Source organism: Polypterus senegalus, chromosome 7, assembly GCF_016835505.1.
Source record: "Polypterus senegalus isolate Bchr_013 chromosome 7, ASM1683550v1, whole genome shotgun sequence".
In the NCBI taxonomy this organism is placed as follows: Eukaryota; Metazoa; Chordata; class Cladistia; order Polypteriformes; family Polypteridae; genus Polypterus; species Polypterus senegalus.
In genome coordinates, this window is record NC_053160.1 from 180,559,719 (window position 1) to 181,136,434 (window position 576,716).

Sequence of the window (576,716 nt, forward strand, 5' to 3'; positions counted from 1 at the left end):
GCACTTCAGTGCTCTGTATTTTACTGAAAGAAAACGACTTTTGCAGCCAGGATACCACAATATACGGGTGGCTGCCCCAACTCTTTATCTGTCAATGTCTCGTTCTTGTGACAATATATAGATGCTTAAAACAAAAAAAAGTATTGTTAAATAACAAATAGTTAAACATAAATAACAGATTGATTATATCTACAGTTTTGAGGAGAGCCTGACAAGATGTCCATTTCTCAGTCTTACTGTTCTTGGCTTACAGCAGTGGAGTTTCCTTCCAGATTTTCACCTTTAAAACTGTCTGTAAAAAGGGTGAGAGGAGTCCTTCCTGATCCTGGCTACCTTGATAATGCACCTTTTTGTATACAGGTGGTCCTGTAGGGTTGGTAGTGATATCTCATGGTGCTCAGCCGAGTGCTCTGCTCTCCACAGCGCTGTCTGGTCGTTTCTTTCAGTCGTTTCCATACCAGACAGTGATGCATCCTGCCAGTTTGTTTTCATTAGGACTCCCTTTGGCACTCTGAATTTCTTCAGTCGTCTGAGATGTAGAAAGACGCTGCCTTGTCTTTCTCACCAGAATGCCAGTGTGTGTGGACCATGTTAAGTCATTTGTGATGATGATTCCCAAGTATTTGAAACACTCAGCCCTCTCCAGTGTAGTACCATTAATGAACAGAGGTGTGCACTCAGTTCTTTGCTTCTCGTTATTCCTACTGAAATCCACGTGTCACACACGAGCACTTAGGAGGGAGCCAACAAGCCGTAAGGTGAGTCAATTCTCACAAGATAAAGGGTTATTATTGAGCATTACTGCCTCTCCTCTTCTCTCACCAGAAATACTGAAGAAAAATAAGGAAACGTTTCACCCAAAATGATATTCACTCATGAGAAGTTATACGTTACGTTGTCACGATGGAAATCCAAAATTCAATGTGATATTGACAAAAAGGTAAAAGCGAAAAGAGATTGAATATATGAACATACACTCACCTAAAGGATTATTAGGAACACCTGTTCAATTTCTCATTAATGCAATTATCTAATCAACCAATCACATGGCAGTTGCTTCAATGCATTTAGGGGTGTGGTCCTGGTCAAGACAATCTCCTGAACTCCAAACTGAATGTCAGAATGGCAAAGAAAGGCGAGTTAAGCAATTTTGAGCGTGGCATGGTTGTTGGTGCCAGACGGGCCGGTCTGAGTATTTCACAATCTGCTCAGTTACTGGGATTTTCACGCACAACCATTTCTAGGGTTTACAAAGAATGGTGTGAAAAGGGAAAAACATCCAGTATGCGGCAGTCCTGTGGGCGAAAATGCCTTGTTGATGCTAGAGGTCAGAGGAGAATGGGCCGACTGATTCAAGCTGATAGAAGAGCAACTTTGACTGAAATAACCACTCGTTACAACCGAGGTATGCAGCAAGGCATTTGTGAAGCCACAAAACGCACAACCTTGAGGCGGATGGGCTACAACAGCAGAAGACCCCACCGGGTACCACTCATCTCCACTACAAATAGGAAAAAGAGGCTACAATTTGCACGAGCTCACCAAAATTGGACAGTTGAAGACTGGAAAAATGTTGCCTGGTCTGATGAGTCTCGATTTCTGTTGAGACATTCAAATGGTAGAGTCAGAATTTGGAGTAAACAGAATGAGAACATGGATCCATCATGCCTTGTTACCACTGTGCAGGCTGGTGGTGGTGGTGTAATGGTGTGGGGGATGTTTTCTTGGCACACTTTAGGCCCCTTAGTGCCAATTGGGCATCGTTTAAATACCACGGGCTACCTGAGCATTGTTTCTGACCATGTCCATCCCTTCATGACCACCATGTACCCATCCTCTGATGGCTACTTCCAGCAGGATAATGCACCATGTCACAAAGCTCGAATCATTTCAAATTGGTTTCTTGAACATGACAATGAGTTCACTGTACTAAAATGGCCCCCACAGTCACCAGATCTCAACCCAATAGAGCATCTTTGGGATGTGGTGGAACGGGAGCTTCATGCCCTGGATGTGCATCCTACAAATCTCCATCAACTGCAAGATGCTATCCTATTGATATGGGCCAACATTTCTAAAGAATGCTTTCAGCACCTTGTTGAATCAATGCCACGTAGAATTAAGGCAGTTCCGAAGGCGAAAGGGGGCCAAACACCATATTAGTATGGTGGTCCTAATAATCCTTTAGGTGAGTGTAGGTGATATGACAGAAGTATGCAGAGGATGTGTGGGGGAGAAGAGAGACAAGGCACTGAGACAAAAGTACAGCTGCTGTACAGGCTTTTAAACATTCGAATCGCCGCACGAGATGCAGATCACACGGCACGGCAGCAGCATTAAGCCAGCAGTTGATCGAGCAAAGAAGAGGTAAACAAAAAACTGTATTTGTTTCCCATTGTATCACCCTTTAACAGGGGTTATCGGGGGAGCGACCGCATCTTCTTGGGGTGTGTTCAGCCCCCCTCTTCACAATGCGAGCGGCAGAGATGTGAAGTGGCAGGGGTTGGTGAGCGAAGTGCGTAGGGGGCAAGGTCCCCTAGTACACTATATGGACAAAAGTATTGGGATGCTTGACCATTCCACCAACAGAGACTATAAAGATATTGCCTTCAAATCCATGGACTTTAATATGGAGTCGGTCCCACCTTTGCAGCTATAAGAGCTTCCACTCTTCTTGGAAGGCTTTTCACAAGATTCTGGTGTGTTTCTGTGGGAATTTCTGCCCATTCATTCACTTATGAGGTCAGGCGCTGATATTAGCCGAGAAGACCTGACTTGCCTTCTCCATTCCAGTTCAACCCATAGGTGTTTGATGGGGTTGAGGTCAGGGCTCTGCGTGGGCCACTCAAGTTCTTTCACACCAAACTCATCCAACCATGTCATTATGGACCTTACGTTGTCCACTGGGGCACAGACATGCTGGAATAGAAAAGGGTCTTCCCCAAACTGTTTCTACAGAGTTGGACGTATAGCATTGTCCAAAATGTCTTGGTATTCTGAAGCATTAAGATTGCCTTTCACTGGAAGTAAGGGGCCTAGTCTAAATCCTGAAAAACAGCCCCCCACCAGTATCCCTCCTCCACCAACCTTAACAGTTGGCACAATGCAGTAAGGCAGGTGATGTTCTCCCAGCATCTGCCAAACCCAGACTCGCCCATCTGACTGCCAAACCGAGAAGCGTGATTCGTCACTCCATAGAATTCATTTCCACTGCTCCACAATCCAGTGGCGGTTTGCTTTACACCACCCCATCCGACGCTTGGCATTGAACTTTGTGATGTGAGGCTTGCATGCAGTTGTTCGGCCACGGAAACTCATTCCGTGAAGTTTCTTGTGCTTACATTAATGCCAGTGGAAATCTGGATGTCTTCAGCTGTGGAGTCAGCAGAGCGTTGGTGACTTTTACACACCATGCACCTTAGCAGCTTTTGACCCCGCTCTGTCACTTCCACTTTGTGGCTGAGTTGCTGTTCTTTCAAAACGCTTCCACTTTCCAATAAAACCACTTACAGCTGACCGTGGGATATCCAGCAAGGGTGAAATTTCACAAACCGTCTTTTCGTTTCAGAGTACCACACTTGAAGTCACTGAGCTCTTCGGAATGACCCGTTTTGTTTTACAAATATTTGTAAATGGAGACTGCATGGCTAGGTGCTTGATTTTATATACCTGTGGCACGGGTCTGGTTGAAACACTTGAATCAAATAATTAAGAGGTGCGTCCCAATACTTTTGTACATATAGTGTAGCAACCAGAAGGACACGGGACAATCGTTCTTTTACTAAGGTGTGCTATATGTCTAAGATGAGTTAATATCTATGTATTCAATGTAGACCTCTGCATTAATGTTTGCAATGCATCATCTACTGGAATGTGTTTTGTAATGTATGTACAGTGGTAATTAAATGCATTGCATCTGTCATTCCAACATTACAAACATTTGTAGTAACAACATGCATCACTACCAATGTTTGTGATGCACTGTCATTTGGAATGGCAGAGACATAGCCACCAAACAGACACACAGGCACCTATCCTTTAATTAAGGTGAATGCTTGTGATGCACCATCTGTTGGAATGACTCAGACATAGCAATTGGACAGACACACAGACATCCTTTTATTAAGGTGAATGTTTGTGGTGCACCATTTGTTGGAATGACACAGATATAGCAATTGGACGGACACACAGACACACAGACACTTGTCCTTTTATTAAGGTGAATGTTTGTGGTGCACCATTTGTTGGAATGACACAGATATAGCAATTGGACGGACACACAGGCACTTATCCCTTTATTAACTCTTTCAGGGCTAATTTTTTTTTTCTTTTGTCCCAGTGCTGAATATTTTTCCAAAGCAATGGTTTTGCACACATAAATCAGCATGAAATACTTCTTTACAACAAACAACTCTCTTTTTTCTGCCCGTGAGCCCCAAAACAGTGTGTAAATTCCCAAACTTATTACATTCCTGTCTGTCTCATCATTCGTAAGCTGAAAGGCACTTTCTGGCTGGAAGGACTCCAGTGGCCGATAATCTGAAGGTCCGCCAGTACACTGTGTCGTGTGATGAAGTCCAGTAGCCACGGATCTACGTCTGTGTGGTCCTCCCAGGGCACATGTCACCGTTGGCACATCAGCTACAGAAGTCTGCTCAGCACTACAGTCAGCTGGGAGCTGGTCAGCTCATGCAGTTAACCTGCCTTTCATTTCTGATTTCCATATCGTTTGCATCAAAATCCGAGTCCGAGAAGTCAGAGTCCGGTTCAGCAATAATACGCAAAAAAATAAAAAACACTCCTGCAGAGTATGTCACTCACTATGTGCACTATCTATCTATCTATCTATCTATCTATCTATCTATCTATCTATCTATCTATCTATCTATCTATCTATCTATCCATTATATAGTGCCTTTCCTATCTATCTATCTATCTATCTATCTATCTATCTATCTATCTATCTATCTATCTATCTATCTATCTATGATACCAGAGCCTATTACAAAACTAATAACTGGGCAAACTGTGTCACCTGAGTTACATAAATAATTCCATATTTTAATGTTAGAATACTGGTCGGTGTAATGGCTAACACAGGCTATACTGTAGAGTGAGCCAAGGGTGCCAACTTTGTGATTTTATTTAGTGTTTTTACAGTAAACTCCTTAGCAGGGAACTTTACTGATTCCATTTAAAACAGCCGTACCTTTTCTAAATATTGACCAAGAAAACTAAACCTTTGAGAAGGACCTGGATGAAATAAACAGATAGATACCCTGCTAAGGAGTTTACTGTAAAAACACTAAATAAAATCACAAAGTTGGCACCCTTGGCTCACTCTACAGTATAGCCTGTGTTAGCCATTACACCGACCAGTATTCTAACATTAAAATATGGAATTATTTATGTAACTCAGGTGACAGAGTTTGCCCAGTTATTAGTTTTGTAATAGATAGATAGATAGATACTTTATTTGTTATTATTATTTATGAAATACACAAACAAAGAAATAAATAGATATAAACACACATTTCCAGTCCAGTTATGAAAAAATAGCTTCAGAGAAATGATGAAAAAGCAAATGGCAGTGATCTTTAAGTGAGATGGTCATTGACTTTAATTTGAATAAACTATCGTATTCAAAAGGCAAAGGAAATCTGAACTGCAATGCTACGTCTTGAACCTAAAGTGGAAGCTTAAAGCACAAAGACTTCAAATCCCTCACTGAGCCACCCATAGTTTTTATTGGAAATTCTTCCATTTCTCCAGTTCTTTTTTCTTTTGTTTTAGATATTCCAGTCTCTTTCTGCCACCTAGGGTATACCCTGCAGGAGGGTAGGAGACTGGGCTGCTACACCCTGAGCCTGAGCTGTGCCACGCTGACAGGGCGCTGTTCACAGGAGAAGGAGGTGCTTATCTGCCATTTATTTCACTTTACAGCATGGCTTGGCAGCAGGGCTTCATCCAGGTTTGGAAAAGCAAAATGACTATTAAGGAAATGTAAAATTCTCTCTACGATAGTGGTGGGTTGTTGAATTTTCTTTGTAACTCCCATGTTAAAAAAAGCAAAGACCAAAAATAAATGAAACCAATAGTTTGCAGTTTGTGATAATTAGTGGTGGCTACGATCTGGAAGCTGCTGCATGGTGTGGAACCCAAATTCCTCTTTAATGTGGCCCTTAGACGGCACACCACCTAAAGCTGGCCGATGTCGAGGCGTGCAGTGTGATAATGAAACTCCAAGAGAATAGACAGTTGGAAAGCTACCCGATGAAGTGCTGTCACGGTAAGGCATGTCTAAGTATAGCTTCATGGACTGCAGGCAGAAGTTGTGGCTTTGCTTGTGACAGGGAACACCCAGGAGAAATGTCCTTATGTGGCACTTGAGTTCAATGTGAATTGTCTGATGGCTCTAATAGACCCTTACACATCTGCACCTGTAACCCACTGTCCATGTAATCTAAGGACCTGCATAGTCTGGTCATTTGGTTCAGACATCCTACAATCGGCTCTGTTTATTTAGTGCTCATCGCCGAAAATGAGTTCTGTGTTGTACACAAAGATCGTTAACACTAAATTAAAACTTCACATGACATTTTGGCCTACGCAGTGCCCTCCATAATGTTTGAGACAAAGACACATTTTTCCTCGATTTACACCTCTGCTCTGCAGTTTAAAATTACAAACCAAACAATTCAGACGTCGTGATTAAAGTGCACATTACAGACTTTAATTTAAGGGGATCTGCAGACATTTCAGTCACACCATGTAGAAACGACAACACTTTTTCTTACACGGTCCCCGCATTTCAGGTCACCATAATGTTTTGGAAAATTTGACATAAGAGGTGTTTGTGATTCTCCAGGTGGGTTTCAGTGCTTCATCAGGTACTTCAGCTTGCTTCTACCCCTTTGGAGTCTGTAGCTGCCATTGTTCAACATGAGGACATGAGCTCTGCCAATGAAAGTCAAAGAAGCCATTATGAGGATGAAAGACAAGAGTTAAACCACCATCTGTAAAACCTTAGGATGACCAAAATCAACTGTCCGGAATATCACGAAGAAGGAAAAACACACTGGTGAGCTCAGTAATCACAAAGGGACTGGTAGGCCAAGGAAGACCACCACTGATGATGACAGAAGAATCCACATTGTGGTCAAGAAAAAGACCCAAACACCTGTCTGACAGACCAGAGACAGACTTCAGGAGGGAGATGAGGATGTGGCAGAGATGAGTATCAGCAGAAGACTTCATGAACAGAAACACTGAGGCCACAATTCAAAATACAAACCACACGTTAGCCACACAAACAGCCAAGAAATGCCCACTGAATCACAAGGGCAAGCTCAGTTATGGGACGCACTCTGGACCCCCTAGAGGTCTGTATAGTGCCTCACCGTGACTGAGACTGCCTGCCAAGTTGGACGTTTCTCTTTCTAATTTTCCTTTTAATTTTCTTCTTTTCTAGTCCTTCTGGTGTGTGTCCAGACTATAGTGTGTGTACACCTATCTATCGATTATATAGTGCCTTTCATATCTATCTATCTATCTATTATATAGTGCCTTTCATATCTATCTATCTATCTATCTATCTATCTATCTATCTATTATATAGTGCCTTTCATATCTATCTATCTATCTATCTATCTATCTATCTATCTATCTATCTATCTATCTATCTATCTATCTATTATATAGTGCCTTTCATATTTATCTATCTATCTATCTATCTATCTATCTAGTATATAGTGCCTTTCATCTCTATCTATCTATCTATCTATCTATCTATCTATCTATCTATCTATCTATTATATAGTGCCTTTCATATCTATCTATCTATCTATCTATCTATCTATCTATCTATCTATCTATCTATCTATCTATCTATCTATCTATCTATTATATAGTGCCTTTAATATCTATCTATCTATCTAGTATATAGTGCCTTTCATCTCTATCTATCTATCTATCTATCTATCTATCTATCTATCTATCTATCTGTCTGTCTGTCTGTCTGTAAAAAAACAAATAAAGACATTAAATTTTATATACATACATACCTATATATATATATATATATAATATACACTTATACACTGTATAAGAAATTGTGTAATGTTTCTGTCTTAATAAAGTGCTTTTTTATGGTGCCTACTGTAGAAAGATGCTGCAAAGAATAATGAACAGTTAATTGAAATATTTGTGCCTGTTTATAAAGACAAGATACATGTTTTAAATGTTTAATGGACGAAGCAGTTAGTTATAAAGTTTCAGGGGTTAAACTTATGCTGAATTTGAATTCCATACAAGTACACCAGCACAGGGTTAGCAACGCTGATATGAAGGTCATACCTTTGTTTGCCCACCAGAGGGCGCCCTTGGTTTTTGTTGATTTGCTTTAAGCCCGTTGAGAATGTTAAGATTCTCCGTTGCACATTTAAACAGAAAAGACGCTTCTTAGTACTCAGTGGTGTTGTATGTAACATGCAACAGCACATTAAAGAACTATAAAGAGAATGCACTCCCACTTTTTAATTAATGTTTATAGGCAGATGTCAAATGCAACCACAACACCCACCCCTTTAACTTTCATTAACCATTAAAGGTTTATTGGACATTTCATTTTAAATCCAATGTAAAACTACAGTCCAGTCAGATGCATTTGTTGTTAATTAATTTCTTCATTTTACAAAGTCAAACCTCCTCTAACTGGGGCCTTGTCTGTTACCCCAGCACTGTCCAGTACAGAAAACTCGAAATCCAATTTGCTAAGGAAAGAACACTTAACAGCTCCTACTGGACTGGTTCTGTATGTTGGAAGATCTTCACATTGTCAGAGTCAGTGGTATCGAAAGTCCTTTTGTAGATGAAACCTCAGTACATGATAAAGAATTTCATTTCCAGGAATAATTCAACTCTCTCACGGGTTCCATCTATTTTTCTAAGCAATCCTGACAGCATTAGGGACAAGGCAGGAACTGACCCTACACAGGCTGCTCATCTTCTCCATGCAGTCTTCCACTTTCCCTCATACAACAAAATGTCAGCCAAGCCACAGAGTTGGTCAAAGACTTCAGGAAGCAGGAGGCAGACCACACTTCCATTTACATAGGAGGGGATGCTGTGGCGAAAATGGGCAACTTAAAATTTCTTGATAAACTGAAGTGGGCACAACACATTGTATCTCTTGTCAAAAAGGCGTATGTCCTCAGACGTTCTCACAAACTGCACAATGGAGTCCATCTTCACTGGCAGCATCACGTCCTGGTGTGGCACCTGCTCAGCCCAAGAATATAAAGCAGCGCCGAGGGTTGTGAAGGCGACACAGAGTATTACTGGCACCCAGCTGCCTTCTATTCATGGCGCATAAAGAACATGTGCTGACTTAGAAAGGCAATTAGGATAATTAAAGACCTCAGCCATCCCACACAGCTATTTTCTCACTCCTTCCTCTGGCAAACAGTACAGAACCACCGGTGATCGCACCAGTAGATTTAGGAACAGTTTCGGTTCACAAGAAGAAACACAACACAACAAACAGCGTGTATACATATTAGTAGCACTTGCTGATATATACTCAGCAAAAAAAGAAACGTCCTCTGACTTTCAACTGTTTTTACTTTCAGTAAACTTAATGTGTAAATATTTCTATGAACAGTAAAAGAGTCAACACCATAAGACATCAACTAAAAATGTTTCACAATGTGTCCCTGAATGAAGGGAGGCTCAAAACCAAAAGTACCAGTCAGTATGTGGTGTGGCCACCAGCTGCTTGAAGTACTGCAGTGCATCTCCTCCTCATGGACTGGACCAGATTTGTCAGTTCTTGCTGTGAGATGTTACCCCACTCTTCCACCAAGGCACCTGCAAGTTCCTGGACATTTCTGGAGGGAATGGCCCTAACCCTCACCCTGCGATCCAACAGGTCCCAGACGTGCTCAATTCCTTCGACGATAAACACAAATCCGTCCATCACCCTGGTGAGACAAAACCGTGACTCATCAGTGAAGAGCACTTTTTGCCACTCCTGTCTGGTCCAGCGAAGGTGGGTTTGTGCCCATAGGCGGCGTTGTTGCTGGTGATGTCTGGTAAGGACCTGCCTTACAACAGGCCTACAAGCCCTCAGTCCAGCCTCTCTCAGCCTATTGCGGACAGTCTGAGCACTGATGGAGGGATTGTGTGTTCCTGGTGGGACTCGGGCAGTAGTTGTGGCCATCCTGTACCTGTCACGCAGGTGTGGTATTCGGATGTACCGATCCTGTGCAGGTGTTGTTACACGTGGTCTTCCACTGCGAGGATGATCAGCTGTCCTTCCTGTCTCCCTGTAGCGCTGTCTTAGGCGTCTCACAGTGCGGACATGGCAATTTATTGCCCTAGCCACATCAGCAGTCCTCATGCCTCCCTGCAGCATGCCTAATGCACGTTCACGCAGATGAGCAGGGACCCTGGGCATCTTTCACAGTCGGTAGACAAGTCTCTTTAGTGTCTTGCGTTTTCAGAACTGTGACCTTAAATGCCTACTTTCTGTAAGCTGTTAAGGTCTTAACGACCATTCCACAGGTGCATGTTAATTAATTGATTATGGTTAATTGAACATGCATGGAAAACATTGTTTAAACCCTTTACAATGAAGATCTGTAAAGTTATTTGGATTTTTAAAACATTATTGTTGAAATACACAGTCCTGAAAAAGGGACGTTTCTTTTTTTGCTGAGTATATATTGTGTATAATTGAAAAAAAATGGTTAAAGGTGATTTCTGTGTTGAAAAGGAGAGAAGATTAAAGACACAACGGAGCAGCCTTCATCAGGTGATATCAAAAATGATAAAGCAGGTAACATAAACATGCAGATTATTATTGTAAAGAATCAAATGTTATCAATGTATATAGCAGGGGCGTCCAAGTCCGGTCCTGAAGGGCCGCAGTGACTGCAGGTTTTTATTCCAACTTCTTATTTAACTCATTGAGGGCTGAATATTTTTTCCAGAAAACTCAGTTTTATGAAAAGCAATGGTTTCATAGATGTTTCATGGATGCATATTTGGCATCTCTGTGGCTGCGCAGGGGTACCTCAATGGCCAGCAAGGAATACACGATGGGCTGGCTGCCTTGGCTGTCTTTGCAAAGCAGGTAGGCAGTGATGGCAGCCACAGTGTGACGCAATATGGTTTGTACCTCTGGTCATCATAAGTGACGGTCCTCCCAGGCAAATGCTGCTGTAGGTGCATCAGCTACCCAAACGTTTTCATCACCACAAGATCAGCTGGGGACTGATCGTCTGATGCCGGTACCTCACTTATGTTTTCAATCTTCATCTTCTGATCAGTTGCATTAAATTTCAAGTCAGAATCCGATTCAGCGATAATATGTAAAATGGTCATGGAGTATTTTAATTTGCATATCCGCTTTAGTCTCTCGCCAGATGTCGATGCCATTTTAGAAATTGTTTGCTCTTCTTTACTCACGCATGAAATCTTGGTCAAATCAAAAAAGCGACTTAACTTTCCTAATAGCAAAGAGAGTCGAACTAAAATGGAAGGGCGAGTTTTGTCGCAGTTTACAACTGATTACCATCCTCTACCCCTGAATTGTGACAAAAGTCGATATCAGCCCTGAAAGAGTTAATGACTGGTTTTCTTTTTCTACTATTTAACTTCTTTTGCCTTAGTTTTACTTAACTTGACTCAGACTCCTTACTTGTTTATTTGTCCTTAATTAACAGCCCAACAATAAGGAGACACAAAATGCCACCTGACCAGCTCACCTGTGCCCATCACACAAGATCTGAAAATAAAGAAAGGTGAAGGTCTCAGTCAGGCTGATCTCGCAGGTCACCAAAACATTTTGATGGCATTCTTAGAACAGCAAAATCAACCGTCTTGGAAATGTCTGCCGTGGGAGAATGAGAGCACCAACAAGTCAAGTGTGGAACGGGACCCGGACACAGACAGACGGACAACGGTTTTGCACCCAACATTTACAATATTTACACAAGTCCAGTGCACAACCCAGTGCCTCCATCACCGATCCCCCAAAGTCCAGGCCTCACTCTCCAGTGCCTTCCTTTTGGCCGCCTCTCTCTCAGCCCTTATATACCAGCCCGGATGGGCTCCAGCTGCTTCCCGGCAGTCCTCTACGGACACACCCCTGTGTGGCGGAAGTGCCAGCTGCGGACCCGGAAGCCCTCCGGGTGTCCCCAGTCTTCTTCCCCCCTGCACTTCCTGGTGTGGCGGAAGTGCTGAGGTCCAGGGTTCTTCAGTCACCGGGTGACCACGGGCCCCTACAGGGTTGAGCTTCCAAGCTCTGCACCCGTGGCCCCCAGTGCAACCAGGGCGGTCACCCCCTCGTGGTCTGGAGGAGGCATAAGCCCTCCTGAAGTCCTCCTGGGCGTCCCGGCTGGGTACCACCCCCAGCCGTCCGCCACACAAGTCAAGTCAAGTCAAATGAAGTTGGGGAGCCTGCACTGGTACAGTGTGTTGCCGCACACAGTACATGACAAAATAGCTCGGGATCCCAGTTTGCAACCCCCCAGGCAGACACGAGGTCCAGTTCCGCCCTCCGGAAATGACCCTCTATCTGCCGCGGCCAGGTGTTACGTGGGTGGCCCCTTGGCCTGGTCCAGTCACTGGGGTCCCCAACAATGAGGATCTGACGAGCCGGATCACCCTCGGGGAAACGCGCCACATGGCCGTAGTGCCGTTACTGACGCTCCCTCACAATGCAGGTCATGCGCCTCATTCGGGACTCCATGAGCAACACAAATTCAGACCAGTGGTACCCAAGGATTTTCCAAAGAGACACAGGACCAAAGGAGTCCAGTCTTCGTCTCAGGTCACTGGATAGCGTCCATGTCTCTCAGCCACATAGCAAGACAGGAAGGCAGCAGGACTCTAAGGACTTGGACCTTCGTCCTTTTGCATAGATATCGGGAGCGCCACCCACCCCTTTCCAGTGACCTCATGACACCCCATGCACTCCCAATCCATCTACTGACTTCATAGGAAGAGTCACCAGAGTCATGAATGTCACTGCTGAGGTAAGTAAACCTCTCGACGAGGTCGACACTCTCTCCACAGACAGACACACTGCTGATGGCCGTGCCTAAGAGGTCATTAAAGGCCTGGCTCTTTGGTTTTTATCAGGACACTCACAAGCCCAGACACTCAGACTCCTCACTCAGTCTGTCGAGCGCCTCGATCAGAACCTCCATTGACTCCGCGAAGATCACAGCATCGTTAGCAAATTCAAGATCTGTGAATCTTTCTTCATCAACAGATGCCCCACAGCCGCTGGACCCCACGACTTTGCCCAACACCAAGCATTGAACAGAGTAGGAGCAGAACAGACTGCTGACAAACCCCAGAATCAACTGGGAAAAATGCAGAGGTTCTTCCTCCACTCTGCACAGCATCCACAGTACCAGTGTACTGGCCGGCCATGATATCCAGCAACCTTGAGGGGATCCTATGAACCCTCAGGATGTCCCATAGGGCAGCTCGAGCAATTGAGTCAAACACATTGTGAAAATCAACAAAGGCTGCAAAGAAACTCTGCCGATATTCGCGTTTGTGCTTCATGAGAACCCTCAGTGCCAGGATGCAGTCGATGGTAGACATCTTAGGCATAAAACCGGACTGTTCTGGTCACTGGTTTGTGAGCAGGTGATCACGGATCCTATTAAGGACGACCCTAGCAAGGACCTTACCTGGCAATAAGAGCAGTGTTACCCCCCTGTAGTTGCTACAGCCCAGGCGGTCACCCTTACCTTTCCAAATAAGGACGACAAGTCCCGTTTTTTAGTCAACAAAAAACCATTGAAATAAATAAAGAGTTTAATTACCAACAAGAATCGGCTTCTAATTAAGAAACTGGTTTGCATCTGAGTGCCGCATTTGAAACCATTGATCATAATATTCTTAGAAATCGCCTTAGTCAATAGGTGGGCCTCTCTGGCAGGGTCCTAAATTTGTTTGCGTCCTACCTGGCAGGTAGAAAAGTATTTGTTAGGTGTGGTAATAATACTTCAAAGACACCTGATAGTCTATATGGTGTTCCACAAGGCTCTATCCTCGGTCCGCTGCTCTTTTCGATCTCCATGCTTCCGTTAGGTCAGATTATCTCGGGGCCATAACGTGAGCGACCACAGCTATGCCAATGACACACAACTGTATTTATCAATAGCACCTGATGACCCCGACTCTCTTGATTCACTGACACAATGTATTACTTGTGTTTCTGAATGGATGAGTAGTAATTTTCTCAAACTAAATAAAGAGAAAACAGAAATTTTAGTAAATGGAAAAAATGGATATAATGCAGTTTTTAGAAATAACCTTAATGTATTAGGATTAAAAGTCAAGACGGAGGTAAAGAATTTAGGGGTAACTATTGACTCTGATCTGAATTTTAAATCGCATATTAATCAGACCACTAGGACAACATTTTTTCACTTAAGAAATATAGCAAAAGTTAGACATTACAAGATGCTGAGAAATTAGTTCACGCTTTTGTTTTCAGTCGACTAGATTACTGTAACGCACTCCTCTCAGGACCACCCAAAAAAAGACATCAATAGATTGCAACGAGTGTAGAATGGAGCTGCTAGAATCTTAACTAGGAAAAGAAAATCTGAGCACATCACCCCAGTCTTAGCACCATTACACTGGTTACCTGTGCCATTTAGAACTGACTTTAAAATACTGCTGATGGTTTACAAAGCCTTCAATAATCTCGCTCCATCTTATATTTCAGAATGTCTGTCACCTTACACTCCAAATCGTAACCTTAGATCTTCAAATGAGGGTCTGCTTATGGCGCTTTTCCACTGCATTGTATGGCACGACACGGTTCAGTTCAGCTCACTTTTGGGGGGTTTTCCACTGGGAACAGTACCTGGTACCTGGTCCTTTTTTAGTACCACCTCAGCCGAGGTTCCAAGCGCCGAACCAAAACGTGACGTGTAAACTCTGTTGGTCACTGATTGGCCGGAGAAAATCATCATTACTGCGTCACTGAATTTGCGACACGAGACACAACAGACCCGCTAGATTTTTAGCACAGCCAGCGAAGGTTTGGACGCACCATTTTGTTTTAACCAAAAATGGCTGTTTCGTGGTCTATTGAGGAAGTACAGACGTTCCTTTCGTTGGTAGCCGAGGAGCGGATCCAGCGAGAGCTGGATGGGGGCGACGCGGAATGAAAAAGTTTTTCAGGAGGTTGCTAAGCTCTTGGGCGCACACGGCTACCATCGGACTTACAAACAGTTAAAAACATCCACATGCCGAGAATGAAGAACACCATTCCGTCGATATGCTCCATTGTTGTGTGTTTGTTTGTTGCGTGTTTACGATGATGTCACGGCAGTAGAGGCGGCGCAACTATAACGACACGTGAATAATCCCGCCCACTCTAAAGCGGTACTAAACTGCAGTCGAAACGCAAACCGAGCCGAACTGAGCCGAACCAAAGGTGAGCTGTACTGAACCGTGCTGTGCCGTACTATGCAGTGGAAAAGCGCCATTAGAATCCTAAGAACTAAACTTAAAAGAAACGGTTAGGCAGCCTTCTGCTGTTATGCACTTAAAATTTGGAATAGCTGACTGATAGAAATTCGCCAGGCTAATACAGTGGAGCACATTTTAAAAAAATTGCTGAAAACTCATTATTTGAACATGGCTTTCTCATAGATTCATTTTAGTGTAACCCTGATACTCTGTATATGCATTGAATTATCAATATCATTCCTAGTGGCTTCATAATCCGTACTCACCCCTACTCTCTCTTCTGTTCATTTTTCAATTTTCTGTGGTGGCGATCTGCACCACCCACCACCTGATCAAAGCACCGTGATGTCCCTCCATTGATGGATTAAAGGCCAGAAGTCCACGTGATCATCATCATCAATTTCTTCCATGAGGATCCTGAATACAATCAGGACTGATTGAGGTAATTTATGTTAGGTAGAATGCCTAGAGGGGGCTGGGTGGTCTCGTGGCCTCTGAACCCCTGCAGATTTTTTTTTTTTTTCTCCAGCCGTCTGGAGTTTTTTCTTTGTTTTTTCTGTCCACTGTCCATGTTACTTTTATTCTATTATGTTAATTAGTCTTCCCTAATTCTATTTTCTTATTTATTTTGTCTTTTTTTCTCTTTCTTCATCATGTAAAGCACTTTGAGCTCCATCATTTGTATGAAAATGTGCTATAAAAGTAAATGTTGTTATTGTTGAAGCCCCAATTTAGCTTGTCAACTTTTGGCTTGTCTCACATCTCATTTCTGTTTGGCTGCCATTTAATGAAGAAACAAATCAATTTAGAGGACTGAATCCTTAAAATACAGGGCTATTAAAATGAAGGGAAAAGGAGTTAATTAGCAGTGAAAACTGGTCACTGATTAGGAGAAGGGTTAGAATGAAAACCTGCAGCCGCTGCAGCCCTCCAAGGTCGGAGTTGGACACCCCGGTATATAGTGACTGGACATAGCGGCTGTTTGGTGCGCGGAAAGTCAATAAGCTGTTCCTTGGTTTTGCTGTGCTTAGCACCAAGCAACAAAGTTCTCCACCCCATAAGCGAAGAATCATCTGAGAATTTCTGTAAGTGACATGACCTGCTGTTACATTTGCAGAGAGTGAAGAGAAGACGAGACCGGCCTGGTCATTGTGGTGTGCCAGTGTTGCTCACACAGTCCTTGAGTGACACAAAGTGTGGTTTGCCCGACAGAGAGTCCGTCATCTAGGACACCACAGATCTTTTTTTTTTTAATAAAACACGTTTGCACTTTTTTGCACCATCCCCTTGCTTCATTGTTTCTTCACTGCCCAGCTCATCCCATGACATTACCGATGGTGTCGAGTTCAAGAGTTTCCAAAATGGAGACGGGAGCCTGGAGCTAAACCCACATCGTCTCACATCCTCACAGTTAAAGGAACCAAATCTAACTAAAACCCAAAGGAAACAGGATGCATTTTTCAACCTGGATTTAAAACTGGTCACAGATGTAGCAGACCTGACATAAGCAGGTAGTTTGTTCCAAAGCCCAGCAGTTGGCCGTTACAGAAGCACACTCGCCTTTAAGTTTCAGTCGAGCCCTCTGCACCGACAGCCTGATCAGAAGACCTAAATTGGCAAGATGGAATGTAAAAGGGTTTAAAGGTCATAGACACAGGAAGGCACTAACCCATTTAAGCACATAAAATCAACTCTGTAAACGGACCGTAAGCCAATGAAGGGAGGCTAAAAGAGGAGACCAAAACCTGCAGCCACTGTGGCCTTTCAGGAATTCAGCTGCTCACCCCTGACTTAGGTGCAGGAGTTGTTGAGCACCCTTCACCACTTTTTTTAGTGTGACCAATAATACCATGTGAGTTCTTCATTGATATGTCCGCCAAGGAACTTAAACCTGCTCACTCTCTCCACATTGGTGATGACAGGAGAGCGTAGGCCTCCTTGCTTTCTGAAGTCCGCTCTTACCTCTTAAGGAAGAGGCAGTTTTCCTGGTACCAGCGTGTCAGGGCTCGGATTTCCTTCCTGGATTTCATCTCGTCGCAATTTGAAATAAGACCCACTACCATTGTGTTATCAGCAGATTTCACGGTAATGGCAGACCTGTGCCCGGCTATACTGACCTGGGTGTAGAGAGGGAAAATCTCAGCAACTGCACTTGTTAGACGTGACTCCGCAAATTAAATGCGACTCACACTCAACGTGACCTCAGAACTTTTGCATCGGTTAAAATAAACGTGATCTCCATGTGACATTTTACCAACCCAATGATCTCCATGTGACATTTTACCAACCCAATGATTTGGAACAGGAACACTTTTGCTGATTAAAACGGATACAAAGCCGGTACTAAATTTAGTACACTCCCAAAGTCAGTAATTATTATTAATGGCAATAAAGTTAGCTTGTTATTTTTCATGTAGGATTCAGCAACGAAAAGTTCAACAAAAGTTATTTTTTCTTTTTATTTACTGCAGTAGTTGATGCTCGCCTTGCAAATCACAGTAATGCTGACCCTTTATAATTCTGCTTACATGCTGTAATAGATTATTCCCTGGAATAGAAAAGACTTCAACAAAGAAAAAGATTTTGGGACCGTCCCCGTGTAATGTCCGTTGGACAAAAGAAAAAAATGCAAAGACTTTTTGCAGTGATCAAAACCAGGTATAGTATTTGATACTGTTATAATGCAAAATGGGGTGGCACGGTGGCACAGTGGTTAGTGCTGCTGCCTTGCAGTTAGGAGACCTGAGTTCATTACCCGGGTCCTCCCTGCGTGGAGTTTGCATGTTCTCCCCGTGTCTGCGTGGGTTTCCTCCGGGTACTCCGGTTTCCTCCCACAGTCCAAAGACATGCAGGTTAGGTGGATTGGCGATTCTAAATTGTCCGTAGTGTGTGCTTGGTGTGTGAGTGTGGGTGTGTGTGTCCTGCGGTGGGTTGGCGCCCTGCCCGGGATTGGTTCCTGCCTTGCGCCCTGTGATGGCTGGGATTGGCTCCAGCAGACCCCCGTGACCCTGTGTTCAGATTCAACGGGTTGGAAAATGGATGGATGGATAATACAAAATGGGGTGGCACGGTGGCACAGTGGGTAGTGCTGCTACCTTGCAGTTAGGAGACCTGAGTTCATTACCCGGGTCCTCCCTGCGTGGAGTTTGCATGTTCTCCCCGTGCCTGCGTGGGCTTCCTCCCACAGCCCAAAGACATGCAGGTTAGGTACATTGGCGATTCTAAATTGTCCCTAGTATGATGCTGGCACCCTGCCTGTGGTTTGTTTCCTGCCTTGCGCCCTGTGTTGGCTGGGATTGGCTCCAGCAGACCCCCGTGACCCTGTAGTTAGGATGAAGCGGGTTGGATAATGGATGGATGGACAACACAAAATGGTGTTTTTATACAGAGGACAAAATGGAGAAGGGAAGTGAGTTGGCAGGAGGCGACGTTGAAACTGTGGGACGGATACAACGTCATCAAAGGTGGACCGGAAGTGATGAGGTAACAGTAGTTACCAGAGGGAACCGGTAGTAGTGTCATATGGGAGGGCCGGAAGTGACGTCATCTAGAGGTGCCAGAGTGACATTTTGGCGGCCATCTTGGAACCCGGAATTAAGCAATCATTTTTCGTCTTTTTGTCTGATGAAAAGAAAGACAGCGAGAGAGACGTTAGTACCGCACATCAACCCCCCTGTTTCACGATGTTTCACTCACCTTTGGGCTTGTTGACTGCCTCCTAAGCGCATGTGTGTGACAATGTTTAAGTTAATGGATTTGTCACACATGTGAATCAGAAGATCACCTTCTGGACTCACCTAAGTTATGTGGTACCACCTCACCCAGTCTTGTTTCCTTTTTCCCTCACAGCCTCAATAAACCAGTGAAGCCATGCCCCTTCCAGTCAACACTCATAGGAGATGGCGTCTCACTTCGGACCAGACAAGCCATAAGGAAAGTTACATGGAGCCCCTGGAGCTATCCATGCAATGACAACTTGCTGATCTTTATCGCGCCACCGTGCATGCCATTCTGTTAGGAATGTGATTTATTTTCTGTGGCAACGTATTGTCACACATGTGCGATAAGGAGGAAGCTGAGTGGACCAAGTGGAGGTAATTACCTGCCAGGCCAGGGGGTGGCAGGGTGTGCTAAACCTACTTCTGTTGTCTCTGCAGGCCAAATACAGGAAAACCTTCCTGATTCAACATCGGCGATGCCACTTCTGGTTCCGGCGCCAAGACTGACATCACTTTCGGTTTTGGCACCAAGACTGACATCACTTCCAGTTCTGGTGCCCAGGACAACATCACTTCCGATTCTGGCGACAAGACTGACATCACTTCCAGTTCCATTGCCTAGAACAACGTCACTTCTGGTTCCGGTGCCCAGGACAACATTACTTCCGGTTTTGGCACCATGACTGACATCTCAACCAGTTCCGTTACCTAGAACAATGTCACTTCCAGTTCTGGTGCCAAGACTGACATGACTACCAGTTCTGTTGCATAGAACGTCACTTCCGGTTCCGGTGCCCAGGACAACATCACTTCCGGTTCTGGTGCCAAGACTGACATCACTACCAGTTCCGTTGCCTAGATCAACATCACTTCTAGTTCTGGCCTTAGATGACATCACTTCCGGTTTTGATTTTTAGAGCCGCCATCTTTTCACAAATCAGATTAGTTCAGTTTGGAGGTTAACCAGTGCACTTCAGTGCTGTTTTCAATGCCCTTTTGCAGCCAGGGATAATATATGGGTGGCTGCCCCAAACCTTTCTCCTGTGTTGAGACTGATTATTTTCACGGTATAAAATGAGGTGTTGCCCTGCTAGCAGCCCAGTTATTTTTTGGTCTCATCCCTCTCTCAGGTAAAGAGTACCATGCAAAAAAAAAAAATAGCATAATGGAAACTAATTGAAATCCTGTAAAAAAAAGAAAAACATTGTATTAGTTTAGGATACACTACTTACGATATACATACATACAATTACCAAATTACTAGAACAATTCTTTGAAGTGTGTGTGGAAATTGGAAAAGTCCAAGAAACAAGTTTAAACAGAGGAAAAAAATGCAAGGCTTGTCATTGAAACAGGGGATGCCAATCAAAGCAATGGTGCCAACCTCTGTGCCATAGTCCAGATTCTTTAAAAGAAAATGTACACAATTAATATACTCCTCCCAGAGAGCAAAAGAAAATGAGAACAACTTGAAGAAAAGACGTTGAGAAAAAAATATATAAATGAAGCAAGGGTCTGAACCAGGAGAAGAAAAACTGCGAGGCAAGAACGAGGACAAAACGGAGAGTTCAAAATCAGTAAGTGATCAAATGGCGCTTTTCCGCTGCATAGTACGGCACGACACGGTTCAGTTCAGCTCACTTTTGGGGCGTTTTCCACTGGGAACAGTACCTGGTACCTGGTCCTTTTTTTAGTACCACCTCAGCCGAGGTTCCAAGCGCGCCGAACCGTTACCAAAGCGTGGCGTGTAAACTCTGCTGGTCACTGATTGGCGGAGAAAATCGTCATTACTGCGTCACTGGCTATTCTTTTCTTTAAAGGTACACACACGCGGAAGTTTGTGTCCCATCTCTCCATCGCTGGACGCAGTTTGTTGCATAAGTGGATGAATGTTTCTTCAGACATTCGAAAGTTCTCCAGCTACTGAGTGTTTGTAAAACCGGGAACAATCACATCCCACCACTCTGAAGAACGGTTAAATGTCCAAACAGATGGTCTGTTGCGGCGACTTTTTTGCAAAATGTGGAAGATCTGTAATATACAGAATCAGCATTTTAATGTTACACTGGCAGTTAAGTTCATTTTATGCTTTGCAACAGTGATAAAAGTTAGCTAGTGATGTGCTTTTTTTAGATGCTTACCCTTGCGCGTCGTCGAGCTAAAGTGTTGTCGTTGTCTGCGTGTTGTTGTAAAAGTTCCACGGTGTCACGGCAGTAGAGCGCGCAACTATAACGACACGTGAATAATCCCGCACACTCTAAAGCAGTACTAAACTGCAGTCGAAACGCAAACCGAGCCGAACCAAGGTGAACTGTACTGAACCGTGCTGTGCCGTACTATGCAGTTGAAAAGCGCCTAAAGTCAATTTTTTTTCTTTTTTTTAATTGATTTTATTAAAAGCAAGTAACCAGAAAGCAGGGGAAAGAGCTGGAGGTGGCAGAGTTAAAGATGCTAAGATTTGCATTGGGCGTGACGAGGATGAACTGGATTAGAAATGAGGACATTGGAGGGTCAGCTCAAGTTGGACGGTTGGGAGACAAAGTCAGAGAGACGAGATTGTGTTGGTTTGGACACGTGCAGAGGAGAGATGATGAGTATACTGGGAGAAGGATGCTAAGGATAGAGCTGCCAGGAAAGAGGAGAAGAAGGTTTATAGATGTGGTGACAGAGGACATGCAGGTGATGAGTGTGACAGAACAAGATGATGAGGACAGAAAGATATGGAAGAAGATGATCTGCTGTGGAGCAGCCCAAAGAGGAAGAAGGTTTGAAAGCAAGTAACATTCCATAAAATCAAATCAGGTTTAACAGAACTAAATTCAGCTCCCACTCAAGAGAAAGAGAGGAAGGCCAACAGTCAGAGTAAAACTTTAAGAGTAGAAAAGATGGAAGAGAATCCTTTTCCCCAATATAGAAGCTTAGCCGAAAGAAGAAGAAGAAGAATTCTAAAATGTCATTGATTAGATCCTGCCAGGTTTTAAAAAATGTTTTGAGCAGATCCTGTGAGTGAGAATTTGAGCCCCCTAGGTGGGCTAGGATTCGTCCAGTTGAGCAAGATAAGTCTATGTGCTAGTAATGAAGTAAAGGCAATTATGTTTGATTGTCCAAAGTCCACCAAACTGAGCTGTTCATGGATTAAGAGTGATTGTGACACCAAGGCTGTCTGATATACATTCACAGATGTGGCCCAGTGAGGCTGGAGCTCGAACGCAATGTTTGCAGGTTAGATTTTGCCCCGGAAACATTTTTGGACAATTTGAAACAAGATAGATGCGCTCAATTAAAGATTTTAAGTTGAATAATTGTATGCTTTGCACATGTAGAGCTCGAGTGAATTCTGTGCATGGCTGCCTACCACACTTTTTCTGAAATGTTGAGTAAAAGAAGGGACTTCAAAATTTTTTTTATGTATTATGGAAATGCTGTCTGAGTCCCCAAAACTGATCAATAAGTCTTCTGGAATAGAAATAGGTGGGAGGTAAGGAAAATTGGGCAGATTCTGTTTCTAATTTGGAAATAGTGGAAAGATTATGTTGATGGGAAGTTAAATTTGAAGTGTAATTGTTTGTAGGATGTAAAGACATTATCCATCCATCCATTATCCAACCCGCTATATCCTAACTGCAGGGTCACGGGGGTCTGCTGAAGCCAATCCCAGCCATCACAGGGCGCAAGGCAGGAAACAAACCTCGGCCACACACCTATATACTGAGATAGGAGGATAGAACAATGTACCTTAAAAACAAGACAACACAATGAATGAGGCGGAGAGGTGAGTTTTCAGTTAAAAAGCCTAGAATTAATAGATAATGCCTTTCTTGTTTGTAATGTATGCTGATCTTTTCAGAAGTAATTATTAATAATATTTGAGCAAAAAAAATGTATGCGTTTTGCTCATTTTGAGCACACAAATGGTGAATTATGCAACACGAGTAACCTGCAATTTTCTTTTTCTTTTTTCCATAAACGTTTTTCAGGTCGTTTACCATTGTACTGCATTGGTCACCATTGGGGTTTTTATTATATCAGAAACTTTTTGTCTGCATGAAAGCATGAGATTAGAAAACTACACGGGGTAAGTAACAAATAGAAAATGTCATTTTTGGGTGGACTATTCCTTTAATTTCAATTATACGAAGGTGCAGGGCAGAGTGGTGGCTCTGAGGCTAGGGATCTGCGCCAGCAACCGGAAGGTTGCCAGTTTGAATCTCTCAAAATTCCAGAAGTGACTCTACTCTGTTGGGCCCTTGAGCAAGACCCTTAACCTGCAATTGCTTCATCCTGTTTATGATGTTAATCTGCATCCAGCCCTGCAAGCAGGTCCAAAAACTTGGGAGTTTGTGGCAAAGATTGGCACTCCAGCCACTGTAAAAGACCTCACACTGTTCCAGTACGGTGCTGAGGTGCCACCCGCTGCTCTTGGGTCCCAATCCAGGTGATATGATATGTGATGGGTGTGGCAATGTGCTACAAGTGCACGCTCCCAACCTCTCTCTATCCTGATGTGGCAGTACATGCCACGGGATCCGCACTAATTTCACTTTTAGGTATTTGCAATACAGGTGTGCTTTGCACTTGAGGCACGATGCCCCCCCCCCCATGAAGTCCTGTTTTAACTGGGACCAGAGTGGATGATCATTTAACAGCCTTCACGTGGGTTCGGTCAGCAGGGAAGTTGAGAGTGGAAATGTTTTTAAACATAGCAATGGGTGCAGTGTAGACGTCAGTGACATGCAGTGAGGTTCATGGCTGGTGACTCTTTCAGAGTGAGATTTACAAATATGTGAACCCTAAAGAGTCGCTTATTTACTATTCAGTTGGCAGCCAGCATGCACCTTGACTGCTGGTTATATTTCATATCTCATCTCACTCTTTACATACACATACATAGGTAAGGCACATATATGGCTAAGAATGAACGTTACATTTCTAGCAGCGACAGAGAGCGGAGAGAGCGCATTTGCTCCTCACCCTCCGTGTGTACTAGATTTGCCGTTGCAATTCCACAATTCATACTCATTCAATACAAATGAAAGTACAGACTGGTGAACAAAAAACGGATTTCAATTTTGACTTTAACTGAAATATTTAGTTGTTTTTTAAAACCTTTTTAATTCTGATGCTTTAATCAATTTTAATAGAGACTGTTCAACAAAAGGATAACATGAAAAACAAAAGAATATTATGTTTAAGGTCAAAATTTAGTTTTTAAATATTGGATTGTTTTTTTCTTAGTCTGATCCCATTTTTATTAAATTGAAAATCGTTACCTTTATTTGTAAATGAAGTCCATGTGCCTATCCTTCTCTGTGAAAATCTCTGGCACTTTCCTTTAAAAGTCCTCCTTATTTTCCTTTAGTTTTAAAAATCTTAATCTTGCATTTTGGCAGTCAGTCGGAACCAAAATTCAAAATAAAAGTGGACCGGTGCAGTGCACTTGACTTGATGTTGCTCACTTATTGGTACCTCTGTGTAGAAGTGCAGCAGATGTAATGAGCACCTGTTGGGCTCACAGGAACCCCCTTCAGGTCGGCAAGGTACTGTCTGCCTCACTCACTTTGTGCCTTTTCGCTGTGGTTTTCTGTCTGATCAGCAAGACTGAATATGTCACACACGTTCATTAAAGATATTAGCCAGACTGTGGAAAGTCAGGGTGTATGATAAACGTGTCTGCAAACATTAGATTGGTGACATACAGAGAGACAGCAACAGGCACGCATCAGTCAGAGGCATCAACCCCATCAGTGTGTGAGGAGAGCACAGTCCGAGGTGAGGTGAGGCTCAACACTGCTGGCACCTTGCATTTCTCCCGTGTATTGGAACAGGAAATACGCCAATTCAGCGATTTCGACTATAAAAATGACCAAGATTATTGGAATCATACAGAAAATAAATTTATAGCAGAGACCAGTGGACACATTTATTTTATGTTATCATTATTAGTTTTTTTACTTTTCATGATGACAGGTGAGGCTCTGCTTCCCCTGCCTCCCCTGACTGCATGTCCCTGGTGGTAATGCACCTTTATGTTGGTCTGCCAACTGTCAGTAAATGAAGAAGAAGAAGAAGAAGAAGAAGAAGAAGAAGAAGAAAAAAAATATATACTAATAGTAGTGTAGAGGTCAATGTTTGAGAGATCAGATAGGGAAGGTTTTTGTGAGGATAAAGGAAAAGAAGAGAGACGTCTGTGATTGTCGCGTTGGAAGACAGTGAATAGTAGAAAAGAAAAGTGACAGAGTTTTTTCATTTTTTACCAATTTTAAATTGCTGAGAGAATGAGTGACGATGAGGCAGTGATTACATCCTAGGATTATGTCATTAAGGTCATGAGATGAGGTGTGCAGAGCCCCTCTGGGAATACAAGGATGTGAGGAGGGTCTGACCAGCTAGAGCCGGTATCTGTGGCAATGATGGCTGCTGAGAATACCCTTTGGTGGTACAACATGATGAGGTGACACAGAGCAGATATGACGAGGCTGCTGGGAATACCTTAGGGCTATGCGTGTGCCGGAGTGGGAGCGGACGTATAGCAGATTAGAGCAGTGAAGGGAGTGCACGTTTGATAATAAATAGAGTCCAGCGACCTGACGCACGCTGTGGTGGAGATGTGCCTCTCCTGGAGTGGGTTTTTCTAGTTTGTTTTTAAAGGGTCTCAATTTAAAGATGACTCATTTAGAAGGATTGGTGTTTTCAATGCTTTCCTGGTTTGTACCCACTATGACCACTATGGGGTGTTATAGCACTCCAGACACAACCTCAAGTTATGGTTCAAATAAAAGTTTTATTATGATAAATTACCTTAAGAAAGACTTCTTTAATATAATAATCCCAAGACAAACACAATCACAATTCTTTCATTCTTCTCTTCTTCCTATCTCCTCCACTCCTCCCAGGCAAGCTTTGTCCTTCCTCCACCCGACTCCAACTCGTTTAGGTGAAGTGGAGTGGCTAATTTTATAGACAATCTGGGAGTACTTCTAAATGCCAGGTGGAAACTCTACAAAGTAGGGTTCACAGTTTCCTGCAGCTCCCTCTAGTGGCACCCACAGAACCCAAAAAGGGCTTTAAAGTTCCTAGCAGGCTCTGTGGGTGTCTGAATAGGCACGTAAGTTCAGGGATGCTGCCATCTAATGTATCAGGAAGAGACTGTACCCACGTCTAGTTGTCTACCCTGTCCTTCCTTTGTATTGGCTGGGCAATGATCCTTGCTCCAGCCCAGCCAGGATGTCAACTCACTCTTTTGTATTGATCTTCTGCCAGCTCCCTGGCAAACACAGGAATTGTTCTGTACTTTCTTCATCCTGGCCTCCTGGCCAGGTAATAAACGAGTACCCCTTCCAGAAAGGATGCCGGCCCGGTGGTGCTGTCCATCACACCATCTTATTCTTTGAAACTATTTGGAACATTTTATCCATTTATTTGACTGTTTAACTTATTGACTTGTTTGTGAAAATAACAATGTCTGTCACTAACCACTGTGCCCATCTCGGTATACAGACTACTAGGGGTCTAGTTAACACCCGAGTGTCAGGTACATCCCAGCATAGTGACCCCTGAGAATTAGTAATATAATTTATTCGTCCATCCATCCAACCCAGTATATCCTAACTACAGGGTCATGGGGGTCTGCTGAAGCCAATCCCAGCCAACACAGGGCACAAGGCAGGAAATAAACCCTGGGCAGGATACCAGCACACCGCAGGGCACACACACCCACACACCAAGCACACACACTAGGGACAATTTAGGATCGCCAATGCACCTGACCTGCATGTCTTTGGACTGTGGGAGGAAACCCATGCAGACACGGGGAGAACATGCAAACTCCACGCAGGGAGGACCCGGGAAGCGAACCCGGGTCTCCTTACTGCAAGGCAGCAGCGCTACCACTGTGCCACCTAATATAATAAAATTAATAATATATTATTATTATTATAAATAGTTTATATATAATAATAGTTTATAAAATACTAATACAATAGTATATAAAATAATAATAGTTATAATAGTAATAATTTATAAAATATTGATAGGCATTACATTCACTGGTTCCTGCCTTAATATCATATGTTGCTGGATAGACTCAGGCATTTCATGACCCTGAATCATATTAATAATTCTGAAGATGAACCGATGAATTAAACTGAAGTTTATTACATTTAATTGACAGCACAATCCAAAGGTGCTGAAATAATCTAATCGTATGTGTATTTTAAAAATATTAGGTTGCATGCAAACCAATCCACCCCATTGATCCATTGTGATACAGCCATTCTGCAGTGTTTTTGCAGTATGCAATTAAATATTCAAAACAATAAAGACAAACCATACATCGGCTGAGTTATATCTTTTATCATATTTGAAGGAAGAAACAGGATTAAACTCTCGTGTAATATGGCGACCTTCCTAACCGCCGATCTCCGATTCTTGTAGGCGTATCTATGGTCAACCAACGAACTGCTTTTCCCATGATTCCGCATCCCGGTTGCACGTGTCCCCTCTGCAGCCGGACCAAACGTCATAGTCTAGCAGCAAGGAGTGTTACAGGGAGGTAATCGCCCCCTCTTCGCACCATCATATAATCGTCCTTTCACTAAAAGAAACACTTATGAGAGAACGCCAAGGAGGATAAAAAGGGATCTCCGGCTTTAGGTAAGGCGTGTCGGCGTGCTACCGGGGACTGAACTGCGGGAAGTTTCTGAAGGGCGGGGGTGGGAGCTGCCGGCACTTGATTGACTGCTACTGTTTATATTGTGTCATAGCGGAGCTTTAACTTGGGGGTGCTGGCTGCAGTTGTGTAGGGAGGAAGGGTCACAAGCTATCTTTGTGCTGATTTTTGTGAGAGGCAGAATCAGATCGCTGTGCTTATGTCTTTTGTGTTGTAACGAGCGCGGTGCTCGCCCAGCAGGCGTCAGTTGCGTGGCTGCAGCGTAGTGTGACAGTGCGATCTTCCACCACCCCCTCAAAAAAAAAAAGAGTATGCGGGCTCTGCCATTGTGTATGAAAAAGGGGCTGGGGGGTTGCGGTCTATTCAGAATGCCGGAAGCAGGTCCTCGGGGCTCCTGTCCACGATTTAAAGATCGGCCCTGGCAGGATGCATTTCTCACATGCCTGGAATACTACGCGTGGCTACATATGACAACACGCAGTCTTTGACAGCTTCTTTCAAGCAGCAGCAGCAGCAGCAGCGGGCGCAACGCACACCCCCAAGACACACACCTGTACCGATCGGAGAGTAGAGTATAGAGTAGATGACAAGGGCTCGGGTGTCAGTGCGGCCCTGTTGTCATCATGGACCGGGGAACCTCTCTGCGGTTTACTTGCCGTCCAGGCGTTTACATCCCATGCACGGTGTGGGCAGCTTGGCCTATCTCTACGACAGTCATTGACTTGCAGCCTACATGCAGGTTTCCTTCAGCCACTGCAGAGCACCCACCACCCCGTTGTGTCCCCACCCTTAGTTTGGACTCCAGGCAGCCTTCAACCTCTCTTTGAACCTTTGAACTGTACGTGTTACAGCCATCCATTTTTGAAACATTGCATTCATTTTGATAGTATTGTAATAATTTAAATGTTTTACCATTGACAAATCGGGGGAGTTCAAATTTATTCAAATGTGTATTTGCTTATCAGACACTTTTATCCTAAACAACTTACAGAAGAGGTCAGCATAGTAGAGTAGACATGAATCTGGGGGACTGGTTGGGAGGCAGTGTTAGAGGACAAGGTGACAGAATTGATCACCACAAGTGAAGAGCACAGAACAGCAGGGCTGAAACCTAACAAACCCACCAGGACCTGACAACATTCCTCCTCAAGTGCTTCAAGAGATCTGAACCCTCAACACACCTTTGTAGAAAGTCACCGAGCAATGGGGACATTCTTAAGGACTGGGAAATAGCAAAAAGGTGATCAGGCAGATCCAAGCAACTATAAGCCAGTAAGCTTAATGTGCATTGCAAGTGAATTACTGGGAAGAATTATTAAGGAGAAGAATGAGGAAGGAGCACATGGCATGAATAGGAGTGTTTGGAAATTGTCAACATGGTTTCCGAGTGAGGTTGTGTTTTGCTAAGATGCTGGAATTCTGTCAGAAAGCAACAAAAGGATACATTCAGAATGGTGCCATCCATCCATTATCCAACCCATTATATCCTAAATACTGGGTCACGGGGGTCTGCTGGAGCCAATCCCAGCCAACACAGGGTGCAAGGCAAGAAACAAACCCCGGGCAGGGTGCCAGCCCACCGCAGGGCACACACACACACACAATGCACCTAACCTGCATGTCTTTGGACTGTGGGAGGAAACCTACGCAGACACGGGGAGAACATGCAAACTCCACTCCCGGGAAGTGAACCCAGGTCTCAAACTGCGAGGCAGCAGCACTACCCACTGCGCCACCGTGCCACCAATTACTGCCTTACTCTTCTTTATGTATTTATCTGGTTTAGTACAATGCTATGTACTGTATACCCTGCCGTTCTTTTTTTTTTAAACTCTGTGAAGTGCCTTGAGCATGGGAAAGGCTCTATATAAATACAATGTATCATTATTATTTCAAGCGTTTATTTCTTTTCCAGGGGCGGCACGGTGGCGCAGTGGTAGCGCTGCTGCCTCGCAATTAGGAGACCCGGGTTCGCTTCCTGGGTCCTCCCTGTGTCAGTTTGCATGTTCTCCCCGTGTCTGCGTGGGTTTCCTCCCACAGTCCAAAGACATGCCGGTTAGGTGGATCGGTGATTCTAAATTGGCCCTAGTGTGTGCTTGGTGTGTGGGTGTGTTTGTGTGTGTCCTGCGGTGGGTTGGCACCCTACCCAGGATTGGTTCCTGCCTTGTGCCCTGTGTTGGCTGGGATTGGCTCCAGTTGACCCCCGTGACCCTGTGTTCGGATTCAGCGGGTTAGAAAATGGATGGATGGATTTCTTTTCATTTTGCTCATTATGGCTTATAGCTAATGAAAACCCCAAATATGGTGCCTGTCATTTTATTTCTCTTCATTTTCAGAAGGCATTTGATAAGGTCCTGTGTGAGAGCTTAGGCATGAATCTGAAAGAAGTGGGAGTTCAGGGTGTGGTGTGTAGATGGGGGGGAAAAATTGGCACAGGGAGCAGAGGGTGATGGCGTGAGGAGCTTGAGCAGAACTGGCTGAAGTTAAGAGTGGTGTCCCGGGGAGGTCAGCGCTGGGGCTGCTGCTGTTTTTCATTTATTTAAATGATTTGGATAGGAATATAAATAACAAGCTGGTTAAATTTGCAGATGATTCCAAGAAGGATGGATTGTCAGATAATCTGGATTCTATTGAATCATCACAGAGGGATTGGGATGGGGCACAGGCGTGGGCAGATTTGTGGCAGATGAAATTTAATGGGGCGGCACAGTGGTGCAGTGGGTAATACTGCTGCCTCGCAGTTAGGAGACCCGGGTTCGCTTGCCAGGTCCATCCCTACGTGGAGTCTGCATGTTCTCCCCGTGTCTGCGTGGGTTTCCTCCCACAGTCCAACGGACATGCAGGTTAGGTGTATTGGCGATCCTAAATTGTGTTGGTATGTGGGTGTGTGTGCGCGTGTGCCCTGTGGTGGGTTTGCGCTCTGCCCAGGGTTTGTTTCCTGCCTTGCGCCCTGTGTTGGCTGGGATAGGCTCCAGCGGACCCCCGTGACCCTGCAGTTAGGATATAGCGGGTTGGATAATGGATGGATGAAATGTAATGTAAGTACAGGTGCATGTCAATAAATTTAGAATATCATCGAAAAGTTAATTTATTTCAGTAATTCAAAAAGTGAAACTCCTATATTTATATAGATTCATTACACACAGAGTGGTATATTAATACCTGGATGGAGCAGAACTCTTCAAAATGAAATTGCAACAAAACTGAACTCCTGCAAATTGGGACTAAAGTGCAAGTTAATATAAAATGAGCTCCTTCCCAGTCCATCTTGGCGGTGATCTCATCAGACCGGCCTCTACTGTAAAGAATCTTGGTGTCATTTTTGATTCCTCCCTCTCTTATTCCGCCCACATAAACCACATTAAGAAACTTTCTTACTTTCACCTCCGTAACGTATCCCGTGTTCGCTCCTTCCTCTCCTTTTCTAACTTGTCCATGCTTTCATCACATCCTGCATCGATTATTGTAACTCGTTGCTGGCAGGTGCCCCTTCTAATCTTATATCACAGCTCCAGCTTATTCAAAACTCGGCTGCATGAGTCCTCACTCGAACCAGCAGCAGCGAGCACATCACACCCATCCTGTTTCACCTTCACTGGCTCCCCGTGTCTTACAGAATTGAATATAAAATCCTACTAATAACCTACAAAGCCTTAAGTAACCTGGCGCCAAACTACATCAGTGACCTTCTCAAACACTATGTGCCTGTCCGCCCACTAAGGTCCTCTGATCTTGTTGTGCCCCACACTAATCTACGCTCCATGGGTGACAGCAGGGCCTTCAGCTGTATGGCGCCCAGACTCTGGAATGACCTACCGAAATTAATCAGGTCAGCTGACTCCATGAATTCTTTTAAAAAACAACTCAAAACTCATCTGTTCAGGAAGACTTTGAGCTCTACTTGACTTTATTACCCTTCTCTCTTCTGTCTATCGATTTCACGGTAAGCAGTGACCTGTGGTCCATAGCCACCGGGGCCACAGCTATCGCTCGTGTGCAGGACGATGGTTCGTTGCCTGCCCACTATGCCGCCGCAGCTACTGCCCCTGACTGGGCGCATGCTGGATGGAGCAGAGGGGTCATTTCACTGCCCGCCCAGCACACATGGCTGCCCCGTTTCGTTGTCGGTGGGCGGCTGGTGATGCTGCAAGCGGTGACCTGGTTGTGGGTGAATGGGTTAGCATTGTAGTGTGCATCGGATGGCTGCCTGTTGAATGGGGGAGATTCACTACCCGCCTTTGGCTGCACCGTGTTCATTCTCGGTGGGTGGATGCAGTAGTGGAGGTGACTGTGAGGTGGGCTGGTGATGAACCACCCTTCGCTGCCCCCATTCATTCTCCATAGCAAGCCTGCTTGTACTTTTACGCACATAGCAGGAAGTTGTCTCTTGTCAGTACATCAGACGTGTTGACGACGGGTGTCTTCCTGCTGTGATAGCGTATACAGTGCTGTGCAGAAGAGCTCATCTTAACGTTTTTTCTTCACCCTTCAAGAATGTCTCTGAAACACAAACCTGATGCAAGTGCTGGTGATACAGTAAAGAAGAGAAAAACCATCACCACTGAAAATAAAGTAGAAATAATAAAAGGGTCAGAGAGGTGAAACTCCATCATTCATTGGCAGAGCACTTGGTTACAGTCGGTGAACAATAGCATTTATTAAAATAATATTAAATAATGTTCCGACTTACATACAAATTCAACTTAAATACAAACCTACAGTCCCTATCTCGTACATAACTTGGGGACTGCCTGTATATATCTTGACTTTCAGAAAGTTTTTGATAAGGTGCCACATGAGAGATTGGGCATTAAATTAAAAGAAGTGGGAGTTCAGAATGTGGTATGTAGATGGGTACAGAATTGGCTCAGACACAGGAAGCAGAGGGTAATGATGAGAGGAACCACATCAGAAATAGGCGATGTTAAGAGTGGCGACCCTCAGGGGTCAGTGTTAGGGCCGCTGCTATTTGTAATATATAGAAATGATTTAGATAGGAATATAAGTAACAAGCTGGTTAAGTTTGCAGATGATACCATGATAGGTGGATTGGCAGATAATTTGGAATCCATTATATCAGTGAAAGGCAACCTTTTTTGAGTTGCGGCGCACTAAGTCCAAAAGTTTTCTTCTTTGTGGCACCTGAGGGACTGCCCATAAATAAAGTCGTGACGACACAATCTATGGACAATCGCCAATAAAAACAGTTAATTTTACAAGTTTGAAAGGCATTTTATTAATAAAGGAATCAAAGGATAAATCTTAAATTTAATTAATGTGAACGTTGAGATTGTATTTCAGCATATATGAGATTGATGTGAGGATCAATTTTTGAAAGACAGACGCGCATTTCCTTGTCGATCATTTGAAGTCTCTCGCATTTCTTAGACTTCATTCTCGTAAGTGTTCCGTTATCTGCTTTTCCAACATAAAATATTTTTTTTAACATTATCTTTTTAATCAACCAAAAGTTGAAAAACACTAGAAATTTAAAATATTTTACAAAAGTTTTCGTGGCTCCCCTAGAAAAATTCCACAGCGCGCGCACCGGTTGCCCGACAAAGCATTATATCATCACAGAAGGACTTGGACAGCAGACAGGCTTGGGCAGATTTGTGGCAGATGAAATTTAATGTCAGTAAATGTAAAGGTTTACACATAGGAAGTAAAAATGTGAGGTTTGAATACACAATGGGTGGTCTGAAAATCGAGAGTACACTTTATGAGAAGGATTTAGGAGTCGCAGTAGACTCTAAGCTATCGATTTCCAGACAGAGTTCAGAAGCCATTAAGAAGGCTAACAGAATGTCAGGTTATATAGCGCCTTGATATGTGCACTACAAGTCACAGGAGGTTCTGCTCAAGCTTTGGTGAGGCCTCATCTGGAGTACTGGGTGCAGTTTCGGTCTCTGGGCTACAAAAAGGACATAACAGCACTAGAAAAGGTCCAGAGAAGAGCGACTAGGCTGAGTCCATGGCTACAGGGGATAAGTTCTGAGGAAAGATTAAAAGAGCTGAGCCTTTACAGTTTAATCAAAAGAAGATTAAGAGGAGACATGATTGAAGTGTTTAAAATTATGAAGGGAATTAGTCCAGTGGAACGAGACTGTGACTTTAAAATGAGTTCATCAAGAACACGGGGACACAGTTGGAAACTTGTGAAGGGTAAATTTCGCAGAAACATTAGGAAGTTTTTCTATACATAAAGAACGACAGACACTTGGAATAAGCGACCAAGTAGTGTGGTAGACAGTAAGACGTTAGGGACTTTCAAAACTCGACTTGATGTTTGTTTTGGAAGAAATAAGTGGAGAAGACTAGTGAGCTTTGTTGGGCTGAATGGCCTGTTCTCGTCTAATGTGTTGTAATATTTACAGTGGTGGGAATGGGTCACTTATTAAACACGTCCAGTTTGTCCAGTACTGCTCTGCACCTTCCCTGATTCTGACGCATGTTTCTGCCAGCTAAAGGAATCTGGAGATAATCACTGTAGCTCATATATCTGGAGCTGTTTTCCTCATGGTAAGAATGTGTTTTCTATTTGCGTGAGTGAATTCTTACATATAGTGGTGTGAAAAACTATTTGCCCCCTTCCTGATTTCTTATTCTTCTGCATGTTTGTCACACAAAATGTTTCTGATCATCAAACACATTTAACCATTAGTCAAATATAACACAAGTAAACACAAAATGCAGTTTTTAAATGATGGTTTTATTATTTAGGGAGAAAAAATCCAAACCTACATGGCCCTGTGTGATAAAGTAATTGCCCCCTTGTTCAAAAATAACCTAACTGTGGTGTATCACACCTGAGTTCAATTTCCGTAGCCACCCCAGGCCTGATTACTGCCACACCTGTTTCAATCAAGAAATCACTTCAATAGGAGCTGCCTGACACAGAGAAGTAGACCAAAAGCACCTCAAAAGCTAGACATCATGCCAAGATCCAAAGAAATTCAGGAACAAATGAGAACAGAAGTAATTGAGATCTATCAGTCTGGTAAAGGTTATAAAGCCATTTCTAAAGCTTTGGGACTCCAGCGAACCACAGTGAGAGCCATTATCCACAAATGGCAAAAACATGGAACAGTGGTGAACCTTCCCAGGAGTGGCCGGCCGACCAAAATTACCCCAAGAGCGCAGAGGCGACTCCTCCGAGAGGTCACAAAAGACCCCAGGACAACGTCTAAAGAACCGCAGGCCTCACTTGCCTCAATTAAGGTCAGTGTTCACGACTCCACCATAAGAAAGAGACTGGGCAAAAACGGCCTGCATGGCAGATTTCCAAGACACAAACCTCTGTTGAGCAAAAAGAACATTAGGGCTCGTCTCAATTTTGCTAAGAAACATCTCAATGATTGCCAAGACTTTTGGGAAAATACCTTGTGGACTGATGAGACAAAAGTTGAACTTTTGGAAGGCAAATGTCCCGTTACATCTGGCGTAAAAGGAACACAGCATTTCAGAAAAGAACATCATACCAACAGTAAAATATGGTGGTGGTAGTGTGATGGTCTGGGGTTGTTTTGCTGCTTCAGGACCTGGAAGGCTTGCTGTGATAGATGGAACCATGAATTCTACTGTCTACCAAAAATCCTGAAGGAGAATGTCCGCCATCTGTTCATCAACTCAAGCTGAAGCGATCTTGGGTGCTGCAACAGGACAATGACCCAAAACACACCAGCAAATCCACCTCTGAATGGCTGAAGAAAAACAAAATGAAGACTTTGGAGTGGCCTAGTCAAAGTCCTGACCTGAATCCAATTGAGATGCTATGGCATGACCTTAAAAAGGCGGCTCATGCTAGAAAACCCTCCAATAAAGCTGAATTACAACAATTCTGCAAAGATGAGTGGGCCAAAATTCCTCCAGAGCTGTAAAGACTCATTGCAAGTTATCGCAAACGCTTGATTGCAGTTATTGCTGCTAAGGGTGGCCCAACCAGTTATTAGGTTCAGGGGGCAATTCCTTTTCACACAGGGCCATGTAGGTTTGGATTTTTTTTTCTCCCTAAATAATAAAAACCATCATTTAAAAACTGCATTTTGAGTTTACTTGTGTTATATTTGACTAATGGTTAAATGTGTTTGATGATCAGAAACATTTTGTGTGACAAACATGCAAAAGAATAAGAAATCAGGAAGGGGGCAAATAGTTTTTCACACCACTGTAAATGCAAAAGTAAATGAAAATAAAACCAACCATGTGGCACGAAAACTGTACTGTGATTTGGTCTGTCGGGAGGAAACCAGGCACTGCGAGGAAGACAAAGTGCTGAGCTATTGTCATGGCCGGTCTTCTTTTAAAATAGCTGAATCTCATAATATTGGTGGTGTTCTTTGGTCAAAAATGACATGTCTATAAACTATTTTACAATGTGGGTGTAATCGCAAGGTGTGGAGCAATGCTTGACAACAAACGAATGTACAGAGTGGTCCAGATGTACTGTAATTATGCGGATCCAGATCGTCTGGATGACTTTGATTTATGCGGGGACGATTCCAGTTTGGCGCGAAGGCAGTTCGTCATGTCGTCAGTTCGCACGCTTCTCGATGGGCCGGGATTTTTCAGGTGATTATGTAATAAACTTAATAAGTTATACCGTAATGAAAATTGCATAATTACATCTGGACCACCCTATACAGAATCCTTCATAATGTTTGGGACAAGGACACATTTCTCCTTGGTTCCCCTCTCTGCTCCACAGTTTAAAATTATACACAATTCAGACGTTGTGATTAAAGTGCATATTGCTGACTTTCATGTACGGGGACTTGCTTACATTTTGTCACACAGCACTTTTTCCACACGTCCCCTTATTTCAGGCACCATAGTGTTTGGGACACAGCACTGGCAGTCGTCACATTTAGCACTTTGTCACATATCCCTCACATGCCATGACTGCTTGAAGTTTGTGATTCACAGACATCATCAGGTGCTGAGGACCTTCTCTGGTGATGCTCTGCCAAGCCTCTAATGCAGCCATCTTCAGCGCCTGCTTGTTTCGGATGGCTTGTCCCCTTATGTTTTCTGTTCAACATATGGAAGGCCTGCTCATTTGAACTGAACTTTGGTGACTAGCTTGGCCATTCAAGAAGTTTCCTTTTTTTTATCTTTGATAAACTCCTGTGTTGCCTCAGCAGTCTGTTTGGTTCATTATCTTGTTGTAGAATGATGAACCGCCCAGAGAGTTTGGAGGAGTTTACTGGAACTTGAGGAGATCAGAGGTTTCTACACACCTCAGAATTCATTGTGTGGCTGCCTTCAGCAGTTCCATCATCAATGTAGAGAAGTGTGCCAGGATCTGTGGCAGCCATACATGTTTAAGCCAGAACACCCAACAGCACCGTGTTTATTAACAGATGAAATGGTCTGCTTTAGATCTCATGCAGTTCCTTATTGCCTCCACACTTTGCTCCTGCCATCACTCTGATGAGGTTCATCTTTGTCTCGTCTGTCCACAAGAGCTTTTCCTAGAATTCTGCAGGCTCTTTTTCACAAACTGTAATCTGGCCATCCTGTTTTTGTGGTTTCCATCTTGCAGTGTGGCCTCTGTATTTCTGTTCATGAAGTCTCTGCTGATAGTCGTCTCTGACACGTCCACTTCGGCCTCCTGAAGTCTGTTTCTGGTCTGCCGGACAGGCATTGGGGTCTTTTTCTTGACCATAGTGAGGATTCTTCAATCATCATCAGTGGTCTTCCTTGGCCTAGCAGTCCCTTTGTGATTACCAAGCTCACTGGTGTGTTCTTACTTCTTTATGATATTCCAGATATTTGATTTCGGTCATCCTAAAGTTTTATCGACGTCTCTAATGGTTTTATTCTTGTTTATCAGCCTCAGAATGGCTTCTTTGACTTTCATTGGCACAGCTCTTATCCTCATGTTGAACAATGGCAGCTACAGACTCCAAAGGGGAAGAAGCAAGCTGAAGTACCTGATGAAGCAATGAAAGCCACCTGAGGAATCGCAAGCATCTGTGACGCCAATTGGCCCAAACATTATGGTGTCCTGAAATGGAGGGCCATGTAGAAGAAGTGTCATCATTTCTACATGCTGTGACCGAAATGTGTGCCGATCATCTTTAAGGAGAGTCTGCAGCGTGCACTTCGATCACAATGTCTAAACTGCATGATTTATAATTTTAAACCATGGAGCAGAGGGATAATTCAAAGAAAAATGTGTCTTTGCTCCCCACATCATGGAACGGGCAGTGTAAATGCCAGTAAACAGCAGGACGACTTCAGCAAAGCAATTCTCAAACCACTTCAATCATTACTTGGGTTTATTTGAAGGAGAAACCGGGAGCACGTGTTAGATATGAGAACATACCGTACAACCTGAACAATTCAAATCAGAGTCATGCAGCGAGCTTTGTTGTCAGGTGGCTGTAGCTTTGGCTGTTGCGGTCTTTGTTTTCTTAAACCAGGTGTGATGCTTGGGAGCGGAGGGGTGGTCTCCAGATGGCAAAGTCTAACCGAGTGGTCTACTCTTTGGCAGTTGTTTCTTTCTCCTCCTAATGTCTCCTTTTAAAATCCATTGATTTTGTAGTGTCAAGATATTGCTTCGGTCAAACGTCTGGGACAAGTCCATGTAATTAAGTTATTTTTGAGACATTTTCATTTTAGAGTCCCAAGCCTCCATTTCACATATTCTTACAAGCCTACACACAATGGTCACTTTATGTTTAAACATATACATCCTAATAAACAATGCCACACTTTTAACAATTGTGTACTTATTTTCCCAGAATTCCCGTCGATGTCTGTTTTGCATACACTCCAGAATTTTGTCTAGTCCCAAATCTGACACGCTTGGAAAATGACCTCATGAATATTAATGAGCTAATGAGGTTATTTGTACCTCCCTGCTATTTCAGTTTACAAAACATGAAGTCTGAGCCCACAAGTTTAAGAGTCGTTATCTATCCATCCATCCATCCATCCATCCATCTGTTATCCAACCCGCTATATCCTAACTACAGGATCACGGGGGTCTGCTGGAGCCAATCCCAACCAACACAGGGCACAAAGGTAGGAAACAAACCCCGGACAGGGCGCCAGCCCACCGCAGGGCGCGCACAAACACACACACACACACACACACACACACACTCCTGCGTGGAGTTTGCATATTCTCCCCGTGTCTGCGTGGGTTTCCTCCCACAGTCCAAAGACATGCAGGTTAGGTGTACTGGCGATCCTAAATTGTCCCTAGTGTGTGGGTGTGTGTGCCCTGTGGTGGGCTGGCGCCCTGCCTGGGGTTTGTTTCCTGCCTTGTGCCCTGTGTTGGCTGGGATTGGCTCCAGCAGACCCACGTGACCCTGTACTTAGGATATAGCGGGTTGGATAATGGATGGATGAAAGTCATATTTAGCATTACATAAAGACATAATTTTCCAACAGTGGCACACCAAGTTTGTTGCAAAGTGGAAAATGATTACTAATAACTAGTAGGGGAGATGGGATAAGAGTAGCTGGTTTGTGCATTTTTGGAGCATTGCTGTGTATTTCTAACTCTAAAAAACTGCAGTTTATTTGCCCGTTTGTGTATGTTTGACTTTTTAATGATTTATATTTTATGGTTGCTTGAGGACTTTGTTCAATGCTAAGGGGAGAACACAACATAAGTGAGGAGTTGTTATTTTATTTTGTTTCTCTGTTGGTTAATTGCTTGGATTAAGACAGAGGTCCTCAATCATGGCCCTGGAGGGCCGCAGTGGCTGCAGGTTTTCATTCCAGCCAGTTTCCTAATTAGAACTCAGTCCTTTCAGATAATGACACTTGGTATTTAGCTACCGTATATACTCGTGTATAAGTCGGGTCTTGAAACCCGAAAAATCGATCACAAAATCAGATCCGACTTATATGTCCATTCAAAAATGCGACACCTTTTTAACTAGGCGAAGCCCCCTGCTCGCTTCGCTCGCCAACCCCTGCCTGCGCTAGGCGCCAGTAACTTTGCATGTCTGCCACTCACATATGTGGATTTCACTTTCACCAAGCAACAAAACTTTTAATTTAATTTTCAGAGTCAGAACTCCCCACGCAGGAAACGCCCAAGGCAGGCCAATCCTACATTTACCGAAGCTGGACCCGATCCGGCTGGAATCGGCTCCACCACGGTCCTCTGGACGATCCTGCACGAGGAGCCGTCCGCCGTCTCCTGCCCCACGTTGGGCGCCAAAACTGTGGACGAAACTCAGACCCGACAGCAGGTGCAGTTATAAAGCAGCTTTATTTTCAGAGTCACGGTGAGAAGAGTTTCAGAAATGCAGACAATCAAATATACATGACAGCATCAGGGCTCTTCTGAACCCCGTCTGTTGGGTGGGGTCCAGTTTTAGACCCCGAGAATGCGTAATTTAATATCATTATAAAATGTAACAGTCAACACTTTATTATACACAATCGTTGAGCCCCTTCAATGTCCCTTATGCAACTTGATTTCTTGGCCCCTTTTGTTATGGCGTTCAGATGTAAGCTAAGGGAAAACGTGATAAGGCAGACTCATGTGTGGAAAGCTTAGACCTTGAGTCCTTTGCACAAATATTGTTCTGTTTGCTAAAACAAAGCATGCTATTACATGGTTTTGTAAAGCTTACTTCTCAGACATGAATTAGTACAACGAAACGAAAAGAACATTCGTCTTCCACATTTCTTAATTAGAACCCATTTATTTGCTACTAAACTGATACATTTTTGGGCTTAATTTTAGTTCTCTTGCCTGTAACAATTCGGAACCCTTAATTGACTATTTTAGTTTTCAGCAGCTGCATTTACGTTTTAATTGTTGCCTATTTTCTTAACCAGACATTAGTTAATAATGAAACACAGATAACCAATAAACCAGCTGCTCTCCAGCTAACGTGCTTCTTTTTAAACCTGCGCATATTCACCATGAAATATCAGAGTTAAAATAAATGTTTAGAAATAAATGAGAGGGAAATTGGAAGGAGCGTTAAGTTTCGTTCTGTTCTGGCCCACGAAACACATGGATAATGTTTTCAGGGAGGGAAACTGAATGAATTGGATGAATGAAAGCACAAACAAGTCAAATAATAAAATGGCAAGTTTAATTATCAGCACTGACTGTCTTCTAATTAGGAAACTAGTTGGAAGGAAAACCTGCAGCCACTGTGGCCCTTCAGGTCAGTGATTGAGGACCCCTGGAGTAAGCAGTTGCTCCCAGGGAGCCGCTCAATTTATTTCAAGTGACAGTGTTCAATTGTCATGGACTGTTGACATCACCACAAAGTCAATGAACGTGTCATCATTTTAGGAACATTAATGTGAAAAGATCTCATGTGAACTATTTCCTACAGATACAGTCATATGAAAAAGTTTGGGAACCCCTCTTAATTCTTTGGATTTTTGTTTCTCATTGGCTGAGCTTTCAAAGTATCAACTTCCTTGTAATATACGACATGTCTTATGGAAACAGTAGGATTTCAGCAGTGACATTAAATTTATTGGATTAATAGAAAATATCCAATATGCATCATAACAAAATTAGACATGTGCATAAATGTGGGCACCCCAACAGAGATATGACATCAATACTTCGTTGAGCCTCCTTTTGGCCTCTAGACGCTGTCCTCCTATAGCCTGTGATGAGTGTCTGGACTCTGATGGAGGTATTTCTGACCATTCTTCATACAAAATCTTTGATATCGTGATCTGTTCGAGATATCAGAACGAAAACTGAAAAGTCTCGACAAATTTCCTTGAAGAGTAACCTTGCCACAACTTGGCAAAAGTGGTCCACGGGGAGCCATGTGTAGTTTTTTTAAATTGATAATCGCCGCACTCGTGGCTTAAAGAAGAGGGGTTGTGGTAGTGTGGCTGGAGCGGTTCCGGGACATTTTGTGATTGCGAGCAGTCCTCACTTATCCATCCATCCATCCATCTAACAAATGGGTCACGGGGGTCTGCTGGAGCTAATTCCATCCAGCACAGGGCGCAAGGCAGGAACAAACCCCGCCAGCCCAATGCAGGGCACACACACCCACACACCCACTAGGGACAATTTAGGATCGCCAATGCACCTCACCTGCATGTCTTTGGACTGTGGGAGGAAACCCACACAGACACGGGGAGAACATGCAGACTCCACGCAGGGAGGACCTGGGAAGCAAACCCAGGTCTCCTTATTGTGAGGCAACAGTGCTACCCACTGTGCCAACATGCCACCCACTCCTCACTTATTTCAATTGTTTATTGTCATGTGTACAAGTACCATGTACAATGAAATGCTTGCTTGCATGTGCCCCTGCAGACAGTGATCATAGACAAAAAAGAAAAAGAAACAAACAATAAATAAATGAATATAAATAAGTAAATAAATAAATCCAGAATCCTAGGAATAAATAGAGACAGTGGCAGAAGTATATGTGCAGGTAGCAGTGGAGGTGACACAAGGTTACCGATTGTTCATGAGTCTGATTGCAGTTGGGTAGAAACTGTTCCTGTACCTGGAGGTGCGCGTCTGAATGGAAGTGCACAGCTGAGGAGCCGTCCACATCCGTAATTGATGCCGGGAGCTGCTGATCGCCACATCTGATCCACGTCCGCGTTATGTATAATAGGAGCGTGAGCGAGTGTGGAGGGGAAGAGGATGACAAAGGGAACAGAGGTTAAGGAAGAAGGCAGCTGGAAGCGAGGGAGCCAGTGGGTGCGAGAGAGAGAGAGAGAGAGAGAGAGAGCGAGTGAGCGAGCGCTGATGTGTTCAGGCAGCTGGCAGGCGAGCCCTAGTGGGGTGTTTGGCCGACACTCGAGGGCCGACAGTGGCGTTCACTCCTGCTGAGCGCTGGTGTGGAGCAAAAGTGACCGGGAGAAGGTTGGCTCACCGCAGTGAAGGTAGCGGGAGTCAGAAATTTAGAGTGGAACCCCAGCGTGAGCATCCTGGCTTTTGTGGGTAGCCAAGTCTCAGTCTGGCGAGGGCTAAACGATGCCAGGGATCGTTCTCATCTTCCATGCATGACATCCAGCACACCTTCAAGGTTTATGTCTTTTTCACGCTTTTCCAGAGTTGTTTCTTTGTGTCTCTCATTTTTTGTAACCATTTTTTATTTTTCCTTTGGTTGGGACCTCTGTAGACGTAGCTGCATTACAAATGAATGAAAAGCTGGCATTTCTGTGGCAAAGGTCACCATTTTATCATGGGGTATGTTTACTCACACTGGTTGTGTTCTCGTATTGGGAACTGAGCAGAATAAAGTGCACACCAAAGTCCTCCCAGCTTGAATTTAAACAAGGGATTCGTCTCTTTGAACAACAACAACAACATTTATTTCTATCGCACGCTTTCATACAAATGATGGAGCTCAAAGTGCTTTACAAGATGAAGAAAGAAAAAAAGATGGGGGGCACTGATACATCATGCTTATGCTGCTGTAAGTTTCCTAGGCTTCTTGTTTCAGATTCCATTTGAAATTTGAACTCTTTGAGGGCTGAATATTTTTAAGTTTTCTGAGAAGCCCACAGTGCACTGGTTTCACACATAAATCAACATAAAACGTCTGTTGCTACGTGCTGTGGCTGCTGTTGGCGCCAGTTTGGCATCTCTGGCAGCAGTGGCTGTGCAGGGGCGGCTTGATGGCCAGCAGGAATGCATGGTGCGCCGGTAACTTCTCTGTCTTCGCACGGCAGGTGGGCGATGCTGGCAGTCGCAGTGTGACGCAATATGGTTTGTACCTCTTGCCATCATAAGTGGTGGTCCTCCTAGGCCAGGGGTGTCAAACTCCGGTGCTGGTGGGCCGCAGTGGCTGCAGGTTTTCATTCTAACCATCTTCTTAATTAGTGACCCGTTTTTCACTTCTTTTGCCTTCATTTTAATTCACTTGACTCTGGCCCCTTAGTTGTTTCTTTTTCCTTAATTAGCAGCCAAACAATAATGAGACACAAAACAAGGTGCCACATGACCAGCTCATCTGTGCTCATCACATAATATCTGAAAATAAAGAGAGGTGAAGGTCTCAGTAAGGTTGATATCTCAGGTCTTAGAAAAAAAAAACCAGAACAAGAACAGTTTTGGAAATGTCTGCTGTGGCTGAATGAGAGCAGCAACAAACCATGGAATTAAATAATGAGTTTCATTAACAGCAAGAATTAGCTTCTTATTAAGAAATTGGTTGGAGTTTGAAGCCCCAATTTAGCTGGTCATCTGTTGGCTCATTTCTGTTTGACTGCCATTTAATGAAGAAACAAATCAATTCAGAGGACTGAATCCTTAAAAACAGGGCTATTGAAATGAAGGGAAACGGAGTTCATTAACAGTGAAAACTGGGCACTGATTAGGAATAGGGTGAGAATGAAAACCTGCAGTCACTGCGGCCCACCAGGCCCTGAGTTCGACACCCGTGTCCTAGGCGAATGCTGCTGTAAGCATATCAGCTACACGAATGTGTTCTGCACCACGATCAGCAATAGGCTAATGCTGGTACTTGCAATACAATACAATACAGTTTATTTTTGTATTGCCCAAAATCACACAGGAAGTGCCACAATGGGCTTTAACAGGCCCCCCTTCTTGACAGCCCCCCAGCCTTGACTCTCTAAGAAGACAAGAAAAAACTCCCAAAAAAACCTTGTAGGGAAAAATGGAAGAAACCTTGGGAAAGGCAGTTCAAATAGAGACCCCTTTCCAGGTAGGTTGGGCGTGCAGTGGGTGTCAAAAAGAAAGGGGTCAATACAATACAATACACAGAACTGAACAAATCCTTAATACAGCATAATAATACAAATTTTAGAAGTACGGAGCAGAATTTAACAGTAGATGATATCACATAATAAGATTTGGATATTTTTAGAGTCCAGGAGACCCCTCATCCATCAAGCTGCCACCCCCATTTGGCCATTCCGACGGCTGAGCCAATCCGATGAAAGGACCCCTCTTTCCCATGATTCCTGCGATCCTCCATCAGGGATGACTTTACCATAAGCAGGCACAACAACTTGGCAGGTGGGCCGTGGCACCAAGTGCCACATTTGAGTACCGAGAAGAGAAACAGAATAGGTGAGGGTTAGTAACAAATTCTAACTGTCATGTTACTTATGTTTTAGTGCTAATGACTAACAACAGAGATGCAGTCTGTACAGTTAATCAGCAGCTCTAGTCATGATACTTCACTTTCATTTTCCATCTCCAGATCAGTTGTATCAAACTCAGAGTCCGAAAAGTTAGAGTGCGATTCAGCGTGCGAGACATGCCCGGACACCACCAGTCGGAAACCACATCTTTATAAAACGTTTATTTATCCCACATAACCACAGGTTTACAGTTCCAAACACCACACAACGCATTCAGCAATTAAATCTCCCCAATAAACCTTCTCTTCGTCAGTCTTTAGCTGCCTCTATTCTTCTCCTGGGAGCTTCGTCCAGCTCCCACTCCCGACTCAAGCTCCCTGACTGTTAGGAGGCGGCGCCTTTTATTTCCCGCCCGGATGTGCTCCAGGTGTCTGATGATGATCTCTTTGCACCGGAAGCACTCCGGGCATCCCTGGCAGGTACCTCCGCCATCTTGCCGAGTCTGGCGGAAGTAACTATTTCCAGGACCCACAAGGTTTAAGGTGCCCTCTGGCGGTGGCCACGGGTCCCAACGAGTTATAACCTTTGCTCTCTTTTCCCGTGGTCCTCTCCTGCCCCCCTCGTGGCCTGGAAGCTATTCATGCCACCTTCCGGTCCTTTTAGGCGTCTCGGCCGGGTCAAAACCCCAGCCGTCTGTGACAAGCGATAATACAGAAAACATCCATTGAGTATTTTGCCTTGCACATATGCTTTAGTCTCGCCAGATGTTTGCTCTTCACTTCTCATGCACGCGCAGGCAATCAAGGTCAAATCAACAAAGCTAAGTAACTTTCCATCAAGCAAAGAGAGTCAAACTAAAAAGTAAGGGCGAGTTTTGTCGCAGTTTACCGTTCTCTACCCCTGAATTTTGACAAAAGTCAACATTAGCCCTGAAAGAGTCAATATGGAGTTGATATTGCAGGTCATCAGTCTGATGAGCCTGCCAGTCTCGACCGGTCATGGGTCACTTGTATAGTAAATTGTGGTCTTGGCATGTAGTCCTACAAAATGGGGGTTCATCCTAATAAAAAATACCAAAACAAAACACACACAGACACACACTTGATATTGCGTGGAATTACAATGTTGGCCAAAGTATTGAAGTGTAGGGGACCTTGTCTGGTCGGCAGCTGCCTATCTGAATCATTTCAGTACGTTCAATTAAGCTGTTAAGCCGGGATTAATGCAGCGGCCATCCCAGCCGAGACACTGCCGAGTGCGATTGCTTCAGGCTGCCTTTTTAAATAAAGAACTGCAGCTCTGTCTATCATGGTGTGTGCATGTGGGCAGCTCTCTGAACCAAATGGACATTTTATGTCTGCTTAATGAAGAACATCTGCTTTGCCTTATCAGTCTTTCTGCCTGCCGGCTGCCCAGCCAGCCATATATTTTCATGCGAGTTTGCACACTGCAAAGGACATTTGATTTAGCAGGTATGGAAGTGATCTTAGCGAGAACTCACCTCCTTCAGTGCTGCAGTATCTTCAGACTTTCATAAGGAAATCATACGTTAAAAACAGTGTCCTCTAGAATATTTGGGGCATTTATATTTAATTTGCCCCTCTGCTCCGGAGTTTATAATTACAAATCACACAGTTCAGACATTGGGATTAAAGTGGACATTGCAGACTTTTCATTTACCGTATATACTCGTGTATAAGTCGGGTCTTGAAACCCGAAAACTCGATCATAAAATCAGACCCGGACTTATACGCCTGTTCAAAAACTTAATTTTTTTTCCATCTTCTTGCCTCCTCCAGTCTCGCATCCGTTTCTCAGACACATCGAATTTTGTTGCAGCAGCGCAGTTACCAATTTCTTTCGCCACTTCAACGACTTTTAATTTAAAACCAACTTCATATTTTCTTCTGATGTACTGTGCCTACGTGACCACACAGTGATACCCGAACTGTTCTGAAGTGACATTTGCACAGATTTGTATTTTTTGTATCTCCCGCCCTTGTACCCCTTTATCATAAGAGCATCCGTTATCTACGGTGGAGCGTTCGATCAGAAGAAAATATGAAGCTGGTTTTAAATTAAAAGTTGTGAAAGAAATTGGTAACTGTGCTGCTGTAACAAAATTTGATGCGTCTCAGAAACTGATGCGAGATTGGAGGAGGCAAGAATATGTAAAAAATAAAAAAGACATGTAAGTGTCTTATTTTTGAATGGGTGTATAAGTTGGGGTCTGATTTTGTGATCGATTTTTTTGGGTTTCAAGACCCGACTTATATGCCAGTATATACGGTAATCATTCCTTGACTTATTTTTTTATTTGCCTTTGTTTATTTGTTCTATGCCAGTGGAATGTTGTCCAAATTGTACAAATTGTCTGTTCCAGCTCTGCTTTTTTGCCGGGTTTATACTTCACACAACGCTATGGGATTAATAAAGTATCTATCTATCTATCTATCTATCTATCTATCTATCTATCTATCTATCTATCTATCTATCTATCTATCTATCTATCTATCTATCTACTGCTGCACAAGCAGTGTACTCTTTATACTTGCACTCGTACTTTATGTAAATCTGGAAGTACAGTGTTGCATAAGAACAGGACGAAGTCTAGAAATGTTTCAGAGATGGAAGAAGGCAGTCCGAGAAATGTTACTTATATGGGAGGAAAAAGAGAGAGTACTGTCAAGAATAACACCCAGGCTCTTAACTTGGGAAGAGATGTTTGTGTTAATATTGTTAATTAAAATAGAAGACTGGTTAACCTTAGCAAGTGTAGATTTAGAGCCAATGAGGAGCACCTCAGTTTTATTGCTATTTAGTTGGAGAAATTTGTGAGTCGTCTATGTCTTTATGTCTTGGAGACATGCCATAAGAGCATCTGGAGGGAAAACAGAAGTGGATTTAGTGGATAGCTATAGCTGTGTGTCGTCAGCGTAACAATGAAACTGCTGCTGAACATAGATAGATAGATAGATAGATACTTTATTAATCCCAAGGGGAAATTCACATACTCCAGCAGCAGCATACTGATTAAGAACAATATTAAATTAAAGAGTGATAACAATGCGGGTATAACAGACAATAACTTTGTATAATGTTAACGTTTAAAGGGTGGAATTGAAGAGTCGCATAGTGTGGGGTCTCCTCAGTCTGTCAGTGGAGCAGGATGGTGACAGCAGTCTGTCGCTGAAGCTGCTCCTCTGTCTGGAGATGATCCTGTTCAGTGGATGCAGTGGATTCTCCATGATTGACAGGAGTCTGTTCAGCGCCCGTCACTCTGTCACAGATGTCAGACAGTCCAGCTCTGTGCCTACAATAGAGCCTGCCTTCCTCAAAAGTTTGTCCAGGTGTGAGGTGTCCTTCTTCTTTATGCTGCCTCCCCAGCACACCACCGCATAGAAGAGGGCGCCACAACCGCCTGATAGAACATCTGCAGCATCTTATTGTAGATGTTGAAGGACACCAACCTTCTAAGGAAGTATAGTCGACTCTTGACACAGAGCATCAGTATTGGCAGTCCAGTCCAATTTATCATCCAGCTGCACCCCCAGGTATTTATAGGTCTGCACCCTCTGCACAGTCACCTCTGATGATCACGGGGTCCATGAGAGGCCTGGTCCCCTAAAATCCACCATCAGCTCCTTGGTTTTGCTGGTGTTCAGTTGTAGTTGGTTTGAGTCGCACCATTTAACAAAGTCCTTGATTAGGTTCCTATACTCCTCCTCCTGCCCACTCCTGATGCAGCTCACGATAGCAGTGTCGCCAGTGAACTTTTGCACGTGGCAGGACTCCAAGTTGTATTGGAAGACCGATGTATGTTGGCTGAACAGGACTGGAGAAGGTACAGTCCCCTGCGGCGCTCCTGTGTTTCTGACCACAATGTCAGACCTGCAGTTCCCGAGACTCACATCCCGAGGTCTGTCTGTAAGATAGTCCATGATCCATGCCACCAGGTGTGAATCTACTCCCATCTCTGTCAGCTTGTCCCTAAGGAGCAGAGGTTGGATGGTGTTGAACGCACTAGAGAAGTCCAGAAACATAATTCTTACAGAACCACTGCCTCTGTCCAAGTGGGAGAGGGATCGGTGTAGCATATAGATGATGCTATACATCCTCCGCTCCCACCTTCTCCTGGTATGCGAACTGCAGTGGGTCGAGGGCGTGGCAGACCTGTGGCCTCAGGTGGTGAAGTAACAGCCACTCCATGGTCTTCACCACATGTGACATCAGAGCGACAGGCCGGAAGTCATTCAGCTCACTAGGACGTTATACCTTTGGGACTGGGGTCATGCAAGATGTTTTCCAAAGCCTCGGGACTCTCCCCTGTTTCAGGCTCAGGTTGAAGATGAGCTGTAGAGGACTCCCCAGCTCCAACGCACAGGCCTTCAGCAGTCGTGGCGATACTCCATCTGGAGGCGCTGCTTCTGGAGGTTGCAACCAATTAGTTGTTCCCTGAAGAAGGCCCATTTGTAATATTCTGAAATTTCCACTTTCTCATTTTTTGGTAACCTAAACTTTAAACCTTTATTGCTTATCTTTTTATCATTTTAGGTCATTCATTGCATTTCAGCTTATTACATTTAAAGAAATTCTGGAAATTGTGAGGTGTTCTAAAAGTTTTCACCCGTCGTGTATATGAAGTGCCAAGGTGTTTGGTTTGTTTTTACATCATTAAATTACACACAATGCACATGGCTAGTCTAAGCAAAACCAAAAATGTAGATCGGCCATCTCCAGAGGAATGTCAGGTATGCTGGGACTTTTAGGTGATCTGATAAGAAGATGACTTGATATTCTGGTTCTTTCTGTAGCTCCTGTTTTTTACTCTTACACTCTCTCATCATCCTATCACTGTACAGTCATGCGAAATAGTAAGTAGACCCCATCAAATACTTTTATCTTTTTTTAACGTGTTTGGACATATCAGGATTTGATATTCATTTAAACAGATACTTGTGATGTAACTGAAAAATAATATTTATTAATAAAAAAAAATGAGCAGATATGCCATTTTTGTCAGTGCACAAAGTACACTATATTGCCAAAAGTACTGGGACGCCTGCCTTTACACACCCATGAACTTTAATCAGCTACCAAGTAGTGTGGTAGACAGTAAGATGTTAGGGACTTTCAAAACTCGACTTGATGTTTTCTTGGAAGAAATAAGTGGATAGGACTGGCGAGCTTTGTTGGGCTGAATGGCCTGTTCTCGTCCAAAGTGTTCTAATGTTCTAATGACATCCCCTTCTTAATAAATAGGCATTAATATTGAGGTGACCCACCCTTTGCAGCTCTAACAGCTTCAGCTCTTCAGGGAAGGCTTTCCACAAGGTCAAGGAGTGTGTTGATGGGAATGTTTGACCATTCTTCCAGGAGAGCATTTGTGAGGTTAGGTACTGATGTTAGACATTGGCCTGATTTGCAGTCTCTGCTCAAATTCATTCCAAAGCTGTGCTATTGGGTCGAGGTCAGGGCTCTGAGCAGCCACACCAAACTCGCTCATCTATTACTTTATAGATCTTGCTTTGTGCACAGGAAGGAGCCATCCCCAAAAAAGTTGGGAGCATGAAATTGTCCAAAATGGCTTTGAATGCTGAAGAATTAAGAGTTCCTTTCACTGGAACTAAGGGGCCAAACCCAACCCTAAACCATAATCTCGCCGCCACCAAACTTTACACTTGGCACAGTGCAGTTAAGCAAGTCCAATTCTCCTGGCCAGACTTGTCCATCAGATTGCGTGATTCGTCACTCCAGAGGACACGTCTGCACTGCTCGAGAGTCCAGTGGCGGTGGGCTTTACACCACTGCATCCAACACTTTGCATTGCACTTGGGGATGTCAGGCTTGGATTGCAGCTGCACGGCCATGGAAGCCTATTCCATGAAGCTCTCTTTCTCTGCACTGTTCTTGAGCTTTTTGGGGGTCAGCAGAAAGTGGGCGACTTCTGCACACCTCAGCATGCGCTGTCCCCGCTCTGTGATTTTTATGTGTTGTTCCCAAATGCTTCCACAACCACTGGCACAGGTGGCATCCTATGGCTTAGTTGCTGTTGTTCCCAAATGCTTCCACTTTGTTATAATACCACTAACAGTTGACCGTGGAATATTTAGTAACGAGGAAATTTCACGAATGGACTTATTGCACAGGTGGCATCCTATCACGGTACCAGGCTTGGATTCACTGAGCGTCCTGAGAACGACTCATTCTTTCAGAAACGTCTGTTGAAGCCATCTGCATGCCTGGGTACTTGATATTACACACCTGTGGCCATGGAAGTAATTGGAACACCTGAATTCAGTGATTTGGAGGGGGGTCCCAATACTTTTGGCAATATAGTGTATGTACCCCCTTTGCTCTAATAGTTTGTATTGCCCCCACAAGTCAGCGTTTCCTGTAACCATCCAACAGTCTCTGAGGATCGACATTGAGTTGTTCCCAACTCTCCATGCAGAATTCTTCCAGCTTTGTGACGTGTGTGTGGTGTTTTGCATGCACAGCCCATTTCACACCCAAACCCGACCCCCAGCTAGCCTCACCTTACTACAGCACCTCACCTTACTACAGCATCTTGATGGAATTCAGATTTGGGCTTTGACATGGCCTTTCCAGAACCCTCCATTTTTCTTTTCTTTTCAGCCATTACTTGGTGTTGTACTGCTTTGTTTAGGGTCACTGTCATGTTGCAAGGTCCACTATCGTTTGAGCTTCAGTCATCTGACAGGTGGTCTCACATTATTCTCAAGCACCCTCTGGCACAATGAAGAATTCCTAATGGATTCAATGATGGTGAGTTGCCCAGGCCCTGATGTACTGAAGAAGCCCAAAAATACAATACAATACAATTAATTTTTGTATAGGCCAAAATCACACAAGGAATGCCGCAATGGGCTTTAACAGGCCCTGCCTCTTGACAGCCCCCCAGCCTTGACTCTCTAAGAAGACAAGGAAAAACTCCCAAAAAAAAACCCTTGTAGGGAAAAAATGGAAGAAACCTCGGGAAAGACAGTTCAAAGAGAGACCCCTTTCCAGGTAGGTTGGGCATGCAGTGGGTGTCAAAAAAAAGGGGGTCGATACAATACAATACACAGAACAGATCAAATCCTCAATACAGTATAAAAATACAAATTTTAGAAGTACGGAGCAGAATTTAACAGTAGATGATATCACATAATAAGATTTGGATTTGTTTCGAGTCCTGGAGACCTCAACCATCAAGCTGCCTCCCCCATTTTGTCATTCCATGGCTGAAACGGCGCTGGTTAAGCCAATCCGATGAAAGGACCCCTCTTTCCTACGATTCCTGATATCTTCCATTAGGGATGACTTTACCTTGGGCAGGCAAAACAACTTGGCAGGTGGGCCGTGGCACCAAGTGCCACATTTGAGTACCGAGAAGAGAAACAGAACAGGTGAGGGTTAGTAATAAATTCTAACCTATCATGTTACTTATGTTATAGTGTTAATGACTAACAACAGAGATGGAGTCTGTACAGTTAATCAGCAGCTCTAGTCAGGGTGTGCTACACTGAAGTAGGGAGTCTTCAGCCAGGATTTAAAAGCTGAGACCGAAGGGGCATTTCTTATAGTAGCAGGCAGACCACTCCACAGTTTAGGGGTCCTGTTACTAAAAGTTCGACCTCCCAGTGTTATTTTATTAATTCTTGGAATCGTAAGCAGACCGACATCTTGAGATCTTAATGTGCGCTCTGGTTTGTAAGTCATGATAAGTTCAGACAAGTAAGCTGGACCTCGGCCATTTAATGCTTTACATGTTACAATATAAAAAAAACATAACATCTTCACCACCATCATTCTTTACAGCTGGCATCAGGTTCTTCTGCTTAAATACTGCCTTTAGTTTTTGTCAAAATGTCTACTAGTACTATGGCCAAATAACTCTTTATCTTTGCCATGCCTATGGAGAGGGTCTTTGCCTAGATGTTCATGGGCAAACTTTAGTCTGGCCTTGATGCTCTTTCTTTTTCCTCCTGGTACCCCTCCCATGTAGATCTAATTTATATAGTCTGCTCCTAATGGTAGACTCATGTACTTTGATATCAGTGGTAAGAGATACCTGGGGGTGCAATGATGACATTCTGGGGTTCTTAGAGACCTCTTTCAGCATCTTGAGTGTTACTCTTGGGCCAAACTTGTTAGGGTAGCCTGGCCTGGACAAGTTGGAAGTTGCTTGTAGATGTTTCTCCAGACAGTAAAATGGTTGATTTCCATCTGTTTGGAGATCTTTTTCAAATCCCTTTTCAGACTTATAGGCAACTATAACCTTTTTGAAGGCTTCGGAGAATTCTTTTGATCTCAGCATGGTGATAACACACACTTCAACAACAAAGAGCAAACTCAGCTAAATGTCTGAGGTTTAAAGAAAACAAGTTCAAATGAGATCCTCTCTAATGATTTTTCTAATCACTTGCATCTGATTCTAATTTTCGGTATTTCAGGTCATGATATATTTAGAGGTGGACTTACTTTTACCACAAGCAAAATTTGAATTTATATTTATTTAAATTACACAATGGGTTACAAAATGTAAACGTGGCATGATGTTTGTTATATTATCCATCCATTATCCAACCCGCTATATCCCAACTACAGGGTCACGGGGATCTGCTGGAGCCAATCCCAGCCAACACAGGGTGCAAGGCAGGAAACAAACCCCGGGCAGAGTGCCAGCCCACTGCAGTGTTTGTTATATTATTTCACTTTTATTTATATTGTTTAAATGAAGTCCATCCCTATCCATATATATTTAAAATCCAACATCTGTCTGTCTGTGTGATTTTCACGAGAAATCTACTTAACGTATTTAGATCTTGTATTTTTCTATACTTTGCTTCAACATTCTGGTTGGTTTTGCGACTTCTCTCATCGTGCTAAGTATCGTAGTTCGCTTGTGGTGCCAATTTATTTGCACAAATCCGAGAGACTCAGCCGGGCTGATTGGAGGGGGCTGGGGTCCTCCTCACTCACGCTCCAACCTCGGGGCGTACCTTACATCCGCTTAGCTAGCGAACGAGAGAAGTACTTAACGGATTCAGATCGGGCTTTTTTCTAGAATTTTCTTGAACATTCTGGTTGATTTTGCGAGTTGTCACATTGCACTAAGAATCAGAGATCATTTGCAGGAGCGATATATTCGCACTAATCTGAGACAGAGGCTGTGAGCCAAGTGGAGGGGGAAACGTGACGTCAGGAGTGGGGAGCCGGGTGGGCCCTCCTCACTGCCCTGTTTCACTACCACGCAGGCGGAGCCGTGGAGGATGGCTAGTATTTTATAAAAGAAACATTTAATAGTGTATATTTATTTTTTTACATGAGTGTATATTAAATATGGAAAATACATCCTCCTACCACCCCAAAACAACTCACCACGGCCACTGAGATGAGATACAGTAGTTATCTTTTTATTTTTCAGTGCCCTTAACTGAATCTCAGTCAACTAACAAGTGTAGATTATACAAATTACCAAATACAGAACTGGTAGACGTGTAAATGCAGATTTGTTGAAACACACAGAGAATAAGGTAGAAACTGATTAACTGTCTGTTAATTGATGAACTTTGGCCAGTTGACAACGGTGAAGATTAAAATTGTAAAAGAGAACGTAAACAGCAAAGTCACAGTCCTGGAGAGCCTGGTCAACTGGCCCCCTTACCCCCTTCTTTTTATAGTGGATTCTGTGCTGGCTGTCCAATCTGATGAGAGAATCTTTTCATCTAACGATTCCAGTGCTCCTTTATCTGAGATGACCATTCCATATGCAGAAGAGTAGCCAGAGGCACCAAGTGCCACATCCAGATGCCAAAAAGAGAAACAGAATAGAGGAAAGGTAGTCATGGTTTAAGAATATTATGATGCTTATATTTCTAAAAAGAATGACTAACAGGGAGACCATGTGTACAGCTAATCAGCAGCTCTAGTCAGGGTATGCCCGGACTAAAGTTGTGAGTCATCGGCCAGGATTTAAAAGCTGATGTTGATGGGGGCATCTCTAATATTAGCAGGAAGATCATTCCACACCTCCAGGGCCCTGTAACTAAAAGCTTGACCCCAAGTGTGTTATTTTATTAACTCTTGAAATCGCAACCAGTCCGGCATCTTGAAATCTTAATGTACACACAGGTTTGTAAGTAACAATAAGCTTGGATGAATAAGCAGGGCCTTGGCCATTTAAGGCTTTATAAGTTAAAACGGGGGATTTTGAAATTAGCCCTAAGCTTGACTGGTGACCAGTGTAAGGACTTAAGAACTAACATTATTGTTTGTATTTCTGTATTTTGTAATAATTCTTACAGCAGCATTTTGAATAAACTGAAAGCTGCATGAAGAATGATTTGAATAGTCGCTGAATAACACATTAACAATAGTCAATCCTGCTAAAATTAAACGCATTAATTAATTTCTCAGTATTTTGCATAATTGGCACAGTTTATCAGCAAAGTGCGATTTGGGAACACCGTAGTGACGACTTGGTTTAACAGTACTTGGCAACAGGGAAAGTGGGGCAAGGTGAACTGGTGCATTTGTGTCTCCCATAAAAGCAGCTTCACTTGAAATCACTTTGTGATTGTGCACGGGTTAAAACGTCCGCTGAAGTGTCAGATTCTTATTTAATTATGCTGTTTTCTGTATCTTCTGAATTGCATTCAGGTTACCCTGATGCAAGGCAGCTGAAGCGCTGCATTATGGGATCTGTAGTTTATTGTGTTACCAGCGCTTCATATACCCGGCTTTAATAACAATAATACAGTATATAAAATGATCTCGCGGCCGGATATAATTACGCCGGGCGGATGTGGCCCGCGCCCTTGAGTTTGACACATATGGACTAAATAGAACTTGAAAAGATATATTTTTTCAAATGTGATCGCGCAATTCAGATAGAGTTGACGCGCACTACAGCCTGCATGCCTCAATGAGTCATCCTCCCCCGCTTACTTACTTTTTACCGCTCATCTAATGAATACACTGAGTATGGCTTTACCAAAACAATCATTGATGGCTAATAAAGTATCCATTATTCGAGTATGTAGAGCGGGATATATATATATACATATATATATACCCGTATCGCAGCGGAGAAGTAGTGTGTTAAAAAGGTAGAAAAGAAAAGGGAACATTTTAAAAATAACGTAACATGACTGTCAATATACAGTATTTGTTTTGTGAGTGTTACTGAGTGTTGCTGTCATCAAGGATTTGATTATCATTATTTCTTTCAATCAGGTTCGTATTTGTAGGATGTGTTGTGTTCAAGTTACATTCCGTGTTTGTCAATCGTTGTAAAGATGACAGGTTTCATTCATCGATTCGTTTCTTACTGCATCAATAAACAGCTCGTCTTCTTCTTTATCTGAGACCTGACACACTGCATGCACGGGTTTTTTACACTGTCTTCCTTTAGCGGGACATTGACTTTTTCCACCGTGTGCTTTGTTTCCGCAGTAGCTGGATTTATGAATATGCTTATCAGACGCTTCATATTTTTGCTGCCTTTTCAATTGTGTAATTCGGTTTTGTTCAGCTCTTTGGAACTGTTGCTTTTATCTGTGCACTGCGTCAGTTCACGTGAGCCACTCGGTGTACATGCATCGAAGGTTCCCAGCTGTGCTGGTGCCATCTCGTGCTATGTCCATGGCTGTATTTAATGTTACCTTAGTCCTGGCACTTAAAACTTTCTCTCGCAGTTTCGCTGAGTTTGTGTCAAACACCACCCTGACCATCTCATCTTCCTCTCCATAAGCACAGTCCTTCACCCGTGAATATTTAGTGGCAGTTTGCTATTGGATTGCCGCTGACGGACGGCCTTATATGGGCAGGCACTAAATTACAAACGCCAGCGCAGCCTGTCTATGAACTTAATTTAAAGTGTAGGTTTACATCGCTTTGTTTCAAGTAGCAGAACTCATGAACATGGTTGTATATGTCACTCGCTCGCTTCTTATTGTTTCGCTGCCTTCTCAATTATATAATGCATGTTTTCTTCAGCGCTTTTTCGAGGTCTTCCTGGTTTTCTATGTATGCGTGATTACGTGGGAGGCGTGATGATGTCACACGAAACTCCGCCCCACGGCGTTGAAGCTCATCTCCATTACAGTAAATGGAGAAAACTGCTTCCAGTTATGACCATTACGCGTAGAATTTCGATATAAAACCTGCCCAACTTTTGTAAGGAAGCTGTAAGGAATGAACCTGCCAAATTTCAGCCTTCCACCCACACGGGAAGTTGGAGAATTAGTGATGAGTCAGTGAGTGAGTGAGTGAGTGAGTGATTGAGGGCTTTGCCTTTTATTAGTATAGATGACCATTCCATATGCAGAAGAGTAGCCAGAGGCACCAAGTGCCACATCCAGATGCCAAAAAGAGAAACAGAATAGAGGAAAGGTAGTCATGGTTTAAGAATATTATGATGCTTATATTTCTAAAAAGAATGACTAACAGGGAGACGATGTGTACAGCTAATCAGCAGCTCTAGTCAGGGTATGCCGGACTAAAGTTGTGAGTCATCGGCCAGGATTTAAAAGCTGATGTTGATGGGGGCATCTCTAATATTAGCAGACAGATCATTCCACACCTCCAGGGCCCTGTAACTAAAAGCTTGACCCCAAGTGTGTTATTTTATTAACTCTTGAAATCGCAACCAGTCCGGCATCTTGAAATCTTAATGTACACACAGGTTTGTAAGTAACAATAAGCTTGGATGAATAAGCAGGGCCTTGGCCATTTAAGGCTTTATAAGTTAAAACGGGGGATTTTGAAATTAGCCCTAAGCTTGACTGGTGACCAGTGTAAGGACTTAAGAACTAACATTATTGTTTGTATTTCTGTATTTTGTAATAATTCTTACAGCAGCATTTTGAATAAACTGAAAGCTGCATGAAGAATGATTTGAATAGTCGCTGAATAACACATTAACAATAGTCAATCCTGCTAAAATTAAACGCATTAATTAATTTCTCAGTATTTTGCATAATTAGAAAACGTCTTGTGAGACATGCCCGAACATCACCAGACTGAGACCACATCTTTATAAACCACACGTTTATTTACAATTAAAGTCCACAGCACACCGTGCTTCCCAGCACCAACCGCCTTCAACACGGGCCTCTCTTTAAATGTCCATGGGCCGCCTTTCCTCTCTCCACGGGAGCCTCGTCCCGCTCCCACTCCCGACTCTAGCTCCCAGACTGTAGGAAGGCAGGCCCTTTTATTCTCACCCAGATGTGCTCCAGGTCTTCCTTCTGACGACACTTCCTGGTGTGGTGGAAGTGTCAGGAGAGCACTCGGAAGTACTCCGGGTGTCCCTAAAGGGATCCTCCTCCATCTTTCCGGGGTGGAGGAAGTAGATAATTCCCGGGCCCTGGCAGTGGCCATGGGCCCCAATGGGCTTGAGCCTCCTTGCTCTTCTTCCGTGGTTCTCCTCTGATCCAGGGCAGTTGCCCCCTCGTGGCCCGGAGGCCATCCATGCCACCTCCCGGTCCATCAAGGTGTCCCGGCTGGGTCTGGTCTCCAGCTGGTTGTGACAATCTTAATCTTATAACATTTTTAAGATGTTTTTGGATTGTTTTGTAATATGTGTTGTAAATGACATGCTAAGGTCAATGATATCGGCTAACTTGCTTACTGATTTTATAAAACTAATGGCAATTCCAACTGAGTTAAAGAGTGACTAAATGTTGTTGCAGTCAGCATCATTCCCTCCAAATAACCAACATTTTGTTTTTTTTCTGCATTCTGAGACAAAAAATTCTCATCCATCCACTCCTTTATGTGCTACTTCTATAAAATAAAAGGCACAATAAGAAAACAAAATATTATCAGTGGATGTTGTTTTCTTACATGGGAAATTAGCAGTGCAATTCTTTCAGCCATCCGTCGATCCATTTTCCAAGCTCATTTTATCCATTCCGGGATTGTGTGGTGCCAGACTCTGTCTAGATTGTTTCAATGATCTAATGTTCAAACCCAAGACCATACAGTAAGGAGAGAGTCAGGCCACGGGCAGTGCAATCCATGAAGCTCATTTATACAGAATAAGAAGCATCTGGAATTGAAGCCACATGGCATATCCCAATTTTGCTATGCATTCCCTCCCTCCCTCTCATTCTTCCTGTTTCGTTTGTCTGTATTTTCAAGGTTAATGGGCTAACTCATATGCATTATTTCTGCAGGCAGTAGACCTGCCTGGTGAGTTAAATGTCTGTATGCACCATATCCCAGCTCTGCATAGTGAGGTATTAATTAATTATTATTTGCTCTTGGCTCAGGAACTGGGACGGTGATCTTCGGTGAGGAGTGATGAATGGAAATGAATGACGAAATAGTTGCATGTGTTGAACCTGGCAGGCGGCTATCGATAAGGCAGTATACGAGACTTCAAGGTTCTCCCGTCACACTTGGGAGAAACGGCACTCTGCAGGCGTCTTCTGCAGCACACAGCTGTCAGCGTTCAATGGCTGTCTGGGCTGTTGCCTGAAGGGAATGACTGAAGACAACAGCAGCTGCCTCAGTTCGAAGAAAAAAAAAAATAAAATTGTGGCAGTATACTTGAGCTTTCTATCTGTATATTTTAGTAAAGTTACGTTTTATATTTTTGGTAGCATTAGAGCTCAGAGCCGGGAACGATGACTTAATCACACGTGGAATGACAAATATTCACTTGTTTTACTGGTTTGTAATATATTTACAGCATCTTGTATAAGGGGTTAGGGCACTTTACCATTTTTCATGTTCTGATGAATGAAGCAGCTTCTATGGTTCAGCGTTCTTCAGACTTTTGACATGAAAGAACAATGACTGATTGTAGGAAGAGGCTGACATTTGGCAGGGGGCTGATAAAGTATGTGAGCTTGGAGTATTTGCTCCTTTCTGCCAACATGTCGTGTGCTCCTTCAGCCACCATAATACCTCGCATAAAGGAGCAGTGCAGCTAAATTACATTAAAGCTTAGGAAAGCAGATGTTGAGAAAACTTTTGCGATCGGCCAATTTAGCGATCTTTTGTAGTGAAAATCAGCTGATTGATTGATTGAAGCATCACGAAAAATTATTTATAAGAGACCCCATTGATGTTCTTTTTACTTCGTTTATTTAATGTTTGCGTATACCATTTGCAAACGATTGCACTACTGCTTCAGTTAACATTTAATGACATAACGTGACATTTCATTGTGCCAACTCAGTATCATCAACTTACAACGCTGTAAAAAAAAAGTTTGACCGGATTTACTTTTGTTTTGTCTTGGTAGCGTAATATATGACTCAACTTTCCCCTTTTGTATTATTAATATGTAGCCTTTGTCAGAATGCCACAGAGTCTCACAGACTTATTACTGTTTATAAGGTATGTGTACCATATAATGTCTCCTCACCTTCTCCTCTACATTTATAACCTCAGGCAATTAGGTGTAGTAAAAGACAAGCAGGAGTTAAGTTACAATTTAAACAATGTATTATTGATAATATTCATAGAATAATAACAATATGCACAGTACACTTGAATATTGGCATCCATACATCCTGATAAATGCTGATGTGTAGTTTCAGGCAGCACACAGACTTGTTAGTTATTTTAAATGTCTCTAGTTCAGTCCTCATTTGTGCTCGGCTTTCTTCAGAACAGGCCACATGCCTGTCTCAACATGGCTTCCAAGCTGTGCTCTTCATTGTGTTGTCCTTTTCAGTTCATGGTGTGTGAGATGTTCTTTCATTAGTTTGGTCAGAGAGAGAGCAAGGGGGTAAAGCAAGCAAATTTATAGATTTTCTGTCCAACCCCTACAGCCAATAGGGCGTCATGGTACTTAACACTAGAATTACCAAAGCCTACGAAAAAACTTGTAAATCTGGCCAACCTTAAATTCCCTTTGCACCTCACTGTCAGCGTCTTTTGTCTTGTAAATGTGCTGATCAAGACAAGCAGCAAGCATCCTACTGTCCTGTCCCCCCACCGCCACAGAACGTGCACAAAGTTCTTCCAGTTCCAGCATTGATAATCTGGGTGTGAAGTGCAAGAGTTTTAGAATGGAAATAATATATCATTATTTGGAACACATGCATTTCATGTGTGTTCCATTTCTACAATAATCTGTATAAACACATTGTTAAAACAGAAACGTTTTTCATATTTTAGTAATAAGTGACAAAATGTAGACATAAACTACTGTACAATACAATACAATACAATACAGTTTATTTTTCTATAGCCCAAAATCACACAGGAAGTGCCGCAATGGGCTTTAACAGGCCCTGCCTCTTTACAGCCCCCTAGCCTTGACTGTCTAAGAAGACAAGGAAAAACTCCCAAAAAACCTTGTAGGGAAAATGGAAGAAACCTTGGGAAAGGCAGTTCAAAGAGAGACCCCTTTCCAGGTAGGTTGGGCGTGCAGTGGGTGTCAAAAGAAGGGGGTCAATACAACACAATACACGGAACAGAACAAATCCTTAATACAGCATAATAATACAAATTTTAGAAGTTCGGAGCAGAATTTAACAGTAGATGATATCACATAATAAGATTTGGATATTTTTAGAGTCCTGGAGACCTCATCCATCAAGCTGCCTCCCCATTTGGCCATTCCACGGCTGAAACGTTGCTCCGATGAAAGGACCCTCTTTCCCATGATTCCTGTGATCCTCCATCAGGGATGACTTTACCATAGGCAGGCAAACAACTTGGCAGGTGGGCCGTGGCACCAATTGCCACATTTGGGTACCGAGAACAGAAACAGAATAGGTGAGGGTTAGTATTCAATTCTAACTATCATGTCACTTATGTTACTTTACTGTATATACTATATAAACCCTGAAGTCCAAAGATCAAATAAACAGTTTCACAAAAGGTTCAAGGATGACACAACAGTTTCTGTGGCGCAGTGGAAAAAATTGCTGTCTTGTAATCAAGAGTCCCTGGTTTGATCCTGACTGTTGTCAGTATGGCTTTGACATCATGGACTATAAGACGTATACTAATTCAGCGTAAGCAGGAACAATCAATAAAACTGAATAAAAAAAAATTCAAGTGGCGGTGAGATACGAATAAGGCATATTCACCAGTGTTTCTGTGTTAGCTTTTATCCCTGTAGATTAGAGAATTTCCAGTTCAATTGCCTCAAAACACCACTCACATCTACAGTTATTCCCAGTTTCAAATAAAAACTAACAGTATCAGATCCCTTGGGAGGTGATGGTTGTGGGGGAAGGGTTTTATGTATCGTGATTGTGACTGAGAGAATAAAAGGGGAAAAAAAAAGTGCTAACTTTTACAAGTACTATCGATTTACACCAGACGCAAATCAAATGTATGTTTTTATTGCATAATATTAACAATAAGAGCAGCTCACTACTCAAAATGTGAGCCACTGAGCCACTGGAAGCTGCTGCGTTATCCATGAACCTTTTGTGAAAGTGGTTATTTGATCTTTGGACTTCAGGCTTTATACAGTATATAGTTTATGTCTACATTTTGTCATTTATTGCTAAAATATGAAAAACGTTTCTGTTTTAACAATGTGTTTATACAGATTATTGTAGAATCGGAACACACATAAATGCATGTGTTCCAAATAACAATCTATTATTTCCACTCATAAGCTCCAGCACTTCACTCCCAGATAATCAAACAAGGCATGAGCTGGGAGAACTTTGTGCACGTTCTGCAACGGTGGGGGGATGGAATAGCAAGCTGCTTGTCTTGATCGGCACATTTACAAGACAAAAGACGCTGACAGAGAGGTGCGAAGGGATTTAAGGTGGGCCGGATCTATGAGTTTTTTCGTAGGGTTTGGTAATTCTACTGTTAAAGGCTTCTGATAACAGCCAAACTTCAGACCAATGGGACAGAGAATACCTTCACACCTGTCCCCAAAACCATTTGTTGAGCTCAAGTTTGCCAGCTAGGCATCTGGCTTTCCTTTGGGGGTTGACTGAGAGAGCCCAGTAGAGAATCACTTGCCAAACTTATTTGAGGCACTTCACCCCAACCCTGTCGTAAAACTTACTATTCTGACTTAGTCCTAGGGGGTAAACATGAATGCTTATCACTAATGAAATACTAATATTACATTTGCTTTGCCTAAGTTACAAATAAAGACATACAAAATATTTATCGACTTGTATACAACATTTCATACCACCACAACTTTTTTACTGTTTGCTAAAGTTTACTCTTACCTTTTACTAAAGATTGTACCAGTAGAAGTATTTCCATTTAATGAATAAAAATTATATTACTTATTTCCATCAATGTTAAGATTTGAATGCATAGAGAAAGAGAGAGGTTAGGAGCATGCAGTGATATAGAGCATTGCTGCACCCACCACACGACAAACCACCTCAGGATCCCAAATTAGGACCCGACGGGTGACACCTCAGCACCACACTGGTTTGAATGGAGGGGACCAGTGTGAGGTTTTTTAACAGTGGCTGGAGTACCAATCCTGTCACCAGCCCCTGAATTTTTCCTGCTTGTGGGGTGGGATGCAGGTTAACGTCATACCCTGGATGGAGCACTGGCAGGTTTAGTGCCCAAAGGAGTAGAATCACTTCTGGCCTTTACGCGATTTGAACTGGCAACCTTCAGATCCCTATCCTCAGAGTCATCACTCTGCCACGTTTAATGCATAGAGAATTACAATTTCAATTTTTTTTTATTGAGTTATATTATATACATATCAAATTAAATTTTATTTAGATAAAGATAGATAGATAGATACTTTATTAATCCCAAGGGGAAATTCACATACTCCAGCAGCAGCATACTGATAAAGAACAATATTACATTAAAGAGTGATAACAATGAAGTTATAACAGACAATAACTTTGAATAATGTTAACGTTTACCCCCCGGGTGGAATTGAAGAGTCACATAGTGTGGGGTCTCCTCAGTCTGTCAGTGGAGCAGGATGGTGACAGCAGTCTGTCGCTGAAGCTGCTCCTCTGTCTGGAGATGATCCTGTTCAGTGGATGCAGTGGATTCTCCATGATTGACAGGAGTCTGCTCAGCGCCCGTCACTCTGCCACGGATGTCAAACTGTCCAGCTCCGTGCCTACAATAACAACAACAACAACAACATTTATTTCTATAGCACATTTTCATACAAACAGTAGCTCAAAGTGCTTTACATAATAAAGAATAGAAAAATAAAAGACACAATAAGAAAATAAAATAGGTCAACATTAATTAACATAGAATAAGCATAAGGTCCAATGGCCAGGGTGGACAGAAAAAACAAAAAAAAAAACTCCAGATGGCTGGAGAAAAAAAATAAAATCTGTAGGGATTCCAGATCATGAGACTGCCCAGTCCCCTCTGGGCATTCTACCTAACATAAATGAAACAGTCCTCTTTGGATTTAGGGTTCTCATGGAAGGACTTGATGATGATGGTCACATAGACTTCTGCCTTTTAATCCATCCATCGGAGCATCATCGCCACCACCACAAAGAAACCAGAAAAAGAAACAGAAGAGAGAGTAGGGGTCAGTACGGATTTTAGAGCCACCATGAATAGTTATTATGAAGAATTGAACATACAGAGTATCAGGATTAAGTTAAATTAAGATTAAAATGAAGTTATAAAAAGGCCATGTTAAAGTAATGTGTTTTCAGCAGTGTTTTAAAGTGCTCTACTGTATCAGCCTGGCGAATTCCTATTGGCAGGCTATTCCAGATTTTAGGTGCATAACAGCAGAAGGCCGCCCGCCTCACCACTTCTTTTAAGTTTTGTTCTTGGAATTCTAAGGAGACACTCATTTGAGGATCTTAGGTTACGATTTGGAATATAAGGTGTCAGACATTCTGATATATAAGATGGGGCGAGATTATTTAAGGCTTTATAAACCATAAGCAGAATTTTAAAGTCAATTCTGAATGACACAGGCAACCAGTGTAGTGACATCAAAACTGGAGAAATGTGTTCGGATTTTCTTTTCCTAGTTAGGATTCTAGCAGCTGCATTCTGCACTCGTTGCAAACGATTTATGTCTTTTTTGGAGCCTACCTTCCTCACCAGTTTGTCCAGGCGTGAGACGTCCCACTTCTTTATGCTGCCTCCCCAGCACACCACCGCATAGAAGAGGGCACTCACCACAACCGTCTGATAGAACATCTGCAGCCTCTTATTGCAGATGTTGAAGGACACCAGCCTTCTAATGAAGTATAGTCGGTTCTGTCCTCTCTAGCACAGAGCATCAGTATTTGCAGTCCAGTCCAATTTATCATCCAGCTGCACTTCCAGGTATTTATAGGTCTGCACCCTCTGCACAGTCACCTCTGATGATCACAGGGTCCATGAGGGGCCTGGTCCTCCTATAATCCACCACCAGCTCCTTGGTTTTGCTGGTGTTCAGGTGTAGTTGGTTTGAGTCGCACCATTTAACAAAGTCCTTGATTAGGTTCCTATCCTCCTCCTCCTGCCCACTCCTGATGCAGCCCACGATAGCAGTGTCGTCAGCGAACTTTTGAACGTGGCAGGACTCCGAATTGTATTGGAAGCCTGATGTATGTTGGCTGAACAGGACCGGAGAAAGTACAGTCCCCTGCGGCGCTTCTGTGCTGCTGACCACAATGTCAGACCTGCAGTTCCCAAGATGCACATACTGAGGTCTGTCTGTAAGGTAGTAGTATAGTGTAATTATCTGTCATAATTTGTTATTTGTCAGTACAAATTATACATAGTGAAATGCTTAGTCACTCAATTCCCATGACTGTGCCTTGAGACGAATATAAAAGGGACAATAACAATACAGGCGGGCAGTCAGTCATTTCCTAACCCGCTTAGTCCTGAACAGGGTTGGGGGATTTGTCTGCTGCAGCTCATCCCAGCCAGAATAAACTCTGGACAGGGTGCCAGTCCACAACAGAATAACATTATTTAAATTTTTAAATTCAAAATTCACTTAGTGTTAGTCAGTCAGTCTGATTGTCCAACAATGGGTCACGGGGGCTTCTGGAGCTAATCCCAGCCAGCACAGGGCTCAAGGCAGGAACAAACCCTGGGCAGAGTGCCAGCCCACCGCAGGGCACACACACTCACACACCAAGCACAATTTAGGATCACCAATGCACCTAACCTGCATGTTTTTGGACTGTGGGAGGAAACCCACACAGATATGGGGAGAACATGCAAACTCCATGCAGGGAGGACCTGGGAAGCGAACCCAGGCCTCCGTACTGTGAGGCAGCAACGCTACCCTGCACCACCGTGCTGCCCACTAATAGAATTATCAAGATGGAATTAATAATAATGTCGTGTTGTTTCTTAACCTGCTTAATCCAGTCTAGCGTATCATGGAGTGCTGAAGCTTATCCCATCCTGCATAGGACACAAGGCAGGAATAAACCCTTTACAGGGTGTGACTATGCGGGTCCTGCTCCATGTTTCCTCCTTACTTCTGGGAACATCTTGAACCCAAGATTGTCGGTAATGTAACCGGATAAGCTGGTCTGACAAATCAAACTGAGCAAGAGGATGGTGCAGAAGTGTCCAAGTGCATTTATTTAAAGCAAAACCAAACACAGCATCCAAAGTGCAGTGCTTCAAAATTATCCTTAAATTAATATACCCTAAAAACAGGCTGAATAAAGAGGAGGCTAAAAATCCAATAAGTAATTCCTTTAAAACGAGGTTAAAAACAGCAGGCTTAAAGCAGTGTCTTAAAAACCCAGTGCCTTCACTTTTCGTCTGATGGCTCCTCTGCTTATCCCTCTCAGGCCTGGCAGCAGAGGAGTCGCCCCTTTCAGCATGTGCAGCTGCCTTAAAAAGTAACGTCAGACTGAGACTCGGGTTCCCCAACAACCAGAGCGCTCATGTTGGGACTCTCCATCCCAAACCTCCACGACTCCCGCTGCCTTCTGTGGTGAGCCATCCTCGATCCTGGTCACTCCTGCTCCTCTGAATTACTCAGCAGGAGTCACCCAATCCATCTGCCCTGGCCCTGAATGGCAGCCAAACACCCTGCCAGGGCTCTCTTCCCAGCTGCCTGCCATTTCTCCATCGATCCTGCTCTCTCTTGCTTGCTCCTGCACCGGCTCTCCAATTCTCAAGCCGCCTTCTCACTTAACCTCCATCCTTCTCTCTTTTCTTTCTTCCTCCCTTCTATTTATAATGGGGATGTTGCACCAGGTGTGGTGATTAGCAGCTCCTGGCATCAATTACAGCACCTGTGCACTTCAGTATGGAAATGCCCATACCCGTATCACGCCAGGGGACCGCTCCGGCCACACTAACCCCGCCCCCTCTTAAAGCGATTATTTAAAATGGCAAACAGCCGTGGACCTCACTTTACCACACAGGGTGCCAGTCCATTGCAGGGCAAACACACACACACAAACGCCAATCCACCGAAACTGCATGTCTTTGGCCAGTGGGAGGAAACCCGCAATGACACATCAGCGTCACCACTGCACCACCATGCCACCCTTATTAACAATAGTTATAATAATAACAACTAAATAGATGACTTCAGTAATGTGAGAAAGTTAACAACGGTGCACTGTGTATTATCAGACGCCTTCCTTATTCAAAACTTGGATGGATTGTGGTCAGAAGCTCCTCCTGGGTCTGTCTGAAGTGGACTTTTACACAGCGTTAGCGTTTACCAGACTGCAGCGCAGAGAAGAGGCTGGTTTGCTTGTGTGACATGTAGCTTGGTGTAGACGTTAGAGGTTAGAAAGTGCACACCCTGTGATGCGTTCAGCTGACTGCACCACCCTCAGAAGATCCTTATGTTATTTCCCAGTCCAGGTGGTGATTCTTCCTGTCAGAATACTTTCGATGGCGGATGTAGAGAAGAGAAGAACATCTGGTAGGGCAGCTGATACAGACGTTGCCTGACCTTAGATTATACTTTATTTGTACCTGAGGGGAAATTAAAAAACTGCATTGGGTATTGAAAATGGTATTTCTTTGCATCGTGTCAGAGTTTGAAATTGTGGTATCGTGACACCCCTTAGTCTTAACAATATTGTATTAACCACCTCTGCTCCATCACATGGCAACTTTCACTCATAAGGGACCAGTTTAGAGTCTCCAGTTGATTTAAAGAAAATGTGAAAATGATGGGAACGCTTAAGCTCTTGCGGACGTGTGAGGAATTGCAAGTCCCCAGCAAAAGAACGTTGGGAATACCCAATTGGTCGTCTTCGTGTACTTCTTCAAACGATAACAAAAGGTGCTCTGAGGTGCAAAAGCAACAAAATAACAAGAAAGGATTGGCAGACGGGCTTAAGTTTGGGATGGGGCGGAGTCAGGACCCTCTGGGGGCGTCTTCTCTGTAAAAATGAGAGGACGTGGAGAGCGACTGTGCCCACTCCCTCTTGCCCCAAGGTGGCATTACATACCTTAGAGCAGGGGTAGCCAGCTCAGCAGTTGGAGTGACGGAGGTGGGATTACATCAGGGATCGGCTCCGAGCCCTTTCTTATTTGCAATGGTGATGAACAGGTTGAGATTAGACAGGGGTCCCTGTGGACTATGATGTTTGCTGATGACATTGTGGTCTGTAGCGATAGTAGGGAGCAGGTTGAGGAGACCCTGGAGAGGTGGAGATCTGCTCTAGAGAGGAGAGGAATGAAGGTCAGTAGGACCACCAAGACAAAATACATGTGTGTGAATGAGAGGGAGGTCATTGGAATGGTGAGGATGTGGGAGTATAGCTGGCGAAGGTGGATGAGTTTAAATACTTGGGATCAACAGTACAGAGTAATGGGGATTGTGAAAGAGAGGTGAAGAAGAGAGTGCAGGCAGGGTGGAGTGGGTGGAGAAGAGTGTCAGGAGTGATTTTATTATTATTTTAAAATTATTTTATTAATTTTATTGTAATCATTCCTTACAAATAGATCAATTTTTTCAAAAAATAGGATTTAAAACAAATCGAACCCCACCCCTGAGAAAGAGAGCATGGCCAACGGAGTAATACTTAAAGCTTGTAAGCATACCTATATTGATGAGTTTAATAGGGCAATAGAGATGAATGGAGAAGAAAAAGAAATGCGGAGAGAATTACTCCTTCTTATTCTAAAATATTATTGATGAGATCCTGCCAGGTTTTTGTAAAAGTTCTGCCCAGATCCTCTAACTGAGAATTTGATTTTTTTCCAATTTCAAATAGTATAAAACATCGGTTTCCCACTGACTTAAAAGAGGAGAGTTAGGATTCTTCCAATTTAGCAAAATAAGTCTGCGTGCCAAAAGTGTAGTGAATGCAATCACAGTTTGTTTGTCCGTCTCCACTTTAAGCCCCTTTGGAAGAACCCCAAACACGGCTGTTAATGGGTTAGGAGGGATTGTGACACCCAGGTTGTCTGAGAGGTAATTAAAAATTTGGGTCCAGAATGATGTAAATTTGGTGCAGGTCCAGAACATGTGACCCAGTGAGCCCAGAGCTCGATTGCAACATTCAAAGGTTGACTCTTGCCCTGGAAACATTTTGGCCAATTTTAAGCGAGACAGATGTGCTCGATATATAATTTTGAGTTGAATAATTGTATGCTTTGCGCATATGGAGCTCGAGTGAATTCTCTGCATTGCTGTCTTCCACTCCTTTTCTGAGATGTTGAGTGAGAGATCCTTTTCCCATTGTCCTCTTGGATCTTTGAAAGGGAGAGACTGTAAAATAATTTTATATATTGCAGAAATGGTGCCTCGAAATTGAGCAGGTTTTCATTCTAACCCTTTTCTTAATGAGTGACCTGTTTTTGCTGCTAAATGACTTCTTTTGAACTAATTTTAATTGTCTTGTTCTCAGACCCCCTTAATTGTGTCTTTTTCTTTGCCAAAACAATAATGAGATACAAAATGAGCCAAGAGTACTGGTGTCCACCAAACAATACCTGAAAATAAAGAAGGTCTCAGGAATGTCGATCTGCTCAGCTCCACAAAACATTTTAACAGCGCTCTTAGAAAAGAGAAAATCAGCAGTTTTGTAAATGTCTGCTAATGTACCACGAGAGCAGCAACAAGCCATGGGATTAAAGAACGGGTTTAATTAACGACAAGAATCGGCACCTCATTAAGCAGCTGGTTGGAGTGAAATTGGTTGGAGTTTGAGGCCCTGACTGAGTTGGTCTTCTGTTGGCTCCCTCACTTCACATTTCATTTCTGTTTGGGTGCCATTTAAGGAAAGAAATTAAGCAATTCAGAGGAATGGTGAAGAAATTCAGGGGAACAAATCTTAAAAAAACAAATCAATTAAAATGAATTCAAAAGAAGTTAATTAGCAGCACAAACAAGGGTTAGAATGAAAACCTGCAGCCACGGTGGTCCTCCAGGACAGGAGTTGGCGACCCCTACCTTAGAGGAACCCTGTGATTGATCCACAGACGCACACGCATGACGCTTTGAAACGCTGTGTATTCTCAATTGATAAAAAATGAGCAAAATGGTTTGATCTTCTTCTTAATACAAAGTCTTCACTTAGGAGGATTACAAGTCGAAGCAAACTGCAGCCTGTGAAAGGTTTCAGTTCAGTTTGATAGCCTACTAAAGTGGGTCTGTGAAAATGCTGCCCACTGACTGCGGAATTATTCAAATAGCCCACCGGCTTTGTCGGTGCTCACATACAATCAGAAGACATTCAGGCAAATGATATAAAAGTGTCTGGCAAATCTCTGAATGCTCTGCGCAGCACCTGCACCTGTTTGGTCCTGTTAGCAGCTTGGCACTGTCTTATTTAGAAATTAATCTCTTTGGCTTCCTTCCTTGACCCCGGAGCCTTAGTAGCTCGTGAATTTCCAGTGGTGTTTAGCTTTCCAAGCCAAGAGAGAGCTGCGGAGCTGTGAAAGTGCTTTCTTTGGCATCCAGTCACACCGGCCAAGCAAATGCTTATATTGAATGAGGTAACGTAAGAACGAAAATGACTGGGTTGGTTTATATGCTGTGGCAGCCTGCTATTTCAGAATAAAGCCTGTTGTTCTCCCTTATTATTTAAGGAGCCAGATAATCAGCGGCAAACTAGTACAAAGGCAAATATCAGTTCACATTATGTGTTAAGATTTGCTCCTCGTAAACAGCAGCCACGTGACATCCGCACCAACTCGGGAAGATTGTAGTTGTGTGTAATAAAATTATGTTTAACAGCAGGGCCTCTATGGTGTAGGAGATGGATATGCCAGTTCATTTCATCTCACAACAAGTTTTTGAGCTTTCAAGAAAGGCAAAATTTCTGCTGAGTGCTTTCTAAGTAGCTCTTAATGTCTCTGTCAGTGAACATCCTTGGTCTTTGTTAAGGAAACTTGATGTCGACAAGCAGTATTTAGATATCGCTCTGTCCATTCTGATTTACTAAAACACTGAGACAGCAAACCACCTTTATGAATTCACCCTCTTTTTCTTTGGCTGCTCCCATTAGGGGTCGCCACAGTGGATCATCTTCTTCCATATCCATAAGATTCCTCGTCATCTTGTTCTGTTACACTCATCACCTGCATGTCCTCTTTCACCACATCCATAAAGTTCTCTTAGGCCTTCCTCCTCTCCTCTTCCCTGGCAGCTCTATCCCTAGCATCCTTCTCCCAATATATCCAGTATCTCTCCTCTGCACATGTCCAAACAAACACAATCTCACCTCTCTGACTTTGTCTTCCAACCGTCCAACTTGAGCTGACCCTCCAATGCCCTCATTTCTAATCCTATCCATCCTCGTCACACCCAATGCAAATCTTAGCATCTTTAACTCTGCCACCTCTACCACCTGTCTTCTGCTTTCTGGTCAGTGCCACCATCTCCAAGCCATATAACATAGTTGGTCTCTCTACCGTCCTATAGCCTTTTCCTTTCACTCTTGCTGATACCCGTCTGTCACAAATCACTCCTGACACTCTTCTCCACCCAGCCTGCACTCACTTCTTCACTTCTCTTCCACAATCCCCATTACTCTGTACTGTTGATCCCAAGTATTTAAATTCATCCACCTTCGCCAGTTCTACTCCCTGCATCCTCACCATTCTTCTGCCCTCCCTCTCTTTCACACACATGTATTCTGAATTGGTGGTCCTAATGGCCTTCATTCCTCTCTTCTCTAGAGCAGATCTCCACCTCTCCATGGTCTCCTCAACCTGCTCCCTACTATCGCTACAGATCATAATGTCAATCAGCAAACATCATAGTCCACAGTGACCCCTGTCTAATCTCGTCTGTCAATCTGTCCATTACCATTGCAAACAAGAAATGGCTCGGAGCCGATCCCTGATGTACTCCCACCTCCGTCACTTGTACTGCAGACCTCACCATGGTCGCACTTCCCTCGTACATATCCTGTACAACTCTTACGTTCTTCTCTGCCACTCCCGACTTCCTTGTACAATACCACAGCTCCTCTCAGTCACCCTGTCATAAGCTTTCTCCAGGTCCACAAAGACGCAATGCAACTCCTTCTGGCCTTCTCTAAACTTCTCCTTCAACACCCTCAGAGCAAACATCTCATCTGTGGTGCTCTTTCTTGGCATGAAACCATCCTGCTGCTCACTAATCATCACCTCCCTTCTTAACTGAGCCTCCACTACTATTTCCCATAACTTCCTGCTGTGGCTCATCAATTTTATCCCCCTGTAGTTACTGCAGTCCTGCACATCCCCCTTATTCTAAAATATCGGCACCAGTACACTTGTTCTCCACTCCTCAGGCATCCTCTCACTTTCCAAGATTCCATTAAACAATCTGGTTAAAAACTCCACTGCCATCTCTTCTAAACACCTCCATGCTTCCACAGGTATGTCATCTGGACCAACGGCCTTTCCATTCTTCATCCTCTTCATAGTTGTCCTTACGTCCTCCTTGCTAATCTGTTGCACTACCTGATTCACTATCTCCACATCATCCAACCTCTTCTCTCTCTCGCTCTCTTCATTCATCAGCCTCTCAAAGTACTCTTTCCATCTGCTCAACACACTCTCCTCGCTTGTAAGTACGTTTCGATCTTTATCCTTTATTACCCTAACCTACTGCACATCTTTCCCAGCTCGGTCCCTCTGTCTAGCCAATCGGTTTCCGTCCTTAGTGTCCAACCTCTCATACAACTCATCATACGCCTTTCCTTTAGCCTTCGCCACCTCTCTCTTCACATTGTGCCTTATCTCCTTATAGTCTTGTCTACTTTATGCATCTCTCTGACTATCCCACTTCTTCTTCGCCATCCTCTTCCTCTGTATAATCCCCTGTACTTCCTCATTCCACCACCAGGTTTCCTTTTCCTTCTTCCGTCTGTTTAGATGAATTCACCGAAGTTCTTAAACGTTGAACACTTCCATATGTCTGTATTCTGTTTCAGCATTTTGGGGAGCTGAAGTAGTAACCAGCACATGGCGAGCCTTCAGTCTTTGGCTAAACACACTGACACACATTTAGTCATACTGGGCCTATTCAGAGTCACTGATTAATCTAAACTGTCTGTTTGTGAGATGAAGGAAATAACCAAAGTGCACCGAGTGTGCAAGCTAAACACAGACAGTGACCGGGCCAAGAATCCAACCCAGATACCTGAGGCGGTTAGGGGGCAACCACCTTACTATTTATACAGGGAGATTCACTTGCCCGAATATTCTGTAATAACTCTCACTAGGATGAAGCAATCTGAATGAAACAACGTGCAATGCAATGTGCAATGTGCTCCTCAGTATATGGAGCTTCGAACAAGCCGGGATGCCCCTGCGTTGGAGCGATGAGTTAGGTGCCGGACAGCCTTCGCAACGTTTAGCCTCCATTTGCAACTTCTGGGTGCGTAGCGCCCGTACCCCTTCACTCAGTCACACGACTTCTCATCAGGATGGTTGTGTACCATATTGACCAGAGTGTCTTCATGGTGTGAACCTGTTGGGTCACCAGTTCATTTAAGTGATATCAGAATCAACTGGATGTTCGTGAGTTCATGGAAGGTTACTTCCAGCAAGATGGAGCAATCTGTCACACATCGGCAGGAGCATGGCAGAAATTGAGTCCTTCTTCGACAATAGGGTAATTTCAAAGGGGCTTTGGCCACCACGGTCACCAGATCTGACACCAGCAGACTTCTTCCTGTGGGGTATGCTAAAAAGAAAAGTGTATCAGAACAAACCTTGCACTGTGGAAGATTTGAAGGAAACATCCACCGTGAAATTGCTGCTATTCCCATCGAGATGCTTGCCGATACGTTCAGGAATATGGATTACACTGATGTCAAGGTATAGAGCAGATTTGTTTGGTTCAGATTGCTTCATCCTAATGGGAGTTACAACAGAATATTCAGTGGCTCATTCTAGTGAATCTCCCTGTAGATAGACAGAAAGATAGAAATAAAGAACTTTATTTGTCCCCAGGGGGAATTTTGGCTTTTTGCAGAAGTTCTTTAAATAAATACATGCGTAAGTTGATAGATAAATAAGTAAGTAAATCTCTCTCTCTCTCTCTCTCTCTCTCTCTCTCTCTCTCTCTCTCTCTCTCTCTCTCTCTCTCTCTCTCTCTCTCTCTATATATATATATATATATATATATATATATATATATATATATATATATATATATATATATATATATATATATATATATAAAGGCTATATAGTGCCCGACCCGGCACAGACTTACGCAGAGGCACTTGTAAAACAAATAGGCTTTTATTTTGCTCTTCAGCCACAGGCCCAACACAGTCCCAAAAGCACAAAACACAAACTTTAAACAACCCTTCCTGGTATCACCACTCCTCCCAGGCAACCTCGTCCTCTTCCTCCCGATTTTGGCCACGAATGAAGGGAGGCTGCCCGTTTTATAGCCCACCTGGAAGTGTTCCACGTGCTTGACCAGCTGGTCCTGATTGCACCTCCGGGTGGGGCTGATAACTCGTCCATTCGGGTTGTTGGCTCCCCCTAGCGGCCACCCCATCTCCCAACCAGGTTGTGGAGGATTCCATGTCCCATGGAGCCACGTGGGATACTGGGAAACGAACAACGGCCGGGAAGGCTGCCACCAAGGTATTGAACCGTTCATGGTGGCTCCCCCGGAACATATGCAGCAGGGGTGTCCTGGCCGGGCATGGGACCCGGCTGTCCGTCACAATATATATATATATATATTGTGGAAGTTGACCCGGACACAGACAGGCAGACATGTTGTTAAAACACCACCACACGTTTTATTTTCAATATATACAAATGATATGGTCACTCAGACCCCAGTCACGTGCACAATTACCCCAATCACAGTCCTGGCCACAATGCCTTTCTCTTCGGGCCGCCTTCACAGCTCTCCTGAGCTTTGTCCTTCCGCCTCCCGACTCCAGCCTCGAATGAATGGAGACGGCCCCTTTTTTATCGTTCCTGGATGAGCACCAGGTGTTCCCGGCATTCCTCCTCTGGCCACGCCCCAGTGTGGCGGAAGTGCCGGCTGTCCTCCCGGCTGCTCTCCGGGCGCCATCCTAAATCTTCCCCCCAGCACTTCCTGGTGTGGCGGAAGTGCTGGGGTAACAGGTCCCCAAGGCATTGGGGCGCCTCCTGGCGGTGACCACGGGCCCCTACAGGGTGGAGCTTCCATGCCCTGTACCTGTGGCCCTCAGAGCAACCCAGAAGGCAAACCCCACGTGATCCGGGGTGGGCACAGACCCACATCCGGTCCCTCATGACGTCCCGGCCGGGTCATGGCCCCTGGCATCCCTGACAATATATATACACAGTGGAACCTCGGGTCACGACCGTAATTTGTTACAAAACTCTGGTCGTAACCCGATTTGGCCGTGACCCAAAATAATTTCCCCCATAGGATTGTATGTAAATACAATTAATCCCTTCCAGACCGTACGAACTGTATGTAAATATATTTTCTTTAAAGATTTTTAAGCACAAAAATAGTTAATTGTACCATAGAATGCGCAATGTAGTAGTAAACTAAATGTAAAAACATTGAATAACACTGAGACAAACACGCAGGCTTCCGCTAAGCTGCTCGCTTGCTCTTGCTCTTGCACCGGCTTTCTCCTCCTGCTTCCTGCATTCTCCTGCAACCTCCCATTCTTTCCTGTTCTCTTCTTTTACCCTTTAGCCGACTCGCGCTTCTATTTATAAAGAGGACGTGGTAGTTGTGGCAATCAGCAGCTCCTGAGAACAATTACGTATGCGGACCGCTTCTCACCTGTGCACTTCGGTGAGAAACGCACACGGAACTGGCTTGTTCGTCACCCAAGTGTGTGGTTGTGAACAGATGCAAAAGTTTGCCGAACGTTTTGGTCGTAACCTGATTTGTACGTGTTCCAAGGTATATAAAATTCAGCATCCGTTTGTCTGTCTGTCTACTTTTCACGAGAGAACTACTTAATGGATTTAGATCGGGTTTTTTTCTATAATTTGTTTGAATATTCCGATTGATTCTGTGACTTCTCTCATTTCGCTATGCATCTTAGTTCGCTTGCGGTACTGATTTATATGCGTAAATCTGAGAAACATGTATCTGGCCGAGGGGAATGGAGGCGAGGCCTTCCTCACTCACTCACCAGTTTCGGTGCATGTTCCTTAACTCCGCTTAGCTAGCGAACGAGAGAACAGTTGAATTCAACTTTGATATTTAAAATAAAGTGCTACTTAGATCCTGATGAGTTTGACTCCGGATATTCTCTTAAGTGTATGCCACATTGAAAAGATAGATCGCAATTCAGATTGTGGATCGTGATATGATTTTTTTGGAAAGATTGCCAACCCCTAATTTGACTAATCAAGTTTTCAAATTTATGTAGGATTCATTAACCCTTTTGTGAGTTACTTGAAAAGGGGTTGTGAGCTACCTGTAGTTCGCGAGCGACGTGTTGGAGGTCTACAGTAAGGCCTTGCGGACACTGCGTTTGTAAAATATGTTCTGTAGTGAAGGGAGAGGCACCCCAATAATGTTCTCTGCTGTCTTCACTATCCTTTGCAGGCGCTTGCGGTCGGATATGTTGCAGTTGCCATACCAGACAGTGATGCAGCTGGTCAGAACACTCTCAATGGTGCCTCTGTAGGACATGGTGAGGATTGAAGGGGGAAGACTTGCTCGCTTCAGCCACCTCAGGAAGTGTAGTCTCTGCTGGGCTTTCTTGATTAGTGATGAGGTGTTATGTGTCCACGTAAGTTCGTCACTTATGTGCACACCGAGGAACTTGGTACTCCTAACAGTCTCCACTTCGAAACCGTTGATGCTGAGTGGGATTTGGGCAGGATATGATTTTCAGAACTCCACGATTATCTCTTTTGTCTTGTCAACATTGAGAGATAGATTATTGTCTTCACACCATGTAGACATTCGTTCCACCTCATCTCTGTATGCTGTTTCATCATCCCTGCTTATCAGACCCAGCACCGTCGTATCATCTGCAAACTTGATGATGTGGTTGGTGTTGTGCGTGGCTGTGCAGTCGTGAGTCAGCAGGCTGAACAGCAGTGGACTAAGCACACAGCCCTGTGGCGCTCCAGTGCTCATTGTGATGTTGATGGAGGTGTTGCAGCCTGTCCGAACTGACTGGGGCCTCTCTGTCAAGAAGTCCAGGATCCAGAGGGTGCCAATCAACATGCAATGCATTGCTGCTCTTCTGCACCATGATAGTAAGATTGTGTAGATAGAAAGAAGTGAGAGATGATTATTCCTGAGTGCAATGATGGATCAATTCTGAATGTGAAGTCCTTTTTCGTTTTTGACTTTTTGTTCTCTGCACACAATGCCCATTGCATACTTCCTTGTTACTAGCTTTAATGGAATATTCCACTCAAAAATTATATATATATTTTTTTTACCTGTTACTTTCGCCACGTATTGTAGTTTGTAGTTATGGCTGAGAATTTTTTTTAATGGGCAGCAGTGATAAAAAGTTCCCGATATAATGGACGTCTATGATGATCAATGCTGGACCACAGCATAAAAAACATCCATGAAAATAAAAATGTCACCTTTACTCATATCACACAACCCACCTGTGAAGTCACCCAGTCGTGAACTCACAACATGCAAAATAAATTGTCAGTCAGATTTGTTCACCTTCCAGACACATCTGAGGTAAGCACTTCCACTCCAGGACACCAGGGGGTTGCAAAGCTAACTCTTGTACCTCCCTTATCACCCAGAGACAACGCCCACTGAGGTCAGTTGACCCCGCCCCTTCAGGTCCGGCAGCTATAAAAGCGAGGCACTCCTGATAGGGTGGCGTCTCATTCAGGAGATGAATTGACCCGCATTACGGAGCTCTGATCCTGTGACCCCTGTGTGATGGTTTTGATGCCAATGGCTAAACTTTTGTGTTGTTAACCCCTTTATACAATCACCTGCCTGTCATTTTCCATTTGCAAGTAAACGCAGTGGCCTAAATGCCACCCCAATATTTTTTTCGAGTCCTGTTCTTCCCTCGACCAACAAAGCATTGCTAAATAAGTGCAGTTCTTCCTGAAAATCAGAGCAGTGCACTGAACTGAAGACAGGACTCTGGACCATTGAATGATCTGGAAAGGCTGGATGGACTTCAATTCAGAAGTTAGTTTCCGCTGCATGCATTCTTTGGAATTTCTGAAAGTAAGATTCTTAAAGAACTTGGTGGCAGAAAGCCTTCTGCATAGTGTGGCTAGGCAATAATAATAATAATAATAATAATTTGTCGCAACTGGTAATTAGTTTATATTCACAGGGCTGAACTGGCATCCTTGTAGCTTCTAGACTGGCCGCATTTGTCTTTGGGCCTCCTAATTTGTTGTCATTTTGTGGTCTTCATTTAAATTTCATTTAAAATATGGCAACTGCAGACGAGGGTGGATATGCTTTTCAGTGATCGTCATCAGTGTTTTGGAGACAGCTTTTTGTCATTTCTTCTGTTTGTGCTCAAATCACACACTTGTGCTGCCTACTGGCCTGTAAAAATTGCCAAAAGAGCTGCGCCGAACAATTGCTGACTGTATGTGGCCTAATAACCTACTATAAGTATTGCCAGGGTGCCCATGGCTGCCACTGCAAATCCTCTTTGTCTTTGTTGAATTTGTACGCTAATTTAAGGAGGATTAGCCCAGGATCAGGTGAATGTGGTGACAGTCCCCTTCTGCTTAGCCTCAAGGTAGGGTGCCAGGGCATATGGAGGATAGGATTAGGATGAGCACTGGCCCTAGGAAGGGTGTCTGTGGTCTGACTACGTCTTATGAAATATTCAGTAGGAGTGTGTGGTGTGGTGGGGCAAAATCACAGTGAGGTACAACATTAACTGATGTTGGCATATGCCACGCTTTGAAATGTTAAAAAGAACAGCAGTGGGGTTTACGTTGTCATCTTAAAAACATGATAATATACAGTGCCCTCCATAATATTTGGGACAAAGACATGTTTTTTACTTGATTTCCCCCTCTGCTCCACAGTTTAAAATTCTAAATCAGACAAGTTAGACATCATGTTTAAAGTGCACATTAAAGACTTTCTTTTAAGGGGATTTGCAAACATTTTGGTCACACCAACACTTTTTGTACATGGACCCCCCATTTCAGGGCACCATAATGTTTGAGATATTTGGTGTCACAGGTGTTTCATGGCTTCATAGGACACCTCGGCTTGCTTCTGGTCTTTGGAGTCTGTACATAGATAGATAGAAGTTGCCGTTGTTCAACATGAGGACAATAGTTGAGTCAATGAATGTCAAAGAAGCCATTAATAGGCTGATAAACAAGAATAAACCCATTGGAGATGGATGATCTAAATCAACTGTAATCAGTAATCACAAAAGGACTGGTAGGCCAAGGGTGTATGTACCCAAAAAATAAGTCTGACTGCATTCTCGTACCATTGCTCACGTACTGAAGTGTCAGCAGGCACTTTTCGTGGCATTACACATGTACTTTGTGAGCATGCCCTTGTCGTTGAAAAACAGGAAGCTCTGCAGTCTACTTGTGACTTTACGCTGCAGTCAAGTCAAGTTGGGGAGCATGCACTGGTACAGTGTGTTGCTGCACCCACTATACGATGAAACAACTCGGGATCCCGGTTTGCAACCCCCCAGTCAGTCCAGTCCCACCCTCCAGAAATGACCCTCTATCTGCCGCGGCCAGGTGTTACGTGGGTGACCCCTTGGCCTGGTCGGGTCCCTAACAATGAGGATCTTATGAGCTGGATCACCCTCTGGGAAACGCGTCTCATGGCCGTAGCGCTGTAACTGACGCTCCCTCACAATGCAGGTAATGTGCCTCATTCGGGACTCCATGAGCAACACAAAGTCAAACCAATGTTACCCAAGGATTTTCAAGAGAGACACAGTACTAAAGGAGTCCAGTCTTCGTCTCAGGTCACTGGATAGTGTCCATGTCTCGCAACCATATAGGAAGACAGGAAGCACCGGGACTCTAAAGACTTGGACCTTCGTCCTTTTTCAGATATCGGGAGCGCCACACACCCCTTTCCAGCGACCTCATGACCCCCCATGCTCTCCCAATCCATCTACTGACTTCATAGAAAGAGACACCAGAGTCATGAATGTCACTGCCGAGGTAAGTAAACCTCTCGACGAGGTCGACACTCTCTCCGCAGACAGACACACTGCTGATGGCCGTGCCCAAGAGGTCATTAAAGGCCTGGCTCTTTGGTTGTTGTCAGGACACTCGCAAGCCCAGACACTCAGACCCCTCACTCAGTCTCTCAAGACCCCCGATCAGAGCCTCCATTGACTCCGCGAAGATCACAGCCTCGTCAGCCAAGTCAAGATCCGTGAATCTTTCTTCATCAACAGATGCCCCACAGCCGCTGGAACCCCACAACCCTGCCCAACACCCAGTCCATACAAGCATTGAACAGAGTAGGAGCAGAACAGACACCTGACGAACCCCAAAATCAACTGGGAAAAACACAGAGGGTCCTGCCTCCACTCTGCAGAACACTCACAGCACCAGTGTACTGGCCGGCCATGATATCCAGCAACCTCGAGGGGATCGCGCGAACCCTCAGGATGTCCCACAGGGCAGCTTGATCAACTGAGTCTAACGCTTTACAAAAATCGACAAAGGCTACAAAGAAACTTTGCCGATATTCGCGTTTGTGTATATGTTTGTATATAAAATAATAATATTTACTTGTAAACTGTATGATGTGGAAAGTGTGGCTTGAATGTTGTCTTCTTTCTCTCTCTCTCTCCAGGTGGGTTCAGACAGTCATGGAAAACTCGTCTGTCGCCTCTGCCTCTTCTGAAGCTGGCAGCTCTCGCTCACAGGAGATTGAGGAGCTGGAGCGATTTATTGACAGCTATATCCTTGAGTATCAGGTCCAGGGGATTTTGGCAGACAAAGTAGAGGCGGATGGAGAGTGTGCCAAGACAGAGCCTGATGTTCTGAAGGTTATTTCTTTTATCTTGTTTATTTTTATACACCAGTTTTATGATTCATTTGGGATGAACAGTTGACAGCTTCTTTTATGTAATTTGGCACACCTGGCAGCTTCATTGTGTAATATACAGTTCAACGCAAAGGACTGGACACCTCTGGCCAAATTACATAATGTGATGAGATTTGTAACAAAAAATAGTAAATACAACTTCATCAGAAAACCACCTACAATGGCATTTTTATGAAAACGATCATTTATAAATAGTGTACAATATTTTTGATGAACTAAAAAGATTTAAAAAAAATAAAAGATTGAATGTGGCTTATGCAAAAGCACCTTTTCAGTGAGGTCTCAGGATTCAGGACGCGTGAGGTCATCCGTCTGGGATGGCTTAGCTCTTTAGGTGTTTGTCTGGTCAAGAGTCGCCATTAGGAACTGTCAGCTGAAGACATTTTCACAGCCTAATAAATTCTTTGACTCTTGACACATTGTGTAGCTCTCAACAACCATGGGCTCTTCTGAGCAACTGACTTCTTCTTCTTTCAGCTTGTCCTGTTAGGTGTTGCCACAGCAGATCACATCCTGTTCCATACCTTCCTGACCTTTTCATCTTGCTCCATCACACCCATCACCTGCATGTCCTCTCTCACCACATCCATAAACCTCCTCTTAGGCCTTCCTCTTTTCCTCTTCCCTGGCAGCTCTATCCTTAGCACCCTTCACCCACTATGCCCAGCATCTCTCCTCTGCACATGTCCAAACCAACACAATCTCGCCTCTCTGACTTTGTCTCCAAACCGCCCATCCTGAGCTGACCCTCTAATGTCCTCATTTCTAATCCTGTCCATCCTCGTCACAACCAATGCAAATCTTAGCATCTTTAACTCTGCCACCTCAGCTCTGTCTCCAGCTTTCTGATCAGTGCCACCATCTCCAACCCATATAACATAGCTGGTCTCACTACCGTCCTGTTGACCTTCCCTGTCACTCTTGCTGATACCCGTCTGTCACAAATCACTCCTGACATTCTTCTCCACCAATTCCATCCTGCCTGCACTCTCTTTTTCACCTCACTTCCACAATCTCCATTACTCCGTATTGTTGATCCCATTTATTTAAACTCATCCACCTTCGCCAACTCTACCTCTTGCATCCTCACCATTCCTCTGACCTCCCTCTCATTCACACACATGTATTCTGTCTTGGTGGTCCTACTGACCTTCATTCCTCTCCTCTCTAGACCAGATCTCCACCTCTCCAGGGTCTCCTCAACCTGCTCCCTACTCTCGCTACAGATCACAGTGTAATCAGCAAACATCACAGTCCATGGGGACTCCTGTCTAATCTCATCTGTTAACCTGTCCAACACCATTACAAATAAGAAAGGGCTCAGAGCCGATCCCTGATGTAATCCCACCTCCGTCACTCCTACCGCAGACCTCACCACTGTCAGGCGTCCCTCGTACATAACCTGTACAACTCTTATGTACTTCTCTGCCACTCCCGAACTTCCTCATACAATACCACAACTTCTCTCGAGACCCCCTGTCATATGCTTTCTCCAGGTCCACAAAGACACAATGCATCTCCTTCTGGCCTTCTCTAAACTTCTCCATCAACATCTTCAGAGCAAACATTGCATCTGTGGTTCTGGGTCTAAAAATTAAACTAATTGAGGCCTACAAAGCAGTTGAAGACTATAAAAAGATATCAAAGCACGTCCAGCTAGCAGTCTTTAAGAAATGGGGGAACTGTGGAGGTCAAGACAAGATGAGATCTTCAATACTAAGAGAACTGACAGATAGATCAACTCATTTACTGTGCAAGGAGGCAAAGCAAACCTCCTCCATTTAGCCGTATGGTGTTATGGCTGGGAGTCCCAATAAGAACTTCCAAAAATGCCCACTTGTAGTGGAAAACCAGTGGAAAAACCGCAGCTAGATACACAAAGGGCCATGTAGAATCTCGATAAAATATAAGATTATTTCTGCACAAAAATGCTTTTCAACAACAAGGGAAACTCCATGGATTTGCCCAAAGCAATAAGTCAATGCTATGCAACCAAAGTGCCAAAGTAGAAAGCCAAAATGTCAAAAGTCTCAATAAATGTCGAAGATCTTACCAGTCCCTAGTGCATTGAATTGAACTGCCAGGAACTGTGGGAGAACCTCCGGTTTTCTAGGGCAGAGGCTAGTGATGGATAGGTGGCCCCGCCTTTTTAGTGACCACCTACAAATCACATGGAACATAAAACAGGCAAAGTCGATGCAGCAGATAATTAACAAAAGTAACATTAACATAAGCAAATGGACACAAAACCTTTAGTTGAACCCCAGACAGGAGAAGAACCCAGGCTGATATGTAACACACATGAAACCTGCAGTCAGTTTTAGCCGAGAAAGGAGTGGTGGTGCACTTCTCTTTTGCTTAGTGTTACCGATACGGACATGGGCTTCATGGAAGAGCCATCACCTGCAATCCCATCTTGAAAAACAACATTGGCAGAAGACAACAGGCATCTTGGGACCAACCAGGTGCTGGTGGTCAGACAAATTTCAAGTCAGACTCCTTGGTTTGGAGAAGAATTGGAGGATTTAAAATAAAGGAAAGGTTGCCAACTCTTAAGTACGGCATGGATCCATAATGCTTTGGGGTATAAGTGAAAGTGCGGAAATCAAATCTGCAGATAAGGGGAGTTCTACTCTACCGTGTTTTTGAAGAAATAACCAACTTGAAAAATACCGAACCTATTGTTTTAACGACATTTGTAACAATTCATTTTAGCACCTCACTAACAGCATTTTTTTCCTTCAGTGTTAAAAAAAAAAAAAAACGTTTAGCCTTGTTTGCTTTTTATTGTCTGTAGAATGTAACTCCTACCTTTTACAAAAGATTGCACTATTGATGTATTTGCATTTGATGACTGAATTTTTTGTTTTTTGATTTCTTCCGTTTTGAGATTTGATGCATGCAGAACAATTTATTTAAATAAATTTATTTGATAGTTACAAATGTAGCCCTCCCATTGTTGAACTGGCACGTTACTTATGTCACAGGGTGAAATTTCAGTGGTGGGATCCAAATTAAACACATCCCAATTAATTTTATAACCAACTAGCCATGCCCTGCGGCTCGCATATTAGTGAAAGAGGACATTGAGGAGGGCCCTGCCCGGCTCCCCTCTCCTGACATCACGCCTTACCCTCCCCTCGGCGCACAGTCTCTGTCTCAGATTAGCGTGAAAATATCACTCCTGCAAGTAAACTATAATTCTTAGCGCGATGAGAGAAGTCGCAAAATAAACTGGAATATTCAAGCAAATTCTAGAAAAACACCCGATCTGAATCTGTTAAGCAGCTAAGCGGATGTAAGGTACACAGCCCAAGGCTGGTGTGTGAGAGAAGAGGGCCCCGTCCTCTCCCCTTAGCCCGCTGCATGTCTGTCGGATTCGCCTAAATAAATCGGTACCGCAAGCGAAATGTGATACATAGTGCAATGAGAGAAGTCGTAAAATCAACCAGAATGTTCAAGCAAATTATAGAAAAAAAACACCCCGCTCTAAATCCCTTACGTAGTTCTCTCGTGAAAACCAGACAGACATTGGATTTTATATATATATATATATAGATAGATAGAGAGAGAGAGAGAGAGAGAGAGAGGTCCAATGAAATTATTATACAGGGAGATTCACTCGAAAGAGGCCTTGAATATTCTGTTGGAACTCCTATTAGGATGAAGCAATCTGAACCAAACAAATCCGCTCTATACCTTGACGCCGGGGTAATAGCAACAATTTCACATTGGATGTTTTCCTTCAAATCTTCCACAGTGCGAGGATTGTTCCGATAGACTTTTCCTTTGAGCATACCCCACAGGAAGAAGTCTGCTGGTGTCAGATCCGGTGACCGTGGTGGCCAAAGCCCCTTTGTAATGACCCTGTTGCTGAAGAAGGACTTAATTTCTGCTCCTTGCCGATGTGCGACACATTGCTCCATCTTACTGGAAGTAACAATCCATTAACTCAAGATCATCCAGTTGATTCTGACATTGTTTAAACAAATTGGTGACCCAATAAAACAAAAGAACAAACTTTTCTTCTCTTTTTTTCCCCCCAACGGTAGCTCTCACTGTCTCTCCTCGACCTTAGTACAAGTTTTCTTTACCCCGTGTTTTTTTTTTCTCTGTATTTTTTTACATTCTCGTTTAATAACCTACCCCACTGTCCTGCCTCCATGCCATCTTCCTCTCTCCTTCCACTCTCTCAAAAACAACGAATCTCATTGGAGAACTAATGGCACACTATACTTTAATTGATAGTAAAGCACGCCAATCACATTTCACTCTGTTATTGCTTTACCCAAAGGGAGAAAACAAAAAAAAAATGTCACTGAAGCTAACTACTAACTTTAATTAATTATATTCAACTAATGGAGTGCTAGACGTTATCTTTTATATAAACGTCTATGTGTGGAAGTGTGTGTGTCTGTTTGCCCGGCCCGGAAGTGAGAGGTGAAGTCAGGGTAAGACCTCTGCCTCCGAGGAAACAGAAACTCGCTTAGCCGCTAATAGCACAAGCAAAGCCGGCACATCGGCAAAACAAAACCTCCGAAGAAAGAGACGCTCGCTTGTCCGCTAATACACAAGCGAGGCAAGCACATCGGCAAAACAGTTTACCTACTACTTTTCCTCCTGCTGCTAATACACAAGCGAGGCGATTACGTCGGCAAAACGAAACCTCGGAAGAAAGTCACGCACTTAGCTGCTAATACAGAAGCAAGGCGAGAACATCGCAAAACGGTATCCCTATTACTTATCCTCCTGCTGCTAATACACAAGCGAGGCGAGCACATCAGCAAAACAAAACCTTCAATGAAAGAGACACTTGCTTAGCTGGTAATACAGAAGTGAGGCGAGCACATCGGCGAAACGGTATCCCTACTACTTTTTCTCCTGCTGCTACTACACAAGTGAGGCGAGCACGTCGGCAAAATTAAACCTCTGAAGAAAGAGACACTCACTTCGCTGCTAATACAAAAGCAAGGCGAGCACATCAGCGACACGGTATCCCTACTACTTTTCCTTCTCCCGTTAATACACAAGCGAGGCGATTACGTCGGCAAAACGAAACCTTTAATGAAAGAGACACTTGCTTAGCTGGTAACACAGAAGTGAGGCGAGCACATCGGCGAAACGGTATCCCTACTACTTTTTCTCCTGCTGCTACTACACAAGTGAGGCAAGCACGTCGGCAAAATTAAACCTCTGAAGAAAGAGTCACTCACTTCACTGCTAATACAGAAGCAAGATGAGCACATCGGAAAATGGTATCCCTATTACTTATCCTCCTGATCAATCGATCAATCAACATTTATTTATATAGCACATTTTCATACAAAAAAATGTAGCTCAAAGTGCTTTACAAAATGAATAGAAAAATAGAAGACACAATAAAAAATAAACATAAGTCAACATTAATTAACATAGAATAAGAGTAAGGTCTGATGGCCAGGGTGGACAGAAAAAACAAAAAAAAAACTCCAAAAGCTGGAGAAAAAAAATAAAATCTGTAGGGGTTTCAGACCACGAGACCGCCCAGTCCCCTCTGGGTAATCTACCTAACATAAGTCAAACAGTCCTCTTTGTATTTAGGGTTCTCATGGAAGGACCTGATGATGATGGTCACGTAGACTTCTGGCTTTCAGTCCATCAATGTTGGTGCATCATGATGCTTTGAGTAGGTGGTGGTGGCACAGGCCGCCACCACAAAGAAGCCGGAAAAAAGAAACAGAAGAGAGAGTAGGGGTCAGTACGGATTTTAGAACCACTATGAATAGTTATTATGAGGAATTGAACATACAGAGAGTATCAGGATTAAGTTAAAGTGAAGTTATGAGAAGGCCATGTTGAAGTAATGTGTTTTCAGCAGTGTTTTAGTGCTCTACTGTATCAGCCTGGCGAATTCCTATTGGCAGGCTATTCCAGATTTTAGGTGCATAACAGCAGAAGGCCGCCTCACCACTTCTTTTAAGTTTAGCTTTTGGAATTCTAAGGAGACACTCATTTGAGGATCTGAGGTTACGATTTGGAATATAACGTGTCAGACATTCTGATATATAAGATGGGGCGAGATTATTTAAGGCTTTATAAACCATAAGCAGTATTTTAAAGTCAATCCTGAATGCTAGTACACAAGCGAAGACGGCACATCGGCAAAATTAAACATCCGAAGAAAGAGACACTCACTTAGCAACTAATACAAAAGCAAGGTGAGCACATCGGCAAAACAGTATCCCTTTTACTTTTCCTTCTGCCGCCAATACACAAGTGAGGCGAGCACGTCGGCAAAACTAAAAATCCGAAGAACAAGTCACTCGCTTAGCTGCTAATACAGAAGCGAGGCTAGCAAATCGCAAAACCTTATAGCTTTTACTTTTTCTCCCGCTGCTAATACACAAGTGAGGTGAGCACATCAGCAAAACGTAACCTCCTAGGAGAGAGATGCCCAGAGTAGTTCCTTTCAATTACCTGACATCTCTACATTTCAAGTTTTTGACATTTTTTTTTTTTTGCTAAGGGCTTGTCTGTCTAACTTCTACCAGAGTTCGATGACCATCACCATAAGAGGTGGAAGGAAAGTGACTTGAAGTAATATACAGTGTTAAAAGAAAGAAGAACACTCATAAAGGGCTCGGGCACCTTCAAGCAAACCCTGTATATTGTGGAACAAAATAACAAAACACGATATAACGTGTTACGTGAGGAACGTCTTCAAAGACACAAGTCTAATATTAGACTGGTGAAAGATGGCAGTGACATTGGAAGGGGCGAGTCCAGAAGCCCTAGTACAGTGAGTGACGTCATATGACCGCGGATTAGTTCATTTACAAATCTGCAAGGGGAATGAGAGGAGAGGTGTTATAAGGCAGTGCCAACCTGTGGTTTGGGGTGGAATTACAAGGTGAATATGACAACAATCACATTCAGTAGATAGGCACAACAATTTTCAATTTCTAACATACATTTTTAGCATATTGCTTATTTCTGATTCTTCTTTTTTTTGTTTTTTTTAGTGGACTGAGAGCTGCAGTGAACAGCTTGAACAGAACTGGGGTTCCCCAAGAGGAAAGGACTGCGTGAAACCAAACAATCATGTGAGTAGAAACACATGCCCTAAGTTTATTTTCTTTTGATGACTGAAAAGGCTAAAAACAGGAGGACTATGTGGAGTTGTGCTTTTTCCTTCCCACATTTGTAGTAACATAGACTCAAATCAGAAACAAAGCAGGTGCTCACTTTGGAAAGTGCTTGTTGAATAATTTTATTCTTGTGATTATGGCTTTGAGAAATTCAAGGCTAATGCAACGTGCTGAACAGAAAGCACAAATCTGCCTTGGGGAAAGGGAATAAGTCAATGAAGCGCATACAGACACAGACTAATTTGTTGGCACCCCTCCACAAAAAAGAAGAACCCACAATTCTCTCTGAAGGAACTTGAAATTAACAAAAGTAATTGGCCCCTATCATTATGTACTGTGTATTTATCACAAATCAGACTTGGCTTTAGAGTTTTGATGCAACAGAATATTTCAAATAAGACCACAATTGAAAATGATATGGACAAAACTGATGGGACCCTTCACCTAAAATATTTGGTTGCGCGACCTATACAGTTTGCAGTCACTCCAAACAAGCGATTCTTGGAGCTCTCCCTGAGACTTCTGCACCTGTCCACGTTTGGCCCACTCAAACTGCTCCAGCAGGGTCAGGTTTGAAGGGGCTTTTCTCAAAACTGCATGTTCCATATGATTCCCCTTATATTTTTGAAGGGGATATATGGTGTTGGATAACCTATTTTAATTCATTATGGTCAGACTTTGTTGAGGTTTATAGCTTTCTTTTTTCATTTATTAATATGACGTTACTATAATTTTTAATCTGCCTTTGATTCTTTAGACCAGGGGTCGTCAACTCCGGTCCTAGAGGACCACCATGGCTGCAGGTTTTCATTCTAACCCTTTCCTTAATGAGTGACCTGTTTTTGCTGCTAATTAACTTTTTTGAACTAATTTTAATTGATTTGCTCTTGAAGACTCAGACCACTTAATTGTTTCTTTTTTATTAATTAGCAGCCAAACAATAATGAGATACAAAATGAGCCAAAACTACTGGTGTCCATCATACAATATCTGAAAACACAGAAAGATGAAGGTCTCAGAAATGTTGATCTGCTCAGGTCCTCAAAATATTTTAACGCTGCTCTTAGAAAGACAAAATCAACAATTTCAGAAATGTCTGCTAATGCACAACGAGAGCAGCAATGAGCCATGGAATTAAAGAACCAGTTTAATTAACGACAAGAATCGGCACCTCATTAGGCAGCTGGTTGGAGTGAAATTGGTTGGAGTTTGAGGCCATGACTTAGTTCAGGGTTCTCAAACTCCAGTCCTGGAGGGCCACAGTGGCTGCATGTTTTCATTCTAACCATCTTCTTAATTAGTCACCAATTTTGCTGCTTCTTTTAATTAACTTGACTCAGGCCCCTTAGTTGTTTCTTTTTCCTTAATTAGCAGCCAAACAATAATGAGACACAAAATGAGCCAAAACAACTGGTGTCCATCATACAATATCTGAAAACAAAGAAAGATGAAGGTCTCAGAAATGTTGATCTGCTCAGGTCCTCAAAATATTTTAACGCTGCTCTTAGAAAGACAAAATCAACAATTTCAGAAATGTCTGCTAATGCGCAACGAGAGCAGCAACAAGCCTTGGAATTAAAGAACCAGTTTAATTAACGACAAGAATCGGCACCTCATTAGGCAGCTGGTTGGAGTGAAATTGGTTGGAGTTTGAGGCCATGACTTAGTTCAGGGTTTTCAAACTCCAGTCCAGGAGGGCCGCAGTGGTTACAGGTTTTCATTCTAACCATCTTCTTAATTAGTCATCAGTTTTGCTGCTTCTTTTAATTAACTTGACTCAGACCACTTAGTTGTTTCTTTTTCCTTAATTAGCAGCCAAACAATAATGAGACACAAAATGAGCCGCCACATGACCAGCTCACCTGTGCCCGTCGCACAATATCTGAAAATAAAGAAAGGTGAAGGTCTCAGTAAGGTTGATCTCTCAACTCACCAAAACACTTTGACGATGTTCTTATGAAAAACAGAAAATCAACAGTTTTGGAAATGTCAGCAGTGGCAGAACGAGAGCAGCAAAAAGCCATGGAATTAAATAACGGGCTTAATTAACAGCAAGAATTGGCTTCTCATTAGGAAACTGGTTAGAGTTTGAAGCCCCAGTTTAGCTGGTCATCTGTTGGCTCGTTTCACGTCTCATTTCTGTTTGCAGGGGTGGCTCTAGGCTCGTGGCGGCCCTGGGCAGAGAAAGAATCAATGGCCCCTACGCCCGCCAATGTCAATATGGTATCTTATGCACAGCGGATGGCCACATGATACAAGTGTTTAACTTATGATGAAGTTCAGGATTGCCCCTTCCTGTGACGCAATGAAAGCCTCCTGAGCTGCCTTTCTCTTTCATTTCGAATAACCAAATTCGTGTACTCGAAATCTCTTAATTTTGCTTAGAATGGGTATGCGAATGTCTTGTGTCCCCTATCCGACCAGATATTCACCATGACTATTGCGCTAACACTAATACTTTATTAAAACTAGGTGAAGCATTCAGGGCCGGATTTAGACTTGATAAGGCCCTAAGCTATTTGAGACACGGGGCCCTTTATAAGTCCAGATATTCTCTGTAAGTTCCAAATAGGATTTGTTTTGGGGGCCCCCAAGAAGGCGGGGGCCCTAAGCTATATCTTGTGTAGCTCATACGTAAATCCTGCACTGGAAACATTAACTTGTAAGACGACTCGCCCACTTGCACTAGCTTCGCTTCAGCTGTCACCTGTGTCGTTATTTACTCTTTCTGCTTTATATTCAATACTAGCAAAATACCCGCACTTCGCAGCGGAGAAGTAGTGTGTTAAAGAAGTTATGAAAAAGAAAAGGAAACATTTTAAAAATAACGTAACATGATTGTCAATGTAATTGTTTTGTGACTGTTATGAGTGTTGCTGTCATCAAGGATTTGATTATCATTATTTCTTTCAATCAGGTTCGTATTTGGAGGATGTGTTGTGTTCAAGTTACATTCCGTGTCTGTCAACTGTTGTAAAGATAACAGGTTTCATTCATCGAAGTGATCACTATCCTAATCGATACTCATGAATCTAAGATGTTTAACAGGCATTCCCGGTATTAAGTTGTGGATTTGCCTGCGAATATTTAGTGGCAGCGTGTCTATGAACGTAATTTAAACTTAAGCTTTACACCGTGCTTTCCTACTGATATGTCTACAAAGGCTTGTTCAGCGTCAGAGGGTTGTTCCTGTCTTACTGCATCAATAAGCAGCTCGTCTTCCTCTTTATCTGAGACATCACACACTGCATGCACGGGTTTACCTTTCCCAGTCCTGCAAACTTTAGCGAAGTGGTTCAATTTACCACATTTTTTACACTGTCTTCCTTTAGCTGGACATTGACTTTTTCCACCGTGTGCTTTGTTTCCACAGTAGCTGCACTTATGAATATGCTTGTATGCGTCACTCGCTTCATATTCTTTTGCTGCCTTCTCAATTGTGTAATGTGTTTTTTGTTCAGCGCTCTTTGGAGCTCTTGCTTGTTCTCTGTGTACTGCGTTCACAGTCAGTTCCCATGAGCCGTTCAGAGTACATGCATCGAAGGTTCTCAGCTGTGCTTGTGCTCTCTCGTGCGATCTTGCAATGTCCACGGCTTTATTTAATGTTAGCTCAGACCCGGCACTTAAACTTTTCTCTCGCACTTTCTCTGAGTTTGTGTCAAACACTAGTCTATCCCTGACCATCTCATCTTCGTTTGCATAAGCACAGTCCTTCACCAGCAATTGTAACTCCCGGCAGCGTGTCTATTGGATTGCTGCTGACGGACGGCCTTATATGGGCAGGCACTCAATTACGTGGGAGGCGTGACGATGAGGGACGCAACTCCGCCTCACACGGTGACCGAGCTGCAGGCTATGGCCGTATATATGTACGTAAGTAGGATTCAGTTATGACCGTTACGCGTAGAATTTCAGCCTTCTACCTGCACGGCAAGTTGGAGAATTAGTGATGAGTGAGCCAGTGAGTCAGTCAGTGAGGGCTTTGCCTTTGATTAGTATAGATAAATTGGCTTGGCGGCCCAGTGCAATTGCACAGTTTACACATGCCTAAGGCCGCCCCTGCTCTTTGGCTGCATTTTAATCAGGAAACAAATCAATTCAGAGGACTGAATCCTCCTAACAGGGCTGTTAAAATGTGAATTAGCAGTGAAAACAGGTCACTGATTAGGAAAAGGGTCTGAATGAAAACCTGTAGCCGCGGCGGCCCTCCAGGCCTGGAGTTCGACACCCGTGACTTAGTTGGTCTTCTGTTGGCTCCCTCACTTCACATTTCATTTCTGTTTGGGTGCCACTTAAGGAAAGAAATGAAGCAATTCAGGGGAACAAATCTTAAGAAAGCAATTCAATTAAAATTAATTTAGAAAAAGTTAATTAGTGACACAAACAGAGCACTCATTAAAAGAAGGGTTAGAAGGAAAACCTGCAGCCACGGTGGTCCTCCAGTCCTGGAGTTGGTGACCCCTGCTTTAGACCTCTGCCGTAAGGTTCATTTGGGCTCAAACTCCCCATAAACTGGTGCTGGATTTTGTGGCTTTAGGAAAATTAGTGAAGGAGTGAGTAAGAGAGTGAAGAGGAAAATTGGGATTACGTTTAATTTACTCCTACATTACATTTTGTAGATAGTCTGGGGAAAAATCAGCGTAGTCATACATATTTGAGAAAGACATAAGAAGGCAGGCTGTATTGTAGGAGTAAAGTTGGACAGTTTAACATCTGTGGCAGAGCGACGGGCACTAAGCAAACTCCTGTCAGTCATGAAGAATCCACTGCATCCACTGAACAGTGTCATCTCCAGGCAGAGGAGCAGCTTCAGTGACAGACTGAGGAGATTGTTCCTCCCCCACACTATGCAACTCTTCAATTCCACCCGGGGGAGTAAATGCGAGCATTAATTTTATTTTAATTCTTTTCATTTTTATTACTATTTAATGTAATATTGTTTCTTTGTATCAGTATACTACTGCTGGATTATGTGAATTTCCCCTTGGGATTAATAAAGTATCTATCTGTCTGTCTGTCTGTCTGTCTGTCTGTCTGTCTGTCTGTCTGTCTGTCTGTCTGTCTGTCTGTCTGTCTGTCTGTCTATCTATCTATCTATCTATCTATCTATCTATCTATCTATCTATCTATCTATCTATCTATCTATCTATCTATCTATCTATCTATCTATCTATCTATCTATCTACCTATCTACCTATCTACCTATCTACCTATCTACCTATCTACCTATCTATCTAAGACGGGATTTGATTCACCCCAAACACCAAGCAGAAGTCTCCATCCTTTAATAGTAAATCGCAGAGTATCCTAGGAAACACAACAACATTTATTTCTATAGCACTTTTTCATACATATGATGTAGTTAAGTGCTTTACAGGATGAAGAAACAAAAACGAAAAAAAAAAATATAAAAATAAAATTAGGCTTTACTAATTAAAAAAGAATAAAGTAAAGTCTAATGGCCAGGGAGGACAGAAAAAAACAGAAACCACTCCTGAGGGCTGGAGAAAAAAAACAAAATCTGCAGGGGTTCCCGAGGCCACAAGACCACCCAGCCCCTACTGGGCGTTCTACCTAACATTAATGATCTCAATCAGTCCTCATGGTTTTCTGGGTTCACATGGAGGAACTTGATGATGATGACGATGATGATGATGATGGTCGTGTGGACCTCTGGCCTTTAATCCATCAATATAGGGACTGCATGGTGCCCTGATTGGCAGGTGATGGCGCAGATCGACATTACAGACAACTGGATAAAGAACAGCAGAGAAAGTAGCGGTTAGTACAGATTTCAGAGCAAGCCTATAACTTCACCAGTCACTATCTTGTAGTACTTGGATGGGTGACCAGCCACAAACCAAGCTTTCCTGGTTGGAAGAGGTGTTACATTATGGAATCCACTCCCAGATGGGTTTATCCGTTCCTGGGAATTCAGGAATCCCACATGTCGTTCCTGGGGATATCACAGTGCACTGGCATCCTACATGTGAACGTATTTAGAACGACTGACACTTATTTTTTATAAACCTACTGCAATATGTTGACACTAATAAAAGACTAACCTTATCTACAAGCAGTTCATGCTGTCATATAAGTACATGTAACTAGTTAGTTGCGGTAATAAGAGCGTAGAAAGCACAACGTGTCCAGCGTGCGGTCATGCAGGCGAGAGCGCACCTTCGTACAAAAGTAGGCAGCACAGTCATCAGATACTGATACACTTGTTCTAAACAACGCCCGCGCTTGCTGTTGCTCTGAAACACCGCCATTTCAGCTTTTACTGATGCATCCAGTTTCTTGTCATCATTCTGTGATGGCAAGTCTCTTGGCACAGATAATGCAGATGCAACAGACCGACGCTTTGCAATTTTAAGTTGCTGTTCAAAGCTGTCAACAGCACAGACGTCAATGAATTGTGCCCCGTCCCAGCATTCGTGAGCTGCAGAGTGCAGACACCTCCCAGTCCACTGAGCCAGGAGACTGACTGCTGCTGGTCTGTTGTTGAATGAATTAATGAGCAACGCACTACACCGTGGGTACTCAAAGTTTTTGAATGCCGGTCCACATTCAGTTCACCACCAACCATCGGGGTCCGCTATAGCCAGGTTTACCGTGTAGGTCTGTAGGAGGCTAGTAATAGATTCAACACAAATGATAACATTTTTACAGAAGACCAAGACATGCACAAAACATGGAAAAGAATTCAAAAAAACTCGCATGACTACTTGCAATTAACACACCAATTACAACACTTGGTACGTAAATGATTGTCACTCAGTGTGAAGTGTGAAAGTGTTGTTTCGATTTCATAATGGCAGCATAGTTCGGTGAGTAACCAGTCAATTCTCATTGCATTCCTGAGGTTCTGGTCGGTAATTATACTTTGATGTTTCGTCTTGATAGTGTTCATAGTGGAGAAGGCACACTCACAAGAACATGTTGAACCAAACATAGTTAGCAAGGAAATCGCCATTTTCTTTGCCAGCAGGATAATGAGAATCTGGAACAAACTTTGACCAAAAAAATATTATGTCGACTTCGTTCAATTTTGCTTTCAAAACGTGAGAAGCTTGCAAATCAGCTGCTTCAATTCGCAACAGTGACGGGTTTGAGTTCGGAAAAATTGAGGCAGCCACAGATATCCATTCACCGTCAGGCTGAACAATGAAAGGATCAGCAACAAACAAAAACACAGGCTTCAGTTTTCTGAAATCCTTAAAACGTTCATCAAACTCGACCTTCAAGTGATGTAGAAATGTGGAAATCAACTGAAAACATGCCTGTTGATCAGCTGTCATGCAGCTCTTCAGGTTTGGGAAATGCAGCATCTTGCCACCTTCCAAGTCACTGATGAAAATGCTCAGTTTTGTTTCAAAGGCACAACATTTTATCTTGCAATTCGACAACGGTTTTGTCTGCACCCTGAAGTGACAAATTCAGTGTACAGTAATCCCTCCTCGATCGCGGGGGTTGCGTTCCAGACCCCCCCGCGATAGATGAAAATCCGCGAAGTAGAAATCATATGTTTGTATGGTTATTTTTATATATTTTAAGCCCTTATAAACTCTCCCACACTGTTAACATTATTAGAGCCCTCTAGACATGAAATAACAGCCTTTAGCCAAACGTTTAAACTGTGCTCCATTACAGGGTAGCTTTTAAGCCAACCGCCAATAGCGTCCCTTGTATGAAATCAACTGGGCAATCAAACTGAGGAAGCATGTAACCTAAATTAAAAGACCCATTGTCCGCAGAAAGCGGCAAACCAGCGAAAAATCCATGATATATATTTAGATATGCTTACGTTTAAAATCCGCGATAGAGTGAAACCGCGAAAGTCAAAGCGCGATATAGCGAGGGATTACTGTATTTATATGTCTCATAATATCAACAAGAAATGCCAGCGGTGCGACCTTGTCACTCTCTTGAATGAATGTTAAACGTTCTGCAGTTTTCTTTCTATTCAAGGACTGCAGGAAGTCAGCTAATCTTCACGGAGATTCCAGTACCTTTCCAACACACGGCCCTTGCTTAACCATCTGACGTCATTGTGAAGCAGCAAATCTCCAAATTCTGCAGACATCTCTTCAAGAAAAGAACGAAACAGACGATGCTGCAGAGACGAATTACATCGTAAAAAATGAAAATCAACGAAGCGGACGACACGACACTGCGTATGCTAGAGCAACTGGAAATAATTCAGATAAATAGAAAACAGGTCCGCCTAATCACCGAATAATACCAAAAACGCACGAAGGCCAAATCTACTGATACATGTTACATTAGCTTTCCAGTAGCAGCTCAGACAAAAAGTGAACAGACCAACTGAAAAATTTATAGACCAAACGGCTTGTAAAAAAGACCAAAAAAATGCCAGTAGACCAAATGCAAATGTTATATGCCAAACAGCTTTCAAAAATGCCAGATTTCAGTTATTTGGCATAAAAAATGCCAGTTGGCAACCCTGCTACAGAGTAAATAATTAAACAACAATAATTTTGGTGCTTTTATATTCGGACATTTGACTTACGCAGAAGACAGTCGCGGTCCGCAAAAAACGTCTTGGCGGTCCGGATTGTGGACCGCAGTCCGCCGTTTGAGTACCCCTACATTACACCGTGGGCCAAAAAACCATGCCACTTAATTATTTTCAACTATAACTCTGTTATTTCTTGATCAATTTTCATACTTTTACACGCTTTATATGCGAGCTTGATCGTTTCCGTTCACCCAGGAATTCCAGCAGTTTCATTCCCGGGAATGGATTCCCTAGCCAACATGAAGCACCTATCTTGTCATATCCTTTTTCATCAATAACATATGCAAGTGACAAAGGAACCTGAAGTTCTCCCTCTAGCTTGTTTCCATTTACGCCTGTGTGTGTTCATCGCGCGCTATGTCGTTTAATAAAATACTCCGAAGGAAACTGGAGTTAAAGTGAAGATCTGAAAATTACCTGTCCGTTTCAGGCTTCATTAGAAAGGAAAAAGAATCTACAATTCAAGGATGACTTGACTTCAAGTTCAAGTTCAAGCACTTTATTGTCATTGTGTAACACAACAAAATGACTTTTTGTGACAGCCCCAAGGTGCATTTAAATAAAAGTCAAATAATTCCAAATATGTCGTATACAGTGATCAAGTAACCAGAGCAAATTATTATTGCTCAAAGTACAGCAGCATAAATTGTTATTGCACCTGTTACTGAATAGTACATTACATATTCTATATTGTATTACATTAGTATATTGCACATTACCAATATAGCTTATTGCACATGTTCAGTTAAAAATGATCTCAGACTAAGGAGATTCAGAGTTCAGAACGTTTATGGCAGACGGAAAAAAGTTATTTTTTTAGTCTGTTTGTGTGTACAGAGATTGACCTGAAGCGTCTTCCTGGCATGAGGAGCTCAAACAAAGAATTTCCAGGATGAGTTTTGTCCTTGAGAATGTTTTTGGCCCTTCTCACACAGCGAGTCTTATACGAGAGTTCGAGTGATGGCAGTTCAGTCCCAATAATGTCCTCTGCTGTTTATAGGACCCGCTGCAGGGCTTCTTTAGCAGCCTTGGTGCAGCTGTCATACCACAGTTCAAACACCATCAGGTCATGATATTAAATAAGACCTGTTATTGGGCAGTGCCTCGCAGTTAGGAGACCCGAGTTCGCTTCCCGGGTCCTCCCTGCGTGGAGTTTGCATGTTCTCCCCGTGTCGGCGTACTCTGGTTTCCTCCCACAGTCCAAAGACATGCAGGTTAGGTGCATTGGCGATCCTAAATTGTCCCTAGTGTGTGAGTGTGAGTGTGAGTGTGTGTGTGTGTGCCCTGTGGTGGGCTGACACCCTGCCCAGGGTTTGTTTCCTGCCTTGCACCCTGTGTTGGCTGGGATTGGCTCCAGCAGACCCCGTGACCCTGTAGTTAGGATATAGCGGGATGGATGGATGTTATTGGGAAGGGTTTGTTTTCTAGTTAGGTCCCTTCAGGACCGCCATTGATCTCCTTTGCTGTAGACCACACCATAAATCACCTCCATTCAAAGATATATGCTTTGATGAACAGCCAGTGGTGAGCTACAAACCCACATTCTCTGGCTCAGAAGCGAGCACTTTTGGTATTAGCTGAATGGAGAGCTCCATCAATGTTCTGAATATTATGAGCAGCATGCTTCCTGGTGACGTATGCCGATCTCTTTCTGCATTCCATTTGACATGGGAAGTCAGAATTTCTGTGTTCCTAGTCGAAATTTTCAATTGGAATGCCCCCTTAAGCCAGATTCCATACTCGGAGACTCAGGGCTGGTCCATCAAGTCTGAGTTTGTCTGACTTCAGATCAAGACGTCAATCCAAAATGGCGATGTACACCGAAAACTTTAGTGGAAGCTGTAGTTTCATACTGTTTGTTAGCACTTCTGCCTGTTTGTGTCTCCTTAAACCTGTGGTACACAAAATACTGTCCTCCTTCTGCCTGTGGATGTCCTGGTTCATTGTTTAGGTGCTGAAAATTCAACGTAATGTGTGTTATCAACTGCGCTACCATCAGTCCTGTGTCACGCCAACAGTAAAGCATCCTGAGACCATTCATGTCACGTGCCAAGGCAGTGGGCTCACTCAGAATTTTGCCTAAGAACACAGCCAGGAATAAAGAATGGGACCAAAACATCCTCTGAGAGCAACATCTTCCAACCATCCAAGAACAGTTTGGTGACCCACAATGCTTTTTCCAGCATGATGGAGCACCGGGCCATAAGGCAAAAGTGAGAGCTAAGTGGCTCAGTGAACAAAACATCAAAATTCTGGGGTCCATGGCCAGGAATCTCCCCAGACCTTTAATTCCAATGAGAACTTGTGGTCAGTCCTCAAACAAAAACCCACTAAGTCTGACAAGCTCCAAGCATTGATGATGCAAGAATGGGCTGCCATCAGTCAGGATTTGGCCAAGAAGTTGATTGCCAGCCTGCCAGGGTGAATTGCAGAGGTCTTGAAAAAGAAAGAAGGGCCAACACTGCAAATATGGACTCTGTGCATAAACTGAATGGAATTGTCAATAAAAGCCTTTGAAACTTATGAAGTGCTTGTAGTTCTACTTCAATATACCAGAGAAACATCTGACAGAAAGATCTAAAAACACAGAAGCAGCCAACTTTGTGAAAACCAACACTTGGGTCATTCTCAAAACTTTTGGCCACGACTGTCCTTTAGCATATTAACCTTGTGCCAAATGTAATGACACTCTTTCATGAGTGTCATTAGCCACGCTGTCATGGCTGCCTCGACGTCCTGAATTGATTCAAAATGTTTACTTTTTATGGTCATTTTGACTTTGGGGAAGAGCCAGAATTCTCACGGTGCCAGATCCAGTGAAATAAAGTGGATGAGGACACACTGCAATATTTTAATCGGATATAGTGATGTGTGACACGAAACATTGTCGTGGTGGAGGATGAAATCGTTTTCCCATTTCTCAGGTCATTTTCTATGCACATTGTTTCTTAAATGCCCTAATACAGGGGTGCCCAATGCGTCGATCGCGATTGACCGGTAGATCTCAAAGGTAGTGCAGGTAGATCGTGTTGCATTCAAAAAACAAAAAAATTAAACGTTAGTCTATCATTTATCCTCCCTATGGCATTTGCCACTTGATTGACATACATGGCGGCCAGTCTGAGATCTCTTTTCTTCTGTCATCCCGCACGCACGATCAAATGCGCAAACTGCTGCAAAACTCCGGCTATCTTAGTGATCTAGTTAACTTTCCAATTTATATCGACTAACGAAGGGATTTAAAAAAATTTGTTTGGGGAGGGTATGGGCTGGATGAGGAATTGGATGAGGATTTTTTTCTCACAATGTCACAATCGAAGTGCGTTTGTCTGATCTGTCGGTCTATCATTGCTATTCCAAAGAAGGAAAATGTGGAAAGGCACTTTCGAGTTGTTCATAAAAACTACGAAATTGATGATGATCTGAGAAAGAGAAAGCAGAGGGAACTAAAATCATAGTTAATTGGTTCACGACCAAATCCTTTTACGACCAGAGTTTTGGAACGAATTATGGTCGTGAACCAAGGTTCCACTGTATGTGCTCATAAATTAAATATCAATTTCAAGGAATCAGACAGTATGTTTGCCCCCAATATTATGGAGGGTTGTATATTTCAGTGTTATTATTTTTTTTATCTCTGTTCTCAGTGAAAACATGACCTTAAAAGTTTTATTTAGTAATTACTAGAAAATACTAGGGTTGGGCAAAAGTAGGTTTACAGTGGCTAGCAATTTGAGCACTGTGCCTTTGTGACATTCTTCTAAGTTAATATTAAGCTATTGTGATAATCATCACCCGCATGTCTCTTTCCATATGAACAACTGTAAACCTACTTTTGCCTACCCTTTTGCAAAAAATACATTATGTTAGTAAAATATAGAAAAGAAAGTACAGTGGAACCTCGGTTTGCGAGTAACTTGGTCTATGAGTGTTTTGCAAGACGAGCTAAAATTTTTAATACATTTTGACTTGATAAACGTGTGAGGTCTTGCAATACAAGTAGTATGGATACACTTTGTCTGCTGAGCGTCATGTGATCACAAATGAGCTGATGGTGGTTCTCTTTCTCTCGCGCGTCTCTCTCTCCTTATCTCGCTCGCACGCGCATCTCTCTCTCTCCTTATCTCGCTCGCTCGCGCGCGTCTCTCTCTCTCCTTATCTCGCTCGCGCGCGCATCTCTCTCTCTCCTTATCTCGCTCGCTCGCGCGCATCTCTCTCTCTCCTTATCTCGCTCGCTCGCACGTCTCTCTCTCTTCTCTTGAGGGTAATCGTCTCCTATTCTCCGTCTGAGTTTGTGTGCCTCATCATATACTCAACATCCGTACGAGCGTATACTGTTTACTACAGCATTGTGACTGTGCGTGTGTGTGTGTGCTGTGAAGTTCGAGTCCCCGTCTTGCGCCCCAAAACACGAAGCTGAATCTCAGTACTTTAACAACACCAGCTTTATTCAGCTTTAAACAGCAACAGCGCGGTTATTTATTGTAGCGGGATCTTTATAATGTTCCTTGTATCACCCATCGACGGCAGGCGCTTATAGCATGTCTGCGATCTTTTTGGATGCGCTTATACGGTGAACTGCTACAGCGCTGGGAGACTGCGATTGCTTTGGGACGCTCTTCCGCGGGTCGTCCCGTTGGGTGGAATCCCACAAGAGTTTAGAAACTCACTCGCATCAGCCATGATTCTTTTTAAAGGTAAAGTGCAGGTTAATTTGTTTTTTTTTACTTTATATTTTGTATTAATCATTTTTATATGAATAGTTTTGGGTTGTGGAATGAATCATCTGAGTTTCCATTATTTCTTATGGGGAAACTCACTTTGATATACGAGTGCTTTGGACTGCGAGCACGTTTCCGGAACGAATTATGCTCGCAAACCGAGGTTCCACTGTATAGTGTTTGCTTGTTCTATTCCTTTTAACACACCACACAAATTTGAATATTATTATAATGGGACATCAAACTCATGCTAAAATTGAATACATTACAACATGGTTTGAATAGAGACAAGAGTTTTATGCCTGGCAGGGATGACCTTTCTGTGTATGTCCCAGGGGAGCAAGCATGGGCTGCACAGTACCTCCCTCCGAACACTTGGTGGCAGCCCCCCTGGGTGACTGTGGTGCCTCAGATTCCCGCAGGGCTCCATGGGAGATGGAGTTCTCCACAGCCCTGTTGGGATCTGGGGTGGCCTCCAGGGGGTGCTGCAGCTGGGACTCCTGAGCCCTTATGGGCACACCTGGAAGTGCAGCCGGAACTCGTCAATCAAGCACCTGGAGCACTTCCGGGAGAACTATTAAAGGGGCCAGCAGCCACCACTCTGGGATCCTGAGTCGGGAGGAGTGGTGGTGTGTTTCGTGTAGTGCTTGAGGTGTTTTTGGGATGGGGAAGACGTGCCCACAGGTGAAGAAAAATAAAAGTTTATTTGGGTTTTATACTTGCCTCCGGTGTCACGCTGTGTCAGGTCGGTGCCTATATAGCGCCTTTGTTACACCAATTATGAGGATTGTTTGCATCACTGACTCAGACAACCTGTCTACAGACCCACATTGCATGGAAAAACTCATCAGAAACTCCAAAAGTCTTTGTTGGTCAGTTATCTTATCCAAAGATCTTGACCATACATTGTTCTTCTCTCTTGTTAAATGAATCTTAGCCTAAAGAGGTCTATTAATTTTTTACATTTAAGATGTCCCACTTAAAGATTTTCCAATGTTGTTACTTGTCCTAGTGTGTATATAAACACAGGGAACTCCCGTTTCTGTATTACATCTTTGCCGGCAGAAGGGGCCTGAGTTGCCTCGAAAGCCTGCATATTGTAATCTGTTCAGTTAGCCAATAAAAGGGGTCATTTTTCTTGACTTCTCACTACATTCATAATGGGTAACACGGTACAACACGCTAGTACTAACAAACTGTAGAAATTATTAAATACAATACAATCACGTAAATGTATTTTTTAATTGAATTACTTATTGTTTTAGGGCCACACGGTGGCGCAGTGGTAGCGCTGCTGCCTCGCAGTAAGGAGACCAGAGTTCCTGTTCCGGGTCCTCCCTGTGCGGAGTTTGCATGTTTTCCCCCGTGTCTGCGTGGGTTTCCTCCCACAGTCCAAAGACATGCAGGTTACAGTCATGGCCGAAATTATCAGCACCCCTGGAATTTTCCCAGAAAATTGTTGCAATTCCAAATGTTTTGGTATCCAAATGTTTATTTCCTTTATGTGCATTGGAACAACACAAAAAAAACAGAGAAAAAAATCTGACATCATGTCACACAGAACTTAAAAACCGGGTCGGACAAAATTATTGGCACCTTTTCCAAATTGTGGGTAAATCATTTTATTTCAAGCATATGATGCTCGTTTGAACTCACCTGTGGCAAGAAAGAGGTGCTGGCAATACTGTATAGCAATCGCACCTGAAGCCAGTTAAAATGGAGACAAGTTGACTCAACCTTTGCGTTGTGTGTCTGAGTGGGCCACACTAAACATGGAGAACAGAAAGAAGAGCAGAGAATTGTCTGAGGACTTGAGAACAAAAATTGTGGGAAAATCTCAACAATCTCAAGGCTACAAGTCCATCTCCAGAGATCTTCATGTTCCTTTGTCCACTGAGCGCAACATAATCAAGAAGTTCACAACACATGGCACTGGACGTGGACGGAAGAGAAAAATTGATAAAAGGCTGCAACGAAGGATAGTCTGAATGGTGGATAAACAGCCCAGTCAACTTCTAAACGTATTGAAGCTGTTCTGCAGGCTCAGGGTGCAACAGTGTCAGCTCAAACTATCCGTCGACATCTGAACGAAATGAAACGCTATGGCAGGAGAGCCAGGAGGACCCCACTGCTGACACAGAAACATAAAAAAGCCAGACTGGAGTTTGCTGAAATGTACCTGAGGAAGCCAAAATCCTTCTGGGTGAACGTCTTGTGGACAGATGATACCAAGGTGGAGCTTTTTGGTAAAGCTCATCATTCTACTGTTTACAGAAAACAGAATGAGGCCTACGAAGAAAAGAACAACACAGTACTTACAGTCAAACATGGTGGAGGTTCGAAGATGTTTTGGGGATGTTTTGCTGCCTCTGGCACTGGATATCTTGACTGTGTGGAAGACATCATGAAATCTGAAGACTACCAAAAGATAATTGGGACGCAATGTCAGAAAGCTGGGTCTGCGTCAGAGGTCATGGGTATTCCAGCAGGACAATGACCCCAAACACACCTCGAAAAGCACCCAGAAATGACTGAAGACAAAGTGCTGGAGAGTTCTGAAGTGGCCAGCAATGAGTCCGGATCTAAATCCGATTGAACACTCATGGAGAGATCTCAAAGTTGCTGTTGGGAGAAGGCGTCCTTCAGATCTGAGAGACCTTGAGCAGTTTGCAAAAGAAGAGCAGTCGGAAATTCTAGTTGAGAGGTGTGACAGGCTTGGTGATGGTTATAGGAAGCGCTTGATTTCAGTACTTTTTTGTAAAGGGTGTGCAACCAAATATTAAGTCAAGGGTGCCAGTAATTTTGTCCACCCCGGTTTTTGAGTTTTGTGTGACATGATGTCAGATTTGGCTTTTTTTCCTCTGTTTTTTTGTGTTGTTCCAATGCACATAAAGGAAATAAGCGTGTATACCAAAACATCTGTAATTGCAAAAATTTTCTGGGAAAATTCCAGGGATGCCGATAATTTCAGCCATGACTGTAGGTGCATTGGCGATCCTAAATTGTCTCTAGTGTGTGCTTGGTGTGTGTGTGTGTGCCCTGCAGTGGGATTTGTTCCTACCTTGTGCCCTGTGTTGGCTGGGATTGGCTCCAGCAGACCCCCGTGATCCTGTGTTAGGATATAACCGGTTGGAAAATGAATGACTGACTGACTTAGTGTTTTGTTCATGGCTTACACTTTTAAAAAAAGTGAATTATGTATGAAACAAGAAAAACTGTGTGTGTTTTGACTTGTGTGGCCCAGTCTGAGAACAAACACGCAGAGGAAAGTGAGAAGCGTTGCCTTTGGCTGTGCATTAGTTGGCCTTTGCTGCCCCCTGCCATCTGTTTTCTGTTTTGCCGTTTGCTGTCCCGGTAGCGCCTAAGCAGTGGCAGAGTGCGCAGGCGTACCTCCGTCTTATTCCATGCTTTCTATTTCGCTTCTTCTCACCTTCAGTCTTTATACACACATGACAGAATGCCGGACCACCGTGCTGATCTCTTTCTCTAATCCCAGCCTGATGATTTAGGCCGTTCCTTCAGACTCCTCCAGCAGACTGGAGTTTATTTTGCTTTACCTGTGCTGACTGCTAAAAATGGCTCATCTAAGGATCCGTTGGGTAAGCTTGCATTTTTCCTGCACTCACGGAGTTCTCTTTTTTTTTTTTTCCCCAAAGGTTTAGATTCAAGCCACCGTCCCATGGGCTATGCGTTGTCTTTTGGCAGCTTTGTGTCAGTAGTGATAACTCAGCAAATTTACGACCGACAGGCACTGTTTATTGAGGGCCTCGTTGCTGCTCTTAGCATTCATTTCTGCAGGAGCCGTAGAGCATATACTAGGATTTGCCGGAGATAATGAGTCATCCAGTAGTGCAAGTTACACCCTTGGCCTTTTCACTTAATCCTCTTAGTGAAAATGGCACTTGACATTTAGTTCTTTTGCTTGAGCAGTGCTGACAAACAGTGGATGTATGTTGTTCCTTTTGTCTTCAGGACTAATAAAAACAGCAGTTCGAACATGCAAGGACAATTAAATGTTTTCCATGAAGATACTGAGATTCAGAATTCAGTGATCTACTGATTTCCTGTTTTAATCTCAGCCTTTTTTATATAATTTATATAAGTGGCGGCATTGCTGCTAAGTAATTAATGCTTCTGCCTCATACGTGGCTCCGGAGTCCTCGGCTCAAATTTTGGCACTGGCATTCTGCACATTCTACCTTTCTACTGGTACTTTGGTTTTCATTGAGTAAGTGACATAGTATGGAGACGTAGGATTTGAAGACATCTCACAACATCTTCCAGTGCAATACTCTACCTCCACGAAATAACAAAGGTGAGGCCTTCTAAAATAGGGATCACTCCAAGGCAAACCTGACCTCAGGAAAATGGGAGGCTTAAAGCCTGACTAGGCCTAAAAAAATGGAGATCAAGCTTTTAAGTTAAATAACAAAAAAAAAAAAAAAATAGAACCTCAACATGTCTGACCAGAAAGGGGAACCATTAAAACTCTGGCTGGAGCAGAGACACAAAATGCTTATAAAAGAATATTTGTTAATGAAAAGAACAAAAAAGGAGTCGTCAAAGGTAATCCTAGCAAACAAAGTTCAAGACACAAACTGCAAGGATATTCAAGTTCCAGAGTAGAAAAACAACATCAAAAAACAAAATTAAAAAAAAAAAAAAAAGAAAGAAATCACAAAGAAAACACAATACAACTCACCAACACCAGAGCGCAGTTGAATGAACCGCACTGGACTGCAGTTCCCACAAAGCATACAATTAGTCAGTCAGTCAGTCATTATCTAACCCGCTATATCCTAACTACAGGGTCACGGGGGGTCTGCTGGAGCCAATCCCAGCCAGCACAGGGTGCAAGGCAGGAACAAACACACACACACACACACACACCAAGCACACACCAGGGACAATTTAGGATCGCCAATTCACCTAACCTGCATGTCTTTGGACTTTGGGAGGAAACCCATGCAGACACGGGGAGAACATGCAAACTCCACGCAGGGAGGACCCGGGAAGCGAACCCAGGTCTCCTTACTGCGAGGCAGCAGTGCCACCACTGCGCCACCGTGCCGCCCATAAGCATACAATTAATTAACTTAAAATGATATATATCGAGTGCTTCTGTCTCGTTTAAAATTGTTCAAAATGTTTCCAGTTCAAAATCCAACCTGTGAACACTGCAGTCAAGTTCCAGCCTCACTGGGTCACGTTTTGGGCGGCAAGCACCAAATTAACATCATTCCTGACCAAAATCTTTAAATGCCTATCAGAGATCCTTGGAGTCACAATCCTTCCTAATCCATTAACAGCTGTGTTTGGTGTACCTCCAGATGGGCTTAAAGTGGAGGAGGACAAATAAACTGTAATCACCTTTACTACACTATTGGCACGTAGACTTATCTCGCTCAACTGGAAGACTCCTAACTCTCCTTTTTTAAGTCAGTGGGTATCTGATGTTACAGACTATTTGAAAGTGGAAAAAATCAAATTCTCACTTAGACGATCTGCGCAGAACTTTTTTAAAACCTGGCAGGATCTCATCAATAACATTTTAGAATAAGCATTTAAATTGAGGAAGCAGATTCTCTCTCCTCTTCTTTACTCTATTTATTTTTATTCATTTATTGGTTTATCTATTTACTTAGTTCTACTATGCCCTGTCTAGCCCTCTTTCTCATGGGTGAGGGTTCATTTGTTTCTAACCTACCCTAACCCTAATCCTAACCTAGTTTTGTGAAACTTGACTTGCTTGTATGGAGTGTTATTTGATTTTAATAAAAAGCTAAAAAAAGGTTTTGCACCTAATAAAGGGACACAAACTTGTTTTCCTAAGTTTCTTTAAGTCGCTCAAATCATAAAGTTATGTAAGCAGCAGGTTATGTGTATATCTTTGAACCAAATATTGGGGTCATGACCTCTGTCAGAAATGGGATTAAATAGGGCTCACCCCAAGGCAAACCTAAAAGTAAAAAAAAAACAAGTAAATGAATAAATAAATAAAAAATAGAACCTCAACATGTCTCACCAGAGTGGGAACCATTAAAACTCTAGCTGGAGCAGAGGCAAGCCCCACAAAATTTTTATAAATAAATATTATTAACAAAATCATCGTAGGAAATCCTAGCAAACAAAGTTCAAGACACACTCAGTGAGGATGTCTGAGTTCCAGATAAAATGAAATAAAATAAAATAATAATAAAAGAAAATAACATCAAAATCAGAAATCTCAAAGCGAGCACAATACAATCCACCAACAACACCAGAGAGCAGTTGAATGAACCGCACTGGACTGCAGTTGCCAGCTTGTCTTTCTAGGGCTGAGGGGTGGACCCTTAACTGTGATGGACAGGTGGCCCCACCCCTTGGTGTCCGCCTACAAAATACAAGAAACATGAGACACACATAGAAATTAAATAATAAAAGATAATACATAACACAATAAATATATATATATAATTAGAATGTTTCCATCAGTCAGTCAGTCAGTATCCAACCTGCTATATCCTAACACAGAGTCACGGGGGTCTGCTGGATCCAATCCCCACCAACACAGGGCCCAAGGCAGGAACAAATCCCAGGCAGGGTGCCAGCCCACTGCAGGGCACACACACACACCCATCACACACTAGGGACAATTTAGGATCACCAATGCACCTCACCTGCATGTCTTTGGACTGTGGGAGGAAACCCACGCAGACACAGGGAGAACATGCAAACTCCACGCAGGGAGGACCCGGGAAGCAAACCCAGGTCTCCTTACTGTGAGGCAGCAGCTCTACCACTGCACCACCGTGCCACCCATGTTTCCATCATGTTACATTTAAGTACAATATTGAAGAGAATGTTGGTTCAAATGTAACAAATTATATGGTTTATTTGTGTATACAATTTTGTTATAAATGATTTTTGGCTTCACGATTTGGCTCTGATGTCCTCACTTTTTAACCCTTGCTTTGCCTTGACTTGCTACTGTGCCCCACTCCTGTTTTCAGATCTGACTTCCCTTTGGCAGATAGTGCAGTTACGTAGTTATTAATTCAAGTTGAAGTGACGTTAACAGCCCAACAGTACCACAGCGTAGAAAATCACACTGGCCATCACAAGAGTTGTAGAAGATGTGAAGGAAGTCACTTCCCATGTTAAAGGAACACAGTCTCCTAAGGAAAAGAGTCTGCTCTGCCATTTCTTTTATAGTTTCTCTGTGTTACAAGACCAGTCCAGCCTGTCATTATTGTGGACTGCTCAAGTACTTGAAGAAGTGGACAACCTCTAGATCCACTCCCTGAATAGTGACTGGACACAGAGGCTGTTTTGTGCAATGAAAGTCAATGCACAATTCTTTGGTTTTGCTGATGTTAAGATGCAGACAATTCCTTTTGCAAGTCAAGTCAAGTTGGGCAGCCTGCAATGGTACAGTGTGTTGCCGCACCCTCCTCTCAATGAAATAGCTCGGGATGCCGGTTGGCAACCCCCCAGGCAGACACGCGGTCCAGTCCCACCCTCCGGAAAAGACCCTCTATTTGCCGCAGCCAGGTGTTCCATAGGCGACTCCTTGGCCTGGTCCAGCCACTCGGATCCCCAACAGTGAGGGCCCTGTTAGCTGGATCACCCTCGGGGAAACGCACCACATGGCCGTAGTGCCGTAACTGGCGCTCCCTCACAATGCAGGTCATGTGCCTCATTCGGGACTCCATGAGCAACACAAAGTCAAACCAACGATACCCAAGGATTTTCCGGAGAGACACAGTACCATAGGAGTCTAATCTTTGTCTCAGGTCACTGGATAGCGTCCGTGTCTCGCAACCATATAGCAAAATAGGAATCACCAGGACTGTAAAGGCTTGGACCTTTGTCCTTTTGCAGATATCGGGAGCGCCACACACCCCTTTCCAGCGACCTCATGACCCAGCATGCTCTCCCAATCTGTCTACTGACTTCATAGGAAGAGTCACCAGAGTCATGAATGTCACTGCCAAGGTAAGTAAACCTGTTGATGAGGTTGACACTCTCTCCGCAGACAGACACACTGCTAATGGCCGTGCCCAAGAGCTCATTAAAGGCCTTTTGCATCCAGAAACAAAGTTCTCCCCCTGACTCCTCTCCTCTGTCTCATCCCTTTCATCAATACACCCCATACGTGCAGAATCATTTGAGAATTTCTGCAACTGACATGACCTGCTGTTATACAGTATGTATAGTCTGAGGTGTGCCGAGTGAAGAGAATGGCAGACAGGCCTGTTCCTTTATGGTGCTTCAGTGTCGCTCACACAGTCCCCGAGTCTCACAAACTGTGGTCTGTCTGACATGATAGCCCATCATCCAGGACACCACGGGCTCATCCACCGGCAGATCTCTGCACTTACCTCTTAACAGCAGTATAGCAAATGGAAAAAAACGAGTGAAAATTGAACAAATAGGTATATGCTTTGTACTTTGCAATCCAAATTTTTAAAAAGTTAATAAGTTTAAGTAAGAATTTTAGGGCGGATGTCGACTTTTGTCAACAGGAGAGGTTGAGGGTGATAATTAACGATAAATGGTGACCAGACCCGCCGTTACGTGTTAGTTCGAATCTCTGTGCTAGAAGGAAAGTTAGCTTTGTTGAGTTATCCGCGATTCCCTGCGCTTGCATGAGTAGCGAAGAGCAAACAACGACCAAAAAATGGCATTGACATCTAGTGAGAGATCAAAGCGAATGCACAAACCAGAATACTCCATGAACGATGTTTTGCATATTAGATAGATAGATAGATACTTTATTAATCCCAAGGGGAAATTCACATAATCCAGCAGCAGTATACTGATACAAAGAAACAATATTAAATTAAATAGTAATAAAAATGAAAAGAATTCAAATAAAATTAATGTTCGTCATTTACTCCCCCGGGTGGAATTGAAGAGTCGCATAGTATAGGGGAGGAACGATCTCCTCAGTCTGTCAGTGGAACAGGACGGTGACAAAAGTCTGTCACTGAAGCTACTCCTCTGTCTGGAGATGACACTGTTCAGTGAATGCAGTGGATTCTTCGTGATTGACAGGAGTTTGCTTAGTGCCCGTCGCTCTGCCACAGTTGTTAAACTGTCCAACTTTAATCCTACAATGGAGCCTGCCTTCTTAGCAAGTTTGTCCAGGTGTGAGGTGTCCCTCTTCTTTATGCTGCCACCCCAGCACACCACCGCGTAGAAGAGGGCACTCGCCACAACCGTCTGGTAGAACATCTGCAGCATCTTACTGCAGATGTTGAAGGATGCCAACCTTCTCAGAAAGTATATTCTGCTCTGAGCTTTCTTACATAGAGCATCAGTATTGGCAGTCCAGTCCAATTTGTCATCCAGCTGCACTCCCAGATATTTATAGGTATGCACCCTCTGCACACACTCTGTATCTCTGTATTGATGCGAGTGATCTGGAGATCAAAACTGAAAACGAAAGTGAGGTACCGGCATCAGCTGATCGTGTGTAGCTGACGCTCCTACGGCAACGTTCACCTGGGAGGACCGCCACTTACGATGATGACGCAATGTACAAACCAGATTGCATTGCACTGCAACCATGACCTCCGTTGCCGCCCCTGCCTCGTGAAGACAGCTTGGCAGCCAGCCGGCCACGCATTTCTGCCAACCGTCATGCCACCCGTGACTGGCGCAAACCACAAGAGATAGCGAACTGCCAGTCACAGCTCACAGCAACAGATGTTTTATGTTGATTTTGTTCTGTGAAAATATTGCATTGTGTGCTTTTAAGAAAACAAATATTCAGCCCTCAAAGATTTAAGATGTGATCCTGTAATTGAAAATGAATCTCTGGATGAAAAGAGTGCATTAAGCATGAAACCAGAGTTTACCTACAGAGCTTGTTTCTCATCATTCTGATGTTAGACTGTCGATTCTTTCATTGAGAATCAATGTGCTTTTATTCCGAGATTTGCATTTATTGTTTTAGGTGCCAGAACCCAGCTTGTCTGTCAGTGTACTTTCAAAGTGCCTTTTTTTGTACTTGAAGATATCCTGCTGTTTCTATTCCTTTCATATTGCCTAAGAAGAAATCAGTCTTACGTTTTGTGTTTGTGTTTTCTTTAATAGGAGGAGTGGGATTACAGTAGCAATGGGAGTACTGGATCAAGACCTAGCTCGGACTCCAGACCTGGATCTGGCTCAAGGTCTGGGAGTCGAGGAAGAACCAACCATCATAAGAATTCCAGGAAGGTATTGCATTTTAAGCATAAACAAATCTTAAACTTTGACACGTAATGAAACATTAATTCAGTATTCCGGGCATCTTGCATTGGGCTTTTGATTGGAAATGTCATATTTAGCCATTGGCCTTGTTGTCAACAGTTAAACTCGGCACCTCTCACAAAACTGCTCAGTGAGTGGAAATGGACCACCGACTGTTTACGGCAATTGCTATTCAATATGCATGTGTAGCTCCGTTTTACAAAAACAGTATAACAGTTTAAACTTATAGATACAAAAAAAAATGTGCCAGTTTTCACAGATTTGTAAGAAACTGTATGATGTGCATTAATTGCTAAAGGTTTAAGCAAGCAAATCTAAGGTAATGCCATCACTCACAACGTCAAGTCCTTCCTTTAGAACATTCGAACAATCTAGATGAGAACAGGCCATTCAGCCCAAAAAAGCTCGCCAGTCCTATCCACTTGTTTCCTCCAAGAAAACATCAAGTCGAGTTTTGAAAGTCCCTAACGTCTTACTGTCTACCACACTACTTGGTCGCTTATTCCAAGTGTCTATCGTTCTTTGTGTAAAGAAAAACTTCCTAATGTTTGTGCGAAATTTACCCTTAACAAGTTTCCAACTGTGTCCCCGTGTCCTTGATGAACTCATTTTAAAATACAAGTCTCGATCCACTGGACTAATTCCCTTCATCATTTTAAACACTTCAGTCATGTCACCTCTTGATCTTCTTTTGTATAAACTGTAAAGGCTCAGCTCTTTTAATCTTTCCTCACAAATCATCCCCTGTAGCCCTGGAATCAGCCTAGTCGCTCTTCTCTGGACCTTTTCTTGTGCTGTTATGTCCTTTTTGTAGCCTGGAGACCAAAACTTCACACAGTACTCAAGATGAGGCCTCACCAGTGCGCTATAAAGGCTGATCAGAACCTCCTGTGACTTGTACTCCACAGATCAAGGCGCTATATATCCTAACTTTCTGTTAGCCTTCTTAATGGCTTCTGAACACTGTGGGGAAGTTGATAGCTTAGAGTCCACTACGACTCCTAAATCCTTCTCATAAGGTGTACTCTCGATTTTCCAACCACCCATTGTGTATTCAAACCTCACATTTTTACTTCCTATGTGTAATTCTTTACATTTACTGACATTAAATTTCATCTGCCACAGATCTGCCCGAGCCTGTATGCTATCCAAGTCCTTCTGTGATGATATAACGGATTCCAAATTATCTGCTAGTCCACCTATCTTGGTATCATCTGCAAACTTAACCAGCTTGTTACTTATATTCCTATCTAAATCATTTATATATATATAAAAAATAGCAATGGCCCTAGCACTGACCCCTGTGGAACACCACTCATAACATCGGCCAGTTTTGATGAGGTTCCTCGCACCATCACCCTCTGCTTCCTGTGTCTGAGCCAATTCTGCACCCATCTAAAAACATCACCCTGAACTCCCACTTCTTTTAACTTGATGCCCAACCTCTCATGTGTTACCTTATCGAATGCTTTCTGAAAGTCCAGATAAATAATATCATAAGCTCCACTTTGATCGTATGCTTTTGTTGCAACCTCATAGAATTCCAACATGTTAGTAAACATGTTCCTTAATCCACTATAGTTAATCTTACATGCATTTTTTTGCCGTTATAAAAATAAAAAGTCATAACTGTTTAGAAATGGAAAGTTGATTTGTTTCACCACTATAGGCGCTTTACCACCACAGGGCCTTTGTTTGTAGCAACCAACAATTGACCCAGGGCCAACGGTGCCTAAAGTCATATGAAAAAGTAACAACCCCTCTTAGCCTGCATAGTAATTGACTATACTTTCAACAAAAAAGATAGCTGTGTTATGTCTTTCATTTCATAGGAGTACTGGGGTGTGTTCTGAACAAAGATTTTTAGTGAGTCAGTATTTAGTTGTATGAAATTAAATCAAATGTGAAAAACTGGCTGTGCACAAATGTGGGTTCCCTTGTCATTGTGCTGATTTGAATGCCTGTCACTGCTCAATGCTGATTACTGGCAACACCTAATTGGCTCGTTAAGCCTTCATAGACAGGAGTGTCCAATCATGAGTGATAAAAGGTATTTAAGGTGGTCAACTGCAAGTTGTGCTTCCTTCCCTTTGACTCTCCTCTGAAGAGTGACAGACAGCATGGGATCCTCAAAGCAACTCTCCAAAGATCTGAAAACAAAGATTGTTGAGTCTCATGGTTTAGTGGAAGGCTACAAAAAGCCATCTCAGAGGTTTAAACTGCCAGTTTCAAGTGTAAGGAATGGAATCAGGAAATGGAAGGCCACAGGCACAGTTGCTGTTTAACCAACCCAGCAGGTCTGGCAGGCCAAGAAAAATACAGGAGTGGCATATGCAGAGGCAGGATTGTGAGAATGGGTACAGACAACCCACAGATCACCTCCAAAGACCTGCAAGAACATCTCGCTGCAGATGGTATATCTGTACATCGTTCTGCAATTCAGCGCAATTTGCACAAAGAACATCTGAATGGCACGGTGATGAGAAAGAAGCCCTTTCTGCATTCACGCCACAAACAGAGTCGCTTGTTGTATGCCAATGCTCATTTAGACAAGCCAGATTAATTTGGGAACAAAGTACTTTGGACTGATGAGACACAAATGGAGTTATTTGGTCAGAACAAAAAGCGCTTTGCATGGCAGAAGAAGAACGCCGCATTCCAAGAAAAACACCTGCTACCTTCTGTCAAATTTGATGGAGGTTCCATCATGCATGAATTCAACCCAATATCAGCAAATTCTTCAGGATAATGTTCAAGCATCAGTCACAAAGTTGACGTTACACAGGGGTTGGATATTCCAACAAGACAATGACCCAAAACACAGTTGGAAGTCTACAAAGGCATTCATGCAGAGGGAGAAGTACAAAGTTCTGGAATGGCCGTCACAGTTCCCTGACTTGAATTTCATTATCGGAAATCTATGGGATGATTTGAAGCTGGCTGTCCATGCCTGGCAGCCATCAGATTGAACTGAATTGGAGAGATGTTGTATGGAAGAATGGTCAGAAACACCTCCATCCAGAATCTATAGACACTCATCAAAGGCTATAGGAGGACAGCGTCTAGAGGCTGTCATATTTGCAAAAGGAGGCTCAACTAGACCAGAGGGTGTGTTCCAACTACAGTAGGATCACACTCCTCAGCCTCCCTGGAAAAGTCTATTCAGGGGTCCTGGAGAGGAGGGTCTGTCAGATAGTCGAACCTCAGATTCAAGAGGAAGAGTGTGGTTTTCGTCCTAGTCGTGGAACAGTGAGGATCTGAGCCAAAAGGCAAAGCTCTCAATTTACCAGTCAATCTACGTTCCTACCCTCACCTATGGTCATGAGCTATGGGTAGTGACTGAAAGAACGAGATTGTGAATACAAGCGGCTGAAATGAGTTTCCTCCGCCGGGTGTCTGGGCCTTCTCTTAAAGATAGGTTACGAAGGTCAGTCATCTGGCAGGAAGGAGCTCAGAGTAGAGCCACTGCTCCTCTGCATCGAGGGGAGTTTGGTGAGTTGGAGGGTGAGAAGGTCAGTCATCCGGGAGGAGCTCAGAGTAGAGTCACTGCTCCTCCACGTTGAGAGGAGTCAGATGAGGTGGCTCGGGCATCTAATCAGGATGTCTCCTGGATGCCTCCCTGGCGTGGTGTTTCAGGCACGTCTAACTGGGAGGGGGACCCGGGGAAGACTCAGGACACGCTGGAGGGAATATGTCTCTCGGCTGGCCTGGTAGCGCCTTGGAATTCCCCCGGACTATCTAGAAGAAGTGGCCAGAGAGAGGGAAGTCTGGGCATCTCTGCTCAAGCTGCTGCCCCTGTGACCCGATCTCGGATAAGTGGAAGAGGATGGATGGATGGATGGCTGGATGGAAGGCTCAACTAAGTATTGATGTCATATCTCTGTTGGGGTGCCCAAATTTATGCACCTGTCTAATTTTGTTATGATGCATATTGCATATTTTCTGTTAATCCAATAAACTTAATGTCACTGCTGAAATCCTACTGTTTCCATAATGCATGTCATAAATTAAATGGAAGTTGGTACTTTGAAAGCTCAGCCAATGATAAACAAAAATCCAAAGAATTAAGAGGGGTTCCCAAACTTTTTCATATGATTGTATCTTCGCACTGATGTTTTTATGTAACATCTGTTCAATGCCACTAGGTGGCAGCATAATACCACAAAATTCAGCTCTGGGTCCACTTCCATCAGTATGGACACGTGACGATAAGCTGTGGATTCAGTTCCTTCAGTATTACGTGTTAAAAAGAAGCTACAGTTCCAGTAAACTGCACAGTAGAGAATTCTCTAAATTTAAAGCTGACTTGTGGGTACTTCAATTCTTAAAATAAAATCAACCGACAGATGTATGCACCCCAGAGTCCATGTGTTATTTATTATGTGCTCTCTTTGGGATTTCTGCCCTCCTTCTTCTTGTTTCTTGCTTTTCATTTTGTTCCTTTAAAAAGGTTCTCGTGGTAGGGTTAGGTTAGATAAACATAATTATCCCGGAGGGAAATTTGCTTGGAGTCGTAATGTGCAAACATGGAAGACGGTTCCACAGAAGTAAAGCAAGATTAGAAATGATTTACAATCAGAACACACACACACATCTCTTATTCTTATACATTGCAATTAGAAGACCCACAGATATTAGATGAGAATAGGTCAACTTTATTAATTAAAACAACAACAACATTTATTTCTAGAGCAAATTTTCATACAAATTATGCAGTTCAAAGTACTTTACATGATGAACAAACAGAAAAAAAGACGAAATAAATAAGAAAATAGAATTAGGGGAAGACTAATTAACATAGCATAAAAGTTAGGTCCGATGGCCAGGGAGGACAGAAAAAACAAAAAAAAACTCCAGTCGGTTAGAGAAAAAATAAAACCTGCACGAGACCACCTAGCCCCCCTCTAGGCATTCTACCTGACATAAATGACCTCAATCAGTCCTCATGGTATTCAGGGTTCTCATGGAAGAACTTGATGATGACGGTCATGTGGACTTCTGGGCTTTAATCCATCAATGGAGGGACATCACGGGGCTTTGATCAGGTGGTAGGGGCGCAGATCGCCACAACAGAAAAAACAGATAAAGAACAGAAGAGAAAGTAGGGGTTAGTATGGATTGTGGTGCCACCATGAATTATAATGATAATTAATTGAATATACAGAGCATCAGGATTAAACTCAGATGAAGCTCTGAGAAAGCCATGTTAAAGTAATGAGTTTTCAGCAGTGTTTTAAAGAGCTCCACTGTATCAGCCTGGCGAATTCCTATTGGTCAGCTACTCCAGATTTTAGGTGCCTAACAGCAGAAGGCTGCAGTGGGCTGGCACCCTGCCCGGGGTTTGTTTCCTGTCTTGCGCCCTGTGTTGGCTGGGATTGGCTCCAGCAGACCCCCTTGACCTTGTAGTTAGGACATAGCGGGTTGGATAATGGATGGATAACAGCAGAAGGCCAACTCACCACTTCTTTTAATTTTAGCTCTTGGAATTCTAAGTAGACATGCATTTGAAGATCTAAGGTTACAATTTGGAGTGTAAGGTGAAAGACATTCTAAAATATCAGATGGAGCGAGATGATTGAAGGCTTTGTAAACCATCAGCAGTATTTTAAAGTCAATTCTAAATGACACAGGTAACCAGTGTAGTGACATCAGAACTGGGGTGATGTGCTCAGATTTTCTTTTCCTAGTTAAGATTCTGGCAGCTTCATTCTGTACTCGTTGCAATCGATTGATGTCTTTTTTGGGTGGTCCTGAGAGGAGTGCGTTACAGAAATCTAGCCGACTGAAAACGAAAGAGTGAACTAATTTTTCAGCATCTTGTAAAGTTATAAGGGGTCTAATGTTTTCTATATTTCTTAAATTAAAAAATGCTGTCCTGGTAATCTGATTAATATGCAATTTAAAATTTAGGTCAGAGTCAATAGTTACCCCTAAATTCTTTACCTTTGTCTTGACGTTTAAGTCTAATGGATCAAGTTTATTTCTAATATCCTAATTATATTGTGAATTTGCCCTTGGGATTTGTGAATTTTCCCTCTGGATTAATAAAGTATCTATCTATCTATCTATCTATCTATCTATCTATCTATCTATCTATCTATCTATCTATCATGCCTTTCATATCTATCTATCTATCTATCTATCTATCTATCTATCTATCTATCTATCTATCTATCTATCTATCTATCTATCTATCTATCTATCTATCTATCTATCTGTCTACATTTGTTCCATATCTATCTATCTATCTATCTATCTATCTATCTATCTATCTATCTATCTATCTATCTATCTAATCTACATTTGTTTCAATCACTAAGTTTTCTGATTTCTCTATGATTTTTGCTATGAACAAAAAGGAGCTGAAACAAGCTCTTTGTAATTTTTTACAACACCCAGAATCATTACAATGTTCAATCAGCCCATTAAGGTGCACATCTTGTGGATAATGGAGAGCAATGGAAGTTGCATCCTCTCTTTTCACAAAGCCAGAAGAATTTTGATCTTTCCCCATATACCATATACTATCTGTCGAAAACTGGAGATTGAAATTTTTGATGACTCTAAAGCTTTCACTCTTCCCCCGTTATGGTGTGGGGGAACAAAGCAAAAAAATGGTGACCAACCCAGAACAATTATTTTTATTGATAACTGAAAACAGTATTTATACCGTATATACTCATGTATTAGTCAGGTCTTGAAACACGAAAAATCGATCATAAACCCTTACTTATAAGCCCGTTCAATAATACGACACTTAATTTTTTACATCTTCTTGCCTTCTCCAGTCTCGCATCAGTTTCTCAGACACATTGAATTTTGTTGCAGCAGCGCAGTTACCAATTTCTTTTGCTACTTCAACGATGTTTAATTTAAAACCAGCTTCATATTTTCTTCTGATTAAACGCGCCATCGTAGATAAGGGATGCTCTTACGATAAAGGTTTATGAGGGTGTGAGATACAAAAGACACAAAACGGAGCGAACGTTGCTTCGGAATAGTGTGGGTATTACCGTGTGGTCACATAGGCGCAATACGTAGAAGAAAAGGCCGTGTGCTCCGTGGTTACTCTCTCAGGTGGGCGTTAGCATATCATAATCGCTTGCACCAATAGTGTGAGATTTCCGCATTTGACTTATACGAGCGACATTATAAAATATGAGAAATTTATATGGTAAAATTAAGCCCGAACTTATCCACGAGTATATACGGTATGTGTCTAATAGGGTTTTTACGGAGGATTTTCGGCTCTAGACGGTTCTTTGTAATCAGAAACTCGCTGTCTGTCAGACCAGGTTAACACGAGCACCTCTGATCTTTGCAGTTCTAAATCACCACCCCTACTTTGAGTGCTGCTTTCATGAAGCATTGGATTGGTTTCGAGATGTGACACTTAGCCAGTCATCTAATTGTTTCCACCCATCCTTTAAGCACAATTCACTTATGGTTGTCTCCAAACGTATATATGTTATATGTCTGGCTTCAGCGAGACCACATTGGTTATGACTATCCGGGACGTCAAAGGACATGGAGTCAAGCCGGGCCAATACAGTTGGGAGGACTTCTGGGTAAAACTGATCTTTCTGGGAAAATTGAGAGGGGCCAGTTGTGGTGATTTTGGGGTATAGTTAGACTCCCCACTGTCTTTCTTTCACAGAAGGTGTTCAAGGGATGGCCCACTAGGAAAAGACCCTGGATATGCTTGCAGGGGGGATTATATATGTCAGGCAGCCTGTGAGCATCTGGGAGTGGTGATTCATTGCTCTTCATTCATTTCTGACATTTGAAGACTACATTGAGAAGACGTCAAGCAAAACCCGCTTTCCAGCCCGTTTAGTGTTAGACCTAAGTGTCAGTCGGGTTGTAAAAACAGTGCTAAATGCGTCAGTCCCGAGTGTCACTCAGGCAAAGGTACAGACGTGTCTCATGTATGACCCGAGGATTACTCGGGCTGTAAAATTGTTAATGTTGAGCTTTACCTGGGCACCGGTATAGGCACGGCTTGTGTAATCATCAGGCCTGAGCGTTACCCAGGCAACAACGTAGATGCATCTTCTCTTAGCCTCATAATGGCGTCTCGTAAGAAATGCCAGTGATGCAGCAGTGATGACGAAGTGAATCAGTCTTCAGGCAGTGAAAATTAAAATGGTCGGTGAAACCGAAAGCGACGCTCGTAGCACTCACACATGTGCAGTGTGCTATTCATATTATTATTATTATTATTATTATTATTACAGGGTAATTCTAATGGGCGGGGCCCTGAGTTATGATGTGTTACTCACGTAATAATGAAGCGATAGAAATTAAATAAATACAGTGTATACCTTGATAGATGTATAAATAATCCAATCACATTCGGTGTTGGAAATGGTTGCCTTCTTCTTGCAAACACAGATCGACACGGCGCTCCATATTGGCAAAGGTAACTGCAAGCATTGTAGGGGTAATGGCAGCAGTTTCCTATTCAGTGTTTCACCGACAGTCTTGACAGAACACCATACCTCACTTTTTCGTATATTTATCCAGGAATACTGTGATCTTTATTTCATTTGGATTGCTTCATTAGTAAGATAGTAATAGCATCATAACTTGGGGTCCCACCCATTAGAATCACCCTGTATTGTTATTATTCCAGCCATCCATCCATTTTCTAACCCGCTGAATCCGAATACAGGGTCACGGGGGCCTGCTGGAGCCAATCCCAGCCAACACAGGGCACAAGGCAGGAACCAATCCTGGGCAGGGTGCCAACCCACCGCAGGACACACACAAACACACCCACACACCAAGCACACACTAGGGCCAATTTAGAATCGCCAATCCACCTAACCTGCATGTCTTTGGATTGTGGGAGGAAACCGGAGCACCCGGAGGAAACCCACGCAGACACGGGGAGAACATGCAAACTCCACGCAGGGAGGACCCGGGAAGCGAACCCGGGTCTCCTAACTGCGAGGCAGCAGCGCTACCACTGCGCCACCATGTCGCCTTATTATTATTCATTATTATTATTTGTATCATTATTATATACTGCTCAAAAACAATTTAAGGAACCCTTTGAAAACACATCAGATCTCGAAGGGAAAGAGAATCCTGCTGGATATCTGATGTGTTAGGAATGAAAAGATGGAAATGAAAATGATCAACCCTACAGAGGGCTGAAGTCAAAGACACCCCAAAAATCAGAGGGGAAAAAATGATGCAGCAGGCAGGTGAGTCCATTTTGCCGAAATTTCATTGCAGTAACTCTAAATCGTACTCAGTAGTTTGTATGCCCCCAAGCCCAACATGCTTGTATGCATACCTGACAACATCCTTATGAGGCGACGGATGATCGCCTCCCAGATCTGGACCAGGACATCACTGAGCTCCTGGACACTCTGAGGTGTCGGATGGACCGAAACATAATGTCCCACCCAGAGGTGTTCTATTGGATTGAGGTCAGGTGAGTGAGCGTGGGGGTTAGTCAAAGGTATCAATTCCTTCATCCTCCAGGAACTGCCTGCATATGCTCGCCACATGAGGCCGGGCATTGTCGTTCACCAGAAGGAACCAAGGAGCCACTGCACCAGCATAGGTTCTGACATTGGGTCCAAGGATTTCATTCCAATACCTAATGGCAGTCAAGGATGTCATTGTCTAGCCTGTAGAGGTCTGTGTGTCCCTCCATGGATATGCCTCCCCAGGACATCACTGACGCACCTCCAAACTGGTCATGTTGAGCGATGTCACAGGCAGCATAATGTTCTCCATGGCTTCTCCAGACCCTTTCACGACTGTCACATGTGATCAGGGTGAACCTGCACTCATCTGTGAAAAGCACTGGGCTGCAGTGGTGGATCTGCCTATTCTGGTATTCATTGGCAAATGCCAATTGAGCTCCATGGTGCCAGGTGGGCAGTGAGCACTGGGCCCACTAGAGAACATCAGGCATCCCTCATGAAGTTTCTGATTGTTTGGTCAGAGACATTCACAACAGTGTCCTCCTGAAAGTCATTTTGTAGGCTCTGGCAGTGCTCATCCTGTTCCTTCTTTGCCCAATGGAGTAGATATGAGCGGCCCTAAGTAGCTGCCTGTCTCCTGGAATCTCCTCCATTCTCTTGAGACTGTGCTGGCAGACACGGCAAGCCTTCTTGCAATGGCACATATTGATGTGCCATCCTGGAGAAGTTGGACCACCTGTGCCAGCCCTTTAGGGTCCAGGCATGGCGTCATGCTACCAGTTGTGACACTGACCGTAGCCAAATGCAAAACGAGTGACAAAACTGATGAGGAGGGAAAAATGTCAGTGGCCTCCACTTGTGAAACCATTCATTCCTCTTTTGGGGGTCGTCTCATTGTTGCCCATCTTGTACCCCTGTTGTTAATTTCATTAACACCAAAGCAGCTGAAATTGATGAATAACCCCCTCTGCTACTTAACTGACCAGATCAATAGTCCACAAGTTTCATTGAATTGATGCTATGCTCTCATTAAAAAGGGTTCCTTTCATTTTTTGAGCAGGTTACTTCTGACTTTGTACTTTTAATCTTTTGCATGATTTACAATAGAAAGATGAGATTTAATAAAAATGTCATTTTTTCAAGCCATGTTTTTTTTGAGAAAAATGGTAACGCTATGGAGGCTACACAAGTAGATGATTAAACTTGTATACAATAAATGTTTTTTAGGTGCGTGTTGCCTCTTTTAATCTAACTCTTTTCTTTCAGAATGATAACAGAGATGCCACTTTTGATATGCTCGGGACAGATATTTGGGCGGCCAATACTACCGGGTCTCATGGGTAAGTAATCTCTTGTGTTAAGTGTAAGGCGCTTGTCCTTTATTCTCTCCTGTTTGTTCCTGTGTTTCTTGGCTAGATGTGTCTTTTCATGGTGTTTCATCATTTGTCTTTCAATCTGATGCAGGTTTCCCTTGGCAGCCACCGTCTTTCAGCATCTGCGGTTAGTAGCCATCGCTTTCTATGGTCAGACTGTTTGCCCGTGCTGATACTTGCTAGCTTCTACCTCCTCCATCGCTTCATGCGTGTTCCCTAAAGCATTGTGCTTAATTCTCAGGCTCACACGTGGTGCTATGCACAGCAGCTTATGGCTATCTGGAAGCATCTACTCGCTTGACTGCACGCTGCAGTGCCAGCCAGAATTCAACTCCATCCCTTACTCTGAGTGCTTTCATAATGCCGGTGATCTATTGTGAATCAGTAAGGAGGGCTCCAGCATGAGTGCACGGCAGCATATCAAATCAAAAGTATACCGCTCAAAAAAATGAAAGGAACCCTTTTTAATCAGAGTATAGCATCAAGTCAGTGAAACTTGTGGGCTATTGATCTGGTCAGTTAAGTAGCAGAGGGGCTTGTTAATCAGTTTCAGATGCTTTGCTGTTAATGAAATTAACAACAGGGGCACTAGAGGGGCAACAATGAGACGACCCCCAGAACAGGAATGAATGGTTTAATAGGTGGAGGCCACTGACATTTTTCCCTCCTCATCTGTTTTGTCACTCGTTTCACATTTGGCTACACTCAGTGTCACTACTGGTAGCAAGAGGCCATACCTGGACCCTACAGAGCTGGCACAGGTAGTCCAACGTCTCCTGGATGGCACATCAATATGTGCCATTGCCGGAAGGTTTGCTGTGTCTCCCAGCACAGTCTCGAGGGCATGGAGGAGATTCCAGGAGACAGAGAGGCAGTTACTCTAGGAGTGCTGGACAGGGCCCCTCGTAGAAGGTCCTTAACCCATCAGCAGGACTGACCGGTATCTCCTCCTTTGGGTAAGGAGGAACAGGATGAGCACTGGCAGAGCCTACAAAATGACCTCCAGCAGGCAGGTCGGCCGGCCACTTGTGTGAATGTCTCTGACCAAACAATCAGAAACAGACTTCATGAGGGTGGCCTGAGGGCCTGATGTCCTCTAATGAGCACTGTGGAGCTCGATTGGCATTTTGCCATAGAATACCGGAATTGGCAGGTCCACCACAGGCGCCTTGTGCTTTTCACGTGAAAGGGTCTGGAGAAGCCGCGGAGAACATTATGCTGCCTGTAACATCGTTCAGCATGACTGGTTTGGTGGTGGGTCAGTGATGATCTGGGGGGGCATGTCCATAAAGGGACTCACCGACATCTACAGGCTAGACAATGGCACCTTGACTCCCATTAGGTATCGGGATGAAATCCTTGGACCCATTGTCAGACCCTATGCTGGTGCACTGGCTCCTGGGTTCCTCCTGGTGCACCACAATGCCCGGCCTCATGTGGCGAGATGATGAAGGAATTGATACCATTGACTGCCCCAAACCGCTCACTTGCCTGACCGCAATCCAGTAGAATAGCTCTGGATGGGACATTATGTTTTGGTCCATCCGACGCCTTAGTCTGTCCAGGAGCTCAGTGATGCCCTGGTCCAGATCTGGGTGGTGATTCCCCAGGACACCATCTGTCGTCTCATTGGGAGCATGTCCCCCCCCTGACATTGTCAGGTATGCATACAATCATGTTGGGGGGCCATACAAACTACTGAGTACAATTTGGAGTTGCTGCAATGAAATTTTGGCAAAATGGACTCACCTGACTGCCACATCATCATTGTTTCCCTTTGATTTTCGGGGTGTCTTTGAATTCAGCCCTCTTTAAGTTGATCATTTTCATTTCCATCCAACGATGTGACATCCTTTCGTTCCTAACACGTCACCATATCAGTCCAGATCAGTAGAGATAGCCAGCAGGATTGTCGTTCTCATCTGATGCATTTTCAAAGTGTTCCTTTAATTTTTTGAGCAGTTTATTTGTGCAAATTAACACAGTTTAATTCCACAGGTAAACTTCTAATACAATTCTTCTCTAGTCTATTGCTGTTCAGTACCCATCTAATCCCATTCTAATCCCATTTTTGGGACAGCTCATGACCCCAATAGGACATCTGGTTGGTTCAAAGATACGGTCATCCTTACTGCTTAAGTAATATTATGATTTGACTGACTTAAAGACACTTAGGAAAACAAGTCTGTTCCCCTTTATTAGGTGCCATCCACTTTGGTTCAAGTCCTAGCGACTTGATGAATTGAAGATCTAAAAAGAAGTCGGTTTTGTCCGGTGAAGTCTTCCAGCGTCATCCCCATGCTTGTGATCAGTGCTTCCAGCCGTCTAGTTGACGGTCGCCGTGTTCACCAGTTTCCTTCAGTCTTTTTTAAACATGATGTCCTTCTCCAGTGATTTCTCTTTTCTGATAATGTGACCAAAATAAGACCGTTATATCATCATCGTCATCTGGGGCCTCATGTATAACGCCGTGCATAGAACTCACACTATAACATGGCGTAAGCACAAAAGCAGAAATGTTTGTATGCACAAAAAAATCCAGATGCATTAATCTATGCGTTGGCCAACTTCCACATTTTTCCGCTACATAAATCCCGGTCAGCGTGAAAAGTAATGCACGTGCACACACCTGCTGTCCCACCCCAGCTCCTACCAGAATTGCGCCTCTGAATATGTAAATCAATGTAAATAGCCCGTAAGCTCAGCGTTCTGTGTAAAGGCAATGGCAAAAACACAGGGGAAAATAGAAGAATTTCAGCGAATACCAAGTGGAGGCAAGGAAAAACGTACTATTTGTTGGTTTAAACAGTAGTATAGACAACAAAAGGTGCCTGAAATAAAAAAGAAGTTGTCAGATATCAAAGTTGCCGTGAAAAGGCAAGTCGTAGCCCACCGCATGAGTGTCATATGAAAGCTTATTTGGGTACAGAGAAAAAAAAATAGGGACACAGTGGGAAAAAAAGCACGAAATGTCAACTTTAATCTCGAAATTTCCACTTTAATCTCGTAGTTTATTTTGTCATTAAAGTAAAACATCATAAACTTCATCTTAAAATCATTTAATTTACTAGTTTCTCAAATCCCATCGTAACTAAAGTAGCACGTTAAATGCTTTGTTATATGTGTGAATCACTACGTGCTTCTTAAACGCGCTTTCTCTTCCTCCGACAGGACACAGAATCCATTACATTCGTGATAATACAGCTCTCTGAATAATTAAAATACTGAGATGTATACGTGATATAATTTTCATGATGATAGGAGTTAAAGCATTTTATTAAACATTGGAACACAGTGGCGCAGTGATTGTGCTGCGCCGTGCTCGACCTTCGATGAAATAATTTCTCTTTCAAACGTACTGACCTCCAATTCCTGTCCTTACTTTTCTTTCTCTAAATACCCAATCGCCCCACAATCAGCTCTGTAATAGACGTTAAGCCATCCTTAAACTTAGAACGCTGATTCTTGAAAACTTTTAAGGAACATTGAAATATCTTTGTAGTACGTGTTTAATTATTCTCTCCATCTGTCCTTCCAGTGTCGCATCAGCACCAGCAAGAATACAGAGCGAGGCAGGAACAATCCGTGAAGGGAGTGCCAGCTTCTCGCTAGCGCTGCTGCACCTTGTCCTCACATGTTTAATAATTAACAATATAGATTATTTAAATGAAGTTAAAGTTTTATCTGTATAATATAATTAACATATTTTGCTGCATTTCATCTTAAAAATGATATCGTCATCATATGTAAAGTGGCTCAGGTTGTGCAATATTATAACTGCATCGCCGGTTTACAGTGGGGTAATTATACTGTACTTATAAGTACCAACAGTTCTACAAGGAGCACTTGATTGACTGATTGAGTGCGTTTAGAGCTCTTGAGATGAAACTGTTTCTGAACCGCGAGGTCCATACAGGAAAGGCTCTGAAGTGTTTGTCGTGTGAGAGCAGTTCAATAGACAGCATGGCTGAGGCAGCGTGTGCTCGATGCTGTATAGCGATAATTCTCTTTCCGATTAGCTGCTGTAGAGCTGTGATTCCCCACTCAGATACAGTGATATAAATACTCTGAGTGGTGCAGTGAGAGGAATATGGAAAAAGATGATCCGCTGTGCCAACCCCTAACAGGAGCAGCTGAAAGAAAAAAAGAAGGTGCAGTGAGTGTAACAATGCTAAAGTAGCTATGGTGTTTGAAATAGGTTGACCATTCTGTGGACCATTATATTGTAATGGGTTAATTACAATCCGATGCATTAAACTAAAAAACAATATGTTGGTTATTTTCAGTGTATTTATAAAGCCGCATCAAGGATGTGCATCTAAAAAAAGAAAGGGTAACCACACAAGAAGAGTAGCACTGCTTTGACGCTGGGTGCCGGCAATTTGCAAAACCGAGCAGAGAACTTGTGTACGCCAGGGTTGGCTTTACACCAAATTTAGGTTTTATACATCGCGATTTGAGCGTGGATACATTTGTACGCAACATTTTTGTACGTACGCACCGTTTATACATGACGCCCCTGGACTTTGAGCGACATAACCAGTTTGAAATTTTCCAAAATCGATTTGTTAGTTCTTCTGTCGTTCCACGGCACTCACAGAATCCTTCTCCATCACCAAAGTTCAAATGAGTCAGTCTTCTTTCTGTCTTGTTTCTTTTGTGTCCAGCTTTCACCTCCATAATTGACCACTGAGAAAATGAGTGGGGACATGTCTGAGCTTCATTTCAAGTTTTATTTCCTTGCCTTTGAATACTTTATTGAGAGCCTTCACTGGAAGGTGACCTGCTATTCTGTGGAGTATTCTTCACTGTTAGTTGTTTCCATATTTATGAAATATCCCAGGAGATTGAAATCCTTTACAATTTCAATTCTGTCACCTTCCAGCTCAAAATCTTCGTCATTCTCCATGTTCATAATCTTCACCTTGTTTGTGTTCAGTTCTAATCCGATGTTAGGACTTTCGGCTTTGACTTTTCTATTTGTTTGCTGCTGGTGGTGAGCTTTGTGTCATCTGCATAGCACAGGTTGTTTGTATTTCGGCTGCCAACTTTTGAAACCGACACTCTCTTTGTCCAAATTTGCTTTTCTGAAGATGGCTTTGTAATTAAGGTTGAACAAGCATGGTTAGCAGTATGCATCCTTGCCTGATGCCATGTTTTATTGGAAACCAATCAGTGTTGCCATGTTCAGTTCTTATTGCAGTTTCTTGATTTTCATATTCACTCATTACCAGCTGAGTTATATGTTTGGGTGTTCTAATTTGTGTTAATTTATCGTGATCCACACAATCAAAAGCTTTTCTGTAGTCGATGAAACAAAAGTATACAGGCTTTTGGTATTCTTTGCTTTTTTCCAATATCCATCCAACATTGGCAATAATGTCTCTTGTTTCCCAACCTTTTCTTAAACCAGCTGAATTTATGGTAGTTTTTGCTCAAAATATGGTTGTAGACTTCGTTGTATTATTTTCAGTAATATTTTGCTGGCATGTGGAACTAATGCAGTCGTTCAGTAGTTGTTACAATCCTTGGCGTCGCCCTTCTTCAGTGTAGGTGTGAACAGTGATCTTCTCCAGTCAGTTGGCCATGTTTTTCCCTTCCAGATCTCTTGACACAGTTGAGTGAGGGCCAGGATAGCACACACCTTCTGAGCCTTTGATTGATTCAGTTGGGATACCGTCGAGGCCAGGTGACTTTTTGTTCGATAAGGTTGTAATTGTTCCTATGTCATCTTCTTTTAAAATTTCTGCTTCTTCTTCAGCATCAGTTTCCTATCCAATTTCCCCAATGTTATCCACATTACCTTTTTTGTGTAAATTCTTGGTGTATTCTTTTCTTTTTAATGCTTTCTGGATTGTTATCATCAATATCTTTCCTTTGGTATCTTTAAGGTTCCCCAATTGAGGTTTGAATTTCTGATGCAATCTCTTAACATCCTGATAAGCTAGTCTGGTTTTTCTGTTTATTGTTGTGCCCCTAGTCCTAAATAAATTCTGTGCTGTGGAAAGGTATTGCCTCATTTTTGCTTCTTCGTAAAAATAATTTATTTTTTTGATTTCCAAAGAAATTTATTATTATACAAAGAGCAACCTGAGTAAACACATTACACCATGGAAGGAACAAAGTTAACACTTATATCATCAGTATTAAAGAGTAATTGCTCCCCCTCAACCTAGTACTTTGTTGAAAGTGATGTATACCCTTGTGGATAGTTTTGGGAATGACACAAATATTATTTTTCAGCAAGTTTGCTGCCTCAGTTTTTATGATGGCCCTTTGTGTCTACTCCAGAATGTTCTGACGAGTGATCAGATGAACTACAATGAATTACAATGTCCCTCTTTGCCATGAAAATGAGCATCATCCCAAAAAAACCACAACCTGTCAGCCCTGCCATCAACGGACCTGCTGACGTCATTTCAGTGATCCTCTCATTCACACGGGTGAGAGTGTCGATGAGGACAAGGCTGGAGATCACTCTGTGTTACAATAGAGAGGTGAAGAAGGCTTCAGGTCATCCAGGAAAGTCCAGCAAGAGCCAGGACCGTCTCCTAAAGGTGATTCATGACTCAGGATTGGGGCATAACCAGTGTAGAGCATGCTCTGGAATGGCAGCAAGCAGGTGTGACTTTTGGAGGATGGCCTGGTGGGTGTCAAGAAGGGCAGCAAAGAAGCCAAGAAAAACATCAGGAACAAACTGATATTCTGGGATTGGACTGCTGGAGGAAAGTCATTGTCTCTGATGAATCCCCTTTCCGATTGTTCGGGGCATCCAGAGAAGAAAAGAAAAGGTGAGCGGCGGCAGTAAAGCATCCTGAAGCCATTCATGTCACGTGGGGTTGCTTCTCAGCCAAAGCAGTGGGCTCACTCACAATATGGTCTAAGAACACAGCCATGAACAAAGAATGGGACCAAAACATCTGATGACAGCAACTTCTCCCAACCATCCAAAAACAGTTTGGTGACCAACAATGCCTTTTCCAGCATGGTGGAGCACAGGGCCATAAGGCAAAAGGGAGAACTAAGTGCCTCGTGGAACAAAACATCAAAACTTGGGGTCCATGGCCAGGAAACCCCCCCAGACTTTCATAATCCCATTGAGAACTTGTGGTCAATCCTCAAACAGAAACCCACCAATTCTGACAAACTCCAGGCATTGATGATGGAAGAACGGGCTGCCATCAGTCAGGATTGGGCCCATCCAGCCTGCCAGGGCGAATTGCAGAGGTCTTGAAAAAGAAAGAAGGGCCAACACTAGAAATATGGACTCTTTGCATAAACTTCATGTCATTGTCAATAAAAGCCTTCGAAACTTATGAAATGTTTGTAATTCTACTTCAGTACACCATAGAAACATCTGATAAAAAGATCTAAAACACTGAAGCAGCAGACTTTGTGAAAACCAACACTTGGGTTATTCTCCAAACCTTTGGCCACGACTGTGTGTGTGTGTTTTGAGTATACTTACTCTCTCTCTCTCTCTCTCTCTCTCTCTCTCTCTTTATATATATATATATATATATATATATATATATATATATAAACTAGACACAAACGTAAGAAGGGTTGGGGTTTTGAGCCCCGTATACTGTAACAAAAATCGAACAGGTCCTTTTTCTCCAGACAAAACTTGAATGAAAATCATAAGACAAAACATGGCAGGTTGGAGGGACAATATAAAAGGGCGGACCGGAAATCAGGCATGATGGTGTATGGGAGTTTGACGTCATCTTTGGGGGACCAGAGGGAAGAAATGAACCGTTGTTCATTCCGGGTTGTTTTTACGGTGGCGTCGCTTCGTCTTTTCTATGGAAAAAAGGGAGAGAGAGGTTAGTACACTGCCTTCGTCCCCTGGCGGGTCTTATCGCGGTGTGCGCCGGGTCCTTCAACTGATCCTGATGCGCGTGCGTGACATATATATATATATATATATATATATATATATATTATATATATATATATATACACTAATAAAAGGCAAAGCCCTCACTGACTCACTCACTCACTGACTCACACATCACTAATTCTCCAACTTCCCGTGTAGGTAGAAGGCTGAAATTTGGCAGGCTCATTCCTTACAGCTTACTTACAAAAGTTAGGCAGGTTTCATTTCAAAATTCTACGCGTAATGGTCATAACTGGAACCTATTTTTCTCCTTATACTGTAATGGACGTTAGCTCGATGGCTGTGGAGGGCGGAACTGCGTGTGACATCATCATGCCTCCCACGTAATCACGTGAACTGACTGTGACCACAGTACGTAGAAAAGAAGGAAGAGCTCCCAAAGAGCTTTTAAGTGCCGGGTCTTAGCTAACATTAAATAAAGCCGTGGACATCCAACATCACACAAGAGAGCAGCTCACGTGAACTGACTGAACGCAGTACGAGTGATCACTTCCATGCATCAAACCTGTTCAAAAAACGCATTACACAATTAATAAGGTAGGAAAAGAATATGCTCCGAGTTGAGCTCCACAGCTAACGCGATCTTGCGGAAGCTACTTCGTCATGCTGCCACCAAATACTCACAGAAAAATCCACAAGTTAATACACACGCTGTCTCTAGAGTTTCTCCACACTCAATGTATTCCTTGCGTCCCCTTTATACCCTCTGATCTCCCATTTCAATTCAGATGCCTCCAATTTCCAGTAAGGCTCTGCTGCGCGATGACAAGTAATAAGTCTCAGGGACAGACCCTACAAAAGGATGCCATTGATTTCAGGCAAGATTGCTTTTCTCCTGGACAACTATACGTTGCATTCTCAAAAGTAAGCTCGCGCAGCTTCGTCATATTACAACCGGAGTGCAGCCAGAAACTTTTAAGTGCCGGGTCTTAGCTAACATTAAATAAAGCCGTGGACATCGCAACATCACACAAGAGAGCAGTTCATGTGAACTGACTGAACGCAGTACGAGTGATCACTTCCATGCATCAAACCTCTTCAAAAAACACATTACACAATTGACAAGGTGATGGCTGTATATGTCGTTCGTTCATAAAACAGCGGAGAAGCTGTGTAAAGGCTGTTTCACAAAAAACCAGCGGAGCGTCTTATATGAGCACGCAGTCAGCTAAAGAAGGAAATCAAATATCTATAATCATAATAAACGAACAAAAAATAACGTACAAGCCGCGGATTAAATAAAGGAAATGGGTACCTGAACAGTAAAGTAAGTCTCGAATAGCTACACAATAACTATAAGAATCGTAATAAACGAACAATAAAACAGTACAGAACCGCGAAGCAAGGAGAAATGATGGCCTTATATGGCGTTCGTTTATAAAGCAGCGGAGAAGCTGTGTGAAGGCAGCTACCCAAAAAAACAGCAGAGCGCCACACTCTGAATGTATTCCTCGCATCACCGTTATACCCTCTGATCTCCCATTTCAATTGAAATGCCTCAAATTTCCAGTAAGGCTCAGGGACACACCCTAGAAAAGGATGCCATTGATTTGAGGCAACATTGCTTTCCTCCTGGACAAAACTACACGTTGCATTCTCAAAAGTAATCTCAGTGCACAGCTTGGTCATATTACAACCGGACTGCTGAACTGACAACGTGGTATACAACGACATCCTTAACAGATAGTTATTGGTATATTTTCCCTCAGTTTAAATTGGTTTTCTTTTCTTCTTAATAAAAATTTAAAAGCAGTTCTTCGTCGCTGTGAAGTGCTGGGATTTTGCTATATACAGTATATATGTAGATATATATGTATGTATGTTTATATATATATCTATATTATATATGTATCTAGATATGTATATATATGTGTATATATATATATGTGGATATGTATATATATATATATATATATGTGTCTGTGTGTATGTATATATATATATATATATATATATATGTATGTGTATGTGTGTATATATATATGTTTATTTATCTGTATGTATGTATATGTATGTCTCATAACAGTGACAAAACAATTGCATTGACAATCCTTTTGTTTTTCATAACTAACTTTAACACATTATTTCTCCGCTGCGAAGTGCGGCTATTTTGCTAGTATATATATATGTGTATATATATATATATATATATATATATATATATATATATATATATATATATATATATATATATATATATATATATATATTGCTCAAAAGAATTAAAGGAACACTTTTTAATGAGAGTATAGCATAAAGTCAATGAAACTTATGGGATATTAATCTGGTCAGTTAAGTAGCAGAGGGGGTTGTTAATCAGTTTCAGCTGCTGTGGTGTTCATGAAATTAACAACAGATGCACTAGAGGGGCAACAATGAGATGACCCCCAAAACAGGAATGGTTTAACAGGTGGAGGCCACTGACATTTTTCCCTCCTCATCTTTTCTGACTGTTTCTTCACTAGTTTTGCATTTGGCTACAGTCAGTGTCACTACTGGTAGCATGAGGTGATACCTGGACCCTACAGAGGTTGGTGGCACAGGTAGTCCAACTTGTCCAGGATGGCACATCAATACGTGTCATTGCCAGAAGGTTTGCTGTGTCTCCCTGCACAGTCTCAAGGGCATGGAGGAGATTCTAGGAGACAAGCAGTTACTCGAGGAGAGCTGGAGAGGGCCATAGAAGGTCCATAACCCATCAGCAGGACCAGTATCTGCTCCTTTGGGCAAGGAGGAACAGGATGAGCACTGCCAGAGCCCTACAAAATGATCTCCAGCAGGCCACTGGTGTGAATGTCTGACCAAACAACCAGAAAGACTTCATGAGGGTGACCCAAGGGCCCCATGTCCTCTAATGGGCCCTGAGCTCACTGCCCAGCAGCATGCAGCTCGATTGGCATTCGCCATAGAATACCAGAATTGGCAGATGCACCACTGGTGCCCTGTGCTTTTTACAGATGAGAGCAGGTTCACCCAGAGAATGTGACAGAAGTGAAAGGGTCTGGAGAAGCCATGGAGAACATTATGCTGCCTGTAACATCATTCAGCATGAGCAGTTTGGTGGTGGGTTAATGATTGTCTGGGGAGGCATATCCATGGACGGTCACACAGACCGCTACAGGCTTGACAAAGGCACCTTGGCTGCCATTAGGTATCAGGATGAAATCCTTGGACCCATTGTCAGACCCTATGCTGGTACAGTGGCTCCTGGTGCACGACAATTCCTGGCCTCATGTGGTGATAGTAAGCAGGCAGTTACTGGAGGATGAAGGAATTGATACCATTGACTGGCCACCACACTTTCCTGACCTAAATCCAATAGAACACCTCTGGGACATTATGTTTTGGTCCATCCAATGCCACCAGGTTGCACCTCAGACTGTCCAGGAGCTCAGTGATGCCCTGGTCCAGATCTGGGAGGAGATCCCCCACAACACCATCTGTCATCTCATTAGAAGCATGCACCAATGTTGTCAGGCATGTATACAAGAACACAGGGGCCATACAAAGTGCTGCTTACAATTTGGAGTTGCTGCAATTAAAGTTTGGCAAAATGGACTAGCCTGCCACATCATTTTTTAATTCTGATTTTTGGGGCGTCTTTGAATTCAGGGCTCTGTAGGTTAATCATTTTCATTTCCATCAAACGATGTGGCATCCTTTCGTTCCTAACACATTACCCAGTCTATATCAGTATAGATATCCAGGAGGATTTCTTTTTCCCATTGAGATCTGATGTGTTTTCAAAGTGTTCCTTTAATTTTTTTGAGCAGTTTATATATATATATATATATAAAGTGAGAGAGAGAGTGTACACTCTGCTAGGCATATTCAGAGTTAATATTTGTGACACGCCATCCATTGGAATGTATTTTATAATACATGCAGCAATAAAACTCAGTATATTTTTCATTCCAACAGATGGCTCATTGCAAACAATATCAAATCTGGTATTCTGGTGTAATTTGTATAGATATCTTATGTCTGCACTAGTGAAAAAATGAAACACTCCTGCATAATCACAAACACCTGTGATGCCAGTTGTCCCAAACATTGTGGTGGGACAAATATTATGGGGGTCGTGTAGAAAAGGTGTTGTAATTTCTAAATGGTGTGACGGAAATGTGTGAAAATTCGCTTAAGTGAAAGACTGCAATGTGCACTTTGATTACGTTGTCTGAATTGTTTGATTTGTCATTTTAAACTGTGGCGCAGAGGAGTAAATCAAGGAAACCTGTCTTTGTCCTAAATATTATGGAGGCACAGAAGAGTTTACCATGTCATTAATTGCTAGATATTCCAGTTTTTGCCATTTTTTATAATTTATAATTTCTCTTATTCTTGATATAACTGAACAATATACATTTTAAAACGTTTCTTTTGTGAAGCTACATTTGCATTCCTGGGTCATTTAAGTGATCTTTTTAATATTATGGGCTATAAATACATGAGAAAGGAAACCATTTTTATTTTCTTTGCAGGGAAAGTGGGAGCAAAGAACCAGTGGGAATACCTTTGCCGTCTCAAGGCCAGACAGTGAACCGAAGTCTTCCATCGACAGATGAAGTTGCAGTCTTTGGGGCTCTGGAGAGGTGCTAGAGCTAAGCGGTGTATTTGTTTTGTTGTAAAGGAACATTTGAAGTTGTTTGTAACCTTTAAAGAGAACGTCAGAACTATTTAATTTTCTCTCATGGGTGACTGAATACACTGTATGCTAAAATGTGGTTTTATATTGGCTCATCCACTGGCAGCCTGTAGTCAGGTCTGCAAAAGGCAATAGTCTAGAGAAACAAGAGATAACAGAAGGGTGGATAGTATGCTGTGTCATTATTAATATGGACGCTGACACTGAAGCGACAGCCCTTACGTTGCAGGACAAGTCATTGTAGACTTTGAGGGCTTGTGTGTCTGTGCAGACATCCTCTTTATTCTTTGGATTCATCAGATATAAGATGTATCTTTTGATCACAGTGTACCTTCTGATGTGTAAATGTTAAAATTTTCAGCAAGGCTAATGCAATTATTCATAGGTAGGGTAAGTCAGCAGGTGTGGCGTTTGCAGCCTTTGCCATTTTGTCACCTCTGTGGTTGCACTTTCAATTCATTTATGGGAGCTAAGTTTAGTAAGAATGAGGAATGAGGACTTTACATGGCAGCATAAGACATACAATGATATTTCCACTGATAATTATCACCCACAATGAGCATCTGTTTTACCAAAGTTTAAAGGCATGTTCTATTTACTTTTTGTGTCACTTAATTAAGGATTTAAAAAAAAAATGAAAAAAGCTAATTTCGTATAGTATATGAATATGTATCTAATGTGTAAAGTAAAAATAATATAAAAGTAAATAGTCTCTGCACTGAACTGTTTTGTGCACTACATAAAATTTCAGAGAATGGCAGACTACTGATATCATATTTCCACTGAACAAATTTCAAAACCTGTTCTATCTTGGTTTTGATTAGATAGATAGATAGATAGATAGATAGATGTGAAAGGCACTATATAATAGATAGATAGATAGATAGATAGATAGATAGATAGATAGATAGGTATGAAAGGCATTAAGATAGATACATAGATACAGTGCATCCGGAAAGTATTCACAGCGCATCACTTTTTCCACATTTTGTTATGTTACAGCCTTATTCCAAAATGGATCAAATTCATTTTTTCCCTCAGAATTCTACACACAACACCCCATAATGTTAATGTGAAAAAGGTTTACTTGAGGTTTTTGCCAATTTATTAAAAATAAAAAAACTGAGAAATCCCATGTACATAAGTATTCACAGCCTTTGCTCAATACTTTGTCGATTCACCGTTGGCAGCAATTCCAGCCTCAAGTCTTTTTGAATATGATGCCACAAGCTTGGCACACGTATCCTTGGCCAGTTTCGCCCATTCCTCTTTGCAGCACCTCTCAAGCTCCATCAGGTTGGATGGGAAGCGTCGGTGCACAGCCATTTTAAGATCTCTCCAGAGATGTTCAATCAGATTCAAGTCTGGCTCTGCTCTGGCCGGGCCACTCAAGGACATTCACAGAGTTGTCCTGAAGCCACTCCTTTGATATCTTGGCTGTGTGCTTAGGGTCGTTGTCCTGCTGAAAGATGAACCGTCGCCCCAGTCTGAGGTCAAGAGCGCTCTGGAGCAGGTTTTCATCCAGGATGTCTCTGTACTTTGCTGCAGTCATCTTTCCCTTTATCCTGACTAGTCTCTCAGTTCCTGCCGCTGAAAAACATCCCCACAGCTTGATGCTGCCACCACCATGCTTCACTGTAGGGATGGTATTGGCCTGGTGATGAGCGGTGCCTGGTTTCCTCCAAACGTGACGCCTGGCATTCACACCAAAGAGTTCAATCTTTGTCTCATCAGACCAGAGCATTTTGTTTCTCATGGTCTGAGGGTCCTTCAGGTGCCTTTTGGCAAACTCCAGGTGGGCTGCCATGTGCCTTTTACTAAGGAGTGGCTTCCGTCTGGCCACTCTACCATACAGGCCTGATTGGTGGATTGCTGCAGAGATGGTTGTCCTTCTGGAAGGTTCTCTCTCTCCACAGAGGACCTCTGGAGCTCTGACAGAGTGACCATCGGGTTCTTGGTCACCTCCCTGACTAAGGCCCTTCTCCCCCGATCGCTCAGTTTAGATGGCCGGCCAGCTCTAGGAAGAGTCCTGGTGGTTTCGAACTTCTTCCACTTACAGAGGGTGGACGCCACTGTGCTCATTGGGACCTTCAAAGCAGCAGAAATTTTTCTGTAACTTTCCCCAGATTTGTGCCTCGAGACAATCCTGTCTCAGAGGTCTACAGACAATTCCTTTGACTTCATGCTTGGTTTGTGCTCTGACATGAACTGTCAACTGTGGGACCTTCTATAGACAGGTGTGTGCCTTTCCAAATCATGTCCAGTCAACTGAATTTACCACAGGTGGACTCCAATGAAGCTGCAGAAACATCTCAAGGATGATCAGGGGAAACAGGATGGACCTGAGCTCAATTTGGAGCTTCATGGCAAAGGCTGTGAATATTTATGTACATGTGCTTTCCCAGTTTTTTATTTTTAATAAATTTGCAAAAATCTCAAGTAAACTTTTTTCACGTTGTCATTATGGGGTGTTGTGTGTAGAATTCTGAGGAAAAAAATGAATTGAATCCATTTTGGAATAAGGCTGTGACATAACAAAATGTGGAAAAAGTGATGCGCTGTGAATACTTTCTGGATGCACTGTATGATAGATAGATAGATATGAAAGGCACTGTTAGATAGATAGATAGATAGATAGATAGATAGATAGACAGATAGACAGATAGATAGATAGATAGACAGACTGTGGTGGGTTGCCGCCCTTCCCAGGGTTTGTTTCCTGCCTTGCGCCCTGTGTTGACTGGGATTGGCTTCAGCAGACCCCCATGACCCTGTAGTTAGGATATAGTGGGTTGCATATTGGATGGATAGATACATGTGTGAAAGGCACTATATGATAGAGAGATAAATAGATGTAATTGTTTTTGTATTTATTATTATTGCCACTAGCAAGTTGTCTTGTTCAGCATCAAACAGTGAATCAAAGATGTATTTAGAAACGTTCTATAGCAGGGCCATTCCCACAGTTTTTCACATCTGAACATTATGAAGATGCATAAACAATTGATATGGGGATGATTTATAGTGCAACACTTCAGCCAGTTGTGGAGAAAGTTTTTGAAGGTAGCGACAGTCACAGGGAAGAAGTCACCCAATGGTCAGATGGACACCCGTACTTCAAAGGTAGGAAACCCACGCAAATTCAAATCAAAAGCTGTGTCTCTTTGCCACCTGCTGCAATGAACTGATTTGCTTTATATGGTGCCTTTGAAAAGAACTTAACAAAAGAACTTTCTTTTGATGGATGGACAGATGGATAGATAGATATACAGATAGATAGAAAAGGCCCTATATAATACATAGACAGACAGAAAGACTAGCTGTCCCCCCGCGGTTCTGCCCACATATTAGTGAAACAGGACAAACTTTAAAAAGTAATAAACATAAAGGTACCACTAGCTAAGTGGAGACAAGGTACACTCCAAAATGCAGAGGTGAACTGACTTCCCAATCGTGACTTCACGCTTCCCCCTCTCCTCGGCCCACAGCCTCTGTCTTGGATTAGTGTGATTATATCGCTCCTGCAAGCAAACTATAATTCTTAGCGCGATGAGAGAAGTCGCAAAATGAACCGGAATATTTATCTATAGAGAGAGAGAGAGAGACCACAATGTTTTTTATTGGTCAGATTATCTAATTTTTATAAACAACAAAGAAATGGGCAGAAGGTGCAGTGCTATAGTACAGCAAGTGCATATAAGATCATAATACTTTGATTTGTGTTGTAGACTACCATTGTAAGTAACAAAGAACAATGTTTTTTATGGGAAAAACATGCCACAGTGAAATATCAATATATATACGACAGGAAAGAATTTTGCAGTGTCTTTTTTTTTACAAGTATCTTGCCCATACAGCCCAAAAAGTAATGTATTGTTTCCAGTGCATGACCCCAGACATTTTAGAGTATATTACATAAAAAACACCACCCAGGAATTATAACATCTCAAACATAAACAGGCAGGGATGCATTATCATATAAAAATGCTATATTTTCAAAAATAATATGTTGGTAAAGTATCTCTTATTAATTTTTTATGTTCTTTTGTATTCTTTAGGGGAGCAGCTTGGGATCTTCAGCCGGAGAAGTTAGATTTTACACAGATCCGTCAAAAACACTTTCGGGCCACGCCAAAACCTCTGCCTCATTTCGACAGAGAAGGGTAAAGACATAATTTCTTTACAAATAGTTAAGTAATTTTATTTCTAAAGTTTAAATAGTAAGTAAAAGTGACCTGTTTCCCTTATTAGATAGATAGATAGATAGATAGATAGATAGATAGATAGATAGATAGATAGATAGATAGATAGATAGATAGATATGAAAAGCATTATATAATAGATAGATATAGATATGAAAGGCACTATACCATTTAGACCATTAAATGATTATTAGGAATTTAAATTGTGTCCTCTAGCGAATATTTTTAATTATACAAGAAGTTATAGGATTCTTTTTTTTTATTACTGAGTTTTAATCCTGTTCAAATTTTCTTATGTAGAATGTTGAAAGGAAAGTTTGAAGACGATGAAGGCATCAATTTAAATGACTTGGACAAATTTCTTCCAAGCGGAAAGGTAGGCAAATATTTCACTTCTTTGGAACCTTTTATTGATGCTTGGGCATCCCACACACTCCCAAAAAGGAAGGAAGGACTTAAGGGTAAATTTCACACGAACATTAAGAAGTTTGTTTTTTTTTTCGTTCACAGTAGACATATGGAATAAGTGACCAAGTATTGTAGTAGACAGTGGGACTTTAGGGACCTTTAAAATTTGAATTGATATTATTTTGGAAGAATTAAGTAGACACAGATGGTAAGCTTTGTTGGGCTGAATGGCCTGTTCTCATCCAGATTGTCCTAATAACAATATTAAAACACGTTTTTGGTACAGGTTTGAAAACATATTAAAAATCAAAAACTCATGTAAGTTTTCAGAGCTTTAGATTCATCAAAAAGTTTGATCTCCGGTTTTCGACAGATCTCGATATTTTAGAGTTCCCCTGATACTAAAAACATCGATATCTCAATGATGGCCGTGTGTCTGTCTGCATATCACAGTTTCTTGAGATCGGTCAAGAGCTAAAACGGCTGGACGGAAAAATACCAAACTCGACACTTAAGCCTGTTATGAGATGATGATGCGTTGATTAGTTTTTGAGCCTAATTGTGTGAGAGAAAGAGGCACTTGAGAGGAAACCTCAAATAACGTAATTCTGCAATAAATTATGAATTCTTCTCGTTAATTGTTATCGAAAGATAAGCATCAGAGCGGTAAATAATTAATGAAATGTTATAGAATAGATTGGGTAACTTGGTTCCTGGGATGCAAAGCCTACTGATGCTCATGTCTGATTGATTGATTTATTTATTTATATTTGATGGGCACCACCATTTTGAGTCACTGTCATTCTGATGTGTCTCCCGAAATGACGTAATTGCCATTATCGATGCAATGGAATAAAATTTTGTTTGTTCCCAGTGCAAAACTTGGCTTTTTGTAGAAGCTGTTTAAATGAATAAAAACGAGGTGAGACAACAAAATAACCGGATTGGTAAAAAAAAATATATTTCTTGATCTAGCCTGAAGAAGGGGCCTGAGTTGCCTTGAAAGCTTGCATATTGTAATCTTTTTAGTTAGCCAATAAAAGGGGTCATTTTGCTTGGCTTTTCTCTACAGTCATAATGGCTAACACGGTACAACACCCGAGTACTACTTGATGACTTACAGCATTCTAAACATTGTCACCTTCTCTCTACTCCTCCTCCCGATCTCTACACCGCTCCATACGTTATCTTCCATTAATTGAAACAGTGCTGGATGTCTTCTTGCTTGAGGCTCTTCAACAGGTTTGCCGTTTCTGTCTTCACTTCATCCATTGAAGAAAAATGTGTTCTCTTCAGGTCGCTTTTGATTGTTGGGTAACAAGTAAAAATTTACAGGGAGCTAAATCAGACAAACAGGGAGGATGATCGAGGACAGGAATGTTTTTGTCAGTCAAAAACTGCTTTACGGAAAATTTGCGAGAAATTTGATGTTGATTCGCTGTTCGATTTTTTTCACCCGACATTAGCACGGTGACTCGTATAGCGATTGTTGTGCAAATACTGACTGGGGTATTCACAGGATATGCCCAGCCGATCGGCGGTTTGAGAGGGCGTGTAGGAGGGGATATAGTTCTATGATTCACGTCCGGCCGACCTCCAGGCGGTTTTCCAGGAAAGTTCCAAGCCTTGTCTGGTTATTTTTGTGCCATACCTGGTAAATAACTATTTATATATACCAGGAGTGTCCAACTCCGATCCTGGAGGGCCACAGTGGCCGCAGGATTTCCTTTCCACCATTTATTTAATCAGCAACCAGTTTCTTCTGTTAATTGCCTTTGTTATACAACAATCCTCTGCATTGCTTCCTTCACCCTTAAATGGCAGCCAAATAAAATCGAGCCAACAGATGAATTGCTAAGTTGATGGCCTCAAACTCCAACCGTTTTCATAATTAGAAGGTGATTCTTATTGTTAATTTAACTCATTATATACAGGGTTAGTCCAAGTTATGTTAACATTAATGGATTATTTTTATCTCAGTAGATAGATAGGTTGTGGTGGACCATTGTCATGGCCTCCACTCTCCCCTGCTCTGACGCTGTCTGATTTCTGGTTTTGGGGTATGGTGAAGGAGCGCGTGTGTATAGCAGGAAAGTTCGTGAAGGACAGGATACGGACTGTGGTATCAACTATTGTCCGAAAAATGTGTGTCCAGACTTTAAATGGTGCTGTTGCTCTATGGTCTTTGTGTGTTGAACATGATGGCAAACAGGTTGAGACTTTCGTGTAAATCATCTTGCACATATAATTATGTTTTGTGAATAAATTGTTTCCGCCATTGAAATGTTAACATAATTTTGACTCACCCTGTAATTCCATGGCTTGTTGATGCTCTCATTCTGCCACAGCAACAAAATGTCTTGTAGACTTGAGCAGATCAACATTACGGAGACCTTCGCCTTTCTTCATTTTCACGAATCGTACGATGGACACAGATTAGCCGGTCATGTGTTGGCTCGTTTTGTGTCTCGTTATTGTTTGGCTTGTAATTAAGGAATAAAAATAAAGCAGTTGATAAGGTCTGAATCTTCAACAGCAAGTTAATTCAAATGAAGGGAAAAGTAATTAATTAGCAGCAAAAACGGGTCATTAATTAAGAAAAGGAGTTAGAATGAAAACCAGCAGCCACTGCGGCCCTCCAGGATTGGAGCTGGACACCCCTGATATATACACTTGAATAAATAAATACACACACGATAGTCTAAACCATTCAGGCGCAACTCAGCGAAAAGACAAGAAAAGACGGCGACAGACAACTCGGCGAAAGGACAACTCGACGACATCCGTTACCAGTTAGGTAATAGTTAGGTTCAAAGAAATTTCTTTATGATATTTAAATGACAACTTAGGGTGCCGGAAAATCCACAGAATCACCTCCTTTATGAGAGTCCCAATATGTTGAGAGTGAAGATATTCCTTAAGCCGTACTCGCAGGTCACCTTTTGCATTCTAAATATCGTTATCATACGATTACAATCAATACAATTTATGTAACGGATTCGCAATTTTGGTTGCAGAAGATAATGTAAGATAGAGTTTGTTCTGTCTGCAGAATAAAGTTCGTTTGTAAATTATATAAATATATTTTCAACATTTTAAATCACGTTGTCATTTAAATATAATTAAAAAATCTCTTTGAACCTAACTATTACCTAACTGGTAAAGGATGTCGCAGAGTTGTATTTCACCAAGTTGTTTCCTCGCCGAATTGTCTTTCGCTGACTTGTCTTTTCGCCGAGTTGGCTGTCGCCCAATCGCCCCCGAACCAGTCTAAACACATACCAGAATGGCAAAATTACTGTTGGTGTAAAGAATCCCTTGCAGTGGCGTTTCTTCCTCAACTTCTGCTGAATGAATGCGTTGGCTGAAAGTCCTTAGTGTTAGTATCTCACAGAGAGGATATGCAGCATTGTTCATAATGGCACTCGGTTTTGTTTTCATTCTCTGCTTCTCTACGACCTCCATGGAGTCCAAAATGCCTCCTATAAACTGAGTCTACTGTTCTAATTAGCTTGTTAGTTTGAAGTGAAGTAACCAAACCAGCACGCCACACTGGCCATCATAAAGTTGTAGAAGATGTGAAGGATGTCACTTTCCACATTAAATGAACGCAGTCGAGTAAGAAAACGAGCCTGCTCTGCTGTTTCTTATTAAGTTCCGCTTTGTTTTATGAGACCAGTCCAATCGATCATTGATATAGACCCCCAAGTACTTGCAGGAGTGTACCACTTCTACATCCTCTCCCTGAATAGTGACTGGACTTTTGTTTGCATTGATGAACACAATAAAAAAATATAATTAGAATGTTTCCATCATGTTACATTTAAGTGCAATATTGAAAAGAATATTGAATTAAATTTAATAAATTGTATGCTTTATTTGTGTATACAATTTTGTTTTAAATGATTTCTGACTAGGGCGGTATGGTGGCACAGTGGTAGCGCTGCTGCCTCACAATAAGGAGACCTGGGTTCGCTTCCCAGGAGTGGAGTTTGCATGTTCTCCGCGTGTCTGCGTGGATTTCCTCCCACAGTCCAAAGACATGCAGGTTAGGTGGAGTGGCGATTCTAAATTATCCCTAGTGTGTGTGTGTGTGTGTGTGTGTGTGTTTGCCCTGCAGTGGGCTGGTGCCCTGCCTGGGGTTTGTTCCTTCCTTGCGCCCTGTGTTGGCTGGGATTGGCTCCAGCAGACCCCCGTGACCCTGTGTTAGGATATAGCGGGTTGGATAATGACTGACTGACTGATTTCTGGCTTCACGATTTGGATGTGAAGTTCTCACTTTTTGACCCTCGCTTTGCTTTGACTTGCTGCTGTGCCCCACTCCTGTTTTCAGAACTGACTAACCCTTTGGCGGACAGTGCAGTTATGTACAGTAGTTACTAATTAAAGCTGAAGTGACGTTAACAGCCCATAGAAAATCACACTGGCCATCGCAAGAGTTGTAGAAAATGCAAAGGATGTGGTCTGCAAAGTGGTGGCTCTGAGGCTTGGGATCTGCAATGGCAATCGAAAGGTTGCCGGTTCGAATCCTGTAAATGCCAAACCCTAACCCTAAGCCTAACCCTAACCCTTAACCTGCAATTGCTGAGCGCTTTTAGTAGTGAGAAAAGCGCTATATAAATGCAAAAGAATTAATTAAAAAGAATTAAAAGGATGTCACTTTCCACATTAAAGGAACGCATTAAACTAAGAAAACGAGCCTACTCTGCCCCTTCTTATAAAATTCCACTGTGTTGCAAGACCAGTCCAATCTGTTATTTATGTGGACCTCCAAATACTTGCAGGAGTGCACCACCTTTACATCCTCTCCCTGATTAGTGACTGGACGTGGGGGCTCATTGGTGCATTACATATACAAGTGGCACCTCAGATATGTCACCCAAGGCTACAGATAACCTCAAAAATCAATCTATCAGTGCATGTGTGTGTGAGTATTTGTGTTCGTATCTGTGTGTGTGTGTGCGTGTTTGTGTGTGTTTGTCTGTGAGTGTGTGTGTCTGTCTGTCTGTGTCTGTGTGTCTGTCTGTGTCTGTGTCTGTCTGCGTGTGTCTGTCTGTGTGTCTGTGTCTGTGTGTCTGTCTGTATGTCTGTGTCTGTCTGCGGGTGTCTGTCTGTGTGTCTGTGTCTGTCTGTACCTGTCTGTCTGTCTGTGTCTGTCTGCGTGTGTCTGTCTGTGTGTCTGTGTACCTGTCTGTCTGTCTGTGTCTGTCTGCATGTGTGTGTCTGTCTGTGTCTGTCTGTGTCTGTCTGTGTCTGTCTGTCTGTCTGTGTCTGTGTGTACCTGTCTGCGTGTGTCTGTCTGTGTGTCTGTGTCTGTGTCTGTGTGTACCTGTCTGTCTGTGTCTGTCTGCATGTGTCTGTCTGTCTGTCTGTGTCTGTGTGTACCTGTCTGCGTGTGTCTGTCTGCATGTGTGTGTCTGTCTGTGTCTGTCTGTGTCTGTCTGTGTCTGTCTGTCTGTCTGTGTCTGTGTGTACCTGTCTGCGTGTGTCTGTCTGCATGTGTCTGTCTGTCTGTCTGTCTGTCTGTCTGTCTGCGTCTGTCTGTGTCTGTGTCTGTGTGTACCTGTCTGTCTGTGTCTGTCTGTCTGTGTGGAGTTGACATGTTTTCCAATTCTTGGTTCCCGACTCGTTGCTTTTGTCACTTTATAACAATGCTTTGCTTACCATTTTGGAAGAGACAAACAATAGGATAGCTGTCTGGTTTCGACCTTGTCTTTAGTTAACATTTCTTCTTTTGATCTTCCCCATTTCTCAATCAGCCTTTCCTTGCACAGCTCATAACAAACATTAAATGTGCATTTAGTGGCAGTTTTGTTTTAACCACCTTGTGAATGTGTGTCAGGATTTTCCTTGCCTCTAGAAATCCTCATTTACAGCTATTTACATTTTATAATGTTAATATGCTGTACATACTGTGTTTATAATAAAATAATTAATAATAATAATACACAGTAAAGAATTCTTATGTAATAATACTAGAAGTCAGAATAGCCATGTGCTATGCATTTAGTTGTTCTTTTGATGTGTGGGCAATTTTTCAAAGGACTGTAAATCAAGCCAAAAGCATCTGGGTTGTGTACGACAGCTTTAATGTATGCAGAGTGTAAACTCTAAACATACTTGTGCAAAGGTGAACATTATTTTATGTTTCACATTGAGTCCATATTTTATTGTAAAGTCTGCCTTGTGAGGAGCACATGGCATCGCTCAAGATGTCTTTATATGTAATTTATGGGATTGTGGAAGAGAGGTGAAGAAGAGAGTGCAGGCGGGGCGGGGTGGGGTGATTGGAGAAGAGTGACAGGAGTGACTTGTGACAGACGGGTATCAGGAAGAGTGAAAGGGAAGGGGTACAGGATGGTAGTGAGACCAGCTATGTTATATGGGTTAGAGATGGTGGCACTGACCAGAAAGCAGGGGACAGAGCTGGAGGTGGCAGAGTTCAAGATTTGCATTGGGTGTGACGAGGATGGACAGGATTAAGAATGAGGACATTAGAGGATCAGCTCAGGTTGGACAGCTGGGAGACTAAATCAGAGAGGCGATAATTGTGTTGGTTTGGACATGAGAGACATCAGGAGAGATGCTGGGTGTATTAGGAAAAGGGTGCTAAGGATAGAGCTGCCAGCCAAGAGGAACAGAGGAAGGCCTAAGAGAAGGTTTATGGATGTGGTGAGAGAGGACATGCAGGCGATGGGGGTAACAGAACATGATAAAGAGGACAAAAAGATATGGAAGAAGATGATCCACAGCCGAAAGAAGAAGAAGTTTGTTGTTAGTCCTCTTATCATTGGTAAAGCCTGACCTCTAGTGGCAAAACAGACACTCCACACTGTTTCATATGACGCAGTTTTATGCCTGTGATAAAAATCTGAACGTCAGGTTTGTAATTCTCAGTGTTGTATAAGAATATCCAGTCATTCTCCTAGAGGGCCGCAGTAGTTGCAGGATTTTTCACCAAACAGTGCCCTTCCTATTTGTCAGTCATCTTTGTTAATGTAATTGTTTAATCGGTTAGCTCACCAAAGATCATTCTCTATAGTTCAGAAAATTAAATTCACATTTAATTATTTGGCTGACACCTTTATCGAAGGCGACTTACAGCATTTATGTCACCATTGGTGACATTTCTTTTGGTTTTCCAATTGGAGCAGAGGCAGGTCATGTGACTTGCTGAAGGTGTCAGTAACGGGATTTGAACCCAAAAGCCTTAACCACCACACCGCATTGCCTACTGTATTAAGAACATGGAAACACATTAATGGTCAACAGTTGATCGCTTATAGTGATCAGGTCGGGTTTGGAGCACCTTTAAAAATGGGGGTCTCGGTGCAGTAGCAAGCGATCCCTGGAGCAGTTTGCTTGAGGTATGAATGGGATCTGACACTGGATTAATGAAACTACAGAAATAACTGCATTTCAACTGTGGTAGTCACGCTAAAGATCTGCTGTCTGTAATTGTTGAGGGTTATCATGGAGCCAGAGAAAACAATAAAGCAGGTATTTAAATATACAGTGTCCTCCATATTGTTTGGGACAAAGACATTTTTTTTCCTTGATATCCCCTTTCTGCTCCTCAGTTTCTAATTAAAAATCAAACAATCCAGATGTGGTTAAGGTTAAGGTGCACACTGCTGAGTTTCATTGAAGAGGATTTGCAGACATTTCGGTCACACCATGTAGAAATGACAACCCTTTTTCGTGTCCCTCCATTTCAGGGCACCATGATGTCTATTAAAGCTGTCACATTTAGTTCTTTGTCGCATATCCCTTACATGCCATGGCTTAGTGAAGTCTACGATTCACAGACATCACCAGGTGCTGAGGGTCTTCTCTGCTCTGCCAAGCCTCTAATGCAGCCATCTTCAGCTCCTGCTTGTTTCAGGGAGGTGACAGCTGTCAGCAGTTCCATCATCAATGAAGAGATGTGTGCCAGGACCTGTGGCAGCCTTACATGCCAAGTCATAACACCCCCAGCACCGTGTTTAACAGATGAGGTGGTCTGCTTTGGCTCTCAGGCAGTTCCTTTCCATCTCCACACTTTGCTCCTGCCATCACTCTGATGAGGTTCATCTTTGTCTAGTGTGTGGCTAACTAGTGGTCTGCATCTTGCAGTGTATCCTCCTCTGTGTTTCTGTTCATGAAGTCTTCTGCTGATAGTCGTCTCTGACACATCCACAACTGCCCCCGAAGGCTGTTTCTGATCTGCCGCACAGGCGTTTCGGGCTTTTTCTTGACCATAGTGAGGATTCCTCTGTCATCAGTAGTGGAGGTCTTCCTTGATCTACCAGTCCCTTTGTGATTACTGAGTTTACCAGTGCGTTCTTTCTTCTTCATGATATCCCAGACAGTTGATGTAGGTTAGCCTAAGGTTTTGCCAGTGTCTCAAATGGTTTTATTCTTGTTTTTCAGCCTCATAATGACTTCTTTGACTTTCATTTGCACATGAATCCCATACCAAATGATATATAACAGAGGTATATGCATCGAACTGTTTATTCCTACAGACGACACATCACAAACATTAACACTGCCTGTACAGTGAATCCCATACCAAACGGTATATAAAAGAGACAAATGCATTGAATTTGTCATTCCAACAGATGGTGCATCATAATAACGTTGCTTGTACGAATTACCAAATGGCATATAACAGAGTCAGATGCACTGCACTTTTCATTCCAACAGATGGTGCTTTACAAACATTAACACTGCTTGTATGAATCATTCCAAATGGTATATAACAGAGATATATGCATTGAACTATTTATTCCTACAGACAGCACATCACAAACATTAACACTGCTTGTACAGTGAATCCCATACCGAATGGCATATACCTGAGACATATGCATTGAATTTGTTATTCCAACAGATGGTGCATCATTATAATGTTGCTTGTACGAATCCCATACCAAATGGCATATAACAGAGTCAGATGCACTGCACTTTTCATTCCAACAAATGGTACTTTACAAACATTAACACTATTTGTATGAATCCCATACCAAATGATATATAACAGAGATATATGCATTCAACTGTTTATTCCTACAGACGGCACATTATAAACATTAACGTTGCTTATACGAATCCCATACCAAATGGCATATAACAGAGACAGATGCTCTGCAGTCTCTGACACGTCCACCTCGGCCCCCTGAAGTTTGTTTCTGATCTGTCAGACGGGTCATTTTGGGTTTTTTCTTGACTTTAGTGAGGATTCTTCTATCATCAGTAGTGGAGGTCTTCCTTGGCCTAGCAGTCCCTTTGTGATTGAATTTGTTATTCCAACAGATGGTGCATCATTATAACATTGCTTGTACGAATCCCATACCAAATGGCATATAACAGAGTCAGATGCACTGCAGTTTTCATTCCAACAGATGGTGCTTTACAAACATTAACACTGCTTGTATGAATCATTCCAAATGATATATAACAGAGATATATGCATTGAACTATTTATTCCTACAGACAGCACATCACAAACATTAACACTGCTTGTACAGTGAATCCCATACCAAACGGCATATAACAGAGTCAGATGCACTGCACTTTTCATTCCAACAGATGGCGCTTTACAAACATTAACACTGCTTGTATGAATCATTCCAAATGGTATATAACAAAGATATATGCATTGAACTATTTATTCCTACAGACAGCACATCACAAACATTAACACTGCTTGTACAGTGAATTCCATACCAAACGGCATATACCTGAGACATATGCATTGAATTTTTTATTCCAACAGATGGTGCATCATTATAACGTTGCTGGTACGAATCCCATACCAAATGGCATATAACAGAGACAGATGCACTGCACTTTTCTTTCCAACAGATGGTGCTTCACAAACATTAACACTGTTTGTATGAATCCCATACCAAATGATATATAACAGAGATATATGCATTCAACTGTTTATTCCTACAGACGGCACATTATAAACATTAACGTTGCTTGTACGAATCCCATACCAAATGGCATATAACAGAGACAGATGCTCTGCAGTCTCTGACACGTCCACCTCGGCCCCCTGAAGTTTGTTTCTGATCTGTCAGACGGGTCATTTTGGGGTTTTTCTTGACTTTATTGAGGATTCTTCTATCATCAGTAGTGGAGGTCTTCCTTGGCCTAGCAGTCCCTTTGTGATTACTGAGCTCACCAATGATTTCTTTCTTTTTCTTGATATTGCAGATAGTTCATGTGGGCCAACCTAAGGTTTTACAGAGGGCTCTAATAGTTTTATTCTTGTTTTCCGCACTCATAATGGCTTCTTTGACTTCCATTGGCACAGCTCTTGTCCTCATGTTGAACAATGGAAACTACAGACTCCAAAGTGTAGAAGCAAACTGAGGCATCTAATGAAGTAATGAAACCCACCTGAGGAATCACAAACACCCGTGACGCCAATTGTCCCAAACATTATAGTGCCCATCTGGGGGCATGTAGAAAAAGTGCCGTGACCTAAATGTCTGCAAATCCCCTTAAATGAAAGTCCGCAATGTGCACTTGATGATCACATCTGAGTGGTTTAATTTTGTAATTTGAAACTGTGGAGCACAGAGGGAAACAAAATGTGTCTTTGTCCCAAGACCTTATGGAGGGCGCTGTGTTTTGTAATGCATGCGCTTGTCCTTTTATTAAGGTGGACCCTCGAGCTGCACGCCAATCCCAAGACCTCTGTAGCTGGCAGCACTTGAAATATCTTGACGCACGGTCTTACTTCAGGTTCTTTTAGACCATCTTTTTTATTATGGCTAATGGAATTTTCGTTGAAGAATAAATTAAGAATAATGATTGATTGTTTTGCTGATCCAACAACATGAAGAATCGGAACAAAATGTTACATTATTTCATTTGGTAACGGTGAGTTTTTAGGTGCGTCATGTTTTGGGAGAGCGATGACTGGGAACTCTTCCTTATACTACTTAAGTACAGAGTCTCGAAAACAAACACATATTTATTTCTTCAATAATCAAAGTACATTTGTCCAAACAGTTTTATGAAGATTTGTAGCGATGGCCAATATGTACTGACTTTCCGACTTGACATCATTTCCATCTCGATGATTTCAGTGAGTCAGACTTCTAAATGTTAGACTTGTAATATCCCGCCTTTGGCACCTCAGCCTCCGAGGCAGGAAAAGCTCCTTGTTTTCAGTTTTTAGTTCTTTTGCTGGAGACGGCAAAAAAGAAAAAGTAAATACCTTTGTTGGAAACAATTTGAATGGGATAAAAAAAACACAACAAAAAACTTCCTGTTTACCAACTAAAGGTGAACCGTCCAGCCCACCTGACTTGACCTGACCCGAGAAAGCCTTTAGGCAAAATGGCACGGTGGGAAAAAGAACCCTGATTCCGGGGCCATTTTCCTTCCTAGGAAATCCTGCAATTAATGACAAGCTTGCATTCTCCATGGTTCAAAATACAAAGCCACACGGAAACAAATATTTCCAGCGTTCTCAGGAGCAAACACAATTTTTTTTTTTTTTTTTACATATTCCCACCTCAGTCCTGTACAGGAAATCAATTTTTAGCTTTCTCATCCCATTGCTAATATTAAAAAGCAAGCCACCTTGAATCACAAAGCCTGCCATCGTGCATTTGGTTTAATAGAGAAATACTGTGCAGCCTCTATCAGGAAATAAAGTTTAGGCCGTGTTATCATCGGAGAAGATGAAAGTTTGGGATTTGTTTTAATTAGTTGTGTAAGACGGGACCGCTGCGATGGGCTGGCGCCCTGTCCGGGCTTTGTCTCCTGCCTTGTGCCCTGTGCTGGCTGGGATTGGCTCCAGCAGACCCCCATGACCCTGTAGTTAGGATATAGCGGGTAGGATAATGGATGGATGGAAGACGGGACTTTCTGAAGCAACAAGAAACTGGATGCCAGTGTCTTGAGTAGCCTCAAGTCAGCTAACAAATTCATAATTAGCAACCCATTCAACACTACACTTATTATGTTATATTATTTTCTTATTCTTCATATATCAATTTCAATTAAGTACTTTGTTAAAAGAAAGAGCCTGTGAAGCTTCAACAAAGATAAGGCTGAATCCTGGCTTGAACAGAATGCCACAACTGAAGCATAGGGCACACTCGCTGGCACTGGGTCCATTTACAAGTTCTGAGAATGACACCAATATGAATTTTCACCACGTTTGCTGCCTCAGTTTTCAGGATGGTCATTGGCGTCTATTCCAGAATGTTCTGACGAGTGATCAGATAAATTGAAATTAATTACAAAGTCCGTCTTTGCCACGAAAATGAACTTCATCCCAAACAACCACTGCATGTCAGCCCTGCCACCAAAGGACCTGCTGACGCCACTTCAGTGATACTCTTGTAAAAGTGTGTGACGAGGACAAGGCTGGTGGTCACTCTGTTACAATGACTGAGTTACAATAGAGAGGTGAAGAAGGCTTCAGGGTGCCCAAGAAAGTCCAGCAAGCACCAGGACTGTCTCCTAAAAGTGATTCAGCTGCGGGCACCACCAAGGCAGAGCGTGCTCAGGAATGGCAACTGGCAGGTGTGACTTTTAGAGGATGGCCTGGTGGGTGTCAAGAAGGGCAGCAAAGAATCCAAGAAAAACATCAGGGACAGACTAATATGCTGGGATTGGACTGATGAATTCCCTTTCTGATTGTCCGGAGAAGAAAAGGTGAGTGGCGCTATAATCAGTCCTGTGTCAGGCCAACAGTAAAGCATCCTGAGACCGTTCATGTCACGTGGGGTTGCTTCTCAGCCAAGGCAGTGGGCTCACTCAGAATTTGGCCTAAGAACACAGCCATGAATAAAGAATGGGACCAAAACATCCTGCAAGATCAACTTCTCCCAACCATCCAAGAACAGTCTGGTGACACACAATGCCTTTGCCAGCATGATGGAGCACCGGGCCATAAAAGAACTGAGTGGTTCGGGGAACAAAATATAAAAATTTGGTGTCCATGGCCAGAAAACTCCTCAGACCTTCATAATGGCATTGAGAACTTGTGGTCAATCCTCAAACAAACCCCACCAATTCTGACAAACTCCAAGCATTGATTCTAGAATCAAGAAGAATGGGCTGCCATCAGTCAGGATTTGGCCCAGAAGTTGATTACCAGCCTGCCAGAGCGAATCGCAGAGGTCTTGAAAAAGAAAAAAGGGCCAACATTACATTCAGCGGGTATCCCACGAAGCATCAAGTGCCACAAGAAAATGATACACGATCAATGATCAAGGGGTTTGGGGGACTGGAGACCCCTGTGAAGCAGCGCTAAGCAATGAAACCCATTGAATGACGAATTTCGTCCGCCGATGACACCTGCACTGCTGTTCTAAAACAGATGTGCCAGCCATACAGTTCAAATTACTGTGCTACTGCCAGGGCTGCCCAGAGGTGGGATGCGCTGAGAGTAAGCAGAAGGTGTTGCATCCAATTCAGTCTGCCTTTGCCATTCCCTAGAAACAACCAATCCAAAAATATCAATCAACCCTCAAAATCAGAGACGTTTCATGATCGGGGCTTCCACAGAAATCAAAACTAGACTTTGGCCTTCTCTACGGGTCATTTCAAGGTCAAAATTACATTCTCTTTAAAAAAAAAATATAGTATTTGCCTGCCTAGGTTTGAATCGGGGCCACGGAGGTTAGAAGCTCAACCCTGTTAGGGTCTGTGGCCACCACCAGGGGGCGCCAGGATTTATCTATCTATCTATCTATCATGCCTTTCATATCTATCTATCTATCTATCTATCTATCTATCTATCTATCTATCTATCTATCTATCTATCTATCATATAGTACCTTTCATATCTATCTATCTATCTATCTATCTATCTATCTATCTATCTATCTATCTATCTATCTATCTATCATATAGTACCTTTCATATCTATCTATCTATCTATCTATCTATCTATCTATCTATCTATCTATCTATCTATCTATCTATCTATCTATCATGCCTTTCATATCTATCTATCTATCTATCTATCTATCTATCTATCTATCTATCTATCTATCTATCTATCTATCTATCTACCTACCTCTTGTGGGGAACAGCCCGGACACAGACAGGTAGACATCGTTGTTTTATCACCCAACACACGTTTATTTACCATATTTACACAAGTGAAGCACACACACCCCAGCGCCGCAGCACCAATCACCCTCAAGTCCAGGGGCCTCATGTATAACGCCGTGCGTAGAACTCGCACTATAACATTGCGTAAGCACAAAAGCCGAAATGTGTTTACGCACAGAAAAATCCAGATGCAGGAATCTGTGCGTACTCCAACTTCCACGTTCTTCCGCTACATAAATCCCGATCAGCGTGAAAACTAACGCTCGTGCACGCGCATTATGTAACGCCCCAACTCCTCCCAGAATTACGCCTCTTTGAATATGCAAATCAATATAAATCGCCCTTAAGCGCAGCCTTCTGTGAAAAGACAATGGGAAAAACACGGGGAAAATATAAGAATTTCAGCGAATACCAAATGGAAGCAAAGGAAAAACATACTATTTGTTCAAATAAACCGTGGTATAATCAACAAAATGAAGTTGATCGAGTGACATAGCGTGTTGGAGAAACTTGAAAGCTCACATTCACAAAATCGCACAGTGCCGGAAATAAAAAGAAGTCACATATCAAAGTGCGTGAAAAGCGAGTTGTAGCACACTGTCTGAGTGTCATATGAAAGTTTATTAGGGTACAGAGAAAAAAGGCACACAGTGGGGAAAAAGCACGAAATGTCAACTTTAATCTCGAATTTTCCACTTTAATCACGTAGTTTATTTTGTCATTTAGTAGAACATCATAAACTTCATCTTAAAATCGTTTAATTAACCAGTTTCTCAAATCACATCGTAATTAAAGCAGCACGTTAAATGCATTGTTTTGTATTTGATCTTCTATGTGCTCTGTGTGTGAATCACTACTTGCTTCTTAAACTGGCTCTCTTCCTCCAACTGGACACAGAATCCATTACATTCGTAATATTACAGTTCTCTAAATAACTAAAATACTGAGATGTATACGTGATGTCATTTTCACGATGATAGGAGCTAAAGCACGGTATTAAACATGTGTTTCATGAGCCTCGTGCTCATGACAAGCATTTATCTTTTGTCGAAATTTGTCGCTGTGTTTTTAGCTGTGTTGTTATTTTCTCTTTCTGTTTTATATTCAATATATATTGGCGTAGCCGTCACTGCAGTCCTTGCTTTTCTTTCTCCAAGTAACTGATCGCCACACAATCAGCTCTGTAATAGACGTTCAGCCATCTGTAAGCTTAGCGCCGATTCTTCAAAACGTTTAAAGAACATTGAAATATCTTCGTAGTACATGTTTAATTATTCTATCCTTCACGACACTCCCAGTGAAGAATATAGATTATTTAAATGAAGTTAAAGTTTTATGTGTATAATTTAACAAACATATTTTGCTGCATTTCACCTTAAAAATGATATCGTCATCATATGTAAATCGCGCTTTATAAAGTGGCTCAGGTTGTGAGATATTATAACTGTAGTGCAAGTTTACAGTGGGGTGATTGTACTTATAAGTACCAACAGTTCTACAAGGAGCAATTGATTGAGTGCATTTAAAGTTCTTGGGATTAAACTGTTTCTGAACCGCGAGGTCCGTACAGGAAAGGCTTTAAAACGTTTTGCAGTGGCTGAGACAGCGTGTCCTTGAAGCTGTATACCGATAATTCTCTTTCTGATCAGCTGCTGCTGTGATTCACACTCAGATACAGTGATATAAATACTCCGAGTCGTGCAGTGAGAGAAATATGGAAAAAGATGATCCGCTGTGGCAACTCCTAACGGGAGGAGCTGAAGAAGAAGAAGAAGAAGAAGAAGAAGAAGAAGAAGAAGAAGTGAGAGTAACAACGCTAAAGCAGTTATGGTATTTGGAATACTATGGCTGTTCCCTGGACCATTATATTGTTACGAGTTAATTACAATCAGATGCATTACAGTAATAAACAATATGCGGTTAGTTTCGGTTTATTTATAAAGCCGCGTCATGAAAATAATGAGTAATCACACAAGAACAGTAGCATTGCTTTGACGCTGGGTGCCGCCAGTTTGCAACACCGAGCGGAGAACTTGCGTACGACAAGGCATGAGGTACCGTGGAAAAGTGCGTGGCTTTACGCCAAGTGTAGGTTTTATACATCACGATTTGAACGTGGAAAAGTTCTTACGCAACATTTCTGTGCGTATGCACCGTTTATACATGAGGCCCCAGGCCCTTACACAATGCCTCTCTTCTGGTCCGCCTCCACTCCTCTCCTCCAAGCTCCGTCCTCTTCCACCTCACACCAGCCCTCGACTGGAGGGAGGTGGCCCCTTTTCTTCCCACCCAGATGTGCTCCAGGTGCTTCCTGACAACCTTCCGCCGGTGTCCCTGGTCTTCTTCTCCCCCCAGCACTTCCAGGTGTGGCGGAAGTGCTGAGGGCCAGGGCTTCACAGGCATCGGGGCGACCCCTTGGCGGTGACCATGGGCCCCTATAAGGTTGAGCTTCTAAGCTCTGTTCCCGTGGTCCCCAAAGCCACCAGGGCAGTCTCCCCCTCGTGGTTTGGAGGAGGCATAAGCCCTCCTCTGGTCCTTCTGGACGTCCCGGCTGGCTACCACTCCCAGCCACTTGTCTGTCTGTCTGCGTAATCCTGCCTACTATGCTAACATTTCTGTCTGTCTGTTTGAGATCAGTCCCTATGATTGACCTGCTAATGCTCACGGTGCATATCAAGTATACGTTGTTCCCACCTTACAAAGAGAATTACCTTGAGATACAGTGCCCTCTATAATCTTTGAGATCGACCGGTCTTCTCCACAGTTTAGCATTTCAGATGTGATTAAAGTGCACATTGCAGATTTTTCATTTTAGGGGATTTACATAAATTTTGTCACACACCATTTCTTCTACCTGGTTCCCTCGTTTCAGGGCACCATAATGTTTGGGCCAATTGGCGTCACAGGTATTTGTCATTCCTCAGGTGGGTTTCATTGCTTCATAAGATACCTTGGCTTGCTTCTAACCTTTGTAGCCTGTAGTTGCCATTGTTCAATGTGAGGAGAAGAGTTGTGCCAAGGAAAGGCAAAGAAGTCATTATGAGGCTGAAAAACAAGAATAAAGCCATTGGCAAAACCTTAGGATGACCAAAATCAACTTCTGGTAGGCCAAGGAAGACCTCAACTGCTGATAACAGAAGAATCATCACAGTGGTAAAGAAAAAGCCCTAAACGCTTGTTTGTCAGATCAGAAACAGTCTACAAGGGTCCGATATGGATGTGTCAGAGACCACTATCAGCAGGGGAACCCATGAACAGAAACACAGAAACCACACTGCAATAATCACAAAGCGACTGGTAGATCAAGGAAGACCTCCACTACTGATGACAGAGGAATCCTCACTATGGTCAAGAAAAAGCCCGAAACGCCTGTGCGGCAGATCAGAAACAGCCTTCGGGGGCAGTTGTGGATGTGTTAGAGACGACTATCAGCAGAAGACTTCATGAACAGAAACACAGAAACCACACTGCAGATGCAGACCACTAGTTAGCCTCACACAAGACTAAGGTGAACCTCATCAGAGTGATGGCAGGAGCAAAGTGTGGAGATAAAAAGGAACTGCCTGAGATCCAAAGCAGACGACTTCATCTGTTAAACACGGTGCTGGTGGTGTTCTGGCTTGGGCATGTATGACTGCCTCAGGTCCTGGCACACTTCACTTCATTGATGATGGAACTGCTGACAGCTGTCACACAATGAATTCTGAGGTGTGGAGAAACATCTGATCTGCTCAAGTTCCAGTCAAATGCCTCCAAACTCATCGGTCGGTGCTTCATCCTACAAGATAATGAGCCAAACAGACTGCTGAGGCAACACAGAAGTTTATCAAAGATAAAAAAGGAAACTTCTTGAATGGCCAAGTTAGTCACCCAACTTCAGTCTTAACCGAGTACGCCTTCAATATGCCAAAGAGAAAACGTAAGGGGACAAGCCCACCAAAACAAGCAGGAGCTGAAGATGGCTGCATTAGGGGCTTGGCAGAGCACCACCAGAGAAGATCCTAAGCACCTGGTGATGTCAGTGAATCACAAATTTCAAGCAGTCATGGCATGTGAGGCATATGTGACAAAGTGCTAAATACGACCTGCCATTGCTGTGTGCCCTGAAATGGGGGGACCGTGTAGAAGCAGTGTTGTCATTTCTGCATGCTGTGACCGAAATGAATACAAATCCCCTAAAATGAACATCTGCAATGTGTACTTCAATCCCGTGTGAATTGTTTGATTTGTAATTTTAACTCTTTCAGTGCTGATGTCAACTTTTGTCAAAATTCAGGAGTAGAGGACGGTAAACTGCAACAACACTCGCCCTTACATTTCTGTTCGACTCTCTTTGCTAGAAGGAAAGTTACACAGCTTTTTTGATTTAACGTCCATTCCCTACGCGTGCGTGAGTAGCGAAGAGCAAACAACCTCTAAAATGGCACAGATATCTGGTGAGAGACCAAAGCGAATGTACAAAGCAAAATGCTCCATGGACGCTTTACGTAATTTTGTTGAATAGGACTCTGACTTGTCGGACTCCGAGTTTGATGCAAGTGATCTGGAGATGGAGATCAAAAACGAAAGTGAGGTACCAGCATCATCTGATTGGTCCCCAGGTGATCGTGTTGCTGATGTGCCTACAGCAGCGTTTGCCTGGTAGGACCACCACTTCTGATGTCAAGAGTTACAAACCAGATTGCGTCACACTGCGACCGCCACCCACCTGCTGTGCGAAGACAGGCAGGCAGCTGGCCCACCGTGCATTCCTGCTGACCATCAAGGTGCCCCCAACGCAGCCACTGCCACCAGAGATGCCGAACATACGGCCACAGCAGCCACAGCACATAGCAGCTGACGTTTTATGAAACCATTGTTGTGTGCGCTTTTCAGAAAACAGAGTTCTTTGGAAAAAATATCCAGCCCTCAAAGAGTTAAACTCTGTGCATCTACTGTATATACACGTCCGGTCCGAAGTTTTAGAACATCTCAGTTTTTACGGAAATGCACTCAGTTTAATGTCTCGGTCTGACGTAGCTTGGAGGTGTGTTTTGGGTCATTGTCTTGCTGTAGGATGAACCCCTGACCTACCAGACAGAGACCAGAAGGTATTGTGAGGTGCCCCTTGTGGTAACCCTCGTGATTCAGAATGCCCGTCACCAACTGTGCCTCCAGCAAAAGAACCCCAGACCATCACACTTCCTCCTCCATGTCTGACAGTTGGTGTCACACACTGAGGACCCATCAACAACTCGTCGGCGTACAAATACACTGCATGATGAACTGAAAATTTCAAATTTTGGTTCATTGGTACATCACAACAACAACAATATTCCACAGAAGTAAAGCAAGATTAGAAATGGTTTATAATCAGAACACACAGACACGTCTCTTATTCTTATACATTGCAATTAGAAGACCCACAGATATTAGATGAGAATAGGTCAAGTTTATTAATCAAAATAACAACAATATTTATTTCTAGAGTACAGTTTTATACAAATGCTGGAGCTCAAAGTGCTTTACAGGATGAAACTATAAAAATAAAATGAGGCAATACTAATGAACATAGAATTAAAGTAAGGTTTGATGGCCAGGGAGGACAGAAGAAACACAAAACTCCAGACGGCTGGAGGAAAAAAAAACTAAATCTGCAAATCTGGCCAAAAGAGTTGAATGAAAATGTAGTAGAGAGTTGTATCACAGTCTACAGTTCATTCCCACCCTCAACACCTCCTGTTAACAAAAGTCGACGTCCGTCCTGAAAGAGTTAATGTGCTAGCACTTGTATTAAAATACAGAAGCACTTAGGATTAAAAGCCAGAAGTCTGTATGACCATCAGCATCAAGTGACTCCGTGAGAACCTTAACTACAAAGAGGACTGTGTCATTTATGTGAGGTAGAATGCCCGGAGGGGACTGGACGGTCCCGTGGCCTGGAACCCCTGCAGATTTTATTTTTTTTTTCTCCAGCCGTTTCCGTTCTCCAGGAGTTTTTTTTTCTGTTTTTTCTGTCCACCCTGGCCATCGGACCTTACTCCTTTTCTATGTTAACTATCCATCCATCCATCCATTTTCTAACCCGCTGAATCCGAATACAGGGTCACGGGGGTCTGTCGGAGCCAATCCCAGCCAACACAGGGCACAAGGCAGGAACCAATCCTGGGCAGGGTGCCAACCCACCGCAGGACACACACAAACACATGTTGTCTTATTTTAATTTCTTATTTTGTCTTTTATTTTTTCTTTTCTTCATTATGTAAAGCACTTTAAGCTACTTTTTGTATGAAAATGTGCTATAGAAATAAATGTTGTTGTTGTATTACACAAATTCAGAACTAGTGCCAACTATAGAAACTGTTAAACGTGAACCATTGCCGTTTAGTTTTCTTTGTGACTCTCTTCAGGTCCCTAAACTGCCTGCCCACCACTTATTCTAAAGCACATCACAAAAGTGATCATTATTGAAAGGCACTACTGTATATAGGGGCGGCACGGTGGCGCAGTGGGTAGCGCTGCTGTCTCACAGTTAGGAGACCCAGGTTCACTTCCCAGGTTCTCCCCGTGTCTGCGTGGGTTTCCTCCCACAGTCCAAAGACTTGCAGGTTAGGTGCATTGGCGATCCTAAATTTTCCCCAGTGTGTGTGTGTGTGTGTGCCCTGCGGTGGGCTGGCACCTGCCCGGGATTTGTTCCTGCCTTGCACCCTGTGCGCCCTATGGATTGGCTCCAGCAGACCCCCGCGACCCTGTAGTTAGGATATAGCGGGTTGGATAATTACTAACTGACTACTTATATAAATTCTTCATAGATTGTAGCTTGAATACCAAGCTTCTCGCCTGCCATGAGATGTAATGAATACGTCTGATCAACAGTACTGCCGCTATGTGAAATGTTTTTGGGATGGTGACACATAAAAAAAGATTTTTTGTGTTTGTTTTGAATTCTACTTTTTCAGTTTTCATGTTTGCACAACACTAATGCATTTTTATATTTTAAGGCAGCAGATAAAACAAAGACCGTGACGAGTAAGTCACTCAGACTCTTCAGTACCTAGCAGACCATCAAACAAGTGAAACGCCTTCATTGGCACCCCTCGTCACCAAGCGATTCCCCTTCTGCTCTCTCATTCCGAGTTCATCTCCTCTCTTTCGCTTTGTCAAAATGGTTGGAGGTTTTCTTTGCTAGGAGCCAAATCTCCAGCACAGGGGTGTACGTGCCACATAGCAGGAACGAGTGCATGGAGCAGTACCTTTTGACTCAGGGCTCCATACAAACGTGACTGCGGCTCAGTCTGGCTTGGAAACCCTTCTGCAAGTCTTGACTGCGTGCCAGGAGGAAACTTTCTCTTTGCCAGAAAACAATGCAGAGGTCACCTTGGAGAGCCTCCCAATGACACCCTCTTCCTTCCATTGTCATGGCAGCGTGTAACTAAAAGCTTGGGGAATGGCTCATTGTCTATTCGAACACACAATGTGTTCACGTAGACAGCCATTGTGTGTCCGAGCCAGTAAATGATGATGACCTCTGGCTGTTAAATTTTGCAAGCTGACTTTTCACACCTTTCCTTGATGTTTACATGACTTGTCGTTTTTTTGGGGGGGGGAGAGGTTCATTGGGAAGTCAGAATGGCCCAAAAAAGTTTGAGAAAACCCCTAGAACAGGGCTGTCCTGGAGGGCCACCGTGGCTGTGGGTTTTCATTCTCACCCTTTTCCTAATGAGTGATCCGTTTTCACTGCTAATGAACTCCTTTTCTCTTCATTTTCATAGCCCTGTTTTTAAGGATTCAGTCCTCTGAATTGATTTGTTTCTTCATGAAATGGCAGCTAAACAGAACGGAGACGTGAAACAGTTGACCAGCTAAACTGAAAATCCAGGATAGCAGCATATAGTAAGCTTTGGGAAAAAAGGCTAAATACTATTGGGCTATTTCAATTTCAGACAAAAAATGATCTGAATAATCCCACCATATCAGTTAAAACTGGAAAACTGGAAGTTAGTTGTTTTGAAGGGACAGAGACTTGAAGAAGCAGGGGTGGACCATCAAAAGAGCTGGAAAAGAGAGAGCTGTGCCCCATCGGAGCAGATATTATAGAGTCCTTACTGTTACAGGCACAGGGGACAGTGAAATTCTTACATGGATGTGGATACATTTGTTGGTACCCTTACAGTTCATTGAAAAGAAAGTAATGAAATGAAAAAGAGTCGTCCCCTGTAGACCTGCACGCTTTTAACATGCCATCGAGTAAAGCAGGGGTGTTCAACTCCAGTACTGGAGGTCCGCAGTGGCTGCAGGTTTTCATTCTAATTCATTTTCCTAATCAGTGCCCAGTTTTCACTGCTAATGAACTCCTTTTCTCTTCATTTTAATAGCCCTGTTTTTAAGGATTCAGGCCTCTGAATTGACTCATTTCTTCATTAATTGGCAGCTAAACAGAAATGAGATGTGAGACGAGGCAACAGATGACCAGCTAAACTAGAACATCAAACTCAAGCCAATTTCACTCCAACCAGTCTCTTAATGAGAAGCCAGTTAATTAACGCCGTTATTGAATATGAGGACTTGTTGCTGCCCTTAGTCTACCACAACAGGCTGTTGATTTTCTGTTTTATCTAAGACCACCGTTAAGATGTTTTGGTGACCTGAGCAGACCAACATGACCGAGGCCTTCACTTTTCTTTATTTTCAGGTTAGCTGGTCATGTGGTGGCTTGGTTTGGGTCTCATTATTGTTTGGCTGCTCATTAAGGAAAATGAGGGTCTGAGTCAAGTTAATTAAAATTAAGGCAAAAGAAGTTAAATAGCAGCAAAAACTGGTCACTAATTAAGAAAAGGGTTAGAGAATGAAAACCTGCAGCAACTGCGGCCCTCCAGGACTGGAGTTCGACACTCGTGCCCTAGAACTATTCAACTAAAAATATTGAACAGCATGATCGTTGCCTGTACCCCGCAACTGGGTTCTGTTTTTACAGTTTTCATAGAGTGTGCTGCGAATCTAGCATGGCAACTCCAGCAGATCGGCCTAACTGCATGTTACTAAGCAGATCAGCAGTGCATCCTTTGTGGAAGCCGGACCGGATACAGACAGGCGGACACGTTAATGTCACCCAACACACGTTTATTTACATACTCCATTATGTACAAGTGCAGCACAACCCCAAAGTCCTGGCCACAATGCCAATTTCTTTCTTTCTTCAGGCCGCCTCCACTCCTCTCCTCCAAGACCCGACTCCAGCCATTGTCTGAAGGGAGGTGGCCCCTTTTATATGCACCCGGATGTGCTCCAGGTGCTTCCCGGCAATCTTCTACCGGCACTCCCCAGTGTGGCGGAAGTGCCAGCTGCGTACCCGGAAGCACTTCATGTGTCCCTGCTCGTCTTCCTCCCAGCACTTCCGGGTGTGGCAGAAGTGCCGAGGTCCAGGGCTCCTAAGGCGCAGGGGTGACCACGGGCCCCTACAGGGTAGAGCTTCAAAGCTCTGTATCCGTGGCCCCCAAAGGGTGGTCGCCCCTACATGGTCTGAGGTGGACGTAAGCCCTCTTCCCTCTTCCGGGGTCGCCACCCCAGTTATCTCTGACACCTTCTTTTTCATGTTTTTCTTATAATATGAGACTGTGGACATTGCATCTATCTAACTTCCTATTTTAATATCCAGCCATTGTCCTTTTTGTCAGCTCTGTGATACTCCAATACCCATGAGCCTTCACTTCCATCTTCTATATATTTTTTCTAATATCTGTCATGAAACAGGGACTGAGCTGGGAAAGATGTGCAGCAGGTTAGGGTAATAAAGGATAAAGATGGAAACGTACTCACAAACGAGGAGAGTGTGTTGAACAGATTGAAAGAGTACTTTGAGAGGCTGATGAATGAAGAGAACGAGAGAGAGAAGAGGTTGGATGATGTGGAGATAGTGAATCAGGAAGTGCAACGGATTAGCAAGGAGGAAGTAAGGACAGCTATGAAGTGGATGAAGAATGGAAAGGCCGTTGGTCCAGATGACATACCTATTGAAGCATGGAGGTGTCTAGGAGAGATGGTAGAACTATAATATCTACAGGGGGATAAAATTGATGAGCCACAGCATGAAGTTATGGGAACGAGTAGTGGAAGCTCGGTTAAGAAGTGAGTTGATAATTAGTGAGCAGCAGGATGGTTTCATGCCAAGAAAGAGCACCACAGATGCGATGTTTGCTCTGAGGATGTTGATGGAGAAGTAAAGAGAGAGCCAGAAGGAGTTGCATTGCGTCTTTGTGGACCTGGAGAAAGCATATGACAGGGTGACTGAGAGGAGCTGTGGTATTGCATGAGGAAGTTGGGAGTGGTAGAGAAGTACGTAAGAGCGAAGAGTAACAGTGGTGAGGTTTGCAGTAGGAGCGACGGAGGTGGGATTACATCAGGGATTGCCTCTGAGCCCTTTCTTATTTGCAATGGTGATGGACAGGTTGACAGATGAGTTTAGACAGGAGTCCCCGTGGACTGTGATGTTTGCTGATGACACTGAGATCTGTAACGATAGTAGGGAGCAGGTTGTGGAGACCCTGGAGAGGTTGAGATATGCTCTAGAGAGGAGAGGAATTAAGGTCAGTAGGACCACCAAGACAGAATACAATGTGTGTGAATGAGAGGGAGGTCAGTGGCATGGTGAGGATGCAAGGAGGTGGGTGAGTTTAAATACTTGGGATCAACAGTACAGAGTAACAGGGATTTTGGAAGAGAATTGAAGAAGAGAGTGCAGGCAGGGTGTAGTGGGTGGAGAAGAATATCATGAGTAATTTGTGGCCGACGAGTATCAGCAAGAGTGACAGGGAAGGTCTACAGGACGGTAGTGAAACCAGCTATGGTATAAGGGCTGGAGACGGTGGCACTGACTAGAAAGCAGGAGACAGAGCTGGAGGTGGCAGAGTTAAAGATGCTAAGATTTGCATTGGGTGTGACGAGGATGGACAGGATTAGAAATGAGGACATTAGAGGGTCAGCTCAGGTGGGACAGTTGGGAGACAAAGTCAGAGAGGCGAGATTGCGTTGGTTTGGACATGTGCAGAGGAGAGATGATGAGTATAATAGGTGAATGATGCTAAGGATAGAGCTGCCAGGCAAGAGAAAAAGAGGAAGGCCTAAGAGAAGGTTTATGGATGTTGTGAGAGAGGACATGCAGGTGATGGGGGTGACAGAACAAAATGAATGAATGGATGGGTGTAACAAAACAAGATGCAGAGGACTGGAAGATATGGAAGAAGATGATCCAGTGTGGTGACCTCTAACAGGAGCAGCCGAAAGAAGAAGAAGGAGATCCGTCATGACTTACTGTCTGTCACACAAACCTCCTAACAATGCACTTTTAGTCACTAAAAGTGAACCTTCATCTAGTTATTCCATCATCTGTGCCCACATAGAAAAATTTGTGACAGAACCCGAGCCTAGTGGGCCGGTTACAATCATAGAAAATATAATTGCTGATGCTCTTTCGTATTAATATATAAAGATTTATGATTAAAAGGAAAAGAAGGATGAATTTGTAGAATTATTTTTTAAGGGTGGGGGTTTGTTACGACCTACTCTAGACTTTTTTGTCAAACTCTAATTTGGTGCTTAACTTAACGGAGTCCTGCGCCGATTACCCACTTAAGTTGCTTATTAATGACTCACCTGGGTTGTGGTTGGGGTTAGGGTTTATAAATGAAGCTTCTTTCTGTTTTAGGTCAGAGAGAGAGTGTGAGAGGAGAAGGACAGAGCAAGGTATGGAGAGTTAGGGTTGGTTGGTCTGGCTTTCGGTTTTTGTTTCTTATTTATTAAAGAAATGTAATTGTAAGCTAGCCATGTAAGAGATACATTTCGATAGTATGTGTTTAGCTGTAAACTTTGTGAAGTTAGACAACTATGTTAGTGTGGTCCTCCTGCCTTTTTTATTTTGGGTAATTTTCTCCATATTTTGCAAGTTTATTTTTTTAGTTCAGGGGCAACTGGGAAACAGACAACTCAGCAAAATGACATCTGGGCGACATCCTTTACCAGTTAGGTAATAGTTAGGTTCAAAGAGATTTTTTAATTGTATTTAAATGACATCGTAGGGCGCCGGAAAATCCACAGAATCACCTGCTTTATGAGGGTCCCAATACATTGAGAGTAAAGATTTTCCTTAAGCCATACTTGCAGGTCACCTTTTGTATTCTAAATATCGTTATCATACGATTACAATCAATACAGGGATTAACAATTTTGGTTGCAGAAGATAATGTAATATAGATTTTGTTCCATCTGCAGAATAAAGTTTGTTCGTCAGTTATATAAATTTATTTTCAACATTGTCATTTAAATATCATTAAAAAATCTTTTTGAACCTAACTATTACCTAACTGGTAAAGGATGTCGCCAAGTTGTTTCTTCGCAGAATTGTCTTTCGCCGAGTTCTCTTTTGCTGACTTGTCTTTTCGCAGGGTTGTCTCTTCACCGAGTTTTCTTTTCGCCCAGTTGCCTCTGAACCGTTTTTTTTTTTCCCTTTTTTTGATAATAAGTGAGGCCCGTTTTTATTTAGCTGGTTTACTTTTTTTTGTGTGTTTTGCCTCCCTCTCTGTCTCTCTATCACTTGTGTGCGGCCTATTTATATAGCCCTAGACTTTTGGTGCCTCTTGAGTAATGCTGGGGCTTTGCGCCGTAACTTTTGGATGAAACTTAAAGCCAAACTGTCGACAAAAACAAGGAATTAGTCTGTGCATCTAGTCCCTAAGATAAGCTTAATAAGCTTGTTTAGTTTGATAACTTAGCTTCCTTGGCGTAATTCTGGGTTGAGGGCTGTGATTTGAGCACTGTTGTCCTCTTGTTGACTTTGGATATGTGTCCGTTTATGTGTGTGTATAAGATTATATATACAGTGCTAGGGAGTTCGCTCCCCTGCTCTCTTTGCTCGTCAACCCCCCATTTCTATGCTACGCTCCAGCCACTTTGCGTCTCTGCCACTTGCGTTGTGAAGAAGAGGGCTGAACGCACCCCGATTTGATGCGGTCGCTCCTCCAAAACCCCCTCTTAAATGACAGTGATACAGTGGGAAACTAATACAGTTATTTATTTTTTTATTTACGTCCTCTTTTTTTCGAACATTTAAAAGCCTGGACAGCAGCTGTCCTACTCTTTGTCTTTTATTTCCAGCCCCGGGCGTGGTTAAATCTCTTGGCACAAAGTCTCGTCTCACAGGACGTGAGTTCTTAATATTTTTTAGTTTATAATTTAAAAATGGAATAAGAATCTGAAAATCTAACAATATCACAGTAAAGTTCTAAAAAGAATGATACCAAACATATATATGTAGGTTTTAAAATAAGCCCAATTTCAAGCGTGATAAAAAAGTGTCATAAAAACGTCACATACAATCATTGCACAAAATCATTGCACTTTTAGTCTTAGGATTTTATATATACAGGGGCTCCTGGGGTTACGACACAGTTCCATTCCTGCAATAAGTGATGTAACCCGAATTTTGATGTAAGTCGAAACACACCCTAGCCTAAGTCACTTACCTATCCTAAAACATTTGCAAAATCATAATCTAGAACATAAAAACACAACTAAGCCACAGAAAAAGGAAAAGGACATAAATACAATGAGTGTAATAAAGAAATCCTTACCTTTATTCCTTCTCACGTCTCGATTTTTTAAAAAGTTTTTATGGGAGTGAGCGTTGTAAACTCGAATCATTGTATGCTGAGATGTTGTAACCCGAGGACCCCTATATATATATATATATATATATATATATATATAGAGAGAGAGAGAGAGAGAGAGAGAGAGAGAGAGAGAGAGAGAGAGAGAGAGAGAGAGAGAGAGAGAGAGAGAGAGAGAGAGAGAGAGAGAGAGAGAGAGAGAGAGAGAGAGAGAGAGAGAGAGAGAGAGAGAGTCAAAATTATGTTAACACTAATGGTACTGCTATATATATACTTATATACAATTTTTCTGGAAGATGTATGTGCCACATATAGTACATGTGTTGAACATGCAGGTAAAGACATTCCTGGAAATCATCTTGCAGATATGAAGTCTGTTTTGTAAATAAATTGTTTCCGCCATTCAAATGTTAACATCATTTTGACTCGCCCTTTATATATTGTGAAGCCCAGGGGGCACAACAGCCACCCTACCCGACACAGACAGGCAGACACAATTTCTGTCCCCTGTTTCCCCCACTCACAGCACAGCCACTACAGCACTAATAACAAAACACAGTCCTTTCTTCTCTTCCTCTGCCACCTTCACTCCTCTCCCAGCAAGCTTTGCCTTCTCCCACCCGACTCTGGCTCCTTTTATGGGGCACTTAGAAGGACTCCAGGTGCCCAACAAGCTTCGTTGGAAGTGCTGCTAAATAGGGCCCTGCAAAGGTAAGTCCAGGTGCCCTCTGGCAGTGGCCATTGGCCTCAGTGCTGTTGAGTTTCCATGCTCACAACCAGTGGCAAGCCAAGGGGGCTGCCCTCTGTTGTCATGGGGAGAAACAGTTTTGAAAATACTCTCTCCCCTGGTCGTTCCATAGTCAGGGCGTCTGGCTGTCCGGCACTATATATATATATATATATCTGTTGAAATGACAGAAATGAAATGCAATGCATTTTATTACTGCTTGCATTACAAAATTACTAACATTAACAATGAATAAATGACCAGCAGTTGTGTAACTGCTGCACATTCAGAAATTAGCTTAATATATATACCATAATATATCCACCTTATCTTTGATTCTGCCTGATTGCTGTATCCCTCTCATTACATTTTTACTAATGCAATGCATTGCATTTGTTATTCCAAAAGATGACACATCACAAACATTAGCACTGCTTTTACAATATCCATACCAAATGGCATATAACAGAAAAGAGAAATATACATTGCATGATGCATTGCAAATGTTAATATTGAGGTCTATGTTGATTACTTAGATTTCAAACCATCTTAGACGGGTTGCACAGCTAGTAAAGTTACAAATGCGTCTCTGCATATCTGTGTCAGTACCAGTTGTTCCGTCTCTGTCATTCCAACAGATAAGGCATCACAAACATTTATAGTAATAAAATGCATTGCATTTGTCACTCCAACAGATGGCACATCACAAACAGTAGTGCTTTTACGAAACCCATACCAAATGGCATATAACAAAGACATATGGATTGCATTTATTATTACAACAGATGGTGTATACACAAACATTTGTCGTAATGCATTCTATTACTTTATTGGGATGCACCATGTGTTGTAATGACAAATGCAGTGTATTTTATTACTACATGCATTACAAAATACATTTCAGGTGATGGTGCACTGCAAATGTTAACACAAAGGTCTGTATTGACTACTTGGATTTCCACCTATCTTAGACGAGTAGTGCATGATATATGTGAAATACACAAGAGATATGCCAAATGCATTGATACAGGTTCTGTGACAGCATGGCACCTGGTCTGAGCTCCACCTTGTGATAGCACTGCCTGAGTTCAATACGTTTGACGAGTTTTTATAACCATCTTTGATAGAATTGGTCATATCTGAATAGCCAGCAGGGTGGCGCAGTGGTAGCACTGCTGCCTCGCAGTTAGAAGACCTGGGTTCGCTTCCCGGGTCCTCCCTGCATGGAGTTTGCATGTTCTCCCGTGTCTCGTGGGTTTCCTCCGGGCGCTCCGGTTTCCTCCCACAGTCCAAAGACATGCAGGTTAGGTGGATTGGCGATTCTAACTTGGCCCTACTGTGTGTGCTTGGTGTGTGGGTGTGTTTGTGTGTGTCCTGCAGTGGGTTGGCACCCTGCCCAGGATTGGTTCCTGCCTTGTGCCCTGTGTTGGCTGGGATTGGCTCCAACAGACCCCTGTGACCCTGTAGTTAGGATTCAGCAAGTTGGAAAATGGATGGATGGATGAATAGCCAGCATGTACCCCAGTACTTTGATCTGAAGGAGATCAACTATTTGGCAGGTGTATGGCTCACTCTTCTGTTTGCACAACTCAAGAGTGTGTCATTGTGGCCTTCGTAATTTGCTGCAGAGACAGTTCGACACTCCTGCCCTATCCAGTTATCACAATGGAAGGCCTACTAGGTTACAGAGCAACAAGATGGCAGGGTGGTTATTGCTCACCGCTTCAGGGGCTTGACTTTTATTATCCAGCATGAGCACCGTACATGACGTTTGTATGTTCTCAAGATGTCATTGTGTATTTTTTCATGTTATTTCTCTGTTAATAATTTTTCATGATAACAATGTTTATTCCAAATCTAAGAGATCAGTCTATCCAGTTTCCATACCTGCTAAATCAAGTTGATGGTCCTGGATGCAGGAGAATATTATAGGGTTGTATGTAATTCTCCTGTGTCACAGCTGCAGGGCCCTGGGCTTGGTGTCCTACCTGGAGTTTATGTATTTGTCCGTTCTCTGTAAGATTTCTTCCAGTTGATTTGGTTTTCCCGTCATGTATAAAATGACATAAAACATACAGGAATAATTAGGAATTTGAAGCGGACCCATTGTGCAGGAGAGCGTCCTGAGGCTGACTGCTGTCACGTCTTTTGCTGATTTCAGCCATTTGCCAGCTAGTTAAGGGAAGGGCTACGGCCCCTCTCCGCAATATGTTTGACTAACTGGGTTAAGAAGATAGATTGATGGGGTGGTGGGTAATCTGATCTTTTGCTTAACATCAACTTGAACTGTTTTACCTTGAACATCGTAAAGAATGAATCCAAGAATATCCCAGAGCCTCATGAAATATTCCAAACTTAATTAATCTTGTAGGGCATGATATTAGGGATTGGCAATGTTTGAGAGAACACGTACTGCACACAGAAAGGAAAAGAGCCCAGTGTGATTTGGGGCCAATTAATCACTTGGACGGACCTCCTGCTCTGCAGGGGTCATGTTTTGTTTAAAATTTCATTTCATCTCCTTCCTGAGTCTGTCCAACCTTCAACTTCCAGAATTGACTGGCTTGCATCCAGCTAGCATTTTTGCTATCGCCTGATCAGGGCAGAGCATTCCGAACGTTATGTCAGCTTCATCTGTTATTGCGCTGCGTTTTACCAATGACAGCAGGTGTACTCCTCCTGTCCATCCTTCTCTGCTGCTGTCTGCGGTTGAGTGTTATCTGCATCGTGCTGCATGAGCTTGGGAGAGGCACTATATAAATAAAATAAAGTCATATGAAAAAGTTTGGGAACCCCTCTCAGCCTGCATAATATTTTACTCCACTTTCAACAAAATAGATAACAGTGGTATGTCTTTCATTTCCTAGGAACATCTGAGCACTGGGGTGTTTTCTGAGAAGTTTATGGGTGATTTTATGGGGGATAATCGTGTTAAAGGCGGAGGTGTAGTCAGCAAAGAGCATCCTGATGTACAAGTCTTTGTTCTCCAGATGGGAGAGTTAATAATTGTGGGGACCAGCCCGGACACAGACAGGTAGACATGATGTTTTGCACCAACACACGTTTATTTACAACCCTAATTACAAGTAGTAAGTGCACAAACCCAGTGCCGCAGCACCAGTCACCCCTTCAAGTCCTGGCCGCACAACAACGCCTTTCAGTCCTCAGACCGCCTCCACTCCTCTCCTCCAAGCTCTGTCCTCTTCCACCCGACTCTCGCCCCCGAATGGAGGGAGGCGGCCCCTTTTATCTACACCCGGATATGCTTCAGGTGCTTCCCGGCAATCTCTCGCCGACACACCCCCGTGTGGCGGAAGTGCCCTCCCGGTGTCCCTGCTCCTCTTCCCCCCCCCCAGCACTTCCTGGTGTGGCGGAAGTGCTGAGGTCCAGGGCTCCCAAGGCGTTGTGGTGCCCCCTGGCGGTGACCATGGGCCCCTACAGGGTTGGGCTTCCAAGCTCTATACCCGTGGCCTCCAAGACAACCAGGGCGGTAGCCCCCTCGTGGTCTGGAGAAGGAGGCACAAGCCTTCCTTCGGTCCTCCTGGGCATCCCGGCTGGGTACCACCCCCAGCCGCGTGCCACATAATGTAGTGAAAAAGATATCACACTGCCCTCATTACTTAAACCTACGCACGGTTTTGTGCATCTGAATTTTTTTGTGCATACGCACATTTCCACTTTTATCCGTACGCCATGTTTTAGTGTGACTTCTACGCATGCCGTTATGCATGAGCCCCCAGATCTGCTCGAGTCCCAGTGAATGACTCCAAACATACTGGTGAAGCGATACAGCAGTTTGTCAAAGCTAAAAAGGAAGAATTCTTGAATGTTTGAGCCAGTCACCTGATTTCAATCCAGCTGAGCAGGCCTTCCATGTGCTGAAGAGAAAACGTAAGGGGACAAGCCCCCCCAAAACAATCAGGACCTGAAGAAGGCAGCATTAACATAGCATCACCAGAAAAGATCCTCAGTAATGTCTATGAATGGCAGACTTCAAGCAGTCATAGCATGTGAGGGATATGTGATGATGTCCTTCAGTCGTATGAAAAAGTTTGTGAACTCCTCTCAGTCTGCATAATAATTGACTCTCCTTTCAACAAAAAGATAACAGTGGTGTGTCTTTCATTTCCTAGGAACATCCGAGTACTGGGGGGTTTTTAGTGACGCAGTATTTAGTTGTATGAAATTAAATCAAATGTGAAAAACTGGCTGTGCAAAAATGTGGGTCCCCTTGTCATTGTGCTGATTTGAATGCCTGTCACAGCTCAATGCTGATTACTGACAACACCAAATTGGCTCGTTAAGCCTTCATAGACAGGAGTGTCCAATCATGAGTGGTAAAAGGTATTTAAGGTGGTCAACTGCAAGTTGTGCTCCCTTCCCTTTGACTCTCCTCTGAAGAGTGACAGACAGCATGGGATCCTCAAAGCAACTCTCCAAAGATCTGAAAACAAAGATTGTTGAGTCTCCTGGTTTAGGGGAAGGCAACAAAAAGCCATCTCGGAGGTTTAAACTGTCAGTTTCAACTGTAAGGAATGGAATCAGGAAATGGAAGGCCACAGGCACAGTTGATGTTAAACCCAGCAGGTCTGGCAGGCCAAGAGAAATACAGGAGCGACATATTTGCAGGATTGTGAGAATGGTTACAGACAACCCACAGATCACCTCCAAAGACCTGCAAGAACATCTCGCTGCAGATGGTGTATCTGTACATCGTTCTACAATTCAGAGCAATTTACACAAAGAACATCTGTATGGCAGGGTGATGAGAAAGAAGCCCTTTCTGCACTCACCACAAACAGAGTCGCTTGTTGTATGCCAATGCTCATCTAGACAAGCCAGATTCATTCTGGAACAAAGTGCTTTGGACTGATGAGACACAAATGGAGTTATTTGGTCACAACAAAAAGCGCTTTGCATGGCGGAAGAAGAACAACGCATTCCAAGAAAAACACCTGCTACCTCCTGTTATAAGAAAACATGAAAAAGAAGAATGCATTGCTGATCTGCTTAGTAACATGCAGTTAGGCCGATCTGCTGGAGTTGCCACGCTAGATTCGCAGCACACTGTATAAAAACTGTAAAAACAGAACCCAGTTGCGGGGTACAGGCAATGATCATGCTGTTCAATATTTTTAGTTGAATAGTTCTAGGGCACGAGTGTCGAACTCCAGTCCTGGAGGGCCGCAGTTGCTGCAGGTTTTCATTCTCTAACCCTTTTCTTAATTAGTGACCAGTTTTTGCTGCTAATTAACTTCTTTTGCCTTAATTTTTATTAACTTGACTCAGACCCCCTTTGTTGTTTCTTTTTCCTTAATGAGCAGCCAAACACTAAAGAGACCCAAACCAAGCCACCACATGACCAGCTAACCTGAAAATAAAGAAAGTTGAAGGCCTCGGTCATGTTGGTCTGCTCAGGTCACCAAAACATCTTGATGGTGGTCTTAGATAAAACAGAAAATCAACAGCCTGCTGTAGTAGAACGAGAGCAGCAACAAGTCCTGATGTTCAATAACGGCGTTAATTAACAGGCTTCTCATTAAGAGACTGGTTGGAGTGAAATTGTTTGATGTTCTAGTTTAGCTGGTCATCTGTTGCCTCGTCTCACATCTCATTTCTGTTTAGCTGCCATTTAATGAAGAAATGAGTCAATTCAGAGGCCTGAATCCTTAAAAACAAGGCTATTAAAATGAAGAGAAAAGGAGTTCATTAGCAGTGAAAACGGATCACTCATTAGGAAAAGGGTGAGAATGAAAACCCACAGCCACGGTGGCCCTCCAGGACAGCCCTGTTCTAGGGGTTTTCTCAAACTTTTTTGGGCCATTCTGACTTCCCAATGAACCTCTTTCCCTGATTAGGAAAATGAATTAGAATGAAAACCTGTAGCCACTGCGGACCTCCAGTACTGGAGTTGAACACCCCTGCTTTACTCGATGGCATGTTAAAAGCGTGCAGGTCTACAGGGGACGACTCTTTTTCATTTCATTACTTTCTTTTCAATGAACTGTAAGGGTACCAACAAATGTATCCACATCCATGTAAGAATTTCACTGTCCCCTGTGCCTGTAACAGTAAGGACTCTATAATATCTGCTCCGATGGGGCACAGCTCTCTCTTTTCCAGCTCTTTTGATGGTCCACCCCTGCTTCTTCAAGTCTCTGTCCCTTCAAAACAACTAACTTCCAGTTTTCCAGTTTTAACTGATATGGTGGGATTATTCAGATCATTTTTTGTCTGAAATTGAAATAGCCCAATAGTATTTAGCCTTTTTTCCAAAGCTTACTATATATGCTGCTATCCTGGATTTTGAGGTCCCACTCGACCACCTCTGGCCTTCGTCTAATTCTCTAGACCTTCAAGGCTAACCAGTTACCCTCATAATAGCCCCGCTGTTCCCCTTGTACCTGGGTAGCTTGCTTATTAGACGCTGTTCTTTAAGGTCCAACCGACGATTGACATTGCGAGGCTCAACGGCAGATGTTTTTACTTCACGGCTACAAATATAGGAGGTTACTATTATAATAGCATGGATTGCATTTGTATTTTGGTTTGAAAGCTGTTGTTAGGCAGCACCATTAAAGACCATAGCAACCACTAACATAACAGTACCACCAGAGAGAAATATTACGAAATGAGTCCTTCTTATGATTTCATCCCCATGTCTCGACTGTACACTCTTTGTGCTCTCTAGTTTTTAAACGCACCTGTGCTGCTCTCAGCTATCTTGTCACCGGATGTCTTGAAATGTTCTCTGACCCGAACAATTAGACACCTTAAGAAGTGCAAACGTTATGTAATGTGTTACAGTTTTTTAATGTTTTATACACTATAAAATGAGTCACTACTAGGGTGGTAGAAGGTTAGCTGAAATACAAAATGGAGTCCAACACATGAAATGGAGAGGTCAGTACTAACGGTGAGATTGTACCCTCTGTACACCAGGAAGTGAGTGCGGCCTGGGCAGAGTGGCGATATGCATGATTTTGGACTCTTGGAGTCTCATTTATAAAACTTGTGTATGCACAAAATGAGGCTTGAAATGTGCATACGCATCTTCCTGCTGAAACGTTGTCATTATCTTATATATTAATGTCAACGCGTGGAAGTGTGTGTGTCTGTCTGTCCGGCCAGGAAGTGAGAGGTGGACTCAGGGTAAGGGTGAGGAAATGGCAGAACCCATGTTCAAGCAGGGGAGTGAAGCCAAACCAGTTAAATGATGACTTGCAGGTAAAATAAATCATCTCCTTTCATTCATTATCTTATATATTAACGTCTATGCGTGGAAGTGTGTGTGTCTGTCTGTTCGGCCCGGACGTGAGAGGTGGAATCGGGGTAACGGCAAGGAAATGGCGGCACCCATGTTCAAGCAGGGGAGTGAAGCCAAACCAGTTAAATGATGACGTAAAAGAATTCATTTAATCTCATTCATTATCTTATATAGAAACGTCTACCGCGTGGAAGTGTGTGTGTCTGTCTGTCCGGCCAGGAAGTGAGAGGTGGAGTCGGGATAAGGGCTCCGCCTCCGAGGAAACAGAAAACTCGCTTAGCCGCTAATAACACGAGTGAGACGAGCACATCGACAGAACGAAACCTCCGAAGAAAGACAGAGTCGACCGGCTACAGACAGACACTGAGACACAATGTCCGAAAGCACACACGTTTTTTAGTCTCTTCTGCACACACAATACACAAATCACTAACAGTGCTCAGTCCTTTCTTCTTCCACTCCTCTCCCGCAAGCTCTGTCCTCTGCCTCCCAACTTTGGCTCCTCAAATGGAGTGAGGCAGCCTCTTTTATACTACACCCGGAAGTACTTCAGGTGCTTGTCCGATCAACTTCTGGCAGCACTTCCTGGTGTTGCTGCAGACCATGGCCCTGGAGCTGTCCAGGCACCCCCTGGTGGTGGCCACATACCACAACAATGTTCAGCTTCTAAGCTCCAAGCCCGTGGCCCTGATGCAACCCAGGGGGGCTACCCTCTTGTGTCCTGGAGGAGGTACTGCAGTTGATATGTCCTCTCCTCAGATCGGCGTCCTGACTTGGCAAGGACCCCGGTCATCTGTCACACCGCTAATACACAAGCGAGGCGAGCACATCGGCAAAACAGTATCTCTTTTACTTTTCCTCCTGCCGCTAATACATAAGGGAGGCGAGCACGTCGCCGAAACGAATCCTCCCTGGAGAGAGACACCCAAAGGAGTTAATTTCAATTACCTGACATCTCTACATTTCAATTTTTTTTCTGACGATTCCAATAGTTTCTCAGACCCTGGGCTTTTTACAGTACAGGCTTACACAGCTAGTATACAGGTAAGATTCAGTTACAATGAATATCTTTACGACAAAATTTTCATTACAACGAAGTATTTTTATGGTTTTGACAGTTTCCCCATATGACACGAGTCCATAGAAATCTCGTTACTGCGAAGTACATTCAGCAGATACTTTTATTACAATGAAGTGACCATGAAATGCCTAAATGAATCATCCACAGAGCAGTTAGTTTTGTGGTCGCAGCTCAGTTGTGCACAACGATCCCCAAACAGAAACATTGTAAAAAAAAAATTTCTTTCTCTGAACTTTCCTTCTACTGTTTTGTTTTGTTTTGCTGTTTTTGTTTTCCGTGGCTTTCAGTGATTCAGTGATACCTTTTGCTTATTGCTTGTCAACATTTGAAAAACAACCATTAAAATTTAACTCATTGTCACCCTCCTATAGAAACGGCAGACACAAAAAAACGATAACAGTTCATATTAGGAAAAAAACTTTACATTTTTGCAGCTCCCGATTGCGGCAAAAAGAAAAAAGACATTGCTAGTGAATTTGGAATTTCGCCATTGACAGTGTCAACTTTCTTGAAAGACTGAGCAAAAAAAAAAAAGAAAAATCTTGGGTTGCAAATGTATGCGAACTGCTGCATATGAAGACGTCAAAAAAGCAATTTTTATGTGGTTCAGTGACGCTCGTTCAAGAAACATTCCTTATTAATGCGGCACTCATTCAAGAAAATGTGAGGTTTCTAAACTCTCTTGGGACCTCCCCCAAGTGGACAACACGCCAAAGAGCATCCCGAAGTGCAATCACTGCGTCTGTGGAAGACTGTTTATATGTTGTTGGGGCAACAGTAGGCTCACAGCTCTGCTGCGTCTCTCACCCTAAGCAAACTCGATGGGTGACGCAAGGAACATTGTAAATGCAGGGAACAGGATTACTTGGCCACTACCCTGGCCACAACCCTGTCTGACTGCTGTGTCTGTGTATAGTTAGTGACAGATCCCGCCACAATAAATAACCGTGCTGTTCCTGTTTCAAGCTGAATAAAGCTGGTGTTACTAAAGTACTGAGACACAGCTTCGTGTTTTGGGGTGCAAGACAGGGACTTATAGCGTGACCACGATCTTTTAGGATTTGCTTCTGTGGTGCTTCACTGCACAGCTGTGAGCCTGTGATTGCCCTGCCCTGGCAACAGACAAACAATCTTATACAGACGCGACAATCGTGCTTCGTGATGCACTTTAGCGTAGCATTCACAATATGAAGAAGAAGAAAAGGATGATTCGGCTTCTGATTGATAACTGTGCTGCCCACAACATGCTTCCACATTTAGATAATGTTAGAATTGAATTCCTCCCACCCAATTGCACAGCAGTACTTCAGCCGTTGGATTTGGGCGTCATTCGCACCCTGAAAGTGTATTATCGCAAGGAAATGCTGAGAAAAATTCTCGTCAGCATAACTTGTAGACAGGAGAAGATTAAAATTAATGCAAAAGAAGCTATTGATTCTTGCCATTACTATTGCAAATGATTGCCGACTCCGGACTATAGTGACAAATACAGAATCTCATTACAACTAAATTTTCATTAAAACAAAATATTTTTTAGGTCCCTGGAAGTTCGTTGTAATGGCATTTTACCTGTATGTATGTATGTATATATATATATATATATATATATATATATATATATATATATATATATACATACATACATACACAGTGCATCCGGAAAGTATTCACAGCGCATCACTTTTTCCACATTTTGTTATGTTACAGCCTTATTCCAAAATGGATTAAATTCATTTTTTCCTCAGAATTCTACACACAACACCCCATAATGACAACATGAAAAAAGTTTACTTGAGGTTTTTGCAAATTTATTAAAAATAAAAACTGAGAAATCACATGTACATAAGTATTCACAGCCTTTGCTCAATACTCTGTGGATGCACCTTTGGCAGCAATTCCAGCCTCAAGTCTTTCTGAATATGATGCCACAAGCTTGGCACACCTATCCTTGGCCAGTTTCGCCCTTTCCTCTTTGCAGCACCTCTCAAGCTCCATCAGGTTGGATGGAAGCGTTGTTGCACAGCCATTTTAAGATCTCTCCAGAGATGTTCAATCAGATTCAAGTCTGGGCTCTGGCTGGGCCACTCAAGGACATTCACAGAGTTGTCCTGAAGCCACTCCTTTGATATCTTGGCTGTGTGCTTAGGGTCGTTGTCCTGCTGAAAGATGAACCGTCGCCCCAGTCTGAGGTCAAGAGCGCTCTGGAGCAGGTTTTCATCCAGGATGTCTCTGTCCATTGCTGCAGTCATCTTTCCCTTTATCCTGACTAGTCTCCCAGTTCCTGCCACTGAAAAACATCCCCACAGCATGATGCTGTCACCACCATGTTCACTGTAGAGATGGTATTGGCCTGGTGATGAGCGGTGCCTGGTTTCCTCCAAACATGACGCCTGGCATTCACACCAAAGAGTTCAATCTTTGTCTCATCAGACCAGAGAATTTTGTTTCTCATGGTCTGAGAGTCCTTCAGGTGCCTTTTGGAAAACTCCAGGTGGGCTGCCATGTGCCTTTTACTAAGGAGTAGCATCCGTCTGGCCACTCTACCATACAGGCCTGATTGGTGGATTGCTGCAGAGATGGTTGTCCTTCTAGAAGGTTCTCCTCTCTCCACAGAGGACCTCTGGATCTCTGACAGAGTGACCATCAGGTTCTTGGTCACCTCCCTGACAAAGGCCCTTCTCCCCCAATCGCTCAGTTTAGATGGCCAGCCAGCTGTAGGAAGAGTCAGAAATGTTTCTGTAACCTTCCCCAGATTTGTGCCTCGAGACAATCCTGTCTCAGAGGTCTACAGACAATTCCTTTGACTTCATGCTTGGTTTGTGCTCTGACATGAACTGTCAACTGTGGGACCTTCTATAGACAGGTGTGTGCCTTTCCAAATCATGTCCAGTCAACTGAATTGACCACAGGTGGACTCCAATGAAGCTGCAGAAACATCTCAACGATGATCAGGGGAAACAGGATGGACCTGAGCTCAATTTGGAGCTTCATGGCAAAGGCTGTAAATACTTATGTACATGTGCTTTGTCAATTTTTTTTATTTTTAATAAATTTGCAAAAATCTCAAACATTTTTTCATGTCATTATGGGGTGTTGTGTGTAGAATTTTGAGGAAAAAAATAATTTAATCCATTTTGGAATAAGGCTGTAACATAACAAAATGTGGAAAAAGTGATGTGCTGTGAATACTTTCTGGATGCACTGTAGATACGTCTACGTGTGGAAGTGTGTGTGTGTCTGTCTGTTCGGCCCATAAGTGCGAGGCTACAGCATGAAGCTCAAAGAGCTGGCAAGGCGGCCACAAGTTAACAAATCGCAAGAAGAAAGAAGTATGAGGCCTCAGCATGAAGCTGAAAGAAACCGACTCAGTTGCCAAAAGTGAAACCACCAAGGAAAGACAAACGAGAGAGAAACTCACTTAGCCACAAAACTAGGGGAGCGAAACAAAACCGACGACTCTGCATTTCAGTTTTTTTTTTCTGCCGATTTCAATAGTTTCTAGGACCCTGGGCTTTTAACAGCATGGGCTTACACAGCTAGTCTTCTTATATAATACGCTACTGTGGCTGTCCATTTGTCTGTCCAGGATTTTAAATCACCTGTAGCTCCCAAACCGTTTGTCATATTGACCTGAAATTTGGCACACATATTCTACGTGATGTCTACCGTCCACTTTCGGGGAGATGATTTTTATTCCTCTTTTTATTTAGATTTTATTTTATTGTAGAATCAACTCTCGGCAGCGGGCAGCAGGGCGGTCATGCGGCACATGCATACGGGCGCCGTTCTCATCCCTACCACTTTCGCCGTCACTCCCCCTACCTCTTCATATTTTAAATCATTCTTGAGGCAGATTGAAGACTGCAAGTGCCAGCATAAGTGAAAAAATTAAAGAGAACGCACTAAGTAATTACAACACAAATACTGACTTAATCAGTTTTAACATGAAAAGATGCCGACGGAAGAAGAGAAGAAGCGGGCCGCTAGGGTGGAGAAATGAAGAGCTGCTCAGGAAGCAATAAGCACATCAACCTCTGAGCAAATGAATGATAAACGTACAGAGAAAGAAGATGAAAACTAGGAAAGCTCAAGTCAAGTGTATTCACTGCGCCATTACTGGTTACTGTATAATGTACGTTGATGTGGCACACCTCAGAAGTGATGAATATGATGTACAGCCTGTGTTTCTTTTCCCTTTTAAGAGGGCCAATGCTGTGTATTTGCCCTTAAGATGCTTTTTTGTTGTTTTAATCAGTTTGTATCGGCTATCTGTTTTCACTTCTCAGGAAACTGCCTGACAAATCAGGAATATCTCAGCCAAGCTTCACTTTATGTTTGCTGTGCTGACAAAGCCATTAACCAGCTGGTGAGGTGCTACGCCCAGCCTGGGGTGGATATACATACATAAAACATAACTTGTTTTTGCTGATATTAAATGGCAAGTTGGAGAAGTGGCCGATTCTCCTAACATAATCGTAGCGCTTGACTGCACTCAATTCTGCAATAAGGACACCTTGCGAGAATGAAGCTGCTTTTGTTAACCCTGAGCGGTGACATTCCATTAATGCACAAGTCATTCAGGGTGTGACTGACAAGCGTTGTGCCTCAGTGGCCTTGGCCAACCCATGACTCCGTTATTTTGAGGAATTGCATTTTTGACAGATGTGACGGTCCTGGACAGTGTGGCTGGCTAGTTGGTAAGGTTACTGGCTGCCCCTCAGTGTTGTAATGCTATTTATTTTAATAGCAATCACGTCGTTACACGTGCCAGGTGATAGTGGCCACCTGCTCAGACGAAGGCGACCTTACACCTCAACCTGACCCCAGAATGCAGAGGAGAGGTGTCTCTCAGTTGCAGAGCACAGCCAGATAAGTAACAGAAACAACACTTCTTAAAAATACTTTTCTTTTGAAAATAAGTGTGTAGTGCCATAAAATTGCAAAATATTTCCATGCGGTAAAAGTAAAGTGATGGCGGACTGGAACTTCTTGGAAACTGAAAAGCGCATTGAAGGAAATCTGTAGACCTTTTCATTCTGTATTACTTTTTTTTCTATTTTTTTTTCCTGTTTCAAAAATATTACTAATAGTAAATCATATCGAGTAATAATGGAAGTCCCTGTCAACTTATTTAGGTGCAGGGTTTTAGGACTGCACAAACATGAACCTGACCAGCTCACCCATTTAAGACACCCTGCATTATAATTGAATAAGCGATTAGTGAAATTAATAAGGATTCCAGGGCATAAAGGGATACTGGTAAATGAAATTGCTGGTAATTTGACACGAAGGCTGCTGAATAAAGCTAAAGCAGATTTAGAATTACCTTTAGGAAAAAAAATGAAGTTAACAATGTGTTTAAAAAAAAACTAATTTTAAATGAGTGACAAGTAATATGGTGATACAGTAATGAGGGAAGATACATCAATTCAAACCAACAGGGTAGGATACAATTAAGTTGAATGGCCAGTCAAGAACTGAAGAGGTGATAATTAGCCTCCTTAGCATTAGTCCCGAGTGTCACTCGGGCAACTGTATACACACGTCACGCATAAGCGTTACACCCGAGGATTACTCGGGCTGTAAAAGTTAACTGAGGATTACTCAGGCTATAAATATGAGAAGTGAGGATTACACAGGCTGTAAATGTGATAATTGAGGATTACACAGGCTATAAATATGATAATTGAGGATTACTCGGGCTGTAAAAGTTAATTGAGGATTACTCGGGCTGTAAAAGTGGTAACTGAGGATTACTCGGGGTGTAAATGTGATAATTGAGGATTACACAGGCTATAAATATGATAACTGAGGATTACACAGGTTATAAATGTGATAATTGAGAATTACTCGGTCTGTAAAAGTGGTAATTGAGGATTATTTGGCCTATAAATGTGATAATTGAGGATTATTTGGGCTATAAATGTGATAATTGAGGATTACTCGGGGTGTAAAAGTGCTAATTGAGGATTACTCGGGCTATAAATGTGATAACTGAGGATTACTTGGGCTGTAAATGTGGTAACTGAGGATTACACAGGCTGTAAAAGTGCTAATTGAGGATTACTCGAGCTGTAAAAGTGCTAATTGAGGATTACTCGAGCTGTAGAAGTGCTAACAGTGTTAGTGCCGAGCATTACTCGGGCAGTGGTCTTCCTTAAGCGATTGTTACCAGGGCAACAGTGTAGCCACATCTTCTAGATTCATAGTGGCGTCTCGTAAGGGATGTTTTTCAGCAGTCCAGGTGTTGCATGCTGTTGACAGCGATACGAGCAGTGATGTTGAGGAGCCTCTCATCAGCAGTGATGACGAAGTGAGTCTATCTTCATGCAGTGAAACCGAAAGTGATTCTGACGAATCCGAAAGTGACGCTCACGTTTTGGCGTCTGTTAACCCTGCTTCAAATAAACCAGCACCACCTCGTTTTGATTTTGTAGGGCAGCCAGGAATCAAAGTGAATCAGAGAGAGACGCAGTAGGGTGAGGGGTTGGGGACGGGAACCTCCTCAACTCACGCAGCAGCCTCAGGGTGTAGCTAACTAGTGAACGAGAGAACAACTTAACGGATTAAGATCTTTTTTTTTCTAGAATTTGCTTGAACATTCCGGTTGATTTTGCGACTTCTGTCATCGCGCTGAGTGTCAGGGTTCTCGTGCAGGAGCGATATATTCGCGCTAATCAGAGACAGAGGCTGCAGGCCGAGGGGAAGGGGCAGGCGTGGAGTCAGTCTACCTCTGCTTTTTGGAATGTAACTTGCCTCCGCTTAGCCAGCTCTACCTGTTGATTTTTAAAGTTTGTCCTGTTTCACTACCACATGGGTGGAGCCGGGGGGAATATCTATCCATCCATCCATCCATCCATTTTCCAACCCGTTAAATCCGAACACAGGGTCACGGTGGTCTGCTGGAGCCAATCCCAGCCAACACAGGGCACAAGGTAGGAACCAATCCTGAGCAGGGTGCCAACCCACCGCAGGACACACACAAACACACCAAGCACACACTAGGGCCAATTTAGAATCACCAATCCACCTAACCTGCATGTCTTTGGATTGTGGGAGGAATCCGGAGCGCCCGGAGGAAACCCACGAGACACGGGAGAACATGCAAACTCCACGCAGGGAGGACCCGGGAAGCGAACCCAGGTCTCCTAACTGCGAGGCAGCAGCCGCTACCACTGCGCCACCGTGCCGCCCAGGGAATATCTAGTAGATGATAATTGCAAACAATTTGGGGGGAAAAGAAACGTTGCAGCCCTTTACATTGTTCTGCAAAACGTTTAAAAATGAACATTGAAACTTAATAGACAAGTTCAATCAAAAGGGAAAACTGTTGCATAATTTGAGTGAAATAATCCACTTCATCGCAGTGGACAGATTTTTATTTAGATCATTTACAATGTATTTAAATGACACAGGGAAGAACAATGGTTGTTGAGGAGATCAAGGTACAGAAAAGAGATCCAGGATAGTTTGTTCAGCATTTGGCAGCAATGCGTCACAGGTAATGATATCGGCCTGCCATACAACTGGAAGAAGAAGAAGAAGATGGCCTGCTGGGGTAGTTCTTTCCTCCAGTACACTAGGCGGCAGCGTGCCTCTGGTGCTGCTCGTATCTGTTCTAGACAGCACCAAGTCCACAGTGTCAAAATGGCTGACTACAAAAGCCACTATGGTGGACGGCTGGGACTCTTGCCCAGCCAGGATGACTCGATGATGGACGGTCTGGGAGAGAAGCAATACCTCCCCTGGACCACGAGAGGGCAGCCCCATTGCATGGGGGCCTGAACTGGCCCAGAACCCTGGACTGCAGCACTTCCATCACACCCAGAAGTGCCGCCAGAAAAGGCAGCACTTCTGCCATACCCGTAAGATCGTCAGGGAGCACCTGGAGCGATTCCAGGTGCACTATAAAAGGGGGAGCCGGAGTCGGGAGGGGGAGGACAAAGCTTGCGAGTGGAGGAGTAGAGGTGGCAGAAGAGAGAAAAGAACAGAAAGAGAGAGAAGAGACTGGGCTATATTTGTGGTAATTTGTGTGCGGAGCACTTCCGGGTGCCTATGCCACACTTGGGAGTGCCGCCGGAAGGAAATCGGAGTCCACCTGGGCGCAGTATAAAAGAAGCCACCTCACTCCATTCAGAGAGCCGGAGTCGGGAGGTGGAGGGCTGAAGGTGGCAGGAGAAAGAGAGAAGAGAAAAGGACTGAGCGACATTGCTTTGGTGGTTGTGCCCTGTATTGTGGCAACAAATATAAAGTAAAAAAAGAGTGCGTTGCTGAAGAACTTGTGGTCCTGTGTCTGTCTGTGTTTGGGTTGATTCCCACACCACGTACATTTTCATAGATGTTTTCCAAGAGTGTGGCTCCCCCCCTAGGCAGCCATCACCCCCCTAACCCCCAGCCTTGTGTGCTTTGGGCAGCCAGTTTTTCTGTGACAGCAGCTAACTCACGGAGTTAAACTGAAGCACTACACTCGTGCTCTTCAACCCCTGTGATGCGTCTTTTGGTCTTCTGACAATTCCGCAGTAATGAATGTGAAGTGCATTGAAGAATCGGAGTCCACATTGCTGCAGTGTACCCCTTGGCCTGCTTTTTAAGAGCGCTCTTTTGTGTAAGTGGTTCTCCTAAAAGGCAGGTTTCTTAGGAGCAGACACACGGTGATTCATTCCTGTACCCATTGCTGCAAATTGCCTGCTTTTAAAGCCATTTAGAGAAACCTAAAGAGTAAAAGCGAGTTTGAGAGTGAATGAATACAATTGCACTAAAAGTCACAACAGCAGCAGACCTCTTTATTGTTATTTCATGCAGCAAATCCATTTTGAATGGGCAGATGGAGTGCACAACCTGAAGCCTGACTAAGCAAAAGGGTTTCCATTAAAATCAGGAATTGGGTTCGGCTTAAGAGGTCTGCTCAATTGGTGATATTATATGGACTTTTGTTATGAACGCCACATACGGTGGATTCAGAAGGTATTCAGAGTCCTTCACTTTCTGCACCCCCTGTTGTGTTGTAGATTTAATTTTACGTGCCTACGTTTGCCATTTTTGCCCATCCGTCTACACATAATAACCCATAATGACACTGTGAAAGCACGTTTATCAGAAAGGACTGCAGGAAACTTTAAAATAAAAAAAACTGATTCTCACATTCATATAATATAATGAGACACAAGAAACGTCAAAAAAAGTTGGGGCACCGTGGTAATCCCCAAAATATTATATGGCCAAAAGAAATAAAAAAAAATAAATAATAAAAAAAGAGCCTACTTCAGACTGCTGCATGATTAGCACGTGACCCGGTTATGACGTGTGCAACCCAGAAGGAGCAGGTTCAGGAGGCCGAAAACCGGAAATGATGCCCTAGCCCAGGGGTCCTTAATCAGGGTCCTGGAGAGGCCGCAGTGGCTGCAGGTTTTTGCTCCAACCCAGTTGCTTAATAAAAAGCACTTATTGCTAAAGTAACACTTCTGCTTCACTTTAGTGATTTTGAGCCCTTATTGCTTAATTTTGTCTTAAACAGCTATTTTAATTGCTCCTTATTATCAATAACATGCAAATGACAAGAGAGAGCAGCATTTCTCCATTTAGCTTATTTCCATTTACACCTGTGTGTATTTATCTGCACTATTGGGTTTAATTAAATACTTGGAAGAAAAATGAAGAGAAAAAAGTGAAGGACTGAGAACTACTCGTCCATTTTAGCCTTCAAATCATTTGCATGATAGAAAGGGAAAGAAAATCTAGGATATGAGAATGACCTGACATAGCAGAGTTCATTTAATTTCATAGCTTGTTAGTGCTTTATTGGCAAGAATTGTTTTCTAATTAAGCAACCAGGTCAGAACAAAAACCTGCAGCCACTGCGGCTCTCCAGGACTGGGATTGAGGACCCCTGACCTAGACAGAAGAGCTGGCAATCATCCTTTCTCCAGAGACAAAAAGAGAGAGAAGGCATTAAACAACAGCGCCACCCTCTGGCTAGGAGTATAACAGTTATTAAATGAAGCCCTGAGACTGTCTCCCAAGATGCACGTGTGTGACAATAAATGTTCAGACCCAATTCCAGCTTTGGGTCTCCTTGTGTAAGTCTCTACAAGCTTTGAACACCAGGATTTGGGCGATTTAGTCCTGGTCTACCTGGCAGATCCTCTCAAGCTCCGTTTGATTGGATGGGCATCGTCTCTGAACTGCCACCTTCAGGTCTCATCACACGTGTTCTACTGGATTTAAGTCTGGGCCAGTCAAGGGCACTCAGAGACTGTGTCTTGGATGTATGCTTCAGGTCTTTGCTCTGCTAAAAGGGTGAACTGTCGCCCCAGTCTGAGTTGGCATGCGCTCTGTAGCAGGTTTACTTCAAGGACCTCTCCATATTTGGCTGAATTCATCCTTCCCTCAATTGTGACAAGTCTTGCTGTCCCTGCCACTGAGGAGCACAGCCATAGCATGATCCTGTTACCACCTTGCTTAAATGTAGGCAGGTGATGAGCAATCCCTGGCCTTCACCAGACATAGTGCTTGTTCAAGTTTTGGTCTCATCCGACCTGAGAATCTTCTCTTTCATGTTCTTAATGTCCAAATAAGTTTCATATCCTTTTTATGCAAGACCAGCTTCCGTCTAGCCACTCTGCCATAAACATGTGATTATTGGAGTATTGCTGAGATGTTTGTCGTTGGTTGGTTGGTTGTCCTTCCAGGCTGGTTCCCCCATCTCAGTAAAGGACTCCTGTAGCTTTGTCAGAGTGATCATTTACTTTTTGGTCACCTCCCCGACCAAAGTCTTCCTTAACCCGGGTTACTCAGTTTGGCTGGACTACCCACTCTAGGAAGAGTCCTGGTGGTTTAAGTCATCTTCTATTTCAGAGTTTTTGAGGCCACTGTGCTCCTGGTGTCACCTGAAGTTTTAGAAATGGTTGTATCCCCTTTGCCTTGGTCTATGCCTAACCACAACTTGATTGAGGAGGTCTCTGCAGAGTTGCTTGGACTTCATGGCCTGGTTTTGTGTCGTGCCATGCAGTGTGAATTGTGGGACCCTCCTTACACAGTGGGCCTATCTAAATGATTGTCCAGTCAATTCAGTTTGCCACAGATGGACTCCAGTCAACACGGCTCAGGAAAAAGTGAAGCAAACAGGAGGCGCCTGATCACAATTTGGAGTGCTGCAGCAAACTGTTTCAATATTTACATGAATTAGGGCTTTGAGGTTTTGATTTTTAATATCGACTGCTTAAAAAAATTAAAGGAACACTTTGAAAACACATCAGATCTGAATGGGAAAAACAATCCTGCTGGCTATCTCGACTGCTATGGTGATGTGTTAGGAACGAAAGGATGGAAATGAAAATGGTCAACCTACAAAGGGCTGAATTCAAAGACATCCCGAAAATCAAAGGGAACAAAATGATGCGGCAGGCAGACTCGTCCATTTGGCCGAAATGTCATTGCAGCAACTCCAAATCATACTCAGTAGTTTGTATGCCCCCACCGCCCATGTCCTTGTATGCACACCTGACAACGTCCTAATGAGACGATAATGGTGCCCTGGGGGATCTCCTCCCAGATCTGGACCAGGGCATCACTGAGCTCCTGGACAGTCTGAGGTGTCAGATGGACCAAAACATAATGTCCCACCCAGAGGTGTTCTATTGGATTAAGGTCAGGTGAGTGATCGTGGGGGGCCAGTCAATGGTATCGATTCCTTCATCCTCTCGCCACATGAGGCTGGGCATTGTCGTTCTCCAGGAGGAACCCAGGAGCCACTGCACCAGCATAGGGTCTGACGATGGTTCCAAGGATTTCATCCCGATACCTAATGGCAGTCCTGCAGTGCCGTTGTCTGGCCTGTAGAGGTCTGTGTGTCTCTCCATGGATATGCCTCCCCAGATTGACCATCACTGACCGTCCACCAAACCGGTCATGCTGAACGATGTTACAGGCAGCATAATGTTCTCCATGACTTCTCCAGACCCTTTCACGTCTATCACATTGCTCAAGGTGAACCTGCTCTCGTCTGTGAAAAGCACAGGGTGCCCGCCAGTGGTGGACCTGCCAATTCTGGTATTCTATGACAAGTATATATATTTAAGTCGCTGTACAGTGGAACCTCGGGTCACGAATGTCTCGGCACATGTACAAATCGGGTTATGACCAGAAAGTTGGCCAAACTTTGCATCTGTTCACGACCACACACTCGGGTGACGAACAAGCCAGTTTCCCTTCTGGTTCGTACTCGCCGGTGATTTCCGCACGTGTTCAGTCTCTCCCTGTACAGTACATTGTTCTCGGTCAGACGTGCATCGCGCAGAGGGACTTTACCTCAAAACTGTAATCTCCTCTCCACCCAGTTCATCCTCACTTCCTTCATGCCAGAACTCGACTCATGCAAGGTTAGTTTTCTTGGTTGTTTATGGTTAGTTTTTGTATAAATTAAGGATTTTTCAAATGTTCATTTTTTTTCCCTTGTGCTTAAAACTCGTTAAAAAAAGGTGTTTACAGCAAGCGGTTTGTAAGGCTGTACTGTGAACTCTTGCACTGTTAGTTTTCTCTGTTCAAGGTTTTCTCACTGTTATTCAATGTTTTTACATTTAGTTTACTACTACACTGTGCATAATATGGTATACAGTAATCCCTCGCTATATCGCGCTTCGACTTTTGCGGCTTCACTCTATCGCGGATTTTATATGAAAGCATAACTAAATATATAACGCGGATTTTTCGCTTCTTCGCGGGTTCTGCGGACAATGTGTCTTTTTACTTCCTGTACATGCTTCCTCAGTTGGTTTGCCCAGTTGATTTCATACAAGGGACGCTATTGGCGGATGACTGACAAGCTAACCAATCAGAGCACGCAGTTAAGTCCTCCTGACTGAGAAGCTAACCAATCAGAGCACGCAGTTAAGTTTCTGCTTGCTGAATGCAGTGTTAACCAGGAAGTCTCGTCTCGCTCATTCAGCATCAACGTGTTTCGCTGTGTAAAGAGTTGTGCTCTTTTGAGTTTATCTTTGTGCGTAGTCAAGCCCTTCATTATGGCTCCAAAACGATCTGCTACTGCTTCAGGGGCCGTGCCCAAGTGCAAACGGAAGATGTTAACGATTGCCGAAAAGGTAAACGTTTTGGATTTGTTGAAGGCTACGATTCTTTTATTTAAAAAGTAGGAAAGGAATATAAGATCTACGGCCGCAGTGTCCTTTTAACCAGGGTGCAAAACGAGTTGTAAGTGGATGTAATAAGGCAGTAGTCTGAATGGAATCTGCTTTAGGGATTTGGATTGAAGACTGGCGGAAGAAGAACAACGGCGGTGCTACACAATCGCCTGAAGTGGCTCCTTTAAGGGCTGTAACGCTCTCCTTTGTTGTGCAGTAAAATAAAACTTATTGTTATCGGACAAGTCATCGTGTCATTGTTGGTGAGTAACCATAATTAATTTTCTACTTGCAGTACTTAGTACATGTACGTGCGTTTAGTGTCACTCTACACACATTTACTGTATACTATTTTACTTGCATTGTATGTATTTATTGCTGGAGTCTATCGTAATGGCTGTAACATATGTGACATCGGAGACACTCAATGTCTTTAAAATAATATTTAGGTTTTACTGTATATAAACAGTGTGTTTATATACATAATTTCAATGAATCTTACCTAATATCTAAGAGAATACAAAGGGATTATGCTGTATAACTGTGCAGGAAATATTTATAAACAGTGTGGGAGAGTTTATAAGGGCTTAAAATATATAAAAATAACCATACAAACATATGGTTTCTACATGATTTTCACCTATCGCGGGGGGGTCTGGAACGCAACCCCCGCGATAGAGGAGGGATTACTGTAATTAACTATTTTTGTGCTTAAAAATCAAAAAAATATATATTTACATACAGTTCGTACGGTCTGGAATGGATTATTTGTATTCACATACAATTACTTCGGGTCACGACCAAATTGGGCTGCGACCAGAGTTTTGGAACGAATTGCCGTCGTGACCCAAGGTTTCACTGTATATAGCAATAAAAAGGTAAAATAAAGCCGAGACAGGACGACACCACCTGCAGCACCGTAACGTTCTCTCTTAGGGTTCTCACATTCAGCCTTGTTTAACATAACACTTTCAATGGATGGCTGCTCCATTGGGGTTGGCATCTGCTTTTTACCTGATGCCACCTCCAAAGACCATGCTGTAAAACTGAACTTAGAAGATTTAGTAAAGGAGGACTTTGGACTCTGTGAACAGGCTGGAAAACCAAAGGAACACAGGGAGAGCATGGAAAGGCCACACAGAAGGCACCACTTGTAGGAATGCAATCGCAGTCCAGGTACTTTAAAGCAGCCATGCTACTTACCGCATCATCACCTCTGTGCAGTTGAGTATATGATTTGAAAAACGTGTAGACTTTTGTGGAACATATTCCAGATGTATTGTACAGGGTCCAGATGTATAAAGCCTATCTGTGAGAAAAATCCCGGGGATTGTGTTATTTTAAAACTCCTTGTTGTCCTTTTGCTGTTTACTTTGCCAGACCACATTTTAAAAAGTCTGCAGCTCTGAACTGAATTTTTGGTTTAGGAAATAGACGGATAGAACACACAGATCGCCCCAGCAATTCATCTCCCATACCGTAATGACTAAAAATACGCCACACGTTAGACAATGAAGTGCACTTTAATCAGCGAGCTGCTGACGAATTGGTGAGATTCGCACTCCGTCTGCCTGAAGTGTCTTGAACGTCCTTCCCAGTTGTGGATGTTTGAATATTTACTTTAAAGGTCCGGTTACCAAAATTGCACTTCGTATGAGAAATAAGTGACAGTTCTGTTGGGGTCACCTCATCTGGAGTGGAGCATGAGTTAATTAGTCTCAGGGAGAGGGAGGTGGCACATTAAAACCCATACTTCAAGTATAAATAGCTATGAAGTCAGATTGTGTTAGTGTCAGCCATACTGTTGCTTAGAAACATTGACTAACAACATTGTGCTAAGTGATAGAGACCCCCCTAGACTTTGGAAGACGGAGCGTTAACATCATAGGGTGTGTGTGCACATTTGTAATTGAAAATATAAAACGTTATGTCCTTTAAAAGCCATAATGGTATTTTCATGGCACACTGTTTTCTGGTTACTCCCTGTCTATGAGGGGGTTTTGTCTGGGCGGACCCTTTGGACAAACTGCATCCAAGTACTGGCCTGCGTAAGTTCCTGGGAGGCAAGGCTTGTGCGTTGATCCACATCCATTTGTTAAGTATGGGTGTTGAGTGTAGTTTTTCTTTTCCTCCCTTTCAGATTTGCCTACATTTGCCTCTTCAACTCAGCAGGCCATGGACCCAGCGGCTCTGTATTTGAGTAACAAGTTCTAGAAAATGAATGAGTGTGTGTTGGCATACGTGTGAGTGACCCCTGTAATGGACTGGCCTGCCATCCAGGTTTGGCTTATTTGGTTTTTGTCATTGTCATAACTTAGGAGTCCCAAAGTGTGGACACATTTGTTGGTACCCCTTCATAAAAAAAAAAAGAAGACTCCACAAGTGTCTCTGAAATAACTTGAAACAAACTGACAAAAGTCATTGGCACCCATCATTATGCTATTAAGTAGTTAATTAAAAAAAAATCTGACTTTGCTTTAGAGTTTTGATTCAACAGAATATGTCAAGCAATAACAAAAATGACAAAGCCAATGGACACAAATGATAGGACCCTTCAGGTAATGTTTTGTTACATAATCTTTAGAGGTAATCTCTGCAAACGAGCGATTCCTGGAGCTCTCCATGAGACTTCTTCACCTGTCCACAGGTCATTCGGCCCACTCGTCCTGATCAAACTGCTCCAGTTAGTGTCAGGTTTGAAGGGGGTCTTCTCCAGACTGCATGTTTCAATGCTTTCCATAGATGTCTGATGAAATTCAAATCAATGCTCCTAGAAGGCCATTTCAGAACAGTCCACTATTTTGTTCTTCACCGTTCTTGGGTGCTTTTAGCTGTGTGTTTTGTTAGGTGATCCATGACGTGTGACTGAGGAAGAGCTTTCTGACACTGGGCAGTACATTTTGCTCCTGAATGTCTGGATAGTCTTGAGATGTCATTGTCCTCTGCACAGACGCGAGGCACCCTGTGGTGTCCGACACAGAAAAGCAGCCCCAAAGAATATCTGAGCCACCTCAACATTTCACAGTAGATCTATCTATCTATCTATCTATCTATCTATCTATCTATCTATCTATCTATCTATCTATCTATCTATCTATCTATCTATCTATCTATCTATCTATCTATCTATCTATCTATCTATCTATCTATCTATCTAATTCCGCCATCTATGCTAAAATATCTATCTGTCTGTATGTCTGTGTCTATCTATCTATCTAATCCTGCCAACTAAGCTAAAGTATCTATCTATCTATCTATCTATCTATCTATCTATCTATCTATCTATCTATCTATCTATCTATCTATCTATCTATCTATCTATCTATCTAATCCTGCCAACTACGCTAATATATCTATCTCTCTGTCTGTCTATCGTATAGTGCCTTTCCTGTCATCTGTCTGTCTATCTAGCACTTTGGTATATAAGTAAAAAGGATTCTGCACAGACCAGTTTCACATTGTCATTGTCATTTTCAGTTTGTTACGTAACTCGTATCTAAGAGTTTCATCGTACTTTGTACACATTACAGTGAGTGTTAACGTGAAATGTTTCTTTGCACAGAGGGTTGCACTGTATATACAAACGATAGAACATGTAGCCAAATATTTTGTTGAGAATGTCACCTTCAAATGTTGAAAATGATTTTGTTAATAAGAAATGATCTGCTGTGTTTTGCTGAATTATCAAACTTTTTGGGTTGTCTGGCATTAAAAATACAGGTGATGTCATATGTAGGGTCATTTATCCATTCAGTTCTTTCTTGCCCTTTTAATATCCAGGCCTGCTTATTCCAACATAGGGCCGCTGTATGCCAGCATAAATTACAAACCAGCCCTCTATGGGGTTTCAGTTTATCGCACGGCACACTCACACACACACACGCACACACACACACACACATTGTCCACTCAGCGTAACACACACGTCTTTGGGATGTTGCTGAAAAGCCAGCATGGACACGGGCTCATGTTTGACCCTTCATACAGATGGTGACCAGGCTGGGGTGTAAATTTTTGATTTCTACACCAGTATGGTATGGAATATTGTTTTTTAGCTAAAGATTGAGAAGGGTGTAATTTAGTATGTAGCACTGTTGACATGATAAGTACTGAAGGCAGTAAGAATTCTCCATACTGTAAATGTCTGCAGTGCTTATCTTGAATTGATTCTGATTTATCGTCTTGACTGCGATGAAAGTTCTTAATGTAGATTGCGGGGTAGGCTAAACCGTTGCACAGTGCGTTCCTTTGGCTGGTCCACAATGTTATTACAAATGTGTGCAGACTCTGCGACTACAGATTTGAGTTCACTAAACTACATCTCAATTCCTTTTAATTTTTTTTTTATTATTCTTTTTTTTTTTGTTCCTGTTTATTTTTATTCGTACATCGTGTGGTCCGGAGGAAAGGGAATTGGATTTCAGGCCAAGAACATTATGAACATGAGCATTGCCAACTGACTTATTTCTACGGACCTTATCTTTCATCTTATTTTCATAATTAATTTTATTTCTCCAGGCTTTAAAAGATTTTTGTTTTCTTCTCTCATTTAGTTTCTGTTTTGCCGTTTTCTGGGTTTTAAGATTTCCATCAATGCTAATATTGTTCTAGGAGATCACAGACTTTTGTTCTTGCAGCCCTCCTGCGCTGCTCTGCATTTTCACCCAATGAATCAAGCCAAAGTTGGAAGTGTCCCAGGTTCTCGAAGATAAGGGTTGCATATGTTGATTTTTGCATTTCCTGTCCAAAAATTTCAAAGCCATGAGTCTTGGCAGACGTGACCCTACATTGTCTTTTAAATACTTCGCAGGCCCAAATTGACTGCTTGGTATCTGACGAGCCTTGTGGAAGTCAGTAGAGGGGTGTGATAGCATCACCAAAACCTGCTGTTTATTCGTACGTCGCTGCCAGTTCTGCTTAAGACAAATTTGAATGAGACAAATGGTTGAAAGAGAGTCGTGTTGAGCCTCACGGGCTTCACTGGGTTCAAATCCCAGCCCAGGCCCTGCGTCTGCGCATTTATCTTGGGACGAGTTGTGCAGTAAGAGTCGGCTGTGAAGGTAATCAGAAACAGTTAAGAAGCATTTGGTCTGATATAAAAAAAATATATCTTTATACAGTATATAAAACATTACCGTGGCTGTTCGTTTGTCTGTCCAGGATTTTAAATCACTTGTAGCTTGCTAACAGAGTGCAGAACTAATTTATAAATACCTGGGGTTGTAGCTGGATGATAAATTGGACTGAACTGACAATACTGATGATCTGTGCAAGAGAGGACAGAGCCGACTATACTTCCTTAGAAGGCGGGCGTCCTTCAACATCTGCAATAAGATGCTGCAGATGTTCCATCAGACGGTTGTGGCGAGCGCCCTCTTCTACGCGGTGGTGTGCTGGAGAGGCAGCATAAAGAAGAGGGACACCTTACGCCTTGTGAGGAAGGCAGACTCTAATTGTAGGCACGGAGCCGGACAGAGCGACGGGCGCTGAGCAGACTTCTGTCAATCATGGAGAATCCACTGCATCCACTGAACAGGATCATCTCCAGACAGAGGAGCAGCTTCAGTGACAGACTGCTGTCACCGTCCTGCTCGACTGACAGACTGAGGAGACCCCACACTATGCGACTCTTCAATTCCACCCGGGGGGTAAACGTTAACATTATACAAAGTTATTGTCTGTTATACCTGCATTGTTATCACTCTTTAATTTAATATTGTTCTTTATCAGTATGCTGCTGCTGGAGTATGTGAATTTCCCCTTGGGAGTAATAAAGTATCTATCTATCTATCTATCTATCTATCTATCTATCTATCTATCTATCTATCTATCTATCTATCTATCTATCTATCTATCTATCTATCTATCTATCTATCTATCTATCTATCTATCTATCTATCTATCTATCTATCTATCTATCTATCTATCTATCTATCTATCTATCTATCTATCTATCTATCCGATTGACCTGAAAAGTGAAGCAAAATGACACCTTTTATTGGCTAACTAAAAAGACTTGCATATTGTAATCTTTTTAGTTAGCCAATAAAAGGTGTCATTTTGCTTCACTTTTCACTACATTCATAATGGCTAACATGGTACAACACCCTAGTACTACGTATTGACCTGAAATTTGGTACAAATATACTACATGACGTCTACTATCAGCTAGGGTGATGATTGACCTCCAAGGTTATTCCTCTTTTTATTTTTATTTTATTTTATTGTTGAATCAACTCTCGGCAGCGGGCAGCAGGGCAGCGGTGTGGTGCATGTGTACGGGCACCATTCTAATCCCTACCACCTTCGCCGTCACTTCCCCTACCTCTTCATATCTTAAATCATTTTTGAGGCAGATTAAAGACTTAAGTGCCAGCTTAAGTGAAAAATGAAAGAAAACGTACTAAGTAATTGCAACACAAACACTGACTTAATCAGTTTTAATGTGAAAAGATGCCGACAGTAGAAGAGAAGAAGTGGACCACTAGGGTGGAGAAACGAAGAGCTGCTCAGGAAACAGCAAGCGCATCAACCTCTGAGCAAATGAATGGTAAACGTACACAGAAAGAGGATGAAAACTAGGAAGGCTTTAGTCAAGTGTATTCGTGCCAAACGCCGTTACTGATATATATGTTACAGCCAAAACCCGAAATCGGCCAAAGTGGGAAGTGTCTGGCCAAATTGGGAAATGGCCAATGCCCAATATTTTCCTCGATTTTGGGATTTGGCCAGCCAGTTTGCGAAATGGCATATGGCGATCGGCCAAAGTCGGAAGAAAAAAGGCATGACCAGCGATTTGTTGCGCACTTAGTAGTGCAATTGCATCGAGTGACGCCTTGGCGGCTCTTGTTCAGAAAGCGGACGCCACTCAGTTGTTTCACAATAATTAAGTTTAGGTATATAAGTAGGTTTCACATTTCTGTTATCATTTTAGCCCTAAAATAGTGGCTTAACATCAGGGACCTATTTTATTGACCTTAAGGTTAGGGTTAGGGCGAGGGGAAGGCCGTCTCAAGTGGCGTCCACTTTCTGGACAACACCTGCCTTGAGCAATTTGTCGTGCAGATCTGAAAGTTTTTAAGCATCGTTTCACCTTGAGTGGATGAAATGGTCGGCCAAAGTAGCATATACACTGCTCATTTCTAGTAATTCGGACTTCTAGCCTAAAATGTGAAACGGCTAGCCAAGACAGAAACTGGCCGAACTTCGGGTTTTGGCCGTAACACACATATATAAAAAAATAAATAAAATAATTTAATTTACTTTAGTGGGCGGCACGGTGGCGCAGTGGTAGCGCTGCTGCCTCGCAGTTAGGAGACCCGGGTTGGCTTCCCGGGTCCTCCCTGCGTGGAGTTTGCATGTTCTCCCCGTGTCTGCGTGGGTTTCCTCCGGGCGCTCCGGTTTCCTCCCGCTATCCAAAGACATGCAGGTTAGGTGGATTGGCAATTCTAAATTGGCCCTAGTGTGTGCTTGGTGTGTTTGTGTGTGTCCTGCGGTGGGTTGGCACCCTGCCCAGGATTGGTTCCTGCCTTGTGCCCTGTGTTGGCTGGGATTGGCTCCAGCAGACCCCCGTGACCCTGTATTCGGATTCAGCGGGTTGGGAAATGGATGGATGGATGAATTTACTTTAGTTATGAATGCACTAAAAAGCAAAAATACATTTTTCTGTAACCACAATTTTCGTGGTTATATGTGACTAAATAAAATCTTGGGGCGCACATAATTTAAATGAGTCAGACAATTTTTGGAACTTGTTTAGCAGGGAGGGGAAATTACAAAGTCGTCGTTTTTTAATTTTTTTACGATGAAAGTAGCTATTCTATTAATGATTGAATTAATTAATTTATGTGTGCCCCATGATTTTATTTAGTCACATATAACCACAAAAATTGTGGTTAAAGAAAAATTTATTTTTTGCTTTACTATAGTAAATAAAATCATTTTAACTTTAAAAAAAAAAAAATATTTATTTTATTTTTTACTTTTTAGTTTTTGAGTATTTTGCAAATGATTTTTCTTTTATCATTTTTCATGAACGAGACACTTCTTTAATAATAAATATTACATAATACCACTGTGGAATTATTTGAATACTAAAAAGAATTTTATTTTGGTCTCTATTTTTCTGTTCAGGCTCTTACATGGTTAGCGCTCGGTCGCTGCGAATATAAAACATCGACGACAGAACGGCAAGCTTACGCCAATGCATCCTGACCGTGATATTTGAGGCTACTCCTTCTCAAGTCAGCACGTGTATTAACCCACTCCACTCACTGGAAAACACAAGTGGGGTCAATCCGATGCGTCTCTCGCTTGTATTCTCCGATATCTCACTATATTCTCTCTCTGTCATTGTTGTGTGCGCGTTAATTGGAATCACATAACCTTTGATTACGTAATTTCATAATTGCATTGGTTTTGACGAGTTATTGTATTGTAATCGATACTGAACACGTGTGCCAAATTTGAAGAAATTCGCCATCACTTGCAAGATTAGACCCATACAAACAAACAGACGGAGGAGTCAAATTAAATAAAATCGTTTTTAAGCACACCCTGATCCCTTCCTATCATGGCAGCCTTTTTTTTTTTTTTGAACAAAGCCACCCGTTTTTTACCATTTCCTCTCCCCGTCCTTCGGACCACTCTTATAATCAGGTAGTTGGTTGTTGGTAGCTGATACTGCATTGGCCTGACCTAACGACTCTAGCCTAGTCATTTCGGGGATTTATTTTCCCGATATATGCATCGATTTATCATTATTTTACTAATCCATTGCCCACCACGGAAAATTATCAGTTACCAGTAGCGGGACGGCATGATAACGTGCAGCGAACACACTTGACTTTCATCCTCTGTGAAGTGAAAACAGGCAGCCGATACAAATTGATTAAAAAACCAAAAAAGCGTCTTCAGGGCAAATACGCAGCATTGGCCCTCATAAAAGGGAACAAAAACACAGTCTGTACATCATATTCATCACTTCTGAGGTGTGCCACATCAACGTACATTATATAGTAACACTTGACTTGAGTATTCCTAGTTTTCCTCCTCTTTCTTTCTCTGCACGTTTATCATTCGTTTGCTCAGAGGTTGATGCGCTTGCTGCTTCCTGAGCAGCTCTTCTTTTCTCCACCCTAGTGGCCCACTGCTTCTTCTTTTCTTTTGTCAGGCATCTTTTTGTCACTGAGTTTTCATTACCTGTAGGCCATTATTAGCAAAATGGAAAAAAAAAAAATAAACACTTGAAATATATCACTCTGTGTGTAATGAATCTAGGATATAATATAGGAGTTTCACTTTTTGAACTGAGTTACTGAAATAAACTAACTTTTCGATGATATTCTAATTTGTTGAGATGCACCTGTATAAGAGTAGACAATAAACTAAGTAAACATTACATTTTGAGAAGCACAGTCACTATTAACAGTTCCAAATATACACTGAGTAAAAGTAAAGTTAAAATGTAAGCATAGATAGAGAAATAATTAATGAAGTCACGGTGAAGATTACAGTCAATGTAACGGTCACGAGTTCCACATGAGTCGTGTGTAAGTGTGTGACTCTGTGGGCTTGATGCAGATGTTCAGCTCAACATGCTGGCCCCCTGGGTACTGTTCACAAGGCAGCAACTGTCACTGTCAGTGTCAGGGGAAAAGTGGACGTCGCTAAGACTACAATGACACAAGGGGCTCACTGATTGTGTGGATCCGGCACAAACCGTACAGACACACTTGTACTCTCCTGATTTAGGGCCTTGCCGTTGTGACTGTTTTAAAATGAACCACATAATGGAGGTCTACAGGGCTGGACTAACCATTAAGCGGATTAAGCCTGTGTTTAGGATATCAAGGGAAGGGGGCCACCGCATGAGTTTTCCATTGCTGGATTACCATGGACCATATGGTGCAAAACTACAAATGGTGGAGCTGCACCCAAAAGGGACTCCTACATTAAATGAAAAAAAATACATGCAAATATATATATATATATATATATATATATATATATATATATATATATATATATATATATATATATACACACACAGTGGAACCTTGGTTTACGAGCATAATTCGTTCCAGACACGTGCTCGTAGTCCAAAGCACTCGTATATCAAAGTGAATTTCCCCATAAGAAATAATGGAAACTCAGTCGATTTGTTACACAACCCAAAACTATTCATATAAAAATGATTAATACAAAATATAAAGTAAAAATACGTAAAACAAATTAACCTGCACTTTATCTTTAAAAAGAAGAAAAGAAGGGTGGGGATCGATCTGTTCTTAACTCTATTTTTCTTTTTGTAAAAACTTGATTGCTTTGTATGGAGTGCAATAAAATTAATAAAAAAAAAAAAGAATCATGGCTGGTGTGAGTGAGTTTTTAAACTCATGTGGGATTCCACCCAACGGGACGACCCGCGGAAGAGCGTCCCAAAACAATCGCAGTCTCCCAGCGCTGTAGCAGTTCACCGTATAAGCACATCCAAAAAGATCGCAGACATGCTATAAGCGCCTGCCGTCGATGGGTGATACAAGGAACATTATAAAGATCCCGCTACAATAAATAACCGCGCTGTTGCTGTTTCAAGCTGAATAAAGCTGGTGTTGTTAAAGTACTGAGACTCAGCTTCGTGTTTTGGGACGCAAGATGGGGACTCGAACTTCACAGCACACACACACACACAGTCACAATGCTGTAGTAAACAGTATACGCTCGTACGGATGTTGACTAAATGAGTGAGGCACACAGACTCAGATGGAGAATAGGAGACGATTGCCCTCAAGAGAAGAACCATCAGCTCAGTTGTGATCACATGACGCTCAGCAGACAAAGTGTATCCATACTAATCGTATTGCAAGACCTCGCTCGTTTATCAAGTCAAAATTTATTAAAAATGTATCTTGTTTTGCAAAACACTCGTAAACCAAGCTACTCGTAAACCAAGGTTCCACTGTGTATGTATATATATAATGACAAAAATAACAATAAAATAGTAATAACAGAGGTTAGAGATCTGCTCTAGAGAGGAGAGGAATGAAGGTCAGTAGGACCTGTGTGTGAATGAGAGGGAGGTCAGAGGAATGGTGAGGATGCAGGGAGGTGGGTGAGTTTAAATACTCGGGATCAACAGTACAGAGTAACAGGGAGCGTGGAAGAGAAGTGAAGAAGAGAGTGCAGGCAGGGTGGAGTGGGTGTAGAAGAGTGTCAGGAGTGAGCTATGAACGACGGGTATCAGCAAGAGTGACAGGGAAGGTCTACAGGACGTTAGTGAGACCAGCTGTGTTATATGGGTGGAGATGGTGGCACTGACCAGAAAGCAGGAGACAGAGCTGGAGGTGACAGAGTTAAAGACGCTAAGATTTGCATTGGGTGTGACGAGGATGGACAGGAGTAGAAATGAGGACATCACAATAAAATATAATACAATTTATTTTTGTATAGCCCAAGATCACACAAGATGTGCCGCAATGGGCTTTAACAGGCCTTGCCTCTTGACAGCCCCCCAGCCTTGACTCTCTAAGAAGACAAGATAAAACTCCCAAAAAAACTCTTGTAGGGGAAAAAATGGAAGAAACCTCATGAAAGACAGTTCAAAGGGAGACCCCCTTTCCAGGTAGGCTGGGCGTGCAGTGGGTGTCAAAATGAAGGGGGTCAATACAATACAATACACAGAACAGAACACAAGTAATCCTCAATACAGTATAATAGCAAAATAAAAATATTACAAGTACAGAGCAGAATTCATCAGTAGATGATGTCCCATAATACGATTTGGATTTGTTTAGAGCCCTGGAGACCTCGGCCATCAAGCTGCCTCCCCATTCCACAGCTGAGTCAGCGCTGGGCCAGCCACTCCAATGAAAAGACCCCTCTACCTGATGATTCCTGCAAGCCTCCATCAAGGATGACTTTACTATAGGCAGGCAAACAACTTGGCAGGTGGGCCGTGGCACCAAGTGCCACATTTGAGTACTGAGAAGAGAAACAGAATAGGTGAGGGTTAGTAACAAATTCTAACTGTCATGTTACTTATGTTTTAATGCTAATGACCAACAACAGAGATGGAGTCTGTACAGTTAATCAGCAGCTCTAGGCAGGGTGTGCTAAACTGAAGTAGTGAGTCTTCAGCTGGGATTTGAGGCTCCACTCAGGTTGGATGGTTGGGAGACAAAGTCAGAGAGGTGAGATTGAATTGGTTTGGACATGTGCAGAGGATAGATACTGGGTATATTGGGAGAAGAATGCTAAGGATAGAGCTGCCAGTTAAGAGGAGAAGAGGAAGGCCTAAGAGAAGGTTTATGGATGTGGTGATAGAGGACATGCAGGTGATGGGTGTGACAGTGTAAGATGACGAGGACTAGAAGATATGGAACAAGATGTTCCGCTGTGGCAACCCCTAACGTGAGTGGCTGAAAGAGGAAGAAGAAATATTGTGATTTATATTAATCTTGGAAATACAACAAAATTACGCAGTCCACCGAGGCTCACACCATCATTCTTGTCTTGGTCATGTCAGCTCTCCCTTTCAGTCATCCACTGAGAGTGGTTGCCCGGTCATATATATGGGGGCACCAAAATCTTTTAAGTCCTCAGGGCTTGTAAAGGTCAAAATCTGGGCCTGCATGTGTATTAAATCTGAATACAAACAGCAGTGGGCACTAGGCAGATCTTTTCTACTGTATTTATGTCGATGTTTTGATACTGACATGTTTCCATTACACGTAATAAAAATCCAAAGGCTTCGATTTGTTTTTCTGGGGGTAAACATAACGCTAATGAGGCTGCTGACATTCCCAAGCACACCTGAACGTTACGCCCCATGCAGATGTTTGCCAACTTACTTTTTTTTTTTGTGTAAAACCACTGAGCAAATTTGGTGGCTGTTAAAAATGAAGGCCTTGATAAAAATTTCTCTCCACTGGCAACAGACAATGTTCTGTCATTTACAGAGTTAACTGGGAATGTGTAATATTGTGCCCCGATTCTGCTTAGCTGAATTTTTATGAGATGCTGGCACAGAAACCTTCTCTGCCTTGCCAGTACTTAGCAAATCTGTGTTTAAAGCTGGAAAAAAAAAAGTTTTATTCCTGCCATTTTCCAAAAACCATCTGGTTTTACTTGCAACAATAAAGCAGACCAGAAGAAAACTGTACAGTAGCCGACCGTGGTGATTGTTAGTGAAGAAGTAAAAGCCATTCAGGAATCTGTTGTGTTTTTGGGGAGATGTGCACTCGCGCTTGCTACCCGTCTGAAGAACGATTTTGCCCTGATATCCATATCGTTCCAGTCATGCTTTGGCACCTGGCATTCCAAGTCTTGTCAAAAAGGAAAAACAAAAAAAAAAGAGTGCCGCAGATGGCTGGGGGGGGGGCAACCCGGCCGGGACGCCCAGGTGGACCAGAGAAGGTCTTACGCCTCCCCCAGACCACATGGGGGCACCCGCCCTGGTACCTTTGGGAACCACAGCTACAGAGCTTTGAAGCTTAACCCTGTAGGGGCCCGTGGTCGCTGCCAGGGGGCTCCCCAATGCCTTTGGAGCCCTGGACCTCAGCACTTCCGCCACACCCGAAAGTGTTGGGGGGGAAGAGGAACGGGGACACCCAGAGTGCTTCCGGTTGCACAGCCGGCACTTCCACCACACTGGGGAGTGCCGGCGGTAGATGGTCGGGAGGCACCTGGAGCACATCCGGGGGCGTATAAAAGGGGCCGCCTCCCTCCATTCGTTGGCTTGAGTCGGGAGTTGAGAAGGACGGAGCTCGGGAGGAGAGACAAAGAGGCAGCCTGAAGGAAGTGAGGCATTTTGTTTTTGGCCAGGACTTTGGGGACTTGTAGGGGTTTTGTGTGCTCTTGTAAATATGGAGTACAATAATAAACGTGTGTTGGGTGACTTCAGCGTGTCCGCCTGTCTGTGTCCGGGCCGGCTTCCACAAGACTGAGTGAGTTCCAGTGGTGAGGAAGTCCCCCAAACCCACCCCTGCCAGACTTTAGAATGATTAGTATCTGTGCTGCCACCCTTGGGAAGACCAGTCATGGTGGTGGTTGGGGGCACTGGGGGGGGATCTAAGACTTTGACGAAAGGCCCTTTTGCAGCTTTCCTTTGTTCTGGCAGATGAGACGGTGGGCGATGAGAGTCTTAAGGCAAGGCGTGTTTTTTGGTCGCTTCAGAGTGCCAGGTGGTCTGACCTGGAAAAGGCACGGTCACATTTTTGCCACTGGAAAGGACGATGTCCAGTGTGTTTCCTGTAATGGCGAGTCAGTTCATCGGAGCGAGCAAATTTCTAGACAAGGCTTGATAAGGCTTCTCCCCTGAAACGAGAAAAAGAAAATCACAAATATATACAGAATACGGGACGATTCGATATTAAAAAATAAATAAGTAAATAAAATCAAAGGTGGGCATATTTAACCACAATTATCTATACAAAGGATTCACGGTGCATATCAACAAGCTCACTCGGGCTCGAAGCAGTCACAGTAAGAGTCACTGTCTGTAGATTATTTAACATTGTTATTATTATTGTTATTAGATAGATAGATATGAAAGGCACTATATGCTAGATAGATAGATAGATAGATATGAAAGGCACTATATGATAGATAGACAGACAGATATGAAAGGCACTATATACTAGATAGATAGATAGATATGAAAGGCACTATATGATAGATAGATAGATAGATAGATATGAAAGGCACTATATACTAGATAGATAGATAGATATGAAAGGCACTATATGATAGATAGATAGATAGATATGAAAGGCACTATATACTAGATAGATAGATATGAAAGGCACTATATGATAGATAGATAGATAGATAGATATGAAAGGCACTATATACTGAAATGTAATGAATGACCTAAATGGTGAAAAGCAAAGCCGTAAACTGCCAGAGGTTTAAATTTAAAGTTTAGATAACACAAACTGGAAAATAAAAAGATCATTACAGAATATTACACATGGACCTTTTTCAGAGAACAAGTAATAGGTTACAACCTACAGATGCTCTGCAGCAATTCACGTAAATGAAGTCTTGCAAGTTGAAACGCACAGTTTGCACAGGTGTCCCAATTTCTGTTGATTACTCAAAAACCCCTCTGTGTGTCTTGGAACAGACTGTGTTACCACATCCTCTGAAGTACTACTTGTACAAAATTATCTTCTTACTAGCCATCCCCTGTGGCTTCGCCCGCATATTAGTGAAACAGGACGATGAGGAGGGCCCGCCCAGCTCTCTACTCCTGACGTCTCTCTTCCCCTTCCCCTCGGCCTGCAGCCTCTCTCTCGGATTAGCGTGAATATATCGCTTCTGCAAGCGAAATATGATTCTTAGTGCAATGAGAGAAGTCACAAAATCAACCGGAGTGTTCAAGCAAATTATAGAAAAAAACCCGATCTAAATCGGTTAAGTAGTTCTCTCATTCACTAACTAAGCGGAGTTAAGGTTACGCTCCGAGGCAGACGCGTGAGTGAGGAGAGCCCCGCTCCCCCTCCCCGCAGCCCGATGAGTCTCTCTCGGATTCACGCTAATAAATTGCTACTGCAAGCAAACTCTGATACTTAGCGCTATGAGAAAGTCACAAAATCAATGGAATGTTTAAGCAAATAATAGAAAAAAACCCGATCTAAATCCGTGAAGTAGTTCTCTCGTGAAAAGCGGACAGAAATACAAACGGGTCTAAAAAACTATAAGAATTTTCATGCTTAGACCATGAACTTTTTAAAACCTTTTCTTAGAGAGCACCTGTGGGCCAAGGGTAATCCACATTCCAAATTTCAAGTCCTCATGGTTTGGGAGATTTCGTGATGAGTGAGTCAGTGGTATTTGGCTTTTATATATATATGTATAGATATAATACGCTACAGTGGCTGTCCTTTTGTCTGTCCAGGAATTTAAATCACCTGTAGCTCGCAAAGCATTTGAAGTATTGACCTGATATTTGGTCCACATATACTACGTGACGTCTACTGTCCGCTTTCGGGGTAATGATTGACCTCCAAGGTTATTCCTCTTTTTATTTTTATTTTATTTTATTGTAGAATCCACTCTTGGCAGCGGGCAGCAGTTCGGACGCCGCTCTCGTCACTACCACCTTCGCCGTCACTTCACCTGTCTCTTCATATCTTAAATCATTCTTGAGGCAGATTGAAGACTTAAGTGCCAGCTTTAGTGAAAAATTAAGGAAAACATACTAAGTAATTACAACACAAACGCTGACTTAATAAGTTCTAACGTGAGAAGATGCCGACAAAAAAAGAGAAGCAGCGGGCTGCTAGGGTGGCGAAAAGAAGCAGCAAGCGCATCAACCTCTGAGCAAACGAATGATAAATGTGCAGAGAAACAGGAGGAAAACTAGGAATGCTCAAGTCAAGTGTTACTATATAATGTACGTTGATGTGGCACACCTCAGAAGTGATGAATATGATGTACAGACTGTGTTTTTGTTCCCTTTTATGAGGGCCAATGCTGCGTATTTGCCCTGAAGACGCTTTTTTGGTTTTTTAATCAGTTTGTATTGGCTGCCTGTTTTCACTTCTCAGGAAACTGACTGACAAATCGGGAATATCTCAGCCAATCTTCACTTCAAATGTATTTACTGCACGTTATCATGCAGTGTGCCGTTACTGGTACTGTATGATGGCAAGTAAACAATTAACAAATGAAATGAGACAGAGCGATTACCCTTAGACGTGTAGGCCTTTCGTTTAGAGAAATTGCAAAAAAATCCAAGTGTCAGTGAGTCCAGTGGTGTCCTACACAATCCACAGGCAGATTGAAACTGGAAGAGACTCTGATTGGAGGACATCTGGCAGAGCCAAAGTCACAAGCCAATCAGAAGACGAGTTTCTGAGGGTCACCAGCTTGTGTTATCACAGGCGCCTCACAGGACAACGGCTTAACAGTGCAGGTCGGCAAAAGCAAATGTCAGTTTGTACTGCGAAGAGGAGACTTTGTGCTGCGGGTCTGACAGGGCGAGTGGCATCGACAAAATAGGGACTGGAGATACTGGCTGGGAACTTCTACAGACAGTATGGACAGATGAATCCAAATTTACCACAGTTTTATCTGTTCGATCAGTGCATGGTGCAGGCTACTTTGAAGAACCAAAAAATATGAATAAAATTTTGTACATTAAATAATTCCTTGTCTAATGTTTTTATTTGCCATCGTTTATTTGTTCTATGCCAGTGCAATATTGTCCAAGAGGGTGTAGCAACAAAGTCTGTTCCAACTCTGCTATAGGACAGGCAGAAGGGTTTTAAGTAATCAACAGAATCTGGGACACCTGTGCAAATTGTTTGCTTCAACTTGCAAGGCTTAAATTTATTTCATTGCTGCAGAATATCTGTAGATTGTAACCTATTAGTTGTTCCCTGAAATATCCTTTTTTTTTTAGTTTTTGCTAACCTAAACTTTAAATTTAAACCCCTGGCAGTGCCCCTGCAGAGCTTTCCATGTACATATACAAAGTATAGCGACGGCAAAAGTGCGACGTGCATTCTTTCTCCGATGTAGAACCCCCGTCATCATCTGAGTTCACCTCTGCTATATTGAGTCTTTACGTGAAAACAGCAATGTCAGATCGGGGGGGAGTGTGAACATAACTGAGAGAATAAAACTGAATAAAAAAAACAAAGCTAACCTTTACAAGTGTCATAAATTTACACCGGCTGTTACAGACTGACTGAAATCAAATGTATGTTTTTATTCTAAAATAGTAAGAATAAGAGCAGCTCACTTCTCAAAACAGACTCGTCGGGGATCGAACCCATGAAGTTTTGATTACCAGTCAACAGTTGATAACGTTGTGCCACTGAAGAAGTCGTATCAAATGCGTGTCAATGTCGCACCCTAACGCGGGTTGTTTTTCGGCAGTTATATCCTTCAATAAAAGCGCACTTGTTTTGTTATACTTTTACCTTTTGTGAAAGTGTTTATTTGATATTTGGACTTCAGGTTTCACACATTATACACTTCATGTCTACATTTTGAGGGTCACCAACTTTTGTTATCACAGGCGCTTAACAGTGCAGGTCGGCAAAAGCAAATGTCAGTTTGTACTGTGAGGAGGAGACTTTGTGCTGCGGGTCTGAAAAGGGCGAGTGACATCGACAAAATAGGGACTGGAGATACCGGCTGGGAACTACTACAGACAGTATGGACAGATGAATCCAAATTTACCACAGTTTTATCTGTTCGATCAGTGCATGGTGCAGGCTACTTTGAAGAACCAAAAAATATGAATACAATTTTGTACATTAAATGATTCCTTGTCTTATGTTTTTATTTGCCATCGTTTATTTGTTTCTATGCCAGTGCAATATTGTCCAAGAGGGTGTAGCAACAAAGTCTGTTCCAACTCTGCTATGGGACAGGCAGAAAGAAGGGTTTTAAGTAATCAACAGAAGCTGGGACACCTGTGCAAATTGTTTGCTTCAACTTGCAAGGCTTACATTTATTTCATTGCTGCAGAATATCTGTAGATTGTAACCCATTAGTTGTTCCCCGCAGAATAATATTCTGAAACATCCTTTTTTTTTTTTTTTTAGTTTTTGCTAAGCTAAACTTTAAATTTAAACCCCTGGCAGTTTACTGCTTACCTTTTCACCATTTTAGGTGGAAAAAGGGAGGTGTTCTAAAAAGTTTGACTGGTAGTGTCAATCTCCAAGAAATGACCTTCATTTTATATAGCAGCTTTCTGTAATGAATTTCTTTGCATGGTGCTTTATGAGCACATGGCGGCAGTGCGATTATTGCAGTTCATTTTACTGAATCAAATTATGGGCTGCTTAAGTGACTTGCTGGAGGGCACAGAGTGAGTCAGAGGTGGGGATTGAAGTAGCAGCCTTCCAGTTTTTAATGTTTAATGCCTTCTGCCTGTAGGCCACACGGCGTTCAAAGAAACACACATAGTTTTTAGATTCGTGCCAGTCTAATCCTTTTATTTTCCTTAGAGGCTTGTTATTGTGAAAGTTAGGCACTTGCCATGGACGTCTGTTTATTGACCTGCACTGGTGGAAGGGATCTGATTATACAGAGCGATTTTCATCTTGCGTTTTCCTTTCTAAAATTCTGTGCTGCTTCTGATTGGATCTCTCTGGGATGTTCTGTATCAGGGGTCTCCAACTCCGGTCCTGGAGCGCTGCTGTGGCTTCAGGTTTAATTTATAATCCTTTTTGTTCATTAGTGACCACCCATTTTTTGCTGCCAATTAACTTCTTTTACCTTAATTTTGATTCACTTGTTACTCTTTAGTTATTTTTTTTTTTTGTCTCAATTGGAGTCCCGAATGAGGCACATTACCTGCATTGTGAAGGAGCATCAGTTACGGCACTACGGCCATGTGGCACGTTTCCCCGAGGGTGATCCGGCTCATAAGATCCTCATTGTTGGGGACCCAATTGGCTGGACCAGGCCAAAAGGTTGCTCACGTAACACCTGGCTGCGGCAGATGGAGGGTCATTTCCGGAGGGTGGGACTGGACTGGACCCCTGGGATCCCGAGTTGTTTCGCCATGTAGTGGGTGCGGCAATGCACTGTACCAGTGCATGCTCCCCAGCTTGACTTGACTCAATTGGCAGCCAAACAATAATGAGATACACAATGAGCCATCATGTGACCAGCAACCTCTGAAAGTAAAGGTGATGGTCTCAGGAATGTTGATCTGCTGTGGTCCACAAAACAGTTTGACGCTGCTCTTAGAAAATAGAAAATCAACAGTTTTAGCAGAATGGGAACATCAACAAGCCATAGAATGAAATAACAGGGTTATTTATACTGGCTGTAGTTCATCAATTAATTAATGGACAGATGTTGCTGGTTTTCATTTATGTTTATGCTGTAGGAAGTAAGTAAATAACTCAAGATAAATAGGTAAATAACATTCAGTCTGGCTCTTATATACAAAGTACAGCGATGGCACCTTCCACCTGCAGCTCTAGACTCTTCAGTACATGAGCGGCTCTCCACTCTGGTGTTTAGGTCTGGACGGTGCATGTGCCCAAAACATTAACATTTATATGTTACTTACATAAATGTTATTTATCTTGATTTATTTACTTACCTTCCTGCAGCATAAAGTCACAAGTAGACTGCAGAGCTTCCCGTGTACATATACAAAGTACAGCGACGGCAAAAAGTTCGACGTGCATTCTTTGTCCGATGTAGAACCGGCGTCATCATCTGAGTTCACCTCTGCTATAGCACGTCTTTACGTGAAAACAGCAATGTCAGAACAGGGTGAGCGTGAATGCGACCGAGAGAATAAAACTAAATAAAAAAACAAAGATGACCTTTACAAGTATCATAAATTTACACCAGCTGTTACAAACTCAAATCAAATGTATGTTTCTATTTTAAAATAGTAAGAATACGAGCAGCTCACTTCTCAAAATGAAGTCGTCCGGGAACGGACCCATAACGTTTTGAGTACCAGTCAACAGTTGATATCGTTGCGCCACTGAAGTGGTCGTAGTAAATACGTGTCAGTGTCGCACCCTAACGCAGGTTGGTTTTCTGCAGTTATATTCTTGAATAGAAGTGCACTTGTTTTGTTATACCTTTTGTGAAAGTGTTTATTTGATATTTGGAGTTCAGGTTTCACACATTATACACTTCACTAGGCTCACCCGCCTTTTAAGGAGACCGACTTTTAAGTTGACCACTTCTTAAGGCAATTCAATATGTAGATCAATTTGATATTTTATACAAACTCATGAATTTGGTTATATTGCATTTGAGCGTATTACTTTAATACTCATAGTTTCTGTTATTTTTGTGATGAAATTTAAACTTTTTTTCTATATTGAGGTCGCCCTTTTGAGCTCCCCTGATATTTACTACGCGGTGAGGCATTTGTACTCCAACATTAATTATTTCCAGAGACATCATTTTGTCTATTTTTCCAGCGCATCGCACACAAAAGTAAGGGAACGATGGGAGCACCAGAACTCCGCTCACATCATGTCGCTTCGTACCGCAAGCTGCAAGTAGTAAGTCTGTGATAAGCGGAATACCGCTACGCTTTCCACTCACGGGATGGAAGGACAATCCCGACCGCTTTTATATAGTAAGAAAGAAGAAGAAGATATCGCACAGTCTGGAGTAGAAAATCATCTTTTACCTGGAAAAACGAAACTACAAATCCCATCGTGCATTGCAAAATGGGCGGGGCATGTGTGAAACTCCGCACCTGTGTAGCACTCATGGGACGGAAGGACAATCCCAACCACTTTTATATAGTAAGAAAGAAGAAGATATCGCACAGTCTGGAGTAGAAAATCATCTTTTACCTGGAAAAACAAAACTACAAATCCCATCGTGCATTGCAAAATGGACGGGCGTGTGTGAAACTCCGCTCCTGCGTAGCACTCACGGGATGGAAGGACAATCCCGACCGCTTTTATATAGAAGGATGTCTACATTTTGTCAATTATTACTAAAACATGATAAATGTTTCTGCTTTAACGATGTGTTTATAGATTGTTATAGACATGAAATGCAAGTGTTCCAAATAACGATATATTATTTATAAAAGGTGTCATTTTGCTCGACTTCTCACTCTCTACAACTCTAAGCCAATGATACACAAAAATCCAAAGAATTAAGAGCGGTTCCCAAACTTTTTCATATGACTGTAAATATGACAATGGCTTTAACAGACCTGCCAATGCTGCATCCCAAACATTATGACATCCTAAAAGGGGGCCATCATGTAGTAAAAGTGTTGTGTGACAGAAATGTCTGCAAATCCCCTTCAATGAAAGTCTACAATGCGGACTTTAATCACAGATCTGAATTGTTGGGTTTGTAATTTTATACTGTGGAGTAGATACAGTGGGATGCAAAAGTTTGGGCAACCTTGTTAATAGTCATTATTTTCCTGTATAAATCGTTGGTTGTTACGATAAAAAATGTCAGTTAAATATATCATATAAGAGACACACACAGTGATATTTGAGAAGTGAAATGAAGTTTATTGGATTTACAGAAAGTGTGCAATAATTGTTCAAACAAAATCAGGCAGGTGCATAAATTTGGGGACCGTTGTCATTTTATTGATTCCCAAACTTTTACAACTAATTATTGGAACTCAGATTGGCTTGGTAAGCTCAGTGACCCCTGACCTCCATACACAGACAGGTGAATCCGAGTATTTAAGGGGGTCCATTGTAAGTTTCCCTCCTCCTTTCATTTTCTCTGAAGAGTAGCAACATGGGGTCACAAAACAACTCTCAAATGACCTGAAGACAAAGATTGTTCACCATCATGGTTTAGGGGAAGGATACAGAAAGCTGTCCCAGAGATTGAAGCTGTCTGTTTCCACAGTTAGGAACATATTGAGGAAATGGAAGACCACAGGCTCAGTTCAAGTTAAGGCTCGAAGTGGCAGACCAAGAAAGATTTCGGATAGACAGAAGCGACGAATGGTGAGAACAGTCAGAGTCAACCCACAGACCAGCACCAAAGACCTACAACATCATCTTGCAGCAGATGGAGTCACTGGGCATCGCTCAACCATTCGCACTTTACACAAGGAGATGCTGTATGCGAGAGTGATGAAGAGGAAGCACAAACAGAGCCGCTTGAGGTCTGCTCAAGCACATTTGGACAAGCCAGCTTCATTTTGGAATAAGGTGCTGTGGACTGATGAAACTAAAATGAGTTATTTGGGCATAACAAGGGCGTTATGCATGGAGGAAAAAGAACACAGCATTCCAAGAAAAACACCTGCTACCTACAGTAAAATATGGTGGTGGTTCCATCATGCTGTGGGCTGTGTGGCCAGTGCAGGGACTGGGAATCTTGTCAAAGTTGAGGGACGCATGGATTCCACTCAGTATCAGCAGATTCTGGAGACCAATGTCCAGGAATCAGTGACAAAGCTGAAGCTGCGCCGGGCTGGATCTTTCAACAAGACAACGACCAAACACTGCTCAAAATCCACTAAGGCATTCATGCAGAGGAACAAGTACAACGTTCTGGAATGGCCATCTCAGTCCCCAGACCTGAATATAATTGAAAATCTGTGGTGTGAGTTAAAGAGAGCTGTCCATGCTCAGAAGCCATCAAACCTGAATGAACTAGAGATGTTTTGTAAAGAGGAATGGTCCAAAATACCTTCAACCACAATCCAGACTCTCATTGGAACCTACAGGAAGCGTTTAGAGGCTGGAATTTCTGCAAAAGGCGGATCTTCTAAATATTGATTTCATTTCTTTTTTGTGGTGCCCAAGTTTATGCACCTGCCTGATTTTGTTTGAACAATTATTACACACTTTCTGTAAATCCAATAAACTTCATTTCACTTCTCAAATATCACTGTGTGTGTCTCCTATATGATATATTTAACTGACATTTTTTATCGTAACAACCAACGATTTATACAGGAAAATAATGACTATTAACAAGGTTGCCCAAACTTTTGCATCCCACTGTAAGTGCCTTTGTTACAGACATTATGGGGTGGGGGCAGTGAATGAAGAGACTTGCATACGTGGAGACAATTTGCACTTAATGGCGTCCATGGCCACCACTTGAGTGTCTGAGAGTCGTGACAGCGGCCCCCCCCACAGTTACTGGATGAACGTGTTTTTGCACAGACTCCGATCGTCTGCGGTGTTTCCTCGTAAACGTCGATCGTCATCATCAGTAGCAGCAGTATCTCCTTAGCTTGTGTGGCCTTTTTCTCTCCATGTCACTGATCCCTTGAGACTTGTCTGCAGACTGACGTGCCAGCGTCACTGGTCGCTGTTACAGTAATTGGTCCTTGAATTTCGAAAAAGCTTCTCTCTGGAGATCACTTATGACAAATAAGCATAATGACTTCAGCCTCTACATTTAAAGAGAATTTCTAAACAGAGAACGAATACCAACTGGCGCGTAGATTGGCGAAAGAAAAGAAAAAACATAAATGCAGTTCATGAATGCTTGGAAAAGAATCTGACCCCCTGCGCTGCTGCCAAGAAAACGCTGAAAGGCGAAATAGCCATCGAGAAAAAAAAAAAATAAAACGGGGAAAGCAAACTGATCCTCGACAGCTGGCATTTTCTTTCTTTCTTTCTTTTTTATATGTTGATATTCATTCAAACCCAAACCCTGGAAGTCCATCATTGGAAGATCCCGTATTTTCTCTTGGAAATTTTGATGAATACATTTTTAAGGCCCCTTTTTACGACAAATTAATGCAGTTCTGAGTTTCAATCAAGCCCTTCATTGCAAAACATTTCTCAGCATTCCAGCGGTTTGCCAGTAAAGAGTCGGCTCAGATCTGTTTTGTATTTGCATCTGATCGGCTTCAAACGGGTGCTGAAGCGGCCACGGCTGTGTGATCTCGAGATACGGCTCCCACAAGGCCCGTGAAAAGGAGTTAAAAACGGCAGCCTGCAGGCAGGGCTTTGGAAGAAGACAAGGCTTGAAATTAGACGGAGGGAAAGAGAGAGGCCGGCGTTGTTTTCAGTTATGTTTAAACCTGAATGCAGATGCGATTAAAGCAGCGGGAAGTACTTTTATTGTGAAATGTACGGCGTCCAGCTTGTGACCCGTTTGTACGCCGCAGACGCTGGATATTGACAGTGCGCAGAAGGCAGGCAGGGGGGACTGGGAGAGTGTCAGGAGGGATTCATGATAGGAGAGTGAAAGGGAAGGTCTATAATACCGTAGTGCTGTATGGTTTGGAGACCGTGGCACTGACCAGAAGACGGGAGGCTCAGTGGGAAAATGGCGGAGTTGAAGGTGCTGCGATTTTCAAGGATAGACGGGATTGGGAATGAGAATATTAGAGGGACAATGCAGGTACGACAGTTTGGGGACCAAGTGACAGATAGCGACATTGAGATGATTTGGGCACTTTGGGAAAAGAATGTTGAGGATGGAACCGCCGGGCAAGAGGAAAAGGGGAAGAAAATGATGTAAAAGATGGGGATGGATGGAGAAGGATGATCCGCTGTGGTGACCCCTAAATGGGAGCGGCAGGAAGAAGAAGAAGATACGCGGTATACAGAGAGAGAGGGAGGTTAGGAGCAGGCACTGATACAGCGCATTGCCGCACCCACCACATGACAAACCAGATTGGGACCCGAGTGCAGCCATGCAATGGGTGACACCTCAGCACCACCCTAGTTCAGATGGAGTGGAACAGTCTGATGTTCTTCATGGTGGCTGCCGTGCCAATTCTGTCACCAACCTCCAAGTTTTCCCTGCAGGTTGGAGGGCCGACAATGCAGGGCTGGGTGCAGATTAACGTCAAACCCAGGATGGAGCAATGGCAGGTTAAGAACCTCGCTCGAGGGCCCAACAGAGCAGAGTCACTTTCGGCATTTACGGGTTAAGGAAATGGTAGTACTAGGGTGTTGTACCGTGTTAGCCATTATGAATGTAGTGAGAAGTCAAGCAAAATGGCCGCTTTTATTAGCTATCTAAAAAAATTACAATATCCAGGCTTTCAAGGCAACTCAGGCCCCGTCTTCAGGCAAAGATATAATTACATCTCACCTGATGAAGGGGCCTGAGTTGTCTCGCAAGCCTGGATATTATAGTCTGTTCAGTTAGCTAATAAAAGGTGTCATTTTGCTTGACTTCTCACTAAAAGGAAATGGTAAAATATACTCTTCATTCTGGGCATTTCATTTTGTTTGTAGCATATTTATTAAGGCCAATCCACAGGAAGTCTTGCATTTTACACTTTTTAGGTAATTTTGTCAATGACCTATTTACGACTTTTTTTTTTTTTGCTTATTAAATATTTCATTACAATAGGTGTGAAATTACATGAGCTATTAGACTACTTTTTAACAGTACCTTGCAATATTTTGTACTTAAAAGTGCAACCCAAATATGTTTGCGGTAGCTCAGTAGCTTTTATACAGTAGACAGCAATTTAAGTGATGGGAAAATGGCATCGACTGATATACACTTGTTAGGTTTCGAGGGTTAGGGACTATCTGTTGTTCAGATTTTTTACACATAACATATTTAGAAGAATTACCCGTTAGAGAGCCAAAAATCTCTGTTGAAGTCTTAAAGTACAATTGTCGGCACCTTCAGACTAGGATGGAGAGCTGTAAGATTATAGAATCATTGAAATATTAAATTATTATATATATTTTTTTATATACGTTTTCTGTAAATAACAAAAGGGATCCCAAAAATATAAACCTTAATAACCACCCCAAGTGCAGTAAATAAAATTCCATCCATCTATTATCCAACCCGCTATATCCTAACTACAGGGTCACGGGGGACTGCTGGAGCCAATCCCAGCCAACACAGGGCACAAGGCAGGAAACAAACCCTGGGCAGGGCACACACACACACCAAGCACACACTAGGGACAATTTAGAATCGCCAGTTCACCTAAACTGCAGGTCTTTGGACTGTGGGAGGAAACCCACACAGACACGGGAAGAACATGCAAACTCCACGCAGGGAGGACCTGGGAAGCAAACCTGGATCTCCTTACTGTGAGGAAGCAGCGTTACCCACTGCGCCACTGTGCCGCCCTAAATAAAGTTCCTTCTTTCTCAAATCTAGCAACTGTCACTTACCCACGAAACACCAACATATAGACAGACAGATAGATAAGGCATTATATAAAATGATTGAAAGATAGATAGATCGATCTGAAAGGCTCCATGTGATTGATTGATTGATAGATAGATAGATAGATAGATAGATAGATAGATAGATAGATATGAAAGGCACTATATAATAGATAGATAGATAGATAGATAGATAGAAATGAAAGGTGCTGTATAACAGATAGATAGATCATGCAGTATATAAAATGATAGATAAATAATATGTAAGGCACATATATAAAATGATAGATAATTAATAGGTAAGGCACATATATAAAATGATAGATAATTAATAGGTAAGGCACATATATCAAATGATAGATAATTAATATGTAAGGCACATATATAAAATGATAGATAATTAATAGATAAGGCACATATATAAAATGATAGATAATTAATAGGTAAGGCACCTATATAAAATGATAGATAATTAATAGATAAGGCACATATATAAAATGATAGATAATTAATAGATAAGGCACAATATATGCCACATTGCATATCTTCTGTGTCACGTGGAACTGCCCTAAAAGGAGAAAACATCATCCCTACAGCTCCCTCGTGTGGTTCCCTTGAGACCCAGCAGGACTGCCCACTGGAACTCCAATTACCATAAAGCCCTTTGGGAATGTACAGTATATGGGAGACACACCAGAGATCTTCTGCCACCTGTTGGACTGGGGGAGCAAATGGCTCCTGTTGGCAGTCTCATTCTATCCTTCCATTAAATTGGCCTCCCAGCTGGATAGGGAACCTTGAACTATCCTGGCTGGGATGCTAGTCCATGCTTGATGCTCATGACAATAGGTAAGGCACAATATAAAATAACAGACAGGTATGAAAGGCACTGTATAACAGATAGATGTGAAAGGTGCTATATGGTAGATAGATATGAAAGGCACGATAGATAGATAGATGTGAAAGGTTCTATATAATAGATAGGAAAGGCACTATATAAAGTAATAGACAACAAAACATATTACTTCTATCCATTATTGACAATGATTTTAATTATGAATGATGAGTCATTCATGCTGCTCTCCAATATTAAAGGGGATATGGCAGGCGAGACCTGAACCTGCATCCTAAGGTTAAACACATCTTCTTCTGCTAATATGACTTAATTACAAAACAATATGTTAATATCCACAAGGCGGCGTAGACAGCTGTATGTCTGATTCACACACTGAGATAGGAAGGAAGTGCTGGCAACTGACAAGTCAGACAAACTTGCCTACAGAAAGTGATGTAATAATCAACTCGATAAAAACTAAAGCGATTTACTGAGCCACCCAATACATTTGTTACTGACCGCTAATATCATGTATAGTGGATTCAGAAAGTATTCCGGCCCTTTTTTCTTTTTTCACATTTTGTTCTGTTGGTAGTCTTCTGCTAAGATCATTTCAGTTAATTTTTTTCCTCATCAAGCAACATTCAGTACCTCAGAATGACAAAGTGAAAGCAGGAGTTTAGAAATTTATTGCAAATATATTAAAAAAAAATAAAAAAACCTGAAATATCCCATTGAGACAAGTATTCAGACCCTTAATTCACGCAATATCTCTGAAAAAGATGTTTAATGATTCAATTCATTAATCCAGGGATGTGTCCATTCCAGCTAGCATTGGGCACGAGGCAGAAACAATCCCTAGACGGGGCATCAGCTCATCGCAAGGTGAATACAAGCAGACACATACACTTGGGTCATTTTTGTGTCACCAAATCTTCATATCTTTGGAAGGAAACTGGAGCTCAGTGTGGAAACCCAGCAGGAAAACACGCAAACTCCAATCAGGGAACACCAGTGACGTGACTCCCTGTGAGACAGCAGTGCTACGCCTCTGCCACCGTGTCACCCCCATGTGTGTAATTATTAACAGTATTCATTATTTAAATGAAATGAATGATTTATCTGTAAAATGTAACATACATACTTTAATGCATTTCATCATGAAAGTGATATCAAGTATAAATCTGAGGGTTCTGCGTGTGCAGAGAGTTGGAATATCATACATGTAAAGTGTTCGGTGTGGTGATCTACTGCTGTTTGCTGCTGCTGTCAGGTCAGGAGGAAATCCAAGGAGCTCTTAGCGATTAACAGCTGGCAGGACGTTTACAACGGTCTGCTTTAATGATAAACTACGAGGTTAAAGTGGACGTTTTGCGATTAAAGCTGAAATTTCCACGTTAATCACAAAATACACCTTTTCACCATGTCCTTCATTTTTTTCTCTGTGGCTGAACATTATGTTGCTGTTGTGAAGTTCCAAAAAATTAAAAGACGACACAGAAGATTGTATGTGAGACTTTTAAAATGAATCATGTCATTACGATGAGGAATATGCAATGCTTGAATATTAAAGCATCACGAATGCATTTGCCTGTCGGCATTTTGCTTTACCACATCGAACCATTCATCAAACATTGAAGCGCGCACATCGATCCCGTAGGATCCGCATAGCGGCTTTCTGTCACACGTTGACAGTAAACAGAGACTCTGACGTCACATTACGACTTTTATCACACTGCGCCCCCCAAATTTTTGCTGGTACTGCAACTCGCCCATGCGTCGCGTTCATTTCTGAGGACCTGCTCAGGGGACGCGTCAAATGAACGCGTGGCAGCCATGATGCGGGCGCATCCGCGTTCTGAGCATGAAGTATGAACGAGCCCTAAAAGTGCAACGATTTTATGTGACTTTTTATGTCACTTTTTTGGTCACACTTTAAATCAGGCTTATTTTAAAACCTACATATATATGTTTGGTATCATTCTTTTCAGAATTTATCGAACTTTTAATGTGATGTTGTTAGATTTTCAGATTCTTATTATGCTTTTAAGTTATAAACTAAAAAATATCAAGAACTCACGTCCCGCGAGACAAGACTTTGTGTCAAGAGATGTAATCACGCCCCGGGGCCAGAATTAAAAGACAAAGAGTAGGACAGCTGCTGTACCGGCTTTTAAATGTTCGAAGCGCCATGCAAAATGAAGATCACGCGGCACGGCAGCAGCAGCAATCCAGCAGCTGATTGAGCAAAGAGGAGGTCAGAAAAACCTGCATTTGATTCCCATTGTATCACCGTTTAAGAGGGGGTTTCGGAGGAGCGACTGCGTCTCCTTGGAGTGCGTTCAGCCCCTCTCTTCACAATGTGAGCGCTAAGTGCAGAAAAGGGGGGTTGGCGAGCAAAGGGAGCAGGGGGTAAGCCCCCTAGTGCAATATAATAGTAAATTAAAAATACTTTCTGAATTGCGCTGTAGGTGAGCCTCACAGTACTGGAGTCCAACCATCTATCTATCCATCCATTTTATAAACCCGCTGATCCAGAGAAGGCTCATGGAGAAGCTGGAGCCTATCCCAGCATGCATCAGGTGCAAGGCAACAGGGCGCCACACACACATACACACACACAGTTCTAGAGTCTTGAGTTTCAATCCCAGTCCGGGCACTGCTTGTGTCGAGTTTTTCTTGTGTCGGTTATTCTTCTTAAACATCTTGAAGACACGAGTGTTAAGATTAAATGGCAGCTTTAAGCTGACTCTGCATGAGTGAAGGGTGATGTGTGTGCCTTACGCTGCTGGGATTTGCACTCCCTAAAACCTTGAACTGGATAAATGGATTAGAAGATGGATGGACGGACGGATGGATGGATGAATAATAACAGAGGAATTCTTTTCTTTTCTTAAAGAGCGTCTGTCCCTTTATGTCTGAAATCTCAGGTGCCCCCTAGTGGTTAAATCAGTGGAGCACAGAAAGGAGCTGAGCTGAGGCCTGCACTTCTGCTTGATGGGATCCCAGCGCTGTAGTCGTTGGAAGGTTTGTTTTACATTCAAGCATAATTGCTGGCATCAGTGGGTGGCACCATAATTTAAAGGTGCCCAAGCTGGTCCTTACATTGCAAAAAAATATTTTAAACAGTACATTGTATAAATTGTTTTTCTTTGAACTCTGGTGATTATCACAGCTTGCCTCAGACAGGCAAAATGAAGGAAGGACTAGACAGACTGGCAATAATTGTAAAATGCTTACATTTTAAGTTCAAATCAACCAGCAGGCTTGCAGACATGAAGCCGTTATTATGAAGTAATGACCCACATAGTTTAATTGGCAAGCTGGCTCCAAACCCAAGCGCATTATGATTTTATGATTTTGAAAACTCTTAAGATAGCAGCAGCATTCTTTTATTTTATTTCCTGGTAGCCAGGGATTGAGAGCTTGTTGGCCAGACCGTAACACACTCCACATAAGGAGTCATGTCCAGCTGACAATCAAATGTTCCATATTAAATATTAAACCGTAGCTAATGATGTCAGCACCCCTCATCTTAGCAGGTTGGTGTTCTCTTATTGAAAACAATTGATTTCTTGTAGAGCCCAAAATCGCATAAGGAATGCCTCCATGGGCTTTCACGGGCCCGTTTTATTTTTGACAGCTCCCCACCAAACTTGACCCCCTGAAGAAGGTACAAGAAAATTCCTAAGAATAAAAAAACAGGTTCTATAAAAAGCCAAAATTCACACTGAGGACAAATAAAAGTTCAATTCTATTGTATCGATGATGTCAATGACGTCATTTCGGGAAACGTGCTCTGTTGACTCTGACACATCAAAATGACAGAGACTCAAAATGGTGGTGCCCATTAAATATAAAAAAATAAAATTAAATGAATAAAAAACAATCAGACGTGAGGGTCAGTAGGCTCTGTGCCCTCGGAAACCAAGTTACCCGAACTATTCTCTAACATTTCAGTCATTATTTACCTCTCTGATGCTGATCATTCTGACTATAAAATAGGTAGCAATTGACGAGAAGAATTCATCATTCATCGCAGAATTACGATATTTAAGGGTTCCTCTTGAGTGCCTCTTTCTCTCACACGATTTGGCTGAAAAACTAATCAGCACCTCGTCGTCTCATAACAGGCTTACGTGTCGGCTGGCGGCCACTGCAGCCATTATTCCTGGCTTGCATCCTTACATTGTCCTGGTGATCCTGCGGTGAAAAACATTTCAGTCTGTACTTGGGACCCAGAAAGGGTCTTGGGGTGCCAATCGTTGGGTCGTGTACAGTTTGCAATTTATCTTGTGATGGGTTGCCATGGGTTCTTTAACACTAGAATTACCAAAGCTTACAAAAACACTCGTAAACCCAGCCCAACTTAAATCCGTTCGCACCTCTCCATTCAGCGTCTTTTGTCTTGTAAATGTGTCAACCCACAGCCGCAGAAAGTGTAAAAACCTCTCCCAGCTCAAGCCGTGTTTATCAGGGAGTCAGGTACCTAGCGCTCTATAATATAAATAATATATTTTTATTATTTGGAACACATGCATTTCACGTGTCTGCAAAGAAGTGTAAGTGTAGGGTGACAGGAAATGCAAGAAATGTTGAACACCACTTGTGACTTTACGCTGTAGGAAGATAAGTAAATAAATCAAGGTAAATATCATTTGATCTGGCTTTTATATAAGTAACATATAAATGTACATTTCTTATGTAAAGACCATCACAAAACATAATCACAAACAGGAGTTTGCACGATATCTTGGCGAGCTCTGTAAGCCGTGCTGTTTCTTTGAAGGACGGGTGTGGGGCAGACTGACTGGCAGGATTTGACGCCCAACCTCTTGCTGCATCCAAACGGTGGCATCTTTCAATTTTACACCTGGTGCAGCTGTGTTGTTCTTATATGTGAGTGGATGTTTCTTGCAGGGAGGGCTTCTGTTCTTCTGTTCTCTTTCTCTGATCCGAGTTCACCTCTGTTATAGTTCGTCTTTATTTGAAAACAGCAGTTTCATATCAGGGCGAGCATGAACGTTACTGAGAGAATAAAACTGAATTAAAAAAATACTATCCTTTACAAGTACCATACATTTACGGCAGCTGTTACAGACTCAAATCAAATGTATGTTTTTATTGTATTATAGTAACAATAAGAGCAGCTCATTACTCAAAACGTTTATTTGGGACACGTGAAGACTCGAACCCGCGACCTTTTGAATAGAAGTCACCAGTTCTTACAGTTGTACTACCAAAGATGTCTCAACAACAAGCCACACTGATCCGATTTCTTTTTCTTCGGTCATAGTCTTGAATAAAAGCACATTTATTCTGTTATACTTGTACCTTTTGTGAAAGTGCTTATTTGTGCAAATTAACGTCATACCCAGGACAGAGGGCCTTGCTCAAGGGCCCAAAGGAGTAGAGTCACTTCTGGCCTTTATGGGATTCAAACCGGCAACCTTTTGATTGCAAGCGCAGATCCCTAGCCTCAGAGCCACCACTCTGCCCTGTAGTAAAAGAGAACCTCCAAATTTTGTTCCTTGTAGTTTTCCACCTTTGTATTCCCAAGAAAATTTTGGCAGTGACCTCTACACGTTGTGAACGACATACAGCCAAATGGCCAGTCCCAGATGGAGCCGTAAGCCACTGCATGACTCTACTTTGATTTTGGATTGTTTCCATTTCAACTAGCATTAAGAACCAGGAAGCCTGCCATTTCCCAGCTCCAAATATGCTTCAAATGATATTCTGAGTATGAAAACTCCTCAGGTGACTCAAAATAACAGAGGCGTAGTATGTGCAGAGAAGTGCAAACAATGCAAAGAGAGCTTCTGCCCATCGGTTACTTTTCCTCCCTAAGCTCACCTTAGGACATCAGCATTACGTTGTGACAGGTATACCAACGCAGTTAACCTTGCCACTGTCCTAGGAGCAGCTTGCACTGGGCCAGAGGGAGTTTGGGGGTTTGACGCCAGAAGCGAGAGGCTCACAGGGAAGAGGAGTAGCGGGGTGATTGATCGGAAAGATAGCAAAAATGATCTGAAGTGTTCTTATGCATTGTTTCTGGCACTGAAAACTTATTTTTGAGGCATATTACGCGTTACGTCCTTATAATGGACTGTAGAAAAGGGTGAGATATGTTGTTATAAAATTAGATAGATAGATAGATACTTTATTAATTCCAAGGGGAAATTCACATACTCCAGCAGCAGCATACTGATAAAAAAAAAATATTAAATTAAAGAGTGATAAAAGTACAGGTATAACAGACAATAACTTTGTATAGTGTTAAATTGAAGAGTCGCATAGTGTGGTAAAGGAACGATCTCCTCAGTCTGTCAGTGGAGCAGGATGGTGACAGCAGTCTGTCGCTGAAGCTGCTCCTCTGTCTGGAGATGATCCTGTTCAGTGGATGCAATGGATTCTCCATGATTGACAGGAGTCTGCTCAGCGCCCGTCGCTCTGCCACTGATGTCAAACTGTCCAGCTCTGTGCCTACAATAGAGCCTGCCTTCCTCACCAGTTTGTCCAGGCGTGAGACGTCCCTCTTCTTTATGCTGCCTCCCCAGCACACCATCGTGTAGAAGAGGGCGCTCGCCACAACCGTCTGATTGAACATCTGCAGCATCTTATTGCAGATGTTGTGGGACGCCAGCCTTCTAAGGAAGTATAGTCGGCTCTGTCCTCTCTTACACAGAGCATCAGTATTGGCAGACCAGTCCAATTTATCATCCAGCTGCACTCTCAGGTATTTATAGGTCTGCACCCTCTGCACAGTCTCCTCTGATGATCACGGGGTCCATGAGGGTCCTGCGCCTCCTAAAATACACCACCAGCTCCTTGGTTTTGCTGGTGTTCAGGTGTAGTTGGTTTGAGTCGCACCATTTAACAAAGTCCTTGATTAGCTTCCTATACTCCTCCTCCTGCCCACTCCTGATGCAGCCCACGATAGCAGTGTCGTCAGCGAACTTTTGAACGTGGCAGGACTCCGAGCTGTATTGGAAGTCTGATGTATGTTGGCTGAACAGGACCAGAGAAAGTCCAGTCCCCTGCGGCGCTCCTGTGTTTCTGACCACAATGTCAGACCTGCAGATCCCGAGACGCACATACTGATGTCTGTCTGTAAGATAGTCCACGATCCATGCTACCAGGTATGAATCTACTCCCATCTCTGTCAGCTTGTTGTCCCTAAGGACAGAGGTTGGAACTAAAATAATATTACTTATTAATTATACAATAAATTGTAGCTTACCATCCTGTTATCATTCCATAATTAAACTTAACTTTTATAAGTCAAAATACTTGGCTTTCAAAATAGTTGAAAATTGCTGGGGAGGCAAGGGTTCAACTGCTAGTTCTCCACCTCTGAGAGAACAGGTGTGCTATGACAGTAACCAAATATTAAATAGGAAATGACTATTTTCTGACATTCCGAATCCTCCATTGTCCATTGGTGGTCACTCAAGAGATCCTCTTGAGAGATTCTTGTGAGTTGCCTGAAGCCATTATGTCGATTTTTTTTTTTTTTTAGCCCTAAGGGGAAATTGCCTTTTTCACATGACCGTTTTTGGTCAGAGCACTGGGTCAGTCATCATACAACGCCTCTGGAGCATTTCTTCCATAACACACAGTGATACTGGTGAAAATAACAACCACAATTTGGGGGCATCAGAAAACTGAATACCATATCCTGACAATCCGGGTATACAGTCTGTCTTAAGTGTCTGATGACTATCCTTGTGTGTCACAGAGGTGGCACTGCTGCCTCTCAGCAAGTCACTGGTGGTCCCTTCTTGGAGTTTGCATGTTGTCCCCGTGTCCATGCAAGTGTCCTTGAGGTGCCCTCTCCAAAGTCACGCTGGTTAGGTGGATCGGCGATGTTTGTGTGTGTGGGGACTTGGCAGCCTATGCAGCTGTTGTTCCTGCCTTGCATCTTTGCAATGTCCCAGCGACCCTGCTCTTGAAAACATAGAAGATGGATGATTATCGTATGAACATTTCAGTCTGTATTTTCATAACTTGTAGCCGTATGTCTAGTGCGTCAGTACAAATATCGAATGTACTTTAGAGTTGTGTCCATTTTTCTTTAGTGTGAGTATAGTTGAGGTTAAGAGATTAACCAGGAAGGGCTTTCACATGTGCGCTACAATAAAGCTTCTGATCCTTAAAATTGCTGATACATTTATTTAATTTATCATATTGGGCTCTCTGCATATCTTCAAAAAAAATGAAATAAAAATGGACGTGTGGGCAGTGTTTGTCTTATTCATACTTGAAAAATGGCGCTTTTTGGATATTGGCTCTTTATTTACTTTTCTGAACCGTCTTAAAAAGAGTTCTTTAATGATTTGGTTGAAAGTGAAAATATTATCCTACATTGTTTCTTTAAACTCTGCAAGCCCGCCTTGCAAGAATCCAGGCAACCTGAGCCAAAACTAAGAAGCAAACGGCTCCGTAGTAAAAGAATGCCGTGTGATCCGTCAGAGTCTTAACAAATCACTGGAAGGCCCTTGCCAGATAACGTTTGGCTCCTTTACAAAAGACGCACTTTTGACTGAATGCGCCTAAGTTGTTATGGAGAGGTGAGAGTTGCGAGACGCCTTTGGGTACACCCGCCACCTCCTTGTTTGGAGCGGGCGCTTGGCACATTATCGCATTTTCTTCATTCTCCCTACTTAGTTGGATTCTCCACTGATTACTGCTTAAGGCATAAGGTAGATTTCAATTAGATTTTAGCAAAAACATTTGCCCTTAATTTAGCTCTTGCTGTCCCCTGCTTAGCTTTTAATGAAAATGTTTTGCAATGCAGCAGTATGGTACACGTCATTACAACATACCGTAACAGATGGAAAGGGTGGGCTGGCTTATACCCTTACCTGACAGGGAGGACAGTGTAGGGGATGGATCGGGGGTTTTGTGCATCCCAAAAGTACATGATTCCCCCCGATATGCACAGTGGCAATATTCTTGGGCCAGTATGCCCATTCTTGTGCCTGCAGGGCATGATGGGAGTTGTAGTCCTGTAGGATGGCCTTTCTGAGCTCTTTGAGCACCACTGCTAGGGATGGCTGTATGCCAGTGGGTACTTCCTCTTTGACACTAGAAGTATTCCCAGGTCCGGCATAAAATGGGCCACTTGTGTCCATTCAGGGATCAGGGTCAGTAGAAGAGCTGGACAGACCTTTTCTGGAAGAGGAAAGGAAAGTAAAAGAAAAGAAGAAGAAAGAGTGTTGCTTATTGTGAGACCTATGAAGAAAGAAGTATTTTGTGTAATAAAAAAAATATATTCTCTATGTATCCTTTTGAATCCAGGACTGTAGTCGGTGTAATTTTGTGTGGCAGAGGGGAGCATGGAAATTTTGCTGGAGTACAAATGCTGTTTTGAAAGAAGCACATGAAGTAAGATGCATACTGGAGGACGGATATTGTTTTGAACGACAAAGCAGAACGACAGGTGCTGTTTTGTCAGAAGTTGGAGGGTGGACTCTAGTTTGAAAATGGCAGAAGGAAGAATGGAGGTTTGCCATAGACAGCATGGAGGTTTTATCAGAGATCAAAGGATGGAAGCTGTTTTTAAAAAGGTAGCAGGGAGATTGGAGGTTCGCCATAGAGAACATAGATGTTTTGTTGGAAGACGATTGCTGTTTTGTAAGAGGTCAGAGGATAGCTGCTGTTTTGAAAAAGGTAGGTGAGAGGATGGAGTTTTACCAGAGGGAGCATGGAAGTCTTGTTTTAGGATGAATGCTGTATTGAGAGAGGCATGAGGGTATGCTGGAGGATGGATGCTGTTTTGAAAAAGGAACAGAAAGGCAGATGCTGTCTTGTCAGAATTAGGAGGATGGACTCTATTTTGAAAATGGCAGAAGGAAGAATGGAGGTTTGCCCTAAACAGCATGGAAGTGTTGTCAGAGATCAAAGGATGGAAGCTGTCTTGAAAGGAGCAGAAGGGCAGATGCTGTTTTGTCAGAAGTCGAAGGATGGAAGCTGTTTTGAAAAAGGAAGGAGAGAGGATGGAGATTTGTCCGTAGGGAGCATGGAAGTCTTGTTTTAGGATGAATGCTGTATTGAGAGAGGCATGAGGGCATTCTGGAGGATGGATGCTGTTTTGAAAGGAGCAGAAGGGCAGATGCTGTCTTGTCAGAAGTCGAAGGATGGAAGCTGTTTTGAAAAAGGAAGGAGAGAGGATGGAGATTTGCCGTCGGGAACATGGAGGTTTTTTTTGGATTACGAATGCTGTTTTGAAAGAGGCACATGAAGGAAGATGCATACTGGAGAATGGATGCTGTTTTGAAGCAAGCAGAACAACAGATGTTGTTTTGTCAGAGGTCGAAGGGTGGATGCTGTTTAAAAAAAGGTAGCAGGGAGATTGGAGTTTTGCCATAGAGAACATAGAAGTTTTGTTGGAAAGCGAATGCTGTTTTGAAAAAGGGTAGATGAGAGGATGGAGTTTTACCAGAGGGATCGTGGAAGTCTTGTTTTAGGATGAATGTTGTATTGAGAGAGGCATGAGGGTATGCTGGAGGATGGAAGCTGTTTTTAAAAAGGTAGCAGGGAGATTGGAGGTTCGCCATAGAGAGCATAGAAGTTTTGTTGGAAGACGATTGTTGTTTTGTAAGAAGTCAGAGGATAGCTGCTGTTTTGAAAAAAGGTAGATGAGAGGATGTAGTTTTACCAGAGGGATCATGGAAGTCTTGTTTTAGGATGAATGCTGTATTGACAGAAGCATGAGGGTATTCTGGAGGATGGATGCTGTTTTGAAAGGAGCAGAAAGGCAGATAGTGTTTTATCAGAGGTTGGAAGATGGCCTCTTTTGAAAATGGCAGAAGGGAGGATGGAGGTTTGCCATAAGCAGCATGGAAGTTTTGTCAGGGGGCAGATGCTGTTTCGTCAGAGGTCAAAGGATGGAAGCTTTTTTTAAAAAGGTAGGAGAGAGGATGGAGTTTTCTTGGAAGGCGAATGCTGTTTTGTAAGAGGTATACTCCCTGGCTTACGAGAGAGAATAAGGGAAAATAAAAAGGACCGGGAGATCCGCGTTAGTCAAAGAAACAAGCTGAAGTCTAAACCGCGTGTGTGAAAGGACAATTCAGGAACCAGAGCAAGAATTTTCTTATCGGGATGTCAATAAATAGAAGGGTTCTAGGAAATTGCCAAGGGAAGGTTTTATCTGCACAGCTCAGAAAGGGACAAGCCACAGGGGGTGACCTTTTAACTCCTTCAAGTAATTGATGCCTGATGTTGTGACCCTTGTGGACAACCAGGACCCACATCTCGATGACAGGATCACAAAATAGCGGCACCCACAGAAAATAAAGATGGCATTGCATCACAAAACTAAAGAAAAACTCCACTTAGACTTAGTCATTCAACTTTAAGTGCAAGAACTAACATCAAACTCGTTATCCTCAGGACGCAGAGCTCCTAAACGGATGTACATGAAGTGAACTGATTGATGCAGGGTGAGCTGCAGAAAATTCATAAAACCAACTCATTATAACAGAAGGGAGTTTTGCCAGAGGAAGGATGAGGTTTTGTCGGATGGAAGAGGATGTCGTAAATTGGATACCGTACAGGTGAAAGTCTGTCGTAGCGCACACTTTTTTACACACCCCACTCTGCACTGGGTCGATTCAGACTTACCTGTGGACTAAGACCTTTAGATACGGGAGGAAATGAAAGCCAGGCAAATAAATAAAGAGAGAACGTGCAAACAAGATGCGGCAAGTGGGCAGAAATACAAACTCGGCCTACCGGAGCTGTCGGGCACCAGTACACCCCATCGTCATCAGGAGCTCTCAGGCACCAGCACATACCATTGTCAACCAGAGCTGTTGGGCACTAGCACAGACCCTCATCAAGCAGAGATCTCGGGCACTAGTACAGACCATCGTCAACCAGAGCTGTCAGGCACCAGTACAGACCATCGTCAACTGGAGCTGTCGGGCACCAGTACAGACCATTGTCAACCAGAGCTGTCGGGCACTAGCACAGACCATCGTCAACCAGAGCTGTCGGGCACTAGCACACCCCATCATCAACCAGAGCTGTCGGGCACCAGCACAGACAGTCGTGCCAGTGTTCTGTTCTGTTTTTTTGGCTTATTCTGTCATTTGTAATGAACTTTGAAGGCATCACTATTTGAAAAAGTAAAATGTGTAAGGTCAGAGGGAAATCAGCTTGTAAATTTCATAACAGAACAAATAAGTACCGTGCGGGCATATTAGAAAAAAAAATGGCAAATTAAAAAAAAAAAAGAAATAATGGCTCTGCTTCCATAAAAATATAAGTGATGCACATCTATAGTCATAGCAACCAAGGTTAGCAGTTTGTAAAGCAGTTTGTAATCCGTGTCTGCCGTCCTCTTTAGTTGGAGGGTAAAGTCAATGGCGAGTTATTATTTTTTTTCACTTTAAGAAAAGGATTTTTTTTTTTGTTTTTGTTTAATGTGAACATCAAGATATTTGAGGAGAATGAAATGAAATCTAACCTGCCAAGCCAAATTGCTTGATGAAGAACACATATTCATTGAGTTTTTCTGTCGACGGGAAAGTCAAAAGAAAGCAGACCTAAGGCGAGGGGGGTACAACTTTTTAATAAGAGGAACTCTTATGCTGGAAAGGGTCAGATTAGGAGCGTCGCTAACAGCAGGGCTTTCAGGGTCCTAACATAAATGCGTGGTCAGAAATAAGCTGAATGTGAGCCTGCCACTCAGTGCCACTCCCTATCTAGGGGGTTGTGGGCAACAGGGGGCACCAAACCCCAAGCTTGGTGGTACAGTACAAAACAAAGGGTGCTTATTTTAAACAAATACCTCCACACGTCAATTATATACATTGGTTTGCACTACTGCTCCTCCCTGGCAAGTCCTGCCAGTCTCCTCTCTTTCCTCCAACTCGCCAGGACATGGCAGTGTTGTCTCTTTTATTAAAGATGCAGGAGTACTTCCGGTGCTGGGGCATTGCTCGTTGCCATGCAGAAGTTCAAATAGTAGGGAGTGTAACTACCGGCAGCACCCACTAATGGCAGGGCTGTGCTACCGGACTACAATACCCAGCATTCCCTGCGGGTGTTGGAATGGGTACAGGGATGCTGCCATCTAGCGGGTCGGGGAGCATTCTTCCTTGAGACAGGGCCTCTCCCTATCTCTCTGTTGAACTGGCCTCCTGTTAAGGCCAGTTAAGGAACTGGAGCCAATCCCTGCAGGGTCGCCAGCCCATACATGGCATCCATTATATGGGCAAAGATCACAGCTAATGTGACCCTAATAGATCCATAAGGGAGCCGACAAATGTCCGTAAGCACCTTGGGATGATGGAGTCAATAATTTCTCAAGTGCTCAAGACCGGGCTGCTCTAAATGATGCCCCTCTATTTATGTATGTACCACACTCCAAGGAATAAGTCACAAAAGCTTCAGCTACAGTAAGCTGTTGGCATCCATCAGATGTTAAAAATATCCTGAGTTCTTCTTTACACTGGGTTTCTTATACATTTTAAGTGGCTAAACACTAATAAGAATTGTGAAATATAAATATTGGGAGGACCTGCTTATCCATGCAGTTATCTAATTAGCCAATCATGGGGCAGCAGCACAATGCCAGTGCCCAGGAGCTTCAGTTGCATACATCAAACACAGCAATAGGGGAAAAAATGTGATTTCAGTGATTTTGGTTTTGTTGGTGCCAGACAGGCTGGTTTGAGTTTTTCTGGAAGCGCTGAACTCTTCGGATTTTCACACACGCACACACACACACCAGTCTCTGGAGTTTACTTGAAAAAAACAAAAAACATCCAGTGAGCGGCATCAGCCAATCACGAGGGAGCAACGCAGTGCATTCAGTCCAGCAGATACTGGTCAGGAGCTTCAGTTAATGTTCACATCAAACACCTGAAAAGGGAAAGAGTCAGCTGTGGGCACCACCAGGGCCGTCTTAACATATGGGCACAGCGGGCACTGGGCCCCCAGGATCATAGGGGGCATACAGTGTTTCTGATTTCTGCTATCAAAACAGGGACCACTGCCCCGGGGGAGCCTATGATGCTCTTAAGACGGCCCTGGGCACTATCTTCATTTGAGATAACTAAATGAACTGAGGGTAGGCTAGTGCAAGAGAGTGTCAGTGCAAAACTGTGCATTTATTAAAAAGAATAAGCAGTGTTGCCTTGCAGTTTATATAAAATCTTTCAATAAATATATCTGTTAAATCAGACCCAACAATTGGTTAAAATACAAGTTTCATGGTCTCTTGTACTAGTGTCCCTCTCTCATCTCCCCTGCTCCCACCTTAAGTCCTGTTCAGTAGGCACGAGATGCCATCATCTCTGATCTACTCGGCTCCCTCCCAGCCGCCTCCGTCAATATCCGCAGTGAGACCCCCTGGAGTCCTCTGCTACTTCCCTTAACCAGCACGCTTGATCTTTCTCCCCTTGCTTATCCACCGGAGATCCGCCATACTGGTCCAGTTGGCCACAAACTGGTTACCCTGTTGACCCTCTTTGTTTCTAACTATCGTTTGTAGTCACCCCACCTCTTCTCTCTGGGTTCAGGCTTATCCCCTGAGCGTAGACATGGAGCTGCTAATGAGGGGTGGCTGCGCTGATCTTTTCACTCTTAACGTGAAGCCCATTTCCCCCTTTAAGCGCTCCATGGCTGTCCGTCTTCACTACACACTCACGTTTCTGAGCTGTGCAGTTTTAAACGACAGACGAGATCCGCCATGCCACGACTGCAGGCAGGCACTGTCCTCCTGCGAAGCCGCACTTGGCATTGTCTTGCAGAAATACAGTAAGCAAGGACCATCCCTGAAGAAGACAATGTGGAAAAATAAAAATCAGTTATTGATCAAATCTGGTGTGCGTGACAAGGGCCACGAGAAGTCTGTCTTGCGACAAGTGCAGCTTCTGTTTTCTGTAACAAACAAGAAGTTACAAGTGCCCAACTGATGACCTTTAAAATTGTGTAACTACTGATCCAAACAAAACTATTGTAAAGATGTAATGTCTTGAAATTCTTGTGCAACTAAAGTCATAAGGTCAAATTTTGCGCTTAGCATTATAAAGATTTAGGACACCGACTTCTCGGGGCAGATGAAGGGCAGGTGTCCTAGGACTGTGCTTCTCTGTCATTCTTACCTTTGCCTGGTGTGTATTAATAAAATATTTTTTACTAACTTTAATTATATCTCTCTGTCTTCAGTCACAAGAAATGACACTAGAGTAAAAGTGTCAACAACGGTGTCTAGCTCTGTAGAACCGTCAGAAGTGACTTCACGTGCTGTCTGCCACCAGGGTGCTGACAGAGCCTTAAGAAAGTTCTAGAACCTAGAGGCTTTATATTTGTGTATGTTCATTCCCGCAACTTCAAAGTTTAGAGAAGGGGTCCTCAATCACGGTCCTGGAGGGCCGCAGTGGCTGCAGGTTTTCCCTCCAACCCAATTGGTTAATAAGAAGCACTTACTGCACAAGTAACACTTCTGCTTCACTTTAGTCGTCTCGCTCGTTGAGATTTTGAACCCTTATTGCTTATTGAATAGAGTACAAGGTTGCCCTCCTTACCCATCAGTGCATCTATGGATCTGCTCCCCTGTATTTACAGGAACTCCTTATCCCTCTTACTTCCTCACGCACCCTCCGCTCTGTGCATACCAACACTCTTCAAGTTCCCAGAACTAAACTTAACAGTATGGGTGATATTCGGTGGCACCGAGGCTGTGGAATTCTCTCCCTGACTACCTGAGAGCCCCACAGTCGACTGATGCTTTTAAACGAAACCGAAAAACGTATCTTTTTAGAAAGGCATTTTGTTAAATTATTTTTATAGATTATCTGGCTTGTTCATTTATTCTTATTTTGTAGCACTTTGAGATTGTTAAATATAACGCGCAATATAAATAAAATGTATTATTATTATGGGCGGCACGGTGGCGCAGTGGTAGCGCTGCTGCCTTGCAGTTAGGGACCTGGGGCTTCCCGGTCCTCCCTGCGTGGAGTTTGTATGTTCTCCCGTGTCTCGTGGGTTTCCTCCGGGCGCTCCGGTTTCCTCCCACAATCCAAAGACATGCAGGTTAGGTGGATTGGCGATTCTGACTTGGCCCTCGTGTGTGATTGGTGTGTGGGTGTGTTTGTGTGTGTCCTGCGGTGGGTTGGCACCCTGCCCAGGATTGGTTCCTGCCTTGTGCCCTGTGTTGGCTGGGATTGGCTCCGGCAGACCCCCGTGACCCTATTCGGATTCAGCGGGTTAGCAAATGGATGGATGGATTATTATTATTATTATTATTTTAGTCTTACAGCTGTGTTCTTGGTGTTTAGTCAGTCAGTCATTTCCCAACCCACTATATCCTAACACAGGGTCATGGGGGTCTGCTGGAGCCAATCCCAGCCAGCACAGGGCGCAAAGCAGGAACAAACCTCGGGCAGGGTGCCAGCCCACCGCAAGGCACACCCACACCCACACTCACACACTAGGGACAATTTAGGATCGCCAATGCACCTAACCTGCATGTCTTTGGACTGTGGGAGGAAACCCACGCAGACACGGGGAGGACATGCAAACTCCATGAAGCAAACCCAGGTCTCCTTACCGCGAGGCAGCAGCGCTACCCACTGCGCCACCGTGCCACCCTCTTGGTGTTTAATTGCTCCTAATTAGCAATAACATGCAAATGACAAAAGAGAGCAGGGTTTCTCCATTGAGCTTGTTACCATTTACACCTCTGTGTGTATTTATCGGGCACTTTTGGGTTGAATTAAATAACTTGGAAGAAATGTGAAGAGAAAAATGTGAAGGACTGAGAATTACTCCTCCATTTTGGATGATATCCTTAGAAAGGGGAAGAACATCCAGGATGTGAGAATAACCAGACATGGCAGAGTTAAAGCACTAACAAGCCATGAAATTACCTTATTGGCAAGAATCGCTTTCTAATTAAGCAACCGGGTTAGAACAAAAACCTGCAGCCACTGCGGTCCTCCAGGACTGGGATTGAGGACCCCTGGTGTAGGGGCTTCACACCCCTCATGTGTTCCATGGGTCTTCTCTGTCTTTAATATATGCTCTCCCACTAAAGAGTTAACGTCTTTCATCCAGTAATGGAGAAGAATAGAAAGTAAGAAAGTTTTATTGTCCCCTTCTTACTTCACCATGTAGTTATTCATTGTCTTGCTCCGGGCTTTAATTAATCAGCGGCTGCATGAGTCTGTCATTAATTTTCCTGCCTGTACATTATCAGTACATTAAGCGCATTGCCCTCCAAACCACTTCCTCAGAATCTTGTTAAAAGGCAATAGACAAATCCGAGTCTCAAACAGCCAGCCGTATCGTCTCGAGAGACGGAGATCACCTCGATGGTGTCCTCGAGCCTTAAGCGGTGAGTAGTGCCTGCCATTATAACTGGCTCACTTCAAAACAAATGTGGCGTCCTTACTGCCTTCCTGATTGCGCAAAGCTCATTTTAAGATGTCGAAATTTGTGATGCGACATTGCATTGTGCCCTGTGACAGAGGCGGCCTTAGGGGTGTGCTGGGCTTTGGGCTGACCAACACCGCGTGTGGCCAGTTACGTCAAACGCTGTTACCGGTATGTGTAGACTGTATAAACTTGCACGTGAATTTAATAAAAAATTAGCCGATGCCCGCCGTAGCATACGGCGGCGTAAGAATAGGAACGGAAAACGGTGAGGAAGGAATTCAGAAATCAAGAAGAAATAAATACTTCATGGAAGACGCAGTTGTGAATCGGTGTTTTGGTGGAGACGACAGATAGTGAGTCGAAAGATCTAACCCTAGAAAAAGCCACGTACAACTGACCGTGGCTGAAGACCGGTTGTTAGAATTATTGTGAAGAGTAAACATCATGTGTGGGCATGAGGAAGGCCGCGCTTCTGAAATTTGACTACGTAAATATAATTAATAACCACCCCAAAAAGATGTTGTTGTAGAATGTCTGTAAGTAATTCCTTCAGCTTAATCCAAAAGACTCGCACTACAATATCAGGTCTGTGCTCCGGTCTTTGGGTATCCGACAGTGCATGTAGGATTTCCGGCCAAGCAGGATTACATGTTGTGACAGACAGCCGGGTCCCATGCCCGGCCGGGACGCCTCTGCTGCATATGCCCCGGGGGAGCCACCATGGACCGTGCAATACCTTCCCCGGGGCGCCTGGGGGCAGTCTTCCTGGCCGTGGGTCCTTCCTCAGTCTCCCCCGTGGCTTCATGGGACATGGAGTCCACCACAGCCCGGTTGGGAGATGGGGTGGCCGCTAGGGGGTGCTGCGGAGAGCCAGCCGCCACATCGGACGACTTACCAGCCCCACCCGGAGGTGCAATTAAGGCCAGCTGGTCAGGCACCTGGAGCACTTCCGGGTGGGCTATAAAGCATGCCTGGGAGGAGTGTTGGTGGCAGAGAGGGTTGTGAAGAATTGTGTTTTGGAACTGTGTTGAGCCTGTGGGACACGGGGAAGACGTGCCCCTCGGCTGAAGGACAAAAGAATAAAGCCTGTGTGTGTTATACACGTGCCTCTGCGTGGTCTGTGCCGGGTCGGGCGCTATATAGCGCCTTTTTCACATCTTGCGTAGTCGGCAGGATGCTCCGCCTGTTCCAAGGCGGGGATCTGTATACAGAAATTTAGATGTGGAGCCGACCCGGACACAGACAGGCGGAAATTGTTAAATACCACCACACGTTTATTTACACAATATATGTACAACAATATGGTCACTCAGTTCAATTAGTGCACAAACCCCAAACACAGTCCTGGCCACGCAATGCCTCTTCTTCGGGCCGCCTCCACACTCTCCTCGTGCCTCGTCCTGCTTCCACCCGACTCCAGCGCTGAATGAAGGGAGACGGCCCCTTTTATGCAGTCCCCGGATGAGCCCCAGGTGTTCCCGGCATTCCTCCCTTGGCCACGCCCCAACGTGGCGGAAGTGCCAGCTGTCCTCCCGGCAGCTCTCCGGGTGCCGTCCTAAATCTTCCCCCCAGCACTTCCTGGTGTGGCGGAAGTGCTGGGGTAACAGGTCACCAAGGCATTGGGGCGCCTCCTGGCGGTGACCACGGGCCCCTACAGGGTGGAGCTTCCATGCCCTGTACCCGAGGCCCCCAGAGCAACCAGGAAGGCGGCCCCCACGTGATCCAGGGTGGGCTCTGACCCTCTTCTGGTCCCTCACGGCGTCCCGGCCGGGTCGTTGCCCCTGGCATCCCTGACAATGTGAAAGTGCTAAATAAATGAGGCTTTCCGAATGTATGTACTATGGCCATGGCATCCTGATAGTTTTGTTGCATGTATCTTGGACTTCCTGGAAATGTGATCATTGATCATATGATCATTTTGCCTACACTTACATTGTTATTTTCAGCGTTTTCTTGCAGCACGTCTGATAGTCATTTGTATTGTTCCACGAGCAGATCTTGTTGATGTAATCTGAGGTAGTTGAGACGCGCGCCTTCTGTTTTAAGATACACATCTACGACGTACTGTTGGAATAGTTTGCCGCTGAAGTGCAAAATACTAAATGTATTCCTCATTGCTAATCTGTACGCGTAAAATCGGCATTGAGTAAGCCTTATTCGTTTGGCAGTGCTTTTATCGGGAACATGTTGTAAATCTTTTGCTCCAGCCAATGTCTCCGTTAGGGAATAAAAGTGGATAAACCATAGGATCGGAAATCATATTGAGTGTGGAAATCTGTTTACAGCAGTTGCCTATGGGACAGACGGAAATGTCCCTTTCGGCAGGCGGTTCGCCATCTTCTCCAACGAAAATCGCTACAACATTGCTGTGACACATCGGGGCATTGGGTTTTCCTCGAAAAGCATTCATGCAGATGCTGTTGGATTGGGCTGAGCGATTTCATGCATTTGTTTGTATGATTTAGGAAAGGGGTTGATGGTTCTGAGCATGGAATCTAGCTGTAGAAGTAAATTTTCACCTAATGCAGAGTTTGCTTTATTTTGTAAGCGTACTTCAGTAGCTTGTTGAGAAATGGCGTGTCGGCTGCTTGGGGGCGGGACCGGTTTTAAAGAGGAGCCGTTGGCAGCTTGGGGAAGGGTTTGGAAGTGGACGAATAGGAATCGAGAAATGCCGTGTCGGCTGCATGGGGGCGGGACTGATTTTGAAGAGGAGCCGTTGGCAGCTTGGGGAAGGGTTTGGAAGTGGACGAATAGGAATTGAGAAATGTCATGTCGGCTGCATGGGGGCGGGACCAGTTTTGCAGTGGAAGCAGGACGAACCAGAAGAGAAATATATATATAAGAGATAATGTTAACATACACCGGATTTTCTCATTACAATATTCAGCTACATTTTTGCAGGATAACACGCAAACTTTATCAAAATATAACAGTACTAGGGGGTTCGCCACCTGCTCGCTTCGCTCGCCAACCCCCATGGCCTGCACTATGCGCCAGTCACTTTGTGTCTCTGCCGCTCACGTTGCGAAGAGGGGGGCTGAACCCACCCCAAGTAGATGCGGTCGCTCCTCCAAAACCCCCTCCAATGGGAAAAAATAGTTTTTTCTTTTTACCTCCTCTTTGCTTGATCAGCTGCTGTCTTGCCACGTGATCAGCATCTCATACCGCACTTCGAATATTTTAAAGCCGGTACAGCAGCTGTCCTACTCTTTGTCTTTTATTTCCGGTGGTTAATTCTCTTGGCACAAAGTCTCATCTTGCGGGATGTGAGTTCTTGATATTTCAGTTAATAATTTAAAAACGGAATTAAAACTGAAAATCTAACAACATCACATTAAAGTTCAATAAATTCTGAAAAGAATGATACCAAACATATATACAGTATGTAGGTTTTAAAATAAGCCGATTTTTAGAGTGTGACATAAAAACATCACACAAAATCGTTGTAATTTTAGGCTTAGGATTTTATATATAGAGAGTAGATAATCTATTAAAAAAGTGCAATTCATAATTCATGACAATACCACGACAGTGCGAAATGCAATGCGGTGTCATGCGGAAATTAGCAGTGCCTCTTTCTTGTCACCCTATTTGCCACCCCCCAAACACCGCTCTTGCCCGGTGAAGAGGGTCTTGTCCAACAACAACAACATTTATTTATATAGCACATTTTCATACAAACAGTAGCTCAAAGTGCTTATGTCCAGCTGCATCACTTTCTGGTTTGGTCTCTGACCGTAAGGTCCTGTGTAAATTAAGGTGGTATATAGGCGCCCGGCCCGGCACAGATTCACACTGAGGCACGTGTCAAACACACAAGACTTTTATTTTTCTTCACCTATGAGGAACGTCTTCCCCGTGAACCCCACAGGCAATACACAGTCCCAAGCACTTAATCCAAACAAGCAACCCTTCTTCTGGCACCACCACTCCTCCCAGGCAACCTCGTCCTCTTCCTCCCGATTCTGGCCCTGAGTGGTGGTTGCCGGCCCTTTTTATAGCCCACCCAGAAGTGCTCCAGGTGCTTGACCACCTGCTTCTGATTGCACTTCTGGGTGAGGCTGTAGAGGTGTCCAGGTTGGCTCCGGGATCCATGCAGCAGCCCCTGGCGTCCACCCCAGATCCCCTCAGGGTTGTGGAGAACTCCATCTCCCATGGAACCCTGTGGGAAACTGAGGGACCATCGTCAACCAGGGAGCTGTATGTATATGATCCCACTATATTGATCTCAAAAGGTGAATAATAAATTAATAAAACAATCGGAATTATTCTAAACCAACTGCAATTAAATAATGATACTACATAAGGAACAGTAAGTTTATGTTTCAAAGACATCTTTATAGTGCACTGTCAGTCTGACGGACAACGTTATGAACTTTCATTGTTAAAAGTTCAAATCCTGGATACTACGGCTTTACTGACCCTCTGGACTGTGTTACCTCTGATTAAGAGTTATCGGCCTAACCTGAAAAATTTAGATAAATATGTTTAACATGTTGGAAGCCTTGTGCTCTAATCATAACGCTAAAAAATGTTTGTATTTATAGTTTAATAGAGGTTGGGTGAACTTTAAAAATTTGTACCCTTCTGCAAAACTTTTATTTTACCTTCATTTAGTTTGGCAAATGAAATCTGAACCTCCATCTTGCTGGGATGAGTCAGTGTCCTCCCTAAAGAAAGAAGAATTCTTGTAGACTAAATAGTTTGTGCTTCCTCTCATTAAGAAATGTTTGGCTGTTATGCTCCAACGAAATGAATTGATTTACTATTTCATGTGTTTATTGCTGAGCGTGCATCAGAACAATGGGTTCAGCAAAAAGGCAGAAGCTCAGAAGGTCGTAGAAATACTGGCAGAATAAATCGTCTTTTCTGTCTGTAGCAGCTAGTGAATGGTTCACCTTTTCCAGCATTGTGATTATCATCGTTCTTACAGTATTAGTTCTTGATGTGGACATTTCTTACTTCATTCATCTTATTTTATTTGTCACCTTACATATGACTCCTGCGACCATAAATAATTATGTTTCATTGGTTTATTTGTAAGAATCAATCAATAGTTAAACCAAACATTATTTATGAAGTGTACCACAGTAAGTATCAAAGCATACAAACTCATCTGTACATCAAACCGAACCCATCAACACCCAGCAGCACTCACCTTGACCAGGGAGCCAAGTCATCTCAGGGCAGCCTCCATGTCAGACTCTCACACATCCGCACTCAAATAAGTGCAAGTCGTAGGACAAGCAGAGCTCTGCACACACCTTAAGGCAGCAGTCATGCACTCTGCCACCTTGCTCTCCTGGTCTATATGATAAAAAATAAGTATTAAGAATTTTTCTTGAGCAAACTTCAGTAGAAGCTAAACAATTGTATTTGTACGAGTATGTTCAGATACCTTCACCTCACAGTGCATGGAACAAGATGCATAAATATGTATTACATATACATAGACATGGATTAAATCATTTATTTATATATATATATATATGTATATGTATGTGTGTGTGTGTGTTATATGTGTATATATATGTTATATATTATATGTATATGATTGAAAAGGCATTATTGTCTGTAAAATAGCAATGTTATTATCAAGTATTCTGTATTCAAACACAGCAAGGGTTGCCCGGTCCATCACATCGTTACTCTCATTCTCAGACTATGCAGTGATGCCATTTTCGATACTTTTTGTGCGGTAGTTTAAATGCTACAACGTCATATGCATGAATATGGGCCACCCTGTGTATATGTATGTATGTGTATATATATATATATATATATATATATATATATATATATATATATATATAACCACCCATATGTTGGTATCCTGGCTGCAAAGTGGCAAAATGTATAACAGCACTGATATGCACAAATAGGAGTTCAAAACAGAACTGAGGGAATAAGGGAAAGGTGGAGGCTTTTAAAGGGGAAGACAGGAAGTGAGATCAAAGGGGTTGAGCTCATAGGGGTCTTCTTCCATAGGCTTGGACCCGGAAGTGACATCAAGATTGCCAAGTGGAATCTCCCATGAATGGTCTGCAGAAAATGGAGTAAAAGAGTCGGTGCACTGCGCCACATCCAGATTCGGAAATTGCCCTCACTCAAGTCCTTTAGCTGCCTCCCATGTGCTCGTGTGTGACAATATATATATATATTAATTGTGACACATTGAGATGCCAGACATGGTAAAGGTTTGGGGCAGCCACCCATATAATATGTTCCTGGCGGCAAAATTAAAGAATTGTAGACAATAGCAGTTTACAAGACTTAGTCCAAAACAGAAGTGAAATCCTAATGAGGAGAGTGAGGTTTTATAGGGAGTCTTGAGGAAGTCACGTCTGGCCTGGGACAGGAAGTGATGTCATTCTCTGGGCCGAGACAGTAAGTGACGTCGTCCTTGGAGCCGGGACAGGAAGTGACGGCGTCCTCGGGGGCCGGTACAGGAAGTGACGGCGTCCTCGGGGGCCGGGACAGGAAGTGACGTGTTCAGAGTCGAGGGATTTCCCGGGAAAGGTCTGCAGGGAACTTAGAAAGAAAGTGCACCCTGCCACCCCCTGGTTGGGTGAGTCAGTACCATTCTCAAAACTCTTCAGCTGCCTCCTACTCGCACGTGTATGACTATATACATGTGTATATACATATATATATATGTATGTGTGTGTGTGTGTGTGTGTGTGTGTGTATGTATGTATGTATGTATGTATGTATGTATATATATATATATATGTGTGTGTGTGTGTGTGTGTGTGTATATATATATATATAGTGGACTAAGCCCCGGACACAGACAGGCAGACATGTTTACTCTTCAGGCCGCCTCCACTCTCTGTTCTCCTGCTTCGTCCTCTCGTCACCCGACTCCAGCCTTGAATGAAGGGAGGCGGCCCCTTTTATACACACCCGGATGTGCTCCAGGTGCTTCCCGGCCAACTCCCACAAACACGCCCCCGTGTGGCAGAAGTGCCAGCAGTATCTCAGGAAGCACTCCGGGTGTCCCCAGTCTTCTTCCCCCCAGCACTTCCAGGTGTGGCGGAAGTGCTGAGGTCCAGGGTCTCCAAGGCATTGGGGCGCCCCCTGGCGGTAACCTCGGGCCCCTACAGGCTTGAGCTTCCAAGCTCCCTACCCGTGGTCCCTAAAGCAACCAGGGCAGTCGCCCACACATGGTCTGGGGAAGACGCAAGCCCTCCTCCGGTCCTTCTGGGCGTCCCGGCTGCGCCGCCCCAGCCGTCTTTGACAATGTATATATAAGCTTCATCATGAGTGCTATGTTGGATGGACTGAATGGAAAAAAAAATATCATTTCTGCATGATGTGATCAAAATGTCTGCAAATCCCCTTTAATGGAAGTCTGCAATGGGCACTTTAATGGCAATGTCTGATTTGTTTGATTTGTAATTTTAAACTGTTGTGCAGAAGGGGAAATCAGGGAAAAATCCCAAACGTCATGGATGGTAACTGTGCATTGTAGCTTTTTCCAGTGAATGCTGGCCATTGACAGGGCTGGTGAAGTCATTCCATATTTATGAAATGTGCACATTGGTGGGTTTATCGCCTTAAGTGATCCTCAGTTTCTATCGAGTGCCATTGCTGCTGGACTGCACTAACCGCCCGCCCGCCCGCCTGCCTGCCTGCCTGCCTCCCTCCGCCGTGCTCACTACCCGCTGCCTTCTCATGGCACATGTAGTGGACCAGCAGTCAATGTGAGCTTTCAGAAGCATAACACGGCAATGAGAGAAGCCTCTCCTGCTTTAGGTCTTATTTTTGAAGTTCTTTTTCAGGACTAATAAGTCTGGCAGCTTTTCATTCCCCCCCCATTTCTCAATTTGCTCTTTCAGGTCTATCAGCCTTTTCAGAACGATGCTGAAATCAGCCACACCAAAAAGCTCTTCAGAAGAAAGCGAAATGATCGGCGGTGAGTATAAAGTCATGTTGTCCCTTTCTTCCATTATTACACGTAAGCCGGTTGCCCAGTTGGCTGAGGAATAGACACACAGAGGTGAAGTGGCCGACAATTCAGCATCTACAAGAAATACAAAAAAAAAAATGTAAAAAACGGTTCACAGCAGGTGGTCTTCATCGGGGACTGCTTGATTAAAAAGAAAAAAAAGAGCCCTCTTTCTAAGCCTACGGCGCTCCATCTTTCAGCAGGTGGGTGTGCTCACCGATTCTCTCTCATGAATGAGGTATAAAGTATAAAATATTGGCTTCAGAAGAAAGAAAATTAAAGAAAAAGAGGTCATGACGAGTGACTATAGATAAATATCAGCTGCTGTCAGACTGCTTTTTTCCCCTTAAAAGTTCCTGTCATGATTTTTATTATTAGAAATCCTTTCATATGTCTTACAGAATTTTTAGATTTTAAGGTGTACTTTTTTAGAACAATCTATGTAAATGTGTGATTATTTTTGTAATTCAACTGAGACCCTACACAAACCCTCATAAATGTATTTACTGTATTGTCTACTATGAGCCATGATGCCCTCCCAAAATACAAAACTCATGTGTAGCCTGAGAGTAAGAGCGCATAACTAGGGTCTTGGTGACAGGATAGATCAGACAGTAGTCGTCTGAAAAGATCAACCAAAATACTTCAACTCACACATGAAATAATTCAATAATTAAATCATTAACTTCATTTTCAAAAATCCTGAACATTACTTAGGCCTGCATCTCATCCAGACTGATAGTAATCACATAACAGACACAATCATTTACTTCAAAGTGAAATACAGAGAAAATTAAGGATGATGATTCTGTACAACTGTGGAGAAATATTTCTGACAAAATCCGCTTTGATCAAAGAATAAGTGTCTGTGTATCTGGGTGTCCATTCTCTTGCTGTGCCTGTGTCATTCCAGCAGAAGGCGCATCGCAAAGCATTCACTCCACTTTTACAAGTGGCACCTAGTAAAGACATATATGCCTTGCATTTGTCATTCCAACAGATGGTGCTTTACAAATATTAACAAAGCTTGTACAAATCCCGTACCAAATGGCATTAAACACAGGCATACACATTGCGTTTGTAATTCCAACTAATGGTACATCACAATCATTAACACTGCATTTATGAATCTCATACTCAGAGGCATTACGAATTCCTTACCAAGCAGATATGCATTGCATTTATCATTCCAACAGACTGTTAAACTAACGAATAATGCACATAAACAACATAAATCAGGGAATCGAAAAATGAACAAAAGAAACTTAAAACATGAATTTGAATCCCAGCCAGAGGAGCAACCCTAGGTGAGATATGACAAAGTGTCTGTCTGGCTGTTGTGTCTCTGTCACTTTAACAGATGGCATAATGCAAACATTTGTTGTAATAAAATGCATTGAATTTGTCACTACAACTGACGACGCTTCACAAACTGTAACACTGCTTGTACAAACCCCAAATCAAACCACATATAATTAGAGACATATGCATTGCATTTGTCATTCCAACAGATGGTGCTCCACAAATTTTAACACTACTTGTACAAATCCCATACCAAATGGCATATAACAGAGGCATACGCATTGCATTTGTCATTCCAACAGATGGTGCTTTGCAAATATTAACACTGCTTTTACGAATCTCATACTAAGAGGCCTTGAACAGAGGAATTACGAATCCCTTACCAAGCAGTATATAAAATAAACTTATGCATTGCATTTATCATTCCAACAGATTGATAAACTAACGAATGATGCACGTAAACAACATAAATCAGGGGAATGAAAAATGAACAAAAGAAATGTAAAACATGAATTTGAAACCCAGTCAGATGAGCAACCCTAGCTGAGATATGACTGTCTGGTTGCTGTGTCTCGGTCTCTTTAACAGATGGCACAATGCAAACATTTGTTGTAATAAAATGCATTGAATTTGTCACTACAACTGACGGCACTGCTTGTACAAATACCAAATCAATCAGCATATAATAAGAGACATATGCATTGCATTTGTCATTCCAACAGATGGTGCTCCACAAATTTTAACACTGCTTGTACAAATCCCATACCAAATGGCATATAACAGAGTCATACACATTGCATTTGTCATTCCAACAGATGGTGCTTTGCAAATATTAACACTGCTTTTACGAATCTCATACTAAGAGGCGTTGAACAGAGGAATTACGAATCCCTTGCCAAGCAGTATATAAAATAAACTTGTGCATTGCATTTATCATTCCAACAGATTGATAAACTAACAAATGATGCACGTAAACAAAATAAATCAGGGGAATGAAAAATGAACAAAAGAAATGTAAAACATGAATTTGAAACCCAGCCAGATGAGCAACCCTAGCTGAGATATGACAAAGTTTCTTTGTGTCTGTCTGGTTGTTGTGTCTGCAGTCTCTTCAACAGATGGCACAATGCAAACATTTGTTGTAATAAAATGCATTGAATTTGTCACTACAACTGACGGCGCTTCCCAAACTGTAACACTGCTTGTACAAATCCTGAATCAAACAGCATATAATAAGAGACATACTGTATGCCTTGCATTTGTCATTCCAACAGATGGTACTTTGGAAATATTCACACTGCTTGTACAAATCCTATTCCAAATGGCATATAACAGAGGCATACACAGTGAATTTGTCGTTCCAGCTAATGGCACATCACAACCATTAACACTGCTTTTACGAATCCCCTACCAAACATTATATATAACAGAGACCTAGGCATTGCCATGATGCCCTGTATTATGGCTGCACCACAATGTTAGATTGTCCACCTTGTGACTACATATGGGCTTATCATTGTTTAAAATGAGGCTTATATTTGTGATGTCATCTGCATATTTAAGAAGTATGATATATGGACCACCAGAGGCCCAGTCATTTGTATATAATGAGGAGAGTAATGAAAAAAGGACTCATCCCTGCGGCGGACCAGTACTAAGCATTAATGGGTCAGACATACTGTATGTGTGCTCCATCCTCACCTTCTGTTTCCAGTCTACAAGGAAGTCTGTAATCCAATGGCAGGTTGAACTGGGCGAGGTTCTTATCTAGGATCTCTTGGATGATTGTATTAAAAGCAGATCTATAAAGTCCATAAATGAGACCCTCACATGTGACGCTGGCTTATCAAGGTGTTGGTAAATAAAGCTCAGACCTGAATTCACTGCGTCACCATTCACAGATCAGTTGGCTGTGTGTGCAAACTGACATGGGCCCAGAATGGTGCCTGTAGCAGTCTTGAGATCATTCAGAGGTCTTCCTTACCAGAGAGGTTAGAGTTACTGGTCTGTAGTCATTCAGGCCTGTGACCTTTGATTTTGTTGGCCTCTGGAATGATGGTGGAGGTCTTGAAGCAGGCAGGGACAGTACACAGGTCCAAAGTTTGGTTGAAGATGTCTGCCAATACTCTACAGTCATGGCCAAAGGTTTTGAGAATGACCCAAGTGTTGGTTTTCACAAAGTTTGCTGCTTCAGATCTTTCTGTCAGATGTTTCTCTGGTTTACTGAAGTAGAATTACAAGCAGTTCAGAAGTTTTAAAGGCTTTTATTGACAATGATGTGAAGTCCATATTTGCAGTGTTGGCCCTTCTTTCTTTTTCAAGACCTCTATAGTTCACCCTGGCAGGCTGGCAATCAACTTCTGGGCCCAATCCTGACTGATGGCAGCCCATTCTTGTATCATCAATGCTTGGAGTTTGTCAGAATTGGTGGGTTTGTGTTTGAGGGTTGACCACAAGTTCTCAATGGGATTATGAAGGTCTGAGGAGTTTCCTGGCCCAAATTTTGATGTTTTGTTCCCCAAGCCACTTAGTTCTCACTGTTGCCTTATGGCCCGGTGCTCCGTCATGCTGGCAAAGGCATTGTGTGTCACCAGACTGTTCTTGGATGGTTGGCAGAAGTTGCTCTCGCAGGTTGTTTTGGTGCCATTCTTTATTCATGGCTGTTGTCTTAGGCAGAATTGTGAGTGAGCCCACTGCCTTGGCTGACATGAATGGTCTCAGGATGCTTTACTGTTGGAGTGACACAGGGCTGATGGTAGCGCCGCTCACCTTTTCTTTTTTCCGGATGCCCCAAACAATCATAAAGGGGATTCATCAGAGACAATGACTTTCCCCCACCAGTCCTCAGCAGTCCAATCCCAGCATATCAGTCTGTCCCTGATGTTTTTCTTGGCTTCTTTGCTGCCCTTCTTGACACCCACCAGGCCATCCTCCAAAGGTGGTCTTCTCCCTCCCACCTGCCTGCTGCTGCCATTTCTGAGCAAGCTCTGCCCGGGCGGTGCTGAATCACCTTTAGGAGACGGTCCTGGCACTTGCTGGACTTTCTTGGGTACCCTGAAGTCTTCGTCACCTCTATACAGTATTTTAACTCAGTCAGCACGACAGAGTGACCTCCAGCCTTGTCCTCGTCACACACTCTCACCCGTGTGAACGAGAGGATCACTGAAGTGACATCAGCAGGTCCTTTGGTGGCGTTCATTTTCATGGCAATGATGGACTGTGTAATTAATTGCATTTCATCTGCTCACTCTTCAGAACATTCTGGAGGAGACACCAATGGCCGTCATAAACACCGAGGCAGCAAACTTGGTGAAAATTCATATTTGTGTCATTCTGAGAACTGTTGGCCATGACTGTAGAAGACGGGTCTGCGCAGTTACCTGAGTGTGGAAGGGGAGATAAGGTACGGGCCTGCAGCATTTTTGAGTAACCTGACCAGCGTCTTTTGCAGCAATGACCAGAAGAAGAGGTTTTAATATCCTGGGAGAGAGTGGTCAGCAGGGCCATTGAGCCACGTGTGGCAAACGCTGCACACTAGACTCAGGTGTCCTTATTAGCTGGGCCTTTGGTAGAGCCTAATGGAAAATCACCAACTACGCAGTGCTGTAAAAACCAACATCACAGCGAATCCAGCAGATGTATGCAGCAGACTGTTGGAAGTGTGAAGTCAGTCATTGTCCAACCCACTATATCCTAACTACAGGTTCACGGGGGTCTGCTGGAGCCAGTCCCAGCCAACACAGGGCGCAAGGCAGGAAACAAACCTCGGGCAGGGCGCCAGCCCACCACAGGGCACACCCACACACCAAGCACACACACGGGACAATTTAAAATTGCCAATCCACCTAACCTGCATGTCTTTGGACTGTGGAAGGAAACCGGAGCGCCTGGAGGAAACCCACGCAGACACGGAGAGAACATCCAAACAAAGTGCTGCAGTTGTACAATACATTCTGAATATTTAGATTAAAAAGGACTGTGTTTTCAGATTACATATTTTAGAATGTTTGAGTCCTACCATTCCTGGCATAGCCATCCATGCAGGGCTTAATTGGATCTCTTTCCGTGCTATGTGATATTTCCATCTATCCATTATTCAACCCACTATATCCTAACTACAGGGTCACGGGGGTCTGCTGGAGCCAATCCCAGCCAACACAGGGCGCAAAGCAGGAAACAAACCCCGGGCAGGGTGCCAACTCACCATAGGGCACACACATGGGACAATTTAGAATTACCAATCCACCTAACCTGCATGTCTTTGGACTGTGGGAGGAAACCCAAGCAGACACGGGGAGAACATGCAAACTCCACACAGGGAGGACCTGGGAAGCGAACCCGGGTCTACTAACTGCGAGGCAACAGCGCTACCCACTGCACCACCATGCTGCCCAAAGTGTGAAGTCCATTTTCTTATTCAGACATTATCGGCTGACTTTTATAACTTTTAAGAGGTAAATTAGAGGGAGAGGAACGCTTTGTTCCTGTCGTGTCCTTCAGAGGATGGTCCACCTAAACTGTAGAACACAGATGGTTGAAATGTGGATATGAACTTTCCGGTCATCAAGTGATGGGTCTCATAACTCTTAAGTTGAGGGGCTAATTATTGAGAAGAGCGAGCGAGTGAGCAAGAAGATGACAGGTGAACTTCATGGCCAGTGTGAAGTTGGTTGAGGAATTCCCACCACACGCTCTGTAAAGTTAATTCATTTTTGAGCCCCAAACTAGGCAGATGTTTTTCCTCTCCCAACAACTGAACAATTCAGTACGACACTGGCAAAATGGAATCAAAGGCTTCCAATACTTGAAGGCCATAGACAACAGAAATCAGATCTTTGCGGTAATCCTGTAGAAAAACGAACCCCTTTGGGTGCAGTTATTTACTTCAAAAGAAAATCCAACAGAGATAATACATCTCGCTTCTCGGCCATTCCTGGGCAGAAAGACGGAATACAAAAAAAAAAAAGATTATCTAGGCAGTTGTCCAGTTGTGTTGTGGTAACACGAGAGGTTTTGGAGCCAAGCAAACTCTGCGATCAGACATTAATGACGTGGCTTCTCACTTTGTGTTCTGAGGCTGCCATCCACAGCTACGTGAAAGAATGAATTGGCTGCCCGGAGACCAAAAGAAAAAATGTAAAAATCTACTAACGCCAGGAGATACCGCAGTCCTGACCGTTACAGCCATTCACCTCCATGCCAGCAGTGTTTGCTGTGTTTTAGTAAAATAACACATCTTAATCCTCTTGTAAATTCTGACGAGTCTGCGCCATCCTTGACCTATACAGTGTCCTCCATAATGTCTGAGACAAAGGCCCATTTTTCCTCGATTTCCCCCTCCACTCCACGGTTTAAAATGACAAATCAAACAATTTAGACTTGTGGTTAAAGTGCGCAGTGCAGACTTTAATTTAAGGAGATTTGCCTTTTTGACTTTTTCTTCACGGTTCACCCATTTCAGGGCACCATAATGGTTGGGGCAATTGGCATCACAGGTGTTTGTGATTCCTCAGGTGGGTTACCTGCCCTTTGGAGTCTGTCGCTGCCTGTTGTTCAACATGAGGACTGTGCCGATGGAAGTCACAGAAGCCATTATGAGTCTGAAAAACAAGAATAAAACCATTAGAGACATCAGTAACACTTTAGAATGACCAAAATTAACTGTCTGGAATATCATGGAGAAGTAAATAGGGTGTTGTACCGTGTTAGCCATTATGAGTGTAGAAAAAAGCCAAGCAAAATGACACCTTTTAATGGCTAACTAAAAAGATTGCAATATGCACGCTTGCAAGGCAACTCAGGCAAGATGTAATCAAGAAGGGGCCTGAGTTGCCTCGAAAGCTTGCTGTGATGATGCGGGTTCTGGCTCCACGCTCCCATCTGATATTTGGAAGCCCTTGAACCCAACACTAGCTAAACAGCTAAACAGTGAGACAACATTTGAGCAAGGGGATGGTTCAAAAAAAAGTGCATAGTGCTTTTATTAAAAATATCAAAACAAAAACGGTGTTCAATAAATAGTGCAGTGAGTCCCAAAATCGTCATGAAATAAATAATCCTTAAAAGAAATCGTGGAGGTTAAAACCAATAAATAGAAAAATCCTCTAAAAACAACGAGGTAAAATAGTACAGGAAGTAATATGTTAAAACCAAAAGCCCGGTGTCTTCTGCTTCAATGGCGGCTCCCCTGCTACGCCCATCTGGTCTGCTCTACAGGAGAGTCGCCAACCTGCAGGATCAGCTGACCTTCAATCAGGTCCGGTAGCCCTTCGACCCTTGGCTTCGTCAGGCTCGGTTATTTCCCAGCGGCCAAGGCACTCACACTGAGACTACACCAGCCCAAAGGCTTCTCGACTCCCGCTACTTCTACGGTCAAGTCGATTCCTCCACTGGTCACTCCAGCTACTTAGTCGCTCAGCAGGAGTGACCGCTTTCTCAGCCCCACTGAGTGTCGGCCAAACACTCCCTTCGTGGGCTCGCCTCCCAGCTGCCTGCTTTCTCCCTCGCTCGCTCTTCCGTACCGGCGCTCTCTCTTTTACTTCCTGCTTTCTTTAGCAACCTCCGTCTCTTTCTCTCACTCCTTCCGTTTTGTTCTTTTTTTCGTCTTTTTCTTCCCCTCTCCAACCGACTCGCGCTCCTTTTATACAGCAAGGGGCCATAGCAGCTGTAGCACATTAGCCATGGGAACAATCACGGATGTGGGCAGTTCCTCACCTGTGCACTCGGTGAGAAACGCCCACACCGCAGATCGCCCCGCGGCTTGCTACAACCACTACGCCCCCTCACAAAACCGCGAGCACGGTGATCATTTATTTAAATGGCCTTTGCTAAGCGAGCTGTAGACCCGTAACACCACACTTGCATATTGTAATCTTTTTAGTTAGCCATTAACAGGTGTCATTTTGCTTAGCTTTTCTCTACATGAAGAAGTAAGAAATCACTGGTGGGCTCAGTAATCACAAAGGGACTGGTAGGCCAAGGAAGACCTCGACTACTGATGAGAGAAGAATCCTCACTATGGTCAAGAAAAAGCCCCCAAACGCCTGTCTGATAGATCAGAAACAGTCTTCAGGGGGCTGATGTAGACGTGTCAAAGACTGCAGAGCATCTGTCTCTGTTATATCCTGTTTTATATGGGATTCATACAAGCAGTGTTAATGTTTGTGAAGCACCATCTGTTGAAATGAAAAGTGCAATGCATCTGTCTCTGTTATATGATTTGGTATGGGATTTGTACAAGCAACGTTATAATGCGTCATCTGTTGGAATAACAAATTCAATGCATATGTCTCTGTTGTATGCCGTTTGGTATGGGATTCACCATACAAGCAGTAGTAATGTTTGTGATGTGTTGTCTGTAGGAATAAACAGTTGAATGAATATATCTTTGTTATAAACCATTTGTTACGGTATTCATACAAGCATTGTTAATGTTTGTGAAGCACCATCTGTTGGAGTGAAAAGTGTAGTGCATCTGTCTTGGTTATATGATTTGGTATGGGATTTGTACAAGCAATGTTATAATGCATCATCTGTTGGAATAACAAATTCAATGCATATGTCTCTGTTGTATGCCGTTTGGTATGGGATTCACCATACAAGCAGTGTTAATGTTTGTGATGCACTGTCTGTAGGAACAAACAGTTGAATGAATATATCTTTGTTAAAAACCATTTGTTACGGTATTCATACAAGCATTGTTAATGTTTGTGAAGCACCATCTGTTGGAATGAAAAGTGCAGTGCATCTGTCTCTGTTATATGATTTGGTATGGGATTCGTATAAGCAATGTTATAGTGCGTCATCTGTTGGAATAACAAATTCAATGCATATGTCTCTGTTGTATGCCGTTTGGCATGGGATTCACCGTACAAGCAGTATTAATGTTTGTGATGTGTTGTCTGTAGGAATAAACAGTTGAATGAATATATCTTTGTTATCAACCATTTGTTATGGTATTCATACAAGCATTGTTAATGTTTGTGAAGCACCATCTGTTGGAGTGAAAAGTGTAGTGCATCTGTCTCGGTTATATGATTTGGTATGGGATTTGTACAAGCAATGTTATAATGCATCATCTGTTGGAATAACAAATTCAATGCATATGTCTCTGTTATATGTCATTTGGCATGGGATTCACCGTACAAGCAGTGTTAATGTTTGTGATGCGCTGTCTGTAGGAATAAAGAGTTCAATACATATATGTCTGTCATATACCATTTGGTATGGGATTCATGCAAGCAGTGTTAATATTTATGAAGCAACATCTGTTGGAATGACAAATGCAATGCATCCGTCTCTGTTATATGATTTGGTATGGAATTCGTACAAGCAACATTAATGTTTATGATGTGCCATCTGTTGGAATAAAAAATTCAATGCATATATGTCTGTTATATTCCCTTTGGTATGGGATTCATATAAGCAGTGTTAACGTTTGTGAAGCGTCGTCTGTTGGAATGACAAATGCAATGCATTTTATTACCACAAATGTTCATGAAGTGCCATCTGTTAAAATGACAGAGAGACAAGAAACCAGACAGACACACAGACACTTTGTTCTTCCCCTGGCTGGGGTTCAAAATCATGTTTTACATCTCTTTTGTTCATTTTTGATTCCTTGATTTATGCTGTCAATGTGCATCATTCTTTAGTTTTGCCTTTGTCTGTGTATATAAGCTGCTTTTGTTATTTTCTATGTGTTTTATGCATGGTCCCCCAAGAGGCCGGGCCAACCTACCAGGAACTGTTCTCCACCCCATAAATCCAGAGGGTCTCTCATAGTTCCTGGTGGTTCATTTTGGGTTTCTACTCTGCTTACTGTGTATTTCTGGATTTTCAAGCCGTTTGCTGTCTCTTTTGACTACTCTTTGCATTCTTGTTTTGGGTCTTTATTTGCCTTATTGTCTTAGGCAACTTCATTTTGCTTTTTATGCTCTATTGTTCTTTAGGTATGTGAAATAAGCCGTGGCTTGCCCTTATTGTTCACCAGTGTTTGATGGCATATCCCCCTCTAGTGGCCATTATTGGAAGTGTTTGGGACAAAGTGCTTTGGGACCCCCAGTCCATTACACCTTTACCCTTTAATTAAGGTGGATTTTATATAGATAAAAAAAAAATATCACATTCACATTTGGACGTGGATACGGTGACAGTGAGTAAGCTGGGACGTTCACGTACAACATGTCAAGGAAAGGACACCGAATTCCAGATATGATCAGCAATATGTATTTAAAGCAGTGGCCGGTCTATCTAGCTAGTTCTGCCTTTCTGAAAACCACAGAGGCCGAGCATACGGTACACACTACAAATAAGTCGGGTGGCCTAGCAGCCTCACAAATGCTGGCTTGTCCCAAGTTTTCTACAAGGTGTTTTCTGGTCAGCCGGTGCTTTCTTCTCTGTTTACTTTGTCCTGGTTGAAGCACTTCAGGAGCGCACTGAAGTCGCCGAGGGTGCACATGATAGTGCACATTCCATCTCATGGCAGCATGAATGGGCCTTCTGTTAGCGTAATTGCTACACATGCAACCTCCCCGGCTTTGATGTCTCATCCAATCAGCCACACACACACACACACACACGCATTCCCAAATGTTTTTGCACACTGAACTGTAATGGTACTGTTGAACTGATGTTTGGAAAAGGAATGAGCTGGGGACTAAATGAGTAATCGTGGGTTTCACAGCTGCCCCACCTCTTGGCTGAACCTTTGCTCGCTCTCTTGAATGGCGGCTCCAGAAAGCTTCGCTAGGCCTACGACTTTGAAATCCTTGAAGCTCTTGCACTCTCTCTGAGGTGTCCTTTTTAACATCCTGCTATGGTCTGGAATCCAAACTCTACTGGATTCTAATTACATTTTCTTTTTTAGAAAATGCTGTACCGTGTCTTCTTTAGTACTGTATTTAGCAGATACGTTTATACAAAGAGACTTGAAAGATCAGGATATGTTGCGGTTGTTCGCATTGACCTTTTGCATCTGGGAGAAGAAAAGGCTAAGTGGTTTGCTGAGTGGCACACCGTGATTTAGAAGTTTGGATCGAACTGTCGGTTTCGTGGTTTGCCATACCACCTGCACTTCAAAAGAGGTCATCCACCTGAAGCTAAGCATGGTCAGGCCTGGGAGAGCAACCAGGAGAAGCTTGGGCTGCTGCTGGAAGAGGCCATTTCTACCACACTTATACAGTGGTGTGAAAAACTATTTGCCCCCTTCCTGATTTCTTATTCTTTTGCATGTTTGTCACACAAACTGTTTCTGATCATCAAACACATTTAACTATTAGTCAAATATAACACAAGTAAACACAAAATGCAGTTTTTAAATGATGGTTTTTATTATTTAGGGAGAAAAAAAAATCCAAACCTACATGGCCCTGTGTGAAAAAGTAATTGCCCCCTGAACCTAATAACTGGTTGGGCCACCCTTAGCAGCAATAACTGCAATCAAGCGTTTGCAATAACTTGCAATGAGTCTTTTACTGCGCTTTGGAGGAATTTTGGCCCACTCATCTTTGCAGAATTGTTGTAATTCAGCTTTATTTGAGGGTTTTCTAGCATGAACCGCCTTTTTAAGGTCATGCCATAGCATCTCAATTGGATTCAGGTCAGGACTTTGACTAGGCCACTCCAAAGTCTTCATTTTGTTTTTCTTCAGCCATTCAAAGGTGGATTTGCTGGTGTGTTTTGGGTCATTGTCCTGTTGCAGCACCCAAGATCGCTTCAGCTTGAGTTGATGAACAGATGGCCGGACATTCTCCTTCAGGATTTTTGGTAGACAGTAGAATTCATGGTTCCATCTATCACAGCAAGCCTTCCAGGTCCTGAAGCAGCAAAACAACCCCAGACCATCACACTACCACCACCATATTTTACTGTTGGTATGATGTTCTTTTTCTGAAATGCTGTGTTCCTTTTACGCCAGATGTAACGGGACATTTGCCTTCAAAAAGTTCAACTTTTGTCTCATCAGTCCACAAGGTATTTTCCCAAAAGTCTTGGCAATCATTGAGATATTTCTTAGCAAAATTGAGACGAGCCCTAATGTTCTTTTGCTTAACAGTGGTTTTGTCTTGGAAATCTGCCATGCAGGCCGTTTTGCCCAGTCTCTATCTTATGGTGGAGTCGTGAACACTGACCTTAATTGAGGCAAGTGAGGCCTGCAGTTCTTTAGACGTTGTTCTGGGGTCTTTTGTGACCTCTCGGATGAGTCGTCTCTGTGCTCTTGTGGTAATTTTGGTCGGCCAGCCACTCCTGGGAAGGTTCACCACTGTTCCATGTTTTTGCCATTTGTGGATAATGGCTCTCACTGTGGTTCGCTGGAGTCCCAAAGCTTTAGAAATGGCTTTATAACCTTTACCAGACTGATAGATCTCAATTACTTCTGTTCTCATTTGTTCCTGAATTTCTTTGGATCTTGGCATGATGTCTAGCTTTTGAGGTGCTTTTGGTCTACTTCTCTGTGTCAGGCAGCTCCTATTTAAGTGATTTCTTGATTGAAACAGGTGTGGCAGTAATTAGGCCTGGCGGTGGCTACGGAAATTGAACTCAGGTGTGATACACCACAGTTAGGTGATTTTTTAACAAGGGGGCAATTACTTTTTCACACAGGGCCATGTAGGTTTGGATTTTTTCTCCCTAAATAATAAAAACCATCATTTAAAAACTGCATTTTGTGTTTACTTGTGTTATATTTGACTAATGGTTAAATTTGTTTGATGATCAGAAACATTTTGTGTGACAAACATGCAAAAGAATAAGAAATCAGGAAGGGGGCAAATAGTTTTTCACACCACTGTATTAGCTTCGCCTGTTTGTTGTCTGGTTTCAAATCTTGTAATCGATATTTAATCCACTTCCTATTGTCCAAATGACTTGAAATTTTGCACACTTACTCACTTCCAAATACAATGCATGAATCAATAATCAATTTCACTAATTGATCAATTAATCCATGTTAATTAAGAAATGAAATTTTCATATGAAGAATAGTTCAAGATTTCACCAATAGATGGCGCTAGTAACTTCATCTTGTATGAAGATGTGTGCATATAAATGTTAAAGGAAGTCAGTCAGTCAGTCAGTCAGTCAGTCCCCAAACTGCAATATCCTAACACAGGGTCACGAGGGTCTGCTAGAGCCAATCCCAGCCAGCAAAGGGGGGGATAGCCGGGAACAAATCCAGGGCAGGTGCCAATCCACCGAAGTCTATTATATAGTGCCTTTCATATCTATCTATCTATCTATCTATCTATTATATAGCCAGTCAGTCATTGTCCAACCGGCAATATCCTAACACAGGGTCAAAGGGGTCTGCTAGAGCCAATCCCAGCCAACACAGGGTGCAAGGCAGGAAACAAATCCCGGGCAGGTGCCAGCCCACCGCACTCTATTATGTAGTGCCTTTCATATCTATCTGTTATATAGTGCCTTTCATATCTATCTATCTATTAAATAGTCCCAACGGGTACCACTCATCTCCACTACAAATAGGAAAAAGAGGCTACAATTTGCACGAGCTCACCAAAATTGGACAGTTGAAGACTGGAAAAATGTTGCCTGGTCTGACGAGTCTCGATTTCTGTTGAGACATTCAAATGGTAGAGTCAGAATTTGGCATAAACAGAATGAGAACATGGATCCATCATGCCTTGTTACCACTGTGCAGGCTGGTGGTGGTGGTGTAATGGTGTGGGGGATGTTTTCTTGGCACACTTTAGGCCCCTTTGTGCCAATTGGGCATCGTTTAAATGCCACGGGCTACCTGAGCATTGTTTCTGACCATGTCCATCCCTTCATGACCACCATGTACCCATCCTCTGATGGCTACTTCCAGCAGGATAATGCACCATGTCACAAAGCTCGAATCATTTCAAATTGGTTTCTTGAACATAACAATGAGTTCACTGTACTAAAATGGCCCCCACAGTCACCAGATCTCAACCCAATAGAGCATCTTTGGGATGTGGTGGAACGGGAGCTTCGTGCCCTGGATGTGCATCCCACAAATCTCCATCAACTGCAAGATGCTATCCTATCAATATGGGCCAACATTTCTAAAGAATGGTTTCAGCACCTTGTTGAATCAATGCCACGTAGAATTAAGGCAGTTCTGAAGGCGAAAGGGGGTCAAACACCGTATTAGTACGGTGGTCCTAATAATCCTTTAGGTGAGTGTATATACACACATATACACCTCTCTGCCTCCATGGGTACAGCGTCTTAATTAAAAACCGCAGGAAGCCAATAAGGCAAACAAGAACGACTGCACCCTCACGTGCAGGTGCGACTCGCTCCAATCACCCCATTAACTCCCCGCGGTTGTGCAATCGCCACGGAGAACGACACGGCTATACGGATTTAAAAAAACCTGACTTTTTTCGGAAGCCGCGGACCCGCTATACCACATACGTTCCTAGAGCACCTGCGAATTGTGAAAAACTGCAAATTTTGGATGCGGTATAAAAATGTCTATTTTTATAGTATAAACCCTAAATATGCCCCCAAAACACTTAAATTTCATTTCAAACTAAAAAAAAAATGCAAAGGTAAACCCGTCTACTGTCCAGTACTGTACTGCTATGCCTCCCGCAGTGCTAGAATGTAAAATACCGATGTTAACCCTATATGTACTGCAATTCATGCAAGCGCGTTTTCATTGCCAGAAGCCTTAGAAGGTGCAGGGCGTTTCGTAGGCGCCATCTTGGGGCTTTAAGAAGAACAAAACGGAAAATACAGGAACACTCAGCTGAAGACGTGTCACAGGGCAGTAGCCAATCAGCAGCGAGGAGAAATGAATAGCGCTCTCCGATTGGCTACTTTCACCATCCCAAGCTGCAGTTTCCTCTACGGTTGGTTCCTGTTCTCTCTACAGTACATACAGTACTGCCACGAAAAAAGCCATAAAAATTGCAAAGGATATTTGTGGTTTCCGCTAACAATTATTAGTTAGGTTCTAAGGAAAAATCCGCGAACGACTGAGGCCGAGAACTCTGAAGCGCGACTTCGCGGGGGTCTACTGTAGTACACTTACTGACTTGTGGCGGTTGTTAGTGAGTACAGTTTGATAAAACATTAAAAGAGTATACAAGGAAAAACTCAAAACGGAGTGTTTTAATATTGAAATAATAATATTGAAATTGGAATATGTGAATATTTCTCGTGTGTGTGTGTATGTGTGTGTTTTTTTTTTTATACTTTTATTTCACTAACCTTTTGCTCTTAACTGGCGACAATAACTCAAACCCACAACCTGTTGCTTCTTTGAAAGTCACATGACTTTACCACCACGTTATCCAACCTCCGCTGACGATGACTCCACTTGGTGCTTATAAGTTTCCGGTGAGGACTAAGTAAACTATTTTGACTTCTACCTAGATGACTGAAATTTGTATATTTTACGGCCCACAACATTCAATAAATGAAACCTGATCGAGTTATGTTCAAAGGTGGAACATAATAAACAATACTTGTAATATAGAATAAATGCATTTTTGTAAATGTCAATGTCAAATTTATTTATATAGCACATTTAAAAACAGCACAGGATTGCTGTGGCCAGAGTGCTTTGCAATAATACAACAAAAGAAAAGCATACAATTAACATGAATAACATAAATAGAAATAAAATAAATGAACTTAAATACAGTAAATAATAAATAGAAGTAATGTTACATAATCACAATGAGGAAACCATCAGTATTACTGAAGGTCACGGAATGCAAGTGAATAGAAATGAGTCTTAAATCTCGTTTTGAATTGTCGACGACTCCTTTGTGTGACGAGGTAAAGAGTTTCACAGATGAGGTGTCACAGCTGTCCCCCTTAGTTTGACACTCGGTACGAGGGACAACAAGAGACAACTGACCAGAAGATCTAAGCACTCTGGATGGCTGGTGTAAAGCACACAATTCAGATAAATAGGCAGGAGCCGAGCCCATGTAAAGATTTAAAAACTAGCAACAAGATTTTAAAATCAATTCAAAAACTGACAGGCTGCCAGAGTAAAGAAGCTAATATTGGAGAAGCAGAATCAGACTTTCTTGCCCCAACCAGGAAGCGAGCGGCAGCACTCTGGACCAACTGTAACCTGCGTATCAGAGATTTGCTAATCCCAGAATACAGCGAGTTGCAGTAATCAAGGTGAGAAAAGATAAAAGCAGGAGTAGCTATCTCAAGATCCCTAGAAGATAAAAAACGCTTGATCTTACCTAATAGACGAAGCTGGAAAAAGCAACTCTTGACTACAGAATTAACTTGTTTCTCAAAAGAGAGGTTACTGTCAAAGATAACACCAAGATTGCAGACTTGAGGTTTGCAAAAGACAGAGAAAGAGCCGAGAAGTCCAAGACCACATGGGCTTTAGCTGATGGACCCACTATAAACACCTCCGTTTTATTTTGATTTGTAACAACCTGCCATTTCCCCGGTTTTCAGTGCACGTAAAGTTGGTAATTCACTCCGGTAGAAGAAGACGAAGACATAGCAAGTTGAGTGAAATAACCAAAGTGTGTCAGTTTTGTAAAGCACACAGCGTAACACTCGAGCATCACGGCTTTAGAAATCCTCGGTTCAAATCCAAACTTCATCCCTGTCTTTGTGTCACCCATGTGGGTTTACCCTATTACTCAGATTTTCTTCTGTATCCCAAGGACATGTAGGTTGATAACTCTGTGAGTGAGGAAATGTGAGGGTGTATGTGAGTGTGTCTCAGTTATGGAATGGCCCCCTGTCCAGGGGTAAACTGTGGTATCGATGCCAGCTATCAGACCTCCAAACCCATTATGAAGCAAATAATGAATAACTCCCAAAACCTCAACCGTCTTACTTCAGTCTCTTTGGTGTGCCACACATTTTGCTCACCTCCCTGATGTGCCGCATTACCGACCACTTCCCTCTCGATAGCCGTGAAGTCCAGATCATGTGTAGGCGGCATAAAGTTCTGATCGTTTCGTTCTGTGAAGTCAACAAAAGGGACGTTTTTCCAACACTGCAGTAGCGAGTGCCTTGCCGATTGGGAGGAAAGCTGATGCTTACTTCTGGTACTGGAAATCCCAAAATGCTGCTACTGTACCATTTTAAAATTTGGGTTTTTTTCCGGATTTTTCCAGTACCGGTTGTGGCGGATAGCTGGGACACCTCCACGCTGGAAGGACTTCGGGAGGAAGCATATCCAGAGCATTACCTCCCCCGGAGTGCTAGGTGGCAGCACCCCTGGGAGTTGGAGTTGGATACAGCACTTTTAGGATCTGTGGGTGCTGCCAGGGGGTGCTACAGCAAGCTGCTTCAGCCCTTATGGGCAGCTCTTTCACCACACCCAGAAATGCTGCCGGAAATGTGTCAAACGAGCACATGGAGCACTTCCGAGTGCCTTATGAAAGGAGTCAGCAGCCACTAGTCCAGGGGCCAAAGTCGGGTGAGAATAGACGAGTTTTGTGCTGTGCTTTGTTTAGTGCTTGTGACTGTGCTAGACTTGTGGGAAATGGGGAAGGCGTTTCCCATGAGGGGAAAAAAAAATTTTAAATAAAAAACGTGTGCCTTGAACTTGTGTCCCACACTTGTATGGGTTAGGTGCCCATCTGGTGGTCCACACGGTATTTACCTCACCCTAACCCTAAGCCTAACCCTGACCTTAACATTATTCATTGAGAGCCTGAGGTTAAAGATTTGAGGATGGGCCCTAATCTTAATGTGAGGATGAAGGTGCCTAATCTTAGGGTTTGGTTTGATATGATGTGTCCTATGATATCTTGGAATGGGATGGCCTTCCCCAGAAACTATCCTGAGCTTAACATCGGTGAAGGGGTTCCTGAAGTTAATGTTGAGAGGGTGATCCCTAATGTTAATTTGGAGACTCTTGGGCTTGATATTGATCCCTTAGATTGGATTGTGAGAATGGGATGTTTGAGACTGGAACCTAATGATTATTCCTTTTTGGAGAATAACTGCATTGTGGAGATAATACAGTATATACGAGAGAGTGAGATTAGGGAGGATGGTGTTAGGCAAAGAGGATCCCAATTTAGTTCTGTGGAAACGAGTTTGTGAAATGGTTTTGTGGAGAAAACGGTGCTGCCTGTGGTCTTCACATATTTAGCACAAGCTCAATGCACGACACGGATGTTACGTAATAATTTTTGTATGGCACAGGACGGGTTTACTGCTTTAGAGAAATTTAGACTGATTGTAACATACTGGAGAAATAAAAATCTCAAGGACTAGGGGGCTTTGCCCTCTGCTTTCTTCGCTCACCAACCCCTGGGGGCCTGTGCAGCACATTAGCCTCTTTGTGGTTCTGCCACTTGCGTATGGGGATACGGATGTACAGTTTTAACAGATTGTTATATTCGTGGGAATTGTTACATATGCATAATAGAACTAACTTTTTTACATTACAGCGAATAATTAACCATATTAAAAAATAATAAAATGTAATAATTTGAAAGTAAATTATATTTCATGTTGCGTTACAGTTATTTGTTGCGTAATAAGATTTTGTTCTTCTTGGATTTGAAATTAAAATGCAAATACTTTTTAAACTTACACTTTAACTGTAAATCTTCAGTAAAAACGATTTTTTAAATAAAATTTTCGTCAGTGTCGCATTAAATTTTGGTTCCGTGTTTGGACTTTCATCGCAACAACACATCATATACCTCCATTGACTGAATTTCGTTTCTTTCTCTCTATTAAATAAAACGACTTTTTCAAATGTTGTTAATTGTCTTTGCAAACGCTATTCTAATTGGAAACTGTTAACGTTTTAATACGAACGGCATATCAAGATCTCCTTTGTTGTGTAATGATACCCGCGGTAGATGTACTACATTACCTTTCTTGGATACAGCCTTCTTTCCACAGTAATTTGTGCGGTGGAAGACCAGACGGTGTTAACAGTTGTAGATATTCTTTGTGATATTGTAAGTTGATATTTTCTTCTTCCGCACCATCACCACCAACTGTTTCAGTGTAGTCTACTGATATGCATTTAACCAATTTGCAGTGTAACCGATCGACAATTTTCACGTTAATTCGTTTGACTTCATCGTTTTTCTGTGCTAGGATTACCCTAACCCTTCGTGATGAAATTCTTCCATAAGATTTGGACATAATACGTCATCTTTAATTGGGTACTTAAATTGAGGAAAATATAAAAATGTATAAGAGTTGAGAGCGCAGGAACTGTGTCTGACAAAAGCATTCACACGAATAAGAGGTGAGAGGGCCGCGGGTGTGGTTGGAAATGGTTGAGAGGAGGGCAGGACTTGAAAAGATCTCATGGCCAAGGTCTCAACTCGTGGGACTTGAAAAAATCTCTTCCAAAAAGTCTTGTCTCGTCGGAGGATTTTTTTATATAATAGAGAGATATGTTGGTACATACATCATGTACTATTAAGAAGAGAAGGAATAGGTGTGCTTGGGTGGTTCCATTTGTACATAAGAAAATGCTTAAGAACAACAAAACAAATAGGGAGCTACCTATTTATCAGTCATTTCAGTTAATGGAATCCAGTGTGGAGCGTGTGGACTCATTTAATAATAATTTTGCATTTATATTGGGGAGACCGAAAATACTTTGATATTATGGGTCATCCAACATCTGAGATTTACGGAGAGTCAGGAGAGATAGACGATCTTCTTATATAAGCATTTTATTCAGGAAAAATCATTGGCCGGTTGTGTTCTTGACAGAACATGATGGGACTTTGTCTCAAGAAAGATATTGGATAGACGCTTTAGGAACTTTGTATCTGGATGGGTTTAGGGAAACTTAGCCTTTTTTTAAAGGCCATTTTGAGGTTTTTTGGGGTGTAAAAACAAACAAAAAATTACAATTTGTGGATTATAAGGGAGTCGGTGTGCCATTAGGCTCTATTTCCCCTAATCTAACCCTAAGCCTAACCCTAGGCCAGTGTGGAGCGTGTGGACTTATTTATATCGGGGCGATCGAAAATGCTTTGAGATCTCTGGTCGTCCAACATCTGAGAATTATGGAGAGTTATAAGGAAGTCGGTGAGTCTGATAAGGCTCTATTTCCCCTAATCACACCTTAAGATTTACGGAGAGTCAGAAGAGACAGACGATCTTATATAAGCCTAACCCTGGGCCAGGGTGGAGCATGTGGACTTATTTATATCGGGGCGATCGAAAATGCTTTGAGATCTCTGGTCGTCCAACATCTGAGATTTACGGAGAGTTATAAGGAAGTTGGTGAGTCCGATAAGGCTCTATTTCCCCTAATCACACCCTAAGATTTACGGAGAGTCAGGAGAGACAGACGATCTTATATAAGCCCAACCCTAGGCCAGGGTGGAGCATGTGGACTTATTTATATCAGGGCGATCGAAAATGCTTTCAGATCTCTGGTCGTCCAACATCTGAGATTTACGGAGAGTTATAAGGAAGTTGGTGAGTCCGATAAGGCTCTATTTCCCCTAATCACACCCTAAGATTTACGGAGAGTCAGGAGAGACAGACGATCTTATATAAGCCTAACCCTGGGCCAGGGTGGAGCATGTGGACTTATTTATATCGGGGTGATCGAAAATGCTTTGAGATCTCTGGTCGTCCAACATCTGAGATTTACGGAGAGTTATAAGGAAGTTGGTGAGTCTGATAAGGCTCTATTTCCCCTAATCACACCCTAAGATTTACGGAGAGTCAGGCGAGACAGACGATCTTATATAAGCCTAACCCTAGGCCAGGGTGGAGCATGTGGACTTATTTATATCGGGGTGATCGAAAATGCTTTGAGATTTGCGTAGAGTTATAAGGAAGTCGGTGAGTCTGATAAGGCTCTATTTCCCCTAATCTCACCCTAAGCCTAACCCTAGGCCAGGGTGGATCGTGCTGTTGTGCTTGTCGGATGAGCGTCGGCTCCTGTGACTTTCAATAGGATAAAGCAGATTCAATAACGGGTGGAAGGCGCATTGATTGAAAACTTTGATGCCCCGCAGACCAGCTGCAGAATGAAGTTCGGGCTTCAAAAGCCGTACATTAAGGCTTGTTTTTTCTTTGTGTGTATGTTTTTTTTTTTCTTTTTACATAATGGTGTCTTTTAAAAGAGTTTATGGAGTATTTGTGCATTGCTATAACCAACAATACACTTTTTTGAAGCCACCTTTCTTCTAATTGTGCATATTGTGGACAGACTTCATTTAGTGCTCTCCAACTGTTGTCCTACTTTCATGCGCGGCTTCGGCTAGAAAGCGTTGTTTAAATAGATACGTCTCGAAATGGATTGTTTGAGGCGGTATTGTTGCAAGGCTGGGCCTCAGAAAGTTGCCTTTGATCTCCGGGCGTCTTTTCTTTTGGCAGCCGTGCTCTGTTTCAGGGAGCTTTTCATGTACACTCTTGATAGAAAAGAGCCGCTTTAAGTTTTTTTTTTCTTTCTTTCTGTGATCATTTTAGAAGATGCGCTTCTCTGAGGTGTACTCATGTCAAGGAGCGGCCTTTTCTACGAAACTTGGCATTATTCAGGCCCGCTTTCATTTCCCCGCGTTTTTGATGTCAAGTGCTTGAGGGGGTCCTGTGCCCCTGAATATATTTTTTCGTTTCTCGTATATTGAAGAGATGGCACAGTGTGTGGGTTCTCATTATCTATCATTTGTTAGTGTGTTTTGGGTAAACTGAGTAAGCAGATGAAGGGAAGTGCTTAGCCAAAAAAAACAAAACACGCTGGATTGCGTACGCCTCTTATCTACAGACCCCAAGTACAACAAAGAGTCTTGGCGTGTTTAGTTTCCACAGCGGCACGCACCTCTGTGTTTCACCTTTCCGGCCCTCTGCCAGATTGGTCTAAACATTTAAAAATGCTATTAATCAGGCTGAATAGCCGCATTTATGAGTGGAGAAGCGGATTTCGTTTACTTTACTCCAGAAACAGACCACAGAAAGAAAATTGAAAAAGTACCGTTTTGTATTCATGAAACAAAAATGCAAAAGCAAACCTCATTAAGAAGATTTTTTTTTTGATCTCAACATCATTTTCAGTGTTCTACTTTATTTTAATGAAACTTTTTTGTACCTTAGATTTCTACCCGTAGGGACAGCATGGATTAGAACAATCTGGACGAGAACAGGCCATTCAGCCCAACAAAGCTCAGCAGTCCTCTCCACTTATTTCTTCCAAAAAAACATCAAGTCGAGTTTTGAAAGTCACTAACGTCTTACTGTCTACCACACTACTTGGCCGTTTATTCCAAGTGTCTGTCGTTCTTTGTGTAAAGAAAACCTTCCTAATGTTTGTGCAAAATTTACCCTTCACAAGTTTCCAACTGTGTCCCCGTGTTCTTGATGAGCTCATTTTAAAGTCACCGTCTTGATCCACTGTACTAATTCCCTTCTTAATTTTAAACACCTTAAATTATGTCACCTCTGCTCATAATCTTCTTTTGCTTAAACTGTAAAGGCTCAGCTCTGTTAATCCTTCATCATAATTCATCCCCTGTAGCCCTGGACTCAGCCTAGTCGCTCTTCTCTGGACTTTCTCTTGTGCTGTTGTGTCCTTTTTGTAGCCCAGAGACCCAAACTGCATCCAGGACTCCAGATGAGGCCTCACCAGTGCGTTATAAAGCTTGAGCAGAACCTCCTGTGACTTGTACTGCACACATCAAGGCGCTATATAACCTGACATTCTGTTAGCCTTCTTAATGTCTGAACACTGTCGGAAAGTCGATAGCTTAGAGTCCACTATGACTTTTAAATCCTTCTCATAAGGCGGACTCTCGATTTTCCGACCGCCCATTGTGTATTCAAACCTCACATTTTTACTTCCTATGTGTAATTCTTTACATTTACTGACATTAAATTTCATCTGCCACAAATCTGCCCAAGCCTGTATGCTATCCAAGTCCTTCTGTGATGATATAACGGATTCTAAATGATCTGCTAATCCACCTCTCTTGGTATCATCTGCAAACTTAACCAGTTTGTTACTTATATTCCTATCTAAATCATTTCTATATATTAAAAATAGCAGCGGCCCCAGCACTGACCCTTGCTGGTCCCCACTCTTAACATCGCCTATTTCTGATGAGGTTCCTCTCACCATCACCCTCTGCTTCCTGTGTCCGAGCCCATTTTGTACCCATCTACATACCACATTCTGAACTCCCACTTCTTTTAATTTAATGCCCAATCTCTCATTTGGCACCTAATCAAATGCTTTCTGAAAGTCCAGATAAATAAGATCATCTGCTCCACTTTGGTCGTATCCTTTTGTTGCCTCCTTTTAGAATTCCAGCCCGTTAGTAAAACACGACCTCCCTCTTCTGACCCCACTAAACTGACTGTTCCTAATAACTCCTGTCCTTGTCAAGTGTTTCTCAATCTTATCCTTAATAATTCCTTCCATTACTTTTCCTGTGATGCATGTTAAGCTTACTGGCCTATAGTTGCTTGGATCTGTCCGGTCACCCTTTTTATATAATGGGATGATATTTGCCATTTTCCAGTCCTTCAGAATCTCTCAAGTGCACAGTGACTTCCTAAAAATATGTGTCAAGGGTTTATATCGCTGGCCTCCTTAAGAACTCGCGGGTAAAGATTATCTGGTCCTGGTGATTTGTTTGATTAGTAGAGCGGTTCGTACTGCTTCTTCACATTGAGACCCGGCCGGTGGGGGGCACACACTGAGAGTCACTGCCATTAATGATTTTTGGATTTAAAAAATAATGTCCCGATGTGGACACATTTGTTGCTACCGTTCCCACGATTGTCTCTGAAGTGACTTAACAAAAAAAGTTAATTGATCTTTGCGTACTTAACAAAAATCAGACTGGACTTCGGAGCTTTGATTCAACAGAATATTTCAAATCTTCATTTTCTTTTGGCTGCTCCCACAAGCTCTTTCAAGGCGGATTTCGATTTATATAACGACATAACGCCGCTGCCGGCCTGTACACGAATGCATTCAGCAATATGATCAACTGGGGGCCGATCAGCTGATGCTGGTACATTACTTTCGTTTTTTGATCTCCAGATTACTTGCGAGGGTGGTACGGTGGCGCAGTAAGGAGGCCTGGGTTCGCTTCCCGGGTCCTCCCTGTGTGGAGTTTGCATGTTCTCCCCGTGTCTGCGTGGGTTTCGTCCCACAGTCCAAAGACATGCAGGTTAGGTACATTGGCGATCCTAAATTGTGCTTGGTGTGTGTGTGTGTGTGTGTGTGTGTGTGCCCGGCAGTGGGCTGGTGCCCTGCCCGGGGTTTGTTTCCTGCCTTGCGCCCTGTGCTTGTTGGGATTGGCTCCAGCAGACCCCCGTGACCCTGTAGTTAGGATATAGCAGGTTGGATAATGGATGGATTACTTGCATCAGAATTGGTGTTTGTGTCCAGCAGGAGGCGTTAGCTCCCTGGGAATGAGTTCTTTTGTAACTGCAGTGTGTTACTTAACCCAAATCTATACAGATATGATATTAAAAAGTGATACGGCGGTAAGAAATCACATAGGAGAAATAACTTTGTTTAATGTCGGTTTACACTGCTTAACAGACAAAGGAAATGTGAAAGAAAATGTAACTGCTTGCAAGCTATTAAGGATTAAAAGATGTTTTATTATAACGGCAGGTTATTCATACAGGCGTCTGTCATAAGATAAGGTGAAGTAAGCTGCATTTGGGTTAGACACAGGAAAGATGACCTTTCCTTCTTTGGGGCCCCTCTTGACACAAAAAAAGAAACAGTTGGCCGATTTGATGAAATGCTTAGATGGTGTTTCATAAGTACAGGTGGAGGGAGGAAAATGAATATTAAAAGCCGATTGAAACCAGAAAATTTGGCTCTTCTGCTTTGCAAAGCATGAATCCATGTACTCATCTGTGACCGAATAAAGACTGACTGACTGACTGATTGAACTATGAACCCTGTCTTCTTCAGGGGTTACTTCCACAGAAGCTAATGACAAAACCCCTCTCAGCTTCCACTATTTTGAGTCCTGGTGCTTCCTGTTTGTGAGACATGGATGCTGTCAAGTGGACTGAGATGAAGACTGGACTCCTTCAGTGCTGTCTCTCTTCAGAGAATCCTTGGGTCCTGCTGGTTTGACTTTGTGTTGCTCATGGAGTCCCGAATGAGGCACATGACCCGCATTGTGAGGGAGCGTCAGTTACGGCACTACGGCCATGTGGCGCGCTTCCCTGAGGGTGATCCGGCTCGTATGATCCTCACTGTTGGGGACCCGAGTTGCCAAGGAGACGCCCACGTAACACCTGGCTGCAGCATAGAAGGTCATTTCCGGAGGGTGGGACTGGACCGTGCATCTGCCTGGGGGGTTGCCAACCAGGATCCCGAGCTGTTTCGTTGTGTGGTGGGTGCGCCAACGTGCTGTACCAGTGCATGCTCCCCAACTTGACTTGACTTCCACAATTTATTGTATGATCGATCTGTTACACTGATGCCGTGGCAGGCTAGGAGCATGAGCTGCCCTCCCACCGGGACCCCACCGTCACCATCGGTGCTGCCTGTCATCACCGTTTCCTCTCAGCTTGTGCGTAACCATACTGATAATTCCGCTATTTGTACTCCTGAAATATAGACCTGTAAGTTGTATTTGTCAGTCAGTCAGTCATTTTCAATCCCGCTATATCCTAACAAAGGGTCACGGGAGTCCGCCGGAGCCAATCCCAGCCATGCACAGGGCACAAGGCAGGAACAAATCCCGGGCAGGGTGCCAGTCCACCACAGAAGTTGTATTTGGCTACGGCTAAAAAAAAGTTTGGCAGTTGGGGGCTCTAGTCAGTCACCTACTTTGCCTACACCTAAGACCGGCCCGGCATGATAAAATCTCACAGACATGCAGGCACAGAAGAGGCACACACTTCCACATAGAAACTGGAGCCCACTTTGGTTGAGTTTTAATCGATTAGAGTGTGTGATATGTAGAAACAAATACAGACAGATGATTGCAGTCCTCATTTTTTAAGATCCTTTTTTTGAAGAGTAACCTTCTTCCCAGCAACCCCCCTGTGCCCTCTGAATCTTCCCTGCAGTGTAACACTGCTGGGGCTGCTGGGAGTTGTAGGCAATCTTTAGGTAGCGCTGCTACCAAGTGAACACGATAGCCGGTTTGAGCGACGCTAATCCAATTATGGAGGTTTCTCTAATAGCCAGTTAGCATTTACACAAAGCTCAGCTCTAGGAGGTGACCATTAATTAGCACACTGAAGGAATGGCTGCTGAAGACGGAGCCCTGTAGTCAAATGTGAATAATAAATAAAAAATCAGACATTTCAAGTAGTAGTAGCCATTAGCTACACTAGCAATGTCTTGGCTGTGTTTTTAAACCAATGTAATGTAATATTGTATAATTTGAATTTGATTTTGTGATTTGATATACCGTATATAACAACAACAACATTTATTTCTATAGCACATTTTCATACAAACAGTAGCTCAAAGTGCTTTACATAATGAAGAAAAGGCAAATAAAAGACACAATAAGAAAATAAAATGAGTCAACATTAATTAACATCGAATAAGAGTAAGGTCCAATGGCCAGGGGGGACAGAAAAAACAAAAAAAAAACTCCAAAGGCTGGAGAAAAAAATAAAATCTGTAGGGGTTCCAGACCAAGAGACCGCCCAGTCCCCTCTGGGCAATCTACCTAACATAAATCAAACAGTCCTCTTTGGATTTAGGGTCCTCACGGAAAGACTTGATGATGATGGTCACGTAGACTTTTGCCTTTTAACCCATCCATCAATGTTGGAGCATCATGAAGCTTTGAGTAGGTGGTGGTGGCGCAGGCCGCCACCACAAAGAAACCGGAAAAAGAAACAGAAAAGAGAGTTGGGGTCAGTACGGATTTTAGAGCCACCATGAATAATTATTATGATGAATTGAACATACATTGTACCACGACATCATGATCTCCCGACTCGAATCCTGGGCTGGTGTATCTGGCTTAGCCCTCGACTGGTTCAGGTCATATTTCTGCAACAGGACTCTCAGAGTCATGCTAGACGATTTTTCATCTGAATCAGTCCCACTCCCATGTGGGGTCCCCCAGGGTTCCATTTTAGGGCCACTACTTTTTCAATCTACATCCTGCCTTTAGGTGCAATTTTTAGAAAGCATGCAATTTCATATCACCTATATGCTGACGACTGCCAAATTTATTTCTCCCTCAAGCCAACTGACTCCACCAAACCTCTCCTCAACTGCCTGTCTGACATTAAGGACTGGCTGGCTGTAAACTTCCTTCACCTAAACGATTCAAAAACCGAGGTCATTGTTTTTAGTCCCGACTGCAAACAGGCTCCACCCCTTGGCCTCGTTTCTCTTCCCATTCCAGTAACTTCGTCTGTCTCCAATCTTGGAATCAAAATGGATACGTTCCTGAAAATGGATGCTCAAGTCAACAGCACAGTAAAATCCTACTTTTTCCATCTAAGGCGAATCGCCAAACTCAAGCCTATTCTTTCTAACCATCTCCTGGAATCAGTAATTCATGCATTCATTACGTCCCGGCTTGACTACTCTAATTCCTGCCTTTTTGGTATCAGTAAAGCCACTCTTTCTAGACTCCAACTGGCTCAAAATGTGGCTGCAAGGCTTCTAACTGGAAGTAGCAGAATCCAACACATTTCACCGATTTTAAAAACCCTACACTGGCTGCCGGTTAGATTCAGAATCGATTTTAAGATTCTCCTCCTCACCTATAAGGCATTAAACGGTGTAGCCCCCGCCTATTTGTGTGTCTTGTTCCATTGTCACAATCCCCCTCGTGTTCTTAGATCCGCAGATCAGCTGCTCCTAACCGTTCCCAAGGCACGTTTTAAAGCTTGTGGTGAAAGGGCTTTCTCCGTCTGTGCACCCAGGCTCTGGAACTCCCTGCCCTTAGTGGTTAGGCAAGCCGCTTCAGTCGCCACATTCAAATCTCGCCTAAAAACGCACTTCTTCACATTGGCTTTTAATTCTTAACCTGTTTCATTTTCCACTTGCCTTTTGCTATTTTCTCTATTTTATTTGGTCCCTTGACCTGTTTTTAGTATCTCTGTTTTAATTCTCTCTTAATGTTTATTTTTAATATTTTGCTTTTAGTCCTGCTTGTTGTAACTGTACAGCGCTTTGGTCAGTTGTAATGCTGTGTTTTTAAGCGCTCAACAAATAAATATGGTATGGTATGGTATGGTAAGGTATACAGAGTATCAGTATTAAGTTAAATTGAAGTTATAAAAAGGCCATGTTGAAGTAATATGTTTTCAGCAGTGTTTTAAAATGATCTACTGTACTAGCCTGGCGAGTTCCTATTGGCAGGCTATTCCAGATTTTAGGTGCATAGCAGCAGAAGGCCGCCTCACCACAGCTTTTGGAATTCTAAGGAGACACTCATTTGAGCATCTGAGGTTACGGTTTGGAGTGTAAGGTGTCAGACATTCTGATATATAAGATGGGGCGAGATTATTTAAGGCTTTATAAACCATAAGCAGAATTTTAAAGTCAATCCTGAATGACACAGGTAACCAGTGTAGTGACATTAAAACTGGATTAATGTGTTCGGATTTTCTTTTTCTAGTTAGGATTCTAGCAGCTGCATTCTGCACTCGTTGTAATCGATTTATATCTTTTTTGGGTAGTCCTGAGAGGAGTTCGTTACAGTAATCTAGTCGACTGAAAACAAACGAGTGAACTCATTTCTTATCATCTTTCAAGGATATAAGAGGTCTAACTTTTGCTATGTTTCTTAGCTGAAAAAATGCTGTCCTAGTGGTCTGATGAATATGTGATTTAAAATTCAGATTACAGTCAACAATTACCCCTAAGTTTTTTACCTCCGTCTTGACTTTTAATCCTAATGTATCCAGTTTATTTCTACTAGCCTCATTGTATCCATTATTGCCAATCACTAAGATTTTAGTTTTCACGTATAAGTTGAGTCTTGAAACCCGAAAAATCAATCATAAAATCAAACCCCGACTTATACACCCGTTCAAAAATACGACACTTAATTTATTTATTTATTTATTTTACATCTTCTTGCCTCCTCCAATCTCACATCAGTTTCTCAGACACATTGAATTTTGTTGTAGCAGCATAGTTACCAATTTCTTTTGGGACTTTTAATTTAAAGCCAGCTTCATATTTTCTTCTGATCGAACGCTCCATCGTAGATAAGGGATGCTCTCACGATAAAAGTGTATGCGGGTGTGTGATACAAAAAACACAAATCAGCGCAAACGTGGCTTCGGAATAGTTCGGGTATCACCGTGTGGTTACGTAGGCACAATACATACAAATAAAAAGGCCGTGTGCTCCGTGGTTATGGTGGGCGTTAGCATATTGGATCAATAGCATGAGTTTTCTGTATTCGACTTATACGACCGACATTATAAAATGGCAGAAATTGTACGGTAAAATCAAGACCTGACTTATCCGCAGGAGAACTTAAACGCAAGTATATACGGTAGTTTGTTAATCCTGAGGGGGAATTTTCTTTGGGGGGCCAGAACGCAGGGTCAGCCAATGTACAGCACAGCCCTGGAGCAATTTTCAGGTTAAGGGCCTCGCTCAAGGGCCTAACGTAGTTGAATCCCCTCTGAGATTTGAACCAGCAACATTCCAGATACCAGTACAGATCCTTAGCCACAATTAAATTAAATCAATTTAATAGTATCTTGTGTGATAGAAAACATGGGTGGGCTTTCATCCAGGCCGGGGTGGATGGTTCCTTACTTGACTGAGAGGCCTTTTTAATGGAGGGATGTGGGTGCATGGGCATCTCGACTTCGATTGGTTGGTGGCACCTTTACTAGTCGAGAGGATATTATAATGGATGGACATGGAGTGACTGCTTCTCCAGTAAACAGTGTGGCAAAAACCCCTGCAGGGCTGCATGGAAGTTGTAGTTTTGGTGGGCAGCCCTGTTGAGGTCCTCAGGGAGGTTCCACCTGACTCAGGAGTGCAGAGTGATAGCACCTGAAGTTCTCCCAGGACTGGTGTAAAGAAAGCTGCTCTGCTACACCCGGGGGAGTCCGAGTCGGGAGGGGAGTCGGACAAAGCTCACCCGGGAAGAGCGGAGCAGGGAATTGTTGGCGTTGTAAAGTGTATATCAGGAATTTGTGTCAATAATTCTGTTTCTTGGCATCTGGAACTGTGTGTATGCTGTTGTGCCTGGGGTTTGGGGTGCTGCAGCGCCCACTAGTGGTGCACACTTGATTAAAAAGGTTTCAATTTCTACCAAAAACATGTAGATTTCCGGATGTGTCTAGACATTTGATTAGCAGTGTATAATTACACTGGGCTGCTTGGGTAGTACTGTTCACCTCTTTGTTAAATATTTTAAACAAAGGCATTCAAAATTTGAGTGAATTCCTTAATGTTAATTTCCTTGACATTTTCCTTTCATCACTGATCATCCTTTGTTGATTTTTAAGAACTCAAGCTGCGATCATTCTCTGCAAAAATGAAAGAATTGTTTGGCTTTGGACTTCCTCTCCAGTCTGGACAGTACATTTTCCAGGATTTCCAAGACGAGCGCTATCTCAGGAAGTTCAGTGACTTCATTCCTGATTCCAGCCTAGGGTGGAGTAGCCTGGATTTTATTTATCTGCTGTCACCGTGACTTTGCAGTAGCGCTAAGGATGTGAAACATGAACCCCCCATTTAAGACGTAGAGAACATTTTATATTCTCGGGTAAAGGTAGAGGCGTTCATCAGGAAAAGGTGGAGATGATGAGTCTGGGGGGCCTCTTTAACCCTTGTTGTGCCGACAGTCCTGTTTTATAGGCCTTACATACTTTATTACACACAAGCAACTACTCAGACTAGGCCATCGATGAAAATTCTTCCGAATATAATACACATTTAAATACTGAGAAAATCATTTCGTATTATTTACAAGTGAGGGGGTCTGCTTTGGATAAACTCAAAGGACGCACAAACTTTACAGGTAAATGGATTGACATTTCTATAGATAGATAGATAGATAGATTAGGGGCACTATATGATAGATAGATAGATAGATAGATAGATAGATAGATAGATAGATAGATAGATAGATAGATAGATAGATAGATAGATAGATAGATAGATAGATAGATAGATAGATAGATAGATAGATAGATAGATAGATAGATAGATAGATAGATAGTGTGGCAGTAGGGGGTGCTAGTGCTCCCTTGAACCCTCAGGGATTACTCCAAACACCAGGTAAAAGTCCACGACTTTTTATTATTATTCTTCAGAGTGCACCAAGCACCTTCCACACTACTCATACACCAATAACAAAACACTAATCACTCCTCCTCGCCCAGACACTTTGCTCCTCTCCCACCCAGCACAGCTCAGTGTCTGGACTGAGGCACCGTCCTTTTATAGCCCCTGACCCGGAGGTGTTCCTGTCGCAACAGTCCATAGTTCCTAATTCCTTCCGGGTCAGGGCAATCAGTCCTTTACTTCAACCCGGGAGCACAACATTTCTTCCTGTCACGTGACCGTGACGTACTCCCGGGTCGTACGGCATCACAGAGCCCATAAGCCCCCCCACAGTGACTCCTGATGGTCCCCAAGGTATCCAGCAGGGCTGTGCATAAACACTACAAAGTCCATAAAGCCCTGCTGGACCTCGGGGCACGATCCTGCTTTCGGGAGGGCTCCTCCTGGCAGCCTAGGGGTGAGGACCGGCATGGGAAGCCGGCAGTCCTCCACAATAGATAGATAGATAGACAGATGTGAGAGACACTATATAGTATAGATGGATAGATGTGAGACACTATATAGTAGATAGATAGATAGATAGATATGAAAGGCACTATTTAATAGATAAATAGATAGATGTGAGAGACACTATATAGTATAGATAGATAGATAGATAGATATGAAAGGCACTATATAATAGATAGATAGATAGATAGATACTTTATTAATCCCAAAGGGAAATTCACATACTCCAACAGCAGCATACTGATGATAAAAAACAATATTAAATTAAAGAGTGATAAAAATGCAGGTATAACAGACAATAACTTTGTATAATGTTAAAGTTAACCCTACCAAGGTGGAATTGAAGAGTTGCATAGTGTGGGGTCTCCTCAGTCTGTCACTGAAGCTGCTCCTCTGTCTGGAGATGATCCTGTTCAGTGGATGCAGTGGATTCTCCATGATTGACAGGAGTCTGCTCAGCGCCCAATGCTCTGCCACGGATGTCAAACTGTCCAGCTCTGTGCCTACAATAGAGCCTGCCTTCCTCACCAGTTTGTCCGGGCGTGAGGTGTCCCTCTTCTTTATGTTGCCTCCCCAGCACACCACCGCGTAGAAGAGGGCGCTCGCCACAACCGTCCAATAGAACCACAACTGTCTTGTAACCAGTAACGGTGGACTGCACGATAACGTGATGTGAATTCACTTGACTTGAGCATTCCTACTTTTCAGACTCTCTCTCTGTACGTTTAGCATCTGTTTGCTCAGAGGTTGATGCGCTTGTTGCTACCTGAGCAACTCTTCTTTTCTTCACCCTAGTGGTCCGCTTCTTCTCTTCTTTCGTTGGCATCTGTTTGTGTTAAAACTGATTCAGTCAATGTTTGTGCTGTAATTACTTAGTACTTTTTCTTGAATTTGTCACTTAAGCTGGCACTTAAGTCTTCAGTCTGCCTCAAGAATGATTTAAGATATGAAGAGGTAGGGGAAGTGACGGCGAAGGTGGTAGGGATGAGAACAGCGCCTGTGCACATGCGCCACAACCACCTCCCTGCTACACGCTGCCGAGAGTTGATTCTACAATAAAATAAAATAAAAAGAGGAATAACCTTGGAGGTCAATCGTCACCCCAAAAGCGGATAGTAGACATCATGTAGTATATGAGTACCAAATTTCAGGTCAATCGGTCAAAAGGTTTGCAAGCTACAGGTGATTTAAAATCCTGGACAGACAAACGGACAGCCGCGGTAGCGTATTACATAAGAAGATACGTTGAAGCCGTTTACTGACTCCCGTCCTCTTGTAGGACGTGATGTTCCTCTTCCTTTGTTCTGCACATGTGTGTATACAGTAGTGTGACAAAGTAAGTACACACCATGGGAGCGGCTGGCTTTTTCAACATATTTGAACAGGCCAACAGTAGATCTTCTTACAAACGGTACCTAAAGGTGATGGACTCAAACAAATGACGCATGAAACTGAAATGGCGTATTCATTCTCATCATCTAAGTGAACAAAAATGACGATTTGTCATATGGAAAAAGTAAGTACGCCCCAACTTCAAATCCAGCAAATAAGAATGAGAACATCAGAGCAACACACCAGTTGGCCATTGAACATCTGGGCAAACACCAGGCCTTCTACAACAAACGTGGTCAGGACAGATGAATCAAAGATAAGAGTTGTTTGGCCATAGTAAGAGTAGACATGTCTGACATAAACCCAAGAGATCATTTCAGGAGAAGAACATCCTACCAACTGTGAAGTATGGTGGTAGAGATGTCCTGGTTTAGGGTTGCTTTGTTGCCTCAGGGACAGGGGAGCTTGCAGCCATCAAGTTAGCTATCAAAGTTTGTTTGAGTAGAATGTGCAGCTATCTGTACAAAAGGTGAAGATGAACTAGAAATGGACCTTTCAACACGGTAAAACCCACCAAGCTAATCCACAAAGGAATGTCTCATAAAGAAGAAATAGAAGGTTATGGACTGGTCTAGTCAAATCCTTGTGTGGTGTCGTCATGCGAAGATCACAAGAGCTCTCTGAGGCCCATAGGAAGAAGGCTGTGGAGGCCTAGGACTCTGGCAAGGGGTTTGAAACGATGGCCAAATATATTTGAGATCAGTCATTCCACTGTGAGGAAAATCATCAAGCGGCGTAGATTTCAGATGACTGCTAATTTGCCCAGAACTGGCCAGAATGTTTGATTCTAAAAGAAGTCTTAAAGGATCCCAAAATGTCATCAGGTGACTCTTGTAACTGTCGGTGTGTCAAAGTGCAGGCCTCTACAATCGGAAACAGATTACACAAATGTGACCTGCATGTGAGGTATGGCAGGGAAAAGCTTTTGCTGCCCTTGAAGAACACAACAGTTGGCCATCAAACATCTTGGCAAAGACCAGGGGCCTCATGTATAACGCCGTGCGTAGAATTCGCACTATAACATGGCGTAAGCACAAATGCCGAAATGTGTTTACGCACAGAAACATCCAGATGCAGGAATCTGTGCGTACTCCAACTTCCACGTTCTTCCGCTACATAAATCCCGATCAGCGTGAAAAGTAACGCTCGTGCACGTGCTTTATGTAACGCCCCAACTCCTCCCAGAATTACGCCTCTTTGAATATGCAAATGAATATAAATCGCCCTTAAACTCAGCCTTCTGTGAAAAGACAATAGGAAAAGCACTGGGGAAATATAAGAATTTCAGCGAATACCAAGTGGAAGCAAAGGAAAAACATACTATTTGTTCAAATAAACCGTGGTATAATCAACAAAAGGAAGTTGATCGAGTGACTTAGTGTGTTGGAGAAAATTGAAAGCTCACATTCACAAAATCGCACAGTGCCGGAAATAAAAAAGAAGTCACATATCAAAGTCGCCGTGAAAAGCCGAGTTGTAGCCCACAGTCTGAGTGTCATATGAAAGTTTATTAGGATACAGAGAACAAAAGGCACACAGTGGGGAAAAAGCTTCAATCTCGACATTTCCACTTTAATCACGTAGTTTATTTTATCATTAAAGTAGAACATCATAAACTTCATCTTAAAATCATTTAATTAACCAGTTTCTCAAATCACATCGTAATTAAAGCAGCACGTTAAATGCTTTGTTTTGTATTTGATCTTCTACTCGTATGTGCTCTATGTGTGTGAATCACTACTTGCTTCTTAAACTGGCTCTCTTCCTCCAACAGGACACAGAGTCCATTACATTCGTGATATTACAGCTCTCTGAATAACTAAAATACTGAGATGTATACGTGATATCATTTTCATGATGATAGTTAAAGCATGTTATTGATTGTGTGCGACCTTCGATGAAATTATTTATTGCAGCACTAATCATGGGCGGCTCTGTCCAATAGAGAAAGTCCAATGTCAATATGGTATCTTATGCACGGTGGATGGCCACATCCGTTGCGGACACTGCATAGCCGCCTCGTGCTCATGACACAAGCATTTAACTTTTGTTGAAATTTGCCACTGCGTTTTTAACTGTGTCGTTATTTTCTCTTTCTGTTTTATATTCAATATATGCAGTCCTTGCTTTTCTTTCTCCAAGTAACCGATCCCCGCACAATCAGCTCTGTAATAGACGTTAAGCCATCTGTAAGCTTAGAGCGCCGATTCTTCAAAACATACAATTTGAAGATACAGTGATAGAAATACTCCGAGTGGTGCAGTGAGAGTAATATGGAAAAAGATGATCCGCTGTGGCAACTCCTAATGGGAGCAGCTGAAAGAAGAAGAAGAAGGTGCAGTGAGAGTAACAACACTAAAGCAGTTATGATATTTGGAATACTATGGCTGTTCCCTGGACCATTATATTGTTATAAGTTAATTACAATCAGATGCGTTACAATAATAAACAATATGCGGTTAGTTTCAGTGTATTTATAAAGCGCCAGGAAAATAAGGTGTAACCACACAGGAACAGTAGCACTGCTTTGACGCTGGGTGCCGCCAGTCTGCAAAACCGAGCAGAGAACTTGCGTACGACAAGGTATGAGGTACCGTGGAAAAGTGCGTGGCTTTACGCCAAGTGTAGGTTTTATACATCGCGATTTGAACGTGGAAAAGTTCTTACGCAACATTTCTGTGCGCACGCACCGCTTATACATGAGGCCCCAGACCTTCTGGACAGATGAATCAAAAGTAGATCTGGCAAGAGATTTAAAAAGAACGACTCGTCAAAAATACACCAAGTTAGAATTGAAAGACTACAAAAAGCTGTGATTCTCGCCAAACGGAGTCTTACTAAGCATTGACCATGCTTCAGACTCTTTTTTATTTTTTTGGTGTTTTGTACCTGTGAATAATGGAAATTAAAATGTAATTTGCTTCGACCTGCATGGCTTCATTTACTCTAAATCAAGGGTGTCCAGCCCTGGTCCTGGTGGGCCACAGTGGCTGCAGATTTTCATTCTAACCCTATTCTTAATCAGTGAGTCATTTTTGCTGCTGATTAACTTCCATCCATCCATTATCCAACCTGCTGTATCCTAACTACAGGGTCACGGGGGTTGGCTGGAGCCAAACCCAGCCAACACTGGGCGCAAGGCAGGAAACAAACCCCGGGCAGGGCGCCAGCCCACCGCTGGGCACACATACACACACACCAGATGCAATTTAGGATTGCCTTTAATTTTAATTGTTTCTTTTGTGGGAGGAAACCCATGCAGACACAGGGAGAACATGCAAACTCCAGGCAGGGAGGACCCGGGAAACAAACCCAGATCTCCTTACTGCAAGGCAGCAGCGCCACCCACTGCACCACTGTGCCGCCCTGACTAACTTGTTTTGCCTTTAATTTTAATTGACGGGACTCCTTAGTTGTTTCTTTTTCCCTTAATGAGCAGCCAAACAATAATGAGACCCAAAACAAGGTGACATATGACCAGCTAACCTGAAAATAAAGAAAGGTGAACGTCTCGGTCATGTTGGTCTGCTCAGGTCACCAAAACATCTTGATGGTGGTCTTAGAAAAAAACTGAAAATCAGCAGAATGTGGCAGAATAAGAGCAGCAAAAAGTCCTGATATTCAGTAATGGTGTTAATTAACATCAAGAATTGGCTTCTCATTAAGAGAAGTGAAATTGGTTGGAGTTTGAAATCCTAGTTTAGCTGGTCATCTGTTGGCTCGTTTCACATCTCATTTGTGTTTGGCTGCCATTTAATGAATTGAGAGGACTGAATCCTTAAAATCAGGACTATTAAAATGAAGGGAGAAGGAGTTAATTAGCAGGAAAAACTGGGCACTGATTAGGAAAAGGGTGAGAATGAAAACCTGCAGCCACTGCGGCCCTCCAGGACGGGACTTGGACACCCCTGCTCTAAATGAAAGGCCTTCACTTCTAATAATAATACTACATTTTATTTATATAGAGCCTTTCCCATGCTCAAGGCACTTGCAGAATATAAGAAAGAATGGCAGGGTATACAGTATATAGCATTGTACAAACCAGATAAATAAATAAAGAAGATTAAGCCAGTGAATTCAGAGAAAAAGCCTAACAGACAACATAATTGATGGCCTAGCACACACACACACAGGTTACATGAGCACCTTGACATGAAGGTAAACTGAGAGAAGGGTAATAAAGTCAAGCAGAGCTCAAAGCCTTCCTGAACAGATGAGTTTTGAGTTGTTTTTTAAAAGAATTCATGGAGTCGGCTAACCTGATTAATTTCGGTAGGTCATTCCAGAGTCTGGGCGCCATACAGCTGAAGGCCCTGCTGTCACCCATGGAGGGTAGATTAGTGTGGGGCACAACAAGATTGCCAGAATCCGAGGACCTTAGTTTGCGGAAAGGCACATAGTGATAGAGAAGGTCACTGATGTAGTTTGGCGCCAGGTTACTTAAGGCTTTGTAGGTTATTAGTAGAATTTTATATTCAATTCTGTAAGACACGGGGAGCCAGTGGAGGTGAAGCAGGATGGGTGTGATGTGCTCGCTGCTGCTGGTTCAAGTGAGGACTCTTGCAGCCGAGTTTTGAATAAGCTGGAGCTGTGATATAAGATTAGAAGGGGCACCTGCCAGTAGAGAAATTACAATAATCGATGCAAGATGTGATGAAAGCATGGACAAGTTAGAAAAGGAGAGGAAGGAGCGAACACGGGATATGTTATGGAGGTGAAAGTAAGAAAGTTTCTTAATGTGGTTTATGTGGGCGGAATAAGAGAGGGAGGAATCAAAAATGACACCAAGATTCTTTACAGTAGAGGCAGGTCTGATGAGATCACCGCCAAGATGGACTGGGAAGGAGCTCATTTTATATTAACTTGCACTTTAGTCCCAATTTGCAGGAGTTCAGTTTTGTTGCAATTTCATTTTAAAGAGTTCTGCTCCATCCAGGTATTAATTTCACTGAGGCAGGTTGTGAGCTGAGAAAGCTCTGATGAAGTTCCACTTTTAACATTAAAGTAGAGTTGAGTATCGTCTGCATAAAAATGATAACCCAGTCCATAGCTACGAATAATAGGGCCAAGGGGAAGCATATACAGTTAGGTCCATAAATATTTGGACAGAGACAACTTTTTTCTGATTTTGGTTCTGTACACTACCACAATGAATTTGAAATGAAACAACTCAGATGCAGTTGAAGTGCAGACTTTCAGCTTTAATTCAGTGGGTTGAACAAAACGATTGCATAAAATGTGAGGCAACTTAAGTATTTTTTTTAACACAATCCCTTCATTTCAGGGGCTCAAAAGTAATTGGACAAATTAAATAACTGGAAATAAAATGTTCATTTCTAACACTTGGTTGAAAACCCTTTGCTGGCAATGCCAGCCTGAAGTCTTGAACTCCTGGACATCACCAGATGCTGGGTTTCCTCCTTTTTGATGCTCTGCCAGGCCTTTACTTTCAGTGGCGGTTTGTTTGTGGGCCTTTCTGTCCGAAGTTTAGTCTTCAACAAGTGAAATGCCTGCTCAGTTGGGTTAAGATCAGGTGACTGACTTGGCCATTCAAGAATTTTCCACTTCTTTGCTTTAATAAACTCCTGGGTTGCTTTGGCTGTATGTTTTGGGTCATTGTCCATCTGTATCATGAAACGCCACCCAGTCATTTAGCTGGATTTGAGCAGACAGTATGTCTCTGAACACCTCAGAATTCATTCGGCTGCTTCTGTCCTGTGTCACATCATCAATAAACACTCGTGTCCCAGTGCCACTGGCAGCCATCACACTGCCTGACTCCACCGTGTTTTACAGATGATGTGCTATGCTTTGGATAATGAGCTGTTCCACACCTTCTCCATACTTTTTTCTTGCCATCATTCTGGTAGAGGTTGATCTTGGTTTCATCTGTCCAAAGAATGTTTTTCCAGAACTGTGCTGGCTTTTTTAGATGTTCTTTAGCAAAGTCCAATCTAGCCTTTCTATTCTTGAGGCTTATGAGTGGCTTGCACCTTGCAGTGCACCCTCTGTATTTACTTTCATGCAGTCTCTCTTTATGGTAGACTTGGATATCGACACGACCCCTGGAGAGTGTTGTTCACTTGGTGGCTGTTGTGAAGGGGTTTCTCTTCACCATGGAAATGATTCTGCATCATCCACCACTGTTGTCTTCCGTGGACGTCCAGGTCTTTTGCGCTGCTGAGTTCACCAGTGCTTGCTTTCTTTCTCAGGATGTACCAAACTGTAGATTTTGCCACTCGTAATATTGTAGCAATTTCTCAGATGGGTTTTTTCTGTTTTCGCAGCTTAAGGATGGCTTCTTTCACCTGCATGGAGAGCTCCTTTGACCGCATGTTGTCTGTTCACAGCAAAATCTTCCACATGCAAGCACCACACCTCAAATCAACTCCAGGCCTTTTATCTGCTTAATTGATAAGACATAACGACGGACTTGAACACACCTGCCCATCAAATAGCCTTTGAGTCAATTGTCCAATTACTTTTGAGCCCCTGAAATGAAGGGATTGTGTTCAAAAATGCTTTAGTTGCCTCACATTTTTATGCAATCGTTTTGTTCAACCCACTGAATTAAAGCTGAAAGTCTGCACTTCAACTGCATCTGAGTTGTTTCATTTAAAATTCATTGTGGTAATGTACAGAACCAAAATTAGAAAAAAGTTGTCTCTGTCCAAATATTTATGGACCGAACTGTAATTACAGAAGAGAAGAGGGCTGAGGACAGAGCCCTGAGGAGCTCCTTTTGTGACTGGCACTGAGCTGGATCTGCTGTTTCTAAGACTAATCAGTAAGATAGGACTTGCTAAGAGGTGTAATGCTCTGTCTCGTTTCATGTGTTAGTTGCTGTTTTCTTGCCATTATACAGTATAATATTGTCCCAGTAATTTGTCAGAGGGTGGAGTCACACAGTCTGCGCCAGCTCTGCTTTAAGACACACAGAGGGGTTTTTAAGTAATCAACAGAAATTGGGACACCTGTGCAAACTGGGTGCTTCAGCTTGCAAGGCTTCATTTACTTGAATTGCTCCAGAACGCCTGTAGGTTGTAACCTGGTAGTTGTTCACTGAAGAAGGCCCATTTTTAATATTCTGATATTTCCTTTTTTGCTAATCTAAACTTTAAAATTGAAACCTTTACCGCCTACCTTATCACCATTCATTGCATTTCCACGGATTAAATGAAAAGAAAAACTGAGGTGCTCGAAAAACGTTTTGAGCGGTAGCGTAAGTGGGATGGACGTCACCCTGGTAGACGGCCGCTCTGCTTGACGTGATGATGGAGCTGATTTGACAGATGTAAGCCCTGTAATTGTCGGTGTAATGTGTGGATTTGAAGTGCCGGCTTTTCAGCGTTTTTTTCTACGAGGCAAAGTATGGTCATTGCAGTACATTCCTCTGTAGTCTTGAGTCCCAAATATCCCGAGGACACTCCTTTGTCTGTCCCACTTAAGAGGCTCTGCCTCAGCCTGTTCAAGACCCCAACTGGATCGTGTATTAATCTGCCGGCTCCTCTATTCAAATATGCATTGTATTTCTTCAATGGAGATCAAAGCAGGCTGAAAGGCCTCTCTCTCTCTTGGTCTCTTCTCATGTAATAACTAGTGACTTCACAATGCATGATGGGTGCTGCCATTTGAGAAGTGAAGGGGAAAAAAAATAACAAGTTTTCAGATTCCAGCTCCTCACACTCCAGGGCTCAGAAAATGGACGGATTGCTGGCACAATACAGAATAGAAATCGGCGCATACGGGTGCCTTTGGCTGGCTAAATGTGCCATTTTAAAAAAGAAAAACGGGACTCCGTGTGTGGATTTGATTCGGTTTTATTCTTTACCAAAGACGCGTTTTATTCCCCACCGTGCTTTGCAGCAGTCGGTGACAAAAAACTAAAACCCACATTTGCATTTTAATTACCCGAGTTGTCCTCTTTGGAATCTGATTTTCATTTTATTTTTATTTTCTACGTTACTCTAATTAAAAACCAGAAAATCTTTGTTCTTGCATGCAGAGAATTACACTTGGTGGGATATCAAGTTGAATCCAACTGTGTAGTTACTATTCTTTATGAAACGTATTCTGTGTACAGCGTTTACAACGGAGAGAGCGCTGGGGCTGAGCGATTTTAAAAGCCGCCGCTGGCTTAGCAGCAGGTAGTAATCCCGAGACGCGGGCTTTCGAGATTCAAACCCGTGGAGAAACAATCGTTTTATTTAGCCGTCCAGAGTGGGTAATGCGCATGACCTGCAATACCTGCAAATGTATTATTGGCTTTTCATTTACAAACAATAATAAATAAAACAGAAAATCTCCCCAAGGAGAGTCCCTTGTGTTGATCAATTATCCAGTCTTTAGCGCATTGTTCTCTTTCAATTTAAGCAACCCCTGGAGTGAAGGCATAATGTCGAACACCCTGACACATCGCCCATTACTGAATTTCCATTTTCAAGAGTAGAAGGAATAAAAGCAGCCGGCTAAATGTTCTCAAGTCTGGTTTCTGAGGACTATTTATTTTAAGTTACAAGGTTTGCTTGATTTCTTGTAATTCCTGTTCACAGTAGACTAATGGAAGTTTTACAGTTCTTCTTCGTGAAGTTTTACAGTTCTTCTTCGTGAAGTTTTACAGTTCTTCTTCTTCTTCTTCTTCTTCAGTCCAGTCCAACACAACAATGCCTTCTCTCTCTTCAGACCGCCTCCTTCTCTCCTCCAGAGACCTCGTCTTTCTTCCACCCGACTCAAGTCCAACTCTGCAGGGAGGTGGCCCCTTTAAATAAGCACCCGGATGTGCTCCAGGTGTGTTCCCGGCGATCTCCCACCAACACGCCCCAGTGTGGCGGAAGTGCCGGATGTCTCGCCGGAAGCACTCCGGGTGTCCCTGTTCCTCTTCCCCCCCAGCACTTCCTGGTGTAGGGTCCTGTTGGTATTGGGGTCCCCCTGGCGGTAACCACGGGCCCCTACAGAGTCGGGCTTCCCAGCTCTTTCCCCGTGGCCCCCAGGGCGGTCACCCCCTCGAGGTCTGGAGGAAGCACAAGCCCTCCTCCAGTCTTCTCGGGCGTCCCGGCTGGGTACCACCCCCATCCGGGTACCACAAGCGACGTGTGTACCAGTAAAAATCTGGAGTGGGGCGCAGTGTGTTCAAGTTGGAATGTGACGTAAGGCCGGGTTTATACTTCACGCGACCATAGATATATATACAGTGGAACCTCGGGTCATGAATGTCTCGTAACACGTACTAACGACCAAAGTGTTCGCCAAACTTTTGCATCTGTTCATGACCACACACTCGGTATACGAACAGTTTCCCTTTTGGTTTGTGCGCGCTGATGATTTCTGCACGTGTTCAGTCTCTCCCTGTTTTTTTTTTTTGTTTTCTTGTTTTGTGCTTTATTTCACCTTATACAATTTCTTGTATTAAGAATTTGTCAGTTTTCGCATACCCCTTGGGGTCAGAGCGCAGAGTCAGCCATTGTACAGCACCTTGCTCAAGGGCCCAGCAAAGTAGGATCTCTTTTGGCCGTCACAGGGATTCGAACCGGCAACCTTCGGGATACCAGCACAGATCCTTAGCCTCAGAGCCACCACTCCGCCCTGTACAGTACATTGTTCTCGGTGCATCACGCAGAGGGACTCTCCCTCAAAACTGTAACCTCCTCTCAACCCAGCTTCCTCCTGTGGTATAGCGGGTCCACAGCTCCCGTCAAAAGAGAGAAACTCTTGTTGGCCATGTTTATATGTGCTTACATATACTGTAGCAGTCCCTCTCGGGTTGAATAAATACAGGATATCTCAGAGTAATAAGCAAATAATATGAAAAATAACACCACTGCTAGTGGAGCTCCACTTCAGACGTCCATCTCTTACGCAGGCAAGACAAGCACATCAGCAACACGGTATCCCTTTTACTTTTCCTCCCGCCGCTAATGCACAATAGAGGTGAGCGCGTCAGCAAAACGAATCCTCCCAGGAGAGAGACCCCCAGAGGAGCTCCTTTCAATTACCTGACATCTCTACATTTCAGTTTTTCTTCTGACGATTTCAATAGTTTGTAGGACCCCAGGCTTTTTACAGCACGGGCTTATACAGCTAGTCTTATATATATATATATATATATAAACGTCTACACGTGGACGTGTGTGTGTCTGTCTGTCCGGCCTGGAAGTGAGAGGTGGAGTCGGGATAAGGCCTCAACCTCCGAGGAAACAGAAAACTCGCTTAGTTGCTAATAACACAAAAAAAACAGTATCGCTTTTACCTCAGAAGAAAGACAGAGTCGCTTAGCTGCTAACATTGGCAAAACGGTATCCCTTTTGCTTTTCCTCCTGCTGCTAATAACACGAGCGAGGCGAGCACATCGGCAAAACGAATCCTCCCAGGAGAGAGACCCCCAGAGGAGTTCCTTTCAATTACCTGACATCTCTACATTTCAGTTTTTCTTCTGACGATTTCAATAGTTTGTAGGACCCCAGGCTTTTTACAGCACGGGTTTACACAGCTAGTCTTATATATAAATGTCTACACGTAGAATTGTGTGTGTGTCAGTCTGTTTGGCCTGGAAGTGCAAGGATACAGCATGTAGTTCAAAGAGCCGGCAAGTCGGCCCCAAGTTAACAAGTCGCAAGAAGAAAGTGACTCTGTCGCCAAAGTAAAACCGCCAAGAAAAGAGAGAAACTCTTACGCAGGCTAGACAAGCACATCAGCAACACGCTATCCCTTTTACTTTTCCTCCCGCCGCTAATGCACAAGAGAGGTGAGCGCGTCAGCAAAACGAATCCTCCCAGGAGAGAGACCCCCAGAGGAGCTCCTTTCAATTACCTGACATCTCTACATTTCAGTTTTTCTTCTGACGATTTCAATAGTTTGTAGGACCCCAGGCTTTTTACAGCACGGGCTTATACAGCTAGTCTTATATATAAACGTCTACACGTAGAATTGTGTGTGTGTCTGTCTGTCCGGCCTGGAAGTGAGAGGTGGAGTTGGGGTAAGGCCTCAACCTCCGAGGAAACAGAAAACTCGCTTAGTTGCTAATAACACAAAAAAAACAGTATCGCTTTTACCTCAGAAGAAAGACAGAGTCGCTTAGCTGCTAACATTGGCAAAACGGTATCCCTTTTGCTTTTCCTCCTGCTGCTAATAACACGAGCGAGGCGAGCACATCGGCAAAACGAAACCAACTAGGAGAGAGACCCCCAGAGGAGCTCCTTTCAATTACCTGACATCTCTACATTTCAGTTTTTCTTCTGACGATTTCAATAGTTTGTAGGACCCCAGGCTTTTTACAGCACGGGCTTACACAGCTAGTCTTATATATATATATATATATAAACGTCTACGTGTGGAAGTGTGTGTGTCTGTCAGTCTGTTTGGCCCGGAAGTGCGAGGCTACAGCATGAAGCTCAAAGAGCCGGCAAGGTGACTCAAAGTTAACGAGACAGAAGTAAGAGGCTACAGCATGAAGCTGAAAGAAAGCGACTCTGTCGCCAAAGTGAAACCGCCAAGGAAAGACAAACGATAGAGAAACTCGCTTAGCCGCTGACAGGCAAGGGGGGGCGAGCACATCGGCAAAACGAAACCCCCGACTCTGCATTGCAATTTTTTTTCAGCAGAGTGTCAGCTTGTCTGCATTTAAATCATCTGATTGGTGACACGAATTCAGTAAAACAGCTCGTCTGATAAAGAATCACTCGAATCCAGTTATTGAGGATCTCCTCTAGGGGGTCCCAACAATTGGGAGCAGGTCATTTTAGAAGATCTTAGTAGAATAAGCAGCACTTGATCTCCTGTCACACTTTGCTCTGCTGTCAAAGGCGTGCAGGTTACACACAGGGGGACAATGGCTTTTCGTTTTGTCACTTTTTCAATGAGCTGTAAAGGGGACCAGCACATTTGTCCACGTGTGGAGTGTCACAAAGCTCAGTAGCCTTTCTAGCCTTCTTTACTGGAAAACAGAATAAATGTGAGTGCTTGTTTATGTACAGTAAGAGTGTGTCAGTCCTTAAATATCCAGCTGAGCTGTGTGGCCTTCATTTGTCACTTGGCTTGTACTTTGATTTCTCAGCTAACCATTTTTGGTAGTTTTCCATTTATTTTGTTATGTTTTGTCTTTATTTAGTGGCATCAGTAACTTTAGAAATGTATCCTCTTTGTGGTCATGGCATCTTTTTTTTTGGCACACAAATCAAACAAAATTAGAACCACATTTATGCCTTTGTCATTGTTTATTCGATATACATTTTTCATTACATTAATACCATCTTGAACGTTCTGCCTCAATACTAATGTTTCCTACCATACATGAGGAATAACAGAAACAAAATACAAGCATTTGAAGTAACACAGTTAGCTTGTGATGAAATCACAGTGATCCCTGCTGCTGCCGCCCCGCTATGGAGTGTCCCGGGTTCAAATGTGTGGAGTTGGAGTTGGATTATTAACTGGCCTTGCACTGAGATTGTCAGGCTAACCAGTTTAGGTAGTTGGCCATATATTTTGAGATATCTTGTCTTTCTTCTCGTGTCCACATAAGTTTTCTCCGGGTGCTCCTGTTTCCTTCAAAAGGCAAATGTGATTGGTTGATTGGCAAATCTAAGCTGACCCAGTGTTGGCAAGAGGGCGCCCTTCCAGGGTTTGGCCCGGCCTTTCGTCAAGTCTAACAATGAGTCAGACAGGCAAGTTGTGATGAAGCGGACACTAACGTTCACGACTGAGAAATACAAAACCTACTAAAGAGCTTTGGGGGATTTAAAGAGGGGTTTTGAGGGAGGTTGACATACAAGGAGTAGTGCGCCCTAAAGCCACGTTTACACTTCACACTGCTGACCTCTCTTCTGTTCTGCTGCTGCGTAAAACATGCAATCGGAACCACAAGACGATAAAGTGGAATCTGGGCATGCCTGTCGCTTTTTTTTATTTACAAATGACACACACAAAATAACATATGAGAATGTCCAGTCGTACACATTGCTGTGCCTTCCCCACAGGAAAACTCAAATTAAGGAATGTCACCAATGCCAAACCCCACCATTACCTACCCCACCACCTTATCCTTCCTGAGGATGTGCACAGTTTTTGTCTTTTGTGTTTTTTGTATTTTACTAGAGGTCTTTATTTAATTACTAAATGGCAGCAAATATGTGTAAAATTAATGCTTGAAAATATATTCAGGTAGAAACTATATAAAAGATTGATAGGTCAATTGAAAAGGTGCTATATGATAGATCAAAAGGGCATTATATGATAGATAGATAGATATGAATGGCACTATAAAATAGAAAATTCACTATATGATAGATAGATAGATAGATATGAAAGGCAGCACTAGATAGATAGATATGAAAGAAACTATATTATAGATAGATAGATAGATAGATATGAATGGCTCTAAAAAATAGACAGATAGATCTGAAAAGCACTACAAGATAGATAGATAGAACAATTAAACGAACAAACGAAATTTGGCTTTTTATATGATACAAACCAAATGCCTTTCTTCTCGTGTGAATGGAGCAGGAAGTGAAAAGCTATTTTATTATTCAGGACTGCTGAATAATTCATTGACTGGCCACTGCCAGTGCCAGCAGGTCCAGAGAGTGGCCTGTAACTGAGCCTGCCCTTTTAATTAGCCTGCTGATTTGGTGGGCGTCTCTTGAAGTGATGTCACCAGCCCAGCACACCTAAGCATAGAAGAGGTAGTGATAAATGTAGGGTTTGTCACAAACTTGACAAAGTACCATAGCAAGGTTTGGAGCAGCCACCCGTATATTATTTCCTGGCTGCAAAATTAAATAAACTGATGTACTGAAGTGTACAGATCAGAGTCCCAAACAGAACTGAGGGGATAGAGGAAAGGATACGGCTTTTAAAAGCCACTATAGGATGTGACGTCCAAGGGGCCGGGACCAGAATTGACGTCATCAGGGCCAGGCGGAATTTTCCGTGAATGGTCTTCAGAAAAGCGAAAAGAACAGTCGGGGTGCTCTCCGCCATCTCCTGGTTTGGCTCAGGATTACTGTCATTCAAGTCCTTTAGCTGCCTCCTATGCACATCTCTGTGACACTCTGTGTTGCACTTACTTTTTCCACATGTGAAATTTGCATATTTGTTTATTCAGACTATATAATGGAATTCAAAATGTAAATGTGGTGTGATGTTTGTTATATTGTATCATATATATATATATGATACAATATAACAAACATCATGCCATATTTACATTTTGAATTTATATATATATATATATATATATATTGTGGAGCCGACCCGGACACAGACAGGCGGACATGTTGTTCATCAAACCACCACACGTTTTATTTACAACTATTTACAAATATGGTCACTCAGACCCAGTCCACAAAACACCCCAAACACAGTCCTGGCCACAAATGCCTCTTCTTCGGGTCGCCTCCACTCTCCTCTCTTGCCTTGTCCTCCTTCCACCCGACTCTAGCCTCGAATGAAGGGAGACGGCCCCTTTTATCCATTCCCCGGATTAGCTCCAGGTGCTTCCGACACTCCCCCGTTGGCCTCGCCAGCGTGGCGGAAGTGCCGGCTGTTCTCCCGGCAGCTCTCCGGGTATCGTGCTTATTCTTCCCCCCAGCACTTCCTGGTGTGGCGGAAGTGCTGAGGTAACAGGTCCCCAAGGCATTGGGGCGCCTCCTGGCGGTGACTACGGGTCCCTACAGGGTGGGGCTTCCATGCCCTCAACCCGTGGCCCCCAGAGCAACCAGGAAGGCGGCCCCCACGTGATCCAGGGTGGGCCTTGACCCTCTTCCAGTCCCTCACGGCGTCCCGGCCGGGTCATTGCCCCTGGCATCCCTGACAATATATATATATATATATATATATATATATATATATATATATATATATATATATATATATATATATATATATTATGTATGTATATATGGTATGTATATGTGTGTACAGTTTAACAGAAGATCAGATCTGCTTAGTCAGTCAGTCAGTGTGTGTCCAACCCGCTATATCCTAACACAGGGTCACGGGGGTCTGCCGGAGCCAATTCCAGCCACATATATTAAAAAACAACAATAGCACTTCATGTTGGTTACTTACTTTTTCCACGACTATAAATTTTAAAGTTGTAATTTTTTTAGCACTGTGAACCCAGTTAGACTTACAGACTCACTCGGGGTCACACAAAAGCATGCCCCCCCACACACCCCCCAGTGATGTGTTAAATACTTCTTGACCAAGTTTATTCATTCATGTCCATCATGAAGTGGCTCAGCCAGTTGACGACACGCTGCTTTCTTTTGCTTCATACGTTTCCAATGACTGACGTGTTGCCCTATGCCATGGCTTATGCCATCCAGTACATGATAGATGTATTTTTAAATTTGTTAACTAGACCAAAGCTTTGTCTGAACAAAAAAAAACAACAAACAAAATGGGTGCACTCAGCTCAGCCCTGTACATTTAATGCTTTGTGGCCCTCGGCGAATCCGTGTCTTTTGTTTTCTTTGAGGAGAAAGTAATCCCACTCAGAGAGCGAAATCCCAGTTCTGCGCAGGCTTTGATTTAGCCTGTTAAGTTAAAAGTTGTAATTTAAAGCCAAGCCGAGCCAAGTCTTAAGAAGAAGGCGCTCTGTTTTTGTAAGTGTGCACATGTTTTGAATTTAGTAGGCATGTCGGCTGGGATGGAATTAAGCTTGATTTACAGGAATAGGACTCCTCGCAGCAGAGTCTTTACTCAGGAAACATTATTTTTTTTTTTTTATTTTGTTTTCGTGTTCCTTCCAAAAATCTGATTTTCAGTTTTTTGCCTTTTTATTTAATTTTTTTTTCCCTTCTAAAACCTTTCCAGCCATCCGGATAAACACATTTTCGTCATATTCACAATTACTTCTGGAGCAATACAAGGGGGAGAAAAAGGAAATACTGAGCTCTACAAATGCCTGGAAAGTAAAGGCTGAAAAACAGAATGGCTATCTCATAGACTGGGAGGAGGATCATTAACAGCAACAGTCAAAAGAGAACTGAGGGGTAAACGCAGGAAAAAGACCTTAAACTGAAATAAAAACAAGCAAAGAAAGCCCTGCTAAATATACTTTAGTGTTGAGAAGACTGGAATGTGTACAGAATGAAAAAGGAGCAAAAATGAATTACTGACTTTAAATGACGGAATGAAACTGTATTTGTGTGTGTGTGCTTTTATAAATCCCATATCACATGGCACTTTACACACATTAACACTGATCTTACAAATCCCATACTCAATGACATACAACAGAGATATGAGCATTGCATTTGTCATTCCAGCAGATGGTACATCACAAACATTAGCAGTGCTTTTACAAATCCCATACCCAATGGCATTTAACAGAGACATATGCATTTGTCATTCTAACAGATGGCACATCACAAACTTTTGTAGAAATAGGATGCATTTCATTTGTCATTCCAACAGATGGCACATCGCAAACATTAACACTGCTCTTAAATATCCCATACCAAGTGGCATATAACAGAGACATATGCATTTTATTTTTCATTCTAACAGATGGCACATCACAAACTTGTGTAGAAATAGGATGCATTTCATTTGTAATTCCAACAGATGGCACATCACACACATTAACAGTGCTCTTACAAATCCCATACTCAATGGCATACAACACAGATATGAGTATTGTGTTTTTCATTCCAACAGATGGTACATCACAAACATTAGCAGTCCTTTTACAAATCCCATACCCAATGGCATTTAACAGAGACATATGCATTTGTCATTCTAACAGATGGCATATCACAAACTTTTGTAGAAATAGGATGCATTTCATTTGTCATTCCAGCAGATGGCACATCGCAAACATTAACACTGCTCTTAAATATCCCATACCAAATGGCATATAACAGAGACATATCCATTGCATTTGTCATTCCAACAGATGATGCATCACAAACATTAACACTGCTTTTGCAAATACCATAATAAATGGCATTAGAAGCATTTAGTGACACGTCATGGAGCAGACATTCCACAGCTTTGAATGACGACCATGGAAAGTGGATGAAAATATTGAGTCGTGTCACGTCATTTTGTCATTCCAACAGATGGTGCATCACAGATATTAACACTGTTTTTATTAATGCTATAACAAATGGCAAATAACAGAGATACATGCATTTGACATTCTACCAGATGACGCATCACAAACTTTTCTACAAGGATAAATCCGAAAGTAAAAGCAATTTGAAAATGACGTGGTAAACACAATAGACAGACGTCGACGCCATACCACATGTTGTGATGGCGTAAGGATTAGTTTAAACATGTAAAGTGCAGCACTCTGCCGTTAGCCCAGTTAAAGGCCAAGGCCACCCCTCTGAAACTTTTTCCCAGTCAATGTCAGCGACTGCTACACAGTTAGAGGAAACATTGACTTGAGGGCGCAACACCAGCTTTAGAGCCAAGGGGGTCTTATTTGTTCATTTTTCATTGACTAAATTATTAAAATGTCTATTTTTTGTTGTTGTTTTTTTTTTTTCTTTTAAGTTACATGCCCTCCTTCTAAAGACACAGTTTAAGTGATATGTCCATTTGTTGGAATGGACAGAACATTTCCTGAGGTGTACTGACTTACTTTATAACTTAATGTAGTCTCGTAAGGAAACACATGGAAACAGCTGCACGTGCACATGATAAAAAAGGCGCTATATAAAATGAAGGTTATTCAGTCCTGACCACAAGCACCTTAACTTGTCAATAGCGATGTTACATAAACAGACCTCACCATACAGTGGTATTATATATTTATTTGAAGCCCACCAGCCGCTCACTTATCCCAAGTTCATCAAATAACTTTCCACTGGTCAAGTTACAGAGCTGTGGAAACAGTTGTACTATACGTGCCAGCCATTTTGGAATTTAAAGAGAGATGCTATATAAAGTGAAGAGTCTGATTATCGTATATACTCGCGTATACAGTAATCCCTCCTCGATCGTGGGGTTGCGTTCCAGAACCCCCCGCGCGATAGGTGAAAATCCGCGAAGTAGAAACCATATGTTTGTATGGTTATTTTTATATATTTTAAGCCCTTATAAACTCTCCCGCACCGTTTATAAATATTCCCTGCACAGTTATACAGCATAATCCCTTTGATTCTCTTAGATATTAGGTAAGATTCATTGAAATTATGTATATAAACACACTGTTTATATACAGTAAAACCTAAATATTATTTTAAAGATATCGAGTGTCTCCGATATCACATATGTTACAGCCATTACGATAGACAGGCCACCAGCAATAAATACGTACAATGCAAGAAAAATAGTATACAGTAAATGTGTGTGTATACAGTGACACTAAACGTACGTACATGTACTAAGTACTGCAAGTAGAAAATTAATTATGGTTACTCACCAACAATGACACGATGACTTGTCCGATAACAATGAGTTTTATTTTACTGCACAACAAAGGCGAGCGTTACAGCTCTTAAAGGGGCCACTTCAGGCGATTGTGTAGCACTGCCGTTGTTCTTCTTCCGCCAGTCTTCAATCCAAATCCCTAAAGCAGATTCCATCCAGACTACTGCCTTATTACATCCACTTACAACTCGTTTTGCACCCTGGTTAAAAGGACACTGCGGCCGTAGATCTTATATTCCTTTCCTACTTTTTAAATAAAAAGAATCGTAGCCTTCAACAAATCCAAAACGTTTACCTTTTCGACAATCATTAACATCTTCCGTTTGCACTTGGGCACGGCCCCTGAAGCAGCAGCAGATCGTTTAGGAGCCATAATGAAGGGCTTGACTACGCACAAAGATAAACTCAAAAGAGCACAACTCTTTACACAGCGAAACACGTTGATGCTGAATGAGCGAGACGAGACTTCCTGCTTAACACTGCATTCAGCAGGCAGGAACTTAACTGCGTGCTCTGATTGGTTAGCTTCTCAGTCATCCGCCAATAGCTTCCCTTGTATAAAATCAACTGGGCAAACCAACTGAGGAAGCATGTACAGGAAGTAAAAAGACACATTGTCCGCAGAACCCGCGAAGCAGCGAAAAATCTCCGTTATATATTTAGTTATGGTTTAATATAAAATCCGCGATAGAGTGAAGCCGCAAAAGTCGAAGCGCGATATAGCGAGGGATTACTGTAAACCCGAAAAATCGATCATAAAATCAGACCCGACTTATACGGCCGTTCAAAAATACGACACTTACATTTTTTTTTTTTTTAACATCTCTTTGCCTCCAATCTCGCACCAGTTTCTCAGACACATCGAATTTTGTCTCAGCAGCGTAGTTACTAATTTCTTTCAGGACTTTTAATTTAAAAGCAGCTTCATATTTTCTTCTGATTGAACACTCTATCGTGGATAAGGGATGCTCTTACGGTAAAGGTGTATGAGATACAAAACAGTGCAAACGTCGCTTCAGAATAGTTCGGGTATCACCGTGTGGTCACGTAGGCACAATACAGTCATGGTCGAAATTATTGGCACCCCTGGAATTTTCCCAGAAAATTGTTGCAATTCCAAATGTTTTGGTATCCACATGTTTATTTCCTTTATGTGCATTGGAACAACACACAAAAAACAGAGAAAAAAAGCCAAATCTGACATCATGTCACACAGAACTCAAAAACCGGGCTGGGCAAAATTATTGGCACCTTTTCCAAATTGTGGGTAAATCGTTTTATTTCAAGCATGTGATGCTCGTTTGAACTCACCTGTAGCAGGAAACAGGTGCTGGCAATACTGTATAGCAATCGCACCTGAAGCTTAGTTAAAATGGAGACAAGTTGACTCAACCTTTGCTGTTGTGTGTCTGAGTGTGCCACACTAAGCATGGAGAACAGAAAGAAGAGCAGAGAATTGTCTGAGGACTTGAGAACAAAAATTGTGGAAAAATCTCAACAATCTCAAGGCTACAAGTCCATCTCCAGAGATCTTCATGTTCCTTTGTCCACTGAGCGCAACACAATCAAGAAGTTCACAATACATGGCACTGTAGCTAATCTCCCTGGACGTGGACGGAAGAGAAAAATTGATTAAAGGCTGCAACGAAGGATAGTCCGAATGGTGGATAAACAGCCCAGTCAACTTCTAAACATATTGAAGCTGTTCTGCAGACTCAGGGTGCAACAGTGTCAGCTCAAACTATCCGTCGACATCTGAATGAAATGAAACGCTATGGCAGGAGAGCCAGGAGGACCCCACTGCTGACACAGAAACATAAAAAAGCCAGACTGGAGTTTGCCAAAATGTACTTGAGGAAGCCAAAATCCTTCTGGGTGAACGTCTTGTGGACAGATGAGACCAAGGTGGAGCTTTTTGGTAAAGCTCATCATTCTACTGTTTACAGAAAACGGAATGAGGCCTACGAAGAAAAGAACAACACAGTACCTACAGTCAAACATGGTGGAGGTTCGAAGATGTTTTGGGGATGTTTTGCTGCCTCTGGCACTGGATGCCTTGACTGTGTGCAAGGCATCATGAAATCTGAAGACTACCAAAAGATATTGGGGCGCAATGTCAGAAAGCTGGGTCTGCGTCAGAGGTCATGGGTGTTCCAGCAGGACAATGACCCCAAACATACCTCTAAAAGCACCCAGAAATGGTTGAAGACAAAGTGCTGGAGAGTTCTGAAGTGGCCAGCAATGAGTCCGGATCTAAATCCGATTGAACACTTATGGAGAGATCTCAAAATTGCTGTTGGGAGAAGGCGCCCTTCAAATCTGAGAGACCTTGAGCAGTTTGTAAAAGAAGAGCGGTCGGAAATTCTAGTTGAGAGGTGTGACAGGCTTGGTGATGGTTATAGGAAGCGCTTGATTTCAGTAATTTTTTGTAAAGGGTGTGCAACCAAATATTAAGTTGAGGGTGCCAGTAATTTTGTCCACCCCGGTTTTTGAGTATTGTGTGAAATTATGTTTTTTGTGTTGTTCCAATGCGCATAAAGGAAATACACATGTATACCAAAACATTTAGAATTGCAACAATTTTCTGGGAGAACTGGTGCATTTCCGGGGAAAATTCCCGGGGTGCCGATAATTTCGACCATGACTGTATTGTGCCTATGTGACCACACGGTGATACCCGAACTATTCTGAAGCGACGTTTGCACTGTTTTGTGTTTTTTGTATCTCATACACCTTTATCGTAAGAGCATCCCTTATCTACGATAGAGTGTTCGATCAGAAGAAAATATGAAGCTGCTTTTAAATTAAAAGTCCTGAAAAAAGTTGGTAACTACGCTGCTGAGACAAAATTCAATGTGTCTGAGAAATTGGTGCGAGATTGGAGGAGGCAAAGAGATGTAAAAAAAAAAATGTAAGTGTCGTATTTTTGAACGGCCGTATAAGTCGGGTCTGATTTTATGATCGATTTTTCGGGTTTATACGCAAGTACAGGGTGGGCCATTTATATGGATACACCTTAATAAAATAGGAATGGTTGGTGATATTAACTTTCTGTTTGTGGCACATTAGTATCCGCTCCTCACGTGTTAACCTCTGCGACATGTCAATGACTGTAAACAAAGAGAAACTTGTAAATAACTCATGAAAAAATAAAGTTACATTAAAACCAAGCACACCATTGTTTTTCTTGTGAAATTCCCAATAAGTTTGATGTGTCACATGACCCTCTTCCTATTGAAAAAACAAAAGTTGGATCCAAAATGGCCGACTTCAAAATGGCCACCATGGTCACCACCCATCTTGAAAAGTTTTCCCCCTCACATATACTAATGTGCCACAAACAGGAAGTTAATATCACCAACCATTCCCATTTTATTAAGGTGTATCCATATAAATGGCCCACCCTCTATATACGATAATCAGACTCTTCACTTTATATAGTGTCTCTTTAAATTCCAAAATGGCTGGCACGTATAGTACAACTGTCTCCACAGCTCTGTAACTTGAACAGTGGAAAGTTATTTGATGAACTTGGGATAAGTGAGCGGCTGGTGGGCTTCAAATAAATATATAATACCACTTGATGGTGAGGTCTGTTTATGTAACATCGCTATTGACAAGTTAAGGTGCTTGTGGTCAGGCCTGAATAACCTTCATTTTATATAGCGCCTTTCTATCTTTCGGCCATGACTTTACATAGAAACAAAAGGTGGTGTGCTCCGTGGTTACTCTCTCAGGTGGGCATTAGCATATCATAATCTCTTGGACCAATAGTGTGAGCTTCCCGCATTCGACTTATACGGCCAACATTATAAAATACCAGAAATTATGCGGTAAAAATCAAGCCCCGACTTATCCATGGGAGAACTTATACTCGTGTATATACGGTATTCTTTCCATACTATGACATGAAAGGTGACATTGGGCAAATAACTTTGGCAGCCGAGTGTGAAGCGGTGGGGATGAGAATCAGCACCTCTAAATCCGAGGCCATGGTTCTCAACCGGAGAAGGGAGGAATGCTTTCTCCGGGTTGGGAACACATTACTGCCTCAAGGGGAGGAGTTCAAGTATCTCGGGGTCTTGTTCACGAGTGAGGGAAGAATGGAACGGAAGGTTGACAGACAGATCGGTGTGGCATCCGTAATAATGCGGGCTCTGCAACGGTCCGTCGTGGTGAAGAAGGAGCTGAGCCAAAAGGCAGGGCTGTCGGTTTTCCCATCGATCTACGTTCCTACCCTCACCTATGGCCACGACCTTTGGGTAGTGACCGAAAGAGCAAGATAGCGGATACAAGTGGCCGAAATGACTTTTCTCCGCAGGGTGGCTGGACTTTCCCTTAGAGATAGGGTGAGGAGTTCAGTTATCCGGGAGAGACTCGGAGTAGAGTCGCTGCTCCTCTGCATTGAGAGGAGTCAGTTGAGGTGGTTCGGGCATCTGGTCAGGATGCCACCTGGACGCCTCCCTGGAGGGGGTATTCCAGGCATGCCCCGGGCAGACCCAGGACACACTGAAGGGATTATATCTGCCGGTAGGCCTGGGAACACCTCAGGGTCCCCCTAGAGGAGCGGGAGGAGGTGACCGGGGAGAGGGAGGTCTGGGCTTCCCTGCTTCGGCTGCTGCCCCCGCGACCCGACCTCAGATAAGCAGTGGGCGATGGATGGATGGAACTTTGGCTCTGATTGCAGAGATATTGCCAAAACAGCACCGTGCCTGCAAATTCACTTAGCAGATGGTGTACACTCTATGAAATAAAGTTTGACTTATTCCGTGTAATGTGAAGACTGACAACCTAACTGTTTTGGGGTACCTTGTGGTCAACACCACATAATTGAAAAGGTTTATATTTAAAAAAAAGAAAGTGTGTAAGAACACAAAAAACGATTCCTCCACAAACTTTCATCAGCTGAGGTCGATTGTCCAAGATGGTAGCCCTTACAGTTATCGGGTATTCTGGGAAGAAGAGGTGGGTCAGGTGGACAGACCCCCGGACGTGACATCCGAGGTGGAAAGCTATCAGTCTTCCTTAGTGCAGAGAAGGAGAAAAAGAGCAAACGTTATTACACGGCGCCATCGCCTGTCTCGGAGGAGAATTACCATCACCCCAAGCCTTTAAGCTGCATCCCGTGCACTTGCACGTGACATCGGTCTCTAACTGTCACTAACTTGATCGGCGTGTGAACACAATAGTAAAATCTCGCTTTTTCCAGTTGAGACGACTGTCAAAAACAAGCCAGTTTTGTCTAAGTGCCAATCTTAGAAAGTTAAAGCTTTCAGTTAAACTCATATTAGAGTTTGCTTTATCTGAATAGAATATAAATTTGTTGGGCGGCACGGTGGCGCAGTGGTAATGCTGCTGCCTCGCAGTTAGGAGACCCGAGTTCGCTTCCCGGGTCCTCCCTGCGTGGAGTTTGCATCAGCAGCGCTACCACTGTGTTTTTAAAGCGCTTAATAAATAAATAAATATACACAAGGGGGCTCTGCCCTCTACTCGCTTTGCTTGCCAATCCCCGTGTGGGTCCTACGCGCTTGTCATTTCCCGGATCTGCCACTTGTGACGAATCGTGCTGTGCTATTGGATGAACAGGAATATCAACTCTGTCTTTGTTATCTCCATCTTTCGAAACTATTATCGCTGACAATTCGTCACCTGTTGGTTTATTATATATGCGAGCCTGATCTTTCAGATTCATATAGAAATCCGTGTCCGTGTTTTTCAGATAAATTTTGTGTACGTGTGTTACTTTTGGACATATGGATTTGTATAGGGTGTAGCGCTGCTGCCTCACAGTTAGGAGACCCGGGTTCGCTTCCGGTTTATATTGCGGGTTGGCTAATGGAAGAATTTGTATCCATTATTGACTGTAGAATTTCTAATATGTCCGATCGTTTAACTCTTTCAATTCTATTTTGCATCGCTTCTCTGTGATCGTAAATATACACCTGACCAAATTGGGGTTTCTTTGAAATTAAACTTGTCGTAGCTTTAATTGACGCGGGACCACAGATTCTCATAACGTATGGTCCTGAATCGTGTAAATCTACATTTTGAGCATTGAATGATGCAAACACGAACGAATTATTGTAGATTTGGACATTTTGCCTCTAGTGTTTGTGGATTTCACTTTCACCAAGCAACAAATCTTTTATTTCTTGTCAATACGCCTCTTCATTGGAAAGATACTCTACTTTTCCTTGATGGCAACACGAATTTAACGATCAACAAAGCTCCGACTTAAATTTTAAAGCCAAACAATATCTCCATACTTCTGTCATATCACCTCAGTTCATATATCTTTTCGTCAATATTGCATTGGATTTTGTGTTTGGACTTACATCGTGACAACACAACGTATTACAGCCCGTGAGTGAATATCGCTTCTTTCTCTCTACAAGAAATGTGTCCGACAATGGCATTCACACAAATGAGAGATGATTGAACCGTGTGTGTGGTTATGTGGGCAGGACTTTGTAACGGCCGACCCCTTATTCCCAGCCGGCAGCTACACCTCCAAGACCTGTGGCCTGGATAATTTACTGAGAAGCCTTTCCTGTCAAGCCGTACTCCTACACAGATAAACTTTTCCCACAATCGACGGTTTGTAATGCAAAGACACAATAGGCAGAATGTAAAATTAAACAGGAATAAATGTATTAAATGAGACAAGACACGCCACAAGACAAATGCACACCCAAATATTCCTCCACCCCAACAATCCCAAAGCAACACCGAAAATATATATACAAATCCCCTCCCTTGTCCACGTAACATATAACACACACCACACAAACGACAAATGACTAGCAAACAGAATGATTGTGAACTTGAGTCTGATACGTGAGTAAATGTCCTGAATACGGATACTGATTAGCGGCAATTGTAGCGTTTTGTATTTCCCGCTTGGAACAACCTCACCGTGATTCCTCGGCGTGTGGCGAATGATGATTCGACCCCGGGGTCGGGTCTGTCTGTCTGTTTGTCTGTGTGTCTCTCTCTCTCTCTCTCTCTCTCTCTCTCTTGTGCTAGTTCTTCTTTTCGTCTCCTTCTCTTCTCCTTAAATAGTCCGTGACGGCAGTAATTGATTGATTGATACACAGGTGCTTTCCAGATTAGTGGTTGTGAACTCCTCCCATCATCCGTCCTCCTTTACGGGGACAACATTAACTGATACACATACACACAGTCAATGGGACAATGAAACGAGACACACACAGAACTGACATTTAAACACTAACTATGTGGCACCCCTACAACTTTTTCAAATCTCTTTGCATAAGATCTTGTCTCGCGTATGTGGATTTCATTTTCACCAAACAACAAATTTTTTTAATTCTCACGGATACGCCTCTTCATTGGGAAGAAACACAATTTTTATTTTCCCTGATGGCAACACAAATTAGACGATCTACAAGTCTCTGACTTCAATGTTAAAGCCTTACAATATCTCCATACTTCTGTCATATCACTATCACCCATGTCCATATGCAGTCGATTCCGGTTAATCGGACCAGCCGCTTATTTGGACCGAATCCTAAAGAACCGAAAAACAGATCATATTACATAAGCCTAATATTGTTCGCTTTTTTGGACCAAAATTCCGTTTAATCAGACTAAAGAATGTGACAGAGAATAAGAAAAAGAAGCCACAAGTCGCCCCACGGAAAGCCGATGTAAAGCGGGTCAGAGACATCAGGAGGATCCCTGGGCTCCCCAAGAGAATTTATGCTTTTATCAAAGGTCAGGAAATCGTAAAATTTGTACCAAGTGCAAACCAGTGGGGGTGAACATGCCTGCCCTTTCTTTCCTAAAACGGACCGCCCAGTAGCCGGCGACATGAAGTCGAGCGTAAACAGATCACACTAGACAAGTTCTTCAAACGTTGACTGGAATTTGCTCATGTAACCTTTTTTATTGTGCTTCGCATGCTGAGTGTCGTGTAGATCGTTTCAAAGAATTTGTAGATTTCTTTTTCCATAAACAAAGTTGTAAACAACCGTACATGTACGTAGTTCTTGTTTGTACGTTCGCCATACGCATGTGCAGCACAATAAAAGTCATAAAGACATTTGAATATGTTACTTATAGCACATCCCGTCTTGGTTGCACACGTATACATGTCGTGTAATCGGACCAGCCGGTTATTAGGACCAAACTGATCGTATCCCGATGTGGAATCGACTGTATTTGATCTCTTTTCGCTGATCTGTTATTTTACTGAGTAATAATTTTCCATGTGTTTGTGTTAATGCGATCTTTACTATCATTTTTTTGAGACTTTTGAATTTTATTACTTTCATAATCTCTAACCTGCTGTGCATGTGTGTCTCGCCCACGTTTTTGAACCTCTTTACGACGTTCTACTTTGTCTTCTACTCTTTGTCTTTTATTTCCGTCCCCGCTTGGACCTGTTAGGTTTTCAACTCATGTCTTGGCACAAAGTCTCGTCTTGTAGGACTTGAAATTATCTCTCTGATAAAGTCTCATCTCATCCCAAGATTTTGTTATATAACAGAGAGAAATCACTGCGACTCTCCGTGTGACCCCTAACCCTAATGCTTAGGGTTGTCACCTCGCGTCATGTTTGACACTGCTGTAGATAGTAGGTGGCTGCATGGATGGAAAGATCTGAGATTGGGTTCACAAAGTGCAATGACAAGAAGCAGACAAAGATGAAGAGTTAGGGCAGCAAAATAACAAACCCCATATAATTAGGAAGGAAATGGCAAAAGGGTGTGCAGTAACGTCAACAGATGTTGTGGTGGTGGTCAGTTTAGGGTCTCCTCGCTGGAAGGGGGGGTGTGTCTCAGCAAGTCAGTGTGGCCAGAAGTGACGTAATTGTTCCCCACGCTGTCTGAGGGCACAGTAAAGGCAGTGAGTGGCAGCGCCCACCTCTTGGATGGAATTAGAAGCCCAGAAGTTATGGTTTGGTTCTCAGATGCCCTCTGCTCTGCGTCACACGTCATTTTTTAAATTTTTTTTCTCGGGTCAGTCTCTTTGCTGCTCTTTATTTTCCTTTTCCTTTTTTTTCTTAAATAACTGCCCCTTTGGGTGTTGTAAAGCTCTGGGTCTAAAACTACTCTCACCCATCCAATGGAGTCATTTTGTTCTTTTCTTTTGTTTTGAATCGTACCTTTCACAGTAAACGCTATCCCTAAATACTTTAGCAGGCAGGTCACCTTGCATTCCCAAGCTCTATTCCCATGTCTCCGATTCCCATTCACAGTTTGTCTTGGCAGGCTCGGGTGGCATGTCAGCAGAGAATGAATCGCCTAAATAGTCAGAGCTTTATTCAGGTGGTTTGACCGACGGCCTGGAGTGCCCCTTTCTGTTGAGTAGTACAGAAAACGCGGAATGGCGTTGTAATCGGACGCCCAGGAATTTTACTTTAGTGACTAGTGAGGTTATGCAGTGCCTTCGGTAATTCGGCGGACCCCCTGTCATGTTTTAAACATTTTACTGTGGCACAGCCTCCTGCTGAAATCGTTTAAATTCATTTTTTTACCACGTCAAGCAACACTCAGTACCCCTAGAATGACAAAGCAGCATCAGGATTGTAGACATTTGCCTAAATTTATTAAAAACTGATAACTGGACTGTCGCAATTTCCCTAAATTCATTAAAAACTGATAATTGTCACAATTTGCCTAATTTTTTTAAAAACTGATCCTTTTTACAATTTCCCTAAATTCATTAAAAACTGATAATTGTCACAATTTGCCTAATTTTTTTAAAAACTGATCATTTTTACGGCGGCACGGTGACGCAGTGGTAGCACTGCCTCCTCGCAGTAAGGAGACCTGTGGGTTTGCTTCCCGGGTCCTCCCTCCCTGCGTGGAGTTTGCATGTTCTCCCCGTGTCTGCGTGGGTTTCCTCCCACAGTCCAAAGACTTGCAGGTTAGGTGGATTGGCGATTCTAAATTGTCCCAAGTGTGTGTGCTTGGTGTGTGGGTGTGTGTGCCCTGCGGTGGGTTGGCGCCCTGCCCGGGTTTGGTTCCTGCCTTGCGCCCTGTGTTGGCTGGGATTGGCTCCGGCAGACCCCTGTGACCCTGTGATCGGATTCAACGGGTTGGAAAATGGATGGATGGATAATTTTTACAATTTGCCTAAATTTATTAAAAGCTGATAACTGGACTGTCACAATTTGCCTAATTCCATTAAAAACTGATAATTGCCACAATTTGCCTAAATTTATTAAAAACTGATATTTTTTACAATTTGTCTAAATTTACTAAAAGCTGATAATTGTCACAATTTGCCTACATTTTTTAAAAACAGATAACTGGACTTGGGCGGCACGGTGGCGCAGTGGTAGCGCCAAGGCTACAGTTAGGAGACCCGGTTCGCTTCCTGGGTCCTCCCTGCGCGGAGTTTGTATGTTCTTCCTGTGTCTGCGTGGGTTTCCTTCGGGTGCTCCGGTTTCCTCCCACAGTCCAAAGACATGCAGGTTAGTTGCATTGGCGATTTTAAATTGGCCCTACTGTGTGTGCTTGGTGTGTGTTTGTGTGTGTCCTGCGTTGGGTTGGCACTTTGTAAAGCACTTTGAGCTACATTTTTTTTTTTTGTATAAAAATGTGCTATATAAATAAATGTTGTTGTTGTTGCCCGGGATTGGTTCCTGCCTTGTGCCCTGTGTTGGCTGGGATTGGCTCCAGCAGACCCCCGTGACCCTGTGTTTGGATTCAGCGGGTTGGAAAATGGATGGATGGATAACTGGACTGTCCCACTGGCACGACTCAGTACTTCCTCTTTGTCTGATCTGAGAAGCTTCACACACTTGGATGAGGGGATTTTTCAGCCGCCATTTCCTCCGGGCGCTCCGGTTTCCTCCCACAATCCAAAGACATGCAGGTTAGGTGGATTGGCGAATCTAAATTGGCCCTAGTGTGCGCTTGGTGTGTGGGTGTGTTTTTGTGTGTCCTGTGGTGGGTTGGCACCCTGCCCAGGATTGGTTTCTGCCTTGTGCCCTGTGCTGGCTGGGATTGGCTCCAGCAGACCCCCATGACCCTGTATTCGGATTCAGCGGGTTAGAAAATGGATGGATGGATGGCATTTGCCCCCTCAAGCTCTCTCAAGCTCTTATGGGTGGTACGGCTGTTTTCGGGTCTCTCCGGAGGTTTTTCTGGTTGGGTTCAAGTCTTAGGACATTTCCCAGAGTCAGCACAGTCTGAGCTCCATGGTGCCCTGATGCAGGTTTTCCTGTTGTACGATCTGCGCCCCCACCACCTGATCAAAGCACCGTGATGTCCTTACATTGATGGATTGAAGACCAGAAGTCCGCATGAACGTCATCATGTAATTCTTCCACATGAAGACCATGAGGACTGACTGAGATCATTGATGTTGGGTAGAATGCCCAGAGGGGGCTGGTCAGGTGGTCTCATGGCCTTGGTACCCCTGCAGATTTTATTTTTTTTTTCCTCCAGCCATCTAGAGTTTTTTATGTTTTTTCTGTCCTCCTGGCCATTGGGCCTTACTTTTATTTTATGTTAATTATTGTTGCCTAATTTTATTTATTAATATATTTTGTCTTTTTTTCTCTTTCTTCATCGTGTAAAGCACTTTGAGCTCCATCTTTAGTGTGAAAATGTGCTCTAGAAACAAATGCTGTTGTTGTTGTTACTTTTACTCTGTTCGGCTTTCCTTTGACCCCTGACAATTCTCCACGAGTGTGTGACCCACAGAGATGGCAGCAGCGACCCAGAAGATGGCACGTGAGACCTTTAAACGCCTTGCGCCATTACGATTGGGGAATGTGCGATGCTCTTTTGGCCTAAGGGCCGGGATGTACTCGATGCTCAGAATGTTCCCACACGCACATCCATGTCTGCCACGCGTACCCAGTTATGTTTTGACGCACACTCTGGGCACGTCATCAGAAATTAACGCGACGTGTGCGCCAGTTGCCATACCAGCAAATATGCGTGTGGCGTGTGTGTGTGTATTTGGGTATGTGACATCAGCATCGTTGTTTACTGGCAACATCGCCATAGTGACAGACGAAATGGAAGCAAATTCAAGAGAGAGAAAAGAGTAAAGTAGTGGGGATTCGGCCATTGCGAGATAACACAGTGTGACGGTGTGCCACCGTGCAGCACCTACAGGATCGACGTGTGGGCTTCGAGGTTTGATGAGGGGTTCGATGCGGTGAAGCAAATCAAATGTAAATGCTGACATACAAAAGTATTGCTCGTGCTTCTCTTCATCCATTTCTCACAAAGGCAATACAAGCGTCGCATATTCCCCATCGTGATGACACATTTTAAAAGGTCTCACAGACCACCTTCTGTGTCGCTGTTACCGTCTTTAATGTTTATCTTCCAATAATCTTTCTTCCCTCGGCTCACAACACAGCGAAACCGGACGTTGTTTTCTCACCGTGATGATGATTTCTCGCACTGCCACCTGGTGGAATCCTCCAGATTTACATGAAGTATAGTCAGCGCACTGCTTGGGTAGCAGCAGCATCCGCCAAGCGCGCGAGTCGCGTAACGTCAAGTGTCTGATGCGGCCCTGAGACTCTGACGGCACCGCATCTGCTTAGTGCCCGACACCCTAACGTTAAACTTCTTCTGTTGCCTCACTGCGCTTCATTTCCATTGAAGTATTCTGAGCTGAAATTGTACCCTGGGTTTCTCATGAACGGCATCACAATCATCCTTCAAGGATTGGCAAAAGAAGAAAAACTGGAAACCACAACATCCTGGCAGACCCTCAGCTCAGGTTTACACAAGCATGCCTGCCTCCCTCGGTTTCCTAAACAATGGCTCTTTCTCTGTGCCAAATATCTGAGAGCGAGAAATGGCTTCTTCATGTAGTGACCGATGAGAAATCAATACACTTCCTCCTACGCGCCAGCACAAGCAGCACGTTTTACAGAAACTTGCGTTTTGTTTTTTTATAAGGATATTAATGAATGTCATACGCATGGCATTCATCTATTCAGAATCCGTCCTTCAGTAAAAGCCAAATACGACAGACCATAAAAATGTCATACATCCAGGAATTTACCCAAATGAAAAGTCAAAACAGACTTGTTCTCTACTTGAGGATGGCAGCAATCCGCTTCATTTGCTTTTCTCCTCACGTTAGAAACATTTAGTGACATGTCAGGGAGCAGACATTGCACAGCTTTATCCCTTTAAATGACCGCCCTGGAAAGTGGATGAAAATATTGAGTTGTGCCACATTATTTTGCATTGCATTTGTCATTCCAACAGATGGTACATCACAAACATTCACACTGCTTTTACAAATCCCATACTCAATAGCACACAAGAGAGACATATGCATTTGTCATTCAATCAGATGGCACATCACAAACCTTTGTTGAAATAGGATGCATTTCATTTGTAATTCCAACAGATGGCACATCACAAACATTAACACTGTTCTTACAAATCCCATACCAAATGGCATATAACAGAGACACATGCATTTGTAATTCCAACAGATGGCACATCACAAACATTTGTAGAAATAGGATGTGTTGCACTGCGGTGGGTTGGCACCCTGCCCTGGATTGGTTCCTGCCTTGTGCCCTGTGTTGGCTGGGATTGGCTCCAGCAGACCCCCGTGACCCTGTATTCGGATTCAGCGGGTTAGAAAATGGATGGATGGATGGAAGGATGTGTTGCATTTGTAATTCCAACAGATGGCACATCACAAACATTAACACTGCTCTTACAAATCCCATACCCAATGGCATATAACAGAGACATATGCATTGTATTTGTCATTCCAACAGATGGTGCATCACACACATTAACACTGCTTTTACAAATCCCATAATAAATGGCATTAGAAGCATTTAGTGACACGTCATGGAGCAGACATTCCACAGCTTTGAATGACGACCATGGAAAGTGGATGAAAATATTGAGTCGTGTCACATCATTTTGCATTGCATTTGTCATTCCAAAAGATGGTACATCACAAACATTCACACTGCTTTTACAAATCCCATACTCAATAGCACACAACAGAGACATATGCATTTGTCATTCAATCAGATGGCACATCACAAACCTTTGTAGAAATAGGATGCATTTCATTTGTAATTCCAACAGATGGCACATCACAAACATTAACACTGCTCTTACAAATCCCATACCCAATGGCATATAACAGAGACATATGCATTGTATTTGTCATTCCAACAGATGGTGCATCACAGACATTAACACTGCTGGTGAAGGAGTGCATGTATAGGAGGACAGTTTGTGATATCAATGACGTAAATATGGACTGTGGTATTATCTATTCCTCGTGAAATTTCTGTCTGGGCTTTAAATGTTGCTGTTGCTCTTTGGTTTTTGTGTGTCGAACATGATGGTGAACAGGTTGAGAGATTCCTGTAAATCATCTTGCACATATGAAGTATGGTTTTTGAATAAATTGATTCCTCCATTCAAATGGTAACATAATTTTGACTCACCCTGTGTATATATATATATATATATATATATATATATATATATATATATATATATATATATATATATATATATATATATATATATATATATACACACAGTGGGTACGGAAAGTATTCAGACCCCCTTTGATTTTTCACTCTTTGTTATATTGCAGCCATTTGCTAAAATCATTTAAATAAATTTTTTCCCTTATTAATATACACACAGCACCCCATACTGGCAGACAAAAAAAAGAATTTTTGAAATTGTTGCAGATTTATTAAAAAAGAAAAACTGAAATATCACATGGTCCTAAGTATTCAGACCCTTTGCTCAGTATTTAGTAGAAGCACCCTTTGAGCTCATACAGCCATGAGTCTTCTTGGGAAAGATGCAACAAGTTTTTCACACCTGGATTTGGGGATCCTCTGCCATTCCTCCTTGCAGATCCTCTCCAGTTCTGTCAGGTTGGATGGTAAACGTTGGTGGACAGCCATTTTTAGGTCTCTTCAGAGATGCTCAATTGGGTTTAAATCAGGGCTCTGGCTGGGCCATTCAAGAACAGTCACAGAGTTGTTGTGAAGCCACTCCTTCATTATTTTAGCTGTGTGCTTAGGGTCATTGTCTTGTTGGAAGGTAAACCTTCAGCCCAGTCTGAGGTCCTTAGCACTCTGGAGAAGGTTTTTGTCCAAGATATCCCTGTACTTGGCCGCATTCATCTTTCCCTCGATTGCAACCAGTCGTCCTGTCCCTGCAGCTGAAAAACAGCCCCACAGCATGATGCTGCCACCGCCATACTTCACTGTGGGGACTGTATTGGACAAGTGATGAGCAGTGCCTGGTTGTCTCCACACATACCGCTTAGAATTAAATCCAAAAAGTTCTATCTTGGTCTCATCAGACCAGAGAATCTTATTTCTCACCATCTCAGAGTCCTTCAGGTGTCTTTTAGCAAACTCCATGCGGGCTGTCATGTGTCTTGCACTGAGGAGAGGCTTCCGACAGGCCACTCTGCCATAAAGCCCTGACTGGTGGAGGGCTGCAGTGATGGTTGACTTTCTACAACTTTCTCCCATCTCCTGACTGCATCTCTTGAGCTCAGCCAAAGTGATCTTTGGGTTCTTCTTTACCTCTCTCCTCAAGGCTCTTCTCCCTCGGTAGCTCAGCTTGGCCGGACAGCCAGCTCTAGGAAGGGTTCTGGTCGTCCCAAACATCTTCCATTTAAGAATTATGGAGGCCACTGTGCTCTTGGGAACCTTAAGTGCAGCAGACATTTTTTGTAGCCTTGCCACAATTCTGTCTCTGAGCTCTTCAGGCAGTTCCTTTGACCTCATGATTCTCATTTGCTCTGACATGCATTGTGAGCTGTAAGGTCTTATATAGACAAGTGTGTGGCTTTACTAATCAAGTCCAATCAGTAGAATCAAACACAGCTGGACTCAAATGAAGGTGATCTCAAGGATGATCAGAAGAAATGGAAAGCACCGGAGTTAAATATATGAGTGTCACAGCAAAGGGTCTGAATACTTAGGACCAGGTGATATTTCAGTTTTTCTTTTTTAATAAATCTGCAACAATTTCAAAAATGGCTGCAATATAACAAAGAGTGAAAAAATGAAGGGGGTCTGAATACTTTCCGTACCCACTGTATATATATATATATATATATATATATATATATATATATATATATATATATACTCAGCAAAAAAGAAACGCCCCTTTTCAGGACTGTGTATTTCAACAATAATGTTTTAAAAATCCAAATAACTTTACAGATCTTCATTGTAAAGGGTTTAAACAATGTTTTCCATGCATGTTCAATTAACCCTAATCAATGAATTAACATGCACCTGTGGAATGGTCGTTAAGACCTTAACAGCTTACAGAAAGTAGGCATTTAAGGTCACAGTTCTAAAACGCAGGACACTAAAGAGACTTGTCTACCGACTGTGAAAGATGCCCAGGCTCCCTGCTCATCTGCGTGAACGCATTAGGCATGCTGCAGGGAGGCATGAGGACTGCTGATGTGGCTAGGGCAATAAATTGCCATGTCCGCACTGTGAGATGCCTAAGACAGCGCTACAGGGAGACAGGAAGGACAGCTGATCATCCTCGCAGTGGAAGACCACGTGTAACAACACCTGCACAGGATCGGTACATCCAAATATCACACCTGCGTGACAGGTACAGGATGGCCACAACAACTGCCCGAGTCCCACCAGGAACACACAATCCCTCCATCAGTGCTCAGACTGTCCGCAATAGGCTGAGAGAGGCTGGACTGAGGGCTTGTAGGTCTGTTGTAAGGCAGGTCCTTACCAGACATCACCAGCAACAACGCCGGCTATGGGCACAAACCCACCTTCGCTGGACCAGACAGGAGTGGCAAAAAGTGCTCTTCACTGATGAGTCACGGTTTTGTCTCACCAGGGGTGATGGACGGATTCGTGTTTATCGTCGAAGGAATTGATCACGCCTGGGACCTGTTGGATCGCAGGGTGAGGGTTAGGGCCATTCCCTCCAGAAATGTCCAGGAACTTGCAGGTGCCTTGGTGGAAGAGTGGGGTAACATCTCACAGCAAGAACTGACAAATCTGGTCCAGTCCATGAGGAGGAGATGCACTGCAGTACTTCAAGCAGCTGGTGGCCACACCACATACTGACTGGTACTTTTGATTTTGAGCCTCCCTTCATTCAGGCACACATTGTGAAACATTTTTAGTTGATGTCTTATGGTGTTGACTCTTTTACTGTTCATACAAATATTTACACATTAAGTTTACTGAAAGTAAAAACAGTTGAAAGTCAGAGGACGTTTCTTTTTTTTTGCTGAGTATATATATATATATATATTTCACCTGGAATGTTTAGTAGTGTGGACTTCTTGCACAGGTGGCGTCATATCACAGTACCAGGCTTGAATTCACTGAGCCCCAGAGAGCGAGCCGTTCTTTCACAAATGTCTGTAGAAGCTGTCTGCATGCCGAGGTGCTCGATGTTATACACCTGTGGCCATGGCAGTGACTGGAACATCCGAATTCAGGGATTTCCCAATACTTTTAGCAATATGGTGTACTTTACTCAAATTCTTTATTCAACAACACAAATTCCTCTTCTTTACTTGAAGAATCATCCACATCATTGCGTAAATAAAAATTGTCACACACACTAGAGAACCAAAAACACATGGAATAAGCTACCAGACAGTGTGGTGGGGAACGCACTTCAGCATTCCTCCTTATTGGTGACGTCCAAAATTGAAAAACGTTTCTTCATTGGGTGGCTAAATTTAGAAAGACGGGTTGAGCATTGAACAGAAAATCTCCAGGCCGTCCTGGGACTGTGTGAACGCCTAAAAACATCCAAGCTGTAAGGGCATCAATTTTGCCGTCTCCTAGACATTCAGCGCGCTTTTGCCTTCGGTATTTCCCACACAGGCGACATGGTGGAACTTTTTCATATGACTGTACGAAGAAATGAGAAGTGGATAGCTCTGCTGCCTCACAGTAAGGAGGCCTGGGTTCGTTTCACGGTTCCTCCCTGCGTGGAGTTTGCATGTTCTCCCCATGTCTGTGTGGGTTTCCTCCCACAGTCCAAAGACATGCAGGTCAGGTACATTGGCGATTCTAAATTGTCCCTAGCGTGTGCTTGGTGTGTGTGTGTGTGCCATGTGGTTTCCTGCCTTGCGTCCTATGTTGGCTAGGATTGGCTCCAGCAGACCCCCATGACCTTGTAGTTCGGATTTAGCGGCTTGGATAATGACTGACATTTCCCACTCGTCTTTTAGGAAAATTTTGCATGAGGACCTTAATTTCCGTCCATACAAAATGATGGGAGTGCAGGAACTCGCTGAGAGAGACTGGGAGAGCTGTAGGGAGTTGTGTGCCCTCATTCTCCAAACCGTTCATCGAGATGCCATCATCATGTGACATCAGTGACGAGGCACATTTCCGTTTGAATGGTTGCATAAATAAGCAAAGCTTTCGCTATTGGGCTTGATGTCGTCTTGGTGGACATTCGGTGAATGAGATTGACGGCCTGCTTGGGCCAAAAGGCTTCTCTCGCCGTCAAAGTTGTATCACCTCAAAGGCTTATGGTCCAGGCCTACCTGGAATGGGATCAGCTGTTTATACCCCGCCGATATTTTGTGACAATGTCCAACAGTAACAGCTGCTGACAAATTTTTCGTAATTCATCAAGTTTGTTAAACAATCTGTGTTTGCTTGACAGAAAGTGCAAACACAATTGAAGACAAAATGGCTAAGTTTTTAGTTTCACTGAAAAGAACTCACTGACTAGTCACACTGGCCCAGAGGGAAACGATTTATAAAATGTGATTCACAGCCTTTAAGGGCATTTCCTAAGAAGCGACTTATCAAGTAGTTCCAGCTAACTTTTTAAAAGGTCACACAATAAACGAATGGCTTCGATCGAGCAGTTCTAATGCTGGCTTTCAAGTTGACAGTCTGAATTCTGGGAGTCTGGCTGCATGACGTTAGGTCACATCTGAAAAGCCACTGCTTCAGACTCAGGGTTGTGGGGGAACTCCCAACGTATTCCAGCGGTTTTAAGTGCCATTCAGTAGTCATGCAGTCCATCGCAGGCCAACCCTCGGACCACCGTTAAGTCAACCTTAGCCATGCATGTTGAAATGTGAGAGAAAACCAGCGACAAAGAAATCTCCAGTAAGTGAACCCGGGGCCGGCTAACTCCCTACATTAAAGGGGCAAATTAGACAGGTAAATAAATGTGGGCACCCCAACAGAGATATGACGTCAATACTTAGCCTCCTTTTGCTCCGTTGAGCCTCTAGACGCTGTCATCCTATAGCCTTTGATGAGTGTCTGGATTCTGGATGGAGGTGTTTCTGACCATTCTTCATACAAAATCTCTCCAGTTCAGTTCAATTTGATGGACAGCCTGCTTCAAATCATCCCATAGATTTTCAATGATATTCAAGTCAGAAGACTGTGACGGCCATTCCAGAACATTGTACTTCTCCCTCTGCACGAATGCCTGTGTAGATTTTGAACTCTATTTTGGGTCATTGTCTTGTTGGAATATCCAACCCCTGCGTAACTTCAACTTTGTGACTGATACTTGAACATTATCCTGAAGAATTTCTTGATATTGGGTTGAATTCATCCGACCCTCAACTTTAACAAGGGCCCCAGTCCCTCAACTAGCCACACAGCCCCACAGCATGATGGAACCTCCACCAAATTTGACAGGAGGTAGCAGGTGTTTTTCTTGGAATGCGGTGTTCTTCTTCCGCCATTCAAAGCACTTTTTGTTCTGACCAAATAACTCCATTTGTGTCTCATCAGTCCAAAGCACTTTGTTTCAAAATGAATCTGGCTTGTCTAAATGATTATTGGCATACAACAAGCGACTCGGTTTGTGGCGTGAGTGCAGAAAGGGCTTCTTTCTCATCACCCTGCCATACTGATGTTCTTTGTGTAAATTGCTCTGAATTGTAGAACGATGTACAGATACACCATCTGCAGCGAGATGTTCTTGCAGGTCTTTGGAGGTGATCTGTGTGTTGTCTGTAGCCATTCTCACAATCCTGCCTCTTCATATGCCGCTCCTGTACTTTTCTTGGCCTGCCAGACCTGAGTTGGTTTAACAGCAACTGTGCCTGTGGCCTTCCATTTCCTGATTCCATTCCTTACAGCTGAAACTGACAGTTTAAACCTCTGAGATGGCTTTTTGTAGCCTTCCCCTAAACCAGGAGACTCAACAATCTTTGTTTTCAGATCTTTTGAGCGTTGCTTTGAGGATCCCATGTTGTCTGTCACTCTTCAGAGGAGAGTCAAAGGGAAGGAAGCACAACTTGCAATTGACCACCTTAAATACCTTTTATCACTCATGATTGGACACTCCTGTCTATGAAGGCTTAACGAGCCAATTTGGTGTTGCCAGTAATCAGCATTGAGCAGTGACAGGTATTCAAATCAGCAGAATGACAAGGGGACCCACATTTTTGTACAGCCAGTTTTTCACATTTGATTTAATTTCATACAACTAAATACGGCTTCACTAAAATCTTTGTTCGGAAAACACCGCAGTACTCAGATGTTCCTAGGAAATGAAAGACATATCACTGTTATCTTGTTTGTTGAAAGGAGAGTCAGTTATTATGCAGGCTGATAGGGGTGCCCAAATTTTTCATATGATTGTACAAAGAAATGAGGGTGGCACGGTGGCTCAGTGGGTAGCACTGCTGCCTCACAGTTATGAGACCCGGGTTCGCTTCCCAGGTCCTCCCTGCGTGGAGTTTGCATGTTCTCCCCGTGTCTGCGTGGGTTTCCTCCCACAGTCCTAAGACAAGCAGGTTAAGTGCATTGGCGATCCTAAAGTGCCATTAGTGGGTGTGTGTGTGCCCTGCCTGGTATTTGTTTCCTGCCTTGTGTCCTGTGTTGGCTGGGATTGGGTCCAGCAGACCCCCGTGACCCTGTGTTAGGATATAGTGGGTTGGACACACACTGACTGACTGACAAAGAAATGCTTCAAATTTTCATGGTAGTTTCATTTTAATGGAAAGAGCCAGAATATCAACCAAAAAAAATTACATTAAAGTTATAAATTGTTTTGCATGTCATTGAGTCTGCGGTGGGTTGGCACCCTGCCCAGGATTGGTTCCTGCCTTGTGCCCTGTGTTGGCTGGGATTGGCTCCAGCAGACCCCCGTGACCCTATTCAGATTCAGCGGGTTAGAAAATGGATGGATGTCATTGAGTGAAATACAGTTAAGTATTTGATCCGCTACAATCCAGCCAGAATTCTGGCTCCCACAGATTGGCTGTGTGCCTCAATCAATCGATCAATCAATCAATCAATCACAGATCCGCCTGATCTCAACTCGTGATGTGTATAAAGCACACCTGTCCACAGAATCTATCTCTTCCATTCCAACCTCCCCACCACCATCATGGGCAACACCAAAGGTACGTCAGGGACAAGACCTGCACAAGGCTTTTGTGGGTATGTTTTGGGTCATTGTAATGCTGGAAGAGCCATCCACGACCCATCTTCAGTGTTCTGGCTGAGGGAAGGAGGTTCTCGTCCTAAGATTTCACAGTACGTGGCCTCATCCATTGGCCCCTCAATGCAGTGAAGTCGTCTCGTGCCCTCAGCAGAAGAACAGCCCCAAAGCATAATAATTCCTCCTCCGTGCTTGACTGGTGATGGGGATGGTGTTCTTTGGGTCGTACTCAGCATTTCTCTTTCTTCAAGCACGGCAGGTCGAGTTGATGCCAAAGAGCTCCATTTTGGTTTCATCTGACCACAGGTAAGACTTTCACTGTACTCTCAACGTGTGGCAATATTGACCCCCGTGAAAATCTAAACTAGTTAAAAAAATTAATAATAATAATAATTAAAAATTAAATAATAATATAATACAAATTTAAACAATAATAATAATTAAAAATTAAATAATAATAATATAATAAAAATTTAAACAATAATAATAATAATAATAATAATAACTGCCTGTCCCCTGGAATCTCCTCCATGCCCTTGAGACTGTGCTGGGAGACACAGCACACCATCTGGCAATGACACAGATTGATGTGCCATCCTGGAGAAGTTGGACTACCTGTGCCAGCTCTGTAGGGTCCAGGTATGGCCTCATGCCACCAGTAGTGACACTGACCGTAGCCAAATGCAAAACAAGTGACAAAACAGATGAGGGGGTAAAAACGTCAGTGACCTCCACCATTCATTCCTGTTTTGGGGGTCGTCTCATTTTTGTAATAATAATCATAATAATAATAATAAATTAAATAATAGTAATAATAATAATAAAAAATAAATAAAGGAACACTTTGAAAACACATCAGAACTCAATGGGAAAAAAATCCTGCTGGCTATCTCTACTGATCTGGACTGACATGGTGATGTGTTAGGAACGAAAGGATGGCACATCAATTGATGGAAATGAAAATAGTCAACCTACAGGGAGCTGAATTCAAAGACACCCCAAAAATCAAAGGGAAAAAATGATGTGGTTGCAGGCAGGGGAGTCCATTCTGCCCAAATTTCATTGCAGCTACTCCAAATGGTACTCAGTAGTTTGTATTCCAATGCCTGACAACGTCCTAATGAGATAACAGATGGCATCCTGGGGGATCTCCTCCCAGATCTGGACCAGGGCATCACTGAGCTCCTGGACAGGCTGAGGTGTCAGATGGTCCGAAAACATGATGTCCCACCCAGAGGTGTTCTATTGGATTGAGGTCAGGCAAGTGGGGGTGCAGTCAATGGTATCAATTCCTTCATACTTTCGCCACATGAGGCCTGGCATTGTCGTGCACCAGGAGGAGCCCAGGAGCCTCTACACCAGCATAGGGTCTGACGATGGGTCCAAGGATTTCATCCCAATACCTAATGGCAGTCGAGATGCTGTTGTCTAGCCTGTAGAGGTCTGTGCGTCCCTCCATGGATATGCCTCCCCAGATATACCATCACTGACCCACCACCAAACCGGTCATGCTGAACGATGTTACACGCAGCATAACGTTCTCCACAGCTTCTCCAGACCCTTTCACGTCTGTCACATGTGCTGAGGGTGAACCTGCTCTCATCTGTGAAAAGCACAGGGGGCCAACCAGTGGTGGACCTGCCAATTCTGGTATTCTATGGCAAATGCCAAGTGAGCTCCACGGTGCCCACTAGAGGACGTCGGGCCCTCAGGCCACCCTCATGAAGTCTGTTTCTGATTGTTTGGTCAGAGACATTCACACCAGTGGCCAGCCTGCCTGCTGGAGGTCATTTTGTAGGCTCTGGCTGTGCTCATCCTATTCCTCCTCGACCAGAGGAGCAGATACCGGTGGTCCTGCTGATGGGTTAAGGACCTTCTACAAGGGGCCCTGTCCAGCTCTCCTAGAGGAACTGCCTGCCTGTCTCCTGGAATCTCCTCCATACCCTTGAGACTGTGCTGGGAGACACAGCAAACTTTCTGGCAATAGGAGGCATGTATTGATGTACCATCCTGGAGAAGTTGGACTACCTGTGCCACCTCTGTAGGGTCCAGGTATGGCCTTATGCCACCAATAGTGACACTGAGCGTAGCCAAATGCAAAACGAGTGAAGAAACAGATGAGGAGGGAAAAATGTCAGTGGCCTCCCTCCACCTGCTAAACCATTCATTCCTGTTTTGGGGGTCATCTCATTATTGCCCCTCTAGTGCACCAAAGCACCTGAAACTGATGAATAAGCCCCTCTGCTACTTCACTGACCAGATCAATAGCCCACAAGTTTCATTGACTTGATGCCATACTTTCATTAAAAAGGTTTCCTTTCATTTTTTTGAGCAGTATTTTTTGGTCAGGCTTCTGATTTACTAAATCTCTTACTTTGGAATAACGGACGGGTATGCGCAGTTATTTTATTTATGCTTATAGTTTAATTTGCTAGCCTCTACTTGACTACCCTGTTCTTTCCATCAGTTCTCCTCTCTGAACAAACAAACAACAGGTCATGTGAAAAGACAATTAACACAGTGCACCAAATACATTCCCTTTTTCACTTGAAATTAAAAAGGCTGAGTAGAGTGCCGAGTACTGGGGTGTTGTCCCGTGTTAGCCATTACGGATGTAGTGAGAAGTTAAGCAAAATGACGCCTTTTATTGGCTAACAATATGCCAGCTTTCGAGGCAACTCGGACCCCTTCTTCAGGCGAATGTAATACAGAAGTCATAGCCTGGAGAGGTCTGTTCATTTTTTACATCTAAGATGTCTCACCTATGTGGTGGGCTGGCACCCTGCCCGGGGTTTGTTTCCTGCCGGCTGGAATTGGATTCAGCAGACCCCCGTGACCCTGCAGATAGGATATAGCGGGTTGGATAATGGATAGATGGATGGATGGATGTCTGACCTAAAGGTTTTCCGGTGTTGTATCTGTCCTGGTGTCCTGAGAGTTAAGCATTTATAGCTTTAGAAAAAAACTGAAATATTTCTAAATGTCTTATATAAATGTAAAAACCATACTGTTGTGTTTTTCTAAATGCAGAATAAGAGAAGAGTTAAAAAGACCAGCTACTTCAATGAGATCAGTTATTATCGACTATCATCACCGATTGTGCATCTGGTTGGAACAAAAACCTGCAGCCACAGGGGGTCCCCAGGACAGAGTTTGGGAACCACTGGTCTATATAAACACAGCAAACTCCAGTTTCTGTATTACATCTTGCCTGGTGAAGGGGTCCAAGTTGCCTCGAAAGCTGGCATATTGTTAGCTAATAAAATTTGTCATTTTACTGAACTTCTCACCAGAGCACCAAGGAAATATTCAGAAAGTTGCTGCAGTTGCACATTTCGGCCTGTAGAGGCCCGTATGAGTCTTGTTTTTAGCCAGCACTGCCTGTCATTGGAGTAGCTGGAGGTCCTCACTTTGTCTGTCTGTCTGTGTGTGTGTGTGTTTTTTTTATCTCTGTGTTTTAAAATGTTAATTCGGCCCCCACATTATAATCTCACTTGTTTGGTTTCTTGATAAACTTCATCTCTTTTTTTTGCCAGCCACTAAATAAAATGTATTATTGTTATTATTATTATTATTATTATTATTATTGTTATTATTACTGTCCCCGCTCAGAAGCTGCGTGTGTGGAGCTAATCGGCGCACTGTGCTTCATTCTGTGTGTGTCCTTAATAGCCGCCTGGCCGTGTTTTCATGTTCCGCATGTGAAGTATGGTGACCCCCCCCCACCACCACCACCCACCCATCGCTCAGTAAATCGTTGCATTTCTGGCCGACAATTGTAATCCCATCCGCTCAAAAGCAGGAAGCCAAAGCCATTACAGCACTGCCAGAGAAGGGGGGAAAAAAATTTTTAAATGAAGGGGTCCATTAAGAACTTTTTACAGCTAGGCTTTTAAATTGTTTGAATGACATGAAGGGTGTTTACTGACGGTGAAAAGACGCTGCTGCCTTTGTTTTTTGTCAGTCATTGTCCAGCTCGCTATATCCTAACACAGAGGTCTGCTGGAGCCAATCCAGCCAGCACAGGGCGCAAGGCAGGAACAAACCCCAGACAGGGCGCCAGCCCACCGCAGGGCACACACTAGAGACAATTTAGGACCACCACTGCACCACATCCTTTGGACTGTGGGAGGAAACCCACGCAGACACGGGGGGAACATGCAAACTCCACACAGGGAGGACCCGGGAAGTGAACCCTTAAGGGTCTCCTTACTGCGAGGCAGCAGTGCCACCACTGCGTCACTGTGCCACCCTTTGTTTTTTGTTTTGCTTTTAATTACATAAGTTTACCATTTTAGAAGAAAGCACCAAAACTTGTCAATAGTTAAAACCTTAAAAGGCTAAAATAAACGACTAAACTTCCAACCAAGGCTATGAAGTTGAGCCCAGAGACAATCTTTAAAGTAAAGGAGCCATAATAATAATAATAATAATAATGGATTACATTTACCCAGCTCCTTTTTTTTGCTACTCAAAGCACTTTACACAGACAGGGTGGCACCACATTAACCACCATCAATGTGTAGCACCCACCTGGATGATGTGATGCCAGCCATTTCAGCACCAGTACACGCATTGGCTATCAGGTGGTGATGGGGTAAGAGAGAGTTAGCCAATTAGAGACAGGGGATGATTAGGGGGCCAGAATGACCAGGCCTTGGTGGGCAATTTAGCCAGGACATCAGCTCTTTATGAAGAACGCCCAAGGATCTTTTATGACCACCGAGAGTCAGGAGATCGCTGTGACGTCTCATCCTGAGGACGGTGCCACTGTGTTCCCGTCACTGCACTGGGGACGTTGGGATCCACACACAGACCCGGCAGAGTTATCCAAACCTAATTATGTCATATCATCTACTGTTAAACCGTACTTATAAAATTTTTATTATTATGCTGTCTTAAGGAATTGTTCTGTTCTGTGTATTGTATTGTATTGACCCCTACTTTTGACACCCACTGCACGCCCAACCTACCAGGAAAGGGTCTCTCTTTGAACTGCCTTCCTGAGGTTTCTTCCATTTTTCGCTACAAGGTTTTATTGGGAGTTTTTCCTTGTCTTCTCAGAGAGTCAAGGCTGGGGGGCTGTCAAGAGGCAGGGCCTGTTAAAGCCCATTGCGGCACTTCCTGTGTGATTTTGCGCAATACAAAAATAAACTGTATTGTATTGTATTGTATTAAGCGCCCCCTGCAGGCCGTACCAGCATCTCTTCCAGAAGCAAGCCAAACTTTTTCTGGTTGGTCTCCCATCCAAGTACTGGCCAGGCCCGATTACCTGTTCTGAAGCCTGTAAATAAATTATAATTACATTATAAATAAATAGAGCGCCTGCCCAGCGCCAATTTTCTGCAGGACTCGGCCAATTCCTTTTTGTTTTTCTACCATTCTCCAGAAAGGCAGACGTGTCCTCTGCAGTCTGTCTTGGCCATCGTAGTCCCCAGACCAGCAGACAGCAGAACTGCCATCTTCTCAGTGCAGACCTTCTCATCTCTGATGTCAACTGGCCATAATTTAACTCTATCAGGGCTGATGTCAACTTTTGTCAAAATTCAGGAGAAGAGGACGTAATCAGATACTGTATGTTGATCAGTCTCATACTGCTTTGTTTCCTGCCATCTTAAATGGCACCCCGCCTTTATGTGAACTCATTTAACAAAAAAATGGTCCATTAGAATTAGAACAATCTAGACGAGAACAGGCCATTCAGCCCAACAAAGCTCGCCAGTCCTATCCACTTGTTTCCTCCAAGAAAACATCAAGTCGAAGTTTTGAAAGTCCCTAATGTCTTACTGTCTACCACACTACTTGGTTGCTTATTCCAAGTGTCTATCGCTCTTTGTGTAAAGAAAACTTCCTAATGTTTGTAAATTTACCCTTAACAAGTTTCCAACTGTGTCCCCGTGTTCTTGATGAGCTCATTTTAAAATACAAGTCTCGATCCACTGGACTAATTCCCTTCATAATTTTAAACACTTCAATCATGTCACCTCTTAATCTTCTTTTGCTTAAACTGTAAAGGCTCAGCTCTTTTAATCTTTCCTCATAATTCAACCCCTGTAGACCTGAATCAGCCTAGTCGCCTTCTCTGACCTTTTCTAGCACTGCTGTGTCCTTTTTGTAGCCTGGAGACCAAAACTGCACACAGGACTTCAGATGAGGCCTCACCAGTGCTTTAAAGCTTCAGCATAACCTCCTGTGACTTGTACTCCACACATCAAGGCTTATATAACCTGACAGTCTGTTAGCCTTCTTAATGGCTTCTGAACACTGTTGGGAAGTTGATAGCTTGGAGTCCACAATGACTCCTAAATCCTTCTCATAAGGTGTACTCTCGATTTTCCAATCCCATTGTGTATTCAAACCTCACATTTTTACTTCCTATGTGTAATACTTTACATTTACTGACATTAAATTTCATCTGCCACAAATCTGCCCAAGCCTGTATGCTATCCAAGTCCTTCTGTAATGATATAACGGATTCCAAATTATCTGCTAATCCACCTATCTTGGTATCATCTGCAAACTTAACCAGCTGGTTACTTATATTCCTATCTAAATCATTTATATATATATAAAAAATAGCAATGGCCCTAGCACTGACCCCTGTGGAACACCACTCTTAACATCGGCCAGTTCTGATGAGGTTCCTCGCACCATCACCCTCTGCTTCCTGTGTCTGAGCCAATTCTGCACCCATCTAAAAACATCACCCTGAACTGCCACTTCTTTTAACTTGATGCCCAACCTCTCATGTGGCACCTTATCAAATGCTTTCTGAAGGGGTGGGCAAAGGTAGGTTTACAGTTGTGAGTTGAGCACATACCGTGATTGTACCTAAGTGCACTGTGACATTGTGACATTCTTTTGAGCTGATAAAGTTAATAAAGCTATTGTAAGTAGTGAGAAGTCAAGCAAAATGACCCCTTTTATTGGCTATCTACACAGATTACAATACGCAGGCTGTCGAGGGAACTCAGGCCCCTTCTTCAGGCAAGATGTGATACAGAAACTGGAGTTCCCTGCGTTTATATAGACACTAGGAGAGATACAGCATTGGAAAACCTTTAAGTGGGACATCTTAGATGTAAAACATTAATAGACCTCTCCAAGCTAAGATTTCTATATTACGTCTCCCCTGTAGAAGGGGTCTGAGTTGCCTCGAAAGCTTGCATATTATAATCTGTTCAGTTAGCCAATAAAAGGGGTCATTTTGCTTGACTTCTCACTACGTTCATAATGGCTAATGCGGTACAACACCCTAAAGTACTAAAGCTATTGTAATAATCATAACCTGCATGTCTTTTTCCCCACAAACAGCTGTAATCCAGGGTGGCGCGGTGGGTAGCACTGCTGCCTCGCAGTTAGGAGACCTGTGGGTTCGCTTCCCGGGTCCTCCCTGCGTGGAGTTTGCATGTTCTCCCCGTGTCTCCGTGGGTTTCCTCCCACACTCCAAAGACATGCAGGTTAGGTGCATTGGCGATCCTAAATTGTCCCGTATGTGTGCCCTGCGATGGGCTGGCATCCTGCCCGTGGTTTGTTTCCTGCCTTGCACCCTGTGTTGGCTGGGATCGGCTCCTGCAGACCCCCGTGACCCTGTAGTTAGGATATAGAGAGTTGGATAATGGATGGATTATTAGTTTTTTTACTTTTCATGATGACGCCTCCCCTTACCGCACGGCCCTGGTTTTAATGGATTGATCGCCTTATAGATTTGGACAAAGCCTTTTGCGTTTGTGCTTTACAGAGCTTCATTGTTTTCAAAGAGTATTTTTGTGATATTAAACTTTCATTTTGGAAAGATTCTGCGAGGCTCTTTTTAGTGTCTAGCCGGGGTTTTTTGACAGGATTTCGCCCTCTAGTGAGCATTTCTTGAAGTTTGGTGACTCCTAGTCCTAACAGCCCTGCTCTCTCATACAAACAGTGACTGGATCAGGATTTACACCCAGGACTCTGGAGCCATGAAGCACGTGCACCAAGATGAAAAATTCACATTTTATAGTTCATTGTTTAAATCATTTCATCTTTGATTCAAACACAGTCTGTCTTGTATTTACTTTACCCTTCCTTTAGCTGATGGACTTGTGCTGAAAAATGTGAAATATTTTCCCTTCTTGTTATTTTCACTTAATTCTAAAACCGTGTATAATTGATGCCTTAAGAAATTGCTCGATTCTGCATGGCTGACTAGCTTAAGTCTGTGACTTTCTAATTGATGCATTTTAATATATGTCCCTGTTTTACATTTCATGAAAGGCAGTAAAAAAATTGTTTATAATAAAATGTAACCTACTTTTTTTTTTTTTTGTAGGGCACATTACCACTGGCAATATAATTAGACACTTATTAAGAGGCTGCATATTAGATCTATCGTTGGCTCATTGGGGTTACAGTCACTTTTAAGATTTACAAAGTGTTGCGTGTCTCACAAGTAAAACAGTATTTAAGCTCGAGGGGCAGCGGAGAAAGAAGAGCATGGCAGCGGCACACTCTGAATTTCAAAAATGCGTTCACCTCAAGGGGACGTATGTGTTCAGCGGCAAAAAAAATGATTATTTTATTCTAATTGTTCTTCCCAATAGTCTCTCATTTAAAATGCAATGAAGGGGTGCCATGTTTTTGTCTTATGTTATGTATTTTGATAAGTGCTCTCTTCAAAGACTGATATATAGCAGGGGTCTCCAACTGCGGTCCTGGAGCTCCACTGTGGCTGCACGTTCTCGTTCTAACTCTCTTCTTAGTTAGTGGCCAGTTTTAGCTGCAGTTTAGCTTCTTTTCCTTTCATTTTGCATGTCCTTGTTTTTTTTAGGATTTGTTTCCTTAAACAGAAATGAGATGTGAAGTAACTCAATAGAGGACCGGCTCATTGTGGGCCGCAAACTCCAACCAGTTTCTTAATTAGAAGACGATTCTCGATGCCAATTCAACCCGTTAATTAACTCAATAGTTTGTTGGGACTCCCATTCTGGCACATCAGACATTTCCATAGCTATTGATTTTTTTTTATCTAAGATGACCATCTAAATGTTTTGTGGACCTGAGGAGATCAACATTTACTGGGACCTTTGCCTTTCTTTACTGTCAGATATTGTATGATGGGCACAGGATGCTGGTCACGTATTGGCTCGTTCTGTATCTGATTATTGTTTGGTTGTTATTTAAGGAAAATGAAACAATTAAGGGGTCTGAGTCTATCTGTATATGTAATGGTAGATAGATAGATATGGTGTAGTAGGTAGGATTGGATAGATGGATAGATAGATAGATAGATAGATATGGTGTAGTAGGTAGGATTGGATAGATAGATAGATAGATAGATAGATAGATAGATAGATAGATAGATAGATAGATAGATAGATAGATAGATAGATAGATATGGTGTAGTAGGCAGGAATAGATAGGTTGATAGATATGGTGTAGTAGGTAGGATTGGATAGATAGATATGAAAGGCACTATATAATAGTGTGACACATAGGGGGCGCTATCGCTCCCTTGAACCCTTGTCCAAGACGCCAGACACCAGATAAAAGTCCAAATAGTTGACTTTTTATTAATCAACAGTGCACAAAGCACCCTCCTCTCCACAATACTCAATAATACGATCCTCCACACTCCCAGACGCGTTGCCACCCTTCCACCCAGCTCAACTCCACGCTCTGGTGTCTTTCTCAGTCTTTTATAGTCCCTGACCCGGAAGTTTTTCCAATCCTTCCGTCACGTGACTTCTTATCACTTCCGGGTCAGATCAAAAGTCCTCTTCTTCATCCCGAAAGTACGTCATTCCCTCTGTCGCTTCGACTAAGACATACGTCCGGGTTATAGGTGAAACCAAAGTCTCTGTGTCTTCCTGCAGCGTCCCCTGGAGGTCCCCATGGTATCCAGCAGGACTGTGATGAAAAACTCCATTGTCCATGGTGCCCTGCTGAGTCTATCTGTAGGCTTTCTAAGTCATTACATTTAATCTAAAACCTCTATGTTGCTTGTAGGGCTCCACCTGGCGGCCTGGGGGTACTGACTGAAATGAAAGGCAGGCCATATCCCTCAATAGATAGATAGATAGATAGATGGAACCTTTATTTTATATATGAAAACAATCTCTTACCTTTTCTTACAAAAACTTTGAACTGGCTAATGAAGTACTTACTGGTGATATTTACAGTACCAATGATTCCTATACATGGGTAGTGAAGTCCAAACATTTCGGACATTTCTTTCACACAAGAGCAGGTCCTGTTTGTAGGGTGACTCACAGATCCAAACACAGCATGTGAGGTCAGTTCTGCTGACTGCCTTCTGCACAGTTTGTGGGAGGCTTTCTAAATCGTCACATTTAATCTAAAGCAACGTGGGATCTTTTGAAAAACACATGGATGATATTCATTTTTTGGCTCCACAGCAAAAAGAATGCAGTAAAATAAAACTATAGAAAAAAAAATCATAAAGCTAAGAACTGAATCATGCTTTGACAGTTAAAAGAGAGAAAGGCAGGCCTAATCCATACTGACTGTGATCCATCTAAGTGTCCCTTTATGACTGGTGTACATAACATCATCCAGATCTTTTACTTAGCTCAATTCTGAAAACAGCAACTGCTGAATATTCTGGCAGGGCATAACAAAAGAAAAACTATAAATCAGAGAGTCTGTTTAAAAGTACAGTTTTTTAACAAAAAAATAGAAGACCTATAAAAGTGGCCTTTTTATTGGGCCCACATACCTAATGGAATGCTGGCCTCAGTGCCATCAGTGAACAGCTTGACTTTGACTTGACACGGATTGGGACTGGATGGCATGGTGACACAGTCCATGGCAACTAATCTATCTATCTATCTATCTATCTATGATATAGTGCCTTTCTCATCTATCTATCTATCTATCTATCTATCTATCTATCTATCTATCTATCTATCTATCTATCTATCTATCTATCTATGATATAGTGCCTTTCTCATCTATCTATCTATCTATCTATCTATCTATCTATCTATCTATCTATCTATCTATCTATCTATCTATCTATTTATTGACCAAGGGAACTTATATGTTGGGGTGCCAAGTGGGTCACCCCTTTTAATAACTAAACAGTCCACCAAAATAAACAGGCACATGGTGGCGCAATAGAGCACAAAATATAAGAAGGCAATATATCTTATTCATGCACAGCAATTCAAGGCTCAGTAGAGTGGTCACAGGGTCAGGTTGGAGCTCTCTCTGGTGGTCTGCTCTTCCCGAAATGAGATAACCCCTTCTGGGAGCATTTCAGCTTTATAGTTGCTGGTATTGGTAGGAACAGAGTCACTTTCCCTCACTGGCCCATATCACGGGGCTGTGGGTAGGCAAAGAGACATTATCATCAGTGACATTGCCTACTCTTGTCTCGGTTTGGTGGTGCTTACCTGTGATTAGCCAGTAAGGTGACCCTCTGACACGTATGCGTAACAATATATATATATATATATATATACTTTTCCCCCTACTCGCATTGCTCACCAACCCCACAACACCCCCATGCCCGGGGGACACACTTAACGCTAGCCACTTCACGTCTCTGCCACTCATGTCGTGAAGGGGGCTGAACGCACGCTAAGGAGATGCAGACAGACCAACTGCTGGCTTGCTGCTAGCTGGAAAAAGTAGCATTTTAGTAATGATATTCAATTTATTGGATCAACAGAAAATATGCATCATAACAAAATTAGACAGGTGCATAAATGTGGGCACCCCAACAGAGATATGACATCAATACTTCATTGAGCCTCCTTTTGCTCCTTTGAGCCTCCAGACGCTGTCCTCCTATAGCCTTTGATGAGTGTCTGGATTCTGGATGGAGGTATTTCTGACCATTCTTCATACAAAATCTCTCCAGTTCAGTTCAATTTGAATGACAGCCTGCTTCAAATCATCCCATAGATTTTCAGTGATGATATTCAAGTCAGGGGACTGTGACGGCCATTCCAGAACATTGTACTTCTCCCTCTGCATGAATGCCTGTGTAGATTTCCAAATGTGTTTTAGGTCATTGTCTTATTGGAATATCCAACCCCTGCGTAACTTCAACTTTGTGACTGATGCTTGAACATTATCCTGAAGAATTTGTTGATATTGGGTTGAATTCATCCGACCCTCAACTTTAACAAGGGCCCCAGTCCCTGAACTAGCCACACAGCCCCACAGCATGATGGAACCTCCACCAAATTTGACAGGAGGTAGCAGGTGTTTTTCTTGGAATGCGGTGTTCTTCTTCCGCCATTCAAAGTGTTTTTTGTTGTGACCAAATAACTCAATTTTTGTCTCATCAGTCCAAAGCACTTTGTTCCCAAATTAATCTGGATTGTCTAAATAATTATTGGCATACAACAAGCGACTCTGTTTGTGGCGTGAGTGCAGAAAGGGCTTCTTTCTCATCACCCTGCCATTCAGATGTTCTTTGTGTAAATTGCGCTGAATTGTAGAACGATGTACAGATACACCATCTGCAGCGAGATGTTCTTGCAGGTCTTTGGAGGTGATCTGTGTGTTGTCTGTCACCATTCTCACAATCCTGCCTCTGCATATGCCACTCCTGTACTTTTCTTGGCCTGCCAGACCTGAGTTGGTTTAACAGCAACTGTGCCTGTGGCCTTCCATTTCCTGATTCCATTCCTTACAGTTGAAACTGACAGTTTAAACCTCTGAGATGGCTTTTTGTAGCCTTCCACTAAACCACGAGACTCAACAATCTTTGTTTTCAGATCTTTGAAGACTTGCTTTGAGTATCCCATGCTGTCTGTCACTCTTCAGAGGAGAGTCAAAGGGAAGGAAGCACAACTTGTAATTGACCACCTTAAATACCTTTTACCACTCATGACTGGACACTCCTGTCTATGAAGGCTTAACGAGCTCAGCCAACCAAGTAATCAGCATTGAGCAGTGACAGGCATTCAGATCAGCACAATGACAAGGGGACACACATTTGTGCACAGCCAGTTTTTCACATTTGATTTAATTTCATACAACTAAATACTGCTTCACTAAAAATCTTTGTTCAGAAAACACCGCAATGCTCAGATGTTCCTAAGAAATGAAAGACACACCACTGTTATCTTTTCTGTTGAAAGGAGAGTCCATTATTATGCAGGCTGAGAGGGATTACCAAACCTTTTCATATGACTGTAACAGTAGAAGGCCGCCTCACAACTTCTTTTAAGTTTAGCTCTTGGAATTACACGCATTTGAAGATCTAAGTGTACGATTTGGAGTGTAAGGTGACAGGCATTCTGAAATATAAGATGGAGCGAGATTATTGAAGGCTTTGTAAACCATCAGCAGTATTTTAAAGTCAATTCTAAATGACGCAGGTAACCAGTGTAGTGACGCTCGGACTGGTGTGATGTGCTTGGATTTTCTTTTCCTAGTTAAGATTCTGGCAGCTTCATCCTTCACTCATTGAAATCGATTGATGTCTTTTTTGGGTGGTCCTGAGAGGAGTGTGTTGCAGTAATCTAGTTGATTAAAACTAAAAGCGTGAAGTAAAACCGTCGTGGTCTCCTTTCTAATTCTCTTATTCACCCTAACTCATCAGGTTTTTTAATCTCAAGACACTTACCATTATAACATTTATGATGAGTCACGGCTTGTGGATTGATCATTGTATGTTCGAAGCAAGTACATATCGTGTATCATTTATTCCTGACCTAACACTATCAACATTGCAATGACAACGGGGCGCCACTGAACCCCGCAATCTCCAGACCCAATAGTACTCCACACAATCCCGGGTTCAAGTAGATAGATTGTTAATAAGTTCCCAAATGAGCAGTAATGACCATGCACAATTGCAGTTAGTACAAGGGTCTCTCCTTCTGACCTTTTGCTCCTACTATAAATGTCACCCACTCTGACTCCTCGATGTGAGACAGCGAGGCTCCTTTTTCAAGCCAGATCTGTGAATGCTTCCAGTGCCGCAGTGTGTCTTCTCGGAAGCACTTCTGGGTCACCTAGAAAGTAGGGAGGTCCTCCCATAACAGCAACTAGGGACTCAGACAGGGTTGCATTTCCACTCTCTAACTCCCAAGCACCCCTGCGGGTGTCTACTACCAGAGGACCACTGCCACCTGCTGTATGGTGGATGGAACTACTGCCAGCCTTCTGACTTCTGCTGGTCCATCCAGTGTATTACTCTGGTCGGGCACAAAGTCCAGCCGGTCAGCTACCCTCCTTCCCAGACGGGATGCCTGTTCTCCTTCTCAAATATCCACAACGTGTATTATCTACTTTGCTATGTCTGTGTGGTTACGCCTGTGCATTACTTGTATTTCTTATTTTAGACAAAATGGTTTTGATGAGGCCTCAGAGTGAATGGATTTTCTTAAAAGCTTCAGCAGTTTAATTGTGACGTCAAAGGAATCCCTTGTTGTACCTGAGGATCAAAGTGGAGTTTAAGTGGAGGTAGCAGCCCATCATCTGAGAAGTCCAAAGCTCAGATAACGAGAGCAGTGAGCCCAGTAAGTCGAGCAAACGAGACACTAGGAGAAACTCGGGGATGTTTAAAAATTTTGATGTTTGCATCTGGAGACGCATTCCTCTCTTTGGTATAAAAAAATCCTTCGACGAGACCTTTTGGAAGAGTGATTTTTTCATGTCCCTCCTTCCTTTCAAATATTTACGGTTAACGGCCCACACCCGCGGTCCTCTCACCTTTCATTCATGTGAATGCTGTTGTCAGACACAGTTCTTGCGCTCTCAGCTCTTAAACATTTTAACACTTTCCTCACTTCAAGTTCCCAATTAAAGAAGATGTATTATGTCCAAATCTTATTGAAGAATTTCATCATGAAGGATTATCAACATAAAAAATGAGAACGCGGGCAATCCTAGAACCGAGGAAGTGAAACGAATTAACGGCAAAAACGTTGAACGGTTACACGGCAAACTTGTTTAATGCGTATCAATAGACTACGATGAAACAGTTGGTGGTGATGGTGCAGAAGATGAAAACATTAACTTACAATATCACGAAGAATATCTACAACCGTTAACACCGTCTGGTCTTCCTCCGCACAAATTACTGTAGAAAGAAGGATGTATCCAAGAAAGGTAATGTAGTACATCTTCAGGGGATAGCATTAAACACTGAAGGAGATCTTGACTGCGGTGGACTGGCGCCCTGCCCGGGGTTTGTTTCCTGCCTTGCGCCCTGTGTTGGCTGGGATTGGCTCCAGCATCACCCCCGTGACTCTGTAGTTAGGATATAGTGGGTTGGATAATGGATGGATGGTTACTTAGGTCTTGATGAGTTTGAGTCCAGGTATTCTCTTAAGTGTGTGCCACTTTGAAAAGATAGATTGCAATCCAGATTGTGGATCTTTTTGGAAAGATCGCCCACCCCTAATTTGACTAATCAAGTTTTCAAATTTATTTACCTCCGGGTACTCCGGTTTCCTCCCACAGTCCAAAGACATGCAGGTTAGGTGTATTGGTGATCCCAAATTGTCCCAAGTGTGTGGGTGTGAGTGTGTGTGTGTGCCCTGGGATGGGCTGGCGCCCTGCCCAAGGATTTGTTCCTGCCTTGCACCCTGTGTTGGCTGGGATTGGCTCCAGCAGACCCCTGTGACTCTGTAGTTAGGATATAGCGGATTGGATGATGGATGGATGGATGGAGACCTTGATATGCCATTTGTGTTAAAATGTTAACAGTTTCCCGTTAGAATAGCCTCTGCAAAGACAATTAACAAAGCTCAGAGCCAAATATTTGAAAAAAGTCGTTTTATTTAACAGAGAGAAAGACACGAAATTCAATCGCGGGCAGTTATACGTTGCGTTGATGCATATGTAACAATTCCCATGAAAATAAAAATCTTTTTAAATTGTACATCCACATCCCCTTACGCGGGTGGCACAACTGCAAAGAGGCTAACGCGTGGCACCGGCCAGAGGGTTGGCGAGCGAAGTGAGCAGGGGGCTTTGCCCCCTAGTCGTTAAAGAAAGAAGTGTGTAAAATTTCAACACACAGTTGGCAGACAGACAGACAGAGGGAGACGATTGGTGCTTTCTTGTGTTAAGTGGGATTGCACCTGAAAATGGTGTTAGTTAGGCAGACAAATGATGTGACACACACACTGAGCTCTCACAAGGGTTAGGTAGCCATAGATAAGTGGCGGGTCACTCTTGATTTGAACCCCAGTTGTTGTATTATTGGATGGAAGGCAGTATATCAGTATGTGTGGTGTTTGTATTCATATCTGTGTCCACAAAGACACTGGAGAGATCTCTGAGCTGTAATCACACTCCAGTGTTAATGAAAAGAGCGAAAACTACATAAAAACGTGCCGACGTATTTTAGCGTTGTCTTTACAGCTCCGTAATCTAACAGGTGGAAGCAAAATGTGAACCACATAGGATGAGGATAAGGCCTCTGATTATACAGTATGCTCGCAGTGACCCACCTTTATTAGTTATGCTGATACATTCTTTATTAAAAACGGGGCTCCCTGCTGACAAGCAGCTCTTCTTTTCATGGCTAACATGTAAAGTCTATACGGAGAAGACACTAAAGGATGTGATACCACGGAGAGAGCGGTGCCTGTGAAGGAGCATCTGCATGAAAGATGTGCACGGGAATGGACGGCACAGGTCAAGGGGCACTAACATGCGTGAAGTCGCTGAATACCTTTGTCAAATACTTAGGATGTCTTGTTTTATGCTTGTCAGCCTGACATCTTAATATACCTACAAGTGTGTGCTAGCGATGCTGTGAAAATACCTTTTGATGTGTGTGACCGTAGATAATGTCCTGTTTATATAATGATATATGTATTGTATGTATATAATATAAAAGCCAAATGCCACTGACTCACTCATCACAAAATCCCCCGAATTGCTGGAGGACTTGGGACTTGAAATTTGGAATGTAGGTTACCCTTAACCCACAGGTGCTCGCTAAGAAACCGTTTTAAAAATTTTGTGGTCTGTATGTCTGTCCGCTTTTCATGAGAGAATTACTTAATGGATTTTTCTATAATTTGCTTAAACATTCCGTTGACTTTGCACCTTTTCTCATCGTGCTAAGTATCATAGTTCGCTTGCGGTACCGATTTATTAGCGCCAATCCGAGAGAAATTGGGTCGGGCTGCAGGGAGGGGACAGGGCCCTCCTCGCCCACGCGTCTGCCTCGGGGCGTAACCTTAACTCTGCTTAGTTAGCGAACAAGAGCACCACTTAATGGATTTAGATCTTTTTTTTTTTTTTCTATAATTTGCTTGAACATTTCAGTTGACTTTGCAATATCTCTCATTGCACTAAGAATCAAAGTTCGCTTGTAGGAGCGATATATTCACGCTAATCTGAGAGAGCGTCTGCGGGCGGAGAGGAGGAGGAAGAGAGACATCAGAAGTAGAGAGCCCGGCGGGGCCCTCCTCGGTGTCCTGTTTTACTACTATGTGGGCGGAGCCGGGGTGGGTAGTAAATACAGTAATCCCTCCTTGATCGCGGGGTTTGCGTTCCAGAACCCCCCGCGATAGGTGAAAATCCGCGAAGTAGAAACCACATGTTTGTATGGTTATTTTTATATATTTTAAGCCCTTATAAACTCACCCACACTGTTAACATTATTAGAGCCCTCTAGACGTGAAATAGCACCCTTTAGTCAAAAGTTTAAACTGTGCTCCATGACAAGACAGAGATGACAGTTCTTTCTCACAATTAAAAGAATGCAAACATATCTTCTTCTCTTCAGGAGCAGAGAATTTCAGAGAGATAGAGAGAGAGAGCGCTCGCAAAGAAAAGCAAACAATCAAAAAATCAATACGTGCTGTTGGGCTTTTAAGTATGAGCACCGCGATAAAGCAGCCGCAATTAAGGGAGCAATGTGAAGGTAGTCTTTCAGCATTTTTTAGAGTAGCCTCCGTATCTTCTAAATAAACAGCCCCTCTTCTCACACCCCCTCCGTCAGGCGCAGAGAACGTCAGAGAGAGAGAGCGCGAGAGATTAAAGCAAACAATCAAAAAATCAATACGTGCTTTCATTTCTTAGAGGAGCGTCCATATCCTCTTGGCAAACAGCCCCTCTGCTCACACCCCCTCCGTCAGGCGCAGATAATGTCAGAGAAAGACCGAGAAAAGCAAACAATCCGCTCGGGGAAGCACATCGTATATCATTGAGGAGTTTTAGTTAATATGTAATACGTGCTCTGATTGGGTAGCTTCTCAGCCATCCGCCAATAGCGTCCCTTGTATGAAATCAACTGGGCAAACAAACTGAGGAAGCATGTACCATAAATTAAAAGACACAGTGTCCGCAGAAATCCATGAACCAGCTTAAAAATCCATGATATATATTTAGATATGCTTACATTTAAAATCCGCGATGGAGTGAAGCCGCGAAAGTCGAAGTGCGATATATCGAGGGATTACTGTATATACAGTCCCTGACAAAAGTCTTGTCACTTGTGTACAAATTGACCTGAAGTGCCGCTGAAATATACCAGGGAGTGCAGAATTATTAGGCAAGTTGTATTTTTGAGGATTAATTTTAATATGGAACAAACACAGTGCTATCAGTCAATCCAAAATGTTAATAAACCTGAAACCTGAATGTTTCACAACGGAAATGTGAGTGTGAACATCATCAGGGGAATACATATGTGCACAATTATTAGGCAACTATTAGTGTGCAGATTTATTATGCAACTAAAGGAAAAATGAAAATTTTCCCATCTCACTTGTTTATTTTCATCTGTTATAGTGAGAATAATAAACAAACACCTCAAGATTTACAAATAAACATCTCTGACATTTCAAAAAAAATCAATCAATCAATCAATGACCAATATAGCCACCCTTCTTTCCAATAACAGTCATAAGCCTTTCCATTCATGGAGTCTGTCAGTTTCTTGATCTGTTGACGATCAGCTTTTGTGGAGCAGTGACTACAGCCTCCCAGACACTCTTCAGAGAGGTGTATTGTTTTTCTCCCCCGTAAATCTAGCGTTTAAGAAGTGCCCACAAGTTCTCGATAGGGTTTAGGTCAGATGAGGAAGGGGGGCCATGTCATTATTCCTTCATCTTTAAGGCCTTTACTGGCTGGCCACGCAGTGGAGAACTTCGATGCAAGTGATGGAGCATTGGCCTGCATAAAAATCATGGTCTTTTTCCTGTATCACTGTTTGAAGAAAGTGTCTTGAAAAACTGGCAGTAGGTTTGGGAGTTGATTTTGAGTTCATCTTCAATGCAAAAGGTCCAACTAGCTCATCTTTAAAAATACCAGCTCATACCAGTACCCCACCTCCACGTTGGAGTGGAGCTCTGTGCCCATTACTGATCCACAGGTCCATCCATCTGGTCCATCAAGAGTCACTCTCATCTCATCGGTCCATAAAACCTTTGAAAAAATCTGTCTTCAGATATTTCTTGGCCCAGTTTTGACGTTTCAACTTATGTTTCTTGTTCAGTGGTGGTTGGGTTTCAGCCCTCCTTACCTTGGCCATGTCTTTGAGCACTGAACACCTTGTACTTCTGGGCACTCCAGGTAGGTTGCAGCTCTGGAATATGAAAGTACTGGAGGATAATGGGTTCCTGGTAGCTTCACGTTTGATTCTTCTCAAATCTTTGGCAGCTAATTTGCGTCTTTTGTTCTCAACACGTTTCTTGCGACCCTGTTGACTATTTGCAACAAAATGTTTGATGGTTCTGTGATCACACACCAATATCTTAGCAATTCCAAAAGTGCTGCATCCCTCTGAAAGACTTTTTACTGTTTTTGACTTTTCAGAGTCAGTTAAATCTCTTTTTGGCCCATTTTGCCTGAGGAAAACTAGCTGCCTAATAATTCTGCACACCTTGATATAGGGTGTTGATCTCCTTAGGCCACACCCTCCCTCATTACACAAATACACATCACCTGACGTGCTTAAATCCAATAAGCATTCAAGTTAATACAGCTTGGAGTTGGAATATACGCATTAAAAATGATGATATGGTCAAAATACTCACTTGCCTAATAATTGTGCACACAGTGTATTTCTAATCAAGATTTTGTTACAAGAAATGGGTCATTTTAATCCCATCAGCTTTTGTAATAATGTTTCAGTGCCAAACGAAACTGACAAAAGGTATTCTAATATTCACAGCTTGGTAAAGCCCATTGAGTCAATTTTTGGCAAGACATAAGTGTTGTCGCCTTGTCATATGAGCTTCACCTGTGACTAATAATGGATCAATTAGGTCTCAGGTGTGTATAACAAGAACCCCAGTACACTAGACCTTCACATCAACTGCAACTAGACCTCTGCAAACATGCCTGAGACTAAAGTGTTGATTATCAAGAGGCTGAAGACCAAATCCACTGCTGATGTGGCAAACACCTTCAATGTGTCTCAGCGTCAAGTTCAGAGGATAAAAAAAAAGATTTGAAGAGACTGGAGACGTTTTTGACAAGCCCAGGTCAGGAAGACACCCCGCAAGACAACTGCTCGAGAGGACCGTTTGTTGGCTCGAAAATCCAAGGCCAGCCAGCAGAGCTCCACGAGACCTGGTCACCTGAAGTCCCTGTGTCAACCAGAACAGTTTGTCAGATTCTGTCTCGAAATGGCCTCCATGGTCGAATCAGTGCCCATAAGCCAGCACTAAACAAAAGACAATTGAAAAACCGTGTGGCATTTGCCAAGGCCCACACCCTGCTAAAAGGATGGAAGCTGGAAAAGTGGCAGAAGGTGGATTTTTCAGATGAATCTTCTGTTGAATTACACCACAGTTACCGCAAATATTGCAGGAGACCTACTGGAACCCGCATGGAGCCGAGATTTACCCAGAAAACAGTGAAGTTTGGTGGAGGCAAAATCATGGTCTGGGGTTACATCCAGTATGGGGGTATGCGAGGGATCTGCATGGTGGAAGGCAACATCAATAGTCTAAAATACCAAGAATTCTTAGCTACCTCTTATATTCCCAACCATAAAAAAGGCCAAATTCTGCAGCAGGATGCTGCTCCATCGCATACTTCCATCTCCACATCAAAGTTCCTTAAAGCGAAGAAGATCAAGATGCTCCAGGATTGGCCAGCCCAGTCACCAGACATGAACATCATTGAGCATATGTGGGGTAGGATGAAAGAGGAAGCATGGAAGACGAAACCAAAGAATATTGATGAACTCTGGGAGGCATGCAAGACTGTTTTCTTTGCTATTCCTGATGACTTCATCAATAAATTGTATGAATCCTTGCCAAACCACATGGATGCTGTCCTTCAAGCTCATGGAAGTCATACAAGATATTAAATTTGGATCTCGCAGCACCACTACTTAATTTGCTGACATATTTTTGGATTTGCAGTAAAGTTGTTCATTTTTTGTATAGGCGACAAAACTTTTGTCTTGCCCAAATTTGATCTTTCTGTCTTGATTAAATGATAAATCTTTTTTTAGTGAAACTAATTTATTTCAGTGCATTAAACATCATTTGGGAGGGCTTTAGCTTATCATATGAGCTATTTCTAACACCAGTTGATTAATTAAAAGCCAGGTTAATAGCAGGAGTTTCTACAAAATAGAGAAGCGACAAGACTTTTGTCAGGGACTGTATATATATATATATATATATATATATATATATTCTACAAAACATCAAAATTTGGGGTCCATGGTCAGGAAAGTCCCCAGACCTTTAATCCCATTGAGAACTTGTGGTCAATCATCATACACAAACCCACCAATTCTGATGAGGCAAGAATGGTCTGCCATCAGTAAAGATTTGGCCCAGAAGTTGATTGCCAGCCTGCCAGGGTAAATTGCAGTGATCTTGAAAAAGAAAGAAGGGCCAACACTGCAAATAAACTTCATGTCATTGTCAATAAAAGCCTTTGAAACTTCTGAAATGCTTGTAATTCTACTTCAGTACACCATAGAAACATCTAACAGAAAGATCTAACAACACTGAAGCAGCAAACTTTGTGAAAATTAATATTTGTGTCATTCTCCAAACTTTTGGTCACAGCTGTCGTTTGGTAGCCAGACAGGGCTATACTCGATGACACATACAATACAATACAATTTATTTTTTGTAAAGCCCAAAATCACACAAGAAGTGCCGCAATGGGCTTTAACAGGCCCTGCCTCTTGACAGCCCCCCAGCCTTGACTCTCTAAGAAGACAATGGAAAAACTCCCAAAAATAAAACCCTTGTAGGGAAAAAAATGGAAGAAACTTTGTATGAGGTAGTTCAAAGAGAGACCCCTTTTCAGGTCGGTTGGGCGTGCAGTGGGTGTTAAACAAAAGGGCATCAATACAATACAAAACACAGAACAGAACATAAGTCAGAAAAAATGGAAGAAACCTCGAGAAAGGCAGTTCATAGAGAGACCCCTTTCCAGGTAGGTGGGGTGTAGTGGGTGTCAAAAAAAAGAGGGTCAATTCAATACAATACACAGATCAGTACAAATCCTCAATAGTGCATAAAAATTTCAGAAGTACGGAATAGAATTTAACAGTAGGTGATATCCCGTAATATGATTTGGATTTGTTTAGAGTCCTGGAGACCTCGGCCATCAAGCTGCTTCCCCCTACTAGCCACTCCACAGCTGAGTCAGCACTGGGCCAGCTAATCCAATGATAGGACCCCTCTTTCCCACGATTCCTGTGATCCTCCATCAGGGATGACTTAACCTTAGGCAGGCAAAACAAATTGGCAGGTGGGCCGTGGCACCAAGTGCCACATTTGAGTACCAAGAAGAGAAACAGAACAGGTGAGGGTTAGTAACAAATTCTAACTGTCATGTTACTTATGTTTTAGTGCTAATGACTAACAACAGAGATGCAGTCTGTACAGTTAATCAGCACCTCTAGTCAGGGTGTGCTACACTGAAGTAGTGAGTCTTCAGCCTGAGAGTGAAGGGGCATCTCTTATAGTAGCAGGCAGACCACTCCACAGTTTAGGGGTCCTGTAACTAAAAGCATAACCCTCCCACTGTTATTTTATTAATCTTTGGAATCATACATCTTGAGATCTTAATGTGCGCTCTGGTTTGTAAGTCATGGTAAGTTCAGACAAGTCAGCCGGACCTTGACCATTTAATGCTTTATATGTTAAAAGGAGGATTTTGAAATCTGCCCTAAACTTAACCGGGCACCAGTGTAAGGATTTAAGAACTGGAGTGATGTGTTCGTATTTTCTAGTTCTTGTAATAATTCTTGCGGCAGAATTTTGGATTAACTGGAGGCTGTATAAAGAACAGTTTGAACAGCCAGTGAACACCGCATTGCAGTAGTCAATCCTACTAGAAATAAATGCATGAATTAATTTCTCAGAATCCTGTTTATTTAGAAAGCACCTTAATTTCCCAATATTTTTAAGATGGAAGAAACATGATTTAGACAACTTTGTAATGTGCGCTTTAAATGACATGCTAGAGTCAAAGAGAACTCCTAGATTGTGGCTGATTCAGTACAATTAATGGGGATTCCAACTGAGTTAAATGATGACAGAATATTATGATCAGCGTCATTCCCTCCAACAATTAACATCTCAGTTTTATTTGTGTTTAAAGACAAGTAGTTCTCATTCATCCACTCCTTTAATTCACTAACACAACTAATTAAAAGACAACATCTGAGAAACGTCATTTGATCTAAAAGAAAGGTATAACTGGGTGTCATCTGCATACGAGTGAAAATGAACATTATGTTTCCTAATGAGAGATCCCAGTGGAAGCATGTAAAGTGAAAACAGTAAAGGTCCCAGTACAGAGCCCTGCGGGACACCATATTGAACTTCTGTGTGTAGTGATGGAGTCCTGTCAGCACATTTCTGTACATATTGGAACCGATTTGCTAAATAAGAACTAAACCAAGCGAGCACGGGGCCTGTGAGCCCAACATCATTTATTTTCTAGCCTGCGCAGTAAAATCGAATGGTCAATGGTGTCAAACGCTGCACTTAAGTCCAACAACATAATTACAGTGGAGTTTCCTTCACGTGTCCCTCTGCTCCAGGTGTGACAGGCCTGTGTGAAGGACAAGCGTCCTCAGTTGAACCATTCACCCTGTAAGTGGACTGCTATTGGTCCATGGAGGTGGGAATGTTCTGATTAATGTATCTGAGGACAAGTCACTCAAAGCACTTCATTACAAAAGGGGGTCCGGGCGATAATCACTCAGGGTCCTCACCACTGCCTGTTTTCAGAATTGAGGCAGCTGTAGCGGACTTGAGGCGAGTGGGGACAGTGGGCTCTTCTAGGGAGATATTAAACATGGCTGTCAGCTGTTTTGCACCACACTGGTGGGAGAGCAGGCCAATTCAGGAAAGGCAGACCCCCAATGGGCACGATGGGCAAGGGCATTTTCCCTCTCATAGGTGCAGTGGGTTGGTTGCCCATCTCAATGCACAATACATTTACAGTAAGATAATAATTGCACATATCAGTTGCTCTTAGCGAGCACATACTGTTAAGCCATGGCTTCCTCCCTGTCCTCTTTTTCAGCACATACGATGACATTAAAGACCAGTCAGCTTTCAGATCCATTTAAGTTCTCACTGTTACCAGCAGAATGCAAATAATCTTTCTGAACCGGTGACCTTAAATCAGGTCGTACTAAAGAGCATGAGCCTCCATTAGCCTGCTGTGCTGCAGAGCTTTATTACAGATAACGTGGGATTTAGGAGCATGTGGCTAATCCTGTTGAATTCGCCCGTATCTGTTCCCTTTTATCGACAACAGTTCAGGATCTTCATGAACTTCATTCTTTCGACTTGCTACTCATAAATGGAGAAGAGCAGCTCTAGCTCTGGGCCTTACATCAGGCATAAATGGGTTGAGAAAAGCCAAGTCTCATCTTCAGAGTAAGAGCTGAGTCATCCAGGATTGAGACTTGACAGAGTGACAGATGAGTTGACCATCTAAATTGTGGGCTAAAGATTCTCATTTGCCTTGCAGGAGAGCACCGAGACCTCCAGGTGGAATCAAACCCCTGAATTCCCATCAGCAGCAACCACCGTTGATGCCACCACAGCAGCAGCAGCATTCACAGCCTGCACAGCCTGAGCATTCACAGAACAATGCAAAACACAACCGGGATCACTCCAGGCAGTATCAGGGTCCATCCCCTCACCCTTCAGGACGGCAAGGAGCCTCCCACCACGGGTACAGTCAGAACCGTAGGTGGCACCAGAACCAGAAGCTTTCACTGCAGGGGCCTACAGACAAGGATACTGCCAACAGAAATACCAAAGAGACTGAGAATTTAAGAACTGAGGAGGAGTCTGGCGGGGGACTTCTTGCCAAGAAGGAGCCAGAACTTCACAACAGCCAACCTGAGGGGTCTGCCTCGTCTCACCAGGAAGGAAAACGCAGAGACAGCCTTATAGACGGCCCCAAAGTGAACCTGCTGCAGTCTTCTAAAGAGAGGCTGAGAAGGCGGCTAAAAGAAAAGGTACGTTGATTCCTCTTCTGTATTTCCAATTTTATTACTGTTGTGGATGGGATTTTTTTTATTATAGTTTGAGAATTGCCTTTATCTGGGGAACAATAAAGGCAGGACCCTAAATGGCTCCTTGAAAACTTGGAAGGCTCAAGTTCAATCCTCAGAGACCCCCATGGCGGCAAGTTTTTACTCCAACCAGCTTCTCAATCGGTGTGTCATTTTTACTTGGAATTGCGCTCATTGGTTAGTTATGTGGCCTACAAATTTTTCAAAGAAATTAAAAATTGCCATATTTTTCATGCTTTTTTTATATTTATAGATATATATCATGGCCATCCAAGGTAGGCACCGCTGCCCCAACCTGGCACAGACAGATGCAGAGGCACAACTCCAAAGCACACAGGGCTTTTTATGTTCTCTTTCCCCTGTGGGAAACACCTTCTCCGTTCACCACAAGTATAACACAGTCTCAAGCACAGCACAATACACAGTTTTTCTCCTTTTCTTTCTCTTTCTTTCTTCTCTTTTCTTCCACTCCTCCTCCCAACAAGATTTGTCTACTCCCACCCAACTCTGGCCCCCGGAATAGTGTCTGCTGGCCCCTTTTAAAAGGCACCCGGAACTGCTCCAGGTATGCATAAATGGATTTCCGGCAGCACTTCTGAGTGTGGAGGAAGAGCTGCACTCCATGACTCAGTGTCTGCTACAGCACCCCCTGGGGGCACTCACGGACCCCTACAGGGTTGTATCAGAGTCCAACTGAGAATGTGGGAGTCTGAGGCACTGCTGCAACCCAGGGGGCTGCCACCTAGCGTTATGGGGGAGGTACAGCTCTGGTCAACGCTTACTCCCCCAGTCCTTCAAGCGTGGAGGTGTCCCAGTTGGGCAAAGACCCCGGCCCTCCACCACTATATATATATATATATATACATACACAATATAATTAGACTAGCTGTAAAAAGCCCGGGGTCGTAGAAACTATTGAAAACTTTAGAAAAAAAATTGAAATGTAGAGATATCAGGTAATTAAAAGGGCGTCTTTCTCCTAGGAGGATTCATTTTGCCGACGTGCTCACCTTGCTTATGCATTTCCGGGCAGGACAGATAGACACACACACTTCCACACATATCTATCTATCTTATCTGTCTATCTATTATATAGTGCCTTTCACATCTATTTATCTATTTATTATATAGTGCTTTTCACATCTATCTATCTATCTATTATATAGCACCTTTCACATCTATCTATTATATAGCGCCTTTCACTATCTATCTATTATATAGTGCCTTTCACATCTATCTATCTATCTATCTATCTATCTATCTATCTATCTATCTATCTATCTATCTATTATATAGCGCCTTTCACATCTATCTGTCTATATATCTATCTATTATATAGCGCCTTTCAATCTATCTATCTATTTATTATATAGTGCCTTTCACATCTATCTATCTATCTATCTATCTATCTATCTATCTATCTATATATCTATCTATTATATAGCGCCTTTCATATCTATCTATCTATCTATTTATTATATAGCACCTTTCACATCTATCTATCTATCTATCTATGTTTTTTTCCTTGCTTTAATAATATTTGTAATAATTGTTACTGATGTGGTTGAGCTACTAGATGCCTGTCAGGTGTCATGGGGATTGCGAGTAAACAGCCCTTATCAAGCCTGGCCATAAAGTATTAGTTGGATTTAGTTCTGGATATGTCTTACCAAGTAGAACTTTAAATTAAATTTTGACTTCATCTTACTGTGGATAATTAGGTGTATAGGATTGACAAGCTTATTGGGCCTGCTCTCACCAAAATTATTCTTATGTTCTGGGGTGACATGGTGGCGCAGTCCTTAGTGCTGTTATCTCATAACCCCAGGGTTCTCCTTTCATACCCAGGCCATAGTATGAGTTGACTCTGATGAGTTGGACTCTTCACTATTAACATGCAGACAATTTACAGAAGCGATCAAGAAGGTCAGCAGGATGTCGGGTTATCTATCATGACATGTGGAGTTCAACTCAAGGGAGGTTATGCTTAGTGTACACAACGCACTACTGGGGCCTTGTTTGTTTGTTTGTTTGTTTTTTGTTGGCTAACCCTTTTGATGTCTGCTGCTCAGCACACCGGTGGTTGGTTTCTTTTTCAGAACTTTCCAGATCAGTGTATTGGCAGTGCCCAGTGTTTGTGTGCTGCCTGCTTCTGATTGATTTTCCCTCCTTTCTTGACTTCAGAAGGGTTTGCTTTTCTCCCATAGACAGCTCTCCGGTCTTCATGTTGGTTTATCCCTTTTAATACCAAATGCGGCCTTCACAGGTGAAGCTCCAAGGTGGCAACCAAGACTTCATATTCAAAGCCATGGGGAACACCTGGGGAACAAGGGAAGGCCTGTGAGTCACAGGGTCCTATGCTTTTCCTTACCTGAAAAATCTGGTGGTTTGCTACACAAGGTGCTATCTTCTATGCCATTTAACACGTTTAGGTAGCAATACCAGTAAATAAAAACTGAAATTCTAAACTCTCGTGTCACATTCATTTGTCTCACTCTTCTTCTTCTATCAGCTGCTCCCGTTAGGGGTCGCCACAGCAGATCATCTTCTTCCATATCTTTCTGTCCTCATCACCTTGCTCCGTCACACCCATCACCTGCATGTCCTCTCTCATCACATCCATAAACCTTCTTCTCCTCTTCCCTGGCAGCTCTATCCTTAGCATCCTTCTCCCAATATGCCCAGCATCTCTCCTCTGCACATATCCAAACCAACACAATCTCACCTCTTTGACTTTGTCTTCCAACCGTCCAACTTGAGCTGACCCTCCAATGTCCTCGTTCTTAATCCTGTCCAACCTCGTCACCCCCAATGCAAATCTTAGCATCTTTAACTTCACCGCCACCTCCACCTCTGTCTCCCGCTTTCTGCTCAGTACCACCATCTCCAACCCATACAACATAGCTGGTCTCTCTACCATCCTGTAGACCTTCCCTTTCACTCTTTCTGATACCCGTCTGTCACAAATCACTCCTGACACTCTTCTCCACCCACTCCACCCTGCCTACACTCTCTTCTTCACCTCTCTTCCACAGATGAGAGTTGATCCCAAGTATTTAAACTCACCTACCTCCCTGCATCCTCACCATTCCACTGACCTCCCTCTCATTTATACACATGTATTCTGTCTCCCAATATTAACAAAACTAAAATACAAAAATTAAAATCAAACAGAGCAATTGTAATCAAAGCAGATTTAAACAAATGAGTTTTAAGTTTAGATTTGAAAAGTGAAAATGATTCAATATTTCTAAGCTCAGGTGGTAGTGAGTTCCAGAGCAACTGAATGCTGGTGGTGATAAGACGGATGAAGAGGACAGTCAAGTGGATGGAGGAAGAAGATCTGAGGGTACGGGAGGGAATGGCAACATGGAGGAGGTCAGACAGATATGGAGGGGCGAGGTTGTCGATACCCTTAAAAGTTAGTAGGAGAATTTTGAATTGAATGCGGAACTTAACTGGAAGCCAATGAAGCTGCTGCAAAACGGGAGTGATATGGTGAATAGAGGGGGTTCTAGTAATGATGAGGGTGGGCAGCTGAATTCTGGACCAGCTGAAGCTTATAAAGGGATTTGCGAGAAAGACCAAAGGAAAGGGAATTGCAATAATCGAGACGAGAAGTGACGAGGCTATGAACGAGAATAGCAGTGGTGTGGGGAGTGAGGGAGGGGCGAATACGATTAACGTTACGCAAGTGGAAATACGCAGACCAGGATATGTTATTGATGTGGGGCTGATAGGATAAAGTATTGCCAAGGGGGACACCTGTGGGAAAGGGGAGACAGAGGAGTTATCAATAACAAAGGAAAAATTATCAGTTTTTGATATTGTTGATTTTGTACCAATGAGGAGAACCTCAGTTTTGTCACTTGTCTTTTAATTTAAGAAAATTTGAAGAAAACCAGGATTTGATTTCTGCTATGCAATCAGTAAGGGAGGAGGGTAGAAAGGAAGCAGAAGGTTTGCTAGTGAGGTAGAGCTGGGGGTCATCAACGTAACAGTGGAAGCTAATATTATATTTTAGAAAAGATACTACCAAGGGGAAGGAGGTAAATAACGATGAGGAGGGGCCCCAGGAAAGAGCCCACCTGAAGTAACAGCGGTGGGCCTGGATGTGAAAATTTTAAGCTGAACAAACTGAGTGCAGCCTGAGAGGTAGGATCTCAACCAACCTAGTGGAGTCTGGGTAATGTAGGATCTGAACCAGTCTAGTGGAGTGTGGGTGATGTAGGATCTGAACCAAACTAGTGGAGTGTGGGTAATGTAGGATCTGAACCAACCTAGTGGAGTGTGGGTAATGTAGGATCTGAACCAACCTAGTGGAGTGTGGATGATGTAGGATCTGAACCAACCTAGTGGAGTGTGGGTAATGTAGGATCTAAACCAACCTAGTGGAGTGTGGGTAATGTATGATCTGAACCAGTCTAGTGGAGTGTGGGTAATGTAGGATCTGAACCAAACTAGTGGAGTGTGGGTGATGTAGGATCTGAACCAACCTAGTGGAGTGTGGGTAATGTAGGATCTAAACCAAACTAGTGGAGTGTGGGTTATGTAGGATCTGAACCAACCTAGTGGAGTGTGGGTGATGTAGGATCTGAACCAACCTAGTGGAGTGTGGATGATGTAGGATCTGAACCAACCTAGTGGAGTGTGAGTAATGTAGGATCTGAACCAACCTAGTGGAGTGTGGGTAATGTAGGATCTGAACCAAACTAGTGGAGTGTGGATGATGTAGGATCTGAACCAAACTAGTGGAGTGTGGGTAATGCCAATCGAAGATAATCTATTGAGAAAAGTAGTGTGACAAATAGTGTCAAAGGCTGCACTCACATCAAGGAGGATGAGAATAGGAATTAAACCAGAATCAGCTGCCATCAAGAGGTCATTAGTAATTTTTATAAGTGCTGTTTCTGTACTGTGGAGGGGACGAAAACCAGACTTTTACATCTCCCTGCCCTACAGAAAAGATGTAAAACGTGTGCCCACATTCATAATACAGACCGTATAGTTATACCACACTGCCGACTAGAACATCACATAAAGGGCAGTGCTTCCGCCACACCAGGAAGGCTTCCGCCACACCAGGAAGTGCTGCTGGAAGACTGTCAGGAAGTACCTGGAGCACATCCTGGTGAGAGATAAAAGAGGCTGCCTCAGTTCATTCGAAGAGCCAGAGTCGAGTGGAAGAGGACAGAGCTTGCGAGGAGTGGAGTGAAGGCGTCAATAGAGTGAGGAGAAAAGGACTGGCAGCTGTTTTTTTTTTGCTAATTTGTGTACTGTGTTTGTGCTGTGTAATATTGTGTGAAATAAACGTGTGTGTGTACTTTTGGACATCTGGCTGTCTCCATGTCTGTCTGTGTCCGGGCATCTTTCACAGGTTCAAAAGCTTTACAAGCGACAAAACTAAAATGCAGCAGAAATTTTACTTGAGCAATAAGTGCTAAGCAATTGGGTTGGAACAAAAACAAGCAGCCACTGCGGCCCTCCAGGAACGACTTTGCCCAGCCCTGCAATTACAACATGGTGTGAATAGAGACAAGAGTTTTATGGCTAAGTGTGAGGATTGTTTGCATCTCACAGACTGACCCAGACAACCTGAATACAGATCCACATTGTATGGACTTTTGTGGACAGTTATCTTATCCAAAGATCTTGACCATACATTATTCTTTTCTCTTGTTAAATGAACCTTAGCCTGAAGGGGTCTATTCATTTTTTACATTTACGATGTCTCACTTAAAGATTTACCAATGTTGTTACTTGTCCTAGTGTGTATATAAACACAGGGAACTCCCGTTTCTGTATTACATCCTGCCTGAAGAAGGGGCCTGAGTTGCCTCGAAAGCCTGCATATTGTAATCTTTTTAGTTAGCCAATAAAAGGGGTCATTTTGCTTGGCTTTTCTCTACGTTCACAATGGCTAACACAGTATAAGGCGATAACAAAAGAGGCGAGGAAAATATGTCAAACTAGCCTTCCTTTTTTTTAGTTACAGCCGCCTAAGCGCGTGTTCCCTAATATCATTGCAGGATGAGGTCCTTGTGGAAACCCCAAACCCACAGAAAAGCCGAATGGACAAGCTGATCGAGATCCTGAACAGCATGAGGAACAACAGCAGCGAAGTGGACGCCAAGCTCTCCACTTTTATGGAGGAAGCCCAGAATTCTACCAACTCGGAAGAGATGCTGTCCGAAATTGTCAGGACTATATATCAGAAAGCCGTGAGTGACCGGAGTTTTGCATCCACTGCTGCCAAGCTCTGTGACAAAATGGCTCTCTTCATGGTGGAGGGAACAAATTTCCGCAGCCTCCTTCTGAACATGCTGCAGGTAAGTGACCTTTCTCTTTTTTTTATCTCCGTGTCGTTGCATTTTATTTGGCCCCAGATATCTGAGGTGTGCATACTGTTTAAAGACATTATTTATGTATTTGTGCATATACTGTATTCTTTTTTTTATTGTTGTCGAGTGAGGAAATGACACAATCCAGAGACATACAGGGAGTGCAGAATTATTAGGCAAGTTGTATTTTTGAGGATTAATTTTAATATGGAACAAACACAGTGCTATCAGTCAATCCAAAATGTTAATAAACCTGAAACCTGAATGTTTCACAACGGAAATGTGAGTGTGAACATCATCAGGGGAATACATATGTGCGCACAATTATTAGGCAACTATTAGTGTGCAGATTTATTATGCAACTAAAGGAAAAATGAAAATTTTCCCATCTCACTTGTTTATTTTCATCTGTTATAGTGAGAATAATAAACAAACACCTCAAGATTTACAAATAAACATCTCTGACATTTAAAAAATCAATCAATCAATCAATGACCAATATAGCCACCCTTCTTTCCAATAACAGTCATAAGCATTTCTTTCCATTCATGGAGTCTGTCAGTTTCTTGATCTGTTGACGATCAGCTTTTTGTGGAGCAGTGACTACAGCCTCCCAGACACTCTTCAGAGAGGTGTATTGTTTTTCTCCCCGTAAATCTAGCGTTTAAGAAGTGCCCACAAGTTCTCGATAGGGTTTAGGTCAGATGAGGAAGGGGGCCATGTCATTATTCCTTCATCTTTAAGGCCTTTACTGGCTGGCCACGCAGTGGAGAACTTCGATGCAAGTGATGGAGCATTGGCCTGCATAAAAATCATGGTCTTCTTCCTGTATCACTGTTTGAAGAAAGTGTCTTCGAAAAACTGGCAGTAGGTTTGGGAGTTGATTTTGAGTTCATCTTCAATGCAAAAGGTCCAACTAGCTCATCTTTAAAAATACCAGCTCATACCAGTACCCCACCTCCACGTTGGAGTGGAGCTCTGTGCCATTACTGATCCACAGGTCCATCCATCTGGTCCATCAAGAGTCACTCTCATCTCATCGGTCCATAAAACCTTTGAAAAAATCTGTCTTCAGATATTTCTTGGCCCAGTTTTGACGTTTCAACTTATGTTTCTTGTTCAGTGGTGGTTGGGTTTCAGCCCTCCTTACCTTGGCCATGTCTTTGAGCACTGAACACCTTGTACTTCTGGGCACTCCAGGTAGGTTGCAGCTCTGGAATATGAAAGTACTGGAGGATAATGGGTTCCTGGTAGCTTCACGTTTGATTCTTCTCAAATCTTTGGCAGCTAATTTGCGTCTTTTGTTCTCAACACGTTTCTTGCGACCCTGTTGACTATTTGCAACAAAATGTTTGATGGTTCTGTGATCACACACCAATATCTTAGCAATTCCAAAAGTGCTGCATCCCTCTGAAAGACTTTTTACAATTTTTGACTTTTCAGAGTCAGTTAAATCTCTTTTTTGGCCCGTTTTGCCAGAGGAAAACTAGCTGCCTAATAATTCTGCACACCTTGATATAGGGTGTTGATCTCCTTAGGCCACACCCTCCCTCATTACACAAATACACATCACCTGACGTGCTTAAATCCAATAAGCATTCAAGTTAATACAGCTTGGAGTTGGAATATACGCATTAAAAATGATGATATGGTCAAAATACTCACTTGCCTAATAATTGTGCACACAGTGTAAAAAGCTGGGACACCAGCCAGCTTGTCCCGTTTAATTCCAGCAAAATGGTAACAAAACACTTCCTCGGCCTACAACTTTTATGCACATCACCACCACTGCACTCCACTAATCTGCAGTGCCAATCCCATCCTCATCGCCAAATGTATTGCTTTGGACACACACCATGAAGCATCCCAGCGCATAAATGCGCACGGTGGCCGTAATCCCATAACATGCGACTCGGATGCAGTCTCCTTACAGTGTGAGCTAAAAGGAGAACGTCTTGTCCTGACTTCACAGAGACCACTTTTGAACACTGAGAGCTTGAAGCTTTCTGGTGATGGTGCTTCCCTTAGGCCTCTACCTCTTCTGTGCAGCCGCGCCGCTACACTCCACCTATGCACAGTGCAAATCCTATCCTCGTCGCCAAGTGTTTTGCTGTGCTCCCAGACCACGAGGCACCTCAGTGTGTGAATTTGCACTTTTGTGAACTGCCGGTGGTCAGCCATAATGCTGTAATGTCGAGCTCAGACGCAGTCTCCTTACAGTAGGAGAACTCCTTGACCTGTCCAATGTCACAAAAAGACTCAGGAAACATCAAAGGTTTGGGGCAGCCACCCGTATATTATTCCCTGGCTGCACAATTGGGTAATTTTGTTGAGTTGCGATTGGTTCAATGTCCAAACCAGAACTGACTTTATGGAGAAAATGTTGCGGCTTTAAAGATCAGTACAGGATGTGACGTCATTGGGACTGGAAGTGAAGTCCTCAATGGCGCCGGAATCAGAAGTGACACCTTCAATGGCGCTGGAACCTAGTGGGATTTCCTGTGGATGGTCTGCAGAGGATTGAGAAAGAGAGTTAGTGCAGCTCGCCACCCCCTGGTCTAGTCAGGTACTACTATTATTCAGTGTGTGTGAAATTGTGCAGAGGCTGCTTCTGAACACTCTGAGCTTGGAGCTGTCTGGGCATCACCACCACTGCAATACATGAGTTGCTCCATTTGTAAATGCGTTTTGGCAGTTTTAAATACAATATGCCCAACATAACAAGTCCAACTTGTATTATGGGATGTCATCTCCTGTTGAATTGTGCCCTGTCCTTGTAATATTATATTGTACTGAGGATGACTTATGTTCTGTTCTGTGTATTGTATTGTATTGACGCCCTTTTGTTTAACACCCACTGCACGCCCAACCGACCTGAAAAGGGGTCTCTCTTTGAACTGCCTTATACAAAGTTTCTTCCATTTTTTCCCTACAAGGGTTTTATTTTTGGGAGTTTTTCCTTGTCTTCTTGGAGAGTCAAAGCTGGGGGGGCTGTGAAAAGACAAGGCCTGTTAAAGCCCATTGTGGTACTTCCTGTGTGATTTTGGGCTCTGCAAAAATAAATTGTATTAAAATTTGTAAGAGAAAAAAGACTCTGACAGACTCCAGAGAAGAGTTGGGGAATAGCCCAGTATAATGTTTGTTAGACACAAACCAAAAGTTTCACAATTAGGGATCAAAACAAAAGTATTTGACAACTCAAAAGACGTTCAGATCGGGGTATATATACAAAAATGGAGTCGGGAAATGAAAACAAAGCTAATGGCTGGATGTGACGTCATCTTGGGGGAGGCGGATGTGACGTCATCTTGGGGCAGCCGGATGTGACGTCATCTTGGGGGAGGCGGATGTGACGTCATCTTGGGGAGGCGGATGTGACGTCATCTTGGGGAGGCGGATGTGACGTCATCTTGGGGGAGGCGGATGTGACGTCATCTTGGGGGAGGCGGATGTGATGTCATCTTGGGGCAGCCGGATGTGACGTCATGTTGGGAGAGGCGGATGTGACGTCATCTTGGGGCAGTCGGATGTGACGTCATGTTGGGGGAGGCGGATGTGACGTCATCTTGGTTGAGGCGGATGTGACGTCATCTTGGGGGAGGCGGATGTGACGTCATCTTGGGGCAGCCGGATGTGACGTCATGTTGGGGGAGGCGGATGTGACGTCATCTTGGGGGAGGCGGATGTGACGTCATCTTGGGGAAGCCAGAAGTGACATCTCCTCGGGGGAAGCAAGACGTGACATTATCTCAGGGGTAGCCAGAAGTGACATCATTAATGGAACGTGAAGGTTGTGATGTTGGAGGATAACCATTTTGGGAAACCGGAATTGTTGATGGTGAGTTATTGTTTGTCTCCTTTAGTTCTGTTGATGGAGAGAGAGAGAGACATTAGGATAAGTAATCAACGCTTCATCTCTTGTGGTATCACTCACCTTGCGGCTTGTTGGCAGCCTCCTAAACACACGTATGTGACAAATTGTATCAAGTGCAGGAAAACCTTGGATTGCGAGTAAATTGGACTGCAAGTGTTTTGCAAGACGAGCTAAAATTTTTAATAAATTTGAACTTGATAAATGAGCGAGGTCTTGCAATACGAGTAGTCTGTATACGCTTTGTCTGCCGAGCGTCACGTGATCACAACTAAGCTGATGGTTCTTTTCTCTTTCTCGCTGCAGGATTGTGGGTAATCGTCTCCCATTCTCGGTCTCAGTTGGCATGCCTCACACATATAGTCAACATCCATACAAGCATTTGCAGTTTACTATAGCATTATGACCACACGTGTGTGTGTTGTAACGTGTGAGTCCCCGTCTTGCACCCCAAAACACGAGGCTGAGTCTCAGCAATGCCAGCTTTATTCAGCTTGAAACAGGAACAGCGCGGTTATTTTTTGTAGCGTGTGATCTGCCGCTCTCCTATACACAGCAGTCAAGCAGGGTCATGAGTGCCCAAGTAGTCCTGTGCCCTACGCATTTATAATGTTCCTTGTATCACCCATCAATGGCGGGTGCTTATAGCATGTCCACGATCTTTTCGGATTCACTTTTACGGCGAACTGCTACAGCACTGGGAGCCTTGCGGTTGCTTCGGGACGCTGTTCCGTGTGTCGTCCTGTTGGGTGGAATCCCAAAAGAGTTTAAAAACTTTCAGTGCGTAAAACATTTTTTTTTTATTATGTGTCCAAGTGTAGTGACTCTTCAGGCAAAAGCAGCTGTCATTGGAGAGGCTCCTTGTTAAAGTCGCAATAACAGAAGAAGATTCCAGTGAGCCAACAGATTCCGTTAGTTAGAGTGAAAGTCGTCCTCCTCTCTCGTCTCCCTCACACCAGCCATGACTCTTTTCAAAGGTAAAGTGCAGAATCATTTGTTTTATGTATTTTTACTTTATATTTTGTATTAATCATTTTTATTTGAATATTTTTGGGTTGTAGAATGAATCATTTGAGTTTCCATTATTTCTTATGGGGAAATTCGCTTTGATATACGAGTGCTTTGGATTACAAGCGCGTTTCCGGAACAAATCCAAGGTTCCACTGTAATCTTATTGTACCAGCGAGTCAGGCTCCGTGTAGGACAGTCCCGCTGAAGCAGACCCGGCACGTAGTTTCAGCTAAACGCAGTCACATTTTGGGAAGTCCTTCCCTTCTTTCTGTCAGCCAAGTTTCTGACTTTCTCCCGTCTAATAACCGGATGTCAATGTGACTTTCATTTGGCAATGTAACCCAGTGGCATTTCAGGGAGAACTTTCTGCTCAGGTGGGTATTTGCTCAGGACTATTTGTTTGACATAATGTGTACAAAAGAAATGAAAAAGAAAGCAAAGTGCAGCCACATGACGGGAGCTGGCAGCAATCCCCCCGAATCTCAGTGTCCTTGCTCCACAAACTCATCGGTAAACAAGCCATCTTGTTGTTTTGCTTTTCTTGTTCAATTCCCAGTTGCTTATTTAGCTTTGGCAATGTGCCTGCCTTAAATGTCAGGTTGTCGGTGCCCGTGTATGCGTGTGGGACTTTCTTTAAAGGGCACTTTTTTAAACTGGGTAAACCTTGTACTAATAGACGGGATCATATTTGATCAAAACACGCATTTGTATACAACAATGTGAAGATAATTAGATTTTGCCTAAAAAATATCCATAACAAGTTTTCTTGTTATCCAGCATTGAATCCCAGTGCATTTAATTTTCCTTTTTTGACACTAATCAACAGAAAAAAAGACCCTTTAGATGCCAAGGTGATAACAGATCTCTGTCTAATTTAATTACAAATATAAAATACAAAGGTACTCACCCCTTTAATTTGACTCCCCTAAATCATCACTGGTGCAACCAACTGGTTTCAGAAGTCATGTGATTAGCTCAGGGGAGGTCACGTGTCTGGGCTTTCAGTTGATTATATACAGTGGGATGCAAAAGTTTGGGCAACCTTGTTAATAGTCATTATTTTCCTGTATAAATCGTTGGTTGTAACGATAAAAAATGTCAGTTAAATATATCATATAGGAGACACACACAGTAATATTTGAGAAGTGAAATGAAGTTTATTGGATTTACAGAAAGTGTGCAATAATTGTTCAAACAAAATCAGGCAGGTGCATAAATTTGGGCACCGTTGTCATTTTATTGATTCCCAAACTTTTAGAACTAATTATTGGAACTCAGATTGGCTTGGTAAGCTCAGTGACCCCTGACCTACATACACAGGTGAATCCGAGTATTTAAGGGGGTCCATTGTAAGTTTCCCTCCTCCTTTAATTTTCTCTGAAGAGTAGCAACATGGGGGTCACAAAACAACTCTCAAATGACCTGAAGACAAAGATTGTTCACCATCATGGTTTAGGGAAAGGATACAGAAAGCTGTCCCAGAGATTGAAGCTGTCTGTTTCCACAGTTAGGAACATATTGAGGAAATGGAAGACCACAGGCTCAGTTCAAGTTAAGGCTCGAAGTGGCAGACCAAGAAAGATTTCGGACAGACAGAAGCGACGAATGGTGAGAACAGTCAGAGTCAACCCACAGACCAGCACCAAAGACCTACAACATCATCTTGCAGCAGATGGAGTCACTGGGCATCGTTCAACCATTGGCACACTTTACACAAGGAGATGCTGTATGCGAGAGTGATGCAGAGGAAGCACAAACAGAGCCGCTTGAGGTCTGCTCAAGCACATTTGGACAAGCCAGCTTCATTTTGGAATAAGGTGCTGTGGACTGATGAAACTAAAATGGAGTTATTTGGGCATAACAAGGCGTAATGCATGGAGGAAAAGAACACAGCATTCCAAGAAAAACACCTGCTACCTACAGTAAAATATGGTGGTGGTTCCATCATGCTGTGGGGCTGTGTGGCCAGTGCAGGGACTGGGAATCTTGTCAAAGTTGAGGGACGCATGGATTCCACTCAGTATCAGCAGATTCTGGAGACCAATGTCCAGGAATCAGTGACAAAGCTGAAGCTGCGCCGGGGCTGGATCTTTCAACAAGACAACGACCGAAACACTGCTCAAAATCCACTAAGGCATTCATGCAGAGGAACAAGTACAACGTTCTGGAATGGCCATCTCAGTCCCCAGACCTGAATATAATTGAAAATCTGTGGTGTGAGTTAAAGAGAGCTGTCCATGCTCGGAAGCCATCAAACCTGAATGAACTAGAGATGTTTTGTAAAGAGGAATGGTCCAAAATACCTTCAACCACAATCCAGACTCTCATTGGAACCTACAGGAAGCGTTTAGAGGCTGTAATTTCTGCAAAAGGCGGATCTACTAAATATTGATTTCATTTCTTGTTTGTGGTGCCCAAATTTATGCACCTGCCTGATTTTGTTTGAACAATTATTGCACACTTTCTGTAAATCCAATAAACTTCATTTCACTTCTCAAATATCACCGTGTGTGTCTCTTATATGATATATTTAACTGACATTTTTTATCGTAACAACCAACGATTTATACAGGAAAATAATGACTATTAACAAGGTTGCCCAAACTTTTGCATCCCACTGTAGTCATGTCAACTGAAGGGCCAACTTGTGGTGAACCTGCCTGGCATTACCTACACGATGAAGACAAAAGAACACGCCAAGCAACTCCATGAAAAGCAGTGGCCCAGGGGATGGAGACAAGAAGAAGTCCAAGTCACTGAATATCCCCCAGGGTCCAGTTAACAACAGCATTTATTTATATAGCACATTTTCATAGAAATACTGCTATGGGCTGGCGCCCTGTGTTGGCTGGGATTGGCTCCAGCAGATCCCCATGACCCTGTAGTTAGGATATAGCGGGTTGGATAATGGATGGATGGATGGATTTTCATAGAAATAATGTAGCTCAAAGTGCTTTACATGATAAAGAAAGAGAAAAAAAGACAAAGTAATAATTAAAATACGAGAAAACTAATTAACATAGAATAAAAGTAAGGTCCGATGGCCAGGGAGGACAGAAAAAACAAAAAACACTCCAGACAGCTGGTGAAAAAAATAAAATCTGCAGGGGTTCCAGGCCATGAGACCACCCGGCCCCCTCTAGGCATTCTACCTAACATCAATGATCAGTCCTCATCAAATCAAACATAAAGAAATGGAAAGAGTATGGCACAGCTGTAACTCTGCTTGCGCAGGCCGAGTGATTGTGCAAGAAGGCGACGAGTGAGGTTGGCCACCAAGACACCTCTGAGGATTCGGAAAGAGTGACAAGCTACAGCTCTTAGATTGGAGAGATTGTGCAGACAGCAACTGTTGCCCGGGTGCTTTACCAGTCACAGCAAAAAAAGCAAGCTGGAAGGCAGCTGGAAGAAGTTTTTTGGCTATCAGACTAAATGCCATGTTTGAACACTGTACATTATCAAAAACACACCATCTCCAGACATCAATCAGGGCGGCAGGGCAACCAGGGAGTGAGGAGAGAGCAGGAGATTAGTAGATAAAGATTGAGGGCCTTGTATTTGGGCTGATGGGCAAATCCACACAATAGCTAGAGATGTGACTCTACTGGGTCCAACTTGTGATGAGCCAGCATGGTGGCCTAAACCAGCATTTCACCAACATTGGGCTGTGACCCAGCTGTGGCATAATGCCTGTGGGTCACGGCTTCTTGCCTTTGGGTTGTGGGTTGCTGTCATTGGCTCGCAGGTTGCTTTCGTTGGTTCAAGGATTGCTGTCATGGGATTGTGGGTTGATGTCGTCAGTTCGCAGGTTGCTGTCGCAGGTTCATGGGTTGCTGTCATTGGGATGCAGCTTGCTGTTGTTGGGTCGCAGGTTGCTGCTGTTGAGTAGTGGGTTGTTGTTGTGGGTTTGTGGGTTGCTGTCACTGGTTCACGGGTTACTGTCATTGGGTTGCAGGTTGCTGTCATTGGATCATTGGTTGATGTTTTTGGTTCACAGGTTACTGTAATTGGGTCACTGGTTGCTGTTTTTGGTTTGCTGGTTGCTGTCATCGGTTTGCGGGTTGCTGTCATTGGGTCAAAGTCTGTTGTTGGGTCACATGTTGCTGTCACTGGTTCATGGGTTGCTGCCTTTGGGTTGTGGTTTGCTGCCAAAGGTTTGCAGATTGCTGCCATTGATTTGCGGGTTGCTGTCGCTGGTTCACGGGTTGCCATCATTGGGTTGCTGGTTGCTGTTTTTGGGTCGCAGGTTGCTTTTGTTGGGTCATTGGTTGCTGTTTTTGGTTTGCTGGTTGCTGTCATTGGGTTGCAGGTCTGTTGTTGGGTCACATGTTGCTGTCGTTGGTTTGTGGTTGCTGCCGTCGGTTTTGCAGGTTGTTGTCTCTGGTTCACAGGTTACTGTAATTGGGTCACTGGTTGCTGTTTTTGGTTTGCTGGTTGCTGTCGTCGGTTTGCGGGTTGCTGTCATTGGGTCACAGGTCTGTTGTTGGGTCACATGTTGCTGTCCCTGGTTCACGGGTTGCTGCCTTTGGATCGTGGGTTGCTGCCATTGATTTGCAGGTTCCTGTCGGTGGTTCACGGGTTGCCATCATTGGGTCGTGGGTTGCTGTCGTTGGTTTGCGGATTACTATCGTTGGCTTACTGGTTGCTGTTGTTGGGTCGCAGGTTACTGTTGTGGGATTGCGGGTTGCTGTCGTTGGTTTACATGTTACTGTCATCGATTCTGTAATAAGTTTATATGTTTAATATGTCACTGTGCTCTGTACGAAAATATTTTATAAATCTACAGTACTTTTCTTTTGTACTCAAATGTACAGCTAACACAAAGCCAGATTTAGCACACAGGAGTTCGCCATATAAGATCTGCTAGGCAAGCATTTTAAGGCAAGACAAGTGTGGACGCGGCCCGGACACAGACAGGCGGACATGTTGTTAATCACTACCACACGTTTATCATATACAATATTGACAAATTCCAGTGCCACACAAACCCCAACACAGTCCTGGCCTCACAATGCCTTCTCTTCGGGCCGCCTCCACACTCTCTTCTGCCTCGTCCTGCTTCCACCCGACTCCAGCTTCGAATGAAGGGAGACGGCCCCTTTTATATGATCCCGGATGAGCTCCAGGTGTTTCCCGGCATTCCCCCCTGGACACGCCCCAGTGTGGCGGAAATACCGGCTGTTCTCCCGGATGCTCTCCAGGTGCCCCTCTTCTTCTTCCCCCTAGCACTTCCTGGTGTGGCGGAAGTGCTGAGGTCCAGGGTCCCCAAGGCTTTGGGGCGCCCCCTGGCGGTGACGACGGGTCCCTACAGGGTTGGGCCCCCAAAGCAACCAGGATGGCGGCCCCCACGTGATCTCAGTTGGGCGCACGCCCACTTCCGCTCCCTGAAGGCATCCTGGCGGGGTCGTCGCCCCTGGCATCCTTGACACAAGTTAAGGACAAACTGTGAAATGGGCAACATGCACTATTTCTGTGTGTCAAACTCAGCATGAAATTGTATCCTCTTTTTGCTTTGTTTGGAATGGCATGATTCACCTAAGTGAGGGTCTGCACATGAAGAAAGAGTATAAAACCTTGGCACATTACCCAGCACACCTTTGAAGCCAACGGACAGATGGGAGATAACGTCACCCGATCCTGAAAATCCTTCCAGCACAGCGACGAAAATGGCAGACTGTACACATTGAGCTCCCACTTCAGTGACGATCTTGTCATGGCTTTTTTTGTCTGTTATGCCACGTAAACCATCATTAAAGAAATCAAAGTTATTTCTCCTATGTAATTCCTTACCGTCATATAACTAAGGGAGGGGTGTCGCCTTTTTATATAATATATCTATAGAGATTCGGGTTATGTAACGCGCTGCAATTACAAAAGAACTCATTGCAGCAAGGGAGCTAACTACCCCTGCTGGATACAAATTCATAGCTCACGTGTTGCTGTCATTGAATCGCTGGTTGCTGTTGTCAGTTTGCGGGTTGTTGTCATTGGGTCGCGGGTTGCTGCCGCTGTTTTACAGGTAACTGTCATTGGGTCGTGGGTCTGTTGTCGGTTTGCGGGTTGTTGTCATTGGGTCGCGGGTTGCTGCCGTTGGTTTGTGGGTTGCTGCCGCTGATTTACAGGTTACTGTCATTGGGTCGCGGGTCTGTTGTTGGGTCGTGGGTTGCTGCCGTCGGTTTGCAGTTTGCTGTTCTCGGTTTGCAGGTTGTTGTCGCTGGTTCACGGGTTACTGTCATTGGGTGACGGGTTACTGTTTTTGGTTCACAGTCTGCTGTCATCAGTTTGTGGGTCGCTGTCTTTGGATTGCGAGTTGCAGTCAGTGGTTTCTCAGGTTACTGTCGTTGGTTTTGCAGGTTACGGTCATTAGTTTGTGAGTAGCTAGCTGTGCACTTAACCTCACTCTTTCAATTACACACAGTTCAACAAGCAACAAAAAATGTAAAAAATGGCAAAACTGGGTGACGGGGCACGGGACCATAAAGGTTTTGAAACACTGTCCTAAGCTACACAAAGACAAAAGAACACTCCAGACAACTCTGTGAGAAGAGGATTGAAGAGTGAAAAGGCAGGAATGGAGAGAAGAAAATTTCCGAGATACTGAATATCCAGTTAAATGGAAAGAGTATTGCAGAGCTGGGAATGTGCTACAGTGGGCCGCACGTGTGTGTGTGTGAATATACTGTATGTATTACTGGCACATTTCTCTTCATATCCTTGAGTCATTTTTAGGTACATTTGTATATAATGTGCAAGCACCTACTGCGATAACCCTTGTCTGTCTGTCTGTCCGCACGAAGCAACTCAGCCCTCCATGGACCAATTTTGTGGAAATGTGGCTCGCTTATTCTTCAAAGAAATTTCAGTTTTCGTTCAGGTATCTGAAACAGATCGCACTGTACGAAGTTTTAAAATGTGAAACTTTCTCATCGAAATACCTTAGCGAATTTGCGAACTCGTCCACTTTAAAACGCAGAAGCGTTCTGTGTGACTTCAACTACGAATTACTTCGCCATTTCAGTTGTACCTTGAGAGCAATCTCTTGAATTTGGATATTTGGTGTATTTTACTCGTTTACTTGTCTGACGGCCGCTCGGATACCCAGTGCCAGGCAAACAAATGTCGGGCAGAGAGTGCATACACGATCGGCTCACTCAGCAGCGCCCTCTCCTGGTGTTTTAGGTAAGTAAACTAAAAGAGTACAAAAAGAGAGCATTCTCTGGAAATAAAGAGAGGGGGAAAGCAAACGTGCAGTAAGTATAAATAAGACTGAACTGAGGGAACAACATCATCTGCAGGTTTACTGTAAAGGGTCGATATTATCAACCTGCAGCCTAACGGTGTTTGAACTAATTAATAACACAGGAAAGGGGCAGCTGCCCCAACTGATACAAACAAAAGGCGGGTTTAAAAATGAACGTGGTGGGCTTCAGTAGCTTAAGCCCCCCCCGATCGTTCAGTCTTGTTTTTTCGGAAGAAATAAGTGGAGAGGACTGGCAAGCTTTGTTGGGCTGAATGGCCTGTTCTGGTCTAGATTGTTCTAATGTATTCCTGTTACATGATAAATCAGTTCCTATCTGAGTTCTTACTCATTTATACAATTTTCACAAATCACAGTGTTTTAACTAATATTAATTGCTAGATGGAAACTAATTTCAGTTGCTTTTCCTCTTTCGTAGGGTAATATTGATGCTGATTTTATGCTAGTGTTGGTCATTTTGTTTTAATACATCTTCTTTTTCTTCTCCTCCTTTCGGCTGCTTCCGTTAGGAGTCGCCACAGTGGATCATCTTCTTCCATATCTTTCTGTCCTCGTCATCTTGCTCTATCACACACATCACCTGCATGTCCTCTCTCACCACATCCATAAACCTTCTCTTAGGCCTTCCTCTTTTCCTCTTCCCTGGCATCTCTATCCTTAGCACCCTTCACCCAATATACTCATCATCTCTCCTCTGCACATGTCCAAACCAACGCAATCTCACCTCTCTGACTTTGTCTCCCAACCGTCCAACCTGAGCTGACCCTCCAATGTCCTCGTTCTTAATCCTGTCCATCCTCGTCACCCCCAATGCAAACCTTAACATCTTTAACTCTGCCACCTCCAGCTCTGTCTCCTGCTTTCTGGTCAGTGCCACCGTCTCCAGCCCTTATACCATAGCTGGTCTCACTATCGTCCCATAGACCTTCCCTGTCACTCTTGCTGATACCCGTCTGTGACAAATCACTCCTGACACTCTTCTCCACCCACTCCACCCTGCCTGTACTCTCTTCTTCACTTCTCTTCCACAATCCCCATTACTCTGTACTGCTGATTTAAACTCGTCCACCTTCGCCAACTCTACTCCCTCATCCTCACCATTCCACTGACCTCCCTCTCCTTCACACACATGTATTTTGTCGTGGTGGTCCTACTGACCTTCATTCCTCTCCAGGATTTCCTCAACCTGCTCCCTACTATCAGTACAGATCGCAATGTCATCGGTAAACATCTCAGTCCGTGGGGACTCCTGTCTAATCTCATCTTCAATATTAATAATAATACATTTTATTTTTATAGTCCCTTCCCTATAGCTAATTATTCTTATTTATTTTTTTTCTTTTTGACTTTCTACTCTTTGTCAAACTTCTTCATTTCCAGTAAGCCCAACTCAAGACAGTCTCCAGATAGAGGAGGCCCCTGCCTCATGGCAGACGGACATCTCTAATTGCATTACTCAATGTTGTTATTTTTTTTCTACCTTGTAAGTATAGATCATTTCCACTTTACCCTTTATATGGATGTTTATCATCATAAGTCAAGTAAAGAAAGGATTTTTTTGTTTGTTTAATTAAATAAAAGTCTAGACCAAAAAAAAAAATCAATGAACAAAAATATTTCTTACGTGCAGGTAATTATTTAGTCAATGATGTGGATGGTGTAAACCGCCTTGGCGGCCGTGTCTCGTCCTGGCGTAAGTTCATGCTTACTGCTTCACGACCTCGCTTGTGGCGATTTCTCTGTCGAATCTCAATGTTCTCCTGATGTCACCGGATTTTTCCCTTATGGTGACACTCGTCCCTTGCTGCATTTGACAAGATGCCACATGAGAGGTTGGGCATCAAACTAAAAGAAGTGGCAGTTCCGGATGTAGTGAGTAGGTGGGTGCAGAATTGGCTCAGAGATAGGAAGCAGAGGGTGATGGGGTAGGGAACGTCATCACAATTAGGTGATGTTAAGAGGGGGCAGTGCTGGGGCCGCCGCTATTTTTAATATGCAGGGTGCCCACAAAAACACTCCTTGATTTTAAATGGTTACAAAATCAAAATTTATTGGAATATTCTTTCATCTTTGAGGCGATGGTTTCATAAAGTTTCATATGGTATCTGTTGATTACATAAACTCGATGAGCGCCCCACCTGTTACTCGGCAAACATCAATGCGATAATCGAGCTCGGACCACACTCTCCGAAGTATATACGGCGCGATCGCGTTTATAGCTTCAGTGATGCGTTCCTGCAGATCAGTGGAGGTACGTACACGCCATTTTCCACGTACTATCAAAGGAAAAAGTCACAAACAGTATTGTCCGGCGATCTCGGGGCCCACTTGAGGAACACATGGTCATTTTGTCCAGCGCGACCAGCAAAATGCCAGTGCGGTGGTGTCCCATCTTGTTGAAAAAGGTAGTCACCTACCTCAGCAAGCTGTGAAAAAGAAGAAATGTTTTGTTTTAATGTATTTGCTGGCATCTTATTTGTTAACATTTTCCAATATGCTTTGATTTTGTAACCATTTAAAATCAAGGAGTGTTTTTGTGGGCACCCTGTATATAAATGATTTAGATGGGAATCCGTTCACAAGCTGGTGAAGTTTACAGATGATACCAAGAGAGGTGGATTAGCAGATAATTTGGAATCCGTTATATCATCACAGAAGGACTTGGATAGCAGACTGACTTGGGCAGATTTGTGGCAGATGAAATTTAATGTCAGTAAATGTAAAGAATTACACATGAAAAGTCAAAATGTGAGGTTTTAATACACAATGGGCGGTCGGAAAATCAAGAGTACACCTAATGAGAAAGGATTAGTAGTCGCAGTGGACTCTAAGCTATCAACCTCCAGACAGTGTTCAGAAGCCATTAAGAAGGCTAACAGAATGTCAGGTTATATAGCGCCTTGATGTGTGGAGTACAAGTCACAGGAGGTTCTGCTCAAGCTTTATAACACACTGGTGAGGCCTCATCTGGAGTCTTGTGTGCAGTTTGGGTCTCCAGGGTACAAAAAGGACACAGCAGTACTAGAAAAGGTCCAGAGAAGAGCGACTGAGTCCAGGACTACAGCTCTAGCGTCTTCAACACCATCCAACCTCTGCTCCTTAGGGACAAGCTGACAGAGATGGGAGTAGATTCATACCTGGTGGTATAGATCGTGGACTATCTTACAGACAGACCTCAGTATGTGCGTCTCGGGAACTGCAGGTCTGACATTGTGGTCAGCAGCACAGGAGAGCCTCAGGGGACTGTACTTTCTCCAGTCCTGTTCAGCCAACATACATCGGACTTCCAATACAACTCGGAGTCCTGCCACGTTCAAAAGTTCACTGATGACACTGCTATCGTGGGCTGCATCAGCAGTGGGCAGAAGGAGGAGTATAGGAACCTAATCAAGGACTTTGTGAAATGGTGCAACTCACACCACCTACACCTGAACACCAGCAAAACCAAGGAGCTGGTGGTGAATTTTAGGAGGTCCAGGCCCCTCCTGGAACCCGTGATCATCAGAGGTGACTGTGCAGAGGGTGCAGACCTATAAATACCTGGGAGTGCAGCTGGATGATAAATTGGACAGGACTGCCAATACTGATGCTCTGTGTTAGAGAGGACAGAGCCGACTATACTTCCTTAGAAGGCTGGCGTCCTTCAACATCTGCAATAAGATGCTGCAGATGTTCTATCAGACGGTTGTGGCGAACACCTTCTTCTACGCTGTGGTGTGCTGGGGAGACAGCATAAAGAAGAAGGACGCTTCACGCCTGGACAAACTGGTGAGGAAGGCAGGCTCTATTGTAGGCACGGTGCTGGACAGTTTGACATCTGTGACAGAGTGACGGGCGCTGAGCAGACTCCTGTCAATCATGGAGAATCCACTGCATCCACTGAACAGGATCATCTCCAGACAGAGGAGCAGCTTCAGCGACAGACTGCTGTCACCATCCTGCTGCACTGACAGACTGAGGAGACCCCACACTATGTGACTCTTCAATTCCACCCAGGGTGGTAAACGTTAACATTATACAAAGTTATTGTCTGTTATACCTGCATTGTTATCACTCTTTAATTCAATTTTGTTTTTTATTAGTATGCTGATGCTGGAGTATGTGAATCTATCTATCTATCTATCTATCTATCTATCTATCTATCTATCTATCTATCTATCTAATTATATAGTGCCTTTCATATCTATCTATCTATCTATCTATCTATCTATTATATAGTGCCTTTCATATCTATCTATCTATCTATCTTTCTATCTATCTATCTATCTATCTATCTATCTAATTATATAGTGCCTTTCATATCCATCTATCTATCTATCTATCTATCTATCTATCTATCTATCTATCTATCTATCTATCTATTATATATCTATTCATATCTATCTATCTATCTATCTATCTGTCTATCTAATTATATAGTGCCTTTCATTTCTATCTATCAATCTATCTATTATATAGTGCCTTTCATATATCTATCTATCTATCTATCTATCTATCTATCTATCTATCTATCTATCTATCTGTTAGGGATGAGTTATGAGGAAAGATTAAAAAAGCTGAGCCTCATAGGAGACAAAGAGGAGACAAGACTGAAATAATTAAGATTATGAAGGGAATTAGTCCAGTGGATCGGGATGGTGACTTTAAAATGAGTTAATCAAGAACACAGGGACACAGCTGGAAACTTGTGAAAGGCAAATTTCGCACAAACATTAGGAAGTTTTTCTTTATATAGAGAACTTGGAGTAAGCGACCAAGTCGTGTGGTAGACAGTAAGATTATAAGGACTTTCAAAACTAGACTTGATGTTTTTTTGGAAGAAATAAATGGACAGAACTGGTGAGCTTTGTTGGGCTGAATGGCCTGTTCTCGTCCAGATTGTTCTCGTGTTCTAATTTGCTGCCTGCTGAGGGCCATGCTGATCACTTCCAAGACGGGATTAGGTTAGTAAAGTGGCCCATGAAATAAATGCCATCAGGGTGTTGGCTCTGTATGCTAGAGAAGATTTACCACTAATGAGATAACCAGGGTGGGACATCTATGTTTTTTTGTTTGAATGTGGATTTCAAAGATAAGGGTCACTGAAGCACGACACATTTTAAATAGAAATTTAAACAGCCAGGTAAGAACACAGTCTGAGAAAAGTGTTTAAATACAGGGCCAAACCGGATAGCAATGTTATGTCAGTTGCCTGGCAATGTCTGCTTAGATGTTTGGAAATGAGTTAAATAATAATAAGAATGAATGACATTTATATAGCACTCCTCTCACTACTCAGAGCACTTTACAGAGGCAGAGGGGAGCCACTTCAACCACCACCAATGTGTACCACCCACCAGAATGATGCAATGGCAGCCATCACTGCACCGGTACACTCACCACATATGAGCTGTGAGGTGGTAAAGGGGTAAGAGAGATAGCCAATCAGGGACAGGACAGAGGATGATTAGGGGCAAAAATGACCAGGCTGTAATGGGCAATTTAGTCAGGACATTGGCATTAACCCTACTCATTTGTAAAAATGGCCAGGGATCTTTAATGACCACCTCAGTTTTATGCCTCATTTGAAGGATGTTACCATTTTTGCACAGCAAAGTGTCCCTGTTACTGCACTGGGGCATTGAGATCCACACTAAAACCACAGAGTAAGCGCTGCCTGCTGGCCTCAAAAACACCTCTTGCAGCAGCAACCCAAGCTTTTCCTAATCAAGTACTGGCTGGGCCTGACCATGCTTAGCTTCAGGTGGATGACCTCCTCTGAAACAGTAAATGAGTCTGTTTGGGAGTCTGCATTAGAACATTGGAACACTACAAGGGGCTACCTTGGCTCTGGTACACCCCACCTTCAAATCACACTTCCTCAATGCCCAGTTGGGTTATGTGGGGAACATAAATGTTTGTTTTTTGTTTGTTTCATGCCAAATCTCCTCCTGGGGATAAATAAAATCACATCTATCTATCTATCTATCTATCTATCTATCTATCTATCTATCTATCTATCTATCTATCTATCTATCTACAGTGCATCCAGAAAGTATTCACATCATCACTATTTCCACATTTTGTTATGTTACAGCCTTATTCCAAAATGGATTCAATTCATTTTTTCTCAGAATTCTACACACAACACCCCATAATGACAACATGAAAAATGTTTACTTGAGATTTTTGCAAATTTATTAAATATAAAAATTGAGAAAGCACATGTGTATAAGTATATACAGCCTTTGCCATGAAGCTCCAAATTGAGCTCAGGTCCATCCTGTGTCCCTGATCATCCTTGAGATGTTTCTGCAGCTTCATTGAGTCCACCTGTGGTCAATTCAGTTGATGTGACATGATTTGGAAAGGCACACACCTGACTATAGAAGGTCCCACAGTTGACAGTTCATGTCAGAGCACAAACCAAGCATGAAGTCAAGCGATCGGGGAGAAGGGCCTTAGTCAGGGAGGTGACCAAGAACCTGATGGTCACTCTGTCAGAGCTCCAGAGGTCCTCTGTGGAGAGAGGAGAACCTTCCAGAAGGACAACCATCTCTGCAGCAATCCACCAATCAGGCCTGTATGGTAAAGTGGCCAGATGGAAGCCACCCCTTAGTAAAAGGCACATGGCAGCCCGCCTGAGTTTGCCAAAAGGCACCTGAAGGACTCTCAGACCATGAGAAACAAAATTCTCTGGTCTGATGAGACAAAGATTGAACTCTTTGGTGTGAATGCCAGGCGTCACGTTTGGAGGAAACCAGGCACCGCTCATCACCAGGCCAATACCATCCCTACAGTGAAGCATGGTGGTGACAGCATCATGCTGTGGGGATGTTTTTCAGCCGGCAGGAACTGAGAGACTAGTCAGGATAAAGGGAAAGATGACTGCAGCAATGGACAGAGACATCCTGGATGAAAACCTGCTCCAGAGCGCTCTTGACCTCAGACTGGGGCGACGGTTCATCTTTCAGCAGGACAACGACCCTAAGCACACAGCCAAGATATCAAAGGAGTGGCTTCAGGACAACTCTGTGAATGTCCTTGAGTGGCCCAGCCAGAGCAGAGCCAGACTTGAATCTGATTGAACATCTCTGGAGAGATCTTAAAACGGCTGTGCACCGACGCTTCCTATACAATCTCATGGAGCTTGAGAGGTGCTGCAAAGAGGAATGGCTTAAACTGGCCAAGGATAGGTGTGCCAAGCTTGTGGCATCATCTTCAAAAGACCTGAGGCTGGAATTGCTGCCAAAGGTGCATCGCCAAAGTACTGAGCAAAGGCTGTGAATACTTATGGACATGGGATTTCTCAGTTTATTTTATTTTTAATATATTTGCAAAAACCTCAAGTAAACTTTTCACGCTTTCATTATGGGGTGTTGTGTGTAGAATTCTGAGGAAAAAATTTATTTAATCCATTTTGAATAAGGCTTTAACATAACAAAATGTGGAAAAAGTGATGCGCTGTGAATACTTTCCGGATGCACTCTATGTTATCCTGCCAACTACGCTAAAATAACTATCTATCTATCTATCTATCTATCTATCTATCTATCTATCTATCTATCTATCTATCTATCTATCTATCTATCTATCTATTATATAGTGCCTTTCATATCTATCTATCTATCTATCTATCTATCTATCTATCTATCTATGTAATCCTGCCAACTACACTAAAATATCTATCTGTCTATCTATTGTAATAATACAAGAACACAATCATCAAGGTTTGGGGTTTTGAGCCCCGTATACTGTAAATTAAAGCAGGTCAAATATTTCTAGGAAATCATAAGACACAAAAAGATGGGTGGACAGACAATATAAAGAGCCGGACTGCAAATTAGTAACGTGAAATACTGGGAAGGCGTGGTGGTGGATGGTTAGTGGATATCATCAGTGGGAGACCAGAGGAGACAAAGGGACCCGTAAGTGTTGTTCTTTTGGTTATCTGGGAAGGATTATGGCGGTGTTTCGTCTTTTCTACAGGAAGATAGAGAGAGGGGTTAGTACCCCACCGTTGTCCCCTGGCGACTTGTCGCGACGCGTGTCAAGTCCTTAAGCTGCTCCCCATGCGCTCGTGCGTGACACTGCCTATCTATGTAATCCTTTTATTTTACGAGTGATGTATGAGAGACTTATTTTTTACTGTTAGTACACTTTTTATCTTAATACTAGGCTGACCCGCCTTTTAAGGCGACCGACTTTTAAGTTGACCACTTCTTAAGGCAATTCAATATGCAGATCAATTTGATATTTTATACAAACTCATTAATTTGGTTATATTGCATTTGAGCGTATTACTTTAATACTGTAGTTTCTGTTATTTTTGTGATGAAATTTAAACTTTTTCTATACTGAGGTCGCCTTTTGAGCCCCTGATATTTACTACACGGTGAGGCATTTGTACTCCATCAACATTAATTATTTCCAGAGACATAATTTTGTCTATTTTTCCAGCGCATTAGCACAAAAGCAGGGGAACAATGGGAGCACCAGAACTCTGCTCACATCATGTCGCTTCGTACCGTAAGCTGCAAGTAGTAAGTCTGTGATAAGCGGAATACCGCTACGCTTTCCACTCACGGGGCGGAAGGACATTCCCGACCGCTTTTATATAGTAAGACAGAAGAAGAAGATATAGCACAGTCTGGAGTAGAAAATCATCTTTTACCTGGAAAAACAAAACTACAAATCCCATCGTGCATTGCAAAATGGACGGGGCGTGTGTGGATCTCCGCGCCTGCGTAGCACTCACGGGACGGAAGGACAATCCCGACTGCCTTTATATAGAAGGATAAGCGTGGTTTTTAAAAAGTATTTTTTTATATATATATTTCTTGACCACAGTGTGGATTCTTCTGTCCTCAGCAGTGGAGGTCTTCCTTGGCCTGCCAGTCCCTTTGTGATTACTGAGCTCACCAGTGTGTTCTTTCTTCTTGAAGATATTCCTGACAGTTCATTTCAGTCATCCTAAGGTTTTCCCGATGTCCCTAATGGTTTTATTCCTGTGTTTCAGCCTCATATCGGCTTCTTTGGCTTTCATTGGCACAGCTGTTGTCCTCATGTTGAACAACAGGCAGTTACAAACGCCAAATGGTCAAAGCACACTGAGGTGTCTTAATGAAGCCATGAAACCCACCTGAGCAATCACAAACACCTGTGACGCCAATTGCCCCAAACATTATGGAGCCCTGAAATGGGGGGGTCATGTAGAAGATGTGTTGTGCCAATATGTCTGCAAATCTTCTTAAAGGAAAGTCTGCAGTATGCACTTTAATCACAATGTCTGAAGAGTTTCATTTGGAGTTTTATACTTTGGGGCGGCATGGTGGCGCAGTGGTAGCGCTGCTGCCTCGCAGTTAGGAGACGTGGGTTCGCTTCCCGGGTCCTCCCTGCGTGGAGTTTGCATGTTCTCCCGTGTCTGCGTGGGTTTCCTCCGGCGCTCGGTTTCCTCCCACAGTCCAAAGACATGCGGTTAGGTGGATTGGCGATGCTAAATTGACCCTAGTGTGTGCTTGGTGTGTGGGTGTGTTTGTGTGTGTCCTGTGGTGGGTTGGCAGCCTGCCCAGGATTGGTTCCTGCCTTGTGCCCTGTGTTGGCTGGGATTGGCTCCAGCAGACCCCCGTGACCCTGTATTCAGATTCAGCGGGTTGGAAAATGGATGGATTTTATACTTTGGAGCAGACAAGGGGTGGGGGGGGGTGAATGAAGGAGCAATGCATCTTTGTCATGGTGGGCACTGTAATTGAAGTCCGTTGATTTGGAGTTTGACTTAAAATTTGGCGTCTGTTAAAAGACACAGCGCAGCGTCCTGAACCTGGCAAGGATGTCACGGAGGTAACGCATATAAATAAACAAGTGTTTATATGACGGAGGGCCCTTCCTACTCTGGTGGGTTTTGCTTTTCTTTTCTTTTTTATTTTACTATTATTATTTTTAATGTTTTTATATATCCCACATGATGCTGTTCTGTTTTTCTCTTACTTGTGTTTTAAGCCTTTTGTTGACTTCTAATGGTTAATCCGATCCCAGATATATTAATAACATATGAAAGAATTTTCTTCTCTGGCCTCTAATTTGACACGTTGGGGCTTGTAGTACAAATAAGGCGAAAAATAAAAAATAAGAAGGTTTACCAGCAAAATGCAGGTGTGCTGGAGGTGGCACCTTAACCCCTTCCTGTGTCTGCACAGACCCCCCCTGAGTCGTTTATCCCATTTCAAGAGAATGCAGAGCGGCCTCTGGAGCGCCGAACACCTAAGTGTGCCTCGAAGGCAGCGTTTCTCAACTTTTTTTTACCCTCGTGGAAGCCTTGAAATAATAATTCATGTTCTAGGGATCTCCTATATAATAATTACATCATTATTAGTATTTTTTTCATTTAGAAATTTACTAAGGGGCTCTGCCCCCTGCTCGCTTCGCTCCTCCAGCCCCCGTGTTTGGTTTACCGAATATACAATTTAAAGAGATTGTTATTATGCATTATTTTCACTTTTACTTTAAAACTTTTGTAAAAACAACACTTGTCCTTTATTTCCAGCCCCGGGCGTGGTTAAATCTTTATCACACGACATATAACGCTGTTCGTGTTGTGAAGGGGGGGCGGCTGAACGCATGGTAAGGAGATGCCATCGTATCATCTGCTGTCTTTCTGCTGCTGCTGCTTGTTCTTTTTGTCGCGCTGCACGTCGATCATTTAAAAGTCTGTACTGCAGCTGTCCTTTTGCCACTTCGCGTCTCTGCCACTTATGAATGGAGGTAGGGGGCTGAACGTACGCCAAGGAAAAGCAGTCGGATCATCTGCTGGCTTCCTGTTGCTGGCGAGCTGCGTGTTCTGCTTGCCGCTTGTTGTTGTTTTAAGAGCTGGGAGCACATGATGTCTGTCTGTCAAAGGCATTCCAACAACTGCTTGGTTAGATGTCCTTGAACTTGTTTTAAATGTGGTCTCACTGCCTTGACTCACGCGAGTTTAAGTGTCTCTCACGGGACATCAAATTGTCTTTGCGTGACATTAAAGTGTCTCGCATGCGGACGTCAAATTGTCTTTACGTGACGTTAAAGTGTCTCTCGTGCAGACATCAAATTGTCTTTACGTGACATTAAAGTGTCTCTCGTGCGGACATCAAGTTGTCTTTGCGTGATGTTAAAGCGTCTCTTGCGTGGATGTCAAATTGCCTCGCATGACGTTAAAGTGTTTCTCGTGCGGATGTCAAATTGTCTTTGCGTGACGTTAAAGTGTCTCTCGTGGAATGTCAGATTGTCTTTGCGTGACGTTAAAGTGTCTCTCGTGCAGACATCAAATTGTCTTTGCGTGATGTTAAAGTGTCTCTCGTGCGGACATCAAGTTGTCTTTGCGTGATGTTAAAGCGTCTCTTGCGTGGATGTCAAATTGTCTCGCATGATGTTAAAGTGTTTCTCGTGCGGACGTCAAATTGTCTTTGTGTGACGTTAAAATATCTCTCACAGGACATCAAATTGTCTTTGCATGACGTTAAAGCATCTCTTGCGCGGATGTAAAATTGTCTCCCATGACGTTAAAGTGTCTCTCATGGGACGTCAGATTGTCTTTGCATGACGTTAAAGTGTCTCTCGCAGGACGTCAAAGTGTCTTCCGAGAAGATCACGTCTTGTACGGAAAACATGTATAACATAATACAGGGGTGGGCAAAGTCAGTCCTGGAGGGCTGCAGTGGCTGCAGGTTTTTGCTCCAACCCAATAACTCAAGTAACACTTCTACTTCACTTTAGTCGTCTCGCTTGTTAAGATTTTGAACCCTTATCGTTTATTGTAGTCTTAAACAGCTGTAGTCTTGGTTTTTAATGGCTCCTTATTAGCAATAACATGCAAATGACAAAAGAAACCAGCATTTCTCCATTGAGCTTGTTACCATTTACACCTCTGTGTGTATTTATCGTGCATTATTTGGTTTAATTAAATACTGGGAAGGAAAGTGAAGAGAAAAAAGTGAAGGACCGAGAATTACTCCTTCATTTTAGCCATCAAATCATTTGGATGATATCCTTAGAAAGGGAAAGAAAATCTCAGATATGAGAATGAGCTGACATGACAGAGTTAAAACACTAACAAGCCATGAAATGAAATAATTGGCAAGAACTGTTTTCTAATTAAGCAATTAAGGTTAGAACAAAAACCTGCAGCCACTGCAACCCTCCAGGACTGACTTTGCCCACCCCTGATATAATATAACAATAATAAGTGCTATACTTAATCGTCTCTTTGCCTTTTTCAAAAGGATAACATAAACCAAAGTAGTATGTCATATAAACAAATGTGTGTGCCAAACAAATGTTATTCTTGAAACACATATGATTAATAAAGTGTACTTTTCTAATGTGAAACTTGTGCCACATTTTCACGGTTAGAAATTTCTATAAAATATTAATAAAAAAATGTAAAGAAGATGATAAATAAAACAGACTAATAAAACTGAAGCCGTCCGTGTATTTAAAGTGCACTCACTAGCTGTTTGAACGAAATGCACTCGACCGGAAATTCAATTTACTCGGAACGTTTGTTCGAACGATGAAATTTAAAAACAGCACATGGGTGGCGTGACTGCGCCTGACTTGGTCAACATAACCACAAAGAAACACCTTAATACCTTTGCGATAATTATTGTTAATAGTTTAATCATTTTCATACATCAACATAAAAATTAGTACTGATTACTATAGAAAGGCTAGAACAATATAGAAAAAACTGCAAAAAATCATAGTCGGAAAAGGGCGGTACGGTGGCGTAGCAGTAGCGCAGTAAGGAGACCTGGGTTCGCTTCCCGGGTCCTACCTGCGTGGAGTTTGCATGTTCTCCCCGTGTCTGCGTGGGTTTCCTCCCAAAGTCCAAAGACATGCAGGTTAGGTGCATTGGCGGTCCTAAATTGTCCCAAGTGTGTGTGCCCTGCAGTGGGCTGGCGCCCTGCCCGAGGTTTGTTCCTGCCTTGCGCCCTGTGCTGGCTGGAATTGGCTCCAGCAGACCCCCGTAACCCTGTGTTAGGATATAGCAGGTTGGATAAAGACTGACTGACTGACGGTCGGATAATACAATTTTTTGTCGTTATGTTCAGAGAGTAAAGCATTTATAAGGTAAAGTTTTGTATGTGCTGCCCTATCGCGATTTGGTGGCTGAAGATGGCGTTCAAACACCTGCTCGAGCACTTTCAGAAGGCGTGCTTATTAGCTCGAACTGCATTTATAAAGGCCAATTTTTAAGTTTGAATACTTAAAACCGTTGTATATACTCGCGTTTAAGTTCTCCCGCAGATAATTCTAGGCTTGATTTTTACCGTATAATTTCCAGTATTTTATAATGTCGGTCATATAACTCGAATGCAGAAAACTGACGCTATTGGTCCAAGAGATTACGATATGCTAACACCCACCTGAGAGAGTAACCACGGAGCACATGGCCTTGTTTTCTGTGTATTGTGCCTACGTGACCACACGGTGATACCCAAACTATTCTGAAGTGACATGTGCACTGTTTTGTGTTTTTTGTATCTCACACCCTCATACACCTTTATCATAAGAGCATCCTTTATTTACGATGGAGCGTTCGATGAGAAGAAAATATGAAGCTGGTTTTAAATTAAAAGTCCCAAAAGAAATTGATAACTACACTGCTACAACAAAATTCAATGTGTCTGAGAAACTGATGTGAGATTGGAGGAGGCAAGAAGATGTACAATAAATAAATAAATAAATTAAGTGTCGTATTTTTGAACGGGTGTATAAGTCGGGGTTTGATTTTATGATCGATTTTTCGGGTTTCAAGACTCAACTTATACGTGAAAACTGAAATCTTAGTGATTGGCAATAATGGATACAATGAGGCTATTAGAAATAAACTGGATACATTAGGATTAAAAGTCAAGACGGAGGTAAAAAGCTTAGGGGTAACTGTTGACTGTAATCTGAATTTGTGGCAAAAGAAATTTGTAACTGCACTGCTGCAACAATAAAATACAATACAAATTATTTTTTGTAAAGCCCAAAATCACACAAGAAGTGCCACAATGGGCTTTAACAGGCCCTGCCTCTTGACAGCCCCCCAGCCTTGACTCTCTAAGAAGATGAGGAAAAACTCCCAAAAAAAATCATAGTAGGGAAAAAATGGAAGAAACCTCGGGAAAGGCAGTTCAAAGAGAGACCCCTTTCCAGGTAGGTTGGGTGTGCAGTGAGTGTCAAAAAGAAGGGGGTCAATACAATACAATACAATACACAGAAAGAACAAATCCTCAATACAGTATAAAAATAAAAATTTTAGAAGTACGGAGCAGAATTTAACAGTAGATGGTATCACATAATAAGATTTGGATTTGTTTAGAGTCCTGGAGACCTCATTCATCAAGCTACCTCCCCATTTGGCCACTCCACAGCTGAGTCAGCCAATCCGATGAAAGGACCCCTCTTTCCCACGATTCCTGCGATCCTCCATCAGGGATGACTTTATCTTAGGCAGGCAAAACAAATTGGCAGGGGGCCGTGGCACCAAGTGCCACATTTGAGTACCAAGAAAAGAAACAGAACAGGTGAGGGTTAGTAACAAATTCTAACTATCCTGTTACTTATGTTTTAGTGCTAATGACTAACAACAGAGATGCAGTCTGTACAGTTAATCAGCAGCTCTAGTCAGGATATGCTAAACTGAAGTTGTGAGTCTTCAGCCTGAGAGTGAAGGGGCATCTCTTATAGTAGCAGGCAGACCACTCCACAGTTTACAGGCCCTGTAACTAAAAGCTCAACCTCCCAGTGTTATTTTAGTAATCCTTGGAATCTTAAGCAGACCAACATCTTGAGATCTTAATGTGCTCTGGTTTGTAAGTCATGATAAGTTCAGACAAGTAAGCCGGACCTTGGCCATTTAATGCTTTATATGTTAAAAGGAGGATTTTGAAATCTGCCCTAAACTTAACTGGGAGCCAGTGTAAGGATTTAAGAACTGGGGTTATGTGTTCATATTTTCTTGTTCTTGTAATAATTCTTGCAGCAGCATTTTGGATTAACTGGAGGCTGTATAAAGAACAGTTTGAACAGCCAGTGAACACCGCATTGCAGTAGTCAATCCTACTAGAAATAAATGCATGAATTAATTTCTCAGAATCCTGTTTATTTAGAAAGCCTTAATTTCCTAACATTTTTAAGATGGAAGAAACATGATTTGGACAACTTTGTAATATGCGCTTTAAATGACATGCTAGAGTCAAAGATAACTCCTAGATTGTGGGCTGATTCAGTAAAATTAATGGTGATTCCAACTGAGTTAAATGATGACAGAATATTGCTGTGATCAGCGCCATTCCCTCCAACAATTAACATCTCTGTTTTATCTGTGTTTAAAGACAAGTAGTTCTCATCCATCCACTCCTTTAATTCACTAACACAACTAATTAAAGACAACATCTGAGAAACTTCATTTGATTTAAATGAAAGGTATAACTGGGTGTCATCTGCATACGAGTGAAAATTAACATTATGTTTCCTAATGAGAGATCCCAGTGGAAGCATGTAAAGTGAAAACAGTAAAGGTCCGAGTACTGAGCCCTGTGGACACCATATTGAACTTCTGTGTATAATGATGGAGTACTGTCAGCACATTTCTATACATACTGGAACCGATTTGATAAATAAGAACTAAACCAAGCGAGCACGGGCCTGTAAGCCCAACATCATTTTCTAGCCTGTGCAGTAAAATAGAATGGTCAATGGTGTCAAATGCTGCACTTAAGTCTAACAACATAATTACAGTGGAGTTTCCTTCATCAGAGGATATCAGAATGTCATTTACAACCCACGTTAGTGCCGTTTCTGTACTATGACCAGTGCGGAAACCAGACTGGAATGTCTGAAATAAATTGTAATGCGTAAGATTTGACTGAAGCTGATTGGCGACTACTTTTTCTAGTATTTTAGAGAGAAAGGGTAAATTTGTAATAGGCCTATAAATATTTAGTATGTGTGGATCTAGGTTTGACTGTTTAAGTAATGGTTTAATGATGGACACTTTTAGTGCTTCAGGTACTGTGCCATGCAATAAACAAAATTCAATGAGAGAAACTGATGTGAGATTGGAGGAGGCAAGAAGTTGTCTCTTTATAATATAAAATATCCTGGGACTAGACGTGACTTTTTCAGAGAGATACTTTCACGTCCCGCAATTCGAGACTTTGTGCCAAGAGATTTAACCACGCCGGGGGGCTGGAAATAAAAGACAAAGTAGAATGTCGTAAAGAATTCAAAAACGTTGGCACAATACACATGCAGAGCAGGCTAGGGATAATTAAAGTACTAAAATGCGAAAATCTCAAAAAACTGACAGGAAAGATCGCATTAGCGCAAACAAACGGAAATTATTACTTGGTGAAATAACGGAACAGCGAAAAGAGATCGAATATATCGTTTGGATTTAAACTTTAAGTCGAAGACTTGTAGATCATCTCATTCATGTTGCCATCAGGGAAAATTAGTGTTTCTTCCCAGTGAAGAGGCGTATCCACAAGAATTAAAAGATCTGTTGATTGGTGAAAGTGAAATTCACATACGGGAGCGGAAGAGACACAGAGTGGCTGGTACGTACTGATATCGCGTACTGATATCGCTAACTTACGTGTATTGGCTCCTCTGCGTTAGAAGACCAGCAGAAACAAGCACCTGTTGGGCTCACGTGCGTCCCCTTCAGAATGGCACGGTACTGTCTGCTTCATCTTGTGCCTTTTCACTGCGGTTTTATGTCCGATCAGCAAGACTAAATATGTCACAAACATTCATTAAAATTATTAGCCAGACTGTGGAAAGTCAAGGTGTATAATAATAAGTATGTCTGTTAACATTAGATTGGCGACATACAGAGAGACAGCAGCAGGCACGCGCCAATCGCAGGCATCAACCCCGCCAGTGTGTGAGGACAGCGCAGTCCGAGGGGAGATGAGGCTCGACGTTTCTGTCCAGTATTGGAATAGGAAATGCTCAAATTCAGCGATTCTGACTATACAAATAATCAAAATTATTGGAATCATACAGAAAACTAATTTATAGCACAGACCAGTGGACACCTTTCTTTTATGTTATCATTATTAGTTTTTTTTTTACTTTTAATGATGCCTCCCCTGACCGCACGTCCCTGCTGTTAATACAACTAACGCGAACTTGAATATATTCCTTGTAGAGAAGGTTTATTATTTTCTTCCACCGTTCAACTTTATTTATTTGCCGTTGCTATTCATTACCATTTCTCGGGGGAACCTTAAGCCCGGGTTGAGAAAAGCTGCTCTAAGGTATAACTTAATTATAAAAAGGCGCATATCAGTTGTTGTCTTAATAAAATCAACTCCTGCGATGCGGCCCATCACAGAGAAGTGTTCTGAAGTTGTAGAAGTGCATACAAGTGCAGGAGCAAAGGATCGTGGGAATTTCATAAGACGGAATGCTGACGCCGCCTTCCAATTATGGAGGAATATTTCGGACAAAATGAAATAAATAAATAAATAAATAAATGCGTAAATAAATAAAAGTACTATGAAATGTGAGCATAAATAAATAAATGTGTCATGAAATGACAGCCTTAATAAATAAATATGTCATGAAATGAGAGCATAAATAAATAAATAAATGTGTCACGAAATATGTTTTTCGTTGCTTATTTATTTATTTCATTTTGTCCGTAACATTCCTGCAAACCGTCATGAAATACGGCTTGAAATAAAACTGTCAGTTTCACTCGTCAAAGTTGAGAGGGTGGGCTCTAACACGCCCTCTAGTTACTGATTGGTGAATCGATAGCACAAGAATTAATTAGAAAAATGCTTACTACTGCCGATGAAATGGATTCTGCCGAAGATATTACGTATTTCAGAGAGAGAATTGAAGATTTATCGGAAGAAATTACAATGTTGGCGGCCCTTTTAGACTCCGATATAGATGAAACTGTTTTTGAAATTATCGAAGAACAGGTGGAACGGACTCTACTACACTCCAGTTCAGGTAATGCAGTACCCTGCTCTGGACGTCCATCCTTTGACATTCCAGCTGAGTCAATAGAACACCTTCTGTTATGCGGTTTAAAAGTACAAAAGATTGCAGATCTGTATGATGTATCAGAAGACGATCACAAGACGAATGAGCCAGTTTGATATACGGTAAGCTGTAACGGCTGGATTAGTTTAGGTACTTTGACATGGAATGCCCAAAGCAGCTCCACCTAATATTTTGAACTGAACAACTTTACCACTGATCAGAGCTGTACAGTTTGAAAAAGTAGCTGCGAATATGCAACTGACTTTCTACTCGTAAAACAAGGGTCAAATACTCAGTTCTAAAAGGGGCCAACATTGTAATTTCTTCCGATAAATCTTCAATTCTCTCTCTGAAATACGTAATATCTTCGGCAGAATCCATTTAATCGGCAGTAGTAAGCATTTTTCTAATTAATTCTTGTGCTATCGATTCACCAATCAGTAACTAGAGGGCGTGTTAGAGCCCACCCTCTCAACTTTGATGAGTGAAACTGACAGTTTTATTTCAAGCCGTATTTCATGACGGTTTGCAGGAATGTTACGGACAAAATGAAATAAATAAATAAGCAACGAAAAACATATTTCGTGACACATTTATTTATTTATGCTCTCATTTCATGACATATTTATTTATTAAGGCTGTCATTTCATGACACATTTATTTATTTATGCTCACATTTCACAGTACTTTTATTTATTTACTCATTTATTTATTTATTTCATTTTGTCCGAAATATTCCTCCATATCCAATTGGCTGACCAAGTGAGTCTGCTGGAGTGAGTGACGTCATTTCATTTGTCCAACGTCCCGGCCTCGGAAACGGACCACAGTAGAACAAGATGGAGCGCGAGCAGATGGTTCACAGACCAGTTTAGCAGATCTTTACAGGCTAATGACCTGCATTATGGCCCTGTTTATAGCACCTTGCCAAAGCCAACACCATCTTAAAGCAGTTTACTTTGAACGCCTCTAAAGCCTAATGAGCATTTTGAAAAAAAAGAAGAGACGTGTCTGCTGGGGTCAAACCTGCACACACATCTTCGTTCAGCTCGCTAATGCTAAGCCTCGCTGCCTGTCGGTGCCTTTCATCTTGTCGGTGACTTGTCCCGCTTCCTTCGATTTATGACTGAAGTGAAGTGTTCAGTCCAAGAAAGCTGAAGAATGGGAAAGCTATTCCAGCTCAATGGATTTCCTTCTTCGGCAGGGTCAGAATGCTTTTAAAAGTCTCCTGTGTTTTAGTAGTTGCAGTCTCCTTTGGCAAGCTGTTCCATATTTTTATAAATCCCTCAGTCAAAAATATTTCCTGTTCTGTACCCAAATTCTGCGAGCCTGCACTCGAGCTCTGGGCTTCTGGTATCCATATGAACCTTAAGTGCAACCTTGAGCCTCGTTCAGAGAGCCCACAAAGAGCTGCCATTTAGGGCAAGACGACTGTTTTTTTTTGTTTTTTTTTTTTGTAAAGGCTGTTGATGAGGGTTAAATTGTTTAAATGTTTTCTTTGGCGCAAGTCGTGTTGTTGAATTCTTAGAGAACTGCAAACATTAGGGAGGGAAAAAATCAGAAAAAAATAAGACACTGCCTTTCAAAAGCTAAGATACCATTGAAGTTAAAGCACACGTCCAGAACAGCTCGACCCAACTATGGTGGAAAGAAAAGAATGGGGGGCTGTTAGACTGGGAAAGGTCTCGACGTCTGCCTGTTTAGGCTTCGCTTCAGAAGATAAGCATATTGGCGAGGCCAGTGGGTGGCGCTAACCCTGTGGTCTGGATGAGGACACCGGTGCAATAACGGAGGACACTGTGCTTTAAAAACTGGTGACGACCTTTGGATGAGACATAAAACAAAGGCCTTCACTCTCTGTGGTCATCAAAGATCAAAGGGCATCCTTCAAAAAAATGAAGTAGGGTGTACCCCCAATATCCTGGCTATTTTGCCCACCATTGAAGGGACATTCTGGCCCCTCAGTGATCTCCTGACTCTAACTGGCTAACCGTCTCTTTAAAAACCTTCAGCACCTTTCATATCTATCTATCTATCTATCTATCTATCTATCTATCTATCTATCTATCTATCTATCTATCTATCTATCTATCTATCTATCTATCTATCTATCTATCTATCTATTATATAGTGCCTTACTTATCTATCTATCTATTATATAGAGCCTTTCACATCTATCAGATAGATACAGTTGTGCTTGAAAGTTTGTGAACCCTTGAGAGTTTTCTAGATTTCTGCCTAAAGCATCATCAGATTTTCACTCAAGTCCTAAAAGTAGATAAAGAGAAACCAGTTAAACAAATGAGACAAAAATATTATACTTGGTCATTTATTTATTAAGGAAAATGATTGAATATTACATATTTGTGAGTGGCAAAAGTATGTGAACCTTTGCTTTCAGTATCTGGTGTGACCCCCCAATAACTGCAACTAAACATTTCCGGTAACTTTTGATCATTCCTGCACACCGGCTTGGAGGAATTTTCGTACAGAACACCTTCAACTCTGGGATGTTGGTGGGTTTCCTCACATGAACTGCTCGCTTCAGGTCCTTCCACAACATTTCGATTGGATTAAGGTCAGGACTTTGACTTGGCCATTCCAAAACATTAACTTTATTCTTCTTTAACCATTCTTTGGTAGAACGACTTGTGTGCTTAGGGTCGTTGTCTTGCTGCATGACCCACCTTCTCTTGAGATTCAGTTCATGGACAGATGTCCTGACATTTTCCTTTAGAATTCTCTGATATAATTCAGAATTCATTGTTCCATCAATGAAGGCAAGCCGTCCTGGCCCAGATGCAGCAAAACAGGCCCAAACCATGATACTACCACCACCATGTTTCACAGATGGGATAAGGTTCTTATGCTGGAATGCAGTGTTTTCCTTTCTCCAAACATAACGCTTTTCATTTAAACCAAAAAGTTCTATTTTGGTCTCATCCGTCCACAAAACATTCTTCCAATAGCCTTCTGGTTTGTCCACGTGATCTTTAGCAAACTGCAGACGAGCAGCAATGTTTTTTTGGAGAGCAGTGGCTTTCTTCTTGCAACCCTGCCATGCACACCATTGTTGTTCAGTGTTCTCCTGATGGTGGACTCATGAACATGAACATTAGCCAATGTGAGAGAGGCCTTCAGTTGCTTAGAAGTTACCCTGGGGTCCTTTGTGACCTCGCGACTATTACGCCTTGCTCTTGGAGTGATCTTTGTTGGTCGACCACTCCTGGGAGGGTAACAATGGTCTTGAATTTCCTCCATTTGTACACAATCTGTCTGACTGTGGATTGGTGGAGTCCAAACTCTTTAGAGATGGTTTTGTAACCTTTTCCAGCCTGATGAGCATCAACAACTCTTTTCTGAGGTCCTCAGAAATCTCCTTTGTTCGTGCCATGATACACTTCCACAAACGTGTTGTGAAGAGCAGACTTTGATAGATCCTGTTCTTTAAATAACACGGGGTGCCCACTCACACCTGATTGGCATCCCATTGATTGAAAACACCGGACTCGAATTTCACCTTCATCCATGAGGTTCACATACTTTTGCCATTCACAAATATGTAATATTCAATCATTTTCCTCAATAAATAAATGACCAAGTATAATATTTTTGTCTCATTTGTTTAACTGGTTTCTCTTTATCTACTTTTAGGACTTGAGTGAAAATCTGATGATGTTTTAGGTCATATTTATGCAGAAATATAGAAAATTCTAAAGGGTTCACAAACTTTCAAGCACAACTGTATATGGATAGATAGATAGATAGATAGATAGATAGATAGATAGATACTTTATTAATAGGGAAATTCACAGATAGATGTGAAAGGCACTAGATAACAGATATGAAAGGTGTTATATAGCAGATAGACAGACAGATAGGAAAGGCACTATATAATTAATAGATAGATAGATAGATAGATAGATAGATAGATAGATAGATAGATAGATAGATAGATAGATAGATAGATGTGAAAGGCACTATATAACAGATGATAGGTGCTATATAGCAGATAGACAAACAGATAGGAAAGGCACTATATAATTAATAGATAGATAGATAGATAGATATATAGATAGATAGATAGATAGGAAAGGCACTAGATCATTGATAGATAGATAGATATGAACAAATAGTAAAATATAATAAATGATAACCATTCACTCTGTTTTTCTCTGTACCATTTGTCTTTTGCATAGTTCTGTAAATCAAAGTGCACATTTTAAAAGGTGGTGCAGTGCAGTTTTTTAAGGCGTACTTTGCACGGAGGGTCCTTTAACTAAAGCAGCAGTTAAGAACGCACCTAATCTTTTTCATTTAAACGTTGCCCTCCCCTTGCGGCCTTTTGTCTTTGTTATTCAGTAATGCCAGTAATTGTGTGTTTTGCTTGTCTGATGTAATTTAATTACACATAGATCTTTATTTTCAGTTGTGTCAGTTTGGTTTGCATATCCAAACAAAGTCAGATCGAATCGGCAATTTAAATGCCGGTTTGCCTAATCATTTGGTTAAGAATTCAATCTCTCTTGCTAGAATGCAAATTTTGCCCAAATGATCAGGCCCTTTCTGTACTACTGTATTGGAGCTGAAGGCTTTTAAATAAGCCATACTGTCTGATCTGAAAAAGGATTTTGCACCGCCACACCCCCCTCCCTCCCCAATTGCACGCACTACTTGCCATTTCCTGCTTTTCCAAACTTAATCCTGGATTTTTCTCCTACATTTTAAAGGCCAGGCACCCTTCCTTCTGAAGGCGTCTTCACTCACTTTGTTCTGAATCAGGCGATGTTGCAGCAGGTCGTGGGGACGTCTGAAGAAGATGATTTGTTCATTTTTTTTTCGAGGACCCCGGGAACACACCCAGCCTGGATCCTCCACAACCACACTCACACACAGAGACACTAATAAGTGGCACAATGAATCAATTAACAATAATGAATATATGAATCAGATAATGGGGCGGCACGGTGGCGCAGTGGTAGCGCTGCTGCCTCGCAGTTAGGGGACCCGGGTTCGCTTCCCGGGTCCTCCCTGCATGGAGTTTGCATGTTCTCCCCGTGTCTGCGTGGGTTTCCTCCGGGCGCTCCGGTTTCCTCCCACAATCCAAAGACATGCAGGTTAAGCGGATTGGCGATTCTAAATTGGCCCTGGTGTGTGGGTGTGTTTGTGTGTGTCCTGCGGTGGGTTGGCACCCTGCCCAGGATTGGTTCCTGCCTTGTGCCCTGTGTTGGCTGGGATTGGCTCCAGCAGACCCCCGTGACCCTGTATTCGGATTCAGCGGGTTAGGAAATGGATGGATGGATGAATCAGATAATAAAAAGAAGAAACAATATTACACAAAAATATGTACTGCAAATCCCCCCTCCCCAGTACTCCAACGCCGATGACAAATTACAACACTACACAGCAAACAATAAACTCTAACAACAATGGCCAAACACAGTCCAGTAAAGCAGAAGCAGATGATCAGAATCAGAGTTGCCATTTTATTGGCCTTGGTGCACTAATGTGTCCTAGGAACTTATCTTGATAGTATTGGGGCAACATATAAGGGCAACACAGAATAGAAAAGATACAAAATAAGAAGATAAAATATGATACAGCATACAAGAGCGATGCAAAAAATACAGTGCATCCGGAAAGTATTCACAGCGCATCACTTTTTCCACATTTTGTTATGTTACAGCCTTATTCCAAATTGGATTAAATTCATTTTTTCCTCAGAATTCTACACACAACACCCCATAATGACAACGTGAAAAAAGTTTACTTGAGGTTTTTGCAAATTTACTAAAAATAAAAAAACTGAGAAATCGCATGTACATAAGTATTCACAGCCTTGGCTCAATACTTTGGCGATGCACCTTTGGCAGCAATTCCACCCACAAGTCTTTTTGAAGATGATGCCACAAGCTTGGGTCACCTATCCTTGGCCAGTTTCGCCCATTCCTCTTTGCAGCACCTCTCAAGCTCCATCAGGTTGGATGGGAAGTGTCGGTGCACAGCCATTTTAAGATCTCTCCTGAGATGTTCAATCAGATTCATGTCTGGGCTCTGGCTGGGCCACTCAAGGACATTCACAGAGTTGTCCTGAAGCCACTCCTTTGATATCTTGGCTGTGTGCTTAGGGTCGTTGTCCTGCTGAAAGATGAACCGTCGCCCCAGTCTGAGGTCAAGAGCGCTCTGGAGCAGGTTTTCATCCAGGATGTCTCTGTACTTTGCTGCAGTCATCTTTCACTTTATCCTGACTAGTCTCCCAGTTCCTGCCGCTGAAAAACATCCCCACAGCGTGATGCTGTCACCACCATGCTTCACTGTAGGGATGGTATTGGCCTGGTGATGAGCGGTGCCTGGTTTCCTCCAAACGTGACGCCTGGCATTCACACCAAAGAGTTCAATCTTTGTCTCATCAGACCAGAGAATTTTGTTTCTCATGGTCTGAGAGTCCTTCTGGTGCCTTTTGGCAAACTCCAGGCGGGCTACCATGTGCCTTTTACTAAGGAGTGGATTCCTTCTGGCCACTCTACCATACAGACCTGATTGGTAGATTGCTGCAGAGATGGTTGTCCTTCTGGAAGGTTCTCCTCTCTCCATAGACAACCTCTAGAGCTCTGACAGAGTGACCATCCGGTTCTTGGTCACCTCCCTGACTAAGGCCCTTCTTCCCCGATCGCTCAGTTTAGATGGCCGGCCAGCTCTAGGAAGAGTCCTGGGGCCTCATGTATAAACGGTGCGTACGCACAGAAACGTTGCGTAAGAACTTTTCCACATTCAAATCGCGATGTATAAAACCTACACTTGGCGTAAAGCCACGCACTTTTCCACGGTACCTCATACCTTGTCGTACGCAAGTTCTCCGCTCGGTTTTGCAGACTGGCGGCACCCAACGTCAAAGCAGTGCTACTGTTCCTGTGTGGTTACACCTTATTTTCCTGACGCGGCTTTATAAATACACGAAACTAACCGCATATTGTTTATTAGTGTAATGCATCTGATTGTAATTAACTTGTAACAATATAATGGTAGAGGGAACAGCCATAGTATTCCAAATACCATAACTGCTTTAGCGTTGTTACTTTCACTTCTTCTTCTTCTTCTTCTTCTTTCAGCTCCTCTTGTTAGGAGTTGCCACAGCGGATCATCTTTTCCATATTTCTCTCACTGCACCACTCAGAGTATTTATATCACTGTATCTGAGTGTGAATCACAGCAGCAGCTGATCGGAAAGGGAATTATCGGTATACAGCTTCAAGGACACGCTGTCTCAGCCACTGCAAAATGTTTTAAAGCCTTTCCTGTATAGACCTCGCGGTTCAGAAACAGAAACGATATCATTTATAAGGTGAAATTCAGCAAAATATGTTTATTAAATTATACAGATAAAACTTTAACTTCATTTAAATAATCTATATTCTTCACTGGGAGTGTCGTTAAGGATAGAATAATTAAACATGTACTACGAAGATATTTCAATGTTCTTTAAACGTTTTGAAGAATCGGTGCTAAGCTTACAGATGGCTTAACGCCTATTACAGAGCTGATTGTATGGCGATCGGTTACTTGGGGAAAGAAAAGCACTGACTGCAGGACGGCTACGCCAATATATATTGAATATAAAACAGAAAGAGAAAATAACAACACACCTAAAACACAGCGACAAATTTCGCAAAAGTTAAATGCTTGTGTCATGAGCACGAGGCGGCTATGCAGTGTCCACAACGGATGTAGCCATCCACTGTGCATAAGCTACCTTACTGACGGGGGCTAAGGAGCCACCGATTCTTCCTCTGCCCAGTGCCACCACAAGCCTAGAGCCGCCCCTGATTGTACTGCTGCAATAAATTATTTCATCAAGTGAAACACATGTTTAATAACGTGCTTTAACTCCTATCATCATGAAAATGATATCACGTATACATCTCAGTATTTTAGTTATTCAGAGAACTGTAATATTACGAATGTAATGGATTCTGTGTCCAGTTGGAGGAAGAGAGCCGGTTTAAAAGCAAGTAGTGATTCACACACATAGAGCACATAGAAGATCAAATACAAAACAAAGCATTTAACGTGCTACTTTAATTACGATGTGATTTGAGAAACTGGTTAATTAAACGATTTTAAGATGAAGTTTATGATGTTCTACTTTAATGACAAAATAAACTACGTGATTAAAGTGGAAATGTCGAGATTGAAGTTGACATTTCGTGCTTTTTCCCCACTGTGTGCCTTTTTCTCTGTACCCTAATAAGCTTTCATATGACACTCAGACAGTGGGCTTACAACTCGCTTTTCACGCGACTTTGATATGTGACTTCTTTTTATTTCCGCACTGTGCGATTTGTGAATGTGAGCTTTCAAGTTTCTCCAACACGCTATGTCACTCGATCAACTTCCTTTTGTTGATTATACCACGGTTTATTTGAACAAATAGTATGTTTTTCCTTTGCCTCCACTTGGTATTCGCTGAAATTCTTATATTTTCCCCGTGCTTTTCCCATTGTCTTTTCACAGAAGGCTGGCTTAAGGCGATTTATATTGATTTGCATATTCAAATAGGCGTAATTCTGGGAGGATTTGGGGCGTTACATAATGCGCGTGCACGAGCGTTAGTTTTCACGCTGATCGGGATTTATGTAGCGGAAGAACGTGGAAGTTGGAGTACGCACAGATTCCTGCATCTGGATTTTTCTGTGCGTAAACACATTTCGGCTTTTGTGCTTACGCCATGTTATAGTGCGAGTTCTACGCACGGCATTATACATGAGGCCCCAGGTGGTTTCAAACTTCTTCCACTTATGGATGATGGAGGCCACTGTGCTCATTGGGACCTTCAAAGCAGCAGAAATTTTTCTGTAACCTTCCCCAGATTTGTGCCTCGAGACAATCTCAACTGTGGGACCTTCTATAGACAGGTGTGTGCCTTTCCAAATCATGTCCAGTCAACTGAATTTACCACAGGTGGACTCCAATGAAGCTGCAGAAACATCTCAAGGATGATCAGGGGAAACAGGATGGACCTGAGCTCAATTTGGAGCTTCATGGCAAAGGCTGGGAATACTTATGGACATGTGCTTTCTCAGTCTTTTTACTTTTAATAAATTTGCAAAAACCTCAAGTAAACTTTTTTCACGTTGTCATTATGGGGTGTTGTGTGTAGAATTCTGAGGAGAAAAATGAATTGAATCCATTTTGGAATAAGGCTGTAACATAACAAAATGTGGAAAAAGTGATGCGCTGTGAATACTTTCTGGATGCACTGTAAAGAGATAAAGTAAGATTAAGAGTGGTCTATTGTGCAGATCCACACAGATACAGAGTAGAAGTTCAGACCTGATTGGTCAGAATACCTGCACTGCGTAGGCAATGTGTTGTTTCAGTTTTCACTGCGTAAAGACGTTTGCCAGAGGGAAGTCATTGAAACAGGTGATGCCCCGGGGTGAGTCGGCCCAGCAGTGACCCTTCTCACCCTGCACTCGGACTTGAATGTGTGGTGTGAAAGACCAAGCCTCAACACACAAATAAAGGTTTGGGGCAGCCACCCGTATATTGTCCCAAGCTGCAAAAGATTATGAAAATTAGCACTGATGGGCATAAGTTGGAGTTAGACTGAACTGAACTGTTAATTCAGAGATGGCAGCTTTAAAGGCCTTTAAAGCAAGTGATGTCATTAAGTTCGGAACTGGAGGTGACATCGCACTTGAGGATCGGAACTGGAAATAACATCATTCTTGAGGATCGGAATTAGAAGTGACATCTTTCTTGGGGCATGGAACTGGTAATGACGTCTTTCTTGGGGCCAGAACCAGAAATGATGTCACTCTTGTGGCCCGGGACTGGAAATGGCGCCACTCTTATGGCCCAGACCCAGAAATAACGCCATTCTTGGGGCCTGGAACTGGAAGTGATGTCTTTGTTGGGGGCAGAACCGGAAATTACGTCACTCTTATGACCCAGAACCGGAAATAACACCATTGTTGTGGGTCAGAAACAGGAAATGATGTTACTCTTGAGGGCCGGAACTGGAAATGATGTCACTCTTGAAGGCTGGAACCAGAATTGGTGTTGTCAAGGTTGAAACAGGCCGAATTTCCTGTATTTGGTTAAGTTTAATGCGCCCTGCCACCCCCTGGCCTGCCGTGGAATTACCTTCATTTGGTCTATTCAGCTTCCTCCTAAGCTCACGTGTGTGACCATGCATAGTTCAAGTTACGGCCTGTAATCTTTCCACAGGTTCTGATGATGCGTTGCAGAGGCAGCACCACACCAGACAGCCATAGATGAGCTCAGAGTGGACCCAATCCTGCCGTGTGTAGAATTGGACCAGTATTACTTGAGGTAGATTACACTTTGTGAGCTGACACAAAAAGAACCTTCCCTTGATGGGCTTTGTTAGTGATACACTTTGGGATTGCACCATTGTTGAACAACACGCTGTAGTGAGAGTTCTTTGGACAAAGGGAGAGAAACCTACTGAAATTCACCTGCTTTATCTGTTAAATATACAACGTAAAAAAAAAGAATGTAACTGAAAACATAACACTATATGATAGATAGATAGATATGAAAGACACTATATGATAGATAGATATGAAAGGCACTATATGATAGATAGATAGATGAAAGGCACTATATAAGATAGATAGATAGATAGATAGATATGAAAGGCACTGTATGATAGGCACTATATGATAGATAGATAGATAGATAGATAGATAGATAGATAGATAGATATGAAAGGCACTGTATAATAGATATAAAAGGTAATATATAATTAATAGATAGATAGATATGAAAGGCATTATATGATTGATTGTTCATTCGATTGATTATATTCTATTTGTTTCATTGTTGCTGCCAGTGCACATCTTTCAGGATTTGGATTCAGTTCTTGGTCTTTAGTTTCTCTGAGGTGTTAGTATTCTTCTCATTGTGGATGAGGGGGGTCTACACTCTCCAGGTACAAGAAGTGTGATGGTGCCCAGTTCTGTGCCCTGCGACACACTACCAGTCTATTCCCAGGTCAGTTCTTGGTGCTTAGTGCTTCCAGGGTGCAGTTGTAAGAAGGGGCTTCATAAAATGGAGGCTATTGGAAGGACTTGCTTGTTTGCCGGCTAAGCAACACTTAAAGTGATGCTGATTTTATCAAGTGGTTCTTTTTCTGCCCCCCAGGAAACCTCAATTGTCTCTCCAAAGAGTAAAACTGTTGCTATTTTTTTTTTTTGTATTTTCTCTTTTATGGTTTGTCTTTCATCTCCAGTTGCTTAACTGTTAGACTGCCACTGGCCACACATTATGACTCGAGGTGAATTCGGAGAAGCAGAGCCCACCAAGTGTCGTTCAAAACCATAAGAGCAATGCAACGCCAGCTGTCCCTGAGGCAGCTGTGAGGTTTGGTGCTACAGAGAACCTGCCGGGCTGATTGGTTCACAGACCTGCTGTGTGATGCGTATAAAGATGGAGGGGGTCATTCAGGTTTAGTACAAATGTCAGAGTGAAGCCACACGCGTCTGCCTCTGAGGAGTCACGTTGAAGCCCAGAAAAACCACACGCTGTCATTTAGATTTTGTGGGTCCATTTCTTAAAGACCTTTGCAGAACAGCTGGTTGACGTTTCCATTGTCAGTATCATTACTCCTGTGTGCCAAAATGGTTGCTGTTTTTATTTTATTTTATTTTATTTTTTAGCAGGGCCTTTTAATATAAGTACCCTCAAATTTTGTACTTCCCATTCCTTGTTTTGAATTTCCCATTGGGATTAATGAGACGTCTGGCAAAATGACACCTTTCATTGGCTAACTGAACGGATTAAACTATGCAAGCTTTAAAGGCCCCTTCTTCAAGCCAATAAATAAAAGGGGACATTTTCCCTGAGTTCTCGTTGCATCCATTATGGCTAACAGGGTACCACATCCTCCTACCATTGGGATTAATAAAGTTTATATAACATAATCTAATCGAAGGAATTATCAACTCTCTTAATCCAGTTTTAAGCGTCCAGGGGGCTCAAACACTAATCACCGGGGGGACAAGGTAGACACCGTCTCTGAACAGGACACCGGTCAGTCACAGTCACACGGTTAGTATGAAACCAGGGGTTTCCATCTCTGAGCCTGGAGGTCCACAGTGGCTGCAGGTATTTCCTTACTGCCACTTTCTAATAGGATGAGCATTGGCAGAGCCTACAAAATTACCTCCAGCAGACAGGCAGGCAGAACACTGGTGTGAACAGAAACAGGCAACAGGGGCACTAGAGGGGCAACAATGAGACGACCCCCAAAACAGGACTGAATGGTTTAACAGGTGGAGGCCACTAACATTTTTCCCTCCTCATCTGTTTTGTCACTCGTTTTGTATTTGGCTGCAGTCAGTGTCATTACTGGCAGCATGAGGCGATACCTGGACTCTACAGGGGTGGCATAGGTAGTCCAACTTCTCCAGGATGGCACATCAATACGTGGCTTTGCCAGAAGGTTTGCTGTGTCTCCCAGCACAGTCTCGAGGGCATGGAAGAGATTCTAGGAGACAGGTAGGCAGTTCCTCTGGGAGAGCTGGACAGGGCCCTTCGTAGAAGGTCCTTAACCCATCAGCAGGGCCCATTAATATCTACTCTCATGGGCAAGGAGGAACAGGATGAGCACTGGCAGAGCCTACAAAATGACCTCCAGCAGGCAGGCTGGCCACTGGTGTGAATGTCTCTGACCAAACAATCAGAAACAGACTTCATGAGGGTGGCCTGAGAGCCCGATGTCCTCTAGTGGGCACCGTGGAGCTCGATTGGCATTTGCCATAGAATACCAGAATTGGCAGGACCACCACTGGTGCCCTGTGCTTTTCACAGATGAGAGCAGGTTCACTTTGAGCACATGTGACAGACGTGAAAGGTTCTGAAGAAGCCATGGAGAACGTTATGCTGCCTGTAACATCGTTCAGCATGATTGGGTTGGTGGTGGGTCAGTGATGGTATATCTGGGGAGGCATATCCATGGTGGGATGCACAGACCTCTACAGGCTAGACAATTGAACCTTGACTGCCATTAGGTATTAGGATAAAATCATTGGACCAGCCATTGTAAGACCCTATGCTGGTGCAGTGGCTCCTGGGTTCCTCCTGGTGCATGACAATGCCTGGCCTCATGTGGTGAGACAATGAAGGAATTGATACCATTGACTGCCCCCCCCAAGCTCACTCGCCTGACCTCAATCCAGTAGAACACCTCTGGGTGAGACATTATGTTTGGGTCCATCTGACGCCTCAGCCTGTCCAGGAGCCCAGTGATGCCCTGGTCCAGATCTGGGAGGAGATCCCCCAGGACATCATCCGTTGTCTCATTAGGACGTTGTCAGGCATTGGAATACAAACTACTGAGTACCATTTGGAGTTGCTGCATTTCGGCACAATGGACTCACCTGCCTGCCGCATCATTTGTTCCCTTTGATTTTCGGGGTGTCTTTGAATTCAGACCTCTCTCTGTCGGTTGATCATTTTCATTTCCATCATTTCGTTCCTCACACATCACCATGTCAGTCCATAGCAGTAGAGAGAGCCAGCAGGATTGTCTTCCCCATTGAGATCTGATGAGTATTCAAAGTGCTCCTTTAATTTTTTTGAGTAGTTTAGTTGATACGAATTTCATTTCTCCTTTCCATTATTTTCCTTGAATTAAAGCCTCGCTTTCTATGAATGTTTTAATTTGTAAGATCCCGAGGGTGAACAAATAAACTTTTCTTTTTTTGATTTTGCTTGTATTTACCAAGGGGATTATACTGGATGGCACTAATTGTGTAGAGACGATGCACGGGCACGTTAAGTGACTTGCCATTGGGTCACCCGGTGGGTCAGAGGTGAAAACTGAATCAATCGCTTTGCGGTTTAGAGGTTTTTACGCTTCCTTGCCATTTGTGCCCACTCATGGCTGCCCTATTTAGCGCAGTTCTTGACCTCCATTTTGTTTTGCATTGTTCTGCATGCTGATGATGCGTGAAGTCATTCCCATCTAAACACGGCCTTCCTCTTCTGCGGTTCAGAGCCATAAGATGAGCTCTCCTGCTATTTTCTTTTTTTTTGTTTTTGTTTTTTTTTTGCATTTTGCCTTCCTGGCCTTTGGAGATAAGCAGACATGTTAGACTTTTTAAACACAACAGCTGGTAAACTGACGACTTGTTTTCTTTTCTTTTTACAATTTAGAATATGCAAACCAAGCAAGTAACCAAAGACGTGGCCTTCTGGGGTTTTTTTTATTTAGAGGAAACAGAGCAAACATTTAAGAAGAAAAAAAAAATAACGACTGAAATTGAAACGTTTCAGAGCGATCGAGTAAAACCACAAGATGGCTGCAAATGCAAAATACTTTATAAAGGGCTGCCCAGCTGGCGAGGAGCTGGCAGGGCACCAGTTTGACACAAGGCAGAAGTTCCTGTTAAAGGCCAGAAGGAGAACCAGAACTCCACACTGGCAAATGGAGCCTTCCTTTTGTATGCCAGTGTGAACTAATAGGTGGGCTATGGGTCCTGTCACTGTGGCGTATGGCACGGGTGGAGATCCATCTGGATGCACGGTGACACCCTTGGAATAAACCTGAAGCAGTGCATCTGGGACACTAGAGGGCCAGCAAACCAGTATGAATCTTGAAATCAGGGGATCCCAAGTTCAGTCCTGGGGGGAGAAAAAGGAGTGTCTGGGCATCGTTGCTTAAAATGCTGCCCCTGTGACCCAGAAAATGGATGGTGCATAAAACACGAGACAGCAGACCGACGAACTTGCCTTCAGTTTGTGGGGTCCAAAACACTGACAATCCTTACTCCTTGGCACTGCATACTTCTGGGTGAGCATTCATTGGTTGTCGGCCCTCATGCACACAAAGCCCGCCCCCGGCGACTATCGACAAAGCAAAACGGGTTTTCGTAGGGGTGGGCTGTGCGTGCATCAGGGCTGACAACCAATGAAACGGGTCTCCTGTTAAACAGGTTTGATTTAGTTGGGACAAGTCGCAGACTAGTTGGAGGGCATTACGTGAGCGGCTTTGACGTTAGCACGATGCTGACTGAAATTCACTGGAAATCTCATCTCTATATATCCATCCATCCATTTTCCAACCCGTTGAATCCGAACACAGGGTCATGGGGGTCTGCTGGAGCCAATCCCAGCCAACACAGGGCACAAGGCAGGAAACAATCGCGGGCAGGGCGCCAACCCACCGCAGGACACACACACCCACACACCAAGCACACACTAGGGACAATATAACCTGCATGTCTTTGGACTGTGGGAGGAAACCCACGCGGGGAGAACATGCAAACTTCACGCAGGGAGGAAAGCGAACCCGGGTCTCCTAACTGCAAGGCAGCAGCGCTACCGTGCCGCCCCATCTCTATATATATATATATATTTATATATATAAAATCCAACGTCTGTCTGTCTGCCTGTATGTCCGCTTTTCACGAGAGAACTACTTAACAGATTCAGATCGTTTTTTTTCCTAGAATTTGCTTGAACATTGGGGTTGATTTTGCGACTTCTCTCATTGCCGTAAGTATCATAGTTCTTTGGCAGGAGCGATTTATTTGCGCGAATCCGAGAGAGATACAGTGGGGTGGGGCCCTCCTCACTCACGTGCCAGCCTTGGAGCGTACTTTACATACACTTAACTAGCAAATGAAAGAATTACTTAACGGATTTAGATCGTTTTTTTTTTTTTTACCTAGAATTTTCTTGAACATTCTGGTTGATTTTGCAACTTCTCTCATTGCACTAAGAATCATAGTTCGCTTGCAGAAATGATATATTCACACTAATCCGAGAGACAGAGGCTGCAGCCCAAGGGGAGCAGGAAGTGTGACATCAGGAGTGGGGAGTCGGTCTACCTCTGTGTTTTGGAGCGCAACTTGCCACTGTTTAGCTAGCGGTACCTGTTTGTTTATTGATTTTTAAAGTTTGTCCTGTTTCACTTCTATGCGGGCGGAGCCGCGTGGGGACGGCTAGTGTATATACAGTAATCCCTCGCTATATTGCGCTTCGACTTTCGCGGCTTCACTCTATCGCGGATTTTAAATGTAAGCACATCTAAATATATATCACGGATTTTTCGCTTGTTCGCCGCTTTCTGCGGACAATGGGTCTTTTAATTTAGGTTACATGCTTCCTCAGTTTGATTGCCCAGTTGATTTCATACAAGGGACGCTATTGGCGGATGGCTTAGAAGCCAAACTGTTCTTGGATGGTTGGCAGAAGTTGCTCTCGCAGGTTGTTTTGGTGCCATTCTTTATTCATGGCTGTTGTCTTAGGCAGAATTGTGAGTGAGCCCACTGCCTTGGCTGGCATGAATGGTCTCAGGATGCTTTACTGTTGGAGTGACACAGGGCTGATGGTAGCGCCGCTCACCTTTTCTTTTTTCCGGATGCCCCAAACAATCATAAAGGGGATTCATCAGAGACAATGACTTTCCCCCACCAGTCCTCAGCAGTCCAATCCCAGCATATCAGTCTGTCCCTGATGTTTTTCTTGGCTTCTTTGCTGCCCTTCTTGACACCCACCAGGCCATCCTCCAAAGGTGGTCTTCTCCCTCCCACCTGCCTGCTGCCATTTCTGAGCAAGCTCTGCCCTGGCGGTGCCTACAGCTGAATCACCTTTAGGAGACGGTCCTGGCGCTTGCTGGACTTTCTTGGGTGCCCTGAAGTCGTCTTCACCTCTATACAATAATCCCTCGCTATATCGCGCTTCGACTTTCGCGGCTTCACTCTATCGCGGATTTTAAATGTAAGCATATCTAAATATATATCACGGATTTTTCGCTGGTTCGCGGATTTCTGCGGACAATGGGTCTTTTAATTTATGGTACACGCTTCCTCAGTTTGATTGCCCAGTTGATTTCATACAAGGGACGCTATTGGCGGATGGCTTAGAAGCTACCCAATCAGAGCATGTATTACGTATTAACTAAAACTCCTCAATGTTGTAAGATGTGCTTCCCGCGCGGTGCTTGATTTGTTTGCTTTTCTCTATCTTTCTCACTCTCTCTGCCTGACGGAGGGGTGTGAGCAGAGGTGTGCTGTTTACACAGTGGCTCTTTGCCTAGAAGATAGGACGCTCCTCTACAAAATGCCGCTTTATCGCGGTGCTTCTGTATACTTAAAAGCACATATTGATTTTTTGATTGTTTGCTTTTCTTAGCGCCCGCTCTCTCTGACATTATCTGCTCTTCACGGTGCTCTTTTGAAGATAAGATATGTTTGCATTCTTTTAATTGTGAGAAAGAACTGCCATCTCTGTCTTGTCATGGAGCACAGTTTAAACGTTTGGCTAAAGGGTGTTATTTCATGTCTAGAGGGCTCTAATAATGTTAACAGGGTGGGAGAGTTTATAAGGGCTTAAAATATATAAAAATAACCATACAAACATATGGTTTCTACTTCACGGATTTTCACCTATCGCGGGGGGGTCTGGAACGCAACCCCCGCGATCGAGGAGGGATTACTGTAATTAGAAGGTCGTAAACAGGTTTTCTATGCTCTAACTGCGAAAATATTCGATTTATAAATAAAGAATCCTACATCGCGGAAATTCATTTATCGCGGCAGAGTCTGGAACGGATTAACCGCGATAAACGAGGGTTGACTGTATATATATAAAATGTAACGTCCGTCTGTCTGTCTGTCCACTTTTAAAGACAGAACTACTTAACGGATTTAGATTTGTTTTTTTTCTAGAATCTGCTTGAACATTCCTGTTGATTTTGCGACTTTTCTCATGACGCTAACAATCAGAGTTCACTTTCAGGAGCGATATATTCACGCTAATCCGAGAGAGGGACTGCAGGCCGAGGGGAGCAGGAAGTGTGACGTCAGGAGTGGGCAGCCGGGCAGGGCCCTCCTTACTGTCCTGTTTCACTACTAGACAGGTGGAGCCGCAGGGCACGGCTAGTAGTATATATGAAATCTAATGTCTGTCCGCTTTTAACGAGAGAACTACTTTACGGGATTTAGATCATTTTTTTTTTTTCTAGAATTTACTTGAGCATTCCGGTTGATTCTGCGACTTCTCTCATCACGCAAAGTATCATAGTTCGCTGGCACGAGTGACTTATTTGCGCGAATCTGAGCGAGACGCAGCGGGGTGGGGCCCTCCTCACTCACGCACCACCCTCTGAGTGTATCTTACCTCCGCTTAGCTAGCAAACGAGAGAACGACTTAACAGGTTTAGATCGGGTTTTTTTCTGGAATTTCCTTGAACATTTCTGTTGAATTTGCGACTTCTCTCATTGTGCTAAGAATCGTAGTTCGCTTGCAGGAGTGATATATTCACGCTAATCTGAGGTTGCTGTGGGAAGAAGGGAGGGGGACGCGTGACGTCAGGAGTGGGAAGTCAGTCTACCTCTGTGTTTTGGAGCGCAACTTGCCGCTGTTTAGCTAGCGGTACCTGTTTGTTTATTGATTTTTAAAGTTTGTCCTGTTTCACTTGTACGCGGGCGGAGCCGCGTGGGGTCGGCTAGTATATATATATATATATAAAATCTAACGTCCGTCTGTCTGTCTGTCCACTTTTAAAGACAGAACTACTTAACGGATTTAGATCGGGTTTTTTTCTAGAATCTGCTTGAACATTCCTGTTGATTTTGCGAGTTTTCTCATCACGCTAAGAATCAGAGTTCACTTTCAGGAGCGATATATTCACGCTAATCCGATACAGAGGCTGAAGGCCGAGGGGAGCAGGAAGTGTGACGTCAGGAGTGGGGAGCCGGGCAAGGCCCTCCTCAGTGTCCTGTTTCACTACTAGAAAGGTGGAGCCGCGGGGCACGGCTAGTAGTATATATGAAATCTAATGTCTGTCTGCTTTTCACGAGAGAACTACTTAACGGATTTAGATGGGGTTATTTTTCTAAAATTTGCTTGTACATTGCGGTTGATTTTGCGACTTCTCTCATTGTAAGGATCGTACTTTGCTCGCAGGAGTGATTTATTCACGCTAATCCGAGACAGAGGCCGCTGCGGGCCGAGGAGAGGAGGACGTGTGACAACAGGAGAAGGGAGTCGGTCTACCTCTACATTTTTTAGTGTAACTTGCCACTGTTTAGCTAGCGGTACCTGTTTGTTTATTGATTTTTAAAGTTTGTCCTGTTTCACTTCTATGTGGGCGGAGCTGCGGGGGGACGGCTAGTATATATATATATATATTGTAAAAGGCGCTATATAGCGCCCGACCCGGCACAGACCACGCAGAGGCAACGTGTACAAAACACACAGGTTTTATTTTCTTCAGCCGTGGGCACACGCCTTCCCCGTGTCCCACAGGCCCAACACAGTCCCAAAGCACAAACTCACAATTCTCCACCACTCCTCCCAGGCAAGCTTCGTCTCCTTCTTCCTCCCAACTCTGGCTCGCCGAGTGATGGTGGCTGGGCCCTTTTATAGCCCACCCGGAAGCATTCCAGGTGATTAACCACCTGGTCCCGATTGCACCTCCGGGTGGGGCTGAAAGCTCGTCCAGCCGGGCTGTGGGAAGCAGGCAGCTCCCCCTAGCGGCCACGCCGGGCCCCAACCAAGCTGTGGAGGACTCCATCTCCCATGGAGCCCTGCGGGTGGTTGGGGAGTCACCGACGGCCAGGGAGGCTGCCACCAAGCGCCCCGGGAGGTATTGACTTCCCATGACGGCTCCCCGAACATAAGCAGCAGAGCGTCCCTACCGGCATGGGACCCGGCTGTCCTTTATAATATATATATATATATATATATATATATATATATATATATATATATATAAAATCTAACGTCCGTCTCTCTGTCCGCTTTTAACGAGAGAACTACTTTAAAGTATTTAGATCGGGTTTTTCTCTAGAATTTGCTTGAACATTCCGGTTGATTCTGCGACTTCCCTCATCGCGCCAAGTATCATAGTTCGCTGGCAGGAGCGACTTATTTGTGCGGATCTGAGAGAGACGCAGCGGGGCTGGGAGTGTATCTTACCTCCGCTTAGCTAGCAAACGAGAGAACTACTTTAACGGGCTTTTCTCTAGAATTTGCTTGAACATTCCGGTTGACTTTGCGACTTCTCTTATCGCACCAAGTATCATAGTTCGCTGGTGGTATCGATTTATTTGCAGGAGTGATATATTCGCGCTAATCTGAGGCTGCTGTGGGCCAAAGGGAGGGGGAAGCGTGACGTCACCAGTGGGGAGTCCGTCCACCTCTACATTTTGGAGTGTAACTTGCCACTGTTTAGCTAGCGGTACCTGTTTGTTTATTGGTTTTTAAAGTTTGTCCTGTTTCACTTCTACACGGGCTGAGCCACGGGTGGACGGCTAGTCTAACAGAAAGCAATTGGACAAACCAGAAGAGACCATTCAGTCCATTGGACTCGTTTCTTTAGCCAGTAGCTAAGCTGTCCTGGTATCTCCTCCAGATCCTTGGTGTTTCAGAAAGAGGATGTGCAGCATTGTTCATAATGACATTCAGTTTTGTTTTAACCCTCCTTCGCTCCAGGAGTGTCCCGAGTGCTTCAAGTCCCACAAATCTTTGTTTAAAGAAGTGGGTCCTGACTTCCAGTCTTAAACGCTCTCCCCGTTAACTGTAACTGAAGTCCTCGAGTACCTGATTCACAGGTCTCCCTTAGCACTGCGGACATCTGTGTGGAAACCCAAGGGGGCTGCCATCTAGCATACTGAACGGGTTGGGGGGCTCCCTGCCAGGTAAGAATCCTTTTCCCAATTATAATGTGCCTGTCCACATGTGCCATCTATCACAATCAAACAGAAAAGAAGTGGTGCTCTCAGTAAAGACGAGGTCTTACTCGCACTCCCAAACTGGAGTAAGATGGAATGCGCGGCGTGCCGATCTGTCATTTGCAGCTCTTGCGGTTTTTGCTCACTCTGGCTAGAGCTCATCGCCATAGAAATGAGAAATCAAATAAGCAAACAGAGCAGTGGCGCTCTGCCGTGTCTCTCCGGCGTGACCTCGTTTCTGCGGTCGGCCCCGTCTGCACAGCTGAAGTTTCACATCTCCCCGCAAAGCGTTGCCGTCGCCCGTTAGAGAGCAGGTGCGAGACGCTCCTCGTCCTCCTCGTGACACGTACCTCGTCACTCGGCCTTCCTCTACAGCTTCAGACGGAGTTTCCTGTCATGTCTGGCTCTGCTCTCGCTTTTGTTCGCACTTCTGTGCAAACTTGTCTTGGGTGTTTTTACCCGTAAACTGCGAAAGTGTCACAGAACGCGTCTCTTTGGCTTCATTTTCAGCCTCCTACCTTTAGTTAGTCTTCAGTTCTGCTTGGGAATTTTTTTTTGGTCTGTATTTTTAGAGAGCCTTTCATTGCTGAGCCTGTAAATACGGTAGCAACATCAGCACATGACGCAGCCCAGCGGCATAGGACCTCCACAGTGAGTGTGCAAAATAAGAAACCACGCCAAGCAGCAGCTCAGTTAGAGATGAGTTAAGAGCAGACAGGAGAAGACCCTCACAGCGAGTGTGAAGCAGGCTGATGGGAATGTTCTGCTTTTGGGGGCTCAACTGTAGAGACACTCATGTAACTTTATTTGTCCCCAGAGGGAAATTTGGCTTTTTACAGAAACTCTTCTTCTTCTTTCAGCTGCTCCTGTTAGGGGTCACCACACTGGATCATCTTCTTCCATATCTTCTTGTCCTCTGCATCTTGTTCTGTCACACCCATCACCTGCATGTCCTCTCTCATCACATCCATAAACCTTCTCTTAGGCCTTCCTCTTCTCCTCTTGCCTGGCAGCTCTATCATTAGTACCCTTCTCCCAGTATACCCAGCATCTCTCCTCTGCACGTGTCTAAACCAACACAATCTCACCTCTTTGACTTTGTCTCCAAACTGTCCAACTTGAGCTGACCCTCTAAATAATAATTTTCAAAATTATTTTTCTTCTTTACATTTTTATATTGTCTCTATTGAATAAGAATTTTGCAATGATTTCACTTTCTCAGAATTTCTTTTAGTTATCGGTATTGCCTGTATTAATATTTGTCTGTTGTCTTTATTAAATAAATATTTTCAAATGATTTCACTTTTACAGATTTTTTTTTAGCTTGTATTAAATAATTTTTAAATGATTTTACTTTTGGGCAGCATGGTGGTGCAGTGGGTAGCGCTGCTGCCTCGCAGTAAGGAGACTTGGGTTCGCTTCCCGGGTCCTCCCTGCGTGGAGTTTGCATGTTCTCCCCGTGTAATGCCCTGCGGTGGGTTGTGCCCACCCGGCATTTGTTTCCTGCCTTGCGCCCTGTGTTGGCTGGGATTGGCTCCAGCAGACCCCTGTGACCCGGTGTTAGGATATAGCAGGTTGGATAATGACTGACTGACTGATTTTACTTTTGCTTTCCTCGTAACCCATTAAAATCCTTGCTTTATGTTTTTAACTTATATAATATATTGGTCTGGGTGTGTAGGGGACATGTATACATTTATTTATATATAGTAATATACTGTAAAGAGAGCTTTTACCACATCGGTTAATCACGTTAATGCGGAGGTGCAAATAAGCGTTTGTTAGCATAATGAACATTACGCCTGTCGAGATATCGAGCTAATGTTGCTGATAACATGTGAATGGCAAATACAGGGTGTCCATAAAGTTCATGTGCAATTTAAAATAGTTGCAACGTTGTAAGTACTAGTGGGCTTCGCCCCCTGCTTGCCTCACTCGCCAACACCCCCCCTAGCTTGAGCTACACGCCGTTTTGAAAAAGGGGGCTGATTGCACCCCAAGGAGACGCGGTCGCTCCTCTGAAACCCCCTCTTAAACGGTGATACAATGGGAAACATATAAGAGTTGTTTTTTTTACCTCCTCTTTGCTCGATCAGCTTGCTGCTGCTGTGCTGTGTGATCTGCATCTCGCTTGGTGCTTTGAACATTTAAAAGCCTGTACAGCAGCTGTCCTTTAGTCTCACTGCCTTGTCTCTCTTCTCCCCCAGATATCCTCAAACACTATGCAATCTCTTTTCGCTGTTCCGTTATTTCCCCGAGTACCATTTTCCGTTTTTTTGAGACTTTCGAATTTTATTACTTCCATTATCTCTGACCTGCTCTGCGTGTGTATCGCGCCAATGTTTTTGAATTCTTTACGACATTCCACTTTGTCTTTTGTGTGGTTAAATCTCTTGGCACAAAGTCTTCACGGGACGGTCTGATTGTTACTTTCCTTATTTTCAGAATTTGCACATCGATTATTTTTATTTTTTTTTTGCATTCTTTTTTGCCTTCGTTTCTCTCCAACTCTTTTGGGTCTCTTTTCGACGTGCTGCTCTTTTCTTCTTTGACGTGACTTGACCATCTCACGGGACGTGAAAGTGTCTCTCTGTCTCTCTTCAAGAGATCACGTCTCGTTGCCGGAAAAAAAGTCTTCTCTCCTTTTTATTTTTATGATAGAGAGTGTCACAGGAGGCTAGGGGTCAGACCCAGCCGGGACGCCTGGAAGGACCGGGAGGTGGTCTATACGATCCCTGGGCCATGAGGGGGCAACCGCCTTGGATTATGAGGGGATGGAGCAAGGAGGCTCAAGCCCATTGGGGCCCGTGGCCACAGCCAGGGGGAGCCCCGAGTGTCATGGAGCCCGGGAGATCGACACTTCCACCACACCTGGGAACGTGGAGGAAGGACCTTCCAGGGATGCCCGGAGTGCTTCCGGGTGCAAGGGCAGTTCTTCCACCACGCCAGGAGGTGCTGCCTGAAGAACATCATCAAGCACCTGGAGCACATCCGGGTGGAAATAAAAGGGACCGTCTTCCTACAGTCGGGGAGCCAGAGTCGGGAGTGGAATAAAGGCAGCCTATGAACGTTGAGAGAAATGCCCATGTGTAGGGTGATTGGTGCGCGGAGCACTGTGTGCTGTGCGGATTTTATGGTGAATAAATGTATGTTTTATAAAGTGCCGGTGTTTGTCTAATGGTGTTCGGACCTGGGCTCACAAGAGATATGTGATAGAAAGAATTGGTAAAAAGGATTATTAGAAAACTTGATGTATCTTGTTTTTTTATTTTGTCTTTAGAAGTTTTATTTTTGCCGTGTTTGGGGAACTGAAAATCCACATGAGTCTGTTGAACATGAAAGAGATTCTCCCAAAGTTAATGCGTGGTGTGCCTTGGGGAAAAACTCGGAGTCATAGGGCCGTTCTTTCTTGAAGGGCGTGTTGTTAATGGTGATAGCAATTTAGAAATGCGCCAAAATTCCTTTATTCCTCACCTTGCACAATTAGGGCTGATAGAGAACGCAGTGTTTTAACAAGATGGCGCTCCTTGTCACTTTGCTTTGGCATGTTAGACAGTTTCTACATGAGAAATTCCCTAATCGATAGATTGGAACAGGTCGACCATTTTGTTGGCCTCCATGTTCGCCATATTTGACTCCATTGGCTTTCTTTTAATGGGGAAAATGGGACTGTAATTTTTATTGAGACTCTCATATGTTATTCAAAGCATTACGTGACATGATAATTGTCTTAATGAACACTACTTAAATATATTTCCTACTAGCCGTGCCCCACAGCTCCGCCCACGTAGCAGTGAAACAGGACAGTGAGGAGGGCCTCGCCCCACTCCTGACATCACGCTTACCCCTCCCCTCGGCCCGCAACCTCTGTCTCGGATTAGCGCGACTATATCGCTCCTGCCAGCAAACTCTGATTCTTAGCGTGATGAGAGAAGTCGCAAAATCAAGCGCAATGGTCAAGCAAATTTTAGAAAAAACCCGATCTAAACATGTCAAGTAGTTCTCTCGTTCGCTAACTAAGCGGAGTTAAGGTTACACCCCGAGACCGGTGTGTAAGTAAGGAGGGCCTTGCCCCCCTCCCCTCATCCTGCAGTGTCTCTGTCAGATTCACGCCAATAAATCGATACCACAAGCGAACGTAATACAATGAGAGAAGTCGCAAAATCAACCGGAATGTTCAAACAAACTCTAGAAAATTAACAGATGTAAATCCGTTAAGTACGTAGTTTTCATGTGAAAAGCGAACAGACAGATGTTGGATTTTATATATACAGAGATGCTTTTTGTTAACCTTAAAATTTCAGATATATTTTTAAGTTTAATTGTATTTCATGTATTTGGTTAATTGTTTGGCAACTTTAAAAAATATTTATTCAACCAAAATAAACTAGAAGATATAAAAAAATAGGTGCATTGTTTACATTTTTGTAACCTGCTTATTATCTACAGGGGGCAAATTGTGGAAGGCGAAATATAAGGGACGTGAACTTTTGGGGGTGAAATGTGAGGAGCGACTTTTCTGTAAACCGGTTAAAGGTGGACTCGTCACAAGTCATTCCAGCTGACGTGATAGGTAGGAGTTATCGGCGACATAATAGGAATGGTGTGAGGAGACTGGTCATTGGATGTGGGCAATGGAAGGGGAAGTCTATCAAAAAAATTGGTTCATTGCGTAGGCTTTGTCCACATCCCTTTCCAGCACCCGAGTCCCAGATTGCTTGTGCCGAGTAATGATGCTCGGTCCATTCCAGACATCCTTCATGTTATTTTAAATGAGTTTTCTATTTTAGTTTTGTACGCTTCCCTTCATTCACTCAGCTTGTTCTTTAGCACACACCCGTGTGTCCCTCAGAGCCACCTTGTCACCTGTTTTGAATTTTGTCTTTATTTCGTCTCAGAAGACCTTTTAGCTCCTTAGTAATACAGGATTTGTTGTTTGGAAATCAACACACACAGTCTTAGTGGGTACCACTCGCTCAACACAGAAGTTAATATAGTCTGTGATGCAGTGACTAAGTCCCTCACTATCGTCCCCATGTGACTCGCACATAATTTGCCAGTCTGTCATTTGAAAGCCGTCATTTCAGAGCCATTTCAGCCTCCTGGCTCCACTTCCTAACTATTGTGGTGAGAGCACGTTTCCGTCTAATAACAGGGAATAAGATGAGTCAGGTTGTGGTCAGATTTGCCTAAAGCAGCGAGTCAATTGCACTTAAAGGCATCTTTAACATTTTGAATAGATGAAGATCAAACCACTTTTTATCTGTAATTAGTGCAGAAATCCAGGGAATTCCAATGCGTTGACTTAACTTTTCTTGTAACTGAATAAGGAGAATATGAACATCAACACCATCCAACCTCTGCTTCTTAGGGACAAAATGACAGAGATAGGAGTAGAATTACACCTGGTGGTATGGATCGTGGACTATCTTACAGACAGACGTCAGTATGTGCATCTTGGGAACTGCAGGTCTGACATTGTGGTCAGCAGCACAGGAGCACCGCAGGGAACTGTACTTTCTCCGGTCATGTTCAGCCAACATACATCGGACTTCCAATACAACTCAGAGTCCTGCCACATGCAAAAGTTCGCTGACGTCACTAATATCATGGGCTGCATCAGGAGTGGGCAGAAGGAGGAGTATAGGAAGCTAATCAAGGACTTTGCTAAATGGTGCGACTCAAACCACCTACACCTGAACATCAGCAAAACCAAGGAGCTGGTGGTGGATTTTAGGAGGACCAGGCCCCTCATGGACCCCGTGATCATCAGAGGAGACTGTGTGCAGAGGGTGCAGACCTATAAATACCTGAGAGTGCAGCTGGATGATAAATTGGACTGGACTGCCAATACTGATGCTCTGTGTAAGAGAGGACAGAGCCGACTATACTTCCTTAGAAGACTGGCGTCCTTCAACATCTGCAATAAGATGCTGCAGATGTTCTATCAGACTGTTGTGGTGAGCTCCCTCTTCTACGCGGTGGTGTGCTGGGGAGGCAGCATAAAGAAGAGGGACACCTCACGCCTGGACAAACTGGTGAGGAAGGCAGGCTCTATTGTAGTCACGGAGCTGGACAGTTTGACATCCGTGGCAGAGCGACGGACACTGAGCAGGCTCCTGTCAATAATGGAGAATCCACTGCATCCACTGAACAGGATCATCTCCAGACAGAGGAGCAGCTTCAGCGACACACTGCTGTCACCGTCCTGCTCCACTGACAGACTGAGGAGACCCCACACTACGCGACTCTTCAGTTCCACCCAGAGGGGTAAACGTTAACATTATACAAAGTTATTGTCTGTTATACCTGCCTCTCACTCTCCACCTGGCATTTTTTAACTTGCACTGCACTTTTATTGCTCTTTAATTAATATTGTTTTTTATCAGTATGCTGCTGCTGGAGTATGTGAATTTTCCCTTGGGATTAATAATCTATCTATCTATCTATCTATCTATCTATCTATCTATCTATCTATCTATCTATCTATCTATCATTATATAGTGCCTTTCATATCTATCTATCTATCTATCTATCTATCTATCTATCTATCTATCTATCTATCTATCTATCTATCTATCATTATATAGTGCCTTTCATATCTATCTATCTATCTATCTATCTATCTATCTATCTATCTATCTATCTATCATCATATAGTGCCTTTCATATCTATCTATCTATCTATCTATCTATCTATCTATCTATCTATCTATCTATTATATAGTGCCTTTCATATCTATATCTATCTATCTATCTATCTATCTATCTATCTATCTATCTATCTATCTATCTTTTGTTGCCTGTGATGGACTGGTGCCCTTATCCACGGTCTGCGACACAACCACCCAACCCCACCCCACCCCACTACGACCATATTCAGGAGTGTAAGTTAGTAAGCCTTCATGGAAAATAAAGCAATCAAGCCATCGGCCTTCTCCTAAATGAACTGACGACAAAATAAAGGTGCTCTCTAACAGCCCATAATATTTGTTTAAATAAAAAAGATGCCCCACCTAAGTTTATGACCTTCCGTGGGTGAGGGCCTAAGCCGGTGCTGGACTCACAAAAATTTGAGTAGATTAGATTAGATACAGCTATGTTATATGAGTTGGAGATGGTGGCACTGACGAGAGCTGGAGGTGGCAGGGTTGAAGATGCTAAGATTTGCATTGGGTGTGACGAGGATTAGAAATGAGGACATTAGAGGATCGGCTCAAGTTGGACGGTTGGGAGACAAAGTCAGAGAAGCGAGATGGTTTGGTTGGTTTGGACATGTGCAGAGGAGAGATGCTGGGTATACTGGGAGAAGGATGCTAAAGATAGCGCTGCCAGGGAAGAGGAGAAGAAGAGGAAGGCCTAAGAGAAGGTTTATAGATGTGGTGAGAGAGGACATGCAGGTGATGGGTGTGACAAATCACGATGACGAGGACAGAAAGATATGGAAGAAGATGATCTGCTGTGGCGACCCCTAATGGGAGCGGCCGAAAGACAAAAAAAAAATTGAATGCATCTGAATTTTGTGCTCACAATCCCAGTGATTTTTTTAATTATGAACCTGACCCTCGTTTTTCTTTCCTTTCCTGAACGTTTTATCATGAACTATTTATGTAAAACTTTTCCAGGTTTTAAAAGAACAAAAAAATAGGGGGACCTACAAAAGAACAAACGGCAGGTCAATCCAATAGGCAACATCACCCGAGGGACTATTTATGAAAAAAAAAGTTAAGGGGCGAAATTTCTGTAACTCAAACAGTGAGTGCTTCAGACACCATGGGGGACCCCTGATAAGTCTAATAATACTGACTGCCTTCTGTTGACACCAGGGGGCGCCATTCGTGTAACTGAAGCAATCAGTTTCCAGAAAACGTTGGAACTTTTCATTTCCGGTGAGGCTAGCAAGAAGAAAACAGACGTCACCTTTGTGAATGGCATTCGATGGTCCGCTTTGTCAACTGTATGTGCTCAAGTTCTGCGCTGCGTTCCTATTCCATTGTAACGAGATCCCCGTAGTAACAAATTATTATTTTATTTTTTACAATCCGGAGCACTTTGTCCTAATGGAATTTGACCGGTATTTTTTTTTTTTCTTTTTGTCTGCACTTGAATGTGTTTTTGAATTTTGTGCTTGTAAATGTATGCATCTTACGATTCTTATTTACAAATTTGACCTTCATTTCCTCAAACTTTTTATCATGATCTTTTTTATGAAAAACTTGTCAAGGTAAAAAAAAAAAATAAAATAAAATAGGAGGACTCACAAAAGGGTCCTACCTCCCTGCGTGGAGTTTGCATGTTCTCCCCACGTCTGTGTGGGTTTCCTCCCACAGTCCAAAGACATGCAGGTTAGGTGCATTGCCAATCCTAAAGTGTCCCTGGTCTGTGCTTGGTGTGTGTGTGCCCTGCCGTAGGCTGGCACCCTGCCCGTGGTTTATTTCCTGCCTTGCGCCCTGTGTTGGCTGGGATTGGCTCCAGCAGACCCCCGTGACCCTGTTTTAGGATATAGCAGGTTGGATAATGACTGACTGACTGACTGATTTTACTTTTGCTTTCCTCGTAACCCATTAAAATTCTTGCTTTATGTTTTTAACTTGCGTCTCTGCTTTTATATAATTTATTGGTTTGGTTGTGTAGGGGGCATGTATACATTTATATACAGTGGGTACGGAAAGCATTCAGACCCCCTTCAATTTTTCACTCTTTGTTATATTGCAGCCATTTGCTAAAATCATTTAAATTAATTTTTTCCCTCATTAATGTACACACAGCACCCCATATTGACAGACAAAAAAAAGAATTTTTGAAATTGTTGCAGATTTATTAAAAAAGAAAAACTGAAATATCACCTGGTCCTAAGTATTCAGACCCTTTGCTGTGACACTCATATATTTAACTCCGGTGCTTTCCATTTCTTCTGATCATCCTTGAGATCACCTTCATTTGAGTCCAGCTGTGTTTGATTCTACTGATTGGACTTGATTAGTAAAGCCACACACTTGTCTATATAAGACCTTACAGCTCACAATGCATGTCAGAGCAAATGAGAATCATGAGGTCAAAGGAACTGCCTGAAGAGCTCAGAGACAGAATTGTGGCAAGGCTACAAAAAAATGTCTGCTGCACTTAAGGTTCCCAAGAGCACAGTGGCCTCCATAATCCTTAAATGGAAGACGTTTGGGACGACCAGAACCCCTCCTAGAGCTGGCCCTCCGGCCAAGCTGAGCTACCGGGGGAGATGAGCCTTGGTGAGAGAGGTAAAGAAGAACCCAAAGATCACTTTGGCTGAGCTCCAGAGATGCAGTCAGGAGATGGGAGAAAGTTGTAGAAAGTCAACCAACACTGCAGCCCTCCACCAGTCAGGGCTTTATGGCAGAGTGGCCTGTCGGAAGCCTCTCCTCAGTGCAAGACACATGACAGCCAGCATGGAGTTTGCTAAAAGACACCCTCTGGTCTGATTCTAATTCTAAGCGGTATGTGTGGAGACAACCAGGCACTGCTCATCACTTGTCCAATACAGTCCCCACAGTGAAGCATGGCGGTGGCAGAATCATGCTGTGGGGTGTTTTTCAGCTGCAGGGACAGGACGACTGGTTGCAATCGAGGGAAAGATGAATGCGGCCAAGTACAGGGATATCCTGGACAGAAACCTTCTCCAGAGTGCTAAGGACCTCAGACTGGGCCGAAGGTTTACCTTCCAACAAGACAGTGACCCTAAGCACACAGCTAAAATAACGAAGGAGTGGCTTCACAACAACTCTGTGACTGTTCTTGAATGGCCCAGCCAGAGCCCTGACTTAACTTGTTTTGCCTTCGTTTTAATTAACTTGTCTCAGACCCCTTAGTTGTTTTTTTTTTTTTTCCTTACTGAGCAGCCAAACAACAGGGAGACACAAAACAAGCCGTCACATGACCAGCTAACCTGAAAATAAAGAAAGGTCATGTTGGTCTGCTCAGGTCACCAAAACATCTTGACGGTGGTCTTAGAAAAAACAGAAAATCGGCAGTCGGCTGTGAGAGCAGCAACAAGTCCTGATGTTCAATAACGGCTTTAATTAACAGCAAGACTGTACTTCTCATTAAGGAGCTGGTTGGAGTGAAACTGGCTGGAGTCTGACGTTCATCTGTCGGCTCGTTTCACGTCTCATTTCTGTTTGGCTGCCATTTAATGAAAAAACAAATCAATTCAGAGGACTGAATCCTTTAAAACTGGGCTGTTAAAAGTGAAGGGAAAAGGAGTTAATTAGCAGCGAAAACTAGGCACTGATTAGGAAAAGGGTGAGAATGAAAACCTGCAGCCACTGCGGCCCACCAGGACGGGACCTGGACACCCCTGACCTACACGCTGGTTCCACAGTCACCATTTGTGTCACACAGTTGGAAACACGGGTAATTTTAGTATGTGAATTTCCTCTTGGGATTAATAAAGTCTGTGGTGGGTTGGCACCCTGCCCGGGATTGGATTCCTGCCTTGTGCCCTGAGTTGGCTGGGATTGGCTCCAGCAGACCCCCGTGACCCTATGTTCGGATTCAGCAGGTTAGAAAATGGATGGATGGATGGATTAATAAAGTATCTGTCTATCTCTATCTATCTAATTTATATGGATACTTGCATATATTGTGGCGGACGGCCATGACGCCCTTTTGGCACAGAATCTGGGGGAGCAGACATGGGCTGCACACTACGATCCCTCTAACGCTTGGTGGCAGCCCCCACAATTGTGGACCACCAGAGCTCAGTCCTGTTGGGCTCTGTGGCCAGCGCCAGGGGGAGCTGCACTGCTTACTGAGCCCGTCTGGGTGGGAACGCAGCCACACCCGGAAGTGCAGCCTGAATTGGGTCAACAAGCACCCGGCGCACTTCCGGGTGGGCTACAAGAAGAGCCGGCAGCCGCTACTCGGGGCGAGAGACGGGAGGAGGAGGAGAACGCATACCAGGGAGGAGGAGTGGAGGAAGAAGAGTGTGTTTTGGGGACTGTGTTGTGTCTGTGGGTACGAGGAAGGCGTAGCCAAAAGACGAAGAACATAAATCTTTTTGTTCATTTTTATACGTGCCTCCGCTGTCAGTCTATTTCAAGTCGGCACCTATATAGTGCCGAATTTCACGATATTTAATTTATTTTTGGACTGGGAGGAAATTAAGCATATATGGTGTGACAGATAGGGGGCGCTATCGCTCCTTTGAACCCTTGTCCAAGATGCCAGACACCAGAAGTAGACTTTATTCATACAGCACAGTGCACAAAGCACCCTCCTCTCCACAATACTCATTCAATAATCAATCACAATAACAATAATCAATCCTCCACTCCCAGACGCGTTGCCACCCTGCCAGCCAGCTCAGCTCCCCGTCTGGGAGTTCCCACAATCCTTTTATATTCCCTGACCCGGAAGTGTTTCAATCCCCAGTCCATGCGATCTCCTATCACTTCCGGGTCAGATAAAAAGTCCTTTTCTTCACCCCGGAAGCACGTCATTCCCCGTGTCCATGTGACTCGGACGTACTTCCGGGGCATAATTAAAATAGTCACTGCTCCTCCCTGCAGCGCCTTCTATCGGCCCCCATGGTATCCAGCAGGGCTGTGAATAAAGACTCCAATGCCCATAATTCCCTGCTGGCATTCGGGGGCCCTCCATGCTGCAGGGAGGGCTCCACCTGGCGTCGTGGGGGTATTGGCATGGATGAACGGCCGGCCATCTATCACAATTGTTATACGTGCTTGTTGCTGGGTGTAACTCAATAAAGTGTATTTAAATAAAAAGGTCTTCATAATTATTGTATTTTATTGAAGAGCACTGTAATCTATACTAATAAAAGGCAAAGCCCTCACTCACTCACTCACTGACTCATCACTAATTCTCCAACTTCCCATGTAGGCAGAAGGCTGAAATTTGGCAGGCTCATTCCTTACAGCTTCCTTACAAAAGTTGGGCAGGTTTCATTTCGAAATTCTACGTGTAATGGTCATAACTGGAAGCTGTTTTTCTCCATTTACTGTAATGGAGTTGAGCTCGAAATTCCTGTGACATCATCAGGCCTCCCACGTAATCACGCAGTACGTAGAAAACCAGGAAGACCTCCAAAAAGTGCTGAAGAAAACGTGCATCATATAATTGAGAAGGCAGCGAAACAATAAGAAGCGAGCGAGTGACATATACAACCATGTTCATGAGTTCTGCTACTCGAAACGAAACGATGTAAACCTACACTTTAAATTAAGTTCATAGACAGGCTGCCGCTGGCGTTTGTAATTTAGTGCCTGCCCATATAAGGCCGTCCGTCAGCGGCAATCCAATAGAAACTCTGCCGCTAAATATTCACGGGTGAAGGACTGTGTTTATGGAGAGGAAGATGAGATGGTCAGGGTGGTGTTTTGCACAAACTCAGCGAAACTGCGAGAGAAAGTTTTAAGTGCCAGGACTAAGGTAACATTAAATACAGCCATGGAAATAGCACGAGATGGCACCAGCACAGCTGGGAACCTTCGATGCAAGTACACCGAGCGGCTCACGTGAACTGACGCAGTGCGCAGACAAAAAGCAACAGTTCCAAAAGCCTAATATAAGGCATGCAAAATTTAAAAAAAAATAAACTGACAGCTCATTTATTCTCACTCCTTAAAAAATACAAAATGACCTGAATGTGAACGAGTTCCAAATTGAAATGGTGACCTATGAATGTGAATTTATTCATTTTAATCTGTGGACTGAACTCTGAGTGAGTTCTTGTGAGATGTGAACTTGCACAGCACTGATGCCCATGCGTTAAGACGGCCCTGGTGATCACAACTCCCATGATGCCCTGCGGGTACCCATGCTGTGCCTCTCCAGATGGGTTCCTGCCACCCAGTGTATGGGGTCACCTACAGTCCCGACGTCCCAGGTACCCAAACCCAATCAGAGTGCCCTTCTGAGGTCGTTGAGATGCCAACTCCGGTGTAACAGTACCTTCCTCTGGCCCATGTCCTGGCCAGGATCCATCCAAATCATATTATGTGATATCATCTACTGTTAAATTCTACTCCGTACTTCTAAAATGTTTATTTTTATACTGTATCGAGGATTTGTTCTGTTCTGTGTATTGTATTGTATTGCATTGACCCCCTTCTTTTTGACACCCACTGCACGCCCAGTCTACCTGGTAAGGGGTCTCTCTCTGAACTGCCTTTCCTAAGGTTTCTTTCATTTTTTTCTTGTCTTCTTAGAGCACAGGTGTCAAACTCCGGTCCTCGAGGGCCGCAGTGGCTGCAGGTTTTCATTCTAACCATCTTCTTCATTAGTGAGCCATTTTTATTGCTAATTAACTTCTTTTGCCTTCATTTTAATTAACTTGACTCAGGCCCCTTAGTTGTTGCTTTTTCCTTAATTAGTGGCCAAACAATAATGAGGCATCAAACAAGACACCATATGACCAGCCCACCTGTGCCCATCACACAATATCTGAAAATAAAGAAAGGTGAAGGTGGTCTCACTAAGGTTGATCTCTCAGGTCGCCAAAACACTTTGACGTTGTTCTTATAAAAAACAGAAAAATCAACAAATTTGGAAATGTCTGCTATGGCAGAATGAGAGCAGCAACAAGCTGTGGAATTAAATAACGAGTTTAATTAACAGCAAAAATCAGCTTCTTATTAACAAATTGGTTGGAGTGAAATCCCAGTTTAGCTGGTCACCTGTTGGCTCGTTTCACATCTTATTTCTGTTTGGCTGTCATTTAATGAAGAAAGGAATACATTCAGAGTACCAAATCCTTAAAAGCAGGGCTATTGAAAAGAAGGGAACAGTGAAAACTACTGACTGATTAGGATAAGGGTTAGAATGAAAACCTGTAGCCACTGCGGCCATCGAGAACCGGAGTTCGACACCCCTGAGATTCAAGGCTGTGGGGTTGTGTCAAAAAGCAGGGCCTATTAAAGCCCATTGCGGCACCTCTTGTGTGATTTTGGCTATACAAAAAATAAATTGTATTGTATTGTATTGTATTGTATCCCGCCCTGGACACCACTTGGTCGCTACTTACTGTCAACTTAATATTTCCCAAATGTTTCTCTCCGCTTGATATCCAGTATGCCTGCCAGCTCTGGCTCTTCTGCCTTTTTTTTTTTTTCTTTTTCAACATATGCTGCCTGTTGCTTCAAAATAATAAAACACAAAACTGCTCTCTCTGCATTCATTTTCAAACCACATTACCTATTAAAATGGCTCACAGCAGTTAAGAAAGTGAAGCTTATTTTCCTTTGCTGATTTTCCTCTGTCACCGCTAGACGCTGTTTCCAGGATGTGGTGAGACTGCCATACTGTAAGCGGCTCCATCTCCTCCGTGGAATTCCATACTTGGCAGTGGTGGTTGCAGCAATTCCTGCAGAAGAACCACTGGGATCGTTTTTAAGACAGACAGAGAGAGGGGTGGGGGGGGGAGAGCAAAAAAAAAAAGAAAAAACCCAAACCCGCCACCCCGCCTGCTTTGTTACTTTATTTGTGGAACTTCCTGTGGTTTTCCGAACCTTGAATGCTTTTTGAGAGCAACATGCTGGAGCTGGCCTTTTGAACTCTGGTTCCTAAATACGGATTCCCGCTTCGGATTTTTCGCTCTTCGTTTGTCGGAGACATGCTTTTTAATTCGCAAGTTTAGAAAATCGGGCCAGATGGCATTGGCAATCCATAATTTAGAAAGAAAAATAAAGAAGGAAATAAAAAGGAAATCACACACACCAATGCAATTGTGGCGTAGTTTTGATTCCTTGCTGATTATGTCATAAACATTTTCAATTTTTGAGGAGAGTGCTGAAAAAACAATATTTCAGTGGAGTGGCAGGCCTGCCAAGGGAACACACACGGCTCGGGACAAGATAGAAGAGCTCCGATTGGTGTTTGGAGACCACTGTGACCAGTAAGGGGCATTGCAGCACCCCAAACCCCAGGCCCAACCACACAGAAACAAGTCCTAGGTGCAAACATAAGGTTTATTATTATAAATTACCTTTCAAAAACACTTCTTTTAATAGGCACCAACACAAACCCCCAGTTCTTTTCCCTGTCTTCCTTTCTTGCTTCTTCCTCCAACACCTCCCAGGTGAGCTTCGTCTGTCCTCTGCACCCGACTCCAGCTCCCCTGGATGAGGTCAAAGGGCTTCTTTTAGGGATAGTTCTGGTGCCATAGGAAGCACCAGATTAGGGATTACTAATCCCAGCAGCTCCCCGTGCCAGAACCCAATAGGACTACTCCCATAGTACTACAGCTCCCAGCATGCCTTGCATGTGTCCTTCTGGGAATCTTAGCCTGGGTGTGCTGCCATCTAGCATATTGGGAGAGCCATTGATCTGAATACAAATTCTCCCCCTCTTTCTCAGTTACACTGGACTCCTCGCCAGTTAAGGAGCTTTGGTCAGGATATCAGTATATCTACTCCAAGGCTACTACCTCCTACCAACCTCCTAAAGGCAGGGAATACAATACAATATAATACAGTACAATACAATACAATGCAATACAATATAATACAATACAATATAATACAATGCAATACAGTACAATACAATGCAATACAATACAATATAATGCAATTCATACAATACAATACAATACAATGCAATACAATATAATACAATACAATATAATACAATGCAATACAGTACAATACAATGCAATACAATACAATATAATGCAATTCAATACAATATAATACAATACAATGCAATACAATACAATACAATACAATACAAATGCAACACAATACAATACAATGAAATGCAACACAATACAACACAACGCAACGCAACACAATACAATACAATGCAGTGCTATGCAATACGATACAATACAATACAATTTATTTTTGTATAGCCCAAAATCACACAAGACGTGCAGCAATGGACTTGGCCACGGCCTCTTGACAGCCCCCTAGACTTGACTCTCTAATAAGACAAGGAAAAACTCCCAAAAAAACCCTTGTAGGGAAATAATGGAAGAAACCTCGGAAAGGCAGTTCAAAAAGAGACCCCTTTCCAGGTAGGTTGGGCGTGAAGTGGGTGTCAAAAAATACAATACAATACGCAGAACAGAACACAAGTAATCTTCAATACAATATAATAGTAAAATAAAACTATTACAAGGACAGAGCAGAGTTCAGCAGTAGATGATATCCCATAATACGATTTGGATTTGTTTAGAGTCCTGGAGACCTCGGCCATCAAGCTGCCTCCTCCTACTGGCCACTCCACAGCTGAGTCAGTAAGGACCCCTCTACCTGACAATTCCTGTGCTCCTCCATCAGAGATGACTTTACTTTAGACTGACAGAAAAAGTTGGCAGGTGGGCCGTGGCACCAAGTGCCACATTTGAGTACCGAGAAGAGAAACAGAATAGATGAGGGTTAGTAACAAATTCTAACTGTCATGCTACTTATGTTTTAGTGCAAATGACCAACAACAGAGATGGAGTCTGCACAGTTAACCAGCAGCTCTAGTCAGGGTGTGCTAAACTGAAGTTGTGAGTCTTCAGCCTGAGAGTGAAGGGGCATCTCTTAGAGTAGCAGGCAGACCACTCCACAGTTTAGGGGTCCTGTAACTAAAAGCTCAACCTCCCACTGTTATTTTATTAACCTGCATTTCTTCTTGGCCGTTCGGTACTATCAGGTAATGAATCACGCAGTATCCCAGTGGGGACACCAACCCATGCCTGCCATCCTTTATATCACCTTAATAAAGATAAATTGAACTGAGATTTTGAGAATGCATAACTTGGCTATGTAGAAGATCAATGATGTCCAACATTACAAAACACCTACAAGATAAACACATTCAAAACAAAAGAGCCTTTAGTGTTGTTGGCCAGTCTTGAAATGAATGGATGCTATTCTGTGTGGGAGAAACACCGTCAGCCTTTTTGGGGGCGTTGAGGCAGACCCCCGTTGAATAAACCGTGAAAATCGGCCCCCACATTGATCCATCAAGAGGACCAGTGGCCCGTTCTTGTTCTTTTCAGTATTCTGCTTGTCTATCAGATGTAGCCTCCTCGTTGAAAACAGGGTCCTCGATTTCATTTGACTCCTGGTCACGGCTCTTCGGGGCAGAAAGGTCGAGGCAGGAAGTCACGTCACTTGTCGTCCCGAATGTCGTTCTCTACTCCAAGAGAAACAAAGTTAGGAGTGATTGACCACAAGTTCTCAATGGGATTATGAAGGTCACTTTCGCCTTATAACCCGGTGGTCCATCATGCTGGCAAAGGCATTGTGGGTCACCAAACTGTTGTTGGATGGTTGGGAGAAGTTGCTCTCAGAGGATGTTTTGGTCCCATTTTTTATTCATGGCTGTCTTCTTAGGCCAAATTGTGAGTGAGCCCACTGCCTTGGCTGAGAAGCAACCCCACACGTGAAGGGTCTCAGGGTGCTTTACTGTTGGCCTGACACAGGACTGATGGTAGCGCCGCTCACCTTTTTTTCTCCAGACAATCATAAAGGGGATTCATCAGAGACAATGACTTTCCCCCAGCAGTCCAATCCCAGAATATCAGTCTGTCCCTGATGTTTTTCTTGGCTTCTCTGCTGACCTTCTTGACACCCACCAGGCCATCCTCCAAAAGTCACACCTGCCTGCTGCCATTCCTGAGCATCCTCTACCCGGGTGGTGCCCACTGCTGAATCACCTTTAGAATATGGTCGTGGCACTTGGTGGACTTTCTTGAGCGCCCTGAAGCCTTCTTCACCTCTCTATTGTAACTCAGTCCGCATGACAGAGTGACCTCCAGCCTTGTCCTCATCGACACTCATACCCGTGTGAACGAGAGGATCACTGAAGAGACGTCAGCACGTCCTGTGGTGGCAGGGCTGACATGCATTGTTTTTTTTGGGGATGAAGTTCATCGTCATGGCAAAGAGAGACTTTGTAACTCATTGCAATTCATTTGCTCACCCATTCTGAACATTCTGGAGGAGATGCCAATGGCTGTCATAAAATCTGAGGCAGCAAACTTAATTAATATTTGTGTCATTCTCAAAACTTTTGACCACAGCTGTATGTATGAGGTTAATTAGCATACTATATATATGGATGTTCCAGGGTGGTGTTCGAGGTGCGTTCACGTGGTACGCACATTCACAAGGTGAATGTGGATTCTAAATTGTGTAGAAATGTGCGGACGCCCGGTATTATATATCTGATATTTTTTTTTAAGCCTTTGTATTTTGCTGTTTTTGTGGTGGGTGCGTTTCTTCATCCTCAGCTCCAAGCAAACTTTTATAACTGAGTCCCCAGATCTCTAGCTGTCTCCTCATAGAAGAATACAAATCACCTTAAACTCAAGCTTTCAAACTCTGACATTTTGAATTTGCCTTCCCAATCTCCTTCCTCAGGTTTGTCTCTAAGCATCACCCACGGAGGACGTCACCCACCCTTTACTATCAGTGGCAGTCAGGAATCACTTTGATTCATCAAATGTATTTCCTCAATGAGCCAATCCTGTAGTTTCTTTCTTTGTAACACTGAGGTGATTCAGCCCTTCCTCACTCATTTTATCATGCAACTCCATCTTCAGGACCCTAACTCAACTATCGCAACTCACTTGGTGGGGCTTCCTTCAGCTGTCGTCAGACCTCTCCATGTCCTCCTGCTCGACTGGTGTGCTCTCTTCTCTGTACAAAATCGTAATGCAATGGTATACTGTCCACGATCAGTGAAGCTCTGTCTCTTACTCTGTTGCAGAACGACTTTACGAAAAGGGATGAGCTGCAGCAGTCGGACGTTGAGCACTGGCTTGGCTTCATCACATTCCTCTGCGAAGTCTTCGGTACCATGAGGAGCAGTTCGGGCGAACCCTTCAGAGTGCTTGTGTGCCCCATTTATGCCTGCCTCAGGGAGGTGAGTGTGTCTCAGTGTGTCATGAGGGGAAATTATTAGTACTTTAACTGACCATGTTAGTAGAATGTCATAAGGCAAACTATCTATCTATCTATCTATCTATCTATCTATCTATCTATCTATCTATCTATCTATCTATCTATCTATCTATTATATAGTGCCTTTCATATCTATCTATCTATCTATCTATCTATTATATAGTGCCTTTCATATCTATCTATCTATCTATCTATCTATCTATCTATCTATTATATAGTGCCTTTCATATCTATCTATCTATCTATCTATCTATCTATCTATCTATCTATTATATAGTGCCTTTCATATTTATCTATCTATCTATCTATCTATCTATCTATCTATCTATCTATTATATAGTGCCTTTCTATCTATCTATCTATCTATCTATCTATATCTATCCTTTCATATCTATCTATCTATCTATCTATCTATCTATTAATTATATAGTGTCTTCATATATCTATCTATCTATCTATCTATTATATCTATTATATATCTATCTATCTATCTATCTATCTATCATCTATCTATCTATCTATCTATCTATCTATCTATCTATCTATCTATCTATCTATCTATCATATGGTACCACCTCTTTAGCTCGTATCACTCCACACCCACAAAGGAAATCAAAGCTGCCATCACTCCCAGTCAGTCCACGCTGCCATCAGTAATTAGTGGCCGCGTGTCACTTTGAGGTGACGCCACTTACTGTGTCACTTTCAGAGCCAGTCCATATTGGAAATAACCCAGGAAATTATGGTTAATGGCAATATCTGAAAGTAGGACTTGACGCTGGGGTGAGCGACTGTGTGGCACAGCATGATGGGATATGTATGTAGAGAAGCGAGGACAGGGGGTGGGGTAGGGGGGGGTCTCTTCTCCCAGATATATTAACTGTTATTTGCTCACACTGTCTCATCTACCGTTTAAAGAATGAAGAAGAAAAAACACAAATCGTACCACCCAACAAAGTCTTTTATAAGTAATACCTTAAATAAAGTCAGTTATAATTAAGTAGTACAGAGAATAAAAAAAGGAATGAACATTTAATTGCCTTCCCAGCAGGTTTAGTAATTACACAGGGCTTCCTCAATGAAGAAAATGGGATTCATCCGTGCACAGACTGGCATGTTAGATGAACTGGTGCTTTTTCTGTGTGTGTGTGTGGTTGATTGGCACCCAGTCCACAGATTGCTCCTGCCCCTGGGTTGTCTCCAGCTGCACCACGGCCCTAACCTTGGATGAGTGGGTTATGAAGACGGAGGGATGGAGCGCTGAATTGGGTATGAAAGCCACACTTTCCCGAGTGCATTTCTTCAAGCAGGACATTATGTGCCACCATCCTGTCAAGGTGCTCTAGCCACATTAAACGGGTGCCACAGGACTCACATTATTGTAGTGTGCCAGGGGCTGTGCCATGTGTGAGAAAGTCAGATACACACCAACTGAAGCTGACACGGGGTGAGCACACTGTCTATCAGACGCCTGTCATTATTATCAATATAATGGCCACAGCTGGCTGACCAAACCATAATCCAGTCCTTTGGAGTTTATGACAAACTTTCACTTTGTGTCATTTATTTCCCCATTGTGCCCACTCCTGCCACTTCTGATTGTTCTTGTCAGCCGTTCTCCAAAAACAGACAAAAAGACGCAGAGCTTATTATTCTAATGTAGTCCATGAAAACGTGTTCCCTCCTAACAAACTCTGCTCTACACCTCGACATCTACTACATCTAATTGAGGAACACAATTAAAAAGAACAACAACATTGATTACAAGATGGATAATTACATTTTTAAAAGGCACGATGAGTCAGTTCCGCAACTAAAATATCACCCTGATGTGCAAGGAAAACGATTGTCTTACCGGAACTGCCTGATGTACATTTGGGGAGGGCTCCTGGCGAACCTCCCCTACTCATAACCCCCAAATTAACAACGATAAAGTGTCATTACAAATGAAAAACACACAGTGAATCACACATAATTATTGGGTACCGTTCTGTACGGGAAACAGGGACAAGAGGAATCCCTGTGATTTGAGTTTGTCTGCATTTCCTCTGTGGGTTGGGTATTAAAATAAAAAACATTATTTGTGAACTGAAATCAGATCATCTGAACAGACAGAAACGTAGAATTCAGAAAAAGTGAGAACAACAACGGCCGGCCGTGCTCCCCGAGGCAGGATCTGCTTAAGCTCCACACTCCCTCGGTAATGGCAGACGTCTTTACTAAATTATACATTTGCGGAGGCGGAAGGATAGGAAAAACATCCTTAGAGCAATGGTGCTGAACCATCTTGGTACGACAGGACCCTTCTGGCACAGGGGCAGAGCAATCCTGGGCATCAGAAAAACTACTGGGGCTGATGAAGGGGCCTTGACACCCGAAGGCTTTGCTGATTTCAATTTGAACAGGGAAGGGTCTTCATAGGAGCAAAGGGAAATATCTGAGGATGAGCAAGTGGGACCTAAACTAAATATAGAGATAGATAAATAGATAGATGTGAAAGGCGCTATATTAGATAGATAGATAGATAGATAGATAGATAGATAGATAGATATATGTGAAAGGCACTATATTAGATAGATAGATAGATAGATAGATGTGAAAGGCACTATATTAGATAGATAGATAGATAGATAGATAGATAGATAGATATATGTGAAAGGCACTATATTAGATAGATAGATAGATAGATAGATAGATAGATAGATAGATAGATAGATAGATAGATAGATAGATAGATTGTTCCATCTGTTGGAAGGAAAAGTGCACTGCATATGTCTCTGTTATATGCCATTTCATATTAGATTTGGGAAAAACAGTGTTAATGTTTGTGATGTGCCATCTGTTGGAACGGAAGGTGCAATATATATGTCTCGGTTATATTCCATTTGGTATGGGATTCATAAAAGCAGTGTTAATGTTTGTGATGTGCCACCATTTGGTATGACAAGTGCAATGCATTTTTTACTTCAGGCATTGGTGATGTGCCATCCGTTGGAAAGAAAAGTGCACTGCATATGTCTCTGTTATATGCCATTTCATATTAGATTTGGGAAAACCAGTGTTGATGTTTGTGATGTGCCATCTGTTGGAATGACAAGTGCCTCAAAAAAATGTTTGTGATGCCCCATCTTTTGCAGTGACAGAGATATAGCAACCACACAGAGTCAGAGACACTTGTCCTTTTATTTAGGTGGATGTGTCATTACTGTTTTATTTTCTTGGAAGACAACAGGCAGTAGAAAGGCGTCTCTGTGTCTCTAAGCATGTATTTTAATAAAATTTTAAATTATGTATGAAGAGGAAAGAATGGAAAAGGAGGCCAATTGGTATCAGAGACTTTACTGTTACCTTACTATTGCTTTTAAATCCTAAAACAAAGGTGACCATTTCTTTACTGCTCAGGTGAGGGGCATAGGCTTGACTGAACAAATATCCCCACCTAGGTGTAAAGTACACATTCATTCACAGGCCACCATACAAACGTGGGGTCTTTTAGTTTGCTTAAACTCTCTTTATAGGTCAGGCGGAGTTGGCTGCACTCACTCTTACATTCCACCACACATTTCTCTTTTCTCCAGAGGCCAAGACCGTAATTTACTAGAATATCACAACTCGCTAATTATCCTGTGTGGTTCAGGAGGTCTTTGCTGTTTTGCAGGGTCGCTAAAAGGAGAGACTTTGTACAAATTGAAACAAATTGTGTCTTCTGCTTATTGTGCTGCTCCTCGCATGCTAATTAAGCCACTTCAGCGTCCAGGCGTGCCCTGTATAACTGGGCCCCCAGAACCCCACCCTACACGGTATCGGCATCTAAAGAATGACTAATTACATGTTAATTATCCTCACCAGAATACCTTTAACAAAAACTTCAAGCTGCCGAGAGGTACAGTAGTTGTTTCCCCACTGACTGAAAACCCTGCGGCCACAGAACACACTTGGCCAACTGGCTAATTAATGAGGTGGGTGGACCCTCAGCAGGTCTGGGATAATAAATGAAAAGCAAGGCTAAAAGAATGGAATAGTGGCGTTAAAAAGGAACAGCTTTACGAGTGCACATGTCACTGGGTCCTTATTAAGGGTCAAATAGTCTGATTATCTGTCTTTGTGTCCCACTAATTGCTATGTCTGTATCATACCAACAGATTTTTCATCACAGACCTTTTTAGTACTAAATTGCACTGCATTTGTCATTCCAACAGATGGTACATCACAGGCATTAACAAATCTTTTATGAATTCCATACAAAATGGCATATAACAGAGACATATGTATTGCATTTGTCACTCCAACAGATGGCACATGACGCACATTATAATAATGAAATGCATTGCATTTGTCATTCCAACAAATGGCGCCTCACAAACATTAACACTGCTTTTACAAATTCCATAATAAAAATAATGCATTTCTCATTCCAACAGATGGAACATTGTAATAATCAGATGCATAACATTTGTCGCAAACATTATAATAATAAAATGCATTGCATTTGTCATTCCAACAGATGGTGCATCACAAACATTAGCACTGCTTTTTCGAATCCAATACCAAATATCATATAACAGAGATGTATTGCATTTGTCGTTCCCACGGATTGCATATTACAAACATTGTAATAATAAGATGCATTGCATTTGTCATTCCAACAGATGGTACATTACAAACATTAACACTGTTTTTACGAATCCCATATCAAATGGCATATAACTGAGACATATACTGTATGTGTTTGTCATTCCAACAGATGGCACATAACAAACATTGTAATTATAAAATATGTTGCATTTTTCATTCTAATGTCATCTTCCAGGAATGCTGGTCCTTAATTAGCCCGTGATGAGGACAAGGTGGATTCTTCTGGGTGAGACCAGAAGTCACATCAGTGAGTTTTGTCCTCCAGGCTGCAGGTGAAAGAAGAGAGGAAGTTACTGGCATCTGTGACCTTCTCTTAATGTACCCAGTTGTGGAAAGTCCAGCTTGTGGTGGGTGGGGGGGTCAGTATGGTGGCTTAACAAACACAATGATGACAAACCAACACTGCAAGGAACTCCATGAACAGCAAACGACTGGGGCTGGAGACAAGAAAATCTCCAAGTCATTAGGGCAGGCTGCCCATAAAAAAGAAGACGAGGAGAGAGAGAAGAAGACGACAAGTGAGGGAAGAAGACGAGGAGTGAAGGGAGAAGAAGACAAGTGAGGGGAGAAGTAGACGAGGAGTGAGGGTAGAAGATGAGGAGTGGAGGAGGAAGATGACTAGTGAGGGAAGAAGACGAATAGTCAAGGCAGAAGATGAGGAGTGAAAGAAGATGACAAGTGACGGCAGAAGAAGACAAGTGAAGGAAGAAGAAGACAACGAGTGAGGGAAGCCACCAAAAGACCTCTGAGAACTAAAAAAGAGTGACATGCTGCAGTGGTTGAGATTGAAGTGACTATGCAGACAACTGTGCCTCAGTCACAATTTTATGGGAGAGTGGCAAAGAGAAAAACAAACAGCGTCCATCTCGTTCGAGAGGTTCACAAAAGGCACTCTGAAGTCAGCTGAGTCCTGGTGTGGCAGAAGTGCTGCAGTCCATATCTCTGGAACTGCCCAGGCACCCCCTGGTGGTGGCCACAGCCCCCTACAGGGTTAAGCTTCCAAGCATACAATGCAGGGGGCCTGCCCTCTTACATCCTGGGGAAGATACTGCTCCTGTCCCATTCCTTCCCTTCTCCAGGTGTCCCGGTGGGGTTAGGTTCCTGGTTGTTTCACCACTACACATTGTCACGCCTACACATTGGAGGACCTCTTTGCAGACTCAATCAAGGTACGCAATGACCCACCAAGATAAGAGGGGGCGCTAATGCTGTCATCTCCTTCTTTTCCCCTATGGTGCCGAGAAGCTGCCCGGTGAAGGTATTTAACCCTAACCCCTTATGATCTGGCCGGGTGTCCCAGAGGGAAGGAGGCGTCATTACCAGCCAGCACTCCACTGGAGCAACTGTTGAAGGGACACACATCAACAAGTACTACTTTGGTTAATTTTTGTTTAAGTTTCTATCTCCGGACAATAAAAGGGATGGCCCGGTTTGACACCCCACAATTCCACAACGTTACCAACAGAACACCACCATCATTACTGTGGGGCCTGGCGGTGACAGCGTCAGGTTGTGAGAATGTTTCTCTGCAGCAGGCTCTGGATGCTTTCAATGATGGGGGAAATCCTGGAGAAACACCTGATGGAGTCTGTAAGAAACGTGCATGGAGCCAGAGCTACACAGCAGTGACCAATGTGAACATCCCGGAGAGTCCAGATCTCAGTTCAGCTCAACTTGACACAGGTCGTCCATTCCCGATATCCCCATGACACCTCAAACAGCTCAAGCAGTGTTGCAAAGGAGAATGAAGAAAATGGCAGACGCTGTCTCCAGATGTGCCACACTAGACAGAGAAAGAGAGACCTGTGCATGCGGGCTCAAGGTGGTCTTGGCTGCCATCTACTAAATAATGCACTTGAAGGGGGTGACGATTTCCTGGATGAGTTCCATTGTGTCTCATTATTCGTTAAAGGACATTGGGTTCGAATCACTGCCCGCTGTGACGTTTTCACATTCTGGACTGTCAGCTGTTGTGGCTGGCACAGTGGTCAGTGTCGCTGGCACTTATTGCTCCAGACACCCAGGTGTGAATCACCCCAGTGTGAGTAGAATATTCTAGCGTCCCATCCGGGGGTCCCGTGCTGCCGGCCACTCTCGTAAAAAATTGCGAGGCATTGGCGCTAACCAGCATTCCTTCTTGCTGCCCGTGTTTATTAAGAACTCTATGTCTCCATTCAAATGACAAGCGTAGATATGGCTTCTGAGGAACATGAAGCCATTAATAAATGTCATTTACTGTATTGCGCCATTCAGAAAAGAAAAAAAAAATACACGTCTGGCACTAAGTGATAGCAAAGTCCGCAAAAAATATCATGGGAAGCCAAATGTTCCCGGCCTGCCAAGCATGAAGTAGGCTCCATCCCAAAACAACAGGCGACGTGATGTGTTTGACTTAATGTGATCAAAGTTGAAATTAAAACTGCGATGGGGAGGCAAAAAAAGGCAAAGATGGCATAAATATTGCACTGAACTCATCGAGACGAATCAAGATGCCGGCAGTTTATGGAGCAGCGGTGGGTGAAGGTATTCCTTTCATAACCGCTGACCTTTGGCTGTTCCCTTTCTGTCTAAGGTTGTCAGTTAAAACAAAAATCGAGTAGAGGGAGACAGGAATTGGGGGTGTTCTGCTGGCTCGTGGTTTCCTGTTTTATTTTGTGCCATTTCATGTATCTTGAGGTTTTTATAATTTGTGTAGCCAACTCCCCCCCCCCAAACCTCCCTCCACCCCAACCCCAAATCCATTGGCTGTGAGCCGCTTTCCTGACAAAATCCAGAACTGCTCGCTCCTGCTTTGATCGTCCTCTACTCCTGGGTGCCCACCTTTAACAAAGAGGTCCTTATTTTGTGTGTGTGTGTCTCTTTGGCTGAATAGTGCTGACCTTTGCAGTTCCGCACACACAGAGTTATAATTCATAAGTGCAGTCCTTAAGTTGAACTTTAGTTTGCATCCACTTACTTGTAAACTCTGTTTGAATGTCAGAAAAAGAAAAACATTTGAAGTGCCAGCCTTCCGCTGTATTTGTCTCCCTCGCCTTTTAGTCACAGTCCTGTTCTTAACGGGTTGCCTGATTATTTGAGGAGGGTGGAACTGATTCAGCTAATGAGGGGCAAACCTCCCCCCTCCCCAAAAAACACTACAAGTGGGCCCGGACACTCGACGGTGCGTGTGGCAAGAGGTGATGAGTACTGACACAGGAGCATTGGAGAGGCCACATGTAGTCCTGGATGGCACCCTGAGGGTATGCTGTTATCTCACAGGCTAAGGTTATGTCAGACAGTGTGCTGTTATCACAGAGGGTATGCTGTTTACAGCAGAGGGTATGTTGTTATCATAGACGGTATGTTGTTATCACAGAGGGTATGTTGTTATCACAGATGGTATGTTGTTATCACAGACGGTATGTTGTTATCACAGAGGGTATGTTGTTATCATAGACGGTATGTTGTTTATCGCAGAGGGTATGCTGATATCACAGAGGGTATGTTATTATCATAGACGGTATGTTGTTATCACAGAGGGTATGCAGTTATCATAGAGGGTATGTTGTTATCACAGAGGGTATGTTGTTATCATAGAGGACATGTTGTTATCACAGAGGGTATGCTGTTTATCGCAGAGGGTATGTTGTTATCACAGAGGGTATGCAGTTATCATAGAGGGTATGTTGTTTATCGCAGAGGGTATGTTGTTATCATAGAGGGTATTTTGTTATCACAGAGGGTATGCAGTTATCATAGAGGGTATGTTGTTATCACAGAGGGTATGTTGTTATCACAGAGGGTATGTTGTTATCATAGAGGGTATGTTGTTTATCGCAGAGGGTATGTTGTTATCATAGAGGGTATGCTTTATCTTAGACAGTATGATGATATCTCAGGTGGTGTGCTGTTCTCTCAGACCATACATTGTGACCTCCATTTGTATGCTGTTATCTCACAGGCTATGCAGTTTTGTCAGGCGGTGGGCTGTTATCTCGGAGGGTATGGTGTTATCTCAGACGTTGTGCTCTTATTTTGGACGTTGTTACAGTATGCTCTTATCCCAAATGGTTTACAATTATCTCAGATAATACTGTTGTCTGATTGCAATCTGTTATCTCACAGGGTGTGTTGTTATCTCATACTTAGAATGGTTCAGGAAGAGCACACCTACCGCAGATACCGCCAGCAGAGCTCTGGATCGGACAAATTAAACCACCGCGTCAGTGGCTTCTTCTTCATAAATATTGAATGACCCTCACTAAGCAGAGCATTAGAATATAATAAATCTGTGATGAGAACGGGCCACTCAGCCCAAAAAGTTTGTCCATCCTATTAGTCTCTCTTATCTAAAATCACATCACGTGAAAATCAGAAGAACCCTCAAGTTCTGCTGTCCACCACATGACTTTGTAATGCAGCCCGCGTGTCTCTGGTTCTTTGTGTGAAGAAAACCGTTGTAACACGTGTGTGAAATTTACCATCCGCGAGTTTCCAACTGTGCCCCCGTGTTCTTATTGAACCGATTTTAAAGTCACGGCTTGGATCCACAGAAATCCACAATTCCCTTCATAATTGTAAACACTTCAGTTGTGTCATCTTTTAATCTGTGTTTGTTTAAGCTGAAGATGTTCATCTCCTTCTGTCTTTTCTCGTAGCTCAAACCTCTGTGTCCTACTGACGTCGTAGTCGCTCTGCTCTGGACATCTTGTCGCGTTGTCGCTGTGACTTTACCTGACTAGGTAGTGCTGGGCGGTACAACCAAAATTCTATATCACGGTATTTTTTAAAATTATCACGTTTCACGGTATTCAATGGTATTTTTTTTTCCCATGCATGAGTGGATGTTAACCACATTTTCCACTGCAGTAGGCTGACTAAGAATAATCTACTCCACTGTCATGAGAATTGTACAAAAAACATTTTAATGTGCACTCAAGTATTAATACAGGTTTGCATGGCTTCATAAAGTGCTAGTTTTCAAGGGAGTTCCACTAATCACATTGCATGATAGTTGCAGTCAAAATATAGAACCTTTTTATTTAACAAATTTTGCAAACAACTTAAACTATAATTTTGACAACATATTTTCCACCATCCAAAGGGGCATTTAGACTTAGTAAAATATCCAGAGGTGCTTGTTAAAAGTTGTATTGCACCAAACATGTCTTAGAAAAGGAATAAATAGTAAATATTTTTTTGTAAACCAACTTCACTTTCTGTTCATGTTAACAATCTCTGTCCAGTGACACGTTAGCTACAGTGGTGTGAAAAACTATTTGCCCCCTTCCTGATTTCTTATTCTTTTGCATGTTTGTCACACAAAATGTTTCTGATCATCAAACACATTTAACCATTAGTCAAATATAACACAAGTAAACACAAAATGCAGTTTTTAAATGATGGTTTTATTATTTAGGAGAAAAAATCCAAACCTACATGGCCCTGTGTGATAAAGTAATTGCCCCCTTTGTTAAAAATAACCTAACTGTGGTGTATCACACCTGAGTTCAATTTCCGTAGCCACCCCCAGGCCTGATTACTGCCACACCTGTTTCAATCAAGAAATCACTTCAATAGGAGCTGCCTGACACAGAGAAGTAGACCAAAAGCACCTCAAAAGCTAGACATCATGCCAAGATCCAAAGAAATTCAGGAACAAATGAGAACAGAAGTAATTGAGATCTATCAGTCTGGTAAAGGTTATAAAGCCATTTCTAAAGCTTTGGGACTCCAGCGAACCACAGTGAGAGCCATTATCTACAAATGGCAAAAACATGGAACAGTGGTGAACCTTCCCAGGAGTGGCCGGCCACCAAAATTACCCCAAGAGCAGAGACGACTCATCCGAGAGGTCACAAAAGACCCCAGGACAACGTCTAAAGAACTGCAGGCCTCACTTGCCTCAATTAAGGTCAGTGTTCACGACTCCACCATAAGAAAGAGACTGGGCAAAACGGCCTGCATGGCAGATTTCCAAGACGCAAACCACTGTTAAGCAAAAGAACATTAGGGCTCGTCTCAATTTTGCTAAGAAACATCTCAATGATTGCCAAGACTTTTGGGAAAATACCTTGTGGACTGATGAGACAAAAGTTGAACTTTTGGAAGGCAAATGTCCCGCTACATCTGGCGTAAAAGGAACACAGCATTTCAGAAAAGAACATCATACCAACAGTAAAATATGGTGGTGGTAGTGTGATGGTCTGGGGTTGTTTTGCTGCTTCAGGACCTGGAAGGCTTGCTGTGATAGATGGAACCATGAATTCTACTGTCTACCAAAAATCCTGAAGGAGAATGTCCGCCATCTGTTTGTCAACTCAAGGTGAAGTGATCTTGGGTGCTGCAACAGGACAATGACCCAAAACACACCAGCAAATCCACCTCTGAATGGCTGAAGAAAACAAAATGAAGACTTTGGAGTGGCCTAGTCAAAGTCCTGACCTGAATCCAATTGAGATGCTATGGCATGAGCTTAAAAAGGCGGTTCATGCTAGAAAACCCTCAAATAAAGCTGAATTACAACAATTCTGCAAAGATGAGTGGGCCAAAATTCCTCCAGAGCGCTGTAAAAGACTCATTGCAAGTTATCGCAAACGCTTGATTGCAGTTATTGCTGCTAAGGGTGGCCCAACCAGTTATTAGGTTCAGGGGGCAATTACTTTTTCACACAGGGCCATGTAGGTTTGGATTTGTTTTCTCCATAAATAATAAAAACCATCATTTAAAAACTGCATTTTGTGTTTACTTGTGTTATATTTGACTAATGGTTAAATGTGTTTGATGATCAGAAACATTTTGTGTGACAAACATGCAAAAGAATAAGAAATCAGGAAGGGGGCAAATAGTTTTTCACACCACTGTATATGGATTGTAATGGCGTTGGTTTTCTCGATCCACCGCTTGCTTTTATTGTCATATCTAGTATCTCTAGCAAACGCGTCTACAAGTGACGTCTGATTCGAGTGTCCTCCAGCTTTTTCAGTTTTACCTGAGGACGTGGAGGGGGCCAATCTTAGTTCCTTACTTGCTTGCAGCTAAGGTGGTGCAGCAAATTGCTCATGTTGACAACTTTAGCTCGACAGCATTTGCAGTAAATAGTTGTTTGGTCCAAAACCAACCTTCTAAAACCACAGTATCTCCAGACAATAACAGACACGGCTCCTTTTTTCTGTAAAAGTTCTTCTGTGTCATCACGTTCAACTTTATCGTCTGCTACAGCTTCAGTTTCGGAATGTTCTCTGTCCATTTTCATAGCTCAATTCCTCCACTCACGCTTGTACTCCATTGCATGCTTGTTAGCGGTGTAGCAGCGAAAAAAGTCCCCCCCTAAACAGTTTCCCACTGCGTCACGTTCCGAAAGTTTTTTAGGCTATTTAAACCGGTGTTGCGGTATAAGAAACATCCATATCATAACAAAAATAAGGACATATATCTCTGCAAAAGGGTGAAAGTCCAAGTCTTTAGAGTCCTGGTGCTTCCTGTCTTGCTATATGGTTGAGAAACATGGATGCTATCCAGTGACCTGAGATGAAGACTGGACTCCATTGGTACTGTGTCTCTCCGGAAAATCCTTTGGGACTGCTGGTTTGACTTTGTGTTGCTCATGGAGTCCTGACTGAGACACATGACCTGCATTGAGAGGGAGCGTCAGTTACGGCACTACGGCCATGTGGCGCGTTTCCCCGAGGGTGATCCGGCTCACTGGACCCTCATTGTTGGGGACTCGAGTGGCTGGACCAGGCCAAGGGGTTGCCCACGTAACACCTGGCTGCAGCAGATAGAGGGTGGGACTGGACCACGCTGTCTTCCTGGGGGGGGTTGCCAACCGGGATCCCGAGTTGTTTCGTCGTGTAGTGGGTACGGCAACGCACTGTACCAGTGCGTGCTCCCCAACTTGACTTGGGTGAAACTACTGGCTCATGGTCACACAGTTTCAGTAGCAAGATTTGAACCCCCAACCTCAAGAGTTGGAGGTCCAAAGCTTTAACCACTACACCGCACCTCCAGCCTTAAAACCAACATTTATTAAAAGAACGTAGAAGCGAAAAACGTCCCCCCTTAAACAGTTTCCCGCTGCACCATGTTTAGATCAGGGGTGTCGAAACTCCAGTCCTGGAGGGCCGCTGTGGCTGCAGGTTTTCATTCTTACCATCTTCTTAATTAGTGCTGATTACTTCTTTTAATTAAATTGACTCGGGCCCCATAGTTATTTCTTTTTCCTTAACTAGCAGCCAAACAGTAATGAGACACAAAACAGTTGCCATATGACCAGCTCACCTGTACCCATCACAAAATATCTGAAAATAAAGAAAGGTGACGTTCTCAGTAAGGCTGATTTCTGAAGACACCAAAAGATTAGGATGGTGTTCTTAGAAAAAGCAGAAAAACAACAGTTTTGGAAATGTGTGCTGTGGCAGAATGAGAGCAGCAACAAGCTAAGGAATTAAATAACGAGTTTAATTAACAGCAAGAATTGGCTTCTCAATAAGAAAGGGATTGGAGTGAAATTGGTTGGAGTTTGAAGACCCAATTGAGCTGGTCATCCGTCGGCTCGTTTCACATCTCATTTCTGATTGGCTGCCATTTAACGAAGAAACAAATCAATTCAGAGGACTGAATCCTTTAAACAGGGCTTATTAAAATGAAGAGAAAAGGAGTTAATTAGCTGTGAAAACTGGTCACTGATTAGGAAATGGGTTAGAATGAAAACTTGCAGCCACTGCGGCCCTCCAGGCCTGGAGTTTGACACCCCCGTTTAAACTGGTATTGCGGTATAAGAAAAAATCCATCCATCCATTTCCCAACCCGCTGAATCCGAACACAGGGTCACGGGGGTCTGCAGAAAAAATCCATATCCTAACAAAAGTAAAAAACGGTTTTCAGTATAAACCGGTATACTGTACCTCCCAGAAGGGGGCGTTATAAAAGGAGCCAGCAGTTGATACTCGGAGCCAAGAGGAGGAGGAGGATGAGGGAAAGTGGAGGAGAAAGAAAGAGAAGGAAAAGGAAAAAGAATATTTTTTTAACTGTGTTGTGCTTGTGGGAACGAGGAAGGCATGAAGAAAGCGAAAATCAAACGCTTGTGTGCTTTGAACCCGTGTCCTACGCCTGTCTGTGTCGGGGCTGGCCTTTACACCAGCTTATTGGTTATTTTCTCGTCACGATCATTTACTGTAAGTACGTTACGCCCCCGCACTGACCCGGAGGGGCCGCCACTCTTAGCATCACTTTTTTTTTTGGCCAATCCCTGTGACAAACGTAACATAAACGGCCGTATTTACTGAGGTTTCCAGCAATGGTGTCCTCTGGCCCAAGCATATTTTTATTACACCATTCTGCAGTAAACTTAAACTCTTCTCCTCACCTCTCGTGGGCAGTCACAGATAACACGGGAGAAGAGAGGGGCTCAGTCCAGAGTACCAGCGGCATGGCATCGGCGTGTTAGGATTTCATAAACTTGCTTCAGCATTCGTGGCGCCGTTTGTCCCAATTAAGCACCCATTTACCGCAGACAAATTGAATTCCACCACTAGACGTCTAGGAGTTGGAAATTGAAGACTTTCTGAGCTTCTCGGCTGGGTGGGAAAATAAAACAGACAGTTGGCCAGCCACTGATGAAGAAAATAAAGAGAAAAAGTCTGAATGCTGAGACGACGCGCTTTTTCAGTTTGGCTTATTCTGTGAAGTCAGACATGGCGTGCTCACAATTTTTTAAGGTGCATTTTTCTATTTGTTTGTTTTTGCCGTGCAGATGAACCCGTTAAATAGAAAAAGCTGAAACTGTACCTAAGTATCTTCCCGTAGTTGGCAGCCTGGTGGTCTTGAAGGGTGGTATCCACCACTCATGGGCCATTTTATTAGGTACACCTGTTTTTTAATTTTAGTGATTTTATTCAAATTAAATAACATTCCATACACATACAGTTAAAGTTAAAAGTATGTGAACCCTTTGGAATGATCTGCTTTACTGCATGAACTGGCCATTAAAATTCATCTGATCTTCATCTAAGTCCCAGGTCCTGATATACACAATGAGCTTAAGCCAACGACACACAAACAATTCTACTCTTTCATGTCTTTATTTTACAAACGCATTCAACGTTCACAGTGGTAGTGAAAAAAGTAAGAGAACCTTGCGATTTAATAAATGGTTGACCCTCCTTCGGCAGCAATGACCTCAACCAGGCGCTTCCTTTAACTGCAGATCAGACCTGCACATCGTGTGAGGTGGAATTTGAGCCGATTCTTACCCTGCAGAACTGCCTTAACTCTTCCATATTCTTTGGTTGTCTTCTGTGTGTGGCTCTCTCTCTTCACGTCATTCAGTAGGATTGACATCTGGGCTCTGACTGGGCCGCTCCAAAAGGCACAGTTTGTTCTTCTGAAGCCATTGTGCTGTGGATTTGCTGCGATGTTTGGGCTCGTTGTCCTGTTGGATCACCCAGCCTCTTCTGAGCTGAAGTTGACAGACAGACACCCTCACATCATCCTGGAGAATTTGTTGATAAACTTGTGAATTCATTTTCCCCTCAATGATGGCCCTGATGCAGCAAAGCAGGCCCAAATCTTGATGTTCCCTCCACCATACTTTACTGTAGGGATGATGTTTTGATGTTGACATGCAGTGCCCTTTTTATGCCAAATGAAGTTCTGATTGTTCCACCCAAATACAGTGCATCCGGAAAGTATTCACAGCGCATCACTTTTTCCACATTTTGTTATGTTACAGCCTTATTCCAAAAAGGATTAAATTCATTTTTTTTCCTCAGAATTCTACACACAACACCCCATAATGACAACATGAAAAAAGTTTACTTGAGGTTTTTGCAAATTTATTAAAAAATAAAAAAACTGAGAACTCCCATGTACATAAGTATTCACAGCCTTGGCTCAATACTTTGGCGATGCACCTTTGGCAGCAATTCCAGCCTCAAGTCTTTTTGAATATGATGCCACAAGCTTGGCACACCTATCCTTGGCCAGTTTCGCCCTTTGCTCTTTGCAGCACCTCTCAAGCTCCATCAGGTTGGATGGGAAGCGTCGGTGCACAGCCATTTTAAGATCTCTCCAGAGATGTTCAATCAGATTCAAGTCTGGGCTCTGGCTGGGCCACTCAAGGACATTCACAGAGTTGTCCTGAAGCCACTCCTTTGATATCTTGGCTGTGTGCTTAGGGTCGTTGTCCTGCTGAAAGATGAACCGTCGCCCCATTTTGAGGTCAAGAGCACTCTGGAACAGGTTTTCATCCAGGATGTCTCTGTACTTTGCTGCAGTCATCTTTTCCTTTATCCTGACTAGTCTCCCAGTTCCTGCCGCTGAAAAACATGCCCACAGCGTGATGCTGTCACCACCATGCTTCAGTGTAGGGATGGTATTGGCCTGGTGACGAGCGGTGCCTGGTTTCCTCCAAACGTGACGTCTGGCATTCACACCAAAAAGTTCAATCTTTGTCTCATCAGACCAGAGCATTTTGTTTCTCATGGTCTGAGGGTCCTTCAGGTGCCTTTTGGCAAACTCCAGGTGGGCTGCCATGTGCCTTTTACTAAGGAGTGGCTTCCGTCTGGCCACTCTACCATACAGGCCTGATTGGTGAATTGCTGCAGAGTTGGTTGTCCTTCTGGAAGGTTCTCCTCTCTCCACAGAGGACCTCTGGATCTCTGACAGAGTGACCATTGGGTTCTTGGTCACCTCCCTGACTAATCCCCCCATCGCTCAATTTAGATGGCCGGCCAGCTCTAGGAAGAGTCCTGGTGGTTTCGAACTTCTTCCACTTATGGATGATGGAGGCCACTGTGCTCATTGGGACCTTCAAAGCAGCAGAAATTTTTCTGTAACCTTCCCCAGATTTGTGCCTCGAGACAATCCTGTCTCGGAGGTCTACAGACAATTCCTTTGACTTCATGCTTGGTTTGTGCCCTACATGAACTGTCAACTGTGGGACCTTCTATAGACAGGTGTGTGCCTTTCCAAATCATGTCCAGTCAACTGAATTTACCACAGGTGGACTCCAATGAAGCTGCAGAAACATCTCAAGGATGATCAGGGAAACAGGATGCACCTGAGATCAATTTGGAGCTTCATGGCAAAGGCTGTAAATACTTATGTACATGTGCTTTCTCAATTTTTTTATTTTTAATAAATTTGCAAAAATCTCAAGTAAACTTTTTTCACGTTGTCATTATGGGGTGTTGTGTGTAGAATTGTGAAGAAAAAAATGAATTGAATCCATTTTGGAATAAGGCTGTGACATAACAAAATGTAGAAAAAGTGATGCGCTGTGAATACTTTCCAGATGCACTGTAGTTCAGTTTTGGTTTCATCATTCCACAAAACAGTTTCCCAGTACCGTTGTGGAGTGTCTAAGTGCTCTTTCACAAACTTCAGGCATTCAGCATTGTTGTTTTTTGATAGCAGTGGCTTCCTTCTTGGTGTCCTGCCATGGACTCCATTCTTGTTCAATGTTTTGCGTATAGTTGACTCCTGAATGGAGATGTTTGCCAGTTCTGACGATTTCTTCAAGTCCTTTGCTGTCACTCTAGGGTTCTTCTTTACCTTATTGCTGACTTTGTGTTGTGCTCTTGGGGTCATCTTGTAGCCACAATACCAAATGGTCTCCATTTCTAGACAACTTGCCTAGCAGTACACTGATGAAGATCTCAAATCTTTGAATTGACTTTGTAACCCTTTCCAGCCTTATGTAGATGAACAATTCTCCATCGCAGCTCTTCAGACAGCTCTTTTGTGTGAGGCGTGATTCCCATCTGGATATGCTTCTTCTCCAAAACTCAAACTTTATCGTGTTTTTGATCAATCAAAGTCATTGAGGGCCGCACCTCTGAACTTGTTTCATTAAATGGACTCCAGGGACCTCATGTATAAACGGTGCGTACGCACAGAAATGTTGCGTAAGAACTTTTCCACGTTCAAATCGCGATGTATAAAACCTACACTTGGCGTAAAGCCACGCACTTTTCCATGGTACCTCATACCTTGTCGTACGCAAGTTCTCCGCTTGGTTTTGCAGACTGGCGGCACCCAGCGTCAAAGCAGTGCTACTGTTCCTGTGTGGTTACACCTTATTTTCCTGATGCGGCTTTATAAATACACTGAATAAATTCCTGCAGATTTTATTTTTTTTCTACAGCCGTCTGTAGTTTTTTTTTTGTTTGTTTTTTATGTCCACCCTGGCCATCGGACCTTACTTATTCTATGTTAATTAATGTTGACTTATTTTTATTTTTTATTGTGTCTTCTGTTTTTCTATTCTTCATTTTGTAAAGCACTTTGAGCTACAATTTTTTGTATGAAAATGTGCTATATAAATAAATGTTGTTGTTGTTCCTGAAACTAACTGCATATTGTTGATTAGTGTAACGCATCTGATTGTAATTAACTCGTAACAATATAATGGTCCAGGGAACAGCCATAGTATTCCAAATACCATAACTGCTTTAGCGTTGTTACTCTCACTGCACCTTCTTCTTCTTCTTCTTCTTCTTCTTCGTCTTCTTCTTCTTCGTCTTCGTCTTCTTCTTCGTCTTCTTCTTCTTCGTCTTCTTCTTCTTCTTCGTCTTCTTTCAGCTCCTCCCATTAGGAGTTGCCACAGCGGATCATCTTTTTCAATATTTCTCTCACTGCACCACTCGGAGTATTTCTATCACTGTATCTGAGTGTGAATCACAGCAGCAGCTGATCGGAAAGAGAATTATCGGTATACAGCATCAAGTACACGCTGTCTCAGCCACTGCAAAACGTTTCAAAGCCTTTCCTGTACGAACCTCGCGGTTCAGAAACAGTTTCATCCCAAGAACTTTAAATGCACTCAATCAAGTGCACCTTGTAGAACTGTTGGTACTTATAAGTACAATCACCTCACTGTAAACTTGCACTACAGTTATAATATCTCACAACCTGAGCCACTTTATAAAGCGCATATTTACATATGATGAAGATATCATTTTTAAGGTGAAATGCAGCAAAATATGTTTGTTAAATTATACAGATAAAACTTTAACTTCATTTGAATAATCTATATTCTTCACTGGGAGAGTCGTGAAGGATAGAATAATTAAACATGTACTATGAAGATATTTCAATGTTCCTTAAACGTTTTGAAGAATTACAGATGGCTTAACTTCTATTACAGAGCTGATTGTGTGGTGATTGGGTATTTGGGGAAAGAAAAGCAAGGACTGCAGTGACGGCTGCGCCAATATATATTGAATATAACACAGAAAGAGAAAATAACGACAGAGCTAAAAACACAGCGACAAATTTCGGCAAAAGTTAAATGCTTGTGTCATGAGCACGAGGCGGCTATGCAGTGTCTGCAACGGACGTGGCCATCCACCGTGCATAAGCTACCTTACTGACATTGGCGGGCGAAGGAGCCACCGATTCTTCCTCTGCCCAGTGCCACCACAAGCCTAGAGCTGCCCCTGAGTACTGCTGCAATAAGTTATTTCATCGAAGGTCGCACACAATCACTGCGCCGTGAAACTCATGTTTAATAACGTGCTTTAACTCCTGTCATCATGAAAATGATATCACGTATACATCTCAGTATTTTAGTTATTCAGAGAGCTGTAATATCACAAATGTAATGGATTCTGTGTCCAGTTGGAGGAAGAGAGCCGGTGTAAGAAGCAAGTAGTGATTCACACACATAGAGCACATAGAAGATCAAATACAACACAAAGCATTTAACATGCAACTTTAATTACGATGGGATTTGAGAAACTGGTTAATTAAATGATTTTAAGATGAAGTTTATGATGTTCTACTTTAATGATAAAATAAACTACATGATTAAAGTGGAAATGGCGAGATTGAAGTTGACATTTCGTGCTTTTTCCCCACTGTGTGCCTTTTGTTCTCTGTATCCTAATAAACTTTCATATGACACTCAGACGGTGGGCTACGACTCGGCTTTCCACGGCGACTTTGATACGTGACTTCTTTTTTATTTCCGGCACTGTGCGATTTTGTGAATGTGAACTTTCAAGTTTCTCCAACACGCTATGTCACTCACTCAACTTCCTTTTGTTGATTATACCACAGTTTCTTTGAACAAATAGTATGTTTTTCCTTTGCCTCCACTTGGTATTCGCTGAAATTCTTATATTTTCCCCCGTGCTATTCCTATTGTCTTTTCACAGAAGGCTGAGCTTAAGGGCGATTTATATTCATTTGCATATTCAAAGAGGCGTAATTCTGGGAGGAGTTGGGGCGTTACATAAAGCGCGTGCACGAGCGTTAGTTTTCACGCTGATCGGGATTTATGGAGCGGAAGAACGTAGAGTACGCACAGATTCCTGCGTCTGGATTTTTCTGTGCGTAAGCACATTTCGGCTTTTGTGCTTACGCCATGTTATAGTGCGAGTTCTACGCACGGCGTTATACATGAGGCCCCGGGTGTGCGAAATTCGGACTGCAATGAGCTTTTTAAAAAGTCATTCGCTTAGGGTTCACTTACTGTTTCCAACCTTCAGTTTCACAGTTTGAATGATTTATTCAATATGGTCAAAATTCTTTGAAAATCTGTGTATCTTTAGTTATAGGAGACGGTGTTTGTTTATTATGGTGACTGACATGAAGATGCGGTCCTGTTTTATATGGGATTTAGACAGTAAATGGCCTGTATTTGATATAGCGCCTACTAGAGTTCAAGAACCCCCTAGGCGCTTTACAACACAACAGTCATTCACCCATTCACACACACATTCATACGCTGGTGATGATAAGCTACTTGTAGCCACAGCTGCCCTGGGGCACACTGACAGAAGTGAGGCTGCCGAACACTGGCGCCACCAATCCTTCCGACCACCACCAGCAGGCAAGGTAGGTTAAGTGTCTTGCCCAAGGACACAACAGCTGCATTCTCATGCCGGGAGCCAGGATCGAACCTGCGACCCTCTGATTGCTTGACAACCCGCTCTACCGACTGAGCTACTGCTGCCCTTTAATAACTGCTGCCCCAGTAGTAGAGAGAATTCCTAGGGGTTCACAGACTTTTTACTTTGACTGTAATTCAAGTTTTACAAAACAAATAAAGGTTTGAAACAAAACTGAGAAAGAGAGCCAGGCCTGCAGTGTAAAACTGTATGCTAGTAAAGATAAGTGAATAGATAACATAATAAATGGAGATAAATGGAGTAAAAGAGCGGAGAGAATCCGCTTCCTCAATTTAAATGCTTCTAGTATTGAGGGTGAGAAATCAGGGAAGATGTGAATGTTTTTTATTTTCAAATAGAATCTCTTGTTTCTCTCTGAGAAGTGACATTACTTTAAGATTAAATTGTAATCTCTCGAAGCGAACAATTAGAGTCCTAGGTTTAGAGGTATTGATTCACGTATGCGATAAGCTGCCGCCATCTCGGTATCTGATTTAAACTTATTTTCCAATTATTTTTATAGTACTAGGCCAGCAGTTCTCAAACTTTCGTATTTTTAACCAAACCCTTTTCTACCTGGAATAAATTTGCGCCCCCTGCATAATATAAAATAGATGAGAATAACCCCTGATACAACTGATAAAGGTATGATACTCGTGCGGTGTCGCGGTATCCTATCATTTTCACTTCCATAAGATCTGCATGTGTTTGACTAACTTCAATGAAATATTTGCAATTTTTTTTTTTTAAAGTGCTTTAATAACTGTTAAAATGCCTTGTGTGTTTTTTGGTAGTAATCCCAAAAACAAAGAATAAGTTATTCTTATTTAATTATTTTTTTATGTAAAGAAACGATTAAACATGTTTTAATTTTTAAAAATCTCGTAAACAAAGACACCGATGAAGTCAATCTGCACGAGATGAACGCACTTTGGTCCAACAAACCAAACCGAATACGCAGTAAATTATTTAACTCAATGGCAATATTGGCTACGCTGCCAATGTGGTGCAGTCGCGCCACATTATCACCTGATCTACCGTTACCCGGATGTTCGCGACAGATACCGATATGTCTCGAACTTTCTGGATTGAAAATACGCGACTATAAAAGCAGCAGCAGCGGTGCCGCTCGTCAGTTAGGCCTTGTTCACACAGGCATTAAAATCAAGCGTTTTTTGCGTCAGAAGCGTCCGGTGGCGCGGATCAAGCGCCGAGTGTTTTCTACGTAGGAGTCAATGAGAGTGTTCACACGGGCTTTGGTGGCGGCGTTTGTCCGGCAGCGCTTATATGGCATCAAAAACGTTGCATGCAGCTTTTCTTGCCGTTCAAAACCCACAACGCATGGAAACCGCTTCTAGTTCGTTTTCTGCGCTTATTTTACGCCGGAGGACCGGATATTTTATGTTTTCATATACAACATATATATTTTCATATTGCTTATTTTATTTTATTGTCTCATGTAATTTGTAAACCATGAACCTATTAATTTATGTTCTAATATAATATTTCATAACGATTATGTAGGGGGGGCAATCCATGGCGGGGGCATTTCAGTGCATAACATATGTAAGCGCACACTCGACTACTGTTTCCTTACCTCAGAGTGACAAGTAGTCTCTCTTCGGGGCTAAGTCGCATATTGGTTGATCGGCGTGCAATGTGGCATTGCACCAGCTGCAGCAGACAATCAAAAGTGGAAACCGACATCTGACAGTAATTAAAAAACTTGCGTGGAAATTTTCGCATTTCTTCATAAAGCACAAAAAAACTTCCTTTAACCCGACGTTGTGCAGTCAGAGGATGAACCCAGTAGCGGCGGCGATTTTTTCTCTCCCTACGTCACCGTATTACGAGTATTTTTAAAACAAGAAGATTAATATCTAACATAGCAAAATGGTCCCTATTGAAAGGAGGCACCTCAAATATAACGACAAGGGCTTTCATATCCAGTTCCCGACACTGCCTCCACAGGTTAACACACAAACTACAATTTGGGCTGCAGGCTGGCGTTAGACAGAGACAAACGAACGCCGGTGTAGAAGTCAATCGATCGCCACCACAAAATGCAACATAAACGTCTAGGACGTTCAGAGCAAGTTCGTTTATCCAAAAACTTAACGCCCGTGTGAACAAGGCCTTAGTCATTAGATCTTTGCCTTAGAAATGTTTAATTTAAATTGTAGTTATAATGCATTCGTTGTGATTATATGCTTGCAAATATAAATTTGAAATAAAAATGTAAAAAATTAATTTTGATGTCTTGTTCATTTATTCAACGCCCCCCCTTGTGCAGCTTCAGCACCCCCCAGGCGGGTATGCCCCACAGTTTGAGAACCGCTGTACTAGGGTGTTGTACCGTGTTAGCCATTACCGTTAGCCTGAAGAAGGGGCCTGAGTTGCCTCGAAAGCTTGCATATTGTAATCTTTTTGGTTAGCCAATAAAAGGGGTCATTTTGCTTGACTTTTCAATTATTTTTGAGAATAGTTCAGCTACGAGTTTCACTGGGTTGGGACTTTCACGATTCTCAGGTAGACCTTCGATTCTAATATTATTCCTTCTGCATCCATCTTCCAGAGCCGCAAGTCTGTCTCCGAGTTTTTTGCATTCAGAATTCTCAGCTGCAGCTTTTCTATCGGCGGTAGATGCCGAATGTTCCGCTGTTTCAATTCGAGTCGTGAATGTCTGCTTAACGTCTTTCAGCTGATCGGCAAGTGCTCTCAGTTTGGACGCATTTTGTGTTCCTCAATTTTCTCCAGCATACTTTCAAAGGCTGCGTCAAAGCGATTATATACACGTTTTTCCAGGTCTTTATTATCCTGCCGCAGCTTCTCATTTGTCTTCTCGCTTTCTTTCTTTATATTTTTCTGAATGCCTTTCCTGAGCTCATTTATGGCCATGGCGTTCATTACCTTCAGTTCGGACAGATCGTTTCGGCTTTCGTGCTCCGCAGGTGAAGTGATAATCCCCGTTACAGCTGGTGCTTCCGGCTCGTGAGGACTGCAAGGCCATCTCCAGTTTCAAGTGATCTTCTGGCATCGGTGAGCTATTGTGACCTGCATCACTTGCACCTTCGCTCCCATTTTCGCTCGCGGCTGGAGATGACGCAGTGGAGCGGGGTCCTGGGGAGTCTGTGCTTTCGCCTGCCTGTTCCAGGTCAGTCTCTGAAAGGCCTTACCTTGCACTTGGACTTGATACCTGCCTAGACTTGGGTTTAGCTTCAGGTTTCTTTTCCGTTTCTTTCTGACCCCCTTTCCTGTTACTCATGTTTATATATATATATATATATATATATATATATATATATATATATATATATATACTAGCAGGAGTACCCGGCATTGCCCAGGAATTTATAACTGGTGAATTTCCCAAATGAAAGAAACAGAACATAGAAATAGAACAAACAGTTTTCTGATTTACATTTTATTGTAAGTTTGTCCACTCTGGATTCTGTGTGCTGTGGCGTTTCAGACAACCTTCCAATTCTATGTGTTATTTTCGGTGGCATCGGTATATTAGTGAAAAGCAGGACAATTATAATGTGTTACATAGTAATACGCACGGAATAAGTACCACAGTGAGAGGAATTTACCTTATTTACAATAAGTCAGAAAGCGAACAAATTGCATCAGTCAGTTAGAAAGAGTAACACTGAAATCGTACTGTGAGCCGGAAAGCGAGCAAATAGCACTACAAATACGGAAAGCCAGTGAGAAAGAGTAGCACTGACACTGTACTTGGAAAAATGGCGGGGAGGGGGGGGCTGTTTGTAAGGAACGTCTGTGTTGAACCGTGCTGCTATCTAACGGATGCTGGCGATGGTAACTACAGAGAGAAGTGACGTACAACCGGTGCTGTGTGTGGGGAAAATGACAGGAAAAGGATGCTGTCTTTTTAAGGTGAGCCTCTGTTCAAATGTGGTGCCATATAATGGACGTTGGCGAATGAAATACAGCGCTATCACTGCGTGTGGAGGTGTGACTCGCGGAAACGCGGGTGTGTCAGCCGGTCACGCCTTCTGGGTCATTGACGTTTTACATCCATACAGTGGTTCCCCTTCACGCGATCAAAGCAGTCGGCCTTCTCATACTTGGACACTTCCGCAATCTGTTGGCAATTTAAAGAAACATGGGTAATGAGCGACACATGGGGACGAAAGGTGCCTCTAGCTGGCGCCGCCGTGAATGTCTGTTGCAACGTGCGGCCATCTTGTCGATGATAAGTACGGGGACGTGGGCCGAACGTTGTGTGCAGTGAAAAGGTGCCCTACCCTTCACCGCGAACATTTTTCCAAATCAAACATACCCCATGACCTCCTCCTGGTCACAAAGGAGCCCCATGCCCAGTTTGGTGGCGATCGGACACCCGGTGCAGATTTGTATGGCGGACAAACAAACATACATACATCGACTCTGCTTTACTACTCCTCGGGTTTGGTAAATACAGGATACCTCGGGATAATAAAAAATAAGAGAAAATATAAAGCCGCTGCTAACGGAGCTTCGCTTCAGACATCCATCTCCCGTAAACAGACGAGACCAACTCCTAAATGCTTATTCTAAAATGTTATTGATCAGATCCTGCCAAGTTTTGAAAAAGTGTTATTATACACACCTGATTTACCCAGTAAGGGGGGCCGGCCAGGTGGTCTCGTGACCTCGATACCCCTGCAGATTTTTTTGTTCTTCATCTTGTAGTACATCATTTGGATGAAAAAGACCTCTAGAAATAAATGTTGTTGTTGTTGTTGTATCTAATCAACCAATCACAGGACAGCAGCTCAGTGCATTTCGGCCTGTTGACGTCGTCAAGATGACCTGCTGAAGTTCAAACTGAGCATCAGAACGGGCAAGAAAGGAGACTGAAGTGACTTCGTATGTGGCCTGGTTGTTGGTGCCAGACTTGCTGCTCTGAGTATTTCAGAAACTGCTGATCTCCTGGGATTTTCACACACAACCATCTCTAGGGTTTACAGAGAATGGTCTGAAAAAGGGAAAAGCGGAAATGCCTTGTTGATGCCAGAGGAGAATGGCCAGACTGGTCAGAGCTGACAGAAAGGCAACAGGAACTCAAATAAGTACTCGTTACAAGTGTGGTGTGAAGAAGAGCAGCTCTGAACACACAACACGTGCAGCAGGTGGGCTACAGCAGCAGGAGACCACACTGGGTGACACTCCTGTCAGCCAAAAACAGGCAACCGAGGCTACAATTCACACGGGGTCACCAGAATTGGACAATTGAAGACTATAAGGACGTCTCCTGGTCTGACGAGTCACGATTGCTGCTGCGACATTTGGATGCTCGGGTCAGAATTTGGTGTCAACAACATAAAAGCAGAGATCCATCCTGCCTTGTATCAACAGTTCAGGCTGGTGCTGGTGGTGTGATGGTGTCTGTGATATTTCCTTTGCACACTTTGGGCCCCTTAGTACCAACTGAGCAATGTTTAAATGCCACAGCCACTGCTATAAAAGTGAGACATAAAACGAGGTTCCTGACTCTCCATGTGGTCATTAAAGATCCCAGGGCGTCCTTCATAAAGAGTAGGGGGTATCCCGATATCCTGGCTAAACTGCCCACCACAGCCTAGTCATTCTGCACCCCTCATCATCCTCAGTCTCTAATTGGCCGTTTCTCTCTCACTTCTCCATCTAGTAGCTAATATATGATGAGCGTTGTGACGCAAAATGGTGGAGCCTGGTGGGTACTGTACATTAGTGGGGCCTGAAGTGGCTCCGCACTCACTATGTAGAGAACTTTGAGCGGAGAGAAAATCGCTGTAGAAATATAAAGAATATCTTCTATATATTTCTCTTCTGGTTCGTCCTGCTTCCTCTTCAAAACCGGTCCCCCCCCACACGCAGCCCACACGGCATTTCTCGATTCCTGTTCGTCCTCTTCCAAACCCTTCCCCACACTGCCTGCGGCCTCCCATACACCCCCACGCTGCTTTTCTCAATTCCTATTCCTCCTTCGGACTACCACGTTCCCCGCTTCTCTCTCATGACCCCATTGGTGTCATGTCACCGGCCGATACCTATCCTGACCGCGTGACCTTTCACTTCGGCCATGTGTGCGCCTGGGAGTCTTTTCCGTAGCCTGCTACAGGAAGGTACTCTCTTGACCATTGGCATTGGTTTCGCTCCTTGCTATTTTCGTTATACTGTGACGGTTGTTTCCTAAGCCTTTGTTTTAAAATGAACGACAGTGTCTTCTCTGTCGACGGGTTTTTGTACAACATCATCTCTATCCTGGGATCCGGCAACTGTCTGTTCCTATCAGTGGGTTATTTCTTGACACAAACGGTTGACAGAAGGCAATGCACTCTCACTACGACACAGGGCAGTAGATTTCGTTGTATCACATTGGGACAGATTTGGAGACGCTCTTCCTGTTGTTCTTTCCAACTAACAAGTCGAGTTATCACAACAAATCATGAGTACTATCAATAAATGGCAACATCTGGAGTTTATGGTATTGAAGCTGAAATTCAAGCTTTTTCCGAGATTCTCCATGCTGCCATTGTCATTTACTTCAAACACGACCCCAACATCCCGCCTTGTATTAAGTTCACAAAGATTTGCAATAATCTACAACAACCAGTCAGTTAGTTGTATGTGGCTTTTTCTAGGGTTAGATCTTTCAACTCATTATCTGTCATCTCCACCCAAACACCTATTCACAACTGCGTCTTTCAAGAAGTATTTCTTTCTTCTTGATTTCTGAATTCCTTTCTCACTGTTTTCCATTCCTATTCTTACACCGCCATATGCTACGGCGGACGTCAGCTAGTTATTATTATTATTATTAGATCCCCCCGCTCAGTGCTCTTTGGTTACCTTGGTGCATTTCCCAGAAGTCAAGCAGACCTCTCGGGCTTTGAATTCCACTTGTTGTTCAGCTGAGGGCTCATCCAAGATTGCGGCCAAAGAGTGCGATCTTCACGATCTCTTTTCACTCCAACTGTACAAGAGTGTACGAGTGTGTCCCGCTGCTCTTGGCACCCACTCTTGATGGTTCTCAGTGCACTTATGACTACTGGAGCCACTCTTGTCCTTGTTTATTAACTATTACTATCTCTCGCTTATAAAAGAAAATCTCGAGACAAGACAAGACTATCGCCAAGAGATGTTTTCAAGTCCCACCCTCCTTTCAACCATATTAAACCACACCCACACTCCACTCACCTCTCATTCGTTTGAATGCTTTTGTCCAATCCAATCTAATCTAATCTGATACAATATAATATCTCTCTATTATAAAAGGAAATCCTGAGACGAGACTTTTTCAAAGAGATTTTTTCGTGGTTCCGGGTAATGGCCCATGCCCGCGTTCCTCTCACCTCTCATTTATGTGAATTCTTTTGTCAGACACAGTTCCTGCACTCTCAGCTCTTATACATTTTTACATTTTCCCAATAAACGAAGACTTATTATGTCCAAATCTTATTGAAGAATTTCATCCCGAAGTGTTATAACAGAAGAAATGAGTACACGGGCAATCCTAGAACCGAAAAACAATGAAGTCAAATGAATTAATGCAAAAATTGTCGATCAGTTACACAGCAAATTGGCTAAATGCATATCAGTAGACTCTACTGAAACAGTTGGTGGTGATGTTACAGAAGATGAAAAATTTCAAATTACAATATCACGAAGAATATCTACAACCGTTAATACCGTCCAGCCTTCCACCGTCTGAATTACTGTAGAAAGAAGGACGTATCGTAATGTTATTGCGTAATTTATGTCTGAGTGATGGGCTATGCAGTAGGACAAGATTAGTTGTATTCAAAATTGGTCGAACAGTTCTGACATGTGAAATTTTAACAGGCGACAAGAAAGGTAATCTTCAGGGGATAACATTAGACACCAAAGGAGATCTTCATTAGAATAGCTTTAGTTATAACAATTGACAAATCACAGAGCAAACATTTGAAAAGGTCGGTTTATTTATTAGGAAGAAAGTAACGATTTTCACACACGGGCAGTTATACGCTGCGTTGTCACGATGTAAGTCCAAACACGGAATCAAAATTCAATGCGATATCGACGAAAGGTTAAAACCAAATATTGTTTTTACTGAAGTTTTACAGTAAAAAGTGTAAAGTTTAAAAAGTACTTGCACGTTAATTTCAAAGCCAAACAGAATGAAATCGTATAACGCAACAGATGCCTCTAACACAACATGAAACATAATTTTCTTTCAGTTTATTACGTTTTACTGTTTTTTACTTGGGTTGTTTACTCACTGTTATGTAAAATAGTTTGTTTGTTCTATTATGCATATGTAACAATTCTCATGAAAATAACAATCTGTTTAAATTGTACATCCACTTCCCCATACGCGAGAGGCAGAGCCGTGAAGTGGTCAGCGCGTAGCACCCGCATGGGGGTTGGTGAGCGAAGCGAGGAGGGGGCAAAGCCCCTAACTTATTATTATTATTATTATTATTATTATTATTATTATTATTATTATTATTATTATGAGTGTAGTACTGAGAGACCCTCCCTCATAGATCATGGACCCCTGCTGTCATTTCTGGCTGTGTTTGTGTCGCAGTCGGCATGTTCTCCTTGTGTTCCTTCGCATGTTTTACATTTACAGTGGTGGCCAAAAGTTTGGAGAAGTGTTGTGTCACAAAGTGTTTTTAGATCTCTTTCTCAGGTGTTTCTATGGTGTACTGAAGTGGAATTACAAGCAGTTCAGAAGTTTCAAAGGCTTTTATTGACACTGACATGAAGTTTATGCAAAGAGTCCATATTTGCTGTGTTGGCCCTTCTTTCTTTTTCAAGACCTTTGCAATTTATCATGGCAGGCTGGCAATTAACTTCTGGGACAAATCCTGACTGATGGTAGCCCATTGTTGCATCATCAGTGCTTGGAGTTTGTCAGAATTGGTGGGTTTGTGTGTGAGGACTGACCACAAGTTCCTGGCCATGGACCCCATATGTCGATGTGTGGGACCCCTGACGTGGCACTGCATTTTCAATCATCAGCAGTGTTTTGGTGACACACACTGGTACTTCTGTCAGTAGAGAGTTGCCATGTCTAGAATATGGCAAGTTCAACGCCTGGACCAGGAGTCAGTCGTGCTGCATGTTCTCTTACTGACCGTGCAGATGTAACTCATCCACCCTCCATCTCTTAAACACATTTAATCCTCCTTCCATAGAATTAAAAAGCACACTTAATATCTAATGCTTGTTGCAATTAATGTCAAATAAAACACTTCTGGTTTGTCTTTTTCTAAATGTCTTCTTCTCTCTCTTGCAGCTGTTAGAGTCGACAAAAGTAAAAGAAGATGCCGTCCTCTGCTGCTCCATGGAGGTAAGCGATTTGTTCAGCCATATTCAGTTGATAGGTTATGAGCACCTCAGTGGACAGTGAGGAGTAAGTTAGCACCAGGAGATCTACATAGGGTGGGCCAGGGGGCCGCAGTGCCTGACGGTTGTTGTTGTTCCAGCGCAGCCCAATCCCTGCTACAATCAAACTTATTTAATTTCACGGTTTGTTCGTGCATTCACTCTGTGACTTCATCAGATTTTGTCTTTGACTTATAATTGTCTAAAGACCCCAAGAGGTTTACTTTCTCCAGTGATACTGGAGGTTTTTTTTTCCTCTCCTCCATTGTCAGCTGGCCACAATGATAATATTAATAGATGGATATTGTGAGGTTCGATGTATGTGAGTCATTTGGATCTGCTTCATCCTGCTGTGTGTTTAAACAAGAATGTGTGTGTGCGAGTGTGTGTGTGTGTGTGTGTGTTACTTAATGAGTCATTTGGAAAGTGGACATTGGAGTCATCTGTGAACTCGTGACAGTGCTGTGAGCCTGCGCAACGGTCAACCGAATATACCTTATATGTACAAATACTATACTTATATATATTATATAGTGCCTTTCATATCTATCTATCTATCTATCTATCTATCTATCTATCTATCTATCTATCTATCTATCTATTATATAGTACCTTTCATATCAATCTATCTATCTATCTATCTATCTATCTATCTATCTATCTATCTATCTATCTATTATATAGTGCCTTTCATATCTATCTATCTATCTATCTATCTATCTATCTATCTATCTATCTATCTATCTATCTATCTATCTATTATATAGTGCCTTTCATATCTATCTATCTATCTATCTATTATATAGTGCCTTTCATGTCTATCTATCTATCTATCTATCTATCTATCTATCTATCTATCTATCTATTATATAGTGCCTTTCATGTCTGTCTATCTATCCATCTATCTATCTATCTATCTATCTATCTATCTATCTATCTGTTATATAGTGCCTTTCATATCTATCTATCTATCTATCTATCTATCTATCTATCTATCTATCTATCTGTTATATAGTGCCTTTCATGTCTGTCTGTCTATCTATCTATTATCTATCTATTATATAGTGCCTTTCATGTCTATCTATCTATCTATCTATCTATCTATTATATAGTGCCTTTCATGTATCTATCTATCTATCTATCTATCTATCTATTATATAGTGCCTTTCATATCTATCTATCTATCTATCTATCTATCTATCTATCTATCTATCTATCTATCTATCTATATATATAGTGCCTATCTATCAAGTGTCTATCTATCTATCTATCTATCTATCTATCTATCTATCTATCTATCTATCTATCTATCTATCAATCTTCTATTTATTGTTATATGGCATGGAATCCCAATGGTTTGATTTTGTCTTTTTGGTTTTGGACAAATGTGTTGGGCTGAATGGCCCATTTTTTGTCGCCCTTCTTGTACTGTCCTGGTGCAATCTGGCCAGTTGGAGTCCTGGCGCCAATGTGTAGCTGATGTGCTTGTTTCACTTGTTCAGTTTTCCGGAGTTGCTGTTCCAGCAGCTTCTCGTCTCGGTGAGCGCGGTGGGCTGAATGTCCCGTTTTTGTGACAGTTGTCTGCTATTCTTATAGACCATCGCTTATCATTCATGATGTGTCGGTTGCTGTCAGGCACTCATTGCTCCCTTGGCACTGTCTGCTGCCTCTCTGACCTGCTGCTCTTGTTCTTTTGTTTTCTTTTCTTTTCCTTTTCTTTTTATACAACAGCTGCAGAGCACCGGCAAGCTCCTGGAAGAGCAGCTGCCCGAGATGATGAGTGAGCTGCTGGCGGCCGCACGCGACAAGATGCTGTGTCCGTCGGAGTCGCCGCTGACCCGCTCCCTGCTGATGGAGGTCATCGAGCTGCATGCCCGTCATTGGAGCCCACTGGAGGCTTTCACCACTCAGTACTACAATCGGACCATCCAGAAGCTCACCGCCTGACGGACGAATGAGAAGACGGGGAATGTAAAAAAGACGGCCGGTGCCAATCACGGTGTGCTGAATACATCATAGAATTGGGGGATAAAGGCACAACACACGGCGATAACAATAAGACTGTGGAGAGACGTCCCAGCATGCTGAGGAGTGGGGCAGCAGCGTGGGGAAGGGGGGGTGGGGGGATTTGCTTCTTTTCACTTTTGTGTTTTGATTTTGTATGCCAGCAACAAACCACCCCCCACCGACCACCGGCCCACCACCTCCGACGTCCCCCAGCATTTAGTGTCATAGTGGCTGCATTGACGGACGTCAAGCCAAGAAGTATTGTGATTAAAAGACAGGTGGTGGAAAGGGGGTGGGGTTTATGGGGAGGGGTTAGAGGCGGGGCTTACAACTCTATCTATAGAGAGTGCGAGAGAGAGAGAGAGAGCTTTGTTGTGTGTGCGGCCCACGCTGACCGCCAGGCCAGAGACTTCGGGCGGCAGATGTTCTTGGGGAGGACAATGGTGGGCACGTTCCACACCGGACCGCCTCATCAAACAAAAAGAAAAAGAAAGAAAGAAGACAAGCGAGAAACAAACGCAGCGCCAACACGGCGAGGCACTTGCTATTCAGAGGGCTGGGCCTATTCATTACATTGTCATTAATATTGCTATTTTTATAATCATTGTTTTTGATATTCTTTTAAATCATATTTTTGAATGGTTTGAAATAATAGCCTAGACGTATTGCACGGGTTTACCTTACTTTGCACTGTTTTAAGCAAACTGCTTCTTCTGTTTTTTGTTTGTTTTGGGGTTTTTTTTCCAGAAAAGAGATGAGCAGTCAAATGCAATATTTTAGCGTTTTAAATACACTACAGGTGTGGGGGGGGTTTGGGGGTCTCTCTCTCTTTTGTCATCCACTACGCTTTGTTTCAGTGAATGTATAATACGGTCACCTGTGTGTTATGGGACAAGAGCGGCCTTCTCCCTGTCCCGGATGGACACCAAAAAAAAATAGAGGAATGAAAGTGAAGTTTTTTCAATTTTTCCGTTGGTACACAAACCCCCCCACTTAACCCCCCCGAGGTGCCCACAGAAGTCATTTGTATTTATTGGACATGTGTATTATGTTGTATGCAAATTTTTATTTTTTTTTTTTTTTTGTAGGCTTGCAAATGCTAATTCTTATTTACCATAATAGTATTCGTCATTACCAGCCTCGGCCAACGTACGGACCACCAGGTCGAGATGATGTCTGCTCACCGTACATAGAAATGGGGATCTGGGTCATACGTATAATATTCAAAGATGGAGGACTCACACTTCAAAGAAGGGTGGCTGAACTAGTGTATGTCTGTCTGTGTGTGTGTGTGTGTTGTGTGTGTTGTGTGACATAATGAGTCAACTCCGGGTGACTCCGTGCGTCCAGGTGACCAATTGCCTTTCAGAATCTGATACTCTGCTTTGGCCGCACCGCCATCTTTTAGCTTCTGCTGTCTGAGAGGCACAGCGAACGTCTCCATACTGACGGGATTTTCCTGCACGGCTCTGACCCCCCCATGTCTTTTTTTTTTTAATAGATGGGGTCTCCTCAAACACAATCACGAGTTTTGAGTTTTCGTCGATCACAGTTTCAAAGCATCGAGCATACCATCTACGCCGGGGGGCAGGGGGCGCCCACTCCGGTCCTGCTGCAAGTTTTCATTCTAACCCTCTCCTTAATGAGTGACCTGCTGATTTTTTGCTCCTATTTAACTCCTTTTGAATTCATTTTACTTGACTTGCTCTCGAAGACTCGGACCTCCTCACAAACCTGTGAACATCACAACCAATTCAACCCTTTTGCAGCTAAGGACACAATATACGGGTGGCTGCCAACAAGCCTTTTGATGTCTGAGGTCTGCTTTTGTGACCGCTAGTAATAGGATGTCAGGGCCAAAAGGGTTCAAATGAATTCAAAAGGAGTTCATTAGGAGCAAAAACAGCTCACCAGTTAAGGAGAGGGTTAGAATGAAAACCTGCAGCCACTATGGGCCTCCAGGACTGTGACTGAGGACCCCCTGCCTTAATTGATTCTTTTCCCTTAATTAGCAGCCAAACAAGAACGAGATACAAAATGAGCGACGACAACTCGTGGAATGCTGATCTGCTCTTAGAAAAGAGAAAATCCACAATTTCTGAAATGTCTGCTATTGCACAATGAGAGCAGCAACAAGTCATGGAATTAAAGAGCGGGTTTAATTAACAAGAAGACTTGGCACCTAATTGAGCAACTGGTTGGAATGAAATTGGAGTTGAAGGCCCTGACTTAGTTTGTCTTCTGTTGGCTTACTCACCTTACATTTCATTTCTGTTTGGGTGACATTTAAGAAAATAAATGAAGCAATTCAGTTGAACAAATCTTAAAAAACAAGCCAATTAAAATGAATGGAAAAGAAGTTAATTAGCAGCAAAAACAGGTCACTAATTAAGGAGAGGGTGGGAATGAAAACCTGCAGCCCTCCAGGACTGTGATTGAGGACCCCCTGCCTTAATTGTTTCTTTTTTCCTTAATTAGCAGACAAATGAGAACGAGATACAAAATTAGCAAAGACAACTGGTGTCCATCATACCATATCTGAGAATAAGGAAAGGTGGGGGTCTCGGGAATGTTGATCTGCTCAGGTCCCCAGTGCTCTTAGAAAAAAGAACATCAGAAATTTCAGAAATGTCTGCCATTGCAGAGGGAGAGCAACAGCAAGCCATGGAATTAAAGAACAGGTTTAAGTAACGAGAAGACTCGGCGCCTCATTAAGCGACTGGTTGGAGTTTGAGGCCCTGACTGAGTTGGTCATCTGTTGGCTCCCTCACTTCACATTTCATTTCTGTTTTGGTGCGATTTAAGGAAAGAAATGAAGCAAGTCAGTGGAACAATGAAGAAATTCAGGAGAACGAATCTTAAAAAACAAGTAAATTAAAATGAATGGAAAAGAAGTTAATTAGCAGCAAATACAGGTCACCAATTAAGGAGAGGGTTGGAATGAAAACCTGCAGCCACTGCAGCCCTCCAGGACCGGAGTTTGAGAACACTGGCTTAATTGTTTCTTTTCCCTTAATTAGCAGACAAACTAGAACGAGATACAAAATGAGCCAAAACAACTGGTGTCCATCATACAATAACTGAAAATAAGGTAAAGGCGGGGGTCTCGGGAATGCTGATCTGCTTAGGTCCCCAGTGCCCTTAGAAAAGAGAACAGCAAAAATTTCAGAAATGTCTGCCATTGCAGAAGGAGAGCAACAAGCCGTGGAATTAAAGAACGAGTTTAATTAACAAGAAGACGACTCGGCGCCTAATTGAGCAACTGGTTGGAATGAAATTGGTGGAAGTTTGAGGCCCTGACTGAGTTGGTCTTCTGTTGGCTCCCTCACTTCACATTTCATTTCTGTTTAAGGAAAGAAATTAAGAAATTCAGGGGCACGAATCTTAAAAAGACAAGTTCATTAAAATGAAAGGAAAAGGAGTTAATTAGCAGCAAAAACAGGTCACCAATTAAGGAGAGGGTTGGAATGAAAGCCTGCAGCCACTGCGGCCCTCCAGTAGCGGAGTTGGGGACCCCTGATGTATGCTTATCGCCTTTTTTGTTTTGTGCGCGTGACCGTCACAGGCATGTAGTGCCTCTTGTATGTCGTGTCGATTTCAGCTCAGGTGACAGCTAAGGAAATGTGCTTAAATCTTAGACACCGCAGCTCCTCTCGGGATGGCTCTGAGTGTTTATATTCTTTTTTTTTTTGTTTTTTTTTTTTTGTTTTTTTTTTTTTTGTTTTTGAATTTTAAGAGTAAAACATAAACAAATCTGAGAAGACGATATCTGAGACCTTTGAAACGAGATCTCTGTATGTGATGCATCCAATAAATTGAGCTTAACTTATTAAGCAAAAATGAAAAAAAAAAATAAAGTATTTAAGACAAACTGCAAATTGGCTTATTTTGGGGTGAGAATTGGCGCAGGTATCGGCTAGGTTCACTGAAGGTCTCTCTGGGTTCAAATCATAATAATGGTCTATATTTATAGAGCTCAGAGCGCATCCACGCAGAGAGGACCCCAAAACCCACAATTCCTTACTGCGAGGCAGAAGTGCCAACTGGAAATGGGTTGTTTTTGAGGTGAGAATTGGCACAGGTATTGGCGGGGTGGGGGGGTTCACTGAATGTCTCTCTGGGTTCAAATCACAATAATCTCTATATATAATCTTCATTTGGGTCTTGATCTTTGTTTGTCCGCGAATGAATTAGAAGAAGAAGCACTAGGTGGCAGTAGAGAGACAGCTAAAACATAGGCATTGCATTAAGAATCTCCTCCAGGCTTATACTACTGAAGACTGCAGTACGCCAGTCACACCTCAAAACACAGACATTCAAACTAAACAAATTGTTGTGCTTTAAGTTAACTAAAGAGATCTTCATTTCGATCCTGATCTTTGTTTGTCTGCGAATTCCACACATGCCTAGACCACCTTCCAGTTTAGTACGTTGTTGTTACTCACGGATGTCAACAATGTGCCGGAATAATGAAAGGGGTGGTGGACAGTGTTACGCTGGTTAGCTCCTGAGGCCTGGTTAGAGAATGAGATTGCCGAAGTTAAAAGGTACGTGCCTACGTAACATATGAACGAAAGAAAGACGGTGGATAAAATGAATGACAACGTAACAGCACGCTCTGGAAATTATTATTGTTACGTTGTAGCCGGCGAGTGCTGCGCGTCTCACCGTTGTACGGTGCCTTGCTCACATGTCAGTGACGTGATGCCTATTTATGCTTTAAAGAGCCTGGATACCTATGTGTCCCCCTTTTATAACCATTGCTCCGTGTATGTTGCCTTACTCTTTGGATTGCCACAAAGCAACCAGCGACATTGGAGAAAGGTTGAGAAGACATCGTGAGAGGAAACGATAGCGTCGTGAAAACGAGACGGACTGTGAGCGGACAGAAACAGAAATGCTCCTACACCACCACATAATTACTATTCGGACAGTGATTCCAAGTAGGCCGTTCCTATCGAATCAATATCCAAGGGTTTTCTTTTGTAATTTTGTTTCCCTTATAAAAAATCATAATGCTGTGCGACGAAGGGCCCAGTTCACGACTGGCAGTTTAAACAGGGAGCCCTTCACAGACAACTTTAACACGCGCAACGTAGTTGGGTGCACATGGCTAGTGGTTTATATTCATATAGCGCCTTTCTCACGACTCGGAGCACATCCACGCAGAGAGGAACCCAAAACCCACAATTCCTTACTGAGAGGCAGAAGTGCCAACACTGCGCCACCAGGACGTCATCACGGAACGAATACCGACGTGCGTTCCTTATGTCTTCACGAGAGGTTTGATTGGATATTCAGTTGGTGTTGTTTATCCCTGAGGTGGAGTTTGTCTTTTCTCATGAACTTTTTGGGGGTCACAGTGCAGGAACAGCCATTGTAAAGCGCCCCCCTGGAGCAGTTTTCAGGTTAAGGGGATGTGTGTGTGTGTATTTGTGCAAAATCCTCCATTCTAAGATGAGGACTCCATATGAGTGACCAGGAAGGTGTCTGTGTGCCCCACGGTGGGTTTGGTTTGAGCTCAGGAAAAAAACTTCTGAGAAAGACACCAATAATTTTTATGATGGCCCTATGCGTCTACTCCAGAATGTTCTGACGAGTCATCAGATGAATTGCAATTAATTACAAAGTCCCTGTTTGCCATGAAAATGAACACCACTGCATGTCAGCCCTGCCACCAAAGGACCTGCTGACGTCACTTCAGTGATCCTCTCGTTCACGTGGGTGAGAGTGTGTGACGAGGACAAGGCTGGAGGTCACTGCTGTCATGATGATTGAGTTACAATATAGAGGCGAAGAAGACTTCAGGGCGCCAGGACCGTCTCCTAAAGGTGATTCAGCTGCGGGCACCGCCAGGGTAGAGCTTGGTCTGGAATGGCAGCAGGCAGGTGTGACTTTTGGAGGATGGCCTGGTGGGTGTCAAGAGGGGCAGCAAAGAAGCCGGACTGATATGCTGGGATTGGACTGCGGGGGGAAAGTCATTGTGTCTGATGAATCCCCATTACGACTGTCTGGAGAAAAAAAGGTGAGCAGCGCTACCATCAGTCCATGTATTTTAAATTATTTTTTGCCAAAATTATATATTTTTAAATATGATTTTTAATACAAATTGAATGAGCATGATTTTAACTGTATTGATGGATTTGCCCTACAATTTTAACGTTTGCAATTTGAAGGTGTAAATTTAGATGGATGGGGTTTCAGGATCATTTCAAATTAATTTTAATAGTTGAATCTGTGTACCCGTGCTTTCAGAGATCTCCTCGATCCCAACCTAATCCTAATTTCTGTTGGAGTGGCCTTTAATCCATCAATGGAGGGACATCATGGTGTCCTGATCAGGTGGTGGGGGCACAGATCGGCACCACTGAAAAAAATGGAAAAAGAACAGCAGGGAAAGTCGGGGTTAGTACGGATTGTGAAGCCACCAGGAATGAAAATGAGAATTCAATGCACATACAGAATATCAGGGTTACCCTGCAATGAAGCTGTGAGAAAGCCACGTTACAGTAATGGGGGTTCTATCAGTTTTGTAAAGGGCTCCACCGTATTAGCCTGGCGACTTTCTGTCAGGCAGCTATTCCAGATTGGCAGTGCCCAACAGCAGGAGGTCAACTCACCAATTCCTTTAAGTTCAGCTCTTCAGAATTTAAGAATTCTAAGAGGACTTTCTATTAATCAGACAGTAACGGACCCCCGTTAACTCCACTTCTCTACCTCCAGTTCCAATCATTGTTTTTTGTAACACGTGGTGTTGTTGCTTGTTTCTGCTTTCCTTTCAACAGAGGGACCCTCCAGGGTCTTCTACCGATGAACCCACTGATTAGTGTGAGCAGACACTGGCGGACCACCAGCTTGGATCTCTTTGGAGGTGGTCCTCCTGGATCTTCTACCATTGAGCCCACTGATTAGTGTGAGCAGACACTGACGGACCCCCAGCTTTGGTCTCTTTGGAGGTGGTCCTCCAGGGACTTCTACTGTTGAGCCCACTGATTAGTGTGAGCAGACACTGGCGGACCCCCAGCTTGGATCTCTTTGGAGGTGGTCCTGGATCTTCTACCATTGAGCCCACTGATTAGTGTGAGCAGACACTGACGGACCCCCAGCTTTGGTCTCTTTGGAGGTGGTCCTCCTGGAACGTTTACCATTGAGCCCACTGATTAGTGTGAGCAGACAGAGACGGACCCCCAGATTTGATCTCTTTGGAGGTGGTCCTCCTGGATCTTCTACCATTGAGCCTACTGATTAGTGTGAGCAGACACTGACGGACCCCTAGCTAGGATCTCTTTGGAGGTGGTCCTCCTGGATCTTCTACCATTGAGCCCACTGATTAGTGTGAGCAGACACTGATGGACCCCCAGCTTGGATCTTTTTGGAGGTGGTCCTCAGCTTGTCGTCTGCCATTCTCATTATCATTCTTGCTATTATGGGGTTGATTTTCCTCTTGTGGAGGTTGGCTACAGTACTGTGGACCTTCAGCTTCATCATACTGTTTGTAACTGTCGTCAAGGGAACATCAAGCTGCTTGGAGATGGTGGTCTTCTTGCCTTTGCCTTTAATCTTCTTCTTTCTGATCTCCTCAGACAACTCTCTCCTTTGTTTTCTCTGCTCCATGCTACACGATGACACCAAACAGCAGAGTGACTGACGACTTGTCTCCATTTAAATCGGACAAATATCTGATTGGGGACACGTGTGACATGAATTCAAGAAAACGACTAGTTGGAAAACTCAGTCAAATCCAATTATTGAGGGTCTTTTTAGGGGTCCAAACAAATGTGTCCAGGTCGTTTTAGAAGATCTTTCTAGAATAAGCAACACTTGATCTCTTGTCAGACTTGTGTTGCTTTATTTGGTGACATGTCAAAGGCATGCAGGGATACACAGGTCACTTTTCTGGAGGTATGCAGCCCCTTTATCAATGAGTTGAATGGGGACCAACACATCTGTCCACGTCTGGAGTAAAGGTGAAGTGTTACATGGAGGAGATGAAAATGTGAGGTTTGAATACACAATGGGGGGTCTGAAATTGATGAGGAGGACTTAGGAGTCATAGTGGACTTGTCACTGTCAACTGCCAGCCAGTGTTCATTAAGAAGGCAATCAGAATGTCAGGTTATATAGCGCCTGATTATATAAAGTCAACATCAGAGTATATAAACTCATTCCTGAATATATAAAGTCAAAGTCAAAATACTCTATACAGTATATATATATATATACACTCACCTAAAGGATTATTATGAGCACCATACTAATGCGGTTTTTGGCCCCCTTTCACCTTCAGAACTGCCTTAATTCGACATGGCATTGATTCAACGAGGTGCTGAAAGCATTCTTTAGAAATGTTGGCCCATATTGATAGGATAGCATCTTGCAGTTGATGGAGATTTGTGGGATGCACATCCAGGGCATGAAGCTCCCGTTCCACCACATCCCAAAGATGCTCTATTGGGTTGAGATCTGGTGACTGTGGGGGCCATTTTAGTACAGTAAACTCATTGTCATGTTCAAGAAACCAATTTGAAATGATTTGAGCTTTGTGACATGGTGCATTATCCTGCTGGAAGTAGCCATCAGAGGATGGGAACATGGTGGTCATGAAGGGATGGACATGGTCAGAAACAATGCTCAGGTAGCCCGTGGCATTTTAACGATGCCCAATCGGCACTAAGGGGCCTAAAGTGTGCCAAGAAAACATCCCCCACACCATTACACCACCACCACCAGCCTGCACAGTGGTAACAAGGCATGATGGATCCATGTTCTCATTCTGTTTATGCCAAATTCTGACTCTACCATTTGAATGTCTAAACAGAAATCGAGACTCATCAGACCAGGCAACATTTTTCCAGTCTTCAACTGTCCAATTTTGGTGAGCTCGTGCAAATTGTAGCCTCTTTTTCCTATTTGTAGTGGAGATGAGTGGTACCCGGTGGGGTCTTCTGCTGTTGTAGCCCATCCGCCTCAAGGTTGTGCGTGTTGTGGCTTCACAAATGCTTTGCTGCATACCTCGGTTGTAACGCAGTGGTTATTTCAGTCAAAGTTGCTCTTCTATCAGCTTGAATCAGTCGGCCCATTCTCCTCTGACCTCTAGCATCAACATGGCATTTTCGCCCGCAGGACTGCCGCATACTGGATGTTTTTCCCTTTTCACACCATTCTTTGTAAACCCTAGAAATGGTTGTGCGTGAAAATCCCAGTAACTGAGCAGATTGTGAAATACTCAGACCGGCCCGTCTGGCCCCAACAACCATGCCACGCTCAAAATTGCTTAAATCACCTTTCTTTGCCATTCTGACATTCAGTTTGGAGTTCAGGAGATTGTCTTGACCAGGACCACACCCCTAAATGCATTGAAGCAACTGCCATGTGATTGGTTGATTAGATAATTGCATTAATGAGAAATTGAACAGGTGTTCCTAATAATCCTTTAGGTGAGTGTATGTTCAAGTTTTGACTTTATATATTCTGACACTGACTTTATATATTAAGAAAATCAGTGATTGTATTTGCCTGTTTGGTACCTCATATATATATATATATATATATATATATATATATATATATATATATATATATATATATATATATATATATAGTCAAAGTACAAAGTATGTGAAACCCCTAGGAATTCTCTCTATTTATGTCTAATTCACATATAAAACAGGGCCGTATCTTCAGTCACCATAATGAACAAACACCGTCTCCTATAACTAAAGATACACAGATTTTCAGAGAATTTTTGACCTTATTGAATAAATCATTCAAACTGTGAAACTGAAGGTTGGAAACAGTAAGTGAACCCTAAGCGAATGACTTTTTAAAAAGCTCATTGCAGTCCGAATTTCGCACACCTGGAGTCCATTTAATGAAACAAGTTCAGAGGTGCGGCCCTCAATGACTTTGATTGATCAACAACACGATAAAGTTTGAGTTTGAGTTTTGGACAAGAAGCACATCCAGATGGGAATCACGCCTCACACTAAAGAGCTGTCTGAAGAGCTACGATGGAGAATTGTTCATCTACATAAGGCTGGAAAGGGTTACAAAGTCATCTCAAAGATCTGAGGTCTTCATCAGTCTACTGTTAGGCATGTTGTCTATAAATGGAGACCATTTGGTATTCTGGCTACTCTGCCTAGAAGTGGGCGCCCTGCCAAGATGACCCCAAGAGCACAACGCAAAGTCAGCAATGAGGTAAAGAAGAACCCTAGAGTGACAGCAAAGGACTTGAAGAAGTCATCAGAACTGGCAAACATCTCCGTTCAGGAGTCAACTATATGCAAAACATTGAACAAGAATGGAGTCCATGGCAGGACACCAAGAAGGAAGCCACTGCTATCAAAAAAGAACATTGCTGAACACCTGAAGTTTGTGAAAGAGCACTTAGACACTCCACAACGGTACTGGAAAAAAGTCTTGAGGAGTGATGAAACCAGAACTGAACTATTTGGGAGGAACAATCAGAAATTCATTTGGCATAAAAGGGGTACCGCATATCAACATCAAAACATCATCCCTACAGTAAAGTATGGTGGAAGGAACATCATGGTTTGCACCTGCTTTGCTGCATCAGGGCCATCATTGAGGGGAAAATGAATTCACAATTTTGTCAACAAATTCTCCAGGATGATGTGAGGGTGTCTGTCCGTCAACTTCAGCTCAGAAGAGGCTGGGTGATCCAACAGGACAACGAGCCCAAACATCGCAGCAAATCCACAGCACAATGGCTTCAGAAGAACAAACTGTGCCTTTTGGAGCGGCCCAGTCAGAGCCCACACCTGAATCTCATTGAAAATCTAAGGAAAGATTTGAAGATTGCAGACCACCAACGCTCACCATCCAATTTGACTGAACTTGAACAGTTAAACTGTAAAGAATAGTGGGAGTTCAATCTAGGTGTGCAAAGCTGATAGAGAAGAATCCCAACAGACTCAAGGCTGTCATTAAAGGAAAAGGTGGGTCAACAAAATGACATGCATACTGGGGGGGATCCTTTATTAATCTCAGTATTTCTTGTTTTTGATTTTTTATAATTCTTCTGAACTGTAGCTGTGATATCTTTCACTTGGATGTTATTGGTTGCATTGAGTAAGTAAAGCTGGGAAGAAATATTGGTTTGTGTGAGTTCATTTAAGGCTGTGAAGCAAACAAATGGGAATATTTCAAAGGGGGGATTCTTTTCTATACCCACTGTATATGCAGGGTGGTCCAGATCTAATGATGCAGATCTCGATCGTCTGGATGACTTTGATTTAGGCAAGGACGATTCCAGTTCAGCACAAAGACGATTCTTCATGTCGTCAGTTCGCACACTTCTCGATGGCCTGGGATTTTTCGGGTGATTTTCTGTGTAATAAACTTAATAAGTTATAGCGTAATGAAAATTGTATAATTAGATCTGGACCACCATATATACACACACATATATATATATATATATATATATATATATATATATATATATATATATATATATATATATATATATACATACATATACAGGTGCGGTCATAAAATTAGAATATCATGACAAAGTTGATTTATTTCAGTAATTCCATTCAAAAGTGAAACTTGTATATTAGATTCATTCATTACACACAGACTGATGTATTTCAAATGTTTATTTCTTTTAATTTTGATGATTATAACTGACAACTAATGAAAGTCCCAAATTCAGTATCTCGGAAAATTAGAATATCAATTAAGACCAATGCAAAAAAAGGATTTTTAGAAATGTTGGCCAACTGAAAGGTATGAACATGAAAAGTATGAGCATGTACAGCACTCAATATTTAGTTGGGGCTCCTTTGGCCTGGATTACTGCAGCAATGCGGCGTGGCATGGAGTCGATCAGTCTGTGGCACTGCTCAGGTGTTATGAGAGCCCATGTTGCTCTGATAGTGGCCTTCAGCTCTTCTGAATTGTTGGGTCTGGCGTATTGCATCTTCCTCTTCACAATACCCCATAGATTTTCTATGGGGTTAAGGTCAGGAGTTTGCTGGCCAATCAAGAACAGGGATACCATGGTCCTTAAACCAGGTACTGGTAGCTTTGGCACTGTGTGCAGGTGCCAGGTCCTGTTGGAAAATGAAATCTGCATCTCCATAAAGTTTGCCAGCAGCAGGAAGCATGAAGTGCTCTAAAACTTCCTGGTAGACGGCTGCGTTGACCTTGGACCTCAGAAAACACAATGGACCAACACCAGCAGATGACATGGCACCCCAAACCATCACTGACTGTGGAAACTTTACACTGGACCTCAAGCAACGTGGATTCTGTGCCTCTCCTCTCTTCCTCCAGACTCTGGGACCTTGATTTCCAAAGGAAATGCAAAATTTACTTTCATCAGAGAACATAACTTTGGACCACACAGCAGCAGTCCAGTCGAGACGCTTCTGACGCTGTCTCTTGTTCAAGAGTGGCTTGACACAAGGAATGCGACAGCTGAAACCCATGTCTTGCATACGTCTGTGCTGGTGGTCCTTGAAGCACTGACTCCAGCTGCAGTCCACTCTTTGTGAATCTCCCCCACAGTTTTGAATGGGTTTTGTTTCACAATCCTCTCCAGGGTGCGGTTATCCCTATTGCTTGTACACTTTTTCTACCACATCTTGTCCTTCCCTTGCCTCTCTATTAATGTGCTTGGACACAGAGCTCTGTGAACAGCCAGCCTCTTTAGCAATGACCTTTTGTGTCTTGCCCTCCTTGTGCAAGGTGTCAATGGTCGTCTTTTGGACAACTGTCAAGTCAGCAGTCTTCCCCATGATTGTGTAGCCTACAGAACTAGACTGAGAGACCATTTAAAGGCTTTTGCAGGTGTTTTGAGTTAATTAGCTGATTAGAGTGTGGCACCAGGTGTCTTCAATATTGAACCTTTTCACAATATTCTAATTTTCGAGATACTGAATTTGGGACTTTCATTAGTTGTCAGTTATAATCATCAAAATTAAAAGAAATAAACATTTGAAATACATCAGTCTGTGTGTAATGAATGAATCTAATATAAAAGTTTCACTTTTTGAATGGAATTACTGAAATAAATAACTTTGTCATGATATTCAAATTTTATGACCAGAACCTGTATATACTGTATATACATACATACATATATATATATATATATATATATATATATATATATACATATATATACATATATACATATATATAATGACAGATAGGGCGCGCTATCGCTCCCTTGAACCCTTGTCCAAGACGCCAGACACCAGATAAAAGTCCAAAAGTAGACTATATTTATTCTGCACAGTGCACAAAGCACCCTCTCTTCCACAATACTCATCCAATAACTCACAATAATCACTATAAACAATAATCCTCCACACTCCCAGACGCATTGCCACCCTTCCACCCAGCTCAGCTCGCCATCTGGGAGCTCCCATAATCCTTTTACAATCCCTGACCCAGAAGTGTTCCCAATCCCCAGTCCATGTGGTCTCCTATCACTTCCGGGTCAGATCAAAAGCCCTTTTCTTCACCCCGGAAGCACGTCATTCCCCTTGTCCATGTGACTCGGACGTACTTCCAGGGCGTAAGGCAAATAAACATTGTTCCTCCCTGCAGCGTCTCCTAGTGGCCCCCATGTTATCCAGCAGGGCTGTGCATAAAGACTCCAATGTCCATGATGCCCTGCTGGTCTTCGGGGCACCTCCATACTGCAGGGAGGGCTCCACCTGGCAGCCTGGGGGTTTTGGCCGGGATGAATGAACTGCCATATTCCGCAATATATATAATATAGCACCTTTCCAAAGTGAATCTCATCCTAAGGCTTTCACAGTTGCAGGTAAAGTGCAATTCTAGACATTCAGAGTTTTGCCTTTGGGGGTCTTTGAAGAAGAAGAAAGAGATGTGTCTGTTAGCGGCTGCGTCCATTCATGCCCCTGCAGGGTATTACATACCTGTGGTGAGTCTTTGAGGTGTCCCTCAGATGCACGTGTGACAAAATATAAAATTAATAAAGCAAATTCTATACAGAATATGATCCTAAAGCTCCTTACACATATAAGAATGTTTTTCTTATTTCTAATCTTGCTACTTAAAGTCACAAAACAGGTCAATGGTAAGCACTGAACTTATATACTGTATACAGTATATATATATATATATATATATAGATAGATAGATAGATAATATATATAGCGCCTTTCCAAAGTGAATAACATACTAAGGCTTTTTACAACATAGTATGACTGTACATATATTCCTCCACCTTATTGAACATCACTGTAAATTATTTGCTACAGAACGTTGGAGTAAATTTCACTTTTTCCTTATACAGTATATAGCGTCTTTCTGCCCTCAGTGCCACCCAAAGCCCTCTACAAATCCAGTACGATTATTTTCCTTCATTCTCCATTTGGAGTCAGTGACAAGTGCTACACTTTTAGATGGCACATATATGGCGCTTTTTTAAAGTAAATGCTACCCATGTCTTGTGACCAAAATGTCATCTCTTGAAAGGAGCAGAACAAGTTCTGAATGTCACGGCATTTCTGAATGTTCTTGCAGAACTGGTGTGCAGCCCTTCCTGGCAGCGTTGTGCCCGTCTACAAATGGACTTTTCCAGCAGCGTGATGCCCCATTAGAGAAGGCCAGCAAAGTTCAAGAAGGCTTCAGTGGTATGACAGTGGCATCAACGGACCATTATTCGTGGGCATCTCTGGGGATGGCACATAACAGGGCATATTTCAGTCAACCCAGCCTGTGTCATGCTTGTAGGACTGAATTACTTCTGCACTGGCAGGAATCCCATTCAGGGTTATATTGCTTGTGCCCGGTGCTGTTAGGATAGCCCACCAAAATCCTCAATTGGATTAAGGGGGTTAAAAAATGAAGAGTTAAGTGGCCCTGTACCCATCTGTCACTGAAGAGCTTAGCAGACCGAAGAAGTGTCAGCAGTGCAAACCACTCTCTGTGCCAGCTGGTCATCACAAATTCCGAAAGCTCAAAGCCAAATAAAGAGGGCGCCTAATTGTAGCAGCATCAAGGTGTGGCACTGTCTGCTCTGAACAACCTATGGGGTTAATCTCTTCTGTGAGCTACTAAGTCACCCAAGGGCATTAGCTACCAGGGGCGCACCAGCATGTGGCTGGCACGGTGCCCACCTGTTTCATGTTTTGCTCCACCACACCATCACCATGCCTAGTTAAGGTTTCACATTTCGTCATATTTTATCCTCACTGTTGTGTCGTTCGCCCGGTGTTGCCCATTTAAGCCGGGGTGGCGCACTCTGAGAATTTGTTTTATTTCGGTATTCAGAAGACTCGGGTCATCTCGCGCATTCTGTGTTGGTCACCGTGTGCATGCGTGGATGTCATGACCTGTTGGTTCCTGAATGAACTGTTTAATGATTCCTGTCGCTCCTCTAACTGCCTGCAGATTTGACGCGACCCTTGCCCTCCCACCATCTGTAACAACATCATATATCTTTTAAGGGAGTTATAAAAAAAGCGGCCATTTCAGGGTGTCATGCAGCTGCTCAAATTAAACAAATCCTGAACGTGCCCCCTTCATGCTTAGACTCCCTCATTGGGTCAGAGAGGCCATTTTAATCTTGACTCTCAATGTCTGCAGGGGTTCAAATGGCGGGATGGGGTGGAGTCAGATGTGGGCGGGGCTGGATGTTTGAGCATACTGTGTAGTGATCACACTAAACCCTACCTTAACTGCACTGACATCACTTCACATTGTCACGGCTCAGTAAATATGTGATTCTAACAACATGCGGACCCTCCGCGAACAAAAATAAAAAGTCAAAATTAAATGCTTTGATTGTGCAGACCATCAGGTGGCACCACAGAGCCCCAAACCTCAGACACAATTTCACCCAACACAGTTCCAGGTTCAAATAAAATGACTTTTATTTGTCACCACTCCCTTCCAATAGATTCATTAAATTCCCCTGCTCCCCTTTTCTCCTTCCACTACTACTGGTGGCAGTTGCCCGCTGCCTTTCGATTCTGACTCTCCAAGGTGAGGTGAGGTAGTGGACTCCTGTTTAAGCTGGATCTGAGAGGGCTTCAGGTGTTGGACGCACTTCCAGGTCATGTGGAAACCAAGATGGCCCTCCACTGATAGTGCCCTCTGGTGGAATCCAAGGGTACAGGCAGGGTTGCACTTCCACACTCCCAATGCCTTGCAACTGCACAAGTGTCCAAACTGGGATGATTTAAGAAGGACACTGCCAGCTGTTGTCCAGGAAGGCATCCTGGCTGGGTTGTGTCGCCAACAATGCAGTCCTTTTGGTACGGGCAGGATGTCACCCTTCATCCCAATCAGGATGCCCATCCATATTCCTTGGCATTTACAATTGACAATGTGTCACATGCACTTTGTAAAGCAGCTTTTACGGCTTCTTTTTTGTGTAGGTGCCAAACAATATAAAATAAAGGCGGGTTTGCTCAGCTGAGTTTGAATTCTTGTGTGTTTAGTGATGTGTGGTGAAAGGGGGGCACTTTATGAAACAAAAAATCGATGAACGGGTTCATATCGCAGCGCCTGGTGAGAAGCTTTAATTGATCGACTGTCAATCTCTTCTGCATCTCGTCCAAATCTGCTCCGTGCAAGGCGCTATATAGTCCACAATACCAAAGTGACTACACTGACTGTACAGCTGGCCCGATTCCCCCAGCTGGCATGTGGTCCTGTCACTCGACCCCCTCGGCTCCGATTAGCTCGAGCACAGGCGCCTCTTTCTTCCATTCCTTGACGTGACGCTGCAGCCTCGGCTGGCATTTTGGCAGCATTGTGCTGATTTTTTTTCTTTTTTCGCTTTCCTAACGATAGTAAATACTCTCATAGAAGTTCATTTATTTTGCCTGCTTGCTTTCTTTTCATATCTGCCTTGTTATTTCTTCCCACTGTGCCCCGGCCAGTTGGCCGCACTACAAGGCGCAGGGTCTGCAGTGCAGTAAAAGCTGAAAAAAGACCCTGGAGATCCGAGCGGCGCTTGGAGAAACTCGACTTGATTGAACAGCTGCACCTTATTTGATTTTTTATTCAGTCTGCAGTTTATCTAAGTAACCCCTGACCTGTGGGTGGTACGAATTTGTTTTCCTAGTTAATATCCCTTACCTGATACGTGGCACAGGGCAAACACGGGCCAGGAGGTGCTACCCTGTGACGGCTGCCAGAATATCAGACAACGCTGAGCAGCCTTGGAAAGGCGCCTCGAAATCAACTCACTGCGTGAGGCCGGCAGAAAAATCGCAGCTCTGGCACCAACAGGGGGTGGAATTAGCCTGGCATCAAGCTGGAATATTAACGATAGTTTTTGTTGCTTATTACTAACTGTGCTACCCATCTTAGACGGGTTGGAATCTAAGTAATCAGCCCAGACCTCAGCGTTATCTGTGATGCAGTGCAGTGTATTTTGTAATGCACATAGTAATAAAATTCATTGCATTTGTCATTCCAACAGACGGCGCATCACAAACATTTGTAGTTTTAAATATGCATTAGTAGAAATGTTTGTGATGCGCCATCTGTTGGAATGACAATCCCGTGCATGTATCTCTGTTGTATGCCAAATGGTATGGGATCTGTAAATGACAGACTGATAATGTCTGCGATGCGCCATCTGTTGAAATGACAAATGCAATGGATTTTATTACTACAAATGTCTTTGATACACCATATGTTGGGAAGACAAATGCAGTTCATATGTCTATGCAATTCATAAGTCAATGTTACATGTATTTTGGTATGGGTTTCATAAAAGCAGCGTTAATGTCTGTGGCGTGCTATCTGTTGGAATGACAAGTGCAGTGTATTTGCCTTTGTTATATGCCATTTGGAATGGGATTCATAAAAGCAGTGTTAATGTCTGTGATGCACCATCTATTGAAATGACAAATGCAATGCATTTTATTACTACAAATGTTTGTGACACGCCATCTGTTGGAATGACAATCCCATGCATATATCTCTGTTGTATACCAAATGGCATGGGATTTGTAAAAGACAAGACTGTTAATGTCTGCAATGCGCCATCTGTTGAAATGACAAATGCAATGGATTTTATTACTACAAATGTCTTTGATACGCCATATGTTGGGATGACAAATGCAGTTTATATGTCTATGCAATTCATAAGTCTATGTTACATATATTTTGGTATGAGTTTCGTAAATGCAGCGTTAATGTCTGTGGCGTGCTGTCTGTTGGAATGACAAGTGCAGTGTATTTCCAGCCATCCATTTTCCAACCCGCTGTACCCAACTGCATGTTCACTGCAGGAGCCAATCCCAGCCAACAAAGGGCGCAAGGCAGGAAAAAAACCCTTGGCCGGGCGCCCACACACACACACCAAGCACACACTAGGGACAATTTAGAATCACCAATGCACCTAACCTGCATGTCTTTGGACTGTGGGAGGAAACCAGAGTACCCGGAGGAAACTCATGAAGACACAGGGAGAACATGCAAACTCCACGCAGGGAGGACCCGGGAAGCAAACCCGGGTCTCCTAACTGCGAGCAGCAGTGCTACCCACTGCGCCACTGTGCCACCCCTGCAGTGTATTTGTCTTTGTTATATGCCATTTGGAATGGTATTTGTAAAGGCAGTGTTAATGTCTGTGATGCACCATCTGTTGAAATGACAAGTGCAATGCATTTCATTTCTACATATTTCTTATATGTCATCTATTAGAATGACAAATGCAATGCATACATCTCTGTTATATGTCTTTTGGTATTGGGTTTGTAAAAGCAGTGTTAATGTTTTGTGATGTGCCATCTGTTGGATTGACAAATGCAATGCATTTGTTTCTGTTGTATGCTGTTTGGTGTTGGATACGTAAAAGCAGCATTAATATCTGCAAAGTGTTATCTGTGAAGGCAAATGATTTCTGGAATGACAAATGCAATGCTTTTTATCACTACAAATTTTTTTGATGTGCCATCTGTTGGAATGACAAATGCAATGCATTGCCTCTGCTGTATGTTTTTTGGAACTTGATTCATAAAAGCAGCATTAGTATCTGTGATGCACCATCTGTTGAAATGACAAATGCAATGCATTTTATTCCTACAATTTTTTTTTACGTCATCTGTTGGAATGACAAATGTAATGCATATGTCTCTTGTATAAGTCTTTTGGTATTGGACTTGTCAAAGCAGTATTAACGTTTGTGATGTGCCATCTGTTGGAATGACAAATACAATGCATTTTATTGCTACAAATATTTTTGAAACTCCATCTGCTGGAATGGCACATGCATATGCCTCTGTTATCTTCCATTTGGTATGTGATTCATAAAAGCAGCTTTAATGTCCATGGCGACCAAACTTACATAAGAGTACTTCAGTAACAGATGCATTTTGCAACAACTAAACCAAAGTGCTACCAAGATTTATTGTAAAACAAAACTAAGCTCCATGGAGCAGAAGGGTCAAAATGAGTGGCCTAAAAAGGAGTCAACCCAAAGCAGAGACACAGAAATCATAAACCAAAACCAGAACAGTAGAAAAAAAAAAAAAAAAAAGTTCAGGTCAATGAATAAGCAACAGCAAAAAGGAGACCCTCACCAACCACCAACCACCTGCAGCGTACCACCAAGGGACTACGATTCCCATGATCCTTTGTCCCTCAGTGCAAACTGACAGGTGGCCCCAATTCTTGAGGAATCACCCACAAAGCACAAGGAACACGGCAGAAAATGGATCCTTACATGGGAACCAAACAGTCAACAAAAGGGACAGAAAATACAGAATTTTAAGTAGCAGAGTTTCATAAAGTTGTTTTTTTTTGTGACCCAATCTTGCCCCTTTTTAGTGTCTACGCGACCCATTCCTTGTTGAATGCCCAGCTAATTATCACTGGGGGGTTAAGGGGGTCCACATTGGAGAATCGTAGACAATTATCATTGGGGGTGCGGATGATCATTGGAGCAATACCAATTACTTCATGAGCCCACAACAACCCACCGTGACCCATTTACCACTAAATACGACAGTAGCCCACCGCCCATTTCAGGTCACATCCCGTAGTTTGCGTCATGTAATCCGTCAGTTGCTCCGGCTTCACTCTAGTTTACGATAAAGTTGGTGTCACACACAATGACAGTTTGGGAAAGGTTTACAGAGAGAAGGCTTAGGGAAGGGACCGCGATTGGGGAGGAGTAGTTTGGTTTTTGGACCAGGGAGAGGAATGACTGATGCAGTCTTTGCATTGGGACAGCTGATAGAGAAACATCGACAACAAAGGAAGGGTCTGCATTGTAGATGCCACATGGGCTGGATGGGCATCCCAGCCAGGAGAGGGAGCAGACCTGGAAGGAAGGACTGGAAAGGGTGGATGGACAGCCCATTAAAAAGAAAAGATAGTGCTGGGGTTTTTTTATTCCCCTGGCACGCTAGATGGCAGCAGAACTGGTTATCGGCACCCAGTGGTAAGTCAACAGGGAAATGTAGTCTGGCAGGGCAGCCCTGTTGAGATCATGGGGTACCGCTAGGGGGCACTGCAAAGAGACAAACTTCCTACTGTGATGGACTTCCATGTGACCCTGAAGTACTTCGATCGGGTGATCCCAGGTCTGTAATAAAAGGGACCTCATTCCCTTATCCAGGTAAGTCAGAGCTGGGAGGTAGAGAGGCGACACTTGACTGGAAGAGGGCACTGTGGTGGTGAGAAAAGTATTGTGAGGAGACGTATGTGGCGATGTATTTTGGTTTAATAAATCAACCTTTATTTGAACCCGGGACTGTGCCTGTGTGTTCGTGTCAGAATTTGGGCTTGCTGAGGCCCGGGATTCCATCACAATTGACGTAGTCGGCAGGATTTTTTGGCAGAAAACCTGTTTTAATACATTTGCTGAAAGTAAATAAAAGCCCAGCGATATCTTTTATTTTTAATAGGCTGTCCATCCACCCTTTCCGGTAACTTCCTTCCAGGTCTGCTCCCTCTCCTGGCCGGGATGTCCGTTCAGCCCATGTGGCATCTACAGCATATGGCGTTCATTGATTTGGAGAAGGCTGATGAGTGAATGGTCTTGAAGTGCAGGAGAAAGAAAGGAGGACCAGAAGAGTGTGTGAGGTGAGGAATGAATGAGGAAGTGAGGACTTGGGTGGGGTAACAGACAAAATCCCTGTTCGAGGAGGTCTGTACCGGGGATCATCCTTACCGCTGTGGTCTGTTTATGGAGGTTTTGACTCATGGGATAGAATACAGAAGACTGATGACATTGTCTGGTGTGGCTCCAGAAAAGAGGAAGACAGAAGAAGAGAGAAAGGCTTTAGAAAAGACAGGATGAAGAATAAATAGGAGGAAGAAAACAACATAGGTGAGGTTTAATGGTGGTCAGGATTCAGAGTGGAGAAGTTTAAATATCGAGAGTCAGTGGCTGCTTATGGTGGACAATTAGAAGTGGAAGGAGAACTCATAGAGTGCAGTATGGATGGGACAGCTGGAGGAAGACATCAGGAGTGTGGTGTGAATGAAGAATGAAGATGAAGGTTAAAGGTCAGAGTTATAAGATGGTGGTGAGACCACCAATGATGTGTGGAGCTGAGACACGAGCAGGAGAAGAAGAAGAAGAAGAAGAAGAAGAAGAAGTGAGATGTGGCCAACATGTGAGTTACAAACAGAGGACAGAATAAGAAAGGAGACACTCAGAGGGACAACAATAGTGGGGGTGACAGCTAAGAAAGGACAGGACGGTGGGCCGAGGTGGTGAGGGGATGTGATGAAGAGAGACAATGAAGAGGGATGGACATGGAAGAGAAAGCAAGGAGGGGGCAACGTGGCTGTGGATCTGTAGGACGAACAGGTGCAGGGCCAAGCGTGTGGAGAAGCACAAAACGATGAAGAGGAAGAGCAAGAAGATGACTGAGGAGGGAAGTCAAAAACGATGCCATAGCTTTGGAGAGCCAGTCATGCCACAACATATCCTTGACTTGGGGCACCTGATTCGGGTTTACTCGGCCAGAGGCTGAGATGGAGGGCTCTTTTGCGTTCAAGTGGGGAAGCCCACCCCACCCCCATCTAGGCCCCCCACCCCCATGCACATTTTCCCATTTTATTCCCCTCCTCTACTTTACGCTCTCCCTGTAATCATCCCCACCCTCCTCTTGTTCTGTATTTTAATGCCTAGGTGGCGCTGTCCTATCACGGTTGGCACTCCCCTATTCATGCTATGAAATTATAAAATCCCCCCCATTTTCTCTCTTTCTTCCTTCTGAGATTCATCACATTCTCTGCATGCCATTTTTTTTTGTTGTGGCTGTTTTACCTGTAGGAGGGAAAAATGACAGCAGCTGATAGCGGATGAATGGAACAGAAGACCTTCTGCTAAATACGAGAGAATCCTGCCAAGGAGAACAAATTCGAGCTTTTCTGGGCACCCTGCCCGCTGGCGAGGTGACAATCGAAAATATTCAGCAAATGCCGAGTGAACAACAAATTTTTTATAATTTGCTAATCAAACCTCTAGCAGCTTAGCAAATTGCTCATTGGGCTGTGGAGAAAATCAAATCCCCGGGTTATATTTATAGCCGTGTGATTCACGTCTTGGTCTAAAGTAGGCCAGAACTCGGCTTATTATAAAACACACACACACACAAAAAACACAAAAGTGGGCCAAAACTCTCAGTGTTACATAACGCGCCACTCTGAGGTCTCGTCCGCCTGCGTGACACAAATGTGTCTTTTATACCAGGAGGCGGCTGACGCTCTCCCAGGGGTCTTCTCCTTGCGTTTTGGCTGAGGAGTGGGAGGCTTGGTGGGTTTTTTTTTTTCTCCATCCCTTTGTTGCGATGGCATCAGGATCGTTCTTGAAGAGCATTTTACTGGTGTTACGGGGGGTGGGGAGGGAAGGAGAGATGTCACCTATGTGGTTCACTGGTTGGCTGTGTGGGCATAGTGGTTAAGGCTTTGGACCTCAAACCCTGAGGTTGTGGGTTCAGATCCCACCGCTGACACCTGCCAGGGCTCCAAATTGGAAAAAACAAAAGAAGCGCAACCAGTCACATCTCAGACGTTGTAAGCTGGCATCAGCCTAAGATTAATAGCATCCCAAAGGAGTTAAGGCGTCATTCTGGCAGCTGCTCTGTCCAGGTTGGTGCTCAGAGGGATGCCAGAATGTGGCAGGGCTCCCTCAAACACATATTAACCCGCAGGCACGGTGTATCTTTTCTTTTAACGTCCTCCTTGATGCCCATCTATCTGATTTTTTACACACAGATGGTGGAAGAGCCCATCGTCAGGGCCGCCTTAACATATGTGCACAATGGGCACTGTCCCCAGGGGCATAGGGGCCCAATGATGTTTCTGATGCCTATGTATGTTTCTGTTTTCCTCTCAAGGCAGGGGGCCCAGCACACTACTATAATGCTGGTAAGATGGCCCTGCCCATCATGGCAGGAGTTAGAGATTATACCAATCTCATAAGGGCACATTCATATAGAACTAATCAAGCCAGTTCAGGTTTGGACTTTTGAGCAGAGTCCCATGTAGGAAAATAAAGAGAAGGTGCAAACTGCCCAGAGGACATCCCAGTTAGGAAGAGAACTGAGGCTTGGTGGTCCTCACCATTGTGCTGTCCTATGTGTCCATTGGTCCATCTATTTTGTATTCAATGAGGAACCAGGACCTGTCCCAGCAGAAACCATCTCCAGATTGGCATACCAGTCTAAGAGTATAACTGAATACAGTGGCCACACAGTGCCAATTTAGTGTCACCAGCCAACATAATCGGAGCACACTTGGGATGTGCAAGAAAAATTTAAAACCTGCACAGTCACAATGAAAATGTGCCAACTGTGCCAAGAGGGTCACAAGGCTGGAATCCGAATTTTGGACTAACAGTGTTAACTGCTGTGCCAAACTGCTACCCGACTTTCTCATTTCAACACAAGGGCAATAGAGAGGCAAAGCCCACCCACTGACACAGGGTCCTCAATGGGATACAGTGGCGGATTCATGAAGTCCTCAGATGCCTTCACACGCTGCCCACTTTATTGTGTTGTATATTTAATTGGGCTTCTGAGGTTGAGGGTTCAAATCCTGGCACTGTGTGAGCCTGAGCAAGTCACATGACCTGCCTGTGCCCCAACTGGAAAACCAAAAAGGAAATGTCACCAATAAATGAAAGTCACCATGGACAAAGGTATCACCCAGATGAGTACCCATCATGACAACGGGGTGGTGGGGGATGTCTTCAAGAAGGCTGGCATGAGGCAGGAACAATACCAAAACAGGGAGCCAGGCCACCGCAGGGTCAACCCTCATACGCAAATTGTGGGTTAATCTAACATCACCAGTCCCACCTAACCTGCCGGTCTTTGGACTGCAGGAGGATATTGGGGGAAACCCCCCTGGACATGGGGGGGGGCAACGTGCAAGCTTGCTTTTGGGAAGGCCAAGGAATTGGGTTTAGAAATCGGTTTATTTAACAAAAGCAACAACAAGAGCAACCAACCTGTGAACTACGGGCACCTCACAGTGAGAGTAAGTGGGAGATGCCATTGGCAGGTGAGCCCCTCTGGGCAGAACTTTCTCTTTGCCTACCCTCTCACGGTCTTGTGCCACTGCCATCCTTCCACCATCCTCCCTTTTTTATAAAGTGACCGCCTCTGGCAGTGGCAGATTTATGAATAGGCGATGAGGTGGCATGGGAATACCCACCCATACCCACCCATCCGCACCAAAAAAATCAAAATGGTGATTCCAGTCTGAGCCAGCCAATCCAATGGGTGCACCATTTATGAAAGTCAAGGGGGTGGGGGTCCACTCTTTAACGTCTGGGGTTTGTACACTGAGAGCACCCATTTATGTAACTGAAGGGGGTCTGCGTGTTGGACACTGGGGGGACCACTGTTCATCCAAGTCTAATATTACGGATTGCCCGTTATGGAAACTGAGGGGCAATAAACCCAACCTGCCCTGCACAGGGCTTCAAGTGGGCTTTGACCCGCAACCCTGTGACAATCCCCCCACTTTGAGGACAATACAATGTTGCGGTTGGTGGCAGTTTGTTTCAAATCAATGCTGAAGGAGATTATCTAGTACAGTCACCAGTGCCATCTCCTATAATAATATGGAGGCCTGCAGTGACTCTGTGAGCCCCCAATCCCCCCTCCGGCCACCCCTACAGTTGCTGCTTTTCAGGTTGGTTATCAGTTCTACTTCGCCAGCCGGTCTAACGTTGGCGAGCCACGAAAGCGCATGTGGGGTGAACCGATTTAAATGTGTCTGTCTGAGCTGTCTGCCTCGAGAGGAGGAGGAGGACGGGGATGATGAAGAGGAGGAGGAGGAGAACAAGCCGCCTTTATCCTCTTTGAAAGCCAGACAGAGGAAGGATATTCCAGCGACTGCCGACCTCAGCAGGCGTGACAGATGGAGGAGTCTGGGGGGACGCACGTGGGGAGATGAGCGAGCGCGACGTACCCGTCTGTGTCTCCGCGTGTGCGCGAGACGTGCTGTAGGGATCCCAATCCCACTGGGAGACATAATGAAGTAACTGCGAGGCCAGCCAGTCGAAGAAATTCCACCGGTAACCACGGTGACGTGGGGGTGGGGGAGTGGGGGGGCTTATAGACAGCGGCTTTGAACAGATCAGTGAACGGAGCCCTCGTCTGTCCTCTCTGGCAGTCTGCTGCCCGTCTCTCCCTCTTATCTCCCTCCCCCCCAAGAGCCGCATGGGTGCCAGGGGCACGGGCTGAGTCTGAAGCAGACGGCCGCCGACCCCCGTTGTCTGCAGACGGCCTTAAGAGCGGCATCTGGGTTAGCGGAGCGCAGACGGCAGGCTTCTTCCGGTCAGCGGACTTTCAGAGCGGCTTTAATGGAGTGAAGCGAAATGCATTGAGGTCGACATCGTGAATGATATTTTTATTCATTTTAATTTTTATTTTGGAGAAGGGGGGATCAGTCTGGGGTGGGCGTGCCACCCGAACGCCTTAACCAAGGAAAGTCAATTTGCTCATGCAAAACTCACATTAACGTTGATCGAATCCGCCGTATGCTCTTTTATCCAAAGCGACTTACAAAGTGGTCAACATAATCGAACAAACAAGCGTTAGTGGGCTTTGGCACAAAACTGACCGTCGTCACGTCAGGAGGAAACGAGTCACCGTCGTCAGCTGTGCCATAACAGGCAGAATGGCGCCGAGGTTAAGGCGTTGGACTAAATGACCTGTGAATGCAGTTGGCAGGAGCCAAGAAACCACAATCCTGCTCTGCCACACAGCATTGGGTTTATATTAGTGGGGGTCCTAAACCAATGGTACAATGTTGAGGGGGGAGGGGCAGCCTTGGCTAAAAAACATTTAGGAACCTGCAGCCTAATGCATGAGTATCAGTGCGGTGTAGTGGTCTGGGGCATCACCAGGGCTGGCACCACCATCGCTGAGGGCGCAGATCATAAGGGGCAGGGGGGGACCCAGCCGCATGCGTTAGCTACTGAACAGTCAGTTGGCACACTAATAAGCTTGGCCTAGGGTACAAAATAACCTACCACTGGCATTGGGTGTCACTAACTTTAGCACTTATTAGGGGCTTAGCTTGCCCCCCTCTGTTGCTAGCCGAAGAAGATCAGGGTGTTGGACGCCTGAGATCGGTTAAGGCTTTTCAATGTCAGTTGTGCATTCAAATCCCACTTCTGACACCACGATGTGATCATGAGCACGTTGCTTCACCTGACTGTCCACCAGTTTGAGACAAACAGAAGAAACGTAACAAATAGTATCTCAATTGTTCTATGTCACCTCGGGTAAAGGTGGCAGCCAAATAAGTGAATGTAAAATGTACCATTGGAACTAAGGGGAAGCTTAGTGGTGGCAAGTACCGGGAGACTAGAGAGGGCTGATGGGAAAGCTGAATGGCACAAAGCCCAGAGATATCCTGATGAGGCACTCTGGACCACCAACTGAGCCCAAGGTTCCCCTTAACCAACAGGACAACGACTGACCCCAAGCACTAAGCCTTCAGGAGTAAAGTCAGAAGAAAAACAAATGTAAAGAGTAAGTGCTACTACTCACTCCTCACATGTTGCCATCTGTCTTTACCCAGGCTGCCCGGTACCAGGTGACGTGAAATTCATCACGCAGAACTGCTCTTGAGGTGTCTGTGAAGGGCTGTGTGGCGCTGCCTGCTATCAAAAGTCCTGCATATGCAAACAAACTAACGGGGTCATAGAGGGAGGTTAGGGCAGTGCCACACACCATCTTTATTTATTAAAAGGGGTACCCTGCTTCCTTTGGTTTGAGTCCTCTGCCCAATTGGTGCCCATGTGGATTTTATGTTTCCTGCCCATTTACAAGTTTTTTTTTGAGTTGCTCCAGTTTTAACTGGTTCCAGTTTGGGTGTATGCATCATTGGGAGCCCTGTGATGGACTGGCACCCCACCCAGCATTGACTTGCACCCAAAGCTGCCCACTATGCCAGCCCACCAGAGGACACACTCACCCATACAATCAGAATAGTGCCACCAATTACACTGAAGTCTGTGAGAAGCCGTAAAGCAACAGCAGTGCTGGCCGTTGTGTCTTTGTGACCCTGAAAAACACAGAAGTACAAGCCCACAGAAACACAAACACTTGTAGTCAGCGCTGTGTGTTTATTGTCACAGATGGAACTAAAAGTCACCTCAACAGCCAGGGTGCCACATGGTGTCCCCAGTACCATTTTACATATGAAAACTTAAAAAGCAGAAACCAAACCTTCAAACTGCTCGGCTGATGCATTGTGACTTTATGTGTGTAAAAGTGTGTGTGCTGTGCAAGGATGAAGAGTTGGGCCATCGCCTCAAGGAAACCCCTTTGGAAATGGCGGAAACATGAGAGAAAATAAGAGAATGAGACTCGAGTCACAGGAGGCTGCAGTCACCGTCAAGTATGGTTAGTAACAGCGCTCTGAGCTGGGGGGCCGTCTCCGTCAGGTGTTACGTGGTGGACTCCCGGAAGGAGCGGCGCTTCATGAGATGTGACGGAAGTGATGTCATTCGGCTCGCTGGTGATTAGCTAAGCTGCAGAGGAAAGGAAAGAAGGAGTCAGTGACGGTGCCACCTCTTGGTGTGGGGTGGTACTTCTTAGATCGTCGGAGCCCCGAAAGTGTCCCTTAAGTAACAACAGTGTGTATGCGTCAGAGTGTGTGTGTGTGTGTGTGCATATAAGTGGCCCTTCTTTAGTGTTTACTTTCATTTGTTACTCTGTTTAATCATTGTTGTTAAAGCAGTGATATGAAATGTATGAAACTGTGCAATAGAAATAAATGTTATGCGTGTGTGTTTGTATGTGGATTTTTATAAGTATGTCAAAGTATATGTGAATGTTCATGCTTGTGCGCTTTGCATGTGTGTGGGATTTCATGCCAATTTTATTTATTTTTTTTTTTATATAGCACTCTTGGCTTAAAGCCAAAATTTCTCTTGTGATAAATAAAGTGCTATCTATCTATCTATCTATCTATCTATCTATCTATCTATCTATCTATCTATCTATCTATCTATCTATATATTATATAATGCCTTTACTACCTATCTATCTATTGTCATGCATGTGTGACCAGGGAACCTCTTCTGAGTGTGACTGAGATGAGCACTACCGTTCTGGGGTGACAGAGGGTGCTGGCGCTAACAGTATTCTCTCTTTCTCCCACAGCTCAGAAGAGAAGCCCAGTGAAGACTTTCAGACCCAACTGTGATGACCTGAATAAGCTCCGCCCCTTCCATTTGGGCTGCTATAAGAGGTGGCGCTCCTCCTCAGCTGGTGTCCATTTGTGACCTGCAATTAAGACTGAAGAGCATGTGAGCGAAAATATGGAGTGCAGAAAGCTCTGTAGCGGCTGAGAACCTGACAGTGACCTGTGACAGTGACAGTGACCTCTGTATTGTGACTCTATGCTGAAATGGTTCCTGCTGCCGGTCAAACAGTCTATCTATCTACCTATCTATTGTATATTGTATAGTGCCTTTCATATCTATACAGTGCCTTCCACAGCAATCTATTACATAGTGCCTTTTATCTATCTATCTATCTATCTATCTATCTATCTATCTATCTATCTATCTATCTATCTATTATACAGTGTCTTTCCTATCTATCTATCTATCTATCTATCTATCTATCTATCTATCTAACTATCTATCTATCTATCTATCTATCTATCTATCTATCTATCTATCTATCTGCTTCAGTGTAAGTGGGCCTCAATGCTTATGCGTAGGTCCGCACTGATGTGCAGGAGTGTGTGTGCGCGCATGCGTACAGGTGTGCGTGGGCGCACTCCAGCGTGCCTGTGTTTTTGCGCGTCGTTCCGCGTGTTCGCGCACATATCGGTGTGTGTGTGTGTGTGTGTGTGTATACATTCGCCTGCTTGTGCCCTTGTGTGTGTCTTTTGCCTTTTCTTTGCCACGAAGCCCCTCGCATCTGCCGCCCTCTGCTCGCTAGACATTCGGCGGGCTGTCCCTGTCACCCGGAGGTCAGCTGCCGTCTCGAGACCTTCCTTGTTTGCGCCTGAACAGATGCGAGCCGCTGAAAGGGTCACGACCACGGCGGGCATTCATTCCCATGGCTTCCATTGACTTAATGACAGAGGAGACTTTTGCAAATCTTCGGATTCCTGCCTGACTTCAGAGCTCCTTTTCAGTGCTCGGCCAAAGTGAGCGAATTCAACAGAGCTGTGTGTTTAAAATTCAATGGCTCGGGGCAGTCGGCCGATGAGGACAGGAGAATTCGCAGTAACGACCACTTAAAAGCGACGTGCATCGCGGAGAACCGCAAAGAAACCCGATACGAGGCGCCAAATTCCTGCTGTCAGCTGCGGGATGATTCACTCAGAGCCTGCGATGAGAGGAACCCCGAGCGCTTTTGTCAATGGCGCTCTTTTCCATTCAGCCATTCCACTCATTTACGGCTTACAGCTGAACTTCAGTGAGCGCCATCTGCTCTGCCGTCTCTCGGGGCTGCGAACGGCGCGCTGCAGGCTGAGGGGGCGTCCGTAGCGAGGAGAGCCCTGTATGGTGACCTGGCAGCAAGGCAACACTCGAGGGGGTAGCGAAGGGCTGAAAGGAGGAGACAGGAATGGCCTCGTCATGACCTGGGAATGCTAAAGCCATAGTCACCGAGTTGGTGACACTAAAGTCGCCATCACCGAGCTGGGGAAACTTAAGGCGCGTGTCGGGTGGGAGAGTAGAAACACTAAAATCATCAACTATAGGGGGCGCTGTCATCGTGAATAGCGGCGAAATCCACCGCTGAAAAGGTCCCCAACGGGTTTCTTAATGCCGCCCTCAATTTTATTCTGCCTTTGTACTTGCCAGTGCCCCCATTTCTACTCTTATTATTTGTTATAATTATTTGATTTATGTCTTAATCCAAGGCGACTTTCGACATTTGAGAAACAATCGGCTCTACTTCATTTGTTTTTTCAGATGGAGCTTAGCTCGCTCAGGGTCACGGTGTCTTTAATGGGGTCTGAACCAACAGTTCCACTACCACAGACTGGGTTAAGGGTGGGGTCCAATCTTAACTAAAGCCCTGATAAGTGACATCCCTGATTGCTACGCCACACTACCTGCCACACTGATACTCATATTACGGCTTCGCAAAGGTTTTCAAGCCCCCCGCCCAAGCATTATGTCATCTGTTTAGGGCCCCCACTAACATGAACCCAATGCTGTGAAGAAAAGCAGGATTGTAGATTCTTAATCCCAGCTAACCAAAGCCACACTGCGTGATTAGACTTGTTAATCAAAGACCTGCAGACCGTTTGTCATCAAATGTCATGTTGTGGCTCTGGGCCAGGGGTCCTCAAGCTTTTGTATTTCTCGATGTACCACCTCCAGGAACAGAAGGGTTTTTAAAGTATCCCCATTTTCTTTCAGTCTGAAATTCTTAAGTACTAAATTCTTATTAAGTACAGATAACTAAAGCAGACGCCTCCTCAATATATGTTTATACTGGCCGTGCCCCGCGGCTCCACTCACGTAGTAGTGACACAGGACAAACTTTAAAAATCAATAAAAAACAGGTTTCATTAGCTGAGTGGACGTAAGGTGCACTCCAACAAGTGACGACAGGTACAGCGACTCAAACGGAGGCTGACATATGAGTGAGGAGGGCCCTGCCCCGCTGCCCACTCCTGATGCCATGCTTACCACTCCCCTCAGCCCACCTCTCTCTCCGATTATAGAGCTAATAAATCACTCCTGACAGGGAGCCATGATACTTAGCACGATAAGAGAAGTCGCATAATCAACCGGAATGTTCAAGGAAATTCTAGAAAAAAACCTGAACTAAATCCGTTAAGTACAGTAGTACTCTCGTTTGCTAGCTAAGCGGAGGTAAGGTGCACTCCAACATGTGGCGACAGGTACAGCGACTCGAATGGGCTCCCTTCCCCATTCCTGACATCACCGTCTCCCTGGCCCCTCTGCCCCGCCACTCTCTGTCTCTCTTGGATTCACACGAATAAATCGGCACCACAAGCAAACTTTGATTCTTAGCGCGATGAAAGAGATTGCAAAATCAACCGGAAAGTTCAAGCAAATTATAGAAAAAAAACCCAATCTAAATCCATAAAGTAGTTCTCTTATGAAAAGCAGACAGACAGACAGACATTGGATTTTATATAGAGAGAGATTTGGGGATTTTAACAATTGTTGAAAATGACAGTTTTTTTGTGTGGTATTTTTCCCCATTTTTCTTATGTAATGCAGCTCGTGAAGGACACCTGAAGTCGCTGTTATTGGCAGTTCATCTCCAGGCCAGGGGTTGGCGCTGTAGCTTAATGCTTTAATGCCTCTCTCTACACAACAGAAGGCTGGCACCCACAGAAAAATGTCACACCTCTAAGGCTGATCTTTGATGGCTCACGAGAGTTTAAGAGAGATGCTCGTTTATATTTCATTTAAGATCAACTTGGTCACAGGTGTTTCTCCTAAAATTTCTGAAGAGCAATAACTTTAGACAAAAAGGAGACGTGAGATACAGGAGTCGGCATTGAGAATTTGGTTTGAGAAGCGTGTGAGATTTTAGTGAGATCTCTTTCTGGTGAGTTTTAATCTCTTTTAGGCTTTTTATTGGACTGATGTCTTTATCTAAAGTGACTTACGACATCTAAGATACGATTGGTGACGTTTCTTCTGTTTGTCTAATTGTAGCACAGGCAGGTGAAGTGACTTGCTCATAGTTAGATGGTGTCAGCGGTGGGATTCAAACACATCACCTCAGGGCTTGAAGTCCAACATTGTACTGCCTGCCCTTTTTGTTCCAGAATGAATATATTTCATTTAACAATCAGCTTTGTCACAGATGCTCCCCCTGTTATTTCTTAGGAGAAATAGCTTCAGACAAAAAGAAGACATGAGATACAACTGAGGTAAAAGGAGTCAAAATTGAGAATTTGGTTTGAAAACGTGTGATATTTTGTGACTTCTCCTTGTAATCAATACTTCATGTTTTTGACTTATTATTGAACTGGTGCCTTTATCTAACGTGACTTATGACATCTGTGATATGATTGGTGACATTTCTTTTGTTTTTCTAATTGTGTCACAGGCAGATGAAGTGATTTGCTCAGAGTTAGATGGTGTCAGCAGTGGGATTGAAACACATCACCTAACACATAAGTCCAATGTCACACTGCCTGCCCTTTTTTCCAACATGAATATGTTTAATTTAAGAATCAACTTTGTCACAGATGTTTCCCCTAATATTACTTAGAAGAAATAGCTTCAGACAAAAAGGAAAATGTGAGATACACGTGAGGTAAACGGAGTCAAACTTGGGAGTTTGGTTAGAAAAGCCTGTGAGATTCAGTGTGATCTCTTTCTGCTCTTGTTGTAATCTCCTTCAAGACTTCATGTGTCTTACTTATTATTGGACTGATGTCTTTATCCATAGTGACTTACAACATCTGAGATGTGATTGGCGACGTTTCTTTTGTTTTTCTAATTGTAGCACAGGCAGATGAAGTGACTTGCTCAGAGTTAGATGGTGTCAGCAGTGGGATTGAGACACATAACCTTAGGGCATTAAGTCCAGCGTCAAATGGCCTGCCCTTTTTTTCCAGAATGAGTGTGTTTCACTTAAGAATCAGCTTGGTCACAAATGCTTCCCCTAATATTTCTTAGGAGAAACAGCTTTAGACATGAGATTTAACTGTGGTAAAAGGAGTCCAAATCAAGAATTTGGCTTGAAAAGCATGTGATATTTTATGAGATCTCTTTCTAATGTTGTTGTAATCTCTTTCAAGACTTCATGTTTCTTACTTATTATTGGACTGACGCCTTTATCTAAGGTGACTTGCAACATCTGAGATACAATTGGCTACATTTCTTCTGTTTTTCTGATTGAAGCACAGGCAGGTGAAGTGAGTTGATCATAGTTGAATGGTGTCAGAAGTGGGATTTAAACACATAACCTCAGTGCTTGAAGTCCAATGTCACAGTGCCTGCCCTTTTTTTCCTGAATGAATATGTTTCATTTAAGAATCAACTTTGTCACAGATGCTTCCCCTAAAATTTCTTAGGAGAAATAGCTCTAGACATTGATTCAACTGAGGTAAAAGGATTTAAAATCGATAATTTAATTTGAAAAGCATGTGGTATTTTGTGAGCTCTTACTGTAATCAAGACTTCATGTTTGTGACTTATTTATTGGACCGATTCTTTTATCTAAGGTGACTTACGACATCTGAGATGTGATTGGTGACATTTCTTTTCTTTTTCCCTAATTGTAGCACAGGCAAGTGAAGTGACTTGCTCAGAGTTAGATGGTGTCAGAAGTGGGATTTAAACACATAACCTCAGTGCTTGAAGTCCAATGTCACATGGACTGCCTTTTTTTCCCAGAATCAGTGTGTTTCATTTAAGAATCGACTTTTTCACAGATACGTCCCCTAATATTACTTAGGATAAATAGCTTTCGACATGAGATTTAACTGGGGAAAACGGAGTCAAATTTAAGAATTTGGTTTGAAAAGCATGTGATATTTTGTGAGATCTCTTTCTAATGTTGTTGTAATCTCTTTCAAGACTTCCTGTTTTTGACTTATTATTGGACTGGTGCCTTTTTCTAAGGTGACTTACGACATCTGTGATTTGATTGGTGGCGTTTCTTCTGTTTGTTTAATTGTAGCACAGGCAGGTGAAGTGACTTGCTCAGAGTTAGATGGTGTCAGCGGTGGGATTGAAACACATCACCCAACATACAGTATAAGTCCAATATCACACTGCCTGCCTTTTTCTTCCAGAATGAGTGTGTTTCATTTGAGAATCAGCTTTGTCACAGATGCTTCCCCTGTTATTTCTTAGGACAAACAGCTTCAGACAAATAGGAGACATGAGATACAACTGAGGTAAAAGGAGTCAAAACTGAGAATTTGGTTTGAAAACATGTGATATTGTGTGACTTCTCTTTGTAATCAATTGTTCCTGTTTTTGACTTATTATTGGACTGGTGCCTTTTTCTAAGGTGACTTACGACATCTGTGATTTGATTGGTGACATTTCTTTTGTTTTTCAAATTGTAGCACAGGCAGGTGAAGTGACTTGCTCAGAGTTAGATGGTGTCAGCAGTGGGATTGAAACGCATCACCTCAGGGCTTGAAGTCCAATGTCACTCACACTGCCGGCCTTATCTTCCAGAGTGACTTTGGTTCAATTGGAGCAGAGAAATATAAACGAGAGCAACTAATCGTGTCATTCAGACACAAGGACTGCAGTTTTGTAATCGTAGCAAGAAAGGCGTTTCAGGGTGGCAAGTGGGGCGACCTCCCCAGGCCCCACACCTAAAGGGGGCCTCGCTTTTGAGGTCCACGTATCCCGTCCTTCTTCTTCTACCCCTCCTCCAGTAAGCTTCATCTTCCACCTCCCGCCTCTGGCTCCTGGAGTTGTGACGTTGGGCTCCTTTTATGCCACACCCGGGAGTACTTCTGGTGACCCGTTACTGTGGCCTGAAAGCACTTCCTGATGAGGTGGAAGCCTGACAAAGGGGGGCTCTGAACTCCCTGCAGCACCCCCTGGAACCCGACTACCATGGAGCCCTGTGGGAATCTAAGGCACCACTGCAACCCCAATGGGGCTGCCATCTACCATTGTGGGAGACAAGAGCAGCGTTTGGGTGGGTGGCAAGTGGGCGACCACCCCAGGCCCTGCACCCCACTTTTGAGGTCTGCATGTCCTGTTCGAGCAGATTTGTCAAGTTATATTCTTCAGTTATATTTCAATAAAGTCCACATGTTTTCTTGCAAAAAATTAGCTGAATACTATAATGAGAAAATCCGGTGTATGTTAACATTATTTTTATTAAATTCGCACAGTCCACACATAGCGGTAACAGCATTTGATGGGTCAGCCCTAGGACCCCCCCCCAGACCCCTAATGCCATCTCTGTATTGTAATAAAGTGTGTGATTACCACAAAGGACTGTAAATACACATCACCGTCTATTACTGAACACACAATGCAAATGCAATAAAATTACAAAGAAACGTCAAGACGCTACTTGGACAATCGGAGCTCCTTTGTGTGACTTTGCTAAGATTTCTGCTGAAACTCAAAGTGGAGACCCTCTTGTTCTTTTTTGTAAAAATTCCCAGTATCTTTAATGACCCCTCAGTTTTTGTGTCTCATCCAAAGGATGCCGGCCATTTTTACAGCCCAGTGTCCCCCAGTAAGACCTATATTCAGAGCTCAGGGTTAAGCGCCCCCTGCTGGTCTCACCAGCACCTCCTCCAGCAGCAACCCAAGCTTTTCCTAGCTGGTCTGCCATTTAAGTACTGCCCGGGCCTGAACCCGCTTAGTGTCAGGTGGGTGACACGCTCTGAAGAGCATTCAGGGGTGAGAACGACTCGGCCAGAGATGGCAGTTTAGCCTGGACACGCAGATTAGATGGATTGGCAGGCTTGGTGCCCTGGGCAAACACCCCCTCTGGCGACCCCGGAAAAAAAGATCGGTGCCCATGTAATCCCAAAAATGCACTGGCATGATGTCGGGGCAGCATGGGCATGCACAAAAAAAAAAATAATTTTTTGACAATGCCCAAGTTGCCGCCCTTGGCAACGGCCCATGTTGCCCATATCAAAAACCGCCACTGCTTGTGTGTATGTGGTCACCCTGTGAATGACTGCCACCCTATCCAGGAATTCTTCCTGCCCCCTCGTGCCCTGTGCCTGCTGGGACAGGAGGTTCCAGCTCCCCTGTGACCCTCCTCAGGATTAAAGGTGCTCAGACGGTGGTGTTGGTATGGTATGCTTTACATAACCTAAGGTGTGAGAGTCCAGCCACAGGACAAGGACAGTGCCAGCATGGCACCTCTTGGTCAGGCAGTAAATGACACGTGACATGTGACAATGAATCAGACTGAAACGAGTCGGTGACACAACATCTTTTTTTTTTTTTCAAAGCATTTTTGAATAAGCCGCCGCTCTCCTTCATGTGGCCGTCATGACTCAGTGTGATGGAGACGAGCCACGAGGAAATGCAACTAAAGGTGGTTTGAGATGCTGGAGTTGTCAGAGTGAAATGCACACCGCCACTCAGACGATGGAGGACGGCCGAGGCCAGCATGAGTCACTTGCACTGTCATCAGTCAGTCATTGTCCAGCTCGCTATATCCTAACTACAGGGTCACGGGGGTCTGCTGGAGCCAATCCCAGCCAACACAGGGCACAAGGCAAGAACAAATTCCTGGGCAGGGCGCCAGCCCACCACAGGGCACACACACACCCACACCAAGCACACACTAGGGACAATTTAGGATCGCCAATGCACCTAACCTGCATGTCTTGGGACTGTGGGAGGAAACCCACGCAGACACGGGGAGAACATGCAAACTCCACGCAGGGAGGACCTGGGAAGCGAACCCGGGACCCCTAACTTTGAGGCAGCAGCGCCACCACTGCGCCACCGTGCCACCCTCACTTGCACTGTTTTCCATTTTATTATGAGGCCGGTTTAATTTTAGGCTTTGATACTCGAGACTTGTAGAAATATGAACTCAACTTGGGGATGTCTTTATGACATGAACTGAATTCTGCTGCTGTCTCACAATGCCAAGCGTTCCCCGCCCCCTTAAGTGCTGGGGGTCTGTGTGGTCCGTGACCAAAAGTTCTACATAACACTGAATTGTTTTGTTTGGAAAAGGAATGTCTGAAAATCTGCAATTTGCTCCTTTCTACTGATAGTCGGGAGATTCAGAGAGAATTTAGGACCCCCCCCCCTTACTTTCTGCACGCTCTTTTTTGTGTGGTAGTAAGAAATGTGCCATTTGTGCCCATCGGGACAAAGTGAAGACGTGTTGTCAGAAAGCTTTGCAAATTTATTAAAAGGCAAAAACTGAAATCTCTGATTTGTGTGACTTCAGACCCTCCACTCAGCAGCTCCAGTCTCAGGTGTCCTTTTCTCAGTGATGTCCAGGTGGACACCAATCAAGTTCTAGAAACAGACTACTGAACATTGACGTCAATAGCACCAAATTCCTGGGTGTCCACCTGGCAGGGAACCTCACCTGGTCCTACAACACCAGGTCTTTAGCCAAGAAAGCCCAGCAGCGGCTCTACTTCCTGTGTAGGCCGATGAAAGTCCATCTTCCACCAGCGACTCGAACAGCATTCACCAGAGGAACCATAGAGAGCATCCTGAGCAACTGCATTACTGTCTGGTTTGGAAATCGCATGGTCAGGGATCGCAAAGCCCTACAACAGATAGCGAAGACAGCTGAGAAGATCATCGGTGTCTCTCATCCTTCCATCATGGACATTTACAGTGGGTATATGAGTGGGGGGTGGGCAGGGGGTCCGAAGACTCTGTGAACCCACTGTGGATGGTGTCTTCGCAGCCAGCGAAAGGAAGAAGGTGGAAAACCAACGCCAGAGGGGGCAGCTGTCCCCACCCACCCATACTGGGGGAATTCCTGCGGAGTCGTTCCAGAAGAAGTCACCGCAGACCCCACCGGGCTAATCATCGAACCCGGGTCTCCAAAGGAAGGCGTTGAGCCCCACAACCTCCCAGCCGCCTGTCAGGTTTTCATCACTATAACGCGTCTCAAGTCTGCGCCATTAAACGCCAAAGCTGATGAACGCGTGGAGGCCGACCGTTCGATTGCCAATGTAACGCATTAGCGGGCACCCTTGACTCCGCGACGCAATCTGTTTGAACAGATGTCAGCTCGAGATATCGTCAGCCATATGTGCTTTGTTTTTAACGAGAGAGTGCAAGTCGTCTCGCACAGAGGGAAACAAAAAAAAAATAATAATAGTAATTAATTTTAATTAAAAATGCCTTAACCGCCAGATCGTCCAATTGGTCATTAACAGGCTAAAAAGCAGAATGGGTGGGGGGCGATCAGGCACAGTGGGCCACAGGTCAATACGAGCGCATTATGGGATATCATTGACAGATTTAGGGATGATCTCCATGTAGGCCTGACAGACTCGCTGGCACCGTCACGGCTCTTCAGAGAGGGCCAGCCAGCTGTCACTGCAGGCTAACAAGTGACCGACCGACCGTCCCAGGCAGGGCAAAGTCAGCAAAGACCACAAACGTGCCTTCAAGGTGCTGGCCTGGATGGCTTGGGCTTCATGAATGTCCATCCATTCATTGAACCTTCTCATCCTGTTCAAGGCTGTGAGATGCCCACCCTGGCATCACCAGGAGGAAAGCAGAGAAGATCTTGAATGCGGTGCGGCTGCTTTGCTAGGCAAACTCACACATACACTCACACACACAAAAGGCCACCCATCCATCCATCCATCCCCAGACTTTGCACCTCTCCTCACAGCACTAGGAACAAAGAAGGTAGGAATGGACCCAGACTACCATAAGGCTCATTGATGTATGCATCTACAGTGATAGACTTTGTATCTATTCTCACAGCACTAGGAGCAAGGAAGTTAGGAATGGACCCAGACCAAAACAGGGCTAATTCAAATAAGCATCCACAGTGACAGACAAAAAGATGAACTTCCCTCCATCCAAGCATCCATCTACAGACGTTGAGCAACACCTCCTCACAACACTAAAGACAAGGTAGGAATTAACCCAGACCACCACAGGGCATATCATATTCATAAAGTACTGTATATGCATCTACAGTTGTAGACAGAAAGATGGCCCTCCATCCATCCAGAAACTTTGAGCCGCTCCTTACCGCACTAGGAACAAGGAAGGTAGGAATGTACCCAGACCACCACAAGGGACATTCAAATTTGCATCTACAGTGATAGACAAAAAGATGAACCTCCATCCATCCATCCATCCATCCATTTATCCATCCTCCTGTAAATTCATTTTACTGTAGAATCACCAATCAATGATTCACATACACTCACAAAAAAAAAAAATCAATCATCCATCCATTCCCATGAAACTTCTTTGGGGAAAAAAAATCTGATGGGGGGCAAATACTTTTTCACATTTTGCACAAAGACCAACGTCATAAAGTAGCTTCACCTGCAGGTGCTTGAGTTGTGGGAAGAAAACTGGAGCACTCAGAGAGGAGAAACCCACAGAGACACAAAGAGAACACGTAGAGGGGCCTGCACTGTGAACTTGTAGAGGGGTCAACACTGACCTGGACCACCATGAGGCTTCTGGGGTGACGAGGCAGCAGAGCTACGCAAATTTCTGGGAGTGTCGAGGAGGCTCTAGAAATGGGGGCAGTTAGCAAAGGGGTCTGCCACAACTTGGAAAGGTGCCATGTGATACCAATAATGGGCAGTTATGGAATATCATACAGCAGGTCATACTTGTTCTTTTATTTATTTTCAGTTTATTACATCTATTTTTAAATATTAAGTTTTTCTTCTGTTTATTTCAGTTCAGTATTTTCAGTTACATATGCAGTTTGAAATATTCTATATGATACAAAATTTATTAAGTAGGCACTTATTAAATATGTAGTTTGAAATGTGCTATATGGTACTCATTAAATAGGCAGGAATCAAATATGCTCTATGACACTTGTTAAATAGGCAAATATGAAATATGCTATATGATAATTATTACATAGGCCAGCGTTTCTCAACCTTTTAAAATATTTGCGACCCAAGTTTTCATAACAGTTTTAATCCCACACCCCCCTAACATTTTTTTGAAATGTAGATGCATATTTTATTATACTTACTTAACTTTTATCGACGTTTACCTAACTCTACATTTATTGTTCTTGTATCAGAATGTAGTTTAAGTTCATTTGTTTTGGTTTCAACAGATTTTTTTTTCATATTTTTGATTCTTGTTTTCTTTTTTTCACATCTTTGTGCCCCCCTTTTTGTTACTTCGCGCCCCCCTAGTGGGGCCCGCCCCACAGGTTGAGAACCACTGACATAGGCAGTTATTTAAAATGCAGTTTGAAATATGCTATTTAATAGTTAGGTAGTTATTTAATGTGCTATATGATAATTATTAAATAGGCAGTTATTAAATATACAATTTGAAGATATGCTATTTAATAGGTAGGCAGGCATTAAATGTGCTATATGATAATTATTAAATAGGCAGGTATTAAATGGTTTGTACACATATTAAATAGCCAGATATTAAATATACAGTTTGAGATATTCTGTATGACAGTTTGGCAGTTATTAAATGTGCTATATGATAATTATTAAATTGGCAGATATTAAATATACAGTTTGAGATATGCTATATGACAGTTTGGCAGTTATTAAATGTGCTATATGATAATTATTAAATTGGCAGATATTAAATATACAGTTTGAGATATGCTATATGATAGGTAGGCAGGCATTAAATGTGCTATATGATAATTATTAAATAGGCAGATATTAAATATACAGTTTGAGATATGCTATTTAATAGGTAGGCAGGCATTAAATGTGCTATATGATAATTATTAAATTGGCAGATATTAAATGGTTTGTACACATATTAAATAGCCAGATATTAAATATACAGTTTGAGATATTCTGTATGATAGTTTGACAGTTATTAAATGTGCTATATGATGAGGATTCATTTGAAAGATGCTATAGAAGTCTGATAAACATCTGTCTGATTGTAACCATTATAAAACTCCATTTTTAAACTGACAAGTCTTAGAGTGGAGCCCACACTGGCGGCATCAGGTTCAATGCAGGAGCCAAACCAGGACAGGATGCTATGGCCCCCTTATGCACACACCCACATTCCCCTCAGGCCGGCCAGCCACACTTCCCAGAAAGGAAAAACCCACCCAGACCCCATGTGCTCCAGCCTGGTAGGGCTCAGCCCAGAGTTTAAACCCAGAAGTCTCCAACAATGAGGTGGCAGTGCTAGCCGATGTGGTGCCTGCTTTGAGTGTTAAAGGGGCTATGGTATATTAAGCAGGCAGTAATTGTGAAGGGCTTTGGTAATAATAAACGGCTCATCAGATGCCACATGATGCATAGAAGGAGCCTGATGACAGCCATCCTGAAATGCCATTGTCAGATCTGACAAGTCGTGTCATGAGGGTGGGGCCTGCACTTGCCACATAGGAGGGCATCCTGTCCATTACAAGGCACACTGGCACACTAACAGCCAGTTTGTAATCGGCATTGGCCTAACGTGTGTGTCCTTGGAATGTGAGATCTGGGAAAAGGAAAACCCACAAGGACAAGGAGAGAACATTCAAACAACAGACCAAGAGCGAGCTGCAGTTTAGAGGCGTCAGCACTAACCACTCCGCCACCGTACTGCTCCCCGCCGTTAGGTGTATTACTCATGTAATTAAAGGATCAGGATGTGACATTTGCATTTTTATTGTGATTCTCTCGGCTTTGTCCCGGCATTATTGATTTTACGCGTGTTATTCTTTGGACTGCTGCTCTTTTCACAGGCAACTCCAAGGCAAATTAAGGCTGAAATGCCGTGCAGAAGCACACAGCCTGCACGATAAGCCACATTCCTGCGATGCTTTGCCAGTGAGTCAAGCCTTCCCTTCACATTCTCTCCTTAATGGTCCTCCGTGCGGGATTTTCTGTTATTTTTTTTTTTGTTTTTTCATTTTTATACTACTGCGCCGTCTCACTCTCTCAGATTTCTCTGTGCTGGCATGAAGCGGCTTGTTTTGCAGCAGTCACTGTGTTTTCCGCCGTTCCTTTGGATGGTATGTTGACATACCTGGTAGACATTCTTCACTTCCAGTCATGATTCTGAATCGAAATGGGGGGCCAGGGGGGCGGACGAGGGAGGGGGGTGTCACTTAGTGGCATGGATGACACCAATTTGTGCCACTAAGTGACCCCCGTCCCCCCGGTATACAAGGAGTTGGGACGTCCAAGTATGGCAAGTGCAGTTAAGAAAGTCGGTGAGCTAACCTCCATTACAGAATACGTGAAGACTCTGAGGGGTCTTGCTAGCCCCACCCTCTGTATACACTGTGACTCATTTGTTTTTACTGTTCCGCCTCATTGGCGCCAACCCTTGGATAACGGGAAGGGGTTGAGGACTTTGCCCACCCTTCACCACTGCTTCTTGCCCCTCGCATTTCTACTTGACTTGTCATTACTCTGCGTCAAGGAACGACTGCACAAATTGTCAATTCCTAGCCAAGGTTCCGTTAACATTGGGTCATTTTGGGGGTCCGGGTGGTCACAAGTAAAGAATCCAGTGAATTTAACATGTCAGCAATTCTCATGATGATAACAACCTAAGGCAGGTAGAACGATACGAAAGGTACGATACGACAAGCAGTCGTGTGAAAAAATAAAGGCACCCCACAGCATAACACAAAACCTAATCTTTAGATGAAGGTGATGTGACTGAAAAGAAAAAAAAAAACCATGAAAATAAGGGCTTGGAAAATGGAAAGATTCGTTTTTAAATAGAAAATATCAAGCTTTGTTTTAAACAAATACTCATCAAGCCGCTCTGGGACTGCACATACATACAGTATGTCTGGAGCGAGCTTAAGGGCTTTGGTGATGGTACTTACCCTCCAGACCAGAAGGCCTTTGCTTCTCCTCCCTCTGCATACCAGAAGATTGACAGCAGCCACTCCATCCATTGCCCATCTACCTGGACCCTCCTCTTCCTGCCACATGACCATTTAACCAGGAAGCTTGCCATCTTGTGTCTCAGTTTGCCAGAGAAGTTGTATCTGAGAAGACGTCTCTGTAATCTGTTGAGTAATTCTTCATTATTTTTCTCATTCAGTATGGTGACTCAATTCTTTATCTTGGTCAGCCTTGTCTTTTACAACAGATATGCTATTTCTGATTATGGAGAAAGCAAGCCCCCCAACCTTGGATCTGCTATCTGGTCTTGCCACCTCAAGACGGTCTTAACATTGGAAGATAGTTCATTCAACTGCTCAATACAAAATCATTTGAACTGTGTGATGTGTGAGGGGTGTCTTGCATGAACAGCCTGTTCCAAATCCTCCACCCCCCCCAAAAAAAAATACCTCCTCCCACCCCCTACCCCCAACAATAACCCGCACAGCATCTTGGTGGGATTCAGATCCGGGCATTGATCCCTCCATTTCTAAATTTTCAGCCACTCCTTGGTGGATTTACTGAGGTGCTTACGGTCATTGTCATGTAAAGATGTCTGCATTCAGTCCAACTTCAGTCTTTTGATAGGTGGTCTTACATCACCCCCAAGGACCCTCGGGTAAAATGAAGAATTCCTTGCGGTTTCTGTGATGGAGAGTTGACCAGGCCCTGATGCTGCAAATCAGTCCCAGACCAGAACATTTCCACCACCATTGTTTACAGTTGTCATCAGCTTCTTGTGGTCAAATGTTGCCTTTGGATTTTTCCAGACATGTCTTCTGGTACTGTGGCCAAATAACTTGATCTTCCCCCTCATCTGTTCCAGAACTCCTGGTCTTCACTTAGATGTTCATGGACACACTTCAGTCTTGCCCTAATGCTCTTTCTGGTATCCTCTTGGTAAACCTCCCACGCAGATCTAGTTTGTGCAGCCAGTTTCCAACAGTAGACTCCTGCACTTTGACATCAACGATGGCAAGAGGACACAAATACTCAGTTATGGATCAATCTCGTCTCAGGGTGAAGTCAGTCTGCTCTGTCACCCCCCGTGCTCTTTGAGTGATTGGATCATTTCTGTCAGGTCCGCTGGTTCTGTTATGATTTCTCAGAATCCTGCCGACTACGCCAATGAAGCAAAGTACAATTAGAGATAAGGCAGAACGAAGAGCTGTGGTACCACCTTGGCAAAAAGGCAGAGTTTCCATGGTGAAATGCTGGACTTCCTAGTGATGTCTTTTAGTATCTTTACATTCGACCCTCAGGCTGAACGTTCTGGGGGTGATGATTTCTGTTTGAAATCTTCTCTACTTGTAGATGTTCTTCCGTAGAGCGGAATGGTTGATTTCTGTCTCTTTGGAGATCATCTCGAAATCCCTTCCCAGACTCTCCTTTCTGAAGGCCCTAGAGAGCTCCTTCGATCTTGGCCTGGAGATGAACAAAGAGCAAACCTGACTACATGCCTGAGGGTGAAATAAGACGAGACCCTCTCTAATGGAGTTCGAATCATTTGTACCTGATTCTCATTTCAGATATCTGAGGTTCTGAGAAATGAAGGGGAGGACTTACTTTATCCATTCATGTTTATTTGAATTAAAACTACAAATTATAAATGTGGCATAACGTTTTGTTAATTTTACGTATTCCCTTTACCTAACGTGTAAATGAAGATTAAATCTTGATATGTCCATAAAACATTGGGTGCACTTACCTTTTCACACCACTGTATTTAGCACCTTTTCATGCTAAACATTACCTCTGGGCATGTTGCAAGCATCAGGCAACACTTTTTGGTGTTTCTGCATTTTAAGCAAGTGGTTGGATGCTTCATGGACGCAGTGAAGGAGCGGTGAACCCACCACAGACCCTCCTCATTACTTGCTATTGTAAATTTGAAAAAAATGAGCCATTTATAAGACCTTTCCACTTTGAAAAACCTTTTGTTTCTGGTTTTCTACAATGTGATTGCTGGCAGGTTAAGAGCCTCAGGGTAACACATGGGGTCTCTGCCAGCCGGGATCAGTCTTTGTATACTTCCCTACGGCAAGTTATGGATCTAACAGTTTCTCAAGATCTCTCGTATCAAACATTTGGAACAAAGAGAATCTGAAGTGCCTCTGTCAGGGCTGTAAAGTGCCTAAGGAGTAGGGACTGGTCTGAAGGACTTGGTGCCGTGCCCTTCTAGAACACGTACTGAAGCATTTTACATGTATAGTAACTTTAAATACTTACATACAAAGGCACAGACCCCCGAATGACGCACCAACTGACCGACGTGAAATTCTTGAAGACAACCTCTGGACAGAATATACTCACTTAGGGATCAACGTCGTCTCAAAGTTTAACTCAAGAGTAAAGGCAGTCTGCTCTGTCACAAGTTGTGCTCTTTGACAGGCTGGAGCATTTCTGTCATGATGGCTCTGAATCCTGCCGACTACACCACTGAAACAAAATACAGTAAGAGAGAAGGCGGAACAAAGAGCCGTTGGCAAAATGGCAAAGAAAAGAGCGCATGTGGGTGCTAAATAATTGGCTTGTGACGCGAATAAATAAAAGGTGAGTGCACCTGCGCTTAATGACAAACACCAACTTCTGGCTGCGTTTGGGTTTTTATAGTCGGCTCCCAAAAGGGATGGGACTTCCAAAGGCAAAACAAAGGTGATGTCAGTCATCATCTGGTCAACGTGTCTCTGAGCTGCAGGTGGAAAAGAAGAGGCAGCGCCCTCTCTCAACTTGGGGTGGAACTGCTAACCTCACTGGAGTCCCGAAGATGGCATCTAAGAATTTGTGTGCAACCCTCTCTCTCAATATTTACATAAATATATATATATATATACGGTATATACATGAATATTTATATTTGTATGTTGTGAACTTGACCCAGACACAGACAGGCAGACATGTTGTTTCAACCACTACACATTTTATTTACAATATTTACAACAGTTTCAATGGTCACACAGACCCAGTCCCGTGCACACCTTCACCCCAATACACAGTCCTGGCCACAAATGCCTTCTCTTCGGGCCGCCTCCACACCTCCTCTGTGCTTCGTCCTGCCTCCTCCCGACTCCAGCCTCGAATGAATGGAGACGGCCCCTTTTATCCTGTCCCCGGATGAGCACCAGGTGTTCCCGGCATTCCTCCCTTGGCCACGCCCCAGCGTGGGGGAAGTGCCAGCTGTCCTTCCGGCAGCTCCCCGGGTGTCTTCCAAAGTCTTCCCCCCAACACTTCCTGGTGTGGCGGAAGTGCTGGGGCAACAGGTCCCCAAGGCACTGGGGCGCCTCTTGGTGGTGACCACGGGCCCCTACAGGGTGGGGCTTCCATGCCCTGTACCTGTGGCCCCCAAAGCAACCAGGAAGGCAGCCCCCACGTGGTCCCAGATGGGCGCACTCCCACTTCCAGTCTTCCAAGGCATCCCGGCTGGGTCATCGCCCCTGGCATCCACGGCAACGTAAATTATAGATAGATAGATAGATAGATAGATAGATAGATAGATAGATAGATAGATAGATAGGCACTATATAACAGATAGATAGATAGATAGATAGATAGATAGATAGATAGATAGATAGATAGATAGATAGATACGAACGGCACTATATGATAGATAGATAGATAGATAGATAGATAGATAGATAGATAGATAGATAGATAGATAGATAGATAGACTGACACATATATGATAGATAGATAGATAGATAGATAGATAGATAGATAGATAGATAGATAGATAGATAGATAGATAGATAGATACGAACGGCACTATATGATAGATAGATAGATAGATAGATAGATAGATAGATAGATAGATAGATAGATAGATAGATAGATAGATAAATACGAACGGCACTATATGATAGATAGATAGATAGATAGATAGATAGATAGATAGATAGATAGATAGATAGATATGTGGCTGATGATCAAGGCTCAGATTTTCACCTTAAATTATCGTCATTGTGTTTTACTAACCCTCATGCTGCTCTCATACAAATGTACTTGTTGTTTAAATTCTCTGTACTCTTTCGCTGAGGTCTATAAATTGCGTTCACCTCTGAATTCTTCAGTCCAGTGGCGGCTTGATGAGTATTTGATTGAAACAGAGCTTAATATTTTCTATTTAAATGTGATTCTTTCCATTTTCTAAACTCTTATTTTACTGCAGGGTTCTTGGTGCTGTAGAAGGGTCCTATTTAAGTAATTTAAGGGACAAAGACTTATTTTGAATATAATAGAAGTAGTTGTAACAGTAATAAGAAATATTTAAGCTGAATTTTAAATTAAATGAATGTGGCCTCATAACACGTAATGATTTATTTGCCTTGATTGAAAGTCGCTGATGGACAGATAAATGACTCATTTTTTTTCCCTGGCCTGACCTTTCACCTCCATTGATGCCTACTCACAGACCCTCTCAGTATTCTACACGGCTTCTCCTTGTATCACATTTCCCTTTTGCACCTGCTCTATCGATGCTAAAATATCCTTATGGTTTTCCAGAGTGCGGATTTACTTTTAAAAGACGAATTCTGTGCTCCAAAGCTACATGAGCAGGGGGGAGGGGCACCTTGTTAATCTGACTGGCTTGGCTCATCGTTTCTGCGTTGACATTCAGTCAACGTGACAGCCCTGTAGTGATGTGCGTTCAGAAAGGCGCTATATAACATGCAGCCTGGACAAAGTAAGAACTCAATTCTCTGTCTTCCTCTTGCCCTTTGGTGTATAATGTTTTTGTCTTCACAAATATGCTAGAGTCCTGCTTATAGACCAAAGATCAGCTTTTAATAATAATAATACATAAAATCCTATCTATCTATCTATCTATCTATCTATCTATCTATCTATCTATCTATCTATCTATCTATCTATCTATCTATCTATCTATCTATCTATCTATCTATCTATCTATCTATCTATATTATATTATACAGGGTGTTCCAGATCAAATTATGCAGATCCAGATCGTCTTGATGACTTTGATTTATGCAGAGACGACTCCAGTTCAGCACGAAGACGATTCTTCATGTCATCAGTTCACACACTTCTCGATGGTCCAGAATTTGTCAGGTGATTTTCTATGTAATAAGCTTAATAAGTTATAGCATAATGAAAATTGCATAATTAGATCCGTACCACCTATGCATTAGCTGTCCCCTGACAAGGACACACTTTAAAAACCAATAAATAAACACGTACCTCTGGCTAAGCGAAGGCAAGAAACAGTCCATAACGTGGCGAGCGGTAGACCAACTTGAACGGAGGCTGGCGCGTGAGTGAGGATGGCCCCGCCCAGCTCCCCACTCCTGAGGTTCTGCTTCCCCCTCCCCTCAGCCCACAGCCATCGTCTCGGATTAGCGCAAATATATCACTCCAGCAAGCGAGCTATGAAAGTATGAGAAGTCGCAAAATTGTTCAAGCAAATTATCGGAAAAAAAACTGATCCAAATCCGTTAAGTAGTTCTCTCGTGAAAATCAGACAGACAGACAGACAGACAGGCGGCAGATTTTATATATATTGTCACACGTGCAAGGAGGAGGCAGCAAAAGGACCTGAATGATTGTAATTCCTCAACAGACCAGGGGGCGGCGGGGTGCACTGACTGTCTCTCTCAGTTCCTTGGAGACCATTCTTGGGAAATCCCACCAGGTTCTGGCACTTCTGATGATGTCACTTCGATTCCTGATGAAATTCGGTTCTGGCCCCAGTGATGACGCCACTTCCTGTACTGGACTTTAAAGTTGCCATCTTGCAATCAGCGCTGTCTTTAATTCAGAACAGTGAACATCTCTGTTCAATTTCAAATGTATTTTGCAGCTATGGAAAAATATCTGGGTGGCTGCCCCAAACATTTATGATATTTTTGTCTCACTATATACTGTATATATATATATATATATATATATATATATATATATATATATATATATATATATATATATATATATATATATATATATATATATATATATAGTGGCACACGGCTCGGACCCTTGCCCGGCCAGGACATCCCTGTGATGGAAGGACTCAGGGAGAAGACATATTTGGGGATAGGGGCCACAGGCTTGGAACCTGGAACCTCAACCCTGCTGAAGGCCTGTGCCCACCTCCAGGAGGCGCCGTAACAATTCTGGCACCTTGGACTGCAGCACTTCCGCCACACCAGGAAGTGCTGCCAGAAGAGGATCCAGGTGCCCATGCAGCACCCACCACACCCCACACCCGATGACCAAAGAGCACCTGAAGCACTTGAGCGTGCAGTATAAAAGAGACCACCTAACCACCGTTTAGGGAGCCAGAGTTGGGATGTCGAGAACAGATAGATAGATAGATAGATAGATAGATAGATAGATGTGAAAGGCACTATATGATAGATAGATAGATAGATAGATAGATAGATAGATAGTTGTGAAAGGCACTATATAATAGATAGATAGATAGATAGATAGATAGATAGATAGATAGATAGATAGATGTGAAAGGCACTATATAATAGATAGATAGATAGATAGATAGATAGATAGATAGATAGATAGATAGATAGATAGATAGATAGATAGATAGATAGATGTGAAAGGCACTATATAATACCTAGATATTTCCTTAAGCGTAGTTGGCAGGATTACATGGATAGATAGATATGTGAAGGGTACTCTATAATAGACAGATTGTCACACAAGTACTCGTGAACTAATGGGTCTTGAAATTTGACTTTGTTCTTTATCAAAAGCCTAGACTTTCAGAAAAGTCTTATGTAGTGGTCGCCTATTGGACATAACCCGTGGTTGTGTGTTTTTACAACAAAGTGATTAAGAATCCAAGTGATAACTACTATAATGGCACAAAGATAATGAAAACCAAGCAATATCTGGTGAGTGTCAGGCACATCACAGAAAGCAATTAAGTGGCAAAGAATGAGAAAGAATAAGAAAACGAGACACTGAGATATGAAGATCAAGAAGTAGTCATCCTGAATGTAACCTGATTTAAAAGTAAGACATGGGACATACAAGTTCAGAATTCATAATCAAGAGCAGGTATTGTGTTTATTGATCATTACACTTTTTTAAACATAAATTAAGAATGGCAAAGTGACCCCAGGCCATGTGCTTTTCAAGTGACAACCACCATAATGGCAGAAACAAGAAAGAAGAGCAGCGACATTTGCTGAGCGTCAGACATTTTGCAAAAGGTGATGAAGTGATGAAGAACGGGAAAGAATAAGAAGACAAGAGGTTGAAGCCCACAGATAGAGAAGAAGTCATCCTGAATGTAGTCTGATATGTTCTGGAAATTGAAGACATTTTAAATCATAGCAATCCCGGTGGCCAATTCACTGGTGGCCAGAAAAGGTGATTGTAATAAAAGCACAGTCACCACAAACCTACCTGTTGATAATCCCCCAAGCTGTGGTGCATATGTGTTTAGTATTCATAATCAAAAGTGCTCATTGATCATCAAACTTTATTAAACCAAGATAAAGAAAGTCAAAGTGATCCCTGGTCATGCACTTATGGCAAAGTGATTGTAAATCCAAATATGAACCACCATAATGATGGAAATGAAGAAGAACAACAACATCTGCTGAGTGTGAAGCAAATCTCAAAAGGTGAGTAAGTGAGGAAGAATTAGAAGAAATAAGAAGACAAGACGCTGAACCAGCACTACAGGGTGGTCCAAATCTAATTATGCAACTCTTAATGCAATGCAGGAAAACAATACAGTTTCGGGTGATTGGCACTACCAGTCTGGTCAAACATTTCGTTGATTTGTGAGATCATGTTCCTCTGCACTACAGGCGGTACAAAGTCCTCCAACATCCTGCGTTGCACGTTATTATAATGTAATGAAAATTGCATAATTAGATCTGGACCACCCGGTACTTGTCAAAGTTATGTCAGCGATGACCCAAAACGTCATGCTGCATTTTTCCACTCTGCCAAGACAGAAGACTCCTGGTGCCACCATGATCCACCAGCGGTTTTACAAACCCATTATCACTTCTAAAGTTCGGAAGACATAAGAGGGATCAACAGCTCCTGACCTTTAACTTTTGACTTTTATTTTAGGACCGAGGGTCCGCTTGTTTCACAAGTATTTGTGACTTTCCGAGCCTATTTTATTGCGGCGTATGGACAAACCGGGGAGGATTTCTTACGAGAAGCACGTGGTGGGGGCTTTAAAGGAGGTACGACACAAGTAAAGGGGGGCTTGATCACGATGAGGAAGGTGTTCATTGGGTTTTGACAAATGTTTTGCCCCGTGCCCTTGTTGTGTTTGGCATGGCTGGCGCTGTTATCGCTATTCAGAGACCATCCTGAGGCATAACGCTGAGATCTTTTCAATGTGATGGATGGATGTCCTAAAAAAATGTGTAGAACTTCAGATGCCGCTGAACACCGCGTTACATTCTGACATTACAGAAAGGCAATGCATTTAATTTAGCAGAGCATTGCATTACATTTGGAAAAGACAAACACGAGTAATGCTAAACAGATGGCACACACTGCACTGGAAGCATTCAAATGATGGCAATTAAAGCCACCCTGCCTCCGAGGACTCCATGTTAGGGGGCTATAAAGTACCTCATGGAAGGTACAAATCCAGACTTAGGCTTTCTGGTGTAACATATATTATCATTTAGTGGTGGCACTGTGGCACTGTGCCCTGTGTGTCAATATCATGCCCAATTCATGCCCATGAGCAGTTGGCATGTTCTTCCCATGGCTGTGCGAGCTTTGCCACCTTCTAACTCGGGTTGCTTCCTGCTTGGCTCCCAAAGCTGCTGGGGTAAGTTCAGGTCCCCTATGGCACGTCACGCTGCCATTTTTATTTATAACGCCTTTAGTGCGCCGCGTCCACAAAACGTTTATTATCTTAGCGGATCTGTTTACAAGGAAGAATGTGGAAGAGTAAGAAAGAAAAACTTTTAAGAGCCGGCCAAAAATGTCCGCCGAATCCAGTTGCGGAGTTGCTATGGATTGTGGGAAAGAAATATGCTTGCAGAAACATTAATTAGGCTAGACAGTCGAGTTTATTATACGGGTGACTAATTAACTCCAGATTGTGCAGACAAGAACACATTACGGAGTTTGAGAGTGGCGGCGGTGGCGGCAGCAGGAGGAGGAGGAGGAGGAGGCAGACAGGCAGCCCATCTCCAGGTCTTAAAGGACACCCAAAAAAAAAAAAAAACAAGAAAGCTCTTCATGGCCTGGGATGCAAACCGGCCATCCATGAGAGTCTTCATGCATCGGAAAACAACTTCGGGCAAATCCGGGGGTCATGGCAGATGGTTGTTATGCTTTATGGGGAATTACCAAAAAATAGAAAGAAATAAAAAAGACCTATGGTTCAATCTCGCTTGTCTATGAAAGGCGCTATATAAAAAAAGTGTCCGACCCTCTTCAAAGGTTTTATCACGTAAATACACAGCTGGGTGAAATATCTGACAGGATTCTGTGGATTTGGTTTACGGAGGTACCTTTCGTCTTGCTTGTCTATGAAAGGTCCTATAAAACAAGGATTGTCTGACTATACGTAAGAAAATATCCTGGAAAATTAGGGAGGCTGTTGTTGGTGCATTTTTGTAAGTGGGTGGCGCGGTGGTCAGCACTGCTGCTTCATGGATTTGGCACCCTAGGCATGGAGGAGTGCAAATGGCCAACATGCTCTGAGTGACCGGGCACACACCCATACGTACACACACGCACTCATATTCACGTACACACACTAGCGTTTTATTTTATGCTGTATATATTGTGAAAAGATCAGACTCGACACACTCATAAAGGTCTGGGGCAGCCACTTGTGTATTGTCCCTTGCTGCCATGGGCTTTGAAATAACACAGAAGTGTCTGTGATGAAGTCCAAAAACAAACTGACTTGAGTTTGTAAAGATGGTGGTTTTAAATGTAAAGACGTGACGTGACGTGAGGGGGGGGACCGGAAGTGACCTTCTTCTGACGTCACAACCGGAAGTGACGTTGACCTAGGTGCTGGGACCAGAAGTGACATCGTCCTAGGTGCTGAAACCGGAAGTGACGTCATCCTATGCACCAGAACTGGAAGTTACGTCATCCTAGGTGCAGGGCCTGGAAAAGACATCATCCTATACATCGGAAACCGGAAGTGACATAGTCCTTGGCACTGGGACTGGAAGTGATGTTGTCCTGGGCACTGGAAACCGAAGTGATACCTTCAGGGATGAGTCTGGCAGGTTTTCCCGTGTCTGGTCTGCAGAGACAACAGAAGAAGGTTTAGCGTACCTGTCACCCCCTGGCCTGGCATGGAATTACCTTCACTTGGTCCATACAATGTCCTCCTACTCGCATGTGCGTGACAATACATATTTATATATATACTGTATCTCTGTCTCTCTCTCTTTCTCTCTCTATATATATACATCGAAGCAAAGTGCATATTTGTACCTAGAGAAAATAAGTCACATATCTTAAAAATGATTTTTATTTCTAAGCTTTCGACAACCTACCAGACATCATCATCAGAGGAAAATAATTAGACATCCAGGAATCAAAGGCAATATATAGTAAATGGGGGGGGGCTGTAAGGAAGGGGGTGGATTAATAAGGTGGGGTTCAGAAGGTGTTGGCCATAAAGTCTTTTTTGTTATTATTTATTATTAATATAGTAAATACTATTTATTGTATAGGTATATACTTATGTATTGTGGAATAAATGGGGGGCCGTACCGTGCACCAAACCCAGACACAGACAGGCAGACCACACAACTAAAAATACAGCAGACTTTTTGTTTTCTTGCCTTTTCATAGCACACAGTGCACAAATTAGGCACAAATAATGCTCAGTCCCTTCTCTCTCTTTTTTCTCTTTCTCTTCTCCTCTTTGCCATCCCCACTCCAATATGCAAGCTTCTATCTATCTATCTATCTATCTATCTATCTATCTATCTATCTATCTATCTATCTATCTATCTATCTATTATACAGTGCCTTTCACATCTATCTATCTATCTATCTATCTATCTATCTATCTATCTATCTATTATACAGTGCCTTTCACATGTATCTATCTATCTATCTATCTATCTATCTATCTATCTATCTATCTATCTATCTATCTATCTATCTATCTATCATACAGTGCCTTTCACATCTATCTATCTATCTATCTATCTATCTATCTATCTATCTATCTATCTATCTATCTATCTATCTATCTATCTATCTATCTATCCACGTCACACTCAAACTGTAGTACATTTCTGTCCCACCCATCCATCACAAAGCATTTTAAAGTCAAGGGGCCATGACGGCATTATCTGTTCCATTTTGTTACTCAGCTGAGCCCATTTTTGTATGTCCCCTGCGCATGTCAATGGCCAATGCAGACCACTTTGTGTATCCCACGACTGGCCACTCTGCTTTCTGTCACATTATTATAAAGGCCAGGGTGAGGGGACATTCCTGAGGTCACAGGAGATCAAATGTGATTGGATAGACATTCAGCTCCAATAAGCTCAGCACCTCTCCACCCGGTGCTTTTTAATTTGAACCAAATGCGAAGCCTCAGGTAAAAAAATGGATATGGTTAGATAAATGCTGTAATCCTTTAGAAAAAAGGAAATATTAATTAATAGAAGATAAGTAAATATTTTGTTCTAGAAACATAAACTGAAACCATGTGCCTCGGCATAAGCAACTTAAGGTATCTCCTGGAAGGGCTCCTTTGTGGTTTGTCGCCATTCGTCACTGCCGGAGTCCTAATCTGAAATCTGGAAATGACTTTGAAACGCTGAAATCCGGCACCGTAGGAGGCCCCGTGTACCACACGGACCGCCGCGTTCTCTAAGAGACCACTTAGCCGCTTACCGTGCCAGCTCAAATTTCACACATGCAGCTCATGAGCTGATCCATCAGGGCCGTCAACGCCATTGTTTTTTTGTTGTGCGGCACCTGATGGCGGCGTGTGGCATGTGACGCACAGCATTTTTTGATGTTTAGATGCCAGGGTGTGTCCTTCAGGTCTGATATTCAAATTCAGAAACATTTCATTTCTGCTGACTTGGCTCTTGTTTTTACTGTACTCAACACCTCAAAATTGTGTGCTACATTAAATAAATACAGATTAATTAATTGGCTTGATGCTTGGAAGTTTCCATGTTTTATTTTTATATACAGTAACTTTGAGTCACAATGGAGTCCAGCAAAGCAGGGCGGCAAACCATCCCAACTTGGTGCTGGGCCTAAACTCAGATTAATAGAGAGAGGGTGGGGAGCTTAAGAACGGGTTTCGGGACAATGGTTGAAGTCATTTGAGGGTGTGGAGGACCAGAGGGAGAAGAATAGCAAAGAAGAGGTGAAGAGATGTTGGGTAGGACAACCGGAAGGAGCCCACCTGGGGAGAGGGAGACATGACGGTGGTTCAGGGAGGTGCAGGAGGTGATAAAGGCTACAAAGGTGGCAAAGGAGACATGGAATCAATGAGAAAGAGGAGGACGATAGAGAAATGTAGAGGCAGAAAAACATGGAGGCAAAGAGGGCAGCGGCAAAGAACCAAAGCACAAGAAGGATAGCAAACTGAAGAAGGACGAGGGAGAGAGAAGGATTAACGAAGAACCAGAAGGTTTATGAAAGATGAGCAAGGTATGGTCTTGAGGGAGCTTGACAGGATCCAGAAGAGAGGAAGAGGTCATCTGAAAAGTCATAGAATGAAGAAAACCCAAGGGTCGTATTTGGGGATGGTGTCCCAAATGAAGGGTGAGTATCAAAGGTAAAGATGGATGAAGAAAAGGAGGCGTTGAAAAGAATGAAGAATGGAAAGGCAACAGGAGTGCATGAAAAAGTGTGGAAGAGTTTAGGAGACGAGGCAGTAGACGTATCGGGGTGAAGCGATGCTGCAGGACTAACCAACTGGACAATCCCCCTCGTTTAATTTCAATGAGAAAAGAAACAAGACACAACAAAGCTCAAGGGCTTATTAACGAGTAGTCCTTTCAATCGAACGTCTGGAAGGGTGTGGCTCTGGCTCGAGGCTCGAGTCTAATTGTGAGACGCCATCCTCCGGGGAGTGGCCTCCTCTCAGATCGGGTGGCGGACTGAAAAGAGGGCGGTGCCCCTCTGGTCTTGCCACCCTTGAGAGGCAGAGTCTTGAGGCTGCGAGGGAGGGAGGGAAGAGACAAGACTGTTAGAGGTGGAGCCCCCTCTCGTCCTGAGGTGGTATTACTTACTTTATGTGAACCTGGAAGGCGACCCTCTGGCATGCATAAGTGACAATGTACAATGGTGGCCAAAACTTTGGAGAATGAGCCAAGTATTGTGTCACAAAATGTTTTTAGATCTTTCTGTCAGATGTTTCTATGGTGTACTGAATTAGAATTACAAGCAGTTCAAAAGTTTCAAAGGCTTTTATTGACAATGACATGAAGTTTATGTGCAGAGTCCATATTTGCAGTGTTGGCCCTTCTTTCTTCTTCAAGACCTCTACAATTCACCCTGGCAGGCTGGGAATCCACTTCTGGGCCCAATCCTGACTGATGGCAGCCCATTCTTGCATCATCAATGCTTGGAGTTTGTCAGAATTGGTGGGTTTGTGTTTGAGGATTGACCACAAGTTCTCAATGGGATTATGAAGGTCTGAGGAGTTTCCTGGCCATGGACCCAAAATTCTGATGTTTTGTTCCCCGAGGCACTTAGTTCTCACTGTTGCCTTATGGCCCGGTGCTCCATCATGCTGGCAAAGGCATTGTTGGTCACCAAACTGTTATTGGATGGTTGCAAGAAGTTGCTCTCGGAGGATGCGTTGGTCCCATTTTTAATTCATGGCTGTGTTCTTAGGCCATATTGTGAGTAAGCCCACCGCCTTGGCTGGGAAGCAACCCCACGTGACATGAATGGTCTCAGGATGCTTTACTGTTGGCCTGACACAGGACTGATGATAGCGCCACTCACCTTTTCTTCTCCGGACAATCAGAAAGGGAATTCATCAGAGACAATGACTTTCCCCCAGCAGTCCTCAACAGTCCAATCCCAGCATATCAGTGTGTCCCTGATGTTTTTCTTGGCTTCTTTGCTGCCCTTCTTGACACCCACCAAGCCATCCTCTAAAAGTCACACCTGCCAGTTGCCATTCCTGAGGAAGCTCTGCCCTGGCGGTGCCCGCAGCTGAATCACCTTTAGGATACGGTCCTGGCGCTTGGTGGACTTTCTTGAGCACCCAGAAGCCTTCTTCACCTCTCTGTTGTAACTCAGTCATTGTAACAGAGTGACCTCCAGCCTTGTCCTCGTCACACACTCTCACCCATGTGAACGAGAGGATCACTGAAGTGATGTCAGCAGGTCCTTTGGTGGCAGGGCTGACATGCAGTGGCGTTTTTTGGGATGAAGATCATTGTCACGGCAAAGACGGACTTTGTAATTAATTGCAATTCCTCTGACCACTCTTCAGAACATTCTGGAGGAGACACCAATGGGCGTCATAAAAACTGAGGCAGCAAACTTGGTGAAAATAACATTTGTGTCATTCTCACAATTTTCTCTTTCAAACTCCGGGAGCAGAAGGGGCAGAGTCAGTTGCCCTCACTGGGCAGTTTCTCAAGCCTGTTAGTGGCAGCGCCCCCTCTCTGCCTGGGGTGGTGTTGGGAAGAGCTTGGACGGTGATCCTCAGACAGGCATGCATGACAATTGACATAAACAATAAATGTAATCAATAGATTGCTTGGTCTTTAAAGCAATGGAAACAAAATACAATGAAATTATTTAAATTACAAGGCATGCCCCGACAATGTTGGTCTTGTTCGCTGTCTTGCTGCAAGTTGTTGGCTTGGACCCCTGCCAGTCTTTTGACAACACCGTCTTCTTGGCTCTCTACCATCCTGGTCCTTTGAGTTCAACTTGTTCACCTTTTTTGTCACAATAGCGACCTTGCCGAGACAATGCCTGGCCTCCATTTCTTACGCTCTATTGACGTGTTACCTCGTGCACCTGACATAAATATCTCTAGGAGGTGACAGAGAGGGTCACGGACATGGCCGTGACAAAGAATATTTCATTCATCTCGTGTCCGCTCCCGGCCTCTCGTGCTCTCATAATTTACCAGCTGGTGCTTTACCTCATTTTTAATTGATGGTGGGATTCGGCACCCACTAACACTCCCCCACACACACTACCACCTCCCCACCGTCAATGTGCAGAACATGTAGGCCTGACTTCACTTCTGCCAGGGCTTTAAAAGCCAAATACATTTTATAGACCTGAAGAAGCCACGTTGTTTTAGTGGTCCGCACAAGCTCTAATCCTCAGCTGTATAAAATAATGATCTTAGACTAGGGTCATTTCTGGAGCCTATCCCAGCAGCACCGAGACCAAGGCACGAATGAGTCCTGATCACTCACGCACACAGGTTGGGGGCCGGGGAGCCACTCTTGAGTCTCCAAACCTGCATGTGGGATGAAAACAAAAGTGTCCTGAGGATCAAAAGTAACACCCACAGAGGCTCAGGATTTGAACCCAGGATGCTGGATCCATAAACCACAGTGCTAACCCCATCCCACATCTGCAGTAGATTTAGAAAGTATTCGGACCCCTTTACTATCTGTGCACTTTAATGTGATGTAGATTTCATTTTAAATACACATATTTACCATTTTAGCAGGGGTGTCTGACTCCGGTCCTGGTGGGCAGCAGTGGCCGCAGTGGCTGCAGGTTTTCATTCTAACCATCTTCTTAATCAGTGAGCTGTTTTTGCCTTTAGTTTCAATTGATGTGACTCAGACCGCTTGTCACATACACATGCACATGGGAGGCAGCTAAAAGGCTCAAATGAAGGTAATCCCATGCCAGACCTTGGGGTGGCAGGGTCCACTGATCCTTACTCTTTTGCATTGGCAAACTGACCATGGGAAATTTTGCCTGGATTCGATGACATCACTTCTGGTTCCGGTCTCGATGACGTCACTTCCGATCCTGGGGCCCGATTACGTCACTTCCAGCCTCAACGACATCACGTCTGGGTCTGGGGCCCAATGACGTCACTTCCGGCCTTAATGACATCACTTCTGGTTCTGGGGCCCGATGACATCACTTCCAGCCACAATGACGTCACTTCCTGATTCTGGGGCCCGATGACATCACTTCTGGCTTCAACGACATCACTTCTGGTTCTGGGGCCCGATGACATCACTTCCAGCCACAATAACGTCACTTCCGATTCTGGGGCCCGATGACGTCACTTCCGGCTTCAACGACATCACTTCAGGTTCTGGGGCCCGATGACATCACTTCCGTTTTCAATGACATCACTTCTGGTTCTGGAGCCTGAGGACATCACTTCCAGCCACAATGACATCACTTCCGATTCTGGGGCCCGATGACGTCACTTCCGGTTCCTGTCCCGATGACATCACTTCCCTTACCTGACTTTAAAGCCGCCACGTTTGCCTGTCTGTTTGTTCTTGTTTTTGGACTGAAGTCTGTACAAACTCTGAACCACAACCTTTACTTTTGGCAGCCTATTTCAAATATACAGTACAGACGGCCTCCCCCAAACCTCTTTCTGTGTCCGTCTGAATCCTTTCACACCCCTTAGTTGTTTCTTTTTCCTGAGCAGCTCACCTGAGCAATAAAGAAAGGTGAAGGTCCCAGTCATGTGATCCTGCTCAGGTCACCAAGACATCTTGACGGTGGTCTTAGAAAATTAGAGCAGCAACAAGTCCTGATATTCAATAACGGCTTTAATTAACAACAAGAATTGGCTTCTCATTAAAAACTGGTTGGAGAGAAATTGATTGGAATCTGACGTTCTAGTTTCGCTGCTCATCTCTTGGCTCATTTCACATCACATTTCTGTTTGGCTGTCATTTCATGAAGAAACAAATCAATTCAGAGCACTGAATCCTTAAAAACAGGGCTATTAAAATGAAGGGAAAAGGAGTTAATTAGCAGCGAAAACTGGTCAGGAAAAGGGTTAAAATGAAAACCAGCAGCCACTGTGGCCCTCCTGGCCTGGAGTTGGACACCCCTGATCTACACTCAATACCCCATAATAACAAAGTGAAAACACAGTGTCATGAATTTTTAACACTAAAATTACTGAACCCTACGAAAAAACTTGTAATACCAGCCCACCTTAAATCCCTTCACACCTCTACCATCAGCGTCTTTTGTTTTGTAAATGTGTCGATCAACACAAGCAGCCTGCTGCCCTGTCCCCAGCCTTGATGGAACTCAGCTCAGGCAAAAAGATCTCCCAGCTCAAGCCAAGGCTCCTTATCTGCATGGGGTCTGAGAATGAGAGATTGTGAGCGAGCACAGGAACAAATGTGAAAAGGAAAAGTGAGAGAATGGAGGAGAAATGAAGGAAGAGACAAAAAGAGAGAGAGAGAGTAAACATCAGGAAAGGAGGTGAGGCAGACAGGGAAGGAGTGGTGCCCATCAGAGAGGAAGACGAGTGGCTGATGGCTCTGGTGACTGATCCAAAAATGCCGGGGGATTGGAAGAGGTGGGCAGGGCTGGGTGGTCGCCATGTGTGCTGAGGGGTAGTGGTGGGGAAACAGAGCCAAAGGGTGTCGGCCACACTCATCATCACCCGACAGGTGAGCAGAGGAGATGGGTTCAGGATGGGTAGGGGGCTCGAGAGCCAGATTGGCTTGGAATTCTTGATATTTACTGTTTTGTTTCTTTATGGATTTCAACCTCCATGTAGACACGGCTTTCATCACGGCTTTTTCACTTAATTGAGGAATTTGCACTTTCGTTTATTTATTTGTTTGTTTTGCACCAACTGGCTTGTCTGTGTGACCTCCTTGCACTCGTCCATCCTTGGTTAAACACAGGAGATACCAAGGCAGCGGGCACCCAGGGCATCACACATGGCAGGGGCAAAGTGGCCTTCTGGATGCCATTGCTGCCAATTTGAAAAAGGGAAGGGGAATGTTCTCTTTTATCTAGGCATAATACGTGCTGTGTGCCAGTATGGCGCCCTTGAAAGCTCCTTTTGTTTATTTCTCCTTGAATTTTCAAATGGATTTTTTTTTCCCTTTTTAAAAGCTTCAGCGCCAAGGTCTACTTTCGTTTGCCCACACTGCTTTTCACATGACAATTGATGAAGGCCTATTTACATCCAGTGGCATTGTTTTCTTTGATAGTAACAGTAATAATAAAATTAATAACAATAATAATACTATTAAGCAGGACTCGCCGTCCATGGCAAATCCTAACATTTTCGTCACTTTTTTATTTTCTCGTATACAAAGTATTGGAATCGTCCAAAAATTCAACCTCGAGATTTTGATGAACGTTTGAGACCTCCCTGAGTCCGAAAATACCGTTTGTGTGTGTTTGTGTCTGTCTGTGTCTCTGTGTATCTGTCTGTCTGTCTGTCTTTGTGTCTGTCTGTGTGTATCTGTCTATCTTTGTGTCTGTCTGTGTGTGTGTCTGTCTGTCTTTGTGTCTGTCTGTGTGTATTTGTCTTTGTGTCTGTCTGTGTGTATCTGTCTATCTTTGTGTCTCTGTCTGTCTGTTTGTCTGTCTACCTGTCTGTGTCTGTCTGTCTATCTGTGTGTGTGTGTGTCTGTCTGTCTTTGTGTCTACCTGTCTGTGTGTATGTGTTTGTCTGTGTGTCTCTCTCTCTGTGTATCTGTCTGTCTGTGTGTGTCTGTCTGTCTGTTTGTGTGTGTGTGTGTGTGTCTGTGGGCTAGGGCACTTTGAGAAGTCACATGACTCATTGTGGAAATGTACCCTGAATGTGGAAGGGCAGACATGTGGGGGGATCAGTCACCTGCACAGTGAAGACAACCAAACATGCCAAGGGAATTTCATGAAAAGCACAAGTCAGGGGGATTTGGAGACAATTAAATGTCCGGGTTACTATGAGTCTGCGATGAGAACTGTGAAGGACTGACATGGGGGCAACACCGACCTAGGGTGGGCAAACAGACAGGGAGCCCAAATTTTGACCATCCATTCATTTACTGCATCCAGGATAGGGTGGTGTTGCAAATCAAGTCTGTCCCAGCAAGCAGTGGGTACAGGTAGGCAGAAACAGCAGCCCATCAGAGGGTGAACACACTCACCCTCACACACACACTGCCACACACAGTCATTAACCAAAATAAGCCTGTGTTTAGGGCATCAAGTTGGGGGCACCACTGATGTCGTCCATGGCCGGAATTACCACCGACTAGAGGGTACAACACTGCAAATGGTGCAAAGGTTCCACAAAGGGGCTGTCACATTAAATTACAAAAAAAATGACATATATATATATAAATATATATAATAAAAATAAATATAAATATGATAAGAGAGGTTAATGATACACATTGATCTTGGGAATACAACAAAATTAGAATCTGCTAACTGCCACACAGCACACCGAGGCCCCTGTCACCGTTCTTGTCTTGGTCACATCGGTTGTCCCATTCAGGCGTCCACTGATAGTGAGCACAGCACAGCATTACCAGACTAACCATCATTTTTGAAAAAATAAAATTTTATTTTATGGCTACTTATTGTTTATATTTTTGAATTAAATATATATGGGAGGGGCACCAACATTTTTTAAGCGCTGGTCCCCTTACTGTGATACAGCGGCTCTGCCAGCATGCCACCCCTTACTGGTCCTTCCTTCCTTTCTCTGCAGTGTTGCTTTTAGTGTTTAGTTGCTGTAAGTGCCAAGGAGGACAGACAGACAGACGAGCTTCTTTGACTAGAATGGTGGGTGATTTCTTACCCATAATGAAAGGATGATGGGACTGGAGACACAACTTGTCTGGGACACCCTTCAGTCTCTTTCCTAGTTTGGGGCACAAGGAATATTTGATGGACTAGGGGACGGCAGAAACCAGGAGCAGTCCATCCCCAATCCCCAACCACGGCAGGTGGCATTGTTCCTCTGGGATGATGCCCTTTCAGGTTGGCGTGACAATTGGGGTTTGGAAGTGTTGGGGTCCTTTGGTGCCACCAGAGGGCACTACCGTGGCTTCCACATGACCCCGGAAGTGCTCCGGATGACCAGTGTGGTGACACCCAGATGCAGTACCTGGGCCTGGGATACAGTGGAGGAGGAGTGGGGGTGATTTAGAAAGACAATTCACTCGTTTTGTGATTGTGGTGTTGTTGATTGGGCATAATTGGTACTTTAGTGTAAAAAAATTCTTTATTTGAATCTGGGACTGTATTGGGTGATATTGTGTTTGAGGTTATATTGTTTTTTATCGATTAAATGAGTACAGTATTATTATTATTATAATTGTTATTATTATTAATTTATTATATTATGACCTGCGGTGGGTTGCCGCCCTGCCCGGGGTTTGTTTCCTGCCTTGCGCCCTGTGTTGACTGGGATTGGCTCCAGCAGACTCCTGTGACCCTGTAGTTAGGATATAGCGGGTTGGATAATAGATGGATGGGTATTATATTATAAAGATTTGCAATTTATTAATTAATAAGAAAATGAATATAAAGCCCAATACTCTTACACTCTTGCGTCTTTATGAAGTTGTATTCCCACTTCTAATTGACAGCGTTACTGACTCTGGAAAAATGATGGGGTAGTGGTGGCACTAGGTCAGCGTTACCAAACTCTCACTGGGGGTCAATGGGGGGGGGTTTCTTGAACTTGTCACCAGTTGGGGCCAGTAGAGAAACTTCTCCCCACCCCTTCCCGAAGCCACCCCCACATTGGCCCAGTGGGGTACTAGATTGGGTTTTCCCCCATGCCCTTAGAGCACCGGGGGACTGCACTGTGTGTGCATGTTTTCTGGGGTGACTTCAGCCAGCGCTTGGGGCGGGGTGGTTAGGGGGTCGAAGGGGTGCTCCACCGACGTTACCGTACAGAATCTCTCTTCAACCCGCAGCTCCGGTTTAGCGCATCGCACACAAGGCGGGGAGGCTCTTTGACAAATCATAAGAAAAAGACAAATTTGTGATACGCGTAGGAAATCATTGTGGGAACACCTCTGTGATGAGTCGCCGTCTTCTACATCATAAGGAAAGTCTTGATGGCTTGGCGGGGCAGCACACTAATGTGTAGGTTAGGGTTCAAATCCGGTTTAGTCACTCCTGATATTTCATCAAATGAGCGGCGTAATTACGCGGCGCGGCTAAAGCAATCAGGAGGGCTTGTTGGATTTATAAACAGACTTCGGTAATTACGGCGACTAATTATCTCGACTTGTTCCACCGGTACAGCGGCGAGCAACTTCAACAGCCGAACGTCGGCACTCAGAAAGCCGAGCTGCGAACAGAGAACGAGAGAATTCAATTACTTCTTATTTTGCTTTGCTTGCAGAGCCTTGCAGCACGGCTTTATTGAAGATTTTATATTTAATATTCTCCCTGAGGGACACCAGGCTGGGCTGTAATGAGAATACCTTCCACAAACGGAGGCGCCGGTGTGCTCGATCAGATTACAAGATGAAATTAATTTCTTAACCTCTCTGGGAAAACGGCCGTCACAGTCAAAACCTCAGGACTTCGAGGTTCGAGCGCGTCTCCGCACTCAGATGCCGATAATTAGGAATGCTGAGGGGGGGGATTGGGTGTACTTAGCAAAAAAAGGACTCGGAGTTGGCCTTCCTACTGTGGATATTTGCACTAATCAGTTGCAATGCACCTACATAACAATTACACGAAATGTCCCATATTAGAGGGGACTTAATGACAGTACACTTGGACCTGGGGGGGCACTTAAAGTACACAAAATGACAGTACACTTGGACAGGGGTTTACCGAAAGTACACATTATTGCATTATACTTAGATAGCAATTACGTAAAATGTGCATCGCTAGAGCTATTTACATCCCAGTTTTAGTGCGGTGGAGAGCAGGAGGACAGGAGCCTTTAAATCTCGACCCGCTGTCATTTTGGAGAAATTCCCTCAAAGGGACAGACGCGCTTTGTTGGCCTCAACGGCCTGGGCTTGTCTCAAATGTCCTAATGTTTTACTGTTTTAATCGCTCTAAGCGTGTCTTACCACTGTGGGTATTTACAGTAATCACCCCATTGAAATGTACCCACATGGCAATTACATGAAATGGATATTAGATTGTACATAAATACCAATGATAAAAACTTTAATCAATTACAGAATACTTTGACAGTAATATTTAAAGTTCACCTTATTGTAATATTCTTACACAACAGTGTCTAATTATCTGAGTGTACAGTACTGACATACCAGTCACCTATTAGAGTGTATTATCACCTTTAATATGCTTATTATTATCTAACTAGAGATTATTTATTACCTTTAGAGTAATAACATACAGCTTGTTTCCTTGCCCTTACATAATAATCACCTAAAATGTGTCTTACTGTGACATGCTGCACCTTAAAAGCACCTTACAGCCCAAACACAAGATGGGGCTGAGCCTCACAGGACGAGGTCAAGAGAAACAGAAAAGGGGGGCTCATTAAGGTGACCCCTGCACCAGCCTCTGTCTGCTCTGCTTCCTGTCCTCAGAATGGAGGACACACCCACAAGAAGGAAGTGTGCTGATGACACTTCCAGGGATTGAAGGATAAATTCCTGCCCCTTAGTTTGACTAGACTAGAGGGGATGAATAAAGTATCTTTCTATCTATCTATCTATCTATCTATCTATCTATCTATCTATCTATCTATCTATCTATCTATCTATCTATTATATAGTGTCTTTCATATCTATCTATCTATCTATCTATCTATCTATCTATCTATCTATCTATCTATCTATCTATCTATTATATAGTGCCTTTCATATCTATCTATCTATCTATCTATCTATCTATCTATTATATAGTGCCTTTCATATCTATCTATCTATCTATCTATTGTCAGGGATGCCAGGGGCAACGACCCGGCCGGGACGCCGTGAGGGACCGGATGTGGGTCTGCGCCCACCCTGGATCACGTGGGGGCCGCCTTCCTGGTTGCTTTGAGGGCCACGGGTTAAGGGCATGGAAGCCCCAACCTGCAGGGGCCCGTGGTCACTGCCAGGAGGCACCCCAATGCCTTCGGGACCTGTTCCCTCAGCACTTCCGCCACGCCAGGAAGTGCTGGGGGGAAGATTTAGAAGGGCACCCGGAGAGCTGCCGAGAGAACAGCCGGCACTTCCGCCATGCTGGGGCGTGGCCAATGAGGGAATGCCGGGAGCCACCTGGTGCTCGTCTGGGAGAGGATAAAAGGGGCCGTCTCCCTTCATCCAAGGCTGGAGTTGGGTGGAAGTGGGACGAGGCACGAGAGAGGTGTGGAGGCGGCCCGAAGAAGAGGCATTTGTGGCCAGGACTGAGTGTTTGGGGTATTGTGCACGAACTGGGTCTGAGTGACCATTTATAATTATTGTATATATTTGTAAATAAAATACGTGTGGTGGTGACAAACAACATGTCCGCCTGTCTGTGTCCGGGTCGGCTCCACATCTGGCGTAATCGGCAGGATGCTCCGCCTGTTCCAAGGCAGGGACCTGGAAAAAAAATCTCGTTGTGGACGACCCGGCGCAGCAGGGGACCCCAACCACGTGCCGCGGGTGCTGCATGCACACAGCCCCACGGGGTAAAGAAACTCCACAGACCGCCAGGGGTCCGCAAGAGGGCCGTTTTCCCCTACCGCAGGCGGGCGGCGTGCACGGAAGGAGTGCAGCGGGCTCCCACGAGCGCGCCGTTGCTGGAGGTGCCCGGGACGGCATGGCGTCCAGAGAAGCCACGCCAAGGAGGTTTCCTCGGTTGGACAAGTCCGGGGAGGTGAGTTCACTGCATATCGGCAGCCAACCCGTGGGGGCCGGGCGTGTGTTTTCTTTTTCAGGCAGGGACTTCCCGGATTCACGTCAGTGGCGGGCGCATGCCGGTCTGCGGGGCTCCGGCAGCACGGCGGCAGCCGTGAGGGCCGCGGAGGAGGAGACGCTGCAGCTCGAGAGGTGCCTGCAACAACAAAGCTGCTGGCAAGCATGTCGCCACCGCAGACGGGGAGGCAAGATGGCTGTGGACCAGAAGTCCCTCCCCCTGACAAGCACGCGATTGGACGGTGTGTCTTGCGTGCCTACCAATGACTGCAGAGAGGCGGGACCAAGGAATGTCCATCACGGGCAGAGGGGAGACCCGATTGGGCCAGAGGAGGAGGCCCACAGGAAGTTGCCGGCTTGACTCCTGAGAGGAGTGCGTTACAGTAATCTAGTTGACTGAAAACAAAAGCGTGAATTAATTTCTCAGCATCTTTTAGTGATATAAGAGGTCTAACTTTTGCTATGTTTCTTAAGTGAAAAAATGCTGTCCTAGTGATCTGATTAATATGCGATTTAAAATTCAGATTACAGTCAACGGTTACCCCTAAGTTTTTTACTTCCATCTTAACTTTTAATCCTAGTGCATCAAGTTTATTTCTGATAACCTCACTGTATCCATTATTGCCAATTACTAAAATTTCAGTTTTCTCTTTATTTAGTTTGAGAAAATTACTATTCATCCATTCAGAAATACCAGTAAGACATTGTGTTAGTGTATCGAAAGAGTCGGAGTCATCAGGTGCTATAGATAAGTACAGCTGTGTGTCATCAGCATAGCTGTGGTAGCTCACGTTGTAACCTGAGATAATCTGACCTAACGGAAGCATGTAGATTGAGAAGAGCAGCGGACCCAGAATAGAGCCTTGTGGACCACCATATCGGATATCATGTGTCATTGAGTTGTAATTACCACAACTCACAAAGAATTTTCTCCCTGCCAGGTAGGATTCAAACCAATTTAAGACCCTGCCAGAGAGGCCCACCCATTGACTAAGGCAATTTCTAAGAATATTGTGATCAATGGTGTCAAACGCGGCATTCAGATCTAAGTGAATGAGAACAGATAAATGGCCTCTGTCTGCATTTACCCGCAAGTCATTATCTATTTTAACAAGTGCAGTTTCTGTACTGTGATTTGTTCTAAAACCCGACTGAAATTTATCAAGAATAGCAGGTTTATTGAGGTGGTCATTTAACTCCATAATGACTGCCTTCTCTAGAACTTTACTTAAGAAAGGCAGTTTAGAGATGGGTCTAAAATTTTCAAAAGCAGAGGGTTCAAGATTATTTTTCTTGAGCAGGGGTTTAACTACAGCAGTCTTAAGACAGTCTGGGAAGACCCCCGTATCTAATGACGAATTTATTATGTCACTATGTCAGCTTAGGAGGCGGACAACAAGCCCTGAGGTGAGTGAAACATCGCAAGATGAAGGGTACTGACACCTCGCTCGCTTTTTCATCAGACCCAAAGAAGAAAAATAACGATCCCATTCACTCACCTGCACTACTTCCAGATTCACAAAATGGCTGCCCAGCGTCACTTCCGCTTCCAACGCCTGTTGATGACATCACTTCCTTCCGCTCTCCCAATAATGTCACTTCCACTTCCGACGCCTATTGATGACGTCACTTCCGTCTGCTCTCCCAATAATAATGGCACTTTCCAGCTCCTAATGATGACATCACTTTTTCTGTCTCTCCCTACGATGACATCACTTCTGACACCTGTTAAAAGACATCACTTCCGCTCTCCCAATAATGATGGCACTTCCGCTTTCCCTGATGCCTGTTGATGACGTCACTTCCTTCCGCTCTCCCTATAATGATGTCACTTCCACTTTCGTTTCCTTCTGCTCTCCCAATAATGATGGCATTTTCCAGCTCCTGATGATGACATCTCTTTCCATCTCCCCCCACGATGACATCACTTCTGACACCTGTTGATGACATCACTTCTGCTCTCCCAATAATGACATCACTTCCACTTCTGATGCCTGTTGATGACGTCACTTCCTCTCTCCCATTAATGATGTCACTTCTGCTTCAGGCGCATGTCGATGACATCATTTCCGTCTCCCTCACGATGACATCACTTTCAGCTCCCGAAGATGACGTCACTCCCGTCTCATTCTTGATGACATCACTTTTGGTTTCCTTCTCAAATGACATCACTTCTGTGGACAGTTTTGACGTCATTTTCTGCCACATCACATCCGACCACCATTTTGTGTATAAATATCGCCATTCTCCAACCATAAAATGCTTTCGTTTTTGATTGATTTCAATTTGTTTTTTCATAATGTCGGCTGGACATTGTATGGGCTGATTCCCCAGCTCTTTTTGATTTTGTGGACTTCTTTCTTTTCATATTACAGTATCTGTGCTGGTTGCCTCAGTAAAGCACTGCAGTAGAAACGAGGAGCACCCAAAAAAAAAAGACAAATCGATTGCAACGAGTGAAGAATGGAGCTGCAAGAATCTTAACTAGAAAATCTGTGCACATCACCCCAGTCTGAGCGTCACTACACTGGTTACCTGTGTCATTTAGAATTGACTTTAAAATACTCCTGATGGTTTACAAAGCCTTCAATGATCTCAGAATGTCTGTCACCTTACACTCCACAGATCTTCAAATGAGGGTCTGCTTTGAATCCCAAGAGCAAAACTTAAAAGAAGTGGTGAGGCGGCCTTCTGCTGTTAGGCACCTCAAATCTGGAAGAGCTGACCGACAGAAATTCGCCAGGCTGATACGGTGGAGCACTCGGCTGCTAAAAACACATTACTTTAACATGACTTTCTCATAGCTTCATTTTAGTCTATACATTGAATTATCATTATCATTCCTGGTGGTTCCATGATCCGTACTCACCTCTACTCTCTCATCTGTTCTTTTTCCAGTTTTCTGTGGTGTTGATCTGCGCCCCCGCCACCTGATCAAAGCACCGTGATGTCCCTCCATTGATGGATTAAAGGCCAGAAGTCCATGTGACCCTGCGGTGGGTTGGCACCCTGCCCAGGATTGGTTCCTGCCTTGTGCCCTGTGTTGGCTGGGATTGGCTCCAGCAGACCCCCGTGACCCTGTATTCGGATTCAGCGGGTTAGAAAATGAATGAATGAATGAGTCCATGTGACCATCATCATCATCAGGTTCTTCCATGTGAACCCTGAATACAATGAGGACTGACTGAGATCATTTATGTTAGGGGGGCTGGGTGGTCTCGTGGCCTCGGAACCCCTGCAAATTTTGTTTTTTTTTCTCCAGAAATCTGGAGTTTTTTTTTTGTTTTTTCTATCCTCCCTGGCCTTTTATTCTATTATGTTAATTAGTGTTGCCTAATTCTATTTTCTTATTTATTGTGTATTTTGTCTTTTTCTTCATCCTGTAAAGCCTTTTGAGCTCTCATCATTTGTATGAAAATGGTCCAAGAATTTAAATACCTTGGGTCGCTGGTCCAGGAGAAGAAAGTGGCATCCACAGTAGAGGTCCACAGTCAAATCGGTCAAGCAACCGCGGCATTTGCTTCCCTAAAGTGGTGTCTATGGAAGCAAACCAATATTTCCAACAAGACCAAAATTCGACTCTTCAGAACTCTGAATTTGCCAATTCTCCTCTATGGATCCGAGACGTGGACACTGCTCAAGCAAGATCTCAACAAACTTGAGGTCTTCCAAACGCGATGCCTGCAACAAATCGTACGAATCTCACTCCGAGACCGCATACGAAATGAGGAAATCCGTCGCCGGTGTGATCAACAGCCAACAATCGAGGAGCAAATCCAACAACGATGACTACAGTGGTTTGGCCACGTCTGCAGAATGGAAGGCAGCCGGTTACCACACAAACTCCTCTGGTGCGATCGACCCACCCAGTGGAGAATCCAAAGAACGGCACCAAAGAAAACGACATCAGAAACCATCGACTCAACCTCGATGAGGCCAGAACAGCCGCCATGGATTGCCTTGCATGGAAATGCCTGCAAAATGAAATCTGACAACCATTGGCACCCACAGCAGCGTACGGGCTTAGGACCAGGTCCAGACCAAACGCCAGCTAGGGACCAAAGAAGAAGAAGAAAAGATGAAAATGTGCTCTAGAAATAAATGTTGTTGTTGCTGAACCTGTCGTGCTCTGCTTGTTTTACTCCTGGTTCGTTCACTCCCCCCTGGTCTCTGAGACCACCTTTAATCTCTATCTGGGTTGTATGAGGGGTAGAAAAGAACTGATGAAGGGCACGAGAGGAAGCTGACAAGCAGGTGACACTGGTGTCTCAAGTAGCTTTAAACTTTGATTTTTCACCTTTCATGCTCAGACACAGATTGACTTCCTAACCAAAAGAAAAACCAAAGACTACAAACTGGGCTCTCTGGGGCTTGTGGAGATATGGTGGGTCTCACTCACTCTCTCTCTCTCTGTCTGTCTTTCTGGGTTTGGTTATGGAGGTCCGACTCGCGGGTCACTCGCTCGCTCCGCTAATGATGTCTCCTTCCGACCGACTCAGAATTTATGGGCCGGAGACCGGAAGGGGCGGAGTCAGCTGCCCTCCCTGCGCATCTTCTCCAGGAGAAGGAAACGATTAGCGCTGGTGGTCGGCCCCCCTACTCCTGTCCCACACATCAGACGAGCCCTGAGGGGGATGAAAATTAGTAACAATCTACAGCTCTGTATGGAGGTCCACCACCATTACTACACTACACTACACTCTGTCATAGACACTTGCTAACAATATTTGGAGAATGCACACGAGAAAAGATGATATCAAAAAGTCAAAAAACTAAAATATATATATATATATATATACATATGCAAATTTAGTCCAAACAAAGAAGAAAATTAAAAAGAAAATTTCTAACTGCCAGTGAGGTACTATACAAGCATATTGCTATTGGTATAAAGTGATGACTGTGGAGTCCAGTGACCTCCTTGTCATGTTCAAGAAACCAGTTTGAGATGATCTGAGCTTTGTGACATGGCGTGTTATCCTGCTGGAAGTGGCCATCAGAAGATGGCGGTCATAATGGGATGGATATGGTCAGCAACAACACTCAGGTAGGCTGTGGCATTTAAACCACGGGTGTCGCACTCCGGTCCTCAAGGGCCGCAATGTCTGCCTGTTTTCATTCTAACCGTCTTCTTCATTTGCCTTCATTTTAATTACTGTAACTTGACTCAGGCCCCTTAGTTGTCTCTTTTTCCTTAATTAGTAGCCAAACTATAATGAGACATCAAACAAGCCACCATATGACCAGCTCACCTGTGCCCATCACACAATATCTGAAAATAAAGAGAGGTGAAGGTCTCGGTAAGGTTGATCTCTCAGGTCACCAAAACATCTTTATGGTGTTCTTAGAAAAAACAGAAAAATGAACAGATCTGGAAATATCTGCTGGGGCAGAATGAGAGCAGCAACAAGCTATTGAATAAAATAACGGGCTTAATTAACAGCAAGAATCGGCTTCTCATTAAGAGACTGGTTGGAGTGAAATTGGTTGGAGTTTGAAGTCCCAGTTTAGCTGGTCATCCGTCGGCTCGTTTCACATTTCATTTCATTTCATTTCTGTTTGGCTGTCATTTCATGAAGAAACAAATCAATTCAGAGGACTGAATCCTTAAAATCAGGGCTACTAAAATGAAGGAAAAGGAGTTAATTAGCAGTGAAAACTGGGCACTGATTAGGAAAAGGGTGAGAATGAAAACCTGCAGCCATTGCGGCCCACCAGGCCCGGAGTTCGACACCCCTGTTTTAAACGATGCTTAGTTGGTACTGCCAAGAAAATACCACAGACACCATCACGCCACCACCATTACCAGCCTGAGCTGTTGATAAAGGGACAGGACGGATCCCTGCTTTCATGTCGTTGACACCAAATTCTGACCCCCACCATCTGAATGTCACAACAGAAATTGAGACTCGTCAGACCAGGTGACATTTTTCCAGTCTTCTGTTGTCCAGTTTTGAATTGTAGCCTCAGTTGCCTGTTCTCAGCTGACAGGAGTGTCACCCGGTGTGGTCTCTTGCTGCTGTAGCCCACCTGCTGCACGTGTTGTGTGTTCAGAGCTGCTCTTCTGCACACCTCACTTGTAACGAGTACTTATTTGAGTTCCTGTTTCCTTTCTATCATCTCAGACCAGTCTGGCCATTTTCCTCTGACCTCTGGAATCAACCAGGCATTTCCGCTTTTCCCTTTCTCAGACCATTCCCTGTAAACCCTAGAGATGGTTGTGTGTGAAAATCCCAGTACTTCAGCAGTTTCTGAAATACTCCGAGCGGCCTGTGTGGCACCAACACCCAGGCCACATTCAAAGTCACTTCAGTCCCCTTTCTTCCCCATTCTGATGCCCAGTTTGAACTTCAGCAGCTCGTCTTGATGACATCTACAGGATGACATGCACTGAGCTGCTGCCCTGTGATTGGCTGATTAGATATTTGTGCTAACGAGCAGTTGAGCAGGTGTACCTAATAAAATGGCCACCGAGTGAATATCTGACTTAGTGGGATGGCACTGATGACAAAAAGACAGAAAGGATGAGGCGCACGAATGTTAGAAGCAGGGACCCAGGAGCGATATTTTAGGTCAGTTTACTAGATTGTGCATCTCTGAACCCCAACCGTCACAAAGAACCAAAAATGTCTTAAACCTCAAGATGCCCCCAACTTCATTAGGGTTACTGGAAAATCTGAAACCTGGCAAACTCCATTTAACGCCCCTTGCCCACACAGACATCGGCTGTAGTAATGTGCAAGGAGTTGTTAAGTCGAGTCATCTTAAATATAAAACACTCTGAAGAACCCTGAGAGCGTGTCGCCTTTTATTCGGAGTAACCTCCTGCGTTCCTGAAATCATGGAGTGTACGACTCACACAAATGGGACGCCTTCATCAGTATTCTGCTACTATCTGCTCCTTCAGATTATTGTGAACTTATCTCTACTCTGCCCTGATCGCCATCCTCTGACCTTCCATCCGTTGAGCCTCCTGAGCTCAGCTAATTGAAAGCAGGCACTGCAATCTCACCGTGTCAGCCGGGCGTAATTCTTCATCAGATCCCAATTCCACTAAACAAAAGGCCACTCCAGGGGGGCGTACATCTGCAGGACCTGACCTGCACCAATTTGGGCTTTCCTGATGAATTAAACGACTGTCTTGGCCTCTCCTGGTGCCTCCTGGAAGACTGCAGTGATTACAAGAACTGTTGCCCACTCGCCATTCACAAGAAAAAAAATGCTTGACTGTGGATCATTTTGTCACCAAGGGATCCATTCCCCCCAAAAAAATAACATTAAACAGGAACTTTCTTCCCACTCTAAATTACATGGAATGAACAACATCAATGTTAGGAAAGACCCTGAGAGGTCTGAAAATATGGGTGTGTGAGTCACACTGGGGTCAAGAAAAAGCGCTGGCCAAATCATTATATCCTTAGCAGCAGCAGGACGAGAAAAACAGACAGACAGACACACCTATCTATTATATAGTGACTTTCACATCTATCTATCTATCTATCTATCTATCTATCTATCTATCTATCTATCTATCTATCTATCTATCTATCTATTATATACTGCCTTCCATATCTATCTATCTATCTGTGCATTTTGTGTCTATTATATAGTGCCTTTTACATCTGTCTTCATAATCCTGCCAACTACGCTAAAAGAAATTTCTATCTATTATATAGTGCCTTTCATATCTACCCATCCATCTATCTTTGTAATCCTGCCATACTAAAAGAAAAATCTATCTATCTATCTATCTATCTATCTATCTATCTATCTATCTATCTATCTATCTATCTATCTATCTGTGCATTTCATGTCTATATTATATAGTGCCTTTCACATTTATCCATCTATATATCTATTATATAGTGCCTTTCACATCTATCCATATATCTATCTTTGTAATCCTGCCAACTACGCTAAAACAAATATCTATATCTATCTATCTATCTATCTATCTATCTATCTATCTATCTATCTGTGCATTTTGTGTCTATTATATAGTGCCTTTTACATCTGTCTTCATAATCCTGCCAACTACGCTAAAAGAAATTTCTATCTATTATATAGTGCCTTTCATATCTACCCATCCATCTATCTTTGTAATCCTGCCATACTAAAAGAAAAATCTATCTATCTATCTATCTATCTATCTATCTATCTATCTATCTATCTATCTATCTATCTATCTATCTATCTATCTATCTATCTATCTATCTATCTATCTGTGCATTTCATGTCTATATTATATAGTGCCTTTCACATTTATCCATATATCTATCTTTGTAATCCTGCCAACTACGCTAAAACAAATATCTATATCTATCTATCTATCTATCTATCTATCTATCTATCTATCTATCTATCTATCTATCTATCTATCTGTGCATTTTGTGTCTATTAGATAGTGCCTTTCACATCTGTCTTCATAATCCTGCCAACTACACTAAAAGAAATATCTATCTATCTATTATATAGTGACTTTCACATCTATCTATCTATCTATCTATCTATCTGTGCATTTCATGTCTATTATATAGTATTTTTCACATCTATCTTCAGAATCCTACCAACTTCGCTAAAAGAAATTTCTATTATATAGTGCCTTTCATATCTACTCATCTATCTTTGTAATCCTGCCAACTACACTAAAAGAAATATCTATCTATCTATCTATCTATCTATTATATAGCGCCTTTCATACAGTATCTCTCTACCTAATGCACATTTCCTATTTATCCGCCTAGTGGGCAGCACTGCCTTTATAATAAAATGATCAAACAGACTTTATTTAATTTTTTTTAAGCATTCTCCCACTGTAAGTGGTTTAATTGAGCAGTCAGGTTAATGGGCCTCACAGTGAACGGCCCACCGACGTTCAGTATCAGTGGTCTTCAGCCCGCTCTAATTGCCCGTGGAACCTGCGCTGTGCAGACCCACACGAGACCAGCGCCTCGGAGTCTGCCGGCTCCTCGCAGTTCCTTTCTTTAAGACCTGCCTTGGCAGGCACACCTACCTGCTTGGTAGATCAAACGCGGCGGGACGGCGGTCCGCTGTAATGGTTTAAGTAGAGCCACGTGTGGACCAGAAGTGTTTAGAAGTGAGTGAATTGGCTTTTTTTCATTTGACTCTCTCTTTTCTCTTTGACTTACCATGTTGCTCAAGTCGCTCTTGCGTTTCTCCTTCTGGTTTTTAAAAGTACTTTGTGTTCTTGAAGCCCACAGAAGCCCCCCAGATGCACACAGACACGGTGCTCTGCTCTTCTTGCGGACACTGCGGCCTTCATTTTCTTTACTGTATTGATTTCTCACTGACTCTTCCTGGTGACACATTCATCTCCACACATATGGCTCATTCAGCCTGGGCAAACTTCCTAGGATTCCCAAGAATTTACAAGGAGCTCAGTTGCCTTTATGAAGTTCCACGACCAGCTAAAGGCTTTATGAAGACACAGACTTGTGTAAGAGGAACGGATGTGAAGGGCGGACGGAAATTTCTAGAACAGATTTAAACGTCTGTTTATGACCGCAGGTGTGTCGACATATTCTGGTAACATAATATAATAGTAAATTCTGAGACTCGCTTATCTAATTTAGGGACACACAGAGCCCAACAACAAAGTAGGACCCGACCCTGAATAGCAAGAGAGAGTCAGTGATGTGTCAGCAGCAGGTGCTTTATGACGGCACTCGAGTCGAGGAAGTACAAGTCACCACTGGAAACCGTTGGGGCGCCAAACTGGCCATCCCTGTTAAATTCCAGCAGAAATCTTTACTTCAGAAGACACAAAAATTAGAGCCACTATGCACGGCAACAGAAAACTTCCACAAAATATCGACGTCCAGCCAGAGTTCTGAGCGCCTTCTCCCGTCAGCAGCGGGACGTACAGCTTGGGGACCCGAAAGGATAGAGTCAAGAGATGAAAAAAAATGTCAGCGCCAGCGCCCCCTCTTTACCTGAAGTGGTGTTACGTACCTGTGATGAGCCCGGAGAAGGTGGTCCGCAGACGCACTCACATTACAACATCAACAGTCCAAAACAGCAGAGCGGTGAAGCTCTTAAGGGGAATATTTTAGTGTTGTACTGGGGAAATGGGTGGGGGCGGGGGGCATTTAGGACATTTATTGTTTATGTTGGCTGTGAAGACCCGCGGCGTGCCTGCCGCCCCAACCCGACACAAGCAGACAATGGCAGCAGCTTAGTCCAAGAAAAGCCTTTACTTCAAAAAAATGCACTCAGACACAGAGAGACCCTCAAGGACTGATACCGAGGGTCTCAAGCAGAGGAAACCTGCGTCCCCCTTCTCTTGAGCCGTGCAGCCTCTTTATCTCTTCCCGGTATGAGACTCACCAGCCTTCTCCTGCAACACTGCCACCTTTAATGCCACACCTAGGGGGCACTGCAAGTGGCTCATTAAGGAGGTCTGGAATGATAGATAGATAGATAGATAGATAGATAGATAGATAGATAGATAGATAGATAGATAGATAGATAGATAGATAGATAGATATTGAAGGAACTATATAACAGATAGATAGATAGATAGATAGATAGATAGATAGATAGATACAAAAGGCAGTATATAATAGATAGATAGATAGATAGATAGATAGATAGATAGATAGATAGATACGAAAGGCACTATATGACAGATAGATAGATATGAAAGGCACTATATAACAGATAGATAGATAGATAGATAGATAGATAGATAGATAGATAGATAGGAAAGGCACTATATGACAGATAGATAGATAGATAGATAGATAGATAGATACAAAAGGCAGTATATAATAGATAGATAGATAGATAGATAGATAGATAGATAGATAGATAGATAGATAGATAGATAGATAGATAGATATGAAAGGCACTATATGACAGATAGATAGATAGATAGATAGATAGATAGATAGATAGATAGATAGATATGAAAGGCACTATATGACAGATAGATAGATAGATAGATAGATAGATAGATAGATAGATAGATAGATAGATATGAAAGGCACTATATAACAGATAGATAGATATGAAAGGAACTATATAACAGATAGATAGATATGAAAGGCACTATATGACAGATAGATAGATAGATAGATAGATAGATAGATAGATAGATAGATAGATAGATAGATAGGAAAGGCACTATATAACAGATAGATAGATATGAAAGGCACTATATAACAGATAGATAGATAGATAGATAGATAGATAGATAGATAGATAGATAGATAGGCACTATAGATAGATAGATAGATAGATAGATAGATAGATAGATAGATAGATAGATGATAAAGGCACTATATGACAGATAGATAGATAGATAGATAGATAGATAGATAGATAGATAGATAGATAGATAGATAGGAAAGGCACTATATGACAGATAGATAGATAGATAGATAGATAGATAGATAGATAGATAGATATGAAAGGCACTATATAACAGATAGATAGATATGAAAGGAACTATATAACAGATAGATAGATAGATAGATAGATAGATAGATAGATAGATAGATAGATAGATAGATAGATAGATAGATAGATAGATAGATACGACAGTGTGAATGACCACTTAATTTAGTCCCTTGACTCATTGCACAGGATAAGGAATAAAGTCTTAAAACTAATCAGTCCGTTCTTTCTTATATATTGTATTTTAGGCCATCCATCCATCCATTATCCAACCCGCTATATCCTAACTAAAGGATAACGGGGGTCTGCTGGAGCCAATCCCAGCCAACACAGGGCACAAGGCAGGAAATAAACCCCAAGCAGGGCGCCAGCCCAATACAGGGCACACATACACATCAAGCACACACTAGGGACAATTTAGAATCACTGTGTTTTAAATAACATTTAAATAAATAACACAATAACATTTTTCAAAGGAGCTCTATCTTTAACAATATATTTGAATTCAACACTCTGGTTTTAATTTATCAATTCAGTAACCTGCTTAAACAGTTGAGTTGCACAGCTAAATTATCACTAACAAATTTGTGTTCATTTCTTGTGTTTTATTTTGCGGTTGACAGTGTAAATCATGACAAATAATTCAGCAAGCAGTACTCTTTTAAAATGTTTAAGCCTACCAACTGACGTGCTGAATTGTCGAGAGCTCCGCTTTAGTGCCCGTCACCCCCTTTTGAGATTTTCTGGTGTTCATACAGTTCTCAAAGGTTCAACAAACCCGTCCTTCACATGACTAGTAGGCTTTGATTTATAGTAGGGGAAAATAAGTATTTAATCCCCTGCTGAATTTGTAAGTTTGCTCACTTACAAAGAAATGAACAGTCTCTATATTTTATGGTAGTTTCATTTTAATAGAGAGAGAGACAGAATATCAACCAAATAACCAGAAAAAGCACATCACATAAAAGTTATAAATTGATTTGCGTGTCATTGACAGAAATACGTATTTGATCCCCTACAACCCAGGCAGAATTCTCGTTCTCACAGATTGGCTGTGTGCCACAACCAATCAATCAATCAATCAATCACTCACTGATACTCCTCATCTCAACTTGTTATGTGTATAAAGCCCACCTTTAGATCGCAGATGCTTCTCATCCAATCAAATGGAGTTTGAGAGGATCTGCCAGGAAAAAATGAGGACAAACTGCCCAAATGCAGGTGTGCAAAGCTTGTAGAGGCTAATACAAGATGGCACCAAGCTACCTACTGCCTATGGGGCTTCTTCTGCAAAGCACTAAATTCAGGGTCTGAATATTTCTAGGAATGAGAGATTTCACTCTTTGGCTGTTAATAATTTGCAAACAGCTTTGCTTTTATGGAATACCCAGTGTGGAATGATGGGCACAAATGGAACATTTATCAATTTCATATCTAAATCTACAACATAGTAAAGTGAAGGAGACTTTGTAATCCTCTCTGTGAAACCCTCTAGCATTCTTATTTAGATTTACTGTCAAGGCCATTGCCATGCTGATGTCATTGTCACTCAGTCCTGGGGTCACACCCTTTGGAAACTCTGCACAGTAAGCATGCAGCTCGGGACCATTGAACCCACCGAGGTGTTGATGCCCTTAAAGTGCCACCGTGGCACCTAAAAAAAAGCCATTAAACAAAAAAAAAAAAGAACAAGAATTCATCTGGAATGTTCCTGGATCGTGGATAGCTAACATTAGAACCAGTTAACTACCTTACTATGCGGTGAAAAACATTGTATCATTCATTTTCCTTCTTAAATGCATAGTTACAATGAGACGAAAAAAAAATCATACTTATTTTGTATTTGAAAAATATCATTTTTCAACAAAGCTGCAATTTTAGCCAGTCTTTATTGCCAGACATGAATGCTATAAGTGGCGGATTCCGCTATAATCTACTTAAACTGTGAGGCAATACAAGCGCACTGTCGAGAAGAAACGAGTAGGTTGGAGCCGAGTCTGCAATTTCCTGTTCAGGAATGTTGGCTCCGGGAATTTCTGTTACAGAGAGAGAAATGGGGAGCCGCTGGAATGAAATCCGCATCCGATCAGCAGTGCAGCTCAGGAAGAAAGAAAGAAAGAAAGAAAGAAAGAAAGAAAGAAAGAAAGAAAGAAAGAAAGAAAGAAAGAAAGATTAGTGCACTTGGCAGAATGAGATAGATAGATAGATAGATAGATAGATAGCAAGGTGTATGTGGTGCTATAGTAGTTGCTATGAAAGGCACTATACAATATAAGAATTAAGATGATACAGGAATGTTTTATGATAATAGTATAAAAGTGTTTACTAAGACATGAAAGAAATAAACTATGTACCGTAGCAGTGCCTATGAAAGGCGCTATAAAATATAAGGAATCAGATAATATAGGACTGTGTTTTGATAATGCTCAGTGTAAAAGGAAAGAATAATTTATGATAGTGCATACTATGAAAGGCACTATAAAATATTATTATTCCAATAAAATAAATGCTGTGATAGTATAATGAAATCGGAGGGATACACAGACAGACACACAGACGATGAATAATGCTCAGTTTTTAAAGACGTGTGAAGGATTTATAATGGTGCTTACTTTGAAAGGCACTATAAAATATTCTAATTCAAATCATATACAATTGAATATTGCAGTATACTACACTTCCCATAGTTTTCTTTATTAAAGTTCTGTCTGAAGTAAACTAAAATATGTAAAGTAGCAGTGCCTATGAAAGGCGCTATAAAATCTAAGGATTCAAAATAATAAAAGAACTTTATAAATATGTTTTGCAATAATTGCTATCGTATCTAAGACCATAAAGAAAAATATATAATAGTGTTATCTATGAAAGGTGCTATAAACCATAAAGATTCAGGCAACACAGGAGTATTTAACGCTCACTATAAAGAGGAAGACAGCAGTTACTATGAATGGCATTATAAAATAGTATCATTCAAATAATGTAGAAAGAGTTTTCACTATGAAAGGCACTATATAACAATAATAATTTAAAGATTTAAAGAACAAGGAAGAACCTTTTTATAATAAAACTATGAAATGTACTATGTTGGACTTGAAAGTAAGACAAAGTGTACTAATTGAAAGGCGCTATATAATACACAAATTCAAATCATAAAGACCACTTTTATAATAAAACTCACCACGCAAGGGCTCAAAGACAAATCAGAAAAGCCGAACTGTCTAATAATAAAAGCGGGGGGCTTGGATAAGAAACAGAAGCCACGTTCTGCTCAGCCTGGTTTTTAAAATAATTTTTCTAAATAATAAATGCCGCTTTTTCCCACATCAGTTAGCTTTGAGACCCCCCTTACCCCTAACCCACATACACACACATACACGCACACACGTGCTTGGGCTCTTCTCCGTGTTCTGCGCTTCAAAGACGTGTCGGTTGGGCTGGCAATGAGTGAGTCAGTGTGCCCAGCGACAGACTGGCACGCCGTCCAGGGTTGGTTCTTTCTTTACATTTGTTGTAAAAGGGCCCCTAAAGGGTGAACTCAGTAAACGGACGGACTAGTGAGAAGAGGGGGAGAAGGGGCTTGAAAACCGCGAACTAACACGTCTGCTTCAGCAAACTGTATGACTCACACACCTGTCTGCTGTGGGGTCTCCCCTGTTGCTTTGTGATTTTAATTAAAAACGACAGGGGGTCTTTCAATAGCGGATAATCACACTGTTTAGATTCACGCCCATTTCTTGACATTTGAACAATTCTGCGTGACTGAACTTTTATTTCATTTGTTCATGTCGAGCTGAGCCTTTAACGCAGCCTGGGCGAGACCACAGGCTGGCATCGAGGGTGACAGCTGGGTACAGAGAAAGTGTTCAGTGCTTAAGGACGACGATTTAATCCTTGAAAGTCAATAAAATGTCATTTACAAAAAAAAATGGAACCGCAAGTCTAAACACGCGTCTTGTTCCAATAAGGAGGCCAACGGGACAAATCTGATAAGGGGGGAAAAGAAAAAAATCGAGCGAAGTGACAGGAGCCGCCTGTCTGAGTCACAGGGCGCTGACACGGATATGGAGCAGGGTGGCACAAACACGAACCACAAGAGGAGGCTGGCATGCGGGCGGGGGTTAAGGGGGCGCGTTCTATCTCGTGTGCCGCGTGTTAAAGTTTCAAAAGTGAGTGCCGTTAGAAAACGTTAATCCAACCTCCACCTGAGCAGGGTCACCGGGGAAGGGGGGCAAAGGCAGAGAGCACCATATCTGGATGGAGGTGGCAGCCCACCGTGGGGTGAACACACACACCCACACACTACCCCTTCCTATCACATACGCCACCACTGATTGGGCTGAACTTCTGCATCAGGCAAACAGAGTCACACACTTACACACGACCCACGTGGGACTGGTGACCGTTACATCGACTGTAACCGTCACTGCGACTTCATTTTTTATTTCTCAATTTATGCTTACATGTTTACCTTTACTGCGGTGGGCTGGCGGCCTGACTGGGGTTTGTTTCCTGCCTTGCGCCCTGTGTTGGCTGGGATTGGCTCCAGCAGACCCCCGTGACCCTGTAGTTAGGATATAGCGGGTTGGATAACGGATGGATGCTTACCTTTACTTTTACATTATGTATACTTGGAACTGTTAATAGTGACTACTGTGCTTTTCATAGTTTAATGTTTACTTAGTTTATTGTCTACTCTTATATACTTTTATCTAAGGTATCTACAGCTTGCTACAAACGATACGTCATTGTATTGTACAGTGACAATAAAGGTATCTTGTATTTTGCACACCGGGGGTCAATTCAGTAATGTCAGACCACCGCAGCACCGGAGCGACCCCACAGGGACACAGGGAGAACCGAGGATGTGAACCCCAGCATTACTGCGGTGCCACCCCATCAACAACAACAACAACAACATTTATTTCTATAGCACATTTTCATACAAAAAATAGCTCAAAGTGCTTTACATAATAAAGAATAGAAAAATAAAAGACACAATAAGAAAATAAAATAAGTCAACATTAATTAACATAGAATAAGAGTAAGGTCCAATGGCCAGGGTGGACAGAAAAAAAAAACTCCAGACGGCTGGAGAAAAAGAATAAAATCTGTAGGGATTCCAGACCATTGGACTGCCCAGTCCCCTCTCAGAAACCATTCTTACATTTTTTAAACCCTTATGTTATATAGCGCCTTTCGCAATAAACACGACCAATAATAGCTTCCTTTCTGGCTGCATTCTTACCTTGCAGCTCAGCATTGCTTTTCTGAAGTGGTCATTATGATAAAATACTCCCATATTATCTAAACCCTTAAATTTTATAGTGCCTTTCAAAATACACTATGCGATTAATTTCTTTCCTTTTTTCAAGCTCTGTGTTATTTTTTTAAAGTGAACATTATCTGAATAGCTATATAGCGCCTTTCATAATAGGTACTATTATATCTTTCTTTTAAGCCATACATAAACCTTTTTATTGTGAGCATTATTAAAAACAGCTCAGTATCATCTGAATCCTCGTTATTTTATAGTGCCTTTTCAAATAAGCACAATGATTAATAACATTTTGTTTGCTTTCTTTCTTTTAAACTCTGCATAAAATATTTTAAAGTGAGAATTATTATTAATCATTCCTATATTATCTGAATCCTTAGATTTTATAACACTTTTCATAATAGGCACTATTATAAATATCCACTTTTAAGCCTTTCATTAAACATTTTTATAATAAGCATTATTACAACATCCCTGATTTATCGGAATCCTCATTATTTTATAGTGCCTTTTGAAATAAGCATTATGAATAATAATATCTTTCTTTTCTTTTAAAGTCGGCATTATTATTATAACACATTCCTACGTTATCTAAATCCTTATATTATATAGTGCCTTTCATAATAAGCCCTTATTATTAGTGATTAATACTTTCTTTCTAGCCCCCAATAATATTTTTAAAGTCAGCATTATTATAAAACATTCCTATATTAATTGAATCCTTATATTATATAATGCCTTTTAAAATAGGCACCATGATTAACATCTTTCCAGTTTTGCAATCCTGGGTTCGCTTTCCGGGTCCTCCCTGTGTGGAGTCTGTGTGGATTTCTTCCGGGTGCTCCGGTTTCCTCCCACAGTCCAAAGACATACAAGTTAGATGCATTGGCGATCCTAAATTATCCCTAGTTTGTGCTTGGTGTGTGTGTGTGTGCCCTGCGGTGGTCTGGCGCCCTTCCCGGGATGTGTTCCTGCCTTGCGCCCTGTGCTGGCTGGGATTGGCTCCAGCAGACCCCCGTGACCCTGTAGTTAGGATATAGCGGGTTGGACAATGACTGACTGACTGACAGTTTTGCAATAATAAATTTAAAGTGAGCATTATTATAAAACATTCCAATATTACCTGAATCTTATCTTATAGGATGCCTTTCATAATAAGTACTATGATTAATATATTTCTTTCAAGCTCTGTATTCTTTTTTTTAAAGTGAGGATTATTATAAGACATCGCCCCGAGATGTCCGGGGTTTGCGCCTGCCTTGCATATATTGCTCTCTGGGATAGGCTCCGACACCCCCACGTGACCTTGTTCAGGACAAAACGGGTTAGTAAATGACATTATTATAAAACATTCTTATAAAATCGGAATTTTATATAGTGCCTTTCCACAATAGACACTATTATAAATATCTTTCTTGCTTTTAAGCCCTGTATTATATTTTTAAATTCAGCATTACTAGTATAAAACATTCCTATATTATTCAAAATCTTTACATTTTATAGAGCCTTTCATAATTAAAAAATCAAACATTTACAGCGCCTTTCATAATAAGCACTATTATTCTTAAAACCCTTCCAATTCTGTATTCTCTCGATCACGCAGTTGTATTATATAGTGCCTTTTAATTGCGCACTGCCCTGTTTTCTTTCTTTCCCCGTATGCCGCCTCTGTTCATGTGGTCGTTTACGTATTTAGAGCGCCTTTTGTGGTGAATGCGCTCTCCTCTCATCTGCCATTTCTGACATTATATTTCTTTTTTTTTTTCAGTTGCTTTCCTTGGCATCTTGCGCCTCATTTTCCGCCCTCGCCCGCGTCCAAACCCCAGAGACGCTGAACTAACTGATTATTTCAAATCCACCTTCAGTTTCGTGCAGATGGCGTTCGGGTCCCGTAAACTGTTAAGCCAAATGATTTGAATTTGCTCCGAGCCGCGTTATTACCCGTGGTGGCGGTGGCCTTTTGCGGTGACCTCTTTTATTATTTTTTTTCTTCTATGGAAGACACCAGGAGGTGGGAGGTGGGAGGGGCTGCGTGTTGATGTGACAGATGCTGCGTCTGGCCCCGGTGGCCCTGCTGTCGCCAGCGCCGAGGAGGTGATTGTCAATAAACACTAAAGCTCACACACTCCCTCATGGGAACTGAGAAGCGCATCCACGTGCGGAGTGAATAGGACCCCGGGGGCACGACAGCGCCATCACCCCAGGAGACAATGACCTCCGTCTTATTAGAGAGTCACGCCGCGCTTTTCACTGCAGTTTCCAGAGAGCGCCATGTCACTTCCAACGGAGAGACAATACGAGCAGGGGACGCGGCGGCTTTTGTTCGGAATGCATTGCCAATTAGCCATCCTGTGCCTTAGTAATCCAAAACTGTTGGGGGGTCAAATTGTGTTACATTATCTTATCGGCTAATTGACTCATTATTATTATTATTATTATTATTATTTTCAGAAATTTTATATAGTGCCTTTAATAAGCATTACCGCAAAGAGCTTTAACGGAAAGCGAAAGTGCGGCAAAAGATTAAAGTAAAAAGGAGAGAATGCGCATCGCGGCAAGAAGACGAGCACAGCGGGAAGAAAAAAACTCCGCCAGGCATTCGGTGCGATCGGCGGACTCGGCCGTGTGTGCCGGTAAAGGTGAACACTCCAGGAATTTTAATGAAAATCTTCTTTTCTTACTTATATATTCCAGAAGAAAAGAGGAAAAGAAAAGGCGATGTTTTATATCTGGGTGAATAGGATGGTGCTGTTTGGATGAGTATTGTCCTTGGAGATGTCAGAATGGAAATAGGGAGAGGAGGAGGAGGAGGAGGAGATGGGGGTGGAGGAGTGGTGGGTATTGACCTTGAGGCCCTGAGACACACACACACATCCACGCATATTCATAAAGCAGCTACTGCAAACAGATAACTGCAGCCATCTACCAACCCCACACATTTCTTTATAGTGCCTTTGATACGGCAATATTGCTTATGATTACAAAGTACAGAACTACTTACGGGTTAGGCAGAAATCCACTCATTAATTTTCTATGATCACAGACCAAACACCAGTCCAAGTCCCACACACACATGCAGGGCTAATTCAGACCTGCTGATTGACTTACTGCGCACGTCCTCGGGATGTGAAAAGAAAATAAATGACCTGGAGGAAAAAAAAAAATCAAAACTTACCAACGCCAACGAGAAACTTTAATAAGGACAATGAGGAAACCTGCAGTCGCAGAGATGCTGCCCAGTAATCGATCCGCTGGGTCCGGACCTGAGAGGGACGTGGTCTTCAAGAAGTCACAGACCATCACGGTGGGGCAGAGATTCCTGGAAAAGCCAGGAGGGTTGGGCTGCAGACTTGGCACCATGAGACTTGGCACTGCATCCTGTAATGGTAGTCACCAGTGAGCCTCAGATAAGGACCCTAACCTTGGGTCGGCTCGTAAACTGGGGGATAATGGTGGAGCAGTAGGACTGGCTCTTTGAACCCAGATTGAGCAGAGTGAGGTGGGGCCGCTGGCTTACGAGTATGCGGGCTGAAAGGTTCTTGAGGCTGATCCTCCATTTAGCTGTGGACCCCCCAGTCTCACTGAGATGGCACAGGTGGTGAACCAGCTGAGGGTAGGGAAAGCTAGAGGGAGCTGTGTTATCTGGGGTGAACTTCTCCAGGCTGGTGATAAGGAAGTCCTCCTGGCATTGCAAGCAATCTTTGCTTCCATTTGGGAGACGGGCATCATCCCAACTGACTGGAAAATGTCCTATAAAACAGAGATGTTAATTATTGGAGGGAATGACGCTGATCACAACAATATTTTGTCATCATTTAGCTCAGTTGGAATCCCCAATAATTTTACTGAATCAGCCCGCAATCTAGGAGTTATTCTAATATGTCATTTAAATTACACATTACAAAGTTGTCTAAATCAGGTTTCTTCCATCTTAAAAATATTGGGAAATTAAGGTGCTTTCTAAATAAGCAGGATTCTGAGAAATTAATTCATGCATTTATTTCAAGTACGATTGATTACTGCAATGCAGTGTTCACTGGCTGTTCAAACTGTTCTTTATACAGCCTCCAGTTAATCCAAAACGCTGCTGCAAGAATTATTACAAGAACAAGAAAATACGAACACATCACTCCAGTTCTTAAATTCTTACACTGGCGCCCGGTTAAGTTTAGGGAAGATTTCAAAATCATCCTTTTAACATATAAGGGTTACTTGTCTGAACTTATCATGACTTACAAACCAGAGCGCACATTAAAATCTCAAGATATATGATTCCAAGGATTAATAAAATAACAGTGGGAGGGTTATGCTTTTAATTACAGGACCCCTAAATTGTGGAGTGGTCTGTCTGCTACTATAAGAGATGCCCCGTCACTCTCAGGCTGAAGACTCCCTACTTCAGTTTAGCACACCCTGACTAGAGCTGCTGATTAACTGTACAGACTCCATCTCTGTTGATGGTCATTAGCACTAAAACAAAAGTAACATGACAGTTAGAATTTGTTACTAACCCTCACCTGTTCTGTTTCTCTTCTCGGTACTCAAATGTGGCACTTGGTGCCACGGCCCACCTGTCAAGTTGCTTTGCCTGCCTAATGTAAAGTCATCTCTGATGGAGGATTGCTGGAATCATCGGGTAGAGGGGTCCTTTCATCGGATTGGCTGGCCCAGCACTGACTCAACTGTGGAGTGGCCAGTAGGGGGAAGCAGCTTGATGGTTGAGGTCTCCAGGATTCTAAACAAATCCAAATCCTATTATGTGACATCATCTACTGTTAAATTTTGGTCTGTATTTGTAATATTTTTATTTTTATACTGTATTGAGGATTTGTTCTGTTCTGTGTATTGTATTGTATTGACCCCCTTCTTTTTGACACCCACTGTATGCCCAACCTACCTGGAAAGGGGTCTCTCTTTGCACTGTCTTTCCTGAGGTTTCTTCCATTTTTTCCCTACATGGTTTTTTTGGGAGTTTTACCTTGTCTGGGCTGTCAAGAGGCAGGGCCTGTTAAAGCCCATTGTGGCACGTCTTGTGTGATATCCATCCATCCATTTTCTAACCCGCTGAATCCGAACACAGAGTCACGGGGGTCTGCTGGAGCCAATCCCAGCCAACACAGGGCACAAGGCAGGAACCAATCCTGGGCAGGGTGCCAATGTGTGATATTGGGCTATGCAAAAATAAATTGTATTGCATTGTATTGTATTGTATTTTACTTGTTGTCCCTATCTGGGAAGGGAAGGGTGATCACCTGGATTGTGGCAACTACAGGGGCTAACACTGCTCTCGGTGCCAGGTAAGGTCCTTGGTAGGGATGTCCTCAATAGGGTCCGTGATCACTTGCTCACCTACCAGCGACCAAAGCAGTCTGTTTTTTACACCTAAAAAGTCTACCATCGACCATGTCCTGGCAATGAGGGTTCTCATGGAGAGCTAACGTGAATATCAGTAGAGTTTCTTTGCAGCCTTTGTCAATTTGCATAAAGTGTTTGAGTCAGTTGATCAAGTTGCCCAGTGGGACATCCTGAGACTTCATGGGATCCCCTCAAGGCTGCTGGATATCATGGCCGGCCTGTACACTGGTACTGGGAGTGCTGTGCAGAGTGGAAGCAGAACCTCTGCATTTCTCCCAGTTGATTCAAGGGGTTTGTTTTTGCTCCTACTCTGTTCAGCGCTTGGATGGACTGAGTGTTGGGCAGGGTTGTGGGGTCCAGCAGCTGTGGGGCATCTGTTGGTGAAGAGAGATTCACTGATTTTGACTTTGCCGACAACACTGTGATCTTCACAGTCAATGGAGGCTCTGATCGGGGGTCTCAAGAGACTGAATGATGACTCTGAGGTTCTGGGCTTGTGAGTGTCCTGATAAAAACCAAGAGCCAGGCCTTTAATGACCTCTTGGGCCCGACCATCAGCAGTGTGTCTGTTTGTGGAGAGAGTTTCGACGTCGTCGAGAGGTTTACTTACCTCGGCAGTGACATTCATGTCTCTAGTGACTCTTCCTGTGAAGTCAGCAGACGGATTGAGAGAGCATGGGGGATCATGAGGTCACTGGAAAGAGGTGTGTGACGCTCCTGATACCTCAGCAAAAGGACAAAGGTCCAAGTCTTTAGAGTCCTGGTGCTTCCTGTTTGCTAGACATGGACGCTATCCAGTGACCTGAGATGAAGACTGGACTCCTTCAGTGCTGTGTCTCTTCAGAGAATTCTTGGGTACCGTTGGTTTGACTTTGTGTTGCTCATGGAATCCTGAATGAGGCACATGATCTGCGTTGTGAGGGAGCGCCAGTTACGGCACTACTACCATGTGACGAGATTCCCTGAGGGTAATCGGGTTACAGGACCATTATTGTTGAGAGTCGAATGGCTGGGCCAGGCCAAGTGGATGCCCACTTAACACCTGGTTGTGGCAGATAGAAGGTAATTTCCAGGGAGTGGGACCTCCTTGAGTTTTAAATGGAAGAAGTTGGGAACAACCATGACTAAAGCTGGCCACCCACCCAGCAAAGCTGAGCAATCCCATTAGAAAAACCTTGGTAAAGGGGGGTGACTAAGAACTTGATGGTTCCTCTGGTCGAGTTGCAGAGAACCTGTGCTGAGATGGGAGGAAGTTCTAGAAGGAGGACCACCACTGCAGCCATCCAATGATCTGGGCTTCAAGACAACGTGGCCGTCAGAAGCCTCCCCTCAGTAAAAGACACATGGAAGCACCCCCCATCCCCCCACCCCTTGTAGTTTGCAAAAAGTCACCTTAAGGGACTCTCAGGCTGTGAGAAACAAGGAAACAAGATCCTCTAATCTGATGAAACCAAGATTAGCGTCAGGTCCGGAGAAGACCAGGCACTCGCTTCTCATCAGCTTTTGCCAGCATGATGGTGGCAGCATCAGAGTCTGGGAGACAAGCCAGGATCGATGGAAAGCTGAATGGAACAAAGTGCAGAAATACGAGATTCTTTCATCTAGATAAAGCAAGAGTAGAGTCACGTCTGGAGGACACCAATCACTGTTTAACTAATCCTGCCTACAAAACTAAAATATCTATCTAATCCTGCCAACTACGCTAATCTATCTACCTATCTATCTATCTATCTATCTATCTATCTATCTATCTATCTATTATATAGTGTCTTTCATATCTATCTATCTATCTATCTATCTATCTATCTATCTATCTATCTATCTATCTATCTATCTATCTATCTATCTATGATTCTCTGGTCTGGATAAAACAAGAGTAGTGTCATGTGTGGAAGACAACAGGCACTCACTGCTCATCAGCTGTGCAATTCCATTCCAGTGGGAAAGATGGTGGAGGCCATTTCACGCCATGGGGTTGTTTCTCAGTGTCAGGGACAGGGAGACAAGACAGGGTTGAGGGAAATTCAAATCGCGCATAGTCCAGAGGTCTCCTTAAAGAAAGCCTGCTCCAGACCACTCTGGACCTCAGGGTGGGCCCGACGGTTCACCTTCCCACAAAACAAACGACCCAAAGCACAAAGCACAGACAACACTTAGGGACAACTCTGGAAATGGTGTTGAGGGTCCCAGCAAGAGCTCCGACTTAAACTTAACTGGACATCTCTGGAGAGACCCGACAACAACCGTTCACCAACATCTCCATGCAACCTAATAGAACTTTAGAGGATCTGCAAGGGAAGAATGATAGACAATCCCCCCAAATCCAGGGGTATGAAGCTCAAGTCAGACCCAGGAAAACTCCGGGCTGGAACTTCTGCCCAAGGGGCTTCAATGAAGTATTGAGGTAATTGTCTGAATACTCGTGTCATTGTGATATTCCAGTTTTTTCCCTTTCTGAAATGTCCTGAATTTTCCAAAATGCTTCTACCACTTTGTCGTTCAGGAGTGTCGAGTGTTGCTTGATGAGGGGGGAAAAATTGATTTTGAGCACAATGCCGCAACATAACAAAATGTGAAAAGATTGAGGGGGGTCTGACAGCTTTGTGAGTTCAGCGTGTGCGGCAATTCAAAAAGATGACTTTACCTCACAAGGCTGACCTTTTCACCCCACTGTTTTGTTTTGTCCTGTTCAAGGATCACTCCAGCTACTGCGTCCTTGTAGGCCTGGTCAAGGACTGACCCAAAGAGATTTGTCGAACCCTTCATTAAACCCCCCCCCCACACACACCCTCCTATAGCATGTGCTCTGGGCCGTCTCATTCATCTCATTCTGCAGGTAATGAAAACAGCCAAGGTTACAAATCTGGCGTCTGTCAAGGGGCGTCTGATCTGTGCGCTCCACCATGGCTTTCCTCGTCATCACTCATTTGTTATTTGGTCCTTCCTCCAGCTGTTTCCTTCTTATTAATGTGTGGTTTGCTTTGATTGCTTCACATCTGTAGGTAGACGAGATATTTTGAAGTGACCGATTAATACGTACATTGTGGCAACAGAAATCCCAGGTGTACATAAAAAATTACAGCACTAGGAGAACCGCGTTGCATTCTGGCAAAGTGAACGACGGCCAACTTCTGGACTTTGAAGAAGAGATAAATGGTGGGAATGCAGTTTGGGCGAACTATCCTTCATGGACGTCTGCGCTCCTGTTAGAAGGTATGCAACGACAAAGACGAGAACGTGGTGTTAGTGGGTAAAGGAGGTTTAAACCCATCGAAATGAGGTCTCTGGAGTAGTGCCCCCCACACTCAAACAAACTGGAGAATGACATTGATGGACTGAACCGCCACATCACAGACTGCAGCCCAACAGGTGGGCTCTGTCACACACTGGACAGGAGTGGGGTGTTCTTGCTCTAAATGTCTCCGATACCCTTGACCACTGATGTCTATGATCACAGTGATGCCAAGAATACCATTGATGGCAGGATGACTGGCAATACACTGGTTTTAAGCAGATGAGTCCCATTTCAATGTACAGCACCATCATGAATCGATCCACGGAGACACTGTGACAAAATGGTGATATCTATCTATCTATCTATCTATCTATCTATCTATCTATCTATCTATCTATCTATCTATCTATCTATCTATCTATCTAATCCTGCCAACTATGTTAAAATATCTATCTATATATCTATTATATAGTGCCTTTCATATCTATCTAATCCTGCCAACTACGCTAAAATATCTATCTATCTATCTTGTCCAGCTAGAGGCAAACATTTTGCATCACCTTCACTGTATTCTATTTCGTCTCTTACCCGGTTTTTTACTCCTTGTCCGAATTTCGACTGTGATTTTTGTCTCACGTCTGGGTTTCAGTCACTTCCTTTAATTTTATTTTAATTTGTTTTTCCTTTTTGCATGAAACTCCCAGTAAAACTCAAGGAATTAGTTATCTGTTTTCCTGCTGAGTCAGGACAGTTACCGCAGGCCATGGGATGGGGCGAGGAAAGACATCAGGGGATTGATGGACAGGGGCAGGGTTAGGATATCAGGCTCCAGCCGCAGGGTTAGATGTAGGTGGGTCGGAACAAAAAGACACAAACCTGCCCCCCCATTTCTATCCTGCTTTTTGCTGGGAGGAGCTTCACTCGACCTGCAAAAGCAGTTCCTTGTTCTCCTCTCAACTGTTATATGGCACTTTTCCACTGCATAGTACGGCACAGCACGGTTCAGTACAGCTCACTTTGGTTCGGCTCAGTTCGGCTCGGTTTGCGTTTCGACGGCAGTTTAGTACCACTTTAGAGTGGGCGGGATTATTCACGTGTCGTTATAGTTGCGCCGCCTCCACTGCCGTGACATCATCGTAAACGTGCCACAAACAAACACACAACAATGGAGCATATCGATGGAATGGTGTTCTTCATTCTCGGCATGTGGATGTTTTTACCAACGAGAGGAACGTCTGTACTTCCTCAATAGACCACGAAACAGCCTGAGGTGGTACTAAAAAAAGGACCAGGTACCAGGTACTGTTCCCAGTGGAAAACCCCCCAAAAGTGAGCTGAACTGAATCGTGTCGTGCCGTACTATGCAGTGGAAAAGCGCCAATAGTTGTACCGGCAAGCAGGATGGGGTGGGGTCAGGGCAGGTTCTTTTTGTTCAGATCCGCCCCTTTCCAAACATGCAAATGAGGATAACGTTAAATGGGCGGGGTCAGACATCCAGACCTGTGGTAAAGCGAGTCTGTGGGGCAATTTTGTTGTGTTCATTTATGTAAAGATTTTAATTGCTTTTAGCACATCCCGTTTGAATTCTCGCCGCTGAGAAGGCATGAGACAAATTAATGAAGTGATTACCGCTGAGTGGTGTGGTAATCAGCAGGCGCCAGCTGTGAGACAGGCCAAGGTGGATAAAAGGGTGCGGGTTAGCGCAGAGAGGGAAGTCTTTGTTGAGAGAGAAGCGAGAGGAGAGAATGGAGACCACTCAGAAAGAGAGAGAAGAGGAAGGGCGGCTTTGACTATGCTGTGGCAGTTCTCTCAACATTTGAGTTGCGGCACTGAGGAGAGAGAAAGAACCGGACCGTGTAGGAGGGAAGCCTGAGAGAGACATGAGGGGGCATCCAAAGAAGGGCAAGGTGCCCAGGAAACTGCGGGTAAAGCAGCTGACGTGGCAATTTGGTCTGCATGGTGGAGCAGGATATGGTGGGCTGCGGTTTTTGAGGTATCCCAAAGGAGGAAACAGTGAGAGAATAGAAAGGGTCACCTCTCCACAACCTGGATAATTTTAAACGGATTCATTTGGATTTTTCTATTTATCTATTTAACACTTTGTTCGTTTCAAGGCTCGGATTCATTTATTTGTTGACTTATTTATTTGAAAATGCACCGTTGCCTCATTTTGAAACACTCTGACTCTCAGTGTTTAAATAAGCTGACGCCATTCTTCTGATCAAAGGAAATCTCGGTTGTCTGCTCGTTTACTCCTGGTCCATCCTCAGTTCATGACTATCCCAGGAATGAGGGGAATGTTGGCACTGGGGCATCACAGCCCCCTTGAGGTGCATCCTCGCCCCATTCTGTGCCCCACAGTGTATACTCAGGCCAACAGATGTTAGCAGTGGATGGTCATGGATGCTCACAGTAAACAAGTGCTCTTCACACACACCTCCATCTGATGGCTAATGGCATTGATTCATTTGAGGGAAAACCAAAATCAGTTCCGCATAACCAGCCATAACCAGCTTCTCTAGGGTCTTTGATCTTTTCGACCACCACAGTTTTTGGTATCATTGATGTCAAAGTTTAGCCATCACCAAAGGTTCACTTATTCAGCATCTATAAATTGGCCCTGCAGTGGCCAGGGGGTCTCCTTTGCTGCTGCTGCTGCTCTCAGAACTTGTCCCCCAGTGACGTCAAGCTTTGGCATCCCGAATTTGATTAATCGGGTTCGATCTAAAGTCATCTTCAAGAGAAGTCCTATCATGATGGTGACATCACCCAAGGCTTGAAGGTTTGCTTATTTAGCAGCTGTAAATTGGCTCTGCAGTGGCTTGAGGTCTCCTCCACAGTTACTGCTCTCGGGGCTTGTCCCCCCAATGCCATCTAGCTTTGGGGTCCCGAATTTGATTAATCAGTTTTGACCTTGAGTCATCTCCAAGAGAAATCCCACCATGAAGGTTACATCCCCAAAGACTTGAAGATCTGCTTAATCGGTGGCAGAAAATTGTCCCTGTAGTGCCTGGAGGTCTCCTCCACTGTTGCTGCTCTTGGGCCTTGCCTTCCAATAACATTAATCTTTGAGGTCCCAAATATGATTGATTAGTTTTGACCTTCAGTCATCTCCAAGAGAAGTCCCACCATGATGGGTGACCTCCCCAAAGACTTGAAAGTTTGCTTATGCAGCAGCTGCAAATTGGCCCTGCAAATCAGGTCTGAGAATGTTGGTGGTGTGTTTTGTGTTTACAGTACCATCCGGGTATTCTGATGCCAGACTAAGTGACCTGATGACTCCTGTGCCCTACACGTAGTCTTGTATCTATCTATCTATCTATCTATCTATCGTGCCTTTCATATATCTATCTATCTATCTATCTATCTATCTATCTATCTATCTATCTATCTATCTATCTATCTATCTTTCTATCTATCGTGCCTTTCATATCTATCTATCTATCTATCTATCTATCTATCTATCTATCTATCTATCTATCTATCTATCTATCTATCTATCTATCTATCTATCTATTTTAAAATACTCAAGAGAAAACAACATAAAGGTTTGGAGTTTCCGGCTGTATACAAATCCACAATAAAACTCAAAATCAGGTCAAAATATATAAACTCAAACAGTTCATATGCGCGACGCCATTCTAGGCGTCGGCGGCCATTTTATAAGGGAGGAGCCGGAAGTGGAGGAATGCTGGGAAGGAACCGTGAGGGAGGATGGGACTGATGACGTCAGGAAAGATGGCGGAGGAAGGACGGAAGTAAGCGTACTGCGGGAAGGCTTATGATGGCGTAGCGTCTTTTTTCCTGGAAGAAATCAAAGGAGAAAGGTTAGTACCCCGACACTCCCTGCCGGCGAATGTCTTTCGAAGCGGTTTAAGGTAAGTCCGCGGTCTCCTATTCACGCGTGCGTGACACGACCGCCCCCTCAGCCCAAGACCGTCAGGTCGGGCGGACCTAACCGAGAGGTCGTGGAGGCGAGAGAGGGCATCGGCATTGGCCTGAAGGTTGCGCGACGATAAGTGACGGTGAACTTATAGGCTTGTAGGTCCAGAAACCACCTGGTGACCCGCGGATTCGACTCTTTGTGCAGGGACATCCACTGAAGCGCAGCGTGATAAGTCACTAGAGTGAACTCACGACCCAACAGGTAGTACCAGAGATGAGTCGCCGCCCACTTAATGGCCAAGGCTTCCCTCTCCACTGCCGCATACCTGGTCTCGCGGTCCAGTAGTTTCCGGCTTAGGTACATCAAGGGGTGTTCAACACCATCAACGCTTTGGCTCAACACGGCGCCCAGGCCTGTGCTGTGTCCGAACCGTCGGTCTGGAGGATAAAAGGAAGCCCAAAATCAGGGGTCCTTAATACAGGTGCCGACGTTAGGGCCTTTTTTAGGTCACTGAATGCATGTTCCGCCTTGTCGTTCCATACCACGTACAGGGGAGCACCCTTCTTTGTTAAATTGGTCAAGGGTGCTGCCCTTTCAGAGAAACGGGGTACGAACCGGCGGTAGTACCCCGCCAACCCCAAGAAAGCCTGCACCTGTCTCTTGGTATTCGAAGGGGGCCATTCCAGGATGTCTTTGACTTTGGAACATTGGGGTCTCACCTGTCCGCGTCCCACAAGTTAGCCTAAGTATTTGGCTTCCTTTAAGCCAAAAAAACATTTGCGGGGGTTAATGCGGAGGCCGGCTTTAGCGAGTGTTGCAAGGACAGCAGAGACCTGCAATAGATGCTCCTCCCAGGTGCCAGAATAGATGACGACGTCATCCAGGTAGGCAGCTTTATAGGACTGGTGGGGCTTCAGCACTCTATCCACCAGACGCTGAAAGGTCGCTGGGGCCCCGTGCAGCCCAAATGGGAGGACCTTGTATTGCCAATGTCCACTAGGGGTGCTAAAGGCCGTTTTTTCTTTTGCAGATGCCATTAAGGGAATTTGCCAATACCCTTTCGTCATGTCAAGAGTAGTCAAGTATCGAGCCGCACCCAGTAGGTCGTCAATGCGGGGCATCAGGTAGGCGTCGAACTTGGAGACCTGATTCAGACGTCTAAAGTCATTACAGAACCTCCAGGAGCCATCTGGCTTGGAAACGAGGACGATAGGACTGGACCAAGGACTATGGCTTTCCTCAATAATGTCCATATCCAACATCCGTTGCACCTCCAGTTCCACTTCGGCGCGTTTTGCCTCCGGGAGTCTATAGGGCCTCTCCCGGACGATTACTACGGGGTCCATGACTATATCGTGCGCAATCAGCCAGTTCCGGCCCGGTGACTCGCTCACTACTTCGGGGACGGCCTGGATTGCCTGGGTTATCTCCTGCCGCTGTAAGGGTGTCAGCTCGTCACTGAGGTTAAGGGCAGATGTGCTAGTGAATAGGGAGAGGGATCTACGAGTGTCGGGAGACTCCTCCCTGTCCTTCCAAAGTTTTAACAAATTGACATGGTAGATCCTCTCGCTCAGCCGACAATTAGGTTGTTTAACCAAATAGTCGACGAGCCCCTTTCTTTCCTTAACCTTGTATGACCCCTGCCAGTGAGCTAGCAATTTGGAATGGGAGGTAGGAACGAGCACCATCACTCGATCCCCTGGGCGGAACTCCCGGAGGACGGAGTTGCGGTTGTAACACCGGGCCTGTGCTGCCTGCACACGAGTCACATGGTCCTTTAGGAGTGGCCTGATTTTAGCTTATCTGTCACGCAGTTGTGCCACATACTCCAATATATTGGAGGAGGGAAGGGCCTCAGCCTCCCAACCATCCTTTAGTATGTCTAAATGTCTTCAGGTGCTTTATTCGCAGTAATCTGGCAACCTCCCTGAACGTATCTGAGGTGAAGGGTGTACCCTGGTCCGTGAGGACTTCTTTGGGGATACCCACTCTAGAAAATAGGTTGACTAATTCCCGTGCAATATTTTTTGTGTTAGCGGAGCGCAGGGGAACCGGCTCTGGGTATCGGGTAGCGTAATCCACCATGACCAATATGTACTCATGGCCACGGTTTGAGGGTTCCAGGGGACCTACTAAGTTCACCCCTATTCTATCAAAAGGGATATCTAAGGGGTATTGGGACGAGAGGAGCGCGGTCCCTCCTAGGAATCTGGCGAGTCTGACATTCCGGACAGGATTGACAGAAGCGCCGGACCTCCTCGTTGATCCCGGGCCAGTAAAAGCGAAGTTTGATCCTCTCTAAAGTTTTTTCAGCCCCGAGGTGGGCACCTAGGAGGTGAGCGTGAGCTAGTTCGCATACCTCCCGCCGGAAGGTACGCGGCACTAGCAACAATTTCCGCACCTTGCCCTCGTGGGTTGCCACCCGATACAGCAGATCATTCTCCAGAACAAAGAAGGGCTCGCGTGGCATGGAATCGTCAGCTTGTGAGCTGCCTGGAAGAACAATCGCAATCCGGGCAAACCGCAGGGAATCGTCATTCCACTGCTCCCTTTTAAATGAGGCGGGCGTGGACCGAAATTGATGGTCCAAGTTGCTCAGGGGGTCTTGTGAGCGGGTTAGCGGAAGCGTTCCCTGGCTCGTCCCTTCTCCGGCGAAAACTTCCTGGTCAGGGTCCGTCGCCAAGGAAGCGTCCCCCGATGAGCCTGCGCCATTAGGGCCTGCCCCAGAGCACGGCGTGGAGACCGCAGGAAGGGCGCCTCGTCCCCTCATAGCCAGACCCAGTGAGGCCCCGGGAGCGGTGTGTGTCTTACCGCAGTTTCTGTGTGACCAGTCTTGTCCCAAAATCACTGGATAGGGGGGTTTGGGCAACACAGCGACCACCAAATTAGACAACTGCCCCTTCCAGGAGTTGTAACAGCGAGCAGAACGGTATGACTTGGTCTCCCCATGCACACAAGTGACTTGCAAATGTTGCTTAAGCCACTGTCGCAGTAATACAGAACGGCGAGCGACAATGGTAATGTTGCTGCCGGAGTCAAACAGAGCCACCACCGAGTGCCCATTCAATAACACCACTCCCGTGTTTGGACTCGCCAGCGGGTGCGACGGAGTACAGTACCTTTCCGCGGTGGCCCAGGTGCAGTCCATCGGTTCCGAGGTGCTGTTGAGGGGACAGGTCGGCAGTAGGTGGTCGGTCTCACCACACTTGTAACAGCGCGGGGAGGCCGGCTTTTCTTTGGGCCTTTGCGGCGCTTCCCACGAGCGTGCCTTTCCGACCCCCCGGCTTGGTAGACCGCGAGCTGACGCTCCAGGACTTCCTATCTATCGTGCCTTTCATATCTATCTATCTATCTATCTATCTATCTATCTATCTATCTATCTATCTATCTATATTAAAAAAAGGATTTAAAAAAAATCAGCCACATAATAAAATAGGCCAATTACAGAAGGGAAGCACACAAAGTGAGACATTTGGAACATATTAGGAGGAAGGGGGGTTGGTGTGGTGAAAACCACACCAGGTGACACCATCAAAGGTGGTGACTCCCAAATGACTGTCAATAAAAAAATGTCAGTGTAGCGTTCTGTGCTGAAATCACCAAAAGGGAACCCCCGCCCCACCCACTCGATGAAACAATCAAGGGTCCGCGTGCCATTAATAGTGGGAATTACCATGTAACAGTATAACAGCGCATTGTTTAAAGTATGACCAACTCTCTGCTAAGGAGCTCCGTTCACCAAGTCACCCAGGGGTCTTAATCTGGCCTTGGTGACCACACCTACCCTAGTGACACCACTCTTCCAAAGCTGGCAGATGGACTGAATGGACTATGTGCCCACTGGCAGAGAGGGTGGAGATGCTGCCCTCAGAGCCAAAGGCCTGCTAGGTTGTAGTGGTCGCCAACTAATGGACTTCTGTCAACGCCTCACCTCCATAGAGCAGGTAGAGTCGTGTGAAAAAGTAAATGGAAACTGTTGACTTTTTCAAGATACTTGAACTGGCAGACGGTAGAAAGGTAGGCCAAATCAAAGAGATCTACTTGAATAAAAACACAAGGACGATGTGCCCCTTCAGTCATAGAGTCAACGAGAATATCAATAGATGTGATGGTCGACTTGGGAACAAGCAAGTCCACCCTTGGCCTCAGAAGCAGATGTTGCCCCTAATTTAGTAGAAATGATGTCTTGTAGGTGCTCTGCACAACTCGACTCGGTGAAACTTACGACAGCCCTCCATGCACAATTCTTTCAGTTGCACGATGTTCTTGCATGTCCTGTTCATGTCAAACACTCCAAACTTTCAAATGAGGGCTTTGATTGGGCCGGTCCATAACCCTTCTTTGTTGAGCCGTTTCTTGGTGGATTTGCTAGTCAGCTTCACATCTCTATTGTGTTGAATGGTCCATTTCAGGTTCATCTTCAACTTTCATGACAGATGGCCTCACATTCTCCTCAACAACACTGTGATATGATGCACATCTACTGCTACTGTGGCCAAACAACTCTTATCTTTGATTCATCAGTCCAGAGCATGTCGTTCCAGAAGGCATTGGTCTTTGCCTAGATGTTGATGTCTTACCCGAGTGTGGAAGGACTAGGGTAGATAGTATTTTCAGGACAGTTTCTCCCCCGGGTCAACAGATTGCAGCCTCCTTGGTTTCCAGCAAGGCCACGGGCCATGAGCATGGGAGCTCAACCCTGTAGGAACCCATGGCCATCGCTAGGGGGCACATGAACATTTCCAGGACCTTATTTGGCCACACTTCCTATCTAAGCTCGTTGGCCACCTGGAGTCTTTATAAAAAGGGGCCAGTTCCCACCATTCATCTTTCAGAGTTGAGAGGAAGAGGACGAAGCCTGAGGAGCCGTGGAGGTGGATGGACTGGCAGCAAGGAAGGGGCTGAATTGTGTGTTGTGTTAATGATTTGTGTACAGGGTGCTTTATTGTAAATAAACAGGGTGTTGTGTTGAACCTGTCTGTGTCGGGAGTTAGTGGGGCTGTACGCGCCTGGGCTTCACAATGTTCAATGGCCAACTGTTGTCTTGCTCAGATGTTCTTTTTGGACAGCAAAGGCTTTTCCCGGCCACACCTCACATGCAGGTCATATTTGTGTAATCTCTTGTAGAGGTCTACGCTTTGACACACCGACTGTTACAAGAGTCACCTGATGACATTTTGGGATCCTTGGAAACTTCTTTTAGTATCAAACAGTCCGGCCAGTTCTGGACAAATCAGCACTTGTCTGAAATTTACGCCACTTGAAGATGATTTTCCTTACAGTGGAGTGATTGATTTCAAATAAACTGGCCATCATTTCAAATCCCTTGCCAGAGTCCTCGGCCTCCATATCCTTTGTCCTGCAGGCCTCAGAGAGCTCTTGTGATCTTCGCATGATGACACCACACAGGGCCTTGACTAGGCCAGTCTATAACCCTCCATTTCTTATTTACGAGGCATTCCTTGGTGGATTTTATTGTATTCTAGTTCATCTTCACCATTCTTACAGATAGCTGCATGTTCTCCTCAAGCACACTTTGATAACTAACTAGATGACTGCAACCTCCCCTGTCCCTGAGGCAACAAAGCAACCCAAAACCAGAACATCTCCGCCGCCAATGCCTGACAGTTGGTAGGACGTTCTTCTGTTAAAATGCTCTCTTGGGTTTACATCAGACATGTCTACTGTTACTGTGGCCAAACAACTCTTATCTTTGATTCATCTGTCCTGGTCACGTTGTTGTAGAAAGCCTGGTCGTTGCCTAGATGTTCAATGACCAACTGCTGACTTCCTCAGATGTTCTTCACATGCACACCTCACATTTGTGTAATCGCTTTCCGATTGTAGAGGCCTACGCTTTGACACACCGACTGTTGCAAGAGTCACCTGATGACATTTTGGAATCCTTGGAAACTTCTTTTAGTATCAAACAGTCCGACCAGTTAAGGACAAATCAGCAGTCATCTGAAATCTACACCCCTTGAAGATGATTTTCCTTACAGTGGAGTGATTGATCTCAAATAAATCTGGACATCATTTCAAACCCCTTGCCAGAGTCCTCGGCCTCCAAACGTTCTTCCTGCAGGCCTCAGATAGCTCTTGAGATCTTCGTATGACGACACTACACAGGGCCTTGACTAGGCCAGTCCATAACCCTACATTTCTTCTTCATCAGGCATTCCTTGGTGGATTTTGCTGTGTTGAAAGGTCCATTTCTAGTTCATCTTCACCTTTCATACAGATAGCCGCACGTTCTACTCAAGCCCACCTTGATAGCTGACTTGATGACTTCAAGCTCTCCTGTCCCTGAGGCAACAAAGCCACCCCAAACCAGAACATCTCCACCGCTATACTTCACAGTTGGTAGGACGTTCTTCTCCTGAAATGCTCTCTTGGGTTTATGTCAGACACGTCTACTGTTACTACGGCCTAACAACTCTTATCTTTGATTCATCGGTCCAGAGCACAGTGTTGTAGAAGGCCTGGTCTTTGCCCAGATGTTCAATGGCCAACTGCTGCCTTGCGTGGATGTTCTTCATGGATAGCAGAGGCTTTTTCCCTGCCACACGTCACATGCTGGTCACTTTTGAATAAGCTCCTTCTAATCGTAGATACATTCTCTTTGACACCAACTGTTATAAGAGTTGACCTGCAGATCCTGTGATGAAATTTTAGGATCGGTGAAGACTTCTTTTAGCATCTAACAGTTCGGCCAGTTCTGGCAAATCAGCAGTTACGCCACTTGAAGATGATTTTCCTTTCAGTGGAATGATTGATCTGAAATAAATTTGGCCATCGTTTCAAACCCATTGCCAGAGTCCTAGGCCTCCAAACCTTCGTCCTGCAGGCCTCCGAGAGCTCTTGTGATCTTCGTATGATGACACCACACAGGGCATTGACTAGGCCAGTCTATAACCCTCCATTTCTTATTTATGAGGCATTCCTTGGTGGATTTTATTGTGTTCTAGTTCATCTTCACCGTTCGTACAGATAGCTGCATGTTCTCCTCAAGCACACTTTGATAACTAACTAGATGACTGCAACCTCCCCAGTCCCTGAGACAACAAAGCAACTCCAAACCAAAACATCTCAACCGCCATCCTTCACAGTTGGTAGGATGTTCTATAACAAGGACACTCTCCTGGGTTTACGTCAGACATGTCTACTGTTGCTACGGCCAAAAACTCTCATTTTTGATTCATCTGTCCTGACCACGGTGTTGTAGAAGGTCTGGTGTCTGTCTAGATGTTTGATGGCCAACTGTTGTGTTGCTCAGATGTTCTTCACATGCATACCTCACATTTGCATAATCTCCTTTTCATTGTAGATACATTCACTTTGACACCAACTTTTATTATAGTTGACCTGCAGATCCCTAATGAAATTCTGGAATCCTCGGAAACTTCTTTTGCTTTCAGATGGTCAGCTCTTGGACTGAACTTGCTGGGTTGGCCAATGCTGGACAAAGGAACAGTCACTCGAAATCTACACCACTTGATTTTCTTTACAGTGCGATGGTTGGTTTCAACGGGGGAGCTGATATGCTGTGCTTTGCTTGCGGTGGAGTTTGAAGAGAAGAGCACTTAGGTGTTATGGAAGGTCTGATCATCGACCGCTTTCTCTGGAGGAGGAACAAATGGAGATCCTGAATGGTTTTTGTGCCCTGAGTTGGATTCTGGAGAAACAGAGAACTGTGTGAAGTCAACTGTCAGCAACTGTAAGAGTGCAAGATTTTCACCATTTTACTTGTCACACATCGTCCTGAACAACAAAAGTCGACGGGTCCAGCGGCCGCTCCAGCGGAACCTCGTAATTAAACACAAATGTTTATCTCTGGATGGCTGACAGTAGAAACCACCATAGACTGAGAGAAACTCTCAGCTTCATTACATTTCATTACAGGAAAACTCCTACATACTCCTCTCCACGGCCATGGCAGGCGGTCAAAGGAAAGGGGGGGGTCAGGATTGGTGGGGAGGGCAGGGGGCTGGTGGGCGTCACTTCACGGCTCTCCCTTTGATCTTTCCCAGTTTAATGTGCTCATTTTACTCGGCACAGAAAAGTCATTCATGAGGCGTCCTTTTAATAACTTTGTTTTTACTCGCCTTTTTTCTTCTTCTTTTTCTTCTTTTTTTTCACACAAACAGAAATTCTCTTTAAAAATAATAAATAAATAAAAAAGCTGTGCAAATGGGTCAACAGAAGGTTTTTTTTTGTTGTTTTTTTTTTTTAACACGCCATGCCAGAGACTTAAAGTCACCCTTGGGATCTTCCCAATTTGATGTTTTTAATGAGGTGTAAGCTGTAATGAAGGTGCCTTGAAACAGAGTCAATGCTGCTTGATGCCAAAGTAAAGATCAGCTCGGGTATCCAGAGCTGGCTGTACAAGTGAAAGCTTTGCAGAGCGAGGTAATTAAGGGGGCAAGGCGGGTGCAGGGCCGCCATTAACACCGTGCCAAGGCTGCCCCCCTGTATCCAGTGCACTGTGAGGCAGAGTGGCCCAGCGCAACCTCGCACCCTCCATTTAAAGAGATTTTTGTTTATGCAAATGAAACTGAAAGAAAGAAAGAAAGAAAGAAAGAAAGAAAGAAAGAAAGAAAGAAAGAAAGATTTACATTGCTGCTTATTATGGAAGGTACTATATAAGATTTCTAATATTCTTAAAGTTCCTGTTATATAATAATGTCAACTATAGACCAATATATATGAAAGAAAGAAAAAAAGAAAGAAAGAAAGAAACCCCATATATATATATATATATATATATATATATATATATATATATATATATACAGTATATATATATATATGTTTAGAGAGAGACAGAAACAGAGAGAGAGATTAGGAGCAGGCGCTGATACAGCACAGTGACGCACCCATAACATGACAAACCACCTCAGGATCCCAGTTTAGGACCCGAGTGTAGCCATGCAACGGGTGACACATCAGCACCACATTAGTTCAGTGTGAGTGGAACCAGTGTGACATTTTTTTATGGTGATTGGAGTGCCAATTCTACCACCAACCCCCAGGTTTTTCACCTGCAGGTTGGAGGGCCTATAAGCAGGTCTGGATGCAGATTAACGTCAAATCCAGGACAGAGCAATGGCAGGTTAAGGGCCTTGGGTTTCAAATAAATCAAAAGGAACTGTTTTATAATAATGCTAACTTGTAGACAGATACACACTCAATGGCCACTTTGTTAGGTACACCTGTTCAATTGCTTGTTAACACAAATATCTAATCAGCCAATCACAGGGCAGCAACTCACTGCATTTAGGTCTATAGACGTTGTCAAGATGACTTGCTGTAATCAGCAAAATTTGGGACACCTGTTTGTTATTATCCATATCTATGAGCACCATCTTTCATCTGTAGTTCTGGCGATGATTAGCGGTTAACTACGCTATGCGCCAATGCTGGAAAATCCATTGAGCAGTATGCTTTGTTGTGATGGGTTTGAAAGGCATTATATCATAGATAGATAGATAGATAGATAGATATGAAAGACACTATATGATAGATAGATAGATAGATAGATAGATAGATAGATAGATAGATAGATAGATAGATAGATAGATAGATATGAAAGGTACTATATGATTGATAGATAGATAGATAGATAGATAGATAGATAGATAGATAGATAGATAGATAGATAGATAGATAGATAGATAGATAGATAGATAGATAGATAGATAGTGTGGCAGGATGCCCCTTCTACACTGGATCCAGGGGAGCAGCCATGGGATGCACGCTACGTCCCCCAGAACACTTGGTGGCAGCCCCCCTGGGCTGCATCAGGGCCGGTAATATGGAACACCAGAGCTCATCCTGGTTGGGCTCCGTGGCCACCACCAGGGGGAGCTGCACGGCTTCCTGAGGCCGTGTGGGTGGCAATGCAGCCACACCCGGAAGTGCAGCCTAATTTAGGTTAATTACCACCTGAAGCAATTTCGGGTGGGCTATAAAGGAAGCCTGCAGCCACTACTCAGGGCACCAGAGTTGGGAGGAGGATGACAAAGTTGCCCTGGGAGGACTGGAGGAAAGAAGAGTGTGATTTGGGGTGTTTTATTTGTGTTTCGGGACTGTGTAGGGCCAGTGGGACACCGGGAAGACAGCTGAAGAAAATAAAGACTTTTTGTTTATTTTGCCCGTGCCTCTGGTGTCAGTCTATGTTGGGTCGGCACCAGTATAGCGCCTTTATCACAATAGATGGATAGATGTGTAAGGCAAAATATAATAGATCAATAGATATGAAAGGCCGACTATATGATAGATTTTGCCACATTTTTTTCTCCCTTAATCCCGTTTCTTTGGTGTCAATGCCAGTATCATAGGTGATACTCAGGTGCCAGCTGCAGGGCATGTGATGGGTGGTGGTTTGCGAGTCTCTTTCATCTTTGCTCTGTCTCTGTGTGTTCATCCACAGGTCGCTGTTCAAGTAAGTGAGGTGTTGTTAGAAGTCCTCCCAGTTAACCGTCCACACTTCAGTGTGTAAAGCTCTCGCACTTACCTCGCACTTACCTCACAGACAGCACTAAACCCCACTGGTATTTCCGAGCTGCCAGCCTAAACAGAGCAAGTGAGATGGCATGAAGGCAGTTCATTGGCTTCTGAGTGGCTATTCACCAAGAGTAAGCAGCCACAGGATTCACCAGGACTTGGGTTTAGTTTTGGGGGGTCCGACTCAAGCCTGTCACAAGTGTGCATATCCAGAGTTCTCACAGTGGATGCCCCCTTTTTTTGCTCTGAAGTCTTTCTGTTCTTCATATTCCTTTTTTCTCAGGGAATAGGATGGATGAGCTTGGTGGGTTTGAATGGCCTGTTCTCATCACAACTGCTCGAAGGTTTGACTCATTAGGTTATTTTGGGTTGCCAATGCTATGTTGCCGTAGAAGGGTGGTCAGTCAGCCCCCCAAGTCTGCCCCTACTTATTAGCATTTACACCCTGTAAAGGGGGCATATGCGTCCTGACTTGGTGTGGAGGTCGGGAGGTCAGGGAGCTACTCATTTGTCGTCCCCCCCATCCTTGAGGACAGCAGTGTGCCCCTCAGTAGCCCACCCAGAGCTCTGGCTGGGTATTGCTGGTAATAACACTACATCTTTAAAGGAAACTCCCTGACCTGGTGCACACACACACACACACACACACACACACTTCTTGCTTCTTCACACATTTCACTTAAGAGAAGACGGCCACTCATAAAGACGCGCGCCGCACACAGGAAGTAAGATCAGCAGCTTCAGAACGTCTTGGTGATAATTTCTTAGAATCCCCATTTTTCTACATATACATTATGTATATATATATATATATAATTATGAGCCAGCTTTAAAGGTCTCACTCGTAGGTCAGGGTGTTTGCCACACTCTCTCTCAGTGGTTCGCACAAGCGCAGAGCGGCCCACCTTTTCATGTGCCTTCACAATAATCGCCTCTTTCTGCGGATCAAACCTTTATTCACGGCCAAGCGCTCTATAGGATGGAAATGGCTCTGCTCCTGATTAAATACATAACCTTGAAGGGGATGGAGGTGGTGGTGGTGGTGGGGGGATTTGTTTGAGAAACCTTCAGGCACAATATCAATTTATTGCCTTTTATGATTAAATTGCACCAATTATTCTTCAGATATCTCTTTATACCTGTGTGCAGGCATAATGTCTGGCATATAAATCATAAAAAAAAAAGCAATAACTATGAGGTCCCTGGGAGGCAAAGCCCACCTCCTGACTCACGGGAGGCTGCTGCTGCTGCTCCTTCAGGGCGAACGTGATGAGCAAGAACATCAAGAAGCAACGCCTCTGGAGAAAGGAAGGACGACGAAGCACAAAAGGCTCATCTGCTGGAACGCCGAATTTCAAAAAAGCCTGGCATTTGACTAGGTGTACATCCCAGTGGGTCTGCACGCCACGGCTACCTGGATTTACCTATCACATGATTACAAAACCAGCTTGGCGCTGTAGGCTGACTGGCCTGAGTCTGCCCTGACATCCCATCCACCGTTGGTTCCTACCTGGCACTTTGGTGTTGCTGGGCTTGCTTGCTCTGTCACACAAAAAAGAGATTCCGAGAAGCACAAAGGCAAAAGGAGTTTCCTGAAATGGCAAAGGCAGCCCAAGGCAAACAACATCCCAGTATACAGGACACCGAAAGCAGAGCACGGGGGTTAAAAAAAAAATTCAGGCAATAACAAAGCACATGAAATTTACCCACACCACGAGTGCATTCAATGAACCGCAAGGGACTGCTTGTACGCTCAGCATTTATTTTGCTAAGGGCAAACCCTTCTCGGTGAACAGGCAGGTGACACTTTGGGGGACCACAGACAAGACACATGAAACATAACAGAACAAGCACAGACACATAGAAAAGAAATAATAGAAAGCCCTTGAAAGAGTCCCCATTGTTCACAGCAGACGAGTCACATAGAAACGCAGCAGGAAGTCAAACGATGACCAACAGAGTACAGCAGCGCAGAGCCATACATCTGATGCCATCAGACCCTGATTGTTCTGGGCAGGGAATTGTAGAGGAGGAGGCCGAAAGTGAAAGGGACAGGCAGCTGCCCAGAGTGGACAGCAAAAACGTCATCACCGAAACAACTTACAGAAGCAAAAGTGGACAAAAGACACAGAAGGTGCCACATATGTCCCGTATCGCTGGACTACAAAACAGTTGGTTGCTGCGGAGTATGTAAGGATTCACATTGCAATGATTAGGGCTGAGGGTACCCCTTGATGGTGGAAGGCAGATGGCCCTGTCTCTTGGGGGACCACAGACAAGACACACGGAACATACCAGAACAAGCACAGACACACAGAAATGAAAATATACACAACGCTAATGAGATACAGAATAATGCAAACTATTAACATAAGCAAAAGAAAGACAAATGGACATGAAAAAAGGAATTTGAACCGCACAGGCTGAAATATTATTATTATTATTACAAACCCAGCAGGCGCTGTAGACTGATTGGCCTGAGTCTGCCCTGACGTCCCATCCAGAGTTACAGTAGTTCCTACCTGGCACTTTGGTGTTGCTGGGCTTGGCTCTGGTGCACAGAATTTGTTTGCCCTCTCACACAAAAAAGAGATTCCGAGAAGCACACAGGCAAAAGGAGTTTCCTGAAATGGCAAAGGCAGCCCAAGGCAAACAACATCCCAGTACAGGACACCGAAAGCAGAGCACGGGGGTAAAAAAATTCAGGCAGTAACAAAGCACATAAAACTGACCAACACCACGAGCACATTCAATGAACTGCAAGGGACTGCTTGTATGCTCAGCATTTATTTTACTGAGGGCAAACCCTTCTTGGTGACAGGCAGATGACCCTACTTCTTGGGGGACTACAGACAAGACACACGGAAGTTTACCAGAACAAGCACAGACACCCAGAAATGAAATAAATAGAAAGCCCTTTTGAAAGAGTCCCCGTTGTTGACGGCAGATGACAAGTCAGAGAGAAACGCAGCAGGAAGTCAAACGATGAACAACTTACAGAAGCAAAAGTGGACAAAAGACACAGAAGGTGCCACATACACTCACCTAAAGGATTATTAGGAACACCTGTTCAATTTCTCATTAATGCAATTATCTAATCAACCAATCACATGGCAGTTGCTTCAATGCATTTAGGGGTGTGGTCCTGGTCAAGACAATCTCCTGAACTCCAAACTGAATGTCAGAATGGCAAAGAAAGGTGAGTTAAGCAATTTTGAGCGTGGCATGGTTGTTGGTGCCAGACGGGCCGGTCTGAGTATTTCACAATCTGCTCAGTTACTGGGATTTTCACGCACAGCCATTTCTAGGGTTTACAAAGAATGGTGTGAAAAGGGAAAAACATCCAGTATGCGGCAGTCCTGTGGGCGAAAATGCCTTGTTGATGCTAGAGGTCAGAGGAGAATGGGCCGACTGATTCAAGCTGATAGAAGAGCAACTTTGACTGAAATAACCACTCGTTACAACCGAGGTATGCAGCAAAGCATTTGTGAAGCCACAACACGCACAACCTTGAGGCGGATGGGCTACAACAGCAGAAGACGCCACCGGGTACCACTCATCTCCACTACAAATAGGAAAAAGAGGCTACAATTTGCACAAGCTCACCAAAATTGGACAGTTGAAGACTGGAAAAATGTTGCCTGGTCTGATGAGTCTCGATTTCTGTTGAGACATTCAAATGGTAGAGTCAGAATTTGGCGTAAACAGAATGAGAACATGGATCCATCATGCCTTGTTACCACTGTACAGGCTGGTGGTGGTGGTGTAATGGTGTGGGGGATGTTTTCTTGGCACACTTTAGGCCCCTTAGTGCCAATTGGGCATCGTTAAAATGCCACAGGCTACCTGAGCATTGTTTCTGACCATGTCCATCCCTTCATGACCACCATGTTCCCATCCTCTGATGGCTACTTCCAGCAGGATAATGCACCATGTCACAAAGCTCGAATCATTTCAAATTGGTTTCGTGAACATGACAATGAGTTCACTGTACTAAAATGGCCCCCACAGTCACCAGATCTCAACCCAATACAGCATCTTTGGGATTTGGTGGAGCGGAGCCGTGCCCTGGATGTGCATCCCACAAATCTCCATCAACTGCAAGATGCTATCCTATCGATATGGGCCAACATTTCTAAAGAATGCTTTCAGCACCTTGTTGAATCAATGCCACGTAGAATTAAGGCAGTTCTGAAGGCGAAAGGGGGTCAAACACCGTATTAGTATGGTGGTCCTAATAATCCTTTAGGTGAGTTTATGTCCCGTATTGTGGGACTACAAAACAGTTGGTCGCTGCAGAGTGTGTAAGGATCCACATTGCAATGATTAGGGCTGAGGGTACCCCTTTGATGGTGGCAGGCAGGTGGCCCTGTCTCTTTGTGGACCACAGACAAGACATACGGAACATACCAGAACAAGCACAGACACACAGAAATTAAAGAATACACAATGCTAATGAGATACAGAATAATGCAAACTATTAACATAAGCAAAAGAAAGAAAAATGGACATGGAAAAGGAAATTGAACCCCCAGGCTGAAATATAACAATGATGATGAACGAATAAACAATATTATTACTACCATAAAGAGTAAATGAAGAATATCATTATAAGCAAATGGATTTGATACATGACCATCTAACATCATATTTTCCTTATATCGTAATATTTGGACGTTTAGCCCCGCCTACATCAAACTCCGCCCCATCCTGTGCACTGCTTTAGTGTGCAGAATTGCAGCCATTTCACTATTTTGCCATCAGCAATGGTTGTCAAAGTAGTAAAAGGAAACAAAATGAATAATATAAATAAAACAATATTAACAATATAAAAAATATAAATATACAAATTTGGACGTGAGTGAGTAGGCTTTGCGCCCTAGAAACCAAGTCACCTGAACATCCATCCATCCATCCATTTTCCAACCCGCTGAATCCGAATACAGGGTCACGGGGGTCTGCTGGAGCCAATCCCAGGGCACAAGGCAGGAAACAAACCCCGGGCAGGGCTTTGCCAGCCCACCACAGGGCACACACTAGGGCCAATTTAGAATCCCCAATCCACCTAACCTGCATGTCTTTGGATTGTGGGAGGAAACCGGAGCGCCCGGAGGAAACCATAGCAGACACGGGGAGAACATGCAAACTCCACGCAGGGAGGACCCGGGAACCAAACCCACAGGTCTCCGAACTGCGAGGCAGCAGTGCTACCACTGCACCACCGTGCCGCCCACCTGAACATTTCAGTAATTATTCACCACTCTTTCTGATCATAAAATAGGTCATTACAATTGCAACTGCAGAAAAGAATTCATAATTACTTGCAGAATTATGGCATTTGAGGGTTCCTCTAGAGTGGCTCAAAACTAATCAGCACTTCGTCAGATCATAACAGGCTTGGGTCTCGGGTTTCGTATTTTTCCATCCAGCCGTTTGAGGTCTAGACTGTCCTCAAGAAACTGTGACACACAGTCAGAAAGACACACTAATCATTGAGATATCGATGTTTTCGGTATCAGGGTACCCTAAAACGATGAGATCCGTCGAAAATAGGAGATTGAAATTTTTGACAAATCTAAAGTTTTCGCTCTTCCCCCATAAACAATATACTCACTGTTTTTTAAGATAAAATCCAAACAGTAAACTAAATTGTAGTTGAAGCTGCACAGAATGTTCCCCTGTTTTGAGACAGACAAGTTTGCACGTTTGCCGATGCTCTTCAACGGGATATTTTATAACCACACTGAAGCGAAAACTGAACTGTCCTGGCAGACTTTCTTGCATCACTCTGACAGATTTAAGCTAATTCATTCCATTGTTGTTCTGCCCAGTCAGAATGATTTTTATTTCGAAACCAGAAGATGAAACGGAAACGAAATGGAGTACATGCCAGAGTCAAATCCAAAGAGGCAAACCGATCTTTCGGCAAGCAAGAAACAGGAGAGAAGAATCAGAATTGTAAAACAGAAAGCAAGTCTGGGAACTGAGAATGAAAATACTGAGAAGCGCACGTTAAGTCTCAGTTTTATTCAAAACATGGCTACCCAAATGGTGCATAAATGACTTTTTCAAAAGGTCGTGCCGATGACATCATATGTCCATGATCCCAGGGATTTCTGGGAGGTTGCCTCAGGAATATGAAAGTCACAAAACGGTGCTAGTGTGACTTTTTTAGCCCTTGTATACTGTAGCGGTCAGAAGCCGCTAAGATTCACACCGTCGTGAGTGACGGTAATTTATTTATTTTACTTGAGGATTACCAGGGACAACCCCAGCCTTGGCACGACACACACACACTACAGAGACAACAAAGAAAAACACGCTGGGAATTTAAACGATAAAAAAAAGTATAAAGAAATTAAATTAACTAAGTGAAAACAACAATACCACCCCTGATCCCTTCAGCGATATTACATTTAACAGATAAACACGACAAACACGCAGTCCATGGATGAAATGAGCAGCGGTGAAGTTAAGTCCAGCGATCTGCATGAAGAGAGGTCCTACCGGTAATTGTTGAAGTATGATGACAGATGAATGGTTCAGGAGCGCTCCTTCTTCCGGGTAAGCCAATGAATCCAGACACCGTCCTCAGTAAACAGTAGACAAGTAGACAAATGATTCCAGACCCCAACAAAAAATACAATCCAGGACACGAAGATGTATGACAGAAAAACAGCAGGCAATTCAACAGATAAATACAAGCACCAAACAAACAAAACAAACATTTTTTTTTCCTTCGACCCCTGCCCACCTTTTAAACCCCTCTGGCCACCTTTAAACCCAACAGCCCCTGAAAGGACTGCTGGGAGATGCAGTTCTAACTATTAATAGCATTGCTACAATACTATACTACAAACACTATTACATACTTAGGGTCTTTAGAGACCCAGCACTTTTTACATTTAAAATGAGTAACAAACCACCATAATTGTCCAAACTTTTATTGAAACTCTTCCCTAAACATTTTACCTCTTTTTACACTACCTTTGAATACTTAATAACATTTAATTTTTAATGTTTATGTCGGGAACTGCAGGTCTGACATTATGGTCAGCAACACAGGAGCACTGCAGGGGATTGTACTTTCTCCAGTCCTGTTCAGCCAACATACATCGGTCTTCCAATACAACTCGGAGTCCTGCCACGTGCAAAAGTTCGCTGACGACACTGCGATTGTGGGCTGCATCAGGAGTGGACAGGAGGAGGAGTACAGGAACCTAATCAAGTACTTTATTAAATGGTGCGACTCAAACCACCTACACCTGAACACCAGCAAAACCAAGGAGCTGGTGGTGGATTTTTGGAGGCCCAGGCCCATCATGGACCCCGTGATCATCAGAGGTGACTGTGCAGAGGGTGCAGACCTATAAATACCTGGGAGTGCAGCTGGATGATAAATTGGATTGGTCTGCCAATACTGATGCTCTGTGTAAGAGAGGACAGAGCTGACTATACAGTGGTGTGAAAAACTATTTGCCCCCTTCCTGATTTCTTATTATTTTGCATGTTTGTCACACAAAATGTTTCTGATCATCAAACACATTTAACCATTAGTCAAATATAACACAAGTAAACACAAAATGCAGTTTTTAAATGATGGTATTTATTATTTAGGGAGAAAAAAATCCAAACCTACATGGCCCTGTGTGAAAAGTAATTGCCCCTTGTTAAAAATAACCTAACTGTGGTGTATCACACCTGAGTTCAATTTCCGTAGCCACCCCCAGGCCTGATTACTGCCACACCTGTTTCAATCAAGAAATCACTTAAATAGGAGCTGCCTGACACAGAGAAGTAGACCAAAAGCACCTCAAAAGCTAGACATCATGCCAAGATCCAAAGAAATTCAGGAACAAATGAGAACAGAAGTAATTGAGATCTATCAGTCTGGTAAAGGTTATAAAGCCATTTCTAAAGCTTTGGGACTCCAGCGAACCACAGTGAGAGCCATTATCCACAAATGGCAAAAACATGGAACAGTGGTGAACCTTCCCAGGAGTGACCGGCCGACCAAAATTACCCCAAGGCGCAGAGATGACTCATCCGAGAGGTCACAAAGACCCCAGGACAACGTCTAAAGAACTGCAGGCCTCACTTGCCTCAATTAAGGTCAGTGTTCACGACTCCACCATAAGAAAGAGACTGGGCAAAACGGCCTGCATGGCAGATTTCCAAGATGCAAACCACTGTTAAGCAAAAAGAACATTAGGGCTCGTCTCAATTTTGCTAAGAAACATCTCAATGATTGCCAAGACTTTTGGGAAAATACCTTGTGGACTGATGAGACAAAAGTTGAACTTTTGGAAGGCAAATGTCCCGTTACATCTGGCGTAAAAGGAACACAGCATTTCAGAAAAAGAACATCATACCAACAGTAAAATATGGTGGTGGTAGTGTGATGGTCTGGGGTTGTTTTGCTGCTTCAGGACCTGGAAGGCTTGCTGTGATAGATGGAACCATGAATTTTACTGTCTACCAAAAAATCCTGAAGGAGAATGTCCGGCCATCTGTTCGTCAACTCAAGCTGAAGCGATCTTGGGTGCTGCAACAGGACAATGACCCAAAACACACCAGCAAATCCACCTCTGAATGGCTGAAGAAAAACAAAATGAAGACTTTGGAGTGGCCTAGTCAAAGTCCTGACCTGAATCCAATTGAGATGCTATGGCATGACCTTAAAAAGGCGGTTCATGCTAGAAAACCCTCAAATAAAGCTGAATTACAACAATTCTGCAAAGATGAGTGGGCCAAAAAACCTCCAGAGCGCCGTAAAAGACTCATTGCAAGTTATCGCAAACGCTTGATTGCAGTTATTGCTGCTAAGGGTGGCCCAACCAGTTATTAGGTTCAGGGGGCAATTACTTTTTCACACAGGGCCATGTAGGTTTGGATTTTTTCTCCTAAATAATAAAACCATCATTTAAAAACTGCATTTTGTGTTTACTTGTGTTATATTTGACTAATGGTTAAATGTGTTTGATGATCAGAAACATTTTGTGTGACAAACATGCAAAAGAATAAGAAATCAGGAAGGGGGCAAATAGTTTTTCACACCACTGTACTTACTCAGAAGGCTGGCGTCTTTCAACATCTGCAATAAGATGCTGCAGATGTTCTATCAGACAGTTGTGGCGAGCGCCCTCTTCTACGCGGTGGTGTGCTAGAGAGACAGCATACCACCCGCAGGGTTCCATGGGAGATGGAGTCCTCCACAGCCTGGTTGGGGGCTCGGATGGCCACTAGGGGCAGCTGGGGCCTGGCTGGACGAATCTTCAGCCCCACCCGGAGATGCAATTAGGGCCAGGTGGTCAATCATCTGGAACACTTCAGGGTGGGTTATATAAAGGGCCAGCCACCACCACTCGAGGAGCCAGAGTTGGGAGGAGGAGGAGGACTAAGCTTGAGGAGGAGTGGTGGTCAAGGAAAAGGATTGTGTTTGTTGTGCTTTGGGACTGTGTTTGGGCTGTGTGGCACGGGGAAGACGTGTCCCACAGCTGAAGAAAAGTAAGTCTTTGTACTTTTTATATGTGCCTCCACGTCTATCTGTGTCGGGTCAGGTGCCTATATAGCGCCTTTCACACAGTGTACCAGCAGTCCCTTGCGGTTCATTGAATGTGCTCATGGTGTGGGTGAGTTTAATTTTTTTTTATCTCTCTGTGCTTTGTTATTTACTGGATTATTTCATGGGACACTGCCTTGGACTACCTTTGCGCTTCTCAGAATTAATGTTTTGTTACAGAGCATTGTGATCTTAGCATGATGACACTAAATGTGTCAATTCTGTTTCATAGGACTAGGTATTCACATCCCTAATTGCATACATGAGACCTTCAGCTTAGATTCTGTGGAATTGTCAAATGAGTGATGGCACCTTTCTGAGTTATCAAGTGGGCGTCCCCCTTCCTCAACGTTTTGCTGATATGCCCACAACGTCTCCAGAGGTTTCAGCAGTTAATTCCGGCATCCAGGACTCGCCTCCAAGACCCTATCTACCCAGCTGAGGCCCAGATGGAGTTCATCGTCTTGAGTCAGACCAGAGGCGGCCTTAGGGGTAAGCGGGGCCTTGGGCGAGTGTCATACGCTGGGCCGAGAGCCATAAGTGTAGGCTATATACCGTAGCACCACGCTCATGGGCTTGTCCACCTCTAATGCTGTACGCCTTATGGTGCCTTGTGTAGGTACCATTGGCCGTTTGATTACATTACGTATTGTAGTTGTTCTTATACTGGTTTAGTGGCCTTTAACCAACTTAATTAATGATTCAGAAACATTTTGCACGCAAAATTAACAAACTAGATAACAGTCGTTTCTGCCGAACCCGCTGGAGTCGGCAAATTTATTTAATTACGGAGAACTAGAACGCTTGTAATAAAATGAACACTTACCAAACAGCTGCTTTGACAGTCAGAGACGAAAGTCCACTTTTCTGGCTTTTCGCTGAGCAAAATCATTGATGACATCCTCGTAGTCCAATGTTGAGGCAGGTTCCTTTTCAATTGACAAAATAGCTAAACTGCACAGTCTGTTTTACGACATTGTTGATCGTAGATCATTTTTGATAAGTTTCAACTTTGAAAAGCTTCTTTCCGCGCTCGCAACGGTCACAGGAATTGTCAACGTAATTGACGCAACAACAGTGTCGAGAAATAAATCTCGAATGGGCCAAGCGTGCGAAGACACTCTTGAGCTGTATTGATGTTATCAGGAAGCATTTCTCGAAACATCTTCAATTCTCCGCACAAGTCAATTCCGTCCGAATCACCAAGTCTTCTGCGCGTAACATGTTGTCCAAATGCAATCAGCACTTTAACAAATCATTGTTGTTCAATGCTCACAAACTCTTCAAGTTGTACAGAAATCCAAAGATTGAAGCATACTCTTCCAGCTGTTATGTGTATGATGAGCTGACGGTGACAAAAGAATCTCCTATCTCGGGGTCATGGGGCGATTGTCCTAGTCGCCACCCCCAAAGGCCACCTCTGGTCAGAGCCACTGACTGCCTGTTTTAGCAGCTCTGGAGAGGTCCTTCAATGCTTGCCAGTAAGCCTGTCCACCCACTTCCAACTCCTGGAGTAGTCTTGATGTTGAGGTAGCAAAGACGACACCAGACCTTCAATACCTGCAGTTGAAATAAGATAGTCAAGTCCATCTTCAGACGCCCTAAGGGGGTTCTAATCCACCTCATCAGGATCCCCTGATTCTAATTTGATGGATCTGAAGTGGTGATAAATGGGGATCACGTACACCTGACTAATCTTCATTTTTGTTCATTTATCAGGGGTGTCGAACTCCAGTCCTGGAGGGCCGCAGTGGCTGCAGGTTTTCATTCTAACCATCTCTTAATTAGTGACCAGTTTTTGATGCTAATTAACTTCTTTAGCCTTAGCTTTAATTAGCTTGACTCCGGCCCCTCAGTTGTTTTTTCCTTAATTAGCAGCCGGACAGTAATGAGACATAAAACAAGTAGGACATGACCAGCTCACCTGTGCCCATCAAACAAAATCTGAAAATAAAGATGAAGGTCTCAGTAAGGTTGATCCCTCAGGATACCAAAACATTTTAGAAGTTCTTAGAATTGGCTCCAGCAGACCCCTGTGACCCTGTAGTTAGGATATAGCAGGTTGGATGATGGATGATGGATGGATGGATGGAGTTCTTAAAAAAAACAGAATATCAACAGTTTTGGAAATGTCTGCTGTGGCAAAAAGAGAGCAGCAACAAGCCATGGAATTGAATAACGGGTTTAATGAACAGCAAGAATCTGCTTCTCATTAAGGAACCGGTTGGAGTTTGAAGCCCCAATTTAGCTGGTCATCTGTTGGCTCGTCTCCTGTCTCATTTCTGTTTGGCTGTCATTTAATACTTAAGACTTAATCCTTAAAAACAGGGCTATTGAAATAGGGGGGAAAGAAGTTAATTAGCAGTGAAAACTGGACACTGATTAGGAAAAGGGATAGAAAGAAAACCTGCACCCACTGCGGCCCTCCAGGCCTGGAGTTTGACACCCGTGATTTAGATGATGAAAATGACTACAGCACGTCCGTTTGAAGTACATCACTTGTTCAGTTATGTCACCTCGACCTGTAGGTGCTGCTTCCATGAAGGTCTACTGGAGTGTCTGCTCAGATATGTTACTCAGATATGTCCTATGGAGGAGGGGGGGTACTTATTTTCCACTTGACTTTATATGCAATGTCCGACGTCCCCCACGACTTTCCACGCAGGCTTTCCCTGGACACCGAGATGACACGAGCCTGGCTAACCACACGGGGCCATTAACTTTTGTGTTAAGCCCTCAGTTTCCCCTCCTGGTTCCTAACATCAACAGCGTGGGCTTAAATGAGCCTTTAGGTTGTCATGTTATACTCCGGTTCCTCCACGTTTAAACATGTTGACTAGGTACTTTGCGGGGACGACATAATTACGGCCTAAGTCACACGTTAGTAGGAGAGTCTAATTGATGAAAAAAACAAGCCTGCACTGGCTCGGACTGGCAAGCGCCTTTGCCTTCTGGAGTGGCAGCAAACCCTCACAAGAATCCCCCCCCACCAAGTAAGCAACACCGCCTGGGTTCCCAAAACGCTAATAACTGCGTTGCGAGGGCTAATTTCAGTGTACGCTGTTTTTCTGAAATGGCCTTAATTCCAGAGTGCAGAATTGCCCTAAAATTATCAAATGACCTCATAGTCTCTGTGCGCCCTCATTCAGGGAGCATTGGCAGGAGACACCTGAGAGCAGGAATCTGTCAAGCTCTCCAAAACCACTGCCTCATTCTTTAGACCCGCTAGGCTGCTATTGAGGTTAAGAGGCTTTATCGGCAAAAGTTCTTTCCCAGGATTTCTTTCTTCCTTTGTTGTTCCGAGCTTGTCAGGCAACCTGCTGCCTTAATTCAGCTGCGTAAGGGCACCATGGAGGCCGAGTGGGCCAACGCTAACAGTCCTGCGTTTTGTTTTATTTGTTTGCTCACTTGCTGTGTCCATCAGGCTGTATCTTTTTAGACTGTCTTTATTGATTTCTTCATTTGCTACTTTTGGGGGGTGGGGGTTCCCCATTTGATTCAAGGGGTCTGTTCTGCTCTTACTCTGTTCAATGCCTGCATGGACTGGGGGTTGGGCAGGGGGCTGTGGGGCATCTGTTGGTGAAGATCTTGACTTTGCTGATGACGCTGTGATCTTCACGGAGTCAATGAAGGCTCTGATCGGGGCTCTTGAGAGACTGAGTCCGGGGTCTAAGCTTTTTAGGGTCCTGATAAAAACCAAGAGCCAGGCCTTTAATGACCTCTTGGGCTCAGCCATCAGCAGTGTGTCTGTCTGCAGAGAGAGTGTTGACCGTGTCGACAGATTTACTTACCTCGGCAGTGACATTCATGACTCTGGTGACTCTTCTTATGAAGTCAGTAGATGGATTGGGAGAGCATGGGGGGTCATGAGGTCACTAGAAAGGGGTGGGTGGCGCTCCTGATATCTGCAAAAGGACGAAGGTCCAAGTCTTTAGAGTCCTGCTGCTTCCTGTTTTTCAAGACATGGACGCCATCCAGTGACCTGAGAGAAAGACTGGACTCCTTGGGTACTGTGTCTCTTCAGACAGAAAATGCCAGCTGAAACGTAACAACCTGGTGCCTGCTCTTATTACTAGCCAGGGTTTGATGGAGTTATCCCCCTCTCGTGGGCATTGTTGGAAGTGCTTTTGGAACTTACTGGGAATTACGTGCTTTGGGACTCTTAAGTTAATGACAAGGTGTGACTGAGAAATCTTGGAGTTTTGAGCATCCAGACAGAACGGGACGTCAGTTTTCGTTTAAAATGTTTTCTAAGAAGCGTCCACTTGGGCTAAAAAAACAAGGCTTGGGAACTGAAAGATTTTCGTGGACCACCAAAATTACTCAACAGAACAGTTCTCTTTAGCGGACCAGCAGTTGAGAAATACTGCTCTGTGCTAAAAAAGCCAAACTTCCCACTTGAGACAAATGAACTTCTACCTGCCTGCCTTTTCTATATTATCTGAATCCTTATATTTTATAGCGCCTTTCATAGGCACTGCTACGATATATATTTTATTTCTTTCAAGCCTTAGTAAACACTTTTATACTATTATCATAAAACATTCCTGTATCATCTGAATTCTTATATTATAAAGTGCCTTTCATAGCAACTACTATAGCATTGCGCACTACTATACACCTTGGCATTTATTTATTGTGTGGAGCCTGTCAAGGATCTAAATACGTAAAGGCTCCTTCTGGAACCTTCAACTGAAAGGGGGTTTTGGAAACCAAATATGGTTCCCCTGTGGTATCACACTGAAGAAACACTCTGCCATGTTTGTCTCTCTATCTATCTATCTATCTATCTATCTATCTATCTATCTATCTATCTATCTATCTATCTATCTATCTATCTATCTAATCCTGCCAACTAGACTTAAATAGCTATCTATCTATTATATAGTGCCTTTCAAATCTATTATGTAGTGCCTTTAACATCTATCTGTCTGTCTATCTAATTCTGCCAACTACACTAAAATGTCTATCTATCTATCTATCTATCTATCTATCTATCTATCTATCTATCTATCTATCTATCTATCTATCAAATCCTGCCAACTACGGTAAAATATCTATCTGTTCCTGTCAATTACACTAAAATATCTATCTATCTATCTGTCTATTATATAGTGCCTTTCAAAGCTATTATGTAGTGCCTTTCACATCTGTCTGTCTATCTATCTACACTTATGCAAAAATTAAAATTCTTTCATAGAAAATGTAAGCTTGTTCTCAATTTAAGGCATTAGGCATTCAAAATGAGGTGCCAAACCTGTCTGACCAACAGACCCCAGCATGTCAGGTCTGGCCATAACTGCTCTACCACCATTACACTCAACACTGGCGTTCCACAGGGCTGCGTGTTGAGCCCGTTCCTCTACTCCCTTTTCACTCATGACTGCAGGCTCATGTATAGATCCAATTCTATCATCAAGTTTGCAGACGATACCACGGTGATCGGTCTCATCAGTGATAACGAAGAGTCTAATTACAGGGAGGAGGTAAAACACTTAGCTGCGTGGTGCGCTGAAAATAACCTGCTCCTGAATACCACCAAAACCAAGGAGCTCATTGTGGACTTCAGGAAGAAGAAGGGAGACACCCACCACCCCATTCACATCAATGGCATGGCTGTCGAACGGGTTTCCAGCTTTAAATTCCTGGGGATACATATCTCGGAGAACCTGTCATGGACAAACAACACCTCCAGCCTGGTCAAGAAGGCCCATCAGCGCCTCTTCTTCTTGAGGATACTGAAGAAGAGCCAACTATCTGCTGTCATACTGGACAACTTCTACCACTGTGCGATAGAGAGCATCCTGACTAACTGTATTACAGCCTGGTATGGGAATTGCTCTGTTGCTGACCGCAAGGCACTGCAGCGAGTGGTGAAAACCGCACAACGCATCATAGGGACTCCACTTCCGGTCATTGAGGATGTTCACAAGAAGAGATGTTTACGCCGAGCTCGTTGCATTCTTAAGGACTCCTCTCATCCAGCCAACAAACTCTTCCAGCTCCTCCCCTCCAGAAGGCGCTACAGGAGCCTTCCAACTAAAACCATCAGGTTTAGGAACAGCATTCTTGCCCACAGCGGTCACACTTCTGAACTCAGTCCGCCGTTGAACCTTCACATCCACACACTTAATCCTCTACACTACTCCTCCTCCCTTCCTTGTACATATCTGTACATACCTGTGAACACACAGCACACCTGTACATTGTACATCATATATCATATATTGTACATCTGTATATATTACAATACTCATAGTATTACAGCACATACATATCACATCTGTATATTGTACATCTGTGTATATATATAATAGTACTTATAGTATTACTGCACATACATAACACACCTGTATGTTGTATATTTGTATGTGTATATATATATATATATATATATATATATATATATATAGTACTTATAGTATTATAGTACATACAAATACATGTATAGGTACATAAATGTATATTGTAAAATATGTATATTTGCCATCCGCATTTAGAACATTTGTATATCTATTTATATATATCTATATCTATTCCCATCTTCACTGTGCTCTTAACTGTACATATCGTATTTAACTGTATATATCGCATTTAACTATAAATATCGTATTTAACTGTACATAATATGCACATATTATATTTATTGTACTTCTGCTCTTTGCACTTCTGATTAGATGCTAAACTGAATCTCGTTACCCTGTATTTATACATGTGTAATGACAATAAAGTGAATCTAATCTAATCTAATCAAAGATTAGAACCTTCTCATGGAGTCAGCAGATGGACCCGAGTGTCTTACTTAAACCACAGATATCGCCGGTCTGGTGTCGTCTTTGCAATTTGATGTTGCAGAAGATGAAACTCAAATTGAAACGTCTTCAAAAATGCATCAAAACAAAGAAAGGAATGTGACCACTAAATTCCTTGGTATCAAAGGCCCCAACACAATTACATATTAATACTCTTATGAGGTTGAGAAATGACTGCAAAAAAATTAAATGGAGCCAGACCGTGACAACATCAAGAAGCTCTATCATAAGGGGACAGGGCACGTAACGATACATATTATTACATTACAATACAAGTAAACAAAGCAATATTTGGAACACAAGGGTCAAAAATATAACTAATACCGTGACAGATAAAATATGGCTCTGTCTCAGAAAGGAGTCAATTGCTCTCTGGGGACACCTGCCCCTAGTGGAGGATTTCAACTATCGCAGGTTCTTGTTCACCAGCGGTGGTCACACTAGCAGACCGGAGTGGCGGCAGATGTTCTGTGGGCGTTGTACCCATCCTTTGTAGTGAGTCTAAAGCCTTAAATGGCAGCTTACCAGTCGATCCACATATGTCCTTGTCCTCACCAGCGGTCATGAGTGGAGATCTCGAGCACAAGCAGCAGCAGCAGCAGCAGCAGCAGTGGCCGGGCTGGCACTGCATGATATGGTGGGTGAGAAGCTCATTGATTTCAGAGGTCGCTGCTCCTCCCAATCAAGAAGAGCCAGCTGAGGTGGTCTGGCCAATGCTGTAAGGACGGGCGGCTCCCCTCGGACACGCTGGAGAGACGATATCTCTCGGCTGGCTGGCTGGGAAATTGTCTGGGAAGAGCTGGAATCTCTAGCTGGGGACAGGGGAGTCTGGTCTGACCTGCTTGATCTGCTGCCACCATGACCCTCGGCAGGGAAAGCGGGTTCAGAAAATGAGATGACATGAAAATTTAACAAATTCGAAATTACTTAAGGCAGAGACCAAAACCATAACACGATTATTTTTATCTCTTATATAGCGCCTTTTATGCCGGTCTATCTCATCTTCCTATAAATATAAACAGTATATATTAATTACACTGGAATTACTTGCATGGTATATAATATATCAATGATATCGAATTACTGAGAAATTATATATTTAAAAAGAAAAAAACAAACCTAACTACATCGTGTCATTACAGGTCTGAGACTAATTCCTCAGCCATGGATTGTGTTTCGAAGTGCACCTCCATCACACTCTTGCCGGGCCCCTGGGAACCTGACGCCCTTCACCAGGTCCTCATCAAAGCAACAAGCCACAATTAAATGAAAGGAAAGAGAAGTCACACTTTGCTTTGTGATGCTCTTTCATTCCAGCTTGCCAATGCCTCCCAAGTGTGTGTTTGTGTGTGTGAGTGTGAGTGTAGGAGAGCATTGAGGACCCCACAAGGTGCCGGGGGGGAAGTTTTTCATTGATTACTCTCACAAACCTCTCGGCCCCCGTCGGCCACTTCATCTGAACTGTGTGTGTAAAAAGCCACGCCACACCTCTGGATTAGCTCACGACTGATTAGATTACACCTGAGCGGCAGAATCCTTTAAAAGTCGAGGGCGAGGCAGGAATGTGTGTCATGGAGGACAGATGACAAGCGAGTGACTTTCGGGGGATTTTAGCGCAGGCGTACGGAACCGTGGACTGACAAAGTGGTCAGAGCCCCTGACGATCGGCGCGCGAGACCCTGCGCTCAGTCTTCAAAAAGGGGCTGGACAAGCAGAAAAGCCCACCAAACTGGGATCAACTCCAAGTACTTAAAGAGGCGAGAAGGGACCACCACCGTCAGACGCTGCTACCCAGCATGTTAGAGCGAACTGCAGAAGCTAGGAAGAAGAAGAAGAAGGGCCGACACTCTCAAAATGGACTCCTTACATAAATAGGATGCGTTTGCCAATCAAAGCCTTTACAATTTGTTTAGAATTGATCTTCAGTACGAGGCGGCATGGTGGCGCAGTGGTAGGGCTGCTGCCTCACAGTAAGGAGACCTGGGTTCACTTCCTGGCTTCTCCCTCTGTGTGCGTGGGTTTCCTCCCACAGTCCAAAGACATGCAGGTTAGGTGCATTGGTGATCCTAAATTGTGCTTGGTGTGTGTGTGCGTCTCTTGTGGTGGGCTGGCGCCCTGCCCGGGGATTTGTTAGAACACTCTGGATGAGAACAGGCCATTCAGCCCAACAAAGCTCGCCAGTCCTGTCCACTTCATTCTTCTAAAATAAAACATCAAGTCGAGTTTTGAAAGTCCCTAACGTCTTACTGCCTACCACACTACTTGGTCGCTTATTCCAAGTGTCTATCGTTCTTTGTGTAAAGAAAAACATCCTAATGTTTGTGCGAAATTTAACCTTCACAAGTTTCCAACTGTGTCCACATGTTCTTGATGAACTCATTTTAAAGTCACCGTCTCGATCCACTGGACAAATTCCTCAATCAGGTCACCTCTTAATCTTCTTTTGCTTAAACTGTAAAGGCTCAGCTCTTTTAATCTTTTTTCATAACTCATCTGCTGTAGCCCTGGAATCAGCCTAGTCGCTCTTCTCTGGACTTTTTCTTGTCCTTTTTGTAGCCTGGAGACCCAAACTGCACCCAGTACTCCAGACGAGTCCTCGCCAGTGTGTTATAAAGGTTGAGCAGAACCTCCTGTGACTTGTACTCCACACATCAAGGCGCTATATAACCTGACAGTCTGTTAGCCTTCTTAATGGCTTCTAAATGGACTGTCTGGCAGTTGATAGTGCCGAGTCCACAATGACTCCTAAATCCTTCTCATAAGGTGTACTCTCGATTTTTCGACCGCCCATTGTGTATTCAAACCTCACATTTTTACTTCCTATGTGTAATACTTTAAATTTACTGACATTAAATTTCATCTGCCACAAATCTGCCCAAGCCTGTCTGCTCTCCAAGTCCCATCCAGCCATCCATCCATTTTCCAACCCACTGAATCCGAACACAGGGTCACGGGGGTCTGCTGGAGCCAATCCCAGCCAACACAGGGCACAAGGCAGGAACCAATCCTGGGCAGGGTGCCAACCCACCACAGTCTCCAAGTCCTTCTGTGATGATATAACGGATTTCAAATGATCTGCTAATCCACCTATCTTGGTATCATCTGCAAACTTAACCAGTTTCTTACTTATATTCCTATGTAAATCATTTATATATATTAAAAATAGCAGCAGCCTCAGCACTGACCCCTGCTGGTCACCACTCTTAACATTGACCTGTTCCTGCCTTGTGCCCTGTGTTGTCTGGGATTGGCTCCAGCAGACCCCCGTGACACTGTAGTTAGGATATAGTGGGTTGGATAATGACTGACTGATCTTCAGTCCACGGTAGAAACACGTAAAAAAAAATGATCTGAAAATGCCGAAGCAGCAAAGTGTGCAAAACACACCATTTGTGTGTCACGAGTTTGCGGCTTCAGTGTTTTTAGGTCTTTTTGTCAGATGTTGCCGGGACACCTCCACACTGGGAGGACTGGGGGGAGCAAGTGTGGTCAGAATGTTACTTCCCCCCGGGACACTAGATGGCCGTACCCCCCAACCCACCCCCATGGTTGCAGCAGTGCCTCGGACTCCCGCAGGGCTTCATGGGAGTTGGAGTTTCTTACAGCCCTGTTGGAATCTGGGGGGTGCCACCAGGGGGTGATGCAACAGCTGCTGAGCCCTCATGGGTGGGTTTTCTGCTACACCCGGAAGTGCCAGAAATGGGTCAACCTGGAGCACTTCTGGGGGCATTATAAAAGGAGTCAGAGTCGAGAGGGGGAGTGGAAGAGAAAATAAAAAGGACTGAGAGATAAAGAAAGAGAATAAGAAGTCAAGAAAGGAGAGTGTGTGATTAGGCTTTTGGAGACACTGTAGATAAATAAATTCACGTGTGCTTTTTGGACTTGTGCCTCTAGCGTCTGTCTGTGTCGGGTTAGCACATTATAGCGCCATCTGTCTTCCACAGTTTCTATGGTGTACTGAAGTAGAATTACAAGCAGTTCAGAAGTTCCAAAGGCTTTTATTGACAATCACATGAAGTTTATGCATATTTGCAGTGTTTGCCCTTCTTTCTTTTTCAAGACCTCTGCAATTCATCCTGGCAATCAACTTGTGGGCCAAATCCTGACTGATGGCAGCCCATTCTTGCAGCATCAATGTTTGGAGTTTGTCAGAATTGGTGGGTTTTTGTTTGAGGATTGGTGCAATTAACTGTAATTCATCTGCTCACACTTCAGAACCTTCTGGAGTAGATGCAAATGGCCGTCATAAAAACTGAGGCAGCAAACTTTTGGCCACGGCTGTAGATCCGTATTCTCTTATTTTAAAACTAGTGTGTTATTAGGAAGCACTTCATTGGTAAGTCTGAGTATTTCTTGTCCAAGTTTTTTTCCCCCTTTCTGTATGACACTTCAGTTCAGTCTGTGACGGTAATGCACCACCATTTAATACGAGGTGGAGGTGGAGGAGGAGCAGAAGAAGAAGAAAGAAAACAAGAAGAAGAACAATAAATAAAACAAGAAGAAGAAAAAGAAGAACAAGAAGAAGAACAACAACAACTAAAACAAGAACAAGAAGAAGAAGGAAGAGGATAATGATAGGAAGAAAGAGGAAGAAGAAGAAAAAGAACAAGAAGAAGGAGGATGATGGGAGGAAGAAGGAAGAAGAAGAACAAGTAGAAGGAGGAGGAGGAGGATGATAGGAGGAAAGAGGAAGAAGATAAAAAGAACAAGAAGAAGAAGGAGGATGATAGGAGGAAGGAGGAAGAAGAAGAAAAAGAACAAGAAGAAGAACAACAAGAAGAAGGAGGAAGATGATAGGAGGATGGAGGAAGAAGAAGAAAAAGAAGAAAAACATGAAGAAGAAGAAGAAGAAGAAGAAGAAGGATATCAGGACTCAGAGAGAAACAACAGCAGAAAGAGAAGACC

The 576,716-nt window shown here is 43.3% G+C and overlaps 1 protein-coding gene across 3 annotated transcripts; it reads left to right on the forward strand.

Moving 5' to 3' along the window:
• The first annotated feature begins 27,720 nt into the window (after positions 1-27,720).
• On the forward strand, positions 27,721-450,995 carry ctif (CBP80/20-dependent translation initiation factor). 3 transcript variants are annotated; one of them, XM_039759672.1, is made up of 15 exons: positions 27,721-27,878; positions 81,011-81,206; positions 88,267-88,347; positions 111,739-111,861; positions 122,604-122,677; positions 122,802-122,837; positions 135,098-135,208; positions 139,320-139,424; positions 139,764-139,839; positions 242,415-242,491; positions 340,556-341,051; positions 347,138-347,437; positions 417,009-417,164; positions 446,990-447,043; positions 448,810-450,995. In XM_039759672.1, exons 2-15 carry the CDS (start codon positions 81,027-81,029, stop codon positions 449,023-449,025), a joined length of 2,085 nt encoding a protein of 694 aa, XP_039615606.1. In that variant the 5' UTR covers positions 27,721-27,878; positions 81,011-81,026; the 3' UTR covers positions 449,026-450,995. The 3 variants fall into 3 exon arrangements, with proteins under 3 accessions (XP_039615606.1, XP_039615607.1, XP_039615608.1); XM_039759673.1 differs by lacking the exon at positions 122,802-122,837; XM_039759674.1 differs by lacking the exons at positions 27,721-27,878; positions 81,011-81,206; positions 88,267-88,347 and adding an exon at positions 104,817-105,254.
• Positions 450,996-576,716: the final 125,721 nt, after the last annotated feature.

Excerpts from the sequence above, each read along its gene's own strand:
- ctif (XM_039759672.1), top strand. The coding sequence starts at position 81,027 with ATGGAAAACTCGTCTGTCGCCTCTGCCTCTTCTGAAGCTGGCAGCTCT. Across the intron at positions 111,862-122,603 it reads ATCATAAGAATTCCAGGAAG|AATGATAACAGAGATGCCAC; the intron begins GTATTGCATTTT and ends CTTTTCTTTCAG. Across the intron at positions 417,165-446,989 it reads TTTATGCCTGCCTCAGGGAG|CTGTTAGAGTCGACAAAAGT; the intron begins GTGAGTGTGTCT and ends TCTCTCTTGCAG.